At 47.1% G+C, this 493,726-nt stretch overlaps 15 protein-coding genes, 2 long non-coding RNA genes and 2 pseudogenes across 47 annotated transcripts; 9 read left to right on the forward strand and 10 right to left on the reverse strand.

The window, feature by feature from the left end:
* Positions 1–2,225: 2,225 nt before the first annotated feature.
* On the reverse strand, positions 2,226–6,103 carry TAS2R41 (taste 2 receptor member 41). The gene is given in 5 exon segments (XM_067041758.1): positions 2,226–2,523; positions 2,525–2,814; positions 2,816–3,043; positions 3,045–3,212; positions 6,008–6,103. Coding segments are annotated over 5 exon segments (1,080 nt in total).
* A 24,976-nt stretch (positions 6,104–31,079) lies between these two features.
* TAS2R60 (taste 2 receptor member 60) lies at positions 31,080–32,121 on the reverse strand. Its single transcript, XM_059074813.2, is given in 3 exon segments — positions 31,080–31,276; positions 31,279–31,530; positions 31,533–32,121. Coding segments are annotated over 3 exon segments (1,038 nt in total).
* A 32,919-nt stretch (positions 32,122–65,040) lies between these two features.
* EPHA1 (EPH receptor A1) lies at positions 65,041–80,685 on the forward strand. Its single transcript, XM_059073471.2, has 18 exons — positions 65,041–65,196; positions 66,213–66,280; positions 71,095–71,376; positions 72,598–73,000; positions 73,244–73,399; positions 73,719–74,063; positions 74,188–74,315; positions 74,566–74,716; positions 75,187–75,283; positions 75,506–75,573; positions 76,304–76,429; positions 77,277–77,462; positions 77,621–77,682; positions 77,802–78,008; positions 78,174–78,323; positions 78,584–78,777; positions 80,095–80,250; positions 80,340–80,685. The coding sequence occupies exons 1-18, from the start codon at positions 65,115–65,117 to the stop codon at positions 80,416–80,418; spliced, it is 2,940 nt and encodes a 979-aa protein (XP_058929454.1). The 5' UTR covers positions 65,041–65,114; the 3' UTR covers positions 80,419–80,685.
* Positions 80,686–80,979: 294 nt separating this feature from the next.
* ZYX (zyxin) lies at positions 80,980–107,232 on the reverse strand. 4 transcript variants are annotated; one of them, XM_067041945.1, is made up of 11 exons: positions 90,733–90,927; positions 90,521–90,633; positions 89,654–89,867; positions 88,972–89,171; positions 88,729–88,821; positions 88,087–88,614; positions 83,758–83,878; positions 83,442–83,611; positions 83,118–83,296; positions 82,110–82,230; positions 80,980–81,553 (listed from the first exon to the last, which is right to left on the reverse strand). In XM_067041945.1, the coding sequence occupies exons 3-11, from the start codon at positions 89,853–89,855 to the stop codon at positions 81,449–81,451; spliced, it is 1,719 nt and encodes a 572-aa protein (XP_066898046.1). In that variant the 5' UTR covers positions 89,856–89,867; positions 90,521–90,633; positions 90,733–90,927; the 3' UTR covers positions 80,980–81,448. The 4 variants fall into 4 exon arrangements, with proteins under 4 accessions (XP_066898046.1, XP_066898045.1, XP_066898044.1 ...); XM_067041944.1 differs by lacking the exons at positions 90,521–90,633; positions 90,733–90,927 and adding an exon at positions 107,089–107,232; XM_067041943.1 differs by lacking the exon at positions 90,521–90,633 and having other exon boundaries at positions 90,733–91,005.
* FAM131B (family with sequence similarity 131 member B) lies at positions 106,059–113,352 on the forward strand. Its single transcript, XM_059073499.2, has 7 exons — positions 106,059–106,228; positions 108,793–108,902; positions 109,209–109,244; positions 109,545–109,638; positions 109,934–110,131; positions 111,578–111,721; positions 111,940–113,352. The coding sequence occupies exons 1-7, from the start codon at positions 106,201–106,203 to the stop codon at positions 112,410–112,412; spliced, it is 1,083 nt and encodes a 360-aa protein (XP_058929482.1). The 5' UTR covers positions 106,059–106,200; the 3' UTR covers positions 112,413–113,352.
* Positions 113,353–115,345: 1,993 nt separating this feature from the next.
* Positions 115,346–152,145, reverse strand: CLCN1 (chloride voltage-gated channel 1). 4 transcript variants are annotated; one of them, XM_067041942.1, is made up of 25 exons: positions 152,104–152,145; positions 149,242–149,456; positions 144,570–144,690; positions 144,260–144,338; positions 144,005–144,136; positions 143,269–143,397; positions 142,891–143,024; positions 141,591–141,668; positions 140,442–140,520; positions 134,187–134,312; positions 133,773–133,857; positions 133,447–133,548; positions 133,050–133,134; positions 132,626–132,775; positions 128,122–128,191; positions 127,819–127,929; positions 125,725–125,938; positions 125,357–125,490; positions 122,824–123,068; positions 122,428–122,539; positions 121,970–122,049; positions 121,695–121,733; positions 117,628–117,732; positions 117,440–117,526; positions 115,346–116,905 (listed from the first exon to the last, which is right to left on the reverse strand). In XM_067041942.1, the coding sequence occupies exons 5-25, from the start codon at positions 144,054–144,056 to the stop codon at positions 116,561–116,563; spliced, it is 2,562 nt and encodes an 853-aa protein (XP_066898043.1). In that variant the 5' UTR covers positions 144,057–144,136; positions 144,260–144,338; positions 144,570–144,690; positions 149,242–149,456; positions 152,104–152,145; the 3' UTR covers positions 115,346–116,560. The 4 variants fall into 4 exon arrangements, with proteins under 4 accessions (XP_066898043.1, XP_066898042.1, XP_058929453.1 ...); XM_067041941.1 differs by lacking the exon at positions 144,260–144,338 and having other exon boundaries at positions 152,104–152,141; XM_059073470.2 differs by lacking the exons at positions 144,260–144,338; positions 149,242–149,456; positions 152,104–152,145 and adding an exon at positions 148,565–148,823.
* Positions 152,146–153,403: 1,258 nt separating this feature from the next.
* CASP2 (caspase 2) lies at positions 153,404–170,754 on the reverse strand. Of its 5 annotated transcripts, XR_010842040.1 has the most exons (12): positions 170,539–170,754; positions 167,086–167,236; positions 166,591–166,779; positions 166,371–166,452; positions 165,688–165,782; positions 165,234–165,410; positions 159,478–159,606; positions 159,235–159,325; positions 159,090–159,150; positions 156,108–156,257; positions 155,858–155,967; positions 153,404–155,694 (listed from the first exon to the last, which is right to left on the reverse strand). XR_010842040.1 is itself a non-coding variant. In XM_059073524.2 (11 exons), the coding sequence occupies exons 1-11, from the start codon at positions 170,610–170,612 to the stop codon at positions 155,563–155,565; spliced, it is 1,380 nt and encodes a 459-aa protein (XP_058929507.1). In that variant the 5' UTR covers positions 170,613–170,715; the 3' UTR covers positions 153,404–155,562. The 5 variants fall into 5 exon arrangements, 2 of the variants coding, with proteins under 2 accessions (XP_058929507.1, XP_066898048.1); XR_010842041.1 differs by lacking the exon at positions 159,090–159,150 and having other exon boundaries at positions 165,612–165,782; positions 170,539–170,701; XM_059073524.2 differs by lacking the exon at positions 159,090–159,150 and having other exon boundaries at positions 170,539–170,715.
* Positions 170,755–170,962: 208 nt separating this feature from the next.
* On the forward strand, positions 170,963–182,067 carry LOC136794820 (uncharacterized). Its single transcript, XR_010842044.1, has 3 exons — positions 170,963–171,193; positions 171,782–171,954; positions 181,914–182,067. It is a non-coding gene; the product is annotated as an uncharacterized lncRNA (long non-coding RNA).
* On the reverse strand, positions 170,976–174,592 carry TMEM139 (transmembrane protein 139). 2 transcript variants are annotated; one of them, XM_067041949.1, is made up of 3 exons: positions 174,063–174,100; positions 172,803–173,052; positions 170,976–172,586 (listed from the first exon to the last, which is right to left on the reverse strand). In XM_067041949.1, the coding sequence occupies exons 2-3, from the start codon at positions 173,033–173,035 to the stop codon at positions 172,193–172,195; spliced, it is 627 nt and encodes a 208-aa protein (XP_066898050.1). In that variant the 5' UTR covers positions 173,036–173,052; positions 174,063–174,100; the 3' UTR covers positions 170,976–172,192. The 2 variants fall into 2 exon arrangements, with proteins under 2 accessions (XP_066898050.1, XP_058930797.2); XM_059074814.2 differs by lacking the exon at positions 174,063–174,100 and adding an exon at positions 174,317–174,592 and having other exon boundaries at positions 171,015–172,586.
* Positions 182,068–188,365: 6,298 nt separating the features above from the next.
* GSTK1 (glutathione S-transferase kappa 1) lies at positions 188,366–192,789 on the reverse strand. 3 transcript variants are annotated; one of them, XM_059073507.2, is made up of 8 exons: positions 192,622–192,789; positions 192,016–192,097; positions 191,692–191,820; positions 191,279–191,379; positions 191,074–191,109; positions 189,398–189,514; positions 188,955–189,048; positions 188,366–188,676 (listed from the first exon to the last, which is right to left on the reverse strand). In XM_059073507.2, the coding sequence occupies exons 1-8, from the start codon at positions 192,691–192,693 to the stop codon at positions 188,627–188,629; spliced, it is 681 nt and encodes a 226-aa protein (XP_058929490.1). In that variant the 5' UTR covers positions 192,694–192,789; the 3' UTR covers positions 188,366–188,626. The 3 variants fall into 3 exon arrangements, with proteins under 3 accessions (XP_058929490.1, XP_066898049.1, XP_058929488.1); XM_067041948.1 differs by lacking the exon at positions 191,692–191,820 and having other exon boundaries at positions 192,622–192,776; XM_059073505.2 differs by lacking the exon at positions 188,366–188,676 and having other exon boundaries at positions 188,827–189,048; positions 192,622–192,778.
* Positions 192,790–192,853: 64 nt separating this feature from the next.
* LOC136791963 (uncharacterized) lies at positions 192,854–287,425 on the forward strand. Of its 3 annotated transcripts, none has more exons than XR_010842047.1 (4): positions 192,854–192,937; positions 282,189–282,339; positions 282,801–282,964; positions 287,367–287,425. It is a non-coding gene; the product is annotated as an uncharacterized lncRNA (long non-coding RNA). The 3 variants fall into 3 exon arrangements; XR_010842048.1 differs by lacking the exon at positions 192,854–192,937 and adding an exon at positions 193,357–193,476; XR_010842046.1 differs by lacking the exon at positions 192,854–192,937 and adding an exon at positions 227,524–228,448.
* On the reverse strand, positions 249,830–250,489 carry LOC131762961 (taste receptor type 2 member 39-like; annotated as a pseudogene).
* LOC131762962 (MSL complex subunit 3-like) lies at positions 284,231–285,737 on the forward strand (annotated as a pseudogene).
* Positions 287,426–290,211: 2,786 nt separating the features above from the next.
* Positions 290,212–291,733, forward strand: OR6V1 (olfactory receptor family 6 subfamily V member 1). The gene is given in 7 exon segments (XM_067041759.1): positions 290,212–290,368; positions 290,731–291,072; positions 291,075–291,113; positions 291,116–291,360; positions 291,362–291,536; positions 291,539–291,671; positions 291,673–291,733. Coding segments are annotated over 7 exon segments (1,152 nt in total).
* Positions 291,734–294,150: 2,417 nt separating this feature from the next.
* KEL (Kell metallo-endopeptidase (Kell blood group)) lies at positions 294,151–375,535 on the forward strand. 7 transcript variants are annotated; one of them, XM_067041950.1, is made up of 19 exons: positions 294,151–294,178; positions 355,083–355,191; positions 355,412–355,556; positions 355,851–356,027; positions 357,660–357,784; positions 358,086–358,232; positions 361,347–361,406; positions 361,500–361,688; positions 361,925–362,073; positions 363,648–363,777; positions 370,870–370,980; positions 372,089–372,187; positions 372,410–372,487; positions 372,852–373,015; positions 373,178–373,288; positions 373,422–373,489; positions 373,704–373,873; positions 374,227–374,322; positions 375,031–375,535. In XM_067041950.1, the coding sequence occupies exons 2-19, from the start codon at positions 355,144–355,146 to the stop codon at positions 375,190–375,192; spliced, it is 2,229 nt and encodes a 742-aa protein (XP_066898051.1). In that variant the 5' UTR covers positions 294,151–294,178; positions 355,083–355,143; the 3' UTR covers positions 375,193–375,535. The 7 variants fall into 7 exon arrangements, 6 of the variants coding, with proteins under 6 accessions (XP_066898051.1, XP_058929469.2, XP_066898052.1 ...); XM_059073486.2 differs by lacking the exon at positions 294,151–294,178 and adding an exon at positions 339,429–339,570 and having other exon boundaries at positions 355,112–355,191; positions 372,915–373,015; XM_067041951.1 differs by lacking the exon at positions 294,151–294,178 and adding an exon at positions 354,301–354,714 and having other exon boundaries at positions 372,915–373,015.
* Positions 375,536–375,888: 353 nt separating this feature from the next.
* On the reverse strand, positions 375,889–376,745 carry LLCFC1 (LLLL and CFNLAS motif containing 1). Its single transcript, XM_059074816.1, has 2 exons — positions 376,604–376,745; positions 375,889–376,067 (listed from the first exon to the last, which is right to left on the reverse strand). Exons 1-2 carry the CDS (start codon positions 376,743–376,745, stop codon positions 375,889–375,891), a joined length of 321 nt encoding a protein of 106 aa, XP_058930799.1.
* A 3,682-nt stretch (positions 376,746–380,427) lies between these two features.
* On the forward strand, positions 380,428–408,853 carry TRPV5 (transient receptor potential cation channel subfamily V member 5). The gene is made up of 17 exons (XM_059073487.2): positions 380,428–380,552; positions 380,953–381,098; positions 383,081–383,178; positions 383,319–383,441; positions 383,914–384,051; positions 384,339–384,437; positions 384,593–384,768; positions 385,159–385,305; positions 387,236–387,448; positions 399,300–399,386; positions 399,493–399,569; positions 399,818–399,983; positions 400,187–400,253; positions 401,978–402,246; positions 406,929–407,035; positions 407,796–408,129; positions 408,554–408,853. Exons 2-16 carry the CDS (start codon positions 380,971–380,973, stop codon positions 408,094–408,096), a joined length of 2,196 nt encoding a protein of 731 aa, XP_058929470.1. The 5' UTR covers positions 380,428–380,552; positions 380,953–380,970; the 3' UTR covers positions 408,097–408,129; positions 408,554–408,853.
* A 17,533-nt stretch (positions 408,854–426,386) lies between these two features.
* On the forward strand, positions 426,387–436,913 carry LOC131762168 (transient receptor potential cation channel subfamily V member 6-like). Of its 3 annotated transcripts, XM_067041963.1 has the most exons (16): positions 426,421–426,500; positions 427,015–427,140; positions 430,325–430,422; positions 430,584–430,706; positions 431,080–431,217; positions 431,507–431,605; positions 431,762–431,937; positions 432,440–432,586; positions 432,693–432,905; positions 433,212–433,298; positions 433,400–433,476; positions 433,724–433,889; positions 434,236–434,302; positions 434,579–434,847; positions 435,881–435,987; positions 436,296–436,913. In XM_067041963.1, exons 4-16 carry the CDS (start codon positions 430,652–430,654, stop codon positions 436,555–436,557), a joined length of 1,863 nt encoding a protein of 620 aa, XP_066898064.1. In that variant the 5' UTR covers positions 426,421–426,500; positions 427,015–427,140; positions 430,325–430,422; positions 430,584–430,651; the 3' UTR covers positions 436,558–436,913. The 3 variants fall into 3 exon arrangements, with proteins under 3 accessions (XP_058929474.2, XP_066898064.1, XP_066898065.1); XM_059073491.2 differs by lacking the exon at positions 427,015–427,140 and having other exon boundaries at positions 426,387–426,500; XM_067041964.1 differs by lacking the exons at positions 426,421–426,500; positions 427,015–427,140; positions 430,325–430,422 and having other exon boundaries at positions 430,650–430,706; positions 431,085–431,217.
* On the reverse strand, positions 434,516–488,118 carry EPHB6 (EPH receptor B6). 8 transcript variants are annotated; one of them, XM_067041958.1, is made up of 20 exons: positions 487,861–488,118; positions 474,895–475,126; positions 474,322–474,472; positions 444,314–444,386; positions 443,838–444,036; positions 443,494–443,558; positions 442,493–443,246; positions 441,683–441,838; positions 441,029–441,367; positions 440,817–440,941; positions 440,474–440,636; positions 440,140–440,254; positions 439,849–439,901; positions 439,555–439,674; positions 439,192–439,439; positions 438,773–438,946; positions 438,145–438,294; positions 437,727–437,932; positions 437,445–437,600; positions 434,516–437,339 (listed from the first exon to the last, which is right to left on the reverse strand). In XM_067041958.1, the coding sequence occupies exons 5-20, from the start codon at positions 443,935–443,937 to the stop codon at positions 437,231–437,233; spliced, it is 3,033 nt and encodes a 1,010-aa protein (XP_066898059.1). In that variant the 5' UTR covers positions 443,938–444,036; positions 444,314–444,386; positions 474,322–474,472; positions 474,895–475,126; positions 487,861–488,118; the 3' UTR covers positions 434,516–437,230. The 8 variants fall into 8 exon arrangements, with proteins under 8 accessions (XP_066898059.1, XP_066898063.1, XP_066898058.1 ...); XM_067041962.1 differs by lacking the exon at positions 437,445–437,600; XM_067041957.1 differs by lacking the exons at positions 474,322–474,472; positions 474,895–475,126; positions 487,861–488,118 and adding exons at positions 444,909–445,053; positions 452,179–452,447.
* Positions 488,119–493,726: the final 5,608 nt, after the last annotated feature.

The raw sequence follows: 493,726 nt of genomic DNA on the forward strand, positions 1-493,726 counted from the left end.
GGTAAGGTTGAAAGACCAAGAATTGCGAAGCTAGTGGAAATAGACCAGAAGTTATTTAGAATCAGGGAAATGTTTGAAGTAAAAATGAATGATCAGATCTTGAAATTGAGAATTGAACAGAGGGTATAACTATAGATAAAGCACCTTCTATTTTCCTTTTTTTTAATTGAGAAGATTAACCATGCCATCTGAGTAACATCTGAAGACCAAGCAAAAACAAGCAGCGCTTACTTGGTGTTTTCTTTAAGTGTTAGCTCTGATAATGACCCTGTTTTTCTGTCTTAACGTCACGCCTCGAGCAGCAACACACGGGTTAGATAGGTCCCACCCCTGTCGGGAGGGATTTGGAGTTTGCTTTTCTAATACGGGTTCACAAAATGAGTCTGAGTCTCACCAAGGCACTAGCCTGGGAAAGCCTTCAAATTTATTTTTTTAATGGAGCATAAACCAGTGCATGAAGCCCAGGAGACAAAACTCAGGGTCCCAGATGGGAACTAGATTAGGAGAGCATTTTACAATCACTTAGAGACAAGGGAGGGAGCTAAATAGGTGTGAGGCAACATGGATCTGAATACACCTGGGAATTCCGCGACAGAGGTTCCCTGACTGCAGAACCTCCCTGTTCCTCAGGCACAAATCCAATCTCTTCTACCCAGAACAAAATCTCCCCTACAGCACTCTCTGCTTCACACAGTCGAGAGACCGGGAACACCCCTGGAGAGCAGGGCTCACTAGCCTGGAGCTCACTGGCAGGCTGGGTCTATGGCCCCTGTGGAATCGTGTGCTAAAGTGGTGTCTTGTCCAATTTTTATCACTTCCTGAGGAAGTCCTTCTACTAGTGGCCCTCGCCCACCCCAGCTCTCTGCCTCGCCCTCCTGTTACACAAACTCACAGGCCTCCATGCTCTCCCATGGAGGGATTTTTTTTATATATACTCTTCAGTATATTTTGAATTTTTAACCATGCAAACGTATTGCCTATTAAAAAAATATTTAAAATAAAAATGTAGAATAATTTGCCCAAAGATTTTAGTTCATGAGTGTACATCCACTCAGCAGCATACACCCTAATCAGCAGGGAAATTATTTTTACTCTCAGAGAAGATTAAAATATCAGGAATCTAGTTGCAAGTTAGTCTCTGAAATTTGCACATTGATACCTTTTAGCAAAAACTTTTAAGCCTGCCTTAGAGGCACCACACTCTAATTAAAATCTTCTCCAAAATTATTTCTAAAAACTTTTGCATAGTAATTGGAACAAACTGGTTTTTTCTGGGTTTTTTTTAACATCTTTATTGGAGTATAACTGTTTTACAATGGTGCAAACTGTTTTAAGACAGTATTTAAACATAAGATTTAATTCTTATTCTTTTTTTAAAAATTAGAAGTTAAACAGTTTTGAACACAAACTAAGTGAAATTCTTGCTTTTTTTTTTTAAGAACAAAAAGTACACGTTTATTTAATTCACATGTGACTGAGACACTCGCATTAGGAAAAAGTTTGAGACAATCTGAAAAAGGAGAAAAATCACAACGTGTGATTCGTGATTCTAAAGGAAGAATAAACATGGAAAAAGTCTGGCCGCCACTTAGAGAAACTCAAGACCACAACAACAGAAATATTAAAGAGAAAAGAAATGGGGTGGTGTAAACAAACCTTCTAGTAGTTTTAATAAAATTAAAATCAAATTATCTAAGTTTGGTGAGAGAAAAAGCATCTCCATAGAAAGAAGGGCTATTAAACCTCACAGCCCAGGCCACTGTCCACCACAACTACTGTCCCTTGGGGCTCACGTAGTGACTATTACATTCTCCTTAGGAAGGTCTCTGCTTCCGCATCCACACCCTAGCTCAGTAATAGACACGGTTTTTCTTAATTTCCCAGTAGGCGGTTGAGATAAGACAGTACAGTTAATCAAGACTTTTTAACTGAAGCCTTCCACGTAGCAGAGTGGATACAAACAGAGAGAGTAGCACAGAATTTTATAATCTGAACTTCTGGACAATACTGGCTCTCTGGGACCCCTGGGCCCACATTTTAACAGTGTCTCGGGAAGAAATCGTGTGCCACAAAGTTCCCAGATTTTACTCCCCTCCTCTCCTTCCCAAAGGAGAAACCCCACGACACGATCCAGTAGAGATCTGCCTGTGAAGATGTCTCCATGTAAGTGGACTGTAGCTTTGTCATCCTCACTTGAGTCTCTTCTCGTGCTTTGGATAACGGAATCATGCCACCTGGGCCACCCAGGAGCCCCTGGCCAACAAAATTTGCTGCCTGAACATTCCCCGAAGCCTGAGGTTGCTGAGGATGAGGATAAAGGGATGGATGGATGTGCACGAGTAGGTTAAAATTTGCCATGGCCAGTACCAGTCACTTTCTGAGTAGAACCCTGCAGCACTGATGATCAGGGATGTGAAGGACAGAGCATGAAGAACGAGGCAGGAGACGAGTGACCTCAGAGCTCTGGTGTGAGCCTGGGCGCCGGGCTCCTGCGGGCTGTGGGCATTGTGCCGCATCCTCCCCGTGTCTCCTCAGAGAGTTAATCAACAGAGCAATCGCGACCAGAAAAAGAGAGCAAGGAATTGAAAGGGTGACCAGTTTCAGGGGTAGGAAATGGTGAGTTTCCAGCCTCCTGCTCTGCTGATTGTAGGTCATGTTACCAGAAAATTTGCTAAGAAAGAAACCTTTACACAAATCGTGCTTCCCCCAAAAGAACAACAGGGTGATGATGAGGGAGATGAGGAGAGAGCCTAGCAGAAGCCAGGGCACTAACCCTGGGAACCTCTACTTCAGCCAGAGGAAGGTGGCGGGGGGGTGGGGGGGGGAAGTAAGCAATCTTCCTGAAGAAGAGGTTGCTGAGCCAGCAGCCAAACCAGAAAGTGAACGAGTTCAGGAAGTCTCAGCATAGACCAAAGAACTGCCAGGCGGGACCCCCGCAGTACTCGACCAGATGGAGGAAGTAGTAGAAGTCGTTCGCCATGGAAACCCACTGCAGGCAGAAGCAGGAGACACCCCAGCTAAAGAGGCTCATGCTGGGGGGGTGGGGGGGGCAGCCTCCCTGGTCACACCCGTTCTCTGCTCAGCACCAGCACAATGAAGCCACTGGCCAGGAGTCCCAGGACACAGGGCAGCGTGCAGAGGACCGTGAGTGCTGGGCGCACGCGGGCCCCTCCGCTGGTCACCAGCCTGTGCCGTGGTCCCTGGCCTCCTGCCTACCCCCATCCACAGTCCCCCTTTCAGTCGTTCCTGGGATATGAGAAGAACGCTCAGCCTCTGCGCCTGAGCCAGAGCTCACTTAGGAAGAGGATGCTCCGGCTACAGAGGAAGGTGAGCTCAGCTCAGTGAGGATGCCAATTTCCCATGGGCTCAGTTACCATTAGGCTTACCGACTACCCCGGATTTGCCTTCTCGGGTTTTGCCTGTACACTACCATGGTTAGTGTCAATGTAGAGGGCTGTTCAGGGTGTCTGTGACTGAGTTCTGATAGAGGAAATTTTCATGTATTGAGGTATGGGGAAGTCATTCTGGCTTATACGTGATTTGGCTTGAAATTTATGCTAACAAGAACAACCTGTCTCAGGACCTGTCAGACACGTGTGGTACATCTGCTTTAACCATTTTTTTAAAAGAATGTGGGCTTCCTTGGTGGCGCAGTGGTTCATAATCCGCCTGCCAATGCAGGGGACATGGGTTCAATCCCTGATCCGTGAAGACCCCACATGCTGCAGAGCAACTAAGCCCGTGCACCACAACTACTGAGCCTGTGCTCTAGAGCCTGTGAGCCACAACGACTGAAGCCCGCGCGCCTAGAGCCCGTGCTCCGCAACAAGAGAAGCCACCACATGAGAAGCCCACGCACCGCAACGAAGAGTAGCCCCCGCTCGCCGCAACTAGAGAAAGCCCACACGCAGCAATAAAGATCCAACACAGCCAAAAATAAAATAAAAATAAATAAATAAATTTATTTTTTTTAAAAAGAATGCATTTACCAGATTGTTTAGAATGTCCACTTTGAAGATAGGAATAAATGCCCTGCCCGCTCGGATGATGCCAGTGCTAGTACTCCTTCAAAGATGAGGTGCCCTTCTGAGGTACCAAGGTCACACTGACTCACTGTGTACGTGCTAATCTTCCTCTTCTGAAAGCTTGAAGGAATGTACCCCTGTCATGTTTGATGTTTGTTCTTTGTTCTGACAAGATATAAAACTGTGATTCAGGCATCCGAAATGGAGCTGGGTGGCCACTGTGGATGTGGTTTCAAACATGTTCCTGTAGTGAGGTGGATGGACCTGGAGTCTGTCATACAGAGTAAAGCAAGTCAGAAAGAGAAAAACAAATACCGTATGCCAACACATATATATGGAATCTAAAAAAATATTTTAAAAATGGTTCTGAAGAACCTAGGGGCAGGACAGGAATAAAGATGCAGATGTAGAGAACAGACTTGAGGACACGGGGAGGGGGAAGGGTAAGCTGGGAAGAAGTGAGAGAGTGGCATGGACGTATATATACTACCAGATGGAAAACAGATAGCTAGTGGGAAGCAGCCGCATAGCACAGAGAGATCAGCTCGGTGCTTTGTGACCACCTAGAGGGGTGGGATAGGGAGGGTGGGAGGGAGACGCAAGAGGGAAGGGATATGGGGATATATGTGTACATACAGCTGATTCACTTCGTTATACAGCACAAACTAACACAACATTGTAAAGCAATTATACTCCAATAAAGATGTTAAAAAAAAATGTTCCTGTGTTGCTGAGAACTTGAATTTTCTGAACTGTATCAAATTCAAAGGACATCAACAGCTGTTTTCAAAACAATATCTGCTAACAACTGCCATCTGCAATCTTATGGTCTCAAGGTTTCCCCTTGCAACTATGCAACCATTTCAGACCCCAACCCATTTTTGTTTAACAGTCACACTTACTTGCCAGCTCCAATCCTAATTCTTTTTTTTTTTTTTTTTTTGCAGTACACGGGCCTCTCACCGTTGTGGCCTCTCCCATTGCGGAGCACAGGCTCTGGACACACAGGCTCAGCGGCCATGGCTCACGGGCCTAGCCGCTCCGCGGCATGTGCGATCTTCCCAGACCGGGGCACGAACCCGTGTCCCCTGCATCGGCAGGCAGACTCTCAACCACTGCGCCACCAGGGAAGCCCAATCCTAATTCTTGACAAACAATTTATGTAACTTTCCTTTTACCTATACAAAAGCCTCCCCCATTTTTTAGTCCAGAGGAACGTAATTTAAGTGCTTCTTGAATCTGTGTCTCCTGGGCTATAGTCCTCAGTTTGGCTCAAATAAAATTCTTTTCATTTCCTATGACAGACTTTTTATCGATTATTTCTGTTGACAATTCCATCCTTATTATTCCACCTTTGGGCCCTATAAACACACTTCTCCCCATCAGATCATTCTCGAGACATTAAGTATATAGGCAGTAAGTGTAGGGAGACATTCATATGGCCAAGACCTAGGCAAAGTAGTGATGCTAGAGGAATCTATCCCCAGCTGAGTTTCCCTGTTACGCATCCACCCGCACCTATGAGCAGTAGTCCCTTTCAAGGTCAGATACTTTGGTCCACCTTTCTACCAAACCTCTTATTAAATCCTTCATGGACCTTGAGGTGTTAATGATTGATAATGGTTTAAATGGAGTTTACGTTTCCAGTGAGAGAATTCATTTCTTTGTGGTTGTGCAACTGAGGGTATCTGCTTCTTGCTGGGTGTCAGTTGGAGGCTACTCTCAGGTTCTAGCGGCCACCCCGAGTCTTTACCAAGTGGACTGTTTCAACACGGCAGCTCAAGCCAGCAGAGAGTCCCTGAGAGAGAGTCGACTAGAAAGATGCGGGTTAACTATCACAACATAATCAAAGGAGTGACATCCTATCACCTTTACCATATTCTACTGGACAGAAGCAAGTTGCAGTCCCCATGGACACTCAAAGGAAGGGGCTCCACAAAGGTGCACTTACCAGGGGTGAGGGTCCTGGGGGGCCAGCTTACAGTCTGTCCACCACACTGAGATACCTTAGCTTTACTCGGAATATGTGAGTCCTGTTCTCCAACAGCAACATTAATGAGAGATATCTGTGAGACCATGTTGAAAAGTAAAAATACATTCTTGAATAAAAATATATTCAAGTTCATCCACAGTCAAATGTTTTCAGTTTAATACTTCAAATCTGTCCTTCCTCCATGCTTGTTTAAAACTTTTTTAATGTTTGTGTATGCTTTTATAATGTGACTTTGTCATGAAAGAGTCAACTAAAAAAATTAGTCATACAAATAATGTGACAGTTGTTACCACCACACATGAATGTATAATTGTATGAAAATAAAAATCCGCAATAAAAAGAAAAATCCCATTAAAGTTGGGCAAATACGCATTTTTCTCACTCTTAGATCTATGTTCCTTATATAGTTTTTACTCATTCATTCATTCACTCAGTCAAAAAATACTTATTGAGCATTTATATATACAGGGCACCTGTTGTAGTCAGTGGGGATATAGAAGTGAGCCAAAGAGGAAGGATTCTTGCTTTTATGGAACTTATAATCCAAGGGAACATAACTGATAATAAGCAAACACCTGAACAAGGTACTTTCACACCGTAGTCAGTGCTTTGAAGAAAAAAGAAGAGTAAAATTGCTGAGGAACAGGTGGAGGAAAAAAATGTTGCTTCTTTAGACTTGCAGGCTGGGGGAGGCTTTCTCGGGGGATACACGTGGCTTAGGGGCTGAGCAAGTAGAGCCTTCGCCATGTGTAACTGGCTGTACTTATAATACTATTAAACCATAATTTTTTTTTTTTTTTTTTTTTGCGGTACGCGGGCCTCTCACTGCTGTGGCCTCTCCCGTTGCGGAGCACAGGCTCCGGACGCGCAGGCTCAGCGGCCGTGGCTCACGGGCCCAGCTGCTCCGCGGCACGTGGGATCTTCCTGGACCAGGACAGGAACCCACGTCCCCTGCATCAGCAGGCGGACCCTCAACCACTGCGCCACCACGGTAGCCCCTAAACCATAATTTTATTCATTCCTTTCTACTTTTTCTTCCAAATTTATTTAGCAAGGGAAACTTCTCCAGCCAGAGATAAATAACTCCAGCATGTCATATGACTTTACTTTTCACTCTTGTCAAACAGGTTGTTCCAAGATCACTTCAAGTCACAAAACAGCCTCAAACCAGAAACTGGACATTTCAGTTCAGTACATGAAAACTAAATAACAGCAGCTTCAACCCTTCTGCGATTGGCTGATGCATAGGGAGACTGGAAAAGGAGCAGGAAGGGTCTTGTTTGGACTACAACCAAAGTAATCTGCCTTTGCCTTTCCCAGGCCTGGCAGGCGCTTAATGCTGACTCTCTTCCTCATGGGAACTTTCGGGGCTCTGGAGGTTCCCTAATGAGCCATCTCTCTGCAGCTCCCTGTGATGGGGCAAAAGCACTTCTATTTTGAGTGCTCCCTCAGGACTCCTTCCTCAGTCCCTAGGCATTCACCACCAAACAGTTGCTGCTGGAGTTTCCACACTCCACTGGACAGCCCCGTTAGTCAGATCTCAAGACACCCTCACACACATGCTCTCTCCCTTGTGGCCCACAGCTGGCCCCTAACCCTGCCTCCACATCCTAATGTAGCCACATTCTCCTGATTCTGCCCCCAAAATTACCCAGTCAGTCTGTCTCTCATTCTCTTAATCCCTCAGGCAGAAGAAAGCCCTTAGTCCACTGTGCCTCCCAACAGAAGAAATAACCCTATAAGCTTTGCAAGTGGCCCCACGGAAGCTCCCGACCACCACCAGGTTTGAGGTGAGGGGGAGGCATTCCTCGTCCTCCTTGGTAGAATATGGAATGGGACTCATAATGTAGCTTTTTCTAAGTATTTATTTCTCACAAAATCCTCTCTCTTCTACTGTTTCAACTCTTTTATTTTATCAAAGGGTTTCAAGAGTTATGTCCACTTCCTTTGAACACCTGCATATTGTGAACTGGCAACTCAGTTTGAAATCTCATCTTATTAAATCTAAATTTCAACCTTTAACATCCTGTTATTGAAACAAGATCAAGAAAGTCTTGTTGAGGATTTCCCTGGCAGTCCAGTGGTTAAGACTTCGTCTTCTAACACAGTGGGGTACGGGTTTGATCCCTGGTCAGGGAGCTAAGAAGATCCCACATGCCTCAAGGCCAAAAAACATAAGAAAAAAGGAATATTGTAACAAATTCAGTAAAGACTTTAAAAATGGTCCACATCAGAAAAACAAGAAAGGGCCTCCCTGGTGGTGCAGTGGTTGAGGGTCCGCCTGCCGATGCGGGGAACACGGGTTCCTGCCCCGGTCCGGGAGGATCCCACGTGCCGCGGAGCGGCTGGGCCCGTGAGCCATGGCCACTGAGCCTGCGCGTCCGGAGCCTGTGCTCCGCAAAGGGAGAGGCCACAACAGTGAGAGGCCCGCGTACCGCAAAAAAAAAAAGTCTTGTTGGTCATGGTAAGAAATTTGGACATTATCCCAACGTAACTGAAACCACGAGAGGGGTTTAAAGAGAGGAGTAGGATAATCTAATTTATGTTTTCAAACAGATCCTCTGTGCTATCATGTGAAGAATGGAATTGAAAGAGCCAGGAGTGGAAGAGAGCAGAGGCTGCTCCATTAAACCCAGCACAAGCAGAGGGCTTGTCCTCAAGTGGAAGCACGGGAGGTGGTGAATGGGCATATGATGCTGGCATATTTTGAAGGCAGATCCAATAGAATTTGCTTGATATTAAGGTGAGAGAAAGAAATCAAGGACAAATCCTAAATTTTTTATATCAGCAACTGGGAGAATTTTGTGGAGCCATCTACTTCCTCAGATGAGGGAGGCTGAGAGAAGATGTGGGGAAACTCTTATGTTCATGTTAAGTTTGCGATGCCTGTTAGAGAGCTGAGAAGAGACGCGAAGGAGACAATGGAAATGTAAGTCTGGATCTCAGTGAAGATTTACGGCTGGAATAACAGGTTTGGGAGTCACCAGCACTTACATGGTATTTAAAGCCATTAAACCAGATGAGCTCATGTGGGGAAAGAATGTAGACGGAAATAGTTCAGGTGCTGGAAGTTAGGTCTTGCACTCTTCAACTTTTAGGGGTTGAAAGCCAAAGGATCCGGCAGAGGAGATTTTGCTGAAACAAATATTAGGGAGAGATTCCATTCCCTGAGTTCATGTTCAGGGACAAGGGGAGAAGGAAACAAACAAGTGGGGAGGGCAACGTAGGAATGCTAAACATGCTGAAGAGATTATAGTTGTCCGGAGCGATCTGAACCCAGGGGTTTTGTGCTATGCTCTCTGGGGAGATGCCCTAGGGCAGACGTGTTCTAAGTTTGAGAGGCCCTTTGGTTCGGAACCAAGGTTAGCACAGAATCTCAGTGTTGAAACTGGTATCTGTCCTGTGCTTTACCCACTGATTGCATCCGCAGAGAGGCCCTATTTATCATTCATCCATTCAACAAAATCTATTCGGCATGTAGCATGTACCGTCTGTCAGGTGCTAGGCCAAACACGTAGGTACAAAGATTAAGGTGGTCTTGAGAAAGAAAGACAAGTACACATATGATGATGATTTAGCATAATAAATGTTAAAATAATCATAACTACTGTTTACTCAGTTCTGCTAGCATCCCCATGTACTATTCTAAATGCTTTACAGATATTAATTTTTTGCAACTCATAAAAACTCAATGAGTTTCAAAAATGGTGCTGGAACATCTAGGTTCCACATACAAAAGAACAGACTGGACCCCTTCCTCATACCATACTAAAATATTAACTCAAATATAAGAGTAAAACTATAAAACACTTAGAGGAAAACACAAGAGTAAATCTTCATGATTTTGGTTAGACAAAGCCTTCTTAGACATGACATTCAAAGAGTATAAGCGACTAAAGAAAAAATAGATAAATTGGATTTCATAAAAAAAAAAAAAAATCAAAACTTGTGCTTCAAAGGATACCATCCACCAAGTAAAAAGAAAACCACATAATAGGAAAAAATATTTGCAAATCATATATCTGAGAAGGAGCTTGCATCCTGAATACATAAAGAATACTTAACAGCTCAACAATAAAAAGACAAGTAACCAAATTTTAAAATGGCCACAGGATTAGAATAGACATTCCTCCAAAGATGATATACAAATGGCCAAGAAACACACAAAAAGATGCTCCATATTGTTAGTCATTATTGAAATGCAAATCAAAACCATGATGCTACTTCACATGGTTTTGATTTGTCATAGCAAGTGTTGACAAGAATAGGAGGAAACTGAACCCCTCAAACATTGCTGGTAGGATTACCAAACTGGGGCCGCTGCTTTGAAAAACTGCTTGAGTGCAGCTCCTTAAAATGTAAAACAGGGGGCTTCCCTGGTGGCACGGTGGTTGAGAATCTGCCTGCCAATGCAGGGGACACGGGTTTGAGCCCTGGTCTGGGAAGATCCCACATGCCGCGGAGCAACTGGGCCCGTGAGCCACAACTACTGAGCCTGGGCGTCTGGAGCCTGTGCTCTGCAACAAGAGAGGCCGCGATAGTGAGAAGCCCATGCACCGCGATAAAGAGTGGCCCCCGCTTGCCACAACTAGAGAAAGCCCTCACAGAGAAACAAAGACCCAACACAGCCAAAACTAAATATACATTAAAAAAAAAAAAAGTAAAACAGGGACTTCCCTGGTGGCGCAGCGGTTAGGACTCCGCCTGCGGGGGACACAGGTTCGAGCCCTGGTCCGGGAGGATCCCACATGCCGCCTGTGTGCCACAACTACTGAAGCCTGAGCGCCCTAGAGCCCATGCTCCACAACAAGAGAGGCCACCGCAATGAGAAGCCCGCGCACCGCAGCAAAGAGTGGCCCCCACTCCCCGCAACTAGAGAAAGTCTGCGTGCAGTAACAAAGACCCAACGCAGCCAAGAATAAATAAATTTTTTAAAAATATATAAAACATAGTTACCATATGATCCAAAAATTCCATCCCTAGGTATACACCCAAGAAAAATTAAAATATATGTTCACACAGAAACTAGTATATAAATATTCATAGCAGCTTTGTTCACAATAGCCCCAAAATAGAAAAAATCCAAATGTGTATCAACTGATGGAGAAGCACAATGGGATATATCCATTAAGTAGAATATTATTTGGCAATAAAAAGAAATGAAGTACCGATGGGTGAATTGTATAGTATCTCAATAAAGTTGTTTTTATTTTTTTATTTTTTTTTTGCGGTATGCGGGCCTCTCACTGCTGTGGCCTCTCCCGTTGCAGAGCACAGGCTCCGGACGCGCAGGCTCAGCGGCCATGGCTCACGGGCTTAGTTGCTCCGTGGCATGTGGGATCTTCCCGGACCAGGGCACGAACCCGTGTCTCCTGCATCGGCAGGCGGATTCTCAACTACTGCGCCACCAGGGAAGCCCAATAAAGTTGTTTTTAAAAATTGATGGACATATCCAAAAGACACAAGAAGCCTGCCTCCAGAGCGTTCCATTGGGAAAATTTCAGCATTGAAATTAAAAGTAATGCAGATTGGGCTTCCCTGGTGGCGCAGTGGTTGAGAGTCCGCCTGCCGATGCAGGGGACGCGGGTTCGTGCCCCAGTCCGGGAAGATCCCACATGCCGCAGAGCGGCTGGGCCCGTGAGCCACGGCCGCTGAGCCTGCGCGTCCGGAGCCTGTGCTCCGCAACAAGAGAGGCCACAACAGTGAGAGGCCCGCGTACTGCAAAAAAAAAAAAAAAAAAAAAAAAAAATGCAGATAAAAGAAATCCAATGAGATAGGTACTATAGTTACCCTCATTTTACAGATAAGGAAGCACAGGTACATGAGAAGTAACATCTCCTAGTTACAGCAATAGTAAGTGGCAGAGCTAGAATTTCAATTCAGGCAGTCTAGCTATGCAGCTTGTATTCTTCATCATTATAGTACCTGGTGTCTGCTCTGAACGCATTAAAAACTGCATAAAATCTAGTGGGATGTGGAGGGGAAAGGTGAAAAACAGGTGGATCTTGAGGAGGCCTTGCAAAAAGATACAAGGCCTGACATGAAGTTTGAATTTCACATAAGATTCAGCAAGGCAGCTGAGGATGGAAAAAGGAAGGATGTAGGCTAAGGCTAAAAGACCATGATAGGAAAAAGTACAGGCAGGGAGAGCTAGCTGAAGCCAGTTCAGAACGACAGGAGTTTGAAGAAAGGTTACGTCAATAGGGAAAGAAGGGTGCAGATGTCAAAAGTGATGTCAGAAAGGTAGGCAGGGGCCAGATCACAAAGCTCCCGATATGTCATTATCAGGTTCTTGGACTCTATACTGAAGTTTACAGGAAACCATTTTTGAAAACTTGATCAGTAAAAGGAAGAAAATTCTGCTTTGGAGCACACTTCTTTGTCTTTGTGACTCCCTACACAAAGTCACGGATGGGACGCTCTGGGCCCAGTTAAGAGGTGGAAAGTGTTTTGTCAGCTCTGTACAGAGTCAGCACTACTCTGGTACCCTGTAAACTGGTGACTTGGGGGCACTGAGGGACAGCCCCTTTGATATGGATGTTGGCGGCCTCACAAGGGGCCTGAGCCATAGAGGCTCCATGGGCAGCTTCACGGGCACGGGCACCAAACAGAAAGGCAGAACTGAAAAGGAGAAACATGCTAAGCATGCTATGCAGTACTTGTTGCATGGAAACACGAGATACTGAGCAATGGAAATTTCAGCCCTCTACCCAGAACTGGAGAAACACACTGCAATAGAATAGAAGGCAGGGGGACGGAGGATCAGAAACCAGTGGTGGTGCCGTCAGCATTCCAATTTCGGCAATAAGAATTAACAACGGTTCATTTTACGATCGTATATTTCTCAAGGCCAGACCCACCAGTTCTACTTATAATTTCCCAGACGATTCCAAGCATCACGGGTCGATTAATTGTGGGAATGGTTGTCTCTGTGTTATTCCCCAATATTTAGGTTAAAAAATTACAGATATTTTTGTTATGTGGATGCTTGAATATAATACTGGCACAGGTATATAAATTTTGAAATCTCACCCTCATTTAAATTCTAGTAACATTTGTAGAACACCTATTATGTTCATCAAGCACCATGCTAAGCATTTAATCTTGATTATCACATTTTATTCTCATAAGAAATAATGAGATAGGAATTATTATAATCACTTTATATATATAATAAAATTTATGCTCAAAATTTATGATGATGAAAAATTTCATGATATTGGATTTAACAAAGATTTCTTTGCTATGACACCAAAAGCACCGGCAACAAAAGTAAAAACAGATAAATTGGACTACGTCAAAATTTTAAAACTTCAACAAAGTGAAAGGTAACCTACACAATGGGAAAAAATATTTGCAAATCATATATCTTATAAGGGGTTAGTATCCAGAATATATTTTTAAAAACTCCTGAATTCTCATGGTGATCATTTTGAAATTTACAGAAATCTCAGATCACTAGGTTGTGTACTAACATCATGTTATAGGTCAATTATACTTCAAAAACAAACAAACAAAAACTCAAGCTCAGGGGCTTCCCTGGTGGCGCAGTGGTTGAGAGTCCGCCTGCCGATGCAGGGGACACGGGTTCGTGCCCCGGTCCGGGAAGATCCCACATGCCGTGGAGCGGCTGGGCCCGTGAGCCATGGCCGCTGAGCCTGCGCGTCCGGAGCCTGTGCTCTGCAACGGGAGAGGCCGCAGCAGTGAGAGGCCCGCGTACCTCAAAAAAAAAAAAACAAAAAACCTCAAACTCATAGAAAAGGAGATCAGATTGGTGGTTACCAGAGGCAGGGGATGACAGGAGGGGCAATTGTATGAAGGTGGTCAAAAGGTACAAATTTCCAGTTATAAGATAAATAAGTACTAGGGACATAATATACAATAAATACAACAAATATGATTAACAATGCTATATTATCTATGAAAGTTGTTAAGAGAGAAAATTCTAAGAGTTCTCATCACAAGGAAAATATATTTTTTTCTATTTAATTTTGTATCTATATAATAGATGTTCACTAAACTTATTATGGTCATCATTTAATGATGTATATAAGTCAAATCATTATGCGGTACACCTCAAACTGATACAATGCTGTATACTGATTATATCTCAATAAAACTGGAAGAAAAAATGGACAAGGACTTGACTAGGTATTTTCCCAAAGATAATACACTAACAGTGGTATATGGCTAACAACCACATGAAAAGATGCTCAATGTCACTTATCATTAGGAAAATGCAAATCAAACCCACAATGAAATGCCACCTCACACTCACTGGAATGGCTATTAGCAAAAAAACATATATTGATGAGAATGGGGAGAAACTGGAACCTATGTGCTCTGCTGGGGGGAGTATAAAATGGTGCAGCCACTGTGGAAAACAGTATGACTGTTCCTTAAAAAATTAAAAATAGAATTACCAGATGATCCAGCAATTCCACTTCTGAGCATACACCCAAAAGAATTGAAAGCAGGATCTCAAAAGATTTTTGTACTGCCCTGCTCATAGCAGCATCATTCACAAAAGCTCACAAGTAGGAATACCCAAGCATCGATGGACAGATGAATGGATAAACAAAATGCTGCATATACATACAATGGAATATGATTCAGGTTTTAAAAGGAAGAAAATTGTGACACATGCCAAACATGAGTGAACCTTGAGAACATGCTAAGTGAAATAAACCAGTCACAAGAGAACAAATAATGGGTAATTAACTTACGTTAGGTACCTAAAGTAATTAAATTCATAAAGACAAAGTATCAACAGTATGGTGGTTAACAGGGGCTGAGGAGGGGAGGGGTGTGAAATGAAGATTTGTTGTTTAATTGTTATAGAGTTTCAGTTTTGCAGGATGAAAGAGTTTTGGAGATTAGCTGCATGATAATGTGAGTATATTTAATACTACTGAACTGTACACTTAAAAGTGGTTAAAATGGTAAATTTTATTTATGTAAATGGTAAATTTTATTTACCAAAATTAAATTTTTTAAGTAAATTTTTAAATTTTATTTATTTGTTTGGGGGTTTTTTGGCTGTGTTGGGTCTTCACTGCTGCACACGGGCTTTCTCTAGTTGCAGTGAGCAGGGGCTACTCTTCTCTGCGGTACACCGGCTTCTCATTGTCGTGGCTTCTCTTCTTGTGGAGCATGGTCTCTAGGTGTTCGGGCTTCAGTAGTTGTGGCTCACGGGCTTTAGAGCGCAGGCTCAGTACTTTTGGCGCACGGGTTTAGTTGCTCTGCGGCATGTGGGATCTTCCCGGACCAGGGATCGAACCCATGTCCCCTGAACTGGCAGGCAGATTCTTAACCACTGTGCCACCAGGGAAGCCCCTAAGTAAGTAAAGTTTTTAAAAGAATTTAAGTGACTGCTTCAAGGTCACTTAGAGGAAGATTTTCTAATGAGTTAGATTTTCTCCCTCTGAGTTCTATGCCCTGTTCTCTACACTCTGCTGTCATCTAATCAACCACCACTGTGTGTATGGCTTTGAGAGTAAAAGAGAGAGAACCAAGGTGACATCACCAAGATGATGACATAGAAGGCTCCTGACTTTCCTTCCTCCCATAGATACGCCAAATATATAGCTACATATGGACCGATTCCCTCTGAAAGAAATCCAGAAACTAGTTGAATGACTCCTACACATTGGGCAACTGAGAAAATACCCATATCGAAATGGGTTCAGAAGGCTGAGACACTCTCTCCTCATAAACCCCACACTTGGCATAGTACCTTGTAATCAGCTATGTAATCAAACCCCAACTACCAGCTTCCCCCAAAGGAACAAAGGGTTTGGAACACACATCTAGTACTCCAACTTTTAAGGCTGCCATCTGAGGCATAGCCCCTCCCCAAATCACCGGGTTCTGAGGGTTAATGTGACTTGCATTCCTAAGTCCCACGGGACAGCAGCAAACAAGGCAGTTGTTAAATGGTCACGCAGGCACTCCCCCGGCTCTCTCTGGGCTCAGAGCGGAGGGAGCCTTTGCAATAAGTGGGGCTGTGAAAACTGGATGGACACACGCGAAAGAAACTGGATCCCCATTTTACACCATGCACAAAAGTCAGCCCACTGAGCCCGCATGCTGCAACTACTGAAGCCCTCACACTTAAGAGCCCGTGCTCCACAACGAGAAGCCACTGCAATGAGAAGCCCGCGCACCACAGCGAAGAGTAGCCCCCGCTTGCCACAACTAGAGAAAGCCCGCGCGCAGCAACAAAGACCCAACGCAGCCAAAAAAAAAGAGAGAGATGACAAATGCTGGCAAGGGTGTGGAGAAAAGGGAACCCCCGTACATTGCTGGTGGAAACTGACACAGCCACTATGAAAAACAGTATGTAGATTCCTCAAGAATTTAAAAATAGGACTACCATATGATCCAGCAATCCCACTTCTGGGTATATATCCAAAGTAAATTAAATCATTGACTTGAAGAGATATCCATACTCTCATGTTCACTGCAGGCTATTCACAATAGCCAAGGTATGGAAACAACCTGAGCATCTGTTGATGGATGAATGAATAAAGAAAATATGATATAGATATAAAGATATATATGTATATATATACACATAAGTACACAGTGGAATATTATTCAGCCTTTTAAAAAAAGAAATCCTGCTATTTGCAACAACATGGATGAAACTGAAGGGCATTCTGCTAACTGAAATAAGCCAGAAAGGAAAGGACAAATACTGTGTGATCTCATATGTGTGATCTCACAGGCGTGAGGGCTTCAGTAGCTGCAGCATGTGGGCTCAGCGGGCTGACTTTTGTGCACGGTGTAAGATGGGGATCCAGTTTAATTCTTTCGCGTGTGTCCATCCAGTTTTCACAGCCCCACTTATTGCAAAGGCTCCCTCTGCTCTGAGCCCAGAGAGAGCCGGGGGAGTGCCTGCGTGACCATTTAACAACCGTACATCTTTTAAAAAAGGTTGAATTTGTAGAAACAGAGAATAGAATGGTAGTTGCCAGGGGTTGGGGGGTGGGTTAAATGGGGAGAGGTTGATAAGAGTACAGACTTTCCAGTATAAAATGAATAAGTTCTGTAACATAAAACACGGTGATTACAGTCAATAATTGTATAATTACAATTATAATTGTATAACTGAAATTTGCTAAGAGAGTAGAACTTAAGTATTCTCATTAAAAAAAGGTAAATATGAAGTGAGAGATGTGTTAATTAACTTGATTATGGGAATCCTTTCACAATGTATATGTATATCAAATCATCATGTTGTACACTATATATATATAATAATTTTATTTCTCAATTATACCTCAATAAAGCTGAAAAAAAGACTGGAGTCAATCAAAAAATAACTAGGAATGTTAACTAAGAAGGGTAGAACACAATATGATGTTTTTTAACTATTATATTACCATTCAAATATATATGTCTATGACAGGATGAATGGAAACAAGGATCAACAAACACATAATGTGCAATTGTAAGAAAGAGAGGGAGAGAACCAATGATAATTTTGATGCAAAATAGAACAGTCAGAATAAATATACCCAAAGTGGCAGAGTCAGCAAATATGGTCTCTAGGACAGTCTTAGAGGATATAACATTTGTCTATAGTGTCTAAAAATAGTAAATGTGAAGTCAAGACACATGAAAGCACGCTCCTTGGGACATAAAAGTATAATGCCAAAAAGCACTGGCTGAGATTCTGGTAGAATTGACCCATGATTCCCTCTCTGAAGAAAGGAAATGGAACATTTAAAATTTCATCACAATGTAGATTGCAAAACAATGAACAAAAGATATAATAATATTTCCTGCAATAAAATATTCAGAATCTTTGCCTTTTCAGACTGTCCTGCTGTGTTCTAGGAAGTGAGAGCACCACTGTGACAGAATAATTATGAAACAACATCACCAAGTTTATTGTGTCCTAGTTCCATTTAAAAATCACTGTAAAAGATTTATAATAAAAACATGCTTACTGGGCTTCCCTGGTGGCGCAGTGGTTGAGAATCCGCCTGCCGATGCGGGGGACACGGGTTCGTGCCCCGGTCTGGGAAGATCCCACATGCCGCGGAGCGGCTGGGCCCGTGAGCCATGGCCGCTGAGCCTGCGCGTCCGGAGCCTGTGCTCCGCAAGGGAGAGGCCACAACAGTGAGGCCCGCATACCACAAAAAAAAAAAAAAAAAAAAAAAAAAAAAAAACATGCTTACTTGGCTAAGTTATTGAATAAAATATTTTTACTCCTAAGCTTTATTTTTTTTCATGTTTCATGCCATACTTGCCACAAAATATTTGGGTATCCTAGAAAACTGCCATCTATGAAAAGAAATGATGATTCCTTATGAGAAATTAATGATTATTTTGCTCATTATTCATCATTTTATATTTTGCATGCTCTTTCACTTATAAATTTCAAAGTCTCTTTCAATACCTATTTAAAGGCTTATGTCTGTAACTGCATAAAAAGGATGTATTCATAAAAGATAAAAATATAAATTATTTTCCCAATTTTATAAAAAATCATTTAAATGTCTGAGATATTAGCATTATTTATTTCCGTGGATGTATATATATATATAAATACAATTTTATGTGAGAAAAAAATGTCTGGAAGAAATAATGAGTGATAATGGTGGTTATCTTCAGATAACGAAAGTTTGAGTGATTCTGAAACTTCTTTACAATAGTCTATATTTTCCAAGTTTCCTACAATAATCGTAAATTATCAAAAAAGAATATTAATGTTTTAAAACTAATAAACCACCTGCGATATATTTAAGTGAGGGAGGCTAAATAACTATGCTTTGTCTTCAACATTAACCTTGGCCTACAAGACCCTCTGATTTGAAACTAGTAAGGATTGATCTGGCATAGGGCAGGGGAACGTAAGGTAGGATAGAACTGGTAGCAAAAAGGACAAATACTATATGATTCCACTTATGGGAGGTACCGAAAGTAATCAAATTCGTAGAGACAGAAAGTAGAATGGTGGTTGCCAGGGGCTGGGAGGGAGAGGGAAATGGGGAGTTATTGTTTAATGGATACAGAGTTTCAGTTGGAGAGGGTGAAAAAGTTCCCGGGAATGGATGGTGACTATGGCAGCGTAACAATGGGAATGTACTTGAGGCCACAGAACTGTACGCTTTAAAATGGTTGAGGGCTTCCCTGGTGGCGCAGTGGTTGAGAGTCCGCCTGCCAATGCGGGGGACACGGGTTCGTGCCCCGGTCCGGGAAGATCCCACATGCCGCGGAGCAGCTGGGCCCGTGAGCCATGACCGCTGAGCCTGCGCGTCCGGAGCCTGTGCTCCGCAACGGGAGAGGCCACAACAGTGAGAAGCCCGCATACCGCAAAAAAAAAAAAAAAAAAAAAAAAAAAAAAAAATTAATTAAAATGGTTGAAAGGGCAAATTTTATGTTATGTGTATTTTACCATAATTTTTTAAAAAGTATTTTCTCAAAGAATACTTTCTGGGCACAGCATAGGTCTTACTCTTTTCAATTCGTGCTTCAATGTCAGACGTTGCTCTCAGTCTACCAGAAAGTATGCTGTTCCCTTAAAGAACAAAGACTGTCTTTTCCAGCGCCCACACCTCCCACACAGTGGGCACTAAGGAAATATTTGTTGAATAAGCTTGATTGCTTCTCCTTTTAAAAATAATCTTTGTGTCACCCCTGTACAAATTGCATTACTGACATATTTTGTTACAGATGTTTTCAATATTCGGTTCTTTGAGGAGACTGAGTTAGCAAGACTTTATATAAATGCTGTGATAACAGAAGCAGTGATGCTTATATCTAGCTTGGAAATGCTGAGAAGAAACATGTATGCTGTACATACAAAATAAACAAAACATACAAAAATGTTTTCAGTATTTCTTGTTACAGCCCTGAAAGTCTGGTCTTGCTACTAAAGGTTGGTGATGATATTCCCCAAAAATAACAGATTAGTGAAAACTCAACCACAATAATACATGTAACAAAAAATTTCAAACACAGATAAGGTAAAGTATGTTATTCACTCACATAAATACAGTCATTGGCTTTAACTTGAGAAATGCAGCTTTCCCCCTAGCTTCCTCATGGATTTCTCTATTCAGTACAGAGGCCGAATGGAAATGCTTTCCAATTCTAAATCTTTGAACCAGATGTTTTCCTTCTCCATTTGCAACTTTCTCGCAGTAAGATCAACAGTCTCCTTGAATCTGATCCCTACAGGATTGAATGGATCCTACTTTTGGTGCTGACCCAAACCTCAGGGCTCCCAACGAGTTTGTCAGCAGGGTAGGAAGCTACCAACCTCAAAAACGTAGTCCTAATCCCTTATCTTATGAAAACTACAGTTCTCCCTGAAGGCAGAATTTTGCTCTCAAATATTATTGCACTTTAGTTCTGATGTGATATAACGATCTGATGACACAGGAGTCATTTAAAAAAATCAGTCTTGAGAAAAGCAGAGACTGAATACTATTATGTAAATAGTGTATCTTAAATAGTTAATTCAACCTCTTCTTAAAAATAATTTAATTTTATTGAAAGAAAAATAAAAGTCCTAAAAAACAAAAACAAAACTGCCACCATCCCCGCCCTGGCCTTGAGTTTCTACCACTGTAGTCCAGGACAAGTATTATTTATAGTTAAAAGATGTGTCAGTCAGCTTAGCCTCCTGAAGTTCAAAAGGCATTCAGCTGCCCACTGCTAAAGCCCAGCTTCAAAGGCTTTTATCTGTTACTAAGGCCAACGATCCAAACCACTGGAACTTAGGTTCATTATAAGCCTGTGACAGAGGCCAGCCCCATGAGCAGCCACCAGAAGCCACATCCTGGCTCGCTCCTGCTTCACAACTCTGATCTGATCTCAGGATTCATTTCCTCTCACAACTCTCCTCCCATGTGGGTCCTTGATCTTGTGACTTTTTAAAGTATCAAGATTATTGCCCTTCACTTGAGTGAATCACACAAGAGCGGCCAACGATACAGGCTATAATTCTATAGGAATTCAGAAGAGGAGGCCATTGGTGATATTAAGAAATGCCCAAATCAAACTGTTATCAAACATAGATGGAAACTCCCCAATATCATGTATTTGAGACATATAAAATTTTCAGCGAAACATTTTAGATAATGGTAGACAACTGTGTCTGATTAATTTCCATTTTAGAATTCTCTCTACTGAAAACTCTCTCTCTCTTTACTATATGAACTATTAGTACTTGACAATGGTCACTAGCTCTTAACTGTTCTATATTCCTCTAACTGGTTTAGTATGCTACATGGTAGACTTCTTGAATGTTTAAATCCTGCTTTCATATCCCCATTGCACTTAGCAAGGAGATCTACACCTAGACATCCATGTCTACATGGTCAATAAATTCTTGCTCAAATGTAAAGGAAGCATGGCAGCAATTACCTATAACAACAACTGCAGTAAATATGAAGACTGAGTATTATATTAGTGAACCAGCAAAAATCACTAAAGTGTCTGAATTTATAAGAGAATGTCCATTGATGATCCATTCTCTAGCAGCCGTAGTTACTTCTACAGGTAGAGAAATAATGAAACTTTGCATTAAAAAAGTAATCTAGGGCTTCCCTGGTGGCGCAGTGGTTGAGAATCCGCCTGCCGATGCAGGGGACGCGGGTTCGTGCCCCGGTCCGGGAAGATCCCACATGCCGCGGAGCGGCTGGGCCCGTGAGCCATGGCCGCTGAGCCTGCGCGTCCGGAGCCCGTGCTCCGCAACGGGAGAGGCCACAACAGTGAGAGGCCCGCGTACCACAAAAAAAAAAAAAAAAAAAAAAAAAGTAATCTAGGTAATTATAATAAAATAAGGCATTCATGTGTTCAACAAATATTTATTGTTTACCATTTGCCAGTGGGGAACAAAATAGACACAAATCCCTGTCCTTTATGAAGTTTACAATAGATTGAGGGAAACAAATGATTTTAAAAATAAATAAAATAATAATGTTAAAGAGAGAAGGCAGAGCAAGGAACAGTCTTCTGGAGGACTGCAATTTGGAGTGGCAACGACAATGCCAGAAATGAGAGGGAGTGAGCCATGCCCACATCTGGCGAAGAGCATTCCAAAGGCAGAGGCTCTGGGGAAGCATCTGCCTAGCAGTCAAGGAACATCAAGGAAGCCAAAGTGGCTAAGGCAGTGTGAGAGGACGGCAGAATTGCAGGAGACAGCTTCAGAGGTATGAGGTGGAGGACAAAATCATAAAGGGCATTTTCATTCGTCACGAAAACTCGGACTTTTTACTCTAGGTTGAAAAGCAGGTGGAGAATCATGAAAGAGATGTGACACATTTTTAAAGGATCCTGTTAGCTGCTGTATTGAAAATAGACCAAAGGCAAACAAAAGCAGAAGCTGCAAAACCCATTAGGACCATTGGTTTACCATTGCAGTAAACCAAGAAAGAGATAATAGTGGCTTGCACTGAGTGGTAGCAATGAAGGTGGTGGTAAGTGGTAGAATTACAAGTTCATTTAGAAAGCTGAGTTAACAACTCTAACCCTAATTTTTTCAAACCCTTGTGTCAAGGGCAGACTTTTAATAGATTGCAGTGAAGGAGATGCTTGTTGCATATGAAACCCCAACCCAAAAGCAGTTTATCTAAAAATGGTTTAATGAAAAAGTCCACAAATAATAAATGCTGGAGAGGGTGTGGAGAGAAGGGAGCCCTCCTACACTGTTGGTGGGAATGTAAATTGGTGCAGCCACTGTGGAGAACAGTAAGGAGGTTCCTTACTAAACTAAAAATAGAACTATCATATGATTCTGCAATTCCACTCCTGGGCAGATATCCAGAGAAAAACATGTTCCTAAAGGATACATGCACCCCAATGTTCACTGCAGCACTGTTTACAATAGCCAGACATGGAAGCAACCTAAATGTCCATTGACAGAGAATGGATAAAGAAGATGTGGTACATATATACATTGGAATATTACTCAACCATTAAAGGAATGAAATAATGCCATTTGCAGCAACATGGATGGACCTAGAGATTGTCACACTAAGTGAAGTCAGTCAGACAGAGAAAGACAAATATCAAATAATATCACTTATATGCAGAATCTAAAAAGAAATGATACAAATGAATTTATTTACAAAACAGAGACAGACTCACAGACTCAAGAGCAAACTTATGGTTACCAGGGGGGAAGGGTGGGGGGAAGGGATAGTTAGGAAGTTTGGGATTGACATGTACACACTGCTATATTTAAAACAGATAACCAACAAGGACCTAATGTACAGCACAGGGAACGCTGCTCAATGTTATGTGGCAGTCTGGATGGGAGGGGAGTGTGGGGGAGAATGGATACGTGTATAGTATGGCTGAGTCAATTTGCTGTGCACCTGAAACATCACAACATTGTCAATCAGCTACACTCCAATATAAAATAAAAAGTTTAAAAAAAATAAAAATGGTTTAGCTACAAGTCAAATGGCTTAGCATCAGAATTGCTGCATGATTGGAATGTGAAATGTTTTGTCCATAGCAACTAGAAGAATGGCCGCATCGTGAAACATGAAAAATAGTTAACAGAAGCATACTGAAGTGAGAAGATATCAGGGGTTCAGTTTTGCATATGATAGCTTTGAAATGCCTGTTATACATCCATGTAGACTTTCAAGAAGCATTATACAAATGTAGATCAGAGAGATACAATCTGAAGATCAGACCACTTGGATCAAGCTCTCTAGAATCAGAGCCTAAAATGGAGGTTCTTGTGCAAGTGATTTTTTGAGGAATTGCTTTCAGGAGAAACCTATAGAAAATTAAGAGACACAAGACAGGGCAGGGACTGTTGGTGGGAATGTAAATTGATACAGCCACTACGGAGAACAGTATGGAGGTTCCTTAAAAAACTAAGAATAGAACTACCATAGGACCCAGCAATCCCACTACTGGGCATATACCCTGAGAAAACCATAATTCAAAAAGAGTCATGTACCGCAATGTTCATTGCAGCTCTATTTACAATAGCCAGGACATGCAAGCAACCTAAGTGTCCATCGAAAGATGAATGGATAAAGAAGATGTGGTACATATATACAATGGAATATTACTCAGCCATAAAAAGAAACAAAATTGAGTTATTTGTAGTGAAGTGGATGTACCTAGAGTCTGTCATACAGAGTGAAGTAAGTCAGAAAAACATTACCGTACGCTAAAAAAAAAAGGTTATGAAGAACCTAGGGGCAGGAGGACAGGAATAAAGATGCAGATGTAGAGAATGGACTTGAGGACATGGGGAGGGGGAAGGGTAAGCTGGGACGAAGTGTGAGAGTGGCATGGACATATATACACTACCAAATGTAAAACAGATAGCTAGTGGGAAGCATCCGCATAGCACAGGGAGATGAACTCGGTGCTTTGTGTCCACCTAGCGGGGTGGGATAGGGAGGGTGGGAGGGAGATGCAAGAGCGAGGAGATATGGGGATATATGTATACATATAGCTGATTCACTTTGTTATAAACCAGAAACTAACCCACCATTGTAAAGCAATTATATTTCAATAAAGATGTTAAAAAGAAAAAAAAAGATAGGGCAGGGGAAGAAGCTAGACAAAAAAAAAAAAGTGGTTTGAGCTTTTATCTAGTCTTGCTTTGATACTAGGGAGATCTGGAGTATAGATTGCTAGAAACTTGAACCTTTAAATTCTGTCAAATCTTCTTTATCAATAGAGGCAACTCTTCCTCCCTTATCTAAGGAAACTGGTCACTCCTTCCCTGCAGAGCCCATCATGGATGCCTCTGTGGTAGTTTCCTTGCAAGGCATTACTGATCCTACTAGTAACCCGCTCTATCTCCCCTCATTGCTTCTAGAACTATAACCAGATTCTAGTCCCAGCATGCCCAAGAAATGTCTATAACTAATTTCTTTCTCTTAATTACATTAGGTATTATCACTTTAAAATATAAATAGTGGTGATAGTATTCATTCTTTTAATATCTTGAGTCTTGTAGGAATGTCTAAATTCATTAAATATGCTGCAGGTTTTGGGCTGAGATAGATATATGCATCGTTATTGAATACATATATTATTGAGTGTTTTATCAAAATTCATATTAAATTTTTTCAAATGACTTAGCATTTTGGGGGATGATTATATGAATTTTCATTTAGATTTAGTTATAAAATAATTTAATGGATTTGCTAACAATGAATCATCCTTTAATGACTACAGTAAACTCTATTTGATAATGATGTAACGTACTGCTGGACTTTGCTTTCTAATTTTTTTTGTTTGTTAGGCTCGTTTTCATGACTATTCCATTGGTATTTGCAAAGAAGTTGTGTTTTCTGAGTGTGTACAGTTTGACATCTATCAATAGAAGCTAATTTATTTGATTATATTTATTTTTTTCTCTGTTTGACAAAGGTAAAGTCTTTTAGTGATTCTGTTTATATTTCTTGTAATTTGTACTTTATAAATAAGGCTATGTTATTTATCATATATTCATACCAATTCTATCTTAATTTTGCATTTTACCTCTTAACATTAAAAACTTATCTTGTTATCTCATTGATCATTTAGGTTTAAATTTCTTTTGTTTGCATTTACTTGACATGTTATTTTTCATTCTTTTATTTTCAACTCTCTCTTTTTTACGGATCTTAGAAATATCATAAAGTTGTTTTTGCTTTTTAGACAATCTGAAGACCATTGTCTTTTAGGTGTAAAGCCCATTTTTATTTAATTATATATCCAATATGCTTAGTCTTAGTTCTAGCACATTATTTTATGTTTTGTGTTTTGTTTTTAAAGGGTTTCTTTAGGATTTTTATATTTGTTGCATGTTTCTTCATTTTTGTTTGTGGTTCTATTAATTCTAAGGAATGTATGTCTTTTTGTTCTAGTGCTTACCTTTATAAATATAATTTTATATAATTTTCTTAGTCCTCTGCTTCTTTCGATCAAATCTGTTGGTTACTACCTATGAGCAATAATGAAAAAAACAATTAACTATGTTACAATAGTCTGTGACTTCCATCTTGCCGGCACTCTCTCTTGCTGACACTTTCTGTGTCACCTTCCCATTTATTCACTCTGATCTACAGAAAAGACTATGTGGCCAGGAACTTAAGGAGGTCTCCAGCCAACAGCTCATGAGGAGCTGATGCCTCAGTCCAGCAACCCATGAGAAACTGAATCCTGCCAACAGCTATGTGAGTGATTTGGGAAGTGGCTCCTTCACAGTTGAGCCTGGAGATGACTGTAGCCTGTGAGACCCAGAGCCAGAAAATACAGTTGAAATTCTCAACTGTATTATGATGTGCCTGGATTCCTGATCTACAGGAGTTATGAGTCTGTAGTAAAGGTTGTTTTAAGCCACTAAGTGTCAGGGCAATTTGCTAGATAGATCATCGATAGGTAACTAACACATGCATACTAAGGGGCTTTTGTATTTCAAGGTGTCTCTTTTCTGCAGAAAGTGTATTTGTGCTGGAATATTATCTCTGTCCCCACTGGACCCTCTCATTTCTCTTCGTACTTATTTTTACCTTCTTTCTTGACTTTAACTGATCTCATATGTGATTGGTAGTGGTATCACATAATTTGAAATTTCTGAATTATTTGTCTCTTAGCTTTACTGGAAATGCAGTTTTCAAAGTCTTTTTCAACTTTCTATTGCTTTTATGTGCTTTCCAGGGAAAGAAGAGGCAAAAACATTAACTTATGCAGCTGTGTTTATAGCAGAAGTCTTATTATTGTTTTAGTTTGCATTTCCTTGATCAACAGTGATGATAATATTATTTTCACACGTTTAACTTGGCAATCTTTATTATATATTTTCATCATTAATCAACATTCTATTAGTTTGCCTGTCTTTTTCTTATTGATTTGTAGAAGCTCTTTGTATATTAGAAATATTAGATTTACCTTTCTGTTACTTGTCCTTTAAAATTGAAAAGGACTTCAGTGATCCCTACATTTATAGAATTTGTTATTTAAAAAGTTCAAAATTTTTCTGTAGTCAAATTTACCAATTATTTCCATTATGACAATATTTTGAGTCTGACTTAAGAAGACCTAAGAAAACAGGGGTTTAGAATTGTAGGAGCTGAAGGGTAATACGTACTCTATGATGACACCCAAAAGGGTGGGGACAAAAGGTCAATATTTCTGTAAAATATAAAGGTAGCATAAGGGGAGTTTTTTAAAAATTAAATAACATTTACATTAAAGATCATCTTTGTAGGATCTAGGATAAAATGTTGGCTCTATATTTGCTGCAACACTATTAAATGACTATCTTTTCCCCCACTGATTTGAAATGCTTTACTTATCAAATATAATTTTCCATGTAACTATTATCTGGATTGTCTGCTGATGAACTTACCTATTCCTACACCAATAACACACTATTATATATAACACATATTATAGCACTAAAGTATCACAGTTCTATCATACACTGACCATGAGACCTCAATAAACTCCTCTAAATCTTAGTTTCTACTTTGCAGTGTTTGTTTGAGAATTAAGTATATAAAGGATATAAGTAAATAAATTTTCTGACCCCATGCCTCACACAAGATAAGCATTCACAAATGATTGTCATTAATACCATCATAAAGCATGATGAAATTAGACTATAGGCAGAAATTAATGATAATAGTATTACTAGGTATTATTTAACATATTTATTGGAGTATAATTGCTTTACAATGGTGTGTTAGTTTCTGCTTTTTAATTACTAGGTATTTTAAAAATACAACAAATCCTACTTCTCTTTTATATTTCCCTGTGTGTTCAAGTTCCAAGGGAACTTCTCCCTGTGGGGACATCATGCAGATTCTGGTAGATGTTCCATCTCCTAGCCTAATAATATAGAGTGGAAGGAACAAAGAGTAGTTGATAGTTTGCTTAGGAAAGGTCCACTGGGTCAGTAACCAAGGGGAGAAATGGCACTTCCCTTAGATTTCCAGAGGAAGGAGCTTCACAGTTGCTTAGCAACATGTAAATGCATAAGGAAGAAGGAAGGTAAAGGTATCACAAAATCAGGCAAATTGTACTCTCTCATCCATTTACTATTCCTACATTGTGCATAACTCAAGAGAAACAGAATACATGTTTGACCTCCAAAAATAAGCTGGCCAGACAGTGACTGGCATACAGCTCAAATAGAACCATAAAAATATAATTGGTAGTAGTGGGTAGCCCAGATTATATAGATGCAGACAAAAAAGTACATGTACTTACAGCTGGATTCCAGATGCAAGAGAACCATTCTGTTCAATGTAGCAAGTATTTGTAAGTGCTTCAGGGGACACATGGAAGGCTACGAGGCAGCCCACACTTTCCAGAACTTTAAAATCTACTAAGGAGAATAAAATGAGTATACAGACCACACCACCACAAGGCAGAATTCACGTCACAACTGAGCAACATCCCACTTGTATGTCCTCTGAAGTGAGAGATCAACGCTTGAGGTGTCGGGGGGGGGGTCCAGAAAAGCTTCCCTGAAGAGAAGCCGTTTGAATTAACCTTTAAAATTAAACAGGAAAGGGCTTCCCTGGTGGCGCAGTGGTTGAGAGTCCGCCTGCCGATGCAGGGGACACGGGTTCGTGCCCCGGTCCGGGAGGATCCCCCGTGCCGCGGAGCGGCTGGGCCCGTGAGCCATGGCCGCTGAGTCTGCGCGTCCGGAGCCTGTGCTCCGCAACGGGAGAGGCCACAACAGTGAGAGGCCCGCATACCGCAAAAAATAAATAAATAAATAGGATTTTGACAGGTAGATGTGGAATAAGAGAATACATTTCAGCACGTCATGGAGGAAGTTCCAGGCATGTCCAGAACAATGATAATCCAAATTTTGCTGCAAAATAGGGTTGGTTCTACCAGAATGGAAGCAGTGAAAGATTAAACTATTTCCACATTGTGGAGGTCCATGAATGCCAATTTAGGGACATGTGCTTTAATTGATAGGGACTGAACAGTGAGTGATAAGGGTGTGGGTGAAATTGTCAAGAGATCAATTTGGTAATGGTACTTTTTGTTTGTTTTTTGTTTTTGTTTTTTTGCGGTACGCGGGCCTCTCACTGTTGCGGCCGTTCCCGTTGCGGAGCACAGGCTCCGGACGCGCAGGCTCAGCGGCCACGGCTCACGGGCCCAGCCGCTCCGCGGCACGTGGGATCCTCCCGGACCGGGGCACGAACCCGTGTCCTCTGCATCGGCAGGCGGACTCTCAACCACTGCGCCACCAGGGAAGCCCTTAATCCATTTTTTTAAGAAATCATTTTTTATTAAGAGAGGCAAAACTACAGAGACACATGAAAATGGGGGCTGAGGATAATACCACATTTAGGGATCAGGAACTCATGTGCATCCTTCAGAAACACATTTCAACAGAAAGGGCAGCAGGAGACTGTAAGTGCCCATGGGGAGACTCTCAGCAAGTGACTAATTAGTAGGATGATAATTTGAGGGAGTGAAAGAGTGGAGGGGATTATTTTTCGTGGGGGCGGGGGAGGTAAGAGGCACATTGAATAAGGGAAGGACAGCAAAGAGGAAAAGGTTGAAGACTGGTGTACAAGTGGGAGTGCTTGACTCAGCAAGGGATAGAAAAGAGGCAGGAGAGCATGGGCTAGGAGAGCATGAATGTTAGCCTTGAAAAGCCAAAAGCAGGGACCTGTCTTCTAATACAGAGGGAAAGGGGAGGAAAAACAGGAAATGAGGCTGAGAGATTTTAAAGCAAATACAGGGACATTGAGGGATCTCAGCTGGAATGATTCAAGAGGTCACTGAGCTTAAGGAAAGTTTGAGAAAATCTGTGAAAGGCAGAAAAGCAGTCTACATGCTTCACCAAACCAAGCCGGGAGCCTTCTTCTTAAATCTTATGCATCAGAAAGAGATGAACCTCTCCATGTCAAAAATTTTAGTAGGTCCCAATGGCAACATAAAAGAAGTCACATCTAGGTTCATGGACCTTAACATTTATAGAACAGACTAACTGACTGAGTTATTGTAGAGGACATAAACCATACATAAATCATAAACCCCTAGAATTCAGGGGGATCTCAAAAGGTAATCTGCAAATATACAAATCCCAGGTAACACACACAGCTGCACACGTGCACAAATCACACCATGCTCTGTAAAGAGAGTTCAGACACCAGGAACTCTTGCATGAAAGGAAAGAGAGCTTCACTGCACTAGGTGGCTAGAAATCAGTTAAGGATGAAAAAGGAAATATGGCTTTACAGGATGAAGCCAAAGGAAAATTGAGTTTCCAAAAATCTTCTCCAGTCTGATTCAACTGATAAAAAGTGAATCGTGGGCTTCCCTGGTGGCGCAGTGGTTGAGAATCTGCCTGCCGATGCAGGGGATATGGGTTCGTGCCCCGGTCTGGGAAGATCCCACATGCCGCGGAGCGGCTGGGCCCATGAGCCATGGCCGCTGAGCCTGCGCGTCCGGAGCCTGTGCCCCGCAACGGGAGAGGCCACAACAGTGAGAGGCCCGCGTACCACAAAAAAAAAAAAAAAAAAAAAAAAAAAAAAAAAAGTGAATCGTGGGCTTCCCTGTGGTGCAGTGGTTAAGAATCCGCCTGCCAGTGCAGGGGACATGGGTTTGAGCCCTGGTCCGGGAAGATCCCACACGCCACGGAGCAACTAAGCCCCTGCGCCACAACTACTGAGCCTGCGCTCTAGAGCCCGTGCTCCAAAACAAGAGAAACCACCGCAACGAGAAGCCCGTGCGCTGCAATGAAGAGTAGCCCCCGCTCGCCACAACTAGAGAAAGCCCGCATGCAGCAACAAAGACCCAACACAGGCAAAGATAAATAAAAATACAATAAATTAACTTTTTTTTTTAAAGTGAATCATGTGTCCGGATCCTTGCATCCAGTTTCCAGAAGGATAATTTTAAACACCAAGAGTTTAGTCACAGGAAAATAAGTTTCCTGCTTCTTTGGCCACATCAAGTCCCACAGGGAACATTTACTGTATCAGCTACACCCTTGCTAAGTGTAAATCAGTGACACTAGACCACTAACTAGTTCAGTACATTCCATGTCACCTTGAAATCCTATCTCACTGAAATCATGAAATACATCAAAGAGGGAAAGAGCATTAAATGTGGCAAAGCGATTTAAAGAAGCAACGTCCCATTCTCCCCAGGCTTTCTGCCGTAGAGTCCCCGAGGCTTCTCATCAATTGCACCCCAAGACGCGCATGCCCTGAGGAGCGGCCCCTCTCTAGCGCAGCTCTCAGCCCGCCGTTACTCCAGAAAAGAACAATGGGGTGGACGGCTGTGCACAGATAAATCCAGCCCGCCACACCCAGTACCTGAGTTCCCGCGATGGAAACACACCTGAGGCACTGAGCACCAGTGACAGAAAACAGGAAGCGGAGAGGACAGTAAGGGAGATGAGAGCCAGGAGAGCCGTGATGCGGGCCTGTGTGCTGGGATCATGAGAGCCTGAGATGGCCAGGGAGACCTTCTTGGTTTGTCTTCCCAGAGATGTAATGAGCAAAGCCACGCCAGCGATGAAGACGACAGCGGGGACTGTCCAGCTAACAATTTCAAAGGGAAGAAGTCGAGTCTCTCATGTGTTCTCACAGCATCCCCAGTGACATTCCAAGGCTGCAGAGCTCTCTTTAAATAGTTCTGACATATTCTCTGGTTGCCTATGAAAAACAGAATGGGGCTGGAGCTGGAGAACCCCCCAGAGCTGAGCAGCATCCATGGAACCAATGCAGACAGCATCTGCTTTAGCCAGAGGAAGACAGGGTGGGTGAAGGTTGCGATTTTCACACAGTACAAGAAACTGAGCCAGGTGGAGAACCAAAACGTGACAGCATTCAAGAAGTCCCACTGAAAGACTAGGAACTGGAATACAGGGTTGAACGGGAAGGCTCTTGGATTCAGGAAAATATAAATGTTCTTACTCATCACCCCCCATCACAGACAGAAGCTAGAGGCTCCCAGGCTGACCGGTAACTTACTGCAGGGTGACAAAGTTCTCTGCAGCCACCACTCCACGCCCGGTGCCATGGTGATTAAGCCATTACCCACCACTGCCACCAAGCACAAACGGAATAAAATGGTAGCAAAGATAAAGGCTATCTTATCAGCCAAGTGAGGTCCTGGAACCATGTCCTCTCCACTCATCTCTCCTGCAGACAAGATGGGTCCCAAGACTTCAAAGTCTATTCCTGTAGGGTGGCTCTGGAAGGTCCTGTGTGATGCTGGTCTCTCCAGCTTCCCTACGTACAGAGGATAAAGTAGAGGATGTGGGCTCTCTGAGGAGGGTGAAGAGGTTTCTTCTTCTCCGAACCGATGCAAATATCATTAAGGCTCAGTTTCAAAGGTCCCCCTGCCTGCCCATGAATTTGCCTCTCCTTCCTCTGCCTACCGTCTGCCCACATCAACACTGGTGCGCATACGGCGTCAGGCCCTTGCATTTAGCATCCCTTACGTGGGAGCTTATACCTCTCTAAGCTGACACCTAAGATATGACCACACACAACTACTGGCTGCTCTGTGAGGAAATCCAGCGAGCACACCCGCTACTAACAGTCAGAGCGCACGTCCTTGGTTGGCTGCTATGTTCTGGGCATTGTTCTAAGTGATCTTCATTGTCTTTAGTTCTCACAATGACCCTATGAAGCAAGTGCCTTTAGAAAACCCCTTTGACAGGCGGAAAACTGAACAGAACCTCTACTGAGAGAGGTTAGTTCAAATACTATTACTTGTGATGACTGTTATCATCAAATAGAACATAGCAGCCTATTATACATAATCAAGCAAGTGACTTTTTTAACCATATTTTATTAGTGACCTTTAAAGGGCATTTCACATAGGAAACGCTACTGTGACAGCTATAGCACTAGTGGGCTACGGCAGGAAGAACTCTGGGCTAGGAATCAAGGCAAGTGTTAGTCCTAGTTCTACCATCACTGTGAGTTACTGGGAATGTCAGTAGGCCCCTCTGTGCCTCAGTTTCTCCATCTGTAAGATGTGAAAAGTATCATCTGTTCTAATTCACAGGATAAGACTAGATTCTAGGACTAGAATCTCAGTTTTCAGAGTGAAAGAAGACATTAAATGGATTGACATATATACACTAGTATGTATAAAATAGATAACCAGTAAGAACCTGCTGTATAGCACATGGAAGTCCACTTCGCTGTACAGTAGAAACTAATACAACATTGTAAAACAACTATACCCCACTAAAAAAAATTTTTTTAAACATTAGAAACATCAAAAAAAGACATTAAATAATTTTATAGATGAATAAATGAAGCCTCAAGTTATAGATTAAGATTCCCACCTAGGGCTTCCCTGGTGGCGCAGTGGTTGAGAGTCCGCCTGCCGATGCAGGGGACACGGGTTCGTGCCCCGGTCCGGGAAGATCCCACGTGCCGCGGAGCGGCTGGGCCCGTGAGCCGTGGCCGCTGAGCCTGCGCGTCCGGAGCCTGTGCTCCACAACGGGAGAGGCCACAACAGTGAGAGGCCCGCGTACCGCAAAAAAAAAAAAAGACTCCCACCTAAAGTCACAGTTATATGGAGAAAAGACCAAGACCCAAACTGATTCCAAGACCAGAAATCTTTGCATAGTTAGCAGCACGTCTTGTACGCCTATCTTCTTCATCCGCAGCTGAAGTCAGAAGACCAGGCTTTGAGTTTTGTCACAGTCACTATCTATAGATCTTTGGACTAGTCGTTTAACCTCTTTGAACCCCACTTTCTTCATCTATAAAATATGGATCACAAATATATGTGAATATATATACACACACATATATGGATATATATGTGGAAACTAGAAATCTCTACACATGTATAAGAAATAAGTAAGGTGGTGATGACAAGTGTTATTATAATGATATCCACCCTGTGGAGGGACAAGTAGTCCAAGGAAAATTCAGGAGAGCATCAGGGATGCAACAGAGGTCCAAGGCACCAAATATTGGATATCTACTTTAATTAGAGGAAGGCGGAGTAAGCAAAGGCCACGTTTTCAATAGGAATGAGGCTCAAAGAATAAACAAGAAAAAAAAAAGCAATCAGGTGAGTGCTTACTTACTCAGGTGCGTGAGAGCAGGTTAGTGTGTCACAGAGAGTAAGGCAAGCAGAGATGGTTCTGGGTCAGCTATGGCAATGGTGAAGGCTCAGGATCAAGTAACATGAGACTGAGGGAGTATTTTATAGAACACTCATCTTCTGACCAGCACCATAGCCTACTACTTCCATACATAGAACCCCACAAAGACAGAATAGAATCCAGAACTCTCAGCATCTCTTTCTAGTTCCCAGTTCACCTGAGACAAAGGTCCAGGTAGAACTGTCCTTCCAACACAAAAGGCTTGCTGTAGCGACCATGGTGATCGTTGGGAAAGGAGAGGTGAACTAAGGCAACTAATTCACTCTGCTTTTCTCAGAAGATGCAAATCTCCGGGGGACAGAGTTCCCAGCTGCTCTCTACCCTGCCCTTGTTCCTCTGGCTGACATTTGGCTGCTTGCTCCTGGAACATGGAGCAATAAAGCAAACTTTGAGCTCGTGCTCTGGCGTCTGGCCAGCCACAAAGTTCTCAATATGGAAAATTCATATCTTTTCCCATCTACTTCCTACATATTTGATGGCTCATATAATGGGAAAAATATGCTGTTAACCCTCAATTTGACCAACAATTAATAAGCATCTCCTGTATATCATAATGACCCTGTGAAAGGCGCTGGGGCTGTAACAATGAACTAGGTATCTGCCCTCAAAGTGCTTTCATGCACTAATCATAAACCACGAACATTTACTGGACATACACCATGTGCAGATCAAGTTAATCCAAAAGTGTGAACAATCATTTGTATTTTACTATGGAATATGTTTTATGGTGATTCTTTTGTTGGCTGTGCTTTTTGTTTGTTACGTTTTGCCTTCTCAGACTTTCTTATTTGGTGGAAGCCAAGTCTGAGAATTTTGAAATTTTCACAGGTAGTCTTTTTTTTTTTTTTTTTTTTGCAGTACGCAGGCCTCTAACTGTTGCGGCCTCTCCCTGTTGCGGCCTCTCCCGTCGCGGAGCACAGGCTCCGGACGCGCAGGCTCAGCGGCCACGGCTCACGGGCCCAGCCGCTCCGCGGCACGTGGGATCTTCCCGGACCAGGGCACGAACCCGCGTCCCCTGCATCGGCAGGCGGACTCTCAACCACTGCGCCACCAGGGAAGCCCTCACAGGTAGTCTTTGTATGTATGATCATGAGGGTGGTAGAGGTAGGAATCCTGAGTACATTATCTGCGTGGGAAACACTTAGCTCAGTTCTATTTCTCAGAGGATAAAAAAGGCGCACTCCCAGGCTGTGGTTCTAAATGTGTCATCCTATTTCCATCCCAAGAATTCTGAGAAGAATTCAGTAACATCAGCAGCCCCTTCACTGTGGGACAACAAAGGTGCTATCTTGTATGTTGAAAGGACAGAGAGACGACACCAGTAAAGGAGATGGAAGTGTGATTATGTCCAGGAAATAGATAAGTTTGACTAGAGCAGAGGATTTCCATACGGGAATGGTGGCATATCAGGCTGAAAAGGCAGGCTGGGGAGAGATCCCAGAAGGCCTTGAAAGTCAGGATGAGGTATTAGGCTGTGTCGCTGGTCTAGATGGAGCCACCAAATGTTTATGGGCTCTTATGAGCTAGAGCCTAGGAAAGGGAGGTTGAGAACATCAAGCAATTAAAAGCTCCTGAGATCAGCCCCACTGGACACGGCATAAATCAAAAGGCTGCGAAAGTATTGCAGAACTTGAGAGTCGCACCACCACTCCCCTCCCACCCAAGACATTCCGCAAGGTTCTGGAGCTCTGCCCGAGGGAAAGCCAGGCTTCCGGGTGACATCCCTGATGCTCCTGCCTTTGCTGCCTCCGCCCATCCCTCTTGTGGCTTAAGCCCCAAGATTCAGTCCCTGCAATTGATTATTGCCCTCCCAGCTCACTCATATTGCTGCCAAAAAAAAAAAAAAGAAGGAAAAAAGAAAAAATGTATTTATGATAGTCCCAGCTTTCCACAGTTTCCTCTATCCAGCTTCACCCTCTCTCCACTCTTTGGGAAATCCCTTGTGCTCCTCTCCTACAATTTGCGAATCTCCTCTTTTAAAGCCCTAATCTTCTTCCAAGTGAAAACTCCTCACCCTGTTACCTCATCTCTGTTCCCCTTTCTTGCTCTTCTTGCTGTAGCTCAGCCTCCAGCTAGCATTACAGCATAATGTTTTGGGGTCTCAGCTCCCAAGACTGTTGGACAACTTATCATAAATGCAGTTATTTATTTGAAAATCCTTTGTAAACTCTACTCTGTTGTTGTTTATTACTCCTATCTTGATTAGCTCAGACATATAAATCTGTTCACCATGTATGGTGCTTTTCCCAATCTCTTCTGGTCTCTTGGGCTCCACACTTTTTTATAGTAAGCTCCATCAGTTAAAAAAAAATTATGAACATGAATTCCACCATATGCATGTTTATTTACTATATGCTTTTACTACTCTAACACATTACGTACATCATAAAACACATATCAGAAATAGGGATTAAAAGGATGAGATAGGGCTTCCCTGGTGGCGCAGTGGTTGAGAGTCCGCCTGCCGATGCAGGGGACACGGGTTCGTGCCCCGCTCCGGGAAGATCCCACGTGCCGCGGAGCGGCTGGGCCCTTGAGCCATGGCCACTGAGCCTGCGCGTCCAGAGCCTGTGCTCCGCAACGGGAGAGGCCACAACAGTGAGAGGCCAGCGTACCGCAAAGAAAAAAAAAAAAAAAAAAAAAAAAAAAGACTGAGATAAAAATAAATGGAAATGGAAATTGTCACGCTTTTCTTTCTACATCCAATGGATCATTTTGCACACACTCCAGGATGCAAACACCCTAATTTAGAGACTACCATCCTAGACATCGGCATCCAGGGTCCACCTCCTGGATGAGTGGACAGGAAGAGTAAGATTCTCAAAATTAAAAACTATAGCAAATTTCCTTTGCTTTCCTTTCCTATCTTCTGTTGGCCAAAGCATCTCCACATCAGAAAATTCTTTTTAATTCAACGTATACCATTGCAGGTCTCTGTAAAGGGAATACAGACCAAAATGCTGCTTGGAGAATATATTATTAGGGCTGCTTGTGTAGAGAGTGAAAGAGGCCTGCGAAGAAATGAGGCCACCATTCTAGTCCAAGGTGGCTTGGGACCCAGACGAGGGACTAGGAGCCGTGGAAGGCAGAGCAGGAACAGAGAGGGATGGAAAAAGAATTAACGGGGTGTAGAAAGAGTAGGGAAGAAAGAAGGAAATGAAAAGAGAGAAGGACAACACCCAAACCTTGTGCATCCTTGCCACTCATGGGCTTGTCCATGAGGTACTTGTCAGGAACTTGTCAGTAGTTACTGACACTGATAAGACAAACTGCTCCTTGTCCAGGGCTCTCCAGAGCCTCTTGTTCAGGGCCTTTCTCAGCTTGGGGCTGCTTTGCACCGAGATGCTAGAGTGCAGACAGATGCCCGCACAGGTCACCACGTCCCAGGCCCAGTGCCAGTGATTCCAGAGGGTTAGGATGTTTATAACTGCAATAACCAGGCACAGGTAACATGATGGTAGAAGATGAGGAAGAAGGCAAGTGACTTCAGGGCCACGGGGTGAGCCCAGGTGCTGGGGTCACTCGGGGCCAGGTCTGTGGTCCCTCACCTGCCCCAGGTGCCGGCACAGCGAGCACACGAGTGAGAGGGTGGACACCAGGAACAGGAGGAATGGAACTGACCACAAACTAATGACATGAAGGAGACGGTCTGTATTCCCCCAGCCAGGGTGTTGTTTCTATGGGAACTCCGGGCAGCAACCAGCTGCACAAGAATTGTATCCCCGGTGTGTCTAATGGGATGACTCCCAGACCAGATAAGAGCAGGGAGCCCACCAGCAGCCTGGGCACTGACCGCGAAATCCTCCACTTCAGCCCAAGGAAGATGGGGTGGGAGAAGAATGAGATCTTCACACAGTAGAATGCAGCAGGCCAAGCAGTAAGCCAGAAAGTGAGAGAGTTGATGAAGTCCTAGGGGACGTTGCAAAATCGTACATTTTGGAACCAAAACCAAAGAAGGCCACGAGGTTGTTCAGGAGGGCCACCCCGTGCAGTGAGAACCAGGAGGTGGCCAGGGAGGCCGCCACAATCATGTCGCGTGCAAGCAGTGTCTGGCATTGTACCCACTCCCTGATCAACACAGTAACTATGAAGCCATTTTGCAGCATGGCAGCCAACAACTCCAGGAAAAAGATGACCAAGAGGATCAACACGGGTGAGGAGGGCATCTTCTCCAGGGAGGCTCTGCCCAGACTCGGCTTCTCCTCCGGGGTGCTGGAGCACATCCACAGCCCCTCTGGACAAGCCACACTCTGCTGAGACTATAGTTTCAGAGGCTCTCCTTGGATTCAGGCAAAAGCGTAGCAACCAGCAAACCCCACCACCTCCCCACCCCCACCCCTGCCGGTCCTCCAGGATTTGAAAAGAGGATCCCCGTGAAAGTCCTTATCCCTGTGTGCCTCCCATAACCACAAACCTTCCCTGACCCTCCATGTCCCAAGTTACTATTTTATTCCATATCCTGCACGTATTATGTACGGGTGGAATGAGAAGTCATACATATGCACAAGTCTTGGAAGCACTAAGAAAAGGCTCCCTTTCCCTTCTGGTAGCTGCCCATGCTGCCTAAAAGTTCACTGGCAGGCTCCATATTGGCGTTCAAGGAGTCTCTACTTAAAAAGTGAGTTTCCCTAATGTGTTGACATCAAATCTGCTAGCCATTAACACTTTAGCTTCAATGTGCTTAGAAAACCAAAATTAATCATTTCGCAAGAAGCCTCTGAGGAAATGAGAGAGAGTAGATACGTCATAATGAGAAGAAGGGAAAGACAGAAGGGAAATGGGGAGATGAGATCCAGAGCGGGCATCACAGTAAGAGCCGGGGGAAGCAAGAGCTGGTGGGGCGATAAGAGGAGCTAAGGGTAAAGGTCCGAGCAAGCCCCCAGGGAGGGACTGTTGTCTGTGGGATGAACCACTCCCTATAATAACGCTTAAGATAATAGCAACCCACCTGTTAGAACACCACCTTGCCATTTATAAAGTGATTTCACACGTTACATTTTGCCTCCACTGCCAACCAGGCGAAGGGACGCTGGTTCAGATCAGCCAACCCAGACTCAGGTAGCCACCAAGAAAGATCCAACTAAAGTGGGTCGTAAAAGGCAGGAATGCCCGTGAACGTGAAAACAGACCAAAAAGGGGAAAAACGAAAAGAGAGAGGAGGGTGTAAGAAAGCAGAGGCAAAGGTGGTAAAGCAAGGCAGATCCCGGAGTCAGGGTCCCCCCCGTGGCCACTCACAGATAATAGCCTTGCTTCCCACTTCACACGGTCTCACTCAAGATTCCAAAGGTGAGAGGTCTATGCGTAAAAGATTTAAAATAAATAAAACCAAGGTTAACTATTTACAGTAGAGACCTCAGGAGAAAGAGGTTATGTCACTTGCTTGAAGAGCTGCTTTACTTTTCTCAAAAGGTTATCAAACAGCAGATAATCCAATCTGACCAATGGTTTTGCAACGCAGCTTCAATGACATGATTTAGTTCTTTGCCTGTTTTCTCTGGCTTCCCAAAGACAGCAGCAATGCGTGGGTTCTGCAGGTTTCACAACGTTTTGGCTCTTCTCAGAATCCCTCGGTGAAAGGCCAGCTTCATGATGTCATCAAGAAGCAAGCTGAGGCCATGGTACACCCGCCCTGTTGTGGTCACATGTAACCAAGTGTTCCCTGTGTGTTCACAGGCAACTTTCATGTGACTTGCACAGTCATCAAAACATGCTTTCCCAGAAACAGTCTTTCCCAAGACTTTTCCTTTTCTACAGTTAACGGCTCTGCAAAGTGAATGTTTTCTCCCAGTTTGATACTCTTCTGTAAGAAGGTTGAAAGAGTACCGTTCCTCAGGTACCTGTTCATCCATCTCTCAGTGCTCCACTAGACATGTCTTAGAGAGGTCCCATGTCCCTGATCAATGGAATATTGCCTGCCATAACAATAAACAAAGGATGTCACTGTCAACAGCGATTGCCGCCAAAAGCCGACTAAGGAAACTCCGGAAGGAAAAGCATACCTGCCATCTAGCAGCCATCAAACTGCAGCCATTCCCCATGGTGAGCCCTGTAACTCAGGATATGAAAACAGGATACTGGCCCCAGACAGCTGAGGTGCATTTCAAAGGAATGATTTCAGTGAGCCCAGACTCCTGCATCTTCCCACACATAGAAAAGCGCTAAATTCCTTAACTTGGGATATCTGGTTTTCTTTCATTAACAATAATTTTTGACGTTCAGACTACCTGCCCTTTGTTGCAAAGTTCCTTTATATCCTAGCTCCCCCCTTGCCTCCTTGGAGCAGTTCTCTCAGGGTTCCTTGAGATGCTGCCTCCTGGGCCTGAAGACCTAAAAATTCCCTCCGGATAAAACATAACGCTCAACCTTTAGGTTGTGCGTAGTTTTTAGTCAAGATCCCATTCATCGTCTGCCTCCACAAGAGACCCACGGGCAGAGCAACTCTTGGAGTTGTTAAGAGCCCTTTCAATACACAAAAGCAATCAAAAATACCAGGTGATTCTCCCAGAGTTTGGGTAGCGTTTCTCCTTCCTAAAGGTGTCTTCATGCTCGCAAATGAAACATATAAATCCTTTTCTGTAGCACAATTGGCAATATTCTTTTAAGATGATGCTTGAGTCTTCTATGAAATGATGCTAGTGTCGAACACGTAACAGCAGAAAGTCAGATTCCAAGTGTATGATTCCAAAAAGATCTATTTGTACTTCCTTCATTTTGGTGCTCTACACTTGTAAAGGAGTTTTTTGGTTTCTGTTCATTAGTTTGCTTCTTTGTTTTATTTTTTCTTATTACGTTCAAAAATTCACTGAGTCATCTTAAAGACATGTGAAAATGCACATTTTATTTGGCAAGGTTTGTAAATCTTGGTGTCCATTCCCCACTGGACCTTTGAGTGACCTGCAGTGTGCAAATACTTCCATATTCTTCCATGGTTTCATCAGGTAACTGATGGTCTGTGCCACAGAAAGGTGGAGAAGGAAGGAAATAACAGTGTTTTTAATGGATAGACTGCACATAAATATGAAGCTAAATCATGCACAGTTTCAATGATGCTCATACAGAATGAGTTCTAAATAATATTTTGGCCCTACAGACCTCCTCTCACTCTTCTATTTAAGTAAATAATTTTGGATAAAACACTGGATCTGATAGCAATCCAATATAAAACAGCATTTTAGCTCTCTAAAATTAAATTAGGAATTTCCAACATGCTCATTTATCAAAATGTATAAGCAAGTTAAACATTTTTTAATATTCAGGTAAATTTATACAGTTTCCTTTCAAATAAAAATAGAATTTTTATGATGATAAGGTTAGCCTGCAAGGAGGTCCAGAGTCCAATTTTATTTCAAATCAAAAATTTTTTGAATAGTTCTTTCTCTGTCTTGCACCATTTAAACAAACTGGAAGCAATACAATTAATCTCTTAAAGAATAAATCAATGCTCCTTCCATACTGCCAGGAAGTTCACTCTAATGTCTACTGGAGAGAGAAATCATGTTCAACAACTTCTAAATCTGTGGTTTAGACGCCATGTCTTCCATGGGCTCCTGCTCGTAGTGAAGGGGCAAAGGAAAACTGAGAAAGTAGAACCACAGCTTCTCATCTTCTCTTCACACAAAGCAGCTCTGTTTATATCTACTTTCTAGACTGAGCTTCTGCATAAGATCTAAGTTAAAGACAGAACTCCACTGAAAAAACAAATTTGAAACTACTGTCCTAGATCAAAAGTTATCAAGAGGGAAAAAGATAGATTGAGTCAATGCATCTTCTTTCACTCCCTTCCAAAACTCTTCTAAACTGACTGTAAAGGAATTTTTTTAAAATTATTTTCAAGACACCAATTCACAATGACAGCAGAAACATTTGGGAGACTGGAAAGTATGTAGATGGAAGAGTTGTAAAAACAGAGCAGAGCTGAGGAAACTGAACTCTGTGCAGGCAGAAGGCAAAATCAAAAAATAACCTGTCTTTTACTCAGGATTTGTGGTACCAGGTACCATCAAAGAGAAAATGGTAAAAATTAGCAAAAAGTCAGTTTAAGGTTCAGATTCCCAGATCACTTCTCCCCTTTTGCATAACTGAGCAACCACTCCTGCCTACCCCAGGAAAAGACTGGAGGGGTATCCTCTGGAGAGGGTTAAATAGGATCTCTGAGCTGGGTGCATATTAAATACATTTGAGGCAAAGGTATATTGAAAACAGTGAAATTAGGTGGACAAATGCTTTCCCCTCACTTGGAATCCAGAACATTGGCACCCAGGCCTTCACCCTCAGGCAAGAGGTAAGAATAGCCTTTTTCCAAGAATTTGAACTTTCCCAGAGGAAGATATCGGAGAGTCCTCTAAAGACACTGATATCAGAGAGTCCTCAAATAATTGGCCCAGTCAATCACTCTACAGTGAAGCCTATGGTCAACAAGTCCCATTCATGAGCTTGGTTTTCAACCAGTTCCTTTCCATCCCTAACTCAACAGAGCACACAAGGAGTTTGGGACATCTGAGAAAAGATGGAAGATAAAACCAAAACAAAGAAACAAAATAGCTACTTGGAGGAAAAAACAAAGTAAGATAAAGAAAACTTCCCCCCACCCTCCAATATCAATATTCCCAGAGAATTAAGAGAAAATGGCAAAACTATATAAAATAAGAGAATGTTGTTTAAAAGCAACACTCAAAAGTTTCAAAAGGGGAGCTCTTTGTAAATAAAAGCACATCTGAAATTTAAAATCAGTAGAAGAGTTGAAAGATTAAATTTATGAAATATCTCAGAAAATACAGCCAAAAAATAAAAAATAAAAGTAGTGAAAAAACAGAGAACACCAGTCCACAATATCCAATACCCAAGTAATAGAAATTCCAAAAAGAGAGATATAATGGAGGGCAGGAAAGCATCAACAAAATAAATGAAGAAAAATTCCCAGAACTAAAGGATATGGATTTTCATATTAAAAGGATCCACCAAGTATCTGGCACATCATCATAAAATTTCAGAATACTGAGCATAAAGAGAAGATCCTACAAGCTTCTACAGAGGGAAAGGAGGGAAGATACCAAATTCAAAATATTAGAAATTGAGTGGTTTTAGTCTTCTTGAAAGTAATTTTGGAAGCTAAAAGGCAATGTAACAATTATCTCTAACCTAGGTCCTCTATCTAGATACTCAAGTGCAAGGTAGAAATAAAGAATATTCAGACAAGCCAAGCCAAGTCTCAATAAAAGACTTTCTATATATTTTACTTTCTATATACTTCTATATACTTTACTTTCTATATACGTTCTCTGGGAACTACTCCTCCAAAGCTAGAGAGTACACCATGATAAAGGAAGACATGGGGTAGAGACAATACAAGATCCAAGATAAGAGAGACGCAAACAAATCACTAGGATGATTGAAAAGGCACATCTCTGAATGAAGGGAGGTGCACCAAGCATGGGGACACGTCCATTTAGAAGCAGGACAAGAGGCTCCAGGACAGACTTTCTCAGACAAATAAAATCTTTGAATACCTGATGAGACCAAAATTGTTGAGAAAGATTTAAACCACTGATAAAGAGCTTGAGGGACTTCCCTGGTGGTCCAATGGTTAAGAATCCGTCTTCCGATGCAGGGGATGCAGGTTGTGGGTTCGATCCCTGGTCAATGCAGATCCCACATGCGGCACTGAGCCCGCACGCCACCACTAGAGATAAGCCTGCACACCACAATGAAAGATCCTGCACGCCGCAACAAAGATCCTGCACGCCGCAACAAAGATCCTGTGCGCCGCAAGTAACACCCGGCAGAGCCAAATAAAGAAATAAAACAAATATTTTCTAAAAGTTATTAAAAAAAGAAATGAAGTGCTTTATTTTAAAAAAAAAAGTTTGAGAGCAAAAGCAAACAAAACAAGACACTTACTAACTGAACAGAAAGCAAAAATCCATACAGGAAAGGAAAAAATATTGTTTAATAAATGGTTCCATCATGAATAACATTTGCATTTTCATTAAAAGAAAACTTGTTTGTCCACTCACACCACTTCTGACACCAAATGGGGAGAGGGTCTCACACCAACAAATTCTCCAATCTCCAGTCATCAACCAGATGGCCTACAGTTGAATTCTGGCACTGACTACTTGAAGCTAGTGCAGACTCACAGGTTAAGGGCTCAGTCCCACAAGACTGCTTTCCACTTGTCAACTGTACTTGCGACCAATCACCTATAAATTGGGGGTTCCCACACCACCACCTTAGGTTTAATAATTTGCTATAACAACTCACAGAACTCAGGGGAACAATTAACTTACGTTTTGGGGTTTATTATAAAGGATTCAGATGAACAGCTAGATGGAAAATTACATAGGGCTGTTAAAAAACAAAATTCATCATAGTAAAATCTAAGATCTAATTGACTTTATTGAACAATGAAGGAATCAGGCAGCATGCCATCTATCCCAGCAATAGAAAGGAGCTCCACTCAGCTACAGAAATGGAAAGGTTTTTAAAGGTGGAGAGGAGGAGGAAAAAGGAAATTACTGTATTAGCAAAAAAAAATGCATTCTTTTAGGCAAAGTTGCCCTCCTAAGGGGAACAGAAGGGGCCCATCCAGTGGACTATCTCATTCCTGCTGGTCAGGTAATTCCAGGTTGACTGGTAAAAGTTTACATTTCCGGGAGAGGTTATAACTGCAATTAGGTTAGGTATTTAAGTCTTGGTTTGCTGATATGGGGCCTTAACACAAGTGACTCCACTTGGGGCCTGTTTCTTCTTAACAAGAGGAGGTGCAGAAGGCTTCTGCGTGCAGCTCCCCACCCTTACAGCATGAGCATGTGCTCACCAACGGCCTCTGAATCCCCTTGTTGAGGGTTTTTATGGAGGCTCTATCATGTAGGTATGATTGATTAAATCATTGACCACTGGTGATTAACTCAGTCTTCAGACCCCTCATCTCCCCAAGGTTGGTGGTGGAGGTGAAAGTTCCAGCCTTCTAATCAAGCCTGGGTCTTTCTGGTGACCTGCCCCCATCCTGAAGCTGGGGGCCCCCCAATCATCTCATTAGCATACAAAAAGGCACTCCAGAGAAGCCAAGAGTCTTAGAAGCTCTTTTGTCAGGAATTGGGATCACAGGCCATATAGTAAAACAAAAGATGCTCCCGTTACCCCTAACACTCAGGAAATTACAAGGGTTTAGAAGTTCTGTGTCAGGAACTGTAGGCAGGGACCAAATGTATATTTCTTATCATGTCACAGTCCTAATATTTCAAACACTGACTATTGAGCTAGCCAACATCACAATTAAACTATATTGAAAAGTGGGATGAAAGTGTCTGCCATGGAAATGAAGTGAGGAAGAACTAAGTTTTCATATTACATAGTGGAATGAATTCCTGAGACTGAAAAATCAAAAGCAGCAATACAAGCATATAATTTAGAGACACAGACAGAAACATACATACACACACGTGCACACATCAAAGGAAGTGAACGTAGTTGCCTTAGGAAAGGGGGAATGGAAGAAGATGGGAACAAGAACCACTGTTTTTCAAAACAAACTGGTAGAAATATCTGGCTCTTTAAACTAGATGCACATATACCTTTGATTAAATTTTAAGGAAAAATGAGAAAAGGCAACAAGTAGAGGGCTATAAACTAAGATAGCCAAGTTATTCTTCCTTGGTTTTTGTAAGTGGCGGTGCCTCCTAGAAGCACGGATTCATTTTCCTCTTGCAATTAAGTATTGGACTGCTGTCCTCCATAAACAGGAATTATAATGATCTAATATTCATAATTTTATTAAAATCTTCCAAGTATGTGTTTTTCATAATCATTTAGAGGAAGAAAGGGCATAAGTCAATATGAGTCATGTTTCTAAAATGGCTTAATCATTTTGCTTCAAAAAATAATAATCTAAGATTTCCATTTTTCAAATGGTGATTCTTCTCCTGATTTTTTCTTCCCAACCCCTCCTCCATCTTGTGCCTCCTCAGACCCTTGAACACTGTCACCCCCGCCACTCAGCATCATACAGCTTCCTGGAAGCAAAAGGGGTGAAGGGAGTGTTGGTGGTAGCCGATTATGAAACACTTCCTGGGATGAGGCCAAAATGTGCTGACCTATATACCACTACCAGTGGGAACTGGGGGATAAAATAAAGAGGCAAACGAAGAACATAGCATCCAATGTGCTCCCACAATGATGTGGAAGTTCACAGATTTCCTCTTAAACTCAGCGGAGAAGAGAAGGAGTTAAAACAGAGCATAGCCAAGATACGGGAGCAACCAAGATGCCCATCAAAGGATGAATAAAGAAGATGGGATATATATAATGGGATATTACCCCGCCATTAAAAATAATGTTGCTGTTTGCAACAACATGGATGGGCCAAGAGGGCATTATGCTAAGTGAAGTAACTCAGTCAGAGAAAGACAAATATTGTATGATTTCACTTGTATATAAAATCTAAAAAAATAAAACAAATGAACAATCATAACAAAACAGAAACAAAATCACAGATACAGAGAACAAACAGGTGGTTACCAGGGGAAGCAGGGCAGGGTGGGGAGGACAGGTGTCGGGGAGATCAAGAGGTACAAACTTCCAATTACAAAATAAATGAGTCACAGTTATGAAATGTACAGTATGGGGAATATAGTCAATAATTATATATTATCTTTGTGTGGTGACACGTGGTAACTAGACTTATGGTGATCATTGTGAAATGTATAGAAATACGGAATCACTATGTTGTGTACCAAGAACTAACACAGTGTTATAAGTCAATTATACATCAAAAACAAACTCATAGAAAAAGAGATAGGATTTGTAGTTACCAGAAGCAGTCAAAAGGTACAAAGTTCCACTTATAAACAAGTGCTAGGGATGTAAAGTACAACACAATAAATACAATTAACTCTGTGGTATGTTATATAGGAAAGTTGAGAGCAACTCGTAAGAGTTCTCATCACAAGGAAAACAATTTTTTCTATTTCTTTAATTTTGTATCTATAGGAAATGATGGATGTTTACTAAACTTACTGTGATAACCATTTCATGACATATGTATGTCTAATCCTTATGCTACATACCCTAAACTTATATAGGGCTGTGCATCAATTGTATCTCAATAAACCTGGAAGAAAAAAAAAAAAGCATTCCCAACTTTCCAGCTCCTCCTGACAATCCCCATAGAAAACTCCCATCATTTTGTCTGCATATCCAGAAATGAGGGAAATAGAGGGATTTCAGGTGGCCGCAGTGGGAGTTTCCAACTGGGTAAACACAGGGAAGGACGGCAGAACGGTGGCAGGAACACTGGGCGAGTGTGGAACCAGCAGGGAATGGGCACTGGCCTCCCAGGCAGGTAGGCTGGCAGAGTGGTTAGTTTTTGCCCATCAGACCATGGCAATAAAAGTAAGAGGAAAAGGAATCCCCTGGCAGTCCAGTGGTTAGGACTCTGTGCTTTCATTGCCGAGGGCAGGGGTTCAATCCCTGGTCTGGGAACTAAGATCCTGCAAGCCACACGGGCAAAAAAAAAAAAAAAAAAAAAAAAAAGTAAGAGGCGAGAAATAATTTTCAAAATCACAAGTCATTAAGTAGAAAGTTCTAGAGAAGAAATGTAATCTCAAATTGAACCATCATTCATTGAAAACCTAATTTGTGGCTGGCATTAAGCTAAGCATGTTTGCATATAGCATTTTCTCATTTAATCTTATTTAAGGATGCCATATGTGCTCCAGATTTTGCTCTTTATTATTAGATACACTGTCTATGCCTTTGTTTTTTTTCTGCAGGAAAATATCAAGAAGCTCCTGCAACTCTGCCTTTACCCTTGATGGAAAATCAGGAAGCCACGTGGCCTGACAGGGTTTTCCACTGCCCCGTGGGGCCAGAAGAAACCAGCTCTACCTACCTGTGATTTTTCAGTGTCTGAATCTCAAATTTCTGAACCAAGATTGCTGTTTGGAATAACTAACAAGCGTTTTGTCATCTCCCTGTTTCTCCTCTCCCCCATAATATTTCTTATTTACCACCAGGTGGCAATGAATAAATATGCCCCAGCAGGCAAACATTAGGGAGAATCTAAGAAAATATGACATTCCAAAGAAATTTACAAAAATTAATGCTCATCTTAACATTCTACAAGTTTAAATTAACTTAGAGCCAATTTGTTGTAAAGGGTATGTAATTAAGTTTCAGAAGACTTGAACTTGGTTTTATTTCTGTCATTTTCTCAACATGTAACCTAGGACTAAATCTCCTCTTTTTCAACCTCGGTGTGTACAACTTAACAATAAAAACTTGGCAAGTTTGTGAACTGTCACCAAGCAATATATATATAAAAATATTCTGTCCATTGCTGAGGCCTGTATATTAGTTATTTAGTAAAACAGGCACAACCCACAAAAGATGGTACGGACAAAGCAAAAGAAACAAAATGCAAACTCAACTTTTCTGTCTATTGTTTTCCTTTTCTGAAGGGAAACTTATTCCCACAACATTCCTGCTCCAATACCTTTCCTCATTTAAAACCCCAAATGCCTTTTGTTTCTCACTGATGAATAAATCTCAAATCTTTTAACAGCTTCTCTGTAAAGTTCTGAAATTCTGTTTCTTTCTCTCAGAACATTCCGCAGCACCTGCTTCATCCGATGCTTTCTAAAGGGGTCTCTCTTGTGGAATGGGTATCAGAGACTCAGACTAAATGTCCTCAAAGTTCTCTGCCAGCCTGAGAGTCCCTGTTTTGGACTCTTCTCTCTTTCCCAGTCACTGTGGGAGAACATTTTACCTCTTTCTTTTTCATCAGTCTCCGGGAAAAAGTCCAACTTCACCATCTCTCCAATGCCTTAAAGCTACTCATAATTTTCCATATGCACAATTAAGATACCTCATTAATCCAAAAATCAGTCGAATAATAACAATTCTAATTATTTTGCCCTATTCTGTACCTGATATGTGGGAAGAGTGGGGTGAGCTCTTGGAAATCATGAATGTGCCACCTTCATTAGAAGGACAGACAAGAGCAGCTGACCCAGAGGACGGCTGCCTGCCTGGAGATGGAGGGGAGACCATGGCTCTGAATTTTCCCAGTGAACCAGAACCAGCTCTGATCCAGGTCTGGAAGCTAACTGGGAAGGAGAAAAAAGTGGAACAGAAAGAGCCATCCTCTAGAGAAGTCATACTTCACACCCCAGCCAACCTGTGAGGGCAACTCAGTTGAAATCGCTTGGGGATCTATCTTGCCCCCAAGACCTGTTCTGACATGTACGCAAAAAGGCAAATATAAAGATACTCTTTGCTACTTTGTTTATAATAGCAAAAAAATCTAGAGAAAAAAATAAAAGCATAAATGTCCTCATTAAATCATTAGTTCTCAGTGCCACCCCCCAAGAGATACCCAGGAAATTTATGCAGGTGTTGACTGTCATGATCTTTGGGGTTAAATCCGGCAAGCACTCTGGGTGTCCTGCCACATTACTGTCGGTGAAAAACATCTAAGCCAAGAACTTAACTCCACTATATATAAACACAAAGCAAATTTTGCACAGTTTTAATATATGCTGATTTCTAAGAATGGAACCACCTAATAAACTGAGGCACGTTGGAACTTTGTTTAGTTTGAATCTTTACCACGAGTTGTTCATCATCTCAGAAAAATCATGAAGTCCGTGGCAATGTCATCCAGGGTATCTAATTCAGCAACAAATCACACCCAGATCTGCCTGCATTTGGGAATGTAGCACTCACTTGAGTCTATATCGGTACAAGCATCTGTCTACTTGATGATGTCATCTGCTGCAGTGTGCCCAAGTCATTTATATATCAAAGTACATGTTAATGTACTGTTTTTTCTTTAGATCCTTATATTACAATTAGAACACTATACTGATTTTTAATCATATTTTAAGTAACTTGTATTATTTATGAATTTCATTTCAGGACAGTATGGGGGTATTCTCCGATGTTTTTATAAGAAGGAGTCATTGGTCCAGAGTATCTTTAATAAAATATGATACATTATATTATGGAAAACTCTGCAACACTTAGAAGAATTAGCTAAATCTGCATATATTGATATGGAAAAATCATTAAGACAGATAGTTGAGTGAAGAAAGCTGTTTCAGAGAAACTTATACGGTATGTACAGCTAATACCAATTAAACAAAAATACATGCACACAAAACCACACTATGTATGATGATATACGTATATAGAGAGAAAAACTGCATGTTGGAAACATCTGAAAGTCTGTAAAATAAACTTATAGCAAGGGGCTGGAATCAGGAACGGTAGTCAAAGTGGATTTCCACTTTATTTGTAATAATGCTTAAATGTGTACAGAGAATATATGCAGGTATTCATTACATAATTAAAAACTGCTAAAATTAAAATTTTGAAAAGAATTGCTGGGAAAAAAGCTATGTTTGACTTCTCACAGTTGTCACTCCCTTATTCTTGGCTTGAACTTCAGGGACGCTGTCTGCAAGAGCAGCGTGAGTATAGCTAAGCCACTGCCCCTGGAGCCAGCTCTCCTGCTGGAGGAACTTCCCCCGCGCCAGGCAATCTGAAGGCTCTCTGAGCCCCACCTGCAGTCCCTCGGCAACAGTCGGCCACGTCTGGATTCCTGCATCCTGCACAGGAGACTGGAATAGAAAACCCTTGAACCCGGGTCCCCACCTAGCCCAGGTGGAGCCCGCCACTGAGCGTGGCACCAGTGGGAAATGGGCTTTCCAATTCAAAGGTCTGCCACTCCAGGGAACAGCGTTGCATTTTCACCATCAGCCGTAAAGGCGGCCCTTACGTAAGCCTCCTTGCTTTGGGGCTTTACACACAGGAGAGTAGGGCCAATTTCATGCAGCCGTCAAGATGGGACTGAGCCAAACGGGGCTCCCTCCCTCTGTTTCAGACCAAGACTCAGTGAAACATTAGGAGACCCCAGCCCCATGACAGGAAGGAGACAGGAGCACCAGAGAAGGGTTACAGTGAACCCCTGGGCCTTCTGCTGTCACCATAGGATCAAGGGCTCAATGTACTCTGAGAAAGAAAGCGGGTACCTGATCCCACAGCGCCGTGTGACTAAGTCATACCGATTTGCGGTTTTGGTCAGCACAAAGCACCCCCTCCCTGAAGTTCACTGGGCTTCCTGTCCATATTCAATACAACAGAAAACTTGGAACTCACCTTTTGGAAAAGGCAGCTCTAGCAGTAGAAGAGTACATTTAGACGGCCCAGTTTGGAGGAAGATGTTCTAAACATAACAGGTCCATCTGCATGCGTGGTAACAGTCATTTCCCCAAGCCCCAGCAGCCAGGAGGACAGGTGACGCATCGCAACGGCACTAGGCTTGGTGTGCCCCCGGCCTGCTCTGTGGATCTCCCCACCCGGCCCCCCGGGCCGCCACATTCCCGCAGCTGTCAGGCGCCTCGCCGTTGCTGTCCATCCAGCTGCCGCTCTGCCTGCCCCATGGCCCCACGTCACCACCACCCTCTGCGCTTCCCGGAGGAATGCTCCTGCCTCAGAGGAACATGCTCTTTCCTTCAACCTTCAACCTTCGACACACCTTAGACAGACAGGTCATGACCACAACACCTGAGCCAACTGCCCTGATGGCAAGACCAGAGCGCTATGGCAGGTCACACACCTTCACTCTCTCCAAACCCCGATGGCAGTTCCCTGCCTTCCAGGCGTCCAGTTAGGTGACATTCTTTACTGCGTCTTTATTTTTTTACCCCCCCAAGTGCCCAGAACCTAGCCATCACTAGCAAACTCTCCACAGACCTAAGATTTCTGGTGTCTACACAGACAAGCATTAAATGTGACTTAGAGTTCTGGTGTCAAGCGCACTGGGTTTGAAGGTCACCTTTACCATCACTTAGCTTGAGCTAGTTAACCTCCTGGGTTTCAGCTTCCTCATCTATAAATCAGCACACCACACACGTTTCTTCTAAACGTTATATGGCAATACACGTGAAGCGCTCAGCACGGTCCTAGTTCACGTAAGACTCCAGAAGAGCATCAGTGTTCTGTCCGGGGGCCACCCGGAAAGAGTGCAGATGAAACCCCCACTACAACTTCCTGACGCAGAGATGCACACTTTAGAGACCTGTATTCTGATGTATATACTATCTCCTTTCTTTAGCACTGTTTTCTTATCTCATAATGCTTCTGCTTCTGTGGAGAGTGGGAATTCTAAAATTATGCTGGATTGTGACTTTGTTTGGGGGACTTCTGAGTAAAGAGTATTCATAGGATTGTAGCTCTTAGTACCCAGGGGCCTTCAGAGATGATGTGGTCCTGCCCCTGACTTCAGGTAAGATCTTATTAGCCCCAGTGGAAGCCAAAAGAGCTCAAGAGACCTGGCTAGGGTCTCACAGTAAAGGATGAGGGATCAAAGGCAGAAAGAAGTTAGGATTCATCCAATAAAATTAGGACATTTGGTCACTTCCTTTGTATGCGAGTGTCCATGGTGCTTGGTGTCAAACCCTCAACTTGCTAAGAACCAAGGGCATCTCTGTACAAAAACTACGCTTGTTCACTGCTGTCCCCGAAGGCCAGTTACAGTTAGATGCTTCCTCAAGACTTAGTTATAAAAGGAACAATAATTATGCTAATAACAGGTTAATGCCATTTTTCTATTTTCCTACCGGTTTTCTTTGTAGTTCTGAGAATTGCAAAATGACAGCGAGGGATGCATTTCAAGCTGGAAAAGTGACAAAGGAAGAGGGAACAGAAACAAATCCTCACCAGGAAATAAAAGACAAGTAAGGGACAAAGGAAGCTTCGGTGCCTCTCGGGACAAATCCCCGCTGTGGGCAGAAGGCCAGGCCCACGGGGAGGACGCTGAAGACCCGGCCCGAGGGAGCGAGCTGGAGGGCGAAGGGGCTGCACTGCTGGGAGACCGACGCAAAGCCTCCGTCGCACGGCAGCAGCAGGAACAGGACACGTTAGACGAAGAACATACCATCGTGTGCTTGGAATTTGCACGCGCTTCATTCTCCTACCAGGCGCCCGGCCACACGGCAGACAAAAGACTGGCCTGCTCACGGGTATGTCCTCGGCACCGGCACCCGCTCCTCCCAAGAAAACCAAGGTCTGAATCCAGAGCCCCACGCCATGCCTTCGTTTGGACAGAGCCTCTCTGGGGAGACAGAGGCAGCGGCCACATCCCCCATCACGCCTCACTGCGCAGCTTCACAAATGTCCCCTTGACGTATCTGGGCCGTTTTTAACCAATGTTCTGCCCCAGAAGTGTCACCAGGGAAGCCCATTAACTATTTTCTGGCAATAAAAATAAAATCTGGGTAATAAAATAAAGCCTAACCTTTTTTTTTTCCTTTGTGCCTAGTCGGGTTTCACTCGCTCACAGGGGGCTACGTGCAGAGGCCTCGCACCCGGCTCTTCCCACCGGAGCTCCTAGTGCGGAACGGCTGCCGCCAGCACCGCGCCTCAGTCAGGCGTGTGCAGAAGTGAGACGAACGATACTGCATCCAAGATGGCGACCGGGGCCGTGTGCAGAGAGGCTGCACGTGACGGTGCCATCCAAGATGGCGACCGGGGCCCGTGTGCAGAGAGGCTGCACGTGACGGGGCCATCCAAGATGGCGACCGGGGCCCGTGTGCAGAGAGGTTGCACGTGACGGGGCCATCCAAGATGGCGACCGGGGCCCGTGTGCAGAGAGGCTGCAGTGACGGGGCCATCCAAGATGGCGACCGGGGGCCCGTGTGCAGAGAGGCTGCGCCTGGAGCTGACATCTGGAGCCGTGAGCAGCACTGCTGCGCTGGAAGGGGGAGAAGTCTGTCCAGCCCCACCCACGGCCCAGGGGGGAGCACTGTGCTCTAAAGAAGAGCTTGCATCTCTCCATTTTTTGACCAGATAATAAAGCTTTCCTTTGTTTCTGAACCAAACTTGGTCTCATTCTATGGGCTCGAGCGACACCGGGCAGGAGGACCCTTGTTGGGGCCTGACTCGAAAGGGTCAGTAACAGAAGGCACCTGCCGCATGTCCGCTACTCTCTTGTTCTCTCTCGAGCCACCTTCTTCCAAGGCCTCTCTGGTTCTCTGCCTCTCCCTCGCCACCGCCAATCCCGTTTCTCAGTTTCCCCAGCCCGCACGCCCCACTCGGCCAAACAAAATCCCCATTAACGGTTCTGATTCCAGCCACTACGGTCCTGTTCCCAATTCCTATGCGTTTTTTCCCACAGCACCAAACAATTCCTCAACACCGGCTGAGTGTCCTACAATTCAACAGAATTCTGACATTATCTACCCCAGGTTAAGGGCGCATTCCACCAGACTGTCCCCACTTCCAACACCACCAGCAAGTTTATAGATCAGAGGCTCCCATGACCCCCTCCTCGGGTTGGATTAATTTGCTAGAGCGGCTCACAGAACTCAGGAAAAGTTTACTTATTAGATTACTGTTTTATTGTAAAAGGATATAATTCAGGAACTGCCAGATGGAAGAGATTCACAAGGTAAGGCAGGGGGATGGAGGATGAAGCTTCCTCTCCAGGCACCAGGCTCCCAGAATCTTCATGTGTTCACCAACCCAGAAGCGCTCCAGATGCTTCCTTTTGGGGTTTTACGGAGACTTCATTATGTAGTCATGATTGGTTAAATTGCGGGCCATTAGTGATTGATGGAGCCCCTCTCTTCTCCCAAGAGATTGGGGTGGGACTGAAAGGTCCAACCCTCTGATCACATGTTAGGTTCTCCTGGCAACCAGGCCCCCTATCCTTAGGCTACCGAGGGTCTTTCCACAATTTGCCTCCTTAACATAACAAAAGACACTTTTTTATCACTCTCTCAGAAGAAATTCCAAGAGTTTTAGGTGCTTGTCAGAAACAGGGACAAAAACCAAATACATATTTATTAAATTTCAATATCACATTGATTCATCACCATTATCTCTAAAGCATTTAACCCAGGGGGAGGAGGAGGAGAAAGGCAGACATTCATTCCAGAACATCTACCTCCACAATGAGATATGTCTTTTAAAAATCAAAAATATGGGACTCCCCTGGTGGTGCAGTGGTTAAGAATCTGCCTGCCAATGCAGGGGACACGGGTTTGAGCCCTGGTCCTGGAAGATCCCATATGCTACAGAGCAACTAAGCCCGTGCGCCACAACTACTTAGCCTGCGCTCTAGAGGCCATGAGCCACAACTACTGAAACCCGCATGCTGCAACTACTGAAGCCCGCACACCTAGAGCCTAAGCTCGGCAACAAGAGAAGCCACCGCAATGAGAAGCCCACGCACCGCAACGAAGAGTAGCCCCCGCTCGCCGCAACTAGAGAAAGCCCGCGCGCAGCAACGAAGACGCAACACAGCCAGAAATAAATAACTAAAATGTTTTAATTCAAAAATATGCCTCTATCAATGATTATACAGTTGACCCATGAATAACCCGAGTTTGAACTGCCTGGATCAACTTCCAAGTGGATTTTTTTTCAATAAATATGTACTACAGTACTACGCGATCTGAGGTTGGTTGAATCCTCAGGTGCAGAATCGCAGATATGGAGGGCCAACTATAAAGTTATATTTGGATTTTTGAGTGTGCAGTGGGTCAACGCCCCTAACCCCCAGGTGGTTCAAGGGTCAACCGTATATCTGTTCGTTAACTTCCCTCAGTTCCCTGTTGCTCTTCTGGTGAAACATCACTCATACATCCTTTCCACTCACTGCCTAAGTTCGAGCCTTATTATTCTTACAAAGACCATTGTCTCTGATTCTCTCCTTCCTCTGTAGTCTTACCTCCACTGGCCACCAGAGCTCAAAACCCTCTCTGATCACGTGGCTCTTATGTTCAAAACTGTTGCTGCCCCCAGATTATACAGAGAAGAAAGTTCAAACTATGGAAGCTGTTCCCCAAAGCCAATGCCAACCTGCCTTCCTAAGCTTATCTCCCATTTCTCCCTCCTCAACCCAGGCCATCACGCTGCATTGCAGGCCGTTTCCTGGACAGACTGCCATTTCCCACACAGTATATGTATCCAGATGCTGACTGCCTGGACCTAAAAAAACCTTTGCTACCCACCTGCCTCTCACCAGCCCCTGCACAGCCCATGAACACTCTGCCTCAAGCCCTCTCCTCTCTACCTGGGACTAAGACTCAGCCTCATGACATGCCCCTGCTTCTGCCCTTGGCCCTCCTCCCCAACCCCACTCCCATCTAATCTCTGCACACAGGCCAGAGTGACCCCTTGAAAAGGTAAGTCAGAATGTGCATCTCCCTTAAAGGGAAGCCTCCTACACTGTTGGTGGGAATGTAAATTGGTACAATCATTATGGAGAACAGTAAGGAGGTTTCTTAAAAAACTAAAAATAGAGCTACCATATGATCCAAGAATCCCACTCCTGGGCATATATCCAGACAAAACTATAATTCAAAAAGATACATGCACCCCTATGTTCGTAGAAGCACTATTCACAATAGCCAGGACCTGGGAATAATCTACATGTCCATTGACAGAGGAATGGATAAAGAAGATGTGGTACATACATACAATGGAATACTAGTCAGCCATAAAAAAGAATGAAACAATGCCATTTGCAGCAACATGGATGGACCTAGAGATTTATTATACTAAGTGAAGTAAGTCAGACAGAGAAAAACAAATATCATATGATATCACTCATATGTGGAATCTAAAAAATGGTACAAATGAACTTATTTACAAAACAGAAACAGACTCACAGACTTAGAGAACAAACTTATGGGTACCAAAGGGGAAAGGTGGTGGGGAGGGATAAATTAGGTGTTTGGGATTAATATATACACACTACTATATATAAAATAGATAATCAACAATGACCTACTGTATAGCACAGGGAACTCTGCTCAATATTCTATGATAGGCTATATGGGAAAAGAATCTGAAAAAGAATGGATATATGTATATGTATCACTGAATCGCTTTGCTGTACGCCTGAAACTCACACCACATTGTAAATCAACTATAGAAAAAATAAATAAATAAATGTGCCTCTCCCTTGACTGACCCCTTCCCTCAAAGGAGAGAAGGGTTGCCATCTCACTCAAAGGAAAAGCCAAAATGTCTTGGAAGGCCCTATCTGTGCTGTTCCCTCCCAATACCTCTCTATTACCCCCCTCCCTCTTGCTCTCTGACCTGAAACACCAACCTCCTTGCCCTCCCATGAACTTCTGCACAAGCCTGCCCACAGCTCTGGGGCTGTGGCCTTCACGTGGGTTGCTTTTCCCTCCCATCTGGATCTGCCTCGTGCATTCCCTCCCCTTCTTCAATTCTCTATCCCAAACTCGCCTCATCGGTATAAAATCGAGACTTCCTGGTATAACGCTGCTTTACACTGCTTTAGCTTTTCCCCCAGGACTTCTCACTGTCTGAAAAACACATTTTGTTTTTTATTTGTGTATGGTCTTGTTCCTCCCCCTAGAATGCAAGCTCAGTGAGGGAAGTTTGTTTCTGTTTCCTTGTTTACAGGTGTATCCGCAGCACCTAGAACGGTGCCTCGCTCATAACAGGAACTCGATAAATAGTTGTTGAGCGAATGAAACAAAGTGCCCTATTGAAGTCACACTGCCAGGCCCAAACCCAAAGTCCACCCTTTTTCCCATATTATTCCTGTCAAAATCAGCATCCTGTATTCCATGGCTGTTTGCTTCTGCCTCCGCCTTAGGGCTTACAGGAACTGCCTTCCACTTGGGGGCATCCCCCCAAAATAAAAAAACACACAGAGAAGTGCCCGGAGAAGGTAAGTGAATCATGTCCATGTGAGGAAGCTGAGTCTCAGAGAGGTTAAAAAAATGCCCCTGGCCTTACACCCAGGAGGCACAAAGCCAGAATTCTACTCCAGGTCAGTACGGATCCACTGGTTACTAAACATCCCTTCCAGTAACCCTCAGTGCCTCTCAAAAACACACAGAAATTTCTGAAGTAAACTAAACCCCCAGTACAATGAGTACAGGTCTTAACTTTAGTCTAATAAATAGAACTTTCCAAGAATTATTTAAAAAGAAAGAAAGAGAAAAGAAACAGTGCTGCCACTTTTGCTTAGTCGGTGCTCTGTCCAGATAATGGGCAGCTTGTCAACAAGAAGGGGTACGCAGAGTGAAACGTCTCTCTCCAGCTCGTATCAAGAGACATTTCCAAGTAATGGGCGTTCTTTCTTCCCAGCCAGCACCCCCTAGACGATTTGGTTTCTGCTTTTCTGTCTGTGTCTAGAACTGAAGCCAGAAGGTAAGGCAAACCCTTCATCACACCGCTATGAGCCCCTCCCTCTCTTCCCTTTCCCCCGGGTCTTACCTTCCCTCCCCTCAAAGGCTGTCATTCCTGGGATGACACCGACAAGCTAAGAAAGCTACTTCCCAGCCTAAAGCCTACCCATTATCATTATCATAATAATTAGAATTTTTTTTAAAATCACTGTCACCTTCATATCATGCTGATGAATATCCCCAGGACGTTCTACAATTTTATAAACAGTAATTATTTGCTGAGAGCATACCTGGAATTTGAGGATACGGAAGCAGTTACCCACTTGCCTCACCAGGTGGCGCTCACACTTTATGACCTGTGGCCTGGGTACCTTCTAAACCCAGGGATGTCTTTGGAGAAGTGTACATTAACGTTTTAACAGAGGTGGTTGGTATCTGTACCATTCAAACATGTATGTTTCTGTGTGTATACATTTATAACAGTAATTTCCTAACTAGAACTTGTTGCAAGAAGTTATAGATTGTCCTATTAGAATCCCCTTATTAAAACCCTCTTCAAAGCAAAATTTAAAAGGAATCAAATTTATGCTCAATTAATAGGCTCCATACTTATCTAATACTTCTTTTATAAGACGACAATAACTATTGCCTTCAGACCATAGGACCAGTAAATGAAAACTTTAAGTGTGGGTTATAACCATCTACATCTCAGCCCTCCCTAGAGGTTAGTTCCCCAGAACTCCCAGCCTAGACCAGCAATAAAATTGGAAGCTTTACAAATAATCTTGGTTAACCAAAGCTGACGGTTTATTTCGACCTTCTCCTCTCTCATACTAGCTAAACTAAAAATGACTTGGAAACATAGCTAGTTTACCTCTTTCTCTTCTCTTCCAGAGGTCTAACCCGCAAACATTTAACCCGCAAATGCTTTTTAATGAGGGCAAAGCTATGTCTCTTCACCCAGGGGATTCTGTTTTAACAGTTGTCTCGACTTGTTATTAAATTTCTGACATGCCCCAGTTCACTGAGACTCATTTGTTCTCTTCCTTCTTTTCCTCCCTCCTACCTGCCCAAGCATTCAGGCAGCGTATTAATTTCTCAGGTCAGCAATGCTATCTTCTCAGGCAGTCAAGCAAACAGGTTAAGGTAGAAACACAGCAATTTCTCATGAGACACACACAAATATCAGTATAAGGAGTTTTGAGTCTTCATGTGACTGACCCTTCCACTATTTCATGGCACTGCTCCAGAAAGCAAAGGCAATAACAGGATGGTTGTGAACTAGTTTTATTTTTACTTTGGAGTGAGATCAGTTAAGAATGGGAATGAGCCAGGTGTGGTCAAGCTTGTGCCTAAATGCGTGCTTGGATGTAATGCATAACCCCGGGAGAATTCCCATTTCACCCCCTTTGTCTCTCCCATCAGCACCAGAAACAACCTGACTTCCTTCTCTATGTCTGCTACTAACCATTCTTCAACTCAAGTTTCCTCTTCTCTGTGGCCCATGCTGCAATGCAATGGAGGCTTACAGTTTCTCCACCACCTTCTTGCCTCTAAGACAAACAGAATGCTTTGGAGGATGTTAACGTTGCAAAGAGAGACAGGAATTTTTTTTTTTTTTTTTTCTCAGTACACGGTCCTGTCACTGCTGTGGCCTCTCCCGTTGCAGAGCACAGGCTCCGGACACGCAGGCTCAGCGGCCATGGCTCACGGGCCCAGCCGCTCCGCGGCACGTGGGATCCTCCCGGACCGGGGCACGAACCCGCGTCCCCTGCATTGGCAGGCGGACTCCCAATCACTGCGCCACCAGGGAAGCCGAGAGACAGGATTTTTTTAAGTGCGGGGAGAATTGCAATACGACCTGACAGTGTTAGAGTGGTTTTATTCCCATAGAGCCTCACAGTCTAAATGGCTCCAGAGTGATTTCTCCCAGCTCTTTCTTTACTCTCCTCTTGCCTCTTCTTGAGATCTGAACTTCAACATAACATCCCTTTAATTCAGGGGCTGATGCTACTCAGACTCCACCATCCTTCAGCAGACTTTTCCTTTGATTCTCCCAAAGCTGTCTTGCAAATAACACTGTGTAGGAGGACACGAAAATGAAAAGGAAGTGGCCTTAAGTTACGTGGGGTACCAGGAATATCTGTTTGCACACTTGATCATATTTATACTCTCATTTACCGTGAGGTAGGTGTTTAGAACCGGCATCATTCTCACAATTTCCCCCATCTTGTAGATGAGGAAGCTGAGGCCCAGGAAAACTAGATGATTTGCCCAAGATCACACGGCTATGAAGTGACAATATTAGAACTTTCTAATAGCCAGCTTTGCTCCTGGCATCTCAGAGAAAACTTCAAACTGCCTTTATCTCAAAACAGTCCTACTTCTGGTATGAAGAGTTGCAGCTACTTAAACATCAGATGTTTTCCTCTTGGCAAAGTGACAAGGAAGAGGGGAGGGACATAGTGGAGGGGAGGGGAACCAGGCCAGCGGCATTGCTCACAGGCCACCTCTGCACGTATTTAATCAATTAAGGAACCATGGGGCTAGCAAAAAGTCTCCTTTAAAAACGGACATACCTTCTGGGCAGGTTAAGCAGCTTTCAGAGACACCCAGACAAGCCGGATCAACTTTGGGAGTTGCCCAGTAGAGCAATTCAAGTGTAGTACTTTAACCACCAGTCAAGAGGTCTTTAAAAATAAGGTGTTCTTTATACAATGGGATACCACACGGTGATAAGAATGAGTCAGTGCACAACTGCATGAATACATCTCACAAACAGCAGAGGAGGAAAGAACTCAGACACCAAAGAATACATATCAGGTGATTCCATTTTATGAAGTCGGAAAAAGGCAAACCTAATCCATGGTGTTTTAAGGGGTGGAGTGGGGAGTAGGGGGGGGGGTGATAAAATAAAATGTAGGTGTCCCTTACCTTCTTGGCTTCTGGAAACCCTGAGTAGAGGCCACGGGCCCCCGAGTCAGACAGACCTGGGATCAAATCCTAGTTCTGCAACTGAGTGATTTTAAATACGTAACTTAAATCCCCGTGCCTCGGATTTTTGCATCTATAAAATGGGACTAATAATACCTTCTTCAAAGGGTTGGTGTGAGAAGTAAATGAAATAATGTACGTGAAATGCCACGGCAGCATGCGTAGGTGCCGTAATAAACGGTAACGGTGGTGATCTTGCCCCTCTCGCCTGATGGTAAAGCAGGATCAGAGAACAGATGGGTAAGAGCACAGACAGAAGGAAAGGAATCAAAGGTGTGCAGAATCCACTCGACTGCCACACGGACAGTGCTGTTTCTTCCCTTTCACTGCCCACACAGTCTCCTGGATAGGGCTGTCTGCAAGTGCAGGCCAGCCAGATGCAGCCAAAACAAAGCTGCTTTGGTCCCATCCATGCTGGCCCTTGCTAGGGACCTGAGACGGATCAGATAAACCAATTTGAACTGATGCTCTCATAGTGGTCGCTGGTAGCTTACTGGGTTACCCTCCTGGTTCAGCTGCACGTTATCCAGCGACTTATGGATGTCCAAGGCCGTGACCTAGGCTGGGTGGATCTCACCTTATGCCAGGTCAGCAAGGAACCAGGTGTGACGGGGTGCGGCGGACAACTTCAACAGGGTAGTACTAAGGCTGGTGCCGTAGGAGAGAAGCCAGAGCCCAGAAGCTCCAGGCTGTACAGAGCCAGAGAACTTGGGTTCCCTCCACCTGAGAGAGGGGACAGCTGTCCCTCTGGGAAGGCCTATCAGCTAAAAGATGTATGGCTCCTGAGAGAATAGAACTGGGGAAGACTCTTGGATTTGCATTTTGTATTGTTAACTGACATCCAAGGGCATCCCTACAGGAGAAGCAAACCGCGGTTGCCCACAACATAGATGGACTTGGGGACGTCACGCTGAAGGGACAAAGCCAGACTCAGGAGACCATGTGAAGTTCTGAACCAGGCAAAACAGAAAGCCTGGGGCCAGAGGTGGGATTGACAGCAAAGGGCACGAACATTTTTGGGTGATGACAGTGTTCTGTAACTTCACTGAGCCAGTGGTTACCAGGGTGTATGCATTTGTCAGAACCCATTGAACTGTATACCTGGGATGGGTGCAATTTATGCAAATTATCCCACAATAAAGTTGCTTTTCAAAAAAAACACATTTATTTATTTACTTATTTATGTCTGTGTTGGGTCTTCGTTGCTGCGTGTGGGCTCTAGGCACGCAGGCTTCAGTAGTTGTGGCATGCAGGCTCAGTAGTTGTGGCGCACGGGCTTTGCTGCTCCATGGCATGTGGGATCTTCCCGGACCGGGGATCAAACCCGTGTCCCCTGCACTGGCAGGCGGATTCTTAACCACTGTGCCACCAGGGAAGTCTCTAAAGTTGCTTTTAAAAGAAAAAAAAAAAAATTGATGTCTTAGTCCTTGCGGCTGCTCCACTCTGGGAGTAACTGGGGAGGCCTGTAGGAGAAGGTCAGGAAAGTCCTGGCCTCTATCATTCTTCCAGCACATTAATGTTTGCTCAGTACCTTACAGTTAGCAAAGCACTTTCTCCTCTTTTGACCGTCACACGCTCCCTGTGAGGTGGGCATGATTAACCCCATTTTGTAGCTAGGGAAACAGAGGCACTCACACGCTAAAAGACCTGAATTACGTCTCCTAACTTCGTATCCCCACATCTTTCCTGGAAATGGCCTCGGGGATCACCTAGGTCCAAGAAACTAAGGTTCAGAGAGTGGAAATAACTCTACAAAGCTGCACTGTTCATTAAGGAGAGAGGCCAAAATTGAAGGCGTGCCCCCTCCTACAACAAAGGGAATGAGGAGTTGTTCAGTTGGGGTCATCCTAAATACAGGTGGCCCCTTCCTTCCCCTTCTGCAACACTTCCAGACCGGGAACAAAGAGACACATGGAAAACAAGAGCCAGGCTCCTGTGGGCTCCACCTCTCCCTGCACGGGGCTGCCCCCGCCCTAGCCCCTGAGTCCCAAGGGTCTTGTTACTGTAACGAAGCACAGCACCGAGCCCATGCATTACCTCACCACAGTCTGGCTTATTTCCTAGCACAATTGTCCAGAGCTTGCTCCATTTCCCCCTCTGTTGGCTGTGCACCCTTAGCCCATTCCTCCCTGCTGAAATCACAAAGCTCTGCCCCGAGTGAGCCTGCAGGAGCCTCCCCCTCCTTCCCAAAGTCCTTTACTTTAGAAAGAGGCCGGTGGGGCAGAGCCTCTGTATCCTATGGCCCCTCTGTATATACATTCTGAAAGCATGCGTGTGTGTTGGGTGGGGGGAGAGGGGGTTAGAGCGAGACATATATGATGGTGTGTCCATAGGGGAAAACATCCTGGGTGAATCACAAGAGACAGTTGATGGTGTGTAACTTTGGGGACAGGAATTGGAGCGTGGGAGGAGGGAGGATTCTACTTTCCATTTTGTTTCTTTGCTGTTCAATGTGAATTTTCCAAACCAATGTACTTGGATTACATTTATTTATTTATGCCAGTGAGGCTAGTCTGGGCCGGGAAACTATGAGCCATTTTCTTCTTATAATTATCTGTATATAAAAAAAGAAACACGAGAAGGATTAATTTTTGAAAATAAAATAAGCACCTAAAAGGCACCACCTCCCTTTCTCCAGGGTGACCAAAACATGCAACAATTTAAATGATAGAAGAACTACGAATAATTCACCCAAATGAGATGGAGCCAGAGAGGGGTGTAGGAAGGAGAGGCCCCAGGAGTGGAGCTGGCCGCCGTTCCTCGGTGGTTGATCACTCCCCTTGGACCACTGTCACCCCTGATTTGTACCTCTGCTGGAGTCCTCTCCTACCTGTCATTTTAGCCATCTGTGTGCTTGCTTTACGCACTGGCCCCCGACACTCCTCAGACAACAATCTGTTTAGGGCCAAGGCTGCCTTACTCTTCTTGAAGCTTTCAGAGCTTGCTGCACGCAGGGTAGAAACTGAAGGAACATGTATCGAATATACCGGAAGCCAGTCTCCAACAGGTGGGAGGGCCGTGGGTCTACACCACTAGATTCTCTACCACTTGCGCTCAGAAGCCCTCACCAGTTTCTCATGTTGCTTCGTAAAGTGCATGGTAACGTTCAAACTCCTTCACATGTTTACCGAGACCTTCCCTGCCCCGGCCCACACCTGTCTTTCTGCCTGGTTCCCAAGACAATCGTGAGCCCCAGCAGTCAAACTGGTCCCTTCACCACTCCCAGAGGCCCCTTGAGGCTCCCTGCCTACAGGTCCTTGCTCACGTCTTGCCCAATCTCTACCACCGAAACCCGGCTCACACAGTCTACTCCCTGGAGACCCAAATGTGCTCCCGGCTGGGCTTGCTTCCTCTTCCAACCAACCTCGCCTTGCATTACGGTCATCCAAGCCTCCCCGACGGGAACATCAAGATGTGTGTCTTACCCGGCCTTTCCCTGTGTCTGTGACAGGGCTGGGTCCTGAAGAAAGGGAGAGGGAGGAATACGAGTTCGAGGTAGAATTCGGCGAAAGGCTGGATCGAGAGACAGGGTTGGGTTTAGGGTTAGAATTAGCACGGGGTGAGTCAATTCCCAATCCCATCCACTAGGCGGTGCCCGCAGTCTCATTCCGGTCAAGACGCCTCCGCTTTTTGAAGTTTATTACCTGTTTTACAAGTTTCCTTCCTGCCCTACTGTCCCTTTAAGAAGGTGATCCAGGTGAGGCCTGGACTCCGCCCCGGGCACTGGCCCCGCCCCCCGCCCCTGCCCGGCCTGCCCGGCTCGCCCAGTCCTCGCACCCAGGCCCAGCCGTCCGGGCCTCGGTCCCAGGTCCCGGCCCTGCGCCATGGAGCGGCGCTGGCCCCTGGGGCTCGGGCTGCTGCTGCTTCTCTGCGTCCTGCTGCCCCCGGGGGCGCGCGCCGTGGAAGGTACCGACCCCCGCCCCGCCCCTCCCCCTGCGCCCGGAGTCGGCATTCCTGAGGAGGCCCTCTCCGAGAGCCCCTCTCCAGCGCTCTTGTTTTGCCCGGCTGCCAGGCGATCGACTGGCCAGGCCGGTCTTTGGTCTTTAACCCCAAACAGCTGCTTTCCCGGGTCAGTCACCCCCAGCCCTGCTGGCCAGCAGTTTTCTCCTGGGGGTGGGGAGAGCATTTCTGGCGGAAGCAGCGCCCAGACCTCCTACCCCAGCAATAGTGGGGACCCCTCATTCCCAGGGAGCCCCCGGCCTCAGGCGCCCAACCCAGAGATCGGAACCCTCTGAAGTCAGAAGTGGAAGTCGCTTTGTGCCAACCTAGGCTGGGGGACGGAGGGACCTGCCGCTGGGGGGTGGCTTAGGACTCGGGAGGCAGGGGCTCCTGGAGGCAGGGGTCAGGCCTTCCGTGTGGACACTTGCATGCTCTGTGACCCTACTACCCCCGCTTCTTGGACTCTCCGCTGTGTCTCTACCCCCAGTCCACACCCCCAATCGGGAGGGGCAAGGCAGGCCCTTTGCCAGAGTGAGGGACCTTCTGCACCCAGGAGCCCCCTCCAAAGTCCCCTGTCCACACCCCAGAGGCTGACCTCCTCTCTCGCGCATCCGCCCTTCCAGTTGTGCGGCTGATGGGTCCCCCGGGCTGCACCAGCCCCGCCGAGTGAGAGGCTGCCCGTTCTCTCTGGGGCTGCTCTTCCTAATGCTTCCTGCGTTGACTTTGGTCAAAGGTCCAGCCCTCCAACCCTTGCCCCACTCTGCTTTCCTCCCTTCACACTCTGGAGGAAGACAGGCTGATCATCGTAGCCCTTCACTCCTCCTTCCTGGGCTGGTTTCCTCTCCTAAATCTCAGGAACTCACAGCTGTTAACAGAATGCCGAAGCCTTGGGGCCGGGGGGCACAGGAAGAGGAATGTGGGTTGCACGCGTGCGGGGGCCTTCTCCCCCAGAGATGACAGGCCCCCTTTCTCTCCACCTTCAGTCACTCTGATGGATACTAGCAAGGCACAGGGAGAGCTGGGCTGGCTGCTGGATCCCCCAGAGGATGGGGTAAGTGTCAGGGGAGGGAAGGACCTAGGGTGGCTCAAGGCTGAAGGCCAGTGTGAAATGGGGCGGTGAGGTGGGTGGAGGAACGTAGAAAAGAGCAGGAAAAACTCGAAGTGTCTCCTCTGGGAGGGGGAGGGAAGGGGAGGGGAGTCAGAACCTCCCGAATGTGTGGAGGCTTGGGGGGTGGGGGGCGGGGGGGCGGGAGGGGGGTCAGGCTTCACCCCACGGGGACCGGTTCAATGCCTGGCTCCTCCTCTCCCTGCCCCAGCAAAGGAGGGCTGAATACTTGTGAGGACCTCGGGGAAGATGAGAGTGACACATCCTGGGAAGAGAATGGACCATCCCTGGGATGGTTGGGAGCTGAGACCCAAACGTAGAAGAGTGTCCTCCACCTGAGGTCCGTCCATCCCAATGGAGTTGCATAGACAGGTTTCGGGGGGTCTGGGAACCCCATAAAAGAGTATTCGAAGTTGTGTAGCTGTATGTGGCCTTTTTTTTTTCTTTTTTTCTGGAGAAGAGAGCCAGAGTTTTCATCAAAATCTTCAAAGGGTCTTTGACTCTCCCAGAGTTAACAGCTGCCCCATTCGAGGTCCGTAAGCCCTTGACACCTCCCGTGCCTTCCCCAGCCCGGGCACACCGTGCCGTCCAGGCCCCTTCCCTCCTTGGATATTCCAAAGACCCAGTGAGCGGAGGTCGGGTCTTGTGAGTCCCATAGAGCTTCCTGTCACTCAGCAGATCTGGCCCCGGACACACGGGAGCCTCCCCAGGTGCTGCAGCCTCCGGGACGCTGGCCTCAGGCCTCTTCCTTCCGGGCCTACACCCTGTTCTCTGGGTGTTGTTCCCTTTTCTCTTTCCTACTCCGGGAGGAAGCCAGCCTGTATTTCTGGGGATGGGGTTACTTGCTTTCTTTCCCTCGGAGTCCTGGGGCCCTGGCTCCCCTCTCGGCTCTCCCATGGAGTGGCCTGTAATTAGAATGAATAGACGAAACCATAATGTATCCTACAGGAGGGGCTGCTCAGAAGATGCTGGATTAGGCCAGCTCTGATAGGCACCTCATCTCACAAAGCAGCTAAGCACTCCACAGTGAGGGCTGCAGGTCCATCTGCATCTGCTGGCTCCCACAGGCCTCCCCTGCCACCCCACCCAAATAACTCTTCCCTAACTGGGCTGGAGTGGAAGCAAGGGCCCTTTTGCAGCTCAGGCTAAACAGCTTTTTTTTTTTTTTTTTTTTTTTTTTTTTTGCGATACGCGGTCCTCTCACTGTTGTGGCCTCTCCGTCGCGGAGCACAGGCTTCGGACGCGCAGGCTCAGTAGCCATGGCTCACGGGCCCAGCCACTCCGCGGCATGTGGGATCTTCCTGGACCGGGGCACGAACCCGCGTCCCCTGCATCGGCAGGCGGACTCTCAACCACTGCGCCACCAGGGAAGCCCCAAGCTAAACAGCTTTGTACTAGGAAGGCAAGGAGACAGCAGCGGTCACATTCCCACTGTCTGCCTTGTCCCCCCTCTACCCCTCCCCATCTTTTCAAAACACACACACACACACACACACACACACATTCAGATTCACGCTCCCCAGAATGTAACTATGTAGCAGCCAGCAACCAGAGTGATAAGTGAAAGGATCCTTGTTCCTGATCCTGGGCAGCTGCTTCTCCCCCATCTGTCACTGCTGGAACTGGGGGAGGCGAGTCATAGCTGGGAACATCTGCTCCTGGTCCAGCTGCCGCCCTGGTGGTCTAGCTAATGAGCTGCGCATGAACCCCCACCGCCTTTCCACCTGACCTCCACCCCAAGCCTTCTACTCCGGCTTCCCCATCACAGCTTCTTCCTAAGAACAGGCTCTAGGTGCCTTCTACCATTGCAGCCTGGACACCCCTTGTCTGATCTTTGAACTCCCTAACTTAGTACAAAAATAGGTGCCTCACAGCAACATATACTTCTGCCCCTGCCCCCATGCCACCCCAGACTTTAGTTAATGGTGCTTTTTCTCGCCTTTTCCCAAAGCTGCGAGTAGCAATGAAAACCCTTGGGAAAGTGAACTTTCTATGGGCCTCAGTCTCTTCTTTATAAAATAAGGGGGTTGCAACCAAAATATCAATGGTATGTTTTATAGAATTTGAGAGCTTCTTAAATTCATCTGGCAGAGAATATATTTAAGAATGTCTGAGGGGGCTTCCCTGGTCGCGCAGTGGTTGAGAGTCCGCCTGCCAATGCAGGGGACACAGGTTCGTGCCCCGGTCCGGGAAGATCCCACATGCCGTGGAGTGGCTGGGCCCGTGAGCCATGGCCGCTGAGCCTGCACGTCCGGAGCCTGTGCTCCGCAACGGGAGAGGCCACAACAGTGAGAGGCCCGCGTACCGCAAAAAAAAAAAAAAAAAAAAAGAATGTCTGAGAATTCTTTTGAAAAAAGAAGAAGAATGAAATAGGAAACTTGTCCTACCAGATATCAGAACGTACCATACAGTATATCAATTTTAATTAAAACATTTGGCATTGCACGAGAATATTCAGATCAATGGAACAGAATAGAAAGTCCCCAAACAAACCCACATATTTGAGATTTTAGTGTGTGATAACATTAGAATTGTAAATCAATGCGGAAAGTATAGACTAGTCAATAAACTGACAATTTGGTGTCCATAATTTTTTTTTTTTTAAAGGAAGAAGGTAAAGTTACATCTTCACACTCTACACACAACAGAATTAATTCTAGGAAGATTAAAGTCTAAACCTAAAAACCAAACCTAAAAGAATGTTAGGAGAAATATAGAAGGAGAAGACCTTTATAAGTTTGGGATGGGAGAGCTTCCCAAGTAAAATATACAACACAAAAAGGAAAAAAGATAAATGTAAAAATTTTTTAAGTATGTCAACATCACAGACATCATTAGCAAAATTAAATGGCATGACGGAGAAAATATATGAAATATGCATTTCAGGCTTCCCAGGTGGCGCAGTGGTTGAGAATCTGCCTGCTAATGCAGGGGACACGGGTTCGAGCCCTGGTCTGGGAGGATCCCACATGCCGCGGAGCAACTAGGCCCGTGAGCCACAACTGCTGAGTCTGTGCGTCTGGAGCCTGTGCTCCGCAACAAGAGAGGCCGCAATAGTGAGAGGCCCGCGCGCCACGATGAAGAGTGGTCCCCTCTTGCCACAACTAGAGAAAGCCCTCGCACAGAAACGAAGACCCAACACAGCCAAAATAAATTAATTAATTAATAAACTCCTACCCCCAACATCTTCTTTAAAAAAAAAAAAAAAAAGAAATATGCATTTCAAACAAATGATTAATGTCTATAATATAAAAAAAAAAAATCATCCAAATGAACACTCAAAAGATAACAGTAGAATATCAGGCAAAGTTATAAATACATAACTGCATAAAAATACAAATAGACAATGAACAAAAGAGAAATGCAGAACCTCCTCCTCAAAGAAAGGTAAATTAAAATGGCCAGCAGCTGTTTTGTTCATAAGATTGCCAAAAGTAAAAAGCTCATTAATATCCACTGTTGATGAGGTTTTGAGAAAATGCGCCCTCCTGCATTGTGAAAGTGTAAATTGATAAAGCCTTTGTGGAGGAAAATTTGGCAGTATCCTCTTATAAAATTTGTACTATATTTACCCTTTGATACAGCAGGTCTACAGAAATCTTACAGGAATCTGTACATGTTTATTTAAAAAGTAAAAAATCACTAGAAGTTACTTAAATATCCAACAATAGATGAATGATTAAATAAATTATGGTACATCCATACAGTGGGATACTATTTTATGGATTGCTAAAAAAAATTAGGTAGATCCATATACTCTTGTGGATATCTTTCAAAGACTTTTTATTCGTTAAAAAAGTAGGTTATAGAATAACACTTGTATATTTTTTTAAATTATGTTAAAAACAAACACACATGAAAAAAACATTCAAATGTTTCTCTAGAGGCACTGAAAATGATCTGGGAATGGGTGGATGGATGGGAGGACTTTCACTTCTTGTTATATGTAAGTTTTTATTCTTTGACTTTTTGTAATAAGCACATAGAGGCAGAACGATTAAGAGCATAAACTCTGGAACTTAGAGTGTCTGGGTGCACCTCCCAGCTCCTCCTCTTAATAGCTGGTGCCTTGGGCAATACATCCTTTAACCTCACTGTGACTCAGTTTCCTCATCGAAAGTGCTTAGAATAGTGACTGGCCCATGGTAAGCCCTACGTTAGTGCTGGCCGTTATTATTATTAAGATTAAATGTAAAAGAAGTTAAGGAGGATGGTCTGGATGGTATCTAGGGGTCCAACCAACTCTTTCCGTTGTTGATGTCGATAGTGGCTGGCTGTTACTGGAAGGAATACTGGAGAGAGTGAGATTCCCTCATACAGAAGAGTTTTATGCTTGTTCTCACCCTCCAAGGGTCAGAGGCCTTAATATCAAATGCAGTCTCCTAGTCTCTGAACAAATAGGCAGAAAGTTTTTGTGCATGAGCTTTTGCTACAGAAATCTGCCTTTGGGGTACCTGACAGCTCTGCTGATGGTGAAAATGGTATTCATGCTCTTGCAGTTGGCGTGGGCTCGTTGAAGAGTCCAGAGCTGGCCAGGGCTGTCAAGGGGGTGTGGTCTTGCCCATGCTATATCCAAATAAATCTCCGACCCTAAACATTTAACCTGCTATCCTGGGGCCGGGGGGTGGGGAGAGGGCAGGACAAGTAGCGCGAACCTGGGCAGCTCTGACACCAGCTTCCTCGCCATCCGTTCTAGAAAGCGAGCATTTGGGGAACAGGTGAGGATGACTTGGAGGCTGACGCTCGCTTTCCTCTCGCAGTGGAGTGAGGTGCAGCAGATACTGAACGGGACACCACTGTACATGTACCAGGACTGCCCAGTGCAAGAAAGCAGAGACACTGACCACTGGCTTCGCTCCAATTGGATCTACCGGGGGGAGGAGGCCTCGCGTGTCCACGTGGAGCTGCAGTTCACCGTGCGGGACTGCAAGAGTTTCCCCGGGGAAGCCGGGCCTCTGGGCTGCAAAGAGACCTTCAACCTCCTGTACCTGGAGAGTGACCAGGATGTGGGCATTCAGCTCCGGCGGCCCCTGTTCCAGAAGGTGCTTCCACCCCTCGGGGCCATTGCAGCCCTGACACTGATCGTTGCCCCCCTCCCTTCCGTGACCCCGTTCCGCTCAGAAAAAAGAAGGTGGCAGAAACAGGAAGAGAGCGTAGGTGTGGAATAGTGGAAAGAATGTGCGACTAGAAACCAGAAGGTCTGGATTTGAGCACCTTTTCAGCTGTGTCCCGACACGGGGCGTGTCACGTAACCTCTCTGAGCTGTTTTTCCTTGGCTTAAAGTAGTGATAATAATATTTTATTATTAATAGTATGACTGCCAGCCTCATCTATTTGAGAGGCTTTTACAAGCATCCACTGAGATAAGAGCATGGCATGGTGGAGGCAGGGGAGAGGTATTTGGACTTTTTTCGTCCACGCTCACGACATTCGTGTGTGACACGCACCCATGAGCATCCCTAGAGTTGGGTGGGAAGACAGTTCTCTGCAGGCTACTTTTTAATCCCTTCCCTTTCTTTCCTACTTAAGAAAACATACTAGAATGCAAAAGAGAAGGGAACATATTATTATAGTATGTACTCTCATTTTTTTCTAAAGAGCAGCTATTGTAAAGTTTGCTATTAGTAATAAATTAACGATGACACACTTTATAACTGATCACCTCGCTGGCACTGAGGTTGGGAACACATTTTTTTTTTTTTTTTTTTTTTTTTTTTGCGGTACGCGGGCCTCTCACTGCTGTGGCCTCTCCCGTTGCGGAGCACAGGCTCCGGACGCGCAGGCTCAGCGGCCACGGCTCACGGGCCCAGCCGCTCCGCGGCACGTGGGATCCTCCCGGACCGGGGCACGAACCCGCGTCCCCTGCACCGGCAGGCGGACCCTCAACCACTGCACCACCAGGGAAGCCCAGGAACACCTTTGAATAGTGGAAATTATCTGGGCTGTAGCATCCCACAGCTGGGTTCCGATCCCAGCCCCACCATGCAGTAGCTGTGTCATCTTGTCTGAGGTCTTCACCTTCTCTTAGCCTTAGTTTCTTCATCTGTCAAATGAGGAAGGTGATGCATCCCACCTTGTAGGATTATTGCACGGAGTCGACAGTGTAATACACATAAAAATGCTTGGCTCGGTAGCTCCCATGTCATCATCCCTCTGTTTATGCCTGTGTAAACTGCAAAGCATTAAGCAAAGAGTCGTTTCTGTTACGTAGGGATGAATCGTGACTTAGCCATTTTTCCCTCTTCCCCACGCCTCCTTCCCAGGTCACCACAGTGGCTGCAGACCAGAGCTTCACCGTTCGAGACCTTGCGTCTGGAGCCGTGAAACTGAACGTGGAGCGGTGCTCCTTGGGCCACCTGACCCGCCGAGGCCTCTACCTCGCTTTCCACAACCCGGGCGCCTGTGTGGCCCTGGTGTCTGTCCGGGTCTTCTACCAGCGCTGCCCTGAGACTGTGCACGGCTTGGCCCAATTCCCCGACACTCTCCCTGGACCAGGCGGGTTGGCCGAAGTGGCAGGGACCTGCTTGCCCCACGCCCACGTCACCCCTGGCCCCTCGGGTGCACCCCGCATGCACTGCAGCCCCGACGGCCAGTGGTTGGTGCCAGTGGGGCGGTGCCACTGTGAGCCTGGCTACGAGGAAGGCGGCGGTGTCGAGGGCTGCCTTGGTAAGGAGACTCGAAGAGGTGGTAAGAACCTGGAGGGACCACTCGGGGGAGGGTCTACCGGGTGCCAAGGGAAGGAAGGAAGCCGACGCTCCACCTCAGTGATTTCTAAACAGAGCGTCCAAAGGCCCTAGGGAGACACACGCAGGGGCGTTCCCAGCACAAGCGATTTGCGATTTGCGGGAGGGGTGTGATTCTCCCGGTTAAACGCTGAACAACCAGAGCTCTGTGTCATTCTCTCTCCAGCCTGCCCGAAAGGCTCCTACAGGGCTGACGTGGACACGCCCAGTTGTCTCAAGTGCCCCGAACACAGCACAGCCGAGTCTGAAGGGGCCACCGTGTGCACCTGCGAGACCGGGCATTACCGCGTCCCTGGGGAGGGCCCCGCCGCAGCGTGCACGCGTGAGTCCGGGGCCGGGGCCGGGCCGCCGTGACGCGGTACAGGACGTTGGCTAAACCGTGCTGGGGTCCGAACTTTCCAGAGCCTATCAGATATCAGGGACCATCCAGGGTGCCAGCCACTGAGCGCCCCGAGCACGCACACCTGCCCTCCCTGGAAGAACGCAGAGATGCGGTTCAGCTGTCTTTTCCTCACTAGGAATCGAATCTCCGGGCAAAGGCCGCGGAGGACTTGGAGAATCGGGGTTGGGAGAAGGCTAGGGGCCAGTAGCTCCGGTGAGGGCCGCGCTGCTTCCTGCTGATGGCCTGTCTTCTCCCACAGGTCCCCCCTCAGTCCCCCGAAACCTGAGCTTCTCTGTTTCGGGGACTCAGCTCTCCCTGCGCTGGGAGCCCCCAGTAGACCTGGGGGGACGCGAGGACGTCAGATACGATGTGGGGTGTTCTCAGTGTCGGGGAGCAGCGCTGGACGGGGAGCCCTGCCAGCCCTGCGGGGGAAGTGTGCGCTTCTCCCCGGGGCCCAGCGGGCTCACTACGGCCGCTGTGTGCGTGGATGGCCTCGAGCCCGACGCCAACTACACCTTTAACGTCGAAGCCCAGAACGGAGTGTCGGAGCTGGGTGCCTCCAAGCCCGCCAGCGCCTCGCTCAGCATCAGCATGGGGCATGCAGGTGAGGGGTCTGGGGGGCCAGCAGGGCCTGGGGGAGACCGGAGGGCACAGGACCACGGGGATAAATTGGTGAGCAGGAAGCAAGGAGAGGCTTCTTAAGGGATTTCCTCCCTCTGGCCTCGCAGAGACCCTGTCAGGCTTGTCCCTGAGGCTGGTGAAGAAGGCGCCGCGGCAGCTGGAGCTGACCTGGGCGGGGTCCCGGCCTCGCAGCCCCGGGGTTAACCTCAGCTACGAGCTGCACGTGCTGAACCAGGTGAGCGCACGGCGGCGGCGGAGCACCTCCGCTTTCGCGCCTGGGCGCACCGCAGCGTTCCTCGCCTGGGACGCAGGGTGGGAGAAGGCTGCCCGCGGTGAGCCGTGTGGCTTTCTCAGGACTGAACCCTGCGCAGAGCCCTGCCCTGATCACTCCGCAACCCACCCCTCGCACGTGTGCCCCGGGCTGCCCTTCTCCTCCACCAGGTCCGGTTTGGCACGGCCCCGGTAACACGAGTCCCCATCCACAGGATGAAGAACGGTACCAGATGGTTCTAGAGCCCTGGGTCCTGCTGACTGAACTGCAGCCAGACACCACGTACACCGTCAGGGTCCGGATGGTGACCCCTCAGGGCCCTGGCCCCTTCTCCCCTGACCATGAGTTTCGCACCAGCCCACCAGGTGGGTGGGTTTCTCTGTGTTCTGTCCCAAACACACACGCGACTGTCATCCCCCTGAGGTTTCTCAGACCCTGTTCCAGTCAGTGATCTTCCTTCTTTGTCTACACACACACACACACACACACACACACACACACACGTAGACGCTGCCTGGGCGGATCGCCCCGTGCAGAGCCACACCACACCTCCTCAGACACACCTTCTGATGCCGTATGCCGCCAGCCAGCATCCTGTCCCGTCGCCTGACCCCTCAGGTCAGTGTCCATCGGCAGACAGAGCGAGCTGGTGGTCCCTGGGTGGGGCCCTTTCCGCAGGCTCTCTCACCCACGCTCACACCCCTCTCCCTGGTTGGGGAATGCACACCCAGAGCCGCCAAGAGACCGCCCCCCCCCACACCGTGTGCCCTGCCAGCCTCCATCATCCCTGTGGCCGCTGAGCACCCCCAGACTTCTTCACCCCACGTGCCTATAGTTTCCAGGGTCGTGACTGGAGGAGAGATCGTGGCCATCATCTTTGGCCTGCTGCTGGGTGTGGCTCTGCTTCTCGGAATGCTTGTCTTCCGTTCCAGGTGCTGGTCCTGCTTTGCCCCCGCTTCCGCCACCCTGGGTCCCTTTGCCCTGGCAGGAGCTCCTGAATGTAGCCCAACAGCCCTCCCGTCCCCTAGTACCAAAGTGTCCCCGCACCACCCTCTCCCCGCCCCCTGTTGTTTCTGGGGCAATCTCAGCTGCAGCGCGTTTGGGCCCCGGAGGTGGTCCTGGGCCCGGGAAGAACGTGGTCCCCGACCTCACAGGAGAGCTCGGCGGCGACGGCCCCAGAGGCAGCAGAGGCAGCGCGATCGTGTCGCCGATGGGGACAGAGGTGAGCCAGGAGCGCCTGTGTGTGCGCACGCGCGTGCGTTGGGACGGGACCGAGGGACCCCCTTTTGCTAGGACAACTCTGGGGGCGCAGGTGGGCTCTCTTGTCCCCAGGGCTCTTGCGTTTTGCTCCTTAATTAACTATGGTTAATTAACTTCGTACCGACAGTCCCGCGGAGGCTCCGTGCAATTGCCTGTTAGCTGTTGGTGCCACTGTCCCGACACTCGGGCCCCAGGGAGGCCCCCTCATCCTCCCTGGCTGGGTCTGCGGGCCGAGGCTGGCTGGGAGGGACATGGCCGGCAGGCTCCCTGAGGCCCTCCCAGGAATGTGGGCTTTCTGCTGGTCGCCTCGTTGGGCGCCCCGCAACAGGGGGAGTCTAGGGACCATGCAAGTAACAGAGCGGGCGCGAGGCTTGTCTGGGAACGTGAGCGAGCTGTGAGTGACCGAAGGAGTCCGGTGAGCTGCGGGGAGGCGGGAGGCAAGCAGTTAGGGTCAGTGAGCCACGGGACCATTGGGTAACTGGAGGCCGTGAACACGCTCTCGGGCCTGGGTTCCGGCCCACCGCTCTGGGCCCCGGCTGGTGAGGACACACGAGCTTTGCGTGTAGACAGCAGCAGCAATGGCTGGGCCGTGGAGACGCCGTTGCTGAGGATAGAGACTGTCTTTCCCTTCAGCCAGGACAGGACTCCTGAGCGCTGGAGTTGGCCTGAGCCCTCCCTGGTTCTCCCCGCAGAGGACAAGCTGTGGCTGAAGCCTTACGTGGACCTCCAGGCGTACGAGGACCCTGCCCAGGGAGCCCTGGACTTCACGCGGGAGCTCAATCCGGCCTGGCTGGTCGTGGACACCGTCATAGGGGAAGGTGAGCCCTGTGGCCCCCTCTGTGTGGCACCCAGAGCCCCTTCCTTCCGGCCCTTCCCTGTGGAGCCCAGCCGGCCTCTCCTCTGGCCCGAGAGCTCCCAGATGAGCTTCCTCCCTGCTCTACCCCGTGTCCCGCAACCACTGTGTTCATGTGTTAACCCCCTTATCAGGTGTCCGGGAGCGGCTCCTGCCTCCTGCACCATCTGCTTTTGTGGTGGTGGAATTTCTGATAAAGAGCATTAAACACATCATCTTTGTCAGGAGAGGGGTCGCACTGCCCCGGCTCAGGCCCTTCTCAGATGGTTCCCAAACGTGGGGGGGACTCAGAGCCTCCCTAGCCCCTCATTCCACCCCACCAGGGGCCCAGTGTCCTTGGGCTGCCCCGATCCCTTGGGTCACCAGGGAAAATGGATCTGAACAGAGAACAAAGCTCAGCAGTGTCTTGACTGATTGTGTGGCCAAGTGACCGGAGGAGCTTGCGGAAGAGAGGCGGCAGTGGTCAGCCTCCCCGGTCACTTGTGCACTGGCCCTGACCAGCCGCCCTTCGTGATTACAACCCAGCCCCGCCGCACAAGCCCCACTCACCCAGCATCTCCCGAGTATCAGAACTCTGCTAACTGGGGAGACGGTGCCGAACAGCTGGCAAAGCTGCCCTCCTGTTCCAGACTCCCGGCCCCTGGCCCTGGGAAGTACAGCCAAGCCCTTGTCTCGGGGAGGAAGGTACAGCATGTTTCTGATCCTCTGGTCCAGAGAAGAAAAGGGAACTAGAGGACTGGAGATATCGCTGCCTGTCCCCCTGGGGAGCCTGACAACGCATGTGGCCGTGACCCTGTTTTCTTTCCACCCAGGAGAGTTCGGGGAAGTATATCGAGGGTCCCTGAGAATCCCCAGCCAGGATGCCAAGACTGTGGCCATCAAGACCTTGAAAGACACATCTCCCGAGGGCCACTGGTGGAACTTCCTTCGAGAGGCAACTATCATGGGCCAGTTCAACCACCCGCATGTCCTGCACCTGGAAGGCGTTGTCACAAAGGGTGCGAGGGGTGGCGTCCAAGAGCGCGCGGGGAGGGAGTGGGAGAGGAGGGGTGAGACCACCGGAAGTGGAGGGGCCATGTGCTGTCCGAGGCAGGAAGTCTGGTTCTGGGTGGAGATGGGGTGGAGGCTGTCGTGTGATCTGTGCTTTGTGTCTCAGGAAAGCCCATCATGATCATCACGGAGTTTATGCAGAACGGAGCCCTGGATGCCTTCCTGAGAGTAAGGAGGGCGGAGGACCAGCTTGGAAGGGGGAGGAGCCACGGAGCCCTGAGCGTTGGCTCTGGGTCCGGGAAGAGGAGATCCAGCCCATCCCCCAACTTGCCCACTCCCTGCTGCAGGAGCAGGAGGTCCAGCTGGTCCCTGGGCAGCTGGTGGCCATGCTGCGGGGCATAGCGTCTGGCATGAATTACCTCAGCGACCACAGTTACGTCCACCGGGACCTGGCCGCCAGGAACATCTTGGTGAGTCAGAACCTGTGCTGCAAGGTGTCTGACTTTGGCCTGACCCGCCTCCTGGACAACTTTGATGGCACCTATGAAACCCAGGTTAGAGCCTTGTACTTATCACACACACACACACGCACACTCACATGCCGTACGTACGGTCAGGATGTACAGAGTACACGGTGTGTGCTCATGTGGACACAGTTACTTCCCATGCCCTTCTGTGCCCTGAAACACGTCAGCCTTCTGCCCCACGTGTCCTATTAGGGCGGAAAGATCCCCATCCGTTGGACAGCCCCCGAAGCCATAGCCCACCGGATCTTCACCACGGCCAGCGACGTGTGGAGCTTTGGGATCGTGATGTGGGAGGTGCTCAGCTTTGGGGAGAAGCCCTATGGGGAGATGAGCAATCAGGAGGTGAGCCCAGGTGTTTCTCACGCATCTCACGCCCTCCCCGAATCCTCCATGGCCCTCTCCTGCAAATAGCCTCATTTCTTCTTTCTGACCCGCAGTTCGTCTGCATTCCTATCCACCCGTCCCCTCCACCTCACGCCCTGTTGTCTGGACTACAGCCATCCTGGTCAGGGGGTCTGGAGGCTCCACTGCAACGATCTTGTGTGCACAGAGCTTCCCCATGGCCTTGCCGGGTTAGCTTCTTACCCCCTTCCTCACTGCAGGTAATGAAGAGCATTGAGGATGGGTACCGGCTGCCCCCGCCTGTGGACTGCCCCGCCCCCCTCTATGAACTCATGAAGAACTGCTGGGCCTATGACTGTGCCCGTCGGCCCCCTTTCGACCGGCTGAAGGCACAGCTGGAGCATCTGCATGCCAACCCCCACTCCCTGCGAACCATTGCCAGCTTTGATCCCAGGTAACCACACTGGGGAGGGCAGATCTAGGAGAATGGAAATGCACATTTGGCCACATCCATCAAGCTTTGGGCCTGCGGAGCTCCCGACAGAGTCAGGCATAGGAGGCAGCCCAAAATCTGCACCTTTGGGAAGAGCGCGCTCTGATGGAGGAGATGCGGTGTCTCGCCCTTGATAGCTCTGGTCTGATGGAAGATAGGAAGCAAACACACTGAGATGCAAAGTACATATAAGCAGCTGCCAACCTGATACCTGCTCCAGGGAGCTTGGTCACTTAGAATGGGGTAGGGAAGACAGAGAAAGCAACAAGAGCCAGACGGGGAATGCACGTCATGACTGAGAGGGGCAACCTTGTGGCATCTGGGAAGGGGCCCAGATCCCGTAGCCACCAAGGGTTGGGGAGCTGAGGGCATGCCAATTGCAAATAGTGCAGGGTGCAGAGAAGTTTGGACTGTATCCTGAGCCTAGAGAACTACTGACCAATTTTTAAAAACTGTCCACGGGAGGGACATGATCATTGCATTTTACCAAAAACATTGCCAGAGTATGGAGAATCAACTGTTTGCAGGGGGTAAGATGGGAGAGACGGGCAAGGCTTCAAATGCTTTATCGGGTAAACCAGCCCTGGCGTGCTGGCCTCTGTATCAAACCACCATATATAACCTTGTTTCTGGGAGAAAATGTTCTCCAAGTTCCAACTTTTGAAACTATCTCTTGGAGCACAACTCCCTTATACACTGGAGACCGCATGTGCTAATCTTTCTGGAATGTTGGATATTTTTCCCCCAGCAGATTTACTTTACTAATGGTTTTTGGCTCTGGCTGGCTTTAGGACAGGAACACTCCTTGTATTGTGGGTGTCAGAGTGCAAGAATAACAGCCAAGGTTGGAGGTGGCAAGCAGGGGGCTGCTCCCAGAGCTCGGGGGGCCACCCTGAAAAATGCCGAGACCACACCGGCCTTCCAGGGCCTCTGCTCACCTCGTCTTCCTGCTTCCTCTCAGCTGGGATAGTTGATACTTCATGTCTTTACCGGCCCCCATCAGTTGCCCAAAAGCTGGCCACTGCAGTGCGGATGGGCTGGTGGCACCTTCCGTTTGGACCCCCAAGGCCGCCACTGGCCCCCGGTCTGTCAGTCAACCTGCCCGGTTGCTGTTGCCAGGAAACTGGCCAGGAAATGGGTTCGCTGACAATGGCCGGGCGAATCCACAAAGTCTAGATAATCTCTGTGCTCAGACACCCAACTTGACTGCTGCCTGCAGATGCAGGAAAGCCCTGCATCCCCCCCCCGCGTGTGACTGAGGTAGCCCACGTCCCACAGAGCGACCCTTCGCTTGCCCAGCTTGAGTGGCTCAGATGGGATCCCCTACCGGAGCGTGGCTGAATGGCTGGAGTCCATCCGAATGAAACGCTACATCCTGCACTTCCACTCCGCGGGGCTGGACGCCGTGGAGTGTGTGCTGGATCTGACGGCCGAGTGAGGACCCTGGGGTCCCGGGGGGGGGGGGGGGGGGGCTGCTGGGGTCTGAGGCCCGAGACTCACTGATTCCCTCTCCTTGCCCACAGGGACCTGGCACAGATGGGGATCACGCTGCTGGCGCACCAGAAGCGCATTCTTTGCAGTATTCAGGGCTTCAGGGACTGAGCCTTCCCCTCACCCACCCTGTCCTCAGGGGGCAAGGATGGGACCGTGCTCCCTCGACCTGGACCTGCCCTGCCAGACGTAGGACTTCGGTGCTACTCCTGCCCACCCTTCCCTGAGGAACTCCCTCTGGAGCCAGGAAGCCCATTGTTTTAAAAGGGGGGGAGGGGTAGAAGTAAAAAGATAATTGTGGGAGTTGGGGAAGGGCTTAATATATATTATTTACACATGCATATATATTTTCGTAAATAAACAGAAACTGAATTTTCAACTTTTCTTTTTTTTTTTTTTTTTTGCCGTATGCGGGCCTCTCACCGTTGTGGCCTCTCCCGTTGCGGAGCACGGGCTCCGGACGCGCAGGCTCAGTGGCCATGGCTCACGTGCAGCGTGTGGGATCCTCCCGGACCGGGGCACGAACCCGCGTCCCCTGCATCGGCAGGCGGACTCTCAACCACTGCGCCACCAGGGAAGCCCCCGCCCCAGGGTTTGGGGGCTTCCCAATCCCTTTGTCTCTTCCATCTCACCCTCGGGGGCTGTAGGCACAAAAGAGTCAACTACTAAGAATTCTGGAAAACATCTTTTATTTGTAGCTGTAGCCACAACCTGGCAGCACGGGGGTGGGTGGGAACGTCCAGGCTGGTGAGCCCAGCCCAGCCTCCCAGCAGGTCAGGGCGTTTCCTGGCCCTCGGCAAGCAGAATAAGAGGCTGCTCGAGGGCCAGCTGAGGGCATCGGTGCAGCAGTGAAAGCAGCAGTGCTCAGTCTGGTGCCCCCTCAGGTGGGGTACCTAGACGACGGTGGGTGGTCCCTGCAGGATGGGGGAGGACTGGACCCCAGGGCTGGGACTCTGCAGCCCTAGGCCATGTTGGGGCCCTGAATCAGGGCACAAGGGATACTGGGGTGGGGTCTGGTATGGAGGGAGGGGCTCGACATCAAGAACTAACTGTGGGGAGGGGGAAGGGGGGAGGTGTTCTCATGGTGGGTGGTCTGCTAATGGAGAATGGATCTGCAGTCAAGAAGGGGGCCAGTCCTCACTCAGGTCTGGGCTCTGGCGGTGTGGCATTTCCGGCAGAGCACGTGGCCATCCAAGGGGAAGCAGCCGTTGTCGTCTGCCTCAATGGACAGTGGCTTCCCACAGTCCTGGGAGAAGAAAAAAGAGCGCACTGGCGGGGAGGCCCCCTAAGCACCCCACCTCCCCTCTTGAAATGAGGAAGGCCGGATGCTTCGCGGCTCAGCCGTGCCCTCGTTGTCTGTGTCCCCCAAATCACAGCCACCTCCACTCCATCCCCACACTCTCACTGTCGCCCCCCAGGACTCTCCCCAGGAGGACGGGCAGGGCAGTGGGTAGAGCCGCTTCCGAGGCGCCCACCCCAATAAAGGATGTGCGGCCCCCTCCTCCCTGTCTCACCTCTATTCTGACTCTGCTTTAACCTCCCCGAGACCCCCCAGCCCTCCCAAAACAAAACAACACGCTTCCCTCCCACCGGTCGGTCCCCTTTCTTGGTTTATCGGAAACGCAGTGACCTCACAGAGGACCCACACCCCGCTGTCCCAGAGAGACGGGGAAGCATCTCTGCTGGGCGGGCGTGGATGCCGCCACTGTCCGCCCTCCAAATCGCAGCACCGATTTCCTCCAGGGCCGGGCGAGCAGTGTCCCACCCCCTCCCATCCCCAGGGGGCCAAAGCCATGGCCGACCTCACACTTGTAGCACTTCATATGGAAGTTCTTATCCAGAGCGACCACACGCACGGTCTCCTCTCGGCCAGGCTCGGGCATGATAGGCTCTGTGCAGACGGAGCACCTGGGGGCGTACTGCCTGCAGGGCAGAGAGCCGGGGGCGAGTCAGAACGGGGGCCAGGGGCGCCGGCGCTGCCCCCAAGAGCGCGGGGAAATGAGACAGCAGACTTCTTTGCCCGCCTCGCCTCACATCTCTAGGTGGAAGAGGCTCAACAGAAAGGCCTAAGACTGGCCACCGTAAGTGGCCCCCATCGGGGGAACTGCCCCCCTCTCCCACCACCCTCCCGAAGCGCCATCAGCTCCAGGAACCTCTGCCACCGGGTCCTTACCCCCCGCCACACCCACCCTGCAGCTCCTGCAGAAAGCACCCCCAGAGGACCCCGTACCTGGGAGCCCATACCTGGAGCCCTGCCCCTCGCCTCCCCCACACCACGTGGCTGCCTCTGCCCAACTGCTGAGGGGCACAGGGGGGTGTGACGTTCTGGCCACCCAAGGTGGAGCCCTGAACCGTACTCCTCCCACACGCTCAGAGGTGGGAATCCGAGTCTGCGGGTTCCTGCTCCCGCCCTTCAGCTACATCACGGGATTCTGCCACTGGCCTGAGCAAGCTGCCACCTTGTAAACACCGTTTCTAAGGGGAAACCCGAGTTCCAAACAGCTGGTCTCCAAAGGAACTTTTAGAATCCGGCCCGTGTGTGAGATGAAGTCACTCGAGCACACGGTGCTGAATGCGAGACCACACCCAAAATAAGGAGAGCCCCGGGGCCAGGGGAGGGGGGCGAGCCAGCACCAAGACTTGCTATCCAGGCCAAAGGCCGCCGGACAGCTCTCCAGAAGAACTGGTCTCTGGGGTCTACAGACAAGATGTGGGGACAGAAAGCAAGTCCAGGGGTTTGGAGCTGTCTTGGGGTCAGGGGGCAGCCCGGCTCCCAGAGAAGAGCCCGGCGGCGGGTGGAGGGTCCTCACCTGTGGTAGTCGGGGACGCAGTGGGGCCGGTTGGCCGGGTCCACGATGAAGGCGGTGCCCTCAAGGGGGCAGGCGCAGACCACACAGGTGAAGCAGTGCGGGTGGTAGGCCTTGCCCGTGGCCCTCAGCATGCGGTCCGTGATGGGCTGCCCACAGGCGTTGCACTTCTCCAGGGTGTCCTGAGGAGGCAGCAGCGGGAGGATGGCAGGGAGCTGGCACCCACGGGCCACCTGCCAGGGCACGTCTGCCCCACACTCAACACCCCCGCCCCGCCCCCCCGCCCCAGCCTGAGCCCTGTGTGTCCCCAGCCCGACCCCGACTCACAGTATAGCAGCCCTCACAGTACGGCGCCCCCTCCAGGCTGTAGAACTGCTGTCCCTGCAGCTGTCGCTTACACTGATGGCAGGTGAAGCAGGCGATGTGGAACAGCTGCCCCAGAGCGCGCACCGCGGCTTGAGCACGTGCCAGGGGCTGGTGACACCGGCCACAGGACTCTGGGGAAGCCGCAGAGACGAGAGTGAATAGGACAAAGGGCGTGAAGCTTGCAGGGGATGAGCTGGCCCGGGCAGGGAGTGGAGGCAGTGAGAGGGGAAAGCATGGGATCGGAGGAGAAGTCCCTGCGGGCGGGCGGCGGGCTCACCGTTGGCGGCCACGTTCTGTCTCTGAGGATGTTCCATGTCCTGCATCAGCTGCTGCGTCAGCCGCTCCAGCTCCTCCACCTCTTTCAGAGTCAGGGCTCCTGGGGCCCCAGAGGAGCGCACCTGAAACCCCAACACTTTCCTCACGCTCTCTGAAGGGTCACGCCCTCCAAGAACCCACCCCGGCGGGCTTACCCACGTTCTTCCCCAAAGGACGAACTCCCCTCCCGTTTCCCAGATAGTCAAGTTGGCTGCACCCGAAAAGCCCCTCGTCCACCCTCCCCAAGCCCCAGCACCACGCAAGTAAGGGGAAGAGGACGACCCTTCCACCCGCTTTGCCCAGAGCCCCCGGGCAGTCGCAGGCGGGCCAGAAGGACTGAGCGGACGGAGGCCACGCACACAGCAGCTCAGGCCACCGAAGCACTGAACACACCCGGCCACGCGTCAACTCCACAGAGCCTGCTGGGACACGGCCCCCGTGAAGGGACCAGCACGCGATGGCGTGTGCACCCGCACGCGCGCACACACCTACCCGTCCCGCCGGCTGCCGAGCAGCCCCCGTCAGCGTGAGGATGCGATGCAACACAGGCGGGAGTCAGGTTAAACCCCAGGGCTGTCTGCAGGAGCCCAGCCCCCAGCTCCCACGAAGAGGTCCCGGGGTCCCTCCTTAGAGGGGGGTTCCCGGACCACGTGACCCCGGTCCCTCCCCAGTAGGCCTCAGAGAAGGGCCACTCTCTAGGCCAGCCCGGCCCTCCTGTTAGGGGATCCTGAGACGGCTGGAGACTGGGGGTGGGGGTGAGGTTAGGGGGGGCAGTGCAAGGAACCCTGAGATCTCCCGGGAGGAGGCGCTGCAGGGGCTGCCTGGCCCATAGCAGCATTTCCAGGACACGGTCCCACGGGAATGCTGGGTGGGTCTCCGTAACTAAGTCCACCCGGGACCGAGGCCCCTGATACTGAATGCTCTACCTGCCCATGCCTTCACTCCCCTAACACCGGGAACTCAAAGCATCCCAGCTGCCTCCTCCCGGGGCCACCTTCCCCTCAGCCCAGGCTCCGCCACCCTCACACCTGTCTGCATCCAGAGCTGCACCCGCCCGGGGAAGCACAGATCCATCAATGCTCCAGCTCTCGGCCATTTCCCCCCGACTCCCGCTACCTCCTGCCCGTAACTGACTGTGTAAGTCCCCTGTAAGCCCCCCTCTTCTACGTAAGCTTCACCTTTTCCTCTCCCAGTCGTCCCTTCCTGGCATCTCGGGGACAGACAAAGGGGACACAGCCAGCCCTTTCTCTCTGGTGCCACTTAAATGCCTCTTCCATTCTTTGGAAGCATGAACTGTTCAGACATCAGCCCTCCTTGGGTACCCACACTCCCCCACGACACACTCAACCCAGCCACTGTTTTCCCTCTCTGCCTGCGAGCACCCATGTCCCAGATTCAACATGCATGGCACTCAGACCTCCGCAACTCCAACAGCTCCAAACGTCCCTCCGGCTCAGGCACCTTCCACCATGGGACACCTTGGACCTGAGATTCATTGGTCTCTGCCTCCGAGACCCTGGGCTTGACCTCCCAACCATCATCTCCTCCCCCTTTTCCCGTCCACACCTGCTGCATGAACCTGCTCAGAAAGGCTTTGGTTCCTCTGACTCCCAACCCTCTCCATGCGCCTTCTGCATCCCGCCGTTCTGGCTTGCTTCCCCCGAAGCCCAGCCCCTCGTCCATCGACCCCTGCAAGGCTCTCACGGCCCGCTCTTGCCACCTTCAGCCACCGTCGCTTATCTGATCCAATCTCAACCCTGGGTCAGTCACCACCCACTTCCTGCTCCTGCCTCCCAACTGCAGAAAGTAGGTGGAGAGATCCCTGAAGGCTGCAGAGGAAGCTCACCGAACACGGCAGCGCCCTCCGGCCCTGCAGCCTCAGCTCCGCTGGCTGGTATTTGGCTCCTGTGGGCTCCCAGGCGCCTTCCCCACAGCAGCTGTTCCTAACCCTTCCATCTCCTCCGGCCCCCAACCGCGTCGTCGCCCCCTTGGCTCTCACAGATGACCTCACCTCCTACGTGACCCAGGAGCTGGGCGCTGGCCTGCTCGGAGCTCCCTTTCGCCCCTCCCCTCCGCACAAGACTGCGGCCACCCGGTCCAGGGTCTCTGGGCTGGGAAAGCCCTGGGGGCGGGGTGGTCACCAGCAGCGCTCTCTTCCTCTGGCTCTCAGGCACAAGAAGCCCTCTTCCTTCCGCGGGCTTCCTCCCCCTGGTTCACACCCATACCTGAGCCCCCCTCCCCTAATGTCAGCCCCCCCCCCCCCCCACACACACACACAGGCCTTCCCTCAGTCCTTCCCCTCCCTGCCAACCTCTGAGAACAGGCCTCTCTGGCAACTGCATTTTCCCACCATCCACTCACTGCTCAACTTCTGTCCCCACCACAGGACACAGCTTCTGAATCATCCAATCTCCGGCCTTATTTTGGTCCTCATCTCCTCAGACCCCCACTGAAGAGCTCCTCGGCCATCACTCTCTTCTCTGAGATGCCACCCTGACCCGTGACTCTCCTCCTCCTCCTCCTCCTCCTGCTGCCATCCTTCCCCAGGGACCCGGCCCCTCCTGTGTAAGTGTCCCCGGGCTTCAGTATCACCACATACAACCACTGCACATAGGCGCACCTCAAGCCCAGGCCCTCTCCTGCCACCCGTCCCCCACCTCTAACTGAATGACAGTTCCAGCTGAAAGAAGGTCCTCCTGGAACCTGTTGCTCAACATGCTGACAGCTGGACCCGCCTCTTCCGGTCACACCATTTCCCCTTCTGGACTTCTCTATTTGGTCCGCAACACTGTCGTTCCCCAACACACCGGGGGCTTTTTTTTTTTTTTTTTTTTTTTTTTTAAACTCCTCCCCCTCCTCTTGCAACTGTGTCAGTTAGTTACCAAGCCTGGAGGGTCTTCCTCTGTAAAAGCTCTCCTCTCTGGACCTATTTTTCATTTCCACTAACGTTACTGTCGCCCAGGAGTGAATCCCCACACGTCGCTGACGGCTCCTGCGTCTAGTCCACAGCTCTGCTGGAAAAACTTTCCCAAAAGCTTCCAAAAGCACGGCTGTCACCAGACCTCCCCACCCAGACACACACCACCTCAAAAATCAGTACTGCCTCTCCAGGACCCACAGGCTCCCCGGTGCGCCATTTCATTTCCTTCCCACCAAGCACCCACCCACCTCTCCAAGCATGGCTCTATAGTTCCCCACAGGGACCTTCCACGTCTGCCCTCCAGACGCCCCTGGCACACCTGTGACCTTCAGTTCTGCTCACGCTCTTCCCAGCCGAATGCCCGTCCCTCTCCTCTCGGGATCCTTAAGTCCCACCATCCCTCAAGGCACACTAGCACCATGATGCCTTTTCCTAACTTCCCAGCCTCAACGTTGGCTCCCTGTTTGGAGTTCCTGTAACATAGGATTCTGCAAAACTCATTGGCACTTGGCATCTCTTCCTCCCCTGGGCCTGTACACACACAGACATCCACGCTGTCAGTTAACTCCATGGCTGGTTGGACTAGATAGATGACTGGTAGGGTCCCTTCAGCCCAGAAGATCAGCCTCCTGAACTGGAAGGCAGGAATGGTCAGGCAGGAATGACCTCTGTTCTGCTTTGGGCGTTCACGTGCTGGATACAGACCCACAGCACTTTCCACACTTTAGCTCACTTAACCTTCCCAACCACTGTAAGGATGGATGCTGAACCGAGGTTCGAAGTTCACCTAACTTGCCTGGGGTCTTGTGAGCCACAATTCTGTTCCAGGTCCACTGACGCCCTGGGGCTCAACCTCTTTGCAATCTCTTCCCTCCTGAGTACAGAGCACAGTGCCTGGCACCGAGCAGAAGCTGGCTGGCTCAGCCAGTGTTTACCAGCAACTCTTATCACCAGATGGGCCCTCGGGCAGTGAAAGCACTCAGAGGAGCAGAGATTAACTCAAGACTCCAAGAAGGGGCAAGATCTGAAGTTGGACTGGTGATGATCTCATCCCTCCTCTAACTTTCTGGGGCAGGGCGCACGGGAAGGTCAACCAAATCCTCCTCCTAACTCAGAGCCTGTGCACCCACCCCCACCCCCACCCCCATCCCCCACTCCCAGTCGGGCCCCACCCAGCCCCAGACCCTGCCAGGCTCTCCTCCGGCAGCGCTTTCTCTTGCCATTGTCCCACCATTCCAACCCCAGAGGCTGAAGACTCCTATCCCAGCACCCCACACCCACCCCACTTTCCAGGACCGCCGTCCTCCGGGCTCCTGACTTAGCCCTGCCCCAGCGGCCCGGCGTCAGCCTGGCCTTCCCACCCTCCCTCACCTGGTTTGGGTTTGGAGCCGCTGGGGGCACTGAGTGCTGCTTCTCCTGCACCTGGGGCTTCTCCTGCTGAGCAGAGGTGAAGCTGGGGGGCTGAGGGGGGCCTGTGCCAGTGGAAGAAGGAGCTTCAGGGGGCCCCAACTTCTGAATGGGCTGTGACCCGGGTGCCCCTGGAGCTCCAGGGCTGAACTTGGAAGCCACAGGAGTAAACTTGGGAGTCACAGGAGAAAACTTAGGGGCTGGAGACGGGGCAGGGGGACCTCGGGGCTGGCTGTTAGCCAAAGGCACAGGCTGGGGCTGGGGCTGGACATGGAGCTGGACCTGAGGCTGGGCCTCGCCCTGGGGCTGGGGCTGGGGCTGGGGCTGCACGTGGAAGTGTGTCTGGCTCTGAGGCTGAGCCTGCAACAGAGGCTGAGAGCTAGCAGGGGACTTCCAGGGAGGCAGGGGTGCTGTGCCCCCAGCCGCAGGCTTAGAACTGGACTTGGAAATGAACGGAGTGGAGACCGGGGGGAGTACATATCCAGATGACACCTGCAAGGGAAGGCAGAGGGGAGAGAGAAGTGCCTTAGAGAGGCTACTGTCCTCCGGAACTCCAACCCACACCCTTCCTCCCTGCCCTGCCTTTCCTACTCTCCTGCCCCTTACCCGGGCTTTGAAGGGATCATTCTTGGTCATGTCATCCAGCAACGAAGACAGAGAGTCGATCTCCAGATCAATACTGCTCACCTTCTCCCTGGGCTAGAGGGTCAGGGGTCAGAGCACCCATTCCAGTTCTCCACTGCCACCCCACCCCCATGAGGGCAGAGATGCGGGGAGGTCAGCGGAGAGGACCCTCCTCTCCTTTCCTTGGGGTGTCCACTGTAGCTGCCTCTCCCAAGGCCTCCATACCTGTGGTGGGAGCTGTATGGGGGCCTCAGGCCCTCCCTCCTCCACTAGCGGAGGCGGTGGGGAAGGGAAGATCTCCTCCTCCAAAGGCGCAGGGGGAAACGGTTCCTCGATCGGGGGAGGGGGAGGGGGGAAGGCACCTCCCAGAGCGCCCTCGGCGTCGTCGGCCTCCCCAAGCACGGGAGGAGGCGGTAAGGGAAAGTCTGGTGTTGGAAGGAGAGAGAGGGCAGTCAGCGGGGACCCCTCTACGCTTCCTTCAAGTTCCCTTCCTTGAAGCAGCAGCTCTAACCCCTAACCCAATAACTCTGTCGAGGGTCCCGGAGCGCACGGGAAGTCAACGGGGTGGGGGGCTGGGCGCAGGACGCCCTGGGAGCTCTGGGTCAGGAAAGGCCGGGGCTCAGCCGAGGAGTGGTACATCTCCCATTACACTTCGGAAAACGGACCCGGAGGGGAAGATTCGTGCCCCACATTCCCGCCTCCACCCCCAGGCGGGGGACCTGGAACAGTCCCAGGAGCCCTGGCCCCCAGCCATGAGCTCCACGATGAGGTAAGAACATCTGCTCGGGACTCGGTGGCTGCGCCCAGCCCCCTCCGCTGCGACCTCTCCACACATCCCCAAATTCCCGAAACCACTCCCCCCAGGCCGGCGCCCGCCGAGGTCCAGCCCCCAAGCTCGGCCACATACCTTCCGGGGGCGGCGGGGGAATCTCGCCCACGCGGCCCATCTGTGCGCGCTGGGCCCCAGCGGCCGAGGAGGGCTCGCTGTCCCCGGGCCGGAAAGGGTTCACTTTGGGCTTTGGGGCCACCACCGGGCCGAACTTCTTCTGCGGGGCGTAAAAAACTGGAGCCGAGACGGAGATCGCGCGAGGCGGGCGGGGGGCCGCCATGGCCAGGCCGTGCTGCGGGGTGTGGGTGGCCGGGTTACGCAGCGCCGAGCCGGGCGGAGGACCCCCTCGCCGGCCCGGCTCCCCCCTGCGCCCCCGCCCCACGACCCCGTGGGCGGCCGCAGAGCGGCTCCCCGCGCCTCACCGCGGGCCGGAGCGTGCGCGCCGCGTCTCGGGTGGCCGCCTCGCAGCCGGGTCCGCGGACTCTGCGTCCCGGTCCCGAGCAGCCTCCAGCCCGGCGGGGAGGGACGCGGGAAGAGGGAGGGAGGGAGAGGGCGGGGAGAGAGCGGCGCCGAGACCATACAAGGAGCGGCCCGGGGAGGGGGCGGGGAGAGGCGGGGAGGGCGGACGGGGCAGGAAACTCCCCCAGGAAGGGGCCCTGATCGTGCCCCGGGGCCGGAGGCTGCAGCAAGGTCCTCCCGCCCCCGCTCCCCCTCGCCCCCGTCGCCCCGGCCGGGCACGGACCGCCCCTCCCCACCAAACACAGGCCTCTGATGTCATTTCCTGACTTGACCCCCTCCACACTCCCGCGGGTGCCCGAGATCTGACTCACCGTCCCCACTCCGGGCTACGCCGGCGGAGGTCGGGCGGGGGCCCCAGAGGTGCCCAGGCAGCCCGGTGGCGCCGCCGCCCCGGCCCAGCCCCCTCCTCTCCGGGCCTGCAGTTACCTGCCTCCGCCACCTCCAGCGGCTCCTCCGCCTTCCCAGCCAGCCGCCAGCCCCGCGCCCCAAATCCCCTCCGGGTCAGCCCAGACAGGCGGGACTGGGATGGAACTGGGCTCCTAGGTGGACGGGGACGGTGAGTGGGGGGCGTCCTCCCCGCCTACGCCCCCCTAGGCCCTCTGTGACCTCGGGCAGGGGTGGTTGGTGTGAGCACGAACCTCAGGGATCCTTTGGGGGATCCTAACTTCAAATCCTGGGCAGCTACTTAAGGCTTCGAGGAATTCGCATCACCCGCGACCCGCCCGCAGATCTGTTAAACATTGCAGGAGGGAGAGTCGCGGCGGGTGGGGCCAGGCAATGGAGGTGGGAGGGCGGGGCGGAGGCGAGAGCTGCCAGCTCACTTGGGGCCTGGGAGAACGGACGTGGGCGCGGGCTGCACGTCTGAGCCCGTCCTTTTTCGCCCACCGTGACCCACCCCTCGGGGGATTCGGAGACTGCGCTCGGTGGAGCCCCCCATTGGTCCGACCGGATTCCTCAGCGTTCTTGTGCCCTAGGTCACGGGAAAGGGACAAACCCGGGTTCGTTCTTTCTTTCTCTTGTCTTTTTTTTTTAATTGAACATGGAAACTTACCGAGCTGCCTCCTGAATTCTTCCACACTCACTACCTACAAACTATGGATTCACATGGCCTTTCGGCTTGTAAGTCCAGCGTGTCGCCCTCAGAAGCTTCCTTTTCTCTCACTCTGTGACACTGCCAGACTTCACTGCCATCCAAGGCAGACCCCTCGTGCACACTCTACTCAGCATTTCCAGTCCCTGGCCTTCCAAACTGGCTACATCCTACGGCCAACCAGCCTCTGTGCTCTGCTCTAGAGATGGTCCAGTCTCACCCCTTACGTTTACCATGAGAAAACAGGCTGGGAACTTAAGAGATGGGCCAGGGTCAAGCCCAGTAAGCTGCAGGATCTAGACTAGAACTGGGACTCTTTGAGGGCTCTGATGTCAGAGCTCATTCCTCTCCACCCTGGTGTCAGGTGAAGCAACCCAGGAGAGCAGCGTGAGGTCGGGGGTTGGGTGGGGGGAGACCCAGCCGGAGTGCCCAAACTAAGGGACAAGTCTCTTTGTTCTCTCCACATCATTTTCTCCATGTATAAAAAGAATGATGATATTTAATCCGTGTACCTTATTGAACTATATAAAGAAATAAATGCAATATCATATCTGAAAATGCTGTGTAACGCCCAGTATTATTGTTCAGTTCGCAGTTCTGACAGGTTAACCTAAGGCCATTTTCCCCATATGTCCCTTTCCAGGTTGCCAGCCATGTATCTCATGGGCCTTGGTTTATGCACGCCGTCTCCGTCCTTCAACTTGATCAAATATTTAATTACACCTAAGACTACCTCTTTGTCTCCTTCTCAGACCCCACTGATCTTTCTTTTCTCGGGTGTCTTATTGCCGTTGTCACTGGTATTTCTCACAGCCACAAGCATGTGTAGCCATGTATAACATAAAGCATGCAGTGCAGACCTTCTCTGACACGTATAAGCTGGTCCTGGGCCTGTCCCTGTGAAGATCTGCTAGAAATTTGATACTAGGTTTCCTGTGTGACCAAAAGTCTCATCGCCAATCCTTCAAAACATAACCCACTTAGGAAAGTTAGGAAGATGGTTTCCAGAAAGCATCACGACAGTAAAAAGCCATCTGCCCTCTAAATGTCTCCTTAAGGAATGTACATGTGCAAAATATAGTATATTTAATTGTTAGGCAGCTGAACCTATTTATAAATCAAGAATAGAAGAGTGCATAGGCAAACGCAGTTTTACTGACAACTAAGAGCATTCGGGATGCAGAATGCTATATGGGAAGCTAAGAGTTTTAAGCCAGGCATTCTAAATACAGGTAGAAACACACAGAGCATCCCAGAAGGACAGATTCACTAGGCCAGGATGTCTCTAGTGGAGTTTCAAGGTCAATACTTTTTTTTTTTTTTGCGGTACGCGGGCCTCTCACTGTTGTGGCCTCTCCCGTTGCGGAGCACGGGCTCCAGACGCGCAGGCTCAGCGGCCATGGCTCACGGGCCCAGCCGCTCCGCATCATGTGGGAATCTTCCCGGACCGGGGCACGAACCCGCGTCCCCTGCATCGGCAGGCGGACTCTCAACCACTGCGCCACCAGGGAAACCCGGTCAATGCTTTTAAAATGCACACGACCAAAATAAATAAATTAATTTAATTTAATGCACACAATGGATAGGAGCAGTCCTAATGATTTTTAGTTATTTTTCTTAAGTAAGCAATTCTAATTGATCTCCTCAGGTAATGTGCGTAAAGTGTAGGGCATAAGTAGATGTTCCGCCTAATCGTTTCCAACAGCTTGAGGCCAGACAAGAGAGAGGAAGTAAGAAAATGGGCAATGACCTTTGCTACTTAAAACATCTCTACACACCTACAAGGATTTATATCCACTAGGTGCCAGAAAGTTTTCTTCAAGGGCGCACAACAGAAAGTAAGAAGTTAGAAAGTAGTAAAGAAAAAGAAGAAAAAAAAAAAAAAAAGGAAGGAACAAGGGCAACGGCAAAAAAATAAATTCTGAAATGAGAAGAAGGATGCGATCACTGGGTTCTTTCCGAATGCTGGCTGCAGACAGGCAGAGGGTCAGTTACGTGCCAGGTGCTGTGCCAGGCGCACAAACACCAGCGAGAACAGCAACCATCGTAACAACCACAACAGTAAGAGCACGCACGTCGATAAAGCTTAGCATGGGGTGCTAAACACAATACCTATTACCCCACTTAATCTTCACAATAAACCTGTGAGCAATGTATGTTATTATCCCATTTTTCAGTTAAGAAAACGGAGGCCAGCTGGATGTTAGATTTTCCATCTCCTAAACTGCAGAAAGTTTCTTGCAATGCAAGTATTTATTATCTGAATACAGCCCTGCCCCCTACTTACATCCTTGCAGTGCATCCCTTGCTCCCTCAGGAGCCCCCACTTGCTGCATCTACAGCCTCTTCAGGTCAGCCTCCAACTCCATCCCCCCACTTTAAGTCCGTGGGCCACCATTTGCTTCTTCCAGTACATCGTATCATCAAATTGTGTCTGTCTGTCTCTCTGTCTGTCCATCCGCATATGTGTATACGCACACACGTTCTGTGTATGTGAGAGATATATATATATATGTATTATATATTTGTGTAATAGAACGTTTCCAGAGGCTTCCCAAAGAATTGTTAACAGTGGTTGGTGTTAGGACATAGAATTAGGGGAGGGCAGAAGTCTTTTATACCTGTCTTTTTCTCCACGAATACGTATTACTCTTATCATTTTAAAAAAGGAAAAGAAAGGAGAGAAATGACAGAGACGTCATCTCTTTTTCCTTATATCAGAGTGTTTCCTTGCACTGAACACTGGGTGCACGTGGTCTACAGCTTTCCCACTTCCAAATTTACTCCTCTCTTAGTCCCACTTGCATTTGCTGGTCAGGACAAAAGAATCTCTCATCCGTGGGATTGCAGGCATGATGGAGGGTAGGGTGGGAATGGAGGTGGGGGGGGGGGAGTGCCCAGCAAGGCCCAGGGATCTTTGTGGCAAAGCCAAGGAAAAGCAGCTTCCTGCTCTGCCCAGGGGCACCACACCCCGCGCCCCACCCCTCCAGTCTACCCCTCACCCCCCTCCCTACGTCCACCTCCACATGGAAGGAGTGAACTGAAAGCCACAAATACCCCCCTTTTCCTCCTTTCTTCCTGACATCACAACATCATCGTCTGCGCACTTTTCTCTTCCTTTCCCCAACCTCAGTTCAACCAATATTTACCAATAACGTCTATGTTAAGGCACCCGGGATATAAAGATAAATAAGCCCAGTTCTTTCCTTCAAGGTACTCTTGATCTAGAGTAAAAACACTTAAGTAGCTATTTTGGTATAATCAAGTAAGTGCTAAAATGAGATTACAGTTTTCACCTGCCCAATAGTGCTGGCTTGGTGTGGCTACACTAATTACAATAGCTGGGTGGACTTCTCATTATTTAAACCTCATTATTATTATCCCACCAGGTCTGAAGCAGCAGTGAGGATTCCAGGACTTGGGGAGCAAAGCCGGCACAGGGCGTTTAGGGAACAGAGCTCTAAAGAGACACGGGGTTTTCCCTGGTGGTGCAGCGGTTAAGAATCCACCTGCCAATGCAGGGGGGACACAGGTTCGAGCCCTGGTCCGGGAAGATCCCACATGCTCTGGAGCAACTAAGCCCGTGCGCCACAACTACCGAGCCTGCAAGCCACAGCTACTGAAGCCCGCGCGCCTAGAGCCCATGCTCCAAAACAAGAGAAGCCACTGCAAAGAGAAGCCCGCGCACCGCAAGGAAGAGTAGCCCCCGCTCACCGCAACTAGAGAAAGCCCGCGTGCAGCAACGAAGGCCCAACGCGGCCAAAAATATATAAATAAAATAAAGTTTTTAAAAAAGAAGAAGAGGAGGCACGAAAGTCTCCATACATCGCAAGGTCTGAGCCAGATGGGCACCCAAAGAGCCTGCTAGCATCAGCCAGGCAGAAATGTGTGGTGGTTATAGGGGCAGAGCAAGGCAGATGGTCAGATGGCAAAGAGTCAGCCGAGCTGGGAAGGGCAGACAGGAAAAGAGGCCCAGGGCACCAACAGTGGCACAGGCAGGTTGCTGGCACTGAGGCCACCACTAGCGGAGCATCTGCTGCTTTCCTTCCCCCCGAAACCAGGGGAAGCCAAAAAACTCAGAGAGATCCAGGGCTAGAAGCTAGATTGTTTGTCACTGAAAATAGCTGACTAAGTCACTCCAGTAAGTGGACATGTCAGGGAGCGGGGATGTTAAACACAGATAAGTAACCTAGTTGTCTCCCCACCCCAGTCCCTTTAATAAGATGGTCCTCATGTGAAGAAACCCACCAGGCTAGCCTGACGCGGGCTAGCTCTGAGCCAACCCTCAGAGCTCGCTCAAGCACCTTCCTGCCGCCCATTTAGTTGTTGTTGACCTTGCCATCCAGATATATGCTGCTTCAGAACGTAGCAAATGGACGCTCAGTCTCAGAAAAAGGGACGGGGACGGGGACCCACCCCGAACAGCAGGTGGCTTCATACGGAGGCTTCTCTGCATGCCTGAGAGAGCTGGCGACAGGCCTTCTGTTCCCACGTGTGAGATGCTACCAGAGGACGCTTAGGCCACAGAGAAACCTACCCATTTCCAGCACAGCAGAGGAGGCCTAGCACAGTGCCTGCCACCGAGCCAGGACCTCAGATACACTTACTGACTCAAATAGCGTTCTAGAACCATTGAAATCTCGTACTACAACAAGGGAGATCCTGCGTTTGATAAAGCTTAAAGGCTTTTTATAACATCTTGGATCATGCATTTGTTTACTCCACAAGTATTTATTGAGGATCTACTAGGTGTGGGACACTGTGTTAGGTGCTGGAAATGTAAGATTGAGCAAAACCAGACATGATCTCAAGCTCTCATGGAGGGTCCTTGCCCTCGGGGAGTTGGCCAGGGGAGATATTAATCAAATAATCACCAACAAAATGTAAAACTGCCACTGTTACCAGAACCTCAGGAGAAAGATTGACGAGGCAAGTGCTTGAGCACATAGCTAACTGGGAGGTGTGTTTCCTGGCTGGGGAGCTCGAGGGAGGGATGTCCAAGCTGAGGTCTGAAAGCTTAGGAGGCCTTAACCAGGCAAAGTGGGAGGGGAAGCGTTCCACGCGGAGGGAACAGCATTTGCAAAGCCCTGGGATGCCTAGGAGCACAGCCTGTCCCTTGCTTGCACTGAAGGAGGCAGGCATGACTGGGGTGTCTGAGAGCGACGTGTAGACACAGGATGCAGAGGAGCTGGACAGGTGGTTGTGAAGATGCCGATCCTGTTAAAGCATCTTGACTTTGTCCTGAGAACAGTGAGGAGTTGCTGCAGAGTTTCAGGTTGAAAAGAATGGCATGAAAAGGCTTGAGAGCTTTGAAAATCTCCCAAGATTTCCAATCTTGGGACAGTGTGGAGAATAACAGAACGGTCCAGTACAGATGTGGACAGACCAGTTCAGAGGCTATGGTAGAGCTCTAGGTGCAACGGGGAGGTTTGTGGAGGCGGATAGATTAGAGGACTATATAGGACATGAAATCATCGACGGAACCGAGCGATGGATTGAATTTGGGGCTGGGGGTTGGTAGGTGGGGAGAAAGAGACATCAGGGACCCAGAGCAGCTTCTGGCTCAGAACGTGGTGCTCTCTGCTGAGAAGAGCAGGTCTGGGAGGAAGACTGTGTGTTTTGTTCTGGACGTGCTGAGAAAAAAGAGGGTGTATGATAAGCAGTGAGATATCCAGGTCTAGAGCAGAGAAAAGAGGACTGTGCTGAGAATCCACATTTATGAGTCATCGGCCTCCAAGCAGTAATTCAAATCTGTTACTGGATGACAAAGTCACCTAGCGAGTATTACCTGAGCAGTTGAGAAGGATAGGATGGGTTTTGATGGATGATAGTGTTTGATGGACAGCTGGAAGAGGCAGGGCTGACTCTCAGAGTAAGGAAGCCCTTCTGCAGACTCCATAGACTACGCTTTCCAAGCCTCCATGCCTCCAACAGCAGCGAAGAAAGGACCCCTCTCCCCTCTAATCCTCTTACACTCACCGCCTTGCCTCCATGTGCCCTGCCCCGAGACCACCAGAACTAACTACATGAAGCCCCTTAACCCCGATTTGTCCGTCACCATAAGAAGCCCCACATTCCCAGCTCACCCCACATCTTGCTCCCTGCTCAGCTCCCGAATCCATCGCAGATGCCCTTTGGAGCTCAGAGACCTGCTGCCCGTCCTTGTACAGCCGTCTGTTGCCTGGGTTGTTCATCCTCTGGCACTCTCTCCAGTATGACTTTACTATTAACTCTTGGTGGTTTCAATACCACACAGATGATCCTTCCTATCCCTTGCCCCTCTGCCTTCTCTCCTCCCACCAGCTGGCTGTACCTCACTAGTCTCACGATAATACCTCAACCAATGGTGACCAATAGAAATATGGTGTGAGACCCATATGTAATTTTAAAAGAAACTAGTCATTGTAATTTTAATAAGGGTACCCCTTAGCTTCTCTGCTAAGCCTCTAAATGTTGGGGAGCCCCAGGGTTGAGTCCTGGTACCTCTTCTTTTACTCTTTCTTTGCTGATTATACCCAGTCTTAAGCCCCTAAATGCCATCTATATGCTAATAATTCCCAAATTTATATCTCTGTGTTGGACCTTTCCTATGACCTGACAACACATATATCCAAATTCTTACTCATAATTCCCACTTGATTATTTTTTAAAATATTTATTTATTTATTTATTTGGTTGCACCAGCCTTAGTTGCAGCTCACTGGCTCCTTAGTTGTGGCACACGGGCTCTTTATTTATGGCATGCAAACTCTTAGTTGTGGTATGCATGTGGGATCTAGTTCCCTGACCAGGGATTGAACCCAGGCCCCATGCATTGGGAGCACGGAGTCTTAAACCACTGCTCCACCAGGGAAGTGCCTCCCACTTGATTATTGAATAGACATTTCAAATTAAATATGTCCAAAACTTAATGCCTACTCTTTCCCACTAAAACTTGTTCTACCCATAATCTTCTTCACGTCACTCCTAGAAATTCTCTTCTTTGGCTCAGGCTGCAAACTTTGGAGTCATCATCAACATCACTCTTTCTTTGGCACTCCAAGTCCATCACATCCTGCTGATTCTGTCTTCAAAACATTTCCAGAATCTGACCACTTCTCACCATTTCCACCACTGCCTTTTTGGTCAAAGACTCCATCATTTCTCCTGATTTACTGCAATAGCTCACATCCCTACAATCTACTCTCAGTACAGCAGCCAGTGTTATCCTTTCACCTTACTTCAGAGCGTGTTATTCTGATCAAAACTCTTCTTCCCTATTTCACTCAGAATGAAAACCACAGTTGTTGTTTTTTTAATATAATATCTTTTTTCATTTACATTATTTTGGAAATAATAGGTATGCATAAGTGTTTTTATGTATATTTTCTATAATATACCTATGTCATATATATTAGCATATATATAAACATATATGTGTATGTATATATATGAAGTAAATATTTTAAGTATGATTCAAAATTTCAATGTCTGTTTTTAAATGATTGCAAGTTTTTTCTTTGCCTTTTGACCTCCTTCACCCTTTTCTCCCACTCCTCACCCCCCACCTCTGGCAACCACCAATCTGTTCTCTGCATCTGTGAGCTTGTTTTTTGTTTTGGGTTTTTCTTTTTAGATTCCACACATGAGAGAGTTCATATGGTGTTTGTCTTTCTCTGTCTGACAAATTTCACTTAGCATAATGCCCTCAAACGGCAAGATTTCCTCTTTTTTGGCTGAATAATATTCCATTATATATATATATATATACCACAATTCTTTATCCAGTTATCTACTGATGGACACTTAGGTTGTTTCCATATCTTGGCAATTGTAAATAATGCTGCAATGAATATGGGGGTGCAGATATCTTTTCAAGCTAGTGCTTTCATTTTCTTAGGATAAATACCCCAAAGTGGAATTGCTGGGTCATATGGTTGTTCCATTTTTAATTTTTTGAGGAATCTCCATACTGTTTTCCATGGTGGCTACACCAGTTTACATTCTCACCAACAGTGCTCAGGGGTTTCCTTTTATCCACATGCTTGCCAACACTTGTTATTTCTTATCTTTTTGATAATAGCCATTCTAACAGGTATAAGGTGATATTTCATTGTGGTTTGGATTTGCATTTCCCTGATAATTAATGATGTTGATCATCTTTTCATGTACCTATTGGCCATCTGCATGTCTTCTTTGGAAAACTCTGTCTTCAGATCTTCTGCCCATTTTTCAATTGAGTTTTTTGTTTTCTTTGCCATTGAGTTGTAGGAGTTCTTTATATATTCTGTGTATTAGACCTTATCAGATATGTGATTTTCAAATATTCCCTCCCATTCCAGAGGTTGCCTTTTCATTTTGCTGTCTGTTTCCTTTGCTGTGCAGAAGCTTTTTAGTTTGATGTAGTCCCACTTACTTATTTTTGCTTTTGGTGTCAGATTCAAAAAATCATCTCCAAGACCAATGTCAAGGAACTTAAGACCTGTGTTGTCTTCAAGGAGTCTTATGCTTTTAGGTCTTACATTCAAGTCTTTAATCCATTTTGAGTTAACTTTTGTGTATGGTGTAAGACAGTGGTCAAGTTTCGTACTTTTGCATGTCGCTGTTCGGTTTTCTCACCACTATTTATTGAAGACTGTCCTTTCCCCATTGTATATTCTTAGCTCCTTTGTCGGGGAGCAAAGTTATAGCAGAGTACAAAAAGTTATAGCAAAGTATAGCAGAGGCTCTCCCCAAACTGGCCCCACCTGTTCTCTGAGCTCATCTCCTATGACTCGTTCTGCTTAAGCCACACTGTTCTCTCTGCTCTCCGTCCAATGCGCAAAGCACATTCCCGCCTCTGAGCTTTGCACTTGCTGTTCCCTCTGCTGGGAAAGCTCTTCCCCAGACATCTGCCTTGATCACTCTACTATCTCCTTGATCACTCTATTGTCTCCTTCTTGTCTTTCCTCAAATGCCACCTTCTCGGTGAGGCCATCCCTGATCACCACTGTATTTAGAACTACATATACCAACACGCTTTACTGGTTATCCTCCTTTCCTTTACTTTTCTTCAAATCATTTATCACCTTAAATATATCATTCAGTCCTGGGTTTCAGCACCAAAAACCACTACATCACTTATCTAATTCATTTATTGCTGTCTCCTGTCCACTACTTCTCACTAGACTCTAAGCCCCATAAAGGCATGAGTTTCAGCCTCCACCACCTAGAATAGTACTGACATATAGTAGGAGCTCAATAAATACCTGTAATATACAATGAATGAATGAATGGAAGGAACTAACGAGCAGTCAGAAAGTCAGGTAGAAAACCAGGAAGGAGTGGGGACAAGGGAGTGGTCAACAGTGTGGAATGTTCCTGATGTGCAAAGATTAGAAATGAACAAAATCTACTGACATAGAGGATAGAGCAGACCCCTGTGTGACCTGTTTCAGGAGAGTGAAGATGCCAGATTAGAGTGGGATGAGGGCTGAATGGAGGAGAGGAATTGAAGATGAAGGTCAGAAGCTCTTTCAAGAACGTTGGCTGTGAAGGAAACTTGAGAGATACAGGGAGAGAAAGATCAAGTGGCAAATTCCAGCTCTTACCTTAGAATACAGAAATTACTCCTACTCCTTCCCTAAACCCAATTTTCTGGTCACTGTGGCTAGAAGAAGCGACTGCCTGATGTTACCTGTTTGATTCTTCCTTGCTCTGTCAGTGGCTCTGGGATTTATGAGTGCTGAGAACTCGCTTCATCTCCAAAGATCCCATCTGGCCCAGCTCTCTGGGATTGATGAACTCCAGTGTTGATTGCCTACCTGGCCTCCGACTCATGGTTGCCCAAACTCTAGGCCTGCTTCCTTGGTCCTGGCATCCTGCCTGGTCTGCTGCTGCCTGTGACCAGGACATGATGATGATACCCTGAGCCCCTGCATATGCTTTGGGGCAGGAAGCAGTAAAGCACTGACACTGTTCCAGGTCCTCTGCATTAAACCCTCCCCTTCTCTGAGAGAGACGTAGAAGCCCATCAGCCCAGAACCCAGGCTTTTCTCATCAGAATGTTTGGATAATACCCCCAAATCTGAAGTGATTCTGTTCCAGACTTTCCCACAGTCCTGTTTCTCCAAGAAAAGACAGGGCAAATGCATTCCCTTGGTAATCTAAAGAATAGACTATTAGAGTCACCAGGGAAACATTTGTTCAAGCATTCTTCTCTGCTGAATGGGAACCATAGGATCCTGCCTGCGAAATGTGTATTCAGTCACGCTGACCGCCCGCCCGTGGAAGCTTTGGCTCATGCATGGAGGTGTGTATCTGGGGACAGAACCAAGGTGGGCAGGGGTGAGTGGGGAGCCACCACTGCCCACGCTACTAAGCTTCCTTATCGTACTCCACACTGGAATGAGCTCACCTTCAATCCCTAATATTTTGCAAAAGTTTCAAACCTCATCTAAAAAGTCAAACGCACAATAACCTGTGCTGGTGTAAAAGGTTTTATCTTCCTTGATGTTCAACAGAACAGAGATTGGTCAGATGAGGCCTTTAGGCTCAGTTGAAACCAGAGAATTTCTGCTATGGAACATGTCATTCTACATAACTAGCTGCCCTGAGAAGTCCTTCCTTCCTCAGCAAATTTGTTCTGCTCAGGAAACCCCCTGCCCAGCATAACAGCCAGGAACCTCATCTACTCATTACATTGGGAATCCAGGGGACGGTGGGCGTGGGAAAGAGAGCTCCACAGACCACCAGCACACATTCTGTAGCCACGTCCTACTCTGTGGAAATACAACTTACACACTACCAACATTCCCACCGTGGACCCATCCATGACTTAAGTCTGAGTCTGCCTTGATGTGTCAGCAACCCAACCCCCAAGCCCCATTCTTCGTCTTCCTGTTCACTGGGTATTGAGGAAATTAATCCCTTTTAAAAGAATACAAAAGACTTCCATCACCTTTCTCAGACTCTTCTGATTTCCACCCAGACCCCATGCTATTCCAGGCAAGCCAGTGCCAGACAATCTACCCCAGCCCTTTTACCGAGCTTCTCTAGCATCAGCACACCCACTTCTGGTGCCTTAAGCAAATAGGGCCTCCCATGAGCCACTAAGGGCTGCCCGCAAGCTGACTAAATTTGGAGGCAGCCCTGAATCACCTACTTGTTGCCTCGAGATACCGACTCAGATATGATACACAGATGTTTCTGTGATAGTACAGGTCTTTGGTGTCATGTTTTAGAGCTGCCTCTCCATTTTGGGGGGGCAGGCCTGCCTTTGGTGTGTCTCTTTCAGTCCTGCAGATAAAAAGGGACATATCTTTGTTCTTGGGGACCCAGTCTTCAAAATGGGATGATAAGTATCTTGCTTGGTCCTTTAAGCTGGTACTATTAACCGGACTATTAAGCTCTTGCAGAATTAGAGATCTCCACCACCACTATCACCACCAAATATGTATCTAGAGGCCAGGGGTTCTTAAACTTTTTTGTGCCCTGGATCCCTTGGCAATCTGGAAAATCCATGGTTTCTCTCTCCGAATAATATTAAATGCATAAAACAAAATACAGATTACAAACGGTACCAATTATATAAAAATACAGTTATAACATTGTGGTATAGTAGTATATCTGCTTCTTTATAAAAGCATTAAGTAAGTAAACATAGAGGTAGGTTCAATACTACTATAATTTCAAAGTAGTGATGAACATAAAGGATATTGTAAAAAATCTGCAACAACTGTTGTATAATAGAAACATCTGCAAGTTTCATGGCTGATAAAGACACGTAATACCTCTAATACAACTATGATTTGCTGCCTACGTGCCTAATTTAAGTGCATGGGGAATTTCAGTTACAAGTTAGTGAACATAATTTTTTTTCCCATCCAAGTTATGGATCCTGGATTCTGTCCATGAATCCTGGGACAAGAGTCCCCATTTTAGGCAGCACTGATCCTCAACTTGGTTTGTCCTTCTGTCCCAGACTTATCCACAGGAGATTAGGAGCACGAAGCAGCAACCACAGAGAGGATGGAAGCATAATTTCACCTTGGTGTTGTGTCCCAAAGGGAACCAATAGGGAAGTGCCAGTGTCATACTTGGGCATTCTGCCAAAGTCCTGTATTTTTAGACTCTGGAAATCGACTGATTAATATTGTAATTTCATTGAGAGTCAATCTGTAACTGATGAGTGGAATTGGACGTTTGTAAAACATAGGCTTTCTTCAAGGAATCCCATAAATTATTTGGGATGGAAAGCCTGACAAAAGGCAGGAGAAGAATCTGTGTGTGTGTGTGTGTGTGTGTGTGTGTGTGTGTGTGTGTGTGTGTGATTTTTAAACAAAAACTGATATACTGTAATTCTTATAGTCTGCTTTTTTATAATATCACAATGTATTATGAATAATTTCCAACAAATACAGTTATAAGATAGTATTAATGGCTGCATAATATTCTATTATAGGCATATAGCATAATTTATTTAGTTAAGCCCCAGGTTTGAACATGTGGGCTGTGTACAATCTTTATAATTATTATGAAATTGTGCTCTGATGGATGCTGTAGGTTTAATCTTTGTCCACATTCTATTTTTATTTTCTTAGACTATTTCTATAAATGGAATTGCTGTGTCACAATTTAGTAACAATTGTAATGCATATTTTAAAGATTTTTTGATCTGTACTGTCAAATTGTCCTCCGGAAAGGTTGTTCCTGTTCATAACAACTAGAATCTTTGGCCTTGGCTCAGAACACAGCGAAGAGACTGGAAGAATGTCTCTAAATGGTGAGAAGTAAGAGGATTCAGTACAAGAAGCAGGAAGGAAGCATGCCAGTGTTGTGCCTATGATGGTCTCCTTTTCTCTAACGCTGGAAATACCTTTAAGACAGAATATGGGATGGCACTGGGTCTTCTAGACCTGGGATCCCTTGTGTTGACTTTATTTAAACCATTTGGATAAATCCAGCCTTATACAGCTGTGCTAAGGGGACCCAAGGAACTTTGTATCCATGTTTAGACCAGAGTAATACTGAGAATAGTGGAATCAGAAAGCACCCCAAGGGAAGAGCAGTTTCAGGTGAGAAGGCATGAGCAGAGCTGGCCACCTGGTCCATTACTCCTGACCTGGAGAGTCAGTGCCTTCTCTGCTCAAACAATAGGGATTTGGGCATTACTGTAGTAATGGAGGCTGATTCTTCCTTTTATCTTTTTATTTTTTTAACCATCTTTCCATTTTCTTTCGTTTGCAGCTAGACACTATATTCCAGGAGAGCAGAAACCCCTTAGTACCTCTTTTGTATAACCAACAAAAGCTGACATGGGGCGGTGGAAAATACTTTCTAATTCCCTCCACTGTCAAAATAAGATAGCAGATCCTGCCACAAAGTGTACTGGACAATTAAAATCTAAGCCCACCCACTACTGACCTTTCTCTCTTCTTTTTCATGGATCTGTAGATGTAGATTTGGTTTGTTTCTTCATGCACAGAGACCAAAGATTAGTTCCCTTTCCATCATCCTATCTCCTAGATCTGCAATTAAATTAGTATCTTCCCCTGTATCTCTCCTCTGGGATTCCACAGAAGGCAGTGGTCATCACCCTAAAGTTTAGCTTCCTATTTATAATCTAAAGCTCAAAAACTTGCATCCGTTAAGACTTGGTCTCTCTCCCTGTTCCTTGTCCACACCAGGGCCCCCTGGCCCACTGCCCTACTCCCTGTCCAACCTCAGGAGGCACATAAAATCAGGTGGGCAGCAAACAGATCCTAGATCAGCATTTGCTTCTGGCATTGCTGCTCACCAGGTCGGCTCCCTCGCACTTTGGGGTACTGCTTAGATAAAAGGGTCTCCTTCTTTTCTCATGCGACTTCTCTGGATTCCACTTCTTGCCTGCTGTTAACTGTAGTGCCCACCTAACTGTAGTTAGGTGGGCACTACAGTTAACAGCAGGCAAGAAGTGGACTTGGATGTCTCTTAGAGAGACATCTCTTAGATCTAAGAGAGACTTAGATGTCTCTCTGTCTCTTACCCAAGAGGCCCTTGGTACCTACCCCATCCGACCCCACTAGCCAGAGGGCAATCCGCCCCGCTCTTGACCGCTTCTGACATCCTTGCGCTCATTTGTCAGAGAAGACCAAGGCTCCGAAAAATTACATTGGATATAAAACCGTCTTCTCGCCAGCCTCGGGCCCTGACATTTTTATTTCTCTCGAGGTGGGGTTGAATTATCTCCTATCCCCCTCCCCGATCAGAACTGGAGTACGATTATCTGCACCACCCCCACACCCATGCCCGATTTTCCCGCGAGCGCCGAGCACCGCCAAGTCTAAAACACGATCCACCTGCGAAGACTTCGCGATCTGTTTGGGTGGATAAAACAGCGCACGGGAAACGCAGAGCAACCGGAGCTGCATCCAATCACGCTCCCGTTTGGGTCCCAGATGCAGCCCCAGGAAGAAAACAAGTGTTTGCGGAATTTAGCGGCCAAGGCCCTCCATCCAGGCTTTATTCTCACTCCCGCCCCACTTTCTCTCTAGACACCCCCCAACCCCGAGCCTCAAAAATCAATGCCCCAGATCCGAAGGGTGGGCCCGGGGTTCTTTCCCCGGCTCCTGAGACGCAGGGCGGGCGTCCTCCGGGTCTCCAGCAGCCCCCGGGCGCGAGCCCAGCGGGGACCCGGCGAGGAGCCCCCGCCCGAGTGGGTCTGGGGAAGAGGGCGAGAGAGGCGAGCGGCGAGGCCCCCAGACAGCCCGGCTCCCCGAGGGAGCGCGGCGGCGGGGTCGGCGGCAGGGCGGGGAGGCGCCGGCGCAGCCAATCCCCGGGCCGCCCCCTCCCCGCCGCCGCGAGCCGAGCCGGGGCGGGGGAGCCAGGCGGCGGCGGCGGCGGCGGCGGCGGCGACGACGGAGGCTGCCGTGGGGAGGGATGGAGAGGGGCGGGGGGAGCGGAGCCGAGCGGAGACAGCCGCGGCGCTGCAGAGCGGCTGGGGCGGCGGCGCGGCTCCCGGTGCTCCCCCCGGCGCCCGGCCCGCGTCGGTGAGGGCCCGGCCCGGAGCCCCGGAGCCATGGGCTGCATCGGCTCCCGGACCGTGGGTGGGTACCGCGGCGGCGCGGGCGCGGGCGCGGGCGGAGGCAGGGCTCGGCGGGGTCCGGTCCTCCGGCCCCTCCCCCACCGGTCCCCGCGCCCCTCCGGGTCCCTCTCCCCGCACCGCCCGGCCCCGCCGCGCTCCCTCACTTTCCCTCTGTGCCCTCGCGGTCCCTGCCTTCCTCTCTCCTCCCCGCTCTCCCCTCGCGCCTGCGGGCCTCGCATCCCTCTGGGCTCTCCGTCCTCTCCGTCTCCCTCCGGCTTCCTTCCATTGCCCTTGCCCAGGCGCGGTCCCTCTCCACCATCTCCCCGCCAACCTTCTCCCTCCTCCGTCGCTCTCCCCGACTCTCCCGTCCCCGCACCCTCCATCTCCAGGCCCTCGGCGCCGACTCTGCCTTCCCCAGCGCCTCCTCGCCCCCCCTGCATTTCTGGAGCGGCCCCCGTTCCAAAGACCCCCGGTCTCAGTCTCAGCCCCGAGTCCCTTTCGCACGCCCCCCGCCCCCGCTCCGCCTCCATCTGGCTTGGGTGTTTTGCCCCCATCGCTTTCCCTCTCCGTTGCCTTTTTCGGTCGTTTCTGCCTCCCCCGATTTGCTTTGTTCACGTGCATTTTCCCTCCGGGGCGGGGGCGGGGTGAGCCCGGTGCCTCGGGGAGGGGAATGGGTTCCACGGCCGGAGGCGATGGGGCCGGGCCGGGGTGGGGTGGAGGGGAAGAGCCGGGGGGAGGCCGGGGGGAGGCCGGGGCTTCGAGGGCCGGAGAGGGGTCGGGAGCCCGCTCCCAGGAGGGTGGGGCTGGCCGAGCCAGGGAACGCGGGGACTTGGCTGCACCTGTCGGCGGGGGCTGGCGGGGCGGGGCCAGCTCTTTATTTACCTTTGACCGGGGGAAGGAAGAGAGGCGCCTCCGAATTCTTCTCCCCTCAGCATTTGCCTTGGTACCCAGTGCCTTCTCCTGCACCCCGTGCACCCACTCCGCTCTCACAGCTCAGCAGATTGATTCAACCCTCTGCCCCAACCCCCAGGTGTTCCCATTCCGACTCCCAATTTCTCCCGCCTACATGCCCCAGGGACCTCAGGTTGAGAGAATAATTCGGATTATTATTACAAACAAACTCACTCTCCGGAAGCCTGATTTCTCTGAGACCCCGATTTATTTCCATGGATACCCCCCACTTCCTCCCCTGCCTTCACCTCTTCTCTGGGTTCTTTCCCTCCCCCTCCCTGCCCCCCACGGCTCTGACTCAGCTCTCCCTCATCTACAAAGGCCACCGCCCCCCACCCCTCTCTCCCACTCTGCCCTCGCCATCTCCCTTCCCCTCAGAGGTTGTCCTCTGCCTGCCCCATTCCTGCTCTGTCCGCCCAGATGTCCGTCTTTCCTCTTCCCTCCCAGCCACGGCCTCCTCCGGTCTGACCCGTCTCACCATTCCCCTGTAGCCCCAAGGGAGAGTGTGCCCGCTTTGGAGGGGCCTTGCCTCTCGCAGACCTGTCAAGCACAATCCCTTCCTCTTGTAGCAGGTACGCTGTCGCATGCCGAATGCCTCCTGGTGCCCAAGACCCCATTCAATTCACCCCTCCTCAAGAGTGGATGCCTAATCCTAAATTCAGAATCAAAAAACTTTATGTGTAGAAGGGATCTATAAGGTCAGGTGGTTCACTTGGGTCTACCACCCAAGTGATTCTTCCCCAAGGCTTCCAGTTGGCGTACCCACCCCTCATGGCAGCAGTCTCCCTTTACGAGGAGCTGTGGCCTCGGCTGCAGAATTACCATCTTCCTAGGTCCTCCAGTTTGCCAGTCAGCCCTCAAACCCTGTCCACCCTCTCCCATTGTCTTTTGTCTTCTCTCTGACTCGAATTCCTATTCTTTTAGTTCCTATTTTAAAAAGTCCCCTGCTCGCCTCCTGCTGTCCCCCTTCTCTCCTCTTTAATCCTTCACTTGTCTCCCAAGAGTCAGGTAAAAGGATTCCATCTCACTCTTTGCTTTCTCTGCTCTCATTGCTTCTAGGTGTACACACCCAGCTCTTGCCTCTATCCCCACCAAATCTCCTTCCTGTCAGACAAATCCACCAGCTCCTCTGGAGGGTCCACTAGGGAAGATGCAATCCTTCCAGGACCTCACGAATAATAAAGCCAACAGTTAGGGAAGCTTGCCCCTGGAAAAGTTCTGCCCTTATTTGTAGGAACATAATAGAGGAAAAGCGCAGCTCCCGTGCACTCCCATACAGAAACCCTCAGAGATTCCTCAGGATAGAATGGAGAACTGTTTTCCTTCTAAAACCCAGCCACTGACCCTTCCTTAATTAAACAACAACAAATAAGGCCATAGAACACTTTTTCCGAGTGCTATATTCTTGATTGAGCTCAGCATTATTCTCTCTCCTAAGAAAAATTTGGGGCGAGTGGGGATGTAAAAGAAAATAGGCAATCAGAAGAGGCAGTGGTGGCAGGAGGGTAGGGAGGGGTCTGGAGGGCCTGGCCCCCATTTGTGGCTTCAGCGTTCTGAAGGAAAAGAACGCGGAGGGGCCTTCGGGCTGGGCATAGGAAGGTGAAAGGCAGGCAGCGAACCGTCTGTCCGTCTCAGGAAATGAAGTGATTGCCGTGGACTGGAAGGGCCTGAAGGATGTGGACCAAATCAACATGGACAGCACCAGCTCGCTGCACGGGAGCAGCCTCCACCGGCCGTCCACGGAGGTGAGGCCCTCCGTGCTCAGCTGCCCTCCCAGAGGCCCTCGAAAACACCCCCAGAACCACCATGCATGAGCCTAGACCTTCAGCCGCCTTCCTAAATTCCAGGACAACCTCCCAAACACACCTTCAGACTGACACTCTCACAGAACGTTTCTCCTCCTTCCCTCAAACACAAGCCAGATGCTCCACCCTGAGATCCCAGTTCCGTGTGTTAATCTCAGGAAAGCCCCCCCCCCCACTTCACACACTTCTGGACGGCCCTCTGAGGAGGTGCCCCGGGTACCCACTCCCTCTCCTCTTTCCTCACAGCAAACCCGGACTGACTTCTCCTGGGATGGCATCAACGTGAGTGCAGCTTCCCCCAGACCTCTCCAATGCGCCCTAACTCCTCTCCCTTGTCCTCTCCCATCTGCCGTCCGTAGAACACAGCGCTCCCTTCCTCCAGCGGGCACTGGCGGCCCCCACATTCTTTACCTACCCCCAAACTTTCCAGGGTGGTTGGGGGATAGGCCTCCTAGGGACCCCTGGGTATAATGGTCGCCTGATCACCCGCCTAGCTCCTATCCCTCCTCCTGGAAGCATGGACTGTCCTCCACATAGAAAGCTCTCATTGCTCCGCCCCTCCTCCCACGTTCCCTATCCCAGCTCTCCATGGAGGACACCACTTCCATTCTTCCGAAGCTGAAGCGAAACTCTAACGCCTATGGCATCGGCGCCCTGGCCAAGTCATCGTTCTCAGGTGAGACTCTGACCTGGGGATGCGTGCAGACAGGTGACTCCCTAGGGGCTCCTGGTCTCAGTCTCCCTGCCCCTTCAGGTCCCCAGACCCAGGACCTATTTGCCCTTTCTGTCAAGCCCCTCCCGTCCTCCAGGCTGCCCCTCATAGACAGAGTCTTAGGGTGCACCTGCCCCCTTCATGGGATGGAGTCCCATGGGACTAGGGTGGGGGCGGGGGCGGGGGGCGGGGGCGGGGCAGATCTCGTGTGGGTATTGTGTGACGCTCTGGAGGACCTGGGGAATGTCTGGCCCCTCAGGGATTTCGCGAAGCATGAAGGACCATGTGACGAAGCCCACAGCCATGGGGCAGGGCCGCGTGGCTCACATGATTGAGTGGCAGGGCTGGGGAAAGGCACCAGCCATTCAGCCGCAACACAGCCACGAGGCCGTGCGCAGGGACACAGATGCCTACTCCGACCTCAGCGATGGCGAGAAGGAGGCACGTTTCCTAGCAGGTACTTGTTCCCCAGCCCCTCAAGAGACACATTTTCAGGATGGCCAGAGGCCGACCCTTCAGCCTGATCCCCTACGGCAGGATTGGCTCTGTTCACGTGATACCATCAGACTTAATTTCGCAACTAGCTCTAATTTCAAGGACTCCGACTTGTTTATCCTAAGTACCCTCAAACTAATTTTTATTATCGTCTCAGACGTTGAGGGGAGTTAACATGGGATTGTGGGCCCACCTGATGCCTTCTCTCCTACATGGTGGCACCATCCAAACCCTGGATTCCCTCAGTACAGGAGGAAAAAAAAAAAAAAAAAAGGCAGGGGTCTTAGCCTTCAAAAGCCTGTGCTTCTACTCATGTTTTATGATGAAAGTGAAAGAAAAGCCTTGGGGTTCTCTTCTCATCAGCACATTGCAGGCATGAATTCAATTACAGGGCACATTACTTGTGACAACCACGGGAAGATCAAGGGACCTGGGCGAGGAGAGGGTGTGTACAGAAGAGCTTGTAAAATTCAGTATCGGAACGAGGCAGGCATATGGTGTACCTACAACCCTGCCCGAGCCCTAGTGGCAGATCTAAGAAGACACCTAGGAGAAATGATAGATCTGGAATAGACAAGAGGGTTCTTTGGTTGGTGCTGTGGGTGGTGGAAGAAATATCAGTGGGGAGGGGAGACAAACATGTAGTGGGTAGTGCAGGGCAGCTAACAATGTAAGCTTCAGCTTACTCACGGCTTTGACCGACATGGGAACCCCAAGTCTACCCATCTTCATTATTCTGTCCTTCCTCCCTTGTCCTTCCCAGACCTTGAACTTGACACCACTGCGGACCTACAATCCCTCCCATTTAGACTCCTCTGGCCTTGACTACCTAGCACTAGCTACCATTCCTAAAAAAATTCCAAAGATAAACTTCTGGAAATCCCCAATTTCAATCCCTTAGGATATCTCACCAGAAGACCCCCCCCCAACTCTTTCCCCTAGGAATCCTAAATCTGGCCTTCTGGGAAGTCCCCCACGATTTTGCCTTGTTTCGGGGCATATACCAAGGCTGTGCTGTCCAATACAGTAGCCACTGGCCACATGTGGCTATTGAGAACTTGAAATGTGGCTAGTCCGAATGGAGATGTGCTGTAAGTGTAAAATATCGACTGGATTTCAAAGATTTCATGTGAATAAAAGAATGTAAAATATCTCAATAGTTTTATATGGATTATACATTGAAATGATAATGCTTTATATAGATTAGGTTAAATAAGATGTATTATTAAAATTAATTTCACCTATTTCTTTTAAGTTTTTTAAAAATATGGCTACTAGAAAATTTAACATTGCATAAGTAGCTTGCGTTCTATTTCTGTTGAACAGCACTGCAGTGATGTCCCCCGCCCCATGCATGTGTCTGAGGCTTCCCCGAGGTATCTCGTGCTAACTGCGTTTCTTCTCCCAGGCGTCATGGAACAGTTTGCTATCTCCGAGGCCACTCTCATGGCCTGGTCCTCCATGGATGGTGAGGACATGAGTGTCAACTCCACCCAGGAGCCATTGGGCTGCAATTACGGTGACAACTACCAGGAGTTGATGGAGAGTCAGGGTGAGGGATGGTTCCAGAATCCGACCCCAGAGGCCTAAGAGGCCTCCTCAACTATCTAGGCTACCTCCATGCATCTCTGTTCTAAGACTCTCTGTTCATATAGGCTTTTCTACTCCCCCTCTCACCCCCCGCCCCACATCTCACCCTCAATGCTCTGTGCTGTTGTTACTGCCTTTGATATTCTGTGGCCCCACCAACCGCCATGATTCTCTTTACAGATGCCCTTGCTCAAGCCCCAATGGATGGATGGCCTCACTCCTATGTGTCCCAGGGCATGTACTGTCTGGGGTCATCGGATGCCTGGGAAGCAAGCGACCAGTCCCTCATTGCCTCTCCAGCCACAGGATCCTATCTCGGCCCTGCATTTGATGACTCACAGCCTAGCTTGCACGAGATGGGACCTTCCCAACCTGCTTCGGGATACTCTGCTCAGGAACCTCCACCGTTGCTGGGGGGAGACAGTGACTGGGCTCCAGGGGTGGGCGGGGTGGACCTGGCAAGGGGCCCTGCCGAGGAGGAGAAGAGGCCACTGGCGCCCGAGGAGGAAGAGGATGCGGGCTGCCGGGACCTGGAGTCGCTTTCCCCACGAGAAGACCCCGAGATGCCGAACGCGCTCAGCCGGAAGGTGTCTGACGTCACATCCTCAGGCGTGCAGTCCTTTGATGAGGAGGAGGGAGAGGCCAACAACTAGCTTCCTCCCACTGAAAGCCCCGCCTTCCACTCCCACCTGAGGGGCACGGCTGCAACCACACCCTCCCTTCCCCCAGCAGTGCGGCTGAAACCTGGGCAGAAGACTGTCGCGGGCGCGCGAGCCCAGGAGCCCTTGCCAGCAAAACGGAGGGCCAGGGTGGGATTTTATCCAGGCTCACGCCGTAGAGACCACAGGTCCAGGCACTGAGGCCCAGGCAAGCAGACGGCCATGAACTTCGCTTGGCTGCGGGCTTCTGGGTCTGTGGCGGTGGAGCTCCGGTGTGTATCCTGAGCACAGGAGCGCGGAGCAGCCCGTGGCCGGCCCCTGGACCTCAGTTCTTTGCTCCCTGATCTCGTCTGCCAGGAGCCTTGACTGCAGCTGCCTGAAGGCCTCCTTTCTCCACGTCACTCTTGCCTGTCCCCACTCTGTTTTCTCTGGCCGTGGCCCAAGCTCACCCCTCCTATGAGGAACAGACCTCAGGGGCTGTTGGACATGGTTCGATGGGTACAGGGGAAGCAACGTACAGACCAAGTCTCCTCGGACTGAGGGGGCTGTGCCCTCGGAGGTGACTTGGCTTCCGAGATCAGGAGTCACGGAGGAGGTGGACGTGGCCGCTGGGCTGCACAGGGGCACAAGGCCTGTCCAGAGACCAGGCAGTCACTGGGGAGACCAAGGACGCACGTGGCCACTTGTTCTGGAATCTTGACTGTCCTGTGCCTGAAGGGAGGACCCTAAGGATCTGGGAAAGGGCCCCGCCAGGGCTGGCTACTCCAGCTCTTGCTTCCCTTCTCTGCCTTCTTCCATCTCCTGCTCTGGGAGCCCCGGGGCCCCGAGGGGGGTGGGGGTGGCACAGGATGCAGGTGTCCTGGCTAGACGGGGAAGCATGAGGCTGTGTCTCCCTCCATCCACCCCTAATTCTCTGGAGCTGTTTACACTTTTCTCTCTGCCTTTTCTACATTTTTATAACTTCTTGGGGACTCAGGGTTGAGTGGGCTGGAGGGAGGGGTCCGGTGCTGTCAGGCCCCGGCCGGGGCAGGGGGTTTGCCGAGGAGCAGTGTAGCTCTGGCCCCCCTTTGCCCCCCTTCACCTCCTCCCAGGCCTCCCAGGAGGGCGTCCCAGGTGTCCTCCCCCCCACCCCCCGCCGCCCCCGGCCACCTCTCCAGGCCTCCTGAGGAGGAGGAGACGAGGATCTGGGTATTCTTCCTTCCAGGATGTTTTACAATGAGGCATGAGCCCCCGAAACTGCTTGCCCTCCGCACCCACTTTCCATTCTGGTGGGGACTTCACAGCACCTGGAGCCCCAGCACTTCTGTAAGACATCCTGAGGGCAGAGGACAGGGTCCAAGGGTAGAGTGAAGAGACGGCAGCACACTGCCCGCCCCGCTGCAGCGCGTCCCAGAGTGAGGAGGTTGAGAGTTGGGGGCGCTTCTGTCCACCTGTGACCCCGCCTCCATCCAGCCCACGGCGTCCCACACTCGTGCCCCTGAAGCCCAACCGAGGCCAGGTCCCACATCTTCTGGGGAGGGGAAGGATGGCTACCTGAAGTTGCTTCTTGGAGGAAACAGGAGTAGGCGCGGCGGACACAGGTAGCTGAAGTCACCTCATCTAAAACTGTTAAAGGGTTGTGTGTGCTCACGTGGCCTAACTCGGGCCCTCGCTGCTGGCCTCGCCCTGCCCTCCTGCTGCAGGTCCTTGGGGTTTTGCATGTCACAGTTCCCTCCTCTCACGGGGTCCCCGCTTCCTTACCTTGTGCAACCTGCCCTCTCTGAAGGCATCATACTCTTCTCTTAACCTCACCCCCTTCGTGTCCCGTATTCCGCCCCCGGACCACAGCGGACATCCGGTCCAGGGCGCGGGTTCATGCATCACAGTTCCTTTTTCGCTCGGGGCTCTGTGGAGTTAGGAAAGGTCATCTAAAGCAGCGTTCTCTCCTCCCTCCTTCCCTGAGGAAGCCGAACGGTCCCTGCTGGTCCCTGCCAAAAGGTGACTAGAACTCTGAAGCGTTCTAGCAGAGTTCGCACGTGAGCGTGACCTGGGCTCAGCATCCCTGGGTACCAGCATCGCTGCTGACCGGAGGTCAGGCGGGGGGAGGCGTCCCCACCCTGAAGAGGGAGCAAACCCGAGGAGCTGGCCTGAGACCCTCTCAGGACTCTTCTGGAGGGGAGAACTGCCTCTCTGGTGCTGGGGGGGCAGGGTGCATGGGGTTTGCTTATAGCCTATTTTAGGGGGAGGGGAGGGGCATGTGCAGGAAGAGGCTGCTGGGGGGTGCGGGAGGGTTGCTTTTCCCTTGGGGTTAAAGGCTGTGCCGCACGTTTTACAGCCGTCCCAGAACGGGGCTGTTTTCACATCGTGGTGAATGAAACTGCTTTTGCTAAGTGATTTTCTTCTGGTGGTGGGGGTGGTGCCCTTTCATTCTGAGTTCACTTTATTCAAGGAAAATCCAAATCTTCCATCCCTCCCCTCCTGCCGCCCCCGCCCCCCACCACCCACACCTTCCTGTTTATCCTTGTGTCAAGGAGGGAATCTTGGTGAATGAGTTTATTACCTCTTCTCACGCCCACCTGTACATCCCATACTCCATCTTCCAGGTCTAGGGAATATCCATTTTTATGGCCAGTCTTAGCATGTTTTCTTAATCTGACATTTCCACCCCAGGCCCAAGAGAGATTCGATGACATATATTACAGAGAGAATTATATATAAATATATATATAAATATTATAGATTATATACACAGGGGCATGGGCTCCAAGACCCGCTGCCGGTCCCCCTCCCCAGGCTACAGCCTCTCTCTTGGCCTCGGGGGGCGGAAGGGATGTAGCGTTGGAGAGGGCTCCGGGCTGTGTTCAATGGCACTAAACAGAATGTGGTAGCACCTTCGGCTATGAGTGTCTTATCTGGGGGATGATGAGGCCGGCACGGGTTGTGGGGCGGTGGGGGGGGGGAGGAGAATGCTGGGGAGGGGGCACAACTGCAGAACTAAACGAGGCATAAAAGAGGGGATGGACAGAAGCCCTGCGGGTGGGAGCACTTATAGAAAAGGCAGGGTGATGGCAGGCTCTCTCTCTGTCGCTGGTTTGGGGAGGATAAGGATCTGACTTCCCAAGTGTGGGAAGCATCAAAAAGGTCTGCCATCTTGACGCTGAACCCCTAGAAGAGAAACACAAAGAACCAGTCCCTAAGAAGGTATAGTCTCTGGGTGAACCAGTGGCCCAGCTGCCCGCCCTGAGCTTCCACTCTTGGAAGGAGAAGCCCCAGCTAGAGCCCCTCAAGGGCAGAGCTGAGCCTTGGACAGGACAGATCAAGGAGCACAGTGGAGCGGGAGAGGCCTGGAATCTGGGGGGTGAGGAAGCTGTGGTGTGAGATGCGAGGAATTTCTGCCCCAGGGAGTTAAGTAAATCCTTTGGGGCCCGCAGCAGGACTGCCCCTTGCACACAGAGCCTTCCTGCGACCTTTCCTCTTCCAGGCTGTTCCCCCACAGGCTCTGGATCCATGCCTCACTGCTTAAACGGAGGACAAAGGAGGAGGAAATGGGACTAGTCATGGCTCTGCCCGGGGACAGATAGTGGGAGGCAGGATGGAGTCTGGAGGCCAATTTCAGGGAATGGCTGTGGGCAAGTGGAGGACGGGGTGGGGGGCTCGGAGAGAAGGGGCTGTGGACGGTTTGCGGGGACACTGTGGGGCCATCAGTCCATGAGGTGGTCCATCTCCTCCCCCCACATGGCGCTGGCAGGACCACAGTCACCCGGGGCCTCCCCTAACCCCCCCTCTGGGGAAACTGACGGGGGATGGGCGAGGCCAGGAAGGCACTGGCTGGGGGGCTGTCGGGGAATGAGGGGGGCCAGGGAGAGGCAGCAGGCACTCCCCACCCCCCCACACACACAGGCAAACTCAAGAAGCCCGTGGACTGTCAGGGGCCCTTCGCAGGGCTTAGGACCACCGCCTGTCTGGGGATGGGGGGGACATGCCCGAACGATTGACCAAGGCTCCTCCTGCCCCAATTCTGGCTCCTCCTCCAACGCGATCAGGATGACATTTCAAAATTCCTAGGAGAGGCCAGATGTGGGTGTGATCTCTCCAGCTTCAGGAAATCCCCTCTTGCACACAGGCCCGCCCGACAGCTTTCCGTGCGGCGGCCTGGGAGGCGCTCAGAGCACCAGCTCGTCCTCATCCTCGTCATCGGTGGACCGCAGACTGGGGCCCTGCAAGATGTCGGCCAGCTCCTCCTCCGGCCCCGGGGCCCCCGCCAGCTCCAGTTCCTCCAGCTCACTCTCGGCCTTGGCCGGAGCCCAGGAGACAGGGGGCTCTGGGGAGGCGGGAGCCCCATCCCCTGCCCCAGGGGCCCCACCTCCATCCTGAGGCAGGCTCCAGGCCTCTGCAGGAGGGAGTGGGCCCCCAGGAGTTTTCCGAGTGGAGCTGGTACTCCGGAAGCTGGCAAGGGGAGGGCGGAGCTGCACCCCAGACGTGGCGTGCCCCTCAATGGCCTTCTGCAGCTGGGGAGCAGAGGAAAGGGGAGAGAGGGTACAACATGGGGAGGAGGAGGAGATTGGAGCCGTGAGGGAAACAGACACGAGAGAGGAGCAGACGATAAAAGGAAGGAACACGGGAAAGCTATCGAGTGACAAGCAAGATACACGCGGAGGATGGATCAAAAGGAGAAGACAGAAGAAGGAAAAGAGGGGTGCGATGGACGAAACACCCCATCTACAGAGCAGTGAATCCCAAGACCCCTGACCCAGGACCTCCTTCGGCCCCTCCCTAGCAACCCTCAGGCCTTCTTCAGCCACTTCCCATCTCCTCCCTCCTTCCATGCACCACCACGGCGCACCCCTGTGAAACCATGACTCGGGCCCTGAACCCCCATCCCAAGCCCATGCCGTCCTTAGAAGGGCACAGGGCTGCGCCCCCCTCCAGTCTCTGCATGAAAAATAGGAGGGAAACCTGGAGGAACCTCCCAGATGCTAAGGCCACCCCTGTATCCTGTGCCCCCCTCTTCCTCAGTGCTCAGATGGGACAATCGCTCTTACCTCCTCCAAGGCCAGCACCCCCCTGAGCTTCCCCATGCTGGTCACGTACACAAGGTGGAGGCCGAGCAGGGAGAAGAGCGTGTGAGTCTGCGAGGAAACAGCGGCAGGTCAGCACGCGGAGGCCCCGCACCTCCCGGACCTCCCAGCAGCCCTGCTCGGCGGGCGGCGGGCGGCGGGCGAGGACTTGCCTTGTGCAGCGACGTGTGCTCCACCAGCTGGAAGGGGGACTGGTCGATACAGCAAGAGTCAAAACAGACAGGCTGGCTCAGCTGCTCTCGCGTCCAGGCCTCAACCTGCCGGAGGGGAGGGCCGCCACCCAGTATCAGGGCCTTAAACCTCAGATCTTCACCCCAAACAGCCCTCCTCGCCCTGGCCCAGAAGCCCGAAACACACAGTGAACCGCCACAGCTCCTCCAGACCACTAGCCCTCTTCCCTCCTCCAGCCCCAAATCCGCCTTCACCCTCGGGTGCTCAGAACACGCTCCTTCTTCCTGGTCCCGCAGCCCTTATTTCCGACCCATCTTTCCAGCCTTATTTTCCACCTGCTCCTGTAACACCCACAGCTCCAGCCAAGCCAGATGTGCTTCCGCTTCTGTGACTGCTGTTCTGGGTTTCCCCACCCTGCGCCCACACCCTACTCCTGGCACTCGGCGTCGGACGTGCTCTGCCAGGCTCCCCCTTTCAGAAACGGCGTGGACGGCGCTCCACCTTAGGCTGGCGTTCGTCTTAATTCTGCCCCCTGGGCGGAGCTCCTCCAGAGTGCTGTGTGGCAACAGCTGCTGTGTGTCACGGAGAAACCAGCACGCTGACCTTTTACACAGCAGATCATGGCAAAGATTTGTTGGATTTGAAGAGCTGTACTGGGTCACATGGCGCTTTGTTGACCCAAACAAACCGTTTGTGTGTGTGTGTGTGTGTGTGTTTGGTTTGGTTTACATTGTTTTGTCTGTGACTGAAGCATTAAGGCAAAAGTTCAACTTTCCTCTGGATTTTTTTTTTCTTTTTTTTTTTTTTGTGACGCGCGGGCCTCTCACTGTTGTGGCCTCTCCCGTTGCGGAGCACAGGCTCTGGAAGCGCAGGCTCGGCGGCCATGGCTCACGGGCCCAGCCGCTCCGCGGCATGTGGGATCTTCCCGGACCGGGGCACGAACCCATGTCCCCTGCATCGGCAGGTGGACTCTCAACCACTGCGCCACCAGGGGAGCCCTCCTCTGGATTTTAGATTTGCACGCCAAAAATCCCCAAGATTCTAAATAATCCAGTATCACCCTGGTTCTCATAACTGATTTTTAAATTTTCTGTAATCTCTTTTCGGGCAATCCCTTCTGAATGAGGTACTACTTTGTTTTCCTGTTTGTCCAAATCTACACGTTTCAAGCTTCAGAGGACGTCACCGAAGGCCATCCCCTAGTTCTCGTGTCCCGTGTTTGGTCCACAGTGCTGTGCTTTCCATCTCTCCCGTCCTGCTCTTTCTGGACTGCAATCACACCTCCTCTAAACTCTCACCTTCCCTGACTAAAGGTTCACACAAAATTCTCACAGGATGGATGACCACTTAGCAGGTATGTTGCAGAAAGGATTTACTTATAGGACGGGGGTAGACCCTTGCCAGCCCTGGTTTGGTTGGTCCTGTCCTCCTGGAGCATTCTATGATCATTTCTGGCCTCCCTGGTTCCTTTTTTGCCTGCCTTTAGGGAACAACACTAACAGAACCATTTCCAGTGCACATGCACCAAGCGCTTCCTCAGTGCCAAGCATTATTCGAATTGCTTCACTCATTGAATCCTCGGCAACAACCCTATCGTTACCTCCATTCTACAGATGAGAAAACAGAGGCATGGAGTGCTTAAGTGTTTGCCCAAGATTACACAGAGGTGGGCTTCTGACCTTGACTGCTGATCATGCTCGTGGGACCCCCCAGCTTTTTTCTGCTCTTTGTCTGACGTGTTCCATAACTTGAAAAATCTCAGCATCAATTACAAACCAGGGCTCTAACTGTGTGTATCCCTAACACAGCAGCAGAATTAAACAAGTCACAGGACTTCCCTGGTGGCTCAGTAGTTAAGAATCCGCCTGCCAATGCAAGGGACACGGGTTCGATCCCTAGTCTGGGAAGATCCCACATGCCGCGGAGCAACTAAGCCCGTGCGCCACAGCTACTGAGCCTGCATGCCGCAACTACTGAAGCCCGGGTGCCTAGAGCCCGTGCTCCACAACAAGAGAAGCCACCGCGATGAGAAGCCCGCGCACCGCAACGAAGAGCAGCCCCCCGCTCGCCGCAACTGGAGAAAAGCCCGCGTGCAGCAACGAAGACCCAACACAACCAAAACTAAATTTAAAAAAACCAAAAAGTCATAGCAAGGACTTCTGGCAACCTAGAACTGAATTCTTTGACTATTCCCAGAGGTATCATCTTGATATCGTCAAGGGTGTCATCTTGATCTAGCCTGAAATTTGCGTTAAAATATCCTGAAGTTTGACTCCTATTGAATCTTATCCTTTCAAAAAGTCTTGGTTCCCATGGGAGTTGAGAGCTGCTTAAAATCTTCCTTGAAAAAGATATCAGCTAAAAATGTATGATCTACCTTCTTTTGATCCCTAGTTGCCTTTTATTTTCAGCGGTCTTTAAATAACCTCACTGATCAACTAGCTGGCTTTCTTCGGTGTATTAAAAATAAAGTATTGGGTTTCCCTGGTGGCGCAGCGGTTGAGAGTCCGCCTGCCGATGCAGGGGACACGGGTTCGTGCCCCGGTCCGGGAGGATCCCACGTGCCGCAGAGCGGCTGGGCCCGTGAGCCGTGGCTGCTGAGCCTGCGCGTCCGGAGCCTGTGCTCTGCGACGGGAGAGGCCACAGCAGTGAGAGGCCCGCGTACCGCAAAAAAAAATGAAAATAAAACAATAAAGTATTATTGGTTTGAGCCCTCTAGCAAGGCACTCCTTAACTGTAGTTATGGCCTATCTGATTCCTGCTTGTGGGCCAAGGAATAGTTCGATTTTTTTTCTTCTGGGATCATCCATTTGATTTTTTAGGTCATTTATCAGAAATGTGTGTGTCTCGAGGGCTGTCAAGGGGAGAAGGCGAAGACTGCCTTTCTCTCTTGTTGCTCACCATCCCCTCCTCCAACCCTGAGTACCTTTCATTCTTAGCACGTACATATTCTGGACATCCGGTGGATGTTCATTTAAAGAGAACACACATCATGGTATTTTGTCAGCTACATACTTTTAAAGCTCTACCTTTCGGCCTTCGAAGCAAGCCGCATTCTCTTTTACTAAATGCGGTGGTTGCTAAAGGATGGCGTCGGTGTCTCTGCACACGCCAGGGTGGTTCTGATCGGCACAGCTCAGCCACCTCCTGTCACTCACCGTGCCACGTCCTGTTCACTCGGCACAACCAAACCCACTCAGGGCTCGATTTTCCCTCTCATGGATTCTACAGGGGAACAGTGATTTTTCCCAATGAGGCACCACTGTCAAAATCTGCCCTCGGTTTGTCAAAGTCTGTCCTCAGTCCCGCTTCCCGGAATCTTCTCATTGTCCACTGTCTCAGGACCCTGATCGATCCAGCACAGTAACCTCACCACATACTGAATGCCCCACCTTAGTTTCTTTTTTTTTTTTTTTTTTTTTTGCGGTACGCGGGCCTCTCACTGTTGCGGCCTCTCCCGTTGCGGAGCACAGGCTCCGGACGCGCAGGCTCAGCGGCCATGGCTCACGGGCCCAGCCGCTCCGCGGCACGTGGGATCCTCCCGGACCGGGGCGCGAACCCGCGTCCCCCGCATCGGCAGGCGGACTCTCAACCACTGCGCCACCAGGGAAGCCCCGCCATCTTAGTTTCAATGCTGTTCTTCCACGTTGGTTTGTGTAAGTGCTGGCTGCCCAGGGCCACTTTCCTGCAGGTGAATCTCATCCATCCCGCATAGCATCTCTGCCTGGTCTAGAACTTCCCTAATGTCTAAAAGCTCTAAGGGTCATCCTAGCACCATGGGCCCATCTACACGCAGAGGCTCAAAACCTCCCTCTCCTGAGATGGCGCTGGTCCCCACGAGCACACCGCCATGTTCCCCTACCTCCGAGCAACGAACGCGCTCAGTACTGTCTCCATAGTCACACCTCATTTCCAACCTCTCAAAATGCTTTCCTGCCTAGAATCACATGTTACTCTCACAACAACACAATGAAGAAGGTCGAGAAAAGTGAGCAATATCTTCATTTGACAAAATAATACACCCCAGGTTCCTGTTTCCTTTACTTACCTCTTCAGGTGACATGGTATCCACTAAATCCTCTGAATCCTAGAGAAGAAAGACATAGGTCCAAGTTCCTTCCCTTTTCTTCCAAGTGGAACCATAGCCATCTCTCCCTGGCCAAGCCACAGATGCCTCTTTCCAACCCATCATCCCTTCCATATGACGAAGCTTCTTCTTGGTGGGACCTCTTCTCTCCCGATTTAAGGATCATGGGTTTCTTGCTCCTCAAAGACAAGCTCCCTGTCCCATGTCCCCCCCGCCCCCAACACATCTCCTCTCACCTGGGTCATTTTCTTCTTTGTGGGGCGAGCTCTGCCCAGCAAGCAGCGCAGCAGGGACTGAAAGATGGAGGGTCTTTGACCTGAGAGAAGTGGTGAGTGAATGGAAATGGAAAGAAAGCAATATCCTTCCTGGGAGGAAATGGTCAGGGGCTTCAAGTGGTCCTGACACTTTGCCACAGAAGGTCCATACTTCTAGGTGCTTCACCTCCATAGGAACTCTCCCCTTCCATCCTCCTATTCCAGCCCTTGCTCCCACGCCTTGGGATGGTAACATGGAGACTCGAAGAATAGAAACCCCCTCCCACCATCCTCAGGCCTCGCCCCTCCTCATAGTAGGAGCCCTTAGGTTGAGGAGTGCCCAGAGATACCCACAAGGTATGAGGCAAGGATGAGGTGCATGATGGGAGAATCTTTACCTGCAGTCTCAAGGGTGAGGTGCATGATGGGAGAATCTTTACCTTCAAGCTCTGGTGCTTCCAACTGCTGTTTGTGGCCGGGCAGGGGCCCATTGGGCTCTTCGGGGGGCAGTGGAGCAGTTGGAAAGGGGTGAGGAGGAGGAAGAGGAGGAAGCTGTAAAGAATGGTAAAAATTCTCAGTCCTAGAGAAGAGGCTACCTTTTCCTGCCTTTACCAGGTGGTGTCCTGGGAAACCTATCTAACTCTATTCAGTTCAGAAGTCCTTAGAGCACTTTGAATTCTCACGGTACCATCATTTGCAACCTTATCTCCTTCAGTCCCTGGACCCAGGGGCACTTGTCTCTTTGACTTTGTCAATGATCAGCATCTTCCCTCTCTCTTCCTATTTTCCCTTTGCCCCATCTATCCTGTTCACCTGGCCCTTCCCAGCCCACTCACCTCGGGCTTCGCACAGAGGTCCTCATCTTCATCCTCATCCACGAAGGCAAAAGACTCAGGTCGACCCTGGGGCCAGACGCCACGGCGCCCCTCCCCAGCCTGCCGCACCTTCCCATCGAAGGGCAGCTCTGACAACTTCCTTGCCATGTCCTGGGCTAACTGCAGCCTCCGCTCAGGACACAGGTGACGCTGCAAAAGGGACTGCAGTTCTGACCGCTCCACGGAGCCCAGCAGGATCATTGAATCTGGGGGAGATCCAAGCTCAGCCTGAGGGCCCGCTCAATTACCCACCCCGCCCTGCTCAGCAGGATGGAGTCAGGGACAGAAGCCCAGCACCCAATCTTTTTACAGCTCTTACCCTCTCTTCCTAAAAACTCATTTCAAAAGTCTTCCAGGATTGATCTCACTCAATCCCTATTATTTCACCCATTTAGCGCTTAGAGCCCCAAATGGTAGCACACTAAATGGTGCTAATTTGTACTTATTTTGATGCAGCCCTTACACAGATTGTTTGTAAATAGGTGAACTTGGTATTGAAACAGGCTAATCAACTCTGTCTCCCCAAAAGAAGACACATTAAAAGCCATTCATACTGAGATGAACAAATACACGTTGAAAGAAGTCTACAAGGATATCTGATGTTTAATCACTTAAAGACTCTGGGTCCTTATAGGTATAAACAGAATGCCTACTTTTCCTGGGAAGGTCTTTTATATATTTATCAGAATTCTGCTACTATAATTAACATTTTCATTAAGTTTTGAGGCCATAAGATTGCAGCACTGTTACTGAGACAAATCTTACCATGAGGTCTTGGTCATTATTATGAAAGCCCTGCAGCCCATAGGCTGTACCCCTATTCCAGTGAGTAGCCACTGCTTTAGAGGCCACTGAAAGGTATTTGGGAAAATATTAAAACTAAGCTAATTTGAGTAGTTTGGATACTCTGATTATCTGAAATCAGAGCTAACAATTTAAATGGTTCCAAATATCCCTAAGTGATTCTATTACACTAATACAATCATTAGACACGTATTTATTTAATATCCAGTAAACACCTATAAGGAGGCAGCCTGAGTGAGACAGGTGTTATAGTCTCTGCCCTCAAGGGATACACAATCTACTGAGGAAGATAAGACATAGATATAGAAAACCACAGTAAGATATAATACAAAGCAAGATTAAGTGCCAAAGGTGGGCAGAAAGGATGGTGAAGGAGTTGAAATCACTGCTCATTAAACATGTTCACTCCTTCATATGGAAGAGTTTCATCTGTTCCTCAAATTGGGCATTAAAGAACAGCTATCACTTAGCTAGGAAGCAATAAGAACCACATAAGGGGCCGTAAGATTTATAGGCAAGCCTCATTATTCTCGGATTCCCTATTCGTGAATTCACCTACGGGCTTCAATATCTTTGTAACCCAAAATCAATATTTGCAATACTTTTCCCATCATTCACAGACATGTGCAGAGCAGCAAAAAATTTGAGTTACCCCACGCACACGCTCCAAGCTGGGTCTGGACAAAGTGATGCTCTGCCTTTTTTTTTTTTTTTTCCAGCTTTCATATTGTAAACAAATGTTCTTTCGTAGTCCGTTGAATGCCATGGTTTTTTTGCATTTTTTTGTGTTTTGTGTTGGTGATTTTGCTGTTTTTTAAGGGTTTTTGTTTTTTTAATTTACTTATTTTATTTATTTATTGCATTGGGTCTTCGTCACAGTGCACGGGCTTCTCATTGTGGTGGCTTCTCTTGTTGCAGAGCACGGGCTCTAGAGTGCGGGCTTCAGTAGTTGTGGCACATGGGCTCAGCAGTTGTGGTTCGCGGGCTCTAGAGCGCAGGCTCAGTAGTTGTGGCGCACGGGCTTAGTTGCTCAGCGGCATGTGGGATCTTCCCGGACCAGGGCTCGAACCCGTGTCCCCTGCATTGGCAGGCAGATTCTTAATGACTGCGCCACCAGGGAAGCCCAATTTTGCTGTTTAAAATTGCCCCTAAGCAGGAAGGCTGTGCTGTGCCTCATGGAGCAAAGAAGTGTGTTAGATAAAAGCTTTGTTCAGCCACGAGCTAACCTTCTGTTGGCCGTGGTGAGTTCAATGCTGATGAATTAACAATATATATTAAATAAGGTGTCTTCAAGGAGAAACACACCTAAGACAAGTGTATGCTTTGATTACTTGAAGAACGTATTGTGACCAGAAGCTTGCAGGAACCTCACCCTGAATTTCCTCTAGGAGCAATGGTTCAGTATAGTGTCCCTAATTCAGTGTTCTTGGAAACTTTATAGAACCTAACTACAAGGACTAATGAGAATCAACTGTATTTCTTTCATCGGCTTTTTTAAACTGTCTTCTTGTGCTTGTGTTACGGCTGTGTTTCTCCTTCCTTGACGATGACCATGTTCCCTAAGGCTGGGCGTCCTGCAGCAGCCTGGGTGGCCCCTTAGACAAGCCCACACCACAGTGCCGCCTCCACTTCTGTGGAGCCCTTGTTCAGGTCACTAGCTCAGGAATCTGCTTCCTTCCCTCCCACTGACCTTCTGAATCGACCAGTGGTAAAGTCTTGACTGTGGTGGTCTGGAGCAAGTTTTGCAACTCCCCATAAGTGCAAGAAGCTGAAACAAACTTCACGTCCCGTACCATGATGTCCTCGACAAAGACTGTAAATTTGCTGCAGAGGGAGAAAGCACAGGCAGGGTCAGCCTTACCGTACGCCTGTCCCTTCCGCTCCTCCCGTGAGGTCTGCCATGCATTTGATCACTCATAATATTTATGAAGTGCATGGGAATATAAAAATAAGTCAAAAGCAGTGCTTCCAGACGTTGACCTTAACCTCACGCTCAATCTCAGAACCTCGCACACCAACCCCATCAAATCTGAACTAATTCCAGCTGGTGCCCCTGACCTGAGCTGGTTCCAACCAAGGTCAGGCAAGTAGGGTAGCTTCTTGACCTGGATGATGCTGTCGTAAAGGGAGGGCTGCAGGCTCTGAGCCACCATGTTGGCCAAGATAACAGCCACCATCATGGGTAGGATGTGAGCGATCTGACCCGTTAGTTCGAAGCAAATCACGGCTGTGGAGACTGTGTGGGATACTGCACCAGTCAGCGCTGCTGCTCCTAGAATGAGACACAGGAGTGTACCAGGGGTTTAGGGCTGCCTTTCTTGTCATGGGGGCTACGTGGGGATGTGACGGGAGTGACACAGGGTGGGGACACATGATCCTGGGCAGTGCCAACCATTTGTCAGGAGTAAGGGTTAGAATGCGAAACTGTTAGAAAATTGTCATTTTGATCTCATTCTATGAACTTCGGCAATTTACAAAAATTTTGTGTGTGGCCAAAGTTTCATTTATAAAATAAAGATGGTGATGTGGCATCTATTCCTTGCTTCTAAAAGTCTGGATCACTCTTAACTGAGCATTTAAAAACCCATTTACAGCGTTTTACCTTGGACCTCAGGTTTTGTCCTGTTTTGTTTATACATTTATTTATTTATTTTTGGCTGCGTTGGGTCTGTTGCTGCGCGGGCTTTCTCTAGTTGTGGCGAGAGGGGGCTACTCTTCGTTGTGGTTCGTGGGCTTCTCATGGCAGTGGCTTCTCTTGCTGCGGAGCACGGGCTCTAGGCGCGCGGGCTTCAGTAGTTGCGGCTCGTGGGTTCAGTAGTTGTGGCTCATGGGCTCTAGAGTGCAGGCTCCGTAGTTGTGGCTCACGGGCTCTAGGCGCACAGGCTTCAGTAGGTGTGGCGCGCGGGCTCAGTTGCTCCGCGGCACGTGGGATTTTCCTGGACCAGGGCTCGAACCCGTGTCCCCTGCATCGCAGGCAGGTTCTTAACCACTGCGCCACCGGGGAAGCCCAGCCCTCAGGTTTTGATGCCAACAATTTATGAGTGGATGGAGTCAAAATTCAGGAATCATCTGTGCACTTGGATCAATGAGACCCTGATTCTACTACTTCTCAACTGTATGAATAGAACTGAATTCTTCTGGAATCCCATGCTCTCATCTCTAAGGTGAAAGGGGTCATTAGGTAAGTTCTAAGGCCCTTGCAGATCTAAAACATTATGATTCCATAAGCTCTTTGACGATAGAATCTGTCTTACTTGTTTTTGGTTATGTTTTCTCACCAACCAGAATAGTCCCTAGTGCATTAACTATATTTGTTATTTAAATATGGGAAGATATTCTATGAGAAAAGATGCTGGGGAAGCCATACATCAAAATGGAACAAGAAAAAGTCACAAAAGGGAGATATTGTAAAGAGCTATGATGGGGGGAGTAAGGTCACTGTATGCACTATAAAGCTGGTTAGTTCTAAATCAAAGGGAGGCATGGCCTTAGATGTTATGGGATTTCAGTGAGGGGGGGAGGGAGGGAGGAAGCATAATAATTCCGGGGCATATACTGGTCATTTTGTTAGACATGGCTTTTGGTTGGAAGGGACTATAGATTTGATGGAAAAAGATTATCTCAGACTCTCAAAATGTTAGGGCTGTAAGACATCTCAGAAGTCATTTTAGAATAAAGAAACTAAGGTGCAGACAGGCCACTAACTTGCCCCATGGTCATCCAGTGACAAAAACACAGGGACGAGTGCAGAGCCTATGTTTCTTAGCTCTTAGTCATGTGCTCTTAAGTCCCGTTAACAAGGGCACATCTGCAGGTTAGGAGTATTCAAGCCAGTCACCTGCACTGTTGTTTCCACGATTTTTGGGGGGAGAAAAAAAAAAAAGCCCTTACCAAGCATTCAGAGGTGATCCTAGGTGCTCTCATCCTTATTATCTCATTTAATCCCCGTAATCCCTTTCTACATGAGGAAACTAAGGCTCAGAGATGTTTAATAAGAGCTAATGAGAGTCAGAGCCAAGGGTTGATTATGTAAATAAAAGTTGAATTAAACAGCATTAAATTAAAGCCATATCGTGTAGCCTGGAACGCAGATATCATGGGAGAGTTCGAGTGTGGGTATTCGGGGTGACAGGAAGGTGGAATGTGTCTCACCAATTACTGCGTAGCCCCCAGGTAGGATCTTGTAGATGATGTCGTCGAATAAGATACCATCTGGGAAAAGCATGGCCATGATCTCTCCTACCAGCCTTCCAAATGCAGCTCCTAGGGAGAGACAAAAGGAAAAGAAGGTGCTGAGAGAGTCAAGGTCTTTATCCTCCTTTTTCAGAGCCATACCTCCTTGGGCGCTAAGACTAAATACAAACCAAACCCCCAGCCTTCCAGGCCTTTGCTTATTTTCTCAGCACACTAGATTGCAGCCATCAGTAAGGTCCCGGGCTTCCCAGCAGCACTTACCGAGCACAAACACAGGCATGAAGCCTCCGCAGGGTATGGGCATAGTGGTGGCCACGATGGACATCCAGAACTGGGGTAAAAAGAGGCGTCAGGACACCCTCTCGGCTCTGCCCAATACACACACACACACACACACGCACACACTCAACCTCCTTCCCACACACTCAACCTCCTTCCCACTGTTCTCCTCCTTCTTGCTTCAAGAGGTACAGAAATCCTGGGATAGCTAATCCTTCTGGAAGCCATCCTGTCTGTCACCTTTCCTCCAGAACCAGAAACACGTGGAGCGCTGAGGCTAAGAGCTCACCAAAGACAACACTATAAGAAGGTTCCTCCAGGAAATCAACCCAAATCGTTCCTACCTGGAGTGACCATATTTGCCTTTAGGGAATCAAAACAAGGAGTGAGGCACCAGAGGACTCCTCTGTCGCTGCCCCCAAAAGGGCCCTAGCCCACTGTATCCTCTTAGCCCAAAAAGGTCACCTCAGCTAAGCAGCCTGAGCTCTTGAACGTGGAGGATATCTTTTCCTGGCCAGACTATGTTTCTGAAAAAAAAAAAAAGCCCCAGCTCTAAGTGGCAGACGCCTTAAAGTCATAGTGACTGACTGCGTGACTGCTTTAGCTTCGATATGGTCATTTACAAAGCCATCTATAGGGCAAGCCTCACAAGGGAACCTGGAGTGAAGACAGTCCTGCCTGAGCCATTTCCTTTAACATCAAATCACCTTCAACAAAGGATCAGAAAATCAGACCTGTCCTGACCATCGTGCAGAAGCACACTGGGAGAGCCAGCTAGATCAGCCAGCGTGATAGAAAGGACCTCCAAGGCCAAGGCAGTATTCCAACAGGAAATGGGATGATTTTAGCAAAAGCAATATCTACATTCTGCAGCAAAGAATGCAAAAGAACTGAGGAACCGAACGGAAAAAGGAGTGGTAGTTGAACTTTTGAAATATCTGTAAAAGAAATAAACATGTGAGACATAATATATAAATTAAGCAACAGGTTTACATATCATTTTCAAAATAAGTAAGCGGATCTTAGAAAAAGATCTCCAACTAATTTGGTGAAAGATGATAACAGCTAAAGGTCAAAAAAAAAAAAAATTGCCAGGCTCAAAATATTTACAATTTAAACACTGCACCAACTTTATTGTAAACTAATGAGAAATAAATTTCTTAATTTTCTGAACCTTAGACAGAGATTCTTTTGAGCCAGGGCTGTCCTCAAGAGACAATGATGAAGGCTCTGAGAAGCCTTCACCCCTGAAGCTCTGAGAAGAGGCAAAATACATATGTCACCATGTCAGAACAGGACTGTTTAAAACAGTTGAGAACAGCAAAGTTAATTGTACATTTGAAGAGGGTACAGATTGCAAATTCTTCGAGTGTGTTAAGAAGAGTGTCTCTTGCTGTCTTTGCCTTCTCTCAGCACCGGCACAGTGCTCAGTAAATGTGGGTAGGTAAGTTAAGCAAGTAGGTGGGAAGGAAGGAAGGAAGGAAGGGAAGAAGAGAGTGTGGTCAAACAGTATTCATGCAAAGCAGAAACACTTAGAGCTAATATTTGCTTAAAACATCCAACGGTAATGCTTTCGGGGGAACTTGTTTAAACTGCGGATGACCAGATACCACTGGAGGCTACCCCATCAGACTGTCTGTGAAGACAGAGTTCGAGGAGCTTGTAGACGCTTCTTAAGTGATCCTGACATATAACATTTTGAGACCCCTTGAACTATTCTGTACTCTCTCTTTGGAATAAGTACATGAAAGCCATAAGGGATTTTGTAGGCTCAGGTTAATCTGAAAGCTCCAGTAATAAAGATAACAGGTGGCTGATTGATCTGATTTCAGAGGATAAACTTCAGATTATCCTCCAAGATAAGTGTAATAGCATCAGGATCAGAGGACACTGAAGTTATCAACTCCTATAGCACAGAGAATGACACTTGAGACTAGCATTCTTTCTGAGCTATTAGCACATGAAAGGGAAGATCCAGAAGCAGGGTAAGTGATCTGGAACACCAATAGTTCCCAAGATTTTAGACACCCAGTTCTAGAGAACTGGGAAACTAGAGACCCCTTATCACAGATTCTACTTTATTTAAACCCTTCACAGGAAGGAACCATAGAAGATTAGGCAAGAATGCTACAGAGCCTCAGGCTGTACTGAGAACTCAGTGACCTAGGTAATAATGTTAGACTTATTAAAAAGGAAACTGAGATGTTGCAATTACATTCATACTCACTATAAACACTCCAGAGTTACAACATGGTGATGCCTTCCATGTCTTCAACTTGAGAAGATGGAAGTTCCCTTCACCAATGTTATAAAGAGCTGAACTGAGAATCTTATCGGTGAGCACTGAGGCTGCCAGAAGACCACATAAGCTAAATTTCAAATCAAACTGTGGAGAAATAGCTCGAAGTCACTTGTATGTTTTAATGCGCCTACGCCCCCTGTTGTCCACACTTTGGCAATAATAAGGGTTATGCGTCCAATGATAAGACAGTGAAAATGCTGGAAGCAGTGATTACTAGGTAATATCATGGATTTATAGCAGTGAATGGTTTTACATTTAAAATATTATAGAATAGCATAGGCCTGCTGCAAACTGCTGGGCTTGAAATATAGCCCAAGAAATGTGAGGTTTCTTCTCGATTCACTTACTATGTAGACATCGTTGAGGATGTAATTCAGTGAGAAATTAATAAGAATGACATACAGTTGAGTCCGGCTATATAATCCGAGTAGGTTTCTCAGAATAAATTTTAATCTGTAAAGTGAAATCCAGAGATATACTTGGGAATCTGAGGAAATGAGGTCAGGTGGGAAGGAAATGTTGAAAATACACACAGAATTTTGTTTCTCCAAAAATTTTCAAACGCTTAACATCTCAAAAGTATATATGATCCCAAAGTTACCATACAGCTCAGTCTAGAGGAGTATCAGAAAAACACCATTGTTATCATTGAACAAGAAATTCTGAGATGCCATCAAAACTTGGACTTGGTTACTGCAGATGGGTTTGTATGCTCAACAACCAATTACAGGGAGCTGGGGTTTATGAATTAGAGAAGATAAACTCCATAACGAAAGTCCAAAAATCAGACTCCTAACAAGACACTGAGAACTTCTTTATGATAAAAATAGCAAATCTTTTGAAGGAAGAAATGAAAATGATCTAATTAATAAAGTGGGTGTGTAAACTATGGACGCCACAGACCCAATTAATCCCCCTGGAATGGAATGAAAAAGAACATACATAAATACAGCCTCCAGAAACCCCACAGCAAATCCTGAGGACATAAGTGACAGAATTGGAACCTGATATCAATATGATAGCAAGCACCTGATATCTCTAAGGATAAGACCATTGACAAGCACATTAAATGAGCAGCAAAAAACCACGAAGGAAATTTTAAAATAATTTTTTTCAACCGTAAGCGTTAGATTCACCAAAGATCAATAATCAAGTATTACATATTTGGCACACAGTAGGTGCATGAGAACATTTACTGAATAAATGAACCCACTACAGCTATTACAATATAAATATAACTTAGTGACTCATATCCTGGGAAACATAGATTCACAACAAGTATCAAGGATAAGTTAATAGCAAGGTATGAAAAAACAGGAAAGTTTAATGCGGACAGGCTTTCAGATGAAGGCCCTAATATATAGAGGAAAATGTTGGGTTAGTCAAGCAAGACATACTATTAATAATGAGGAAATCATCCAAAAAGAGAAAAAAAAAGGCCATCAGCAATGATAACAGATGTCACAACCAGTGATGGAAAGAAAAGCATGCTTGTATGAGGCAGTAATTGAGAAGTCTGTAAACACGTGATCCTTGACGGGCAAACATGAAAAAGAACTGTTATAAAAGAGATCAGCTTTTGTCTCCTAATTGAAGTTAGAAGCAAATGGTTTAAGAATGGCAAAATCCTCACAGCCTCACTACCTAAATAGAGAATAATAACATTTATAAAAATTATTTATAGTCACTAATAAAGTGGATTGAAATATTTTATCCCTTTTGTAATTCTAGAAAAGAGATCATCCACTAGACTGGGGGAAAAAATGGATATGCAAATCATCTGAAAATGGGTAATCAGATGCATGGAGAATGAAGTCCCTAATTATCTAACATGGGGGGGGATTTGGTTAATTTATCTGAGGTCTTTACACAGTTATCTGTATTGCTAAGCTCTTGTCCTTACTCACTTGGCTGCTGTGACGTCTCAACAATTTAGCAAGCGGAACCTTTACAAGGGTTATAACAATTATGGCAACATCACTAAGCTGACGTGAATGGAACATTAACCCAGATATGGGTTCACTTCTCTAGACGAGCAACTTCCTTATGTTCTGGTTTCCAAACTGTTTCTTTATTAGGCTGGACGAAGACCAAATGAAGTTTCACCCTTCCCTACCCTAGGCACACCCCGGTTCCTAGGTTGAAGACAGAAGCCCAGGGAGCCAGGAGTGCGGGGAGAGGTACCTTCATGATGAAGAAGAGGGTGATGATGATGACCACATTGACCTCTGGGTGAATCCACACAGCTGACTGGCCCAGGCTTTCGGGGTCGCCCACGTGCTTTACCCACGTGCTGTTGTCAAACAGGGTGCTGATGGCTTCACGAGGCATCAACTGTGAGACGAGGAGGCAAAAGGGAGCAGTTCTGCAGGGATGTTCGCTACTTCCACTTTTTTAAGAGAACCAATTCCCCAGTTTCATTTTCCATGGGACCCTTCTGCTTTTTTCTCAGGGACAGAGTCTATCCTTGGGCAAAGGCACACATGCTCAGAAGCCTGGGGGACACCTGTGCTCTTCCCTCTTTTCCACGTGGCCCCGCCCCGGCTTGGCCCCAGCCATGTGCTCAGTGACCGGACTTCCACCCTCAGAGGTCACCCTTGGAGCTGACCTCTCCAGCCATGTATTGTCCCATTCCTGGTGGAAAGGTGAAGGAGGCGATGACAAAGGTAACAATTCCAGGATAGAGCAGGCGGCTGAAAAAGAAACAGAATGAATCCTCACCCAAATTCAGCCAGGCCACAGTGGACAACTTTCTGGACTCCGGTAAGCCGAAGTTTCCTGGAGTCTACTGTAGTCTCAGGCCGTTAGACGGAGCATCCTCTCCACCAACGAGCAATCTTTAAAGGGGAAACCGCACCATTCACCCCTGGTAGAGTATCAGGGCTTCTGTATTTTAGCACAAGCCACCGAAAGGCATTTAACGCCTTCCACCAAGATTGAAAGGGAGGAACTCTTGGAGAAACCAGAAGGTAAACAGGTAGGGCAGAAGAAGGGCGGTGACTCACTGCTTAGCCAGAAACTGGCTGAGGGCCTTGTGCTTTCGGACACCGAGCATGACTTGGCGATGCAGGTACACAAATACAGCTCCCAGGAACCCACAGCAAATCCTGAGGGTGTAAGTTGTGCAGAAATGACACCCTCATCCCTCGGACCTGGCCACCGCAGGGAAACAAATACCAGGCACTCGCCTTCCCTTTCTACCCACCTCCCCCCCAGCAACTTACACTTCACCCACACCAACCCCACCCTCCCAGCTTGGGTCGCTTCCGGTGCAAAGCCGCGCCCCAGCCCTGGTTCCCCACTGTCCTCCAGAGCAGACAATCCCACTGACCCAATGGCTGCAAAGGCTGGGAGTTCCTGCAGGTCAAAGGGGAAATCCATTCGGAAATTGGTTCTGAAGAGAGCTGTGATGGTGACTGTAGATGCAAAGGCCAGGGATTATGGTGGGAGCATCACAGCACCCCAGCGAGAAGGAGCCAGGGTCATAGGCTTTAAGGGTTAAAGCTTCCTCCCATCCCAATGTCTCCTCTTCTCTTTGAGTTCCTTTTTCTAACACTACAGGCTGAGACACTCTCCCCTATTCCATGACCTGTATCCTTGCCCTATATATACCCTTGGGCCTTAGTCTCACTTCCCAAACGATGCCATCCACTCCTTTACTGCACTGCCCCACAGAGCTTCCCCCCACGCCCGATTACCGGCCTCCCGATTTCACATTGCCTCCACCCCAGGGCTCCCCTGTTACCAGCATCCTTGTTCCACACGGCCAGCACTCGGAAAACAAAGGCGCTGAACGTGGCTGCAAAGAATCCTCGCCAGTAGTTCCTCACGGCGAAGTAGGTAGAGGTGACCTCGATGCTAAACAGCACTCCTGTAGGGGCAAGGAAGTGGGGTCAGGTGCAGACAAAAGTGTGAGGCTCTCTCCCACACTCCCACCCCGTGGGCCCAAGGAGCTTTTGCCGAAACGTCAATCACAGGGGGAGCGATGCTGGCAAGTGATGATCTCTTAGAGTGCGCCGCGCTCTGAACCATATACCTGCTCATGCTAGCAGCTTTTTGCAGGCCAGGGATGTGGTTCAACAAGATACAGAGAGGATGGGCAATGAGGGGGTTTAACCCACAAAAAAAACCTGAGGGTCAGGTGGTGGTGCCCTCTCCATCCCTTAGAAAGCAAGGTTGGGTGGGATTCACAGTTGGCTGGTATCCACGGGGATTTGAAAAACTTCTGCAAGAAAAGTTACAGAAGAGAAAGCTTCCAGAGCAGGTGCTCACCAGAGTGCCAAGCAGAGCTCAAGGTTTACAGGGACTCTCCTTAACACCCGCTTCAATCTCTCCTCCCTTCTCCCATGCACCACGTGCCATGCAACTTTTAGAGCAGAAATAAGAAAAATGAATAGGAAAGGGCTTTGTGAGAGCTGACAATACTCAATATTGCAAGAAAAGAAAGAGGATTCATCCACATTTTTTTAAAAATTAATATTAAAAACCTGACTGAAAGGGACCAAATCCAGAGGGAAAACCAAGAGGCCAGAAGAAGCTATAAACAATTATGCTTAAGAAAGGTGGGTGATGATTCCCGGTCAGGGAACTAGATCCCACCTGCATGCCGCAACTAAGAGTTCGCGTGCCACAACTAAGACCTGATGCAACCAAATAAATAAACATTTTTTTTTTAAAAAAAAGAAAGGTGGGTGAGGTAGAAGGAAACCTAATTAAGAGTCCTAAGTTGTACTGTTTCTGAGAGTAGATGCTGGAACACAAATGAGAAGGTAAATAGAAAAATAGCAAGAGTTGGTGGAGACAAAGTAAGGAAGCTAATAAGGGTATAAAAGATAGACTCAAAAGATGCAAAGAGGACTTCCCTGGTGGCACAGTCGTTAAGAATCCGCCTGCCAATGCAGGGGACAAGGGTTCGAGCCCTGGTCCGGGAAGATCCCACATGCCACGGAGCAACTAAGCCCGTGCTCCACAACTACTGAGCCTGCGCTCTTGAGCCCGTGAGCCACAACTACTGAGTCCACGTGCCACAACTACTGAAGCCCATGCGCCTGGAGCCCATGCTCCACAACAAGACAAGCCACCGCAATGAGAAGCCCGCGCACTGCAACGAAGAGTAGCCCGGGCTCGCCGCAACTAGAGAAAGCCCGCGTGCAGCACTAAAGACCCAAAGCAGCCAAAAATAAATAAAGGGAAAAAAAAGAGATGCAAAGAAAATAGTCTTTAAACATACCAAGAATCAGGGAATAGACTGTGACTAGATGCAAAGAAAAAACTTACAAGAGAATTACCTAACGCCTGGCTAAGCCTCATTTTTATCGGAAATGAAGAAGAAAAACAAGGAAATGCAGCCCATTATTAGACGAATGGAGAAGAGGCCCCGACCTAGGAAAGCCCGTGAACTAGACAGGGTTCGTCTCCCCCTGCTCTCTGCGAGAACGGCTGCTGGCCAGCCCAAGACCCCAACCTGCTCCTCTTGCAGGTGGCCTCTCACATCTGAGCCATTTTCTTCTCCCTGTTCTGGATTCAAAAGTCACATCTCCTGAATCCCTCAGAACCCCAGCCCTCTCCTCCGTAGGTGACAGTCAGCGATGCCCTCGGGGCTTCCCTGGTGGCGCAGTGGTTGAGAGTCCGCCTGCCGATGCAGGGGACACGGGCTCGTGCCCCGGTCCGGGAAGATCCCACATGCCGCGGAGCGGCTGGGCCCGTGAGCCATGGCCGCTGAGCCTGCGCGTCCGGAGCCTGCGCTCCGCAATGGGAGAGGCCACAGCAGTGAGAGGCCCGCGTACCAGGAAAAAAAAAAAAAAAAAGAACCCCAGCCCTCTCCTCCGCAGGTGACAGTCAGCGATGACAGGAAGCCATTTATGCCAAGAGAGTGTGGTTACTCCCTCGTGGAGTAGCCGCTGCATTTGGACAGAGGATCCCTCATGCTTAGCTCAATGGCGCCTTCTCTGGGAAGGTATCCCGATCCCCTTCCGCGGGTAAAAACCATCCTTCCCTTCCCTTGTTCTCGCGGAATTCTGGACTATCAGAGCACTTAGCGCTTTCAGATACAGTTATTTATTTACATCTTTGAGTTCCCCCAGGATTGAAAGTTCCTTGGAACCCAACACCTAACACAGCGCCTGGCACATCGTCAGGGCTCGAGGCCTGTTCTATGGGTGCACAGAAAGGAGAGGGGAGAGGGGGACAGGGGAAGGAAGAACGGGGGCAGAAGAGAACAGATGGGTGGCATTTCAGAAGACAGGGAATGTGAGGGACAGAGCTTTGCTAACCACCTCTTGCCCCAGCTCCCCAAGTCTTACCAGGTAAGGCAGCTGTTTCCCTGGCCTAAAAGGAGGATTGGACACAGTGCGGAGTCAGGTGGAGCAAGTCTCTCCTTTTCTTTACCAGTAACAAAACCGAAGCCGGCTTTGATTTGTCGGATGTAAACTATCCAACTCATGAATAGTTTACGGCCAGTTTTTGAAATCCTAGGCTAGATTTTCTTCCCTGCGATGTGGTTCTGGGACACCTTCTCTAACAGTCTGTCACTGTGTACTCCGGCATGAGAGCTCATTTTCATATTCGCCTGAGCCAGACAGAAAATGTGCTGCTAAGAGGGAACAACGCATTAAAAACACAAACGGTAGGGCTTCCCTGGTGGCGCAGTGGTTGAGAGCCCGCCTGCCGATGCAGGGGACGCGGGTTCGTGCCCCGGTCCGGGAAGATCCCACGTGCCGCGGAGCGGCTGGGCCCGTGAGCCGTGGCCGCCGAGCCTGCACGTCCGGAGCCTGTGCTCCTCAACGGGAGAGGCCACAGCAGTGGGAGACCCGCGTACCGCAAAAAAAAAAACAAAAAAAAAACAAGAACAACAACAGAAAACACAAACAGCATATCTCTAGTCTCCTAGGCTCCGTAATAGTGCTCTCTTTCCCACCCTGAAGCCTCCTCTCTGCCTTCTTCCTGGCGCCTTTGCCTCTGCCCAGCCAGCGCCTTGTCCTTGGTCCCCGACAATTGCTACTCATAGACACACTTTCTCAATTTCATTCATGTCCATGGCTTCAACTACTACCTCCATGCTAACCTACTGGTTAACAAAGCAATGCTTTCCCCTCAGTTCCCGAACTTCAGACTCACCAAGCCAGCTGCCTATTTGACATCACTTGGAGACGCCACAGGAACTTCAAATGCAACATATTCAAAGTGGAATGTAACAGCGCCCCCAGACCTGTTTCACTTCCTATACTCCCCATCTTGCTTGCAGCATCGCTATCCGTGCCATTTCCCTCGTTATAAAATTGGAAGTTAGCGTAGATTCCTCCTCCTTTCTTACCTTTCACATCTCACATAAATCAGCCACCAGGTCCCATCGATTTTATTTTCTATCACCCATATATATATATATATATATATATATATATATATATATATATATATGTATATATATCATCCTGTTCTCTACCTCTTCTGTCTCTGCCCAGTTTGGTCTCTGGTCATCTAGCATGAGGACTATGACAACAGTCTTCTTGTTAATCTTGGATAAATCCTGCTAATCCACAGGCCCGTTCTACCCTGCACAGATCTGCCACAGTTGGCCATGTTACTTCCTTATTTGAAATTCTTCCATGGCTCCCCTTCACCCGTGACAGTGTTTCCCAAAGTCAGGCCCATGAGATACTATGAGTTCCATAAGAAGGTCCTTGCAAAAAGAATTCTGTGAGAAATGCTACGCTTGGGATATTCACAATACCTGTCAGCATATCAAACGTTCTGATGACCCTTTCAGTTTAAAAAACTACCTTTTGAACCCAGTATTTTCCAACTTATCTGATCTTGGAACACTGTTTACAGGTTATGTCTATTAACACCATGTACTGTGTTCCATAAAACACATTCGGGCTAATTCTGGCCTAGAGAATGAAATCGACATTCTTGTGCATTTCCTACTAGGACCTTCATGATTCAGCCCCCACATACCTATCCAGACTCATTTCCTGTTATTCCTTCCCCTGTATCCTCTAGAAATGCACATATATGTTCATTTTAGTCCCTTACATCTTGACCCTGCAATGCTGTCTCCTCTCCAGAATATCTTCCTTGCACTTTGCCCAGGCTGCCACTGGGATGCTTCTTGAGTGAACTGTGATGGTCTGCTTGCCTTCCTGTCAGCCGTGGGTACCTGAGAGCACAGGAACCAGCACAGCGCCCAGAGGGCTCACGGCAGAGGGCACATATGGAAGCAAAAACATATTTGCCATTTTAGCCAAACATTGAAGCAAATTTCTTTCATCGGTGAAAGGAATTAAGAGTTGACCATATAGTGAATAAATTATTCTAATACCAATTTGTTTATTTTAGAATTGGTCTATGTTCATAAAATAAAAGCAATCAAGTAATGTTAACTGCAAATTCATTTAATATTTGCAACTTATTACAAACATCCTGAAAATAGCATTTTAACTTTTCAATGCTTAACATTTTCTCAAGAGCCACGTTGTATCTGTAACTTTTCTATTTGCCTCTCCCGTTCTCTACACAGGATCAGGAAGAACCGTCCTCATTCACCCCAGAAATTCCCGTTTTATGCAAAAAATTCATATTTTCTTCACTTGAAAAGAATCTGATTAAAAACAAAAACAAAAAAAATGCTACCTTTCTAAAAATGTTCTTCAGACCTTCTGGATTTGTAAGGCAAAAGACCAAATAAAGGTGAAAGCGGGTATAAATACAAGTGTGAACATTTAATGTGTGCAGAAATTCAAACACACTACCCTTCACTGGCTGGGGACTATGATTTTAATGACAAGAGCTGACGACAGAAGTGCAAACCGGATGCCAGCCGACGTGTTCGCTGACATTGGTGCAGTGTCAGTTCAAGAGAGCATGGTACCTTTTCATTAACTTTAAATGTTTATCCATATATCGTTCCTGAGCCAAGTCATCTTAGTCTCCTGAAGACTCCTCTATGAAAGGACTGATTACATGTTCATAATTGAAAGATACCTCTGACAGCTGGTGCGTTTAAGAAGCATATGCCTTTCCTGCAGTTTTGCTTCTCAGATTGTCAACATGGTGTCTTTTTTATCACCAATGAATCCAATGAATGATCTATATAATCCTTGCTCTGTTAATCTGGTTGTAACTGTTAACAATGAGTAAATAAACAGACACAACAGCTTTCTCTGACCATGCCCACTTGTTAAGTTACTCAGGACAAAGAAAATAATCTGAAAGGTTACCCTTTGTCTAACACGAGTAGAAAGAGCTAAACTCAATCTTAAATTGCTGCCAAGGAAGAATGACACTTTAACTTCCATCTGTAGTCCTCATTTAAAGCTGATTACTGGGACTTCCCTGGAGGTCCAGTTGGTTAAGACTCCGTGCTCCCAATGAAGGGGGCACAGGTTTGATCCCTGGTCGGGGGACTAAGATCCTACATGCCCCAAGGCACGGCCAAAAAATAAAAATAAAGCTAGCTATTAATCTAAATAAGGTCCACCTAAACTTCTGTATCCTTAACAACGTACACCCAAAGGTAAGTCTTCCCTTGGAGAAGAAAATACATAGAGATGTCAATTATACTTCAATTAAAAACAACAATGACGAGAATGAATTATTCAAGAGCGAAAAACCAAGAGGAACATACATAGAAGTCCCCTGTTAGAAGATGTAATAAGTGAAGGGCAAAAATATCCAACAACACAAAGGGTTTTAATGTAAGTACGGGACCCATAAAGGCCGCCTCGGTTTTCCTTCCTGGCTCTACCACTTCTTAACAGGATGACCTGCTCAAGCCACTAACTCTCTCTCTCTTCCTTAACAGAGATCTCATCCAGCTTTGGGCAGGAAGGGATGCAAAGTCCTTAGAACATTGCCCGCGCATAGTAAATGCTCACTAAGAGCTATTCTTGCTTTACTCTTGTTTCAACTGCTCATATGCGAACTTGGGGATGCTGACAAAAACTGTTTGGGGCGCAAGACCAGGCAAGTGGACAGACGTAGGCGGGGGTAAATCACTTGCCTCCAAGTGGTGTCCCAAAGCAACAGCCGACTCCGACTGCACAGCCCACGGTCAGCATGTCAGTGTAATAGTATGGCTGCTACTAGGGGAGACACAGACAAGGAGCCAGATGGGAAGGACGGGCAGGGGGGCAGAAGAGGAAAGGAGAACAGGCAAGGGTGGGGAATAAAGAAGGACCAGCTTAAGTCACAGGGAATCACAGCGGCCCCGTCTCCCCCCTGCGATCCCAGGCCAAGAGAAACTCAGTTAGTTTGGCAAACAGGAAGTGATCTCCTAGCACAAGGCCAAACATAGAAAATGAAATAAATGTTAGGCAAATATATGGAAGGAAGGTCAGCCAATAAATGGCCACCAGAGAGGGGCTGGAGATGGGGACAATCAGGGCAAGAAGTGTCAATAGCAAGAGAGACAGGAAAGGACTTCAGACAAACAGCACCAATAAAGCCGGCAAGAAATAGCCACCAGCCTCAAAAGAACAGACAGCTCTCTGGTTAAAAAAAAAAAAAAAAAAAAAAAAGCGCGGGTGCATGGAGAGACCAGGGCCTGTGATCCAGGGTCACAGCCGGAAGGCCCACCCACCAGTTCCCTCCGCGAGCACCCCTCTCCACCCCACAGCTTGTGGCAACCGCTCCAGCCCCTCGGGCCACCGGGGTAGGGAAGAAGTGGGACTTGCCTCCGACAGGGGCTGCAAAGCAGCACCCCACGCCCACTGCGCAGGCCGACACCAGGAGATCAAGCTGCCCAGGCACAGTCTGCAACAGAGAAGCTCGCGGACAGGGCGGGTGGAGCGCCGGGGGGCGGGGGAGAGCGCACGAGACGGGGTGGAGGGGCAGGAACAACAAAGGGACCGGGCGGCACCGGAGGGGAACTGACGCCGCCCGAGTGGCTGAGGAGCGGACCTCGTGCCGAGATCCCCGATGCGGGGCCGGGACCGGGAGGGGGCGGGGCGGGCGTCAAGCAACCGGCACAGGCTAAACAGCGGCATCGCGTGCGTGGCTGGAGTAGGCGGGTGGCGCCTGGAGTAGGTGGGTGTGCGGGGACGAGGGAGCGTGGGTTAGCGCAGTGCCCGGCTCAGCATCACGGCCAAGGCAGCCCTGCCCCACCCGCCAGCGCGCACAGCCCCAGCTCCTTTTGCCTTCTCAGCCTTACCTCGTACATCCCACAGAGCACGGACATGAACTTGCTGAGGACAGCGGCGCAGATGCTGGCAATGTGGACAAAAGGGCCCTAGGAGAGAGGAGGAGGAGGAGGACGAGGGGTCAGGGGCAGGGGGCCGGATGGGGGGCTTGGGGACATTCTTGGACAGACATTGGTTGCTCCAGGCACTGTACCAGGGGCTGGAAATACAGACGTGAGCAAGATAGAGGTTCTGCCTTCGCAGAGCTTCATCCCAGGGAGGAAGGGGGGTGATACGCCAGCATATTATCATTTCAGAAAATGTCCCCCGCTCGCCATAACGAGAGAAAGCCCCTGCTCAGCAACGAAGGCCCAACGGAGCCATAAATACATACATACATACATACATACATACATACATACATACATTTGTTTCAAAAAAAGGGGGAAAAAAGAAAATGCTAGGGGCTAAGAAGAAATTGAGGGAGGTTCAGAGGAGAGAGAGAGACAGGAAAGCTGAGGGTGGGATGGGGACGGTCACAACTGAGTGAGACCTTGATGGAAATGAGGCATGAGCCGCACGGGGGCGTCAGGAAGAAGATGTTCCAGGCTGAGGGCACAGCAAGCGCAGGAGCCCCAGGAGGGGGGCAGGCTCGCTGCAGTTGAGTGGCAGGAAGTGCCTGTCACTCAAGCTCGGGGAAGGAGGGGCAGCGTGATGTCCACAGTCCCCCTAGGCCCCAGGAATAAGCGTGGACTTCACTTTAAGAGGAATGGAAAGCCATTTGAAGTTGCTGACCACAGGGCAGACATTCCTGCTTCCATTTTGAAAAGACAGCTCTGGCTGCAGGGGGGGCGAGAAGGTACATGAGCATAACCTTGAAAAAAACCACAGCCTCCTTTAGGTCTCTGTTTTCACAGAATGTGTCTGGATTGTCTCTAAGGCAGTGGTTCTCAGCTGGGGGGGGGGGATTTTGCCCCCAGGGGACAACTGGCAATGTCTGGAGACACTCTGACTGTCACAAGGCGGGGGTGGATTGGGGGTGGGGCAGGACTGCTGCCGCCATGTAGCGGGTAGAGGCCGGGGAGGCTGCTAATCCTCCCACAAGGTACAGCACGGCCCCCCAGGACCAAGAATTATGCAGCCCCAAATGTGCACGGGGCCCAGGATGCGAGATTCTGCTCTGAGGCGCCCCCAGGGCTGACGAGGCCCTTCCCGTGTATCTCTCCTCCGGAATCCCCGTGGTGCACGGCTGCCCCAGAGCTCCCTCTAGACTCAGTGCCGCCCTCTGCCTGAGGACCTGCCCAGCTCACCCCACAGTAACTGGAGTCCTACCTCTTTCCCCACAGGGATGCCACTGCCCAGCCCCGCAGTCAGGGCCACAACCTTGGCCACGAAGGCCTTGAGGGTGAGATATTCCTTCAGGACAACACCGCGAAGTATTGTCTTCATTTCAGGGATTCCAGAGCCTAAAAGGGTTTTTCAAAAATGATTGTGTGCAGGTTTAAGCTGGAGGTTAAGGGGAGATGGATATCCAGATAGTGGACACTGGGGTGGGGCGAGAGGTCTGTGGGGGGAGGACAGTAGCGAAGCGGCGAGAGGACCGTCAGGGGGGCGGGGGAGGGAGGCAGGGGAGTGCATGGCCCACAGACCAGTGAGGTTCTGCTGGCTTATGCTGATGGCGTGATGGGGTAGGATCTGGGAAGCTCTCACCGACAGCCTGGGGAGAGATGAGGTGGCAGAAGAGGGCACTGAAGAGGATGAGGATGAGTGGGAAGGTGACCCAGACCAGGAACTGCAGAGGCAGGTTAGGCTGCATCTGGTAGTAGGTCCACTTGTAGGCTGCGGAGACAGGCGTCTGGGCTTAGTCCTGTGTGGACGGCACGTTGCCGCCATCCCACACTCGCGGCATGGGACAGCCTGCTAGTGGCGTGCTCCCACCGTGCCTATCCCGTTCGACCTCAGAGGTGGCACTGTTCTCATCTGACACGTGAGGGGGTCTAAGCTGGGGGATGAGACGTGACCCGTTCAAGTTCCCACCACTTGTAGGAGGTCAAGTGGGCGCCAGTGCAGCCAACCACACGCTGTGGGTGCGTCATTCGAGGCTGTGGTGCAGCCAACCACCCCAGTTAACCCGGCACTGAGGGGCTCCTGGGACTCCAGGTGTTTCCAGTTGCCTGAACTGAAAAGTCCGAGGAGGACTAGGACAAGATGGTCACCCTGTGAGAGGGGTCCCCACAGCTTGGCTGGTAGCAGGTGGGAGGGGCAGTAAAAATGGATCTCGGTCTGGGTCTGGGTCTAGGTCTGGGCTCATCCTGGGCCAGAGCTACGTCTGATCTCCTCTGTGCACCATCCCCCTCCCAAAGCCCCCCCAGCTTACCCTAGGTCGAAACTCTAGAAGAACTGCAATATAGGGAGGGCTGAGGGCAAAGGGCCAGGTTAAACCTACCCTGAAGGGTTTTGGCACTGACATAATCCATGCACCAGCTAACCAGAGCCATAAGCAGCCCCAGAAGCAGCAGAAAGATCCAGTCTTCCCCTAATTTTCTTCTCACCACGAGTCCCAGACGGTGGATACAACCTAGGAAAAGAAAGTAAAGAGGAGCAGGTAACCAGTCACTACTCTGTGTGTGTGGCTGAGGATGGGAGGTGTAGGGCCCTCGGGGTCTTGTCTGTATGTCTCATTCCCTGAGTTTCTCCTCACCTCTCTGCCCTTCAGAAGGCACCAGAGTCCACTTCCCCACTGGCCACTTGATTCCTTTCTAAACCCTAGTTTCTTCGGGCTGCGTGGGAGGGATAGTAGGAAGGCAGAGTGAGAAGGACACGGGAGCCACGTCTTCTCCTTAACACTTGGAGGAGGGCTTTGGTGTGCGTGTGAGGATGGTGAGCCAGAAATATGCCACAGGTCTTCTGAGTCAGTGTCCTAATCCCTGTAGAATCCCTGAATCCCTAATCCCCGAATAAAGGGACGTGGAATTCCACTCCACGTCCCTTTATTCCCCCGTCCCCATCACCTTGACATTTAGAATAGTGATCCTCATCCTTGTGGTCCGTGGAAGCACTGGAGTCCATCGTCTCGGGCATCCCCGTGTCCTGATCCTCGTCTGAGAACTGCTCTTTGTGATGGCCATGGATCTGGACAGAGGGAGATGGGAAAGGTCTGTCTTGTTGAAGAGTTAAAAGAAATAGAGGGAAGCATATAGATCCACAGATAAAACAAACAAATGGCTTTTTAAAATCCTGGGTGTAGGGCTTCCCTGGTGGCGCAGTGGTTGAGAATCCGCCTGCCGATGCAGGAGACATGGGTTCGTGCCCTGGTCCGGGAAGATCCCACATGCCGCGGAGCGACTGAGCCCGTGAGCCATGGCCGCTGAGCCTGTGCGTCCGGAGCCTGTGCTCCGCAGCGGGAGAGGCCACAACAGTGAGAGGCCCGCGTACCGCAAAAAAAAAAAAAAAAAAAAAAAAAATCCTGGGTGTTGAGGGCCTCGGGCAGGGTCTCTCTGTGGTCATCGGGCCCTCCACTCCCCACTCTGTCTGCACTTTTCCCACTCCTCACCCGTGTCCATCCATCCACACCCTGGCACGTCTGTAGTCATCTTGGTCAGTAGCAGCCTTCACCAAGGGGACCGATTTCTACTCTGAAGTAGGGATACAAAAACTGTGCTAAGGGCTTCCCTGGTGGCCCAGTGGTTAGGAATCTGCCTGCCAGTGCAGGGGACATGGGTTCGAGCCCTGGTCCGGGAAGATCCCACATGCTGCGGAGCAGCTAAGCCCGTGTGCCACAACTACTGAGCCTGCGCTCTACAGCCCGCGTGCCGCAACTACTGAAGCCTGCGCGCCTAGAGTCTGTGCTCCACAACAAGAGAAGCCACTGCAATGAGAAGCCCGCGCACCGCAACGAAGAGTAGCCCCTGCTCGCCGCAACTAGAGAAAGCCCGTGCACAGCAATGAAGACCCGATGTAGCCATAAATACATACATACATACATAAATGTATTTAAAAAACTGTGCTGATACTGGGCATCTGCATCAATTACATGTTTTTGTGTCACTGCTTCCTGTGTCTCAGCCTCTCTCTTGTTTCCCCAGACCCCCTCACACCGATGTGGATGGGGTAAGGAAAGACTAGCAGGTGACTCTTCGTTGCTCTTGGCCTTGGTGTGTCTAGCTTTAATAAGGCCCCTCAGATGCCCTGCCAGGCTTAGAGAAAGCCCATCCACCTCCCCTTCCTGTGCTCAAATGCACAAACTGGACCCCACCCAGATAAAGCAAGTCAGTGCACTTCCTCCTGAAGCAGAGCTTGTGTGTTTGTGTGTGTGTGTGTGTGTGTGTGTGTGTGTGTGTGTGTGTGTGGATAAAGCAAGTCAGTCCACTTCCTCCTGAAGCAGAGCTTGTGTGTTTGGGTGTGTGTGTGTGTGTGTGTGTGTGTGTGTGTGTGTGTATAAAGCAAGTCAGTCCACTTCCTCCTGAAGCAGAGCTTGTGTGTTTGGGTGTGTGTGTGTGTGTGTGTGTGTGTGTGTGTATAAAGCAAGTCAGTCCACTTCCTCCTGAAGCAGAGCTTGTGTGTGTGTGTGTGTGTGTGTGTGTGTGTGTGTGGATAAAGCAAGTCAGTCCACTTCCTCCTGAAGCAGAGCTTGTGTGTTTGTGTGTGTGTGTGTGTGGATAAAGCAAGTCAGTCCACTTCCTCCTGAAGCAGAGCTTGTGTGTTTGTGTGTGTGTGTGTGTGGATAAAGCAAGTCAGTCCACTTCCTCCTGAAGCAGAGCTTGTGTGTTTGTGTGTGTGTGTGTGGATAAAGCAAGTCAGTCCACTTCCTCCTGAAGCAGAGCTTGTGTGTTTGTGTGTGTGTGTGTGTGTGCGTGCACGCGCGCGCAAGGTCTCTAACTGCCCCACCTCCACTGCACTAACTCCGTCCTCTGGAGCCAGGGTCAGGCCAGGCCATGTTGCTGGTTCTGGGAGAGCCTGGGTGGAAGAGATCTGATTTCACAATACAAGAAGTAGAGTTTATGCCTGAGTCCTGGACAGGCATGCACTAATACCCTGTTCATGGCTCCTTCGTCTTCTGGAATGAGGTTAGTGACTTCGAGAAGCCGTGTTTCCCTCTGGGCCCTACCTGGCCCCCGAGAGAAGACATTACCCACAGGGGGCCAGTACATGGGCTGCCTCAGTGCCCTTGGTTCCCAGGCTGGTGGAGACGAGAACAGGGGGCTCCATACCAAACCTGAGCTGGGAAACCCTGAAAGAGCCGGATCTGTGCTGGCTGGACCAGTGTTCACCAGTCGAGCAGGGCTGGGAGGGCTTTCAAGCCTGAGAGCGTTCGCAGTGTCTGGATTCCCTAACAAAAACACCCGTGTGTGTAGGGCTGGGGCTGGGAGTGGGAGGATGGAGGAAACGATGCTGACAAAATACTGATAACTGATCACTGGGCATTCGTCACACTGCTCTTTCTGTTTTTGTAGAAGTGTGAAATTTCCATAATACAATTTAAACAGAGAAAAACTTAAGTCCAAACTCCTCTTCTTTGCTTTCGGGGCCCTTCGGAGCCCAGGCCAACCCTACTTCCCAAGCCACTTCAGCATTCCTTTCCAACGGGGAGCTTCACGCTAGTGTACCTGGTTTCCTCACTGTCGCCAGAAGGTGCCATAACTGCACCTTTACTCAAGTTGTCGCCCACCCAGACCGCCGACGCGGTGACAGTGAGCCCAGGGCCATGAGGAGAGGTCTTTCTGTCCAACCCCACACAGCGTTCCTCCTCCAGGAAGCCCACTCTGACTCACCATTGGCGCCTCTGCTGGCTTTTGTGTCCCAGTCCCCACCTGATTCTCCGGGGCTGCCCTCACCCACCACCCTCGGGATGGATGAGGCCTGAGATGTGGATCCTCTCGACGCCCAGCGCTGACATCACCAGCCCAGGCCGGCCCTCAGTTTCCCAGTCCTGTCTAGAGGAGCCACAATCCACCCCCTCGTTGGCTAAAACGCTTTTTTTTTTTTGCGGTACGCGGGCCTCTCACTGCTGTGGCCTCTCCCATTGCGGAGCACAGGCTCCGGACGCGCAGGCTCAGCGGCCGTGGCTCACGGGCCCAGCCGCTCCGCGGCACGTGGGATCCTCCCGGACCGGGGCACGAACCCGCGTCCCCTGCACCGGCAGGCGGACTCTCAACCACTGCGCCACCAGGGAAGCCCTAAAACACTTTTAAATCTTGATTTCCTGGTCCTCCTGACAGGTCCCGTCCTGTGGCTCTCCGCATGCACACATACTCGCTAATCCTAGCCTGTGTATTTGTCTGCGACAAGCTGCCAGCCTGTCTTCAGTGGTGCCCTACCCATTGCCCTGTCCTAGGTGTCTAGAAGCCCTGGAGGATGTTTGTCGCCGGACACCCCTAACTGGTCCGCAAGCCCCTGTCTCTGGGCGCAGAGCTCTGTACCTCCCTGTGCCTCTGCCATCTCATCGGTTCTTACCGAACTGACCCTCCCCCCGAAAGCTTGATTATGTTTCTTCTGTTCATTCGACCCTGCTCTGTCTTTGATCGCTGATATGCAATTCAGTCCATTTTCTCCACTCATCTCCACTCTTCTGCCTTCTGCAGAAGTGCTGATGTGTGTGTGTCCTGCCGAGGGCGGGCAGGGAGAAAGCTGGAGATGCCTGCAACGTGGGTGAGGGTCTAAGGACAGCTCACACACACAGAGGTGTGGTCCCCTCTGCCACTTACCTCCTGTGGGTTATGTAAGCCCGAGCTCGTCATGCATGTGTGGCTCTGCCCTCTCCCCCCCAGGATTCAGGGGTTCTGTTAGTAAAGCTTGTGTTAAGGTGCCCGTGTATCTCTGTATAAGGAGCTCACAAGGCTGAACCCAGACCTTTGAAGAACGTTCATATTTTGAACACATGACCGCGTACTTTTTCAAGTTAAAAAGATCACAGTGCTCCCTCTTTTCACCTGATTCCTCTTTACCCCCCAAATCCATGGCACCCCCGTCTCCTCGAATCCACCGCCCCCTCCCCGTAGGACTTTACCTGTGTGGGGCCGGCGTTGGGATGGGGGCCCGCGTCCCTCCGGAGCCTGTGCTGCAGGCTCCCGCTCTTGTAGGGCAGTCCGTAGCTGGTGCAGTGTTCAAAGGACATGTACTGGTACTGGGGGGCGCTACCCCACCAGCTGGGCTCGGCCCCATGCCGCGGGGACCCAGATGGCTCCATGCTCCCTCCCCCGGCCAGGCCTGGGCCCGCTTGTCCCTGCCCTCCCCCCAGTACAGCTCCTTAAGCCTGTCCTCCTGCCTGTCCCCAAGGCGTCTGGGGCAGCGTGCCCACCCCCAGCTATTTATAGCCATCTCTCCGTCACATGACCCCCCCCAGCCACATCTGATCTGCTTGGGGTCGAAGCAGGTGTGAGAGCCGTGCGGGGGAGGGGTTGGATGGGAACCTGTGGGACAGCCCCGCAGGGAATTCCCTCAGCAGGGCCGGCACTGTCCCCCTCCTTAGTCACTAGGAGGCTCCCAGCCCCAAGCCACTGGTCCGGCTATAAATACTGCCCAGGCCAGGGTGGAAAACGGCTTCGCATGCTCTCAGACCTGTGCGCTGCCCCGAGGCTGCATCCTCTAAGCAACCCACCTCTTTTCTTCAGTGCGTGGGGAGGTGAGGGCTGAGGAGCTGGATGGAGCCATCCTAGGGCCCGGAAGCCCTGGGGGGCAGCTCACCTGGGAGAGTAACCGGCGCCTCTCTGCCATCTTTCCCTGCGGGCTTGTTCCCAGCTCTGCGTCTTCCTGAGGTTTGGTTCTCATCTGTCGGAGCAGCTCTCCCCCAGCCCAGCCAGTGTTCAGCCTTCTCCTCCAGCTCTGCCTTTTCTGTCTGCCCGAGGCTGCTGGTGATGCTTTGGGGTCATCCGCTCGACCACACCTCCATCACCCCCTGGCTGTGGGACACGGGGGTAATAATTAGCCTTGCGTTCTGGCATTTCTCCCACGCCCCAGACTGACACCCGTCAGCCACACCAGCAGCCTGGATGCACAGGGAGGGACTGAGCCTCCGTTTAGATCGTGGAGCATCCCTCGGAGGTCTATCAGGGCAGGTGAGATAACAGGGGAGAAGGGGAAGTGGGCCAGGGGAACGAGGGAGGCCGAGGAGGGAAGGGAAAGGGCGTTTCTCGTGATGAGCCCGACACACATAAAAGATGACAGGGAAGTACTCTGATATTCTTCCCTTTTCAGGTCAATAAATAATTTTTGGCCAAGGCCAAACTACTCTATCTGGCATCACGCTTTTTTTTTAAACCAGTTTTCCTAGTACAGTCCTTCCCCTCTGAGCTCTTCGCTATAGAATAAAATTGATAAACATGAGCCAATGTGCGGTTGAGGATCCATCGCCAAGTGAGGTCTGTCCCAGGACAGCCAAAGTTCAGGGACTGAAGGGTAGGTACACCAAACATCTGGTCTACAATTACATTTTGTTCTAGGCTAAATGGGACCGTCCAAAGCTGGTGGGGAAATGAATACCATTAAAAGCACCTTTTCTGACATAAATCTGAAGGCCTATAATCTACCCACAAAGATTACAAATGTGTGATTTGAGGGCCTGGAGGTTCTGTAATATCTCACTCCTCTGCAGGCAGCGTATAAGAAAAGAGATCTAAGGGGTTGGTGTGAGGTTAAAGAAATACTTTCTTAACAAAGAAAATAGAATGCCAGAGTGAAATTATATCCTTCGCGGGGGGCTTCAGAAACAGAAAATATCTTCACGCCTTTGTGGAGCATGGCTCCACTGAAGGTGGCCGGTTTCTGTAGGGGCTTAATAATCCCAAGAAACAAGTATCTAGCGCAACTGCTGTTTCTTCACTGTTCCTGAGAAAATCAGGTCCTGGTTATGGATTCTGAAATTTGAAGGCAGAGGTTATTGGCACTGAGAAAAACCTCACACTCCGCCAAGCTCCCTAGAAGAAACAGCAGCAATTCTAAAAACCAGATTCTGAAATCAGGAGGGTCAAGGAAATCTATAGCTGCTAGTGCTGAAGGGCAAGGATTTGAGGGTAATGATCTTGAGTTTGAGATTAGAACGAGTTAAAATCTCATGGGTTATCAGCCTGCAAGAGAAGAAAATAAAATGTAAATGGTGCCCCCCTCCATCCCAACACCCCATGGGTAACAGTGCTTAGGCTCTTGTTTGGAGGGCCAAAGATGGGGCTCTGGGGAGTTCTTTGAAAAGCTCCTACATTTGGAAACAAATTCATAAGCATGCATTTATCTATGAGATATGTATACTGTATATGGATTCTTTGGGGGTTTTAAGTAGACTTTCCTGAGGTCCATGAGACTAGAAGGTTAAAACCTATAGGCTTATAGAATTTCTATTTGAAGGAAGGTTGTTGAAAGGTCCATCTGGGACACAGGTGCAAGGGGACGTGTGTTAGGGTATAGGTGGTCGTGAACAAGCCAGCCCCTTGGCATCCCCACATCAATTTAAGCAGGAACTTTCTCCCTGGGTTACACCCTTATTTTCAGACTCCCACCTCTTCAAGTCTGGCCTCTCCAACCATTGGACGATACATCATTACATTCTCTTTAAGGCACTAGCAGTCATGACTTGCCCTCTGCACATCCAGCCTAGCGTGGAACCCATGACCACCTGCTTTCTGAAACTTCGCCTAGGCAACTGCAACTTCCTCTGAACATACCTTCCCTCTGCAGTTGTCCCCACTGGCAGTCATTTCTCCTCTACTGCTTATTGGACCTTGCCTTCCAGATCCTTCAAAAATCCCTGGTCCCGGGCTTCCCTGGTGGCGCAGTGGTTGAGAGTCCGCCTGCTGATGCAGGGGTCACGGGTTCGTGCCCCGGTCCGGGAAGATCCCACATGCCGCGGAGCGGCTGGGCCCATGAGCCATGGCCGCTGAGGCTGCGCGTCCGGAGCCTGTGCTCCGCAACGGGAGAGGTCACGACAGTGAGAGGCCCGCGTACCACAAAAAAAAAAAAAAAAAAAAAAAAAAATCCCTGGTCCCTTCCCATACCCTGCATACGAGGCCTTCCCCATAGCACCGGACAGGGCTTCTTCTCCCCTTCTGTATTTTTGAACACGATACAGTACACTTTTTCCCTAGTCTCTGCCCCCAAAGGGCTAAGATGGAATCAAGTCTTTGGTCTCAGAATCCTCCCAGCTCAGTGGGAAAAATCTCTGGCCCCAGAAAGTGAGGAGGGAGAAAAATCTCATGCTAAGAAAAAAGTCACAGAAGCAATATTGTTAGCTGAGGGCACAAACTCAAGTTGACAGGTTGTTTCCCACCCTGGCCTCCGTTTCCTCAGAAAGGCAGTAACTTGAGGGTTACAGAGAGAAAAGAACGCACGCGAAAGTCACAGCGCCTGCCCCAAAGTGAGCTCTGAATGTTAACTCGTGTCATTAAACTGAAGCTCATTCCGTGAGATGGTTAACAGCATCTGCAATGCGTTAACCCCGTGGGATCCACCGTGCGTTCCTCCTCACAGGGTCACGGCTTTCATCCTTTTAAGGTAGCAATGATTTCCCTGTGTTTAGATAAGGGTGAGGTTAGGTACATTAGCCACGGTCTCGGATACCTTAAAAGGCCAAGCCATCATTTGCCATCGATTTAATTCTAGAGTCCATGTCCTTGAAGCTCCATCTTTTTTTTTTTTTTTTTTTTTTGGATAATTGAAGTCTCTGAGGCTCATCTTCCACTTCTGAAAAAGAACCCGGGAGATGACGCCCTCCTGGCCTGTGGGAGGGTGGGGTAAAGCTGCACCGCGCCTGGGAGACGCACGCACCGAGCGCTCGGGCAACTATAGCTGTCATGAACCTCTTCTCCTCAGACCACTTTCCCCCTCTGTTCATATCCCATCTGCCCCATTTCTTCCTGTTTTCCTCTTCCCTATTACAGGAAACAGGATGGGGGAGGGCAGCAAACGGCCGCCCCCAGCTCAGGGATGGGGTATAATTTTAGAAAATCCCCTGGCAGAGGGGACAGAGCTCTGAAATTCAACCTGATACCCTTATTCAAGGGTGGGGCGGGAAGGCCATGGAATCCAGCTCAGCATAGGCTGCTCTCTAATCCCTAACACACCGCGCCTCCCAAACTCTTTCCTTCCACTATTGCAGTGCCCCCCCCACAACCGAGGCTGTGTCTCCACCTCCCATCCCTGGAGAAGGTCCCCGGGGCCCAGCCCACTTCCCCAGGTCAGTCCCTCTCCTCCGCCCAGTGATGTTTCAGCTCAACTTAATCCCTCTCAACTCTTCCTCCCCTGGATTCCTGGACAGGCTTCCTTCCCCCAAGGCCCACAGCAGCTTCCTACCACAATGCTCCAACAGAACGTGTTAACCCCCCGTAGCCCACCTGCGTGTGTACACCTACCTCTCTGGGCGTAGACACATCACGCCGCGAGAACTCCCCAGGTTACACAGCCCACCGCTTAGACCTCTTCCATGCTGCCCGAGAATTCTCTTACGATCTATACCCAGCCTGGAAAACCTTAAATCCAAATTGGATCACGTGAGACAGGGAATTCTAGGATCCTCCTCATCCTATTCTAGCTCAATCTGTTTCTCCAGCCTCCATCCCATAACCTAAGCAAGCCAGAACCAACGCTGCTGGCCAATGACTCTTCCGTGTCTTCCGACCACGAGGAATCCCGGTGCTGGCAGCCGTATTTTGGGCAGTTGCCTGTGGCCGTGGCAATGGAGATGGGCTCATCCGAGGTGTGGCTCTGGCTGTATAAAAAAGACCTGGCAGCAAAACGAGAGGTGTTCAGCTCTGGGTATGCCTTGGGAGGTGGTGAGGAACGCTGTAAGAAGCTAAGGCAATGGAAGTAAGTGGGCTTCAGAACACAGACTGTCTACAGACACAGAGACATCAGGCACACATCGGTAATAAATATGAGTGTTTATTTGGCACCAGATGGCAATACAAAATCCTGGCAGCGGGAAGAGGAAAGTTCTGTCACCCAAATACTTCCATACGATACTGGGCCAAGGGCAGGACTTGGTGACAAGTCTCCGAACCCGTGCAGAGCACGTAATCACCAAGCACCTGAACGGCGAGAGGCTGAGCGCTGCGCCCGGCACCACGGGAGGTGTGGCAACAGCTGTCCTATGTGTGACTTCTGTCTTCAGGGGCTAATAATACGAGTGGATACAACAAAACACGTGGGAAAATACAGAGTACAAATACTCAACTGGGTATTTTGCCAAAAGGGAAATTTTGTCAAAAAGTAGGAGTCTAGCTAGGGTTGCTTCCTTCCGCAAACATTTATCGAAGACCCACGACATGCCAGGCACTGGGTACATATCAGTGAACAAGAGAGACAAGGTTTCTGCTCTCACGGAGCTTCAAGTGGAGACAGGAATGAACAAGTGAAGCGTGCTGACTGCTGATTATGCATTGTGCTGAGTGCAACAAGGGGGATTAAACAGGACACAGGGATAAAGAAACACGATTCTTAGACACAGAAGGGCCTGGGAAGGCCTCCACAAAAAGGTGGCATTTAAGCTCAGACTTGAACGATAAAGAAAAGCCACCGGAGCCAAGAGTGGTGAGGCGTGGAGCTCAGTGGACCCTAGAAGAGTGTTTGATGGCCATGGGCAGGAAAGACCTCAGAATGTTTGAGAAACTGAGGACGGCAGTGGGCTGTTGCTTACAGGGAAATCAGCACTTAATGAGGCCCCGCAGGCCAAGGTAATGAGTCTGGATTTTATTTGAGGTGTGATAGGAAACCAGAGGGTTCCAAGCAGGGGAGTAACAGCATCAGATTTATATTTAAAAACCCAAACCAAAATCTGTCATGCAGAGACTGGATTGAAAGGGGCAACAACAGCAGCAAAAGAGAAGGCCTTTAAGAAGAGGCAAGTTTCATAAAAGCACAGATGAAGATGGCTTCTAGGGTGAACAAATAACATATATAGCACTGGTCTCCCTGAAATGGAGAGTCATAACGGGAAGGGGAAATAGGCCACATAAAATCAAGAGGGGATTTAATACTGAAGCAGAAAGAGGGAACAAGGTACTACATCACATCCTTGAGCAGCCAAATGATCCAATTAAGCAGTATTTTAGACAGAGCTGGTGGCAGCAGTGAACAGGATGGGATGAAGGTAAAGAGGGGAGAAACAGGAAGTAGGGAGATAACAACTAGGAAGCTTTTATAGAGGGGACACTTCACAGGAAGAAAAACGAGGATGAGGTGACAGATTACAAAGTATGAGCAAGCGTACCACTCTTATCTGCCTCTGCAGACACTCCCTGCAAGGCCCATTTCAGGTACAAAGCTCAGAGAGAGACCAATTTAAAGATCTTTGAAACTTCCATGGGCAAAGATCAACAAGCAACAGATACAAGGCATCCAAACCCTAACCTCCGCCAAACGCTGGATTCCCTGAGCCCCAAGGAGCCAAGGGTGGAGCTGAGAGGACAGTCCTTCCAGGGGGTGACGTTCTGGAACCGAAGGGAATGAATGCACAGGTAAGGGCCCACCCACAGCAGCAGGGAGTGACTCCTGTCCTGCTTGACCTTCTGAAACCAAATGAAAAAGGTCTATGTTACACCAGGACACATTCCGAACTCTCACTCTGAGACTAACGGGGCTGGGAAGTGACAGAAAAGATAGGAGATGACCTCTGAGACACCTCGACTGAAGCAATAAAAGCCACCACCAAACGCCTCCGACCAGAGCCCTGGGGGCAGACACCGTACACAAGCGTCTAGGAAACGCGCACGCACGCACGCCCTCTCCCCACCGAGAGACACTATGTTCGTAACATCATCTGCCAGGTCCCTCAACTGAGGCCAATGACTCCTTGCGACAAGTCCAGCCGGAGCTGGTTCCACAGGGAGAGAGCCTCCCACGGGAGGAGGCGGCCTGTAGTCCGAGGTCAAAGGTGGAGACAATGGGCGTGTGAAATGAGCCTGGGATATTCCCAATCCCTGAGGGGGAGGGACAGAAACCGTGTGTCCTGGAGAGAGGAGGCTCCATCTCGCCTCCTGTGGTCCAGCGGCCTCCGCGAGGCTCGGGTGACGGGAGGTGGCCTCACGTGGGAGGGTGTCCCGGGAAGAGATAGAGGTGACGGCACAGGGTGCTACAGTACTCGGACATCTCCTTGCATCGGTGGAACTCCGTGCCCGGGGCGTAGCCTTCACGCTCCTTGATGAGCGCGTTCACCTGCAAAGGCAGAAACCCAGGGCCCGCGGTCTGAGGAGCGGGTGTTTCCAGGGTCCCAGCAGAGGAGGAAGGGTGGGGAGACTGTGAGAAACAGGGCAAGGGCGGAGGAAGGTAGAACAGCGCGGGGACGCAGAAGGTTCCCGGCGCCGCTGAGCCGACTCACCTCCACGAGCATGTCGGCCACATGCTTGTCACGGGCCCTCTCAGAGAACACCTGAGCGAGGGCCTCCACGTACCAGGAGCCCCGCTTGGTGTTGCGCATGGCAGCGGTCCCTGCGACCAGGACAGCGGTGAGCGCGCGGGGAAGGTCCCGGGCACCCTCACGCGGCTGGGCGGACCTCGCCGGCACCCGCCCCCTCCCCCGTCAGAGGGAGCCGCCACCTTCTGGATCTCTCCTTTGGAGCTCACGGTACCTCTGAGGCAGGCGTAGCCACAAATCATGTCCGAGCGAGTGGGCAGTCGCATCTTCAGCCCCTCCTCTCTGCTGGCATCGCTCTCCTCGCACTCGGCGGATCCCTCATGGTTCTTCCCGTCTTGCTGGTCGACCCCACGGTCTGTTTCATCTGTACGGAGGCAGACAGAGCGGACAAAGAGGTCATTTCCTCTCTGGGGCCCGTCACAGGCAAGCCCGAGCTCCCTGCAACCTTGACTGGGAAGAACCATTTCCAGCTGTTGCCTCCAACCTGTGGCTGATGAATTAAAAAACAAACGAACGAACGCCATGAGTCCCACTCCTCTGCCAGAGGACACCGGTCACACAGAGGGTGCCCATGGCGGGCCGGACACCGTGCCCAATCACACGCACATGTACACAGCCTGAGCTCTGTCCACGCCGTATAAGACAGGGGAAGTGCTGAATCAAATACTCCTTGTAAACAGAATGAAAAGCCATCTGCGTCCATGATTCACTTGTTCAATTGTCAATATTCCTGGAAGTCAAAATGCTCCTTATTGCAATACACAATAAAATATTGATATATTTAGTTTTATTACATAAAAAAGAAAAACAATAAACCAAAAATATGATGACTACATTTATGCTATATGAAAACTACCACCTCAAATCTATGTATCAATAAACAAATTATAAAACTAAGCATGATCAGCTGTTTTCAGGGTGTCTGGGGTATTTTTACATCACTTATTGTTTATTAATGTCATAAGCCAAACTGTAGCTGGCGTGCAAAATTTGAAAGAAATTTAAAGAAACTTAAAATTGGGAAAATTTGACTATTTTCTCCTATGCAATGTAACAAGAACACTATCATTCGATATTAGCAGTGGATTCTCAACATACCCTGAGCACGTGCCCAACCTCCTGACCTAGGCCTTATCTACCCCAAGATATGTTCTTTTTCTGATGCTGCTGTTTTGGGGGTGGTAGGAAAGAGACACAAGGACACACAGCTTGTCATGCCAAAGGTAAGAGAGTAAGTATGCTTTTTTTTACATCTCCTGCTCCATATGACCCCCAAGACAGCCTAAAACGGGAGTGAAGCTTGAAGATCTGTGCAGAAAATGACCAAGATTCACTGATCCCGTAAAAATTTATTGAGCAACCGCCATATGCCAGGCGCTGTTTTTGTTTGAAGCCGTAGGGATATAGTGAAGAAAAAGTCCCCGCCCTTCTGGAGCTTACACTCCAGTTTAGGAGCCAGTCACCCGGGGTGGGGCGGTCCTTCTTACAGGTATCAATTATGTTAACGAAATACAGCAGAAGACAGTTGAGCTCAGGCTTTCAAAGGAAGAGCTGGCTACTGGTCATGCCTTGAAGGATTTAATTTTAGAGAGAAGATTCACGTTAGCCCAGAAGAGAGCAATTCTTCCCTATCCAGGTCTAGTATTTGTATATAATCTCTGAACACAGGAGGAGAAAATGATCATGAACATGTTTATTTCCTTTTATTTTGCTAGTGACACCTCCTAAAGGAAATAGGCCAAGCTGAACGTGTCCCTCAAGAGAAAGGAGACTCCTCCCTTGCCTTTGTGTCTCAGATCTATTAATGAATAAATGTTGTTTTTTCACAGTATCCCCATATGTTTTTTGTACTATTGCTACGCTTTTTAGGCAGATTAACTTCCATCCATTCATTCAATGTTTATGAAGGGCTACTACACATCGGGTAGTGCTCTGAGCCCGGGGACACAGCAGGCGCTTAAGGAAGTAAGTTCCTGCTGCACATACTCTTTCCTTAGCACCGTTTCCTGCCATGGTAATCGTCCCGAAATAAAAAAACTTGCCGCATTATTTCTTACGTAAGCTCCCAACAGCTCTGTACTATTATCTGTCACAGTCCAAAGTCCAAACTCTCAGCTGTAGCTGAAGGTATATTATCACGAGGTCAGCCACATCTCATTACATATGACTGACGCAGACGCTCCGTTTTCAAATCAGATTCGGGCCCACTTCTGGCTCAGCACACCTTTTTTTTGGGGGGGCGAAGGGGATATCTTTTTAATCTTGGTATGCTTGTCATATTGCATTGCCCCCTTTTCCCTGAAAGGATCTATCTGCTACTCCACACACACATGTAAAAAATGTATTATTTGAATGCTTGGACAAAGTGACCTTTAAATCAAACTACCAGCCCCTTAAGGGGCACGGATCATGAGCTAACAGTCAGAGCTGGCATTTTCCGTGGATCTCCTATGAGCCAGGCACTGTGCTAAGTTAAGTCCTTCGTACGAACCATTTCACTTAATCATCACAACAGCCTGACCTTATGAAGTAGGTCTGATGATTATCTACGTTTGATACTGAGGAAACTAAGGTGCAGGGACATCAAGCAACTTCTCTAACTTGACGTAACTAGTCAGTGGTAGAGGCAGAATTTGACTCCGCATTTAGAGCTTTTAATTATTACTGTTTTCCTCCAAGATGAGAAGCAGGCCTCCATGTCTTTGGAACCTAGTCGGGGAGTCCTGGCTCTCCAAGGGGTGAAAGAGACTCCGTGCAAGAAAGAAGAGGGACAGCAGCAGCTCACAGAACAGCACGAGCCAAAGGCTGACCTGGGGCTTCTGCGCTGCTTTCCTGCCCGGCACGTGAGTGACACAGAGAAGGGAGGAGACAAGAATGGAGTGTAGGTGAGACGAGAAGTAAAAGGAGAAAGCGGAAAGGGGGAGGAGAGGTGGAGAAAAAAAAGAGGAAGAGGATAAAGTGAGAGGGCTAGGAAGCGGAGACAGCCGCAAAATCCTTAACTGGAATGAGTAACCAAAAAAGCGCATCAGGGTTATTAATAAGCACAGAAAGAAGGAAGCGTCCTCAGGAAAGAAGGCAAAGACACTGGCAAAGAGCGTCTGGAGGACAGGATGTGGCAGTGCACAGAGAGCTGACCAACCTGAGAGCCACGGGCTGCCCAAGTCCCAGCACACCCCATGCATTGGGAGACACTTACAGAGCAAGAGAGGCGGTGGCAGCAGTGAACAGAAGGAGGTGCCCAAGGGATCCGCTAGCACCTGAGAGGAGCAAACAGGAAAGTGAGAGCTGGTGGGAGGCTGCCCAGGAGCCACACCCAGGTGCCGGTGTGCCAGGGCACTCACCTCCGCGGCAGGCCTGGATGAAGAACATTTTCGGTTTGTTCTGTAGGCTCGGGCAGTTGGCATTGTCGAAGAGCCGAAAAACCTCTTGTAGCTGCCAGAGACAAATAAGGGAGAAGGGAGGTTGGTGGTCAGTGCGGCCTCCTGAGTCCTACACACAAGGGGAGCCGCCGCCGCCGGAGAGAGGGGCAGGCGGGAGGTGAAGCGGCCCAGCTCGCGGAGCTGCGGCCTCGGGGCGGCACGCACCTGAAGCAGCGTGCCGTCCACGCCATAGACGCCGCCCTCCACACCGTGGGAGAGAAGCGCCACTATGCAGGAGTCCGTGACTCGGTGAGCGGGAAGCTGCGCAAAATTCCGGAGCTTCTCTTGCATCTCCTAGAAGAAAGAGAACTCTTAGCGTTGTTCACTAGTCAGCACCAGTGTAAGCTTTTCTTCAGTGTCCGAAACCCTAAGCTATCAGAAGGTGCAGCGTGTCCCCTGCATTCCTGTGGTCAATGGTAAGTGAAGTCAGAGATGCACCAGAAAACTGCATGACTTCAGACAAAATTCTGAGTGTAATTTTACAATTCACAGACTCACTGAGGTATGTTAACAACTCCTGGGTTAAAGCAAGATATTAATGAGGCTAATCGTGCACGAGCTAGTTAGCTTTATCCGTTCTCCAATCATCAACCTGATCCTTCTTCAGAGCACAGGCCCTGGTATACACACGGCACAAAGGGACCGCCAGGTAAACCGTAACAGCTGCAGGAGCTGCTGTGTGACACAGGGCTCACAGGACCCTGAGAGCAGAGCACAGCGGTACTTCTTTGCTGTCTTCTGTCTGAGAATTTAAGTTCCCAGAGACAGTGATGACGTCTGTATAAAATGCTCTGTCCATGGAAGCACACACGCTATGGAGGATTCTGCACGGGGTCATGACTACATATATGGGTGAAGGGATCAGGCAGACCTAAGCTGGATCCCTAGGTTCATAAATTAGAACAAGTTATTGAGCCCCTCAAGGCTCTAATACCCATTTTGTAAGACAATTAGGCACCCATTTCCTCCAAGTTTGTAAAGATTAAATGAGATATGGCATACAAAGGACTTATCACTATGTCTGGCACATATTGCAAAGATCTGCCATTACAATGTGCTTGTCTCATGAAGAGTTAACAATATTATTTTTTCAAAGAAACCGTGTAGTCTAACTTAAGAATCTTCTTGATCTTGCACTAGACTGAAATATATGAATAATACTCTAACTGAGGCATTATACCTAACAGTATAATAATATGATACAAACTTTTAAACCTATGTCTCCCTCTACAACTCAAGATGTCTGGATTGTCTCTGAGACGAGCAGAGAGACAACAAGCTCATTTTACTGTGAACTTGATCAAAATATAATGAAGAATATGCTATCTAGGTAGAACAGTTATAGTACACACATGTCTAACAGCCCATACACAGCCCCCAATAAAACACACACTTGTATAATACAATGCAGTGATTCTCCAAGTGTGGCCCCTAAAACAGCAGCATCAGCAGCACCGGGGAACCTGTAAGAACCGCCAAGTCTTGCTTGGCCCCCAGCAAACTGTGCTTTCACAAGCCCTCCAGGTAATCCTGATGTGCTAACGTTTGAGAACTACTTATCTGTTTGGAATAGTTCCGTTTGCACATAATTGAGACTTAATAAGAGACTTGAAAGTCTGCAGTTTCACTGGAAATGGAGAAACTGGCTGTGCCGAAAGAGCACGCGTATTTTCTGAGCAAACAGAACCCAACCATAATATTGGAGATCTTAAGGTAATAAAAGATATCCAAAATTCATTCATTTTAAGAATGTATCATCTCAAGAGTCTACATAAGTATGACGGCTCCTCTGGAGTTGACTGTAACAGAATTTAACATGTAATGGGTGAAGTTCATTTTGCTCCAAGAAGGGAATAAATATACAGGTTAGGCGCTCAGGAGCATTTTGAACTTAAGTGAGATTACTAGGTCAGTAAAGAGAAGACAACGAAGCCCAAAGTTAAGAACACACGGGCTTTGTAACTGAATTTAATAAGATTAAACCATTCAATAAATGGGGGTTAGTCATTTGGGGAAGTTTTTCCAAAAGTAGCATAGCTTAAAATAGGATCTCTAGATCTATTTCTGATAAAATTACAGAATTTCTATAAATAGCAGGGCTCTTAACACTTCCATGTGTTTTTGGCTGGGGGACACAGAAGAAAAGAATAACCTGTGAACTCCCTGAAATGATACCCCAAATTTTCCCGGCAGCTGTATTTTCCAGAGATGACCCACAGCTTGCCCCTATACCCTCCAATCCGCCTGTGACCAAATGCAAGTTACAAACCAATACCACCACATGGTGAACGGAAACCTGCCACTTTAAAGTGTATCTCATTTCCTAATAGACAATAAACTGTTAATTCTAGAAGTAGTAAAACTCATGAGGTAGATGCAAGAAGAAAAGACTCTGATGAGAAACAGAAGCACTGAACACCTACGTGAGCGGTGACGGTGCCAGCGTGCTCTCCAGCACTGTCAGGCGAAATGCTTCTCTGAGACTACACTATCTCCAATTTTTAAATGGAATTATCTCTAAAGCAAAAAGGAATAATACGGGGAGAAAAAGAGGATCTAAATTTTCTTGGTTATGTCTCTTTGCCCACCAAATAATTACATAAAAGACTTGAGGGACTTGCCCTGAGGTCCAGTGGTTAAGACTCAACGCTTCCACTGCAGGGAGCACAGGTTCAATCCCTGGTCGGGGAACTAAGAACCTGCATGCCTTGTGGCATGGCCAAAACGTTTTTTTTTTTTTTTTTTTTTTTGAAGAATTGAGCCTCCTGAGATGTTCTATCAGAAAGATAGTATCCTGTACAGATGCCTCGTACACCAAATTATCACACCCACTGTCGCTACCTGGTTTTAACTGCATCTGAAAGTTCGATTGACCACTGTCAGAAATGGATTCTGCAATGTCCTCCTCATGTTTCTGAATCTCCAGAGCTGAGGACTAGGATACATGGAGGGTGATATCCCGAAGGTTAAGTCGCAGCCCTTCTGCTTTTTCTCAAAGGTTATAATCTCTCATTACTGAAAGTCTTTTTCCTACACAAGTAGTTCCCAAATTTACACCTTTGGTCCTGACTTCCTCTGAGGCCCTCAATTCCTTACGTTTTCCATCTTCTTCCATAGGTAGTTATTTAATCACAAAGCACTGACGGTACAATCATTCCATTATACTATTTTTCACATATATTCTTTTCCTTTTGGTCCACTATCCCGTCCAGGCCCCCACCATCTCATACTGGCATTATGATATTAACTCCAAACTGTATTCCCCGCCACTGGTCTCTACCTCATTTATTACTGTCATATTCATCTTCCTGAATCATCACTGTGAATATGTCACCTTTCTATTCAGAAACTACTAACGATGTTCTAATGTCAACACAAGGAAGCCCAATTCCTTTGGGAAGACATTCAAGGCCCTGTGCCCTCTGGTCCCTTTTTCTCCGATCTCATTTTTGGAACTCCTGTGCCCTAGACATTTGGTTCACTCACAAGGTCCCTCACACACACATTTCTAATCTGTATGCTGTTCTCCCTGCATACGGCCCCTTCACTCCTCCTCTCTGCCTCAGTAGCTTCCATCCTTCACGGGCAGCTTAATTCTCACATCCTCCACTTATCCTTCTCACCACATCTACCCAGGTGATGGTTTCTTCCTCTTAACTACTGTAGAAGACACTGTCTCTAGTCTTTCGTTGTCATTAGGAAATAAGGGGATGTGCCTCTTTCTTTTTTTTTAAACCGATGTCAAGGCTCCCTCGTCTAACTGAGGTCCCTTGAACTCAAGATCCACATTTTAAAAAATCTCTGGCAGCTAACATAGTTGCCCCCTGTTATAAGGTGCTCAAAATTGAACTCCACTGCAATTCAAGTTATAGAACAACGTAACCGGAGAATCAGAATCCAACAGGTCCTGGAATCTGCATCAGGGAATGGCATTTGTGAAGTGGGCCCACAGGCCCATCGAAGCTACTGTCTCTAAGAAGAATCAGTAGTACACAGCTGACCTAGTGCTTAGTGATGTATCTTTAACTATCAAGCACATAAAAATCCCTTACCAACTGCATAAAATTTGGAAAACCATGACATAATAAATTCCTAGTAAAAAAAAATGACTAGACCAAAACCTGTAAAGAAATGAAAATAGCATTCATTTTGTTACGTGACCTTCTAATAGGATTCCCTCTGTAAGAATTGCAGCTGTTGTCCCACCTTTACTCCCTTCATGCCCAGCAGATCTCTCAGGAAAGCATATAACCTACGTGAATACTTGATGCAGAAAGGAGCTGTTCCAGCCATGGCTTTGAAGCAAGGGTAGGTTTACTTCTTTGCCTGAGCCATTATTGGGAAGCTGCTAACAGCATGTAAAGAACAACATTCAGGTCCCTACCAATGAATCTGGCCTTACCCCAAATTTAGCAAATACATAATTATTCTCACAGAAGCAAGACAGCTGAGAAACAGAAATGAAGACCATAGACAATGCTGACCACCCTACCTCAATAGATCACAGAGAATCTTCTAGAAACCTTAATTTTACCACGGATATTCCCAAAGGCAAGTTTAGGAAAGCACTATTATTCTGGAATCAAAATAAATAATTAGTATTAATTTTCAATGGACTATTTTCAATTCCAAAACAGAGCTACCTAAAGGTAACAAAGTCAGTGGTACAGACCGGTAATTGAGGCTAAAGGGGACTAACTCATAACAAAAATGCTTATGACCTGCAGGAATCTAATTCAGAAGTAATCTACGTTAAGATCTGTCTTGTGGCCACACAACTGATAAGAATAGGTTATGTTAGGGACTTCCCTGGTGGCGTAGTGGTTAAGAATCCACCTGCCAATGCAGGGGACATGGGTTTGAGCCCTGGTCTGGGAAGATCCCACATGCCGCGGAGCAACTAAGCCCGTGCGCCACAACTACTGAATCCCACGCACCTAGAGCCCACGCTCTGCAGCAGGAGAAGCCACCACAATGAGAGGCCTGCGCACTGCAATGAAGAGTAGCCCCCGCTCACTGCAACTCGAGAAAGCCCCTGCGCAGCAACAAAGACCCAACACAGCCCAAAGGAAAAAAAAAAATAGGTTAATTCACGAAATGACCACAAAACAGTATTTACAAGGACAATTCTAGCAAACTTTCATTTGTAAGAATTTTATCTGCCAACGTAATCTTGAGAACTGGACTCCTAAGCAGCAACGTCAACCAAGAAGTCACTGTCCTGTGTAACCCTGACTTATAAATATCTTTTCTTAGTTGGCTGGGTGCATATCAGTATCTCACCACCTGAGGGACCGGGAATCAAGTTGCTGAGCATGTCAAAGTGAGAACCCGACCCTGGACTATTCTTACTCAGGGAGCACACAGCCACCCTGAGAAGTCAACACCCAGGCAGCTGGCTGGCCTGAATCCTTTCTCTCTTTTGTTTTGTTTTCTATTTATTTATTTATTTATTTATTTATTTATTGGCTGTGTTGGGTCTTCGTTGCTGCGCACGGGCTTTCCCTAGTTGTGGCGAGCGGGGGCTACTCTTCATTGCGGTATCCGGGCTTCTCTTGTTGCGGAACACGGGCTCTAGGCACACAGGCTTCAGTAGTTGCGGCAGGCGGGCTCAGTAGTTGTGGCTCGTGGGCTCCAGAGCACAGGCTTAGTTGTTCTGCTGCATGCGGGATGTCCCCTGCATTGGCAGGCGGATTCTCAACCACTGTGCCACCAGGGAAGGCCCCCCCCCCCCGCCTTTTTTTTTTTTTTTTTTTAAACTAGATTGCAAGATGGGAGGCAGAACACAGCAAGTAAAAGGTAGGGAGAGAACATAACTCTAGTAAGGCACAACCCAGCAGGCAGAGGAGCATGGATGTTTCTGGCCCCCAAGTGTTGCCCCATCCTCTAACGCACATGTCTGCATGTCCTGCCTCGGGTACCTGTGCAGTCTGGTCAAGAAGAGCATGAACTTTGTAGCCCAAGAGCTTGAAGAGGGTGACTAGAGTGCTGTGGTCCACATCCCCTCCAGAGCGGAATTCCAGGTCTTTCTCTCCTGTGAAGTGCACGTTGCTCAGCACCAGTGCCAGGCCACGAGGCCGAGACTGCAACCTATAGGCCTGGGGAGGGGAGGCCGATTAGACCATGAGCTTCTTGAGGACAGAAACTACGCCTCCCCCACTAGATGAGACATTTCAAAAAAACAAAGACATCACGTTCTTCTTCTTAATCCCACCAGGTCAAATATAGACATACCTACAGAACACATTCAATCAGCAATTATTTTCTGACTAATAAAGGCAGGAGAGAAATGTACATACACAAACTCAGTTCAGATGCCCAGGAAGGGTATCTCATTTCCCAACGTTTTTCCTCTTGCCATTTTGCAAGACTCACCAGCTGGTAGTGCGTCTGATAAAACTCAGGAGTGCAAGACTTCACCTGAAGGCCGGGAGGACCGTCTCCATGGTCCAGGGAGTGTTCCACTGTATCTGCGGCATAGAGAGCAGAAAAACTAGCATACCATCTACACAGCAATCCTAGTGCTTCATTATAACTCAGGCACCCTTTTAATAATTACTGGTCTCACTCACTTCCCTTGTTTGTAAGCTCTATGGGGGCAGAGACCCCGTTTGCTTTCGCTCACCGCTGGATCCTCTGCACTTACCCTGCATACAGCAGTAAGTGCTCAACTCAGTGAACGACTGAATGGGGTGTACGATAAAACCCTTGTTCTAATCCCTAGGCTACTCAGTCAGCAGGGTAGAGGCCCATGATGTAGTCTTTCCTCACCATAACATAACTAAGCTTTACAGAGGAGATAGGCCAATTATGTGCAGGAACTTCCTACCTGCACAAGTTGCTCCAAGGACCAATCACCATTAGAAAACCATCTCTGATGGAAGAAAAACAGGCCCAACCCATAGCCCATCTAAACTGTCCTGCTGGTCCCTAACAAATTCACTGAGGAAACTGTTCCAATAGGAACGAAAATAGGTTTGACACCAGGGCAAAGTCAGATGCCAGTCAAGGAAACGGAAATCAATCCGCGGGACCCATTTTACGCCCTCAGTTCTCACCTGGAGACAGGCGGCGCTGCTTGTGGGGGGGACAGGACTCACACACCGGGAAAGGGAGACTCAAGTTGTAGTCGCGGCTCAACTGTAAGAAAGCAGGACCCACCAAACCAGGCCTTAGGGAGCTGGTCCAGTCCAAGTAATACAGAAATCTAGTCCTGTTCCCCACTTCACCACAGTCTCAAAACTGCCTTTCCCTCCAAACCAACCCTTCCCAACACACCACATGTCTAGGGCTCCATGCCGGTGGCAGTGCGTGCTGAAGACCAGCCAGGGTTGTGAGCAACAGGTCCTCCAGGTGGCCCTGCTTGGTCTCCCTCAGGGCCGCACAGAAGGCATCAAAAGCCTGGGGGCCCCTCTTGGGCAGCAAGTTGAGGAGTTCCACATTCTGGCTGAAACTGCACACCTTGGCCTACAACACAAGAATAAAACACGATACATCACATTTACTTACCCAGCTGTACTTCTGTTTCTCCAGATGAGCCCCCTAGTTAACAGCATCATCCGTCTCAAGAACTCCTTTTACAGAAAAATACGTATGTGGGAAGTCCTTCCCCCATTATTCTTGAACTATATGTTTTTTGTTAAATGCTCTAGGGTAGAAGAGCATTTTCATTTCCTTAGTCAAGCACTGCATCTTTTGCACACTTTCCTATGCTCTGTTCCTCTTTCTCCCACTAATATATGTCCTTAGCTTTTCTCTTTTGCCTTCAGATACCTGAATGTGCTCCCTCATTTCCAAGGTGATAATGTCCTTCTCCAGGAGATGTTCTAACAGTTCGCTCAGCAACAGCTGTTTGGCTAGCACCACTCGGTTCTTTTTTAGAGCTTCCTGATGGTCAGGATGCATGCCATACGCTCCCAATATCCTACAGATAAAAGACAGAAAAGCTGTCAAGTACCAGATCGGGCACAGAGAAGTGGAGCGGAAGAGGTGTGGGTAGGAGAAACCTAAGGAACAGGACTTATGATAACGAAAAACGAGACATATTTTGTGGAACGTGCTTAAAATCATAGAAGCGGGCTTCCCTGGTGGCGCAGTGATTGGGAGTCCGCCTGCCGATGCAGGAGACACGGGTTCGTGCCCTGGTCCGGGAAGATCCCACATGCCGCAGAGCGGCTGGGCCCGTCAGCCGTGGCCGCTGAGCCTGTGCGTCCGGAGCCTGTGCTCCGCAACGGGAGAGGCCACAACAGTGAGAGGCCCGCGTACCGCAAAAAAAAAAAATCATAGAAGTATTAAGCAGTAACACACTGATCATAAGGAAATGATATACAATCCTTTATGGAGGATGTTCAACTGACACCATCTTCTGAGATGAATGGTCTGACGAGGGGAAATATCTATCGTGACAAAAATAATACACACACAAGTACACGTACTCACAAGAAGGAATATTCCTCTGTCTGACTGATCAATTTGCATTAAGGAGTATTCCAGAAAACATTTCACATTATTTACCTAAGGTGCTGACAGTGATATGATATGAGTCTAAAATGATCCTTTTTTTAAATATATAAATTTATTTATTTTATTTATTTATTTTTGGCTGTGTTGGGTCTTCGTTGCTGTGTGAGGGCTTTCTCTAGTTGCGGCGAGCGGGGGCTACTCTTTGCTGCAGTGCACGGGCTTCTCATTGCGGTGGCTTCTCTCGTTGTGGAGCACGGGCCCCAGTAGTTGCAGCATGCGGGCTCAGTAGTCGTGGCTCGCAGGCTCTAGAGCGCAGGCTCAGTAGTTGTGGTACACGGGCTTAGCTGCTCCGCAGCATGTGGGATCTTCCCGGACCAGGGCTCGAACCCACGTCCCCTGCATTGGCAGGCGGATTCTCAACCACTGTGCCACCAGGGAAGCCCTAAAATAATCCTTTGTTTTAAAATAATTTAATACAGTGGCAAAAACTCAAGCCAATGGACAGCTTCAACATAAAGTAAATCAGACACACACACACATTTTCTTGAGCCTACTTTTACCAATTGCAACTATGGTTTTTAAAACGGTAAGTTCCTGTGACAAAATAACACTAGAAATGACCAGGATCTTATAAGAACCGAATTAAGTAAAAAGTCTGCCAGAAAGTCACAGTAGATAAATGCCAATGATAAAAACAATCCACATAACCTGAAATCACTCGAAGAGTTAAAGCATGTAAAGGCGAAATTATTTGGGTAATTTAGTTTACGAGGGATGTCTTCATTTCAAGGATTCCTTAGTTTTGCTATGCGTTTGGAAAGAGTTCAGCTTCTGCTGATGAACTCAAAGAATCCCATTTCTGGGTGAGAGGGAGATACAAGAGGGAGGAGATATGGGGATATATGTATACATATAGCTGATTCACTCTGTTATATAGCAGCAACTAACACACTATTGTAAAGCAATTATACTCCAGTAAAGATGTTATAAAGAATCCCATTTCCAGTGTATAACATCTATGTGCCTAGTTTATATAAATCCAGGGTGTGCCAGCCTGCTTAGTCACAGTTTGCAAATACATGACAACAGTAAGGACCTGATGGCAGTGAGAAAGGAATATGGTACCAACTTCAGATTATAACTTAAAAAACCTATCTTAAAATGCATCCTGGGGATTTCCGTGGTGGCGCAGTGGTTAAGAATCCGCCTGCCAATGCAGGGGGCACGGGTTCGAGCCCCGGTCTGGGAAGATCCCACATGCCGCCGAGCAACTAAGCCCCTGCGCCACAACTACTGAGCCTGTGCTCTAGAGCCCACGAGCCACAACTACTGAAGCCCACGCACCTAGAGCCTGTGCTCCGCAAAGAGAAGCCACAGCAACGAGAAGCCACAGCAACGAGAAGCCCGTGCACCACAACGATGAGTAGACCCGCTCGCCACAACTAGAGAAAGCCTGCGCACAGCAACAAAGACCCAATGCAGCCAAAAATTAATTAATTAATAAAAAGAATCACCTTGGAACACACCAAAGCAGTTAACAATGACAACATGTATGAACTCTGGTAAAAATAAGTGTTAATAGTTCAATCGCAAAATAACATCGTAGCTGGATTCTGGGTATTTCCTCAGGATACACACCCATGGTGGGGTGGGTTTACTCGACTTTTTTCCCTTAATTAACCAGTAGCATTTTCTCCTTAAAACTTTCTCCTCCCTTGGTTTCCATGACACCATTCTCTCCAGTTTCCCTCTCTGCTTACTAGGTCCCCGTTTCCTTCACAGGACCTTTGGTCTGCCCTTAAATGTTGACATTCCATTAAGAAGCCCCCTCAAAAAACCTCTCCCTACTCAGTATCATCCACACAATTCACTAGTCGACTCTCAGTTCTAAACTCTAAGTTGTAGACTTGAATTTTCAATCAATAACTTATTAGGTTTAATTTGAAGCAGTATGCATTCTACACACACCTGCTCCTTGCAGGATTCCATACTACGGGGAGAGTCTCAAAGGTGAACTTTCCAAAAGTAACCACAATCTTTAGGACACATCGGGAAAGGGGGGAGGGGGTGGACAAAAGGACACAAAGGCGATTCTTAAGTCTTGATTCTGTGTCCTTCTGCAGGTTCTGGTTCCAAAGTCCTCAATTCATCACCTGGGTCTGGACCGGGAGGCATTAAGATATGTTATTCTGGGTAATGTCTGCCATGATACGATTTAACTGGGGCAGAGGCTGAGACACACTCGGAGCCTCGGGAACCTCCTTGTCCCAGAGTACTCAAACCCCTCAAATCTGTGCTGACTTATGTGAAAATCTGGTCATTACACCCAACGCAATACGGATCATGATATATTCAATCCGAAACGAACGCACATCAGGCAGAATTCCAAGATGTGCATGTCTCATCAGTTTTTATGAGTACAGAGTTTAGTTCCTCAAAAGGGAACCGAGGGAAAGAAAGAATAAAGAATCTTTTAAGCGAAACCGAGATTTGACAGAACTGGAAAGACCTCCCCTGGTTCAGAGCCTCTGGGGTTGGAAGAATCGAGGCTGGGGAGTCTTTGCTCGAGAGGGACAAGGCCCAGAAGAGTTTCGCCCGCCCGCCCGCGCTCGTGGGCTCAGCCGGCCTCCCACCCTTGGCTGGAAGCGTGGACACCGCGGCTCCCAGGGGCTCCGAGGGGAGAGGGCGCCAGGGCCATACGCCTGAAACCCGCGTCTCCCTCCCTGGTCCCCACTACGGACCCCTGGGACCCTCCCCACTCACCTGCGCCCCCTATCAGCGGTCATCAGCCCCTTTTGCTGGAGGGCGGACCGGGGTCCCGCGCTCGGCGCCGCCATTTCCCGCTTTTCCCGGGCTGTGCGCGCACCGCCCACAACCCAAACAAACCGCGAGCCCTCGCGTCCTCCGCATCCCTCCCCCGTCCGCCGGCGCGCAAAGCGCCTGCGCGCTGCTATCCCAGCTCCGCCCCCACGCGAGGCCGGCCATGCCGTCGCCGGAGCGCGCGCAGGCGCACAACCCACGCGGCGGACTCGCTGTCCAATGGGGTGAGCGAGCGCGCTCGGCGGAAGGGGAAGCTAGGAGCCGCCCCGCCCTACTTGGCCATCCGATTGGTCGTCGGTTCCCGCGGAAATCACAGCTCCCTCCCCGGAACCGCCCACCTCTCCTCACGCTCCTGTTGCAAGAACTGTATGGAGAAGGGTGTGGCTGGACTCTTCAGTTTATTAAAGTTGAACTGTTGGGACCAGGGTAAAGACGACGAGGACAGCACTAGAAGGCGCTAGACAGATACCCGCGCAAAGAATGAGCGTGGGTCAGCGATGGTTGGCTCAAACCTGCATCAGAGGCACAGCACATTATTACAGAGAAGAGAAGCTGGTGTTCTGTTTGGATCTGAGGAAGCAGGGCAGGGGGTCCTCAGGTAAAACCCAGCGGGGTCAGGCACAGGGGTGAGGCTGAAGCTATTGCAGACAGTGCAGGTGTTTCCGGTGCTTCATAATAGATGATGCAAGAGGGATCCTTAGATGCTTCACCACCCCTCGCCAAGCACCTCGGGTTTTCTTTTCTGACCGTCATATCCACCCATCCTCAGAATCAGATGTACCTCTCCCTGGGGCAGTTTACTCCACTGCTTCTAGATAGGATGGGACCCTGCACTGGGGACTGCTGTCTAGCTCCTCGGGGCAGGAACTTCTCCCCATCTGGAGCAGGGGCCATCACAGTTTTGATAGCTCTGCTCCTCTAGGAGGCTGGGCACACTCCTGGTCCCACTCAGCACTCCCTGTCTGCAGACACAGCTGGTCCCCCATTCTGTCTACATGAAGTCTTCTACCCCTCACCAGCCATTGACCAAGACAGAAATTGAGAGATGTGTGCATGAACTGGCTTCTGTTGCCTTGTATTGAAAACACAAGGGCTATGGGATCAGAAGAGCAAAATTCAAGACATTTGTGTGTTATTCACTAGTGGTGTGCCCCTGTGCAAATTATCAATTTTCTCTGACCCTCAGGATCCTCGTTTTTCAAAGGAGAACAATGATACCTCATTTTTGTGATCTAATAGAGGCAAAGCACCTGGAACAGAAGCAACAGAGCTGTCACTCAGATATTGTTTCTTTTCGTCCTTCACTAGATTCTCTGGAATCTCCTCATCTCACCCTCAGTCTAACTCTGGAGATACCAGGTATGGGGTAGGTCACTGAATATTGCCTGAAGACTCAAATTGTGCCGCCCACATCTCTGGGATGAGCCACTGTAAAGCTGGGAAGGGCTCACCATAGCCTCACTCCCCTCTGGGTTACTCATCATATGTGATGTCCAGGTGGAGACACAGTTCCTGACACATAACAGGCACTGGGAAGCACTGGTCGAATGAATGAGTGGGTCTGGTGCAGAAAGATGGTATATCCTGGGAAAGTCCTTTAGCGGGGTGTCCAGTTGTTTCCATAGAAAACATCATCATCAAGGTGACCAAAGCTGACATCATAGGCAGGGGGTGGAGTAAGAGGTTCCAATTTGGGGGGCGTCCACAAGCTCTGCAGATCAGGAACAGTGGACGCAACTCGTGGTCCCCGAAGCCGCAGGCTGACTGGAGGTCTTCCAGGGCTTCCTGAGATCACAGACCCCTCTGAGCCCACTCGCCTGTCCAGTCTGGCTCTCCTGGGCTCCTCTGGATGGCTAGGCTGTCCCACCTCAAGTTCTGGGGGGATTACAACACTGGTGTAGGAGGGTGGTTGATCCACCTCTGGGGGGTGGCACTGTGATTCCAACACTGTGGCCTCTTCATAGGTTGGCACCTCAAAGGCTTCATTGTCCCTGAGGGGGGTGGGGAGAAATAAGGTCATTAGTGGCTTCCTGAAAGAAGCCTTTTTTTCCTTTTCTATCTTCTACCAGCGAAAGACCCCTCCACTAGCCCCTGACCCTGATACCAGGGACAGGGGTAAAGCAGAGGCTGTCCGCTTAGAGTCTAGAGGGACACAGGGAGAATGGGTACACATGTAATCCTCCAATCCTGCCCACCCCTTAACTCACCGTGCATTGCTTGAGGCCCCTGGGCTCTCGGTCTGCATTGATTGAGACCCCCATTCCAAAACACAGGCCAGGAGGCAGGCCAACAAAAAGAAGCCACCCAAGGTGAGAAAGAAATAAGCAACAGGGGCGATGTCCGGCCGTATCCCCAGCAAAGCCAGCCCCAGGAGGAAGGAGGTGCAACACAGGAAGAGAAGCAGCTTCTCCAGAGTCCCCCACAATTGGCTTGGCACCATGGCCCCTCCCCAGGCTCCTGCAAAAAGACACACAGCTGTTGTGTCTACACTAGCGATTGGCATCACCGCTGGGTTAGATTTCAAAGTAAGCATATTAGATACCTTTGTTTGGGTTTGTTTCTTCAATCTCAAATCAAATAAATGGCCCAAAGAAATGATCTGCAGGGTCCCGCTTCAGCTCTGGAATTCTCTCTAGGATCACGCTGTTGTCCCAGGGTATCAGAATGTGTGGAATAGCCAGGAAACCAGTCCAGGAGTTCTGGCTCCCAGCCCTCCAGCCCTGAGTTTACTATGTCAGAGCCCTACGTTCCTTACTTTTTCCTTCTTCCCTATGGTCTCCCTTCCATCTCTGTATTTCTACCCATTCCAGGATCCAGTCCTGGGCAGGCCCTGCCTGGGGCCTCAGTACTCACGGCATCTCTGGAATCCAGGTGATAGGAGGGCCCCGCCCTTTATTACTGCTTGCATCGAACGCCCACCCCCCCACCTGCCCAGTCTGAGTCCCTCAGTCTGACCCTGTAGGGCACCACTTACCCTGTTTGACCCCATCTTCCCATTTCCTCCTGTCAGCCACACACTCCAGGTGGAGGGACAAAGTGTACATAGACACAACAAAGCCACAGGACACAACTACCTGAGAATGTTACAGACAGAGGTCGAAGGCGATAGACAGAGGTCTAGGGCAATGGACAGAGGCCCAGGTGATTCTTGACCTCTCCGTGCCCCATGTCTGTCACAGCCCCCCGCCCTCTACCGGCCCTCACTCGGTAAACTCCGATTTCAAGTTTCCTGCCTGGAGTTACTAGCACAGAGGCTGGGAGGCTGGTGGGGAGAAGCCTTTTCATTGCCCTGCAACACAGCAGCAGCACCTAGGCAGCCACTAGCCCCAGCCAGCCTGTCAGGAGCTCCCTGATCTCTGCAGAGGAAGAAGTCACTGATTCGACAAAGGGGCCAGACCGCCTCGTTACACGCCAGCCCCCCTCGTTACACGCCAGCCCCAAAGCCACAGCCCTCCTGCCCCTCTTACCAGCGCTAGGAGCTCCTCCCTCACCTGTCTCACCAGACTGCGAGGTAGGGAGGTTGTAGGGGGGGGTGGGAGGAGGAGACGGGGTGGCGCCCACTGGTTCCACCCACTTTCCTGCCCCAATCCTGCGCAAGATTCCTCCTCCCCTTTCTGCTGAAGGCTGAACTCCTACTACTGCCCCACCTTGATTTTTCTGCCTCTTATTTACTCCACCCATCCCCTACAGCGCCCTAAAGAGAGTACTTCCCCAAACTCACCCCCAGTGATCTTTGTACTTGCGACCAGAGTTAAATTCACATTTCTTCTCCCTTCTTCTCAATGCGTTTGGTATTCCGAGCAGTATGTATTATATTCAGGTAATACGTTTTGTGCCCGGGAGCAGAGGCTACAGTCTATTTGATCTCTGCGGATCACGCAGTGCTTTGCACACTGTAGCACTACTGTGGGCATGGAATGATGTGTCCTACTTCTGCTGCCAAAGTGCCATTTCTGTAAGTTCCTTGTTTTCTGCAGACCTGTAAGACGTGCTGTGTATGCTTCTTGGCCCAGTTAACTCTTGATTCTTCACAGGCCACCTCCGAGGTGGCGCCTGCTGCGGAGACCGTCCCCACTGCGTCTGCACGGCGTTCGTTCCTCCCCTGCCCACGCCTTTTCCCGCTATATAGGGACGTTCTGTTTACGTACCTTCCTTCTGAAACCGAGCAGGACCCTGAGGAGCCCTCCTGGGTGCAAAAGCCTTTCTGGGTCCCCTGGTTGTTTTTGTGGTTTTTTTGCGGTACGCGGGCCTCTCACTGCTGTGGCCTCTCCACTTGCGAAGCACAGGCTCCTGCGCGTCCATGGCTCACGGGCCCAGCCGCTCCGCGGCATGTGGGATCTCCCCGGACCGGGGCACGAACCCGTGTCCCCTGCATCGGCAGGCGGACTCTCAACCACTGTGCCACCAGGGAAGCGCCCCCTGTTTGTTGTCGGTAGGAAAAAGGCTTTAGCCTCCTAGACTTTCCCTGAGTTTCAAAGGGCAGATTCAAACAGTTTCTAATTACGGAAGTAAGGCAATGTAGAAACCGTGGAGGAGCAGTCAAGAAACAATAGTTCTGCGATAAAGTCAAGTCCTGGTTCCTCCTCAAGGGATATAGTAACAATATATCCTTGAGTTCTTCTACAGGAGCTAAGGCCCCCTCCCAGGTGGAGGATGGTAACTTCAGGCTAGCACAAAATTCCTGGAGCCCCGCCCTGTTACCTCACCACCAACCAATCAGAGGAAAGTCGCACACCTCACAGCCCTCACCTCATATTTTGCCTTCAAAAACTCTTCCCCCAAACCATCAGGGAGTTCAGGTCTTTTGAGCAAGTGCTGCCCATTCTTCTTGCACAGCCCTTGCAATAACTCTTCTCTGCCCCAAACACTGACGCTTGGGCTTCTTGGGCCTCACCGTGGAGCAGACAAGCGAACTTGTGTTCGGCAACGCTTCTGTTGTGAGCTTCTCAGGGTGAGTGATTAGTGTCAACCAACCTGAATCTCTGAAGCTAACACAGTTCCTGACACGTGGCAGGTGCTCACTGAACACAGTTGAATGCTCTCCTTAGAAGGCTCCCGTTCCACCTGGCCTCACCACAGACTGGCGATCTGGAACCCACTCTTTTCAGTTGTGGACCTGGCAGTAAGTCTGGGTGAGGCAGGTGCTGGAGGCGTACTTTGTTCTTGAGACAGGGCTGGACTCTTGCCTTCAGAGTGTTACTAGTGGACAAACGGAAGGGGTAGCAGTCCTGGGGCACAGCCAGGGCTCCTGCAGCGGAGGATGTGTGGAGGGGGGGCGGGGGGCGGAAGAGAGAGGAGGAGAACAAAAATGAGGACATGGGTGAGAGTGAGTGTGCCTGGGGTTGTGTGTGTATGTAGTGGTGGGGTGTCAGTGTTGGTTCTCTGTCCCAAACTGACTACGGGGAGGGAGGTGATCGACGTAACAGGAAGGCTACGATAGGGTAAATGAGCTGTGTCTCTAGGAAGTGGGAATGCAGGGTGGGAGAGTAACAGGGAAGAGAGCCTATTTTGACCCCGTGTGGGATCTGTTTCTTTGCCTTTGCCTTTCTCATTGCTTTTGTTATTATAATCATACATAATGGTCTGCCTCAGGGAACCCTACCCCCCTGTGAATGGCTGCAAGAAAGAAAAAATTAACACATCCCCTCCCCGAGGCTGGCCTAGAGATGTTTTGCAAGACTGATAGTCCTTTTTACTTTACTTCCTCCCCGCCTCTCTCTCTATTCTACATTTTTACTTTACTTCCCTCTCTGATTCTATAAAAGAAACTGGCATCCAGACCCCAATAAATGGTTTTTTGGGGGACCCTAGTCCGCCATCTTCTCGGTCTACCGGCTTTCCGAATAAAGTCATGTTCCTTGCCTCAACACCTTGCCTCCCGAGTTACTGGCCCATCGTGTGGCGAGACAGGGAGCTTGGACTCAGTAACAGGAGGAGAGCTGGTTGTTATGAAACCAGAGGGAAGGGGCAGGGCACAACCTTTGAAAGCATGACGTAGCCCGAGGACATGACGTAAACTGATTAGAACCAGATGGGTCCAAGATGGCGGACAAGTCAACTTCCACTAGACCTCGAGCCTCACTATACCCTCACTGTGACACATCAGCAAGCTAAATGACACCACCCACAGGTGCCAGTACAGTTCTGAGACCCACCGTAAGGATCAAAAAGTGGGCGGTGGCCCAATTCCTGGAAATCCCCGCCCCTTCCCCAAATAGCTGGAATTATCCTTTCAGTCATTAGCCTAGGAAATTACCCACCCCTATAAAAACTGACAACCCCATACCCTGGTGCCTTTCTCACCTGAGATGGCCCACAGTCTATGGAGTGTGTTTCTTCTGAATAAATCCACTTCTTATCTATCCGTTTGTCTCTCACTGAATTCTTTCTGTGATGAGACATCAAAAACCTGAGCTTCATTAAGTCCTGAAACCAGGTGTGTGACCTCAGTTGGAAGACTGTGGGTTTTGGCTGGGTTTGAGTCCCAGCTGCATGGGTTCGAGTCCCAGTCTGGGTTGAGGCTGAGTTCAAGTCCCAATCTGAGGGCCACGGTTTCAGTTACAACTGGCGCTTTAAATCTGCGGGTTCCGCATTCACTCAGATTCATCCCACCTCGCATAGAAAATATTCAGAAAAAAAAAAATCTAGAAAGTTCCAACAGGCAAAACTTGAATTTGCTGAGTGCTGGCAACTATTTATATAACATTTAAATTGTATTTACAACTGTTACAAATCATTTACATTGTTGGGTATTATAAGTAACATAGAGATGGTTTTAAAGTGTACAGGAGGATGTGCTGAATTATATGCAAATACTACACCACTTTATATAAGGGACTTGAGCAACCTCAGATTTTGAGCATTTGTAGGGTTTCACTCCAGTGTGTACTCTATGATATCCAATGAGATGTGACCTTCAAATGAAGGCTTTTCCACATTCATCACATTCGGGGGTCCTGGAACCAATCCCCTACCAATACTGAGGGATGATTATCTTGTTTCCACCAATTTTCTTACTATTCAGCTCATAAGGAGAAAGTATGGCTGGGATCAGAAGGACTTGGACCTACAGGGAATATATTAATAGAAGGAAATTGGCCAAGAGTCATTGGTATGCAATGGTAACTAAGAAGGCTTAGTTAAGCAGTGAGTTCTGGGGAGTTTGGGGAGTGTCGGCTGAGAGGTAAGAGGGCCAAAGGGTGAAGGCCTGAAAGTCTACAGTGTGAAAAGTCATGCAGCCTGGGTGAGGTGGGACCTTTGTAGCTTAAGGCTCTTGGTTGCTAGAAGGAGCCTGCACTAAAGAGATTTGTTAAGTAAGAACTGGATCCAAGTCATAGGGGCTGGACTGCTGTCTGGCTGTGCCCTACAATATATTCTCTATTTCAGTAATTTTAAATAGATTTTCTAAAAATTCCATTTTTAAAAAAATATAAAATGTTACAAAATATTTAAAGGCTAAAGGAAGAGTTGTCCACAATCTCATTACCCTAACATGGCCACTTCAAATTTCTACACATTTCTTCCAGTCTGTTCACACACAAACCAGAATATACCCTAGTTGAGATCAGAGTATGTTCACCATTTTGTTATCTTTTAAAAAACTTTACACATTGTAACAGAATTGCCTTTTGATATAGTTTTTATTGTAGTAATTTCTAACAGCCAATAAGATAGTATTTTATTGAATGGATATACTATAATTTAACAGACCTTTATATTATGTTATTCAATAACATTGAGTTTATTCAATTTTTCTTTTTTTGTTCCTCTCGGTCATCAAAAATAATGCTTTGGGCTTCCCTGGTGGCGCAGTGGTTGAGGGTCCGCCCGCCGATGCAGGGGACACAGGTTCATGCCCCGGTCTGGGAAGATCCCACATGCCGCGGAGCGGCTGGGCCCGTGAGCCATGGCCGCTGAGCCTGCGCGTCCGGAGCTTGTGCTCCGCGGCAGGAGAGGGGCCGCGGCAGTGAGAGGCCCGTGTACCGCAAAAAATAATAATAATAATAATGCTTTAAGAGACAAAAAAGTAGATTAGTGGTTGCTAAGGGCTGGAGGGAGGAATAGGAAGTAACTGTGAATGGATTTATTGCTTTGGGTTAATGAAAATGTTTTCTAATTAGGTAGTAGTGATGCTTGTACAACTCTGAATATACCAAAAAAACCCCCACAACCCATTGAATTTTACACTTTACAGGGGTGAATTGTACCTCTATAAAGCTGTTTAAAAAGTATAATTCTGGGCTTCCCTGGTGGCACAGTGGTTAAGAATCCACCTACCAATGCAGGGGACACGGGTTCAAACCCTGGTCTGGGAAGATCCCACATGCCAGGGAGCATCTAAGCCCATGAGCCACAACTACTGAGCCCGTGTGTCAAAACTACTGAGCCCACATGCCTAGAGCCCATGCTCCCCAACAAGAGAAGCCACCACAGTGAGAAGCCCGCGACCACAATGGAAGAGTAGCCCCCGCTCGCCGCGACTAGAGAAAAGCTCGCGCACAGCAACGAAGACCCAACGCAGCCTATATATATATAAAATTCTATCTTCTTGGGTGTAGTTTTTCTCCTTTTGGGGTTATTTCCTCCAGCTGAATTCTAAGGAAAGTCATTCCTGAGACAAGCAAGGTGAAAATTTTTATTGCCCTGAATGCATGTGGCCAATCTCCTTCCCAAAGTTTTTACTTGCCTTTTTTCTTTATCACCTTAGTATCCTTAGCAGAATATGAATTCACCACTTAATTCAGTTGTCTTCTGGCTTTCTACTTGCCTGCTTCTCACAAAGCACCTGGCTAGAGGTTGGAACTCCCCTCTTGGCTGGCCTGCCAGGCCACCTCATTTTGGAGGATAATGGTGCAGGGAAGTGGGTGGTCAGGGCAAAAGGGAGAAGTGCAGATAATCCACAGACTTCCTGGGAAGGGTCACGGGTGTCTACCGCTGTGTGCTTCTGTGTCTCCAGATTTCTGTGGTTTTTTGTTTCTGAATTTGGGTCTGTTTTATACTTACAGCCAACACGCGTGGAGTGTTTTGTATGTACTGCTCATTGTGCTAAATGCTTTACACAAATTAGGTAATTTAAAATATAATGTAATAAGGGGTAGTTATTATATCATTTTGTAGGTGAGGTCAGAGACTTGAGGAAAATACATAGCTAGTCAAGGGTGGGTCAAGATTTGAACCCACAGTCCCAGTCCAGAGTACTGGCTCTGAACCACTATGTCATCCAACTCTTAACACTTTTTTTTTTGGCCGCCTAATTTAACACGGCACCTGTGACATTCTAAGATCGTTACCCTGGTCTTCCCTGGAGGAGTGGTTAGATGCAATTTTCCCCATTGTTTGTCATCTTAAGAAAAGACTGATTTTCAGATAGCAAAGGTAGCAAAAGAGAATATCAGAAGATAAAATAAGGTTATTGGCCTATAAAGCAAGATTAGGAAATTAAGATTGTAGGCTCGCTCTATCAGGATGCTCATCTTTTATGAGCTAATTAAGACTGGTTATAAAAAGTAACATGTTAAATGAACAGCTCTTAGAAGCCTCATGTGCACGTGACTTCTTCTAACACGGTGTTGGTGGTAGAAACAATTTGGTCCACATCCACAATCTCATTTGATCCTTAATAACAATCATGGGGTAAATCTGATTATCATTTCCATGTTACAGAGGAGGAAACCAGCTCAGAGAAATCCCATGATTTGTTTAGTTAGAATCAACCTCAGAATCTTGATCTTTTAACTCTGTTGAGGGTTTTTTCTTCTGTGTTTAGTTGCCTTACAGCTCCTCCAAATGTGTAGGGAAGGTGGTTAAATGATATAACAGGAAGTAAATCAGAAACATTGATATTTTGGGGACAGAAATGCTTTCAAAGAATCCTCAAGTATGTAAGGATAAATGTTACCCTCACCAGCTAGTTGTAACGTTGTACAAAGCTCACTGGGAATGAACTGAGTGGACAACGGTGTTCAGTGCTGTGAGGTATTCAGCACTGTGCCACAAAAAGCAATCCTGAAATTTAAGAAACTGAGTGTGGTTTTTGCCAAGTAACACAAAAAGCATTGTTTTTATTAGAAAATTCTACAGATAGTGGCAACAGTGTCCCACATTAACTGTGTCCCCACACATGAGAAAGTAGGGCTGTATTGTGGTTAATCACATATTTTTTTGGACATGGCCAAACCAGGTTTCAAATCTCAGCTCTACCACTTAACTGTGTGACCTCGGGTAAGTACTCAACCTTTCTGGGCTTCAGTTTCTAATTTGTAAATTGGTGAAAATAAGCCCAAGCTTGTCACCCCTATCCCACCCCACTCCTGCAGCCCGGCTATGACCCAGGAGCTACAGCCAAAGTCTGAGTGTAATGGGCACACCAGGGACCCGGCCACAGGGCCACCACCCTGTCACAGGGACTGGATTTCACTAGGGAGCATTTGTTTGTAACTTAACATTGTACATCGTCCTCTGCTAATCTCTAAAGTTATCTATCCAGGAAAGGTAACACTTTTGATCTTGATCTCCAGGATTTTCTGAGGTGGATGGAAAGATGACAGCCTGACACTCTGTCTGAAAGAGTTAATGATTAAACACAGTATCTGAGACAGTATCAATGTGTGAAAGTATCAATGTGTGGATATTAACACATTTTTTTAAAGATATAGATTACTAAAGATAATTATTTTAGTTAAGAAAAGAATCTATACTCATACATTTCAACAGTTAAAAAGGATTAGAGTAAAAAGTAAATCTTCTTGGGCTTCCCTGGTGGCGCAGCGGTTGAGAGTCCGCCTGCCGATGCAGGAGACACAGGTTCGTGCCCTGGTCCGGGAAGATCCCACATGCCGCGGAGCAACTAAGCCCGTGAGCCATGGCCGCTGAGCCTGCGCGTCCGGAGCCTGTGCTCCGCAACGGGAGAGGCCACAGCAGTGAGAGGCCCGCATACCGCAAAAAAAAAAAAAAAAAAAAAAGTAAATCTTCTTTACACCCCCAAACCTCAGTCTCTCAGTCTCCTTTCCTAGAGACAATTACAGTTTCCCAGTTTCTACAGTTTTTCTGGAGATCCTCCCAGAGAGATATTGACCAAGCAAATGTAATATAATCAGGCTCCCTTTCTTTATACACATGGGAGCATGTCATAGATATTGTTTTTATATTTTGCTTTTTCTACCTAACAACATATACTGGAGATTGTTCCTTATCAGTATGCATAGTTCAGCATGTATAGACCATTTTATTATGAGTTCTTAAAAACACAGAAAAGAATTTTACAGTGAACACTCATGTACACACCATCTATATTCTATAACTAATATTTCATTATACAGGGCTTCCCTGGTGGCGCAGTGGTTAAGAATCCGCCTGCCGGGCTTCCCTGGTGGCGCAGTGGTTAAGAGTCAGCCTGCTGATTCAGGGGACGCGGGTTCGTGCCCCGGTCCGGGAGGATCCCGCATGCCGCGGAGTGGCTGGGCCCGTGAGCCATGGCAGCTGAGCCTGCGCGTGCGGAGCCTGTGCTCCGCAACGGGAGAGGCCACAGCGGTGAGAGGCGCGCGTACCGAAAAAAAAAAAGAATCCGCCTGCCAATGCAGGGGACGTGGGTTCAAGCCCTGGTCCAGGAAGGTCCCACATGCTGTGGAGCAACTAAGCCTGTGCACCGCAACTACTGAGCCTGCACTCTAGAGCCTACGAGCCACAACTACTGAGCCAGAGCACTGCAACTACTGAAGCCCACGAGCCTAGAGCCCATGCTCTGCAACAACAAGAGAAGCCACTGCAATGAGAAGCCCGTGCACCACAATGAAGGGTAGCCCCTGCTTGCCGCAACTAGAGAAATCCTGCGCGGAGCAACAAAGACCCACACAGCCAAAAATAAATAAAATAAAATAAATAAATTCATAAAATAAATTTTATTATACTTTGTTACATATCTATCCATCACTTTATCTATCCATCAATATATCTTATTTTTTGATACATTTCAAAGTAGGCTGCAGACATCAGCACACTTCCACCTAGCTACTTCAGCATACATAAAAGTAACAAGAATTAAATATTAGTTTACAGTTACCTTTTTTTTTAAAGTAAAATTTGCATGCAGTGAATTGCACAGATTTTAACTGGACCATTCCATGAGTTTTGATAAAATTTACATTGGTGTAACCCAAACTCCAATCCAGATAAGAAACATTACTATCACCCAGAAAGTTCCATCATTCCCCTTCCCACTCAACCCCATAGGCAAAAAGATGTTCAACATTATTAGGGAAATATGAACTAAAATCACAATGAGATACCACTACACATCAATCAGAAAAGGTAAAATAAGAAATTGTAGTAACACCGAATGCTGGTGAGGATGTGGAGAAATTGGATCACTCATGAATTGCTGGTGTGAAGGGAAAATGGTACAGCTACTCTGGAAAAGTATAGCAGTTTCTTTACAACACTAAACATTCGCTTACCACATGACTCAGCAATTGTACTCCTGGGCATTTACCCCAGAGAAATGAAAATTTATGAGCACACACAAACCTGTACATGCATGTTCATAGCAGCTTTACTTGTAATAGCCCCTGTGATATTGTGATTGATAAGCTATAGATAGATAGATTTATATACACACATTTGGATATTCAGATGACCAAAATATATTTCTTATATATATGTGGTTTTACTCCACAGTTTCTGGCTCACAGCTTCCAAAAGTCTTGTAATTTCCTAAGCATTGACAGTGATAAGGGTGTCTTTTGTGAATGAAGTGACTTTTAGAAGCACCTAAAGATGGGGGGCCTGGTTACCAGAAGAACCAACCAAGTGATTAGAGGGTTGGAATTTTCAGTTCCACTCCCTGATTTCTGGGGAGGAGAGAGGAGCTTGAGGTTAAATCAATTGCCATTGGCCAGAGATTTAGTCAATCATGACTATGTAATGAAGTCTCCATAAAAACCCCATTTTCGGAGAGGTTCTACAATGGGAAACCTGGATGCTTCCATGTGCCACCATGCTGGTCCCCAACCTCCATGACGACAGAAGCTCCTTTGTTCAGGACCTTGCCCTATGTATCTCTTCATCTCCATGAGGACAGAAGATCCTTTGTTCAGGACCTTGCCCTATGTATCTCGTCATCTCCATGAGGACAGAAGCTCCTTTGTTCAGGACCTTGACCTATGTATCTCTTCATCTGGGTTTTGAATCATATCCTTTAATATACTTTTATAATAAATCAGTAATCTAGTGAGTAAATGGGTTTTATTGAGTTCTGCGAGCCATTCTAGCAAATTAATTAAATCCGAGAAGGGGGTCATGGGAACCTCTGGCTTATAACCAGTCTGTCAGAAGCACAGGTGATAACCTGGACTTGCACCTGGCGATCGAAGTGGAGGGTGGTCTTACATGTGGAATGTAATGCTATCTCTGGGTAGATAGTGTCGGAATTGAGTTGAATTCTCGAACACGCTGCTGGCAACTGAAAATTGCTTGTTGGTGTGGGGAAGCCTACACACACACACACACACACACACACACACACACACACACACACGTTGGAATTTGGTCCAGAAACTGTTTTTCAGCCCCAAAGTGGAAACAACTTAAATGTCCTTCAACAGGTTAAACAAACTGGCACATCCATACCAAGCAACAGGACTCAGCAATAAAAAGAAACAAACTACAGAGACACATAGTACCTTGGGTTGACCTCAGGGGGTTATGCTGAGTGAAAACAAGCCAATCTGATTCCGTTCATGCAGCCCTCATAAAATGACAGCTATGTGAACAGATCAGCGTCGCCAAGGGTTAGGGAAGTGGGGAGGGAGGGAGGGAGGGAGGTGGCTATAGCTACAGAAAGGGAAGTATGAGGGATCCCTAAGCTGGAAGCAGTCTGTGTCTAGAATGTGGTTGTGGTCACATGAGCCTACAGGTGATAAAATTATATGGAATTAAACACAGACACACAAATGTGTGCATATCAAACTGGTGAAATCTAAATGAGGTTGATGGATTGTATCAATGCCAATTTTCTGGTTGTGTTATTGTACCAGACGTGCAAGATGTTACCACTGGGGAAACTGGGTGAAGGTATATGGAATCTCTGTATTATGCCTGACATTTGTGTTTTAAAAAAATGGGCATTTCTCGAAGCATACACAAAAAAAGTGAAGAGTGGGAAAGGGAGGGTTCTTCATAGTTCATTTCACAACTTGTTCTGTTTTTTTGTTTTTGTTTTACCACATGCATGCAATACTTTGTTGTCTTTAATTACCACTTGTGTTTTGGTTCTGTAAAAAAATATCACTTTGGGGACTTCCCTGGTGGTCCAGTGGTAAAGAATCCACCTTGCAATGCAGGGGACGCGCGGGTTCGATCCCTGGTGAGGGAACTAAGACCCTACCTGCTTTGGGAAAACTAAGACCACACACCACAACTACTGAGCTCATGTGCCTCAGCGAGAGCCCACGTGCTGCAAACTACAGAGCCCACGGCGCCCTGGAGGCCGCACGCCATAGCTAGAGAGAAGCCCGCACACCGCAATTAGAGAGCAGCCCATGAAGCTGGCGCGCCAAAGACCCACGCAGCCAAAAGAAAAAAAAAAAAAAAAAAAAAAAATATATATATATATATAATTTTTAAGAATTTTACCTTAAAAAGTTGTCTTTTAGAAGCATAACATTATTTGGTAAGCTGGAATTTTTTTTTTTTTTTTTTTTTTTTTTGCAGTACATGGGCTTCTCACCGCTGTGGCCTCTCCCGTTGCAGAGCACAGGCTCTGGACGCGCAGGCTCAGCGGCCATGGCTCACGGGCCCAGCCACTCCGCGGCATGTGAGATGTTCCCGGACCGGGGCATGTCCCCTGCATCGGCAGGCGGACTTCCAACCACTGCGCCACCAGGGAAGCCCAGGGAAGCTTGGAATTTGAATTACAACACAAGGAAGTGGTTCAGTACTGAATTCTGAGCATTGACATAATTGCAAATTTTATATTACAACTGTTGATCAGAAGGAGAGGAGAGGAAGCAACTAAGCATGAAACGGTTTAAATTATAGAAAAGAGTATTCCTTAATTGAAATAAAATATAGCTGCATTTGGAGGCTTTTCCTTTTCTCGCTGTGAACTTGACTGTGCTAACCGATGCCCAAAGAGCTGATAAAACATAATTTCTGGGTGTGCCTGCGAGGGTGTTTCCAGAAGTGATTTGCATTTGAATCTGTAGAAGAGGTTTTCTCACCAATGCGGGTTTTCATCATCCAATCCATTGAGGGCCCGAATAGCACAAAAAGGCAGAGGAAGGGAGAATATGCTGTTTGAACGGAGACAGCCATCTTCTCCTTCCCTCAGACATTGGCTCTCCTGGTTCTCAGGCCTTTGAACTTGGACTGGAACTGACCCCAGCTTTCCTGGGCCTCCAGCTTGCAGATGGCAAATGATGGGACTCCTCAGCTTCTGTAGTCATGTGAGCCAATACCTCACAATAAATCTTTGTATATATTTATAAATATCCTATTGATTCTGTCTTTTTGGGAGAACCCTCATACAATCATTTTTTATTCTATTTGGCATAAGTTCAGACATTAAAATCTAGATCACATGTGTAAGGATTAGTCTAGAAACTGTCTCATTCCTTCAGTGAAGATTAAATTCTTCTATTGGATTAGAAAAATAGGATGCTAGAGCCTTTAAAGGAAGAGTGGCCAGGACTGGGAAATCTGCCTCTACAATAAGAGATTATCCCACATTAGTCTGGGATGAGATTTAGTATTAAGTTAAGCAAGGGATACATTTAGGAAACAATGAAGACACACAATTGTACCCAAATGTGAATCTACAAATTCTTGTATTTTTTTTATGTTTACCAGAATAAATGATCATTTAAAAAAACTATACAGGGCTTCCCTGGTGGCGCAGTGGTTGAGAGTCCGCCTGCTAATGCAGGGGACACGGGTTCGTGCCCTGGTCCGGGAAGATCCCACATGCCACGGAGCACCTAGGCCCGTGAGCCATGGCCATTGAGCCTGCGCGTCCAGAGCCTGTGCTCCGCAACGGGAGAGGCCACAACAGTTGAGAGGCCCGCGTACTGCAAAAAACAAACAAACAAAAACTATACAAATAAAATGAAAACATTTTGATATATTTTATTCCAGATTAATACATTAATGTCCTCTGTATTTTTAACATCAAGACCTAATTGACATCATACTATATAGTTTCATCTTTTTTCCAATTATTATATACTAAGAATTTCCAAATTTCCAAAAAAATTTTCACAAATATAATTTTTTAAAATATATTTAGGTCTTTAGGTCTTTAATCCATTTTGAGTTTTATTTATTTATTTATTTGAAGATGTTGGGGGTAGGAGTTTATTAATTATTTATTTTTGCTGTGTTGGGTCTTCGCGGGTCTCTATCGCGGCCTCTCTTGTCGCGGAGCAGAGGCTCCAGACGCGCAGGCTCAGTAGTTGTGGCTCACGGGCCTAGTTGCTCCACGGCATGTGGGATCCTCCCAGACCAGGGCTCGAACCTGTGTCACCTGCATTAGCAGGCAGATTCTCAACCACTGTGCCACCAGGGAAGCCCCACAAATATAATTTTTGATGGCTATGAAACCTTACATCCTGGACCATAACATTCAAAAATCCTCATTTGATATTTTAAGTCATTTGATATCACAAATAATGGTGAGACAAGCATCTCTATTCATAAAACTTTGTCTCTACTCACGCTGCTCTCAGCATATATGAGAACTTCAATATACTTGAAAATATTTAACTTCATTACGTGAAAAGATCCATTTTAATTTGCCCTTATGTTTCCCCATAGTTTTATCTTATATTAGCTACACATGTCACAAATCTCCTTTGGAGGAAGGAGTGCTTATATGGAGATGCACTTCTGACATTACTTCACAGATAAGCCTGGCAGGATGATTTGAAATCCTGGAGTATGCTGGAATAATGAAAAAGTGGGGAGAGGAGGAAGATAGAAAGTGATAGGGGATATGAGGGGAAAATGGGATATGAGATGAGAAAGCCAGAGTGAAGCAAAGGGAAGATGGCATCTCCTCTTAAAGCCCCTTGAGCCATCTAAGTCGCCACACAGGCGTCCAAGTGTGGTTTCAGCTTCTAAACAGAGTATTGTCAAAGAAGTCCAGACCCTATCGAAACACAAGGCATTCTGATTCTCATACAGTGGGCAAAGAGCAGGGCCTTTGGATTAAGAACTGGGGGAGTGGGAAAGCTATAGGTTTGTGTGGGAGGGAACAGGGGTCATGAGAGGCCGGGAGAAAGGCCTGAGTTTTCCTTGGGATCTGCTTTGTGGGTGCGGGGGAGGAACCCGGAGGGGATGAGCCACTTCTTCAGGCCGTGGCAGCTCCGGCCAGTCTCCCTCCTTGCCTGGCCTTGTCCTGGTTCTGCTGGTCAGAGTAGCTGGACCCCGTTTAAATATCTGGATGCAAGCCCAGGCGCGCTCCGGGTGCCTCCAGCCTTCCCTCCCCAGGGGCTTCTGGCCCCAGCCCTGTCTCAGGCACCACGGCTGGTCAGAAGACAGTGCCCAACTGCTTAGCGGCAAAATCCATCCAGCTTAGTTGCCTGTCTCTGACAGACTCAGGAAGCTTCTGTAGAAGAGAAAGAGGGACTGTTTCCTGCTCCCTCCACAGTAGCTGCCCCAGGGTGGGCAGGGGGCCGGAAGCACACAGTGAGCTGCTCTTCTCAAACACCTAGGATGGCCGGGACGGGATCGCAGGAACAAGAGCACACAAACACCAGGGAAGACACAGACCCAGAAATACGATGCCTAATGGCATTAGGTTTATTTTGTGGGAAGCAGGGTTTGGGGCTCTCGAAAGGCACTCGTGAGGCGCAGAAGTAACAGCAGCCGTGAGACTAATGGTAGATGGTGTACTGCTGAGCCCCTCGCCGGCATCCCCCAGGGCTGGAGAGGAACCTCCACCAGACAGGAAACCAGAGTCCCCGGGCCCCACGCTCGACGAGGGGTAAGGAGATAGTCTGCTCTTTTATACCAATAATTCTGCTGCTTCTGGGCTTCCTTAAAGTCTGGCAACTACAGCTGGAGGCACAGGGCCCATCCACTTCTCTCCTGGATGGAGAAAATCATGCCAGAGGCCGGCGCACAAGCCCCCGGGGCTTCTCTAGGACGAGCTCCGCCTGGCTTCACGGTACAGAGGCTTCCTTCTCTCCTGTGGGAGAAGGTGGCTCCCTCCCCATTCTACCTCAGGCACAGCTGTGTCTGTATGAGGCTCCATTACTGGAAGGGCCTAGAACATTCTTTTTTTTTGCTCTGAATCCATCCTTCTGGGCAACTGATATCATGCAGGGGTGGGGTCAAGGGCAGCTCAGCATGAACCTGTAACTTACCCAGAAGGTGTGCCAGCAACTCCATCCGGTCAGAGCCGAACAGCATGTAGGTTTCATCATCCAGGTGGGCCACAGTGACAGGCAGCCCAAAGGCCTGGAGAAAGCAGCCACCGTGCAGGAAGGAGAGTGATGGAGCAGGTGGTTATTGGGCTGCCGTTGAAGGCTGCACGTCAATACTGGTCTGAGGTCATAGACACAAAGCAGCCAGAGGTGTCCGGTAAGAGGCTCCGGGTCTCTAGGGAGAGTTTTCTGTCTCCTCTCTCACCATCTAGCTCCCTCCCTTCCTTTCCTGGGGTCCAGGGAAAGGAAGGGAGAGGGTGAGGGTGGTCTGGGAGAGCCAGGACTCACGCTTGGGGAGCAGCTTTTGGACAGGAGCATGGCGACCTAGCCGAGAGTCTCGCCCTGTCTCAGCACCGGGGCTGGGGACACACAGAGTTGCTCACCCCGTATTTGCAGGCTGCCTCAGTGGTCTCCTTGAGCTGGTTCTTCACCTCTGGTGTTGAGACCCTTTCCAGAAGTTCCCGGGCTTGTCCCGTGGACATGCCAGCCTTCTCTGCAGCCTGAAGGGATGGGGTAGGGAATACAACTGTGTCTGCATTAGTGGCGGAGGGGAATCCCAGGAAAAGGCTGTTTTTTAAATTTTCTGTCCCTACGTTACCCTGACAATGCCTTTACCCACCCAGGAGTGGAGGTCTATCCTTGCCGACAGGGGCTGTTTTTCCCTTCAAAATCATGAGATGGGTGGAAAGAGTGGGTGGCAGAGGCACAGCTGCAGAAATTTAATGCCAGAGGGCATCTTAGAGAGCAGCTTCCCGACCACTTTGTCAACAGACGAGGAGCCTGACGTCCAGAAACGGTACATCTCCTGGTCAGTGTCGAAGAGCTCGTTCGTAGCAGAACCAGTGCTAGAATCTGAGTCCCCCGACAGTAAGTCTGGGGCTAGTGCCTTCCTACTTCTCAGAACTCCTGAATCAAGGCTGGGCTCTAATTCCTATAGAACTTCCTGTGGGCTCTGGACAAAGTACACAGCTACAGCTACGAGTGTCTGGCTTCAAGAGAACGCTGAAGGCTTCAGTTTGGGGTTTGCTGGCATCGGTGGTCTTCACTTTGGCCACACATGTGAGAACCTCCTGGGGGAGCTTTTGAAAATCCCAGTTTGCATGTCATTCCCGAGAACAATTACATCGGAATTCCTGGGCGGCGGTGCCCAGGTGATTTTAATACACAGCCAGGGTTGACAACCACTGTGACCTGACCTCCACGACCTGGACTGGGAAATGCAAAGTCATCCATGACGTTGTCTTTGACCACATGAGAGAATTGTGTTCTGACCAAGGGTTCAATAATAGGGCAGTGGTTAAGTAAACAAATCCACTGAATGGAATGCTATGTGGAAACTAACAATTATTCTCTCCAAGAGTTTTAAATGGCACGGAAAATGACTGTTAAGTATTAAGTGAAAAAGCAAGCCTATGCAGACTGTGCAAGAATAAAAACATGAAGGATATATTGGGCATGCTTTGTATGTTTAGCTTTTTTGTGACTTGTCGTTTTATCTATTACATTTGAATATGCCTCAACTGTCTTTTGCAAACTTAAGGGAAAAAAAAATATGGTGTTGAATTTTCCGATTTAATCCTGCAGAAACACTTACTTTTTATAGCCCTATCTATGGCTGGCACACATTTTAACGTTTTGAGCTATTTCCATTTTTCTCACTCAGGCTTCTGTGTCATTTTGGCTTGAGTCAGTTAGCTCTTTTTGTCTTTTTAAAGCCTGTTTCTAAAGTCTCCTGGATGTGATGGTGAGGTCTGTGTTGGAGTCTTCGGGGCCAAGACTTGCCAGTACTTCACATCTGCGGGTGCCAAATTTAACACCTCCCTCCCACTGACTTCTCGCATCACATACGTGCTGCCCGTGTAGAATGCTGCACTTCCTCTTTCATCGATGGGATAGTCTCTCGCAGGTCCTCTTAGTTCCAACCCTTTAGTAATTTGGCCTATCAAAGATCCTTTTTCCCCTAACTATCACCTCTTCTACCCAATAAGAAAACATGTCCTCTTTGCCCCCGGATGTCAACTGTCCTCAGACTCCCCACGGGGGGAGGGGGGGCACTCACGGCCAGGATGCTCTGGGGCTCCGTGATGTCTTCGTCCTGGAAAAAAGAGGACACTCAGTACGAGGGGGTGGGGAGGTGAGGGGCGTGATGGAGGACACTAGGTCAGTGAACGATGGGGAAGGCAGGACCTAGACTGAGCCTAGGGCAGCGTCATCGAATCATCCAGGGTCTCCCTGCAAGTGGGTTCCCAGAGCCCCGCCCTCACCCGTGACCAGATGCGCATCCACAGTTCCCTGGACACTTTCTCCAGCAACTCCGGGTGCTCCAGTTTCACGAGGGTGAGGAAGCGCATGGCTGTCAAACTTCCTGTGGGGCAGAGGCACTCAGAGGTAGGGCTCCTCTAGCTTGTTTCCCCGTGGAAGACCAACTCTCTCCTGCTTCTGACACCCCCCAGTGCTCCAACGCCCTCAGCCTCCCACCCATGTTTCTGATAACCCGTTTGTCCTGCCCTCCCTCACCTGACATCCTCAAACCTTCTCCTCCCTTAACTCTGATCCTGAGTTTTCCCACGGCTTGTTTCACTTAGTGGAATCACCCGAACCCCTCCTTTCTGGCCCTGCAATCTCCAAATCCACTTCTCTCTACTTGAGGCCCCCATCTATATCCCACTCTCTTCACCTTTTTCAAAGATCACAAAGAAGAAATCCTTGGGTAAGTGGATGGGAACCTGGAGATGCTGTCCCAGGAGCCTAACATCATTTTTCACGTATAAGGCTTTGCGGGGAAGCAAAGCTGGCGGCTGGTTTCCTGCAAGTGGAAAGTTGGGCTCACTGGTGAGGCACGACCTAAGGGTCCCAGGACTGGGGGACCCCCTACTGGGGTTTCAGGCAGAGGGCATGTTACTAGCTGCTGCCGCCAATATGAAGGCCCAGTGGAGGGCCACTGCCCTGGGCCTTTGCAGTCTTCCCTCAAATCCCTGCGAAAACGCGGCTGCCTTCATACCGCTGTCTTTCATGATCCCTGCAATTAAGGTTGGACGCAGCTGCAGGCTGACGTTCCAGATGTTCTTATACCGGCACAGGACCTGCAGGGCGGGGGCGAGGAGAGAGAGTGAAAACGGCTGAGGGAGGGAAGGGTGCTTCTAGGCAGTCATCAGCCAGAAGCTATAGGCGCAGACAAGGGGTTATAAGGAAGTCCTGAACTGTTTGGTTTGAAAGGGCAAAACTCTCTCCACTGCTAGAAATCGACCCCAGGACCTTTGCTCCTGTGGACAGTTTTTCATCTGTTCTTCACTCCCTCCACCCCCCTCCACCAAACGGAAATCGGAGGGCTACGAAGAGGGCTTATATCCTGATTCTCTGAAGTTGATCATCTTCTTAACCACTGGGGGAAGCCCCTGCCTTAGGCTATAAGGGTTCGACCTGGAGCCAGCGATCGTATCTGGTTTACCAACAAAGTGACCTTCAGCCTGGCTCTCTATCTGCTTGTCCTAAACCGCGTCGGGCAGCGCCAGGAACTTCACGAGATTGCGGTCCCTACGCCCTTCGCTCGCCCCTCCCTCTGCCCTCGTCCTCCAAGCCCCGGCCGAAGTGGCTCCCCCGGCGTCACCTCGAAGGCCAGCCAGGAATAGGGGGACAGCACATCGTAGAAGAGCTCGAGAGTCCGCGGCAGCGGCCCCATGGTGCGGCTGGGCGCAGGCGAAGCCAGCGCAGCCCCGGAAGCGCGCTGGCGGGTACTTCCTTCCTCCTGCGAGCGGCGGCCCCGCCCCGGCGCCCGGCGGCCCCGCCCCGGCGCCCGGCCTCCCCGGAGGGCCGCCTCGCCCGGCCTCCCCGGAGGGCCGCCCCACCCCACCCGGGCCGCCCCACCCCACCCCGCCCCGGCGGCGCAGCCTCGCTGGGGAAACCCGCCCCCGGGGCAGAGTCAGGTAGTTGGTCGGAGTGTGGGGGGCTGCCCGAGGGCGACCGCGGAGGGCGAGGGTGAGGGGCGTCCCCTGGGGAGCGCGCCGCTGTGGTGACCCGCTCACCTCGTGGTCACCGCCCTGCCCTGGGGTGGAGTGTGGGGCATGGTTTGAGATGCGCTTGCCTCTTGCTTAGCTGTGCGTCTCTGGCAAGACTGTTGACCTCTCTGAACCACAGTATCCTCGTCCCTCGTAAAAATAGGCATAAAAATACGGGATACATAATGATAACCCTACCTATAGACTTGTGAGGAGTGAAAGAGTTCCTCTTCACGTTAGTTATTATTAGTTTTAGTTGGCAGTTATAAGAACTTTCTGGGACTGGGGCAGAGTAAGAAGTGCCCCAATAATACTTTGTTTGTTTTGTTTTTAATTTCTCAAGAGTTTAGGACGATGTCTGGAATATATTTGGTAATCAATACATATTGTGAGTGAGTGAAGGAAAGGAGACCTTATTGCAACGATAATTGGAGCGATAATGGGAATGGTCTGCCCTACTTTTACCGGTAAATATGTCATGTTGTCTTATACTGGGATTACATTTAATGCAAAGAAACAGAACTTTCTAAGTTCCATTTAATTTTATTAAAATTATTTTTAATATTACTAATTTTATGAATTTTAAAACATGATAAACATTCCACTTCTCATTTGTGCGCATTGGAAGAACAGTCCTAGGCCTTCAGAATACAAGGACACAGTGGAAACCTTTACATAGAGTAAAGCAAAGAAAATTGAATGAGAAATGAGGTTATCTTCACTCACTTTCACATTAAACTAATTGCTTGATGATCACTGAAACTAAAAAATATTATACTTTGTTTTCCTCCAGTAATACTGATATTAATTTAAAAGTATCCAAGAGCTAATTTAGCCCAGTAATAAGATTTTATTTTGAAAATACCTTTATATTTGGAAATAATTTTAGACTTACAGAAGAGTTGTAAAGGTAGTACAAAGAGTTTCTGCGTATCCTTCAACCAGCTTCCCCTAATGTGAACATTTTACATAACCATGATATAACACCAAAACTGAGAAATTAACACTTAACAATTAACTAGATTACAGGCTTCATACTGCACCCGTCTTTCCACTAATGATTTTTTCTGCTCCAGGAACAGTTCAGGGTACCCCACAGCATTTAGATGTCATGTCTCTTTAGTCTCCTCTTTTTTTTTTTTCTTTAAGTTTTTATTTATTTATTTATTTTTGGCTGCTTTGGGTCTTCGTTGCTGCACACGGGCTTTGTCTAGTTGCAGCAAGCGGGGGCTCCTCTTCCTTGTGGTGTGTGGGCTTCTCATTGCAGTGGCTTCTCTTGTTGAGGAGCATGAGCTCTTAGGGGCGCGGGCTTCAGTAGTTGTGGCTCACGGGCTTCAGTAGTTGTGGCACGCAGGCTCAGTAGTTGTGGCACACGGGCTTAGTTGCTCCTCGGCATGTGGGATCTTCCCGGACCAGTGATCGAACCCATGTCCCCTGCACTGGCAGGTGGATTCTTAACCACTGCGCCACCAGTCCTCTTATCTATGAAAGTGTTTTGGCATTTTTCTTGTGTTTCATGATCCTGACACTTTTGAAAAGTATTGGGCAAGTATTTTGTAGAGTGTCCCTCAATTTGGGTTTGGTGTTTTCTCATGCCAAGGCTGGGGTTATGGATTTGGGGGAAGTATGCCACAGAGGTGAAGTGCTCTTCTCCTCCACTCGAGTCAGGGGGTTTCCAACATAAACATGATTTATTATCAGTGATGTTAACTTTGATCACTTGGTCACTGTTGATCAGTATTTCCCTCCTTTCCATGTTCTATTCTTTGGAAGGAAGTCACTAAGTGCAGCCCACTCTGGGGGTGGGGTTAGGGGTTGGGTAGAGTAAACCCACCTTCTGGAGGGAAGAACATCAAAGCATATGTGGACATATGTTAAAACCATCACAGTAATTAAGACGTATTTTGGGAGAGATACTTTGAGGCTTGGGTAAGTCTTGTTCCTCCTTAAACTTTCACCTACCAATTTTATCATTTATCAGTAGAACTTACCTGCAGCCATGATTACTGTGGTGTTCTAATCGAGATTTTCTATTTCCCTCATTTCTTCTACATTTATTAATTCGAATTCTTCTGAAAGGAGAATTGTCCCATTCACTCATTCATTCATTTGATGATTTATTTATATCACTGTGGACTCGTGGATATTTATTTTAAGAGGCATAGAATGACAAACATTGATCTGAGTCTCTATATCCTGCCTCATGCACCATTATTATTATCACTATTATGAATTAGATTGGGCCCTGTTGTGGGTAATACGGAGTGGGAACAACAACACAAAATATGTACACTTCTGTGCAGAATTATCTGCACTTTGCTGAAAAGAGTGTCTTGGTACTGATTAGTTGGAACTAGAAATTGTGGTGTAAGTCAATGATTTAAGGTAGCTAAAGTAACTAATAGTACTTAGTAACAGAGGAACTAAGCACGATGTACTTATCAAGCTTTGGAGGAGGGAGAGAAAGGGTAGCGTATGGAAACTAAATCCCAGCTTTCACACACGAGTCAGTGAAATAGCCTGCATTCAAAACATCGCTAGAACTTTAATCATGTAATTTGGAGTTACATATTTGAACCCAGAAATGCTTTAAATAAGTTGCTTTTTAAAATCAGTAAAAGATGGATTATTAAATGGTATGGGACAACTGGTAATTTTAAACAAAATGTAACCGGGCCCATACCTCACACCTTACACAAGCAACATTTCTAGGTGGATCAAATATTTAATGTTAGAGAAAGAAACCAATAAAGTACCTGAGGAACTTACGGGAAAAAAACCTTTAAAACAATTCTGGGAGTAGAAACAGCTTTGCTAACTAGTACTAAATGCAGAAGCCTTAGAAGAAAAGATTTATATATTCAATAACATAAAATTTTAAAAAAATCTGTTTGGCAAAATCCAGCAAGTCAAAAAATAACTGGGAAAAATATTTGGGTTCATTTCACAGTCAGAAAGGTAGTTATCCTAGGGTCGAAAGAGCTAAAACCTCAATAAAGTAAAAGAACAGAAGCCCAGTGGAAAAGCAGGCAAATGATATGAACAGAGCATTCACAGAAATGGACAAATGGATGGTTCTCAGACACAAACCTGCTTGTATACACTTACGAAAACTGTGAGCTAAAATTACATTATGATATGTTTCCATCTATCAAGTTGGCCTAGATCAAAAAGGGTTATGACTCAGGTAGTTGGCAGGGATCCATGGAAAGTCATTGTCTTATGTAAGTGGTGGGAGTGTAAATCAGTACAACCTCTAAGCAGGGCAGTTTAGCAATATCTCTCTGTTTTAAAAAGGCACACACCCTTTGACCTAGCTAGTCCCTTTTTAAGAATTTATACTATAAACATGTTTACCTACATGCAAGATGATGTGCTGTGAGGTTATTCCAGTGTTGTTTGTAATAACAAAAGATTGGAAAACTACCTAAATCTTCATCCATGTGGGTCTAATTCAATACACCAATCCTTATAATATTTTCAACTTTAAAAAGAATTTGGAAGCCCTTTATGTGTTAATATTGGATGATAGCCTGTATATTAAAAAGTGAAAGACAAGGTGTGAAACAGTGCAAATAATTTGCCATCTTTTTTTGCAGGGTTTAAATCCTCTCTAAGTGTGTGGATATACACATACCCATATATGCTCATTGATACTGATAGATGGAGAGCTAAAAAACTGATAAAACCAGTTGCATTTGAGGAGGGAAGCTGGGTGACTGGGGGCAGGGCAGGAAGGAGACATTTTGTTGTATATCATGTTTACTACTTTCTAATTTTTGACCCATGTGAGTATATTATCTACCCACTGAAGGAAGACAAGAAAGAAGGACAAAGAGAGGAAGGAAGGAAGAAAAATTAAAGAAGGAAGGAAGGTGCCTTTAGAAATTTGTACTGGCAGAAGGGGGGAGGGGATTTCAAGGAGATTTATATGATTTATTAGCTTTTGTATATTTTACTTTGATTTAAGGAATATGTCAATTATGAAGGCCATGTAGCAACACATGTGACACAGTTTTAAGATATAATATTTTCCAAGATACAACTGAGTATTTACATCACTGGTTCTCAGCGCCTGACATTTTCCTAAGCATATGCCAAGGGTGATGTGAAATTCTGTGTGCTAGCTTCCACACATAAGAAACCATACCAAAATGCAAGAGAGTCAAGTTGACATTATTATGGTTCTAATCTTGGAATATGCTGTGCTATATTAAAAGAGGCAAACCTTGGCAAACCAGGTATCTTAAATACGATTAATAACAAATTTAGTTGGAACATCTTGTAGCTCATCAGGACATACCAGTGTGACATCGCAGCTGAGAACAGCTAATGTATGCTGTCATTATACCCTTGTAAAATACGCACATATTGGACATAGGGACAAAACCAAAAAACAATGGAAAAATGAAAATAGCTGTATTAGGGATTATACATAATTTTCTTAATTTCTAAGACTCCCTTTCAGGCTTTGATAATTTCTTCTTTTTCCCCCATCTAAAACAGCTTTATTGAGGTATAACTGACATACGATAAACAACACATATTTCACGTGTACACTTTGCTAAGTTTCCACATATGCATACACCTGTGAAAGCATCACCACAATCAAGATGTGAACATACCCATCACCCCCCGCGTTTCCTGTGTCCTTTGGCAATAACCACACCCTCCATCCCCAAACAACCAGTGACCTGCTTTCTGTCACTAGAGGTTAGTTTGCATGAGTATTTCTGTCACTGTTTAGATTAGACTTTTATACATGAAAAATATTTATATTCCAAAATAAATTTTAGAAGCCAGAGCTATTGTTTCCGGTTGTCACAATTGGGAGGTTGATTCCTGGAGATTAGAGAGAAGGAGCTCTATTAGGGATTGATTTTATGATTGACACCTGTGGAAAGGAAGGGACAAGAAGGGGAGGAGAGAGATGCTGGGCTGTGATGCTGTCTTAACAAAGGCCTCAGCCAACCCCCAAGGAATTCTGAAGCTGAGCTGGCCCTTCAGAGTTACCCCGAGTTGGGTGACTTGCTGGCCTGTTACCTGCCGCCCCCCTCCCCCAATAAACCTGTCATAGGATGTAAGCTGCCCTGGGAAGAGGGCTTGACCTTGGCTGAGGTGACTTCCCACCTACAGGCTGTCAGCTGGCAACAGCCCACGAGATGAGGGTCATGTCTGAAAGGTGATCTGTGCAGGGCATCACAGTGCTCCTGATATAATAATTCTGGGACTTCCCTGGTGGCGCAGTGGTTGAGAGTCCGCCTGCCGATGCAGGGGACACGGGTTCGTGTCCCGGTCCGGGAAGATCCCACATGCCGCGGAGCGGCCGGGCCCATGAGCCATGGCCGCTGAGCCTGCGCGTCCGGAGCCTGTGCCCCGCAACGGGAGAGGCCACAACAGTGAGAGGCCCGCGTACCGCAAAAAAAAAAAAAAAAATTCTGACATTTTGCCCATCCTGGGGACTTCTTTAAAAATATTACTATTAGAGCAACAAATGTCAAATCGTGGAAAGGGAAGGGGTGTTGAAATCGTTTTAGAGATTTTTCTTAGAATCTGAGAGGACAGTCCTTAAATTCAAGTGTAAAAAACGATTCATTGTTTCATCGATTCACACTTTCATTCCACTAGAGCAGGATTTCTCAACCTCAGCACTACTGACCTTTTGGACTGGGTAATTCTTGCTGTGGGAGCTATCCTGTGCATTGTAGGATGTTTAGCTGCATCCCTGGCCTCTACCACTAGATGGCAGTAGCATGCTCCAACCCCAGTTAGGACAAAATATATGCGAAGTGAAACAAAACAGATGCAAAGGGCTCCATATTATATGATTTCATTTATATGAAATTTTCAGAGGAGACAGAAAGCAGATCAGTGGTTTCTCCTGAGGCTGGGAGTAGGAGTGGGTATTGACTGAAAATTGGCACAGCGGAAATTTCTTTTTTTTTTTAAATTTATTTATTGAATTAAGTTATTTTTGGCTGCGTTGGGTCTTTGTTGCTGGCGCGGGCTTACTCTAGTTGCAGCGAGCGGGGGCTACTCTCTGTTGCGGTGCGCGGGCTTCTCATTGCGGTGGCTTCTCTTGTGGAGCAGGGGCTCTTGGCGCGTGGGCTTCAGTAGTTGTGGCGCACGGGCTTAGTTGCTCCGCAGCATGTGGGATCTTCCGGTGTCCCCCGCATTGGCAGGCGGATTCTTAACCACTGCGCCACCAGCGAAGCCCACAGCGGAACTCTCTGAGGTCTTATAATTACTAGATGTCTTCTCAGGGTTTGAATCACTCCGCTGGATGGATGGACCACGTTCTGTTTATCCATTCACCAGTAGATGGGCATCTGGCTTATTCGCAGCTGTTTACCATTATGAACAACGCTGCCAGGGTTATTTGCATGCAAATTTTCGTGTGAAAAAATTTTTATTTCTCTTGGGTAGATACCTGGCAGTGAAATTATTGGGTCTAACAATCAGTTTATGTTTAACTCTTTGAGAAACTGACAGACTGTCCGCCCAAATGGCTGTTCAGGTAGGTACTATTATCACCCTGGTCCCTGTTTTATTGATGGGGAAACTGAGGCATGGAGAGATTCAGAAACTTGCATAAAGTCATACAGCCTATAAGTGGTGGAGGTGGGAATTGAACCTGTGGAATTTGGAGCTGGTCTCTGTGAACTTGACCCTAAACTTTGGTGGCCACTTCCTGGGTTGGAAACTGTTCTCAGTTTCAGAGAATGCGCCTTGTGTTCTTTCCCTGACCAGATTTTGGTTTCAAAACTGCTAGAGAACATGTTATTCAGCTCTGCCCATGGGAATGGTGCCTGAAAGAATGTCTGTGATTTCCTTTTCCTTCTTTCCTTCCAAGGTCATTCCCTAAGCAAATTTCAGGCCACTCAAGTATTTCTATCTTCATGTTCCTTCCATGAGAAAAATGAACGAACCCAGCGAGTGTTTTGCAAATGGGATTTGTAAACTCTCCAGTGATCGAGTCCCTTTCTTGGACCGAGAAACACATCCTTAGGACAAAATAACATTCTAGCTACTGACTCAACGTGTGTGTCTGGTGGATTTTTTTTTTTTTTTTTTTTTTTTTTTAATGCGGCAGCTGGTAGCCAACAGTACACGTGCCGATGATGGTGTGTGGGCCACCTTGCAGCCACTCACGGGCCAGTTGCTCAAAAGACCCTTTGCATCTGACAGGTTACGCCTCCTGATTTCAAACGCTGGCCCAGTCATCCCTCCGTTCTGCTTCCAAGATTTGATATGATCACCACTGTCTGTTCCCTTCCTTTGCTGAGGACTGCAAAAGAATGCCACAGCCCTGCCCCACTCCATGCTCTAAACAAACCAGGGAGGAGATGCATATTTAGGCCTTTAGGTTACTGTACACATGCTTGACAATATGCACTTTTAGGGATTGTTCTTAAAGAGATGTGAACTACCTTGAGAGAGTGTTGATCACAGTTAAGGTTACGGTAAGGTTCTGCTGGGGTCTTTGAGCTCTAATAATATATTCTTAGGGATGGGTGTTTTCTAGGAGTCTTTACTCTGGGAATTTTACTTGCCAAAAATCATACAGGCTGGTAGGAGGCACAACTGTGATCCTAACTCAGGTCCCAAATCTTAAGCCCTAAACCATACAGCAGCCCATCAAGACTCCTATCCTCCAGAATCCCTTTGTGAACCTGCAGGTTATGCTAAATGTCTCTCTTCTGGGTTCTTTTTTTTTTTTGCGGTACGTGGGCCTCTCACTGTTGTGGCCTCTCCCGTTGTGGAGCACAGGCTCTGGACGTGCAGGCTCAGTGGCCATGGCTCACAGGCCTAGGAGCGGCACGTAGGATCCTCCCGGACCGGGGCACGAACCCATGTCCCCTGCATCAGCAGGCGGACTCTCAACCACTGTGCCACCAGGGAAGCCCTCTTCTGGGTTCTTGTACTGCCCTGTGCATTCTCTTACCATGTCTTTGCCATAGTATATTGAAATGTTCAGTTTCTCCCGTTGTATTGCAAGCTTTTGCAGGGAGGAAGACGTGTGTGTTGGTGTGTGCATGTGTGTGTGTGTGTGTGTGTGTGTGTGTGTGTGTGTTTTAACCTCAGGTACCAAGTTAAGTTAATCATTCCCTTCAATTCATAACTCACTATGACCATACATACAAGTCCCCACACTTTTTTTTTTTAATTTATTTTTGGCTGTGTTGGGCTTTGTTGCTGCGCGCGGGCTTTCTTTAGTTGCAGCAGGCGGGGTCCACTCTTTGTTGTGGTGCATGGGATTCTCGTTGCAGTGGCTTCTCTTGTTGCGGAGCACGGGCTCTAGGCGCGCGGGCTTCAGTAGTTGTGGCATGCAGGCTCAGTAGTTGTGGCACGCGGGCTCAGTAGTTGTGGCACACGGGCTTAGTTGCTCCTCGGCATGTGGGATCTTCCCGGACCAGGGCTCAAACCTGTGTCCCCTGCATTGGCAGGCGGATTCTTAACCACTTTGCCACCAGGGAAGTCCACACACTTGTTTTTTTAATCTAATGTTCTCTTCCACTCTTGCTCCGCCACTCATATTACGATGGATAATAACAACATCACCACTCAGCACTTACTGACAGGCATGAAGTGTTTTTATGAACCCTGCTCATCCTCACAAGCACCCCACTGAGTAGTTAGTTACTATTGTTATCTCTCATTCTTCAGATGAAGAAACCGATGAAACACAGAGGTCGAGAGACTTGCCCGAGGTGACCGAGCAAGTAAGCAGCAGAGGCAGGGTTTGAAGCCAAGTGGTCTGGCTCCAGAAGTCCTGTTCTGTGCCTCCCCCAGGCGCGCTGCTGTGGGTGATGACATCCCACAGCTCTTCTACCGCTGTTCTGTGTGGGAGGGCTTTTCCATATGCGTAGGTGGTGTTGGGCTACAGATCTGTCGTTTGCTTGGTACACAGTTTATTTTGACAATGAAGATATGGAACAGTTCCATCACCCCCCGAAATACCTGCTGCTGCCCCTCTGTGGGCTACAGACCTTGTTCGCTTCTTCTACTTGTCCCTACACCCTCTCCACGGTGCTGTTTGTCCCGCTAGCTCACTGAGTGTAACTGCTCCATGCCATCCTGCACCCGGGCACCCGCTGTACCTTGCTGACCCGTCCTCTCTCTCGGGTGCCTTCAGCTCCTACCTCCACAAAGCACGCTGTGAGGGCCATTCGTATCTCTGTCCCCCATGAACTTGTGCTACAGTTTCTTTTTTGGAATGTACCCGGGAGTGAGTTTCTGAGTCAAAGCATGTATGAATCTTTTATTTCACCAAGTCCTGACGGATTGCTCTCCAGGACGACGGTGCAATTTCACACCCCTTCCAGCAGCACCAAGCTTTCTCTTCTTTGCATCCTTGCCAACATTTGGTAATTTTTGGCCAGTCTGATGAACGTGAAGTAGTCTATTATTGTTGTTTTGACTTGGATATTTCTGGTTACAGGTGAGGATGAGGACCTCTCCTGTTGTGCGTTTGAGTTTCCTTTGCCTCGTGTGTGTGTACCCCAGTTTTCCTTGTATAGTCTAGCTAGTGCTCTCCTTTGTTGTGAGTGTTTTCTCCCTGACTGTCATCTGTGCCTTTCATCAAATGGAACTCCAATCAATTTTTGAGCTTTTGGGATCTTGGCATTCCTTACCCTTTAGTCACAAAATTATTCTATATTTTCTTCTATTAATTTTACCTTTCACATTTAGGTCTTTTATCCATTTGGATTTACCTTTGTATAAAGTAAGAGGAAGGGATCCAACTTTATTTTCTTCCAAACAGTGAGCCGCATTCATAGTACCACTTAATGAATGATCAATCCTCTGCCCACGTATATGTGATTCACATGTTATCATATCTGAAGTTCCCATGGATAAATGAGTCCATTTTTATGCTCATTTTCCTGTGTATTAGTCTCACTATCACTTAGTAGTATGCCTTCATATCTGGTTGAGGTTAGTATGCCTTACTATCTCGTAGATGCCTCTATTCTATATAAGTTTTAGAAATAAGTTGTTGAGTTCATTTAACAATTAATATTTTATTTCTGGAAACATCTTGTAGATTAGTTGATAAGTAAGTTCCTTGCTTCTATATGATTCTTGTTTGCCTTTGTATCCTTACTGCTTGGCCTAGTATCTCACATATACAGTAGCTAAGTAAATATTTATAGAACTGAACTATTGTTCAATTGATTTAGGTCTCCTTTCTGGGCAGGGAAACGAGTGATGTGGTAAATGGACATCATATCTGAAGCCATCTTGTCTTCTTTTGAGAAAGAGGAGAGAGATGAGGAGAGCAAATATCAGGGCGTTGACCCCTCCGTAACAGGGACCACTGTGACTTTGGTTTGATTTCTTATAAGACTGAAAATATTAATAGCTTCTGCCTGGAGTTTTTTAAAATATAAATTTATTTATTTAAAAAATTTATTTATTATTATTTTTGGTTCCATTGGATCTTCGTTGCTGTGCGCGGGCTTTCTCTAGTTGCGGCGAGCGCGGGCTTCTCATTGTGGTGGCTGCTCTTGTTGCAGAGCACGGGCTCTAGGCAGGTGGGCTTCAATAGTTGTGGCTCGCGGGCTCTAGAGCACAGCCTCAGTAGTTGTGGCACACAGGCTTAGTTGCTCCGCGACATGTGGGATCTTCCCGGACCAGGGCTCGAACCCGTGTCCCCTGCATTGGCAGGCGGATTCTTAACCACTGCACCACCAGGGAAGTCCTGCCTAGAGTTTTAGAGGTGGCTACACTCAAGGGTCAATAGCTGGGTTCCTAATGGATTTTCAGAGAAAATATGAAGCTTAAACTGGGAGATGAAGGGGGAAAATCTTTGCCAGTTCTTTCCTATGATTGAATTAATGACTTGTTTCGTATCGAATTGCGAATACCTCTGCGGAAAGGGTTTTTGGTACAGAAATGAGGAGGGTGCCATCTAGTGGCAATAAATTTATACAACACCATTTGATTTTCAGTCCCAAGTAATAACAGGAAATGCGTTACTGTACAGTGGCTGCAGAATGTTAGGCATTATTCTAAGAATTTTGCACGTTACGACAGTAACCCCATGAGACAGACATGTTATTACCCTTATTTTAAAGATGAAGAAACTGAGGCTCAGAGGAGATAGGCAACGTGCCCAAGGTCACAGAGGTACTACTGTGTTAAAATCTGGACTGTGTAGCTCTGGAATCAGTATGTACAATCTTTCTGCTATTTTGCCCGAGAGGAAGAGGTGTGGGGCTGCAATTGGCTCCTACCGCCAAGAGGGCGTAGGTGGTGCGCAGCTCTTCCCCGCGATCCATCCACAGACAACTCCTGGGTAGTTCAAAGTCCATCACGGTGGGAGAATTTACGCAATGGAAATCAGAAAATTCTACACATTAGGGATTTCTTTCTTTTTCTTTTCCTTCCTTCCCTCCTCCCTCCCCTCCTTCTTTCCTTCTTCTCTCTCCCACCCTTCCTTCCTTTTTCTTTCTTTCCTTCCTTCCTTCCTTCTTTCTTTCTTTCCTCCTTTCTTTCTTTCCTTCCTTCCTTCTTTCCTCCTTTCTTTCTTTCCTTCCTTCCTTCTTTCTTTCCTTTTTCTTTCTTTTCTTTCTTTCTTTCTTTCTTTCTTTCTTTCTTTCTTTCTTTCTTTCTTTCTTTCTTTCTTTCTTTCTTTCTTTCTTTCTTTCTTTCTTTCTTTTCTTTTCTTTTCTTTTCTTTTCTTTCTTTCCTTCTTCTTCTCCAGAGAACCAATTTGCCTACACACCCTAGGTGAAAATGTCTGAGAAGGCAGACATACAGCACTAAGCTTTCTTTGAGAAAGCTGGAAAAGAGATTTGGAAAGTAATTAAAACCTAGTTTGATGGGGGCTCTGGGGGGGGGTAAAGAGATCTTAAGACTTTTCTTCTTGATTTTTTATATGAGAACAGAAACGGGTAGTTTATGACTAATGTAGAACTCCTTCAAATGAAGACAGACGTATTGAAGAGTAACGTGAAATTGTTCAACTGCTTTATGAGAAGAGAAAACAGAATAGTTGCAGGGTCTGTGTTGCATCACAAATGGCCAAAGAGACAGAGGAGTCAGGAAAAACAAGCAGAACCATTTTTAGAGGAACTTAAGCTAAATACAGTGGGGCCTAATTAACCATTGTTGAAATGGGCAAAGTAGAATTGGAAGAGCTAAAATTCAGAGAACACACGTATGGCGATCTGAAGGCAATCAAATCATAGACTGAGAATGGTCACGGCATTTAGGGGAAATGACACAAAGTTGCTACAGTTTTCTACTTTAGAACCCACAAAATCCTTTGGGCTAAAGCTACTAGAAATATTTGAATCATAGAATAAACCTACTCAAAACTTTCAATAGATGGTACTGACAAAATGTTGATAGTAATTGAGGCTTAATACATAGAGGATCCTCATATATTTCTTCTCTTTTCTGTATGTTGGAAATTTTCCATAATTAAAAGTTAGAAAGAGAACCAAGCCCTTGTAAGTGATTATATTCCGTAGAGTGAATAAAATAAAGCAACAAGATCTGTCAGAAAAAGTAGGCCTGAGATGCAGTTTGCAGGGCTTTGCATGCCAATCTGAAGATCTGTGGGTAACGGGAACCCATTGGAGGATTATAAGACGGTGGCATGTATACACATGTGCAGAGTTCAAGTGTGTGCATATCTGCTCGTAAAGGAAGGGCACTGGAGAGAACAGCATGACTGCAGTTGGAAGGTGATACTTGAAACCTGAATATTGCCTCAGTGATGCTAGGGTGACCAACTGTTCTGGTTTGCCCAGATCCAAAGGTTTTTCTGAGATGTGGACATTTCAGTTTTGAAATCTGGATGGTTGGTCACTTTAGCGTTGGCAGCAGATGAAGCGTACAAATTGTGAGTGACCTCTATGTTTGAAGCGTGTTGATGGATAAGGCAACTGGAGAAAACCCAGGCAGCTGAACAGATTCTGCAGCTAAGGGTAGAGCGTTTTAAAAGAGCGGGTGGTCCCAATGTCCCCTGCCATGGAGGACCGGAGAGGATAGAGACTCAGGCCATAGGGTTTGACTCTTTAGAATGACCTCTTCAGATCAGAACTTGCCAGACACATTCTTCAGTTACTTAGCCTTTGAAAACACAAAACGAAACAAAAATTTCTGCCATCAGGTACAGTGAATATAATCAGTGCCAAAAAATTAAACTGTATTAGTATTTTTAGATATTAGATATGGGAATTACAGGAATTAATTAGTTAAATAACTCATGATAAGAAAAACTGCAAAGGCAAAGGCATTTTAGTCAATAACAATTGATTCGTTCACGCAGAGGTTAAAGCCATATCTTGCAGTATTTGGAGATATTTAATTTTTGTACATTAAGATAAATCTCACATAAAGTTGAACACATCTTAGTCAAAAATAAACATAATAAATACAGAACATAAACACACAGCTAACTTAACACATTCCAGAGCAAATGATTTTAGCCTCCTCGCTCATCTTCCTCCGTATAATTAACTGATGGATGGAGTCCACTTGGCCTTCGTTCCGCTGCGTTGTGAAGGAGATCCTGGGCCGGGATTTCGGGGAAGAGAAAGGTTAGTTAGTCTTCCAATGTGTCGTGGCTGGTGTACTTCTGTCAGAAGGCTGCCTCAGGCAGCTTGGAGGGCAGATCACAGGCTGTATATTCTCTCAGGTTTGCAGCTTAGACTTTGAGCTTCATCGACTAAGCTGTCTGGGCATCGATTCGCTGGAGCGTTGCTTAGTCGGCTCAGATGCACCTGAACCAGAGACGCACCAGGTCACGTGGCCGCCTTTCCTTTCTGGTACCCCAGTCCCTCTGTGGCCAGAGCTTGCCCGTGACTTTATCTACTTTCTATTGCTGTCTCCACACCCTCCATGAGCACATAGAAAGAGCTTTGCCCAGTTCTGCTTCCTGACACCGCTGCCTGTTAGGACCTTCTCACATGGGATGGCGAGCCTGGGAGAGGTCCCCAGCTAGGGCAGGGAATCGGGGGTGGCAGGTGGGAAGTGAGGGGGTGGGGGTAGGAGTTAAACCACGGTTCCTTCTGTCTCCAACCTCAGCAAAGGGTACAGAACCCAGCTTGTCTCTCCCACGCCCCCATATGGATCTCCTGACAGATACTCCGTTGTTCTTTGGGAGAGCCAGGTCATGGCTAGGAGTAAATGCTGGAGGGTAGCAGGGCCCCATATAGACATGCCCTCCAAGTGGCTGGTCTGTGTTTTCCAAGGCATTTTTTCTGGACCTTTGTGTCCAAAGGTAAGCATCTTTCTCACTGTATTGATGAGGTTCAATACAGTGAATTGAGGTTCTATTCCACTGAGAAGTGAGATGAGATTAGAAACCAAACTGGGATCCCGTGAGGTCTCCAGTCTCTTCTGAGAGTTGAATTGCCACCCTCTCCCTGCTAAGCGTTTCTGTCATTCACGTCCCCGGTGCAATCAGAGCCTCCAGCTGTGATATATTATCTAGCATCTGCTTTGAATAACTATGGATTTATTTGCCATCCCTGAGTGCTCTGGGGAGGAGGTGCAAACTAGGGAGGGCTGGATGTAATAGGACCCCTATCTCTTTTGCATCCTTAGGCGCGGATGGCGATTTGTAAGGATGCTCAGGGAAGCATTTCTTCTCTCAGCCCTGATCCCTCCTAACTGGCCAGTGAGTCTGAGAGATAAGGATTCTGTCCTGAGTTCCCCTCTCTCCAACCCAGAAGGAGATAAAGCAAGAAGATCAGCACTTAAAAGAATTTGTAGAGAATGAGTTTTAATGGTGAACCTTGGAGGCTTGAGGCACAGCCCTGACCCCACAGTATAGAGACCTCCACTGAAGTGTTTCCCACACAGTCATTTAACGAGTTGTTCTCTCCTAGCCTCTGAGCTTGGGGAAGGGAAAGTTTTGTTGCCTTGACCTTCGAGTTGTCAGCATCCAGTCCAGTGAGTAGCCCATACGCTCCATACACTTTCGTTGAATGAATAAATACCCTTACCTTTGTACGGAGGTGTATGGTTTATTATGTACATAGGTATTATTTCCACTGAACCTCAGAACAACCCCTTGAAGTGGATATTCTGATTATCTCTGTTTCTTCGATGGGGAAACTGAGGCTGAGAGAGGTTTAGTGACTGTCCAAAGATCACCCAAGTGAAGACTCAGATCTAGATCTTTGACACCAAAGATCTTCCAGGTCCTTCCCATGTGCCACACTGACTCTAGGCCTTTCCTGCCATCATATGATAACCCAGCCGGTTACCCCCCATCTGAAAGAATGCAGAGATACAAACATTGCCCCACTGGATCAGTTCCACGAAGAGGGTGGCAGGCTAATGTCAAGTCCGACCGCGGGAGCTGGCAGGGACGTGGTCATTTCAGAGCTGGAGGCATAGCCTTCAAAACATTCCCAGGGACCCTGTAGGGCTGGTTGGCCAGGCTTTACTCCTTGTTATCGATTGAATAGCTTCAGGGTGGTATCTCTCAAAGCTTTGGATAAAAACTCACTTGGAGACTCTGAGTGTGTCCTTAATCGTGGTGGTGGTAGAGAGGGGACCAGGGCATTAGATGTTTGTTTTTCACAAAGAATTAAAGGATTCCCTGCACTGTTGGTGGGAATGTAAACTGATACAGCCACTGTGGAGAACAGTATGGAGGTTCCTTAAAAAAACTAAAAATAGAACTACCATAGGACCCAGCAATCCCACTACTGGGCATATACCCTGAGGAAACCATAATTCAAAAAGAGTCATCTACCACAATGTTCACTGCAGCTCTATTTACAATAGCCAGGACATGGAAGCAACCTAAGTGTCCATCGACAGATGAATGGATAAAGAAGATGTGGCACATCTATACAATGGAATATTAGTCAGCCATAAAAAGAAATGAAATTGAGTTATTTGTAGTGAGGTGGATGGACCTGGAGTCTGTCATACAGAGTGAAGTAAGTCAGAAAGAGAAAAACAAATACCGTATGCTAACACATATATAAGGAATCTTAAAAAAAAATGGTACTGATGAACCTAGGGGCAGGACAGGAATAAAGACACAGACGTAGAGAATGGACTTGAGGACACGGGGGTGAGGGGGGAAGGGGAAGCTGGGACAAAGTGAGAGAGTAGCATTGACATATATGCACTACCAAATGTAAAATAAATAGCTAGTGGGAAGCTGCTGCATAGCACAGGGAGATCAGCTCCGTGCTTTGTGACCACCTAGAGGGGTGGGATAGGGAGGGTGGGAGGGAGGTGCAGGAGGGAGGAGATATGGGGATATACGTATACATATAGCTGATTCACTTTGTTGTACAGCAGAAACTAACACAACGTTGTAAAGCAATTATACTCCAGTAAAGATATTTAAAAAAAAAAAAATTAAAGGGTTGTGCTTTAGGGATTGCAAAGATGTGGGCAAAACCTGGAGAAATTAGAAGTGGCAAAAATATTCAGAAAATTGCCATGTTCAAAACATGGCAAAAATTGTCATGATAAGTGTCTTTGGTTTACAGTGAAGATAAGTGGGGTTTGATGGTAGGTTTTGGTGCCCCCTTGGGTTGGAGAAAGTACCCAGTGCAGGGTTGGTAAACTGTGGTTTGGGGGTCGAATCTGACCTACTGCCTGTTTTTGTAGAGCTTATGAGCTGATAATGCTTTTTGCATGTTTAAATGGTTGAAAAAAGTCAAGAGAATATTTCATGATGTGAAAATTATATGAAATTCACATTTCAGTGCCAGTAAATAAAATTTTGTTGGAGGACAGCCACACCCATTCACTTACATGTTGCCTCTGGTGGCTTTTGTGCTACCATAGAAGAGTTGAGTACTTGTGACAGGGACTGCATGTGGCCCACAGAGCTTAAAATAGTTACTATATGGCCCGCAACTGAAAGTTTGCTGACCCCTGACCTAGTGCCTTGCTCTGTTCGAAATAGGGACTTGAATAATTGCCAGGGGGCTATAAAGCCTGGAGTCTTTTGTCAGTCTTTTGTCAGGAGCGGGTGCAGGAGCTGAATACTTCAGGGCACCCCCTCTCCCTCCCTTCTTCCCCTCTGGAGTGATTGAGCTGCTGCATATTGAACTGTGTTTTGCTGGAGCCCCTGGTATAGGCCTAGCCCTTTCTTTTCTTTTTTCTTTCTTTCTTTTTTTTTTTTGCAGTACGCGGGCCTCTCACTGCTGTGGCCTCTCCCGTTGCGGAGCACAGGCTCCGGACGCGCAGGCTCAGCGGCCATGGCTCACGGGCCCAGCCGCTCCACGGCATGTGGGATCTCCCCGGGCCGGGGCACGAACCCGTGTCCCCTGCACCGGCAGGCGGACTCTCAACCACTGCGCCACCAGGGAATCCTAGGGCCTAGCCCTTTCTGTGCATCCGGCCCAACCTGGGCGCTGGCTTTTCACATCTGACCTGCTCTGAATGTCCTCATTCTAGACACCTACCTCTCAACCTCACATCCCTTACCTTTAGACTATAAATGGCTAATGTTTATTGAGAGCTTACTCTGGACCAGACAGTGGTTTTTGTTTTTTTTTTTCCTCTCCCATTGTGGAGCACAGGATCCGGACGCGCAGGCTCAGCGGCCATGGCTCACGGGCCCAGCCGCTCCGCGGCATGTGGGATCTTCCCGGACCGGGGCACGAACCCGTGTCCCCTGCATCGGCAGGCGGACTCTCAACCACTGCGCCACCAGGGAAGCCCCAGACAGTGTTTTATCTCACTCATTTCTTAGGGTGAGATAGATAATCCTAGGAGGTAGGTATTATTATTGTTATTCCCATTTTACAGATACAGAAACTGAGGTTCAGAGACATGCACTAACATGCCTGTGTCACACACCAGTAAGTAGCAGAGTCAGGACCCCAAGCTTAAGTCCTCTGGACTCTGGGGATTGCAGAGCAGCAGGGAGAGGGGTGTGGGTGGGGAGAGGGGCGCAGCTGCCGCCGACATGAGATTTTTTTTTCCATTAGTGTTCCACCTTGGAATTCTTTTCTCAGGTCCCCTCTCACTGCTGCTGCCACACCCGAACCAAACCCAACCCAGGGGATTATTGATTCTTTTTCTCTTTGAACTGTCTTCAACACCACTTTTCTTTTATTTTATCCTGATGCAACTGAGAGAGGGCAGAACATTCTCTAAACACTTTACTAAAAACAATAAGGAGACCAAATGAGAGACAAACCAGAAACTTAAAAAAAGTCCATCTCCCCCTCCGTGAGGCTGGTTGACAGGCTAGCTTCGCAGACACAGAGCACCTCTGCCATACTGCACCCCAGACCGTGAAGGGTCCCACCCAGAAAGTTCCTCTGGACACGTCTGGGAAGATGTTTTGTTTGGTTGCTCGCTTGCAGGGATAACCCCCAGAGGCCCAGGTGGTAACTGTCAGTGCTTCTCCCAACGAGACGGGCCAAGTGTGTCTTCCGTGCTCAGCACATTCCCACCTTCCCTTTCCCAGTACGTGCTGCTCTGTTCTCCACCCTTCACTGCTGCGCTGCTGTTTTCTGCCTGGGCCTGCCCTGCGTGGGCCACCTGAGCTGTGTCCCAGGCTCCAGAATGCTTCTGTCTTCCATCCACTGATAGAAACGTCTAACTGCCTGTAACCTGTGACCTCCCCGCAGAGGACCCCAGAGATGGGTGTTTCCCCCCAACTTTCACCTCTCCTGTAGAAGGCACTGCCTTCCCGTCTAGAGAAGGGGTCCAGAGAGCTCCCCCAGCCTTCACACGTTGGGGACTGGCCCCCCAGCCTGTTTATCCCTTCCTCTTCCCACAAACCCATGTTACTGAGTGTGGAAGAAATTTCCATTCTTCCACCTTCCTCTAAGGAGTCCGCTTCTGTCCAGACCGATGAGGGAAACAGGAGCTGGGTGGAGGGCTCTCTCCCTCTCAGCGTCTCTTCCTTCCTTTCCTGCCCCGATGGCTTCAGGTTTCTGCCCTCCTCTCTCAACTCAAGACTTGTTACTGGTTGATTGAACTTATGGTTTCTTGTCTCTTATTCAGTAGATGCTTCTGGCTTAGGAGCCCAAAGTAAAGCATGCCTGAGAGAATAATAAAAGAGAATTCCAGAATTCTCTCCCAGGAAAGCAGGAACCACAGTGGAATTTAGCAGACACTGAGGTACTAGAAGGGGAAGATGGTGCGGGATTGTGGGAAGATCTGGTGCCTCTCAAATCCCTGCCCTTGGCTTGATCCTAGCGGCTAGTCCAGTTCTCATCTGCAAGGACTCAGCCAGGTCTGAGACACCTGGCCCTGTACTGGGCCTTCCAGACTTCCACAGCAGCCACAATCCCCTTAGCTTCTCCACATGGTGGATGTCTGGGATGATTTTGTGGGTAAAGAAATCCTTCACACTGTAACTTTCAACATCTCTCAGGGGACAAGGCTATTGTGTAGAGTTTGCAAAGTGGATCCCTTAGGAATTCTGTTTTCTGTCTAAAGCCAACCAATTCAAAGACAGGGTATTCTGGCCCATTCTGGAAGTTTAGGTGTGTTTTACAGAAAGAAAGGAAAAAAAAAAGGGGGGGGAGGGAGGGAGGAAGGAGTGGAGAGAACTTAATCTGGTTAAAGTAGGGCAACATACAGCATTGATAAGGATGTTATCATCCTTAAAGCTCTTGTTAGCTCTCTGCTGCTTTCAGCTTTTGCAAACAATGAGAGAATATTTCTTCATAATAAACACGGAGAGAGATTACACAGTTTGTTTTCTTGGCAGGGTGCATATTAATGACATGATGACTTTAAATCAATTTTCTCTTTTTCAGTGGGTATGGATGTATGTAGTATTTGGAAACAATGTATATTTCTCTATTCTTTAGGAATTGAAATGAAACCTCAAAATCAAATTTGTTTTGCTATAACAGTTATGCCAACCTTAAAGAGTCCTAAATAGATATCACTTAGGAAAGCTATCAAAAGAGTGTGTTTTCATAAACATTTTTCTTTACAGCTGAGTAAGTCCCAAGCTGTCTGAACTCTAAAGGGACGAATGTGAGAGAGTGCACGTGCATGCTTGTGTGCGTGTGTGTGTGTGTGTGTGTGTGTGTGACTTTTCTGCCTTTTAAGAGGTGAGGGACTCTCTGAAATATGTGCTTGAGGACCCAGGAACTCAGAATTTAGTCTTTGCTGGTGACCTTACATTTTCACTTGGGAGCCTCTTAAGCTTGATATGATCAGTAGCCTTCTTCTCAGTTACCTCAGTAATTCTGATTTTAAAAATACCAAATACAAGAAAACCCAATCTCCTAACTTCTAGTTCCAAGATATCTGGGAGGTAGGGTGTCTCGTTTTGTGACCAGCCTTCTGAGGCCCTGCTGATGTTCCCATTCTGGAGAGTGACAATGAACAGTAAGAAGTGTTTCCTTGTCAAGCAACCCCTCCCAGGTACCCTGCCCCACCCCCCTGGTTACCCAGAGGTGACCCAGAACTGGAAAAGCCAGAGGCACGGGTGTCACGTACATTGTCACAGACCCAGGAGTGAAGCAAAAGAGACGATTCTCTGGTCTGGTCTCTTTCTATCTCTTTTCTGCTTCTTGCACGTGTCATTCTTTTTACTTTGTTCTTCCTTTCCTTTCTTCTCACTTTGTCTCTTATCATTTGGAAACATGAAGCGAAATCTGGCCTGCAGTTGTGTTTTGTCTTGTACTGTCTAACGTTGGACTGCGTTAGTCCACCAGTGATCAATTTTTATCTTATAGGCCCACATCTAAATTTAGGAGACTGCACATATGTACACACAAAAATCTGTCTTCTCTTGAAAAAATTAGAAGATTTGGCAATATTGGGTCTGCATGGTGAATTGTGTGCAGTAGAATAGTGGCTGCCCATTTAAAACAGGTATGTACGCCCTTTTCAGTTTTGTAGTATCCACCAATTCCTCTTGACCCTGAGGCTTTGTGCCAATGTGCTCGCCCTATTATAATTGTTATAATATAAATGGAAGGCTAATAAAATGGATTTCCCTAATCCCAAATTAATTTTATTTCAAATAAAGTGAGAGATTTATTTTTATTATGAAATTGTATTATTAAGTCATATTTGTTTAGAATTAGCACCAGGCAAAGAAGTATACTGCAAAGTTAAGAAAGCATTGTTTAGAGAAATGAAAATTCATGCAAAATTCAACACAAGGACTGGTACAAGAATGACTTTATTCATAGCCAGAGACAGAAAACAAGGTTCTTTGACAAATTCTGCATCTTCAGTAAGAGAGTCACGTTACTTATGTTACTTCTACTAATAGAGGAGAGTAGAATTTAATGTCAGCAGCTTTCACGTATTCCGAAGCAGTGAATTCATCTTTTAAATTTCGTCCCAAGTTATACAAGTTGGTAATAAATAACATCTCCCCAAATTTCTTGCACGTAAGTATTGATTTCCATTGATTTGGGGGCATCCTGTGTTGGTGTTCATTCACGCTTTTCTCTGATTTTAAGGGGTGAGCGCATGGGGGGGTGTGGGCAGGCACCGTATTTATAGGGATGAGGAGCTGATTTATTTTTTATTTTTTGATCCTTTCTCATTTGGGGAGCTAGAATGGAGGCACCTGTATTGTGGGGAGACTCTCATGGTGGAACCAAACACCAAAGGTTTCAAATTCTTAGCTATTAAGTTCAAAAATTTTGGTCCAGGTGTAGGATAGAACAGACTTGGAAGGATATGTGATTAGGGAACCATTTTCCTTTCACTTCTATCTCCAGCACCACCATGCAGACTAGAATATGCTTTTCCAAGTTAGGGAGGAAGGAGAGAAGTGGGATGGAGGGCTTGGAGAGGGTGAGCATCTCTCCGAAAGGGGCCCTACGTCTTGGCCCATCACTCATGGCTGCGTGGAGGTGTCAGTGGCCGGAGGGGGCTTTGCAAGCTCGCTCCCGAGTCTCCCACAGCCCATCCACCCTTGGGAGAATCACTGTATCTTCCTTGTGTTCACAAAAAGGGTTTGGAAATTTGCTGATGGAGTTAGTAGATTCCAAGGGGGTCTGGTGGTCGGTCATACCAAGGAGGCTTTGCAAGCTTGGGTTCTGATGAAGCCAGTGCAAGGACAGAGGAACATCCACCTCCTGCCCCGCTCCAAGTCTCTGTTTGATCCCCAAACAACATATACCTCACCGCAGCGGGGACAGGAAGGAGGACTCCTAAGAAAATCTTGTAATCCTAGGGTTCAAGTCTACTATGACTGAGAAAACACTAAAGGATAATTGGTTTAGGGAGCAGGGTCAGCTCAGTGAGGGGATAAACTTGAATAAGATTCCCCCCTCAATCACAGCGCTCAGCTCTGCCCTGTTGAATCTATTCCCATCCTGTTGTCGAACCCAAGTTCATGTGCCCGATGCACAGTGAGGCCAAACTGAAATAGAGTTTGGAGCAGAGAAAGGTTTATTATAGAGGGGGTCCCAACTCAGAAGATGGAGACCTAGACCCATCTCAAATCCAACTGGTTGGTTGGCTGGCTGGGGTGCGAGGTTTTTAAAGGCAAACAAGGTAAAGGGGAGGGGCTCTTTGCGATCTCACCTTCCTGCTAAGACCTCTGTTGCAGACTTCCTGGCACTGTCATGTGACTCGGGGTGTCCTTGGTGATTGTGATTGATCTATGAGCGCCTGCAAAGCAAGCTAGTAAATCATGGTCTTGTGACCCCTTGACTTCTTTCCAGGAGAGAGCAAAAGCCTCAGCTGAAGCATTTTATTATTTACTCAGAGCTTTTGTGGTGGTTCAGAAGCTTCATTTCTTAATTAGCCCTCCTGGTGTCATTAATTTTAAGTTCACTTGGGGCAGCTGGTTGAAGCCGCAGGACATTATCTCCACAGTTTGGGGTCATAAATCAAGGCATTAGTTTAAGCTAACCATCATGGAAAAAAAGATTTTGTTGGGCTTGCTTTTCCTTTGTTTCTGCATTCCCTCACTTCCCTAGTTGTAACTGTTTGAATCTGCGCTTTGGAACTCAAGGAAAGGTCTAGGAGTCTAAAACCTTTTTTCTACAAATAAGAAACAGGAGACACGGAGAGGTTTTTGTACCCGGTGGGACCGCACAGGGTCCTGCTCGCTTTCCATCCCATAGCGATATCTTGGGCAGGTTGCATCTTTCCTAGTCTTTTTTGGTTATTAGTACTCAATCCAATTTAGCGTCATATTTGGTTTAAACCTTACCTTCTCCCTTTGTCCCAAGCACAGTTTGAGCTGAGATCCATCTGCTTGGGTTGGATGGGAATGGGGTAGGCGCTGAGACACGCGTCTCTCCTTCCTCTTCCTCCAGGGTGCTGGTGTGGAGAGGGGGGGCCGGAGGATGTCTCATTATTTTACTGGCTGCTGTGGGAAATGTACTGTCTTGTGGGTGCTACTTCCCCTACACCATCTGGCCATGGTGCTTCTGGGGGCCAGGCATCCCTGTACTGGCTCTCTCCTCAGGAGCACAAGTCAGTTCCTTGAGAGGGCTTTGTGGCACTGTCCCGCGTGCTGCCCCTGACTCATGTCACCCTCCTCTTCTCTCCCTCCCATCTTTTTTTTTTTTTTTTTTTTTTTTGCGGTACGCGGGCCTCTCACTGCTGCGGCCTCTCCCGTTGCGGAGCACAGGCTCCGGACGCGCAGGCTCAGCGGCCATGGCTCACGGGCCCAGCCGCTCCGCGGCACGTGGGATCCTCCCGGACCGGGGCACGAACCCGCGTCCCCTGCATCGGCAGGCGGACCCTCAACCACTGCGCCACCAGGGAAGCCCGTCCCCTCATCTTTTTAAAAGTATGACCGAGGTGGAGGGTTGCTGTTGTGATCCTGGCTGGTTACAGTAGGGCTGGCATTTCCCCATTTTGGTAAACTTTCAGGGTAAGTACGTAGCCTTAGTTCTTGGCTGCTTTCTTTAATCTGTCCTTCTTAACCCTGTCTACATACCAGAATTGCCTGAATTACCTGAAGGGCTTAAAAAAATAATCCACACCCAGGTCTCCCACCCTCAAAAATTCTGAGCCATTGTTCCGGAGGAAAGCTAAGCATTGGCATCTCCAAGGCTCCCCATTGCAAGTCTAATTTGGAGCAGGGGACGGTGGAGAGTGACTGCAGGTGAAGGGTGCTTTCCTGTGTGGGCTCTAGGGTCAATTCTGGGACAACAGGAACCAAGCGACCCAACATCTTTGTGGAAGTGACTGACTGACTTCCTGGGGGGAACTAAGAGGGCAATTCTCCCACCAGGTAGAGGGATACCAGATCCAGAGGTTGACAATTATAATATTTTTAAAAACTGAGATTTGAGCTTGTGAAAATCACTTCTACTACATAGTGTCAGGAAAAGCAAAGATATTTCTCATATCTCTATGAGAAGGAGGACAAAGAAGATAAGCCTAGAGGGTCAAATGTTCTTTATAAACTGAAAACCATTCCTATGTGCTTATTTGGCAAAGGATATGTGGACCAAAAAATATTGCTTTTGCCACTTTAGTCAACAAAGAGCGTTGCCTGCCCTTAGTAAACAGTGAGTCGTGTGCACCGTGGAGCCATCAGTCACTGCAGCCACCCCACCGTGTGCCCTGAGAGGAAATTCAGGATGGTGAGAAAAGCTATCTGGCCCTAGATAGTTACGATGCTTATCAAAGGAATGATTTCAGTGGGCCCAGACTTTCGCATCTTCCCGTATATAGAAAAGCACTAAAATCATTAACCTGACATGTCTGTTTTTTTGTGATTAGCAGTAATCTTTTGATGTTCAGCTACATGGGTTTTTGTTTGTTTGTTTGTTTTTCCCCAACAAAAACTATATATCCTGGCTCTTCCCTTACCTCTTTGGAACATTCCTCAGAGCTATGTGAGAGGCTGCCTCCCAGCCTATAGTCCTCAGTCCTGTCCCTGAATAAAACATAACTCTTTAGGTTGTACCTTTTTCTTTTTTTTTAGTCGACAAATGTAATTAAAGAAAACTGCCTAGATGCCCTATGAAATAAACCACCGTAAGAACAAAGACCAGGGATGTGGAAGAGATGTGATCAAAACCTAATGCACTGCCAAGAGAACTGAAATGTCAACAAGGTTTGTTCTGGTTGTTCATAAAATAAGCAGTTACGTATTTAGGTGAAAAATCTGCCTGGGACATCAAAGTCTTCACAGACCGCAAGTTGTAACAGAGTATCTTTTGAATGGAGCAGAAATTGTGTGTCCTGAAAAGGTGGAAGCCCGTGCAAATGTAAGTGTAACTGGAAATGCTATTGTTCAAAGTCCTGGAAATGTGGCTAGGAAACGAAAAGATAAATTGTGTGAAAAGTTTTAAACATTGTGACATTTGCTATTACAGCTGATGAGGGTACATAGTTATTAGTACTTAGATGTAATAATTAGCTCTATTTATTCACTCTGGGTTTGAGTTTTTTTTAATTAATTCATTTTAAAAAATGTTTATTTTTGGCTGCGTCTGGTCTTTGTTGCTGAGCGCGGACTTTCTCTAGTTGCAGTGTCCCCTACATTGGCAGGCGGATTCTTAACCACTGCGCCACCAGGGAAGTCCCAAGGGTTTGAGAATTTTTATGATTGATAATATTTTGGACAGCATGCCCAGGACAGGCACAATAGGAGGAAGCGATTAAGAAATTCATTTTTGTAACAGAGGAAGCTTTCAAACAATTTTATGTAGATGATGTTCCCGGGATAGATGATGCTCATATTGGACTTGCCATTAGATGTAAGTTTCATGTCGTAAGTTACATAAGGACACAGCTTTTACATCTACTCATTTACATTATTCAGCAGAAATTGCTTTCTGCTGGAAGTTAAAAATGGAATACATCACAGACACAGAGCTCACCACCTGTAAGCTCGATCTCCTCCTAGGGTTTGGACCACAGAGTGTTCCAGGTGCTGTTTGATGAACCGGACACATAACACAGCAGTCTCTTCACAGCAGGTAGGTTGATAGGCTTAGTCATGGCTGAAGCTAAGGAGTATTATTGAACTGTTGAAACAAACTCATTCACATCATCTGAGGAAAAAAAAATCTTTGCTTATGTTAAACAGCAAAGATTGTTGTCACATACTTGGCCCTTTGGGTTGACAGACACTTTGAATATTTCCTACAAAGCCATCCACAGTAGTTATAAAGCATTATGGAGACAGTTATCTGGCACAGTGTTACCTGGTCCTCTTTTCTGCGCTAGAATTAGTTTCTCGAACTGTAACTGATGGCTTGAATTCCGTGATGGAGACACTGACAACTGACTTTCCAAAGTGGTTTATTGATCTCAAACTCTGAAAATAACCTCCCACTGCTCTGTGCTCCTTTACCAATTCTTACCTATAATGTGGAAGATGATCCATGGTGTCATACAGGATAGAAAATTTAGTACAGTGACACTAGAAAGTCAAACTCCTGCAAATACCTTAGCAATTGTGCAGAGATTTTTTGAAAATCTTTGAAAATGCCTACGTTTTTCAACAGCTGTTTTCCAATATCAAACATCACTTCTAGTCAAGACTACCTGTCAAGGCTGAATTCTGAGTTCATAACAAACTTAAAACAAGATTCAGCAATGAAATATTGCTGCCAAAGAAAAAGTTGCAGATTTCTGGTTCCAAAATAAAAGTCAACAAATTGTGAAAGAAAATATTAGAAGTAAAATATTCCAATTTTTATCTTGGTTATTTATTTATTTATTTATGGCTGTGTTGGGTCCTCGTTGCTGTGCGCGGGCTTTCTCTAGTTGTGGCAAGCAGGGGCTACCCTTTGTTGAGGTGCGCAGGCTTCTTCATAGTGGTGGCTTCTCTTGTTGCGAAGCACGGGCTCTAAGCGCGTGGGCTTCAGTAGCTGTGGCACGTCGGATCAGTAGTTGTGGCTCACGGGCTCAGTAGTTGTGGCTCACGGGCTCAGTAGTTGTGGCGCATGGGCTTAGTTGCTCCATGGCATGTGAGATCTTCCCCAGCCAGGGCTTGAACCGGTGTCCCCTGCCTTGGCAGGTGGATTCTTAACCACTGTGCCACCAGGGAAACCCTTTTATCTTGATTCTTTTTCCAATTTTGAATTTGAGATACAATTGTCAATATCACGCATGCACATATTATGTGGTTTGGTTGCAGTCATAGTTCGGAAAAATACTGTTTGATTATTTTCCTGGTACTTGGTTTATTTTTCTTACCCGGAAAATAGACCTTTATGTTCCTGGCTTCTGTAGTCCCCAGAGTTTTCAATGATCTCTTCAATTCACGTCTCGTGCAGGCAATGAATTATGTGGCTCTAAAGCTTAGCTAACAGTTTTCACCATAAGATGAAGTCAATGAATCCTTCTTGGAAAATCAAGCAATTACTTAATTCTTCCACTAGTGGGAGGGCATGCTCTTTCTTTCTAAATAGGAGCCTCAGGAAAGTTTTTTTTTTTTTTTTAACATCTTTATTGGAGTATAATTGCTTTACAATGGTGTGCTAGTTTCTGCTTTATAACAAAGTGAATCAGTTATACATATACGTATGTTCCCATATCTCTTCCCTCTCACATCTCCCTCCCTCCCACCCTCCCTATCCCACCCCTCTAGGTGGTCACAAAGCACGGAGCTGATCTCCCTGTGCTATGCAGCTGCTTCCCACTAGCTATCTATTTTACGTTTGGTAGTGTATATATGTCCATGCCACTCTCTCACTTTGTCACAGTTTACCCTTCCCCCTCCCCATATCCTCAAGTCCATTCTCTAGTAGATCTGTGTCTTTTTTTTTTTTTTTTTTTTTTTTTTTTTTTTCAGTACGCGGGCCTCTCACTGTTGTGGCCTCTCCCGTTGCGGAGCACAGGCTCCGGACGCGCAGGCGCAGCGGCCATGGCTCACGGGCCCAGCCGTTCCGCGGCATGTGGGATCTTCCCGGACCGGGGCACGAACCCGTGTCCCCTGCATCGGCAGGCGGATTCTCAACCACTGCGCCACCAGGGAAGCCCAGATCTGTGTCTTTATTCCCGTCTTGCCCCTAGGTTTTTCATGACTTTTTTTTTTCTTAGATTCCATATATATGTGTTAGCATATGGTATTTGTTTTTCTCTTTCTGACTTACTTCACTCTGTATGACAGACTCTATAGATAGAGGGATATACCATGTTCTTGGATTAGAAGAATCAACATTGTGAAAATGACTTTACTACCCAAAGCAATCTACAGATTCAATGCCATCCCTATCAAACTACCACTGGCATTTTTCACAGAACTAGAACAAAAAATTTCACAATTTGTATGGAAACACAAAAGACCCCAAATAGCCAAAGCAATCTTGAGAACGAAAAATGGAGCTGGAGGAATCAGGCTCCTGTACTTCAGACTATACTACAAAGCTACAGTCATCAAGACAGTATGGTACTGGCACAAAAACAGAAATATAGATCAATGGAACAGGATAGAAAGCCCAGAGATAAACCCACGCACATATGGTCACCTTATCTTTGATAAAGGAGGCAAGAATATACAGTGGAGAAAAGACAGCCTCTTCAATAAGTGGTGCTGGGAAAACTGGACAGGTACATGTAAAAGTATGAAATTAGAACACTCCCTAACACCATATACAAAAATAAACTCAAAATGTATTAAAGACCTAAATATAAGGCCAGACACTATCAAACTCTTAGAGGAAAACATAGGCAGAACACTCTATGACATAAATCACAGCAAGATCCTTTTTGACCCACCTCCTAGAGAAATGGAGATAAAACCAAACATAAACAAATGGGGCCTAATGAAACTTAAAAGCTTTTGCACAGCAAAGGAAACCATAAACAAGATAAAAAGACAACCCTCAGAATGGGAGAAAATATTTGCAAATGAAGCAAGTGACAAAGGATTAATCTCCAAAATGTACAAGCAGCTCATGCAGCTCAATATCATAAAAAATAAAAAGAAACCCAAGCCCCAAATGGGCAGAAGACCTAAATAGACATTTCTCCAAAGAAGATACTCAGGACAGTCTTTGAGAACCTTTCCTATTTTAGGTGGTTGGCTAACAGTTTTATCTACTCACTTTTAGGGAGAGCTCTGAATCTTTATACTCATGGTCAGAAATACTTCAGAAAGCTTTTATAAGAAAATTCATATTGTCTCTGTTTGTTTTTTTTTTAATATGAGATTTTGTTGTTGTTGTGGGGTTTTTTTGTTTTGTTTTGGCTACACTGTGCAGCATGTGGGATCTTAGTTACCAGACCAGGGATCAAACCTGTGCCACCTGCAATGAAAGCATGGAGTCTTAACCACTGGACCACCAGAAAAGTCCCTATATTGTCTCATAATAGTGTATCTTTTAATTAACCTGTTGGTTAATATTTATTTTTGAAAGACATATTGCAAATAAAAACTATATTCCTTAAATAGACTAACTTTAGGTGACTACAGAGCCTGTTTCTAAAGAATTCAAGAATACTAGAATACCATCAGAATACTAGAATACCAGTAAACACTGTGCTTGACCTGAGAGCTGGTTTAGTACATGGAGCTCACCATTCAGAGGTGAGTAGACATCGTTAGCAGATGAGGACATTGTTGAATATCAAGTACTGCATCTTGGCCAGTCCCTTTACACTTGCCTTTGGATTTCTACTGAAGTTCTCTGCAGGCTCTCTCTTTATCAATGTGTAGTTACGTGCCTAATTACTTTCTTCAGACCCAGTCCAGGAAGTAGTAATGAAATCTCATTTAGGCCTATCACACAACAATCTTTTTTTGCCCTAAGTTAAATGATTTCTTGCACTCAGGAAGTATAAATACATACAATGGCCATTTTTTTTTTCTAAAATAAAAGTGGAGTTTCCTTTATTCATTCATTCAACAAATATGTATTAATTGCTGACTATATCCCAGACATTGGATATAAACAGTAAGTGAGACAACTTTGTCTTTGTGAAACTTAGTTTAGTTTGTGTGTGTGTTAGGGGGGAGAAAATATGGGGGGAGAGGAGTGAGGGAGTTTGAGAAGGGCAGATGATATAATTTCAGATGGTGATAAGCACCATAAAGAAAATAAAGTATTGATTTTCAACAAGGGTGCCAAAACTGCTTAATGGGGGGAGAAGAGTCTTTTCAAAAATGATGGAATAACTGAATATCCTCATACAAAAGAATGAAGTTAGATTTCTATCTCATACTATGTACAAAAATTAACTCAAAATGGGTCAAAGACTTAAATGTAAGAGCTAAAATTATTGAATTCTTACAGGAAAATATAAGTGTAAATTTTTGTGATCTTGGATTACACAAAGGTTTCCTAGATATGACATGTAAAGTACAAGCAATGAAAGAAAATTTTCAAATATTGGAGTGTCAAAATTTAAAACTTTGTGCTTCAAAGGACATTATCCAGAAAGTGAAAAGACAACCCACATAACAGGAGGAAATATTTGCAAATCATATATATGATGAGTCTAGTACCCAGAATATATAAAGAACTCTTACAGCTTCAGCAATAAAAAGACAGCTCAATTAAAAAACAGGCAAAGGTAAACTATTACATTTAGGATGGATAAACAAGGTCCTACCGTATAGCACAGGGAATTATATCCAGTCTCTTTACCATAATGGTAAAGAATATTAAAAATAAATGTGTAAAGCTGAGTCACTTTGTTGTGCAGCAGAGATAAGCACAACATTGTAAATCAACTGTACTTCAAAAAAAGGAAAGAGGCAAAGGATTTGATGATATTTTTTCCAAAGAAAATATACAAGTGGCCAATAAGTATGTGAAAAAAAGCACTCAGCCCTATTAGTCATTAGGGAAATGCAAATCAAAACCACAATGAGCTACCATTTCACGTCCATTCGGATGGCAAAAATAAAAGACAATTACAAGTGTTGGCAAGGATGTGGAGAAATTGGAACCCTCATACATCGCTGGTGTGAATGTAAAATGGTGCAACCACTTTGGAAAACAGTTCAGCAGTCCTTCAAAAAGTTAAACATTGAGTTACCATATGATCCAGAAATTATACTCCTAGGTAGGACAAGACAATTGAAAACATATGTCCACACAAAAACTTGAATGTGAACATACATAACAGCATTATTCATGATAGTGAAGAAGAGAAAACAACCCAAATGTCTGAGAAATTTTTAAAATGTGGTATATCCTTTCAAAGAAATATTATTCAGCCATGAAAAAGGAATGAAGTACAGATGTATACTACAACAGGGATAAACCCTGAAAACATTATGCTAAGTAAAAGAAGCCAGAAACAAAAGGCTGATTCCATTCATATGAAATGCCCAGCTTAGGCCAATTCATAGAGATAGAAAGTAGATTGGTGATTGACAGGGACTAGGGAGGGGAAATGGGGAATAACTGCTAAAGAAACAGGGTTTCTTATTGGGGTGATGAAAATATTCCAGAATTAGATAGTAGTGATTGGTTGCACAAATCTTGTAAATATACTAAAACCCACTGAATTATACACTTAAAAGAGTGAATTTTATGGCATGCGGTTACATCTCAATTAAAAAAAGAAAGAAAAAGGGTGAGAGGATGGAAAGTAGGCATAGGGTGGTAAGTGGGCTATTTTAAACACTGGTCAGGGAGAGTTTTGATGGAAAGGTCAAACGTAGAATATTTGTTGAATTCATGAATGACCAGATGAAGCACACAGAGCCTGCCATGCTCCCTGTACTCTTTTCCTTCGTTTGTATATGTCCTTTCTCTGATACATACAATATTAGAATGTGTCTCTACCCATTCCAATTCCTACAAATTTGTGTGAAAGACACATTCAGGAAATGAAAATCATCCTCGTTTCATGGAAATGTTTGCTTACAATGCTTCCCTGCAGAATTAATTAACAGGAAAATCTCTAAACTTTAACAATGCCTTCCTTAATTGTCTTAAGGAAGGTGTGTAACAGGATGTTAAATGAGGCTCTTGAGTGTTTTCTAAACCATTCAAGTGGAATACAATTGGTGATAAGTGGCCACATAATCTGGAGAGAATTCTTTTTTTTTTTTGCGGTACACAGGCCTCTCACTGTCGTGGCCTCTCCCGTTGCGGAGCACAGGCTCCGGACGCGCAGGCTCAGCGGCCATGGCTCACGGGCCCAGCCGCTCCGCGGCATGTGGGATCTTCCCGGACCGGGGCACGAACCCGTGTCCCCTGCATCGGCAGGTGGACTCTCAACCACTGCGCCACCAGGGAAGCCCCGAGAATTCTTAATTCATCTCTGTTGGAGGATGGAGGGAATGAAAAGTGCCCACCAACTGAGAAGTTATCTTTTTTAACATCTTTATTGGAGTATAATTGCTTTACAATAGTGTGTTAGTTTCTGCTTTATAACAAATGGAATCAGCTATACATATACATATATCCCTCTATCTCCTTCCCCTTGAGACCGAAAAACAAGGCAGGCAGCTCCATAATATCAGTGGATCAGTTTCTTATAGGGTGACTTACTCACAGTGTGTGATCAGTAGACAACAATTCAGAGGCATTAGAAGCTGCACTCTACAACCCTGAGGGGCCACTGGGACAATTTTATAGTTAACCTATAAGAGGGTATGGGGGTCCGTGCTTGGAAAGAAACAGGATGTGCATTACTAAGTCAAGATTTATGAATGGGTAACTAGTCTTTGGGAGTTGGGAACACATGAGCGAAGTTCTTCATTGGTGGGGGACTAACAGAGCATAAAGGCCACTTGGTCTTAATGATTATTAAAAAATGTCTATTAACTACAAAGCCCTTGATGACAGGGAAGTGATATGCCACACAGCCCTGGGTAGGGTCAGTGTAAGGACTGGAGGAACTTTATGGAACCAAAATGGCGTCAGTTATGACAAGAGCCATACAATCTCCCACCTCTAACCTACAAAAGAGAGGATCCTTCAGTAGGGGCTGCATGAATCGGGGATATTTGGTGAGCTAAGAAGGGTCATTACCCTCCCCTCAGGCACAGGTGGTAGAAGTGAATCAATCTCAAGTTGTTTTGAAAGGACCCTCTTGGAGGGGGGCTGTCTGTTGGACAGAAGAGAGATTTCTAAGAAGCCAAAGAGTTCATTGCTTGCTTTAGATCAGGATTTTTCAGCCTTGACACTACTGACGTTTTGGACCTAATAATTGTTGTAGGAGTCTGTCCTGTGGGTTGTTGGATGGTCAGCTGTACCTCTGGCCTCCACCCACTAGAAATCACTGCCCCCCTCCCCCTGCACCAGTTAATGTAATTTAAAATGTTTCTAGACTTTATCAAATACCCCCTGGGGGTGGGGGGCAAACATTGCCCCTGGTTGAGAAGCAGTGCTTTCGAGAAAGGTACGCGTTGTGTTGTACCCTGAAGGCCTACAAGGCCTGTGCGCGTGCCCAGCTTTAAGACAGAAGAAAGAGCCCAGAGTCAGCAACAGAGACATCAATGGTTTAATGGATGGGGGATCTTACATGTTGGAGGCAAGGTCCTGGAGCCACACCCCACCATATGCGGTGGACTGCAGGCCAGACAAGGTGGCTGTCATCCCTCCGGGGTGGGGGTGGTAGAGGTAGGGGGGGTGGCCATGGAAGGGCAGAGATTGCTAGTTAAGGGGGAATTGATGTCAGATTGGCTCATTGGTTACCAGGGAAACTAGCAGAGGGGCAAGGTCAGTCCTGTAAGTAGGTGTAGGTGAAGCAGGCGCTGGTCGAGTAGGGGATGTATGGAGAACAAGAGAACAGCCACCTTGAGCAGCCTGGCCATACAGTACATGCCAAGATACCCACTGTGGGAGTCTGGAAAGTTCTCCATGAGTCAGCATATTAGTTTCTTATTGCTGCTCTGATAGATTACCAAAAACTTGTGGTTTAAAACAATGCACATTCATGATCTCCTAGCTCTGGAGGTCAAGAAGTCTAATATGGGTCTCAGGGGGCTAAGATCAGGGTGCTAGCAGGCTTGTGTTTCTTCTGAGAGCTCAAGTGGAGAATTTCTGCCCTTGAACTTTCCAACTCTTTGAGGCTGCCCTCCTTCCTCGGCTCCCAGCTCCCAGTCAGCAATGATATCACCTGACCTCTGCTTCCACCATCACACCTACTTCTCGGACTCTGACCCTCCTGCCTCCCTGTTATAAAGACACTTGGGATTACATTGGGCTCACCTGGATAATCCAGGCCAATCCTTCCCACCTGAAGGTCCTAAACTTCATCACATCCACAAAGTCCCTTGTTCAATGGAAGGTAATGTATTCACAGGTTTCACAGATTAGAATGTGGACAGCTTTGGGGGAGTTATTTTCTGCCAATGACAGTCAGTATTTGGGCATGGAGTAGCCAGATTGCACCAGCACTAGTTAAGTAATGTTCTATGCGTTCTACAGTCCTCCCTTGGTATCTGCAGGTGGTTGCTTTCAGGATCCTCGTGGGCCTGCCTGCCCCACGCCCCCAGGATATCTGCAGATTCCCAAGTCCTTATACAAAATGGCAGAGTAAAACAATGTAAATACTTTGTAAATAGTTCCTGGGTGCCCAGCAAATTCAAGTTTTAGTTTTTGGAACTTTCTGGAACTTTTTTCCCCGAATACTTTCCATCTGTAGCTGCTTGAATCTGCAGATAAGGAACCTGGGATACCGAGGGCTGACTCAACTTCCTTCTTCCCAGGCTCCTCCCAGGAAAGGGAGGTGCCTGAGCCAGTGGGAAAAGAGTTTGATGAAGAGATCGCACCCAGCTCTTCCCGCGTCCCTGGGGCGGAGCGGCTGTGTAGCTCAGGCCTACCTGGAGGGAGGACGGACTTTAAATTAAGTGGAAGATAATGGTTTTGATTACAATAGAACTGAATTTTTTTTTTTTTAACCGAAGATTATGCTGTTTTAATTCCTGACTTGTCTGGAAAGCCTTCGGGCTCTACCTGGAAGGTTGCTCGAGGCTGGAAAAAGAACTTTTGGGCTGTAAAACCAAAGGCAATGATGGGGTGAGAGAAAATCGCTTTTCAGGGTCCCTTGCAGAATCCGGCTCGTTGGAGAAACCTGGTACGAGATGATTTTGGGGGAGAGGGGATTTCAAAATTCTGTTGATTCACCCCATGAACTAAAAAGACCCTCTTCCTAGAAGGGGAGAGGCGGCTGAATGCTGAGCCATCTGTACCTGGAGGCCGAGCAGTGGGGAGGCCTCCGGAAGCCCGTGCTTTTCCCTATGTTCTCAGGAACACCGGATGATTCTTCTCTTACCTAGAAATTTGTGGGAGGAGGTAGAGGAAGGGGAGAAGAGAAAAGAGTGGGAAAAGGCTGGAAAGACCCGGACTGAATTACTGGCACTCACATAGGGGAAAAAGAAGTAGACGGTCTGCAGTCTGTGCTGGCAGGCAAAGCCAGGGCATATGGCTCCGCAGGAAGGGGCGCAGCTCACACCTCTGCAGCTCCGAATCCAACCAACGTGCTTCCCCACGTGTAAACGTATGGCTGCCCAAACCCAGAAACCATCGCCAGAAAACTTCCGTGGGCTTCTTGAGGACACCAAGGAGATAGCGAAACCGCAGTTTGTCCCCTGCGGCTGGACAAGCCTGCTTCCTTCACTCCTGGGACCTGCAACCTGTCTATGGACGAGGCCGTAGACACAGACTAACAACTGTGAGTGGCGATCATTATTAAAACCAAAGTTACTTATTGTTTTTTTATTATATGGGGTGTGTTTATATATAATTATAATGACTCTTCGAAGCATTCAAAAGTGACAAACATATTCTACTCACAGTTCTTTCTGAAAGAGGGAGGTAATGATTTGGGGTGAGATGGCTTTGTTTCTGTGGTGGTGGTTTTTGAGATTATGGAGCACCAAACATGGCTGCAGGTTTCATGCGCGAAGTGAGGTGCTGGTTTGCTTGAATGGAGTGGAGTGGTCACGATAGAGTGCAGCTGGCGATGAGGATAACGCTTATCATAAGATAAACAAATGTTGTGTGCCTTCCACATCAGTATAGGGCCTGGGGAAATGCGAAACAGGAGAAGTGGGCCCGGCCCTCGTCAGAGCTCCAGGTCCAGAGAGAAGAAACACACTCGAAAGTGACGAGGGGAGAGGCAGGGAACAGTTAAGCAGAATTCACCTTTCTTTAGGTTCTAAATAGGAATGAACTGTTTTTTTCTTTAAATCAGTTTTTGTTTTTTAATGTATTTATTTTTGATTTTGGGTTGCGTTGGGTTTTCGTTACTGTGCGTGGGCTTTCTCTAGTTGCGGCGAGCGGGGGCTGCTCTTCCTTGGGGTGTCCGGGCTTCTCATTGCGGTGGCTTCTCTGGTTGCGGAGCACGGGCTCTAGGCGCGCGGGCTTCAGTAGTTGTGGCTCGTGGGCTTAGTTGCTCCGCGGCATGTGGGATCTTCCCGGACCAGGGCTCGATCCCGTGGTCCCTGCCTTGGCAGGCGGGTTCTTAACCACTGTGCCACCAGGGAAGCTCAGGAATGAACTTTTAAAGCTTTACTTCAGGTGCTTGGCAGATATGGGAAGTAGGACGATTTTATGTATCTACCCCTGTGGGTGCACGCTGCTTTTATGCCTACAGTTCTACCCAGGATGGGCAATGAAAAAAACCTGGATTTTTTTCTTTCTCCTCGGGTGGGTGGGCAGAAATATCCAGCCGGAGCTGGATTCTGTCTCTCTGCATGTATTTCTAGCTATCTACCTGGGAACACAGGTGCTTCTTCCTTTTAAATTGCACGTTGTAAAGTCTTATTTTCTAAATTAAGGAGATTGTGCCTGGCCACACGTTAGGATCTTGGTAAGTAATTGGTTGAAGGAAGGAGAGTAGGGAGGAAAGAGGGAGGGAAGGAAGGAAGGAGGCAAGAAATAAGACTTGCCTTAGGTGTGTGCTGGGTGTGTTATCACGCGGCTTTGCTTCAGGAGGTGGCCCAGGAGATGATGGAAGAGCTAAGCTCTGGGAAGCGCACTCCAAGGCTTAGGGCTGTGACTAGAGCAAGCGGGGGCGCGCGCGGGGGGGGGGGGTGTTACTCTGGTGCCAGATTTTCACGGTTTGTGGTGGGAGGAGTAGAACCGTCCTTATTCTGTGACTGCGGGTGAGAATGTTACCATGAAGGTGGAATGAGGTACCCGTGAGCTCGGGGACCCTTGTAACTCGATTCTCCCTGAAGAGCTGCTTAATTACCTTTCTCTGGGTGCATAAATCAGTAAACTCCAAGCAGCCGTGTGATTTCTTCATTTACTGCCCTGCTTTAAGATCACTCTTTTCTCTCCCTGGAGCCTCATTCTCCTCCGTCTGTCTGGGTGTTTGATGCTGGTAGCCCTGTGCTCTGCGCTTGTCTTTTTGTTTTTGTTTTCTTTCAATGGGGCGGTGGTTTATTATCTATGCTCTGTGGTCGCAGAGGAGATTTGCTGTTGCTCTGGCTTCACACACACCTTTTGTGCTGTACTGGGACCTCCAAAATGTGTCTGTTCCAAGGTGGCTGGAACTTGGCTGGGTGTAAACAAGCTGTTGAGAATATTAAATGTGAAGAGTCTAGGTGTATACTGGGTGTTGAACAGTATTTGTGGGTTTGGGAAATTCTCACACGCTTATTGTTTACTATTTGCCTGTCTTTAGTCTCAATGCTGTCTTCATTTGTTGTCAAGACCCCACGTCTATGATACCCGTGATGGGAGAGCATTGTTTTCTGTTTTGACAAGTGTAAGCCACTACATTTCTGAGCAGGGGTGGCCTGATCTGGGCCATCCCTAAAGAAGGCAATGCTTCCTGCTCTATTTGACTGGGGGTCAGGTAGGGAGTCCAAGTTGGAGCGTTGGGAGGTGGTTAGAAGAGAAATGAAGGAATAAAATAAGATATATACCTTTCTTCTCCTTTTCCTTTCCCACATATCTTGAGAAATACAAGGATTCAGCAGAAAATGGGAACTAGAGGAGATACTGGAGCAGAGACAGGAATGCTCCACTATTATGGCCTGGAAGTCCCTGCATTTCCTGCCCCCCTTACAGGTAGCCGGGGCTGTGTCATTTGTTCTGGTCCTGAGTGGAAGAAGATTTGTGATATCCTTACCAATGCATAGAAGAGCAAGGGCTCACAAGCTCCCTTCCCTTGCTAAGGTGACCCCTGGGCCTCGTTTGAGGTGGTTGAACATTAGCTCCAAGCAGCCTGAATGCCTGAGATGGAGAACAGCTGCACTTGGAGGGCACGGGCATGCAGAAGCCTTTGAAGGAGCAAGAAAGAAATGTTACTGAACCAAAGTTGGTTCGTTCGCCCACACGCAGTAAAGCCAATCTACTGACACTGGATTGTGGTGAAGGAAAGTACAGTGTTTGTTGAAGGGTGCCAAGCAGGATGGATTTCAGCAAAGTATTTTTAAAGTCAAGGTTTGGGGGGGTGGGGTGCATCCCGGGGTATGTGATCAGCTCGTGCACAATTCTGATTGGTTGATGGTGAGGTAACAGGGTGGTGTCACGGGTTTACATGATCAATCCTTAGGTGCCTGTAGGTCTGGGGGCTACGTGCTCATGGTCATCAAGTAGTTAATTTCCTCCATTTGGTGGGGGTTTTAACAATTGTGAAACAACTCAGGAAATGTGCATCAGATACTATTATCTAGGTACTTCAGAGAGGAGCTAAAGCAGAGGATATGGGGCAGGGGTCCGTCTGGAAAGGCCCCATAAAGTCCTCCTGCTCTGTTACAAATAGGTGTTTTCTTAAGCCACTGAAACTTAAAATTTTTTTTTTATTTTTAAAATTACATCAAATGAATTTCATTGATGTAATCTTCCAGTTTAAAAACATTTATGTAGCACTTTATAATTTATAGAGCATTTTTCCCATAGATATTAATTCCTTTAAAGCTCACAATGCTCTTCAGGTAATTTTTCTTTAACTTTTTTTTTTTTTTTTTTTTTGTCTGTGTTGGGTCTTCATTACTGCTTGTGGGCTTCTCTAGTTGCAGCGCACGGGCTCAGTATATGTGGCACACGGGCTTAGTTGCTCCACCGCATGTGGGATCTTCCCAGACCAGGGAACAAACCCGTGTCCCCCTGCATTGACAGGCGGATTCTTAACCACTGTGCAACCGGGGAAATCCCTCTTTTAACTTTGATTTTGACTTAATTTCAGACTTTTCGACAAGTCACAAGAAGAGCACAAAGGACTCTTGCATATCCTTCATCCAGATGATCGAAATGTTACCATTACTGCATTACTTGATTCTATTTTTTTAATATAAATTTATTTATTTATTTTTATTTTTGGCTGCGTTGGGTCTTTGTTGCTGCGTGTGGGTAAATGGCGAGTTGGGGCTACCCTTCGTTGAGGTGCCCGGGCTTCTCATTGGGTGGCTTTTCTTGCTGCAGAGCACGGGCTCTAGGCACCTGGGCTTCAGTAGCTGTGGCACGCGGGCTCAGTAGTTGTGGCTTGCAGGCTCAGTAGTTGTGCCTCGCAGGCTCAGCAGTTGTGGCTCGCGGGCTGTAGAGTGCAGGCTCAGTGGTTGTGGCGCACGGGTTTAGTTGCTCCGCGGTATGCGGGATCTTCCCAGAGCAGGGTTCGAACCCGTGTCCCCTGCATTGGCAGGTGGATTCTTAACCACTGTGCCACCAGGGAAGCCCGCATTACTAGCTTCTTGTCTTTCTCTCTAAATATGTAGACAGTTGTCCCTTGGTATCTGCACGGGATTGATTCCAATCACCCCCCCATTCCCCTGTGGATACCAAAATCTGAGGATGCTCAAGTCCCTTTTATAAGATGATGTAGTATGTGCGTACAATCTTCTACATCCTCCCTTGTACATTTAATCATCTCTACATTACTTATAATACCTAAGTAAATGCTTTGTAAATAGTTGATAGTTGCCAGCAGCTGGCAAATTCAAGTTTTGCTTTTTGGAACATTCTGGAATTTTTTTTTCCTTTTTCAATATTTTTGATCTGTGGTTGGTTGAATTCAAGACTGTGGAACCCACGAATGCAAAACACCAACTGTATACATATTACTTTTTTTCTGAACTGTGTGAGAGGAAGCTGCAAATGTGATGCCGCTTCACCCCTAAGGACATCAGTGTGTTCCCTAGAAACAAGGGAAGCAGGACCATGGGTTCTGCAGCCTATTCTAGACTAAAACAGACACATTTTGTGGAATTCCTAAGTGGGGAAGGTTTGGTACAAGTTGAAGCTGCAGACCAGAGGTCACAGCCCATTAGGGAAAGCCAGGTCAGAATTTGGAAGCATAGAATCTTAAAGAAAACAGGTTTAATTTTTTAACTGTTATTTTATGATAGGGTATTTAGGGGGCCAGATAAAGAGTTAATGGGATTACTACATTCAGGTGTGTGGATAGAAGTGATTTCGGGAAAATCTGTTCCCTAAGGAAGGTAAAACTGGACTTTGTTTCTTTCTTTTTTTTTTTTTTTTTGACATCTTTATTGGAGTATAATTGCTTTACAATGTTGTGTTAGTTTCTGCTGTATAACAAAATGAATCTGCTCTACGTATACATATATCCCCATATCCCCTCCCTCTTGCGTCTCCCTCCCACCCTCCCTAAGCCACCCCTCTAGGTGGTCACAAAGCAGGAGTTGATCTCCCTGTGCTATGTGGCTGCTTCCCACTAGCTATCTATTTTACATTTGGTAGTGTGTATATGTCCATGCTACCCTCTCACTTCGTTCCAGCCATCTTAAAGGTCCCCCCAGGACTTTGTTTCTACTTTGTGCCATGGTGGGCTACTATTATCACTTTATTGACAGGTTTTCAGTAAAATCACTTCTGTCTATTCCAGGCCTGAAAACGTGTCCCTGGCAATGGTGACATTCTTTAAAAGGATGTAGTTAATGAAAGTATAGGAAGGTGTCTTGGGGGTGGGAGGGTGGGAGGGAGGGCTAGCAGTTGCAAATGATACCCATTGAACTAAAGGAACGTTGTCGATACAGTTCAAAGTCAGGTACAGTTCAAAGTCAGGTTAGGGTTAGACACTGAGGAATGTGCTGCCCCCTTCTCTTCTGACAGTGACTTGGGCTCATCCATCCCAATTTCCAGAGCCGTGTCCTTTTCACTCCTTCTTCCAAATCCACCTCCACGTGAGCTTTCAATCTGTGCCTGGGTTCTGGTTTGAACGAGCCACTGATTTATTTGCAGACATCCGGGATCTGGCATGCAGATGCACATGGCAGTTTTCTCTAGAAGTGTTGGTGGCAATTGGATCCTTTTCTGATTTGCATTCTCAAGGCCTGCAGGTTCTCAGAAAAACCACATCTTACAGGCAGTCTGGTGAGGGTTATTTTTAATCTCAGATGTAAATGCCAGTCCGTAATAGTTCTTAAAACGGAAAGAGCTTTCACTTGCAAGGCAGAGGATAGAGACAGAGTTATTAGTTTAGCAAAAATCTGCATCCAAAAAGGAGATAGGAGCAAGGACTTTGGGGATATAGAAGGCTTGGGGTTCAAGAGTGAGATATGGGACGACACAAATTTAGAAGCCATTGGCTTTTTGAGGCTCTTATTGAATAGTGAGGACAGAGGGGTTTGCTCAGGGAGAGAGAAAAAAGTGCAGTACGCGTCTACCTTGGGCTTTTCAAGCGTCTGAAGTTCTCTTTCAAAGTCAGTCTCATTATAATTCCTCCTCATTTCTGGTACCGGCAGTGTCTTCTGAGAGTCCATCTCATCTATTCCCACCACTTCCCAGCCTCTCGTCCCTTGCCTCTCACTGGTCCTGAGCCCTGCCTGGAGACGACTTTCCTCCCGTTTCTAGTCCAGCGATTGGAATTGGTCTCTGGGCAGATGTATGCACTGCGAGGAATTTTTAAAATCCTAGATGAGGTAAGGTAGGGATGAATTTTAGAATTCGCACATCGAATGTGTGAAAAAGCAGCTTACATTTTAAAGTAATTGGTTTAATATTCGAGTAACCCCCCTCCCCCCATCCACCCCGTGGGTGAAAACATAATTCTGGGAAAACTCACTCACTGCGTGTTACATTCACCCCACTCGAGACAGTCTGTCGTGCTTTGCGCCGGGCTGCTGGTTAACGGTAGAAGGTGGTCTCCAAGCCAAATAACTATCCAGTCACCAGCCCATCTTTCCCATCTGCAGAGTTGCTACCTGCAACCCACTTTCCTCTTGCTGTGACCCCTGTGTCCAGTATGTCACCCTTCTCTTCTCTCTTAAACTGCCCTTCTCTTGATCATTCTCCTGGCACCAGTAGCTCCATCTTTGCGTTCAGCTAGGTTTGTTGTACAGAATCCCATTACTTGATGGCCGGAAGACTGTCTCCATGGTGAGATAGGCACAAGACTTCAGGGAATCGGCCACCATGCCTTCGTATGTACTTGGCGGGCAAGTGAGAGTCGGCTGGGATGGCCTACATTCTACTTTTATCTTTTCTCTGTTTGTTCTCAGCTCCTATGAAAAAAATTCCCAAGATAATGGTGAGGGACCTGCACATTGCTGTGTAGAGTACATGCTAAGAGGTCCCATGTGGATGTTTTTCTTTATTTTAAGAAAAACAACACTTAACTAACAACTTACTGATAAAACCTCTCATCTCTAGCCCAAGAATCAGCTTTCATGAATTTAAGTTTTCTGGAAATTTTCTATGAAACTACAGAGAAAAGGGAATTGGGAGGTGCCACTGTTTCACCAACTTAAAGGATTGATAAACTTTCCAAAGAGGAGTCACAAAATGGAATTAACAGGGCTTTCCTGGCGCAGTGGTTAAGAATCCACCTGCCAATGCAGGGGAGACGGGTTCGAGCCCTGGTCCGGGAAGATCCCACGTGCCGCGGAGCAGCTAAGCCCCTGCGGCACAACTACTGAGCCTGCGCTCTAGAGCCCGCGAGCCACAACTACTGAGCCTGCATGCTACAACTACCGAGCCTGCGCTCTAGAGCCCGTGCTCTGCAACAAGAGAAGCCACTGCAATGAGAAGCCCGCGTACCGCAACTAGAGAAAGCCTGTGTGCAGCAACGAAGACCCAAAGCAGCCAAAAATAAATAAATAAATAAAATAAATTTTAAAAAAATGGAATTAACAGGTCTGTTAACAGGTGAGAAAAACACTGACATACAACAAAAACAAGATCAGCCTGTTATCAATGGAGTTAGTGTTCCAGTTCAAAAATTTCTTTAGAAATTTCGTGTAGAAAACCAGTTTGGGGGCATTTTTATGATCCAAAATTAAGACTTGGGCCATCCAAGATGGTCCAGAATAAAACATTGTAGGCATCAAAGGTTAAGGTGCTGAAATATGCTTAGAGGTTCTTGCAGAATAAAAAAAAGTTTGTAGAAGGTTTCTGATTTTAAATGTTAGACCAAACAGATGCATTTGCCTCCCCTTTCTTTTGAGACTCCATTGGCGGAAAAATCATAATGATGAAGAGAGAGGCGTGGGGATAGCCAGCAGCAGACTAGAGAATTCATCCCATTTCTTGCATGTGGACCATCAATGAAAACGTATCATAGGCAAAGTGGAGTAGAGGATGCTCAGGCTAGGCGCGTGGTTGACCTCTGGGAGCGTGCAGAGTTGGCTCATCAGCTTGCCCCATCCAGGGCCCTGGATTTAGGGTTCCTAGCTTTGGATAGTGAGTCAGGCATGGTGCAAAACCAGAGGTATCATTAAAATTTTGTGTGCCAGGTAGCTGCTTCGGAGATCCCTTCCGACTTTTCCCCACCACTGCACACAGAACCATTGGCAGCCCCCATATTGACACTTCATTTCTAGAGAAGTTGAATACATTTCCCAGGAAGAACTAGGGCTTCTAGTGCTGGTGTGTGCACATAGATTCGATTCCTTCTTATTGTGACATTTTAGATTTCCAGGCTAATGTCAGATTCCTCACATACCTACAAGAAAAGCCACTTGTCAGAAGCCAATCCCGGTGAACCGGGTGGATGAGCCAGTTACAAAGCAGAGCTCTCCATCAACCGTTCGATTCAGGACACTGTCCTACTGGGGAGAAGCACTTGCTTATGCAAAACAGCCTTTCATTTTCCCTCATGAATTAGTAACCAAGGATTATCAGAAATAGCAAAATCCATAGCTTGTAAGAGAAAGCCAGGATGAACTTTCAGAGTAAATGACCCCTGAAGAAAATCAAAGGACACTTAAAAATTCAGACTTATATCCTCAGAGAAGATATTGTATCCATAAAACAAGAAAAGGATGCTATTAAAAATAAAAACAAGAAGGAGCTTTTAGAAATGAAAAATATAATTTAAAATTACGTTCAGTTAATATATGACTTCAGGAAGAGCAAGATGAAGTCAAGGTAATTTCTCTGAATGCAGAGCAAAAATCAGTGATAAAAATGAGAACAGAAAGGATAAGAGACACAGATGTTTAATCCAGGAGGTCTAGAATCTGGCTGAATGGAATTTCAGGGAGCAAGATTAGAGAAAATGGAGAGGAAGCAATTACTTTTTAAAAATAGAGGAAAATTTCTTAGTGCTGATGAAAAACATGGTCTTTTGATTGATAAACCCTGAATTAGTCTTACATAAGTTTCATCAAGTGGAACATTTGAGACTAACTGCCTAAGCCATGATCATTCTCCCCTCTTTCTCATTATAAGTACCCTGGGTTTCTTAAGAGTAAAAGCACACACAATGAAAAATAATTTCTTCTGCAGACCTCCTTGCAGGGGTGTCCATATACTCAGTTTTGCATGTAAAGTAGAGGTGATACCTCAGTGTGTCACACCCATCCTTGGGGCCATGAACAGGAGGTTCCGAAACGTGATAAGCGTGGATTGCATAAGAAACTAGAAGGATCCAAGCTCTTTAATAACTTCCTGGAGCATTTTCTCCTGCCTCTAGACTTTAAATTACATTAAAAATATTAGGTATTATATGGTTACTGTAATTACATCTAGATGTAGTGTAATGCTGTGAGTCACTAAGGACAAAAAGAAGATCCTGAAACCTAGAGAAAGAAAATACAAAAACCAACAAAGGACAAAGGTACACGTTGCATTCTGATTTCTAATTAGTAACAATGAATGCTCAAAGATAATGAAATTTCTTCTAAGTACTTAAGGGAAATAATTTTAGACCTAGAATTAACCAAAATACCAGTCAAGAGTGAGGGCAAGAAACAAACAACAAACAAACAAACCCCCAAACCTTTCTACACATTCAAGGCCTGAGAGAATTTACTTTTTGAGGGTAATCTTTGTGAGCAAGTGACTTGAGGATATATTCTAATAAGAAAGGTAGGAAATAATAGAGTAAAATAGTGGCTACCAGGAGATTGGGGGTTGGGGGGATTGAACAGGTGTTGTTTAAGGGTACAAACTTATAAAGGGTAGTAAATACATCCTAGTGGTCTAATGCACAGTATAGTGAATATAGACAACTTGCAAAGAGACTAGAACTTAATGATTCCAACCACTAAAAAAGGGATAATTCTGTAACATGATGGAGGTGCTAATTATCACTACAATAGCAATCATATTACAATATATAAATGTATTAAGTTAACAGGTACATCTTTACACAATATGTCAAATATATTTCAATTTTTAAAAAAAGTAAGACATGAGATCTAGGAAACAGTTGATGGATATAACTGAGACATTCAGTGAAGGAATTTCCAGTAATAAATATGAGTCAGGGTTAGGAGCTATTTGTCAAGAATGGAATAAGAGGATGAAGGGCTTTGAGAAAGCTGCTTCTGGGAAAAAAAAAAAAGTGGATTACATCTAACTTATAGTAACATGGTCAAAAATCTGAATTCCTTTGAGGAAATGGTAAAGTATATACTTATCTTTTCTGGGGGTATGTATGATCTAAACAACATAAAGGAAGACAATTGAGCAGAATTACAAACCCAAACTAAACTTTGCCTGCTGTTGAGTCAATGATGAAGTGTAAGAAAATAAAATGCATTTGATTTTTATGTTGGAAACAGTCTCCTTTTATCTGGGTCTATTGACTGTGTCACTGAACTTAACGGAAAGCTCTTTTTGGTCCCAAGTCCAATAATACTTTTAATAACAACATTAGGAATGCTGCTTATTGGTTTTCCACATTTAAAATAAAGTCATAGATAAAGCATAGAAGACTGAACTATAGTTACAGAACAGCATATTACAATGTAAAAGAAGCACGTTGCTTTCAGAAGTTAGAAAGTAGAAAGTGGGAGAAGTCATTGGAAGTCAAGGGGAGCTAATATAGCCTTTTTGTATCATGTGGAGTTGATAGTCATTAACTATAAATAGTAGAACAAGAAATTGAAACTTAAAATGATCATTCAATAATTTTGAGGCAACAAGAATAAGGAATACAAGTAGTAATAGAACTCTTAAAATTTGGGAGGAGGACGGGGGGAATTTGAGAGCAATGGAAGTGACATTTCAGTCCTCATCTTTTACGGTGATGAGTCAATGGATATTGTTTACAGTTGGATAAAGCAATGTATGTGTATGTGTATATGTATTGGGTACATGCACTTGGACCTGTGAAAGTAACCACCCCAGAACTAAAGCCAGAAATTAACAAAAACGTAGCTTCTGGGGAGTGGAAATTGAGGTGAGGAGGGAGACTGATGGTTTTCACAAAACACCTTTTCAGCATTTGATTTTTTTTTTTTTTTGACCAAAAGCTGGTATTACTTTGATAATAATAATTTTTAAAAAGTGAAACAACTTTAATTTCATTTCTGTAATTTTTGGGGGGGAGATTTATAAATGAGGAACATTATTATGTTTTTATAAGTATTGGTAATCTCATTTTTAAAAAGCCATACCTGAGAATTTGAGTTATGAGGCTTTTTTTTGGATATATATATATTTTTAATTAATTTATTTATTTTTGTCTGCATTGGGTCTTTGTTGCTGCGCGCGGGCTTTGTTTAGTTGTGGCGAGTGGTGGCTACTCTTTGTTGCGGTGCGCAGTCTTCTCATTGCGGTGGCTCCTCTTGTTGTGGAGCACGGGCTCTAGGTGCATGGGCTTCAGTAGTTGTGGCACATAGGCTCAGTAGTTGTGGCTCACGAGCTCTAGAGTGCAGGCTCAGTAGTTGTGGCACATGGGGCTGAGTTGCACCATGGCATATGGGATCTTCCAGGACCAGGGCTCGAACCCGTGTCCCTTGCATTGGCAGGTGGATTCTTTTTTTTTTTTTTTTTTTTGTGGTACGCGGGCCTTTCACTGTCGTGGCCTCTCCTGTTGCGGAGCACAGGCTCCGGACGCGCAGCCTCAGCGGCCATGGCTCACGGGCCCAGCCGCTCCACGGCATGTGGGATCTTCCCGGACCGGGGCACGAACCCGTGACCCCTGCATTAGCAGGCGGATTCTCAACCACTGCGCCACCAGGGAAATCCCGAGTTATGAGGTTTTTAATAGCTTTCTAGCAATCAAGCTATTTCACAAGAAAGTAAAACCTCACGATATTACCAGAAAACAGTGACAAAAAATCGTGACATGTGACATGTACTTCCCCAATTATCTATTACTTGCTTTGGGGAGCTGCTTGATGAAGAATCTAATTGTTTCCATAAATATTTTCTCACAGGGGATGGCTTTTTTTTTTTTTTTTTTTTTTTTTTTGGCCATGCTGTGAGGCATGTGGGATCTCAGTTCCCCGGCCAGAGATGGAACCCGTGCCCCCTGCAGTGGAAGCCCGGAGTCTTAACCACTGTACCGCCAGGGAAGTCCGTCACCTATTTCCAGCTGCCCATAGCTATGTTTTGATATTTATTGACTTAATGTCTTCATTAAAACTTAAGAATAATGAGATGGGAAAAGGTGTTGACAAAATTGGCCTGCCAGTTTTCTCGGCATCCAGTATGTTATTCAAAATCCATTTGCTAAGGTGAGAAAAAACCATGCCATCATTTTGGATATCAAGTACTTGAAAAAAAAAATAACAGAATCTTTAGGAGGGATCAAATCACAAGTAAAGATGAGATGTTTCACACCTGAAACAGTCATGTTCCTTCCTGGACAGCTTTCATGGTGTCAACAAAAAGTCGTATTACGTGTTGGTAGCTTTTAAGGACGGTACATGTGAGGAATGCTGTCTAGTGCAGCTAAGTCTTCGGCCCAGTGAGGACTCCCCCCAAGGTGTCCATGTTTATCCATTGTCCTATAGACTGGTTATGAAGTGGGGGAGGGCAGTTCACCCTTTTTTGTCTCAGGACGGTGGTCCTTTCCATTCCAGGACATGAGCAATGACTCCGTCTAAAGTCCAGACTTGCTCTGAATGGATTCAAGTGGTCTATAGGATCTCTTTCACGCTTGAGAGTTTCAAGGTCTTTATTGATTTTGCTCTTTGCCTTTATTTTTCCCTTCTTACAAGTCCATGGATGTTGAAGTTCAGAAAATGGGACCCTTAGGACAAGCTTCTTCTGCTTCTTCCTGACAAGAAAAAGAAATAGTGCCTCTATTTCAGAAGGAATTTAACCTAATTCTTTGCAGATAGGAAGAGAAGGAGGAATAAGTTTTATTTGGTGCATTTATTACAGATTAACTTCTGGAGATTGGTGATTCAACATTAGTTGCTACCCTTAAATGGCCTTATAAAAAAATAACGAAATGGCCGTCTTGTATCATTCATTTACCATGTATAAATTATCTTAATTATTGTTCTGGACTCCCTTGTGAGATCAGCATTACTATCCCTCTCATTTTTAGATGATGAAGTTAAAATTTGGAAAGTTTAGTTGTTTGCTCAAGGATAAACAGGTTATTCTTACCATTCCTTGCACTTTCCACACTTGTGGTTATTTTGTTGTCATTGTTGCTACTGTTGTTAAATAATTCAGTTTTTTAAAAGATTCAACCCAGTTTTCTTCTCTGAGCCCTCTCTTAATTACTGGTTCCTCAGATTTTGTTTTCAGTTGATTTTTCGTCTCTAATTTTTTACATCTCTTTCTGGCCTTCTCAAGTTGACTGTAGGTTACCCTTGCTCTAGCGCTGAGGAAAAGAAATTCTTTCGTTAAAAAAGTCAGCAGATGAGATGGGGGGATGCTCGTTTATCACTAATGTACTAGAACTTAGAAAGGCGGCTTTCTAGGGCTTGTCATACCAATAGTGATGGTAAATTAGAAACCATTTTTTCGTGTATAGAGAATAAAGGACTCAATTAGAGAGATGTTTTACATTTTAGATTTATACATGTTGACTGAAAAAAATGCACAACCTAAAAGTTGAGAGTTATGTTCTATTTGGCGGACAAAACTGAGGCCTTAAGCCCGGGACACAGCATCTCAGATAACTCTGAGAGACCGTTCTGAATAGGTAAGGGGGGTGGGGGGAAGCCAGGATATAGGAGTTGTTGCAACAAAGACCAGGTAGTCAGGACATCAAAAGATTACTGTCAATTAAAGCAAACCAGATACCTCAAGTTAAGGAATGTAGCACAAGTTAAGGAATTTAGCGCTTTTCTATGTATGGGAAGATGCAAGAATCTGGGCTCGCTGAAATCATTCCTTTGATCTGCACTTCAGCTATTGGGGTCAATATCCTGTGCTTTCTCATCCCGGATGCACCGGGTGCCTGCAGTATCTGATGGTTTGATGGCGGGCATTCTGTTTCCATCCTGAATTCCCTCAGGGCTCCCCATCTGGGTGGCTACAATGTGATGGCTCATGGCTGCAACATCCTTTGTTTACTGATATGGCAGGTAATATTTTTCATTCACGTAAGCAAACACTTATTAAGCAGACAAAGATCTTACGTTGTTAGAAATCTCAGTGAACATTCTTCAGTCTGAAAAAATTTTATTTCAAGTTTGAGAAAAGGAAGGAAATTTAAAAAAACGACAGTTCAACAAAGCAGACTTAAACCACTTTATAAATGTAAGCATAATGAAGAAAGTATAAGAGATCAGAAAGCTCAAAAGGGAGGGATGTCAATAACAAAATTGATTTATACCTCCAGCGATAAACAATCCCATTCAAAACGCACAAAATAGGAACTCATTCTAAAACTTCCAAATGGAGGTTCTCAATGCATCTTGGCAAATTAAAGGCTCTGAGGGGAGCTGGGGTGATAAACCTGTTTGCTATGGTTAATAGAGTATTTTTTAAATTTATTGGACCAGAGACACATGTCCTCATAACTCGAGTTGACACACATTGAGAATACTCCTGGCCTTCTGAGAGTGGCCGTCACATATCATATGCTAGTTCTGGATAACTTGAGAAAAAAGTCTTTTTTGCCACTTGTGGCTGAAACAGACCAAAGATAGGGAAACACACGAGTGGCAGTGGCCTTTACAGTAAGCATTTTTTAGTAAGCCTGGTGTGCTTTATACAGTAAACATGACTTCATTCTCAACCTTTAGTAACACATATCACAAAACACCTCTGATTTTATTTTTATTCATTTCTTGAAAAGATTATATGTTTATACCATTGAAAATTCAGAAGTTACAAAGATGTGTATAGCGAAAAATTTCCATTCTCTTCCTTTCTCCTAGCCACACAATTAACTTCTTTGAAAGAAAATAATGTTATTAGTTTCTTGTTAGAATCTTCCAGAGAGAATTTATATAGGAAAGCAAACATACGCTCAAGTATTTTTGGTTTTGCTTTTTTTTTGTGGTACGCGGGCCTCTCACTGTTGTGGCCTCTCCCGTTGCGGAACACAGGCTCCGGACGCGCAGGCTCAGCGGCCATGGCTCACGGGCCCAGCCGCTCTGTGGCATGTGGGTCTTCCCGGACCGGGGCACGAACCCGTGTCCCCTGCATCGGCAGGCAGACTCGTAACCACTGTGCCACCAGGGAAGCCTCAGGTATTTTTAAAAAACCCTTTTAAATACAAATGATAGTACAGTAAAGGCACTGATTTTTAAACTTGTTTTTTGGCTCTCATGATACATTTGGAAGCTGTTCCATATCCACATATAAGCACATTTGTGTCTTTCTTTTCTCTTCTCCTTCTTGCCCTCTGTTCTTTCTCCTTTGTATGGATGGCTGTTGATGGATGTTTTGATTTTACCATTTTTTTCTATTATAAAGAATATTGCAACAAATGTGACTTTTTGTGTATTCGAGTATATTTGTAAGATAAATCCCCCAAATAAAATTGCTAAGTAAATGTATGTACCTCCATAATTTTTTTTTAGCATTTCCTCTTTTTCTTTTTGTAAATTGAAGTATATTTGACATGTAGTGTAAATTTAAGGTGTGCAACATGTTAATTTGAAACATTTATAAGCTGTGATATGATTGCTATTGCAGCAATAATTAGTACCTTTGTCACATTACATAATGATCTTTTCTTTTTAGTGGTTGGAATCATTAACTTCTAGTCTCTTAGCAAGTTTGATGATTACAATACAATATTGTTATCTGTATTCACTACTGTGCATTAGATCTCTAGAGCTTACTTAGTACTCCTTGCACATTTGTATCTTATCCTCCTACCCTGCATCCTCTGGTAACTACCATTTTACGCTCTGTTTTTACAAGTTTGGCTTTTTAAGATTCCATATACAAGTGATATCATAACAGCACTTCTCTTTCTCTCCTGACTCATCTCTCTTAACGTAATGTCTTCAGGGTCCATCCATGTCGTTGCAAATGGCAGGATGTCTTTCTTTCTCATGACTGATATACCTTCATAATTTTCATAGGTCTTACTAAACTACATTTGAGGAAGTAGCAGTTAACCCTCCATCAGTCTGTGAGATTGCATGGTCCCTGTAATCGCCAGCACAGTGTGTGACCAAACTTTTTGATCTTTGCTAATCTGATGAGTGAAAATTAGAGTAGTCTTAATTTTTCACTTGTTATAAGTTATGCTTATGGCTGAGCATTTTTAACTTTTTTTTTTTTTTTAGGTTTTGGAAAGCAATTTAATAAAATTGGAAATAAACATCAAGATGTTAAGTAAAAACAAAATGTCACAGAAATTTATTTTCAGAGTCCAATTTTGTTCAACCACACATATGCACATTTAAAAAATATTAGCAAAAGTTGTCTCTGGGTTGAAGGATAATGGGTGATTTACAATTTTTATTTCTATATACCTCTTTGCATTTTGTAAGCTTTTAATTTTAAAGAGCCATCTTCATTTTCTGTAACTTCCAGATCATATTCTTTGCCAGTGTTTAAATTTAGTAATTGGTCTTATTGATTTGTATGAGCCCTTTATATATTAGCAAAATTAGGGAGTCCCCTGGTTGCCTAGTGGTTAGGGTTCCGGGCTTTCACTGCCGTGGCCCAGGTTCAATCCCTGGTCGGGGAAGTGAGATCCTGCAAGCACCATGGTGTGGCCAAAAAACCCAAAAAACAAACCCCCCAAAAAACTAAGGATCCTTAATAAAAAAAAAAAAAAAAATTAGCAAAATTAGCCTCTATCCAGGATGTGAGCAACAGATACTATTTCTCAGTATTTTATTTGTCTTTGACTTTGCTTGTGGTAGTTTTTGCCATATAGATTCTTTATTTTATGTAATCAGATTTAATAAACTTTTATGTTTTTTTCTTTTTTTCTTTTTAGAAAGGTCTTCCCCAACTCCAAAGTTAATTTTGAAGTCTCCAAGATTTCTTCTAGCGTTTAATTTTTTTAACATTAAGTCTTTGATCCATTTGAAATTTATCCTGGTATAAGATATGGGAGATGCATCCAAATTTGTCTTTTTCCAGAAGGCTATCTAACTGTTCTAATACCATTTATTTGACTAATCCATCACTTCCTTACTGTTTCGCTATACTACTTTCATCATATACTAAATTCTCATATTTCTGGACTTTCTACTTGGTTTCATTGGCTATTTTTTGTCCTATATCACACTAGTTTGAATGTTAGCTTCATAACAGGTTTATCTCATGGGATTAATCCTCCCTCATTTTTTTTGATTTGTATTCAGAATGTTTCTAGATATGCTTGCCCTATTTTTCCACATAATGTTTGTAATCAGTTGGTATAGAAAAATTTTGGCATTTGTGTATATCACACTGAATTTTGATTCATTTATGGAAATGTTACATTTAATGACATTGATTCTTTCCACTCAGTGACATGGTAGCTGTTCTGCTTGTTCAAATCTCCTGTTGTGTACCTCTGGGGTATATTATAGTAGTCTTTTTTTTTTTGCGGTACGCGGGCCTCTCACCGCTGTGGCCTCTCCCATTGCGGAGCACAGGCTCCGGATGCGCAGGCTCAGCGGCCACGGCTCGCGGGCCCAGCTGCTCCGCGGCACGTGGGATCTTCCCGGACTGGGGCACGAACCCGTGTCCCCTGCATCGGCAGGCGGACTCTCAACCACTGTGCCACCAGGGAAGCCCCAAACCATCTTACTTTTATGGAATAAACTTGTATTTTGGATCTCTTTGAGTTTTATTTAGCATTTTTGCCTAAATATTGGTAAGTGAGGTTGGTTTGTAGTTTTCTGGGAGGCAGTTTTTTTTGTGTTTTGATATCAAAATTCTATTGATTTTATAAAACAAATTTGGAAGCTTCTCTTAATTTTTATTCTGTGAAAGAATTTACATAGGCTTGAAATTATCTGCTTTAAAAAAGTCCTTGTAATTCCCTTGTGAAGACATTTATTCTTAGCACTTTGGGGGTGTGGTTCTTGACAACTTTCTATAGTTCAACTACAATGACTAATTCTGTTGGAGTCAATTTTAGTAAACTACAGTTTTTCTAGAAACATCTATCTTATCTTGGTTTTCAAACTCTTATTATAGTTGAACAAAATAGATTCTTAAGAATATTGTAATTTTTCTAGTTTGTGGTAACTTTTCCTTTTTCAAAAATTTTGTGTATTCCTTTGTCTTTCTTTCTCAATTATATAAGTTAACACTACTAATTTTGTCTTTTTGCAAGGAACCAATTCTTATATTCATTTTTAATTCTCCCCCTTTTGATATTTCATGAAATGACTAATGAATTATGTTTATAAATCATGTTTTCCTTATGGTTTCCTTAGATTTATTTTGTAATTATTTTTCTAAATTCTTGATTTGCGTTTATCATTTTAAAAACTATTTCTTATTTAAATGTTATTTACTCACACAGAGCCTTCCTGGCTAGGTTGGTTTAATACCACCAACACCACCACATCTCATTCATCCTGTTTTTTGTTTTTTTTTTTTGTTTAGGATTTTTAAAACCTTTTAATTGAAGGATTTATGCACAAATACATATATACCTGTATAGCCACTTAATTTTTTAAACTCTTCATTGAAGTTATATAACTCATCGATTTTCACAAACTAAAAATAAGTAACGTGCACCCAGATCATGAAACAAAATATTACCATGGTACCAGTGCCCCAGAAGTCCCCCTTTGCTCCTTTCTAGACAATAGCCACCCCACATATCCTGTCTTAAAATTGCAGAGAGCAGTTTCGGTAATGCTTACATTGTTAAAAATTGTACCGTAATATCTGTCCTCTCTTATATCCGTGTTTATGAGATTTCATTTTTGTGATTTATCTGAATTTGTTCCAGTACTATGTAGTATTTCACTGTGTATGAAAATACAGTGAACTTTATTGGAAAGCAGTTTAGGGGCATCTATAAAAGCTGGAGATGCACATATTCTGTAACTGTGAAATCCCACTACTAATTATATATTGACCAGAAATGTACACATGTGTTCAACGTGTATATTTTGAAATTGCACATTGAAAAATAGCTCTTAGAATTTTGAGTAACACATTCAAATTCATGATTATGATCTGTAATATCTCCTTTTGCCTAGATTTATTTATTTAAAAATTTTAAATTTTATTTGAACTTAAAAAAAAAAACCAGCTTACCTATTTTTCTCATCCCTCCTCCCCCCACCTCTTACAACCACCAAGTTGTTCTCTGTATCTATGTTCATAGAAGGGCCCTCTTTCTATTGCAACATTAGAAATGTAGGAGAAAATTCGTGCTTTTGTAGATTCGCTAATGGGAAGGTGAAGGAATGACCTCCTAATGACTTCCTTCTATCAAAAAAGAAAATGTAGGGTTTCCCTGGTGGCGCGGTGGTTGGGAGCCCACCTGCCGATGCGGGGGACGCGGGTTCGTGCCCCGGTCCGGGAGGATCCCACGTGCCGCGGAGTGGCTGGGCCTGTGAGCCAGGGCCGCTGAGCCTGCGCTCCGCAACGGGAGAGACCACGGCGGTGAGAAGCCCACGTACCGCAAAAAAAAAAAAAAAAAGAAAATGTAAGGGCAACTTCATCAGTTGAAAATAAGGCAGAGAGATGATGGACTGGAGGTTGAGGACTGAGGAAAAGATATGAGATAGTCATCATGGGAAGTTAATGAATGATTTCTTTAGGGAAATACAGGATGGAAGTGCCCAGTGATGTTACTCATTTGAGGCTGAAGAGCATGAATCTGTAGGAACATAACTTCATCCAGTTGTGAGAGAGCTCAGGCAACATCAGGCTGCTTAGAAATAAATGTGTGGTGTTAAATAGTCGGGTTCTTCTAGATGTGCAGTTATTCCACATGATGGGGATGATGGCAAACAGGGACCAGGAAATGAAAGTGTTTTATAATTCATTTATATAAAAAATATATTAGGAAAAATGTCAAACATACCCTGAGATAGACTAGTGTAAAGAACCACTGTGTCCCTGAGACCTTGTTTGAAAAAAATCATCAACATGAGACTCATCTAAATCTCTCTACCCCTTTGCCCTCGGCTGAATTATCTCACAGCCAATCTCAGCCATCATCTCACTTCATCTGTATATGCTGAAAACATTTTTAAGGGTGTGGGTATGATTAACCAGTATTCCACACTGCTGTGAAGGAAAGTGAAGAAGAGGGGTTGATAGAGGGACAGAGAATCTAGAAATGTCAGTGGATTGAACGCTGGCGATTTTCCATGGCAGCCCTTGAGCAAATAAAATGAAAAATAGGAGGTAGTGATAGGAGTGGAGATGTTTAACTTATGATTTTGAAGTTTTGCATTTTTATAAAAAACAATGGTTTCAATGAACTCATTAAGATACACAGTTCTTTCCCTCAAACGTTGCTCACTTACCTAGTTTTCTTTGTAATTAAAAAAAACTAAATCTTTTAAAATTTTGCAATTAGTGCATACATGTTCTAAATGGTTCAAACGCAAAAAGCTATAAAATTAAGTGTAAATGTTTCTTTTATCCCCAGACACCTGATGCCACTATTCAGAAGTCCTATGTTAAACCATTTTTGGTACATCCTTCCAGAAACATTATATCTACATGTATATATACACAAGAAGCCTTTATATTGCATTAAAAACATAAATGGAATCATAAAATATCTGCTTGCATTTTGTACTTAACGATGTATTGGCGACCTTTTCATTTCAGGCCACATGCATCCATCTCACTTTAAAAATGTTTGCATAAGTTTCCATTCCAGATATGAGTTCCCTCATTGATGAATAGTCCTGCAGTGAACATCTTCCTGCACATAGTTTTTTCATATATATATATATATATATATATATAAAACCATATCTTATCTATGGGAAAAGTTCTCAGTAATTTTTAGGTTGAAAGATATTTTATGTACTGTTAATTTTGATAAATATTCCAAATGTCTTTGGAGGATGGAGATAAAATGCATTTCCAGCTGTTACTCAGAAAGCTTCCCGAATAATCTGAATCTGTTTAAAAGACACGTGGATGGGGAAAGAGAGGCGTTGCAGGAAGTTCAAGTTGCAAAGCCTTCCTTTATTTTGGTCGCTACATGAACTCTGGCTACACATCAGGATCACCTCGAGAACTGAACAAATTGTCCAAGTTCCAACACCAGAAATCCTGACTTCACTGAGCTGGGGTCAGGCCTGGACATTGGTATTTTTCAAAAAAAACCCCATTTCCCTAGAGATTCCAATGTGTAGCCAGTGTCCAGAATCACTGCTTTAGATAGAGAAAGGGGAGGTAGAAATGGAAGACTGAGGTGAAGGATATGTCAGGCATCACTAAGATTGTGCCCATGAAGCAAAAGAGGAATGCAGATCCAATTGCAATACAAAAAACAGATCGAGTGAAAGGATCAGATCAGGTTTGGGGAAGAAAGGAGGCAGGAAGAGAGAGGTCTAGGTGAGGGACAGGCGGAGCTGGTTGGGGTAGGTGCTTTGGCCGTGGATCATAGAGTCTACTCTTTTAAGTAAAGGTGGGCGTGAGCCTGAAGCCGCTTCCAGGCTCTTCTCAATGCAGGGTTGTCCTGTATCAGTAGAATGGAGTGGTCAGCAGGGTAGCCAGCCATGATGATTTTGCACAAAATATTCCAGCAACGGCTGAGATCAAAGATGTTGGACATGGAAAGAAATAGAGCATCTGCATTGAAAATTTAGAAAATGAGAAAATAGCCGATAGCTTTGATGGTCCCCGCGTGAGCCTCCACGCTGGGGTCCCTGGCGCCAGTGGCATTGCTTTCCATGTGTAGGGCGTGTCTCTTGAGAGAGGTCATCAGCGGGGTGGCAGCCGGGATGAAAGTGATCAGAGGCACGAAAATTCCCGTGTGAAAGAAAAGAACCAGGCTGATCACAGTGGTGTCAGTGAAGTAATTTTTCTTAGTGGAGTTGAAGGAGGGGCTAGAACAAGGATGGTTGCAATGCACCGTGTACATGTCTCTGAGGAAGAACATGCTGTGGTCCAAGGAAACAAACACTGATAGTCACAGAAGCCAGGGCGTCAAACCAGAAATTCTCTACTTCCGCTTGAGGAAAAGGGGGAAGGGGAAATCCGCAGTCTTCACGAAGTAGAAGAAGCTAAGCCAGGCAGCAATCCAGAGGCTACAATAATTCATAAACATGAAACTTCCTTTGAAGGTATCATATACAATGAATGTCTTGATTATAAAAATGTGGGGATGTTGAACCGAAGGTGAGTTCTAGCATCATGAAGCTTTGTAGCGCTCTTCTGGAGACACTCAGGAAAAGGAGGGTCTTGCCACTTGTAGAAACTGCCTTGTTGTGAATCCATTCTGCTGTATTTATAGCCACAATGAACCCATCTGCAGTGATACCAAGGACGCATTCAGTGCCTATAATTATTCACATCAAAATGATGCGAGATGGTGACAGTTGATTTTCTGGGGGATTTCAGGTTTCAGTCATCCTGAGTTGTTGCTTCTCTTTGGTGTCTGGAGGAAAATGTCTCCCTAGCGTGTGATGGGTGGATCTGTGATAGCTCCCACTGTTCACAAGAAGAAGCAGTTGATGCATCATTTCCAAATCTACTCCATTTGTTTATTTTAGAACTCTTAGTTCTAAATCTGGAGATGCAAATGATGGAAGGAGTTGTTTTCTCATCCTCTCCCGGGTCCTTTTGGACGCACTGGTGTGTGAGTTCAATCGTGGGTTCCAGGGAGGAACTTGAGTAGACGCTCCTTTATAAATCACTAACATAGTCTTGAGAGATGTGTTTTTTTTTTTTTTTTCCTGTACGCGGGCCTCTCACCGTTGTGGCCTCTCCCGTTGCGGAGCACAGGCTCCGGACGCGCAGGCTCAGCGGCCACGGCTCACGGGCCCAGCCGCTCCGCGGCACGTGGGATCTTCCCGGACCGGGGCACGAACCCACGTCCCCTGCATCGGCAGGCGGACTCTCAACAGCTGCGCCACCAGGGAAGCTCAAGAGCTGTGTTCTCTAATAGCTCTAGTTAAGTCAACCATCTGTCCACTAAGTCACCATATAACTGTGTTTCACTTGTGCCCTCAGGGAGCTGATTGAAAGTAATAATAACTTCAAATATTTATAGCTATGGGCTAGGTCCTGTCCAGACACTTTATACATATCATGAAATTTAAGCCTTACAACAACCCTCTGAAGAATATACTTTTATTATCTCCATTTTGCAGGGGAGGAAGCTGAGGCTAAATAACTTGTCCAAAGTCAAAGAGGGAGAGGGAGACGGAGAAGGAGAGAGAGAGCTGGGATTCAAACCTGAGTCACATGGTCCCAGAGTCCTTGTTCTTATTCACTATGTTATACTACCTACCCCTGTGGATCCTTTTGTGTGCACCAAAGACTGAAGGCAGGGTTGGCTTAACTGTAACTTTTTATCCTGGTGGTCTTTTGCGATGCCCTCAGTGCTTAAGGGAAGAATAATTGAGTTGGAAAAAAAAAAACCACCTGTGAGATTTTTTTTTTTCACTCCTCACACAGAACACTTTACTTTGGACACTTCTGGTCATTAAACACGTGTGGTTTTTTTCCCCCCACAGCAAGCAATTCTGCAGCGCTGTCTTGGTGCCCTACAATTTAACTCAATTCTGACGCTATCTACCTGGAGATGACATCCGATCCACAGGTTAAGGGCTCAGTCCCTCCAGACTACCCTCCATGTCAGATGCCAATCCCAAGTCTAGGTTGTCACCTAGACTTCTTGGCTATAAGTTAGAGTTATGACCCCCTTTTTGGTTTCAGTTAATTTGCTGGAGTGGCTCACAGAACTCAAGAAAACATCTTATTTACATTTACCGATTTATTATAAAAGGTTATGATCATAGATGCACACCCAGACCGAAGAGATGCAAAGAGCAAGGTTGTGGGAAGGGACATGGAGCTTGCACGCCGCCCTTGGGGTGCCACACCCCGAGCACCTCATGTGTTCACCAGTCTGAAAGCTCTTTGAACCCAGTCCTTTGGGGTTTTAATGGAGGCTCTGTTACACAGGTGCAATTGATTAAATCATTGGCCATTGGTTATTGTTTCAACCTCCAGCCTCTCCCCGCTTCCTGGAAGCCTGGGGGTGGGACCGAAAGTTCCAACCTCGTATTCAGAGTTGGTTTTCCTGGCAATCAGTCCCCATCCTTAGGTGTGTCCCAAAGTCACCTTGTTAACATAACAAAGGCATTTTTGTTGATCTCCTCACTGAGGAAATTCCAAGGGTTTGGGGAGCTCTGTCAGAAAAGGGTACAAAGCCCAAATGTATTTCTTCTTATAAATCACAATATCACAATAGTAAATCAAGAAGACACTGATTTTCTGAGACAAACCTCTTTTACAAAATAGAGAGATAATAAGTCTCTGTATAAAAATGATTGTACACACACACACCTGTGTGCACACACACACTTACCTTTCATTTTAAACAAATCACTAGGAAAATAAGGGTTGAAGGAAAAGTTCCTTGTTCCTTTACAAGGTAGGCAGATCAACATAGGGTAAAAATAATACCCCAAGTCACCTAATCTATTTTGGAATATTAAAACCAAAAGAGATGAAGAATCAGTTTTATCTTGGGGAAATTGTTTCTGATTTTAAAATGTAAGCACAATACACATGATGTTAAAATGGACTTCTCAACTCAGAATAAATTAACTTTTATGAGTGTACATAACTCTAAAGTAATGATAATGAAGTAATTCTAATAGAGGGAAGGTTGGTGTGTGAGATGTCTCCAAAATTTTTCATAATATTTGGTTTTCCCTTTACTTATGACTTCTTTTAAACAAGGCGAAAACTTAAGGTTTTCTGGCCTGTTTTGGGCAAGTTGTTATGAATTTTACCCCATCTCATCTTTAAATCTCTGTTCTTGAACTCCAAATGTTTCCCTCGAATACAGTGTACAATAATAAACAACTGCTGCTCTCTGCTTGTTCCCACCCACTTGTACAAGTAAGTCTGTAGTGTTTCAGGACCTCTGATTTGGTTTTCAAGAGGCTTTTTCTTATCACTGGCTCTCCTCCATTTCTGCTGACCCAGGCTCCAAACTCTGAAGAGTTTGATGCCTCTCTTTTTATTTGTTTTGCTCATCACTGTATTAAAAAACTAAAATTCTAACTGAGTAAATTTGAAGGTCGAATTGGCTTTATTCAGTGATTTATGAATCAGGCAGCATCCCATCAAGCAAGTAGAAAGGAGCTCTGAGGAGCTGTAAAAAAAAATGGAAGAACTTCACAGGCAGGAGGGGGCAGAAAAGGGAAGTTTCTAGCTAAGAGTAGATTGTTTCAGGCAGGGTCACCTTCCTTTTGGGGGAAGTGGGGGTCACCCCTCTAGTGCTAACCAGGTAATTCCAGATCTATTGGTTAAAGGTCACATTCCTGAGAGAGGCTGAAACTGCAACTAGGTTAGATATTAAGTCTTGGTTTGCTGATGTGGGACTTAGCACAAGTGACTCCGTTTGGGGTTTGTTGTTTCTTTATTAACAACTGTATTTCATTCCTAGCTCTTAACCCCAGTACCTAGATACTTGCTGGTGAATGAATAACCAGACCAGTGAATTCAGAATTTCAGAGAAGTTCTTTATAATGAGAGACAGGCAGAGAAATGGCAGTTCTACCACCCAGTAAGTTTTGAACTCTTGGAGGTCTGATGCCCAAATCAAGTGTGGGACCGTGAACGGTGAGACTGCGTGAAAACACAGCAGTTCTTTGTGTTTCTGTTAGAGAAACACTGGTGGGAGACAGAGGACAAAGGAAGGAGACACAGGACTGGAGTAGCCTCAGCTGGGGGTGGGGTTTCACAGTGTTGGGTGCTGCAGAGAGGTAGTCAGCAGGAGCAGGGGCTGTGTACATCATCAAAGGCATTTTTTAAATTTTATTTTTTTTATGGACGTATAGTTGACTTACAATCTTTTTTCTTTCTTTTTTTTTTTTGTGGTACGCGGGCCTCTCACCGCTGTGGCCTCTCTGGTTGCGGAGCACAGGCTCCGGACACGCAGGCTCAGCGGCCATGGCTCACGGGCCCAGCCGCTTCTCGGCATGTGGGATCTTCCCGGACAGGGGCACGAACCCGTGTCCCCTGCATCGGCAGGCGGACTCTCAACCACTGCGCCACCAGGGAAGCCCTGATTTACAATCTTGTGCCAATCGGTGTATGGCAAAGTGACTCAGTTATACACAAATAGACATGCTTTTTAAAATATTATTTTCCATTACAGTTTATCACAGGATATTGCCTGTAGTTCCCTGTGCTATACAGTAGGACCTTGTTGTTTATCCCTCCTATATCTAATAGTTTACATCTGCTGATGCCACACTCCTAGCTCTTCCCTCCCCCACCCCCCTCCTCCTTGGCAACCACAAGTCTGTTCTCTATGTCTGTGAGTCTGTTTCTGTTTCATAGATAGGTTCATTTGTGCCATACTTTAGATTCCACATGTAAGTGGTATCACATGGTATTTGTCTTTCTCTTTCTGACTTACTTCACTTAGTATGATAATCTCTGGTTGCATCCATGTTGCTGCAGTTATCAAAGGCATTTTAGAAGAGGCTCTGCTTGCCATAGCTTCTGGCAGTGTTGCTTCCTGCAACTGGAAAGAAGAATGTTGTTGATGGGAGTTCCCAAAGTTAGGCTAAAGTGGGGGTGAAGTAACCTTTCTAGGCGAAGAGGTGATCTTTTAAAGTAGAACTGGTGGACCAATACCTAAATGGCATATCCAGTTTGCTAAATATATCCTGATGTATTTCTAACCAAGGAAAACTCATGAAGAAAGCTGTAGCATTAAGGACAGAAAGAATGGCTTTAAAAAGTCCAGTTTATTTGGTTTTTTTTTTTTTTTTTTTTTTTTTTTGCGGTATGCGGGCCTCTCACTGTTGTGGCCTCTCCCATTGCGGAGCACAGGCTCCGGACACGCAGGCCTAGCGGCCATGGCTCACGGGCTTAGTTGCTCCACGGCATGTGGGATCTTCCCGGACCAGGGCACGAACCCGTGTCTCCTGCATCGGCAGGTGGATTCTCAACCACTGCGCCACCAGGGAAGCCCTATTTGGTTATATTTTTAACTTATAATTTTGAAGTTGTTTTTGATGTAGAGATGCGTTGTAAAGACAGTACAGAGAATTCCCATATACCCTTATCCCAGTCTCCGCACATGCTCACATCTTACATAAATAACCATGGTACAATGATCAAAGCTAAGAAATTAGCCTAGTTACAATACTATTAGCGAAATTGTAGGCTTGATTTGGATTTTCCAGTTTTCAACTAGTGTCCTCTTCCAAGATCTAATTTAAATTGTCAGTGTTTTGTTTGTTTGTTTTTAAGTCATTTAAAAAAATGTATAGTGGTATTTTATTGTGATTTTAAGTGGCATTTCCCTAATGACTAGTGACGTTGAACATCTGTTCATATGCGAGTTGGACATAAGTATATCTTCTTTGGTCAAGTGTTTACAGATTTTTGCCTGTTTTTTAAAAATTGAGTTGCTTGCTTATTGTTGAATTTTTAAAATTCTTTATATATTCTGGTTATAAGATCTTTAACACCTTGTGCTTTGCAAATGTTCAAACCTCAGTCCATGGTTTAGCTTTTCATTCTCTTAATAAATGTCTTTCACAGAATGAAAGTTTTAAATTTTGATACGTTTCAATTTATTAATTTTTATACTATGAATTATGCTTTTGGTGTTATATTGAAAAACTCTTTGCCAGTCCCAAGGCAACAAAAAGTTTTCCCCTTGGTTTTCTTTGAGAAGTTTTATAATTTACCTTTTATATTTAGGTTGATGATCCATTTTGATTTAACTTTTGTATAGAGTGTGAGGAATGTGTGGAGGGTTTTGTTCTGTCTTGTTTTTGTTTTGCTTTTTGCACACGGATAGCCAACTGTTCCAGAACCATTTGTTGACAAAAGTATTCTTTTTTTATTGAGTTGCCTTGGCACCCTTGTCAAAAATCAGTTGTCTACTGAGATTTTAGAGTTAATGTATTGCCATAGTGTGACCAAAACTATATTGACTAATACAATGATTATTTATGGAATCTCACATCAGTGAGAAAGAAGAAACTAGGTAAGGAAAAGAAAGTGTTGAAAAATTTAGAGTAAAATGGAGTTAGCCTTACTTCATATAATACAAAAATAAATTCCTGATGAAATGGTTAAAAAAACCACAACAACTAGGGCTTCCCTGGTGGCGCAGTGGTTGGGAGTCCGCCTGCCATGCAGGGGACACGGGTTCGAGCCCTGGTCTGGGAAGATCCCACATGCCGCAAAGCAACGGGGCCCGTGAGCCACAATTACTGAGCCTGCGCGTCTGGAGCCTGCACTCTGCAACAGGAGAGGCCGCGATAGTGAGAGGCCTGGGCACCGCGATGAAGAGTGGCCCCCACTTGCCACAACTAGAGAAAGCCCTCAGACAGAAACGAAGACCCAACACAGCCATAAATAAAAAAAAAAAAAAAAAAAAAAAAAGCATGTGCAGTTTTCAGATACAGTAAACACTGTGTTTAAAAAAAAACAAAAAAAAACACAACAACTCAGTTGTCTATATTTATGTGGGTCTACTTCTCAGCTATGTCTTCTGTTGATCTATGTGCTTATCCTTTTGTAAATAACACACTGTATTAATTATAATAAGTTTTATAACTTTATGATAAGTTTTGAAATTGGATAGTGTGACTCTTCCAGATTTATTCAAGCTTTTCAGAGTTACTTTGCTGTGAGTAGAGGCTCTGGAAAAAATGTTTGAGCAGATTCTTTCCAGCAGTAACCACCATAGCATTTCAAAGGAGCATTTTCTTCCTGTGGTTTCTGTTTCCTGCCTCAGAAACAGCCATATCTTTCAGCCGTCTTTTGTACTGAAGTAAAAAGCAGAGGGACATTCTCTGCTTTCTTTCTTTCTTTATATTTTTAGTATACTAGATCCAGAGGCAAATGATAATCTAGACTGATTATTACAAGATCATCAGGGTTTACATTTCACATTTATTACACGCTATAGAGATCCCCGTGGTTGATTTTGTTAAGATTTTTGTTTCCTTCATGTCACCATGACCATTTCATCATGTAATAAGCTCTGTGTTTCTTTTCTCTCCAGTGTGCATGCTATAACTCTGCTTACTTGGGATTCCATGAAAATATACTATGTGGTCAATTATAGTTTTTATATTAATAATTATTTTTTTGTATGAAAAATATAGAACATTTTAAATAAAAATTAAAAATGACTCATAATTCCATGACTCATCAGTGACCACTGTACTCAGTATTTTTATATAGCTAATTTCTACATATGTTGTTTTAAAATTTTTTGTAAGAGCAAAGAAGGAATCATAAACATTTTGCACCGAATAAAAGCCCTTTCGTTGTATTTTATAATTGGTTCAGATATGCTATTAAAGAAAACCTTTTTTGACATTCTACAGTTCTTAATAGTAATTATCTAAACAATGACAGCAATAGCAAGCAGTGCTTAAACAAGATAGAGCTTTAGTCTCTATTATATTAAAGTCTGGTCCGTGATGATTAAGTGGTCCGTGATGACGGTAACTCTACTTCACCAAGTCCCCAGGGACAATGCTTCTTTCAGGTCATTGCTCCTCCATCTCTAGGGTGCGGCCTTCAGCCTCAGATTCAAGATGGTGGCTCTGCAGTCAGGGTGGTAGTGTAGGAGAAGGGCAAAGAAGAAGAGACGAAAGAGGTTGACATGACCCTGAAGTAAGACTCCCATACACTACAAAGTAGCAGTTCTTGCATACCACTGGCTGGCTTTAGTCATATTGCAGCATTTATCTGCAAAGGAGGCTTGGAAATGCAATCTGTTTGTAGGTAGTTATGTGTCTGGTTGAAGCTTCTTTTACATTGGATAGAGGAAAATGAATATTGAGGAAAAACTAGCAGTGTTTACTAGAATCATAGTATATTAAAAATATACTGATGAATTCAATTCATTAATATTCTATTTAGATTTTTGAATCTACTACCTTAGATTTATTTATTTATTTATTTATTTATTTTTTGTGGTATGTGGGCCTCTCACTGTTGTGGCCTCTCCCGCTGCAGAGCACAGGCTCCGGACGCACAGGCTCAGCGGCCATGGCTCATGGGCGCAGCCGCTCTGTGGCATGTGGGATCTTCCCGGACCGGGGCACGAACCCATGTCCCCTGCATCGGCAGGTGGATTCTCAACCACTGCGCCACCAGGGAAGCCCTAGATTTATTTTTAACTTTGTTTTCTTGTACTGTCATTGTTTAGGACATAATTATTTCATAAAATGAGTTGAGTAGCTTTCTCTCTTATTTTAGTCTCTGAAACTATTTATTTAAAGTAAGGATTATCTTTTCCTTGAAGATTTGGAAACCTCACCTAGTAAGTCTCTGCTGTACTATAGTTATTCCATCATTTTTTTTTCTCATATTGTCTGTGTCTTTTCTTGTTGCTTTCTATTTAGAGGTTTGCTTGTTTAAGTAGATATATGACCCTTATCCTGAACATTCAGTTTTGGGTATTGCATATCATCCATTGTTTCCTTGATTCCTGTTGCATTAATTTCTTCACTTATCTTTTTTTAAAAAATTTATTTTATTTATTTTTGTCTGCATTGGGTCTTTGTTTCTGTGCACGGACTTTCTCTAGTTGCAGTGAGTGGGGGCTACTCTTCGTTGCGGTGCACGGGTTTCTCATTGAGGTGGCTTCTCGTTGCGGAGCACATGCTCTAGGTGTGCGGGCTTCAGTAGTTGTAGCACGTGGGCCCAGTACTTGTGGCTCGTGGGGTCTAGAGCACAGGCTCAGTAATTGTGGCACACGGGCTTAGTTGCTCCGCGGCATGTGGGATCTTCCTGGACCAGGGCTTGAACCTGTGTCCCCTGCATTGGTAGGCGGATTCTTAACCACTGTGCCACCAGGGATGTCCTACTCAGCTTTTTTATAATTCTCTTTACCTGTTGGGTTCCACTTTAACGTGCATTGTTAAGATGTTTTCTTGGGGGGCTTCCCTCGTGGTGCAGTGGTTAAGAATCTGCCTGCCAATGCAGGGGACACATGCCACGAGCCCTAGTCCGGGAAGATCCCACATGCCATGGAGCAACTAAGCCCGTGCACCATAACTACTTAGCCTGTGCTCTAGATCCCACGAGTCACAACTGCTGAGCCCGTGTGCCACAACTGCTGAAGCCCGAGCACCTAGAGCCCGTGCTCCGCAACAAGCGAAGCCACCGCAGTGAGAAGCCCGCGCGCCGCAACGAAGAGTAGCCCCCGCTCGCAGCAACTAGAGAAAGCCTGTGCGCAGCAATGAAGACCCATCACAGCCAAAAACAAATAAATAAATAAATAAATTTATTAAAAAAGGAAATTTTATATCAACAGAATCAACAGATCCACCTTAAACTATAAACATCTCAATGCACTGGAGGAGTTTGTAGATTCTTCATTCTTGAAGAGCCTCCTTCTTTGGTTCCTAGTGGGGGCTAGGAATTTGTATTGATTTAGCTCTGTAGGGGATTTGGACACATGGCTATGTTTGGGAACTTTAGGTACCACCCTGCATTCAGGCCACGCATCACAATCTGATACAAAAAGGAAATGGAGGCGAAGAGAATAGTCAAGTATTCCTCTTCAGTGAAGATTGGGTTCAGGACCAGGAGACTTACTTTCTGTTTCCCAGAAACTCCTGGCTAAACTCCTTTGGGTAGGACAGGAGGGAAGTCAGTCTCTTTACTACAGTGCTTCATAGCCCCATTTGCCTGTGGTAAAGCACCCCAGATTTCAGAGAGATTCCATTTCTTGTGCCAGTTGCTTTAGGGCCGAGTGTACAGCAAAGGGATGTGAAGACTTAAGTATCTTCCAAATGCATCCTGTACGTAAATGAATTTAGAATTGGTAGGATGGCCAGTTTAGCTAGAGTGACTGATCATCTTGTTTGCCCCAAAGTGAGAGGTTACTGGGATGAGGGGCTTTTGGTGCTAAAACCAAGAAACTCCTGGGCAAACTGGGATGGTTGGTCGCCCTAATGAGCACAGCTTATTTCAACAACTTGCTGCCCCTCAGGGCTAAGTAGAGTGATACCTATATCTGAACTTGGCCGCCCCAAGGGTTTCTTGCTGCCTCCATTTTACCAGCTTGTCAACATTCTACACGGTTTCTTCCAGGACAGGACATCTGGTCACACTACAGAGGGTGCCAGCAGAATCACAATCCAGAAACCCAGTGTCCCAATCCCCGTTCCTGTAGCGAAAACTCCTGAGATTTGCTGAGTGGTCTTGCTCTTGTCCAGACCCTGGTTCCATTTCCTACTTCATTCTGCTTGCCCCAGTTTTCCTGCTTCTGTCAAACACGGACCCTCAGTGAGCTGGTTTCTAAACCTGTGCTCCCAGGTCTCAGTGTTTGTGGGGTGACTGGTCCCTGCTTCCTCTTTGGGCTTCAGCATAGGAAAAATGTCTAAGCTGCTGGGTCAGCGCAGCCTCAGACCGTAGGGCCAAGGATCCGTGACCACGGCCTCTAATCCTTCCCTGAGTCTTGCCAAAGCTTTCCAAAGTATTGTTGGAACTTGCAGACCTGCGAAGCCTTCTCTTCTAGGAGGGAAGGTGTGAGAAAGTGAAGCTTACTGAGCAGAAGTCTAAAAGAGGTGTTGACTATGGACAGGCTGTGGATCAGAGCTGTAGAGCAAGACTGATTGTTACTTACAGCCTGTATGTACACTGCGAGCCTTGTTTCCATGGGCAACCTAGAAATGCCCAGCAGCAATGTGAGGGAAATTGGTGACTTCCTAAGAGGAGAGAAATGGGACTTGGCATGGGGTTCATGAGAGCTCCTGGGACCAGAGTGTGTTCTGGGAAGTCGAAAGAGTTTTCAGGAAGGGGTATGCAGATTTCCAGGCTGGGAGAGGAGCCCTCCCCCCAACATTTTTGTGAGGAGGAGAAACGCTTTGCTCATGTGTCTTCCTGAGATTTGTTGGTCTACAGCTGCAGGCGGAGAATCAGGAGCAGGGCAGCAGGGCTGGCGCTGAGCCCGAGGTGGAGGGGAGTACATGCTGGAAGAGATGGAATGTGAGGTCCTGTCCTAGAGAAGTAGGATCCCAGGGGCTCAGCACACTCTATATGCAGGTCAAGGGCGTGGAGAGCTGTCAAACACATTCATGTTGACAGTCAAGCAATTACCCTTCCCACTCATGATCTTTCCTTGTTGAGCTGAAGTTTGTTTTTCTATGGAAAAAGTCAATATTCAGCTAGAGCGTTAGAGTCTGGGAGGGGAATTAGATTATCCTTCCTCAGTTTCTCACTATCAGAGTTTCTCAGAATGGCCAGGACCTCAAAGCATAGACCAACCCTTCCCTAGTAAACAGAATGGTTTCTTTCTCCTCGTTATTCCATGCCTGTCTGTCCTGCTATATGTAGCCTTAGCTTCAGTCACTGCTCCCCTAGTCTCTGGAGCCAGAGAACCCAGCTATGGTAGCAGATTTCAGATCACAGTCTAGGACACATTTGCTTGAACCCTTATAGTAAATTCAAGAGAACATGTTGTTCAAATAATTTCTTGGGGCGCTAGGGCCTCCGCAGGGGCCACCACCAGTTGTGTGGGGGGAGAACTAGAGATGGGCTGCTCTGGATGATGGAAGAGTGAGGCCAAAGCACTCATGGCACTGGGTGACTGGAAGATGTTTGTGACTGTTGAGCCCTTCTTAACTTCAGAGGTAATGATAAGTCCTACAGATGCCCCAAACCCCCAGCTAGCCCAGAGTTCCCAGTGCAGGCAGTATTTTAACTCTAGACAATTTCGATAAATAGCTGGCATCCCTTAATCAGGCATCTTAGCGCCGAAGAATCTGCTTATTTCACTACTGGTGGGGCCACTTTCTTACTCTTGTGTTACAGCACCAGGTGCATAGGAGGAGCTACGGTGGGAAGGATTCTCTCCATTAGAACTGAGCCCAGTGTCCAGAGATTGCTCTGGCCCTGGCATGAGTGGATTCTCTCCCTGGGATGGGAGGGAGACTGGGTCTTGCTGGCACTGACATTGCGAGAGTTTTCTGTACTCAATTAAATCTGTTTCTTAACCTGTGATATAAATGCGTTGGGGGATTTTTTCCTATCCTTTGCGTGACAGATGGCGGCCCAGGAAGACTCTCTCTGGTATGAATGTGAAAATCAGGGTTCTGGGAATTACCTATGTGTGGTTCTATAGCCAGAATTCAGAATTAAATTCTAGGTGTATGCCTCTGTTTCTGAATGTAGCTTTATTTTTAAATAAATACATTTATTTATTTATTTACTTTTGGCTGCGTTGGGTCTTCGTTGCTGCACGCGGGCTTCCTCTAGTTGCGGCGAGCGGGGGCTACTCTTCGTTGCGGTGCGCGGGTTTCTCATTGCGGTTGGCTTCTCTTGTTGCAGAGCACAGACTCTAGGCGCCTGGGCTTCAGTAGCTGTGGCACACGGGCTCAGTAGTTGTGGTTCACAGGCTCAGTAGTTGTGGCTTGCGGGCTCTAGAGCGCAGGCTCGGTAGTTGTGGCTCACAGGCTTAGTTGCTCCGTGGCATGTGGGATCTTCCCGGACCAGGGCTCGAACCTGTGTCCCCTGCATTGGCAGGTGGATTCTTAACCACTGCACCACCAGGGAAGTCCCGGCACATCTCACATTTCTCCCTGCATGTCACCTGCATTCCTTTAGGTATTTCACATTCTCCCTCCTGTAGGAAATATATTCTAATCCTTCTAAATTGATATCATAACATGCATTTTAAACCCTCAGTATTTTGAATATACCTTTCTATGGAACCTATCACTTTACCTTGAATTATAGTTCTCTGCCTAATTGTGTCCAAGGAAATATAAAGTTCTTAGAGGACTGACTTCTGCAGCACCTAGCAGTGTTTTGCCTATCACAGGTGTGCAATAAGAAGTTGATCTGTTGAGTAGTGAAAGATGGGTAGCATCCAGAAAGGTGGAGAGAACAGAAGGGCTGTAGGTGGTGAGGTGTCTCAGCTGTGACCAAAGGTTATGGGGACAGAAAAAAGGGTAATTTACCTTGAATATAATGAGAAGAGCAAAGAATTTGCTTGTGTGGCTAGAGCACAAGATTTCTGAAGGAGCGTATTGCGAGACAAAGGTTAAAAAGTAAATTGGAGCTGTGTTGTAACAGGCTGCTTTAGGCCCACACGGGTCCCTTAGAGGGCACCAGGCTACTGTGCCGTGTTACTGGACCTTCCGTCCAAACTCTCTGACCGTTCCCTCTTCGAAAGTAGCCAGCACTGAATTTCCAATATATTGAGTGAGGCACAGGCAGCCTTTGGATGTCATTATTCTACTGTGGACCATTGTTTTACGCTCTATCACATGCACGAAAATTATATAATGATTTGCCCTTTCCTTGATCTTGGATTCTGTGGTCAGGAACTAATGATTAGTGAAGTTGCCTGAGCTCAGTACAGATCACTCAGCTGCTGATGCTCATAAACATGCTGGATGCTTATACACATTTTTTTTCTTGAGAACTCCATCTTGGAAGCCTGCATCTTCCTGCTTCAGTCTGAACTGACTACTCTCTCCAAAGAGTGAATGTGAAGTTCAAGAGGGTAATTAACTGTAAGAACAATGTTCAAGATTAATGAATAGAATGCAGAGTAACTGATGAGACTGATATGATTAAGTAAAGGAAATGAATACTCATAAAAAAATAATCCGAACTAATGAGAATATGAGATCAGAGCTTCATGTAATATTTGAGTTCCTTGAGGTCAAAGTCTGTGCTACATTCTCCTTCCTATCTCCAGTTTCTGGCATGCAGTAGAGCTCAACATTCTTTATGGAATAGGTGCATATGATCAAGAGATTTGGAAGAGCAGCGCTGAAGCATTGGGACCGGGATCACGGAAGGCACGACCCCTTTACACTCAGCACTGGTTGGCCACTCGTGAAGAATCACGATGAGTTCTGAGCCCTGATTCTCTCCCCCCAGCCCAGACCTCAGCATAAACTGCAGGTGACCAGTTGTAGAAGGTGGAAAATAGGAGATGCAGAGGGGATCTTAATTATAGGCAGCCTGTCCCTAACTATACAACTTGCACAGGCTCTGGGGGAAAATAAAGGTTATCTTAGGATGTTGTCTGTGTTCAGTTTCCTGGAATTATCCTGAGCGTGGCCCAGCTGTGGGCTGCAGGCATAGGCAAATGATTGATATGTGGTCAGATGAACTTCCTTGATCGCGGAGAGATCTTGGAAAGGGTGAAAGGAGAGGACGTGACAGCATGCCTGTCATCACCGTGGCAACTGCCAACTCCTGGATGTAGAGGGATGAATGAGATGCCCTCTGGAAGTAAAGGGATATGAGGAGAAGGCTGAAAGAGAGAGGTGTATTGAATTAGGATTCTCTGCCCTCCACGGTGGCCAGTGTTTCTCTAGTGGCAGGGATAAGAATTTGAGAAAAAAAACAAAACTTTCTTTTCATCAAAATGTCTGAGCCCTACTTCCTGCCTTCACCGTGTGGGTTCACCCTTGGGCTTCTCCTATGCCAGGAGGGGAGCCTCCCCTTCTTCCCCTCGGTAAGAGCAATGGGACCGACTGGGTCATCTCCTAAAGGAATTACACTTCCTTCTCCACAGGCAAAGGCGTCACATCCCCGGATGTGTAGGATAATAGCTAAGGAGGTGAGAAAGGAGGAGAAGTAGACAGCTTTAGTTGCTCACCGTATTCTCCTCTGACACACATTTGTGCAAGTGTTGATAATGAGTCACGGAATGGGGGGGTAGGGAAGGAAATTCTGGTACGTGTGCGTGTGACTTCACGTGTTAGCTGAGTGTGGGCGATCACAGTCTGGTAGGCCTGTGCGTGGACCTGTGTGCTGACGTTTCTAATGTAAGTCAGCGTCTTTCCGCACGTGGGTCTGTGAGTTTTGTATATGCCTGTCCCCCCCCCCCCCCCCGCCACCCCCAGAGCTGTCTGTCTGCTGCTTTGCCTCACTTCCATATGTTGACCCTGGAAGTCCAAGCCCAGAACAGACATCCGGATGCTGGGCCAAGCCAAGAAACATTGGGCTAAATCGCTTAGGACACTGGGTTAATCCTACAGTGTTGTTTTTGGATGATTCGGGAGACATGAATCTTTGGGACGGAAGATTAACCTTGTGACTGCTGGTCCTGGAATGGCCTGGGCAGGACTGAGTCACCCCAGTGGCTACTGAAGGAGGGACTGTTTCTCAAACTCCTGAGAGAGGCATCCCGGAAACATACCCACCCCCATAGCATTCTGCAACCAGGCAGATAAACCATACGGAGAGATGACTACCTGTTTCTCTAATTTAATGGCTACGTTAGGGGCTGGGGAAGAGTGAGATAAAAAGATGTCCCTCACGGAGCCTTGAAGGAACTGTTTCTGCACCAAAGAGGGAGAAATACTGAGGGAGGTGAGGTCCTAGGGAGGAAAGGTGCTGCCTGTCAAGCTCAGCTGCCCCTGGGATCACTGCGTAAGCCATATACATAGCTAATGTCACCACCGGTTAACAGAGTACAGCAAATCCACTGAGAATTTAACCTATCACACACTGTCCTGTCTTCTCCATTCGCTTATTCCCTGTTCTATAATCTGCCATGTCTGCGTTTCTGAAGGGAGGGATGTAAGCATGAGGGAATAAGCTGCTTCCTTCCCTCGAGGTAATACTGTCTGGTTTTCGCAGTTCTGTGCCTAAGGGGTAATCAGCTGGAAGCTGTCAGAGAGGATCTGGGTGCGTGGCTGATGACGGTGTCCAGAGCTGACCAGGAAGCTCATCATCTCCTTTCCCACAGTGCACTAAGGTTCTGGTTCTTGATGTATGTGCACAATAGGGTCACCTGGGAGCCTCGCTCCATGACCAGTGAATGACATCGGAATGCCTGGGGATAGCGCCTTGGCATCAGTATTTTAAAATACAACTTAGACTGGTTGTGACATGTAGCCAGGCTTGCAAAACACTGAAATTATGCTACCCCTCTGTAGGGAAACATGAACCCAGGAGAATCAACCAGGCACCTCAATATTGAAGGAGGGATAGAAAGGGAGACTATGTCTCCTTTATCCATATGAGATGCTGGGTGAACTGTCCACCATGATCAGTGGACATGTCTGGAAACAGAGTGGACCAATTAGATTTTCTGTCTCAGCAGTTTTAAGGCATCCAGTGGTGGGTGGCTGACCTGAAAGTTAGGATAAGTTGGGGCGTGGTGGTCTTTATACGAGTTTATGGTCACGAAGATTTATCAGGTAGAGAGACTCAGAGGAAGGTGGTCAGGAAAGGCAAGAGGGTGAAAGAGCAGCTAGGAGCAAAAGAGTGACATGGGGGTTGTAGAGAGGGAAGGATGGCTATAGCCCTCAGAGACGCCTCGATTTCTCACCTTGCTGAGGTCTTTTCCTGGATTGCACTGCAACCAGAAGAACCGTAACTAGGACTCTGAGTTAGAGCCTCAGGTGGGAAAGATGCCATTTCCTGTCATGTCTTCAAGCCTGGCATATACCTGTCCTCCGTCTCAAGTGCACTTCCTTTTCCTCTCTGTCACTCACACTTACTTCTTTTTAAAGAACAGTTTGAATATCACTGCTGCTTCGTTCCCTCGGAACAAGTTACAGCCCACTCTTTGCTCACACCGGATTTTGTTCATATCTTTATTCCTTTCCACATTAAATTATAATTTTCTGTACAAAAAAAAAAAAATTATAATTTTCTGTTTACTTGTCTTCTCTACTCAATTTTGAGCTCTTCAAGGATAGAGGTTATGTCTGATTTATATTTTCCACCAGTATCTAATGTAGTTCTTGGCATATAGAGTTGCTGAATAGAAGCTTGCTAATTGAATACATTCTTAAAGATCAAATGGGCCTGAGTTTGTTAAACTTTCTGTTTCCTCATAAACGCGGAAAAGGATTGACAAACGTAAAGTCTCCCCGGAATTCCAGATCTGAAGCTTGCAAGTAAATTTCCCCATAGTTTCTTATTTAAAATATCTACTAAAAACCCTTAGCAGAAAATGGTCCTCTTCTGTCTTTAAACATAATGCTTTCACAGAAAATTTAAAAGAGAACTAAGACATAAAAATAATAAGATTCGTTTATAAACAACAAGGTCCTACTATATAGCACAGGGAACTATATTCACTATCCTATGATAAACCATAATGAAAAAGAATATAAAAAAGAATGTATATATATGTATAACTGAATCACTTTTGCTGTAGAGCAGAAATTAACACAACATTGTAACACAACTATACTTCAATAAAAAATTGAAAAAATAATCTTTATTAGGCTGAACGTGTTTTGTTCTTTAATGGCAGTATGCCTTTACAAATTAGTTCTCCACACAATTAAAATGAGCCAGTTAACATACTGCCCCAAACACGGGAAACTTGCCAACTTAATGGTTTCTGTAGTGACACAGTGACTCGAATTACATCAGTGGTTGTGTACATACTTGACACCTGGAACCAAAATGCAACTATATTTTGCATACCTATCTGAGCCAATCGTGTGATACCTATGAGTATATCTGGAACTCTGCGGGTAGCGTATAAACCTCATAGAAGTATATTTTTTTGGCTGTGACCCTTCATTTATGACTTTGGATGCATTCAGTCAAGAGTTATACGTCTCGTGTTACAGTCCACTACTGGCAAGTCAACCTCTAATGAGCCAAGTATGAACCAACTGAATTAAGAGTATTTTTTAAGATTTAAAACTTTTTCACCTATTAACAAAGTATATCCTTTATCCTCATTTCTCATCCCATTTTCCTCACCTTTCCTACCAGCAAGCAATTTAATCTGCTCAGTTTCTGTTTTCTGTGTGTGTTCTTGGAAGACATATTATCATGCTTTGTGTGCAGATGCTTTTATTTATTCTTTAAAATTTTTTATTTTGAGATAATAATAGATTCACAAGAATTTATAAGAAATAGTACAGAAAGATCCCATTTACTCTTAACCCAGTTTCGCCCAATGGTAACATTGGGTAAAAAAACATACAGTAACCCCCCCAACCCCTGAGTACAGTTTTGCTTTCTACGATTTGTTACCCGTGGCCTATGTGGTTGACATGTTGGTCTAAAAATATTAGGTGGAAAATTCCAGAAATAATTTATAAGTTTTAAATTATGCATTGTTCTGCGTAGTGTGAACAAATTTTGCTCCATCTGACAAGATGTGAATCATCCCTTCGTCCAGCACATCACGCCTGTTAGTCGTTTAGTAGCTGACCTGGTTATCAGATCAACTGCTGTGGTATCACAGTGCTTGTGTTCAACCCTTATAACGTAAGCCTTGTGCTGTAACCCTTATTTGATTCAATAATGGCTCTACCTTTTTACCTTCCCACCAGCAACGTATGAGTGATCCACTTTCACCACATCGTTACCAGCATATAGTGTTGTCACTATTTTTATTTTAGGTATTCTGATGAGTAAATCTGTGATGGGTTATATCTGATTGTGATTCTATTTTCCCAGTGGCTAATGATGTTGAACATCTCTTCATGTGCTTTTTCGTCTATCTTTATATCCTTTTTGATTAAATGCCTTTTCTTTTGCTAGCTCTCTAATTGGATTTTTTGTATTTCTAATGTTGGGTTTGAGAGCTCTTTATATATTCTAGATTATAGCCTTTTTTTGCATGTTTAGTTTGCAAATATTTTTTCTAGTCTAGAGTTTGACTTTTCATCCTCTTAACAGATTATTTTCCAGAGTAAATTATAAATTTCGATGAAGTCCAATTTATCCAATTTTCTCTTTATGGATTTTGCTTTCCATGTCAAGTTTGAGGCCTCTTTATGCCTGACCCTAGCTCCTGAAAAAATTTTCTCCTATACTTTTTTTCTATGAGTTATATAGTTTTATGTTTTATATTTGTCTGTGATCCATTCTGAGTAAATTTTTGTACAGGGTATGGGACTTGGGTCAGGGTTCTAAGGGTTTTTTGGTTTTGTTTTTTTTTAAATCTATGAATGTCCAATTGCGCCAGCAGTATTAGTTGAAAAAGCTATCTTTCCTTCATTAAATTGCTTTTGCACCTTTGTGAAAAATCGCTTGGACATATTTGTGTGGATCTATTTCTGGGTTATCTGTTCTGTTCCATTTATCTGTGTGTCTACTTGAATGCCAATACCACATAGTCTTGATTATTGTAACTATATAATGAGTCTTGAAATTGGGTAGAACATTTCCTGCCACTTTGTTCTTTTCCAGAATTGTTTGAGCTTTTCTAATTCCTTTGCATTTCCATGTAAATTTTAGAATAGTCTTATTGATATCTATGAAAAATCTTGCTGGAAATTTGATAAGAGTTGTGTTAAATCTGTATACCAATTTGGGAAGAATTGACATCTTTACTATGCTGAGACTTCCCATCCACTCACGTGCCTGTCTTTCTATTTGTTTCGATCTTTTGATTCTTTTTATCAGTATTATGTAGTTTTCAGCATACAATTCCTATATGTATTTTGTTAGATTTACACCTATGTATTTTACTTTTTAAAGAAATTGTACATGGTATTAGATTTTAAATTTCAGTATCTTCTGTGTGTTCACTGCTAGCATATAAAATATAATTGATATTTGCATATTTATCTTGTATCCTGCAACCTCTGAACTCACTTTTTAGTTCTAGGTGGGCTTTGGGGGAAGATTTCTTAGGAGTTGTACATAGATAGACAAATATGTCATTTGCAAGTAAGAGCATTTTAATTTATTCATTTATGACATAAATGCCTTTTATTGCCTTTTTGTATTGGTTAGAACTTGTATTGGTGCTATGTTGAATAAGAGTAATGAGAGCAGACATCTGTGCCTTATTCCCAGTCTTAAGGGCAAAACATTCAGTCTTTCACCATTAAACAATGTTAGCTACAGGTTTTTTTCCTGCAGATGCACTTTATCAGGTTGAGGTAGTTTCCCCTCTGTTTCTATTTTTTTGAGAGTTCTTATTATAAATGAGTTTTGAATTTGTCAAATGCTTTTTTCTGCACTGGTTGATAGAATCATGTAACTTTTCTCTTTTAGCTTGTTAATGTGGTATGTTACATTGATTTTTGAATATTGAATCTCTCTGATATCACTGAAATAATCCCCACTTGGTCATTTTGATAATTCTTTTTACATATTGCTCAATTGTCTTTGCTAATATTTTGTTAGGGATTTTTGAGTATATGTTCATGAAGGATATTAGTTTGTGGTTTTCTTGCACTGTCTTTACTTGGTTTTAGTATTAGGGTAATATTAGCTTCATTAGAGTGCATTGAGACATATCCCCTTTCCATCTACTTTCTGAATGAGGCTGTACAGAACTGATATTAATTCTTCTCTAAATTTGTGGTAGAATTAAACAGTTAAACCATCTGGGCCTGAAAGTTTCTTTTTGGAGAGTTTTAAAATTATGACTTCAACTTCCTTAATAGTAATTGGGTATTCAGAATTCACACCTATTTTATATTGGGTGAGTTGTGCTAGTTTGTGCTTTTTGAGGAAGAGGTCTATCTTGTATAAATTGTCAAATTTATGTGTGTAGAGTTGTTCATAGTATTTTCTTATTATCCTTGTAAGTCTTCAGTGTCCATAGTGATATCTCTTGCTTCGTTCCTAATATTGGTAATTATGTCTTCTCCTCTTATTGTCTGCGTTTTTAGAAATTTGCCAATTTTATTGATGTTTTCAAAGAACCAGATCTTCTTTTCACTGATGTTCTCTACTGCTTTTCTGTTTTCAATTTTATTTATTTATGCTCTTGTTTTATTATTTCATTTCTTCTTTTGCTTTGGGTTTATTTTACTTTTCTTTTTCTAGGTTCTTTTTTTGTTTTTTCCATCATGCTACCCAGAACCACACACAATATAAAACTTAGGAGTCTATTCAAGTCGTTTGCTCATTTTTAATTGTCTTGTCTATTTGTTGTTGAGTTTTAGGAGTTCTTTATTCTGGAAATGAAACTTTTCTTTTTCTTTTTTTTTCAAAAAAATTTTTTCTTTTAATTGGGGTATAGTTGTTTTACAATGTTGTGTTAGTTTCTACTGTGCAGCGAAGTGGAGTTCCCTGTGCTATATAGCAGGTTCTTTTTTTAGGTTCTTAAGGTGGGAGCTTAGATTATTGATTTAGGACTTTTTCTCTTTTCTAGTGTATACATTTTAGTGCTATAAATTTCCCTTTCAGCACTGCTTTATCTGTGTCTCACAGCTTTGTTCATTTTTTTTCTGTGCATTTTCTTTTTTGTTCTGTTTTCCAGTTCACTGCTTCATTCTTCTGTTTCCTCCATTCTGCTGATGGGCTCATCTGCTGAGCTTTTTATTTTGGTTTCTTTATTTTTTTATGTCTAAAAAACCCCTAATTGTTAAATAAATATTAATTAAATGAACAAATTGTTAATTTTAATGAAATAAATGCAATATCTATACATATTAAATTATTTCAGCAATATTAACTAAAATAATAAGTAGAAATAAATACTATTTTATTTAGAAATTAAAATAAATTTTTTAAAAAATAGTAAATTTCTAATATGTCCATTTAGTTCTTCTGTAGTGTTTTCCAGGTTGATTTTTTGGGGTCAGGGAGCTAGCATCAGTTCTCGTTCTTTTTCATAGAAAAAGGAAGCTCAATCAGAAACATAATCATAGGGCTTCCCTGGTGGCGCAGTGGTTGAGAGTCCGCCTGCCGAGGCAGGGGATACGGGTTCGTGCCCCGGTCCGGGAGGATCCCACATGCCGCGGAGCGGCTGGGCCCGTGAGCCATGGCCGCTGAGCCTGCGCGTCCGGAGCCTGTGCTCCGCAACGGGAGAGGCCACAACAGTGAGAGGCCCGCGTACCACAAAAAAAAAAAAAAAAAAAAAAAAAAAAAAAGAAACATAATCATAATAGAACAATATGCTGTAACACTGCCCTGTTTCTACTAGCATCTTTGCTAGTAGAAACAGGAGGACTTTTAAAAAGATAATATTATATTTAGGGATGCAGTTGCAACACCATAGCTATCAGCAAAAGATTCTTTTGATAGCTGTCCTCTACTATTCATGCTGAAGAATTGACATAGAGCTACTTCCCAAAAGGATAGAGGAGCTTTCAGAGAAGGCAAAGTTCAAAGGTATATTACATAATAGGCTAGATGATGCTATAGTAACAAACATAATAAAAATAGGAGTGGATTAACGCACCCAAAGTCTCTCACTATGCAAAATCTACCATGAGTCCAGGGCAGCTATCTTCTGTTTGGATATGGCTCCAGATTCTAGGTGCCTTTCTTGTGCATCTCAATACAATTACATGTTTCCTTAGTTAATGCGGTAGGGGAATAGAACATGGAGTCTCTTAAATGTGTGCACCATGATTGAGTCACGACATTTCTATTTATATGTGCCTGGTCCAAGCAAGTCGCATGACCATGCTCAAATTCAGGGGTGTGAGAAGAGAGAGAGGGAAACAGAGAAAAAGAGACAGATAAAGAAAACCCTACTGTATATAATGCACCTTGTTAGGCAATTGTATACATATTACAGTGCAAATTACTTTTAATTTATGCAACATTCTTGTGGTGTGTTTATTTTCTCCACTTCTACAGAGAAGGGAATGGAGGCTCAAAGAGGTTGCCTAAATTGTAAAGTCAGAATTTGACTTTGTAAAGCCACCCAGGGCTCTCCGACTTTAACACACATGCTTTTTAACATTTACAGCGATAAACAACCTATAATGCTCAATCCAACATTCTCTCTACTAATTCTAATTTGGTTGAGCATCATGGAATAGGCGAGGCGTGAAAATTAATCACACTAGATGGAGGCAGTAGAGTATAGTAGAAGATTTCAGTTTAACAAATTTTTAGTCAGCCCCTTCTATGTGCGAGTTACCAGGAAAGCTCATAATCTAAGAGAGACGTAACCTAATGGACACCACTTGGCATATAATACAGTAGAAATTTTCACAGAGTGCCATGCAGACATTCAAAGATTCATTTAGTGCAATAAGTGGAGGTGGAGTCGGTGCATTCTTCTTGGAAAAGATGATGTCTGAGTTTAGTCTTTTAAACTTGATTATCTCTGCTGCTTTGGGGCTAATTTCATTCATTATATTCTCCTTTATCACTCCTCCCTGTAACCTGTTGATCTCCCAGACATCAGTGAAGACTTTGGCATCTGGCTGGGAATTATCTTTCTCACCCCCTGTTATGCCATCATTCCAGGTAATGAGTATGTCTATGTGGATAATCCATTCAACACCTTGGCCCCTAGTGATCTTCTCAACCCCATTGACTTCTTCCTGAACTCCACTCCAATGACTTGCTTTCATCGTTGTCATTAAGAACTCAGAACTGTGGGTATTTAAGTTACAGATCAAGTCTATTAATTATAATTCTGTCAATTAGCTGGGCCATTCAGATTGTGTCCTATTCCACCATTTTCTAGCTCCACAATTCATTATTTCTAACCAGACACCTGAAAGATAGAGGGACTACAGGGTCTTGTGAGGCAGGCTGAAGCTTGGGGGTATGGCCCCTACAGACGCATCATTTTATTTAGAGATAGCAGCAAGAAAGTTGAGGAAGTTGATAAGAAATTTAGTCTATAATCTGTAGTAGCTGTGGCAGAGTTTCAACGCCACTTCTTTACTGTAACATCTTCTGAGTTGCTTTCCTAGTCCAACCAAAAGTGGTTCTCGATCTGGCTAGGTGAACTGTCAAAAGGATATGAAATAAATTATCAAAGAATGAGGAATCATAAACAGGCATTCCAAATTTCATGAAAGGAAAAAATTTGCTAAAAAAGTGTGTACGTTTCTTCTTTAATTTATACCACACCTCCCCAGAGAAGAATGAGGTGAAGTTTCCAAAAAAAGTCTTAAGGCTAAATAAACTTAAAACTGAACTGAAAACATATTCTGTTTTTTAATACAACACTTGTAATTAAGCAAAACTGAAGAACAATAAATTGAACCGAGAAAAAAGAGTGTCCTATGTTGAAAGTTGGAAAAAAATAGATTAATAAACAGAGAATGAGGACAGAGATGGGAAATTTCCTGGTTCTCTGAAGAGATCTTCTAGGCATGTGCAAGGGGCTGTGGGATGATTTCTCAGACCTGGCATTTTGAATTTGGTTCAAAACCTATGATTTTCCAAAATGGTGACTCTCATTTTCTTTGGGTAGATGGATAACAGGCAATTTTTATTTCTATCTTCTGGTTATCAGAAAAAAAACACAAATTATTTCTAAAAGAAACTTTTTCCTTTTTCTTGTTAGACACAATAACTACCATTACTCTTAATGCATCTTGGTCTTGACTTGGGTAGTTTGGACACATAGAAAGGAGGTAGAGAAAAGGAGTGCTATCTGAGCTCGGAAATTGGGCCAAAAGAAGACCCGTTGTGATGTAAGCATGAGATAGAATGCCTGAGGACTGTAAGAGGTGAAAGGCAAGGTGAGGAAGTGGGAGACAATGGTTTACACGTAGCTCCTCTGTGTAGAGAGAAAGTAGTTGATCGGAAAGATGCTCGTTGGATAATTCTTCATTTCAGCTCCTACATGAGGAGAGCTGGGTGTGTTTGGAGGGGTAGAGATCCACAGGCCCTTTATGTTTATAAGACAGTTATAAATTTTCACAATCACAGTCTTATAACTTGTACTTTTATTGTTTGGACCTAAGTTTCCTTAATCAAAGCTGTTATTGCATTAAATTCTTGAACTTTCCATTTATTTCTAAGTGTTTTTCCTAAATAATGTTCAGTTATTTGCCAGAAAGCTACAGGCAGACGTACACCATCTTGCTGCCATAAGCGTTTAGCACCCTTTTGGGACGGCATAGCTTCTCTGCAGCAATTTCACTGTCAGGGGGTGTAATACATGGGGATGGGGATGCTTTGCTCCTTTAGAAATATAGTACTATATGGACTGGTACCTAAGAGCTTAGTGAAGAGCTGCAGAGGCCTGCCTCTTCAGGAGGCTCTGTCTGTGGATTGCTTGGGATGAGGAAAATTCTTAATGAGAACTTTATTCTCATTATGAGATAATTTAATTTTCTGGGTGTCGAAGAACAACAGTACACTAGCACCTTTGTTAATTCTCACCAATTTATAATTTCCTGCTAGTTGCATTTTCTTCTTTCCTCCCAACCTCTCCAAGATGTTAAAGTGGGTTTGACACCCCCCTCCCCGTGTAATCTAAGCCCCTAAGTGCTATATGGAAGATCAAAATGAAGTGACCTTAGCAGTTAGGATTTTTATGATAATAGAAAGAGACTGGCAGGTGTTTTTATGTGTGGTAGAACGTGAGGCGAGGAAGGATGTGATGCAGAATTTCTAGGAGGAGGAAGTGACGTTCCAAGAAAGGAGAGAACCTGTCATAATAAAGAAGGTCAACTGATTGCTTGACCAGGAACGGAGATTCTGCTGGTGACCAGGACGAGGGATGTTGTTGGATCAGGGAGTGGTAAAGAGGCAGTTATCGTAGAGCTTCTGCCAGGGTGAGGCTTGTGAATTTGACTTAAGGGTTAATGAGAAACCTAAAGCAGTTTTGAGCTGGGGATGCTGCGGCCGGGCACTCAAGGTTACCTAGAGGGCTGTGGAGGAAGGACATCCGACGTCTCAGCCTTGTGGGTGAAAGATCCAGGGCCCCAGGAAGAAGGTGGAATCAAATGTGCGTGTGTGTACAGATGCATAGATGGAAGGGTGGTCATTATTATTTCAGAAGGAGGGAATATGCAAAGGTGTGTTCCTAAAATTAAGTTAAAAGAAATCACTGCTATATTTTAAATGGATAACCAACAAGGACCTTCTTCTGTACAGCACAGGGAACTCTTATCAATGTTATGTGGCGGCCTGGATGGGAGGGAAGTCTGGGGGAGTGACGGATACATGTATATGTATGGCTGAGTCGCTTTGCTGTGCCCCTGAAACTATCACAACATTGTCAATCGGCTATACTCCAATATTTTAAAAAAAAGGTGTGTTCCATCTCAGAGGAGATCATTGCTTCCACTTATTTCTTTAGGTTCTAAGTGCACACAAAGTGAGAGTAATTAGTCTCATGAGAGACAGAGCATAGATACTGTACCTATTTATGGGGCCATCTCCACCATCCCCCAAGCACCCCAAATTCCTAAGGTAATTCCCAACCATACACTTGTTATTGGACGAGTTTCATTTGCCCGATGTGCAGCAAGTCAAATGCTGAGACGCCGAGGTTTGCAGCAGAGAAAGGGTTTATTCACGAGGTAGCCAAGTGAGGAGACAGGAGAACAAATCTCAAATCTTCCTCCCCGAAGGTGAGGGGCTCATGATATTTATGGGCTAGAGCTGAGGCAAGGAGAATGTGGGGAAGGGTGATTAGAAATAAGAAAACTTTGAGATAATGGAAACCGAGCAAAGGGCTCATGTGCCCATGGCACAGAAAGCTGCACTCTTGACAGCAGGAGTTTGCAGGAAGGTAAGGATTTTATTGCAGGGCGCCAAGTGAGGGAGCGGGAGTCTCGGATCCACTCCATTTTGGTCTTTGCGTCAGGGGTTTTAAAGGGGAAGAACAAAAAAGCTAGTGATTAATCATCTTCTTGTGCTGTTTCTTCATCTGTTACGTGTTTTTGGTCTACTGATCCATGACCTGAGGTCTGACCCTACTTAATCTGTGAAGGTCACCTTACTCTGAAAGATAACTCAGAACAGCGCATAAACAGGGATGCTTTTCAGAAAGCGGTGTCTCAAGACACCTGACATTCACTACTCCTTACTGATTAGGCAAAGGTGATCGAACAGGCATGGGCTAGGACAAAAGGGAGCAAAAGAGGAAGGAGGGGAACAAGAGCATAAATCCAGGCATTAGCTTTAATTATAAACTAGTCATAGGACTCAGTTTCATAACGGTCGTTCTGTGCAGGTGCAACTAAGCTACAGGATTCTTCACGGGGTGCATGTTTAGAAAATGGTGGCATTAGCGTGTTCTGAGTGTGGAATTGTTGGCCCTCTAACGTCAAAAGGTCACCGAGACAGGCACCCACGCATGCCCAGTTGGAGGGTCAGTGGTTCCAACCAGCTTCAACCGGCCAAACTTGAACTGGACGCAGCTGACTCCAAGTTCCTGGAAAACAGCTTGGACGAACAGCTTATTGTTTAGGCTACATGATGCTTGAAGGACATGCAAGGCTTTTTGTAGCAGCAGTTAAAGTGAGCTTGATCAGTGAAGGCAGGTTCCAGCTCATTATTTATTAAGCAAGTTACAGTTTAATGGATCTGATAACTACGCTTTGGTTTCACATTCACCCACCTACCAAGTATTCCCCTCCAAGGAGGCCAGAAAGTGACCAAACTCCCCTTGAGCAGTCCCAAATTCAAGATTCTCTTCCAGGCAGATTTTTCACCCCATCAGCTTTGGGACATTTTTCTATTGCCTATACAATAGGAAGGGGGATGACATCAGAGGGTGATGTTCTTTTTCTAAAACAATGTCCTGTAATTCCTGGCTTTCTCCGTTTCTCTTACTTACGGTTTATCTAACCACCCACCAACCCCCAGGAAGTGCAACAAGCTCAGAATCGCCTCGCAGGCAAAACAGCTTAAGGAAAATGTAAGCAGAGATTACATACAGTTGAGATTAATTACAGGTGCCTCATCTTTACTACGGGTAAGCTTGAAGAGGCAGACAATCACTGGAGGACTCCCTGATTTCATTCTCCCTTTAGCATGGTTTGGGGTCATTTTTTTAAGTCAGGAAATCACTCACTCTCACACTCAGGAAGAGCTTGTTTACCTGTTAATGTTATTTCTGTCTCTGTTGCTTTCACTCTCTTTTTTCTAGCCTTCTCCTCCTCCTCCCAAATCTATGAGAAAAATACAGTTTTCCTGCTGGAGCTGCAAATCCATCCATGAGCTTTGCCCTCAGACTTTTCCTTGGATTTTTGAGCAGCATCTCTTCAGAATCTGGGCACTCAGAACAGTTACTTACATTTGATTTGCCAAATGTCTTACCTTAGCATAAACCAGAATCTCTTTGGTAGTATTTCTTCATCTATTCTCTTGTTCTATCTTTGATATTTTTCTTGTGGGATGATTATCACAGCACCTCCACTTTATTCAGCTCTTCTTGTGTTCCTTGTGATAACTTTCTAAATCCAGTTTCTTTAAACATTCCCCACTCCCCCAATTTCTCCACCTCACCTCGTTCTCTCTCTACCACCATTTCTTTAGCCTCAGATGGATCACTCACAGCTTCTAGATACAAGTAAAATATGTTACAAAATTGCTTATAAATGATTTGGTGGGGGGGAAGGGTAAGGGTAAGCTGGGACGAAGTGAGAGAGTGGCACGGACATATATACACTACCAAATGTAAAATAGATGGCTAGTGGGAAGCAGCCGCATAGCACAGGGAGATCAGCTCGGTGCTTTGTGTCCACCTAGAGGGGTGGGATAGGGAGGGTGGGAGGGAGACGCAAGAGTGAGGGGATATGGGTATATATGTATACATATAGCTGATTCACTTTGTTACACAGCAGAAACTAACACACCATTGTAAAGCAATTATGCTCCAATAAAGATGTTTAAAAAATTAAAGAAAAAAATGATTTTGGAGTTCAAAACCCTCTCCATTTTTGTTACACTTTATCATTTGAACATTAAAGTGATGATAGTTGTTCCCATCACCATATTGAAGTGCTCATGAACTTAATGAGGTATTTGCAGCTCCAGCGTGAAAAACTTATTTTTCCCATAGATTGGGCAAAAGGATGAGAATTGTAGAAAAAGAGAATGACACATATCTCACAGAAGCACGGCTGTCGTATTTCCTTTAAATTCTGCCTTCAGATCTTTTCTTCCAGAGCTTAGACAAATGTTCATGGGACTCTATCCTGGAATCTGCCTTTGAGATAGATGTACCGTGTTTTTTCCCCCCCAGAATTCTTATGTAAATTCATTATGAAAGTAGAAGTTCACCAAGCTTGGACTCTATTTCCCTCACAGATCTATGGGGAACATACTCTGTAAACCAGATCTTTGGATGGGTAGAGCTATTCTAAGTCAGGTTATGGGGAGTTAAAGAGCAAAAAGGGTGATGAGGGGACCAAGAGAAGATAAGCCAAATGGAAACAGAAGAGTTTTGAATAGAGGATGGAGAATGAAGAAGAAAAGGCAAGAATGGGAAGTCTTGGCAGGAATTCTAATTATCAGCAGTGGACTCCAAAGTATGATTCCAAATGACAAATCAACAATTTCATCATTACCTGCAACTCAGAGCTGTCTCATTTGAGGCGTAGGATGGGATAGTAGGGGTAACCATACAGTATCTTCTGGATATGTGTAAAAACCTAATAGTGGAAAAACAGGAGGTTTCTCGTTGGTTCTTCCAGGAAAGTCCAAGGAATCCTGGAATAAGAGAAGTGTATCACCAGGGATGTAATTGAGGAAAGTTGGAGAAAGAAAATAAGTCCAGTGCAAGTTAAGTACCAGGATTGAAAACCTACCCTGTTTTTGTGATGAAATGGAGTCGGAAATGCTAAGTGACTTCTCAGTCGCTATCCCCATATGTGAGGGTGGGGCTGGGGGTGGTCTCCAGTCTTTGGTTGGAGGGTAGCAAACACAGAGAAGCCTTCCCATGGGCACGACTCATGATCTCGCCTTCCCTCTGCACTATGTGTTATCTTAACATCATGGCCTTAACACCCATCATGTCTACCCATTTCCCTTCATAAATTGCTGTTAGACACCCCCCCACCACTTTACTGCATGGTCTCAGGGAAGTGTGCTCCTGCTTCTCCTTAGCTATGCTTCTGATTTCTAACACTTGGGAAGTTAGGGAGTAGGTGTTGGGTTCTTTTCCCAATGTGTAATCCTAGGCACCTGTTCCTTCTTACTAGGCTCCACCTGCATAGCAATTAGCCCAAGTAATAGAAGTTAACACGCTACTTGGGTGACAGAAGGACTTAAGCTGCATATGAGGAGAATGTGGGGACAGAGTAAGCTTAGCTTAGTCACTGAATCCAATTAGACACGGTTCTGGCCTTTCCTGTGTTCATCTCATCACATCTTTAGTGTGATGTTTTCTTCCCTTTCTACCTCTACTGATGAATTCCACCCAAAAAGACACCCCTACTCTCAAACTATTTCTAGCTGATCTATCAGCTGATGTACCTGGTTACATTATGCATTCCAGATTTTTTTAAATGTTATTTAATTTTGTTCTTTCTTCTTTGAACACAGAGTCAAGCAGCTTTGGATTGAAGCCAAAAATGCTCCACTCTTACTATGCCTAATGTTTCTCAACATTGCTTTACTTGATTACATTTATGAGATTTATACTTTTTAATCACAGGCATCATCACTTTTCAGTTTTCCATGTTCTCCTTTTATTATTTTCCCATTAAAATACTTAAATAATTGCACAGACAAAACTGAACTGTTAGATGGCACGGGACGCTGTATGAGATACTTGAAATGTTCATAGATCTGCAGATATATGAACTTGGCAATGTTAAAGGTGAAGTTAGGTGTGAGTGTGTGCAAGGTCATGTCTACAAAAGTCTAAAGTACACAAATCAAAGATCACTTGTTCTCTGCTCTTTGGGGTTCAAACTCAGGTGCTACCACTTAGGTGCGTCCTAGAGTAACAGCTTCCTTTGTACTATCAGCAAGGAAATGAAGACACCAATAACAGCTGCTTCATGGGGTTGTTCACTGACTCAGATGAGACAGTGCCTGTGGGAAGCACATGATAAAGGTGTTATTGCTGTGAGAGAGAACAGGAACGAGGGAGAAGAAGTATGTAATTCCCTGAGTCCTTAGGCAGTAGAGGTGATGCATGTCCTTGGGTTGGTGAAGAAGTCAGGGAAGCTGGTCTTGCTGGTAAAGAAGTACAAGATGCCTTTGGTTTTGGTTTTCACAAGGATGGAATTCTACCTCTATTAAAGTGTTTCTTTGAAATATTTTTTCATTTCTTCATAAACTTATGTGACATACAAAATTATAAATAGCACATGTGTGTGCATGTATAATTACTATTTCATAGTTGTAAGCAGGTCCTCAATTTTCTCACTTTGGTTTCAGTTGATATCTTTTCTCTGCCAACCATGACCATGATTCCATCATCCATGGATTCCTCTCCTCTCAGTACCAACTCAGACATGTGCATTTAGGACTCGTGTCCCCTGCTTACGTGGGCCAACTGAAGCCCTGGGAGAAGATGCTCTGAAGATCATTCTTGGGCAGGAGAGTAAACCTCCCCCAATATCTTGATGCTCAGGTCCTGGTGATTCCTTTTTTTCTAAAAGAGATGTTTTTAGTACTTCAGCATCTCTCTCATTCCCAGTTTATAAGAAAAGAAGGCAGTCGGATCCAGTTGTTCCCAGTGGGTTGACCAGAGATGAAGAGATTTCTTAGCTCGTTGTCTTTGCTCCTGAGTTGTCTGTGTGTAAAGCTACTGGTGCTCAATGCTTTGCCCCTCCTCCTTCTCTGCCTCACCCCAGAGCCCAGATCGCAGGGCTGTTGGGCCGCGCTGAGCCCCGTGCCCAGAGGGGACAGGAGAGGGAGAGAGAGGGGCCACAGCTCCCCGGGAGGCCCCCATGGCCTCGCAGTTGCCTGCCTGCACCCTGGAGCTCACATCTCCCAAACTGAGGATGATGCTAGGATGTTCCCAAGTCGCCAAGGGGAGGCAGCTGCTCCTTCAGAACTGCTGTCGTGCTGTATTCAAGCCTGCTGGAGCACAGCATCACCAGCACTGAGGAGAGCTGGGCGCTTCCACTTTTCCCAGTGCGTGTCGGGTTCACATCTTCCACCCAGGAGTGCCTGGATAGCAGGAGGAAGGGAGGACAGAGAAAGGGGCCCGAGCAGGGTGAGGTGTCTCCAGCCTGGTGTAGTGTTGATTCTGTTTACTCTGGTCTGCCCCACAGGTCCTGGGTTTGGGAACTGCACCCGCAGGAGGTGTGAGAGGGACCTCTTTGCTCCTTTCAACCTGTTGCACTTGCGCTGTTGTCCACCGGTGCGACTACCACGGCCGAGTCCTGCATCTGGACTTGGGCGGCTGGATGGGACCTTCCATGGGTGAGTCCCCTGCCTTCCCCCCAGTCTCTGTCGTGTCCCTTTCATTGCCTTCATGGCACTTGGTCATAGTTTGTCATTTTAAACGTCTCTCTTGTCTGTTTTCCCCATTTGCCTGTAACTTCTGGGTCTGTTTTGTTCCTCACTGTATTCCTAGAGCACTGGTGGTCTGGAGCGCTGTCGGTCATATTTTCCTGAATGAATGAGGGAAGGGTGGATGATGAATGATCTGAGATGTCTTTGTCCTTTTGTCCCCTGTGCTGTTGCTGATTTGGGGTGCAGCAGTGACGCTCACGGCGACAAGACTCCATTCCCTGCATCGGTCTCGTCTTGTCCTCCCTCTTGGGGAGGAGCTAAAGGTCTTCTGTGCCATCCCACCCCCTTGTGCCCCTTCCTTAGAGACCTGGGTTCAGGGGACGCTCGGCCTAGATTCCTTCCTGATGCGTCTCTGTCCTCTCTTCCAGCCTTCGTAGACCTTTCGCTGCCTGACACGTCGTCCTCTTGCATCATTCTTCGCTCCAGTTCTTGCTGCCGGCTGGTCTGCTTGCCCCAGTTTGCTGTTTCCCTCTGTGTCCTCCCTCTGTCGCCGCCCCTTGCAAAGGCCTGGGAACCATAAGGGAATATTCAGGTACGTACTGTGTCCATCCCTCGGTCCCATTCTTCATCCCCACTTTTTCATTCCCTTGAGAAGCTTGACACGTCTCAAGACACTGATGATCAGAATCATCGCTACAAAAAACCGTGGTGGTGGTACTGTCACCCCTGTCTGCATTCCCAGTTACGGGTTTTTTTTAAGAGTCATTTTCTGGGGTAGGAAGAGAAGCCAAAATGCATAGGAATAACTCAGCCAGGAGAACTGAGAAGATTGATGTGGAGAGAGAAAGATGTGTAACAAGGAGGGGTCTTTCAGATGGCTTCCAAGTCTCTAGAGGATTATTATATGGAGACAACAGCTTCTTATACTTGCTATTTGACATTTTAACAGAAATCTGACCTATAAAACCTACAGCAGGAATGATTTGAATAAGATGAACAGGATCTCTTACCAGTGAGGATGCTCACCAGGAATGAGTAAGGGAAACTGAGGACACATCAGGGACCCCAGACTGTCGAGTATAGACAGTGTGTGGCCTGGGTCAAAGCACCCACTAAATGGCCAACCAAGGCCTTGACCAGCCTGCTTGGTAATGTCTAAGGCGACACCTAGCCTGGTTTGTTGGGGCACCTCATTATCTCCTGACTGAAGCTGAGTTTGCCTGGGTCACAGGGATACAGGACTCCTGGGCCTGAGAGAGGTTTTGTTCCGTAGCAAGGGCTTGCACAGAGCCTCCACCGAGGAAACTCTGGTCTGCGGAAGACTCCGATGCAGAGAAAAGTAGATTCTACCTTCAACTTAAACTTCGCCTACGTTAATTTGGCGGTATTGTAAACAAAAACGTGGAATGTAAAATTACTCAACAAGTCCCCCACCTCACACGCTCCGTCCACCCCAGAGCCTCGCCCTTTCCACCACGATGAGCAAATCAGTGGGAGCGAGGGCATGAAGTTTAAATTCCACTCAGGGGAGGAAGTGCGGTGCTTCGAGCCTGACCCCGGCGCGAGTGCTGGACGGATGCCGAGATTGTCGATGTTATTGTTGGGAAGGACGAAAAAGGCAGAAAGATCCCAGAATATCTGATCCATTTTAATGGTTGGAACAGAAGCTGGGATAGGTGGGCAGCTGAAGATGATGTCCTTCGTAACACCGATGAAAGTTGGAGATTACAGTGTAGATTGGCAAGGAAAGCTGTAGCTCTCCTGAGAAGCACAGGGAGAGAGAGGAAGCTCTGCAGTTGCCTGGTGTGGACTCCGTCTTAAGAAGCCTCCCTGCTGAAGAAAACTATGAAAACGTTGAAAACTCAGTCAGCAGTTCCTCTGATGACAGTAGTGAAGAAAAGGATGACGAAATAAGTGAAGAAACTGATATTGAAGAAAAGACTGAAGTGAAGGAAGAACCAGAGCTGCACGCAAAAAAGGAAATGGAAGAAAGTACAATAACCATAGAAATCCCTGAAGTTCTGAAGAAGAAGCTTGAGGACGATTGTTACTATATCAACAGGAGGAAATGGTTAGTGAAACTTCTGTGCCAGACCAACATTATAACTATTTTGGAATCGTACGGGAAGCATTTTGCCATCAGTGCAGCCTTTTCAGCCAATGAGAGGCCTCGTCACCATCACCCTATGCCACACGCCAACGTGAATGTGCAGTATATCCCAGCAGAAAAGAACGTTGACCTCTGTAAGGAGATTGTGGGTGGATTAAGAATAACCTTTGAGGAGCTTCCCTGGTGGCGCAGTGGTTAAGAACCCGCCTGCCAATGCAAGGGACACTGGTTCGAGCCCTGGTCCGGGAAGATCCCACATGCTGTGGAGCAGCTAAGCCCGTGTGCCACAACTACGGAGCCCGTGCGCCACAACTACTGAGCCCGTGCTCTGCAACAAGAGAAGCCACCGCGATGAGAAGCCCGCGCACCACAATGAAGAGTAGCCCCTGCTCGCCGCAACTAGAGAAAGCCCGCGCGCAGCAACGAAGACCCAACACAGCCAGAAATCAATAAATAAAATTAATTAATTAATTTAAAAAATATGTATTTAGAAAAACGAAACAAAAAAGAATAACCTTTGATTACAGTCTCCCACTGGTTTTGCTCTATCCATATGAACAAGTTCAGTATAAAAAGGTGACTTCGTCCAAATTTTTTCTTCCGATCGCTCATAGGAACCAGGAGGAGCTCTCTCCAAGTCCACCTTTGGTGAATCCATCCACACCACAGTCCACAGAGAGTCAGCGAACCACAGGCGAACCGGCCACCCCCAAAAGGCGCAAAGCCGAGCCGGAAGCCTTGCGGTCTCGGAGGCGGTCCACACGCCACTTTGCCAATCGCGACAGGCTGAGAGCAGCGCCTCGCCTCAGCCCGAGCGCCGGCAGCAGGACACGTGTCTGCCAGCGTGCCCGAGCTCTTCCTGCACCTGTTCGTAGCGGATCATCCTCTCCTGCTCGTCTGACCCCGAGCAAGGAAGGGAGTGCGCTGTTTGCTGGCTTTGAAGGCAGAAGAACTAATGAAAGAAGTGAGGTCCTCTCCTGGAAACTTGTACCCGACAGTTACCCCCCCAGGTGACCGGCCACCCCCACCCTCTTACATTTATGGGGCGCAACACTTGCTGCGATTGTTCGTGACACTTCCAGAAATCCTCGGAAAGAGGTCCTTTTCTGAGAAGAATCTGCAGGCTTTGCTGAAGCACCTTGACCTCTTTCTGAGGTTTTTAGCAGAATACCATGATGACTTTTTCCCAGACTCTGCCTGTGTTGCTGCCCGTGAGGCTCACGGCTGCACGAAGAACCCCAGGGCGATTTATTAAGGCTTTGATCGTTCTGGAAGCACAGCTTCTCTATCTAGCTTTGCGCTCTCTCGGTTGCCAGTAAAGCACTAGGGAGTTGGTGGGCCTTCCTTACAGGCAGAGCCAATGCGGCAACCCCCTTGGGGGGCGGGTGTGGCCGAGGCGGGCCCATTTGTTTGAGCTGCTTACCTACCGTAGTTATTTCTGTTAAGGATTACTTCCTGGGTGCCTGCGCGGCCTCCGGCATCCGACCCCCTGCCACGGTACCCGTCATCTGTGACGGCGGGGAAAGAGCAGTTGTGTTCACAGTGAAATGTTCACCAAAGTGTGTGTAGGTTGGGCTGTTGCAGTAGACGGAGTTACCTGTTAGCAATAACCACATTTTTTAGTTGTTTGTTAGCATTAGACCAAATTGTTTTGCAAACCGTTTTCATTCTTGTGATGAGGCTGAGGAACAAAACGTTAGTTTTGCTTGGAAACGGAAAAGTAGTCCCAGAGTATTTTAGAGGGAGTTGATATTGATGGCAAAAGGAAATTTGCAGCTGTACATTTGCTTGTTACAGTTCCTTTCCTATAAAACCTTATTTTTGGTGATTTAAATAAAGCATTGCCTGAATGTTAAAAAAAAAAAAAAAAATTACTCAACAAGTACAGTGGGTCCTAAAACATACTCCAGGGGGCTTGTCCTGAGCTGTGGGCTCCAGTTTGCTGAGTTGGAGTCTGGGGGGCCGTGGCTCGGTCTTTTTTTTTTTTTAACATCTTTATTGGAGTATAACTGTTTTACAATGGTGTGTTAGTTTCTGCTTTCCAATAAAGTGAGTCAGTTATACATATACATATGTTCCCATATCCCCTCCCTCTTGCGTCTCCCTCCCACCCTCCCTATCCCACCCCTCTAGGTGGTCACAGAGCACCGAGCTGATCTCCCTGTGCCATGCGGCTGCTTCCCACTAGCTATCTATTTTAAGTTTGGTAGTGTATATATGTCCATGCCACTCTCTCACTTTGTCACAGCTTACCCTTCCCCTACCCGTATCCTCAAGTCCATGCTCTAGTAGGTCTGTGTTTTATTCCCATCCTACCCCTAGTCTCTTCATGACATTTCTATTTCTTAGATTCCATATATATGTGTTAGCACACGGTATTTGTTTTTCTCCTTCTGACTTACTTCACTCTGTATGACAGACTCCAGGTCCATCCACCTCACTACAAATAACGCAGTTTCGTTTCTTTTCATGGCTGAGTAATATTCCATTGTATAGATGTGCCACATCTTCTTTATCCGTTCATCTGTCGATGGACACTTAGGTTGCTTCCATGTCCCGGCTATCGTAAATAGAGCTGCAATGAACATTGGGGTGCATGAAGGGACAGGCATGCATCATGGACAGAGAGTGGGCACCAGTCATCAATGCTGAGAGGGGAGGCGAGACCGTAAACAGGGAGAGGAAAGTGTAAGGGTGTAAAGTCCAGAAGACAGGAGAGAGGTAGGCAGGAGGAGGGCAAGATGGGTTGGGGTGAGGGTATAATAGGAGGTCAGTTTGAAAAGGATGCTGGCTCGTGTGAGGTGGAGTGAAGCCTGCTGCACCGAATGGAGTATTCCTGACTCCGGGGTCACCCCTGAATTAACTCTTTCACCTCTGATTTCAGGACTTCAGATGTTTTACAACGTTGAACCTCCGGAAGCGATGTCATGGAAACCTATCGGGTAAGAAAGATACTGCTTTCTGGGTGTCAGTGATGGTGAGTGAAACATAAAACGGGCCCATGCGTTGAATTCCTCATTATTGCTCATGCATTTATAACACCCACAGAATGTGACACACATCAGTGTGGGGCCGGGTGGGGTGAGATCACAGTCGGAGAAGTGGTAAGTGGATGAACAGCGGCCCCCTGAAAGCCTGACTGTCGTGGATTCCCCAGGAGTGATGGGGCACTCAGGGCTGGACCTCTGCCTGGTTCCACAGTAAATGGCTGAGACCCAGGTTAGATCCTTTCTTTGAGGAAAGGGACACCCTCCCTGTTTCCTCTCCGTCACCGTCTCTTACTCATCACTGATGGTCAACAGCCGATCATGGGAATTTATTATTCAGTACATTCCTTTATTTACCATTTATTAAATACTCTCCCTGTTTGCAGACCTGAGCAATAGACTTTGAATCCTGTGTTCAGAGATCGGTATGGCACTGTTTGAAAATTGGGAAGATTTCACGTTTGGCGTTTTACTGACTGTAAATGAGTAGGTATTGGAGTTAGAAGACCCCGGGTTCAAATCCCAGCTGTACATTTATTAACTATATGACTTGGGATGGAGATCCTTCAACATCTTGAGTCTCGGTTTTTATCACCTGTGATACAGAGATGGCAACGTTCACAGTCGTTTTGTGGTGTAGGAACCAGTACACGGTGGGCACTCGGTGAATGAGGTCTAACCATTCACAGCCCCTGGTCCACAATGCTGTAATCAGAGATGCTTTGACAACTGAAAGTTCTTTTCTGATTTTGGGTCAAACTAACTGGGTTGTTAAACCTGATCTGAACTTACTGTGAGGCCATTTATTGCCTTCATGTATTCCATTTGGTGTGCATATACGTGTATTTTGCTGCAGAAATAGTAGTGTATTTGATTACGGGGTGTACCCAGACCCTTCTGGGACTGGATTCTGAAACACATCTGGTCTCATCGTATCTTTCTGATAAGAAATTGTCAGGCCATGCTCGCCCCCTTACCAGCCATTAAAGTCTATAATGCACACGTTCAAATAATCATGGAAGAAAACGTGAGTTTCCATTTGGCGAGACTTTTCTTCTCAGGACTAGGAATGAAAACCCAACAGATGTACTCATTCATTTTTTTAACCAAAATTTACGAAGTCCTAACACTTTGTAAGGCATGTTGCAGCAGGGTGTTGTGAGGGCTATAAAGATGAAAAGAGAGGCCTGCCACTGAGAAATGAGGGATCTGGTGTTTGGGATGTGAGGCTGGCACCAGAAAAATGATCGTGCAAGGAGGAACATGCCGATTCCCCTCGCTGAGAATTCCAGGCAGCACAAGTTCACATCTGGATAGAGGATGAAGCTGCATAAAGGAGAGACGTTTGAAGTGTGGGTAAGAATCTGCCAGGCAGAGGTGGCAGGACAGGGTATTCTGAGCATAGGGAAGAGTAAGGAAAGGGTGTGCAAGCGGAGGGCGGACTTAATATTTGGAGAACAGCGAGTGGTCCAGCTTGGTGGACGCACAATCATGCAGTAAGAAGGAGGTGAATGTTAGGCTGGAGGGGTAGACGGCTAGAACTGTAGAAAGCTGGGACTGCCGGGGAGAGTTTGTGCTTGATTTATAGACAAATTTATAGATGTTGTTTAAAAACATTTTGTTTTCTGGTACTGAAATAATATGTGTTCAAATAAAAAGAATTTGAAAAACAAGATATATATACATATGAAAACATTTAAATGCCTATAATCCACACCTAGAGATAGCCATTGTTAATATTTTTTGGTTTTTTTCCACATCTTTATTGGAGTGTAATTACTTTACAATGGTGTGTTAGTTTCTGCTGTATAACAAAGTGAATCAGCTCTATGTATACACATGTCCCCATATCCCCTCATTGTTAATATTTTAAAATGTGTCCTTGTAGTCTTTTTCTGTATGAAGGTAGATGACATTGAAAATAATGTATAAATGAAATAACATTGCCTCAGATTATTTTTAAAAAAACCAGCCTATGGACATAATACTTTAGAAAAATAAATATAACAGCGGTATATGGATAGGTTGGATCCAATACAGAAATGTACAAATACATATACAGAAATGTACAAATAAGAAAGCCATTAAGAATGCTGTTGTGATGATTAAGAGGAAGTGAATCCTTGAACCTATTTGGTGGCTATGAAAAAAGAACAGGGACAGGATGAGAAGAAATATATTTCTAAGGATATCAATTCAAGTGGTTTAGAAGAAGGAAGGAGAACTCAGAAATACCTCCCAGGGACTTCCCTGGTGGCGCAGTGGTTAAGAATCCGTCTGCCAATGCAGGGAACACGGGTTCAACTCCTGGCCCAGGTAGATCCCACATGCCGCGGAGCACTAAGCCCGTGCGCCACAACTACTGAAACCCGCGGGCCTAGAGCCCGTGCTCTACAACAAGAGAAGCCACTGCAATGAGAAGCCCGCGTACCGCGTACCGAAGAGTAGCCCCCGCTCGCCACAACTAGAGAAAGCCCGTGCGCGGCAACAAAGACCCAACACAGCCAAAAATAAATAAAATAAATAAATTTAGAAAAACAAAACAATAACAAAAAGAAATACCTCCCAGGTTTCAAGCCTGGATAACTGGGGGGTTGGGAGGCCATGAACATGATATTGGCTTTGGGGGAGGAGAGGATTATGTGTGTATATTTTATACACGTTGAGTATGTGGTAGTGTGAGTTGTAGGCTGAGAACAAAAAGGCAGAGTCTCTTTTACATTTTCAAGATTGCTCTTGTTAATGGAGAAGGTGAGTTTTCTGAAGGAGAGGCTAGAGAGAGAAAAGAAGGATGAGAAGAGAGATGCGGGGACATTCGTATTTAGAAAACAGCGGAAAGACAAGGAGCTAGAGAAGGAGCCAGCCAAGAAATCCCTCAAGAGTTATTGGACAATTAAGAGTAGAGTGTCTCTACAGTCAGGGGTGGAAGCTATTTCAGAAATGTGTGATTCACAGCGTGAAATGTCACAGAGAAGGCAAGGAGGATGAGGACTGAGCACAAAGGGTGGAAAGAAGTAATGTGTAAGGTACCAGATCCTGAGACACGGAAGGAACTGTGCTAATGGCAGGTGTTATTCTGACGGAAAGACTAGTAATAGTCTTGGGCAGTTAGGAAGGGTTTACCAGACCCAGCCAGAAGTCTGACACAGAGACGGAGCTTAACAGACGTGTTGAATGAAATAACGAATGAGTAGAAGACAGAAGTGTAAGAGTTTAGGACTGACGGTGATGTGGGAGTAGCCAGTTCCTAAATCCGTCCAGCAGAACCAGTCCGCTCCTCGCGCCTTGGGAACTTCTGCCCTTCGGGAACGTGTCTCCTGGGCATTGACTTTCACCATGCGTACGGGCCAGTGTGCTTGGGAAGCCAGGCCAGCCATCAGGGAGCAAGGTCAAGAGAGCGGCTGGTGGTGATTTCCCACCAGGACCTCCTGGCTTCTCACACGTGGTACAGAGAATGGGCGTCAAGTGCAGTGAGTAACTTCAGAGTCGTCAGGGAGTTTGTGCTCCTGGGATTTTCTCCTCTGCGTGAGTTCCAGACCCTCCTGTTCGCTTTCATCCTATTGATACTTGTGCTGACGGTGCTGGGGCACCTGGCCGTTGTCACCCCAGCTGCCTGGACCCCTGCGCCCACTCTCCCATGGTCTGTTCGTGGAGGTGCAGGCCACCTCCACTGCGGTCCCTAGGATGCTGGCCGACCTGCGGTCCGCTCCCAGGACCGTGTCCCTGGCTGAACGCCTGACCCAGTCTTTCTTCTCCTTCTCCCTGGGCTCCACCAACTTCCTGACCCTCCCAGCCGCGGCCGTCGACGGCTACGTGGCCATCTGCCGTCCTCTGCACCACGCGACTGTCACGAACGGGCCAGTCTGTGTGAAGCTGGTGGTGGTCTGCTGGGGGGGTTGGGTTCCTCTCCGTCACCGCCCTGACCCTGCAGAAGCCCCAGCTCTGGTTCTGCGGCCGCAGCGTCGTTGGCCACTCCTTCTGCGGCTCTGCCCCGCCGCTCAAGCTGTCCTGCTCCGACACCCAGCACGTCGAGCTCGTGGACGTCTTCCTGTCCTTTCCTTGCGCTTCGTGCTGGCCGGCCTCGGCTTCGGCAGCTCCATCTTTATCTGCCTGAGGCCAGGCCAGGGCCGCTCCACGCAGCTCAACAAGGTGGTGGCCCCGTTCCTCAACCTCTTCCTCTTCACCTTCCCGAATGAGAAGGTCAGAGGTCGTTGAGGATGTGTCCGAAAGGGTCCTCCTCAGAGACCCAGCCCCCCACAGATGAGAACAAGGAACGAGGGCCATCCCCCACCGATGGTACCATGGTGCTCAGGCTGGAGCTCCGCAGTCTCCTGCTTTCTAGTCTCTTCTGCCTCACCCGCACAGAAGTCTCTGCTCACTCTCTGCAGGGAGCTGATGAGCTCCCCTTGTCCGAATGTCTTAAAGGCAAGTGTCTGGGAGCCTGCGCTAGTTAAGGGCAGGATGATTTCAAGGAAGCTGGGGGTGAAAACAGTGTGATTGTGTCAATTGAAAGAGATAATCCCAATCAAGCTCTTGGCACAGTGTCTGCTATGTCCTGAGAACTCGGTAAATGTAGCTATTATTGTGAAATGTGCTACTAAAATCTCTCCCCCCTGGTCCTGCTCTATGGTTTTGTTCACGTTCCTTTACGTTGCTTTGTGTGCAGATTTTTTTTTTTGGGGGGGTGTTCTTTTCCCAGGAACTGGCTTCAGAGTCTAGGATGGGATTCTGAAAGTGGGAGATTCTTGGAGAAGAGCAGAGAAGCCTGGCATCCTCAAAACAGAAGCAACAATGTGCCTTTTGTTGGGAGCCCCATGAGGGATTGCTCCTGGGATAGAAGCACCACTCGCACCCAGGCTGCCCACTACCCCCCCCCCGGCCCCCAGACCTCTTACCTTTAAAGAGAAACGACTCTCTGGGGCCCACTTTCTCAATCTCCATATACAGCAAGGTCATGAGGGCACTATGCCTAGAAAGAAGGGCGTGCAATTTATTCTTTTTTTTTTTTTTTAATCCTTCCTATGCACTCAGGGAAGAGGGGAAAGCTGGATCATTGACCCCAGACTTGCTACCGTTGTCTTCTCAAGGGCCGGCACTCCTCTTCTCCCACAGAACCTTAGATCTGTGGTCCAGAGGGAGGGCCCTCTGAGGTTGGGTTTCCCGGAAGCCGCCTGTCCGGGAGATTGCCAGCAGCCCTGCGGGGTGAGGCAGAGGCGACAGAAGGCTGGTGAGGAGGAATGGAGCAGGATGGGTATTGTGGGTCATGGGCTGTGGGCGGATGAGGGAAGGCATTCCTTGGAAATCTGGGAATGGTTTAGGAAGTCATGGAAGGAGGGTGTGAGTGGGCATAGCTCTGGTGTCTGATTTCTTAACACCAGATTGAATCTGGACTGGGCTGGGATTAGCAAAACAGGACAAAGAGTCCATGCAAACTTCCTCTGACTTCTGGAGCTAGCTCCGCCTACAGGGTGTCCGGAGAGGCCCTGGTCCTCGTTTGCAGTGGGAACCACCCCACAAACCCAGGCCTGTGAAGAAAGGAGGTGGTGGGAGGGGCAAGCATCCCAGGGTGTGTGGCCTGGAGGCCCGAGTCTCCTCTGATTGGCTGGAAGCTTGGTCTCCAATTAAGCTTTTTTTTTTTTAAAAAAAAAAAAAAAACTACCACGGGACACATTCCCATTTGTGGGCCTCTCCAAAAAAGTGGGCAGATACTTTTGATTCTGCAGTAAAGGGCAGCTGGGAAAACATTTTTTTCATCCTGAGAACTTTCTTTCCTCTAAATCTCTAGGGACTAATCACTTACCCTCCTTGCAAACTTTGTGGAAAACTGGAAAATGAAATGGGAGGCAGTTATCTCCTTCTGATACGCAAACACTTTCCTTCAGCTTTTTTCCTTCTCAATCAGCACACAAATCCACTCAGAATTTCCTCCTGAGAGACTCCGTTCTGTGACTCTCATCTCTGCACATTTCCGCCTAACAATTTAAAAATAACCAACAGCCTACAGCAGTCTCTTGCCTGTTTTTCACAGTGTTCCTGTAGGAGTGGGGTCTGTGGCCAGATTTGGAGAAGGTATCACGTGCTTTATTCCTCCACAGTGACTGCCCTGTCATAGCATCTCACAGGCGTGGCATTCTTAAAAACCTTGCCTGTGGTCCCTTGCTACTCAGAGTGTGATCCCTGGAACCACACTGGCATCTCCTGGGAGCTTTTTGGAAATGCAGAATCTGGGCCCCCATCCCAGACCCGCTGAATCCGAATCTGCATTTTTAATAGGACCCCAGGGTGATTCACAGCGCACAGTAATCTTTGAGAAGTGCTGATCTATCTAGACAATCAGCTGGTGGGATTTCCAGGCAGGGAATTGTACAAAAAGCCCTTGTCCCGCTCTCAACAATGTGAAGGGCACTGGAAGGGGAAATTTGAGGGTGTACGTGCTATTATCGGAGCTCATCCTTTCTTAATGACTTTTATCCCAGGTCCTATTTCTGGAGACCGTAACCAGGACTTAGATCTCCAAGATTTTCATCCCAGTCTGACTTTAGGCTTCTTGAGTGGCTTTAGCCGAATGGTCCAGCTTCCTACTTGCTGTTAGAATCCTGCGTGGTCGTGACCGGGAGATAGTTTGGTTCCACACACTTGTCTGGATGTGACAGGGACCCTCGGTGTACACAGTGTCAAGTGAAGCAACTGCATAGACATAACCTGGAAGGTAATTTGAGCTTAACCTTCCCAGCTTGCTGGAAGGAATATGAGGACCCCAGTTCTAAGACAGAGTGTCTGTACGAAAGTCTCGCTAGGTTTAGAGTCACGATGTAACGAAACCACTGCCTCGTGGAATTGCAGGGCAAGTGCACAGGTCATCCAGGCCCACCTCCCCTGAGCTCAGGCACCCCCACGGCGGCACACACAGAGGCCCCGCTGGAACCCAGTCTAGAGATGGAGCCCTCACAGCCGCGAGGCGGTCCCTCTCTTTGCTGCCGTGTGCTGATGTTTAGGATGAAGCCCTTACATCCAGCCTCACTGTGACTCCCTGGAACGTTCACCCACTGCGCAATTTCGGTTCGCACAGGCGGACCAGCAAAGAAGTGAAGGTAGCCAGATATTCCCCTACAAAATATTCAGATTTACTAGTGAAATGTTGCCACAGAACACTTTCTAGACCTCTCACGGTCCACGTTGCTTCCTCTTGTTCCTGTTGTTATGTGGGTCTTAACAACTAGTGCTAGTTTAGACAACTAGCTGGGATAGAGCTGCAGTGGGCTAACTTCTTCCTGTGCTTTGGTTGCTACACATCTACTACTGTCAACTAAGATGGCCTTCCGTGTTTTCGTTTACAGTGTCCACTCGTATTCCAAATTCATCTACAAACCTCGTTGCTAAAGACAGCTGGCATTTACTGAACATCTCTGTTGTTGGTACAGGAGATACAAGGGTAGAGAAGGCATGATGCTTAACTTGAAGAGCTGAGAATTTAGTGTGGGAAGACTAAACTCTGTGTTAGTTACTAGGATATGCAAAGCACTCTGGGAGTACAGGTAGGGAGTTGGTTAAATTGAGTCTTCTCAAACGTGGTGTCGTTAGATTCAAGCTTTGAAGTATAGAGCAACTTCACAGGCCGAGAATGGGAAGAGTGAATTCCAGAGAGAGACAACTTAATATATAAAGTAACGTAGAAATAAAAATGGCACATTGTGTAGGCAGTGCAAGCCCTGGGAGATGGAATTAATGAATGCTCTCTGCAGAGTGGTCATGGGTATCTTCACGAATCAAATCCAGATCTCTTGGGGGTTTGCAAGTGTCCTCTGAAAGATGCTCCCCTCACTGAAATCACAAGATGACAACTTTTATAGTGGGTACAGAGGGTACTGATGTGGAAACCTTTGCATGCTAGGGCAACTCTACTGTATTCACGAAAGTATTATTTATGGTCAGTGCTGGAATTTCATTGCCTTAAAGTTTGAAAATGACCTAAGTAAGTTCATAGAGAGCTTAAGAATAGTTCTTTTAAAGGGCAATTCCATGAGGTTTCCTTGCATAGCAGTTGATGCTTCTCTAACTCAAGGGAAGGAGAATGACAAAGATGCTGGGTTGAATGCAGAACAGGATCTAAGGGAAAAACCCCGAGGCAGAATACTACTCTGGATGGCCTGGAGCCCTCCTGAAAATTGATTGTTAAATTTTCGGCAATTAAACATAGTCATTATTAAAAATTAAATAATAGACACAATTAAATAGATTGTTAAAAACAAAGGTAATCAAAACTTAAAACTCCTAATTATTTTACTGCATTTTACTTTGGTCTGTTCCACTGAAGTTGTGTCACTTGTGTCGGTATCGTAGAAATACTGTATATAGTAGTAGGGGAAGCAGCCACATAGCACAGGGAGGTCAGCTCGGTGCTTCGTGACCACCTAGAGGGGTGGGATAGGGAGGGTGGGAGGGAGGGAGATGCAAGAGGGGGGAGATATGGGAACATAGGTATATGTATGACTGATTCACTTTGTTACACAGCAGAAACTAACACACCGTTGTAAAGCAATTATACTCCAATAAAGATTTTTTTAAAAAATAAAAAGATAATACTGTATAATGGTGAGAATCTCTTCCCATCTCCAAGCTCAGTGATGTCATGTTGGTAGCTTGAAACTAGACATGATGAGAGTGAAACTGACACCATGGAAACTGGTGAATGCTGCAAGTCAGCAAATGCTACAGCTGGAGAGCCAGTGATGAAATGTTTATCAGCAGACTACTGGGTCACTATCACTTTTCTTCTGTATTCTTCAGGCATGGTTGCAAGGACCCTGTTTACATCCAGAAATTTAAAGCTGAAAGATTTGGTGAAACTAGATTGATATGAACGTGGTGTTCCATAGGCAACACTCAGATTTTCCAACTTGGGCTTAGAGAGTTTTGTACTTCACCTAACTCCTAAAATCCCATATATGCAGGATGTTCGTGGTACCACTGGTCATCCTAGGACCCAGGCCTGACTTTTATATGAAAATGATTTGATTCCTTTATCTTCCTTCATCAGAACTTCCATACCCTTGATTTCTTGCTCTCTAGTCCTCTCGGCTGATAGGAATAAACCTACTTTTATTTCCCGCTGGGATTTCCATGTGTGACAATGGGCTCTTGTGCTAGCTGTTCAGAACCTTGTATTTCTAATGGTTGCTTACTGGGAGGACACTGTATCTCTGGGGCTGGAATGTCAGACAAATGAAGGGAAGATGGGGAAGGTGTCAGGAAACCCTGCCACTGATTCTACCTATATTTAAATTAGATCTGGGTGGGGAGGGATAGATTGGGAGTTTGGAATTGACATGTACACACTGCTGTATTTAACATAGATAACCAACAAGGACCTACTGTACAGCACAGGGAACTCTGCTCCACATTCTGTAATAACCTAAATGGGAAAAGAATTTGAAAAAGAATAGATATGTGTATAACTGAATCACTGTGCGCTACGCCTGAAACTAAGACAACATTGTTAATCAACTACTCCGATATAAAATTTTAAAAAAATCATTGTCATATGAAGAGACAGAAAAGAATCTAGACATTGACCTTACACTTTCACAGGGTTCAAAATGGCTCATAGACCTAAATATAAAATGCAAAAATAAAGATTCCTAGGGGAAAAAAAAAAAAAATATATATATATATATATATATATATATATAAAACTAGCTCTGCATGTTACAAACATGCTACTTACAAACATGTAAGTAGCTTACAAACAGTGTAAGCTACTTCTTTGGGGTGGGAAGGGTGTTGCCTTCAGTTAAATGACCTTACATCAAGTGACTTTATGTAGACTAAGGATCAGATCAATTGTTCCTATTTCCTTGCATTAACATTGCAAGTAGACGGAATAAAAACATTTCTTGCATATGTAAGTGTTATTTGCTGTCTTTCAGGTGTTTGTGAATACTACTGTGATAAATGAAATGCAAATTTTTAAAAGTGACACTGAATCTATAGTTACTTTCTAACAGTATGTGTTCCTTTCAAGGGAGGAATGTGAACATACAGTGACTGTTATGAAGGAGTTACTAGAATCATTGCCATTACAAGTCTATAAATTTGATAGGGACTTGATGGATACACATTTAATAAGGGGCATCAGGAGTCTGTACTGATTGACTTCAGATCCTGGAGATTCCAACTTTTAATTTATCCAACTTTGATGTGGACAGGAGAATTTCTGAGGCTGGAGAGGTGGAAAAGAAGTTTGAAAAACCAGATTCTGTTGTCAGTTCTGCCATTGGTTTGACCAACTCGTTTTTTTCTCTCAACCATGTCTCCTTTATCCATTAGTGGGTCAGAAGACACTGCTCAGCTGCAGCCCAAGAATCAGTATTTCTCTTCTGGGCTCTTGGGGCACCGTGTTAGAATTAATTGTACTTTTCCTCTCTCTCACAGATGGAGAACTCTTTGAGGTTAGAATCCACATTTCTTTGAGTTTTAACGGCTAGTTAAAAATAGGGCAAGGGTGCTTGATGAAGAGGGCATTCTTATGATCAGTTCAACAGACATTAGAAAGGCATTTGTTAAAATTCAATGCCCCTGTCCATTTTAATCTTAGTTATTTGGCTGCATTGGGTCTTTGTTGCTGCGCGCGGGCTTTCTCTAGTTGCGGCGAGCGGGGGCTACTGTGCGTTGCAGTGCGCGGGTTTCTCATTGCGGTGGCTTCTCGTTGCAGAGCGCAGGCTCTAGGCGCGCAGGCTCAGTAGTTGTGGCGCACGGGCTTAGTTGCTCCGCGGCGTGTGGGATCTTCCCAGACCAGGGATCAAACCCATGTCCCCTGCATTGGCAGGCGGATTCTTAACCACTGCGCCTCCAGGGAAGCCCTTCATAAGATTTTTGTTTTTGTTTTTTTGTGGTACGCGGGCCTCTCACTGTCGTGGCCTCTCCCTTTGCGCGGAGCACAGGCTCCGGACGTGCAGGCTCAGCGGCCATGGCTCACGGGCCCAGCCGCTCCGCAGCATGTGGGATCCTCCCGGACCGGGGCACGAACCCGTGTCCCCTGCATCGGCAGGCAGACTCCCAACCACAGCGCCACCAGGGAAGCCCTCCTTCATAAGGTTTTTAATGAAATTCTGTACATTGTATATAGGACAGTTGAGACTGAGGTTAATAGTATTTATTTCTCAATATGGACAATCCTTTTTTGTGGGGGAGGTCCACCTGTAAGTTTGAGGGGTTCAATCAATCAGATGAGGAGGCTGGGCTGGATTGGGGGTATTTTGTTGCCTTTAGTGAACCACATGCTTCAGGTTTCTTTAGTGGTGGGCTGCTGTCTTGACCTTAGGATTTCTAGACTGGGTATATGCGTCATTTGGATTTAACACAAAACAATAATTGCCTTAATACTTTATATTTGTGAAGTATTTAAAAATCCTCAAGTGTTATCACAACTCTCCCTGACTCTGTTGACCAGATAGATGTGTTTGTATGAGGAATAGCTCCGCTGTCCCCTGGTCATTATTCTCAAACAGTTGTTGCTGAGACAGTCTTGTCTTGGTGAAACAATATTTTTACTACCCTTTCTCCCAAATTTATTTTCTATTGTTCCCAAGGCCACAAATGTGCTAAGGCTGCTGACAGAAAAGAGATAACATACATCAGAGCTGCTGCAGGAACTGCCTAACACATGCTGGGAGAGGCTGCTTGGGAGTGGATCTAGAGGGAGGTGAATCAGAGGGTGGTTGGAATGTAAAGCTAAATCAGGGAGGGTCTGTTGATGTGGAGACAGTCGGCCATCATGCAGGATTAACCCCTTGGCAAGGGTCCCGGGAAGTGGGTCTCCTGTAAGCTATTTTGCTGACTCGTGGAATTTTGGAAAAAACGGCAGCCTCATTAAATTAAGTAGAGATGCCAAAAATTGCCTTGCAAGACTCTGAAGGAAGGGATCAGAGGTTTCGAAAAGCGGAAATGCTATTATGGGGCTATTACGTAAGACTGAAAAGTCCACAGTTGACCATGTTCTTTGGGAGGGAGGCCTGGAGGACCCTTTGCTTATTAGCAAGATGATAAAAATGCACGGCTGAGCCTGTGGTTAGGAGATGCTGTTACAGAACTGGGCATCCTAGTGGCCCAGGGATGCAGGTAACCAGAGTAGCAGAGGCCACGTGGCAGCACTGAACTGTCAGATGCAGAGTTTGCATACTTGCCTTATTAGTCAGCAAGGTCGACATGGCAAACGGGTGGAGCCTGAACTGCGTGGACCTTTGCGTACAGCAAATCAGAACATGGTGTTCACGGGGCAAGAGATAAGGGTAACGTGAGAGGACCGCTTGGCGCACGTAATTGAAGGACATCAAGAATGAATGAGAAGGGCTTCCCCCTGGTGGCGCAGTGGTTGAGAGTCCGCCTGCCGATGCAGGGGACACGGGTTCAAGCCCCGGTCCGGGAAGATCCCACATGCCGCGGAACAACTAAGCCCGTGAGCCATGGCCGCTGAGCCTGCGCGTCCGGAGCCTGTGCTTCGCAACGGGAGAGGCCACAACAGTGAGAGGCCCGCGTACCGAAAAAAAAAAAAAAAAAAAAAAGCTTAAAAAAAAAAGAATGAATGAGAAGTAGGCTCAGACCAGCAACCCCGAAGAAGTCACGCTCCCTCTGCTCCGTCTTCAGATCGGAACCGGCTCTCCGACCCAGCATCATCAAATGTAAGAATCTGAGGCCCCAGAAGTAGGGTCCTGTGCTGCCACGACAAGGATTTGGGCTGGCCAGAAAGTTCGTTCGGGGTTTGCTGTACCGTCCTCTGGAAAAACCCGAATGAACTTTTGGGCCAACCCAGGATATCCAGTGGGATTTCCCAGACTTGCTCCAAAAGCCTGCAACCACTTGAGTAACCATCACTGGAGAAAGGGGAATACTCATTTATTTTAAGAGCTGTGGGATGCAGTATGTGAGTTGAAGCTTGTACTCAAGGATCTAAGACACCGTCCATGCTCCCCTTATGAGGGGAACTTGTGGGATCCGGGTAAGCAATGTAGTGCGGGACCAGATCCATCTCACGGTGGTTCCACTGGATCCATGTATTTTTAACCTTCTCTCTCCTTTTTCTCCTCTCTTTTCTTCTCCATTTGCCTCTTTCCCTCTCCTCCTTGCCTCTCCTCTTCCATTTTGCCAGGTTCTTCTCACCACCCCTGCCCCCTGTCTCTTACACACACACACACACACAGTACCAATGAACACTCATTCCGCATCCGGCACTGTGCTAGACACCGAGAACTCAGAGATGACATCCGGTCTCTTCCATCAGATCACTCACAGTGCAGAAAGGGAGAGAGGTGGGTTGGTGGGCAGCACATTGTACTAGGGTCCCCCAGAGAGCCGTGCGCAGGGAGTGTGGCAGTACAGGAGGGGAACCTCCGACTCAGCCAGGAGGGGGTGAATAAAGGCTGCTTCTCAGAGCAATCATGTCTGACTTCATTCTTGACAGAAAAGTGAGCATTATCGGGCGGAAAATGAGGAATCCTCTGTGTACTTATGCTCATGTTCCAATGGCACCTGGCTTATTTCAAGTTCAATCTCTTGGCGTGTATTTCTAGTTATGTAAATAGACATTTCATGGAAGATACTGTTGGTTTTCAACCAGCCATGAGAACACTGAGAAAGGCATCTTTAAGCAGGGACTTCCCCCTCAGGAGTTTGGATTCTAGAAGAGAACTGGCTTCTACCAGATTATTTAATTTCACTCTCACAGATGACCTACCTTCTTGAAGCCTCCCAGAATACTCCATGGTTGGAGCAGAAAACCACTGTGGTTAGAGAAGCTAGAAATGCGGAAGAGTAGCTTCCCAGTAGCCCGGATTCTTTCTCCTGAATTCAGTCTTGCCTTTGGAAGATGCTTAATGGAAAAACATGGAATTTATAACCAAACTTAGGCTCAAGTCTTTGCTCTACCAGCTCGGAGTTGCATGATTCTAGGGCAGTTATCCAACCTCTCTATTATGGGGTCAGACTCTTAGAGAAAATGAAAAAGACAATATATGAAGGAAGAGGTCCATACCACATCCTCAGTATCAGAGGTGGAACCGCTGTCTGAGATCAGCTCCACTTTCCTTTTACCTAAGCCATTGTCCAAATTTACATGGCTAGTCAGCGTCCACAATAGAAATTAAACCTGGGTCTTCTGAGCTACAAGGCAGAAGGTAGACTGAGAGCAAAAGTTGCAGGGGAGAGAAAGTACCTACTGATGAGGCAAGTTCATGGTAACAAACACTGTAAATTGATTAGGTTGCTAAGGGAACCGGTAGAAAACAGGAAAGATTCATGTTCACATCCTGAAAAGAATTTTCCAGGGTACAGAAGTGTAGCTACAGTATGAAAGAAAGAAAAACAAATGGATGAATGGTGATAGATGAAGGGGTCTATTGATTAATCTGTAGACAGGAGTACAGACTCAAAGCAAGATGGCTCCTCTCTCGGATCACAGGCCAGATGTGATGGGAGCAGGAGGTTGGGGTCCGTGGTGCAGAGATGATGTCTACTTGACAAGCCTGGTGACAGCTGTTCTGTCCCTAAGTGTGGCAAAATCTCTTTCTTTATAAGCAGGAAGCTCAAGGGCCAAGCCATGTTAAAAGAAAAGGGAACCAGGCCAAAAATTTTGCCGCAGTGATATGGGGGCCTCTGAAGGAAGGGAGATGGTGGAGATGGTGGTGATGGTGAGCAATGCTTCTAGAATGTTGTGTGTGTGTGTGAGAGAGAGAGAGAGAGAGAGGGAGAGAGAGACAGAGTGTAAGCTCTCTGGATAGACTTCATTGAATTATGGAATGAATTATCCAAATAAGCATTTTGAAAGAAGTTGGGGTATAGGAGTAATGTGTTAGAAGTTTAGAGAGATTAAAAAAAAATTAGAAAAAGGTTGACTCAGTTTAATGACATGATAAATTGACCAATCTCTTATTTATATGTCGATTACAATTACAGTTCTTTGTCTTGCATCAAAATAAAGAATTATGCGTGGGTGTAAATTTGAATAGGAAAATGCAGGGTCAAGGAAGATGGGGAGAGACCTGATAGTGACTAGATATGAACATCACTTAAGACCATGAAATGTGTAGAGGGAAAGAGACAGAAGGGGACTTGCTGACCCAGTAAAGAGGAAAGTACTAAATATTAGAAAGGATGATTCCATTTAGAACAGAATGAGACTAGATTCAAGGAAGCAAAAGCAGGGCTTGGAGTGAGAAGCCGAGGCTGAGGCTGGGGCATCTGGGAAGAATTTACGCAGACAATATTTAGCTCAGACAACTAGCTCAGTCGGCTGACCAAAGAAGAGAAAATCCAGGGATCCCATAGGAAAGGTTGAAGAAAGTCTCTAAATACCACAGATAGAGCAAAACTGCTTAAGAGTGAAAGTTTTAATAGTAAATACCACCGTTACTGAGAACTACCTCCAGACCTCGTGCTGGTGATACTGCGTACGTTATTTCTGATCCTCACAGCAGACTTGCTAAAAAAAAGTTATTCTTACCATTTTACAAATAAAGAGTATGAAACCCACAGAGGTTAAGAAACACAGCTTGTGACAGAAGTTGTGTTTGAACCCAGGTCCAATGCCAAGGCACTGCCACGGGGCTTCCCACCCATCATCATTGCAAGGCGCTCGCAAATGTGTGTGTGCACCAACCGTTGCCAACACACCGAACAAATGATATGGCTATGTTTTTTTTTTTTTTTTTTTTTTGCGGTACGCGGGCCTCTCACTGTTGTGGCCTCTCCCGTCGTGGAGCACAGGCTCCGGACGTGCAGGCTCAGCGGCCATAGCTCACGGGCCCAGCCGCTCCGCGGCACGTGGGATCCTCCCGGACCGGGGCACGAACCCGCGTCCCCTGCATCGGCAGGCGGACTCTCAACCACTGCGCCACCAGGGAAGCCCCTATGGCTATGTTTAATGCCTGGAGTGGATGCTCTGATAAGTGCCCACCCATTGCAAAACATTGCTGATTTTGCCTTTTTGTATTGTACGACTTTTCTCAACTAGGGACATTAAAATGATCCACTTTATAACTTTTAGTGTCAAGTAGGGGATTTTCATGATTTTTTTTTTTTTTTTTTACCATTTCAAAGGGAGTCCTTTTACATAAGGACTGCATCTGCCTTTCCCAAGCCTGCCACATCCTGCTTCCTTGTTAACCCAGGTTGTATATAATTTGCAGGCCAGTAAGATACACAGAGCAAGCACCCTTGTCAGTGTGCAAAAAGGCGTTGTAGTCTTTATACAGATGTGTGGCTATGAGGTGCATGAGAAACACATTATGGAATGAATGAGAAAGAAAGGCAAATGAGCTCAGTCTGGGATGCTTAACTAGAATCTGATAGTGACGGGAGGTGATATGGGATGTCTTTGGCTTGAGATAGTGTCTGCTTGACTCTAGGTATCTTCATTATATTTATCTCATTTTTCCCAAGTTAATTAATGTTAACAACTTATTGTTGTTACTTCCTACCCTCCAAAGTAAGAAGCAGAACCTTCAGAGATCAAGATACTGAGAATCGCAGGCGTGTACTGTCTCGGAAATATGTATACACCCCCACCTAGTGGCGGCTCTGAATAATGCATCGGCTGTACTGCTCTCTCAGGTCTCCTAGGCGATGATCTGCAAAGTGGGTTGGTTCCAGGGATGATGTCATAGGGAAAAGCGAGAACCCTTTTCTGGAGTGGGGAAGGGAGTAAAAAAAAAAAAAAAAAGGAAAATTTTAGGAACAATGTTTTGAAAACTTGAAAATAAAATACTAGATATTTCTGACATAAATTGGATTTTCAGAAATTGAGGGAGACTCATGAGCAGAGAGACTCACTACCTGAGAAGAACAGTTTATTTCCATGAGCAAGAAAACACAATGTAAATGAGTTTTTAAGAGCTGGATTGAACTATGGTCTTAAGAAAGTAGAATAGGGTCTTCCCTGGTGGCGCAGCAGTTGAGAGTCCGCCTGCTGACGCAGGGAACACGGGTTCATGCCCCGGTCTGGGAGGATCCCACATGCCGCGGAGCGGCTGGGCCCGTGAGCCATGGCCGCTGAGCCTGCGCGTCCGGAGCCTGTGCTCCGCAACGGGAGAGGCCACAACAGTGAGAGGCCCGCGTACCGCAAAAAAAAAAGAATAACTGAAGGAGGGCCAATACTGTATTGATTCTCTCCAGATGCGCCGAGGAACTGGGGACACATGTTGGCGAGATGGTTACAACTGTAAAACCCAGGGGGCTGTGTCTGGGAAAACCAGATTCTCATATACATATTTAACTGGATCGATTGGAAACGTGGGCATTGTGGGAAGTAGACGTTAGACGGTTTTTTACTGAATGTGTTGCCCCATGTTAAGGATGAGGAGGACGGAGTTACAGGGATTCTGAATTAGTTGCCCATGCTCTCCTAAGTACTCAAAGGCCAAGGTGGAGTTCAAATTCAGGTCTATAATTCCAGATCCTGTTCTCTCCACCACAGCATGTTGCTTTTCTTTGAACCATATGCATTTAAAATATAATTTTAATGTTTATTTTAAATTGTACTTCTTTGTTGAATTATTGATAAGCTCAGATTGTATAAAGTTCAAAAAGTCTAGAAGTGTAAGAGCAAGTGAAAATCAAATGAAAACAAAAAGGGCAAGTGAAAGCAATCTCTCTCCTACCCCAGCCTTCATTTCTCCCTCCTAAGGCATTCCTCTCTTGCCAGAATCTTGTATATCTTTCCAGAGTATTTTATCCATATGTATAATTAAGAGATGGTAACAGCAAAATGATGGAGTCTTCAACATTATAACAAATTTTATGATTGATGCAGAAAGTCACAACAAGAGGTTAATTAAGCCTCAAAATGAAAATTCCCTTGCCTGCTCCAGTAGACTTTAAAATTCAATCAAAATTAAGTATAGAGAATTTAAAAAATAAAATGTTAAGTCACCATTCATTCACTTGAATAGTTTTGAGTGACAATAACCTAAGTCGTTAAAGTGATGGTTTAATTTCTCTCCGAAGCTCATATGCATTCCCAAAACCCTCTTGCAGATCTTCCAAATACCCAGAGTCTGTCTCCCTTCCTTTTCTTTTATTAAAAATATTCTTCTTATTCCCAAATTCTTTTCTTGGTTATTAGGTTGACCCTTAGCCCATCAAGTTGATTTTGGCTAGTGACACTCTCATCAAAGAGTCTGAGCCGAAAATGCCAGTTTGGATTTTATTTCTGCATATATTATGAGTAAGCTAGCTGGTCATTTCTCTAACCAGATGTCTTAATGTTTTCAAAATGCTTTAAAACTCTTTTCCCACATGTTGTTTTGTCGGTGTGGATCCAGTTTTCACATGCAAAGTGAATCAGATCAACTGCACTCAGTTTTACAGAACATTTTTGCAAGATCTCCCATTTTTAGCCAAGTCACAGCTGAGCTTCACTTTCAGCTAATTAGTACTTGTTCTCAAATTGGGCAGTTCTAACCCAAGCTAGGAGATGAGATGCAATTTACTTCCCCTCTCCTCTCCTAAAATTAACTAAGCTGTAAAATGTGAGCATTCCTTTGCTTTTCCCTTTGCACCAGGGTTTGGTTCCATCATAAAGAATTTGACAGAACTCACAGTGTTCCAACCAGTCTTGCTCTTCTGATTTGAACAAGAATGGAATACTTCTTTTCTAAATCTCAGCTCTTTGGTTGCCAAGCAACCATTAATTTATTGTAACCAGCTAATATTTTAAATGATACATGATGATTAAATAGAACAGTATGCTTTTTCCTATTCCTCAATGTATGCAGCACTGGCCAGATCGGAGTGAGTACGGTTGGTCTTGCAGAATCAAAACCAAACTATAAGGAATGCTTCTTGAGGTTAAAAGGTAATCCTCCTGTTCCTTGCCTGAGCCCTGTAAGTGCGGTCCTAGAGAACACAGTGTATGTGGGGATTATGCAATCCGATGTAACAAAATTGGAGGAGCCCCTGGTACTGGAAGACCCTTGTCCCGCAAGAGGAATGACATGAACCGTGAATAAAATATAGGGCTCCGTTGAAAGGCCCTGACAACACTTCCACTAACTTGGTTAGGCTGAGTCTTGTAATCCATGCTTTTTAATGTAAGGACGTTTCAAAGTGTGTGGAGCTGATGTATTAAATAAGCTAAATTTAATGGAATAGAAAAAGGAAATGGCTTTCATGTTTTCCAACCTTTGCTTCCAGCAAGTTCCATCAGATTTCCCTTCCCTTCTTCTGTGTGACATTTAGGGTAGCTCCTGCAATTTTCCAGTCACTTCACTTATAAAAACAGCTTCATATTGTTCACAAAGACCCATTGTCTGGTGTTAAACCATGCATCCCAGTTTATGTTAGAACCTCAATGTTTCATCTCATTTAAAGAGTTTCTTCTCCTCTGGTTGTGTCTGACCTGTACCTTGGAGCCCTGCAGGTGGAGAGCAGGAAGTTTGCTCTTTCTCTCCTCCTTGCTGGTTTACGTCAATTCTTCATCTCTGCTCTGAGACTTCTGGTGTCGGGACAGGAAAGAGGACGTTCGGGGGAAAGAAGCTGAAGTCTTTTTACTTGTCTGGAGCTGTTTATTCTTTGCTGAGTTGCTAATGCCCTTTGTGGGGCAGGGGTCCAAATGGTATCTTTCTCACTGGGCACATTTGTGGATTCTTTAGGTATGCTGAAAGGACATCTGCATTTCACACTGCTTAATGATCCTCTCTGCTTCCTGCACTGCTTGTTCAACTTACAGCTTCTCTGTGCCAGAGTGTCCTCATGCAAGGAGGTAGCCCTCTTAGACCAGGCACCTTGAAGATATCTCCCACCTTCCATAGTATCTACTTGGCCCCTTTTGCCATATCGATGATAGGAGTGAAGTCTTGCTGTCATTGTCATATTTGATGAGGCAAGAGTTCTCCCTGCTCTCTCAAACTCTGAGGATAGTTGTTCATTTCTTTTGAAAACTCTGTCACCATGCTGCTTGCTCTTCTAGTGGTACCAGGGCGGGCCCATGGGATTTTGCATCCAGCCAGAGAGTGGGATAAATAACAGATCATGCCTGCATCTCTAATCTCTGTGGGGTTTTGTCTTGGAGACTGCCTTTACTTGCCTAGGGCATGTGGGACAGGGTGACTATAGAACTCTACCCCTATGAATTTCTTCCCTCTAGTAACTTCAGTCTTGTCTTTATAGCTTGGATGGATGGTGAAGTGAAAGTCAATGGACTGTCATTCCATATTTTTTTGGTCATTCCATTTTTAATAAGTCTTGCTGAGTTATATTTGGCATTTCTTCCTTAGAATTTGTGGTACTTAACATCTATCTCCAGAGCTTTGGCCTTTGAAACTCTGTGATAATGAAATGTCCATTCAATATGTTATTATGTGGACGATCAGAAAATGAGCAACCTTTCCACAAAAGAAACAAAACTGCAGGACAGTATGAGAGCTGCCCACCTCGGAGTCCACTGATTTCGCTCAGCTGCCTTTGGTTTACTTAGGTTGAAAGGCAGATGGGACGTTTAGAGTTGGGACAAGGTCTGGGATCAGAGAATGAAGATATTGAGAGGAAAGCTACGGTAAGGCAGCAGGACATGTGGCTGGTAGACAGACAGAGGCTATGAAGTTTGGGAAAGAACCTGCGGGAGAGAAGATGGGGAATAAAGTACTCTTCTACCCTTGCTCCTATCCTTTAAACATGCTGAAGGCTATTACACCCTGTGTTAGACGGGGTCCTGCAAGAAGTAGACACCTCACAGGATCAGAAGTCCAAGACATCTCTTAGGGTAAATGCCTATGGGAGAGAAAGAGGAGGAATCCTGGGATTGGAAAGCCAAGAAGAGCCATCAGATTGTCATGTAGGTATGAGTATTGTAAAGGAGAGAGGGCGGGTGAGAAGATCGGGTGAAAGAGTCTTACACTGCAGCACATTCCCAGCAAAGTTCATCGAGGACTTGAGTTGCTCTAGAGCCTAAGTGGCCATCTGAGCTGTCCTGAATATCCCAGGAACAGACCTGCCTTGGTGCCCCTGTCATCCACAGTCAAAAGCTGGGAGCAGCCCATGGGAAGCGTGGCCCCAGTGAAGACAAGGGAAGGGGTTCAGAGCACGGTGGCCCATCAGTTACACTCTCGCACTTTGAGACATGAGAGGTGCATTTGCATGGTCACCTCACACCCTGAACAAAGAATGAATGAGCACCCCAATATTCATTGAAGCACTATTTACAATAGCCAGGCCATGAAAACAACCTAAATGTCCATCAACGGAGGAATGGATAAAGTAGATGTGGTACATATACACAATGGAATATTACTCAGCCATAAAAAGGAATGAAATTGGGTCAGTTGTAGAGACATGGATGGACCTAGAGACTCATTCAGAATGAAGTAAGTCAGAAAGAGAAAAATGTCATATAGTAACACATATATGTGGAATCTGAAAACATTGGTATAGACGATCTTATTTACAAAGCAGAAATAGAGACACAGACGTAGAGAACAAACGTATGGATACCATGGGGGAAGGGGGGGGTGATGGTGGGATGAATTGGGAGATTGGGATTGACATACATACTCTATTGATACTACGTATAAAACAGAAAACGAATGAGAACCTACTGTATAGCACAGGGAACTCTACTCAATGCTCTGTGGTGACCTAAATGGGAAGGAAGTCCAAAAAAGAGGGGATGTATGTATACATATAGCTGATTCACTTTGCTGTACAGTAGAAACTAATACAACATTGTAAAGCAGCTATACTCCAATAAAGGTTAAAAAAAAAGAATGAATGAGTAAATGAATATACTTTCCTTATTCTGGCTTAACCAGTAAGTTACCATTCAATCTATTCTTTCCTTCTTGGCCAAGTTTCCTGAAATAGAAGTACATACCCACTATTATTTCTCCCATACTTTTCATTCATTTCTTCACCCACAGCAAGATGGATCCTCCACTCCACTGCACTGAAACTGCTCCAGCCAAGGCAATCGTTGACTTCCTAACTGCCCTATTTCAAGAGTTGTGTGAGTTTGGAGCTCAGAAATAAATTCAGTCAGGGATGATAGTTGTGGATACAGGAATGTGGGAACAGCCAAAGATCTAAGGGAGGAAAGGAGAAGATAAAAATATGAAAGTTTTACAAAAGCAAGGGAAGAAAAGAAGGAGGCAGAGAAGTTAAAGGGTGGAATTTTATTTATTTTATTTTTTTTATTTTTTTTTTTTTTGTGGTATGCGGGCCTCTCACTGCTGTGGCCTCTCCCGTTGCGGGGCACAGGCTCCGGATGCGCAGGCTCAGTGGCCATGGCTCACGGGCCCAGCCGCTCCGCGGCATGTGGGATCTTCCCGGACCGGGGCACGAACCCGTATCCCCTACATCGGCAGGCGGATTCTCAACCACTGCGCCACCAGGGAAGCCCAAGGGTGGAATTTTAAAATAACTTTCAGGATATTGAAAAATCTTTTCACATAGGCAGCCCAGGAAAATGCAGGAACTTCTTGGGGAAAACATTCAAATCTGCCATCTTCTGACTGATTTCAGATTTGCCAGAAGAGGTCAGCAAAGACGGTAATATCAGTCTTCACCCTCCGTAGAGGCAAAGTGGTTGGCTAGGAAAGGATGTTTGCCTCTTCACTTAGAGCTTATACAGGTCTTCCATTTAACAGGATACTGTCTTTCTCTGGCCTTCTTCCCAGAGTTTCACAGATGCCTGTGCTCCTGGTGAAAGGATGGATCAGAGGTTACATGTCTCATGAAATGACAGGCCTTCAATTTAAATGTATATACTTCCCCTGTAAGTCAGAGTAAATTAATTAAAGCTTCTGGCATGTTAGCCAATGCAATTAGACAAGAGAAAAAATGCAGGTATAAAATATTAAAAAGGAGGAGAAGACAGAGTTAACCTTAATTTCAAATAATTTGGCTATCTGGAAAACTCAAGAAAACAAACTAAAAAACAGTAAGATGACTCAGTGATGTGGCTGGGTACACAACTGATATTCAGAAACAAAATCCTTCACATACACCAAAAAAAAAAAAAAAAAAAGAAAGAAAAGAAAAAATCCAATTAGAAGACAAGATAAAGGAAAAGGAACTCATTTACAAATGCAACAATAACAAAGAAATATAACTATTATATAAACTTTATAATTTTTCAAGGTCTACATAAAGAAACTTCAAAATGTTCCTGAGAGACATAAGAAGACTTGAACAAATAGAAAGGTGAACTTAACAATGCAAAAATATCAATTCTCCTCTAAGTTCATCCGTAAGAATTATAAAATTCCAATTAAAAATAACAGCAGTTTTTTAGGGCTTCCCTCGTGGCACAGTGGTTAAGAATCCACCTGCCAGTGCAGGGGACACGGGTTCAAGCCCTGGTCTGGGAAGTTCCCACATGCCGTGGAGCAACTAAGCCTATGCGCCATAACTACTGAGCCTGCGCTCTAGAGCCCGCATGCCACAACTACTGAAGCCCAAGCACCTAGAGCCCATGCTCTTCAACAAGAGAAGCCACTGCAATGAGAAGCCCGCACACTGCAGTGAAGAGTAGCCCCTGCTCACCGCAACTAGAGAAAGCCTGCATGCAGCAATGAAGACCCAACGCAGCCAAAAATAAATAAATTTTTTTTTAAATGACAGCAGTTTTTAAGCTAGACAGCTGATTAAAATTTTTATGTGGTTATATAAGCAAGGAAAAAATAACCAAAAATATTCAGAAAGAGAATAATGAGGAGGAACTCTACCTGTAAAGCAGAGTATGTAGCTATAATTAAAACACTCAACTACCATCATTTGAAAAAGGTGGATTATTCAATATATGGTGACACAACTAGGTGGCCATCTAGGAAAAAAAAAAATTAGTTAAATCCATTCCTGCATATGTTACACCAGGTTGAATTTCAAATGGGTCAAAGGTTTAAATGCAAAAAATAAACCATAAACTTAGCATAAGAAATAAAAGAATGTTTATAGGAATGGACAAGACTTTTCTAAGTGTGACATAAAATGAAGTCAAAAAAGAAAAGATTGACAAATCTGACTTTATTCAGAATTTTAAAAAATATGGTTAGTACCACCCAAGAAAAAGTAAATAGACAATGACAAACTAAGAAATATATCTGCAACTCATATCACAGAAGGTTAATTTGCCTAATATGTGAAGAACTCCTACAAATCAATAAGAAAAAGTACAGTAATCTAGTAGAAAAAATAGGCACAAGAACATGCTAGAATATAACCTCATCTTTACTCATAAAGGTGCAATGCAAATTAAAACTACATTGAGATACCGTTTCCACTTATTAAATTGGCAAATATCAAAGTTTTATAACACACTGTGGGAATATAGGTAATGTGAAATGAAATAACCTGCATACAGGGCAATTTTGTAATATCTGTCAAAGTTAAAAATCTACCCTCGACCTAGCAATTCCTCTTCTAGGAATTGTCATTCACATATTCTGGCATGAGGACATGACGTCTGTATTTGATTATTAAATGCATCATTGGTTGTAAAAGCAATGATTGAAAACAAATATTGATCAGTAGGGAAACAGTAAAATAAACAATGGCATATCCATATGGTGGAATAATCTAGAGCCACTGGAAAAGGAAAAGGAAAAAGAGGGATTCCTCATGTATGGATGTGTAATAATCTGCAAGATATGTAGCCAGGCATAGGGCATGTGCTTAATATACTGCCGTTTGCACAAAAAAGAAAAATGTGTTTGTATGTATTTGCATATATGTGCTTAAAATACTTCTACACACGTGCACTAGAACATTGATAACACTGGCTGCCTGTGAGGGAGAGGGAATCAAGTGGTTGGGGACAGATGGGGAGAAAAATGTTTCAAAATATTTTTTGAATTTTGAACCACGTGAATATATTCTACTTTGATGCTTTAATATTTGAATATGGTTATATCTTCCTTTGATATTCTGGCACTTAAAAATGCTGTGTTGGGCTTCCCTGGTGGCGCAGTGGTTGAGAATCCGCCTGCCGATGCAGGAGACACGGGTTCGTGCCCTGGTCCAGGAAGATCCCACGTGCCGCGGAGCGGCTGGGCCCGTGAGCCATGGCCGCTGAGCCTGTGCGTCCGGAGCCTGCGCTCCGCAATGGGAGAGGCCACAGCAGTGAGAGGCCCGCGTACCACAAAAAAAAAAAAAAAGAAAAAAAAAAAAAAAAAAAAATGCTGTGTTTGGGATATTCTAGAATCCTAGTTCTCTATATGTTAATTTATATGTATAGTAAGATCTTATTCATCCAAAATTTAACTGTAGAATCACCTCCCCTTTCTAGATTCTGGCTACAATCAGGAAATAGCAAAAATAAGCCACTGAGCAGGCAAAATAGATGTCCAAGTCCATGTACAAAATAAAGTTTAGGCACGTCCGTCACCAGAAATCTGTTAGGATTCCTTCATTCTATTTATTTATTTCTTGGAGACAGTTATATCAAGCTTGATAACATGATTTACTCATGGAAAGTAGATAGGAAGGGGCAGAGTCTACTGAAAGCACTGAGAGTGTGTCAGCTACATTCTGAGACGCGTGTTGGGAGGAAAAAACTCTACAAAGCCAATCCCAGGATTTGAGACAGCAACATATGGGTTCATTCTGTACAGGAACAAACCTCAGAGATCATATCTGTATGACTGTGACCGTCTAATGGTGGTCATGAGGGACCGAATCACATTCAGGTATGCTCAGTAGGATCTGTTGAGACTGGTTTTCATACCTGATGTTTAAATGAAATAGAAAAGCTTTCAGTGATAAAGAGTTTAAAACTTAGGCTCTCTGGAAAATAAAATGATAATTTTCAGACCGGTGGTGTTTTGGAGTATGTTGTTTAAAATGCTTAACTGAAGATGTCATCAAAATGACAGAATAACCGGTCAGAGATTCCTTTTTCTAATGAACACAAGAAAATTCCAACACAAAGTGTCAAAAAATGAAAACATTGATATCTAAAATTCACAGTGGATAGGCAAAACTGAGTCAAGAACAGTGTTCTAGCACAATAAAACGGTTGCATAATACATAAGAGCCCAGAAGAAATTCTAACTTCTCTGTAACGGAATGACTTCAAAAATCATGAACAAAATGTAAAGAATGGAAACGTGTTAGCAAAGAAATGAGAGGCATTGTAGCAGTTGTGAAACCAGGGCAGGTTAGAATAAAAGAAGCAGTAACATAATGATTAACTATCATAAGGTAATTAAGAAACTTACTTTTACCCAGCTATCCATTTTTAGGAATTGTTCTTCTAGATATACTTAGACATGGGTGCAGAGATATATACACAAGGATTTGTGTACCCTTGTTGGAAACATATGTTTCCTTTGCTTTTAACTAATGAAACTAGAAGCAACTTAACCACTAACTGAAAAGGGACAGATTAAATAAATTATGTTTTATCTACACAAAAAATTCTATGTAGTCATTAAACAGGGAATACTATATGTACTGATGTATAAAATTGAGCACTTTAAAATAAGAAGGCAAGTTGCAGAATATTATGTAAAGCATTATTATGTGAAAAATTTTTTCTCTGTGTGTGTGTGTATATCCTTGTACTTGTGTGTTAGGTTATGAATGGGAAAAAGGCTTAGAAAGATACAGACCACACTGTTATAGCAGTTGATTGGAGATTTGGGAGGGATGCGCAACAGGCCAGAAACTTTTACATTTTATGTTGCACATAGCAATATTATTTGATCTTTTAAATTTTTTTTTTTTTTTTTTTTTGTGGTACGCGGGCCTCTCACTGCTGTGGCCTTTCCCATTGCGGAGCACAGGCTCCGGACGTGCACGCTCAGTGGCCATGGCTCCCAGGCCCAGCCGGTCCGCGGCATGTGGGATCTTCCCAGACCGGGGCACGAACCCGTGTCCCCTGCATCAGCAGGCGGACTCTCAACCACTGCGCCACCAGGGAAGCCCTAAAATTATATTTTAAGTGTTTAGAAAGAAGAATGTTGTTAACTCTTAAAAGTCCAACTGGTGGCATAGACGAAGAAATTAAACCCGAACTATAATTGGATTAAGATGAAGTGATAAACAGTGACTGACCAGGAGAATGGTATATAATGACTTGTCTTACGTTTAAAAGGAATTCCTGAATAGGTGGTTTTAAATCAGTGAAAGTTGTTAGCGTGAATAGGGATTGTTTTGTCTGCCTACAACTCCTCCCTCGTTTTTCTGAGGCAGCACCTCTTTCTCGTGGGAAATACTCCTTTCCCCTTTGCAAACATTTGTCTTAAAGAATGTGCAGTTTTCTTTCCAACTCCATGCTCCCCACCGCAAAAGATAGGCCAAAAGGCAGATATCGGACCCCAGCTGAACCAGTCATATAACCACAACCTCACCCCAGTTATAATTGATCCTGCAGGTATCTACCTGACTCAGGCAAAACCAATCACAGCTCTTTCTCATCATTTTTCAAACTGGACTTGGAGGAGAAGAGTCATTCCTGCTTTGACGGTGGGAATTAAGGGACATGCATCCTTGGAGCGGTAACTACCCCTGTGGAGGAGGCCAGGCTACCGTAGATCATGGAGCCAATGTTAGAAAGAAGCTGTGAAGAGAGATGGAGAGGAAGGTAATCCAGCTATAACAACTGCCCTGCATTCCTTCTTGCCGTCATGTGGGGAAAAAATTCTCCTTTTTGACTAAATTGGTTCAAGTTGGGTTTCTGTCTTTCACGACCAAAAACAGACTGGCTAAAAATAGGAAAAAAAAAAAAAAAAAGATGAACAAACTAACACGTTTATTTGCTTCCACCTTCATTTCGATGACAGTGTAAAGATATGTGAATCTAGAAAGGAGCTGATTAATATTCAAAAGATTACAGATTAGGATAACTATTACTTTGAGAATCTAAATCATAAAATCCTGGCATAGGGCAGTATTTGTAAATTCTTAAAGAATATCTCTTCCTCCAAAGGCCATTTTTCTAGTTGAGTGATCAATCATTTGGGGAAAAAAAAGTAGAATGAATATTCACAGGTTCAAAGACTAGAGAGAGATTTTCTGTCCACGTCTCATCTCTAAATGAATTTAGAAGTTATTTTCAGCAGCTTACTGTGTGAGGAAACCTTGCTGAAAGATTTAATTGAAAACTCTGACAGCTGCTAGGTGGATATTGTGATCAGGATAATGCTGGACTCAAAAGAATATATGAGATCAGAAAACGGAATGAACGAAACACACATTTAGACATGGCGAAATTAGTGCAAAGCTTCATGTCAGAGAACAGAGTCCAAAGTTCCTGTTTCCGGTGTTTAATATGAATAGAGATAAGAATGCTTTTGTTACTTAACCTTGTAGAATTGAGTTAAATAAAACTGTCTTCAACCCATTTTAGAAAATGGTACATATAAATGCTGTCTATGTATAAAAAGGCATAATTGTTAAAGCAAAACAGAATAACAAGTAGGGAAGGGAGAAGAATAATTCAGTAGAGTGGATTTCAAACTTAACTACTATTTCTCAAAAAGATAAAATTCACTTCTCAAGAAAAGTCTCATTCTATATTTAAAAACAAAGCCAATTTATAAAGTTTAAAAATAGAAGATGAACTAAGACATGACTACTAAATTATGGGGAAAGTATAAATAGCATTTTGATATACTAGAAGAAAATGGATACATTATTAATCATAATAGTCACTGTATAACATAATGAAAATGCACAATAAAAAAGAACACTTAATTTTACATTCGGTCGAGGTAGCATTAAAACATATGAATGAAAACTTGTTTATTTGTTAAATAAATTAATTAATTTTTGGCTGCATTGGGTCTTTGTTGCTGCACACGGGCTTTCTTTAGTTGTGGCGAGCGGGGTCTACTCTTCGTTGTGGTGCGCGGGCTTCTCATTGCGGTGGCTTCTCTTGTTGCAGAGCATGGGCTCTAGACATGCAGGCTTCAGTAGTTGTGGCACGTGGGCTCAGTAGTTGTGGTGCACGGGCTTAGTTACTCCGCGGCATGTGGGATCTTCTGGGACCAGGAGATCCCAGACCAGGGCTCAAACCTGTGTCCCCTGCCTTGGCAGGCCCATTCTTAACCACTGCGCCACCAGGGAAGTCCTTGAAAACTTGTTTAAAATGGAGGAAAGTATGGTAGCTGTCAGAACTCTCCTTGCAGCCCTACAAGTCCATGGACTAATTGAGGAGAGCTCCAGCTGCTGGGCTGTGAAATCCATCCCCGTGGGAGGCTGTGCCACCCACAGGCTGCTCCCATGGGATCTAAGGCACAGCCATCCCTGGAGACAAGGGATTTCTCTGACTGACACTTCAGCTTGAGGACTCCCCAGTGATTTCCCAAGCCTCCTTAGTCTCTGTGGCAGTCTAAGATACTTCCAGCCACCCTATCTCCTTCCCTTCACTCCAGGTCAGACTTGCATTGGGCTTGGTGACTCTCCCAGCCTTCACTGGCTCCCTCCCCATGTTCTCTCCCAGGCATTTCCCTAATAAACATCTGCCTAGTTAATCTGCTTCTCTGATAACCCAGACTAACCCAGAGAGAGTGACAAAATAATGCATTTGTGGTGAGAGTGTACAGTATCAGGACGTGAGTGACCTCAGCAAGTTCAGGTAGCAGGCATGCTAGAACCTTCACAAGTTAGTCGTGGCAAGAGAAGGAAGCGAGGATTAGATTTCACAGTCTAGTGACTTTCCAAGGTGGGTAGATCCCAGGGGCAAACATGGATTTTGGGGGAGGCAGAGTTCAGTACTTTGAGAAGGTCCCAAATAGGGCCTCAAATGCAGGAAGTGTCAGCACCAGGCAGTAACCAGGGACACATAAGTGTGGTTGGCTCATCTGTTCATCGAGAGCTGAGGGTTCAGGGAACAGAATCAAGCTTCCCAGGGAACAGCAATGGTTGCAGTGGAGCCGAGATCCAGTCCTAGTGGAGATTACCACCAGAAATGGATACAGAAGTTCTTTGGCACCAGTCATTGTAGAGGTCACAGTAGGAAGGTGTTGACCCAGGAGGCTCATTGGCCACCACAGATCAGCTGTTAGGAGCGCTCATCACACTCTCATCACACTCTCGTACTCATAGTGCAAAGACCTGTACGTAATTCTTGTTGGTTAGCATCACCTCAAAGAGTGGTGATTCTTAGGGGTGGGAAAGGCAGGGATGGACACCACCAACATGATAAAATAATAAATGAAAATATTGAAGACATGGATGATCCAATTATTCAAGCAACTTAACAAATGCTTATGAAATTAGGTGAGAAAAATGCAAAATATACTTGAATATACTGTCACCCCCAAAAATCGTAAATAAGTCATAGAGGTGTTTTTATTTTTTTTATTATTTATTTATTTATTTTAAAACATATTTATCAGAGTATAATTGCTTAACAATGTTGTGTTAGTTTCTGCTTTATAACAAAGTGAATCAGCTATACATATACACATATCCCCATATCCCCTCCCTCTTGCGTCTCCCTCCCACCCTCCCTATCCCACCCCTCTAGGTGGTCACACAGCACCGAGCTGATCTCCCTGTGCTATGCGGCAGCTTCCCACTAGCTATCTGTTCTACATTTGGTAGTGTATATATGTCCATGCCACTCTCTCACTTTGTTCCAGCCCACCCCTCCCCTTCCCCCTGTCCTCAAGTCTATTCTCTACATCTGCATCTTTATTCCTGTCCTGCCCCTAGGTTCTTCAGAACCATTTTTTTTTTTTTTAGGTTCCATATATATGTGTTAGCATACGGCATTTGTTTTTCTCTTTCTGACTTACTTCACTCTGTATGACAGACTCTATATAGAGGTGTTTTTAAAATACCAGCCACCAACCTTCTAACAGCAGGAATTCTGCTAACACATTCTGTAACTATAACCCATTTGAAGAAGACATGAATAATAAAAATATTAACAAGTTGTTTAATTTCTTGGTATATTAAAAATACTTTTTAAAAAATTGGTTTAGGAAAGAAATTAAGAATGCATTAAAAAACTATTTTAAAGTAATAATAAACATAGTTCCGCATATCAGAATGTTTTGGGATGTGGCCAGAACAGTGTTTAGAAGAAAATGTACTCATTTAAATGTCTTTAATAAGAAATTTTTAAAAGGAGATATTAATGAAAAAACTACTGCAAAATTCTGGAATAGAACAAAGTATTCATTTAAAGCAAAATAGGAAAATAATGTAAAAGTATAAATGAATAATATGAAAAATAACTGATATAAATCATTCATAAAATTAAGAGCTGGTTGTTTGAAGAGGAGAAGAAAATTAATAGACCTCTGATAAATGTAATTAAAAAGACATAGACTAATTCTTGTGCATAAAGGGATCTGGATAGATATCCATACATCTCCTGTCACATCTCTTGGATTATCTGCAGCATCTGCCAGATAAAAACATCGAAGGACACACACATACACATGCACACACAGGTGAAAAATCCCAGCATTCCCCCAATTGATCTTCTTTGCTGGCTTCTTCTCTTTCTGGCCATCAAATATTGGAGAGGCCCATGCTCTGACCTCTTAGATTAATCTCTAGGTGATGTCCTCTGGTCTCTTAGCTTTAAAGGTAGCCTTTTTTTTTTTTTTTTTTTTTAGATTCTACAATGAACATTTTATTTGTTTTATAACCTATCCAACTATCTATCCATCCTTCTACCTATGCAACAATCCATTTTATTTCTGGATGTGTTTCAGAGCCAATTTTAGACATTTGCATAGTTACCCCCTGTATTCTTCAGCAAACTTATCATTATAAAAGTAGTCTTTTTAAATTCAAACTTCCAGTTTGTTGCTCTATCCTTGAACTTTCCGTTGATCTCTAGATGTTTATATTTAGTTTCCTACTCAACATCTCGACTTCAGTGCCTCATAAGATTTCTACATGCACCCACTCACGGCTTGTTTCTCCCTCAGTGTCCTTTCCCTTAGGAAGTGACACCATGATTCATGGAGCTATTCAGGTATCAAACTTAGGCATTATGCTTGACACGTCTCTCTCTCTCTCATGTCATCACACATGGAATCCGTCAACTCGTCTTCTTGGCACTGTCTCAGAATACATCTAGATTTCAGCTGCTTCTTACCACCTTCATTGCTATCACTTTAATCCGTATCTTCATCATCTCTTAACCTGGATTTTGCGATGATTCTAACGGCATCCTGCTCCTATTCAACACCACCTCCCCCAGGAGACTGGATGATTCTTTACAAACTTTCTAGTCTTCCCGTCACACATAAAGGAAAGTTCAAAGTCTTCCCTCCACTTGTACAGCTGACTCCTTGACTCATTCTGCTGGAATGCCAGATCGCCACCACCCTCCATCTCTCTCCGCCCCCTTTTCCTGTTTTATTTTTCCTCACAGTTATAACTACCTAAAACTGCAGCATTTATTTGTGTATTTTTCATGGTCTGCCAGTCTCTCCCTCTGGGTGCCAGAACAGTGCACATACCCTTGCCCTGCCCCACCTTTATTACTTTTTTTTTTTTTTAATCTAGAAACAGCAATTTCCCCAAACAGGCAGAAAGGTGGAGTGGAAATCCAGAAGGTAGTGCATGTTCTGAGGCTATGAGAAGCCCATGTGTCATGGTCAGAGGCAGGTACAATGAGCACATCATGCACTAATGATTAGAGTTTTAGTGCAAAATTGGGAAGCTATGACCTCAGTTGAAAACAGGTGTACTAATGAATACCTGCTGGAAATATAGACAAAGACTGGAAGTGCTATGTGCTATCCATAAATATGAGAATTGGAGTTGAAGGTCCCTGGACTTGGATTTTCTTTCTCGTTGCTGGATGGTGCTAAGAATGGATACTTTATTTCTCTAAGTGCATCTTAAGGCATCAGCAAAGCGTGCTAGCTTTAACCCACCTTTCGGGGAAGAAGCTTAAATCAAAGAAAGGATTAAAGAGTTATGACTTCTCACTACTCCAGGGACAGTGTATGGAAGTGCTGGGAGAGAAGTTTGGGGGCCATCTTGACAGTCTGCGAGCCCTTGAGGAGATTGGCTGGACTTTAAGTGGATGTCAGGGAGCTCGGGAGTCGTAGCCTGGACAGAGGTCACCCACAGACACCCACGGTCGAGTAGGTTCTGGGTCATCTCTTTTTCAGGAGACCCACAACGTGTGGTTCTGACCTTATCAAGAATGGTTGGCTATTCCAGGCTTAGTTAACTCACTAGTCTTTAAAATATAGATTGTAGATATCCAGTAACACTCTTACATTTCAAACATAGCATTGGCACCAAAAGCTAAACTGCTGTACTAAAATCAAGTTACACCCGCCACTTCTATATTTATGGACCACAGGCTTTAGAAAATGTAGAGGACAATCTGGAAAGCAAAGTAAGAAAATTTCATTTCAGAATAGCATTTGGTTGGGAGACTCCAGTCCCCAAGAAAGAATTGTCCTGGAGACCCCTTACCAAGATAGTCACACAAGTAGATCTAGAGCATGGATGGAGGCAAAATACACATTTTATTATTGTCATATGTCAAATCTGAACATCTTTTTTGTTCAATTAAGAAGTAAAAACCACCTGGGACTAGACTTACAAGAATCCGGTGTTAGGAATGCAAATGATGGGGTGAAGATATTTTTCTCTCTCCACTTTTAACTCCATCTCCTGAATATAAGCTCTATTTCCACATAGGCTTCCTGCAGCTCTACAGCTAAATACCTTCTCCTTTACACTAGGCAGACTTGGATGGTAGTAGAAGGAAGAGAACTTCTAACAAACATGAGTCTTGGGTTTCTTAAAACTGGACCAAAATAGGTCATATGCCCACTCTTGTACCAATCTGTGGCCAGAAAGATGCCTGGCACTGTTTGATTATAACTGAACTAATTACCTTGGTGGGGGCATTAGAGAGAGAGAGGGGGAGGGGGAGGGGGAGGGGGAGGGAGGGAGGGAGGGGAGGGAGAGAGAAAGAGTGTGTGTGTTGTGTGAGAAAGCATTCTGATTGCCGTAGGTCAAATAGTATGGTGGTGGAGTCAATTTCACCTAAACTGCATTTACCCTGTGATACGAGTAGAATAGGTTTTGGGGAATTCATTGGGGCTATTACTGGATCCTAGATTTCAAAAGAGTTTTGTCTTTTGGGTGCTTTTTTGATTTTCAGATTGGCTGTAATTAACATGTATTTTATAATAAAAAATAAAATTAAATAAAAAATAAAATTAGAAATAAAGAGAATCTATAGCAATGGAGAAAATGTTGAACGTTTAGGCACACTAAATACAATTGAAAAGGTCAGTGAAATGAATGACTTGTTAATAAAAATACAATATATCAATATTGAATCAAGAAATAAGGAATAAGAAGAACTGAAGGGGACAATGAGAAAGTTATCAAAGAGGCACACTTCCTTCCTTCACCTTCCCTGTTCACCAGAATTTGAAAACTTTCAAAAAGTAAACAACCCCTTTTGGCAAAACATGGTATTATAACTGTGGTGGACATTTGCCATGTTTGTGCCTGACAAGTATGTTTTGAACACCTTCCTATCTTGGGGGAATTTCCCATATTACAAATCCCTCTTTTCCAGGGTAGAGCTTGGACCACGCTCTCTCAGCCTCTCCTGCAGCCAGGCACAGGCTGTGATCTTGGCTTTGCCAATCAGAGACACCTGCACCAGGTATCACTTGTAAAGTGAATAATAGGAGAAAGTATGGAGTGTGGATCAACTTTGGGCAAATGTAGTGTCAGAGCTTCTGCTGTCTGTTCCCCAGAATCACTCATAGGGGCCACAGGGTCTGGGCAGCAGGAGGGGTACTTTGGCCAGAGCATGATGTGATTCTAGTGTTTTTGCTGCATAGACTCTGATTCTCTCTCTCTGCCTATCTCAGATATCCAAATATCTTTGAATCGATTCCCTTTCTGACTACACTGTCTAAAACAGATTCTGTTGCTTGTAATAAAGAAGCAAACTGATACATTATCCAGTTTATTCTATGGGACAGTTTTGAACCTATCTTGCAACTTGACAATCATTTTAATGTTAAATTTTATGTTTTAAGATGCCTGAAGATTCGCAATCAGTTGTATGAAATAATACCGAGAAATCCATGTACCCTTTACTCAGTTTCCCCCGATGGTAATGTCTTGCAAAACCATAGTACAATTTCACAGTCAGGATATTGTCATTGGTATGACATTGATACAGTCAACACACAGAACACATCCATCACCACAAGCATCCTTCATGTTCCCCTTTTATAGCTATGCCCACTTCCATTCTACCCCTACCCTCCTTAAGCCCTGGCAACCACTAATTTTTTCTTTTCTATAATTTTGGCATGTAAAGTATGTTACATAAATGGAATAATATAGTATATAATCTTTTTGGATTGACTTTTTTTTCACTCAGCCTAATCCTTTGGAGATTTATCCAGAATGCTGTATGTATTGATAGTTTGTTACTTTTTATTGCTGAGTAGCATTCCATGGTTTAGGTTACTATAGTTTGTTTCATTATCCACCAATTGAAGGACATCTCAGTTGTTTCCAGTTTGTCTGTTATGAATAAAGCAGCTACAAATATTTGTGTACAGGTTTTGTGTGAGCATAAGCTTTTATTTCTTTGGGATACATGCCCAGGAGTGCAACTGGTGTGTCATATAGTAGTTGCATATTTAGCTTTTTAAGAAATTGCCAATTGTTGTCTAGAATGGCTACACTATTTTACATTCCCACGAACAATGTATGAATGATTCAATTTCTCTGCATATTCGCTAGATTTAGGTTGTCACTATATGTTCTAGCCATTCTGATATGTAGTAGTGATAGCTCATTTAAGTTTTAATTTGCATTTCTCAAATGACTGATGATGTTGAACACTTTTCAGTGTGTTTATTTGTCATCTTTGTATCCTTTTTGGAGAAATACCACTCAATGTCTACTGCCCATTTTCTAATTGGCTTGTTTATTTTTATAATGTTGAGTTTTGAGAAGTTTTTATTTTTTTATTTATTTTTTTATTTATTTTTAAAATTTATTTATTTATCTATTTTTTTTTGGCTGCGTTCGGTCTTCATTGCTGTGAACGGGCTTTCTCTAGTTGCGGCGAGCGGTGGCTACTCCTCGTTGCAGTGCGTGGGCTTCTCGCTGCGGTGGCCTCTCTTGTTGAGGAGCACAGGCTCTAGGTGTGTGGGCTTCAGTAGTTGCGGCATGCGGGCTCAGCAGTTGTGGCAATGCGGACTCAGTAGTTGTGGCTCACAGCCTCCAGATCCCAGGCTCAGCAGTTGTGGCACACGGGCCCAGTTGCTCCGTGGCACGTGGGATCTTCCCGGACCAGGGCTTGAACCCATGTCCCCTTCTTCACCGACAGCGAGATGTTCTCCAGGATCCGGTCCTTCACCTCCCGCGGCTCCATGGCGCCGCCGCCTCCGCCGCCGCCCCGCCGCCGCCGCTTTCCGCGCCGGGGCCCCGGGGCCGCCAGCAACCGCTGCCGCCGGCCGTACGGGGGCTCCGTCGTGCCGGCCGCGGGGCCCGGCGCCCGCCGCCCGGCCCTCGCCTCGCCCGGCCCCTCGCTCCGCCGCGGCCCGGCGGCTCCGGAGCGCGGCCGGCGGGGAAGGAGGCCGCGGGCTGTGCGCGGCGGCGGCGGCAGCAGGAACTGAAGAGAAGTTTTTAAATACGTATGTGTATATATATACACACACACATATGTATTTTTTAGATGCTAGTGTTTTGTCAGATATTTGGTTTGCAAATATTTTTTCCCAGTCTGTAGGCTGTCTTTTTTTTAATAAGTTTTTAAAAATATAAATTTATTTATTTATGGCTGCATTGGGCCTTCATTGCTTTGTGCAGACTTTCTCTAGTTGTGGCGAGCGGGAGCTACTCTTCGTTGTGGTGCCTGGGCTTCTCATTGCAATGGCTTCTCTTGTGGAGCACGGGCTCTAGGCACGTGGGCTCTGTAGTTGTGGCTCACAGGCTCAGTAGTTGTGGCTCGCGGGCTCTAGAGCGCAGGCTCAATAGTTACGGCGCACGGGCTTAGTTGCTCCGCGGCGTGTGGGATCTTCCCGGACCAGGGCTCAAACCCATGTCCCCTGCATTGGCAGGCGGATTCTTAACCACTGCACCACCAGGGAAGTCCCTGTAGGCTGTCTTTTCATTGTCTTAACAAGGTTTGTTGAACAGCAAAAATTTTAAATTTTGATGAAGTCAAATTCATTCTTCCTTTTATGGATTGTGCTTTTGATCTGAAGGGCTGAGAACCAGGAGCGCCAGTATCTAAGGGCAGGAGAAGATGGATGTCCCAGCTCAAGCAAAGACAGCAAATTTGGCCTTCCTCCGCCTTTGTGTTCTAGTTGGGCATACAGCAGATTAGACGATACCCGCACACTTTGGTGAGGGTAATCTTTATTTCCCTCCAGCTTCATTAAAATATAATTAACATATAACCTTGTGTAAGTTTAAGGTGTACAATGTGATGATTTGATATACATATATAAAAGTGAAATGAGTACCACATAAGGTTAATTAATACAACCCTCACCTCGTATCACTATTTTGTTTTGTAGTAAGAATGTTTAAATCCACTCTCAGCAACTTTCAAGTATATAATATCGCATTGTTAGCTATAGTCACCATGCTGTATATTAGATGCCCCACATTTATTCCTGTTACAACCGGAAATTTTTACCCTTTGACCAACATCTCCCCATTTCTCCCACCCCTCGTCACTGGCAACCACCATTCTGATCTCTGTTTCTATGAGTTCAGCTTTTTTTTTAGAATCCACATGTAAGTGAAATCATACAGTACTTGTATTTCTTTGACTTACTGCACTTAGCATAACATCCTCACGGTCTGTCCGTATTCTCACAAATGGCAGGATTTCCCTAATTTTCATAGCAGTATAGTAGTCCATATACATTATACCACATTAATATATATTATATATAACATATATAATTATATATGTGTGTATATACATATGTGTGTGTGTGTACACACACACACACACACACACACACACACACATATATATATATATATATATATATCACAGTTTTTTATCCATTCATCCATTGATGGACATTTATGTTGTTTCCACATCTCGGCTATTGTGAATAATGCTGCAAAAGGACATTGGGGTGCAGATATCTCTTTGAGATCCTGATTACATTTCCTTTGGGTATACACCCAGAAATGGGATTGATAGTTCTTTTTTTTTTTTTTTAAGTAATTATCCCTCCCTATTTTTAAAAAAAATTTATTTATTTTATTTTTATTTATTTTATTTTTGGCTGCATTGGGTCTTCGCTGCGCGTGGGCTTTCTCTAGTTGCAGTGAGCAGAGGCTACTCTTTGTTGTGGTGCATGGGCTTCTCACTGCAGTGGCTTCTCTTGTTGTGGAGCACAGGCTTTAGACACGCGGGCTTCAGTAGTTGTGGCACATGGGCTCTGTAATTGTGGCTCACGGGCTCTAGAGTGCCGGCTCAGTAGTTGTGGCACATGGGCTTAGTTGCTCCGCGGCATATGGGATCTTCCTGGGCCAGGGATCGAACCCGTGTCTCCTGCATTGGCAGGTGGATTCTTAACCACTGTGCCACCAGGGAAGCCCTGATAGTTCTATTTTTAATTTTTTGAGGAACCTCCATAATATTTTCCATAGTGGCTGTACCAACTTGCATTCCCACTAACAGTGTGCAAGGGGGTCCCTTTTCTTTACATCCTTGCCAGCACTTACCTCTTGTCCTTTTCGTAATAGCCATTCTAACAGGTGTGAGGTGATATCTCACTGTGGTTTTGATTTTCATTTCCCCAATGCTTACTGGTGTAGAGCATCTTTTCATGTACCTGTTGTCCTTTTGTATGAATTCTTTGGAAAAATGTCTATTCCATTCCTCTGCCCATTTTTTAATCAAATTATATATTTCCTTGGTATTAAGCCATATGAGTTCCTTATATATTTGGCATATTAACCCCTATCTGATATATGGCTTGAAAACATTTCACCTATTCTATAGGTTGTCTTTCCTTTTTAAAAAAAAAAAAAAATTAATTAATTTGTTTTTGCCTGCGTTGGGTTTTCATTGCTGTGCACGGGCTTTCTCTAGTTGCGACGAGTGGGGGCTACTCTTCGTTGTGGTGTGCGGGCTTCTCATTGCAGTGGCTTCTCTTGTTGCAGAGCAGGGGCTCTAGGTGCCTGGGCTTAAGTAGCTGTAGCATGCGGGCTCAGTAGTTGTGGCTCGTGGGCTCTAGAGCGCAGGCTCAGTAGCTGTGGCACATGGGTTTAGTTGCTCCGGGGCATGTGGGATCTTCCCAGACCAGGGCTCGAACCTGTGTCCCCTCACTGGCAGGTGGATTCTTAACCACTGTGCCACCAGGGAAGTCCTTGTCTTTTCATTTTATTGACTGTTTCTATTGCTGTGCAGAAGCATTTTTGGTTGATATAGTCCCACTTGTTTCTTTTTGATTTTGTTGCCTGTGTTTTTGGTGAAATACCCACAAAATCATTGCCGAGACCAATGTTAAGAAGCTTCTAACCTATGTTTTATTCTGAGAGTTTCACTGTTTCAGGTCGTACATTTAAATTTTTAATCCATTTTGAGTTTATTTTTGTGTGTGGTGTGAGATAAGGGTCCAAGTTCATTCTTTTGCATGTGGATATCCCATTTGTTGAAGACTGTCCTTTCCCTGTTATGAATTCTAGGCTCCATTGTCAACGACCAGTTGACTATATATGTATGGGTTTATTTCTGGGTTCTCTGTTCTGGCCCATTGGTCTTTATGTCTGTCTCTATGCCAGTATCACACTGTTTTTTTTTTTTTTTTTTTTTTAAGATTTTATTTTGTGAGAGCAGTTTTAGTTTTAGGTTCACAGCAAAATGGAAAGGAAAGTACAGAGATTTCCCATATGTTCCCTCCCCACCCCCACTAGCATAGCCTCCTCCATCCTCAACATCCCCCAGCAGAGGGATATGTTAACCACTGATGAGTCTACATTGACACATAATCACCCAAAGTCTGTAGTTTCCAAGGGTTCACTCGTTGTACATTATATGTGTTTGGACAAATGTATAATGACATATATTCGTCAGGGTAGTTTCACTGTCCCCAAATTCCTCTTTGCTCCACCTATTAATCCCACCCTCCTCTCCTGAAATCCCTGGCAACCACTGATCTTTTTACCATCTCCATAGTTTTGCCTTTTCCACAGTGTCGTGTAACTGGAATCATACAGAATGTAGCCTTTTCAGATAGACTTCTTTCACTTAGCAGTGTGCATTTAAGGTTTCTCTATGTCTTTTTGTGACTTGAAAGCTCATTTCTTTTTGGCGGTCAATAATAGTCCATTGACTGGATGTACTACAGTTTATCTCTTCTCCTACCGAAGAACATCTTGGTTGCTTCCATGCTTTGGCAATTATGAATAAAGCTGTTATAAATATATGTGTGCAGGTTTTTGTGTGGACCTAAGTTTTCAACTCCTTTGAGTAAATACTAAAGAGCACAATTGCTGGATCATGTAGTAAGAGTTTGTTTTAGTGCTGTAAGAAACTGCCAAACTGTCTCCCAAAGGCGCTGCACCATTTTGCATTCCCACCAGCAATGAATGAGAGCTCCTGCTGCTTCACGTCCTCACGCGCATTTGGTGTGGTCAGTGTTCTGGATTTTGGCAGTTCTAATAGCCGCGTATTGGTATCTCAGTGTTGTTTTAATTTGCATTTCCCTAATGACATATGACGTGAAGTATCTTTTCAAATGCTTCTTTCCCATTTGTATATCTTCTATGGTGAAATATCTTTTAAGATCTTTGAACCATATTTTAATCAGGTTGTTTGTTTTCTTACTGTTGAGTTTTAAGAGTTCTTTGTGTATTTTGGATAACAGTTCTTTGTTGGATGTGTCTTTTGCAAATATTTGCTCCCAGTGTTTAGCCTATCTTTTCATCCCATTGACATTGTCTTGTACAGAAAAGAAGTTTTAAATTTTAATGAAGTCAAGTTTATCAATTGTTTCTCTCATGGATCATGCCTTTGATGTTTTACCTAAAAAGTCATTGCAAGGTCATAGCCTGGGTCATCTAGGTTTTCTCCTATGTTATCTTCTAGGAGTTTTATAATTTTTATTTTATTTTATTTCATTTTATTTTATATTATTATTTTTTAATAGATCTTTATTGGAGTATAATTGCTTCACAATACTGTGTTAGTTTCTATTGCACAACAAAGTGAATCAGCCATATGCATACACATGTCCCCCTATCCCCTCCCTCTTGAGCCTCCCTCCCATCCTCCCCATCGCACCCCTCTAGGTTATCGCAAGGCACAGAGCTGATCTCCCTGTATTATGTTGCTGCTTCCCACCAGCCAACTATTTTACATTCGGTGGTGTATATATGTCCATGCTACTCTCACTTCGCCCTAGCTTTGCCCTCCCACCCCATGTCATCAAGTCCATTCTCTATGCCTACCTCTTTATTCCTGTCCTGCAACTAGGTGCATCAGTACCTTTTTTTTTTTAGATTCCATATATATGCATTAGCACACAGTATTTGTTTTTCTCTTTCTGACTTACTTCACTCTGTATGACAGACTCTAGGTCCATCCACCTCACTACAAATGACTCAATTTCATTTCTTTTTATGGCTGAGTAATATTCCATTGTATATATGTGCCACATCTTCTTTATTCATTCATCTGTCGATGGACATTTAGGTTGCTTCCATGTCCTGGCTATTGTAAATAAAGCTGCAGTGAACATTGTGGTGCATGACTCTTTTTGAATTATGGTTTTCACAGGGTATATGCCCAGTAGTGGGATTGCTAGGTCATAAGGTAGTTCTGTTTTTAGTTTTTTAAGGAACCTCCATACTGTTTTCCATAGTGGTTGTATCAATTTACATTCCCACCAACAGTGTAGGAGGGTTCCCTTTTCACCACACCCTTTCCAGAAATTATTGTTTCTAGCTTTTTTGATAATGGCCATTCTGACTGGCATGAGGTGATACCTCATTGCAGTTTTGATTTGTATTTCTCTAATAATTAGTGATGATGAGCATCTTTTCATGTGCCTCTTGGCCATCTGTATGTCTTCCTTGGTGAACTGTCTATTTAGGTCTTCTGCCCATGTTTTACCTGGATTGTTCTTTTTTTGATATTGAGCTCCATAAGCTGTTTGTAAATTTTGGAGATTAATCCTTTGTCAGTTGTTTCATTTGCAAATATTTTCTCCCATTCTGAGAGTTGTCTTTTCATCTTGTTTATGGTTTCCTTTGCTATGCAAAAGCTTTTAAGTTTCATTAGGTCCCATTTGTTTATTTTTGTTTTTATTTCCATTTCTCTAGGAGGTGGGTCAAAAAGAATCTTGCTGTGATTTATGTCAAAGAGTGTTCTTCCTATGTTTTCCTCTAAGAGTTTAATAGTGTCTGGCCTTACATTTAGGTCTTTAATCCATTTGGGGTTTATTTTTGTATATGGTGTCAGGGAGTGTTCTAATTTCATTCTTTTACATGTAGCTGTCCAGTTTTTCCAGCATCACTTATTGAAAAGGCTGTCTTTTCTCCATTGTATGTTCTTGCCTCCTTTGTTGTAAATTAGGTGCCTGTATGTGTGTGGGTTTATCTCTGGACATTCTATCCTGTACCACTGATCTGTATTTCTGTTTTTGTGCCAGTACCATATTGTCTTGATTACTGTAGCTTTGTGGTATAATTTGAAGTCAGGGAGCCTGATTCCTCCAACTCCATTTTTCTTTCTCAAGATTGCTTTGGCTATTTGGAGTCTTTTGAGTTTTCATACGCATTATAAGATTTTTTGTTCTAATTCTGTGAAGAATGCCATCTGTAGTTTGATAGGGATTGCATTGAATTTGTAGATTGCTTTGGGTAGTATAGTCATTTTCACAGTATTGATTCTTCCAATCCAAGAACATGGTATATTTCTCCTTTTTATGGCATCTTTGATTTCTTTCAACAGTGTTTTATAGTTTTCTGAGTACAGTCTTTCGCCTCCTTAGGCAGGTTTATTCCTAGGTATTTTATTCTTTTTGTTGCAATGGTAAATGGGAGTGTTTCCTTAATTTCTCTTTCTGATTTTTCATTGTTGGTGTATAGGAATGTCAGAGATTTCTGTGCATTAATTTTGTATCCTGCAGCCTTACCAAATTCATTGATTAGTTCTAGTAGCTTTCTGGTGGCATCTTTAGGATTTTCTATGTATAGTATCATGTCATCGGAAAATGGTGACAGTTTTACTTCTTCTTTTCCAATTTGTATTCCTTTTATTTCTTTTTCTTCTTTGATTGCTGTGGCTAGGACTTCCAAAACAATGTTGAATAAGAGTGGTGAGAGTGGACATCTTGTCTTGTTCCTGATCCTAGTGGAAATGCTTTCAGTTTTTCACCACTGAGTATGATGCTTGCTGTGTGTTTGTCATATGTGGCCTTTATTATGTTGAGGTAGGTTCCCTCTATGCCCATTTTCTGGAGAGGTTTTGTCATAAATGGGTGTGGAATTTTGTCAAAAGCTTTTTCTGCATCTATTGAGATGATCATATGGTTTTTATTCCTTAATTTGTTAATGTGGTATATCACATTGATTGATTTGCATATATCGAAGAATTCTTGCATCCCTGGGATAAATCCTACTTGATCATGGTTTATGATCCTTTTAATGTGCTGTTGGATTCTGTTTGCTAGAATTTTGTTCAGGATTTTTGCATCTATATTCATCAGTGATATTGGTCTATAATTTTCTTTTTTTGTGATCTCTTTTTCTGGTTTTGGTATCAGGGTCATGGTGGCTTTGTAGAAAGAATTTGGGAATTTTTCTCCCTCTGCAATTTTTTGGAAGAGTTTGAGACTCTTCTCTAAATGTTTGATAGAATTCACCTGTGAAGCCATCTGGTCCTGGGCTTTTGTTTGTTGGAAGGTTTTTCATTTTGGTTTCAATTTCATTACTTGTGATAGGTCTGTTTATATTTTCTAATTCTTCCTGGTTCAGTCTTGGCAAATTGTACCTTTCCAAGAATTTGTCCATTTCTTCGTGGTTGTCGATTTTATTAGCATATAGTTGTTTGTACTAGTCTCTTATAATCCTTTGTATTTCTTCAGTGTCAGTTGTGATTTCTCCTTTTTCATTTCTAATTTTATTGATTTGCATCCTCTCCCTTTTTTCTTGATGAGTCTGGCTACGGGTTTATCAATTTTGTTTATCTTCTCAAAGAACCAGCTTTTAGTTTTATTGATCTTTGCTATTGTTTTCTTTGTTTCTATTTCATTTATTTTTGCTCTGATCTTTATGATTTATTTCCTTCTACTGACTTTAGGTTTTCTTTGTTCTCTAGTTGTTTTAAGTGTAGGGTTAGATTGTTTATTTGAAATTTTTCTTGTTTCTTGAGGTGAGATTGAATTGCTATAAACTTCCCTCTTAGAACTGATTTTGCTGCATCCCATAGGTTTTGGGTCATTGTGTTTTCATTGTCATTTGTTTCTATGTTTTTTAAAATTTCTTCTTTGATTTGTTCAGTGATCTCTTGGTTATTTAGTAGCACAGTGTTTAGCTTCCATGTATTTGTGTTTTTTACTGTTTTTTTCCTGTAATTGATTTCCAGTCTCATAGCATTGTGATCAGAAAAGATGCTTGATACGATTTCAATTTTCTTAAATTTTCTGAGGCTTGATTTGTCACCCAAGGTGTGATCTGTCCAGGAGAATGTTCCATGTGTACTTGAGAGGAAAGTGTATTCTGCCACTTTTGGGTGGAATGTTCTATAAATATCAACTAGATCTATCTGGTCTGTTGTGTCATTTAAAGCTTCTGTTTCCTTATTTATTTTCTGTTTGGATGATCTGTCCATTGGTGAAAGTGGGGTGTTAAAGTCCCCTACTATGAATGTGTTACTGTCAATTTCTCCTTTCATGGTTGTTAGCGTTTGCCTTATGTATTGAGGTATTCCTATGTTGGGTGCATAAACATTTATAATTGTTATATCTTCTTCTAGGATCAATCCCTTGATCATTATGTAGTGTCCTTCTTTGTCTCTTGTAATTGTCTTTATTTTGAAGTCTATTTTGTCTGGTATGAGAATGCTACTCCAGCTTTCTTTTGGCTTCCACTGGCATAGAATATCTTTTTCCATCCCCTCACTTTCAGTCTGTATGTGTCCCTAGGTCTGAAGTTGGTCTCTTGTAGACAGCATATATATGGGTCTTGTTTTTGTATCCATTCAGCCAGTCTATGTCTTTTATTTGGGGTATTTAATCCATTTACATTCAAGGTTTTTATCGATATGTATGTTCCTATTACCATTTTCTTAATTGTTTTGTGTTTGTGTGTCTTTTTCTTCTCTTGTGTATCACCCTTAGAGAAGTTTCAGCCTTTGTTGTAAAGCTGGTTTTGTGCTGCTGAATTCTCTTAGCTTTTGTTTGTCTGAAAAGCTTTTGACTTCTCCATCGAATCTGAATAAGATCCTTGCTGGGTAGAGTAATCTTGGTTGTAGGTTCTTCTCTTTCATCACTTTAAGCATATCCTGCCACTCCCTTCTGGCCTGCAGTTTCCACTGAAAAATCAGCTGATAACCTTATGGGGATTCCCTTGTATGTTATGTGTTGTTTTTCCCTTGCTGCTTTTAATATTTTTTCTTTGAATTTAATTTTTGTTAGTTTGATTAATATGTGTCTTGGTGTGTTTTTCCTAGGGTTTATCCTGTATGGGACTCTCTGTGCTTCCTGGGTTTAGGTGACTATTTCCTTTCCCATGTTAGGGAAGTTTTCCACTATAATCTCTTCAGATATTTTCTCAGACCCTTTCTTTTTCTCTTTTTCTTCTGGGACCCCTATAATTCGAATGTTGGTGTGTTTACTGTTTTCCCAGAGGTCTCTGAGATTGTCTTCAGTTATTTTCATTCTTTTTTCTTTATTCTGTTTCTCGGCAGTTATTTCCAGCATTTTGTCTTCCAGGTCACTTATTCATTCTTCTGCCTCTGTAATTGATTCCTTCTAGTGTATTTTTCATTTCAGTTATTGTGTTGTTCATCTCTGTTTGTTCTTTAGTTCTTCTAGATCTTTGTTAAACATTTTTTGTATTTTCTCAGTCCATGTTTCCATTCTATTCCTGAGATTCTGGATCATCTTTCCTGAATTCTTTTTCAGGTAGATTGCCTATTTCCTCTTCATTTATTTAGTCTTATGGGTTTTTACCTTACTCCTTCATCTGTGGCATATTTTTTTGCAGTCTCTCTTTTTTTTTTTTTTAAATGAGTGGGATTGTTTTCCTGTTTTACTGGTTGTTTGGCATGATGCTTCCAACCCTGGAGTTTGTAGGCTATTGGGTAGAGCTGGGTCTTGGTGCTGAGATGAGGAACTCTGTGAGGCCTCACTCTGATGAATATTCCCTGGGCTCTAAGATTCTCTGTTAGTCCAGTGGTTCGGACTTGGAGCTCCCACCTCAGGAACTTTCACCGAACCCCAGGCTCACAAATCAAGATGCCACAAGCCACGTGGGGTGGCAAAAAAAAAAAAAAAAAAAAAAAAAAAGGTAAAAAATAAAATTAGACTATGAAACTAACAGATATGTTAGAAAGAATGTAAAAATAAAAATATAGATGAATCAACAACTGGAAGGTACATCAGTACCACAATAGTAAAAAAGAGGAGGAGGGAAAAAGAAAAAAAAATAAAAATGGTGGCAGGGGGAAGACCTTGGCTGTGGAGAGTGGGGCCAAAGCAAGGGTGAGGTTTGGGTGGTGGGCGGGGCCAATGCTCAGGACCCAGTAGGATGGAAAAGGCCCTGGGGGCTGTGGAGGGTGGGGCTTAGGCTCAAGGAACAGAAGGGGCCCAGGCGTGCCCCCCACCCATGTTCTCAGAGGGCAGGGGCCCTCTTCTCAGAGCCTAGCAGGCTTCCTGGGCTCAAATGGGTGGGGCAAATGCCCTCTTCTCCTTTTCTGCTCCTCCAGTCTTGCGTCTGGGAGGCCCCCTCCCACCTGCCTCTCCTGATCTCCCCAGCCTCCCTACTATGCCCCCAAAACCAATGCGCCGAGTGGGAGGGGCAATCACCCTCTGTTCCTCTTCCACTCCTCCCAGAGGGCCCCTCCTGCCTGCCTCTCCTGATCTCCCTGGCCTCAGGGGCCCGATCTTGTCTGGCCTCCATTTCTCCTCCCCCCTCGGTCCCCCTACATCCTGGTTCCTCCCATTTCCTTGGGGGTCAGAGTCTCCCACCAGCGGACAGCAGGTGCCCTAGTTGTGGGGAGACGCTAACTCCATGTCTTCCCACACTGCCATCTTAGTTGTATAGTTTTAAGTTCTATATTTGGGTCTGTGATCAATTTGGGGTTAGCTTTTGTGAAGAGTATAAGGTCTGCATCTAGATTTTTTTTTTTTTGGCATCTGGATATACACTAGTTCCAACATGATTTGTTGAAAAGACTCTCTACTATATAGAACAGGGAACTCTGCTTAATATTCTGTTATAACCTAAATGGGAAAAGAATTTGAAAAAGAACAGATACTTGTATACGTATAAATGAATCACTTTGTTGTACACTTGAAACTAACACAACACTGTTAATCAACTATATTCCAATATAAAATAAAAATTGAAAAAAAGAAAAGAGTCTCTTGATACATTCTGTTGCCTTTGCTCCTTTGTCAAACATCAGTTGACTATATTTATGTTAGTCTATTTCTGGGCTCTTTTCTGTTCCATTGATTTGTCTGTTCTTTCCCCAATATCACATAGTCTTAATTATTGTATCAGTATAGTAAGTCTTGAAATTGAATTGTGTCAACCCTCTAACTTTGTCCTTTTTCTTCATTATTGTGTTGGTGAGTCTTTTGCTTCTCCATATAAATTTAAAATCAGTTTGTCAGTCCACAGATGACTTGTTGGAATTTCTATTGAAATTGCACTGAATCTATGGATCAGTTGGAAAGAAATGACATCTTGAAAATATTGAGATTTCCTATCCATGAACAAGAAATATTTTTCCATTTATTTAGTTTGATTTTGTTCATCAAAGTTTTGTTGTTTCCCTCATATAGATCTTATACATATTTTATTCTATTTATAGCTAGGTATTTATTTGGGGTGGTACTGATGTAAATGTTATTGTGTTTTTAATTCCAAATTCCACTTGTCCATTGATAGAGTTCGATGCTGGTTTGATTACTGTAGCTTTGCAATATATTTTGAAATCAGGAAGCATGATGCCTCTAGCTTAGTTGTTCTTTCTCAAGATTGCTATGGTATTCTGGGTCTTTTGTAGTTCCATATGAAATGTAGGATTGTTTGTTCTATTTCTGTAAAAAATGTCATTGGAATTTTGTTAGAGATTGTATCTAATCTGTAGATTGCAGACTATCATGAGAATAGCCATGTTCATTCCAAGGATGCTGTTTCTAGATGAAGAAAAACATCTAATTCTCAAGATACTCTTGAGATTTGTATAAGAGAAATAGAGTTTTCTTCCCAGCTTTGAGTCACCATTGATTATCTGGGCCTTGAAGCAGCAGTGCATGTGCCCAGAGCCTTACAAAGACAAATACTCTTTAAAAAAAAAAAAAAAAATTAATTTATTCATTTATTTTTGGCTGTGTTGGGTCTTCGTTTCTGTGCGAGGGCTCTCACTAGTTGCAGAGAGTGGGGGCCACTCTTCATTGCGGTGCGCGGGCCTCTCACTGTCATGGCCTCTCTTGTTGCGGAGCACAAGCTCCAGACGCACAGGCTCAGTAGTTGTGGCACACAGGCCTAGTTGCTTCGCGGCATGTGGGATCTTCCCAGACCAGGGCTTGAACCCATGTCCCCTGCATTGGCAGGCAGATTCTCAACCACTGCGCCACCAGGGAAGCCCCAACAAATGCTCTTAAAATCACTTGTTTGTTTGCAGATCAGTTACCTGACCTCTTTTGCCACGCTCTGTATCATAAGAATCTAAGTTTCCCAAGGGCTCCTCCTCTGTGAATTCTAGGAAAATTCAGCCAAGAGGAAGAGGGTGGAAGTGGAGATAAAGCCAGGGTATTTATCCTTCTCTGTCTGCTTCAGCTGGCACTTCAGTGCCACCTGTATGTCCTCTGTGGCTACAGCTCCCCCTGTACGGCTCTGTCTCCTATGGTCCAAGCTTGCTGAGCAGATCCAATATGGCTCCATCTTTGCTGGGTGGCCCCAACTCCAGGTCTCTGGTAACATTCTATCCTTTGTTCCCCCAGCCTTAAGGATTGTAGTAGCTTTTCTTTTTTTGCTGTATGTGGGCCTCCCACTGCTGTGGCCCCTCCCGTTGTGGAGCGCAGGCTCTCAGCGGCCGTGGCTCACGGGCCCAGCCACTCAGCGGCATGTGGGATCTTCCCGGACTGGGGCATGAGCCCGTGTCCACTGCATCAGCAGGCAGACTCTCAACCACTGCACCACCAGGGAAGCCCTGTAGTAGCTTCTTGATGGTAATTTTGGGGTTGTCTCATTGTCCCCCCACCCATTCTCAATTCTTCCATCATCTGTGTATCCAATTACATGTACCATATTTCCTCTGTCTGAAATATCTACAGTGGTTTCTGTTTTCCTGGGAGGACTCCAACTATTAAAGGCTCTCATGAAAATAATGCCAAGTTGAACAGTTTGAACAAGGACACCTAGGTCTCTGGGTGAAACAGAAAGCAGTATAGGAATAACATAGAGATATAAAATCTACTTTCTCTTTTCACATTATGTTAGTTCTTAAGTATAGGTTTGCCCTGTGACACAACCATATGGAAAACCATTCACATTCTAGTCCATGTAATTGGCAGTCCTTAGAGTTGTGCAGTTCACAACATGGTCATCTGTACCCAACAAACTTGAGTGGGTAGATATTGCCCAAAGCTCATTTTTATTGGTTAGTGGCATCTAGTTATTTGTAGGACTGGAGTCAACTCTAAGAGATAGATAGAAAGAAAAAAACAACAACCCACAGTAGCCTAAATAAAACAGTAATTTTCTCACATAGAAAAGTCTGTAGGGATGTAGTTCAGGGCTGGTATAGATGCTCATGTCCACAAAGTCCATAGCCACCCAGACACTGGATTCCTTCTAGCTCACCAATCTGCCATCTCTCAAGTGTGAACCTCATTCTTATTATCCATGAGGCATATGCCTTCCAGACAGCAGAATGGAAGAAAGGGCCAAAAAATGTAGGGGGAAGGGGCACAGGTAGGCAATGGGAAAATGCCAAATATCCCCTAAGGAAGATTTCAAATAGGTATCACATGGCACTTCTTACTTAGATACCTTTGGACAGAACTTTCAGGAGTGAGGGGTGGGTGGACCTAGGTTTTTCCTTCTCTGGTCTCTGCTTATCTTTAAGGGGGAACAGAGAAACAGTTCCCATAAGTTTATGCTGATGCTCTGGCCTTAAATCTGTAGCGACTTCTAAGGCCCCCAGAGAAGGAAGAAATAGAGACTAAATCAGAAACCTAGACTCACAGGTTTTGAGTACTAGATTTTACAGATATGGGAAATTAGGTAAAAATCACACAATTAGTTAATGAGAAATGTAGGACTGAAAGCCAGAACTTCTGATTCCTAGTTCAGTGATCTTTTCATGATATGTCACCTCTTGGGGAAGACCATTCTTTCTTTTCCCTGTGGCATATTACATAGCTGCAAATTCTTGGCAGTTCCTCTCCTCAGGTGGTGGAGTTTATTTTTCTATTCCTTGAGTGTGGTCTAGCTTTGAGACTTGCATTGATCAAGAGAATATGGCAGAAATGGTGTTGTATGAATTTCAAGCCTAGGTCTCCAGAGATTTGCAGCTTCCACTCCTGCTTTCTTGGAATCCAGTTGCCATTGGAATGAGCCTGAGCTAGTCTCTGGAGGGGCCCCATGAAGGAGGTGCCCTGGCTAACAATCCCAGCCAACCACCAAACAGGGAGGGAGGCCATGCTGGACTAGGCAGCCCTGAGCTGTCATTTGAAACCAAACATATAAACGAGTGCAGCTGACACTCCAGCTACCTAATTTGCCAAGCCATAGAATGGAGAGCCAATCCATTGTTTTTTAAGGCACCAGATTTGGGGGTTGTTTATTATAGAGCAATACTGGTATATTTCCTAACAGGTCAATCATATTTTTTGTGTTTTTTAAGGGTGTCACAAAGGGAGACCACACAGTGTGTTCCATTCTCTTGTTTTCTGTTCTTCCAAATGGGGAAATTATCGTTCACCAATCCTTTATGCAAAACAGAATACTTACTGAACATTAAACAGGACCGATCCATGCTAAATGTTTTATAACATTAGTATTATTAAGATAAACTTACTTGAAATAATGCAAAGTATAATTCTTTCAATTTTCACATGATGAGAAAAGTCAAGTTCCTTATCCTTGGTCATGCAGTTAATGCAGTTGGTTTAATAATGGAACTAGACTCAGCAAGGCACAAGCAGAATTGTCTTTCTTCTTTCTTACAACTATTCCCACAAAACCTGCTCCAGCAGCTTTTTCATCACCACTGGGTGAAATCTTTCACCTCTGGGTGAAATCTTGGAGAAGTCCAGTAGCTTTCCAGTTACTTTAGGTAATAACAGATTCTCCAATCATTTCTAGGTAATAACGAGGGTGGTCTGATATACCACCAAAACTCTGGATTTCTGTTGCTTTCAAAATTTTTCCCCTTCCCCAATTCGCACTTGTCTCAGGCTTGACAGCTGCAATAGGAAATGCAGGTCATGGTCAGCATCTCTCCTTCTCCACCGATCTCCTTTCTAACTTGCAACTGCAGTTTTGGTTCCTTCCAGGTTGATGGAAGGAGGAGGAGAAGTAAGAGACCAGAGGAGAAGTAAGAGATGGAAAAGGATTCACTTTTAATCTGATTCGGAGCCCTCTAGATGAGGCTGATATCCCAAGTTGTCTCTTATGGATTCTTTTTTGGCCCCTCAGGGTTATTCTCACTAGAAACGTCTGCCTCAGGATCTCCAAATGGAATTATGCTTCTCCTGGCTCGCCCTTCATAAATTTGCCTTTACTTTTTCTTCCAAAGGCATGTGTCCAGCCTCTTCCTTCTGGGTGGCCTTTCTTCCGGTAGGAAGCCCTGCGGCATGTACATTTCACGCCAGCTCCTGGCCAGCTCCTTTCCACGGAATCCACAGAGCACAGACGGTGTACTGAATGCTCGCGTCTGTAGCGGTGCATCTTGTGTCCACGGCAGTGTGCTTTGCTGTGCAGGTACCCAGCCACACTCTCTTGTCTTTATAATTTTCAGGCATAAGTCATTTGCTACTTCCTGGCATCTCACGTTCTCCAAATCATTCTCTTGAGCCACCTTATTAGGCTCAAAGTGAGTGGTAAACACAGTTCATGGTGAGGTGAGGGAAAGAAAAACCCAAACTCTTTTTAAAGAAGACGTTCTCCAATGTCCTCAGCCTCTCAGCAAATTCTTAGCCTTGTCTGATATTCCATCGAGATCTGAGACAAACTAAAAGTAGAAAAACAAGGTTCAGAATCATTTATTCTTTTTTTTTTGCGGTACGCGGGCCTCTCACTGCTGTGGCCTCTCCTGTTGCGGAGCACAGGCTCCGGACGTGCAGACTCAGCGGCCTTGGCTCACGGGCCCAGCCGCTCCGCAGCATGTGGGATCTTCCCGGACCGGGGCACGAACCCATGTCCCCTACATCGGCAGGCAGACCCTCAACCACTGCGCCACCAGGGGAGCCCAGAATCATTTATTCTTTACTACACAGGTGAACTGATACTATTGTATTGCTTTTGGAAACTGAAACAATATAAACAAACACATGCAAATGATGATAGCTATCATTTGTTCTTGGCCTACAATTTGCAAGGCAGTGTACAAAGCACGGCTTCCTTTACTTAGTCCTTATGCTAATCTGTCATAGAAGGTATGATGATTTTGTTTTATAGAAATTAGGGGTACGGGTTCATTAAGAGATTTTCACCAACATCACATGACTGTATTTGGTAGAACCCAGATTCAAATTAACTCCAGCCTGTCTAGAGCTAAAATTTCTGCTTTATGCTAGATCACATCATTTCTATTGGAAAATATACTGAATATATTTACTGAGGCTATCAGATGAAGAATGGTAGAACCAAGATTGAAAAAGGGGGGTGGAGGAGGTTAGACCACAGGAAAGATGTGGCCCATTGAGATGTCAACCCCACTGATTGCCCTGCTGCTGGGAAGGAAGAAGGGAGAGAAGACCAAAACACTCTGTCTTAACAGTTCCAGGAAAAGTCAGACCTTTGAAAATAAACTATACAGAAAATTACAGTCCAGGAAACATTTTTTCCTAGATGATGCTCTATGTGTGTGTATGTGCATGTGTTTAAATAGAAGTAAGTGAATGAATTGAATTTTAGGGGGAAAAAAAGGAAAAGAAAGAGTAAATGGAATAGCATCCCAGGTGGAGATATGACTGTGATTCTCAATTCCAATGCAGAGTAAACGTCCCCTGTTGGGTGACAATACAATTAATCAACAGCTAATGAATGATATAGGTAGCAGATGCTCTAACTTAAGAATCAGGGCATCAGTAAAAAAAAGATGTGGTATATATATATATACCCAATTGTGTATTGCTTAGCCATAAAAAAAGAATGAAATCTTGCCATTTGTGACAATACGGGTGGACCTAGAGCATATTATGCTGAGTGAAAGAAATTTGACAGAGAGAGACAAATACTGTATGATGTCACCTATATGTGGGAATCTAAAAAACAAAACAAATGAACAAACATTATGAAACAGAAACAGAGTTATAGATACAGAGAATAAACAGGTGGTGGCCAGAGGGGAGGAGGATGGGAGAAGGAAAAAGACAGGTGAGGGAGATTAAAATGTACAAACTTTTCCAGTTGCAAAATAAATGAGTCATGCATATGAAATGTACAGTATGGGGATATAGTCAATAACTGTGTAATGTCTTTGCCTAGTGACAGATGGTAAGTAGACTTATCGTGGTGATCATTTTGAAATGTGTAGAAATATTGAATCACTATGTTGTGGAACAGGAACTAACATAGTGTTATAGGTCAATTATACTTCAAAAACACACTCATTTAAAAAGAGATCACAGGAGGAGCTTCAAGGTGGCAGAAGAGTAAGATGCAGAGATCACCTTCTTCCCCACAAATACATCAGAAATACATCTACACGCGGAACAGCTCCTACAGAACACCTACTGAACGCTGGCAGAAGGCCTCAGACCTCCCCAAAGGCAAGAAACTCCCCACGTACCTGGGTAGGGCAAAAGAAAAAACAGAGACAAAGAATAGGGACGGGACCTGCACCAGTGGGAGGGAGCCGTGAAGGAGGAAAGGTTTCCACACCCTAGAAGCCCCTTCGCGGGCGGAGACTGCGGGTGGCGGAGGGGGGGAGCTTCGGAGCCGCGGAGGAGAGCGCAGCCACAGGGGTGCGGAGGGCAAAGTGGAGAGATTCCCGCACGGAGGATCGGTACCGACCTGCACTCACCAGCCCGAGAGGCTTGTCTGCTCGCCCGCCGGGGCGGCTGGGGCCTGGGAGCTGAGGCTCGGGCTTCGGTCTGATCGCAGGGAGAGGACTGGGGTTGGCGGCGTGAACACAGCCTGAAGGGGTTAGTGCGCCACAGCTGGCCGGGAGGGAGTCCGGGGAAAAGTCTGGAGCTTGCCTCTTTGCTTCCTGGGGCGCGAGGAGAGAGGATGAAGAGCACCACTTAAAGGAGATCCAGAGACAGGTACGAGCCGCGGCTATCAGCGTGGACCCCAGAGACGGGCATGAGATGCTAAGGCCTCTGCTGCCGCCACGAAGAAGCCTGTGTGCGAGCACAGGTCACTCTCCACACCGCCCCTCTCGGAAGCCTGTGCAGCCCGCCACTGCCAGGGTCCCGGGATCCAGGGACAACTTCCCTGGGAGAACACACGGCACGCCTCAGGCTGGGGCAACGTCACACTGGCCTCTGCTGCCGCAGGCTCGCCCCGCATCCGTACCCCTCCCTCCCCCCAGCCTGAGTGAGCCAGAGCCCCCGAATCAGCTGCTCCTTTAACCCCGTCCTGTCTGGACGAAGAACAGATGCCCTCAGGCAACCTACACGCAGAGGCAGGGTGGAGCTGTGCAAACAAAGAAGAGAAAGGGAAATCTCTCCCAGCAGCCTCAGGAGCAGCGGATTAAATCTCCACAGTCAACGTGATGTGCCCTGCATCTGTGAAATACCTGAATAGACTACGAATCATCCCAAGCTGAGGAGGTGGACTTTGGGAGCAATGAGATCTCTATCTATATCTTTATCTATATTTATACATATATTTTTTTCCCTTTTTCTCTTTTTGTGACTGTGTATGTGTATACTTCTGTGTTTGATTTTGTGTGTAAAGCTTTGCTTTTACCATTTGTCCTAGGGTTCTGTCTGTCAGGTTTTTTTTTAGTATAGTTTTCAGCATTTGTTATCATTGGTAGGTTTGTTTTTTGGTTTGGTTCTCTTCTTTCTTTCTTTTTCTTTAATTACTTAAAAATTTTTAATAATTATTTTTTGTTTTTTATTTTAATAACTTTTGTGTTATTTTACTATTTTATTATTTTATTTTATTTTAATCTTTTTCTTTCTTTCCTTTTTTCTTCCTTTTATTCTGAGCCGTGTGGATGATAGGCTCTTGGAGCTCCAGGCAGGTGTCAGGGCTTTGCCTCTGAGGTGGGAGAGCCAAGTTCAGGACATTAATCCACCAGAGACCTCCCAGCTCCATGTAATATCAAATGGTGAAAATCTCCCAGAGATCTCCATCTCAACGCCAGGACCCAGCTCCACTCAACAACCAGCAAGCTACAGTGCTGGACACCCTGTGCCAAACAACTAGCAAGACAGGAACACAACCCCACCCATTAGCAGAGAGGCTGCCTAAAATCATAATAAGGTCACAGACACGCCAAAACACACCACCAGACGTGGACCTGCCCACCAGAAAGACAAGATCCAGCCTTATCCACCAGAACACAGGCACTAGCCCCCTCCACCAGGAAGCATACACAACCCACTGAACCAACCTTAGCCACTGGGGGCAGACACAAAAAACAACGGGAACTATGAATCTGCAGCCTGCGAAAAGGAGACCCCAAACACAGTAAGTTAAGCAAAATGAGAAGACAAAAAATACAGCAGATGAAGGAACAAGGTAAAAGCCCACCAGACCTAACAAATGAAAAGGAAATAGGCAGGCTACCTGAAAAAGGATTCAGAATAATGATAGTAAAGATGATCCAAAATCTTGGAAATAGAATGGAGAGAATACAAGAAATGTTTAACAAGGACCTAGAAGAACTAAAGAGCAAACAAACAATCATGAACAATACAATAAATGAAATTAAAAATTCTCTAGAGGGATCAATAGCAGAATAACTGAGGCAGAAGAACGGATAAGGGACCTGGAAGATAAAACAGTGGAAATAACTACTGCAGAGCAGAATAAAGAAAAAAGAATGAAAAGAGTTGAGTACAGTCTCAAAAACCTCTGGGACAATATTAAAAGCACCAACATTCAAATTATAGGGGTCCCAGAAGAAGAAGAGAAAAAGAAACGGACTGAGAAAATATTTGAAGAGATTATAGTTGAAAACTTTCCTAATGTGGGAAAAGAAATAGTTAATTAAGTCCAGGAAGCACAGAGAGTCCCATACAGGAAAAATCCAAGGAGAAACACACCCAGACACATATTAATCAAACTATCAAAAACTAAATACAAAGAAAACATATTAAAAGCAGCAAGGGAAAAACAACAAATATAACATACAAGGGAATCCCCATAAGGTTAACAGCTGATCTTTCAGCAGAAACTCTGCAAGCCAGAAGGGAGTGGCAGGACATATTTAAAGTGATGAAAGGGAAAAACCTAGAGCCAAGATTACTCTACCCAGCAAGGATCTCATTCAGATTTGACAGAGGAATTAAAACCTTTACAGACAAGCAAAAGCTAAGAGGATTCAGCACAACAAAACCAACTTTACAGTAAATGCTAAAGGAGCTTCTCTAGGCAGGAAACACAAGAGAAGGAAAAGACCTACTATAACAAACCCAAAACAATTAAGAAAATGGTAATAGGAACATACATATCAATAATTACCTTAAATGTAAATGGATTAAATGCTCCAACCAAAAGACATAGACTGGCTGAATGGATACAAAACTAAGACCCATATATATGCTGTCTACAAGAGATGCACTTCAAACCTAGGGACACATACGGACTGAAAGTGAGGGGATAGAAAAAGATATTCCATGCAAATGGAAATCAAAAGAAAGCTGGAGTAGCAATTCTCATATCAGACAAAACAGACTTTAAAACAAAGACTATTACAAGAGACAAAGAAGGACACTACATAATGATCAAGGGATCAATCCAAGAAGAAGATATAACAATTGTAAATATTTATGCACCCAACATAGGAGCACCTCAATACATAGGCAAATACTAACAGCCATAAAAGGGGAAATCGACAGTAACACAATCATAGTAAGGGACTTTAACACCCCACTTTCACCAATGGACAGATCATCCAAAAATGAAAATAAATAAGGAAGCACAAGCTTTAAATGATACATTAAACAAGATGGACTTAATTGATATTTATAGGACATTCCATCCACAAACAACAGAATACACTTTCTTCTCAAGTGCTCATGGAACATTCTCCAGGATACATCATATCTTGGGTCACAAATCAAGCCTTGGTAAATTTAAGAAAATTAAAATCATATGAAGTCTTAATAACCACAAGATCACTGAATAAATCAAAGAGCAAACCAAAAAATACATAGAAACAAATGACAATGAAATCACGACAAGCCAAAACCTATGGGATGCTGCAAAAGCAGTTCTAAGCGGGAAGTTTAGAGCAATACAATCCTACCTTAAGAAACAAGAAACATCTCAAATAAACAACCTAACCTTATACCTAAAGCAATTAGAGAAGGAAGGAAAAAAAAACCCCAAAATTAACAGAAGGAAAGAAATCATAAAGATCAGATCAGAAGTAAATGAAAAAGAAATGAAGGAAACGATAGCAAAGATCAATAAAACTAAAAGCTTGTTTTTTGAGAATATAAACAAAATTGATAAACCGTTAGCCAGAGTCATCAAGAAAAAAAGGGAGGGTCTTCCCTGGTGGTGCGGTGGTTGGGAGTCTGCCTGCCGATGCAGGGGACACAGGTTTGTGCCCCATTTCAGGAGGATCCCACATGCCACGGAGCAGCTGGGCCCGTGAGCCATGGCCGCTGAGCCTGCGCATCCGGAGCCTGTGCTCCGCAACAGGAGAGGCCACAACAGTGAGAGGCCCGCGTACCGCAAAAAGAAGAAAAGAAAAAAAAGGGAGAAAACTCAAATCAATAGAAATAGAAATGAAAAAGGAGAAGTAACAACTGACACTGCAGAAATACAAAGGATCATGAGAAATTACTACAAGCAACTCTGTGCCAATAAAATGGACAACCTGGAAGAAATGGACAAATTCTTAGAAATGCACAACCTTCCAAGACTGAACCAGGAAGAAATAGAAAATATGAACAGACCAGTCACAAGCCCTGAACTTGAAACTGTGATTAAAAATCTTCCAACAAACAAAAGCCCAGGACCAGCTGGCTTCACAGGTGAATTCTATCAAACATTTAGAGAAGAGATAGCACCTATCCTTCTCAAACTCTTCCAAAATATAGCAGAGGGATGAACACTCCCAAACTCATTCTACAAGGCCACCATCACCCTCATACCAAAACCAGACAAAGATGTCACAAAAAAAGAAAATTACAGACCAATATCACTGATGAACATAGATGCAAAAATCCTCAACATAATACTAGCAAACAAAATCCAACAGCAAATTAAAAGAATCGTACACCATGATCAAGTGGGGCTTACCCCAGGAATGCAAGGTTTCTTCAGTATACGTAAATCAATCAGCGTGATGCACCATGTTAACAAATTGAAGGAGAAAAACCATATGATCATCTCAATAGATGCAGAGAAAGCTTTTGACAAAATTCAACACCGATTTATGATAAAAACCCTCCAGAAAGTACTTACCTCAAAATAATAAAGGCCATATATGACAAATCCACAGCCAACATCATCCTCAATGGTGAAAAACGGAAACCATTTCCACTAAGATCAGGAAGAAGACAAGGTTGCCCACTCTCACCACTCTTATTCAACATAGTTTTGGAAGTTTTAGCCACAGCAATCAGAGAAGAAGAAGAAATAAAAGGAATCCAAATTGGAAAAGAAGAAGTAAAGCTGTCACTGTTTGCAGATGACATGATACTATACACAGAGAATCCTAAAGATGCTACCGGAAAACTACTAGAGCTAATCAGTGAATTTGGTAAAGTATCAGGGTACAAAATTCATGCACAGAAATCTCTTGCATTCCTATACACTAATGATGAAAAATCTGAAAGTGAAATTAAGAAAACACTCCCATTTACCATTGCAACAAAAAGAATAAAATACCTAGGAATAAACCTACCTAAGGAGACAAAAGACCTGTATGCAGAAAATTATAAGACACTGATGAAAGAAATTAAAGATGATACAAATAGGTGGAGAGATATACCATGTTCTTGGATTGGAAGAATCAACATTGTGAAAATGACTACGCTACCCAAAGCAACCTACAGTTTTAATGCAATCCCTATCAAACTACCACTGGCATTTTTCACAGAACTAGAACAAAAAATTTCACAATTTATATGGAAACACAAAAGACCCCTAACAGCCAAACCAATCTTGAGAAAGAAAAACAGAGCTGGAGGAATCAGGCTCCTGGACTTCAGACTATACTACAAAGCTACAGTAATCAAGACAGTATGATACTGGCACAAAAACAGAAATATAGATCAATGGAACAGGATAGAAAGCCCAGAGATAAACCCACACACATATGGTCACCTTATCTTTGATAAAGGAGGCAAGATTATACAATGGAGAAAACACAGCCTCTTCAATAAGTGGTGCTGGGAAAACTGGACAGGTACATGTAAAAGTATGAAATTAGAACACTCCCTAACACCATACACAAAAATAAACTCAAAATATATTAAAGACCTAAATGTAAGGCCAGACACTATTAAACTCTTAGAGGAAAACATAGGCAAAACACTCTTTGACACAAATCAGAGCAAGATCCTTTTTGACCCACCTCCTAGAGAAATGGAGATAAAAACAAACATAAACAAATGGGACCTAATGAAACTTAAAAGCTTTTGCACAGCAAAGGAAACCATAAACAAGATGAAAAGACAACCCTCAGAATGGGAGGAAAATATTTGCAAATGAAGCAACTGACAAAAGATTAATCTGCAAAATGTACAAGCAGCTCATGCAGCTCAATATCAAAAAAACAAACAACCCAATCCAAAAATGGGCAGAAGACCTAAATAGACATTTCTCCAAAGAAGATATACAGATTGCCAACAAACAGAGGAAAGAATGCTCAAGATCATTAATTAGAGAAATGCAAATGAAAACTACTACGCAATATCATCTCACAGCGGTCAGAATGGCCATCATCAAAAAATCTACAAACAATAGATGCTGGAGAGGGTGTGGAGAAAAGGGAACCCTCATACACTGTTGGTGGGAATGTAAATTGATACAGCTACTATGGAGAACCATCTGGAGGTTCCTTAAAAACCTAAAAATAGAACTACCATACAACCCAGCAATCCCACCACTGGGCATATACCCTGAGAAAACCGTAATTCAAAAAGAGTCATGTACCACAATGTTCGCTGCAGCTCTATTTACAATAGCCAGGACATGGAAGCAAGCTAATTGTCCATCAACAGATGAACGGATAAAGAAGATGTGGCACATACATACAATGGAATATTACTCAGCCATAAAAAGAAATGAAATTGAGTTGTTTGTAGTGAGGTGGATAGACCTAGAGTCTGTCGTACAGAGTGAAGTAAGTCAGAAAGAGAAAAACAAATACCATACCCTAACATATCTATGGAATCTAAGAAAAAAAAAAGGTCATAAAGAATCTAGGGGCAAGACGGGAATAAAGACACAGACCTACTAGACAATGGACTTGAGGACACGGGGAGGGGGAAGGGGAAGCTGGGACAAAGTGAGAGAGTGGCTTGGACATATAAACACTACCAAATGTAAAATAGCTAGCTAGTGGGAGGCAGTCGTATAGCACAGGGAGATCAGCTTGGTGCTTTGTGACCACCTAGAGGGGTGGGATAGGAGGGGTGGGATAGGGAGGGTGGGAGGGAGATTCAAGAGGGAAGAGATATGGGGATATATGTATATGTATAGCTAATTCACTTTGTTATAAAGCAGAAACTAACACACCATTGTAAAGCAATTATACTCCAATAAAGATGTTAAGAAAAAAAAAAAAGAGATTGGGTTTGTGGTTACCAGAGGTGGGGTGGGGGGATGGGGGAGGGAAAATTGGAGGAAGGCAGTCAAAAGGTGCAAACTTCCACTTGTAAGATAACTAGGGATGTGGTGTGCAACAGGATAATATGATTAACACTGTTGTATAATATACATAAAATGCAATATTTGAAAGTTGTTAGGAGAATAAATCCTAACAGTTCTCATCACAAGGAAAAAATTTGTTTCCTATTTCTTTAATTTTGTATCTCATATAGATACAAAATTAAAGAAATAAGATACTAAACTTACTGTGATAATCGTTTCATGGTGTATGTCAGTCACATCATTACTCCGTACACCCTAAACTTGTATAGTGTTGTATGTCAGTTATATCTCAATAAAACTGGAAGAAAAACAAAAGTAAACAAAACTGAATCAGGGCATCAGGCCAGGCAAAGGGGATTCTTTGGACACCGAAGAGAACACACACAGCTAGCTGATTGCTATCTATGCAGATTTCCCCAGGCTCTGAAGTTAGATACTCTTCTTGTGTTGTCCCAGCCTATCAATAAGTAATGTTGTGGTTGGACCAGCTCTTGTGGTTCTTATTATGATTGCAAGATGGCCTTTAGCAGTAACCATCAGGAAGCTCTGAAAAACGTAACTATTTTATTACTTACAAGACCTGGAAATTGCACAGCACACCCAGGGCCATACAGCGAGGTCAAGGCTAGAGAGAGAGAAGGCAAGGCCCTGGGGTTCTGCTTTTATTGGGGTTGAGGGTGAGGGCCTAGGGTTTTGTGGCTAGCACTTTGTTGGTGAATTTAAAACAAGAGCAGGAATTTAAAGCACTGGAAAGAGGAAAAAAACAAGTAGCCCAGATGGTTGGTTACTGAAATCAACCAGGATCTCTAATACAAAGCAGCCTCACTGAGGGAGGCAGCCTGGCCCTTCATGTATGGCTGGTGATATTTGGCTTTGAAGTGGACACCTCTTTGAAATGGATGCCTAGGCAATCTAAGCTTAAGTCAGGCACCTGCATTCCAAAAAAAGAAAAAAAAACCACCTGTCAGGGCTTACCATACAGATACTGTTTTCTGGAGACTAGTTTCCTTGCCAACCCCTGGCAGCTTCATTCTATCTATAGTTCTTGAACTCAACACATCTTACCAATGACTTAGCCTTGATTTTGGAGTTTTTCTGTTCATGGTTTCCAAAGGGTTTCTACCACCTGTAATGCTCATTTATGGTCCACCTGGGGTATTATCCAGCCAGTGTTGGAGATTGAGGATAAACTCTGTGGGATGGAGCTGGATTATAGGACCTTTCCTGATTCTGCCAGGAATTGCAGATCCAAGGCATGAGTGTAAGCCAAAATCTTCACAGTGTGTACAAACTTAAATCTGCGTAAACAAGCTCAGGCATCAACTGTGAAGGATGTGTGCTAGGCCTAAAAGAGGGGACAGAGCCGAGAGTCAGCAGGAGAACCAGGAAGAAATTAAGTGGTCAAGTTCAATATTAAATTGGTAAGAGTTTTGGAAAAATTTTTTCTGCAAGAGTAGGGTGGCGTTATGACATTTGCACGAGTGGACAGGCTGATGTAAAGGTTCATAGAAGAGGGGATGCCACATGGCCACATGTCCTGAGATGCCCTGCAGTGCCTGAGGGCAGATGAAACAAAGGCCACCCTTTGTGTGACGTAAAGATCTGTGGGCTTTCCTCACATAGAAGGCTGAACCATTTGGGTTCCTGCCATTTCTTTTCTGTGTAGATTTTTGCTGGTCTCACCTAGGGTGTTAATATTTCTGCTACCACACAGGTGAACCAAACCCCTCACACTAGCTGGAGAGTATGTAAGGTTTTCAATGAAATAGGTGCTGCAGTGGTTTGGATTTCTTATTTAGCAAATAATCACTACTCTTGCCCTCCTACGAGGAAAGTATTCTTCTCCTGGTCCATTGATGTTGGCTTTGGCCATGTGATTAACTTTGACCAATGGAACACTGGTAAACATGATAAAAACCGAGTCTTAATTACTTGCATGGTTTGGCTTCAGTCTTGCACTCTGGTGATTCTTTATGGGAAAACATGACTTGCTTAGCTTCTGCCCTCTCAGCCTGGGCCCTGGAAGAAACACACATGCAACAGACCTGCAGGAACCTAATGCCTAGATCCAGGTCCACCCAAATGCAGCCCAAAGCACAAAAGGACACAGCTTAGGAACAGCTGGCGACACACAGATCTTTGATCATGAGAATAAATGCTTGTTTTTGCAACCACTGAGTTTTGAGTGATATGTTACAAGGCATTATTATGGCATTATTTGACACAGACAGTAGACTTAGCAAGAGCTTATGCAAATTCTTTTTGAGGACACATACATTGAATTGATACCTGTGTCAGTTAGAGTCTCTTGCTTCCAGAGTATTGCCCTGGACACCTGTTGATTGGGAAGAAGAGGGTGGTGGCTTGGAAGAAAAGTACTAAGAAAAGTAAAGGACAAGTATACTCCTTTTGAGATGCGTTGATGTACACATTTGAAACTTCAGTCTTTGAGGCATTACTTTCAAGTTTTTGCCATATTCAATACCAACCGAACTATTGCTGTTAAATATATTTTTGGTTGATTTACTAATTTAATTGAACAGGGATTCTGTATTTTAGTCTTACATCTATAAAAGAAAAAGTATATATGCAAATTAAAATATTAAGAGCATTCCATCACCTGCCGCTGAAACTGTTTCAAAAGTCACAAATTCTTCTTTCCCAAACGTGATCGCCACCTCTCAATATAGCGTCTTTTGAAAGAGCAGTTAGGATACCCCCAAACTGACGCAGGAATCTCTTTCATCCTCATCTTGTCAATCCCCAGCATTGCCTGTGACATCAAGGCCTCCTCTGGCTCATTCAGAACCAGGTTTATTGCCCTTAGGAGGAAGCTTCTTAGTTGTTATCAGCAAAATCCAGTGATCTTAGATGTATACACCCGGGAGAGCGCCACCATATGTAGATAAACGGCCCATTCTTGATTTTGATACCCTAACCACTGTAGATGGTAGCTGATTGTGGCCAGACAACAAAGCCCACAACCTTCAAAAGGGGAAATTAGATGTTTGAGTGCTTGGAGAATAACAGCCCCCAAGGCAGTCACAGAACGAGGTCAAGCCATGAAGGATAGTTAAAGAGTTCAGAGAAAGGAAGACTGACTAGGAAGAGACTTCCACAAACTGAATCGTAATGACCAAGAGGTTCAGTTGGTAAGGCTGTGGTTCCGTTCGCAGCTGATTGTTACTGATGTTATAACTTTGGGTAGGTTGACTGTACTTGCATGTAGCTCAGTTTTCGCATCTGTAAACTGGGGAAGATAGATCTTACCTCCTTCGTAGAGTTACTGTGAGGACTGAATGGAAAAATATAGGTAAACGAAGCATTTATTGTGGTCCCTGCACCACAGGATGCAGTCAGGAAAAATGTTGTTGTAAATACTGCTATTATTATTTGGACATCATTATGGTATCAAACAAAAGGTCCTGGGATTAGAATGCACTGGACCGGAGGCGGTGTCTGCTCCCTGAGCCCGGGGTTGACTGTGAGCTGAGGCTGCCTCGGGGCTGCGTGGAGGTGCTTGGTCGGGCTGGGAATGGCTGCGGTGGCGGAGATGACGCTGCAGACCAGGACGGGGCAGATAAGGGGCCTCCTGCTCCAGAGACGGCAACCAGAACAGAGGTTACTCTGCCTTTAGGTGGCAGCAGGGTAGGGAGGGGTGGCCTGGCGGCTGTATCTCCACGGTTGGCTCAGAGCCTAAGCCCAGGCCGGGGGGTGGGGGGGGGTGTGCTGTTTACAGGGCTAATGTCCCACAGCGCACTTGTGTCTCAACTTGCTCTTATCCAATCTGAATTGGCCCTGTTATCATTTTCCTAGAGAAACTTCAGCCCAGAGGACTTGGTTGGTGGAAGAGGAGTGGGGAAAGGGAGCGGGTGTGAAGGAAGCTAGAAGTCCACGGGTAGAGTACTGGACTTTTGGAGAAGGGGATAGAGAAGGTACGATGGATTTGTATCCAAACAGACCAGAAACCTCTAAACTCCGGAATCATCATCTGGCTCTCAGTCCTTAACCAACTGGCATCACTGTTCTCCTAGACATCCAGAAATAAACTCGGAAGCGCGTTTGTGGCTGTTATACACCACCCGCCTTCAGTCGGTTTCCATGACTTTATTTTCCTCTCTAAGTGTTTTCTTTCCATGTATTCCCCTCCTCCTGCCCTCACCCTGGGCCAAGGCAGCACTTCTTCTCTCCTGAACTACCGAACCAGCACCGTTTCTCTTGTCTTTTATCTAATCAATCCAGGTCCCCAGGACCACGCCAGCCTTTTGCAGATATTATTTTCCTTATGTCACACTCTTCCTCAGATCCTTCAGTCCCTTTTCATCCTAACGTGTGAAGTTGTGCCTTTTCTTCACCAACTCTCATGATGGTTTGCAGTAAGCCGCCCGTCAGCATAGGAGCTTTGTTCCTCTTCTCCAGCCACAGAGCCACCCTTACCCCATCCTCGCAAGTGCACCGTAGCACAGTGCTGATGGGGAAATACTGTCAAGGTATCATCAGTGTGACTCTCCTAGTAAGTTCCATTTTGCCTGAGATGGGGAAACAAGGGACAGAGGTGAAATACTTTCTTTCAGAAATGTGCTCAGACCCCAGCGAGGACTCGGTATGATGTGGGAAAGAGAATTCCTGGCTTAGAATGCAATTCATTCCTACAAGTATTTACGAAACATCTTAGGTGGCTGTGAAGGAAAAAGGGACATTGTCCCTGCTACCAGAGAGTTTGCAGTCAACAGGGAGACGATGATACAAGCCACCTGAGTAATAGAACTAGAGGGTCAGTCCATGCCTCTGTCGACTGAAAAAAAAAAATGCACAACCTACAAGTTGAGAATTATGGTTTACTTAATGGACTTACTGAGGACTTAAGCCCAGGGTATACAGCCTCTCAGCTCTCAGGGACTGTTCCAAAGAGGTAAGGGAGGAGCCAGGATACATAGGAGTTTTACTGCTGAGTTAAAGAAAAACCAGACATCTCAAGTTAATGAATTTAGTGCCTTTCTATGTATGGAAGATGCAAGAGTCTGAACTTACAGAAATTATTCCTTTCATATGCACTTTACTATCTAGTGCCAGGATCCTGTTTTTCCCCATCCTGAGCCCTCTCAGCATGCACCATTGGGGTGGCTACGGTAGCTAATGGCTTTATGGCTGTAACATCCTTTGTTTACTAAGATGACAAGCGACATTCTTTGTCCACGCTTTATTCTTTGTAGAAGGTATGAGACCGTGTGAGATATTCAAAGGCAAATATCATCCTCATTTTCCAAATGACAGAACTTACCTGCCTGAGAGTTTAAGTGGCTTGTTCATTGTCACAGGGCTAGTAATCAGCACATCTCCTAGTTTGTTGGGCTCTTTCATGGACTGCTTTGCCTGCCACCTGCAGGGCTCTGACACACCAGGTAAGACCTCGAGCATGCTTGGGAGCAGGGGGAATGGGCAGGGAGCAGGGAGACCTCCCAGGGACAGTGGCATTTGACCTGAGAATTGAAGGACTCGAGAGGTTTCCATCATAGAAGAAAGGAGAGAAGAAAGAATATTTCAGAAATAAAGACACTCGGTAAGCAGAGGCACAGAGCAGGGCGAGAGGAGCCACCCAGGGCAAGACTGCTTGGGGAGTGAAGTCTCCCTCCCTTCGTCTCCTCTGAGAGGCTGAGATAAGGGAGGAGAAGAGGCTGGGGTGTCTCCTGACTGATAAACAGGCTCCACCCAGAGGCCAATGGCTTGTGAGTGGGCATAGGGGCGCCAGGTGGCAGAAGCGCCCTTGCTCCAGGAAGAAGGAACTGGGGTGGGGTAGGAGGGAGGTCGTTTCCTGAATCGCTGTCCTCAGACTCAGCACCTAGAGCAGGACCAGGAAGGATTCTGGGAGCCAGAGAAAAGGCCAGACAGACGGCAAGTCCCCTGGAGAAAGCCATTCCCTTTTGGAGTCAGATACCTAGGGTGGGAGGTGGGGCTGGATGGTGTGTGTGAGTGCCCTGCCTGCCCCTGGAGAGGAGGGAAGTGAGGCTTGGAGAACAGGAACGGTGAAGGAGAGGGAGGTGACGGGCGAGGGAGGGAGGGAGGTTAGGGATACCTTTAGGGGAGAGGTTCCTTCTGAAGCACACCTGGGAGCACTGCCCTGGCGTGCAGATACACAAGTGTGCGTGTGTGTGTGTGTGTGTGTGCGCGTGTGCGTGTGTGTATGGGGGAGTAGGTGAGCAGGAGGAGGTGTCAAAATGGCCTGATATAACTCTCTTTAATGTCCCCCCTTCCTGAACCAGCTTCCCTGTCCTCCCTCCTCCTCGTTCAGTTCAGGAGGGTGGAGACGAGTGGGGCAGAGCCATGAGGTCTGAGCCAGCGAGTGGAGCGGGGAGTCGCAGGAGACGGGAGGTAAGTGACCTCTGTGACCTGGGCGGGGGCAGATTTCAGGCAACCCTGCCAGCTCCCAGGGGTCCAAAGAGGGCTGGGTTCGGGACGATGAGGGGTGTTATCTCCATACAAAGGGGCCCTAGCACTAACTGTCCCTTCTTTCTCCTCTCCCCCTCCCTTCCCCCACCCCTCTCCCAATCCTCTCCACCTCGTGGTCTTCGCCTCCTGGTTCTCTGCGCAGAGATCTCCAGAAGTGGGGCTGCCCGCTTTCCAGAGCAGACAGTGGGCGATGGCCAGGCGAGCGCTAATGACAGTCCTGCTTTTCAGTCTAATCCTTGGTGGTTCTCTGCTGCTTTGGGGCTACGTTTTCCAGGGCTGTGGTCCTGGTAAGCAAGATCCTGGATCTCCCACGACCCACTCAGCCCTCCCTCCATTCTTGGACCCCGGCCGTCCGTCCATCATCCCGAGGCTCTGTGCGCATTAACTACCACTCATCCTGACCCTCCGGGGCCCCGGGTTCCCGACCTCTTCCCCCCTGAATCACGCTCCTGGCCGCCAGTCGGACCATTTCCTCCTCACCAGGGTCTCTGTCCCTTTCCCTCCCCAGACGTTCCCTCGCTTAGCCCCTTGGGGGAGCCCTCGTCACTCTCTCTTTCCCAGCTCTGAGCTTTTCCCCACAGCCCACTGTGAGACGCCTGAGTGTCGGGACCTCCTGAGCCTTTACCTGGCCTCTGGAAACGCCAGTGTGGCCCCCTGCACTGATTTCTTCAGCTTTGCCTGCGGAAACACCAACAGGACCGCTAGTTCTTTTCAGGCTCTTGCAGAGGAGAACAAGCGCCGACTTCAGAGAATACTGGGTAAGGAGATCAGGGTGGAAGATTCTCTTGCCATGGGTACCGCTGAGCCTAGAATGATCACAGCTGTTCCAAGCCTGTGCGCCTGTGGGACACCTGCTTTGCACCGTCCTCCATTGGCTCTCAGGGAACTGCTAGGTTTGCTTCTCCATCACCGTACAGTTCGCCGCAGGTACCACCCCTCTTCCATCTCTCCTTGTCCCTCCCTTCACCTTTTCTTTACCGAATCCTTGTCCTCTCTCCTTTCCCATTTATCCACGATTGCTCCGTTCTCTCCCAGTTCTCCCTTTCACCAAGTTCCATCTTCTGTGTTGTCTCCCTGAAATTTTCCATTTCTACCCTGTGCCAGGTGTCTTCCCACACTGGCATCTCCTCACCTGTTGCGCTTTAGTCTTTCTCTCCATCACCCTCATTTTCCAGCCTTCAAACCCTTCCTGTCTCCTAATGCGCCCTTGTCATGTTATCCTCTCCCCTCCCATTGCTTCCCAGACCCCCCCCACCCTCTTCTCACCATTATCTCCTGTTCTCCCTGAAACCTTGGACCATGGTGTGCACGTTGAACTGGAAGAAGCTGAACTGGGGTGATGGAGATGGGTGATTGGAGATGATGACGTAGTGGGTGAGAAGTGATGGAGGGGTCTTTATTGGCTCGTGTGTAAGGGAATGAGTGTAGATGGGCACAGAAGAGATGCTGGAGGGAGAGGAGGCCCAAGTTAACAAACTGGAGGTAAGGAGATTCCTGTAGATGGTGGCCGTGTTGAAAAGAAGTGAGAGGAAAACTGTGAGGGAGGAACCAAGGCCACATAGGAAGTAGGAAGCTGGTCCCAGGAAGTTGGTGGATGGGGGCGGGGATTTGGGAGGAAGCATGTACCAAAAGGAACGCATTTCCTGCATATGGGAACCCAGAGAACCTGTTGACGGTATCAGTTGGAATCTGGAAGAAATAAATGTATCCCTTTGCTCTCCTTGTTTTGATGGGAAAAAAAGTGGAGGTGGGTATTCCCTGCATGGTAGAGGGGCACGCTTTCACTTAAGGTATGGAGATGAAAAGAAAAAATACGCTTCGGACAAATTCTGCTGCCCGTAATAGAATGCAAGGATGTCAGGGGGACCGAGGGAGAGGTGTTAGATACTAGTTCTAATTCCTTCATTCATCTCCCTCCTGCCTCTCATTTCTACTGTCTCCTTTTTCCATACTCTACTTATTCCATCTCTGTTTCTTCCTCCCCCATCTTTTTGTCTTTGTTTCCTTTCTCACCTTTCATCCTTTTTTTTTTTTTTTTGGCCGCGCTGCTCGGCTTGTGGGATGTTGGATCTTAGTTCCCCGACCAGGGATAGAACCCGGGCCCTCGGCAGTGAGAGCGTGGCGTCCTGACCACCGGACCGCCAGGGAGTTCCCGCGCCTTTCCTTTCCCTTCCTCATCGTGTCTTCTCCGTGCCCCCGTTCCCAGCTCTTTGTGTTCCATCAAGTTGATCAGCTCACGCCAGATTCCCAGTTTTCCTCATTCCTCTCTTTCTCCCCTTGCCTCCGTATCCCCGGAAGTCTTCCCTTCCCTATAACCTTTCTGTCTCCCACCTTCCCGACTGGTTTCCTTGCTACCCCACGCCTTTAATCCTCCCACACTTCCTTTCTAGAAGCCCCAGGTTCCTGGCGCCGGGCCTCTGGGGCAGAGAAAGCCTTCCAATTCTACAACTCCTGCATGGACACGGGTGCCATTGAGGCCGCAGGGGCTGGTCCCCTCAGACAAGTCATTGAGGAGGTGAGACCCGGGGCGTCAACTTTTCTGGATGCATAACACGCAAGACCAACATATGCTCAAGGCTGCCATTTTCCCCCCCCAGAGGATGGGTCTCTTTCCTAGGGATTTGGGAGGGAGATGGAAATGGCACTGGCCTGTGGATGTATTAGGACCTTGGGTGAGGGTAGGGAAAAAGAGGGATAGAGGTGGAGCCCTCAGGGGGTTAAGGGACTCAGAGTAGAGGTCAGGAAGCAGCACTGGTGGTGGGGGGGTTGGTCTCGGGGACTGTCCCTGTGCTGAGCCCTCTCTCTCTCCTTCCCAGCTTGGAGGCTGGCCAGTCTCCGGCAATTGGACTCCCTTAGACTTTAACCGAACTCTGAGCCTTCTGATGAGTCGCTATGGTCACTTCCCATTCTTCAGAGCCTCTTTGCGGCCTCTTCCCACCACTCCACACACGCCGGTCATCCAGGTGAGGGAGGCACTGGCGAAAAAATGCAGTAAAACCTGGGCCTGACTCAGATTTCCTCTGAGAGGAAAAATGTGCTATCCAGGGAAGAGACTTATCTTTAGGGAAATGATTGATGTGTGAACCAGGTGAGATTAGGGAAAGGAGCAGCAGGGCCAGTTCTGGGAAGACAGAAGTACTCTTGGTCTTCCTTGTTGCTTCTCCGAATCACCCCCGGGGTCTCTCAGCTAGTTCCCCTGTCTCCAGCATTGCCCTCCTATTATTTAGTTTTCCTTTTCGCCAGAGGGACCTTTCTGAACCAAGAGCTACTTATGCTGTTGTCTCTGTTTAAATGCCTTAAATGGCTCACTAGGTCGTCAGGATCTAGTTCTTAATCCCTAGCAAAGCCTTGCGAGTCTGACCCTCACAAACTCCTCCAGCCTTATCTCCTCCTTATACCCCAAGCCATGCTCGCTCACTTACAGCTCCAAGAATACTCTTCAGTTCTTGGCATGCATGGCTCCCTTGCCCTGCAACGCTACACCTCAGTTCGCGCACTCAGACTGGAAAACTCATACATAGTTTTCACAGTTTGGCCTTGATTGCTGTTCCTTCCAGGAATAGCAATTTCCAGGAAGTCTTCACTGAAAGCCCGGCTGAGGTGTAGGTGAGCCCCTCTGTTCTCCCGTATTTCCCGTCGTCTCAGCACTTAGCACCGTGTTGAAGCCTGAGCCTGTTAAGAACATGCCCACGGTTTATTCGGCTCAGGTCCTCGGGACCTCCTAGCGCAGGGCCAGGCATCTAGAGGCCCACACCAGGTGTGTGCTGAGCAGGTAAAAGAAATTAAAACCTTGGAGGCGTCGGTATTGTGGCAGGAAATGTGACCGTGTGTATTTGGCCCCTACTCCGAAAAATGCCACGAAATTATATGAGGCTGAATATACAAGAACTGAAAATGCACGTGAGGCGTTCTCAAATTCAGTTCTAAAGGGTGTGCTGAGGAGTTTAACTGGTGTGGCCTTTGGAAATTGGTTAAGACCTGAAATGGTTAAGGAGGAGCTCAAAGGAGGGAGAGTGTGGGCTGAGTCCTGAAGCCTGGTTGATTCGTACAGCTGACAGTGAAGCTAAAGGGCCTTATCAGGGCTGCGGGGAAGCCCTGAGCTGAGGGAAGAGCCTGGAATGCTGTGACCCCTCTGTGGGGTCAGCAAGGAGGCTGGTCTGTTGAACAGAGGATTTGCGGGTAGGGGTGGGGTGCAGTGGAAGGTAAAAGTAAGGCTGAAGACATGAAGTTGAGATTGATTATGCCCGGCCTACGACACTGGACTGAGGCGATAACTTTTGACATAATAGAAGAAAAAGAGCTACAGAGGCCTTGCAAATACGATGGTTGTACATAGAGCCCAAGCACAGTCAGCGGTTTTCGAGGTCGGCCTAGAGGTGCCGAGGCAGCTAGATGAGCAACATTGATTCTGAACTAAGATGACTGTGGCAGGAATGGACAGTGAGGCCAGGCGTGAGGATGTAGGCAACTACCTACTTCCTCATCCTAGTGGTGATGGATGGTCCATGGTGATTCGACAGGACCCGGTGACTGACTGAATATCAATAAGAGAAATGGAGAAACTAGACAAGGACTCCACAGCGTTGGTTTGGTGTGAATGGAAGGAGCGTGGTTCCCATCACCTTGAGGCTCAATGGTCTCTGAGGGGAAATACAGGTAGAGAGAGGGGACTGCAGAGGCAGCACCCCGACGAGGTGGTGCCGGAGAAGAGTTAAGAGCGGTCAGGAGGCGGGGGTCAGGCCAGCTCCGCTGAGCCACGAAGGACGGGGGGGGACCAGTTCAGGAGGGAGGGGTTGTCTTTGATTCCAGAGACTTCTGAGCTTAGAAAATGAGGAATGAGATGACACCATTGGAAACCTTCTAGACATAGCATCAAAGGAGTCATGGAAATGGACTCAGATTTTACGGAGTTAGGAGGAAGGTAAGGAAGTTGAAGCAAAGGCATAGATTGACTTTTAGTTCTTCAAAGTTGGGACAGAAAACGTGACTAAGGAGTCAAGTGAAAGCTTTATTCAAGAGAGCAGAAAAGTATATAGCTCCAGGTGGGAGTAGGATATTGCAGTTGGAGAAGTAAAACAAAAAACGTGGGAGCAAAGATCTTTGGGATGGAAACAAGGACACACCGATGTCAGAAGTAGGGTGAAGCACGTGAGGGTAGTGGGCTACTTGCCTGGGGTGCAGAATTTAAGAGGGTACCAAAACTCACTAATCAAGATGAATAGTATTTCAATAAATATTTTTTAAAATGTCAAAATCAATGCGAAAAATCCATGACGAAAAACATACCAAACTTTTGTTCATCGTGGATTTTTTTTTTTTTGAAAAAACAATGGATCAAAACTCTATTGCGGGGCTTCCCTGGTGGCGCAGTGGTTGAGAGTCCGCCTGCCGATGCAGGGGACGCGGGTTCGTGCCCCGGTCCGGGAAGATCCCACGTGCCGCGGAGCGGCTGGGCCCGTGAGCCGTGGCCGCTGAGCCTGCGCGTCCGGAGCCTGTGCTCCGCAACGGGAGAGGCCACAACAGTGAGAGGCCCACGTACCGCAAAAAAACACAAACAAAACAAAACTCTATTGCGGACTTTTGGGGAAACATCTACAATTAAAAAATGATCAAAAATACATTGTGGATTTTTGGGGAAAATACATGATGAGCGAAGTTTTGCTATTTTATTCTGTGGGGATTTTTAGCATTAATTTCGATTTTTAAAATTTCAATTCAGATATTATCGATCTTGATTACTGAGTGTTCAGGACTTCTCAAATTTTGCACCTGAGACGGGTATCTCACTCCCTTTACCCTAGACCTGGCCCTGGCACAGACAGTGATCCCCTACAGGACACGGGCTATTATGCTTCTCTCTCGCTGAGCACCCCCAAACTGGTGAAATACCTTCTTTGCACATTTGCATGGCTGTACTCTTCCCCCACGTCCCTGCCTTTCTTTGCTCTCTGGCTCCTCCTCTGTGCCCCGTTTAGTCCATCCCCCTGGGGCCGTCTTCCTGGTAAATCCCCGTCTCCCCACACCTGTCCTCTCCTTCCTCCACAATCCCCACTTCTCTCAGTCTCTCTTGTGTCCAGATAGACCAGCCAGAGTTTGACGTTCCCCTCAAGCAAAAGCAGGAAATGAACTATGCCCAGGTAAGACGGCAGTGGGGACCAAGGTCCTGACCTCCCGTGCTAGAGAAGGGCCGGGGCCGATGGTGGCTGTGACTGACGTTGCTTCTCCGCCAGATCCTGCGGGAATACCTGACTTACCTGAATCGCCTGGGAACCTTGCTGGGAGGAGACCCAAACAAGGTGGGAGAACACGCCTCCTTTTCCATCTCCATTAACTCGCAGCTGTACCAGTTTCTGAGGCCCCCGGAGCAGCAGGAGGCACAGGGAAAGCTCTTCCAGGTGGTCACGATCGACCAACTGCAGGTACCTTGAACCAGGGACTGGAGGAAGATGGGCACGCGGGTGTCGCTCCCAGACTTTCTTGACCTTCTTGTCTTCTTTCTCCGTATTTCCTTAATTCCATTCCATCCCTAACTTGCCTGGCTCCATCCTTGCCCTCAACCCCCCCCCCCTGCTCCCCACTCCCTTTCCTACCTGAGGGAGGTTATGGCCCCTCTCCTCCTTTCCTGTCCCCCAAGCCTCCGTATCCCTCCTTTAAGGAAATGGCCTCTGCCATCGATTGGTTGTCCTGCTTGCAAGCGACATTCGCACCAATGCCCCTGAGCCCCTCTCATCCCGTCGCAGTCCATGACCTGGAGTATTTGAAAAACATGTCGCAACTGGTTGAAAAGCAGCTGTCGAAGCACAGGTTTGCCCCACGTGGGAGGGTGATGGAAAGAGGCTCCGAGGACCGGAGGCCTCAGGGACAAAGAAGACTGGAGAATGCAGGCTAGTAAGGGCCTTGCAGATAGAGGGGAGGGATCCGGGGCCATCTGGGGACAGAGAGGGGGTGGAACGGACGGCCCAGGAGGACATGGTGGAAGCACGAAGAGGGCCTTGTGGGGCACGGGGTAGGGAAACACACACGAAATGAGGGATCCAGGTATCTGATGAGACGTGGGGTTTGCTGGGAGTAGCCCCCAGCCTGTGAAGAACCTGTGAGCTGTGGGAGATGCTCGAAGGCCACCTGCTGGGGACAGCTGGGCATTTATGTCTTGTCAGCAGCTGAGGGGTGTAGGTGGGAGAAGGAGGTACATGGGATGAGTAGATGGAGGCGGTGAGGCCTGGGAAGAACCTGTGGGAGAGGCTCTTTCTCATCCGTAGCGAGAGGATTCTGGGGCCCTTGTGGGGAAGATCAGGACGTCGAGGGAGGAGGGAGGGTGAGGCTCCGTGTTGGGCTCACTGCTGCCCCTCATAGTGTGTAGCCACCACTCGGGGGCAGTGGCTTCCTTCCAGGGCCTTGGGCTCGAAGCCCATCTTCATAGTAACTCAGTGGCAGCAACGTCTAGATATTCTTTCAGGGAGAAGCAAACAACCATTCACGCAGGTCTATGTAAGGACGCGAATCAAACCCGGTGAGAGAGTGGCCAGCAGGGCAGAGAAAGGTCCTGGATTCCAGCTTTGTTGCTCTTAGAAGATGCATCTTCAGATGAGCTGAGGTTTCTTAGTTGTGGAAGTAGCTGAATCTGTTTGGTTGAATCTAAGTCCAGCCTTCATCTAGCCCGGATCCTTCCCCTCGCTGTGACTTGAGAGGTCCACCTCTTCATCTGGTTCTTTCTTCTATCATTCTCCACCCCAGCCCAACCCACATCAAGAAAAGCTCTTCTTAAAACAGACAAAAGTTTTGAACAGTGGTTGCCAGGGGCTGAAGGGTGGGGAAATAGGGAGAGGTTGGTGAAAGGGTACCTACGTTCAGATGTAAGATGAACAAAGTCTCAGGATCTAATGTACCACATGGTGACTGTAGTTGAAAACGTTTAATTTTGCTTCGCTGGATTTTACTTTGTAGAGATTGTGGTTTTTTTTTTTTTTACAAATGAAAGGTTTGCAGCAACCCCGTGTCAAGCAAGTCTGTGGGCACTGTTTTTCCAATAGCATTTGCTCACTTCATGTCTCTGGGTCACATTTGGGTGATTCTCACAACATTCCACCCTTTTTCAGTATTATTTTAATTGTTAAAGTGATCTGTGATCAGTGAACTTTGATGATACTTTAATCGTTTTGGAATTTGTTAGCAATAAAGTATTTTTAAACTAGGGTTAAAAAAAAAAAAAAAGATAGAAAGAAAAGCCCTTCTTGACGTATTCACGTGAAGCAGTTATTCTCTATAGATACAGAGAAGGGCTTCCCCGGGAGTATCAGGGTGACCTATACAAGGGGAAGCTTTTCTGGTGGCTTCCCCAGAGCCCAGGGCTATATTGTGGATCTCTCTTCTCTCCACAGGGACTTTCTGCAGAGCCACATGATCTTGGGTCTGGTGGGGACCCTCTCTCCAGCCCTGGACAGTAAATTCCAAGAGGCACGTAGATTGCTGAGCCGGAAACTGGGGGAGCTGACAGGCCGACCGCCCACGGTGAGGAGAGGAGGGGAGGAATTCTCCCCGATCGGGGGCTAAAGGAGCATCTGTCATCAGGGGGGATAAACGCGGGCATAGCCCCCTCCGGGAGGGGCATGAAGATAGATGCCCCAGTGTCTGGGCTCTCGTGGAGGCACTCGAGGCTTACACTGAGAGCTGAGGCACCAGGCACCAGACCCTTAGGCACACACACGTCCGGCTACCTCGAGGGCCTTTTGCTGAGTGTTAAAGTCTAGATATAAAGCTCTAAAGCGATCAAGACCTGCTCTTCCTTTGTCACGACCCCTAGACTATTTGCCTGGTTATCCTGAGCGCTGCGATTTGAGGGGCCGGACACACAGCCCAGGGTTCACTGGAGCAAGAGGCGGGTGTAGCGAGCAGGGGCCTTCCCGTTGCCTAGGGGATTCCAGCGTTCCATGTGCAAAGGTGCTTCACAAAGAGCTCATCTCTGACATCCCGAGGGTCCTGTCCGCCACCCCGTGGGCTTCGTGGTGCACATCCCAACACATCAGAGGAGGGAGCTGCACCACACGCGCTCCACTAACCCAAGTCTACTCTGTCCATACTCAGTTACTGAGAACTTTGAAATCCTAGGTGGACACCTCCAATCCCAGGAGGAGGCGTCTAGAACATAAGATGCCCTCCAGCCTCAGGCAAGGCCTCAGGGTAGTCTTGAAAATCACTGGGTTTCTTTTCTCAGTCATTTGTGGACCATTTCTCTGCCTTGGAGAAAACTCATGGCTTTGGCAACCTGAAGTATCTGTGGAATTCGGAGAAGGGAATTGTAAACACAGGGACTGGAATGTAGTCATTGCCTATTGAGACTTTCAAATGTGCTAGACATTTTTCTAAGCCCTTTAGATAGAGGAGCTGATTTGATCCCTCACCGTTCCATGAGGTGGGCAGAACGTTCTGTCCCTGTTTTATTGATGGGTAAATGGAGACCCAAAGGTTAAGGGTCTTGCTCGGGCTAACATACCTAGTAAGTTGTTAGAGCTAGGATTTGAACTCTGGAAGTCTGGCTCCAGAGTCTGTGTGCTTAATCATTGTTAAAAGAAGAACCAAAAAACTTCCTAGAATTTTCACTCGGGTAGGCTAGTCCCCAAGAACCTTTGGCTCAGCCTTTCTCTTGACTCAGATGAGACAGAGCCCCAACCCCTCTTAGTTAGGGTTGCTACAAAATCCCTGGCACCAAACAGCTTCCCGGAAATCCCAGAACCATGGCCTGGTGGCACTTCTTGAAAGGTGTCAGAATGCCAACGTTGAAATTCACACTTAAAAATCTTAGAGGGCTTATGAATTGCTAAAGTCTCCACCCTTTATACACATATATATCCTTTATTTACGTATTATAAACATCCTTATATATCTAATAGGATATATAATTGTCCTTGGGCTTAAAAGCTGAATCAAACCCTACCAACAAATAGTTCCGTGACTTGGTGAAGCCCTTTCGCCTGTCTGGGACGGCACCAGGTATGACACATATTAATAATAAAAGCTGAAATACGTTGAGTAGTTACTCTGTGTCAGGCATTGCTTATTTTATTGACTACTCCCAGAACCACTCTGAGGTCCTCAGAAAGGACATGTCATGTTCCCAAGACCACACAGCTACTAAGTGAAAGAACACACTCCAAAACTGGTCTGTCTGATCCATGAGGCCGTATTTTTAACCACAAACTGTGCAGGATTGAGAAATAGTGGGTGGTAACAAAAAATGCTTTGGCAAATTCTTTCTATAAAGGTCAAGATAGTAAATATTTTTGGCTTTGTGGTCTATGTGATCTGTGTTGCAACCACTCAACTCTGTCCTTGTAACACAAAAGCAGTCATACGCTAAGTAAATGAATGGGCGTCACTGGGTTCTGAGAAAACTCTGGTTTAGATACTCTTGGAATTCCTAAGAGGGAGAGATGAGGGTGGGTTTAAATGATCAGTGGGATATCTGAACGGGAGGTCGGATGGAAGCAGTGACTAGGGAGAAGAACGGGTTTTCCGGCGGAGAAAGGGATAACATTTCATTGCAACGAGGCATGGGGCAGGCTGGCTAAGGCTTGGTGCAGTGTGAGGGAGGGATCCTTCTGGTGGCTCTGGCTGAGTAGAGGTGATTGGGCTTGCAGGCAAGGCTGCAAAAAACCTCCAAAATTCATACTGCTGCTGGAGCCTGGCCTGGGGGTTTGAAAATCAGCCTGGAAGCCAGCACAACTGGAACAGAGAAAGCAAATAGGATAAGAGTAGGGAGGAAATCAGAGAGGGGAGGAGGGGATTATACTGGGCCTGGGAGGTCCAGGGTTTTTCTCTGCATGTAACAGGGGCCTATAGAGGGATTTATCTGTTTTATGTTTTAAAAGATCGTATTTTGAAGGTAAGCAGCAGGGTTTCCTGACGGATGTGTGGTGTGAGAGTGAAAGTGGAGTCAAAGATACCACCAAGGTTTTGCCCTCGATTTGACCAAAATTTGTATTTCTGTCCAATGGTTATTAATTACAGATGTCTAACCATATTCTTCTGAACGAATTCTAATGGGTAATGCCCTTATTCAGAAGGACTGTTAGGTCTCATTATCTGACCGTATTTTGTTTATGACTTTTGAATATATCGTCAATGAAACTGGCTGTTAAGCCAGGTCTTCCTCTTATTAAACTTGAGAAGCTGAGTTTGGGGAATTAAAAGCAGAATTTCCCCTTTTTTTCCATTAAATGTGAACTGTTTACGTTCGGCCCAATATCCCAATTGATTCAGGTAATTTTAGCCTTTGTTTCCATGATCTGTTATTTCTGCCTCGGGTCATTCGTGGTTTTATTTATTGCATCTTCATCTAGATATGACTGGTAAAATTCTGCAGAGGGAAGAGTATTGGGTCAGGTTATTGAAGACCTAGCGTAGAGTCGTCAGTTCATTTATGCAACAAGTGTTCATTGAGCCCCTGTTACATGCCAGACACTTCTCTAGGCTCTTGGAACTCTTCATGAACAAAACAGACAAAAATCCTTGCCCTCAAACCCTTATATTCTAATGGAGGTAGAATGACAGTAAGCTGAATAAAACATATTGGATGGTATTAAGTGTTATGAAAAAATAAAACAGGAAAGAGAGAGAGGCATACTAGGTGAGGACGTGCTACAGTGTCCAGTGGGGTGGTTGGAGAAGCTCGTACTAACTTGGAGTCACTAATCACTGATGTTCCCCTATGGATCAGCCCGTCAGAATCCGCTCAACTCACACTGTCATTGAACGTGGATTTCTCCATCGAGTTCACAAAGATGTAATGTTGGGTTTTACCACCTGCTATCTTGACATCAGAATAATGCCAACAGAGTGGGGTAGAACTTTAGAACTTACAGCGCACGTTCCAAGTAGTATTTGCCCAGCTCTCCCAAGCAGCTTTGTGAGGAAGGTAGAACAGGCATTAGGCTCTTTTTTTTTTTTTTTTTTTTTTTTTTTTTTTTTTTTTGGTGGTACGCGGGCCTCTCACTGCTGTGGCCTCTCCCATTGCGGAGCACAGGCTCCGGACGCGCAGGCTCAGCGGCCATGGCTCCCGGGCCCAGCCGCTCCGCGGCACGTGGGATCTTCCCGGACCGGGGCACAAACCCGTGTCCCCTGCATCGGCAGGCGGACTCTCAACCACTGCGCCACCAGGGAAGCCCTAGGCTCATTTTTATAGCTGGCGTAACTCAAGTATGAGGCTTTAAGTTCATAATCCACAGTTAGTAAATACTGAATTCTCTGTTCCGAGGGAGCGCTGCGGTGGTCCTTGAGGCTGAATCTGGCCCCTAGGTGTGTGTTGTTGGCCTTTAAAGCTTTTTACAAACTGTTAATGAACGGCCGACTTTCAAACACTAGGTGATGGCACAGCAAGAGTCAGAGTTCCACCCTTCCGGTGTTGTCAATGTGGAGCTCCGGCAACACCGAGCTCGCCGTCTCCAGGGGCAACAAATGATTGGAGCCGAGTGACGCAGCCAGTAGGGCTGCGTCCCTCTCTCCGGTTTGCCGCACCCCTCCTAGTCCTGGGGTTCTGATGTTGGACTGCTTCTCTCACTTAGGTTACCTCATGGCCCCTGTTGGAGTTTGTGACTCCTGATCTACTGTGTATCCCAGTTTAATGATCCTTTAAAAGTGGTGACACTGAAAAAGGATTTTGGTATTATTCGTCCTCAGTGATGCTCTGCTGGCCCTCAGTAGTTACACATTATTTTCCAAGTGTTCAAAAATAGTCGGTTTAATGATTCATTCTAGAATTTTGTTTAGAAATTAACATTAAGGATTCCTGACTCACCTGTAATCTCTCAAATCTACCTTCCCCTTACTAAAAATTTGCTTCTCTCCAGACTCTTGGAATTTTTCCTGATTTTTATCATGTCTGTCATTACTCATGGTTCTAAGCTTGTATGTGCAACTTTTTTTCTTTCTTTTTTCAAAGATTTTTCTTTTTTCAGGTACAGTTGATTTAGAGTGTTGTGTTAACTTCTGCTGTACAGCAAAGCGATTCAGTTATACATATATGTCCATTCTTTTTCCTACCCTTTTCCATTATGGTTTATCACAGGGTTTTGCATAGAGTTCCCTGCGCTCTACGGTAGGACCTTGTTGTTTATCCATCCTGTATATAATAGTTTGCATCTGCTAACCCCAAACTCGCACCCCATCCCCTCCCCCATTCCCACTCCCGCAACTTTTTTCTGTTCCTTGAAATTAATCTTTTGAGCCTCATTATCCTGGGTTTGAAGTATTTCTTCTATCCTCTGTATTTTAGCAATGATTTTTTTTTTTCATTTTCTCTCTATTTTCAATCAACGTGGTATACTCGTATCGCTCCGTGCCTTGAGAGACAGCTCAGATACTCATAACCCCCAGCAGATGAATATTACAACCTGCCAGCCTCCACCCCTGAGACTTATGTTCATTTATAGATTCTGGAGGTTATTTTCCTGCACATAGAACATATGACTCAGCACAGCGGTGACCCAGAGAATCCCAGAGCGGCACACGGGGAGCAGTGGACGCTCCGAGGTGGTGTCCATGCTCTCCAGGAACCAGGTCAGGGCCTGCCGTGGCCTGGGCTGTGGGCAACAGCACGGAACAGGCAAAGGCTGTTGGAGAGAAGGGCAGGCACCAGCAAAAGGGGTCAGGAAACAACTCAAGAACCAGGAGGTGTAGAAAGGGCAGGCAGGTCCACGTTACCAAGCTCAAGGCTGACGTGTCTGCTGCTGTCCTGGGTGCAGCCCTCCACCTCCGGCAGCAGTCTGATGAAACGCAGTCTCAGAGCCGAGCTTGTCATCGCGGGCCTGCAGGGGATGGACACCGAAGGTGGCCGGCAGCACCTGCCCTTGACCCAGGCATTACTGTCAGACCAAGGTTGCCTTTCTATGTGTATTTGTTTGTTTTTCACATTTGTGAGTTTCCGAGCTCCAAGTGATACACTATGGAAAGTGTCTGAGTCCCGTCTCCTCCCCAGGAGAAGGTCCTTAATAGGTCTCATGGTGAGGGGACAGACAAGAACGCACAGATGTGGGCAGCCGGGCCTGGAGCAAAACCTCCAAAATGATAAACATTCTAATAGAGAGGCCTGGGGGTGTCTTCAGTAACAGAAGCACTGGCCTTCCTTTCTCTTTCCTCTTTTGTCGGAAGCCCCATAAACTCTCTCCAACCTTAGGACCGGAATGCGTGGTGGCGGCCTAACTGCCTTGCCTGCCGGGAGGTCTGGGGGAATAAATAAGTTACAGGAATGAAGTCTTGTGACTTCAGCCCACTCAGCCCAAATTAGCATGTTAGCCGGTTTTTCCTAAGTCCCAGCTCAGCTTTCCCTTAGGCCAGCTTCCTGAGTTTGTTTCTCATCTGCCCTGCGTCATCTCTGGGCCTACGCTTGGTCGTCTCTTCAAAGCCATCCACCCCAGCATCTCTCTTTTGTGTTTCTTAGTCTTTCCATCCTGCTGTTAACACATTATTTGACCGGGGGATTTTTGCAGAAACGAACGCCTGTGGCAGTAATACGTCTCTGGTCAAACGTGTTAAAAAAAAAAAAAACACCCCAGTTGCCAAGGCCCTCCTTCAGTTTTTATTTGTTTAGTTTTTAATAAATTTATTTCTTTTTTGCCACGTGGGGTCTTCGTTGCTGCACGCGGGCTTTCTCTAGTTGCGGCGAGCGGGGGCTTCTCATCGCCGTGGCTTCTCTCGTTGCGGAGCACGGGCTCTAGGTGCGGGGGTCGGTAGTTGTGGCTCACGGGCTCTAGAGCACAGGCTCAGTAGTTGTGGTGCACGGGCTTAGTTAGTTGCTCCGTGGCATGTGGGGTCTTCCCGGACCAGGGCTCGAGCCTGTGTCCCCTGCATTGGCAGGTGGATTCTTAACCACTGCGCCACCAGGGAAGTCCCCTCTTTTGAGTTTTTGTCTAACCGTTTCTCTGCCTTTGAAGTTGAAGACGTCCATCCTCTCATCCTATATCCTTTTCCCTGATTTGGCAGAAAGTGTCTCAGCGCTCTGAATTCGTGTATTTAGTCTTTTCTTTTTTTCCTCTTCTCCCACCAAACAATATGGCATCTAAAACCCAATTTCACTGTGATAACTTTCTTCTTTACCATATGAGCCTCAATAACCATTTGGAGAGTGGGGGAGGAAGGCAGGAGGCAGGGAGACTTTTCCTTCAATTTCTCCTTTAAGAAAAGAAGCTTGGGGGGATGGGAGTCTCCGCTGGGCTCCCCACGCCCTGTGCGTGGTGGGCGGGTGGCAGGCAGACCTGCTGAAGTGACAGGGTTGGCTCTAGTCCTGTCCTTCCCAGGAGCCTTTCAGTCATCCAGAAGGATGCCTCCCAGCGGCCTGGCTCTCAAATTCAATAGGCAATAAGAACAAGGATAGTTTGCCCAACCCAGGCTCATGAGACTAACCCTGGAGGAGATGTGAGCCCCTTTTTGCTAAGCAGCATGACCCCATGTGTGTCACCAAAAAGGGGTATAGAGTAAAGGGAGACACACCCAGCAAGTCCAGCAAAGAGCACATGCTCTGGGGGTGAAAGTCTAGGTAAGACTGGCCTGGGAACGTGGATGAGGAAGAGGTCTTGGCGGGAGCCATTCACTCCAGCTTTGTCTCTGTAGCCCGCCCACCCTCGCTGGATGACGTGTGTGGAGAAGACAGAAGCCTTCTTCAAGCCTACTCTGGCAGCCTTGTTTGTCCGTGAGGCCTTCGGCCCCAGCACCCGAAGTGCTGTACGTGAGGGCTCTTCCCCAGCCCACGTCCTTCCACCCCTTCCCCACCAACCCATCCTCTCCTAGTTCTAGTGACTTTGCTCTTCTCGGTGGTCTCTGTGGTCAGAGAACCAGGCAGTTAGAGAGAGAACCCAGAGAGGGACACGACGCTGCATTCCTAGGGTCTGCACGGCTTAGCTCTGAGACACAAAGTCCGCATGACACACACTGATCCGGACAAGTCACCCAGCTTTCCTACTCATGTGTTTCTTCAACCATAAAATGAGAAAATTGAACTGCATGACCTCCTTGTTTACCTATGATTTTTTTTTAACAACATGTGAAATGACATCAGAATGGAACGCTGTCATCTTCAGAAGTGCCAATAAATAACGACTGAATATTTTTCCAGTGCCTACCATGTGCCTGATACTCTTGTAAGCACTTTGCACCAACTACTTTAATTCCTACTATTATTATAATGTTAAAGCAGAGGGACCTGACTGAAACACAGAGGGGTTAAGTAACCTGCCCAAGATCACACAGCTACCGGACAGCAGAGTTAGGACTCGAACTCAGGCTCCCGACGTTGTCATCCATTTTCTTCCATCAAGAAAGGAAATACACACGGTGGTAGATGGCTGAGAAAGCAGTCCGTACACAGTCAGGCTGTGAAGCTGGGCAGGTTTCAGCTTGTTGCGAAGCTGAGGACCCCCGGAAGATGGAGAGAGGAAATGCAGGGTGTGAGGACGAGGGCCCTCGAGAGCAGAGAAGGGGATGGTGGTCCCCCCTCCTCCTGCCACTTTCTGAGAGGATTGCCCGGCCGAGAGAGAGGACAGGGTCACGGAAAAGAGCTGTCTACCCCGTCAAGTGTCAGGAGTGACCGGTCCCCACCTTCCCCCTTCTGGGCTTGGTACCCCCTTCGCATCCCCAGATACAGCTCTCTGTGCCCTGAGTTTGTGGTCGCCTAGTAGATATCACTTTCCACTTTCTCTTTCTGAGATCTTCCTCCTTCTGGCAGCCCCTCAGGGTCAAGGCCCCTTCCTAGAGGCCCAGTGGGCAGGGCCCAGGACTGGACTGAGGCTGATCTTGATCCTCTCTCTTTCTGCCTGCCCCATCCTGCCCACAGGCCATGGAATTATTCACTGCAATCAAGGATGCCCTCATCGCTCGCTTCCAGATGCTTCCTTGGATGGATGAAGAGACCCGCGCAAAGGCCCAGGACAAGGTAGGGCCAGGAGAAGGAGTCGGTGTGGGAACGGGTAGTAGGTGTGAACTGAGTGTTGGATCAAGAGATCACAGGGCTTGGAGGAGCGCGCTCAAGGCACAAGGCAAGTATAAACACCAGTATGCCGCACACACATCCTGGGACGGGGCAGTGTGCGGGAGAGGTTCCTTCTGATGAGACTTGGGGCAGCTAGGTTCCTTCCACCTCTGTGTGTCTTCCCAGGTCACCCAGCTGCAGGTGAAGATGGGGGCCCCGGAATGGGCCTTGAAGCCAGACCCAGCCAGACAAGAATACAACGATGTGGGTTCCTGCGCTTGCCAGTTACTCTTTAACCCTCAACTTCTTCACCCACCCTGATCCGCCAGAGTGGCAGACAGTCATTTTCCCTAGTTGATCCTAAAAAACCCCTTCCCCGCCCTGGTGCCGCTGGGGCCTGATGGGCGAATAGCCCCACTACGGATCTTGCCAACAGAAGCGTAGGATCTTTGCAGGTCACGTGGAGCGTGTGTGTGCACTCGCACCCATGCGTTCGTGTGACTTGCCTGAGTATTTGTGTGCTGGTACGTGGGAAGCCTGTTTGTACCACGCAGGCGCTGGTTTCCCACCATTCCAGGGATGTCCGCGCATCAGGGCTTCTCTGTCTGGGTTCCCATGTCCGCCTCAGGGTATGTCCGTGTGCATCTACATTTGTCTCCGTGTATTCGAGTTGCCTCCTGCCTCCTCCCAGATACAACTTGGACCCAGCTTCCTGCAGTCCTTCCTGAGCTGTGTCCGATCCCGCCGAGCTAGAATCATCCAGAGTTTCCTGCAGCCTTTCCCCAACCACAGGTAATGAGGGCGAGGGAGACACAGACACCGCATCCCAAAGATGGCCGTCCAAAATCAGCAGGAAAGAAAGCCAGAGGCTCAGGGGAACAGGAACAGTGACAGTATGTGGGGAGGACGGCGTGTAAATGATAGAGCTGGCGTTCACATGTGCTCTTTCCACAGGTGGCAGGTGCTCCCCTGGGGCGTAAATGCTTACTATTCAATACCTGACCACGTGGTGGTCTTCCCAGCTGGACTCCTCCAGCCCCCGTTTTTCCACCCTGGCTACCCCAGGTATGGGCCATTCTAAGTTTCCCGAGAGCAAAGGACCAATGTTATGATGAATGAAGGATGCGACTTATGGTTGGAGAATTGGGGCCCAAAACTTGGAAGGATTCTGAGGGTAAGACAGGCCCTTGCTCCCTAGAGCTGTGAACTTTGGTGCCGCCGGCAGCATTATGGCCCATGAGCTCTTGCACATCTTCTACCATCTCTGTGAGTAACAGTGGGCCATGGGGAACCCAGGTGAAGGCCCCAAAGGCAGCCTAGACGGGGAGAAGGGAGGCTGTGCGAGGGCTCCACGGGGGGTGGGGGGGCAGTTCTGAAGCCTTTGCAGTGCTCCTGGGAGCCAGCCCAGTTTGAGGTACCCCCACGTCTTTCCCCCTGCATCACGCCTCACCATTTCATTCCCTTGCCCGATCTTCAACAGTATTCCCTGGGGGCTGCCCAGCCTGTGACACCCATGCCCTGCAGGGGGCGCTAGCTTGCCTGGAGCGCCACTACGCTGCCTTTCCGTTGCCCAACGGGACCTTCTTCAACGGCTCCCGCACATTCCAGGAGGATGCTGCAGACACGGGGGGACTGGCCATTGCACTGCAGGTAACTCACAACCCAAGGGCTGCGCTCTATTTTTACCAGCAGAATGGACGGCCTGTCCTCGGTTTTTCCTTCCACCATCCCTCGGGCAAACATAGCAAAACTTTCTGCCCTCCGCATCCCTGCCGAACAGGTGGCAACTTGAGGACCCCCTCCGACTCCATAGGGCCCTCTTTTCTAGATCCGTAGATCTCACGGCAAGTACGTTTTCTCCTGGCTCAGAGCAGCGTGTCAGTGCAGAGCTTGGGAAGGACGGCCATGGCCTGGTGTTGGGTATTGCGTGTAGGGCCTCAGATTCCCAGATGGCCACGGGTCTAGAGCCTAAGGGCGACTCTCCATCCCACTCCCCTATCCAGGCATACAACAAGAGGCTGTTATGGTACCGTGGGGAGACCACCCTGCCCGACCTGAACCTCAGCCCCCGGCAACTCTTCTTCCGAAGCTATGCCCAGGTAGGCAGCCGGCCCCTCCCACCAGGGCTTAGTCCATGTCAGATAAATACCCTATTGTGGACACTCAGGTATTGGTAAACGTCTGCCCCCAGTGCCACCAGCCCTCTGCTGCACAAGTACCCACGCCATCCTTTCACACATGGTCCCCTTGGGACCATCCCTTCATCCTACTCTAAATTCTTCTGCCAAATTCAGCACTGCCTCCAAAAAAAGGAAGGCAGCTCTATTCCCAAATCCCTCCTTGAGATGAGCCCAACTTTTATCTTCTCTCATTTCTTCTAGAAACACAGATCCCTTCAAAAAGAGCCTTAACAGACTATCTGTAGACCACATTCCTCCTCGGAGACCTCGCCACGCAGTGGGGTCCCCACCTGACATGACCCCTGCTGAGTGCCATCTCCTCCCTCAGCAGATAGTGCCCCCAATTCCTCAGGATACTTAAAGACCCGCACAGTGTTCTTACAACAGACCCACCTCCAGGGCACTTACAAATGGTATGATTTCGCAGACCAGCCCTCCCCAGATACCCACTGCCAGATTAAATGACCCGCAAATGGCAAATAGCTTCCTTTCTCCATGTGGCCCTGCTATCCCTGCTTCTATCCGTGCTGCCCCTGGTTACCACCTGGTCACCAGGTCTGCCGTGTCCTGCTGACCCTGATACCCTGCTGTTCTCCTCACCCTGGACGGACCTCTCTTTCTCCCCAGGTGATGTGTAGGGACCCCAGCACCCAGGATCCTCGGGACACTCACAGCCCTCCTATCCTTCGAATCCACGGGCCCCTAAGCAACAGCCCAGCCTTCGCCAGACACTTCCACTGTCCACACGGCACCCCCATGAACCCCTCTAGCCGCTGCCAACTCTGGTAACCCGGCTGGCTCCCAAAGAGACCTCAGTACAGGTGTATCAGCACCTCCCTGCCCCGTCCCTGCAGTCAGCGCAATACCTCCTCTCCCCTTCTGTTCCAAAAATAAAAGCTGGCCCTTGGCTTCTGCCTGTGTCTTAAGAACACTTAAGATGCCTATGTCTGATGCCCGTAGAGGGCAGAAGAAATCAGAGGAGAAAGCGCCAAGCAGAGTTCCAAGGGCGTGAGACGAGGAAAGAACCAATGAATGAGCTAAAGGTCGGTGGAATCTGGTTAGAGACAAAATTAAGCTGCCCCCAATCGTTTCCAGGATTTGATTGTAATTACTTTTATTGTTGCTGCCTCCCTACCCCTAATGTGTTGTCCTGAACAAAGCCAGGAGAGGCTGGGGGAGAGAGAAGGGCAGGGGGCCGGGGTCTCGGCTCTTGGAGATGGCGCTTAGAGCGTGGGGAGGAAGGTGGGCAGGGGCCACGGACCCAGCGCTGAGAGGCCAGCACGGGGTCTCTCTGATGCTGCGTCCCGAGGGGAGGGTCGCGGGCAAGGGCCAGGAAGCCGCACGTACGCCACCCTTGGGAGAAGCGCTCCGGAGCCCCAAGGTGGGGGTGGGGGGGTGGGGGTGGTCACTAAGCTACCGTGAAGCGGAGGCAGATGTCCAGGTCCTCATCGAGGAATCAGGCCACCATCTCCGCCTCCAGGTCCCTCATAGAAAAACCACGATGCTGGCCAGGTAAAAGCAGAAGGCGAGGTCAGACAGGCGGCCACAGCTTGCCACCGCCTCTGACGTCTGGTCGTCCTCTTGCTGGCTCATGTCTACCGCCTGCCACAGCTCGCCCACCGAGGAGGCCAGAAAGTACTCTTCAAACTGCTCTTGATCTTGGTCTGAAACGGGACGGGGGACAGCGTGACAGGACTGTTCCTGACTGCCCCCCGCCCGCCCCCGACCCGCCTTGGAAAGAGGAAGGCGTTGGGGAACCCGGGAGCCCCACTGCCCACACCCTGGTTCTTGACCACAGGGGCGATGCTGCACCTGGGGGGGGTCTCTTCTGGTCTGTGTGCAGCCATAGCCCCAACACAGGAGCACACACTCCCCCCTGCCAATTCAAACTGCCTCCTCCAAGGTGTTACCTCATTTGGGGAGTGAGGGACCAACGTAGGGAAGGGTGAACTTCAAAGACCCTCTTCCCGTGTTCGCAGGGCCCCTTGCACATCAGCTGGCCCCGGAACACCCTGAGTACGGCCCTGGCGAGGAACTGCGGCTCTAGGCCCTTTACACGACACTCACACTGCAGTAGTAGGGCCTGGGGTGATCACCGGTAACCCAAACCTATCTCGGCTTTCCCTCTGGCCTGACCAGTGATCTGACTCCAAAGAGATCTGGTTCCCGGCTTCAGGCATCAACCCTCTTCTTCACCTACCTGTAGAGGGTGTTTTCTCTCTCTGACTCCTCTCGTCCAGGCCTGGGCTCCATTTCTGAGGCTTCACCCCCTTGACCCACAGCAGCAGCAGGATGGATGCCAGGAAAGCTGCCCTGCAGAGCTGGGAGCCCAGGGAAGTCATGGGCCTTCCCTAGTCCCCAGTGCCTGGCAGGACCCCCTCCTCCCTCCCCTGTCCATCGCCCCGGCCCTTACCCCTTCCCAGCACCGTTTTCTCCCCTTCCCTTCCATAGGACGTCTGATGTCATGAGCTCTGTGACATCACAGCCGTGGGCCTGAGCCTCATTCCGTCCTCTCGGAGAGTTCCGTTGGCAGGCAAGAGCGTGGAGAGTGGCTAGCAGGGGGCAACGGAGGCTTCCAGGATGACCACGGTGGGCCATTCTGTGCAGAGCCACAGCAATGACTTAAGCGTTTTTGGAGTCCTTTCACGTCCATTACATCATTAGATCCACAGAGTAACTGGGACTCAAAAGTCACGGTGTTGCCATACCCATTATACAGATAAGGAAACGGAGGTTCACAAAAGAAACGATTCGCCCACTGAAGATCACACAGATAATAAGGCACAGAGCAGGGCTCTTGGCCGATTCTTTAGATTCTAAATATCACACCTTCCCACTCCTCTGTACAGCCTTTCTCAAAGGAAAGCGACTTGCATAAACTGAGACCCAGACCGGGTGTCGAAATGGGGATCTTCAAGTGCTGGGCTGTGCATGAAACTCTGGTCCGTCAGAAATGAAGGAGGGCGAGGGTGGAGGTGGAGGAGGGGATGGGTACCTGCTCTGGGTGTGAGAGAGAGACAGAGAGCAGAGTGCCTTGGACCCAGGTGGAAACCTTTCTCTCACTCCTCGTCCTCTCCAGGACTTCCCTCTATCCTAGCCATCGCCCTCTGGTACTGATAGACTGAACACCGTCTTCCCTCATTCCATATCCTCCTGTACTCAGACACAGAGGAAAAATTGGTAGAGGCCCAGTGTCTAAACTCAATCTCTAAAGGGTGGGAGGAGTTACCGTCTCGAGAGAAAAATCAGTGTGGCAGACAGGCAAGGATCCCAAGTAACGGATCCCAAGAGACCTGCCTTTAGGTCCCAGTACCTGCCCTGCCCGTGACCCTGGTGGGCACAGACCTGTTGGTGGTAACGGGCTGTGGCTAATTAGCATCTGCTTCTCGGAGCAGAGAGATGCGGAGACAGGATGAAGCCCCACCCTGAAAGACCGGAGACAGGTACTGGCCATGAGCGACAGGAGGGGGTGCCAGGACGGGTGGGAGTGGGGGGGTCTTAGACACTCTGGAACTATCATCGCCACCAGCTCACGCCGCGCCTGGCGTCCACGCACCTCGCGCCTGAAGGGACCGCCAGGTGCAGGGGTGAGGATGTGCGCAGAAACACGTACCCTTCCTGAAAGAGGGCATCGCGGAAATGGAAGGGCCCGTGGAGCTTCCCTCCCACGGATGTCGCCCGTGCCGGCAGACGGGCTTATCGGGAGACTCTCCCGGACAGCCGACCGCAGCCTCCTGCATACTAACTGGTGTTCCAAGCCAGGTGACAGGGTGACTGCGGAGCAGTACAGGAGGTCACTTGATGATGGGAGAGGCAAGATTCAAGTAAGCAGGTGACCCTGTTCAGCTGTCCCTTGCACTCACTGACCTGCAGGTTCGGGAAATGATGCTTGAATGGAAAAAAAATCACTAACAACCTCCTGGCTATTAGGGGGAGGAGCCTCTTGGTTCAAGGCTAAATGACAAGCCATCTCCGGCTCTGTGAGTTTGCCTGGGGAGGGTGGTTGGGCGTCGGGGTGTCTTACAGGGGTGGCTGAGAGGAAAGAACCGGGTGGCACTGCTACCACTGCCCCCGTTCCCTCACCACCCGCCTGCCTGATGCCCTGTGCTGAGGAGATAAATCCTTGTAGGAAACCAGGAACCCCTTCACGTTTTTTTCTTATTACAAAAGTATATTAAAAAATTAAGAAAAAAAAAAAAAAAGCAAATAATTCCACCATCCAATGACAATTCCTCTTCATGTTGTAAAGGATGGTATTCAGATTCTTTCCCTACATGGCTGTGGGCAGGTGGGGTGGGAGGGTATGACCTAAACATTGAAATCTGGGTTTATAAGTTTTCCTCCTCCTCATCCCATCAGAATAAGAGATCTGGCTCCCTTGGCGCCAAGGGTCTCTGGGATAAGACAGGGGGGTCGGGGCCCTGCACCGGCTCTTACATACTCGCACTAGACCCTGAGGCATCGTCTTGCAGGGAAGCTGCTACCTGAGGGAGAGAGCTTGTAGGACTTCTTGCCTGCAGAAAGCTGCTGGAGAATGAGGACGGATGAGAGGAGAGAAGGGAGAAGAGGCTGGTGATGCAGGACGTGACGGAGGGTATGGGGGGACGGGGAGGGAAGCCAGAGGACAGAAGAGGAGAGAACTCCTTAAAGATTAGGAGACCATTTCTGAATCTCCAGCCTACCAGGTAGGACAGGAGGGGTGACAGCGTGGTCCCCTTCAGGCAGCTTGTTCCTGCCCCTCTCATTGGAGAGGACAGTGCAGGCAAAGGGGCCCAGGTGGGAGGGGAAGACCCAGAGGTGGAGGCCCACGCATGGAGGGGCCCCCTTTCCTCCTCCGGGACCCAAGGACCATGTCCTAGGTGGCCATCCCTGTACACCTGCTCTGTGCGGCTCTGACCGGGCCCTCCCGCCTCCACCCCCTCCAGGACGAGCGTTCGGGGTTGAGTGTTTCCCGGGCAGGTGCTCCTTTCCTCTACCGGCCCCTTATCAGCACATCTACACCCCCAGCTCACCCTTATCGCTCCCTCCATCTCCTTAGACTGCAAGTCCCAAGGCTTCAGAGGTCATTGCAACCCCACACTGCTCCAACCCCCAGCAAAGCAGAGAAATGACCCACAAGGTGACCCCTCCCCCTTCCCAGCTGGCATCTCCCCCCTTCCTGAGGGAGAGCGTGCTTCCTCGTCTCGGGCACCTCCTCTTCTTTTCTTATTTTCCTTTCAATTTTCGTCCCTCTCTAAAGGTAGTTTTGTCCATCCTTCAGTCTCTAGAGACGTGCTCTCTTTCTTACAGCAAAAGAAAGGAGAGGTCCCTGCCCTTGAAGACCTCCAAGGGGAAGGGTCCCCAGCCTGTCTCCACCCAAGCCTCTCGTCTTTATAGGCAGAAGGTTCCCAAGAAGCCACGAGGTCCAACGGGTGATTTGGACCTAAGGTTCCACCTTGCAAGCCAGCTCCAGCTTTGCCACCAGCCGTGGGTAATTGCACACACGCCTCCCTGCTCTGTCTTCTCGTTTAGGAAACACAGAACCTTCAGCCGGTTCCCAGGTACCTCGTAGATCTGTTGAATGACTGCAATTCAATAACGTGGATATACCTCTTGGGAAACAGCAGGAAGAAAAGTGGAAACTGTCATATCACAAAGTAATTGAACACTGGCTTATCTTTATGCACATACTCTCCCTGTTGACTTATTCCTGGAGAGAGTCCCAAGATTTCCTCCAAGTTCCTCCTGTTCAGCCTCTGTGGGAGTGCAGGGCCCTCTGGGGTCTCCTCTGACTGGAAGGGAGGAGCTGGAAGGGAAGAGGGGTCACTGGGCTGTGCCAGGAGGAGGCTCAGCCAGGAAACCTCCTTTGAGGCAGGGCTGCAGGGCTGCAGGGCAGAGGTGACCACAGCTCAGACAAGCAGGTCTGGGGGCTTTTGAGCTCATCTATGGAAGAAGAATCCACTGTCCCTGAGCTGTTACGATTGTGCTTTACAGACACTTCCGTGAGAGCATGTCAGTGTCACCCCGATTTTACAGATTAGAAGATTGGAAGACTGAGGCATAGAAAACTCACCTAACTGATCTGCAAGGACTCAGAGCCAGCATTCAAACCTGGACCTGCCTGACTTCGGAGCTGGAGGGCTTTGCTTCCGTACTCTCTTGTGCCCAAGGTAATTGCTCACCTGGCTTGTGGGACCCACCTTTAGGCTCTCTCCAGGCTCCCAGTCCAGATTCCTGGGCCACACCCCTCTCCTGTCCCGGTCTCAGCCGCCCTAGCCCACTGATAGGAACAAACTCCTTCCCCCTCCCCTCCCAGCTCTGGGGCAGGCTCTGTGCCCCAGGGGCTCTCTCTAGCAAGAGCTCCTCCCCCTCCAGGTAAAGCCTCTCTCACCCGGCAGGGCCCCCAGTCGCCTCAGTGCACGTGCATGCAAACAACGTCCCCACAGCGCACACAGGGCACCCTGGAGATACACTCGTTCTCCATCCCAGCCCCCCGCCTGCTTGCCTCCGCTTCAGCTGCTGCGGAGTCCTAGACCCGCTGCCTTGAACCACATCCCCGTACCTTGCCAGTGCCCGAAAGGAGAAAACATGGGGCCTCCTCCACCCAAGGCCAGGGGACTCTGGATCCAACTCCAGAAACTTCTGGCCTCCTGGCTGGTGGGACAGGCAGACTGGGACCAGAATCTGGACGAGGCCTACATGCTGCAGCAGAAGAGGTAGGCCGCCCCTCCTCGCCCGGAGCCTCACACCCTCTGCCCGCTTGGGTCCGTCTCCCCGCCAGAGCGCAGCGCCAGGCTCCGGGATGGGCCCGGCACCTGTCGCCGAAGCCCGGCTCCTCCGTCAGCGCCGGCGGGGCTGTGGCATTGCGCCACAGGAAAGAGGGGGCGCGGTGATGCCAGGGCTCTCACCTGGTGGAGAGGTGGAGCGGGGCACCCAGAGGGACCCGGCAGGAGAAACCAGGGCGTATGGCAGGGGAGGAGCGGGGCAGGTGGGTGCGCACTGGTGGGGGGGAGCCGGGGGCTGGGCAAGCGCCGAGCTCCTGGGGGTTTCGGGACACTTGTCGGGTGAAGAGAGAGTGCGGAATGACTGCTAACGGGAAGGAGAGTCGGTGACGTGTGAACAGGGGAGGAGAGCTCTGGTCTGCGTAACGCCCGGAGCTGGCCAGCCGACCGGGGACACCCCGGTGACACTGGGGAGGCACAGGGGGGACTCACAGAGTCCATCCATCTTTTACTGAGTCTCCTGGGTGCAGGGCTGTGCTAGGTCCCGAGGAGCCAGAGATGGAACGAGGCCTGGGCCTGTTCCTAGGGCAGTTCAGCCAGGACTGGTGCCCCGGGGGCCAGAGCATTTCATGGCCAGCCCTGAGGTCCAGACCCTAGACGACTAGCCGGGGCAGAGGGACCCATCCTGACGGCAGGCCTCTGCCTCGGGGTGTTCGGGGGTCTTGTCTCTCGTGGGAGAGCTGCCGTTAGCAGATCTGGGGGCAGCCGGGGCTGCACCCGCGGGCAGTGGCTTCTCCGGGCCGGAGGCCTGGGCACCAAGGCTGTGAGCAGAGCTCTCAGCGCAGGGGGTGGACTCTGCAGTCCCGGCCCTGGTCGCCCCGAGCTGGACGCGCTCACGCAGAGGGTCTAGGTGAGATGGTGGAGGGCGCTGGGCCTCACTCTGCCGGGTCCCCCGGAGAGCACTTCCCCGAGGGGCAGACCCGAGCTCTACCTCGAAATCAAAACTCCTCCTTCCCATGAAAAGCTTCTTTCCCCGGGCTCCTGGGACCTTTGGAAGAGAGGAACTGGGGCTGGGGGGATGCCACGGGAACCACCGGTCAGTCCATTTTCCCACCTTTCGCCTCTCCCCTCCCGACCCTCTACCTACCACCCCCGTGTTCCCCTTGAGAGCCAACACGTACCTGCCCGGCGGGAATCGGCTTCAGCTTTATCTCTTGTTTGGCTCATCCAGGCGGGGGAGAAACAAAGCTTAACCGGGGCGGGCAGAGGTACTCCAGGATGGGTATCTCCACAGGCTCCCCCCACCCACTCGGAGATGCACGTGCTCGGAGAAGCTCACGGCTTCACGCTTCCTCAGTTACCGGCAGGGCAGCGTGTTTAGATGCTTGAGCCCAAGGGCAACCATCGGAGGGATAGATCCTTCACAGCCCACCTGAAAACTCTTGCTCCCCGCGGCAGCAGTGTGTATCCAAACGGCCCCCGGCAGAGTCAGGACCTCGGCAGCTCCCAAGTCTCCTAGCTCTAAGAGCTGGCCTGTCTCTCAGCCCCCTTCTGGTCTCTCAAACCCCCCTCGGCTAAAGACAGCTGCTTCAGCAGGCCTGGGAGCAGGGATGAAATCGGGCAGAAACTCCCTCTCCTCCACCCGCTCCAGATCCCTAAGTTCCCGAAACATTTACTCAGCTTACGCTGACTCGGCCAGGCCCGCCCGGACCACGCCTTCCGTGGCCCGAGCCCTCCTCCCTCGGGCACGCCGCCCCTCATTCAGCTGAGCCACGAGGCCCCCCACGTGGGAAGAAGTGGCACGATGTGACCACGCGGGGGCCCTCGGCCAGAGCCCAGGAAGCAACGCCGCGACGGGTCACTGCACGTGTCGCGTGAGCCGTGTCGCTCCTAGGCGCACACTGTCTCTGTTCCTGTCTGCCCTCGACCTCTCTGCCATCCTGTCTCTTCATGACTCTTGTTCTCCCCTCTCCCAGGATTCGAGAGTCTCCTCTGCTTCGGGCGGCCAAGGACAACGACCTGTGCGTCCTGAAGAAACTTCTGCTGGACCGAACCTGTGACTTTGGGCAACGAGGTGGGCTGAGAGTTTGATGTGACGGCGATGGGGCAGAAGCCCCTGCCCCTCCCCCACCCAGGGCTCTGAGGGTTCCTGCCAAGGGGCCTTGGAGCGTGTCTCTGGGAAGTGTTTGATGCTCACGTCTCCCTCCACCCCAGGAGCTCTGGGGGAGACGGCGCTGCACGTGGCGGCCCTCTATGACAACCTGGAGGCCGCCATGGTGCTGATGGAGGCTGCCCCGGAGCTGGTCAAGGAGCCCACCATCTGTGAGCCGTTTGTAGGTGAGGAGCCTGAATGGTTTTCCAAGGTGGACACAGGTAGGGGAAGGTCTGAAGTCATCTCTCAAAATGACCCTCAGAGGGTAGATCGGGGAAGGAGTGATGGAGGTTCAGGAAGGTCTCCCTTGAGTCGGAAGGAAGGCAAAGGTCCTGGTCTTGGCTTTGGGTATCCGTGACCTTCTTGAGCCATTTATTATTTCCCTTCATCTCCTTTCATGTTCCCGGAAGGACAGAACTCTCTTTCTTTCATAGCAGCACAGAGTGATTACCTTGATATGCCACCCCCGGTAGTTGAGGTGGGGACAGCTAAGTGAACTTCTGCAGAGATGACTTGTCCTCGGCCTCACACCGCTCTGCTGAGTCGAGGGCAGAGATCCACGCAAGGATCTGTCAGGGATCTCCTGTAAGCCGGGCGGATGCTGCGTCTCCGAGAGAACCGGGAACAGACCCCGTGACTGAGGGCTCTCTTGTCCAGGTCAGACGGCACTGCACATGGCCGTCGTGAACCAGAACGTGAACCTGGTGGAAGCCCTGCTCGCCCACGGGGCCAGCGTGTCTGCGAGGGCGGTAGGCTCAGCCTTCTGCCTCAGTCCCCACAACCTCCTCTACTTTGGTGAGAGCCGGGGCCCGGGCTGGGAGGATGGGGAGGGGCCGAGAGCAGAGGGCGGGGCAGGCTGAGGGGGCCCCACGCAGGGGAAGCTGGGAGGGCTCCACCCCCCTAAGGCTGGAAGCCAGAGCCAAGCCCCCGACGCAGGGCGCTCCGCACCGTCCCCGCTTCCGGTTCTGCCCACAGGCGTCCCCAGGCCCAGAGCTGAGATGCGGGGAGGGAGAGGCGGTCCCCTGGGGAGACTGCCCGTCCGGGCCTGCACCCTCAAGCCTCGGGGCCCTCTGCATCCCCAGGGGAGCACCCTTTGTCCTTCGCGGCGTGCGTGGGCAGCGAGGAGATCGTGAGGCTGCTCATCGAGCACGGCGCCGACATCCGGGCCCAGGACTCCCTGGGTGAGAGCCGGGCGGGAGGGGGAGCTGGGTCGCAGAGGAGGGGCCGGGACAGCCCTCAGGTCCACCCGGGTGGCGGGGGGCGGGGGGGTCGGTCATGGGGGAGCATCAGGGCCTCTAGTCCCGGTGGCCACGTGACAGCCCGTGTCCTCCCCCAGGAAACACAGTGTTGCACATCCTCGTCCTCCAGCCCAACAAGACCTTTGCCTGCCAGATGTACAACCTGCTGCTGTCCTACGACGCGCACGGGGACCACCTGCAGTCGCTGGATCTCGTGCCCAATCACCAGGGCCTCACGCCCTTCAAGCTGGCTGGAGTGGAGGGCAACACCACGGTGAGGGACCCTCCCCCAGTCCCACCGTGTCCTTCTCCTGACCCTTTTTCCAAAACTCTCCAGAAGGGTGGTGGTCCCTCACCTCCCAACACCATCACTAAAATCCTCAGCCTCAGGAATTCCTGACTCGGGAGGATTGGAGAATCTTAAACTTGAGAGTATCTGCTATGGTAACCCCGAGTTCTGCTCCTCTCGCCTGTTCTCTTCTTTCAGATCTTTATAGGGTTTGTGGGAAGGAAGGGGAGCCAAAAAAATGAAAAGGTTCATGTCAGCAGAGCCTTGTCAGTTCTCAACTGTCCATCAGTCCCAAGGAGTAAGCGACCACGCTGTTGCCCTTGACCTGCTCTTTATACGCTGACCCCCCCCCACCTCACCCCTGTGTCCACACAGATGTTCCAGCACCTGATGCAGAAGCGGAAGCACATCCAGTGGACGTGCGGGCCGCTGACCTCCACTCTCTACGACCTCACGGAGATCGACTCCTGGGGAGAGGACGTGTCATTTCTAGAGCTCGTGGTCTCCTCCAAGAAGCGAGAGGTATGGGTACCGTGGAGGATCAGGAGCTGTCAGGTGTCCGTGCAGAGCCCGTCCGTTGGCTAAGATCCTGGGCTCCAGACCCTTCCCTGCCCTGTAATAGACGGGGATGAGGACGGACTTCTGGGACCTTTGGGAGAAAACACCAGTCAACACCCCTTTCCGATCTCCACTCGACCTCTGCTTAGCTCTGGTGCCTTCCACTTACCTTTCTCTTACTAACCCTGCATATGAGGAACTCTCCAAATGGAAGTTGCTTCCTATCATTCATTCATTCATTCATTCATCCATCCTTTCAGCATATTGAGCTTCTTGCTGTGGCCCAGCCACTGTACCCGGAGTTAAGAATACAGAAATACATAAAACACAGTTCCTTTCAATCAGCTTTGTCAATTGCCTATCCCCGTCCTCAATAATTGTCATAGGGTACAACATAAACCATCATAAGGGTCTGTACTACGCCCAGCGGCAGCAGAAGGGAGGTTGGCTTATCTTGGCTTGGACAGGCCAGAGGAGACGTCACAGAGGATGTGCTTGAGCTGGGGCTTCATGGAAGAGTTGGGAATCACCAGGAAGATGACAAAGAGAGCTTTCCAGAGAGGGAGAAACCCGTGGGTCGTTCAGACAGTACTGGATTGAGTGATACGAGGGAGAGGAAAGTTTGTTGAAGACTCTTAGAGCGGGGAGAAAATAGCTTGTGTTTTCTGGAACCTCCAAGATGGTGGCAAAATGTAGTTCCCATTGTGTATCTCCACCTGACGATTTGCTAGGAACCTTTCTAGAGCCCAGCTCAGGTGATCGCTGGTACTAACGAACAGAGGAAAAGGTGAGTGCCTGGTTGATATGAACTTCCTCAGGGCAGGATTTCTTCGGGATCGGAACCCCAGTCCGTCTGGTGGGTTGAGCCACCACAGATCCTGGGTCTCTGATTTCAGCTGGTTCTCAGTGTTCTGCTACAGGTTTTATTCTTGTCTTGGTCAGCTATTCTATTCCCTCAAAATTTCCCTGCTAGCCCCTTCTATATCCCTCACTGCCTTCACCTTGAGTTCTATCAGGAGACCCAGATTCGTTCATTAGGGTGAAAATGGAGGCTCTCTGGCTGGAGCTTCTTCAACTTGCTGCCTTGTCCTGCCCGAAAGATCTGGAAACTGCCCACTGTCTCTCTCCGTCCCGCTAGGCTCAGCGGAAAAGGTATTCTTTCTGCTAGTGAATACTCCCGCCAGCTACGCTCTGACTTCGCCCTTTCCTACGTTCTCAGATGTGCTGTGGTGGCCGTCATCCTCTCTCAGCATCTTGAACATCTCACTGCCTACTCACATCCGAGCCCCGGCCCACCCGGCTGAGATTATGGCCCCTCCCCACTCCTTGTGTCCTCTCCTGCTCGTCTCGGGTCCACAACACTTGCAGAGCAAATCTGACTGCCTCCTTGCCTGGACCTTCCAATTGCTTTCCATTGCATTCAGAAAACAGAGTCCAACTCCTTGCTTTGGCGTTCCCGAGGTACCACGATCTGGCCCTTAGCTGCTTCACGCATGATAACCCCTGCCCACCCGTCCAGCATGTTCTGCCGTATCCCCAGCCACACCTCATCTGTCAACGTCTTCTCGCACCTTCCTGCCTTGGCAACTGCTGCTACCTTATGGAATGACCTTGCCTAACTGTCCTTTCACTCGACCATTTACGGCTCATCCTTCAGAGCCTCTGTGGTGCTGTAGGTCCTGGTGTTTACTTCTCTCATGGTTTATCTACAGCACCACCAGGAGGCCTAGCATACAGTAGAAGCTGACTGGTCGTCTGTAAAAGAAATGACAGACGAACCGGATGCACGATACTCATGGCGATCATGATCCTGCTCATCTGGGACCTGGTGGGAGACCCAGCGCCGCTTCTCGCTACGGTGGTCACCCCCAGCTGCACTCTGCTTCCATGGCAGGCTCGCCAGATCCTGGAACAGACCCCAGTGAAACAGCTGGTGAGCTTCAAGTGGAGGAAGTATGGGCGGCCCTACTTCTGCATCCTGGGGGCCTTGTACGTGCTCTACATGATCTGCTTCACCATGTGCTGCATCCATCGCCCTCTCAAGTCCCGTGGTGGCAACCGCACGGACCCCCGAGACATCACCATCCTCCAGCAGAAGCTGCTCCAGGTGACTCTTCTCAAAAGGGGATGAAGGGAGCTGGTGGCATGGGGGGATGGCGCCGGAAACCAGGAGCACGCTACCTGGGAAAGGGACCAGTCCCTTGGCTCTGGCAGGGGCAGGCTCCTGATCACCCAGGCAGAAATCAGGAGGGAGAGACGGGCACCAGAGTGGGGGCTTGATGAGTAAGAGTGGGCTTGTCCAGGGAGTGAGGGCTTTCTTGTGAACCTTGAAAGAGTGCTTGGTATTAAAAACGTCCTACTTTGGTAAAATCCCTTGTCATTTACAAAGAGGACCAGACGTTTGTACATGTGACCTTCAGCAGAAACCGTGCTGTTGTAAAGGGAAGAAAGCTGTGCTCCAGGTCCATTTCTGAGTCTGTTTCTGGTCTGTTAGGGCAACACAGGCGTCTTTCTGAGCTCCATTCTCTTCTGGGCACTGTCAATCTGGACACACTGGCGACGAGGTACCAGCCGTCTGGCCGCCTGTCGGGTGTGCCGAAGGAGGATGGCTGGACTGGGTAGCAGGTGGAAGTCAATAGCCTCTAAGGTCCCCTCTACTCTTGCGGGCTTGCCATTCTGTGGGTCACCTTCAGAGACCGGGGGTGAGGAGGACTGAGTCGAGGTGTGGAGTAGATGTCGGAGTCTGCTGCGGAAGAGAGCAAAACCCCTTGGCATGACAGAATGAACAGACTCTTTTGCGTGCTTCTGGGCATATACGTTCAGCACTGGGTTCGTTTAATAGGTCATCAGAATTCTTGCCCTAGTGACCTGCAAATAGCTGAAAGGGAGTGAAGGCATGGGGACGGAAAGCCAAAGACAGAGGAGGAAGAATTTTGCCAGGCGAGTAAGAGCTTGGTGACTGGAGATTTATGCCCGATGCCGGATGGGCCAAGCCACAGGTATAGCTCAGCGTGGACTTGGAAGAGGGGTAGTTTGGGATAGTTAAGGAGCAAAGAACCTGAGTCAAGTTAGACCGAAGAGAGTGGATGCACAGAGAAAGAACAGGGCAAAGAGCCTCACTGAATCCTGCAGTAGGTCAAGACACTCCATGCTTCTGTAATTTCCTCTCGGTATGTATAAGGTGTGCTCTTGTATCCAGAGCCTCTGTCTCTCACAAAGCAGGGTTTGCTGCCTGCAGAAGACAAGCCTGAGTGGGGTGGGGCTGCCTTGTTAGAGGCGGGCAGAGGCGTGCTTGGGAGGCTGTGTTCCACGCATCTCAAACTAGACATGAAGGTTGCCCCTGGTGTGCAGACCACACAACAGGAAATAAGGACATTTAGGAGATGGCCAGCTGAGACAGGCGACTGACTAGCTACGGAGGGAATGGGTAAACATGGGGGTGGCTGGACTTTTCCAGCGTTCTTGGCTCTATTTCCTCAGATGCATTCTTTTCCAACCTCCCTTTGTTTCAAACTTACTCGGGGGATTTTCTGGATCTAGAATGTAGATAGCCTTCTAGCCTGAGAGTTGGGTGATGGTGAGCAACTGATTACCACTGAATCTTCTTCCTGTGTGTCTCTCTCTCTTCGGGGCAGGACTAATTATGTACAGACCTGTTCCTTTGACCCAGATCGTCTAAATTATTATTAGGAGATCCCTCCCCTCGCCTCAGGACTAGGTGAAGCATAATTATAGCTGAGTGCACGAACTTTCCTTCTGTTTGCTCTCCTGTTCCTTCCTTGTCCCCTTTGGCATTTTTACCCTTTTGCCTTCCACTTCGATTAAAGCCACTTTGGCCCAAATAGAAGACTCCTGACTTTCAAATATTCTTTTCTTGGTGGGGGAGTGGACTTAAGAATGCCGCCCTAAGAGGTTTGAATAGCGAAGAACATCAGTGAAGGTCTGTGTCTTTTGACATCACCCCTTGAGCCTTAGTCCTGAGTTGACGGAACCCCTGAGGTCCTCTTATTCAGTCGGAAGTCAGCTGGGATGAGGTCGGGGGCTCCCAGACACATCACGGCGACTTGAAAGATTCTGCTTTCGTGATGTGCCGCATTTGTTAAATAATGGGAAGTTCTTCTCTTCCAGATTTTTATACTTGAAAGACTTAGAAAAATGAAAATGTACCAATGCAAGGTCTTGACTTGATTAATGCAATTGCCGCCACGTTACTTAGCCCATGGAGTCTTTTCTTAGTTAAATGAATACTTTTATATCCAATTATATTAATAAACCTGGACATATGGAGCTCTCGGTCACTGTAGGATTTCCTCCTTGGGTCTCATGGGATCTAGAAAAGTCGCTGGGCTCCATGCGAGTAGCCCAGAACACCATCTCAAGACAGTTGAAATGAAAGAAAACACTCCTTTATTTATTGGAGGTGGCACAAGTTATCACAAAAGCAGACATATGTGAGGCTAGAGTCAGTTTATCTCTGTGCAGTTTTGGAGAAATCTCAGTGTCTTCACTCTAAGATGCCTCATTGTTCAGCCATAAAAGTGATGCTTTTCCAGGGTTTCCCAAGAACTCGGTAATTAATTAGAGTTCATTTTCTGTCTCCATTCAGTTGTCTACTTCGTTTAGGCAGGACACCGTGCACTGTGGTCCTAGTTCTCTTAGGTCTCCGGGTGAGCAGAAAGTTCAAAGTCTGGGATTAGGCAGCTTAGGTTTGAGTCCTAACTCTGAAACCAAATAGCTGTTTGACCTTGGGCCGATCCTATCTCTTGCTAGATCAGTAGTTTTTAACCAAGACTACACATTAGAAACATGGGAGGCTGGTAAACATACTGGTTCCTCAGCTGCCCCACACCTGATACATTAGAAAGACTGAAGCTGAGGTCCAGGCAATGGTATTTTTAAGAAATTCTTCGAGTGATTCTCATTCTTGGCTCGGACTGAGAGCTTCTGGCTTCATCTTTGAGATCTCCTCAGCTTTCCAGTGTGAAGTCGATCACCCTGATCATTTAGAGCCCTGATCGGCTGTTCAGCAAGAGGGCATTGATCTCCCATCATCAGATTTCCTTTCTGTGTCTTGAAGATTTCCTTCATCTCTCCGCTGCCCTTTTCCCAAAATCACTTTGCTAATTCGTTCACTACACAAGTAATCACCAAGAGCCTAGTGGGGCCTGAACATTAGGTGTTGGAAATTCAACCTGGTCTGAGCAAAACACAAGTAACCTCTGCCCTTTTGGAGCTTACAGACTGGTTGACGTTAATTAAATGAATAGATATTGCAACCTGTGATGGTTGCAATTCTCATGATTTTTTTTCCTATGACGAGAAAACAGACAGGGTGCTGAGAGAGCTTATAACAGGGGCCTGGGCACTCTGGGAGGTCAGAGAAGGCTTCCCTGAGGAAGGTAACTGAGCTAAGATGTGGGTATGAATTAAAGGTGGAAAGTAGTTCTAGGCAGAGAGGATGCATATACAAAGGCCCTGAGGCAGGAAGACCCTTGCCAGTGTCTAGGAACTGAAGGAAGATTGGCTAGAGTAGAGGGAGCTGGGGGCAGGGGCCTCCAGAGGAGGTTGTCCTGGCCCATCTTTCCCAAAACTTTCCCAAATCATACAGGACCTTGCAGGCCATGCTGAGGATTTTACTCTTTATCCTAAAGGTAGTGAAAGGCTCAGAAGGATTTTAAACAGGGGAGACGCTTGACAACACTTTTGTTTCAGAAGAATGTCTCTGTTTGTAGGGTGGAGGACAGGTTTGAGGGGGCCAGGGAAGATGTGGGGAGAGCAGCTAAGAGACGATTACAGTTCAGCGAGCCAAGATAATGGTGGATTGGCCTCAGGATGTGATGGTGGGGACGGAGAGAAGGGTTGGCGTCGGGGGACTTATCAAAGGTAAAATCCTCACTGCTGCACAGTGGATGGGATGTAGGTAGTCAGGGAGAGGACGTGGCAGGAGTGTCTCATAGGTTCCTTTTATTTTAAATCATCCTCTACCTGTCACGGTCAGTGAGATTGCTTTTTCTACACATCATAAGTCCTCATAAGCTCTTGACAGCCCAAAGCACTACAGCCATTTGAAAAGCCAGTTGATCTCCAGCTCTATACCGCTTTACTCAGGGGTCCTAACCAGCTCACTTTGGGACAAACACAGCAAATTAAAGACAAGACAGAGGTGAGGAGAAGCAGGGAGCCTGGTAGATAAAAATAACATCTACTGGGTGTTTGTTTTGTGCACTTGACGTGCATTTACCAGTGCTTCTGGGATCTTATTAAAATGCAGATTCTAAGAATAAGGCTGGCGTGGGCCCTGAGATTCTGCATTTCTGACTCACGGCTGGGTGACACCGCTGATGTTGTGATTCTCTGCACCACATTTCAGATGACAGAGCATTACACCACTTGATCCTCGTAGATACCTTAGTAAGTAAATAAAACTATTATTACCATTTTAAAGATGGTGACTCTGAGGTCAAGAAAGGTTTAGTACTTTGGTAAAGACACTCAGCTAGTAAGGGCAGCGCTGGGATAGGGGTTCTGGCCTGCATCACTTCAGAACCTTTAATACGGAGCCAGGCATTTCTCCCTCCAGAGTGATGTGCTCAGTTCCAGGCTTCTTCTTCGGAGGATCCACTGCGTGAGGAACTCATGTCTCCAGGCTTTCAGAGCTAGCCAGGGCCTGGCACGCTCCCCTGTACCTGGGCACACCTGATGGTTCCCTGCCAGGATAAGGCATGCTGGAGAGCAGGGGTGGGGAGCCACCTCTGGGATTGTCTCCAACCTCTAGCTACTGAGCTGCTGTCTGGGCTCTAGTTCTGATGACTAGGCCACAGTTTCGATGTGATTAACCTCTTGGTGGCTGGGGTACATCCCGCTTCTGTGGGAATTGGGTAAAGACTCCTCAGGAACCAGCAGACCTTTCTCAAGTTCATCTTCCTGAGAAAACACAGGGGCTAGGGCATGGAATAAGCCCTTGGAAAGCAGACTTAGATGGAAACCAGGAGATCTTCCTCTCTTTTTGGCCCCGTGGTTCTCAAGTGGGGGTATGGAGCAGGAACATTTACATCTAAAAAAGGATGCTGACGATGTGAGAGAGTGGCAGGGACATATATACACACTACCAAATGTAAAACCGATAGCTAGTGGGAAGCGGCCGCATAGCACAGGGAGGTCAGCTCAGCTCGCTCGGTGCTTTGGGACCACCTAGAGGGGTGGGATAGGGAGGGTGGGAGGGAGGGAGACGCGAGAGGGAAGAGATACGGGAGCATATGTGTATGTATAACGGATTCACTTGGTTGTAAAGCAGAAACTAACACACTATTGTAAAACAGTTACACTCCAATAAAGATGTTAAAAAAAAAAGGGGGGCCCAAGGGAGATGGGTCGTGCATAATAAGGAATAAACACAAATCCTAAATGATAAGAGAAAATAAAAAAAATTTTTTTTAATTAAAAAAATAAAAAAGAGGATGCTAGAGTCCCTGATCCAAACGAGTTGAGTTAGAGTCCTCGGGCTTGGCCCGGACACGTGTGTTGCAACAAAGCTGCCCAGCCGATTCTGACGGGCGGCCTGGTTCGGAGCCCCTGCACAGTTTAGAGGATGGGAGCAGCCTCTTCATTAGGAACCAGCAGGTCTCTCTCTGGGAGCTTAATTCCTCTGTAAGAACCTTGGGGAAGAAAGAGGCTCTAGGATGGGGTCTGACAGTTGCTTCCAGTGCGTTCCCCCTTCCTCGTGGTTAGCCTTGCTCCCCACCCTTCCCCGCAGTGGTACCCGGGCTCAACTAGGCCCGCCCCTCTCTGGGCATTCCCTTCGAGACAGCGGGCTCAGTCAGCTGGGAAGTGAAAACACTGTCTTTTGGCCAATTCTCAGCAAAGTAGGACCTGTCGGCCTCCGCAGGGGATCTGGCTGTGGACAGCTCCTAAAACCCTAAGCCATGTAAAGAGGTAAAGGGTTCCAGTCATTGTTGAATGACAATTTCTTTTTTAAAGGGGCCGAGGGCAGTATTTTCTCAGCGCATTCTTAGCTGAGTCTGCTTAGGCGACCCTGAGCTAGGCATCTGGAAATTCCAGACCAGCCCACTTCATCGTCATCCTTTCCGCCATTTGCCTCCTGGTTCCCACTTCCCGATTCCCTTTTACGTCCCTTCTGCAGCTCTTAGCTCATGCTCGGCGTGCACCTGTCTGTTGACCTGCTCCCTTGTCTCCTTGCTTCTTTCCTTTCTTATGAGTGCAGCATCTGCTGTGTGTGCGTTGTGGATAAAAAGAAGAAGTTAGAGGTCCCTGCGCTCACGCAGCTCTAAGATTCCTGGTGAGACGTGGAATGTCCAGAAGAGTGCAGTGTGCCGGGGAAGGGCTGTAACCAGAGACCAGCACCGTGATCCTCCAGGGGAGACCCCTGACCCGGCCGTGGAGGGTCAGGAAAGGAGACCCAGGAGGGATGCTGTGACCTGGGTCTTGAGGTTGAGAGGGAGCCAGAAAAATATGGTAGAGGAAGGCATCCTAAGAAAAGGGCACAGTCCACACAAAGTCCTGACTTAACAACTGGGGACCCCAATAATTCAGCGTGGCCAGAACTCACACAGAGTATGGGGACCCAGGGCAGGAGCCAGACCAGCGAGGGTTCTGTACATCACACTCGGTAGTCTGAGTCTTATCTTTTATTCTTATCATCTCACTATGAGCACTTCTAAGTAAAAGAATACATGCCCACGATTTAAAAATCAAACGGCAGGTCTAACGAAGATCAGGAGTGCGCTGGCTTGCCCGGCCTCCCCCATGCCTTACTTCCTGGAGGCAACCAGTGTTTAGCTCTTTAAGTTCTTCACCCCTGTGGTCACCTCTGCCCTGCTGAGTAATGCACTTCTATCTCTAGTCATTAATTAAATTTAGACATTAGCTATTGAATTTCTACTCTGATAAGGATTTAGAGAATACCCATCACTCCCATCTCCCCCTCATGTTTATTCCAAAGACACGGTGGAACTAGGAAAGGCATTAAACAGAGAAGCCATGGGGTGATATTTGCATGTGAGAAAGGTCAGTCCAAAAGCGAGGTGAGGGGGGGTTGGGTGCAGGGTGCCATGGGTTTGCATGAAGGCAGTGGTGCTATGGATTGAGGGCCAGGGGAGCATTTGAAAGAACTGGGACGCTAAATGAACGGGACCTTGAAAATGAGTGTCTCTGTTAATTCACTTTGCTAAATATACCCTTGATCCCGAAACCTTTTCATAAGAACCACAAATCTAGAAAGCTGCAGATCAGTCTCTCCCTGTAGACAGGAAATCTTGAATACAATCCCCAAAGAATAAACTTCTCCAAAATTCAAAGAAAAACTCATTACCACTTTGAGTTTAGGGTTTAATTCTAGAGGGGCAAGGGTGGTTGATGAAGAGAGGGCATTCTTATGATCAGTTCAACAGACATTAGAAAGTGATTTGTTAAAATTCAATGCGCCTGTCCATTTTAATTTTATTAACTTTATTTTTTTATGATTTTATTTATTTATTTGGCTGTATTGGGTCTTTGTTTCTGTGCGCGGGATTTCTCTAGCTGCGACGAGCGGGGGGTACTCTTTGTTGCGGTGCGCGGGCTTCTCATCGCCGTGGCTTCTCGTTGCAGAGCACGGGCTCTAGGTGTGCGGGCTTCCGTAGTCGTAGCACGTGGGCTCAGTCGTTGTGGCTTGCAGGCTTTAGCGTGCAGGCTCAGTAGTTGTGGCGCACGGGCTTAGTTGCTCCGCGGCATGTGGGATCTTCCCGGACCAGGGCTCGAACCTGTGTCCCCTGCATTGGCCGGCGGATTCGTAACCACTGCGCCACCAGAGAAGCCCGCCCCTGTCCATTTTTAAAACACTAAACTCTTTCTCATCTTTGAAAAGAGTATCTATTCCAAATGAGAGCCAACATTACATATGAGTGTGAAACGCTAGAATTCCCCTTGAAATCAAAGAAGAGAAAAATGTTTTAAAAGCCCACTACTATTATTATTTTTTCAGCTTTATTGAGGTGTAATTGACAAATGAAATTGTAAGATGTTTAAAGCGTTCATCGCAGTGATTTGATACACATATAAATTGTGGAGGGATTCCTATCATCTAGTTAATTAACACATCCATCACCTCACATATCTACCTTTCTGGTTTTTGGTGAGAATAAGTTCTGCTCTCTTAGCAAATTTCAGTTGTGTAATACCGTGTAATTAACTATAGTCACCTTGTTTTAGCATTAGCTCCTCAGACATCAGTCATCTTACAGGTGAAATTTTGTACCCTTTTACCAATCTCTCCTTATTTTGTCCACACCCCCACGCCCTGGCAACCACTCTTCTACCCTCTTTTTCTAGGAGTTTGCCTTTCTTTTTTTTTTTTTTTTTTTTTTTTTGTGATTCCACATGTAAGTGATACCATGAGGTATTTATCTTAATCTGATGGGCTTGTTTCACTTAGCATAATGCCCTCAAACTCCATCCATATTGTTACAAATGACAGGATTTCCTCTTTTCTCATGGCTGAATAATATTCCGTTGTATATATATGTGTGTGTATATATATGTATATCACATCTTCTTTATCCATTATCCATTGATGGACACTTAGGTTGTTCCCATATCTTTGCTGCTGTGACTAATGTTACAATTTACCTGGGAAGGCAGATGTCTCTTCCAGATTCTGTTTTCACTTCCTTTGGCTGTATACCCAGAAGTGGAATTGCTGGATCATGTGGTGGTCCCATTTTTAATTTTTTGAGGAACCTCTATTCTGTTTTCTGTAGTGGGTGCACCAATTTACATTCCCACCAATAGTGTACAATGGTTCCTTTTTCTCTACATCCTTGCCAACACTTGTTATTTCTTGTCTTTTTGATTATAGCCATCCTAATAGGTCTGAGATGATGTCTCACTGTGGTTTTTTTTTTTTTTAAATTTATTTATTTATTTATTTGGGGCTGTGCTGGGTCTTCGTTTCTGCGCGAGGGCTTTCTCTAGTTGTGGCGAGCGGGGGCCACTCTTCATCGCAGTGCGCAGGCCTCTCACTGTCGCGGCCTCTCTTGTTCCGGAGCGCAGGCTCCAGACGCGCAGGCTCAGTAGTTGTGGCTCACGGGCCCAGTTGCTCCGCGGCACGTGGGATCTTCCCGGACCAGGGCTCGAACCCGTATCCCCTGCGTTGGCAGGTGGATTCTCAACCACTGCGCCACCAGGGAAGCCCTCACTGTGGTTTTGATTTGCGTTTCCCTGATGATTAGTGACATTAAGTACCTTTTCCGTACCTGTCAGCCATTTGTGTGTCTTTGGAAAAATGTCTATGCAGGTCCTCTGCCCATTTTTTAATTGGATTGTTTGCGGTTTTTTGCTACTGAATTGTATGAACTACCATTATTTTCACTGCAACTTTTGCACATGTATATTACCTTTTGTTTTGCTACTGAATTGTATGAACTACCATTATTTTCACTGCAACTTTTGCACATGTATATTACCTTTTGTTTTGCTACTGAATTGTATGAACTACCATTATTTTCACTGCAACTTTTGCACATGTATATTACCTTTTGTTTTCCAGAGAGCAATTAAAAAAAAATTAAAACCCTACTAAAGGGTCTGTGTGGCAGGCAGTCTTGGAGAGCAGCAAGGAAGAGGGCTCGCAGGAGACTGTGGCACTCGGCATTCTGCCTGTAAATAGAGGACCTTTGGGGACAGAGTGGCAGAGACACTAGGGCAGTCACTTCCCAGGTGGAACAGAGGCAAAAGCTCGGGGTCTCTGGACACCTCTTTACTCACTGGTGAACTTGAGCAGGGGGACTCCTACTCGTAAAGGAACCTGTTGAACAAACAAAGGGTTGCCGGTGAGGGGCAGCCCCAGAGGAGATTACGGTAACCAGAACTGTCCCCAGTATTCTCCATTAGTTAGGGTTTTGCCTTTTCATCCCCTGAGGGACAAAACTGATGCCAATCTCTCGCTTTCCTCTAGGGGCGCTCTGGTTCCCACAACTCTCCTGGCCAACTAGCACAGTCCTTTTCTTCTTAGTTGAGCCAAGGAAAAAGGTTGGTGGCAGTCTTCCAGACGTATGCAACCGAGGTCCAAAGTTTTTTAAAAAGTGTAAAAATTTTGTACAGACACATGTATGGCACAGATGCCGTTATTTTATTTCTATATTTAATGTTATTTTGTTCCTGTAGTTAATGAACTTATTATTTATCCTACTACCTGACTCTCAAAAGGAGTTGGCCTGTTTTACAATGAAAGACAGATGCTATAGGAACATTAAGATCACCAGACCCATGATCTGAATTTTAAGGATGGAGGAGAGGGGATGCAAAGATAGTTGTTTGAGCTGAGGATTAAAAAAAGAGAGAGAACTCTGAGCTTCCTTGGAAGCAAGGCAAAAGGGAAATGTCCCACTATATGATCAAATAAAATTTGCCAGTTTCTCAAGAGAGATACATGTCAGAGAAGTTTACAGACCATCAGTTCTTTAAACAACAACAACAAAGGAGCTGATTTTAGTCACAGGTTGTTAGATCATATTGTTTACTAGATACGTAGTCACCAACTCCTTTTCTGGTCTTCCCTGGTCCCGTATGATTTACCTGAAACATTTCCACCACCTGCTGGTAAGTCTGGTCCTGTTCTGCCCTAAAGACTATATCCTTGGCTTCTTCTGAGCTGACTCACACCCTCTGAGCGGCCACAGGGTGCTTGTTGGCTGCCTTCTTTATACCATAGATCCCCTCCCACTACATAGCATCTCTTCCTATTTCAAAAGCTATGCCTCTCACTGGACCAGGGTGTACACTGCTGAAGTAGCCTGCAGAGGGATGCTGAGAGGTTCCAGTTTATGGGCAGGACAGAGGTGATGAGCATTTCTCATGCTTAATTGAGGGATCACGTCCTTCCCAGCTTAGATCATCCTCAGGGAGTCTCAACTCCTGTCTTCGGTGCACAGTTCAGAGATGTGACCGTGGAGAATAGAGTTCCCGAAAGTCCAAGGGGTACTCGAATGTGTTGAAATTGTTCGTATAATTTCACGTGGGAGTAACGTATATGTGAACACAGTTTTCTGGAAAGAGGATCTGTGGTCTTTATGATATTCTCAGATGGGCTTATAACTGCAAAAGTGTTAAGGAGCATTAGTGTAGAATTCAACTGCTGTATCTGGGGAATATTGCAAGCCTTTTCCTGTGAAGTAACATGTGCAGAAAGAGGATGGGTTTTATTCCATCTTGACCTTAGGACTGTACCTTCTACACCAACTGTCCAGGATAAGGCAGGGCCCTTCCTCAGAACTGAAAGCCATATGGTGTCTTTAGCCCTTTTCTGTATTGCCAAATCATAATAAAACCACAATGAATATACCTATAGTGCGCTGTGGTTTATAAAATACATCCAAATACATCTAATTTGGTCTTCACAATAACGCTGGGAGGTAAGCATTATCGTTTCCATTTTACAGATGAGAAACCCCAAGCTCAGGGAGTTTCAGTGACTGATTCAAGGTTTCACTGGAGCTAACAGGTTCTGGGTCCATACGGGAACCCGAATTCTGTGATGTCTTTATATTCTACTTGCTGGGAACCGCAACGAGATTGGAAAAGCTGGCCTTTCAGCATAGCTGAAATCAGCCCAAACCACTAATACCTCTTCCTGTTGGTTTAGCCTTCCTCACCTGAAATGTGACCTCAGCCCTGCAATACACACATCATCTTAAATAACTCCTCGCAACATACATATAAGAGGTGACTTGCTAGGTGGTCACTCAAGTTGTTAGCCTATGTAACATGTCTATTTAAGCCTTGGTTACTTAATGCCCTGGTCACAGACTGAGCCACAATGGCAGGGCGGGGGGGTGTTGATGGTGTTGATAAGGGGAGCTTTTCTTCATCTTGGATGGAGTTGAGCTGCTTTAGACCACTTACTCAAAAGGATTTGACTCTCAGACCATCAGAAAGCACTTCTTATCCGGAATTTCTCACCACAGGAGGCCTATGTGACTCAGCAGGACAAAATCCGGCTGGTGGGGGAGCTGATGACCGTCTTCGGGGCTGTGATCATCCTATTCCTAGAGGTGAGGTGCAGCTGCGTTCCGGCGGAGGCCACCCACCCGAGGCCTCAGATGGAACTGACGTCTGTATCGATCATTGTTTTGTTTTGTTTTCCTGGCCCTTTCCCAGATCCCGGATATCTTCAGGGTTGGTTTCTCTCGCTATTTTGGACAGACTGTGCTTGGGGGGCCGTTCCATGTCATCACGTGAGTGTCCTTCCTTCCAGCCCCCTGCCTTCCCTTGCCAGAAATGTCCCAGGCCTCCCAATCCCTCTCGGGGACCCTCTCTTCCAGGGGTTTTTCTCTGGTGGGCTTGTGTGTGTGACGGTGTATGTGTTTAGGTAGGAAGACTGAGCCTGAGCATTCGGGTCCCATGTAAGTCAGTGCCATGCTGAAGGGGACTTAGAATATCGCCAGCCCGCCTCTCACTTCCCCCCTCCCTGCTCTCCCCCCAGCATCACCTACGCCTCGCTGGTGCTGGTGACGATGGTGATGCGGCTTTCCGACACCGACGGGGAGGTGGTGCCCATGTCCTTCGCCCTGGTGCTGGGCTGGTGCAGTGTTATGTACTTTGCTCGAGGATTCCAGATGCTGGGCCCCTTCACCATCATGATCCAGAAGGTCAGTGCTTTCCCCAGAGTTTCCTCTGGCTTCAGATAGTGGACCTTTCCCAGACAGAGGGAGGGAGTGGAAGCAAAGAGGAAAATGCTGCTCGGAGTGGATCTGGTGGAACTCTGGTGACTTCCAGTCTATCAGCAGTCGCTGCAGAGATCCCGGCGGAGAAAGGATCCCTCCAGCCTCCCTCCCCTCTCCGTTCTCTGTAGATGATTTTCGGAGACCTGTTGCGTTTCTGCTGGCTGATGGCTGTGGTTATTGTGGGATTTGCCTCAGGTAAGAGCATCACTCTCTCCTCCATCAGATCATTGGATTCAGTTCTCCAGAAAGTTCTCTCTTACTCTTGCTCTCAGTTATTTCTCCTTTGCAACCCCCTTTGCTTCTTTTCCCCCTGGTGGAAAGTGAATCAAAAAACACACTTGCACTCTGAGGATCTGGGCCACTCCGGTTGGCCTAGAGAGGAGACTCATGTGCTCTGAATTTCTGGGCCAATAACATTCATGTTGACTAACTGCCCTGCAAGATCTTTAAAGGAGAGATGGAAAAAGGGCTTTGGAGAGAGAAGAATATTAAACAGGAAAGACTGGCCCGTCGTGAAAGGTGCCATAGGCAAAAAGTCCAACATTTAACTCTACTATGTTTACACTTCAGAAGAAGAAACGAAAAGCATTCGATAACACATAAGGTGCCCTTTTTTCCCCTATGTGTGGTCAAAGTTGAAAGAAAAGAAAGGCATTTGAAAAAGGAGGTACAGAAAAAGGGTTTGGAGATTGTGAAGAATGAGAAAGGAAAGCAGAAGAGCTGTGAAGAGAGGCTGGAAGAAGAATGCCCAGTGGGCACCCAGTCAAGGACCAAGGCACAGGGGGAGGGTGCCAGAGAGAGGAGGAGAGGAAGCATCCAGAACAGACAGAGCAGAGGGAGGGAGGGCGCAAACGAATGAGTGGAGGACAGTTCTTAGGGAAAGGCAGAAAGAGGAAGGAAGAACAAACGGCAGCAAGTCTCACCCAGTCCTCCGTGTCTGCAGCTGAACCTCCATAAGGCAGGTGGATGCACCTGTTGACACGTGAAAGACCCACAACCCTAAAGGCTGACTTTTAGTACAAAGGACGCCATTCCTGTCCAAGGCGTTCCCCTGCTTAATGGGGGTTCCCACGAAATGGTAGACTGAAAAACGACACCGAGACCTGAACTCTGAGAGGGTCAAACTCTGATAGGCTGCCTGTTTGGAGGATTCCTCATGTACCCTTCCTCCCCACCCTCTACTCCGCCTGCAGCTTATGCAAAACGAGGAACTATAACAGAGTCGTTTTCTGTAGATCTCCTAAAGCATCTCGTCTTTGTTGTTGCGAAGTCATGCTTTGTCATAGACCCTAGTTCTGCTCTTGGGGTCGCCTTATTTATATTTCCATTCCCCACACAGAGAAGGGTCTTTTAGAGGCTCTAACGCTGTAGTAAGTTTCCAGGATGCCCAGTACCCTCCAGTAGGCTACACGCTGAGCGGGGACAACTTTTTTTTTGATGGTCCAAGCTCAGCCAGGACATCTCAGAGTAATGGATGGTTAACTAGAGGATACTGAGATTTTGTTTTAAAGGTGCTTTTCTTTTAGCCTTTTCATGTGCTCAGTTCTTTAAAACTGTTGGAGATTCCATGCATTCTTGTAACAACTTGCCTTTTAAATATTTGGTTCTAAAATGTAAAACCCAGTTAGGTGACGTATACTATATTCATCGATCGACCGATCGATCGATATTTGCTAAATTCTGAGTGTTACTGGTATGATAAACTGGGTCATAGGACATCTGAGGGCTAGCCAGGTCCACAGGGAAAATGTGACTTACATGTGTCATTCTGCATTTCCGTGCCTGTGCGCATATACGTGCTTGTGTGTATAAATGTATGGAGATATATACTGGAGGTAGAGTGAATGCTGACCAGGCCCATGCTTATTGTGATAACTCCCCATTTCCTGATCTCCACGCCCTCTTCGTGGGCGGAGCAGCGTTCTTTATCATTTTCCAGACGGAGGACCCATCCAACCTGGGGCAATTCTATGACTACCCCATGGCGCTGTTCAGCACCTTCGAGCTGTTCCTCACCATCATCGACGGGCCTGCCAACTACGACGTGAACTTGCCTTACATGTTCAGCATCGTCTACTTCGCCTTCGCCATCATCGCCACCCTGCTTATGCTTAACCTGTTCATCGCCATGATGGGCGACACGCACTGGCGGGTGGCCCATGAACAGGACGAGCTCTGGAGGGCCCAGGTGAGCTCATTAGTGTTCGTCTTTTTTTAAAAAAAATGTTTTTATTATGTGAAAAAATTTTTATTGGAGTATAGTTGATTTACAATGCGGTATCAGCTTCAGGTGTACAGCCTATTGAATCAGTTATACAGATACATTATAGCCACTCTTTTTTTAGATTCTTTTCCCATATAGGCCATTGCAGAGTATCAAGTAGAGCTCCCTGTGCTCTACAGTAGGTCCTTATTAGTTATCTATTTTATATATAATAGTGTATTTATGTCAATCCCAATCTTCCAATTTATCCCTCCCCCCTTTGTCCCCTGGTAACCGTAAGTTTGTTTTCTACATCTGTAACTCTATTTCTGTTTTGTAGATAAGTTCATTTGTACCCTTTTTTTATTTTTATTTTTTGCGGTACGCGGGCCTCTCACTGGTGCGGCCTCTCCCGTTGCGGAGCGCAGGCTCAGCGGCCATGGCTCACAGGCCCGGCCGCTCCGCGGCACGTGGGATCCTCCCGGACCGGGGCACGAACCCGCGTCCCCTGCATCGGCAGGAGGACTCTCAAACACTGCGCCACCAGGGAAGCCTGTACCCTTTTTTTAGATTCCACATATAAGTGATATCATATGATCTTTGTCTTTCTGTGTCTGACTTACTTCACTCAGTATGACAATCTCTAGGTCCATCCATGTTGCTGCAAATGGCATTATTTTGTTCTTTTTTATGCCTGAGTAATAGTCCATTGTATATATGTACCACATCTTCTTTATCCATTCCTCTGTTGATGGACATTTAGGTTGCTTCTGTGTCCTGGCTATTGTTATTAGTGTTAGTCTTACTAAGGGGCAGGGGATGGAGAGAAAAATCAAAGTGGAATATGCCACGGTAGATGACTCTTAGGAGAGTCACGGAACAACCGTGTGAGGCTGTCACCTCAACAGAGGTACTTTTGGATAGATGGAGGGGACTTTTAGGCAAAAGTCTTTTTTTATCTAAAAGAGTGTAGGATGGTAGGATAGGGTTAGGATCAACGCCCAAGAGCACAGAGGAGGGGTAGATTCAGGAGCCAACCTTGAATCCAGTGGGAACTAGAAACTGTTTTGTTCTTATATGTTCTAGTTTTTAATTTGGACCTTATCTTCTATCTGCTTCTATAACTGTTTCTCCATAATCTTTTCCTTATATCATCATAGGCTAATAAAATCTTAGCGTTGGAAGTGCCTTTAGTGGTCCTCTAGTTGAACTCCTACCCAACATATACTTGCTTATTGGTCAGAGGATCATTCAGTATCTTCTTTAATGCTGATTAGGATCTTATTATCATGTGGAATTGGGTAGAGGTTGGAAGGAGAGAGCTGTTTTATATTTCAAAAGTTTTTGTTATTAGAAAAGTCCATATTGCATTGAGCTGAAACCTATCTTTCTGTAATTCCACCCTTTGGCCCAAGTTTTTTCTTCTTCTATAACGCAGAACACACTCTCCCATAGGAGCACCATTCAGATATTTGAAGACAGTCGTCATTTATCCCCTCAGACTTTTCATTCATTAGCAATAATTATTTAGAGCCTGTTTTGTGTTGGAAAATGTCTAGGATCTAGGGACCCAGGCATGATGATGTAGTCTGTGCCCTCATGGAGCTTACAGTCTGGCTGGGAAGACAAGCGTTAAACGAATGACTTCACAGAAAGCTGTACAATTAGAATAGCAAACGTGTCATAGAGAAGTGAAGATGCTAAAAACAGGAGGCAACAGACGAGTTTGACTGGAAAGTTAGGAAATGCTTTCCTGATGGAGTGACATTTAAGATGAGTCCCTAAACATGGGTAATAATTAGTCAATTAAGAAGAATGAGGGGAAGGGATGGAGGTTAGGGTTTGCATCCATTGGGACTCTTGGCTACAGGAACAGAAAACCAAACTCAAATAGACTTTAAAAAAATGTGCAGTGGGAAGAGGGTGTGTTGAGCCTCAAAACTGGAAAGTTTAAGGAAGTAAATCAGCTTTAGACATGGCTGGCCAGAGTCTGGATCTCCATTTTATACTTCAGTTTCTGTTCTTCTCTCTTTGGCCCTCTTTTAAGTCAGTCTCTTGCATCCTGTTGGTGAGATAGCTTAGAGAAGCTCTAAACTTACAAAGGAATGAGCAGGTGCACTGTGTTCCAAATTCCAAGGGCCCATACTTAATTGTATTCTGTGTGCCTCCCGATGCTGTGGCGCTGTAGCTTTCAAAAGAGCATCTCCCCCTGCCCCCCGAACACATCTCATTGCAACAAGTTTGATCATAGGCGCAGGTGGTGGTGGTGGTGGTGGAGTTTGGGGGAGAATAGACTAATTAACCAGGGCCGTGTGAAGTCCAGTCTACTCTAACTGATGGACTCAGAATAGAGAAGGAGTGATTCTCTAAATGAAAGCTGCGTTCTCTTACCAGAAGAAGGTGGCGGGGGGCGGGTGCTGAATGATGGCACAAGAAGAACAATAAATGTCCTTTTCAAGATAAAGAAAGAGCGCTGTCCAGGGAAAGGGAATGGAATGATTGAAAATCCTGAGGTTGGGGACTTGCCTGGTGGCGCAGTGGTTAGGAAGCCTCCTGCCAATGCAGGGGACGCGGGTTCGAGCCCCGGTCCGGGAAGATCCCACGTGCCGCGGAGCAACTCAGCCCGTGCGCCACAACTACTGAGCCTGTGCTTTAGAGCCCGCAGGCAACAACTACTGAGCCCGCGTGCCCAGAGCCTGTGCTCCGCAACAAGAGAAGCCACCGCAATGAGAAGCCCACGCATCGCAACAAAGAGTAGCCCCCGCTCGCCGCAACTAGAGAAAGCCCGCGCGTAGCAACAAAGACCCAGTGCAGCCAGAAATAAATAAATAAATAAGTAAAATTTCTATATTAAAAAAAAAAGAAGTCATATCTTTAAAAAAGAAAAGAAAAGAAGAGAAAATCCTGAGGTTGGAGGGAGCTCAGTGCAGCTAAGAAACGGAGAGAAGGCCGAGAGAAGCATGGAGTACCGAGAAAGATGGGGTGCAAGAAGACAAAGTGGAGAAATGAGCTACTTTAAGGATTCCTAGTTCCTTCAATTAATCAAGCTTCCTGAGCCCAATCCATCCTGACTGACCCTCTGTTCAGACCTGCTATATCCTGGGCCTTTCAAAACTGGAATGGTCCTGATATGATTGGAGGAATGCAGCATGAGGAGGGGTCATGCCTGTCTTTGCTTTGGACACTGTAGTATAAATAGCACCTAAAATGGCGTCAGGTCTTCTGGAAAATATGCAATGGGTTCTTACTAGGCTTATGATCAACTAGAACCCCTGCATCTTTGTTACATGACTGGCTTAGCTAAGCTCCTTTACCGTTTTTCCTGTACTTAACACAGACACTTTAGTCTTTCTTTTTTAAAATTTTTATTGGAGTATAGTTGATTTACAATCTTGTCAGCTTCAGATGTTCAGCGAAGTGAATCAGCTATACATAGACGTATATCCGTCCTTTTTCTTTTTAGATTCTTTTCCCATATAGGCCATTACAGAGCATTGAGTAGAGTTCCCTGTGCTATACGGCAGGTTCTTATTAGTTATCTAGTTTTATACATAGTAGTGTGTATATGTCAATCCCAACCTCCCTCCCCGCCTTATCCTCTTATTCCCACAAGTTTGTTTTCTACATCCGTGATTATACTTCTGTTATGTAAATAAGTTCATTTATACCCCTTTTTTTAGATTCCACATATAAGTGATATCATATGATCTTTGTCTTTCTGTGTCTGACTTACTTCACTCAGTATGACAATCTCTAGGTCCATCCATGTTGCTGCAAATAGCATTATTTTGTTCTTTTTTATGGCTGAGTAATATTCCATTGTATATATGTGCCACATCTTCTTTATCCATTCCTCTGTTGATGGACATTTAGGTTGCTTCCATGTCCTGGCTTTTGTAAATAGCGCTGCAGTGAACGTTGGGGTGCATGTGTCTTTTCGAATGATAGTTTAGTCTTATACATAAATGTAAGACCTTACATTTGGTTTACTTAAATTTCATGTCAGTGGTTTTTGACCAGCATTCCAGTCTGGTGAGATCATTTTTATATTGCTTTGTCGTCTTGTATATTACATATCCCTCCCAGTTTTGTTTCTCAGACATATTTGATAAGCTTGTCTTCTATGTTTCATCTAGGTACTTAATGAGGGCTGGGCAAAGGACAGAACATGTGACATGCCACTAGAATTTTCCCTGCCAAGTTTGGAGTCATTCACGCACCCTTTTCCTTCTTAGCATATGGGTATTTATTTAATTTGCTGCAAATTCCCTGAACATCAGCAGCATCATTTCATCCCCAAGATCATAGAGATTCTATTTAATCAGATTATTTAAATCAAGGTAATTGGTTTATGGCTTGCATATGAAAAAGGAAATGAGATTAGTTTGGAATGGCTAATTTTCTGAGAATCTGAATAGTAATGCAGGGGTCACTGTTTTATTCAAAGCACTTGTAAAATATCCTCTCCTTTTGTAGCGGGTGATGAGTAAGGCAGGTAGCATGGCACCTCCCACAGGCTAGGGGATGGGTAGGTGGCTGTCACCTCCACTCATCTCTGGTGTCCTCATCCCACAGGTTCCTTTCGGTTCCCTCTGTCAGTAGCCTCGGGGTTCTCTGAACCTCATGGCTCTTTCTGAGTTCTTCCTCTGTCTCTTGGTTCCTCCTAGGTCGTGGCCACCACGGTGATGCTGGAGAGGAAGATGCCTCGCACCCTGTGGCCTCGCTCCGGCATCTGTGGGTACAAGTACGGGCTGGGAGACCGCTGGTTCCTGCGGTGAGTGACAATGCACACGTGTGAGGCCATGGGAACAAGCGTGACCGGTTCCACATTCATGACCCTCCTCTCCATTCTTGAGATCCCAAATTGGACCCAAAGGAGATGTCATCACTCCATAAAGCGAGACTGCGTTAGCCTGTTTGGGGGAGGCGGGTGGAGCTGAAGTGGAGGGGTGCAAAGAATGCTGAGAGCTGATGCCAGGCTATGAGTACATAAGGGCAGTAATGTGAATGGCTAAGAATACGAGTCCGTGCTCGAATGTGGGCATGGGTTACCCACCTTGGTCTAGTCTTGTTTCCACCTGACCCCCACTTCTAGTACATTCTTGAAGCTTCTAGTCTAGCCTTGAAGCTAACCTGCTCCTTCGTACTCTTACCTTCATCTCCTGACCTGGCTCTCCTCTCTCATTTATTTCCTGAATTGCATCTTCGCATCCTGACGACACGCTCATCTTTTAATCGGCTCTGTTTTCTCTTTCATACTCACCCACGTTCCCCCCACCGTCACACGCCCCCACAAGCCCTACTGCCCTCCAAATCCTGAATGCACGGCCTTTTGGGTCTCTCTCCTAGTTATCCTCCATCTCCCTCTACTTCCCTTCATTTGATCCTAGAGGGTCTTCTGGCTTCAACGCTGCTAACTTCCTCCCCCTTTCCTCCCACTCCTGTTTCCCACCTGTGCCCTGCTCACTTCTGCTTCTCCCCATGGCCCATCTCTCCCCAGCTCAGCTGAGTCCCCTCCCCTCTCCCCTCCTCAGCGTTGAGACCAACCAAGATCAGAATGCTTTGCGAGTACGTCGCTATGTGGAAGCTTTCAAGGGCTCAGACAAGGAGGAAGAACGTGAGCATCTTTCTGAGAAACGGCCCTCTGTGGCTGAAAGTGGGATTCTATCCAGAGCCTCCCTGACCCTCCCGACTCCCTCCCTGTCCCGGACCACATCTCGAAGCAGCAGCAGTCACCGAGGCTGGGAGATCATTCGTCGCAACACCCTGGGACACTTGAATCTTGGACTGGACCTTGGGGAGGGGGATGGAGAGGAAAGTGTCTATCACATATGATTAGGACCCCTGTTACTCTCCTCCCGACTCCAGGTAGGCCTGGGGGTGGGGGTGGGGGTGGGGGTGGGCGCAGAGAGAGAGAGACACTGCCTATGCTAGCATCTGACCTTCATGCCCATTAATCTTGGGAGGGTGGACAGACTAATTCGTAAAGGTCACCCCTGCCTTGCCCTTCACATCAGCATCTAGGGATGAGCAAAGGGCCCCACATATCTTCTCTCTTCTTGGAAAATCCCACATCTTGGGAAAAGAGGGTATCTTTTCAAGCAGAGTTAGACTTGACAACTAAAGACATGAGGTAGGGGTGCTAGGCCAATGACTGGGTCATCTCCCTTTCCACCCCATGAGGCACTAGATTGTAAGCTGTGACTCCTCCCTGGTTCCACAGGGCTTCATGTGGGAAGAGCCAGGCATGGCATTGAGGTGGTAGCCTCTCACCTCTTCTTGTACCCCGTAGGACTCTCTCCCCCCCTACCGACCAAACCCCAACTAGAAAACAGCAAGAAGAAAGGTTCGTTATCCTTCCTGTATTTTAAAAAAATGCCCTGGGATATGCATAACATAAAATTTACTATTTTAACTGTTTTTAGGTGTACCATTCAGTGGCATTAAGTACACTCACATTGGAAGGCATCCATCACCACTGTTCATCCAGGGAATTTTTTAAACTGAAACTCTTGTACCCATTAAACATTAACACCCCATTATCCCCTCCCCATGGTCCCTGATAACCAGTATTCTACTTGCTGTCTATGAATTTAACTACTCTAGTTACCTTATATAAGAGGAATCATCCAATATTAGTCCTACCGTGCCTGGCTTGTTTGATGTAGCATAATGTTTTCAAGATTCACCCATGCCGTAGCATGAGTCAGAATTTCATTCCTTTTCAAGGTCAAATAACATTTCATTGTATGTGTATTCCACGTTGTGTTTATGCATTCATCCGCTGATCGACGACTGGGTTGCTTCCACCTTTGGCTATTGAGATGCTGCTGTGGACACTGGTGTACAATGATCTGTTCAAGTTCCTGCTTTCAATTTCTTTGGGTATATGACTAGAAGCAGGTGGCTAGATCTCATGGCAAGTCTACGTTTAATTGTTTTGAGGAACTGCCATACTGTTTCCCACAGCAGTTGTACTGTTGTACGTTTCCTCAGGCAAGGCACAGGGTTCCGGTGTCTCCACATCTTCACCAACACGATACTTTCTGTTTCTCTGATAATAGCCATCCTTTTGGTTAGGAAGTGGTATCTCACTGAGGTGTTAATTTGCATTTCCCTGACATTGAGCATCTTTTCATGTGCCCGTTGGCCACTTGCATATCTTCTTTCTTGGAGAAATGTCTATTCGAGTCCTCTGCCCATTTTTGAATTGTTTCGGGGTTTTTTCGGTCGTTCTTGTTGGGTTGTCTTATCCTTGCATTTTGAGACTTGGAGTCTGAAGTGTTTGTATCTCATTTGCATCCTCGTGCGTTTTTAAATATGTGAGGTAAATTATTCCTTTCTATGCTTGGATGGCCCCATCCTTTGTTTTATGAGACCATCCCTGGCCTGTGCCTCTGGTTGTCTGTTAGCAGCTGTTCCTCCTTTTGCCTCTGGAGGTAACAGGCCCGCAACCGTGTTTCCTGCAACAGCCATCCTCCACCCGCATCTCCCTTTGTCCCTGTGCCGAGCTGTGGGGTAGACAGCAATAACGGAGCCCGGGCCATCCCTTTCCAGGAAGGAAATTGGAAACTAGGTGTCCAGGGTACCCATTACAGCCTCGCTTTGGCCTCCAGCCCTACCACCCCCTGACCACAATGCCGTAACAACTCTTAAGAGGACTGTTGTCTGGAACAACGAAGAGGTAAGTGGGATATGCAGCACCTCAGACAGGTTCATCCAGATACTCACGCAAGGCACAAACGAGTGCAGAACGGTGAGGGATCACGCACGCGCGCACGCACGCACACGTCGTATGGTTGCTAAGCGTGCCCTGCGTGATTCCTCTGATCTTCTTTCACAGTGGAAACTCTCCTTCTCCTGTATAAAGCTAAAGTCCCATCTGTGTTCCAGATGCAGTTTTCTTCGTGTCTCTTCAGGCAGCTCTGTCTATCCCTGTGTCCTGTAACTCCTCTCATTCTTGTGTCTTCAGCCTCTCTCTCTCTCTCCCCTAGCGATGCGAGTCAGCAGATATCCACGCTCTGCTCTTTCCCACCTGCAAAGACGTTGTAACCGCCCTCCCTCAACTCCCGTTTCTCTTTTCAGCTCCTGCCCTATTCCCTCTTCGGGGCCAAACTTCTTAAGAGAAGAGTCTAGTGTCTGCTCGCCTCACCCCATTGTGATCTGACCTTGCCTCTCCGGCTAGTGATACTCTCTCATCAAGGTCATCTACCTGTAGCTAACCTCACTGAACAATCCGAGTCTTGCGCAAACTCTGTAGCGTTCAGATGCCAGTGGACCACTGGCCCCTTCTCAGCACATGCCTAGTGCCACGTGCGCCTCCTACTTTGCCTGCTTCTCTTCTATGCATCCCTTAAATATTTTTGGTCCACAAGGCTCTCTGTTTTCCTCAGCACCTGGGAAGTTCCAGCTGCCTCCATAGATGGTATTGACACACACACATTCATGATTCCCGACTCCTTTCCTTCGCTCTAGATCTGTCTCCTGAGCTCCAGGCATGAACAGCTTGGATGCCTATCTATTAGACAGCTCTACCTCGATATCTTACAGGCATCTGGAACTCAGCATGTCCCAAACTGAACAGCTTTTCTTCCTCACCAAACCCACTCCTCCACCAGTGTTTCCAACCAAATAAGTAGGCGAAATTGCCTAAGCTCAAACCTTAGGTGTTATCCTCAACACACCTGTCTCAACTCTCATATGCAGTTAATCTCAAGTCTTGTAGATTCTATAAAACGTCTCCCTTGAAAAAGAATAACTTTTGAGTAGATGATACACTGCATGGTACAAAATTCAAAGAGCACACAAGATATACAGAGAAAAAAGCATTCCTACCTCTGTTCCAGCCCCTCATGTATTCTCCCAGGGACTCTCACAAACAAAAGTTTGTTATCTATCCTTCCAAAAATACTCCATGCATATCTGAGCATACCTATGTATATATTCCTCTAAAAACACATATAATATAGTACAATGTATTAGAAAAACACTTCTTGCTTTTTTCATTTAATATGCTTTGAAGACGGTTTCATTTGCCTCTACCTCTCCAGACCCTATTGCTCTTCTTCCAGAACGGGCCCCCATCATGTCCCACCTTAACTCCAGGAGTGGGTTCCTCCCTGTGCTGTCGGCACGCAGTCTTGGTCTTCTCCAATCTGTCAGTCACACGAGAGCCACATTGATCTTTGTAAGATGCACCTCCTGCCTCAACCTGTGATCCGCTGGAAGCCCTTCCATGAGCTGGCGCCTGGCAGCCTCTGCTGGCCTTCTGTTTCACCAAGATGACTTATTCATTCCTCCTCTATTTTCCTTCCTTTTGGCCTTCACAGCGTCTGGACCTTCCTGCCTCTCTGCACCACCCTCCCTTCCATCTTTGCAACTCCTCTTCATCCTATTAGTCTCAGCTTAACAATCGTATATTGTGTTCGTGTGTGTTTTGGGGGGCGGGGGGCCCTGACCCGTAGGCTAGGTTGGAGTCTGCCTCTTCTGCTTCCAGGCCACCTATAATTTCTTCTTATGATACACCCTGCGCTTTGTTGTGCTTACTTGTTTAAATGTCTGTTTTCCTTAACAGACTGTAAGCTCCACAAAGGAGAATGTGACGTCCACCCTTATTCATCTTTGGGTTCCCAGTGCTTGGCGTGATTTCTGGTACGCTGTAGCGGGTAATAAATATTCATTAACCAGATCTATTAATGATTGACCTGTTTTTATTCTAATTCTCCTACTGGACATATTTCAGATTTTTTTCCATTTGTCAAAGGTGGGTTAAAAAAAAAAAAAAGACCAGCTTTAAAGAAAAAATTACCAGCCTTTGTGTAGGGTTGTAATAATCACAGACATAATAGGGGTGGAAACACATTGCAAAGGATAGAAAACAATGCAAACATCAGCAATCGTTGGGAAATTTTCTCAGCTTGTATATACTTCTGTGTGTGCAAGAGACAGAAAGAGAGACAGAGAAAAAGAGAAAGTGAGTAGGGGGGAAAGGAGAGCTTGTGGAATATTATGAAGAAGGAGAAAAAGAGGGAAGGATCCCAGCAGCAAAGCTCTGAGGCAAAGCTCACGAAACCAGCCGGCATGTGGTACCCGCTGAAAGAAGCACTCGAGGTAGCCTACAAGATTCTACATCTGCCCGCAGGAGCGCAAGTGAGAAATGAAAAAAAAAGACACCCAGGCATCGCTGTGCAGCACGAGAGATGCAGTAAGTGAACTGGGCGCTGAAGTGTTAAAGAAGCTGATAGATGTTTTTGTCCCAGTGACTGCAGGGTGGCCGCCACGCTCATCGATGGGGCTGCAGAGACTGGAACGTGTAAGCAGAGTAACAGAAATACCGCGGTTCCTGCGTCTGGAAGTCCTCAGGTACCCTCAACGCTTACCACTCTCCTCTGTCTCCCCCTTCCCTGGTTTCTTCAGAATAGAGAAGCGGAACATTCTGGTTCCTGTGCACTTCACCAGCCAGAGGCAAGGAGCTGATGAGAGGTTGTGTTCTTAACAGGTATCTCTGGACTTGAAAAATGTGTCGCCTCCCAGCTGTTTGCAAAGTGTCTGATTGGCGAGGTTCTGAGTTCCGGTGGGACGGTGGTAGTACAGACCCTGGAGAAAAGCTCTGCCTGCAGCCGAGGGAGGGAGGGGCAGGGCCAGTGTCCGCCCTGGTGCTGGGTGGAGAAAGGCCAGCTGAGGTCTGGGGCGCTGCAGCTGAGGGAGGGAGGGAGGGAGGCTGAGTGGAGGCCGGGAGCCTCTGTGGGCCCCGTGAGCACAGACCGGGCGGCACATGGGGGCTGGCGAGGCCCCTCCCGCAGCCGAGATCACTCGATGAAAACGGAGAAAGTGCCTTGACTTTGATGTAGGAGCCAGGATCGTTGACTTCTCTGGGTTGGGCCCACCTGTTTCTTAAGGCTAATGAGAAAAAAATGAGAAATATGCCAGGAAAGAAACTACTTTGACACACAGAGTGGTGTCACACCGACAGGGAGGTTGGATCAAAGGGCCCCTCTCTCCGCCCTGGGAGGGCAGCCCCGCGGGAGCCCCCCGGGTGCGACTGGACACGCCTGTCGCCCATCGCCTGCATCGCTTCTTTGTCGTCCGTGGCATTGAGGAGGTGGCAGTTACGGCCACGGGGCCGGAGCGGGGACTGTGCCAGGCCAGGCTGCGACCAGGGGGTCCCTACTCACCTGTGCGGTGGCAGGCGTCTGTGGGAGGGGTCCGCTGTGTGAGCACAGCTGCCAGTGGTTTGCTTTGCTTCCTTCAGCTGGTTGCTTGCCGGACTCCTTCCGGATCAAGCGGTGCAGTCGACTGAGGGGGGCTGGCACCAGTTTCCAGCAGACACTATCGCTGCCACCCTCCCCACTGCCACCACCTCCGAATTCATTGGCCAGGGGCTGCCTTGGGGGCTGGGCTGACGTGAGGGCCACTCTGCTGCCCTCTGCCAATTTCTTCATCACCAGGAGCGGCCCCACTGGACAGCCAGGGCCCTCCGGGGGAGACGGGTACAGGTCAAAACCCAGTGTCTGGTTCCTGCTCTGCGATGGGATTAGCTGATGACTTCTGACTTGTCTACCTGCTGTGATTGTGGTCATCAAACAGCAGCACACACAGGAAAGCACGTGAGCTGCTAGCATTTCAGAGACGGAAAGAGCTGTGATTGCAATCCCTTTGCCTTCTCCTATCCTCCTCTTTCGGGCCTTCGCCACTCATCTCTCTCCGGGCCAGGCCTTCAGATTCAGAGATAAGCAGGTAAGGGAGACAGACAGATATATCAGACTCTGGCTCCATGAAGGTCACTGACCTCTGACCCAGGTCTTGGAGACTGTCTCCTGCCCCTGGGTCAGAGCATGTTACCCCACATGACTGGCTAGTCTCTTCTCCCAGGGATTCTCAGGCCCCGGCCCGCCCCAGCCTCAGAGGTCTAGATGAAACAGCTGCCAATTGTTCCTCTTTTTTCCGGAAGCCTCCGCTTTTCATCTCCTCTCTCCCTCTGCGGGTAACCTGGTAGGCAAGAGGGGGACGGCTCCCAGGCCCCGTGGCTTCGGGCTTCCGTCAGTGATCACACCCCACCCCACCCCGGAGTCCCAGGCCAGCCAGGAGTGGGGGCTCAGGACGAGCAGCTGGGATGGAGAGAGGGACTGCAGGCACGGGGCCTCTGCTGCACGCAGGCCGCCCCCTCCTTTCATCGCAGCTGCTGGTCCCTGCCCCCCCTTCCGCGGGCCCATTACCCTTTCAGGGCCAGAAGCCACTCTCTCTGTGTGTGGCTGGGGATTGATGCACACCACCCACGTGCACGTGGTCCCCTGCCACCTTCCCTTGTTCCTCTGTCACCTCTGGGCCCCTCCCTTGCACACTGAGCCCTACCTTAGCCTTCGGGGCCTAGGAAAGGACAGGCACCCACCAAATATTGGGTTGGCCAAAAAGTTCTTTGGGGTTTCCTGTAAGTTGTCACCGAAGAACCTGAACGAACTTTTTCGCCAAACCAATAGCTTGCAATTTCCTTGGTACAGATCACTCTCCATAAAACACAGTTCAGCGTATTCTCTGTGCCGGGTTCTCGCACGGGGAGAAGAACACGGTGTGATTTAGCCTCTTCCTCTGAGGCTCTGCAGGTAAGAAGCGGAAGACGGCCAGGCCAAGGGACGGTGCTGATTCGGTGCAGTTTTTTTTGCAGGAAAGGCATGGAGCATGGAAGATGGGCTGGGGCTCACCTGGTAGCATGAGGACGGGTGCCGAGGGAAGAAAAGGGAGAACGTGACATTGCACTTGAGCTTCAAGGAACGAGCTGGAGTTTGCAAACCAGATTATTAACGTGTGGCATTTTCCTGAAGTGGGATTTGGCCACGGGAGGGTAAGCTGGTCACCTAAAGGGCTCCAAGGGACAAAAACAGCAGCGGAAGAGAAGAATGAGGGAACGGGAACAGAGGCTAGTACTGTGCATTTGCCACGGGCCAGGCACCTGCCACACCTGAGTCCCGTAATAGGCCTGCACGTTAGCTGCTGTTATTCTTTTACAGACAGTTACTAAGGCCCAGAGAGGGTGAGTTCCTTGCCGAAGATCAAGTGTGCGTGACTGCTCATTTCGTAGATGCGAAACTGAGGTTCAGAGGCGGGGGGACCCTAACTGTACAAGATCACTCAACTAGTAAGTAGCGGAGTTTGAATCCAGAGGTATCTGGCTCCGAGGCCTGTGCTCCTTCAGGGAGCACAGGATTCAGGGCCCAGAGACAGGACAGCTCTGCCATCTGAAAGTTATTTCCTGGATGTGTTCAATTTCAAACACTCCCGCCCAAGCAAAGATGATAAAGTAGATGACTCTCAGTCATTCATACAACACCGTTCGGTATATAGGGTTTTTAATGTTCACTATCTTCTTTAATCCTAACCCTAACCCTACAAATAGATCCTGCAGCAGGATTGTTACCTGCATTTTACAGGCAAGCGGGCTGATTCTCAGAGAGATTCTATGATTGAGGTCGCGGAGCTCACCAGGGCAGAACAGAAAAACAACCCAGGGCTTCTGGGCTCCTGGGGAGACCCAGCCCCCTGCTGTTTCCCTTGTCCATCTGTATGGACAGATGGACAAAGCTAGACCCAGTGGGTAGAGGGCTACCCTCTGCACCAAGTCTGCAGCAAGAAGAACTGCAGGGACATCTTAGCTTGATATTACAGGCACTCGTGTACCTCTGACGGTAAATGTTTTAGTACATCCACCTGCCACCTTCGATGATGGGTACAAGCTCGGCCGCAGAATCCCACACAGCGTACACTCCAGTGGGCACCCCAGGGTTCCGGGGTTTCCTGCACTCTGGCCCGTGCACAGAGACTTTAGGCCTCGCCCCAACTGCATACCGGTTCCTGGACTTCCCTGTAGCTTGGGGACACGTCAGAGTCAGCTCTTGGAGCTGGGAGTCACGGTGGCCTGGAGAAGGGGGAGGGGCCAGGGAAGGGAGCCAGTGGCCTGAGAACTGCCCCTAGGGCAGAGCCTGTGGTTGCTCGACTGATCCCTCCTGGCCTGTGAGCCGATCTTATCAGGAGCTCACTGTATACCCCGCCAGGGCCCCCAAGCAGGTCCCAGCGCACCTGTGCTGAAGCAGAGCCCGTGGCCACACCCCACGTGCACGGGGGTCTTCCACCCGGGGGGGGGGGGGGGCACCGGGTCCCGGAAGCCTAGGCAGTGGGGCAGGGGAGCGTGGGAAGAGGCAGAATCGCTAAGGTCGCTTCCTCTATTTCCTCGTGCTTGTCATTGCCGTGGCTGACCAGGGACCTGCCTACGTACGTAGGGCCAGAATTGCCCAGGAACCACCTCTCCGGAGAACGTAGCGCCTGGCTTCTGTCCCTCCGTTGTTCCCAGTGGGGACGCCACCTCATGGCCCCCTGGTCTGGCCTCTCCCTGCTCCTCGCAGCCTCCCACCGCCCCCCACCCCCCTCAGGTATCTGCCTTAGAATCGGCCCGGCCCCTCGAGCCCCAGCCTGGCGCTGCCCCCCGGGGAGACCCACCCCCACTGCCGGCTGCCTCTCCGTCTCGAGGGGTGAAGAGGAGGCAGAGAGCTCCCCTCAGGTCAGGGCTGCCTGTTGGGCGGGGTCTTTAGGCAGCGGCCCCCAGCGCACTCCCCCCACCCCCGTGCAGCTCTGGCCCCGCGCCTTCACCCCCGCTCCCCGACTCTCAGGCCCAGCGTGCCTGACCTTCAGCTACTGTCGCTGCTTGTGTAACAGGTCTGGCATTTTGCGTGGTTTGTATGACACAGGTGGTAGAGTGTTTGGGTGAGTGCTTGGGCTAAATAAATAGAATCTGAGCATTCTTATCAGCACCCCGTTTGCTGTTTCACTGAGTTTGTTTGCGGGGGAGGGAAAGACACTAAAAAGTGCAGGTGGGGACAGACTGGGGGGAGACTGCCAATAAAACGCCGCCACTGCAGGGCTGCTAGAAAGGCTACGGTTTGCACACCTGCTTTTGGAAAAGGGTTTTCCTTGGGGTTTGGGGGTTTTTTTGTTGTTATTGTTGTTGTTTTGGCTTGTTTTTGAATTTTTGTTGGAGTAGAGCTGATTTACACTGTTGTGTTAGTTTCAGGTGTACAGCGAAGTGAATCAGTTATACATACACATATACCCACTCTTGTTTAGATTCTTGTCCCATATAGGTCATTACAGAGTGTTGAGTGGCGTTCCCTGGGCTAATACAGTAGGTTCTCATTAGTTATCTATTTCATGTATAGTACTGTGTATATGTCAATGCCAATCTCCCATGGGCTTGCTTTTTTTTTTTTTTTTTGCGGTATGCGGGCCTCTCACTGTTGTGGCCTCTCCCGCTGTGGAGCACAGGCTCCGGACGCGCAGGCCCAGCGGCCATGGCTCACGGGCCCAGCCGCTCCGCGGCATGTGGGATCCTCCCGGACCGGGGCATGAACCCGTGTCCCCTGCATCGGCAGGCGGACTCTCAACCACTGCGCCACCAGGGAAGCCCAAGGGCTTGCATTTTTAATAGCAATGATCCGATTCGAGATAATGGCTAGATCCTGTCTCTTGAATGCCAAACCGTTGCTGTTTCCCTGGGGCTTAGTGGCCCCAAGACTCCCTTCCCACACGCCCCGAGCCCAGTGTCCAGGGACACTGCCCAGAGCGGAGTGGAGTCGAGGGGAGAGCCAGCCACACTTGCCTGGTCAGGAGGACCGCACACCTGGTCCCCAGCCCCAGCTCTGGCTGGCTGTCCGGAGCCCTGGGAGTCCCCATGGCGGGGCAGCTTCGCCCTCTCCCCGCTCAGGACCACAGAATCCTGCCACGTATAAGGCTATTGGATGATCAGGAGCCATGTATGCTGTGGTCTCCCTCCCTTCCCTCTCTCCTCTCTGCTCAGTGGAGCATCTGCCCCTGTGATTCAGAGTCAGACAGATCTCACCTGAGAGATAAGAGCCCTTTCTGATAAGGGGGTCCCTTCGGACCCCCATCCTCTCTGCATGTGGAAGCTGAGGGGGGCCGCCTGGGGGAGCAGAGAGCGTTGAAAGGAACAGGAAATCTTAAGAACTTAAGAGTCCTTATTTTTGCAGATCAGGACACAAAAAGGCGATGGGGCCGAGGTCCCACCGTGATTTCTGGCGAAAATGGAGCTGGAACGCAGCTGCTCTGATTACGTATCAGTTGCTCCCTCTCTGCCTCTTCCAGAAGCCAGGCTCCCTTGGGCATATTTGGAAAGTCCTTTGGGAGCCGTGCACGCTTCAGCAGCTGCGTGCCTGGTTGACTTCTGGGTCTGCAAGCAGGGTGCCTCTGATCAGGTAAGGGGGGTTAAAGCAGATCGAGGGAGATGGCAGAGCGGAGGGGTCTGGCTGTGGAAGGGAGAGGCCTTGAGAGGGATGAAAAAGAGGCTCTAGGAAGCCTGGCCAGCAGGACCAGAGGCTCTGCCCTGGGAAGGCTCTGGACACCCTTCTGCACCCCGCCGTGTCTCCAGAGGGGCTACGCTGGGACTAGGAGTCCTGACCCCAGCCTGCAGAGACCCGGAGAGAGAGTTAGGGTCAGGTCAGAGCTCCGCGGGGCTCCCTCTAAAGCATCAAGCCTCTCACAAACCAGGGGAGCCAGTTACCTGCTTCTCCCCAAACCAGCACCCACCCCCTTCCCTGTCACCTCCCGTGTGGGTGATTTAGGGAACAAGATGTTCAGAATCACTGAGGGGTGGGAGGAGGTTGGAAAGCAAGTGAGAGCTCTCATGGCTGATCAATCTTCCTGCAGAGGTGGGGTGGGAGGGGGAGAAACTGACCAGCGGTGGAGAGAAATAGACGGGGGGAGGGGAGGATGCTCACACGCATACGGGCATCTTTGCCCTTTTGGCACCTTGTGCAACGGGGTAAGGGTCTAGGAGGGCCAATGCCTATGCATTTTAAAATCTACAGACAGTAATGAGGATGCTAGGAAACAGACACATATGCAAACACAAGCGACCCTTCTCAAACATTGCTATGACGTATTGATTCAGTTGACATAAAACGTGCCCCGTGGAAACGTGTGTCAAATAACGTGCACGTCCGTATCTGGGGAGGCAGGACTAGCTGCAAGGCCTTCCCCAGCTCTCTTCAAGAAAGCAGATAGTCAGCAGCTCCTCCCCAACCTCCCCCATGGCGTGAGCGGCTCAAGGATGAGGATGGAGAGGTTGTAAGAAAGGGGGACAGAGGGATGGAGCTACAGTTAGCAATTGGAATGAAGAGAGGGGATCGGGGACTAAGGTCACGTAGCGGGCAAAAGCGCACGAGGCCTCTGCCTCAATTCAGACCTCCGGACCTGTGCAGGCCGAGGTGACCGTGTGTACACGTGGAACCCCACGCGACTCACGTTTCTTCAGAATCACAGGATGTTTGAGTTGAAAAGGACCTTGGAGGGTTTTTAGCACAAACTACCATCCAGGCAGCCAGAAATCCAGCTCTAGAGCCCGGCTTACCTGGCTTCCAGCAATTTAGACACCGAAGCAGAACACCATCCTAGCTGAGGCCCTGGGTGGAGCTTGTGACACGTGTGTGTGTGTGTGTGTGTGTGTGTGTGTGTGTGTGAGAGAGAGAGAGAGAGAGAGAGAGAATGTGTTTTCACCCGCTGACCTACCATCTGCTGCCGTGCAGGCTTTATGAACTGGCACAAAAGGGCTTGTGAAGCCAGTCACTGGAACAAACTGCAAGCTGAGTGAGAGGTGGCTTTGACCTCATTGCCCCGGCCTGGCTCCATCCTTGCAGCCTCTTGGCCCGCCCAGCCAGCGCTGCACTTGACACCCCAGCTAAGGAGAGACCCCGCAAGAGGACGCAGGGAGCAGCGATGGGGTGACACGGTAAGCCGGACAGGGAAACAGACACAGGGGCGGAGGTCAAGAGAAAGAAAGAAACCCAGGGTTCCACAGAGAGACCACTCAGAGTCGTGGCCACAGACACACCCCCCCCATAGCGTGCACACACGTGCACACCCCCCCCGCACTCTCCTTCACAGAGACCAAGGGAACAGATACAGTTGCAGAGAGGCAGAAGCAGCGAGAGAGGAAAACCAGGGGGAAACACAGAAAGATGTGGAACGAACCCAGAAAAAAAATTATATGTAAACACTTTGGAGCCCTAAATCAGTTGTTCTCAAGGGAGAGTACTTTGCTCTTTGGGGCACCTCGGGCAACGGCTAAAGCCACTTTTGGTGGTCACAGCTGAGCGGAGGGGCAGGGGTGCTGCCGTCACCCGGTGAGCAGCGGCTAAACATCCTCCAGTGCGCAGGACCGCCCCACGCTACAGAATTACTTGCTCCAAAATATCAGTCTGGGGACCTCCCTGGCGGTCCAGTGGTTAAGACTCCGCGCTGCCAATGCAGGGGGCCCGGGTTCGATCCCTGGTCGGGGAACTAGATCCCGCACGCCGCGACGAAGATCCCACGTGCCACAAGTAAGACCTGGCACACCTAGATAAACAAACGGACAAATACATAGATATTAAAAACAATATCAGCTGTGCCCAGGTGCAGGAACCACGCCCCCAAAGAGAACTCGGCATCCGGCAGCTCCAACGCTCCCAATCTGGGCTGGGCTGCAGCCTTCCACACCTATTTTGAGTCTGTTTTCCATTTCCCGTCTGCCCTGGTGACCCTGCAAAGGTAGCACCAGGTGGAGAGAGGTGAGAAAGGAAAGGAAGGTTGGCAGTGGCTGCCAGGTCCTCCTGGAGGTCCCCTCCCCGCCATGACGAATACCTCAGCGCCTTATCCTGAACGGGGGTCTTTGCCTGGAGCCCAGCAGGACAGAGAAGGTGGGTGGGTCGGCAGGCAGGCACACGCTGGCTTAATGGGCACAAAGGTCCCGCGTTCAAGGTTTGGGTCCCAGCATCTTCCCCGCACCCAGCCCGTACCCACTGACCCCTGGGTGTGTGTGGGGGGGAAGCAGCTAATCGACGGTCCTGTTTGCTCAGGCTCTGTGGCCTGGGCTTGGGCCCAACAGCAGAAACAGAAGTGCTGCTGTCTCTTTCGATTTGAGGGTGGCCCTCCTCCCCCCGCCCACAGAGACACCCCACCCCTGCACCTAAGCTTCCCTTCTGTGCACACACAGGCACAGACCACACACACGCGCGCACGTCGCTTGCTGTACCCTCCAGCTCTCTGAACCAGAGACGGGTAGGAGAAAACAGGCTCTGAAGCCTGCGAATGACCCACACAGACCTATCACCCTGCAGGCCCAGGCCGTCGTGTCCCTGGCTCGCGTGCGTGGGCTGGCCAGAAGCCACGCCCTCCGTTCCTTTCCAGGGAGGAGAGGGATCTTCTTCGGGCACCCAGCTTGCTCTCATCAGAGTCCTGTGCTGTAGGACCAGGATGGGCTGTGCTTCCTGTCGTCACTCTTCGGTGTGGCTGTGCAGGTCCCTTCTTTCTGGAACGCTCTTGAGGGAATGTCGTAGGGCAGAAAGACGAGGGTTTGGGCATCAGGGGAGTGGGATGAATCTGGCCTTTGCTACAATTGGCTCTATGACCTTGGGTGATTCCCCGTACCACTTTGAGCTTCGTTTTTTTTTTTTCTCTTCCATTGGTAAAATGCTGATGATAATACCTGCCTCACAGGTTCGATGTGAGTTGACATGGGAACACTCAGTTAAGGGTTCGGCAGGCAGTAGTGGGTGAGTAAATGCTGTCTCCACTGGAGGTTGCCAGAGAAAACCTTTGCAATGTGTGGGGCGTATTTATACTAAAAAGTTCTTTGTTGTTTATCTGAAATTCAAATTGAATTGAGTGTCCTGGAATCGAAATTGAGAGGAGTGTGTCAGATTCCGTAGGCCTGTATGCAGCTTGCAAGGCCTGGGATATTTACTGTCTGGTCCTTTACAGGACAAGCTGGGGAGGGGAGTGAGAGTTTTCAGTATTTATGTCCCTGTTCTGGGCCAAGCGAGAGATCAAGCAAAGCGACGTCTCCAGGACGGGAGGCCCAACAGACCCTGTGAGGAAGGTGTGTGTGCACTGGGGAGTCAGGCCCCTCAAACCCTGATGCCTCCGTGTCCTCCCTCACTGACTCGAGTCTCTCAGGCTAGCCTGACCTGTCAAGGCCTATCTATAAAAGGTCACCGGGCGTCCCAAAGTCCAAGGAGGCCTCTCCATTCTCTCGGAAGGCCTCCCCTCCCTGCACTGGCTGTGGGTAGGGGGAGCTACCCAGCTGGAGAGGGAGTTTACCCAGGCCCCTGAGAGCAGCAGGCAGACCTGCTGGCCTATCTCTTTAAATCTCAGGTAATTTGGGAGGAGTGAGGGAGTGTCTGCAGACCTTCTGTTACTCCCAGGAGGAGCTCCTGCCGAGAAGCCCCAGTGGCGGGAGTCCCAGCTTTGCCAAGTGTAACAAACCCGGAGGCCTCTGTGTCCGGCTGGCGCACCTGGGAGGCCCTAGACGGGACCTCTAGGGGAGAAGGCGGGCCGGCCCTAGGGGCTGCTGATGTGGCCCCAGGGCTGAGTCCAGGCGGGGTCTGGCCTTGGCCTCAGGCCCCCCAAGGAGCCCGCCCTACTCTCCATGGGGTTGCCGCTGCCCAGGGAGAAGGGGCACATTCTCTGCCTGTGGAGAAAGTTCCACAGGTGGTTCCAGAGACAGGAGTCGTGGGCTCAGAGGCGAGATGAGCAGAGCCTGCTGCAGCAGAAGAGGTAAGCCTCAAGGTGCTTCTCCTACACCCCGAGGCTTGCCCCTCTCCCCTCCCCCCTCCTCCCTCTGCTCCCCTCCCCCCCCACCCCCCCCACCCCCCCACCGGCCCCAAGCCCTTTTTGGCACCTCTGTCTGGGCAGACTTCCTCCAGGCCTGACTCCTTGGGAGCATTTTATCTCAGGGGTCTTGGCCTGTGGGGCTAGCTCCCCGGGACGCCAGGTGGAAGGGGAGGGGGCTGGCATGGGTGACACAGGTGTTTGCTATCTTTAAGATCCAATCAATTAGGAAAGCCTCTTGTGAGTACTTCCCGGAAGGCCAGGCACCTTGTTGGGCCTGGGAAGGATTGTGGCATCATAGACCTGCAGCCTGGAGGTGCTTTATATCTCTACCCCCTGCCCCTGGAACAGTCTCTCGGACAGAAACACATAGCCACGTATATGTACACATGTGGGAATGAATGAAGGAACGAACGGAGCAGAGAGGGAGCTGCAGGCACTCGTAACCACAAAAGAAGGCAAAATCTGCTAATCATCGTTCCTGTGCATTTATTGCATCAGCCGTCGACCCAGGCCCTTCTCCGGGTCAGACTCTCGGGACAGGTAGAGGGGGGTTGGTTTGGAGACAACGAAGCCGGGACCCAGCCCTGAAATGTATTACCCTCTGCTGGGCGAGAGGGGCATGGGTAGCAGGCCCAAATTCCAAGTGTGCTCAGAACTCACTGTCAAATGCAGGTTGAGGAATTTGAGAGGCTCTGGAGTTTGGGCCCGAAGTCAATCTCACCGGTGGCTTCCAGCCCCTGGAAACTGCCCTAAACTCATCTGACACTCCTCCCGCCTCCATGGCAGCCTAGAGTTGGGAACTGGAGAGGAGGGGCAGGGAGAAAGCTTGAGGCCATGCCAGTGTGTGGTTTCTTCTGCAGAGTCTCTGTGACCTCCCCACCCAGGGGCTGGCAGGCTAGAAGGAAGTCCTCCTCTTGGGACTTTCCTGGGCCCCTAAGAAGGCAGATATTATGTTTATTCAAAGGGGAAGGTGCAGAGTGTCTGTCTGAGAGTCTTTCTCCATCTCCAAGGGCAGGGGTCCGCCTGAGCCTGACGGGGGAGGCTGGAGGCTCTCTGGAGGCCCTGCGGCTTTCTTGCTTTTGCTCAAGGATTCAGGGTTGGAGATGCGCTCCTGGTTTGAGTTTTGGCTTCCCAGCTCTCACACCAGCTGCCCACCTCTCTCCCCCAGGCCTGGGAGAGTGGGGGCTGAGCGCGTTTGGCCGATGACATCTTGAGGCCACAGCGTGGTATTGTTGTCGCAGGCCGAGCCGTCGCTGGTTCCGTTCATCCATTTCCCACTCTCGGGACCCCGGGGCCTGGGGGAGCCCGGCGGGAGCCCAGGAAGGCCTGGGGGCTCGGAAGTGGTGGCAGAGGCTCCCTGTGTGCCCACGTGTGGCAAAGACAGAGTGAAGGAGCCGGGCTGGAGCCCGCGGCTGCTTTCCCTTGCCGTTTCTGCCCCTGTTCCTTAGGAACTTCTGGTGGGCTTTCCTCTGGCAGGCCTGGGCTAGGAAGGCCTCATGTCACCACTTGGAGGGATTCTCCCCGCGTCCTGATCTCCCGTCTGATTCCATAGTTTTTTGACCCCCCTCTTCCCGGACACCAGGATCCTGGGATATTGATTCCCCCTCTGGGTGGATACTCCCCAGAAGGACCTGAGAGTGCCGGGAAGGGGAGTGTCCGAGGCTCAAGGAAAGATTTGTGGGCAGCTAGACACCCATGAGGTGACCATGTGAGCGAGGACAGCATGGCCAGGTGAGAAGGGCCTGTTACCATCCCCCCACCCCCTGGGACTGAGGCAGACCCAGAGTGAGCAGAGAGGGGCTCTGGGTGGGGTTGGGGGTGGAGCCCGGTCCCGCGAGAAGGGAGCCATCCAGGTCCCTCCAGGAATACGGGGAACCCAGCATTCCTCTTTCTCGGGTAGACTCTTCTTGGGTCTTCGTCGCCCCTCCCTCTGCTTAAATGGATACCGTGGGGATCCAGGCTGAGCTGTCACTTTCTCTCACGTCCTCCGCATCATCTCTCTCAGCTTTGGATCCACATCGTCTTATCTCCCGAGACGCAATGTACTAGACCCGGAGCGTACAGTTCTCAGCGAGGTTTGCAGAAATGAACGTGACACAGTCTCTGCTCTCAAGAGGCTCACGTTCTCGTGGGCAAAATGCACCCGTAGGTATCGACTTGGGTTAAAAGTGAGCTTAGCGAGTGTTCTCAGGAGGCTGTGAACAAGCATCAGGGGACCCTTGGCGAGGACAGTGCAGGCTCTGATTTTGGTTGGCGTGGGGTGTGCTGAGCAGCTTGCAGAGTCTGTCCACCTAACCTGACCCTCCCCCGAGCCCCTCGCTGGCATGGTCACCCTCCCACTAGTTGGCAAAAGGCAGGGAACATTGGGGGTTCTTTTCTGTTTAGATAGATCCCCGTATTAATATCTGTGAACTGGCGTGTCTGTCAAAAGTAAGTGCTGGGACCCTGCAGCACGTTAGGACTCTACGCCTCAGTAACGTTCCCCCGCAGGAACGTGCATCTACCACGGGCAGGACGCGGTTTTGGCAACTAGGAAGGCGGCCAGATCTGGAATTAGCCACTTTTCCAAGCTTTGGCTTCTTCATCCCGTCGCCCAGAACCTGAGCTGCAGGGAGGTCGCCCCGAGTGGCCAGGGCACGCCTCCTCCCCACTCAGGGCTGCTCTTTGCTTCACCTGTGGTCACTGCACCAGCTGCTCCCCCCAACCTCACCCCCACTGCCAGGAAAAATGGGAAGAGCCATAAAACTAGAAGAACCACATAATTTGAGTGGCGAGAGCCTGAGGCTAGGTTCTTGGCCAAGCATTCTTCTGCCTTAAACTCTGTCTGATCTTCTGGAAAGGATTTGGCTTGGCTGCCTCGGTTTCCTTTGCGGAAAAATGAGAGAATGATTCAGCCTGTGTCACGGGGCTGTAAAGAGCAAACGTGATAAGAAGTGAGATGCTGCTCTGGAAGCTAAAAAGCACATTTAACCCATGGGACTGTTGTGATTAAAAAGGACATAAGGAGAGTCAAAAGGCAAGTCCCAGTGACGGCAGGAGTTAGAGGGGTTGTAAGCTTCCTCCTATCAGAGCCGGATCCACCCAGGGAACCAGACTCAGGGCTTCTAGATGGTGTGGCCCTCCCCTGCTCAGTTGTGCCAACTGGGAGCGTGCCTCTCCTCCGGGAGGGGCTGGTGGAGAAACCAGTGGGACCCACACATGTGGATCCGGTCCCCTGTACCTCCTCTGACCCCTCTTCAGATCCTGATTAACACAGAGAAATAGGGACAGAGATACGGCCATTGGGAGTCCCAGAGCTGCCTCTGACTTGTTTGGACAAATCACCTCGGGACTTCAGGCTTCTTTCTCCATCTGTTACATGAACAGATTAGACTAGGTTTCTAGGGACTTTCGAGCTCTAAAATTCAGATTTGAATTCTTCTCTAGACACTCTTGATCCTGCCTTGTTTCCCAGCAACCAAATATAAAACTTCATTCGTGCATACGGCACCCACGGGTGCAGGTCCGCGTGTGAATGCACACACAGACGCGTACGTATCCACAAGGATGGAGGCAGAGAGGACGGGCTGAGGGGACAGGGAGAGAAGGTGAGTGACAGATCCTTGGGGCCCAGAGGGAGCCCTGAGGGAAGATCAATGATCTGTTTACTCTATAAAAGTGTGCTAGGTTTTATGCCAGAAATCCTATAGTAGCATTTCTACCAGTCCATTATCGAACCATACGGTTCAATTTTATAATTGTCAAGCAAAGTAAGACATTCTAAATTCCAGAAACACCTTTCATATCGTTATAATTTCAGATCTGCTCTCTAATTTTTTTGATTAAGTCTTTTATTAAATACTTAATCAGTGGGTGCTTGAAAGGCTTCCCCTTTTGGTTTTCTTAGTTGAGTATTTAATGATCTGTAAAAAAACACACAGAGGGAATTTCTTACTCTATTTAATGTGAAAAATACTTTCCCCAAAAGACTATGAATAATTATACCTCAAGGTCAGGGTTTCTCTACCTCGGCACTTTTGACATGTCGGGCAGATAATACTCTGTTTCGGGAGGCTGCCTTGTGTAAGAATCTTAGCAGCATTCCTGCCCTCTGCCCGCTAGATGCCACTAGCGCCCCTTCCTGCAGTCATGACAACCAAAAATGTCTCCAGACATTGCCAAATTCCTTGGGAGGCGGCAGGGGATCACCGCTGGTTAAGGACCACTGCTCTAAATCACTGTTTGCAGGTAAGAGATTCTGGTAGTAATGTTAAGCATTCTACTAAATAAAGTGAAACTCTCCCCTGGGAGGGGAGGGAGTATAATTTAACCATTTAACATCAGAAGACATTTTGGCGATATCGTCTCTTCTTCCTGCCGTAGGGAGGTGTCTGGTGAAGATGTGTAGATTTTGCTCCAGATCGAAACGTCTGTGCTGGGTTGCGTTGGACGAAGCTCATTTCCCAGGCACACGAATCTTTTGATGCGTCTGCTCTTGTGCCTTTTTTTACGGGGCACGGGATCTGCCTTATTGCTAAGAATGCGAGCAAGGGCTTTCTCGGCTGCCCCCTTGTGGCCCTGTGATGCTATTGCCTGCTTCCCTGGGAACCATTCAGACAGTGCCCTCCGTTTTTGCTGGATTCTGGAGTTTGCCACCCAAAGGAGGCCAGGTCTCCATAATCCTGATTGGGGTTTCCAGATAAAATACAAGACACAGTTGAATTTGAATTTCAGATAAACAACAAATAAGTTGTTAGTATACGTGTGTCCCACATATTGCATGAGACATACTTATATTAAAAACTTATTTTCTGTGTATCTAAAATTCAACTCTAACCGAGCATCCTCATGTTTTTACTTGGTAAATGTGGCAGGCCCCATTCAAACAATAGCTCCCTGCCCTTCCCAGGCCAGTAGGGCAGTCAGCAGAGGCCAGAAACAGAACACGTACGGACTGGAGGTTTGTGAGAGACATTTATGGGCATCAGAGATGTGTCAGGACCAAGAGGGACATCTTTGGGGCTGCCTCTGACTAGCCTCCACCCTCATGTCTTAGGAAGCAGGGAGGAGACTCTGCACTTGGGTCAGACGCCCCCTTGGACTTATTTCTAGCTTTGCCATTAACCTTTAGTCAAAACGGGGCACAAAACTAGAAGCTAATTGGAGGGGGGCAGAGAAAGTTTACAAAGATGAGAAAGTGGCTGATCTCTGACCTCAAGGGCCTCTAGTGTAGAGGAAGAGACAGATGCTAATCACAGAACACAGTGAAAATGCTAAAATGAAAGTAAGGCCAGAGGAGAGGGTGGAAAACTTCCTGCTGTGCGTGTGTGTGTGTGTGTGAGTGTGTGTGTGTGTGTGTGTGTGTGTGTGTGTGTGTGTGTGTGTTGGGGAATACTGCTTGCTTTACAACATCTATAAAGGGGGGCTTTGGGCAAATTGTTGGGAAAGGTAGTGGTGATGGTAGGCTGATGGGGGGTGGGGGGTGACGGAAGTTGTAACAAACTTGTTTTGCAGCTGTGTGCGCATACCAAGCATACTATTTTTAACTTAGATTATACGTTTGCCTAAGGTTGGCTTAGGGGGTGGCCTGATGGAGATAATAAGGAAGGGCAGTAAAGCCAAACCACCTTCTGGCATTGCTACAATTGACTCCTTCTACAGATAGTGGCAATGAGTGTCTGCCATACGCTGGGTACATTCCCAGGCATCGGGAGCACAGAATAGAGAATGAACAGGGCGGGGTGGGAGATTAGAGTCCAGGTGGAAGGAGAGTTGAGTTATAGCACAGGAATGGGGAGGATGGTGTGCCCTGGGGTGGTGAGGCTGAAATGCTGGGTGGAGGGCCAATGAGAGGAAGAGAGCGTGGAAAAGGAGTTGCACAAAGGCTGTAGAGCATTTCTGAGTTTCTTCTCCTGGGTGTTTAAGGACCCATCAGACTTTTGTGAACTGTGGTTGCATTTGCCGTTTAGAGAGAGAATCTTGGCAGCATCCAGAAGGATGGATTGGGGTAAACAGGGTGTAGGGCAAGAGAATATTTTGCTAATCCTGGCCTAGAGAATGAGGACGGGCATTAATGAGAAGCAATGAGAAGGCAGGCACTGAATGGAGAGAGGTGTTGAACCGACAGGTGGCTGCCTCCGTGGCCTGATGCGGGGAGCTGGGGCCAACATTCAGGGAGATGGATGTGTCGTGCTCTTTCCTCCTCTCCTGAGCACCCACTCAACCCCCGCTCTTGGAGTCGATTTCCTGCTACTATGGGTTCTTCAGGGTATGAGCTCCTGTTCACATAACTGGCCATCTATGGATAAATAGTGTTATTTCATTCACTCCCATAGGAAGAGCAAGTGGTTCTGGGCCAGGAGAGAAAATTAAATAAAAGGGACCCCATGTGTCTTAGTTGGGCTAAGTTTTGATATTACATAAGGTTTTTTAGTTCGTTGTAGGTGTAAGACTGGAAAGTCAAAGAAGATGGTTCTTTGCCTAAAACAAGTGAGAAGCAGGTAGGAAGTAGGGAGAGACTGTAATCTGATGTAGGGGCCAGAAGGAAAAACAGGACCCACGGTTGCTGTTTGATTGACCCCCAAATATGCTGTTGTAGGGAGGAAAGTGCCAGAATCAAAGGGCTTTGCCAAGGTCTAAAAGGGGAGCATCACACAACAGGAGGAAAATCTGCCAGGGTCTGCATGTCAGCCTCCTCCACAAATATGAGGGAGGGATTCCTTGTACTCCTAGCGCACGAAAACAAAGCTTATCTTGGAGAGTAATTCAAGACTTTGAGTGAAGGTAAAACAGGCCTCCTCCAGAGGTCAACAGGTCAGGAGGTGAATGAGTATTTTAACTGAAACTCCTCCCTCTATACCCCAGGTGCACAGATCACACACATACACACACACACACACACCCCTTGGTCACAGCACACACACACACACACACACACACACCCCTTGGTCACAGCACCCAGGGGAAAGGAAAGCAGTTGTTGACATTCTCCCACGCAAGCCAAAAGGGGAACACACACACACACACACACACACACACACACACACACACCTTGGTCACAGCACACACACACACCTTGGTCGCAGCACACACACACCTTGGTCACAGCACGCGCGCACACACACACACACACACACACACACACACACCTTGGTCGCAGCACACACACACACACACACACACACACACACACACACACACACACACACCCCTTGGTCACAGCACCCAGGGGAAAGGAAAGCAGTTCCTGACATTCTCCCAAAAGGGGAAAAACTTGCTTTGGGTTAACTAACGGGTCAGAGAAAGAGCGATCAGGCAGCGCTTTTTCCCCCCAACGGCCCCACCTCTCTGGATGAGGACCCTTGGCATTCGTTGCCACTGAGGGGTATGATAGACCTTGCTCCACCAGTGGACACGCTCCGCTCTCTTGTAGGATCTGGGAGTCTCCTCTCCTCACAGCTGCCAAGGAGAATGATATCCAGGCTCTCCGCAAGCTGCTCAAGTATGAAGCCTGCGATGTCCACGAGAAAGGTAAGGGGCATCTCCTCCCGGGTCAGCCCCGTGCGCACGGCTCCCCCTCCTCCAGCCTCCTGCCCGCCGAGCCCAGCACCTTCTGCTGTGGGCCCCCAAACCTCTCCAGTCCCCACTCCCCTGCTCCAGCAAGGCCATGTGCCTCTTTGTGTCAATGTCAGGAGCCCTGGGGGAGACAGCGCTGCACGTGGCGGCCCTCTATGACCACCTGGAGGCCGCCATCGCGCTGATGGAGGCTGCCCCGGAGCTGGTCGACGAGCCCATTACCTCTGAGCTGTATGAAGGTGAGGGGCCAAGGGGCTCAGGATGGAGGGAGGAGCGACCAGCTCAATGTTTCAGGTTAGCCTGGGTGGTGGATAATTTGGGGAAACCAAGAGGGGATGTGAGCTACCCCCCTTTTATCCCCATCTTCATGTCCCTTCTTCCTCAGCATCCTCAGTGCAGCTCATTCGAGCACCAACCCCTGAAATGGAAAGGCCTAGAGTGGGAAGAGGCAGGCAGCAGCCAGATCCCCTGGGAACCCTGCCAGGCTCAGCAACCCCCACCCCATCCTCCCCGGGAAAGGCTGCCCTGGTGAAGAGGACCCTGTGGAGAGACGGGAGGGACCCCGTGCAGGATCCTGGTGACAGACCCCATGACCGGGGCTCTCTTGTCCAGGCCAGACGGCACTGCACATGGCCGTCATGAACCAGAACGTGAACTTGGTGGAAGCCCTGCTCGCCCACGGGGCCAGCGTGTCTGCAAGAGTCACAGGCTCCAATTTCCGCCCGGGTCCCCACAACCTCCTCTACTTTGGTGAGAGCCGGGGCCCGGGCTGGGAGGATGGGGAGGGGCCGAGAGCAGAGGGCGGGGCAGGCTGAGGGGGCTCCACGCAGGGGAAGCTGGGAGGGCTTCCAGCCCCCCTAAGGCTGGAAGCCAGAGCCAAGCCCCCGACGCAGGGCGCTCCGCACCGTCCCCGCTTCCGGTTCTGCCCACAGGCGTCCCCAGGCCCAGAGCTGAGATGCGGGGAGGGAGAGGCGGTCCCCTGGGGAGACTGCCCGTCCGGGCCTGCACCCTCAAGCCTCGGGGCCCTCTGCATCCCCAGGGGAGCACCCTTTGTCCTTCGCGGCGTGCGTGGGCAGCGAGGAGATCGTGAGGCTGCTCGTCGAGCACGGCGCCGACATCCGGGCCCAGGACTCCCTGGGTGAGAGCCGGGCGGGAGGGGGAGCTGGGTCGCAGAGGAGGGGCCGGGACAGCCCTCAGGTCCACCCGGGTGGCGGGGGGGGGGGGGGGTCTGTCATGGGGGAGCATCAGGGCCTCTAGTCCCGGTGGCCACGTGACAGCCCGTGTCCTCCCCCAGGAAACACAGTGTTGCACATCCTCGTCCTCCAGCCCAACAAGACCTTTGCCTGCCAGATGTACAACCTGCTGCTGTCCTACGACGCGCACGGGGACCACCTGCAGTCGCTGGATCTCGTGCCCAATCACCAGGGCCTCACGCCCTTCAAGCTGGCTGGAGTGGAGGGCAACACCACGGTGAGGGACCCTCCCCCAGTCCCACCGTGTCCTTCTCCTGACCTTCCTCTTACGTTTCTGGCCCGTTGAGGAAACAGATGTCACCACTCATCCCCGATGCTGAGGTCCTGTTTTCAGCTTCAGTTGGAATTTCTTTCACAGCCCGTCTCTCTCTCTTGCCCACTTCCTCCCCGCGCTGAGTCGCTGGGGCCTTCTAGGGTCTAGATCCCACCCTGGAGTGGTTTGAGATGCCCGCGTCCTCTTGTCCTCTCAGCCCCCAAGCAGCAGCCCTGCATCCTCTCACCTCTTGCTTCCCAGCTCTAGAGGGAGTTTCGGGGGAAGAGGATGAAGCTGGAGGCCGGCGGCGTGAAGGTGGGCTCGTTTGCCCACAAGGCTGCAGTCTTCGAGGGAACAGCGAGCGCCCTTTCGGGGTGCCGTGCTCCGGGCAAGCTTCCCGGCCACGCCCTGTGACGGTCCCCTTTGCTTGTCCTGCTCAGTCCCCTGCCCCCCACCCCACCTTTAGATGTTCCAGCACCTGATGCAGAAGCGGAAGCACATCCAGTGGACGTGCGGGCCCCTGACCTCCACTCTCTATGACCTCACGGAGATTGACTCCCCGGGGGAGGAGCAATCCCTGCTAGAGCTCATCGTCACCTCCAAGAAGCGGGAGGTACGGGGTACGGGGAGGGGGAGGGGGGTGGCCTTCAGGGGAGGGAGCAACGGGAGAGGGGAGTCAGGGTCTCTGAGCTGCTTGCTCTCTTCTCGTTCTGCTGCAGGCTCGCCAGATCCTGGACCAGACGCCGGTGAAGGAGCTGGTGAACCTCAAGTGGAAGAGATACGGGCGGCCCTACTTCTGTATGCTGGCTGCCATATACCTGCTGTACATGGTCTGCTTTACCACGTGCTGTGTCTATCGCCCCCTCCATCCCAGGACCGACAACCAGACCGGCCCCCGGGACAACACCCTCCTACAGCAGAAGCTACTTCAGGTGACACCCTAGGAGCAGCAGAGCTTCGGGTGGGATCCAGCTCTCTGCCGTTTCTGAGACGTGAATCACGTTCCCGTCTTCCTACACCCGTTTCTCCCTCGCTGAAGTCTCAAACCCGTGGGCACAAATTCAAAATACACGCACGCAGAAACCTACCGATGCTCTAAGAGCAGAGCTTGAGAGCGCCAAGCTTAACGGGTTAAAGAGCCTCTGAGTGGTCTGTGACCCTAGACAAGGGACGCCGCCTTGTACGCAGGGGCAGGCAGGGAAGCCCCGAGCCCTCTGACCATGTCTCTCTCCCCTCAGGAGGCGTATGTGGACCCCGAGGATCACCTCCGACTGGTGGGGGAGCTGGTGTCCGTCTTCGGAGCTGTGATCATTCTGCTTAGAGAGGTGTGGTGTGCTCAGGATCTGGGGGTGAGGCTGTCTGCCGCAGGGGTCCAGCCCGAGCCTCGGTCTGCAGGGGCCTTTGTGTCTTCCTGGCCTCTCTCCAGATTCCAGACATGTTCCGCGTGGGGGTCACTCGCTTCTTTGGACAGACCATCCTCGGAGGACCGTTCCACGTCCTCTTGTGAGCCTCCTTCCTCTCACCCGGTCCCTTTCCTCACCAAGCCCCTAATTGTACTGCCCGGATCCCTGACCTCTGGAGCACCCCAGTTCCGGAGGCCCCTCTCTGATGTGTGTGTGTGACCCTGTGTCTCGTGCTTACAGAGGTTGCACCCGAGTGTGTGGGCACCATTTCCATCACCCCCTTGCTCTTGGATCCCCAGGATTTTCCCAGCCTCCTCTCAGCCCCCCCCTCCCCGCTCTCCCCCCAGCATCACCTACGCCTGCATGGTGCTGGTGACGATGGTGATGCGGCTTTCCGACACCGACGGGGAGGTGGTGCCCATGTCCTTCGCCCTGGTGCTGGGCTGGTGCAACGTCATGTACTTTGCCCGAGGATTCCAGATGCTGGGCCCCTTCACCGTCATGATCCAGAAGGTCCGTGCCGCCTCCCGAGCTTTCTAGAGAAAGGTCCTAGAGCAGGGGCTGCAAACATTTCTGCAAAGGGTCAGATAACAAGAGGTCTCAGGCTTGGAGAGCCACATGTAGTCTGTTTGATTTTCTTCTCCTTTTTTCTTTTTCAATCCTTTAAACATGGAAAATTCTTGTTCAGGGGCCGCCCGAAACCGACCAGGTAGATGTGGCCAGCAGGCCAGTTTGCCAGCGCTTTGCGAGAGGGGCGGAGCCGTTAGACTTCTCAGGGTTAGACCTCTTGGACGCTGGAAGGGGCATTTGCTCAAGGGATTGATGTGGAGCTGTCCTCCCTTCCCTCCTCTCCGTCTAGATGATTTTCGGCGATCTGATGAGATTCTGCTGGCTGATGGCTGTGGTCATTCTGGGCTTTGCCTCAGGTACATCGTCTGAGATGGGGGGGGGGGGCTGGGCTGGAGGAAACTAGATAGCACAGAATACCTCGGGATAAACTTGGCCGGGGTGGGGGGGGTGGGAAAGGTGGGAAGGTAGGCAGAGGTAAGAGGAGGAAACTCAGGGAATGCAAGCACCCAAAGTGCAGAGTGAGGCAGCGCTGGGCTGGTGGTGTTGGAGGAAGGAAAACAGCACTGAAATGGGCAGCAGAGAGCTGGCGACGGTTTATTCACATATAACCCTCACCCCCTGGGGCGGAGCAGCCTTCTTTATCATCTTCCAGACGGAGAACCCTACCGAGCTGGGCCATTTCTACAGTTACCCCATGGCGCTGTTCAGCACCTTCGAGCTGTTCCTCACCATCATCGACGGCCCTGCCAACTACGACGTGGATCTGCCCTTCGTGTACAGCATCACCTACGCTGCCTTCGCCGTCATCGCCGCCCTCCTCATGCTCAACCTCCTCATCGCCATGATGGGCGACACTCACTGGCGCGTGGCCCACGAGCGGGATGAGCTCTGGAGGGCCCAGGTGAGCCCCCTGGTGGCTGGGAGGGTTAGTGCACGTCATTCCCTTCCCGCCGAGGGCGGGGCCAAACTCAGAGGCCAGATATTTTGACCCCAACATAGGTCTGGCCGGTTAGCGCACAGCACAAAAGATTATGCAAAGTGTACAGAACTGGATTAGCAATACAACTGAGCAATACTGGACTAAATAGCTGAAAAGAATTCCTCACAGTTTTCTCAAAAAGTCCACCCTGTCTTTTCTAGAATAATCAACAAGAAATGATGCTTAGTAGTGGCTACAACAGCATTCAGTAAATTTTGTTACTGATTTAAAAAGCTGGAGTATCTCATCCTTCTGGCAATATGTAAGTCTTCAAAATCTGACCCAGAAAAATTGGACCTGTCAAAAGTAATGCCGCACAAACTCCCTACATAGCAGAAACTATCCTCAGTCCCATAATTGTGATGGGGACAAAAGAACGAATTGGATCCAATCATCATTTAAAAATACAAAATAATTTATCTCAACAAAAATAATTTCAGCAACATACATGGAAATCCCTCAAACTGGATGGCATCTAACTGTGTTGTATAGAAAATGGAGTTTAAAAAAAACCCTAAGCTGGCTAAGCAGGGTTTGCTGATGAAAATATTTTTTTTCCATGCGAATGTATCGACATGAGATTTCTCTGCAGGATGTTTGTGTTTCCAAGGGGCCTTTACATCGGTAGGGTCAAAATATTCTGTAGCCCCGCGGACCCTTTCTCTTTGCTCTGCCCTCCTTCCCGTCTACTTGGAGCAAGGTCTCCCCACCTGCTGCAGGACCAGCCTGGCCTGGATGTCAGGTCACGGGTGAGGTGCTGGAGGGCTCAAGGCCCATCCACTCTGTCCCGCAGCAGGGGGCTGACGCGGCCAACCCTAGCTCAGGGGTGTTGTCACCTCCGGGAAACCATGAGTTTCCCAGATGTTGCTCAACTGTTGTCCTTCTGCCTGGCGTCCTCTCCTCTCCTGGTCCGCACCCAGCCTCTGATTTCATCCGCTTCTGTCCCCACACGCAGGTCGTGGCCACCACAGTGATGCTGGAAAAGAAGCTGCCTCGCTGCCTGTGGCCTCGCTCCGGGATCTGTGGGCGCAAGTTCGGGCTGGGGGACCGTTGGTTCCTGCGGTGAGTGACAGCGGCGACTGGCGTCCCTCGGGCTCAACCTCCTGCCCCCAGGGGCCCTGTGCAGGCCTGTGTGCTCCCTAGGCTTCAGGCCTCGCTGGGAGAAGGGGGGCCTGCTAGCTTCCTGGGCCCTGAAAGCATCCCCAGAGCTGCTGGACTCGGCTCTGCGCTGCTTCCTGAGGCCGGGCACCCCCCTGTGCCCACTCGGCCTGCAGACAAGGGAAAAGGGCACCAGCAGTAGGGTTGGGCGGGGCCAGGAGCCAAGGGCTGGTCCAAGGTCAGCCTTTCCATCAACTCCTCTGTCCCCCCAGGGTGGAAGACAGACAGGATCTCAACCGGCAGCGCGTCCGGCGCTACTCGCAGGCCTTCTGCAACCCAGGCTCCGAAGATGACATGGAAGGACGGTGGCTGGGCGGCCCCTACCTCTCCCTTCCTGCCCCCTCGGTGTCTCGAAGTACTTCCTGCAGCAGCATGAACTGGGAGAGGCTGCGGGAAGCGACCCAGAGGAGAGACCGGAGGGGGATGGTGAACAGGGCCCTGGAGGCCGGGGAGGGCTGGGAGTACCAGCTCTGAGTGCCTCCGCCCACATGGGTGCCCGGCAGCGTCAAGAAACAAAGCCTAGACCTCTCATCTGCCAGGTCCAGAGGGTAGAACACAAAAAAGGGAAACCAAAGAGCAGGCGCACGCCTCACAGTAAGCACAGGGCGCAGCTCGAGTAAGGACCCAGCTTCACCCAGCCTGGCGGCTGCACTGTCTGAGCAAAGCACTTTAAGAAAGGCTTGCTGCCTCGGGCACAGGTCTCCACCCCGGTGTCACAGCTGCAGACGGTGGGCAGAGGAGGCTGGGGAAAGGTGTAATGAGGGGATGGGTACCACCCTGGGGGAAGCCACCTCCTACCTTCCAATAAAGTCCTTCCTGCTCTTCTCGTGCATCCTTCTCTGCAGTGTGGGCTTCCCTGCCCTGCCTCTCTGCTCCAAGGCCTTCCCACCCCTTCCTTGCAGACCGAGGCCTCATCACACCTCCAACTTGCAAAATCCCTTCTTTCCCTTTAATGTGGGGGAGGGCGGTGGAGGGGCAGAGGACCAGGGAGTGAGGTGTCCCCAGGGTCGGGTTTAGTGGGGCGGGCGGGCAAGCGCCCCTCAGGGAGGCCAAGGCGGAGAGGGGCTCACATCTCCCATGTCCTCCGTGGACCTGCGTCCAGGACTGGGTCACGGGCATTGTCAGTTCACAGCTCTCTGCCCGGGGCTCAGACCTCCACGGAGCCCGGCGGCCTCAGGTGCTGCTTCAGGAGCTGGATGTGGTGCAGCAGCTTCTTCTGGTGGCCGGCCAGGGTGACGCCCAGGGTTGGCAGGTCTCTGGTGGGGAAGGAGTGGATTAAATCGGGGCCAGTGTCTCCAAGATCCCAGGCACGACCGCTGCCCTGGGGCCGGGGCTCCCCTCCCCCACCTCTCCCCGCTTACTCCAGGCTGAGCTGAGCCACGTCACTGAAGGTGTGGAGGCCAGACCGGGAGAAGCTGTCGTGGTAGCACTCCAGGCCGATGGCCGAGAGCCAGGCCTGGGGGGAGTCCAGAGAGGGAAAGTCCAGGGCCACGGGGTTCAGAAGGGCCTGGGAAGGTCTGAGTGGGAGGGGGGCAGGCAGGTCAAGGTCCCCTCTTCATCCTAGTCCCCCTTCGCCTCAGTTTTCTTTTTGGTTTGCCTCATCCCTCCCTGGCGTTCCCAGGCTTTAGCCCCAAGCTCCAGACCTGTCCCTGGGGCTCCCGCCGGAGTGCCCTGCTCCCTGCAGAGTGTCTGGCTTGCGGATCATCTTGTCAAACGCAGCCACCAGCTGGTCAAAGTGAGGTCGCTGGGTACGATCCTTCTGCCAAGTGTCCAGCATAAGCAGGTGTAGTCCAGGCGGACAGCCTGGAGGCGGGGGCAGCCGGAACTCCTGCTCTATTGCATTTAGTACCTGGGGGTTAGAGGAAGCACACGGTGCCTGGAGGCTACTGCTAGTGGAAAGGAATGTATTGTCAGGTAACCATGAGGTTGGAAAGGAACTTAAGATATGGAAAATGAGACCCACGAAGGGGGAGGGCTTCGAATGTGTGAGTGAGTCTGTGAAGGCTGGTGGGCTGGAGGGCTAGCGGTGGGGAATCGGCAGTGTCTAGGTCAAGAGCTCACCTCCTGGTCACGCATGTCCCAGTAGGGCCGTTCTCCGTAACTCATCACTTCCCACATCACTATCCCAAAGCTCCAGACGTCACTGGATGTTGTATGTTTCCCGTGTGCAATGACCTCTGGGGCTGCCCAGCGAAGCATACAGCTTGGGCCCTGAGGGGTGGGGTTGAAAGTAACAACAGCAATCATCAGAGCAGTGGTCCTAGTTATTGATCAACTACTACGTGCTCAGATGTGCGTCAAGGGTCTCACATCAAGCCTCTCATTTAATCCCATGACGACCCTGGAGGGTAGATGCCCTTATCTCCATTTTGCAGATGCAAAGGCTGAGGCATCGAGAAGTACAGACTTGTGCCAAGTCACAGAGCTCGAGGGTGGCGTGTTCACGATTTGTACCCAGCGGCTCTGACACTAGTCAGCATCAGGGAAGGGCAGGAGGTGGTTCTAGGACTCCCACCCTCCCAGTCCCCTTTCTTCCCCAGTGTCCTCAGTCCCTGAAATCCCTCCATCCCACAGCTGAGCTCTGCCCCTTCAGACACAAAGATACACCACCTGAGGCACCCACCGCCCCAGATCCAGCTCAGCCTCCAGCACCCCCTGAGGGATGCAGGCCCCAAGGCTGTGCTCTCACCTGAGGACTGTGGCCCAGACGAGCCACTTTGCACACTAGGTGGCTGTTCACCAGCACGCTGTGGGCAGAGAGTGCACGGTGGACGAAGGCGAAGCTGGACAGGTAGTGCATGGCGGCGGCCACGCCCCGCTGCATGGCCACCAGCTGCAGGCTGCTGAACTGGCCCTCCCGCTGCTGAGAGATGGGGGGGCAGAGGTCAGCCAAGGGGTGGGGGACCTCGGCACCTCACGCAGAGACACCGGCACCAAAAGGCAAAGGGACCTGGGGATGAGCGAACGGCCTGGGAACGAAGGAGAGACCCTGGAGCTGGGGCAGCAGGGAGCGAAGGCATAGACACAGGGCTGTCTCTGGGACAGTTGAGGACTGCCCGCCTTCCCGGCCCGAGCCGCCCCCCACACCTCGCCACCAGCCTGACTGACCCTCAGGAAGCTGTCCAGGGGGCCCAGCTCCATGAGCTCCGTCACCACCATGAGGGGCTGGCTCTTGGTGACCACGCCCTCCAGCCGCAGGATGTTGGGGTGCTGAAACTGGCCCAGCACTGCGGCCTGGCCTAGAAAGGCCGTCTGCAGGCTCTCGGCGCCTCCGCTCCACAGGGCCTGGATGGCCACGGCCTGCTCCCGCCGTCCCCGGGGCTGCAGGCGGCCCCGGCGCACCTCCCCGAAGGAGCCTGGGAGAGCAGGCGTAGGCTGGGGGTCTCCAGGAAGGACTCAGCGTCCTGCCCGTTTAGGAGGGACCCTGCCGGTACCCCTTCCGTGCCCACCCCCCATCCGCCTCTGCCACACCTGCTCCAATGACCTCCTCGATCTTCATGTATGTGGGATCGACCTCCCGGGTGAATTCTCGGATGGCCTGGCGGGGGTCCTCGTGGGTGGAGGGGTCGACGTAGTACTTCACCCCGAGCCCTGCAGGCACACGGGGTCCATTATGAGGCGGCGTGCAGGCGGGCGGCCCACACACCCCAGACACGCGCTCTCACTGCCGGAGACGGTGCCGAGGAGCTGCCCTCAGCCCTGGGGGCCCAGCCTTGCCTGGTGCCCTCCCGGCCCCCACCCCACCCCACCCCACCCCAGCCACACCTGGGCTGCTGTACTGCTGCAGCTGCTCCACGTAGCCAGCTCCACGCCGCTTCCTGGGGGACAGACCAGAGTCTTGCGATCACACTCCCTCTCCCATTTCCTCCCCAGTCCGCCCGCGAAGGCCAAGGTCCTGCCAGGGATCAGTGGCTCGAAGGAGCCGGGCCCAGGGGCGGGGGCTGGCTGGTGGTGGAGGACACTCGTGGGCGTTTCTGCAGGGAACCTCGGGGCCGTCAGGGCTGGCGATCATGCTCTGGAGAGTATGGTGCCGGGCCACGGCGGGGAGAGACTCACCTCTGGAAGACGAGAGCCAGCACGGTGACGGCTGCCAGCAGAAGGCAGGCCAGCGCCCCCAGGACGGACCCAAGCACCAGGGAGAGTCTCTCGGGAAGCTGCGCGGACAGCTCGCCTGGAGAACCAGCCACCCAGAGTCACAGGTGTGGAAGATCTCACACACTGCCCTGCAAGCACGCACCTACCCACACCCCGTCCCCCGCCACAGACCCGAAGGTCGGAGGGCAGCCACTCTCCCGGTCTGGAGGGTTTGGGGTGAAGGTTCAAGGCCTGGATGGTTCCTGGAGCCCTCCTCACGATCCCCTGGGCCGCCCCCACCCCGGCCCCCTCTCACCTTGGGGCAGCGTCTGGAAGTAGACCTTGCCCCCGTACGGGCCGTGGCCTGCGGCTGTCCGTGCCCGCACCTGGAAGCCATAGATGTGGCCGGGGCTCAGCTGGGTCACGGTGGCTGTGTTGGTCTCGCTGGTCAGGGTGAAGGAGCGGGATTCGTCTTCTGCCTGGGGGTGACAGCCGCTCACTCCGTGCCAGCTGCGAGGGCCCCTCTGCCCCTGCCCGCGCCCCCCACAGGCCCCCTGCGGCAGGGCTCCGAGGCGCCTCTCCTGTCTCCCCACCGCTGGCCCCCGTGCGGAGCACTTCCGGCTCCCACCGGCCCCGCCGGGCGCCCCTCTGCTCCCCACCTGGTCGTAGTAGCGGAGCTGATAGTCCAGGATGTTCCCGTTGGTCTGGTCGGGCTGTGGCCAGGACACGGTGATGCTGCTGGAGGCCCGGCTCACCTGGTGCACAGCAGGGACTGCAGAGGGAACTGGAGTGGGGGGGTGAGGGGCGGTTTCCAGGGGCGGGAGCGGGTTCTAAGGAGGCGACCGGCAGCTTAGCGCAGGACAAGGCTCACCTGCGTGGCTGGTGCTGACATTGATGGCTGCAGCCTGGGGAGGGTCGGGGCTGAGCTCCGACACCCCATTGACGGCCTGCACCTCCAAGATGTAGGGCACGTGTGGCCGGAGCCCCGCAACGAGCACGCGGCTCTCTGTCAGGCCCCTCTGGCGGGGGTCGAAATGCACCTCATCCCTGCAGCGGCGACAAGGGCCCTTGCCGCCCGCTCCACACTCCTTGCACACGACGTTGAAGAGCAGGTCCCCGCGTCCCCCCAGCTCCTGAGGCAGTCGCCAGTGCAGCATGAGCGCAGAGCCCTGCACCTCAAACCACAGCTCCTGAGGGGCCGACGGCGGGGCTGCGGAGGGCGTGTGCAGGGCAGGGAAGGGCCGAGAAGGCGGCAGTGATTGGGGAAGGAAGGAGGCGGGGGAGGGAGGACGGCCCAGAGGGAGGAGACGGAAAGCAGGGGAAAGCGGAGGAGGCAGGTGGGGCGAGAGAGGAAGGAGGCGGGCCAGGTGGGGGAAAGATGGCGGGGAAGGGAAGCAAAGACACAGGAGAAAGAAGTCACTGCAGATGCCAGCCAGCTGCACCGTGTTGCCCTCCAGGCTCTCCCTCCCCTGGTCCCACTGCCACCCCACGTCCGTCCCTGGGGCCGGGGTTGGGGGGTACTCACCAGTGCAGGGGGCCTCTGGGGGGTCGGAGCTGGCCCGGTAGAAGCCCTCCAGGCAGGGGCACACAGGGGCTGCAGGGTCAGGGGCGAGGCTGCGGGCAGGGCACGGTGAGCAGGGGGCATTCCCAGCCGAGGCCTTGTAGGACCCCCTGGGGCAGGCTGAGGGGCACAGGAGGGTAGAGGCCTCAGGCCCACCCTGTCCATCCCCTCCTGAGCCCCTCCCCCCGCCACCTGCACACAACCATCCTCCCGGCCTTCTGAGATCTATCTCCTCCTCACACCTCTCCCCGCTTTTTCCCTCCCTCAGCCAGAGATTACTTCTGCCATTTTGCTGGCACAGAATTACATTTCCATTGACGGAAAAAGTGAGGTGTGGTAGGGGCTGTAGCAGAGCCAGCGCCAGATGCAGCTGCCTGGCTCGACTGCATATCCTCCCTTTGCCGCAGGATCATTCGTTACAGCTGTATCCACGGTCTTCTACCTGCCTCCGGGTCACCTGGCCCTGGGGCGAACCACCCCCAGCTAGATGGCAAAGGCGGACAAAGGACCCCATCCCAAGACAGCCTAGGCGTTTAACTCCTTTCATCTGCATCCCTTCTCAGGCCTGCAGCCCTAGGATCCCCAGAAGGTTCTAGACGTTTCAGATGAGAGGCTGAGAGCAAGGTTGTGCGCTTTAGGAAATAAATCTGGAGAAAACAGGGGTCCTTTCCTCAAATCACTTATTCCTGACCTTCTGGGGACAAAATGAAGTGTGGGCTCGTTCAGGAGAGGATCCCAAAGGTGAGGGGCAAGTGCAAGGGAGTGGGGTCTCACCTTGGCAGGCCTTGTCTCCGCGAGCAGGCTCGTGCCCGGGCTGGCAGCGGCAGCCCCCAACAGCTACCATCCACTTGCCCTCCCCGTTACAGTGCAGCCTGGGAGGGCTGCCTCCTGCCTGGCCCCCTCCTCCATCCTCCTCGGGCTCGGCGTGCGCCACACAGGTGCCCGCGGCCGCCACCAGGGAGGCCCCCCCGGCCCCACTGGCCTGCGTCTCCGGAAAGGTGGCGAAGGCGCGGAGCACGGAGGGGCAGGCGTAGGAGAAGAGCTTGACCGCCACGAGGGCCAGGCAGGCCCCGGTGTCCTGGAACGCCACGTAGAAGCCGCGCTGGGTCAGGGGCCCGAAGCTCCGCTCCTTGACGTTCAGCTGCAGCCCCGCCCGCTGCCCCGCCCCGCGCGGACCCACCGCCCACGCTGAGGAGGCGGGGAAACTCTCATCCGCCGCGATCGTGTCCACCTTGGTCCAGCGTTTGAGGTGCCAGGGGGAGATGCTGTCGGAGCGGTCGGGCTCCTCGGCCTGGCGGTAGTAAAGCGTGAAGGTCTCCCGGCAGGTGCCCCCCGCCACGCCCAGGCTGGAGCAGGCCCGCACGGAGAACTGCATCCGGATGTGCGCCCTCTGGGCCCCTCGCCGCTCCACAAAGTGTGTCTGCAGCCAGTTGTCCTGCCCGGGGCCTGGAGGGGCCCCGGCCACGTGGCATGCCTCGAAGGTCCGAGTCAGGCGTTGCTGGTCATCCAGAACACTCACTTCGTCCCACTGCAGGGGGGACCACAGAGGGCATTAGCTGCTCCGGGCTGGAAAGGTGCAGGGAGGCGGGGGCATATCCCTCCGGGTGAGACTTAGCATTAATGACATGCAAAGCAGCTGAGGATACCCGGAAGTCCTGGTCCTCTGGAGGGCAGGCATCTTGTCCCATCCACCTCTGCTCAGGGTTTCCTCCCCAAACTCAACACACCAGCAGGGCGGCGGGGGAGGGGGGCGTTGGGTTCAGCGTGACACTCACCCCACCTGGTGGGTAGGTGAGCCAGCCAATCTCAGACGTCTCTCCGGTGGTGTCCAGCAATACCTCTGCCCAGTGATAAGCAGGGGCACGCGGTTAGCAGGCCTTCAGCCAGCAGGTCTCACCCCACCCCATTCCCATTAGGAAAGAGAATTGCCCTCCCCGGTTCCTTCAATCAACTAACAGGAGCGCAGCTGTCTGTCGGGAGCCTTTCTCTGAAACCTTCCCCCTTCCTCTCCCCCATCAGATGTCTTCACCCTTTGCTGCCTTTTCTGAATCTTTCTTTTCCACTTCCCATCGGTGCTGGCTCTCCCCTGGCAGGTGGGGCGTTCTCCCCGCCCTCTCACCTTCCAGAGCCAGGACGGAGGACACCAGCGCCAGGACCCACAGGCCACACACCATACCCGCCACCCTGCTCCCTGCCGGGGCAGCCCGCTCAGCAGCCATGAGGCATCTTCAGGGCTCCCACCGTTGCTCTGGCCACCACCCTGCTCCCAGGTGGGGCTGCTGCTTCGTAAGACTGGGGTCTGCAGCCAAGCTGGCTTCCTAGGGAGACACAAAGGACCAGAGGAGGCCGGTGGGAGGGAACCGCATTGCTTCAGAGTTGGCCCTGGGTCTCCCCCTGTGGCTCGCAAAGTGCCCCAGCACCAACCACGGGTGAGGCCAGCAGGTGGCTGACTCTCTCCTGACCTGTGTCAAGTCCACCATTTTGGAGGACCATGTGCCCGGTCACCCCTTACACCCCCCAGGTGACCCATCTCTGAGCATCTATTTCTCATGGCCCTCCCCTTTAGAGCACCGGGTAGTTCTGGGCCAGTCTTACCCCTTTGCTTCTGGAAGGAGCTATTCAAGTTCTTTCTCTTCATTTACTCTCCTCCCTTCCTCCTACGGCCACCCTGCATAGAGAATCAGAAGAGTCTTCTCATTAAAAACGGGTGAGTTAGAAGCTACTCCTTCCCTGGGGACACACGGTTGCCCCCTGCCCAACACCTCCCAACCCCCATCAGACTCGGATACTCTAGACATTTCAGAGAGGCAGTGAAGCGAGAGGCACCAAAGAAGGAGAGCTGGGAGGTATGATGGGAGGGAGGGTGTGAGAGCAGATGCAGGAAAGAACATAGGCGGAAAGATTCCATCCCATAAAGGAGCCGGGACAGAGAAGGGATAGAGCTCTGTAGGTCTGGCATACCTACATTTTAGGAACCAAGGTCCTCTCTCCACAAGGGGCACATTTTTCCTCTGGCTTATGGAAAAATAAATGTATGCCTCATGTATATGAAAAGATGTTCCCTAGTTTGCTCACAATGAAAGGGAGGCATGTTGAAACACCAGTGAAATGCCATTTTGTTCTACGAGATTAACAATGCCTGGGTGGGGAAGGTATGAGAAATAGGGTCTCTTGCATCCATGGCGCATACGGGCTCAAGTTGGTGTATCCTCTTAGAAGCGCAGTCGGTGACGGCTATCAGCAGCTTCTCTTCTAAGAATCTGTCATCCTTCAGGTATCGGATACTTGGATCCTTTTGCACAGATGTTCGAACGAGAATATGTACTGCAGCATTGCTTGTAAGGGAAAAGACTGTAAAGTAACTGCTCATCAATAGGAAGATGGTTAAAAAAATTATGGCACAAGCTTCAGAAGGAATGAGGGCTAGTGTTTATGTACGGATATGAAAGTAATCCAAGTGAAAGTACATAGTCCACTGCAGAACCATATACAGTATGCTCCCGATTGATGGGTAACTTAAGAAGGACCTACGTATACATATCTATGTGAGGATCTTTAAGAAAAGGTAGACAAAACCTGGGAACAAGGGGAGAGGGCGAGGATGGGGGCTAGTGCAAGAGACACTTACTCTCACTATATCCCCTTAAATTTTTATATTTTAAAATTCTTGCATACATATTATTTTTCAATGAAATCATTAAAATTTCATTCAAATCCATAAATAATAACTGTTTACTAAAACGAATCAAAATAGTGTTTATGCTCTCAAAATGATTTCACGCTTTCATGTAAAACATTCCCGAGCCTGAAGAAGCACAGCCCTGCGGCTCACAAGCACATGCCCAGGAGCCCTGGCTGCCTCCAGGGTCACGGTGAAGACAGCAGGCTCAGACCTTTCTTTGCTGGTTGGTCTAAGGTTAGTGGTGAGCTACGTGTCTCCTTGTGACTGAGTCTCAAAAGTCTGTGAGTTGCATGGACAGTAGAGGTCATTTATTTCTGTTGAGAAGAAAACAAGAGGCATGTTTCTCAAAAGACACGAGTTTGAGAGTAAGAAAAAAAAAAGTCAGCTGGAAGTTGGAACCTAAAAATTACACATTTCACACTGAAGCTGAAACTAAGCAATTAAACTGTATTTAATTTTGATAAATATGAGAATCATGATTTGATTTCTGTGAATCTAATTTTTTCAGTTAATTCTGGCTATGCTGTAAGCTGAAGCCGTCAGTGTTATCTCCGGGTGGTTTTCATGAAAAGACACCATTTCTGCATCTGCATGGGCTGACATGTAGTGGATGTCTGCCAAGTAGCCACTGAAATTTACCTTTCATGCCTCTAGAACCCTATATGAGAAAAAGAGAGTTCAATTTATAGCCTATGGAGGCAAGTAAGGAGCATTTCCAAATCTTCACGTTGTATATCTTAAACTCACACAATATTATATGTCAATTGTATCTCACTAAAGCTGGGGGGAAAAAGAAGCATTTCCATAGGGCAAACTATTCTTAAGAAACAGAGGTTCTTTGCAAATACTGTCCCAAATGCCACTAGAATCATTCACATATAAAATAAATGTTTCAAGCAGAACCAGGAGATGGTAAAGTAAAAAGCACTGTCCCATAATCAACGGCTGTTTAAAAACTATCCTAAAGTAATTCATGTCGTAGATATACACCCCACCCCAACTCTCAATGACTTAATTTGGAGGCACGCTTGACACACCAGAGCAGACCAGATTCTGTCTGAAGAAGCTTATTTATAGCCTTCGGTCTTCTGGATCCGAATCGAAAGGAGGTTCTCATCAAACAGCAAAAGTACACTTCTGGGTACTTGCAGGTCCTCAACCATTTCTTTGAGAAATGGTCACAGGGTCTTTAGGAAGGCTGTTATCAAGAACTGAAAATGCCAGCAAAACGTCTTTAAACAATGAAGGCTACTACACCATTTGCCCAGCAAATAGTCTTTAAAATAGCCTCTTTCAGTTAGAACATGGATGGATTCTGGAATCTGTACAAAGAAGAAACTATAAGTACCATGTCTTCTTAAGCTTATAACTAGACAAATAATCATGGAGAAGGAATAGTGAACACTTCGGAATAGCCCAGTGAATTTTTTTTGAGAGACAGCCAAACATGAGAGAAAAGGATGAGCTGCAGATCATATCAGCTGGGCAGTATGGAACAGTCTAGAAGATGAATGGCCAAGCATTTGCTTTGATGACCCACAACACAAGTAACACGGTGGCTTGTGGCTACAATAGGGTGTGTGCGCATAGCTTCAGTATGCATCTTGACGACAACATGAAGCTGGCCTCTCTCCAGAAGATCCAGAAAAGAGCAGAAACAATGATAAAACACACTAAATCCATTCAGTTTCTGTTGTCAAGAGGAATCAGGAAGCAAAGAATAAAGTGGAGACATCACATGCAGACTGCCACAAGTAATTTTCTAAAATTTTACGAAGAACAAAGACATTCATTACAAAGAAATGGTTGAGGACCTTCCAGTACCCAGAAGTGTACTTTTGCTGTTTGATGAGGACCTCTTTTAGATTCGGATCCAGAAGACCGAAGGTTATAAATAAATTTCCTCAGAAAAAAAACTGTTGCTGAGTGAGACTAGGAAGTTAGGTCAGTTCTTACGTATCAAACAAAGCAGATAAATCCAAGTCTTTTATTTTTTAATGTATAAAAAGAAACTGAGTGTACTTCTATGGTAAGGATAAAAATAAGGATAGAGGGGACTTTATTAAGACACGGAAGAAATTGCTGTCAACTAATTCCTGCCACTGCAGATTCTTTTGAAACAAGATTCAAAGGCGGAAATAGAAGTGACGAGAACACGCAGCTCCATCACATGCCTAGAATACAAAACAAGCAGGTCTTAGAACTTGATTTTCAAAGGTGCCTTCGATGGCTGAGGACGAGGACATCTTTCCGCATTTGGTCCAGGAGCGCGCCCTGGGAGCAGCCAATCACATCCCTGCTGCCACACAGAGGGCGGCGGGCCTCTGGAAGGCCAGGCCCCTCACCCTCTTCCCTGTGGCCTGCTTGAGATTCCTCTATCTCCTCCAGCTCATGAAAGGAATCGGTCACGGTTTAAAAATCCTCTAACCCCTGATAAAGCAGAAAACTGATCTCCATCAGGAACACAGTCACATTGCAGATGTGTATTGGTTTTAAAAATATAAAACACCAGGAGCAGCGGAAATGTGGATGTAAAACGATAGCTCAGAAAATGAGGCTGATTAGACAAAGTTTCTTGTGATAAAAATTGCATTCTATGACCAGATATTTTTTTTCTCAGCTCCTCTTCTGGTTATACCATTTTATATATTTTTGACACGAGAGCCACAAGCTTGCTACATTTCTTTAGTTTACAAAAACACGACAGTTTCATAGGCATCAGGATTGTATTTTGTTTTCACAAAATGGCAAAGATTAAAGATGTGTAGAATCTTAGCTTCTAAATCATAGCTTATGAGTTCTGTTATCTATAAAAATGAAAGATTTAAAAATAAATGAGTGGGCTTCCCTGGTGGCACAGTGGTGAGAACCTGCCTGCCAATGCAGGGGACACGGGTTTGAGCCCTGGTCTGGGAGGATCCCACATGCCGCGGAGCAACTAGGCCCGTGAGCCACAACTACTGACCCTGCGCGTCAGGAGCCCGTGCTCCGCAACGGGAGAGGCCGCGACAGTGAGAGGCCCGCGCACCACGATGAAGAGTGGCCCCCACTTGCCGCAACTGAAGAAAGCCCTCGCACAGAAATGAAGACCCAACACAGCCAAAAATAAATAAATAAATGAGTAAATCTGTAAGAATTTAAGAAGTTTACTGTGCTCAAATTAAAATGCTAAATATAATTTATGAACCAACCAAGCTGACTTAAATATAATTTATGCACCTCGATCCACAAAGTGAATTTTAAAAAATTAAATAATCGGGGCTTCCCTGGTGGCGGAGTGGTTGAGACTCCGCCTGCCGATGCAGGGGACGCGGGTTCGTGCCCCGGTCCGGGAGGATCCCACATGCCGCGGAGCAGCTGCGCCCGTGAGCCATGGCCGCTGGGCCTGCACGTCCGGAGCCTGTGCTCCGCAGTGGGAGAGGCCACAACAGTGAGAGGCCCGCGTACCGCAAAAAATAAAAATAAAAAAAAGCAAAATAACTTCTATCCCTGGATAGTCTTTAAGCTTGTCTCCCAAGAAGTTAAAATTGTCCCACTGATTATGCCATGCTTTTCTTACAGGATGTCAAGCATCCTGTAAGCAAAGGCCTCCAACTTCAAAGAGAAAGGGGGGACAGAGAGGGCTATACACTCGGAACGCACACCGGGCATCCCCGCAAAGTGAGCCCCGACAGGGAAGCAGAGCAGCCTGCAGGGGCCAGCAGGGCGAGGGAAGGTCCCAAGGGCAAAGAGGCCGATGGTTTTAAGTGGCTGGTGTGTCTCACACCTGTTAGCTGCAGGGTCAGCGTGGGAGGGGTCAGCACCCCAGGCCCTGTCGTCTGTCCTGTTCTGCAGCTGTTAAACGCCCAGGAAATTCCAGGATAATCCTTGCTCAGCTGAATGCTGCAGCCTCTACCCCTTAATCTCTACCTTGGTCTCAGAAGGGCTCTTTGAGATCTGGCCACCCGCCCTGAAAAGGATCCCAGCGGCCTTTAAGGAGGCATCCAGAGCAGACAGTGAGAGGTAGCTTTCCCCCGGCGCTTCTAGCCCCTGCTGCCCTGGCTGGAGAAGCCAACGTGTGGATTGGCTAGGACACACTGGCTAGCACACTGTCCTAGCAGAGGACGGTGCTATGTCCCTGGAGGCCTCCAGCCCCGGAGAAGATCCCCCAGAGCACGCAGAGGCAGACAAATGTGCCTCCCACTCCCCGGCTGGCTGTGCAGCTGGGGGAGGCTTTTAAGATGCAGGCAGTGTCTGGGTCTAGCCAGACAGCCACTTAGAATGAGCCACTCTGGCTGTGCATGATGGGGGGACATGCGTGGCCCTGGTAAAGGGCATAAGGGAGGGTGTTGGGGCAGTTGGTGCATATACAGGAGAGATGAGTAAGTGGAAGATTGTGGAAGAAAGCCCATGAGGGCCAGAACCAGTGCCCGTGAGAGCAAGTGTGAGAGTGTGTGAGGGAGAGTGTATATAAGGTGAGATGAGTGTGGAGCAGGAGAGTATGCACTGTGTGTGTGTGTGTGTGTGTGTGTGTCTGTGTGTGTGTCTATGTGTGTGTCTGTGTGTGTCTATGTGTGTGTGTCTGTCTATGTCTCTGTGTGTATGTGTCTGTGTGTCTGTGTGTGTGTCTGTGTGTGTGTCTGTGTGTGTCTATGTGTGTGTCTGTGTGTGTGTGTCTGTGTGTGTGCGTCTGTGTGTGTCTCTGTGTGTGTCTCTGTGTCTGTGTCTGTGTGTGTCTGTCTGTGTCTATGTGTGTGTCTGTGTCTGTCTGTGTGTGTGTCTGTGTGTGTTTGTCTGTGTGTGTCTGTGTGTGTCTCTGTGTCTGTGTGTCTGTGTCTCGTGTGTGTGTCTGTGTCTGTGTGTGTGTCTGTGTGTCTGTGTCTGTGTGTCTGTGTGTCGTGTGTGTGTCTGTGTCTGTGTCTGTCTGTGTGTCTGTGTGTGTGTGTCTGTGTGTGTGTGTGTCTGTCTGTGTGTCTGTGTCTGTGTGTCGTGTGTGTCTGTGTCTGTCTGTGTGTCTGTGTGTGTCTGTGTCTGTGTGTCTGTGTCTGTGTGTCGTGTGTGTGTCTGTGTGTCTGTGTCTGTGTCTGCGTCTGTCTGTGTGTCTGTGTGTGTCTGTGTCTGTGTGTCTGTGTCTGTGTGTCGTGTGTGTGTCTGTGTGTCTGTGTCTGTGTCTGCGTCTGTCTGTGTGTCTGTGTCTCGTGTGTGTGTCTGTGTCTGTCTGTGTGTGTGTGTGTGTGTCGTGTCTGTGTCTGTGTCTGTCTGTGTGTCTGTGTCTGTGTGTCGTGTCTGTGTCTGTGTCTGTGTGTGTGTGTGTGTGTGTGTGTGTGTGTGTGTGTGTGTGTGTCAGCAGGCACATCCCTGCAGATCCCGAGTGGTCCTCACGCTGCCGGCATACGCCCACGAGCCCTTCCCCCTCACCCTGGGTCTGTCCCTACTCCACCCCTAGTTGCGCTGTCAACCTCTCTCTGCCCGGGGAGTTAGTTGTTCCTGTGGAAACACCTGGGCTGGGAGAGGAAGGTACGCAGGGAAGTAGAGAACGGGAAACCTCAGGCTCAGAGCCCCCCAAACCCCAGCGTCCCCGTTCTGCCTGGTGGGGACACAGGGCCAAGGGCCTAGCCCTGGAGATGGCGGCCCGCTGGGAGAGCACCTGCCCAGCCCGGAAGACTCCGCTCAGCCCACCGCTGCCTGCTACTCCCTGGCATTCCGATGACAGAGCAGCCCTTGCCTGCCACCTTCTTGCGCCCTAAGGGAACCGACAGGCTCTAAAGGAGTCCTCTCTTCCCCAGGCCACTGGGCAGGTACGTACATAGGAACCCGCACCCTAATCTTCCTGCAATAAAAAGTGTGCATTGCCCCGAAAGAGCCAAGCGGCCCCTCTGAACAGCACGTGGCAAGTCTCAGAGCCCCAGTGTCCATCACTTGGGCACTTTCCCTGGACGGCCCGCTTCCCGCAGCTCCTCTCCCACTAAACGGGCATCTCTCCTTCTAGAGCCTGAGTCAAGTTCCCTGGGCGGGCACAGGGCCCGGGGTTAACTGACTGGGAACAGGCCCAGCCACTTCTCTCCCTGGGCACTGCCAGGGACATTACAACATCGGCTACGCTGGGCCCCTGCCAGCTCCCCCAGGGGTGGGAGGAGAGAGGGTGCTAGACAGCCAAGACTGGTGGGTCGGGGTGTCGGGCAGGCAGGGCCACGCTCCCAGATGTAAAGCGAGGGGATGGAGCCGGGGCAGAAACAAGCAGTAGACTTCGGTTGTAATCTGGGGGTCGGGGCTGGGGTGCAGGAACCAAGCCTTCCCTCCACTCCAGGGCGTATGGGTGGTGATGGGGCTGCGGGAGCAGGATAGGCTGTGGGGAGCCGGGGGCAGGTGTGCGATCAACCTCCTTGCTCCTCCCAGCTCCACCGGGATTGGAGACCTGCCACTGGAGTCAGAGGGGTGGGCAACCCTCTTCAGCAGGCTGGAGCCCGGCCTCTTCCAGGACCCCTAGATCGGGAACCCCTATATCAGAGCCAACCGAGTGTCTCTGGAAACACCGTGGGGGATCGCAGCAGCAGGCTTATGGGGTGTCACTGACGGCTCGTCACAGGCGGGGGTGGGGTGGGAGCCAGGCTGGCCGGGTCCGCAACCCTCCCGAACCCCGCTCTCGCTTTGAGGACGGAGACTCGGCACTCCCCCACGAAGACCCCCGGATCTGCAGAGGCCCTGTCTGGAGGGCCCCTTTACTTCTGCAAACCCGAATTCCTGTCCCCAGGCACGCAGGCCCCCGGCCCCCCACGCCGCCTGCGACCCCCGGGCTCACCTTCGCGCCGGCCGCAGGCTCAGCAGGTCTGCGCCCCGCGAGGCCCCGCGCTGGGGCCGGGGCTCCGGGCGCTCACCGGGGCCGCCCGCCTCTCCGCTCGGGTGCAGGGACCAACCTTCTCCGCGGCGCGGGTCCGCGCGGCGGCAGGGGCTGCTCCGGAGGCGGGGCGCCGGGGATCTTGAGGGGCCCGCGTCGCGTTCGCCGGCGCCGCGCTGGGTCGCGGGTCCCGCCGCCCGCTGCTCCGCTCCCGAGCGGCGGCTGGAGAGAGCGCAGCCCGGCCCGCCCCCTCCGAGTCCCTCCCCGCCCGGCCCGCCCCCTCTGCGGCCCCTTCGGCCGCCCTCCCTCTCTCTCCCCTCTTCCGGGGATCCCAGCCCGCCCTCTCGGCCTCGGCGGCGAGTGCGCGGCGGCCGCTCCGCGGCCCCGGCGCGCGGGGCTCGCCCGGGGCCTGCCCAGGGGACGTGGGCGCGGAGGATGGCGCGCGGGCCGGGCTGGGGGAGGCGGCCCGCCGGGCGGCCGGGAGCTCTGTTTAAAGCCCCCAGGGCGCGTGCGGGCTCCTGCGCTCGGAGAGCTGCGCCACTGGTACCCAGGGCAGGGCAGGGCAGGGGCACCCGCGCCCCCTCGCCTCCCCTGCTTTTCTGCTTCAACTCCAGGAACTAAACCCGCTGTTGTAGTTCCCACTCAGATTTGAACTAAGGTGGGCGTGAGCTGAGAAAAAGAGAAAGAAGGAGAAGGGGGTGGAGGGAAAGACAAACTGAGAATTTAGAGGGTGCGGAGGTGGGCTGGGGGTGGATTGGCAGTCAGGGTACGAAAGGGGCTCTGATCTAGCCTTCAGCTCTTCTCCGCGTTGATGACCCTGGATCTTGCTCAGCTGGGGCTTCTGACTCCACCCGCCCTCCCTCCATCCTCTCCGAAGGGCAGGGAAGCCTGGGTCTCGAAGGGGAGGTTCCGAGGTCGGTGCCAGGAGCTTACACTGCCGGGCAAGTCGCTGCACCTCTGGGTGCCTCTTGCCTCGCCCGCTCCCCGGAGAGAAATTCCCCACACGGATGAGAGGCGGTGGAAGGTACTCGCAGCGGGTGCCTGGAAGGGTTGAGGAACGGAGGGGGCGCCGCGAGGAAAAAAGGTTTCTGCCCACCCGTAGCCTCCTCTCAAACCCGGGACAGGATTGGGGTTCTATTGTTCCGGTCCTAACAGCACTGAGCTGAGGCCTTGCTGCGAAGTGTTGCTACCACCTGCTGGCTCTTTCAAAGACCACAAGTATCAGGGAGTCTGGCTTATTCCCCTACCCCCAGCCTCCCATATTACCCTGTCCCACATCATTCTCCTACGTTCTTTATTTATTCACGACACCTTTATTAAAGCACTAGCTGCAAATGGGCTGGTCAAAACTGGTACTTAAGGACATTCAGAAATCCAAGAAAATTGTGAAAGAGGTCTGTGAGCCAACAAGCACAGTAAGCAGAACGATGAAACTCATTAGGAGGCACCTGGGAGAAACACAGGCTTTAATGAATTGACCGAATGAGTGATATAAAGAAAGACAAAGGCGACTGAACTAGTCCCCACTGGGCAAGGGGCTTGTTTACGCTCACTATCTGAGTCAATTAATAAGCCTAATGCTGTTGAGGGATTCTGCATTTGGACATCCAAATAATAAGTCCACTCACATTGGTGGGTTTATCTGTTTCTTCTCTCTGCTCTGAAACTCAGTGGTAGAGAATTGCCTTCATTTCCAAATCAGTTCTCCCCAAGACCTTGAAAGACTTCTGTGGAGAAACCTGGCTTTATATGCAATGTTATATAACTCACGATCCTAGATATAGTAATAATTTGATTGTCAGAAAGCTACGGGTATATTGGAAACTTTTTAAAAAAGCATATGATTAAATTATGTTAAAAATAAAAGTATCAATCAAACCAAAACATAGAAGTAACTTTATAAAACCCAGAAGTTCTAACAGTAATTTGCAATTCATCATATATTGACATTATAGCAAAAAATATCTCTATTCCTTTCTACTGTCTGACAAAGCTCATTTTTTATACCACCCATTAGGTGCCTATAATATGAAATTAAGTTTTTGTTGTCTGAGGCTTATGTAATTAGCTTTTTTTTCCTTTTGTTAATATTTGAGAGGGATCCGGTCTTCAAAGAAAGCTCCCTTGTACCCTGGAGGCAAGGAGGTTTAAATTCATGATGACAATTGCCCGTATCATAATCTCCTATGTGTTATCAAACTAAATTTTAAAAGCAGGTGGATAGCAACAGAATGCATTAAGTGATGCTGCCATCTGCAGCTATTAGAAAACAAAGTAATAAGTTCCTTCTTAAAGTTGGACATAAATCCTTTCTAAAATTTGTTCGGTGCCTGGCACACATTAGGTGCTTAGAAGTGTTTTACAATAAGTGAATAAAAAATAATAGTATTTAGGGGCTTCCCTGGTGGCGCAGCGGTTGAGGGTCCGCCTGCCGATGCAGGGGACGCGGGTTCGTGCCCCGTTCCGGGAAGATCCCACATGCCGCCGAGCGGCTGGGCCCGTGAGCCATGGCCGCTGAGCCTGCGCGTCCAGAGCCTGTGCTCCGCAACGGGAGAGGCCACAACAGTGAGAGGCCCGCGTACCGCAAATAATTAATTAATTAATTAAAAAATAATAATAATAGTATTTAAATTTGCTCTGTGCTGAAGGGCAGGACCTAATAAAGTCTGTAGCTCACAGAAGTCATTATGTTGGGACACAACCATCTACAATGTAAATTTGGAGCCAAAAGAAGATCCTGAGTGGAAAACTCCAGGTGATCTGAGATGGCTTTTTGACTGGTTCTGGTTTTGCTTTGTTTTGTTTTTCTGTTTTTGCCTCTTTCTTGGCTTTCTCTCTCTCCAACATCTGTCACTCCCCAAGGATGTGCAATTTTCGTCTTTTTTATTTCCCCTTAGAATGGCTCATGCAAGCTGATATTATAAACAAAGAGCTTTATAAGTAATTTCAGTGATAAGAATTCTAGTAAAAAGCAAGAAAGCAACTTGCTGAGCCCCCAGATCTCTTATTCCAAGACATGAGTTACAGCTCCAGATGCACAAGCTCACAGGGTCCCTGGCATGTCCCTGAACTGTCTCCAGGCTCTGTGGCCTCTAGGGGCAGTCTTTCCAAAAGCTGGAGTCGGGTCTCCAAACATTTTGGCCTATAAAAGTGTCAAACGCCGAATTTTTTTTTTTTTTTTTTCTCTTTAGAAACTTCTAGAGTAAACCTACAGGACTGGTTTGTTTGAAAGACAAACCTAGTTTGCAACTGATTTGTACACCAGTGGTGACTGATACCCTGAATGCTCATTGGATGTGAGTGATCTTCAAAGCTTACCCATCAGAGTCTTACACTTTTGCATTACTTTAACTGAACGATAATAAAAAGACATTCAGAGGTATTAGTGCACAGAGAGAAAGAGAAAGGCTCTTCTCTCCTGATAGGATGTTTAATTGATGTCAGCTGCATGTAAGGGGCGACTCGAGGAATTCAGGGATGCCATGGCAGCCCCAGGTCAACAAGACTTAGGTTTCTGCCCCTCCACCTTTAGGGTGAAGGCTTGTTTCTCAGGTTGTCGGCCCATCAGCCAGAGCTCCAATGATAAGGTCTATTAGTTTCAATCAAGAAATCGAAGATGGGCACAGAATAAAGGGCATAGTTTCAGCTGAGTTAAGACTCTCTAAAGATCCTTCCTGGGGGCTTTACCCAGTGACTTCTTGTATATCATTGGCCAGAGAGTACAGGTGCACCAAATAAAATTCAAGATCTGTTAGTGAGAGAGGAGAAGCGAAAGAATGTTAGACAAGCAACCAGCAGCCTCCACCGCAAATGAGCTGAGATGATCACAATTACCTACTTTTCCTGCAATCTATGAAGACGGAGGCTTTTCATAAGACATCCTTGCAGCCCACCCCTCCAGGCCATCATCTTTAATACATATTTTTAAAGTTCAAAGATGATTCCTAGGAAGTTAATGGAGTGAATGGAATGCTAGGCGCCTCCTTTTACTAGAATAAATTTGACACCACCTCAAAAGAAGAATCCTCTGCAGTTACTCATATAAACCAGAAGAGTTGAAAACACTCCAGATTTTAATAAGAGTTGGGGCAGTCCGCATGTGCGGGTCAGGGTTGACAAGTGTACACCACCGCTCTTCCCCTTCCCTTGTCCATGCTGTGTCTTCTCCCTTTGGATCCAGACAGGGCGCGATGACCTACAACACGGAGCAGATGACCCCATGGCCCGCTCTCCCAGTCACATGCAGTCTTGTCCTCTAGCTGTGGTCCCAGCCCATGTTCTCTGAAAACATCCACATCCCCCTCCAAAAAATAGGAAGGGTGACCTTCATGGCTGCAAGATATGCCACTAGCTCTAGATGTGGCTGGAGCATTTCCTAGTTCTCAGGCTGCTAGATGTTCCCTTGTCTTAGACAACAGTTCTCTCTCTCCATTCGTATGGGATTCTGGAGTCTATCCGATCAGACCTTTAAGCACCAGTAACAAAAGGAGCAAGTCGGTATTAATAATTAGTAAACAACAACAAAACTTGAGATCTTTTAAAAATCTGAGGCAAAGTGAAAAAGGAGTAATGATGTAAGAGTTTAAAGAAAAGGTTTTCACTTTATATTCTTAGTGAGTTAAAAGCAGATACGGAAACTATTTTTAAAGGTTGGGATGAAAAGGGAGTGTGAAAAAAAAAAAGAAAAGCACTATAGCCAAAATAAAATCTCAGTCATGCAGAAAGAAAAAAATTGACTTAAGACTCCAGGAAAAACAAACCAGTGAAATATAACATGAACCTGGGAAGACATTCCATGTGAGACATAAATAGATTATTTTTTAAATAACAGAGAAGATAAAACATCTGAAAAATACAAAAGGGGATTCTAACCTTAAAATGACAGTAATACCAGAAAGAGAAGACAGATTAAAAACACAAGAGAAGAAAAATAAAAAATTAACTAAATTTATTTCAGTATCTGGCACAGGCTAAGTACTTTAAAAAAAAATAAATTCATTTATTTTATTTTTGGCTGCATTGGGTCTTTGTTGCTGTGCGCGGGCTTTTCTCTGGTTGTGGCGAGTGGGGGCTACTCTTTTTTTTTTGGGGGGGGGGTATGCGGGCCTCTCACTGTTGTGGCCTCTCCCGTTGCGGAGCACAGGCTCCGGACGCACCGGCTCAGCGGCCATGGCTCACGGGCCCAGCCGCTCCGCGGCATGTGGGACCTTCCCGGACCGGGGCACGAACCCGTGTCCCCTGCATTGGCAGGCGGACTCTCAACCACTGCGCCACCAGGGAAGCTTGTTGTGGAGCATGGGTTCTAGGTGTGCGGGCTTCAGTAGTTATAACACGTGGGCTCATTCGTTGTGGCTCTCAGGCTCTAGAGCACAGGTTCAGTAGTTGTGGCACACGGGTTTAGCTGCTCCGCAGCATGTGGGATCTTCCCGGACCAGGGCTCGAACCCGTGTCCCCTGCACTGGTAGGCAGATTCTTAACCACTGCACTGCCAGGGAAGTCCACTGCTAAGTACTTAATGAATATTTATTACATAGTTGAATTAACTTTAAAAAAAACTCATGAAACTGACAATTTAACAAAACTGATAGGCAGAACTCAATACCAAGATATATTCTGGTAAAAGTTTTCCAGTGAGTACCTTATAAATTTATACACACACACACACACACACACACACACACACAGTTCATTTTTAACAAGAGTCAAAGTCAAGATGTGTTCATATTCCTTTTCTGGGGCATTGATTAATGAGAAGGTCCATAGCTGTAGAATAATACCTTCACAGTGCTCAGAAGAAAAGGATAAAACACTATTGATCAGCTTCAAAAAGCCATTCCCAACTCTTCTCGTTAGCTACCTGAAATCTTGAGGCTGAGAAGCTTAAATAATTGCCCTCCTAGTCTTTCTTACAGTCAGGAGTGGATACCCAAACCTAATTTTGCTTCATGAGAAGGAAATAGAATTCTGCTTGGGGCACTTCTGAGAAAGCTTTTGGATTTCTGATAAAAGGGCACAGATTTGGCTGATGTGGCCCTTTCTCGTCTGTCTTGCTTTGAAATCATCCCTTGGACATTGTACTGGTTTCCTACCAAATGCCACAAAAAACTTAGCAGCTGAAAACAACACAAAGGTATTATTTTACCGTTCTGGAGGTCAGATATCTGAAATAGGTCTAGCTGGGCTAAAAAAAAAGAAAAAATAAATCAAGATGTAAGCAGGTCTGTGTTCCCTCTGGAGGCACTGTTTCCTTGACATCTCTAGTGCAATGTCCAGAGGCCACTGCATTCCTTAACTCATGAATTTCTCTGTCTTTAAAGCCAGCAATGTTGGGCTGAGTTCTTCTCACTGACTCTCTTCTCTCTCCCTTTTCTACTTATAATCACTTGTGTGATTATATTGGATCCACCCAGATAATCCAGGATAATTCTCTCCATCTCCAGGTCAGGTAATTAGCAACCTTAATTCTATATGCAATCTTAATTCCCTACTGCCATGTGCACTCACATAATAGATTTCAAGGATTAGAATGTGGATATCTTTGGGGACCATTATTCTGTACCACAGACATGGTGGCTGGAGCTGCAGCAGCCATATTGGCAGCTGAGCCAAAGCCAGCCACCACATATACTGCTTGTTACATGAAAAAAAAACCCAAAAACCTGTAATTGTGATTTTTGTTACCTGCAGCTTCATACTTCTCTATTGAATATAGACTTAAATATTATATTCCCAGCTCAGGACCTATTCTTTTCAAGAGGCAAGATAAGGTCATTCTCGGACCTGCAAATTCTTGGAACATTTACTACTCAAGTCTCTTTTACAGCAAGACACACTGCAAATGTACTCTGAACAATTAAGAGATGAATAAGCAATTTCATTCTTCATTATGAAAGCTGTGATTGAGAAAAAGTGGTTATAATCACTGAAACTAAAGTTGTAGGATAAATAAAATACAAAACAAAATACAAACCTGCAAATCACTAAGCAATAAAAAGAGGAACACTAAGTAATTGAGAGTGATTATGGGAACAAAAGTAAAATATTCAATGTAAATATAAAAGAAAGTTTTTTTTTGAAAGGAGATTTTAAACTCTAGATTAGTATAATCCAAAGTATGAAAGGGAAATAGCAAAGATGGGGATGTCATCAGTGTTAACTTCCTTGACATCATCAAAGGAAGTCAATCGTTACTGTTGGCATAATTAGGTTAAAAGGCTTTCAATGTTTTAAGATAATCATGTAAGATTATCTTTAAAATAGGGTGTTAACCTTACAAACCATAGACAAAAGATAAAGGTAAATGGATATGGTTCATTCATGCAAAGGCAAAATATACAAAAGATAACAAGGAAGCATTAAAATGTGGAAAACATGGACTTCCCTGGTGGCGCAGTGGTTGAGAGTCCGCCTGCCGATTCAGGGGACGCGGGTTTGTGCCCCGGTCCGGGAAGATCCCACGTGCCGCGGAGCGGCTGGGCCCGTGAGCCATGGCCGCTGAGCCTGTGCGTCCGGAGCCTGTGCTCCGCAACGGGAGAGGCCACAACAGTGAGAGGCCCGTGCAACGCAAAAAAAAAAAAAAAATGTGGAAAACATAATTAAAGTGACAGATGTCAAACCAAGTACACTGTCCTAATAAGCATTGTATTCTAGAACAATTTCCATGGTAAGTCAGTGGAATAAGTATGTTGTGAAAGTTCTTCAGGTAGCAAGTAACAAAAAGTCTCTTTCACATTTTGTAATATACTTAAATAATGAATTGTTGTCTTTTGCATTTCTGGAAATATTTATATAAATGAGATGGTATTGGGGGGGCACTTGACCCTTTAATTTCTCAAATAAAAATGGAACCATCAGTAACAGTACAAAATAATACTGTTAAAATTAAATATATAATTTTGAAATATTTAAACCATGGAGTTTAAATACACTCTCTCTCTCTCTCTCTCTCTCTCTCTCTCTCTCTCTCACACACACACACACACACACACACACACACACACACACACACACACGGAAGGAGACCATTGCTATCCTTCCCATTGCCCGCCTCTCCTCTTCTTCTACCCCTCTCTTTCCCTGCACCTTTGCAACCCAAGGAGAGATGCGAAAAGATGCTAATTTGCTTGCAGAATTGATTAGGCTCTTACAAGCAATAATTTCAAAAGCTTCATCTGAGTCTTTGTGCAGCTAAAGCAGCAATCATGGAAAAGGATAAAGCTTAGAACTGAGCTCACTTTTTATTTATTATAAACCCAACAGGATGCAGTGTGAAAGGGGGAGATGATTTAAAAAAATCATGGGATAGTCACATTCAAATTCAACAAAAATGTAGGCTTAAAGACGTTGATCACTTTAAATGAAAACATGAAATTGTTTATTTCCATGTTGGAAAATAGAGTACATTTCTTAACTGGATTATATTCATTCATTTCATTCAAAATAGATGAATGAAGTAGAGACATTTGACAGATAATGTAGAATGTTAAGTAAAACTAGTGGAAATTACAGAAATTTCCCATGTTAACGCTCATTAAATTCCTACAACAACACCAACTTTCCCTTTCTTCCCTCCGACAAATTTTTTAATTGCCTAGAAGCTTTTCTAACACTGCTGTTCATAATAATGTAATTACTAATTTTATTATGGGCAAGGTGGGCTTTACTAATTGTTAGATAATTAGGTTCTTTCTCCTTATAATTTTGTTCTGTACTTTTTATGAGAATTAATGTTTTGTCTTCTGAGTTGTGCTTTTCTGAATCACCACTACCTGTTGGATACTAGAAGAAAAAAAAAGTGGCATATTTATGTATCACTTTGGTTACAAGATGAAGAAGGAGAGTAGATTTAGTGCTACCCTGTGTTATCCTGCTGGAGACTCCCCCAGAGTAAAGTAAATAGCTCAAAGTATCCCCCCAAGAGATGTTAGAAAACCAGATTACTTTAATGCAGTATGTGTAAGAGGAATAGAAAAATGAGATATCAATGCTACATTCCTTGAAAAGAAAGGCAACACTTACTGTTGCTTAAACTAATCGTTCTACTTAGAGGGATTTTTCTCTCTTTTGTCATCTAGGTAACTCCTATTTATTCTTAAAAATCTCAGCTGAAAGCCCAGAAATAAACCCTCACATATATGGTCCATTGATTTTTGAGGAGTGTGCTAATATCCTTGAAAGAGGAAAGGACAATCTGTTCAACAAATGGCACCGGAAAAACTGGCCAAAGACTGAAGTTGGACCCTTACCTTACATTATATATGAAAATTCAAGTGAATCAAAGAACTAAACTTAAGAGCTAAAACTATAAAACTCTTAGAAGAAAGCATTGGGGAAAATCTTTGTGACTTTGGATTTGGCAACGATTTCATGGACATGACACCAAAAGCCAGGCACACACACACAAAGATCAATTGGACTTCATCAAAATTAAGAACTTTTGTATATCAAGGGATAATATCAAGAAACCAAAATGATAATGTAAAGAATGGAAGAAAATATTTGCAAATTAAATATCTGGTATGCGTTTAATATCCAGAATATGTAAAGGACTCCTAAAACTCAACAACAAAAAAGACCCAACAGCCCAATTCAAAAATGGGCAAAGGACTTGAATAGACATTTATCCAAAGATATACAAATGTCCAATAAGCACATGAAAAGATACTCAACATCATTCATCATTAGGGAAATGCAAATCAAAATCACGAGATACCACTTAATATTTACTAAGATGGCTATAATTTTAAAAATGGAAAATAAGTGTTGGTAAGGATGTGGAGAAGTTGGACCTCTTGTGTACTGCTGGTGGGAATGTAAAATGATGCAGCAGCTATGGAAAACTGTTTGGCGGTTTTCTAAAAAGTTACACATAGAACTGCCACACGACCCAGCAATTTCACTCCTGTGTATATGCACAAAAGGATTGAAAGCAGGAACTAGAACATATGTTCATAGCAGCATTATTCACAATAGCCAAAAGGTAGGAACAATCCAAGGGAACAGATGAACAGATAAACAAAAGGTAGTATATACATATGATGAAATATTATTCATCCAGAAAAGGGAATGACACTGTGACATATGCTACCAGGATGGACCTTGAAAATATTATGCTTAGGGAAATAAGCCAGATATAGAAGGACAAATATTGTACAATTCCAGTTTTATGAGGCATCTAGAAGCAGCAAATCCATAGTGACAGAAAATAGAATAGAGGCTGGCAGGGGCTGGGAGGGAGGGAGGAAGGAATAATTTTTGCTTAATAGGTACAGAGTTTTGTTGGGGAAGATTAAAATTTTTGGATATAGATACTGCTGATGGCTACACAGCGTGGTGAATGTATTTAATGCCACTGAATTGTGGTTAAAATGATAAATGTGGAGTTATGTATATTTTATAACAATTAAAGAATCTCAGCTCACAGATGGCTGTTTCAGGGAAAACTTCTGAAATCCTATTATACTCACTCACAGTAGACTATGCTTTTTCTTTCATCACTTTTATCCTACTTTGTAAATATGTATTTATCTGTGTAGTTTTTGAGGAATGTCTTTCTCTTCTCCAGGACTGTGTGATCCATAATGATTTCCATGTCAGGTTTGCTAACTTATCTCCCAGCCGTGTCTAGCCCATTGAATTAATTTGGCATAAAAGTTTTTATTGAATTAATTTTTCCAGTATTAAGGAAGGAAACTAAAATACAATCTTGAGTACCACATGCATCGCAATTATCTAAACCTTTCCTAGCTATGACATTTATAGAGCTAATTTTTTTTTTTTTTTTTTTTTTTTTTTTTTTTGCGGTACGCGGGCCTCTCACTGCTGTGGCCTCTTCTGTTGCGGAGCACAGGCTCCGGACGCGCAGGCTCAGCGGCCATGGCTCACGGGCCCAGCCGCTCCGCTGCATGTGGGATCTTCCCGGACCGGGGCACGAACCCGCGTCCCCTGCATCGGCAGGCGGACTCTCAACCACTGCGCCACCAGGGAAGCCCTATAGAGCTAATTGTAATAGGTCATTAAAAAATATAATTTAGCAAATGTGGCATGATTATGCCACACACAAATGCAGAGAGAGAAGGAAGCCTAATTATTCTATTGTTACATCACATAATTATCCATGATCGAATTATAGATTGTAGAAGAGATCATTATTCCTAATGGTCTCCAAGAGCCGTCATTTTCTTTAATCGGAATTTGGTAGGGATTAAGTGATTTGGAAGGGACACGGCAACACATTCTGATTTTAGGTGATTCACCTGAAGACTGATAATCACGGTAAGTGAACAAAGTTTCCTCTGAGAATCTACATGTCTTCTAACAGCCTTCAAATAAATTAACAGAGTGGGAAATATGATGGACTTCTATGCCTAATAATTTGCAATAAATTTTCTTGCAACTATTAATGGTTCAAGGGATGAACAACAAAAAAGCGCGGTTTGCTCCTGTTTTTACTTTTCTTTTCTCATTTGACTAGAAAGTTTAAGATTTTAGAATAGCTTCTTCGGTGAATGATTTAGATGCTGAATACCTGGCAGGATATTGACAAAATTTATTCTGTAAGCGTATTTAAAAACCACTTCTCCTTCTAGTCAACTGCGTTTTCTTTTTCGAGTAGTAATGATAGTGGTGGTGAGGCTGGTAGATTCAGTGCTACTTACAACGGGAAATTTCTCTAGTTTACGTTAACTATATTGAAGGTATTTTACTACGTGCCTATTCCTTCTTAATCTGCTTTGTTATTAATACGTGTGTTCTCCACTTGTGTCGCTTTGTCTATTTTTCCAAATAGAAACAAGTTCATGTCTTTGTAAATAAATGATTAAGACTGTTTTTGTTGGGACTCTGATAAGTGTGTGTGTGCTTCTGATGTGTGTCTTTCTCTGTGATCTAGGGTTTTTCCATCTGTTAAATGTCATTGAATAGTTTCCAAAAAAGGCTGCTAAGAAACTGGTTGGCAGAGAACAACATTCAAACAGTAGAAGTTAGTATAACATGACGGAGAATGTTTGGGGTTTTTTTCCTCTTAACAGCTGGTTTGAAAATTCTCCTTAGGGAAAGCTGTTTTGTTGTGCTGTTTGGAGGAAACGTATTGGTAAGCTATCTGGGGTAAGAGCAATTGCAACACGCGTGCTCAAATACAGCAGACTGTTCCCAAGCTGCCCCCTATATCCAGGGCTTAAATCAGGTGGGCTGTCACTGCTGTCACTTTTTTTTTTGGCTATTATCTGCACATGTAAATTTGAGTATAGAGACATGGGCAGGGCTGAATTGCTTTACATAATAAAGGGGTGAGTGTTTAGGGGTTTGTATTTAATTATTTTTAAAATAGCAATTAGATGGAAATTTCAGGATACTAAAGGGAAAAAAAGAGCTGTCAAAGGAAATCATGCTTTCTTCTCAATAAAAGGTACTGGTCAAAGATGCAGCTGTCAGCAACACCACTTCCTGTCTCTGGCTTCATCATTGAGGGTGGGGTGGGTAAGGAAAACAGAGGTGTTGGTGGTGGCCTCACAGCTGGATCTCCGCAGGCTCCTATTCTACCAAAAGGAGGGTATATCATGGTCATAAGTGTTACTCTACCTTGGGCAGGACCCTTATGTTTGTTTCCAGGAGTCTTAAGGGAAAATCCATTAAGGATTTAAAACAAAAACTTTTTGGCTGTGCCACAGGCATGTGGGATCTTAGTTCCCAGACCAGGGATTGAACCAGCACCCCTTGCATTGGAAGCGTGGAGTCTTAACCACTGGACCACCAGGGAAGTCCCAACGTTTATTTTTGTCTTATTTAAAATGTTAAAGGGTAACTTTCTTTCTAATCTACTAATGAAGCAAAATTGTAAGCAAACCAGATCCCTGAAGAAACTATTGGCGGATGAGGGCATGTATCTTTAAAAAAAGGATGCAAAGACCCTGAGTTACTGTTCTTTAGATCATGGTCATAGGCTGTTAGTACCTGAGTTACTGTTCTTAAGATCATGGTCCTAGGCTGTTAGTACCTGTGCTCCTTTTTTTAAAATGTAAAAATCACCATATAGCTTTGCCTGGAGGGCCACTTGAAGATTTTCATGTGCACTCTGAGATAGAAGGAGGAGGATCTGGGGAAATAAAAAAGACACAGTAACGCTGAAGGGAGAGAATTCAGGGGGGAGGCGTCGGGTGATGAGTTCTGCCTCAATATTTGCAACTAGATGTAACCTGTGTCACCTCCTGGTCAAGAAGCTTAATAAGCAGATGTACTTCATCTATGATCTCTTTTCTGTTTACTGACTTGATATAAATGAGTAGAATGATCTTGGAAGTCACATTTTTTAAAAGGCAGATGAGAAAAATAACAACTCCATGGTCTCTGAAATATTCCTTAAATGGGTATTAGAGTTTGCTTGTTATAGCCATGAAAGTTACCCTGGTATCCTCTGGTGGTTTATGAAATCAGAGATTGTTTATGTGGATGCAACAGTCCAAGGATCAGAGAAGGCAGCTATCTAATTTTTAGCAGATAGAATAGTGGTTTGAGTGGGACATACTTGAAAATTAACATGTGAGCCACTGTTCCAGAGTTCTTCCCATTATGTGTATGTCGCAGGGAAGGGAGGAAAAGAAAGCAGTGAATAACGCAAAACATGGCTGCCTCAGTCCTTGCTTCCATAGCTGGTCATGAAGTCTAAATGAACAGTCATCGCACCCTTCTTATACACACCCCACCCTGCACCAAATTCCATTTTCCTTTTACCCTCCACCAGCATCTTAGCAAGACAGAGTTCTTTTTTGGTTGGATGAATCACACCTTCATTCCCAGAGGATCTGAGCCTGTGGGGTCCTGGCTTCACTGGGATGCTGCAGTTTTCATTATCTAGGGATACTGGATAGAGGGGTACTACCAGGCATCCCAGGGGATGCTCTGGGTTCTAGGCATGGTCCTGCTTGATACCATTATGCAACAGCTCCTAGACTTCCTTTAGGATCATTCACTCAAGTTAACACAGGGACAACTTTATGAATATATGTCAAAAACATGTACCCATTATTGCTAAACTTTTCCCCACATGCTTTTCATCTTTTTAATGTGTTTGGGTTTTTTTGGGGGGTGGCCTACTTTTTTGCAGCTTTTCTCCTGAAATTTTCATTTAAGTCATAGTTTTTTACTTCCAGTGACTCTCTCATTGATTTTTCCATTTTATCCTTTTGTTAATCAGTGAATACAATATATCCTCAAACTTTTCTGAAAAGAAAAAAGAGACTTAGAATTCAGTTAAGGTCCCTGTCTTTGCCCTTGATGGAAGAAATTTTCACATATTCAGGTACGGGGAAGTCATTCTGGCTTATACATAATTTGGCTTGAACGCCATGCTAACTAAAACAGCCTGTCTTATGGCCTGTCAAACATACATTGTACATCTGTTTTAACCATTAAAGGAAAGAGTGTCGCTCATCCAGTTATACAAAGCATTAAGTTGCAATTCACCGCAGTCACCCACAACAGTGTGCCTTGAGGGGCATTTAGGCTGGGAAAACAGAATGAAGCATTCTATTCTTTGGATTTACAGGCTCTGGCTCCTACAAAGTTAAGATGCATATCTAAGGAAGAATCTCAGTGACCTCAGATTCTTGCATCTTCCCATACAAAGAAAAACACTAAAATCATTAACTCGAGATCTTGTGATCATCAGTAATCTTTCACAGGGATGTATGCTTGACTACGGAAGAATTCGAGTGTATATATACTGGCTCTTCTCCTACCTCTTTGGAACCGTCCCCTCAAAGCTGCTGCGAGGCTGTTTCCCAGACTATAGTCCTCAGTTTAGACTGAATAAAGCTCTCTTCTAGGGCTTCCCTGGTGGCGCAGTGGTTAAGAATCTGCCTGCCAATGCAGGGGACACAGGTTCAAGCCCTGGTCTGGGAAGATCCCACATGCCGCGGAGCAACTAAGCCCGTGAGCCGCCAACTACTGAGCCTGCACGTCTGGAGCCTGTGCTCCGCAACGGGAGAGGCCGTGACAGTGAGAGGCCCGCGCACCGCGATGAAGAGTGGCCCCCGCTCGCCGCAACTGGAGATCAAGTCCTCAAACAGAAACCAAGACCCAACACAGCCAAAAATAAATAAACAAATCAAAAACAAAAAAACCTCTCTTCTATTCTTATTATGGATTGTTTATTGATTATTTGTGTCAGCAGCCTGAACTATCTCTGTTTCCTCTGGAGTCAATATTCCATTTTATTTGGTCTTGTCCTTTATATTACTACATAAGGAAGAGTAATTAATAATACCTGTTATAACAGTCCCCCAATTCTTAGTGCTTTAACCCTGCAGGAGTCGTGGGTTCTTTGTTTGTTTTGTTTAGTTTTCTCTTCACCTAAAGGCCGGTGCGTATCTTTCTGGTCTGGAGGCTCAGCTGTGCAGCTGTTCTATGAGGGGGTGACCCTGAGATCCAGCACATGGCTAAGCAAAGCTTCTCACTGTTGTCACAACAGGTGAAGTGGAAGATCACCTGTGGGAGATTTGGTGTTTGAGGCCAAGCCTGGAAATGGCATATGTTTCTACTCACACCCCACTCTTCAGAACTAGTTGGCTGCATCTGGATGCAAGGGGTCTCGGAAAGGAAATTTTCCTGGACTCCCAAGAGGTTAATAAAATGGCTTGATAGATCTGTATTACTGTCTTTGCCACAGCTGTTTCTCTCGAAAAACCAAATGTCTACTGATACCCAGTCGTCCAATCATGTTCATGAAATAAACATAAATTACCTGTAACTGACCACATTTCCTCTGATAGTGTGGCCTCTCCCGGGCCCGAGAAGATTGCACGCGCTCTGTGTGGGTGTGGTGTGTGGACTGCCAGGCTTTACGGTAAGCAAGCTGGCAACCTCTTCTAGAAGCCATTGCCCCTCTTTGGTTGACAGTTTAATTCCTCTGAAAGGTATTTTTCCACCTTCACGTTACAGACATTTTCCTTAAACGCCTTCATAAGTGCAGAGGTCAGAAAGGAGGCTCTGACTCAGCAGCCATTGAAGGTATAGTTCTTAAACCAATTGTCTTGCATTAAGTTCTTTCTCACGCTCTGACTGCACCCCTGTGGACTTAAGGAACTCTGTCCACAGCTGCTGTAGCCCTGCCTCAGCTGCTGCTTTCTCCTTTAGCCGTGCTGAGCTGTGTCTCTGTTCACCCTCATTTATATATCAGTTTGGCTGTAGCCATCTTTGATCTTTCAGAAACTCATAAAACCTTGCTTTGCTAGTATTTTCCTTCCAGTGCTCAGCAATCATATTAATTTCTTCACTTTTATGCTCTTTACCAAAACTTATATTTCAACAGTTTGTTGCCTTTTGCTTTTGGACGGAAGGGAGATAAATGATTTTCTTCAAACCCTCATCTTGAACTAAAAGCTCTATGTTTTTCACGTAGGAATAAATGATTTTTCCATGCCTATATAACTATGTTCTGTATCATTAAATAGTCTCCTAAAACAAGTTACGATATGTGAAAAATATTCCATTTCATAGAATACTTCTATACAGGGATACTTCGAATTGTATCCCTCCCCTCTGAAGTCCCAAACAACTTTCTCTGGTTGAATATTTAACTTATTTCAGTATTGTTTTTGACAATTACAAACAACCCTGCAATTGACATTCTTATACGTGGGATGTTAAATGTCTGATGACTTTCTTAGATCAAATTTCTTGAAGTGGACTCACTGACCCCAAAGATCTTTTGCTTTTTGATGACTTTATGTATGTATACCAAATTGCCCTACTGAAATACCATCCTGTCTTATAAGCCCATCAGCAGTAGGTATTATCATTTTAAAAAATATTTGCCAATTTATTTTACCGCTAGCACTTACTAACTGAGTGCCTTCATTTCCTCAACTGTAAGATATGGTCTGGGTATCAGAGTCTTGTAAAGATTAAACATATACTTCATACATGCCTCTTACAATCTAAATATGCAGTAAATTTTGTTTCAAAAGTAATGAATTATTAAGAAAATAAAAGAATCAGCTGTCTGCCTCTCAAAATCATTATGAGGATTAAATGAGATAATATATGTAAAAACACACAGAAGTCACTGAGGGGGAGTGGATAATGCGACCCCCAAATGTGCTACTTTGCCATGTGGATTGTTTTGAGCTGATGACAATCAAAGCCTAAGAGACTCAGTAAGAGGTGTTTTGGTTTGTTTGTTTGACACCTCCTTTAGATGCCTAAAAGAACTTAGATAGAGGGCCTCTACCAGGAAGAGAGCTAATACCAGAGATAACTTTTTATATCAGAAAGACTCAGCTGCAGGGCATGGCAAACATCTGCTCTTCCCATCTTCCTGTGACTTATATCCCTTCCCTTTGAAGTCCCCAAACCCCTACCCCCTTCACCTTTGTCAGTTGCCTTACTGTCTGAGAGGCTCTTATCTTTCGGGTTCCTGTATGTATGAAATTTCTTTTTCTTTCTCCTGTTAATCTGTCTAATGCCAGTCTAATTGCTGGACCAGCCAAAGAACCGAGAATAGAGGAAGGGAAAAGATTTCCTCCCCTTCACGGTATACATGGAGTATTTAAATGTTAAGTATTATTGCTCTCTCCCTCCTTCTAATCCAGGCCTCTTGAATGCAAGAGTAATGTAAATCCCCAGGACCTAGCTAGGACACAGGGAAAGCAAGCACGCCACGTGGGCAGCTCTGGGCAGGTGGTCTGATTGACCCATTACTGAAGATGATCAAAGAGACCAACGGAGGATTGGCCTTGGAGAATTTATTTCCCCTGGCCCAAGCATTCAGATTTCCTTTTAATTACAGGCTTATTGGAACATCTGTGTGTGAGCAATTTATCGACAAGACTGTCGTCATCTGCTCCCTGTACACCACCCCTGTGTCTAAGTGATTTTCTGCTCGGCCCCATTCCCATCGAGTCTTTATATGAATACAACCCAGGTACACGGAGGACACATTTCTAGTTCCCTCAAGAGCCCTGGGGGTTTTGATAACAAGTTGGCAGGAAGGAAGGGACAGAGCTTCGAAAAAAATAAAGAAGAAAGACCTAGCTTAATAAACATTGTGGGTATTTAAAGGGATAACCATGAATATGGAAAGATGAATCGTACAATTATTAGAAAGTTAGGTCCAGAAATTATAGGACAAAGAGAACTTGGGTTGAACAAGTGAAACGATTGTCCAGAGGTGCCTCTGCCTTCACTTTTTCTATAGATTTAGGGTCTTTGGGATGAAATGCTGGCTACACAGAATATTTTATATTAGGAGCCTTGTTTTCTTCTTCCTCTTTTCTTTTCCCTCTGTTCTTCCTGTCCTGCAGTACACCCTCATCTGTTAAAAGCAGCCATTGTTTTACATCAACGTTCAGCTCTATAATACACTTGATTATGAATAATTGTCACTAGACCCACTCAAGCAGTCCTTGTGTCCTGCTTTGTGTCCTACATCTGTGCCCTGAAATCAACTCTGAGCACTGTCCATGTGTTGTCTTATGAAGTCAGTGAGCGAGGCAAGTGTCTAAAACAAGGATGTCCTGTCTGAGTTTATATCAATCAGGTTATGCATTCTTCTGCTGATAAGAGATGTTAAATAATCATGGCTTTAAAAAAACCCAGTTTTTAAAAATTTGCATAAAAGGAGCCCAGAGTGAGGCAGTCTAGAGCTGGTAAAAAGGCTTTGAGGTGATTTTGGGCAAGATAGAGTTTTCTCTTTCACATAAAAGCATGAATGTAAGTAGTTCAGGGCAGTTGTAGAAGCTGCACGGTGATCTAGGGCCCAGAATGACTTTCTGCTTTGTACTTCCTAGAGTACTAATAACCCAAGATTGAGTGAAAGACATCCCACTGAGGTACCAAGAAGCAGGATAGAGGAAGGGGAAAGAATGGACATATTGACTTCCTTTCAGGACTTTTAGTGAAAGCTGCACACATCACTGGACCTTACATAACATGGCCAGAGCTAAGTCACTTGACTACGCCCCGCTATAAGCAAATCGGGAAAAAAAAAATTTTATGTACTCAACTAAACTTAATTGTGGTTTATGAGAGTAGAAGAAATAGAGAACAGATATTGGGGGACAATTAGCAGATTTTTCCATAATAGAATATTTTACTTGGTAGAGAACATGGAAAAATAAAGGAGATGATAAAGTCATCTAGACGATAAAGTCATAAAGGAGATGATAAAGCCCCTCTGCTTGTGCTTCCTGCACATGTTGTGATTCCCCTCATGCTTCTTTTTTTTATTTTATTTTATTTTTTTATTTTTTATTTTTTTTTGCATTATGCGGGCCTCTCACTGTTGTGGCCTCTCCCGTTGCGGAGCACAGGCTCCGGACGCGCAGGCCTAGCGGCCATGGCTCACGGGCTTAGTTGCTCCGCGGCATGTGGGATCTTCCCGGACCAGGGCACGAACCCGTGTCCCCTGCATCGGCAGGCGGATTCTCAACCACTGCGCCACCAGGGAAGCCCTCCTCATGCTTCTTTGTATCCAATGCTTCTTTCCAAAGAGGAGTGTTGTTTTTTCCTCACTCTCACCCACTCCTGTTCCAACTATCCCTCATATTAGGTTCTCAAGTCCTATTTTTTCATTCCGTGAGCACGGAGGTTCAAATCCTGGCTCTACCATTACCAAGCTGTGAGTGTCAAGTGAGGAAAATTGTTTAGCAACCTTAGAACTCATTATTTTCATTCATAAGTGTAATGGGTTGCCTTTAAGGAATTATGAGGGCCTCTCATTGTGGGAATTAATGAATCTGTGGACTCATGGGTGGACTGAAAATATTTACCCAGACTGACAGTTCCCAATGTAATTAACAAAAGAGATCATTTCATTTTTACATAAATATAATTCGAGTTCAAAAATGATAGTAATTATTTATTTAGTCTAGAGACAATAGGTAATGCTGTGTAATCATTTCCTGTGTTAAGAGCCAAGTGCCCTCCCTCTTCTAAGCCCTGTTGCCCAGGGCCCCTCCTTTAATGAGAGTCTTATAATCACTCATCCTTCCCAGACCTCCTTCACCTATTTGCCTGTGTTTGCTGCCCTGCCTTTAGTTGGAAACTGCTCCCAAGGCCTTGGTCTCCGCCCTCTGCTGATGTGGTCAATATCACTTTGCCAGCTCCATCCTTCTTTCTTCACTTCCTTCCTCGCTTCCTCCCTCCCTCTTTCCCTCCCTTCCTCCCCCACCTTTCCCTTATTCCCCATCCCTTTCTATCTTTGTTTGGCACATTCAGGCTGTATTTTATCTAGTCGTATGCATCTCAGAGGTTACTGACTTATTTATCTATATTTAGCATATCTTACGAATGCTGCCAATGTCTCGCAAGATACCTGCCTCTACACTTAGTTTCTTTACCCTCTTTGTTTTCTTGTCTCTATAACAGATTCTAACATTCTCATAATGTTAGATATGTAACATACATAAATGTTAGATATATGCCATATGCAAGTAATATGCCATATGCACATTATAAATATTTTTAATTCCTTCTTTGGTTTTTCATTACATTGAAAAATTTGCAGTCTAGACCAGTTGTACAGCACCGGCTTATTTCCTTAATCTTTATCTTTTTATCCTTTACTTTCCTTGGACTTGGGACATTGTTAGGAAGAAATACAGGAGTTCACATGACCTCGACAAACCTCTGCTATGAAAATACCACAATCGGGCCTTCTTCTTCTTAATGTTGTTTGTTTTTTCCTTCATAATTATAGCTTCATTAAACCTAGAGATAGTGGCCACACCTAGGGCTTTTACGGAACATGCAGAAGCCAACTCTCTTTTTCTCTTGGGTGTGCGTGTGTGTGTTTTCCGTATGGTGACACAGCCTTCTACTGTAGAGCTTGCCTCAGCTATTTCACCAAGGACCTGAGGGATGGTTTGGAGGAGAAATGGAGGAGGGACACCCTATCACTAATATCTTACTGACTGCTTTATTCATCCATTAGCAGGACCACACCTCACCTTAACGTCTTAGTTTTCAAAATCCTTAGGGAAGGATGGAGCTTTACTTCTCCAAAGACCACACCCTAGCAATGCAGGAATGCCTAGGTTACTCTAAATGTTCACTTGGCTTCCATCAAGCATTGGGTCATATCAAATGTCATATTTATGTCTTTATGGGTAGAGAGGTATTACAATTAAATATACTTCCAATACAGACATTTTAATGAGTAAGGTTTCACAGACATACTCAGATACTATGCCCATTGTTTTTTTTGTTTGTTTGTTTGTTTGTTTGTTTGTTTGGTTTTTTTTGCGGTATGCGGGCCTCTCACTGCCGTGGCCTCTCCCGTTGCGGAGCACAGGCTCCGGACGCGCAGGCCCAGCGGCCATGGCTCACGGGCTTAGTTGCTCCGCGGCATGTGGGATCTTCCCGGACCAGGGCACGAACCCGTGACCCCTGCAACGGCAGGCGGATTCTCAACCACTGCGCCACCAGGGAAGCCCCGGGAAGCCCCGCCCATTGTTTTTTACCACTGTGATCAAATGAAGTATAAGAAAAAAAAAAGTGGAGGAAAGTTTCTTGATCAAAGTGCATATCCCTAGTCCCTTTCTGAGCCCTGAGTAGATCTGCTACTGACTTCTGGCTGCATCTTATGCTTCAATAAATCAGCTGGTAGTCCTCAGACAATGTTCCTAGAAATTTTGTTTTTTCTCCTTGGTGTAACCTTCACTGTATGTTTTTTCCTAAATTCCACATAAGCACATAGTGGATATCTTCTATCTAGATTTTTGTGTGTGTATATATATGTGTATATGTGTGTTTGCTTGTCTTGTTTTATTATAACCAGCTCTTCAAGCAATTTGTTTCTCTTGCTATTTTCTTAGAATCTTGTTTTATTTCTAGAATCATAGACTCTACAACCATTCCAAGAGTAGGCATGTATTTACTTAATAACATTTTTTTAATGAACTGCCTTTGCAAAGATATAAGGTCATCTAATCTAATCTTTCATCCACTGGCTGTTGATTCCATGTTCTGTAGGAGGTTCTGAGGGTATCTGCTGACCATTCAGCCTAGGGGGAGCATGTTATCTACAACAATGTCCGGCACAGAGTATGCACTCAATAATGTTTGTTACAATCATCATTATTATTATTTTTGTACTTTGATTAAACTTACCTTGGAAATCTTTTCTTTCTCATATTCCCGATCCCGTCACAACTTTTCCTGTGAGCATATCTGGCTTTGCTTAGAGGCCCTTGTTTCGCAGAATCACCTGGGAATCCTGAAATTCTCAGTGTCTGTGAAATCCTCAATGTCTTTCAAATATCTGAAAGGTACATGTTAACAGTAAACCCAATTTTGTGGTTCTTTTGTCTCCTCAACACTCTTGTGAAGAGGAAAATTTTAAAAAAAATTTCATCCCTTGCTTCCGATCCTAGCATTTTCTTGTTTCTCTCTCCATGGGGGAAGCAAAATCAACCTCTCGCATTGCCATGGCTCTTCACCACGACGACGAGCTTCGGGAGACAGACTGCCTGGCTGGGTCTCTTGTCTCAACTACTTGCTAATCTTGTGGCCACGGGCAGAATCATCTAACTCATCTGTGCCTGGGCTGTCTGCAGAGAGGGGGCTGACAGCTGCAGCATAGGGTCTTTGTCGGGATCAAGCTGTTAAACATTTCAACACTAGGAACAGCTCCCAAGAGTAAGAGTAAGCACTGATAGATATTAGGGAGGGAGAAATGCGTACCTCTCTGCACAGCCGCGACGTGAATCTGCTGCAGCCCTCACTCTATGCTGAGGAGTAATGTAGTGCAGACAATGAAACACAGGAGCTTTGCAATCGGTCCGCACTAGGTGGAGCCCAGGTGTCGCCGCTGTGGTGTGAGCTGGGGCACGTGACTTAGTCTCTCCAAGCCTCAGTGCCCTCGTTTGTTCACTGAGACAAATCCCAACCACCTGTCAGGATGGTGGAGCTTTACCTTAAGGGTGATAAGATGTGAAAACAACTTGATTGAACCCGAACACAGCAAATCCCAAAATACGTTATCTGTTAGAAAAAAGAAGTTGCCCATTCCTTATATCTCTTTAGTCCACTAATTTTTAAAACTTGTTTGGGGAATTTCTTTATCATTTATTTTCAACTGGCACATGAATTTTACTGTTATTGTTCTAAAACACTTTTTAAAGTGACTCTTTACTTTCCTGAAACTTTTCCAAACTGTTTGTCTCAACTTCCCTCAGTAAAAGATAACACAGTTATAAGCTAGTACATACCTTTGAACACAGCAAGATTTTAAAGGGAGATCTCAGTGAAGTTTTCTCACATCCTCAACTGCTCTTTGTAATGACATCAAAAGTAAACATACCTGACCGGTCAAATAATTGTTGCTATTGATATGACTCATCGCAAGGCTTGCATTTGGAATCTTAGGGTGTGTGTATGAAAGAAAGTGTGTATGTGGTCATCGGCCTCTCCCCTCTTGAACTTGATTTTCCCACTTTGAGACACCTTGCTCCGGGAATGACAGCGACCAGACACCCTGGTTCTCATTATGACTTTCCCTGAATGGCTCTGCTTTTTGCTTCCCTCCCCAATTGTCTCCACACCCCAGTGAACCCCACCCCGAGCTCAGGGCACCACCCTTTCTCCTTGGATGACTTTGTTCTCATTAGCCATCCCGTTGGTAGCACCCAGTCTCGTCTGCAATGTGTTCATACTATGCAGTTGGTGTCTGCTCTGTTGCACATACTGTTTTTTTCCCGTAACGTTTTTCTAGATTCACAGCTTTGCCCTATCGAGTCCTCCTCTTTCAATACTGTTCCTCCTACTTTTCCCTCCCATTGAGAGCTCCCCCAAACCAGCATTATAAGAGGTAGTGAGTGGGGCTTCCCTGGTGGCGCAGTGGTTGAGAGTCCGCCTGCCGATGCAGGAGACACGGGTTCGTGCCCCGGTCCGGGAGGATCCCACGTGCCGCGGAGCAACTAAGCCCGTGAGCCATGGCCGCTGAGCCTGTGCGTCCGGAGCCTGCGCTCCGCAACGGGAGAGGCCACAGCAGTGAGAGGCCCGCGTACCGCAAAAAAAAAAAAAAAAAAAGTGGTAGGGGGTGGGTGGGACTGACCTTACTCTTGGCCGTTTCTCCCACCTTTCCTCTGGTCCTCGTTATTTTAAGTCTTTCCCTTTTTATGTCCACAGCCCTCCTGAAATCTATAGCTTAGCAACCTCTGCTGACCTATTTGCACATCCAAAGATGATTCAGTAACTGAGTCCTGTTCTGGCATTCATTAATGAGCACAGTCTATCTGTTGAGTGACCCCCCAAGAGCTTAGACCTCACACCACTCGGACCGAACCCTGAGTGCCTTCACCTTAGCAGGCAGTTCTTCCTCAACATGTTTTCTGTCAGCATCTCCAATGCTCCACGTCTCCCTCTCCCTCTCCTGGATCCTTCACTCACGCCATTCCTTGTCTGACTTTCACATATTTATCCCTCCCTGGGCATCCAGACGTCCTGTCAATCTGAAGTACTCAGGCACCTTTTTTGATGTCGTTCTCAATAGGTTATTTACTATGAACTGAAGAAAAAAAAAGATGGCGTTTCAGCCTAATGACGGTAATTCACTTAGTTACCTGCTCAAAAGTTTAGTGGGAGTTGGGCTCATTCACTTGTACTCAAGACACATCACACAAATACATCTCCGTGAAAAATACAACACTGACGATCAAACAAAGTCTTTCTTGACCCTCCCCTCTCCTGCTTCATTTCCCACAAATAACCATTATTATCAATCCAGTGTGCATTTCTCCAGTCCTTTTTCTCTCTATACATTTGAATCCCTTATCAAAATAAGCTACACGCGAATGTCTAGTAGGTACCCAGGTACGACTGGTTGGATGAAGGAACATGTGGATGTATGTGTGTGTGTGTGTGTATACAAATAAACTGCTTTGCACATGGGGTTGTGAATGTGTTTTGATATAAGTCGTATTGCCTTATACATATTAATTGCCTTACACATATTATTTGGCAGCTTTCTTTTTTTACTTAACAGCATACCTTGGGAATATTTCCACCGTACCACATATTGCTCTATTTTATTCCACAATACTAGTGCATAGCATAGTATGTTATAGATATTTATTTGTCCATTACTATACTGATGGGTATTTACATATTTCCTATATTTTGCCATTTATAAACGATGCTATCACATAAATCCTGACAGAATTTTCTGCCTACATGTGCATATATTTTTATGGAATTGTTTCTTTTTTTTTTTTTTTTTTTTTTTTTTTTTTTTGCGGTATGCGGGCCTCTCACTGTTGTGGCCTCTCCCGTTGCGGAGCGCAGGCTCTGGACGCACAGGCCCAGCGGCCACGGCTCACGGGCTTAGTTGCTCCACGGCATGTGGGATCTTCCCGGACCAGGGCACGAACCCGTGTCCCCTGCATCGGCAGGCGGATTCTCAACCACTGCGCCATCAGGGAAGCCCAAGGAATTGTTTCTTTGAAGTGACTTGTTGAGTAACATGTTATGTGCATTTTTAATAACTGTTGCCGAATGGCCTTCCACAAAGGCTGAGCTTACATTCCAGCTGTGGGAGAGTCTGTATTTCCCTACTTCCTCAACAGCGTCGGATCTTATTGATTCTTTTAATTTTGCCCATCTGATGGGTGAAATGGTGTTTTATTTAAAAAATTCACCTTTCACTGAACTTTAGTTAGATTAAGCATTTTTCACTATGTTTATTGGCCTTCTTTACTGCAAATCCATCCTGTAGAATGTCCACAGGATAGATTTCTAATTCTTTTTCTCCTAGTTTAGAGGAAGAGATCCCCCTCTCTTGGTGCCCCAGAATTCATTTCCTCAGGCTTCCCTTGTTTCTCAATTAACTTCTCTCTTTAGCATCTTCAATTTTCCTGTCTTCACAGATTTACTCCTCTCGGCTTTCAAACATAAGCAGATACAATTATCTTGGGATAAAAGACTTTATTCAACAGTATCATTCCCTTGAACTCCTGCCTTGTTCTCTCCACCCTTGTGCTCGACAGATGAACGCTTCACATCTGCTCCTCTAATCAATGATACCAGTGAGTTCACTCAGTCCTAATTTGGTTGACCTTGTTATGTCCTTTTAAATCCCATTGCCATCTCTCTCTCTTTTTTTAAAAAAATTATCTTATTTGGTTGCGCCGGGTCTTAGTTGCAGCAGGCAGGTTACTTTAGTTGCAGCTCACAGGCTCCTTAGTTGAAGCAGGCAGGCTCCTTAGTTGTGGCAGGCGGGCTCCTTAGTTGCAGCATGTGGGTTCCTTAGTTGTGGCAGGTGGGCTCCTTTAGTTGTGGCTCGTGGGCTTCTTAGTTGCAGCTAGATGGCCCCTTTGTTGTGGCAGGCGGGCTCCTTTAGTTGTGGCTCATGGGCTCCTTTAGTTGTGGCTCATGGGCTCCTCAGTTGCGGCATGCGAACTCTTAGTTGCAGCATGCATGTGGGATCTAGTTCCCTGACCAGGGATCGAACCCAGGCCCCCTGCATTGGAAGCGCAAAGTCTTATCTGCTGCGCCACCAGGGAAGTCCCCGCCATCTCTTTTTGGTCAGCATCTTCTCTTAGCTGCCAAGACACCTTCCCATTTTTCTTCTTACCTCTAGAATTACCTTCTTTCTTTCTCAAGCATTTTTTTCCTTCTTTGCCAAAAAGCATGAAATTTTAGCCTTTCCTGTTTTGGGACCTTTGTGCTTTGCCTTCACCTGTTCCTTTGGAGATCTCACCCATTCCCAAAATTTTAACTGTTATCTCCATGTAAATAACTCTCAAACCACTATCACTAATCCTGATGTCTCATTAAAAACCCAGTCTTTCACTTGTGCTTTTCCCCTTGAATTGGACCACTGTAACTTCAGGATCAGAGCACTAAATTACACTTATTATTTCCCTTTCCCTCAAACCAATCGTGATTTTACCAATTTTTATAGGTAACAAGAGAAAGAAAATATTATTTTCTAAGTAGCAGAATTCTCCCTCAGTGGACATTTATTTTGTCTACTAGATAGTTTGATGAGTCCCTTCTGGTGAAGGGGGCTAGGTGAGAGGGTAACATCTGAAAGGATCAAGCTTGCATAAAAAGTGGTGGTCATGAAATTAATTTCCAAATGGGGCTGATCTGCTATTACACTTTTGTTTGCTGGATATTCTCTTCAAGAGCTGAATTGTTTGGGACAATTCAGGATAGAACAACTCAGGATGGGAGTGGCTGTGGAAAGAAAGAGAAGGGAAAAGGCAGCTAGCATCCAGAATGGAAATTTGGCAAAAGAACAGACGTGTTTAGGAAGGGTTTTATGAAGCTTTCCACTCGGTATAGAATGACAGATTGACAATATTTTTCCTTCAGCACCCTAAAGATGTCGCTCTGCTGTCTTCTCACTTGTACTATTTTCATCAAGAAATTTTTTTGTCTTCCTTACTTTGTTCCACTGTATAAAATACGTCTTTATTGTCTGGCTGCTTTTAAGATCTTCTCTCTAACAATAGTTTTAAGCAATTTGATTGTGGTATTCTTTGGGGGTGGTGTGTGTGTGTTTCTTGTCCTTGGTTTTGGCAGACTTCTTGGATTTGTGGATTTAGAATTTTATCAAATTTGGAAATTTTTCAGTCATGACTTCTCATTTTTTTCTTTCTTCTCATCTCTTTCCGCTTCTTCTGGGACCCCAGTTACAAGTATATTAGGCCACTTGAAGTTGTCCTGTAACTCTGGATGGTCTATTTACTTTTCAAAAACTCTATTTCATCTCAGCTTGTTTTTAATGCTTTACCTTCAAGTTCATTAATATTTTCTTCTGCATTGTCTAACCTGCCATCAATCTCAGACAATGTATTTTTTTCATCTCAGACATTATAGTTTTCCTCTCTAGAATTTTGATTTGAGGCTTTAAAAAATATTTTCCTTGTCTCTACTTAACATGTTCAATCTTTTCTCTAGCGTCTTGGACATATGGGACACAGTTATAATAACCATTTTTACATCTTTATCTTCTAATTCTAGTATCTGTGTCAGTTCTGGGTTAGTTTTGATTAATTCATTTTTTTTCTCATTACGAATTATATTTCTCTGCTTCTTTGCATGCCTGGTAATTTTTTATTGCATGCTGCACATTGAATTTTACTTTTGTGTTGTAATTTTTATATTCCTATACATATTCTTGAGCTCTGTTTTAGAACTCTGTTTTAGAAGTTACTTGGACGCAATCTGAATTTTTTTTATTGTCTGGCTTTAAATATTTGTTTGGTGGGTCCAGAGCAGCATGTAGTCTAGGGTTAATTATTTTCCACTCCTAAGTCAAAACACTTATAAGTTCTCTACCCAATGCCACATGAATTTTAAGTTTTTTTAATTCTGGCTGGTGAGTACATACAATATTCCTGGCCCTAAGTGAAATTCAGGTCCTGATTTTTTTAATCCTTTTGGGTAGTTATTTCCCCAGTTTCAGATAGTTTCCTCACATCTATGCGCTGATCAAGTGCTCTGCTAAATACTAGAGGTGGACCCTCTGAAGAGGGTCTAATTTTTTTAAAATTGGATGTCAGCTATTTGAATTTTATGTGGCTACATTCTGGGATATTTGTACCTCTTTAAAAAATTCTGTACTTTGTTTTGTGACACAGTTAAATTCTATGGAAACAATTTGATATTTCCAAGTCTTGCTTTGAAGCTTTGTAAGTTGTGTCTAGAATAGCCTTTAGTCTAAAGTTAACTTGCCTCCACTACTGAGGCAATACTCTTCTGAGAATTCTCCTCAATGCTCTCAACTCTTGCTGGTGGAAACATCATCTATCTGAAGCCCTATGTGAGCTCTGGGATGCTTCTGCCTGGTCATTTGCAGTGGCATTTCCCTACCCGAAAGTAGTTTCCTCATATGCGTGTACTTACCAGAACAGCCAAGGAATCACTAAGAGCCTCTGCAGATTCTAGGGCTCTTTTTCTTTGCAGCTTTCCTCTCACTGCCCTGGAATTTTAGCCACTTTGGCCTCTTTAAACTCCGAACTTGAGTCTTCTCAACTCAGAGAGACAGACAGGTTCTATTTTTCACCACTGCTACCTGAAATATTTCTCAAGATAGTAAGCTGGGGCCATCATAGGGTCGCCTCATTTGTTTCACTTCTCTCAGGGATCCTTGTCTTGTGCCACCTGTTGTCCAATTTCTAAAAACTATTATTTCATATATTTTGTATATTTAGTTGTCTTGAGTTGGAGGATAAATCCAATCCCTGTTACTTTATCAGAAATTCCCTCCATACATTGATATTTAAGCTTTAGGGAATTTTACTATAACCGATCTTCTTGCATTATTTCCCACTCCCCCTAAACTAATCTTTCTCTGTTCTTCACTTATGTCCTGTACTTTTAGTCTCTGTACCTTTGCTTAATCCATTCCTCCTTTCCTGATTTTTGCTCTCTCATCTTTCTCAGGCTAGCCAAACTCAGAGTCTGTCTCTTACATGAAAGTTACACGGATCATTGTAACTAGAAGTAATCTCTTTCTTGACCAAAGTTTGTGTTTTTTAAAAAAATTAATTAATTTATTTATTTTTGGCTGCATTGTGTCTTTGTTGCTGCGCGGGGGACTTTCTCTAGCTGTGGCGAGCGAGGTCTACTCTTCATTGCGGTGCACGGGCTCTAGAGCGCAGGCTCAGTAGTTGTGGCGCACGGGCCCAGCCGCTCCACGGCACGTGGGATCTTCCCGGACCGGGGCTCGAACCCGCGTCCCCTGCATCGGCAGGCGGACTCTCAACCACTGCGCCACCAGGGAAGTCCATGGACCGAACGTTTTGGGATCATCCTGCTTGGGTTTTGCCAAGCTTCTTGGTCTGTAGGTTGATATTATTTTTCAGATCTGAACATTTTGGCTATAGTTTTGAAAACTTTTTTTTTCTGCCACCTCATCTCTTCTCTGTGTCAAAGATCCCAGTTGTGTTAGGCTGCTTGATATTGTTCAGGAGGTTTTGCTATAAGACTTTTTCCTTTTTGCTTTTGTTCAGCCTTCTGCCACTCTCTTCTTCTTCTTCTTCTTCTTTTTGACAGTTTCTATTGTCCTGGTTTTATGTGTACTTTTCTCCTATGGTACCTGATCTAATGTTAAGCTTATGCAGGAACTGTTTCATTTCATATATTTTATTTGTCTGTTCTAAAAGTTCTATTTAATTCTCTTTTTAAAGTCTCTGTTTCTCTCCTCGTGTTGCGTTTTCCTTTAAATCTTTGAACGTATTTATGATAGCTTTCTTAAAGTCTTACCTAACTTATCATCGCGTGACATCTGTGGGTCAGTTTCTGTTGACTGATACTACCATTGAGTGTGGTCACACTTTCCAGCTTCTTAGTCTACCCAGTACTTTTTAGCTGAATGCTCAACATTATGAATGTTTTATTTTTGATTGTCTGGATCTTGTTTTCTTCTTTCAAACAGTGTGGAGCTTTATTCTAGCAAGCCATTAATTTACTTGCAGATCAGCTTGTCTGCTTGTTCCTTTCAAGGGTTTTTCTAAGCTTTGTTAGGTTTAAGGTAGAGTAGAGCCTTATTCCAGGGCTAGTTGAATCTTACCCTGGGGTCTCAACTGAATGCACCGGGAATTCAACAGCAACTAGAATGGGGCTTCCCTGGTGGCGCAGTGGTTAAGAATCTGCCTACCAATGCAAGGGACGTGTTCGAGCCCTGGCCCGGGAAGATCCCACATGCCGCGGAGCAACAAAGCCTGTGCGGTGCACAACATCTACTGAGCCTGAGCTCTAGAGCCCACAAGCCACAACTACTGAGTCCACGTGCCACAACTACTGAAGCCTGCGTGCCTAGAGCCCGTGCTCCGCAACAAGAGAAGCCACCGTTGGGCTTCCCTGGTGGCGCAGTGGTTGAGAGTCCTCCTGCCGATGCAGGGGATACGGGTTCGTGCCCCGGTCCGGGAGGATCCCACGTGCCGCGGAGCGGCTGGGCCCGTGAGCCGTGGCCGCTGAGCCTGCGCGTCCGGAGCCTGTGCTCCGCAGCGGGAGAGGCCGCAACGGTGAGAGGCCCGTGCACCGCAAGAAAAAAAAAAAAAGAGACGCCACCACAATGAGAAGCCCGAGCACAGCAGCGAAGACCGAACACAGCCAAAAATAAATAAATAAATAAAATTTTTAAAAACAACGTCTATTCTGGTTGGACACAGCTTGAACATCTCTCAGCCTTGTGCAAACTCTAGTAACTCCTCACCCTGTATTTCACCAGTAGTTAATTCCCCAGGAGTTATTCTTTGCCTGGCCTCATGGAGTTTCACCCTAGTCACACACAGCTTAGTATTCAGCCAAGGACTCAAGAAGCCCCTTCTGTAGATTTCTGGGGCTCTTCTCCTCCTCTCTGAGCTGTCTCCTCAGCTCAGTAAGATTTCAGGATTTGACGTGCTCTGTCTGGGTTCCTTCTCCTGGCAAAGCAGCCCATAAAGTACCAGGCAGAAAACTGGATGACTACAGAGCTCGCCTCATTTGTTTCCCTGTCTTCTACATCACAGTCTTGTACTAGCTATTGTCTAATATCAGAAAACAATTGTTTCATGGATATTATCCAGGTTTCTAGTTGTTTATAGTTGGAGGGTATAATGGGTTGAATTGTGTCCTCCTCAGAAAAGGTATGTTGAAGTCCTCACCCCCAGTACTTCAGAATGTGGACTTACTTGGGAGTAGATTCATTGCAGATGTGATTAGTTAAGATGAAGTTATACTGGCTTACTGTGGGCTACCTGAGTACTAAGTACTGTAGTGGCCTTATAAGAGGACAGCCATGTGAAGACAGACACATGCAGGGAGGATACCATGTGATGATGAAGGCAGACACTGGAGTGATGGAGCCACAAAGCAAGGAATGCCAAAGATTGCCAGCAAGTCACCAGAAGCTAGGAACAGGCAAGAAAGGATTCCCCTCCAGGTTTCAGAGGGAGCATGGCCCTACTGTCACCTTAGTTTTGGACTTCTGGACTCCAAAAAACTGTGAGACAATAAATTTCTGGTTTTTCAAGCCACACGGTTTGTGGTACTTTGTTACAGCAGCTCAAGGAAACTAATACAGAGGACTAGGTGGATACCTGTTTCTCCATCCGAACTGGAAGCAGAAGTTTCCAAACTCTTTTAGCATTTCCTATCTGGATGACTTTCCACCCCTTACTTTCCTCAACAGATAATAGTTACTGGAAGACAAGTATCACAGCTTATTTATTTCTGTGTTTTCCACCGCACCTATTTAACCTTGAATTTAATATGCATTGGGTATGAAATTTATGGCTTCAAACATGGGTGGGTAAAATAATTTTATTTTCTATAATGAAAATAACTTTATATCTAAGTCCCCTTTCTTTGGGGTACATGTGGTTGACTCAGGATTTTCTCAGACAGTTCATGGTTTTCCTCTTACCCCTTTCCTCCTGATGGTATCTAAGTTCTGGGGAGCTTACCAAGTATCAAGGTATCATCGGAGGGTACTTCAGTCCTTGTTTATCTTTTCTTCAGAATTCTCATTCGTACTGGTTTTCAGCATCTGGCCCCACTGATAACTGCTGCCTTTCTAGCGTGTATCTGTTCTTCAGTCCCTGTTGATCCATGCAGGATGTTCTATATGTTCCATGTCTCAACAAGGAGGCCTCTTCGGGCTTGATTTCTTCTCTCAGTTCATCTGTTTTCACGGGAATGAGAAAGTGGCTACTCCTGATTATCCTGAGTTCCCTGGGGAGTCTTGGAGACTGCTTGGGTTCCTCTGTCAAGAAAGATTTTAGAGCCTTGTGGCTTCCGTTGCTGCTGTAATGAATTGCTACAAACATAGTGGCTTGAGACAGCACACATGTATTATCTTACAGTTCTATATAGCTCAGAAGCTTGACACGGGTTTCACTGAGCTAAAATCAAGGTGTCAGCTGGGCTGTATCCTTTCTGGAGGTTCGGAGAGAATCCCTTTCCTTGCCTTATGCAGCTTCTAGAGGCCATCTGCGTTCCTTGGCTCATGGCCCCCTTTACCTTCAAAGCCAGAAACAGCCTCTCTCTCTCTCTCTCTCTCTTTTTTTAAAAAAAAATATTTATTTATTTAGGCTGTGCCAGGTCTTAGTTGCGGCACGCATGTGGGATCTAGTTCCCCGACCAGGGATCAAACCTGGGCCCCCTGCATTGGGAGTGCAGAGTCTTACCCACTGGACCACCAGGGAAGTCCCTAGCCTCTCTGACTCTGCTTGCATTGCTACATCTCTTTCTCTCACTCTTTTCTACTCTCCTCTTCCACGTTTCAGGATGCCTGTGATTACATGGGCACACCTGGAAAATCCAAGATAATTCCCCGATTTTAAGCTCAGTTGATTAGAAACCTTAACTCCAGCTTCAACCTGAATTCCACTTCACTGTGTAACACAACATATTCACAGGTTCTGGGGAATAGGATGTCGACATCTTTTGGAGGCATTATCCTCTTACCACAAGCCATTTCTACTTATTGATCTCTGGTGTGGCAACTAGGTACCCAGGGTCTTGTTCTCCTCACCCTGGAAATTAGCACAATTCTCTGCCTTCCAAACTTCTGAGCTTCCAATTCTGCCCTCCCCACCTCTCTCCCATCTCTTTTCTTGATCAAGATATAGCCAGGCGGGGGCAGGGTATGGAGGGGACACAGATAGGGGAACTTTAGAAACATCTCCTTGGGTGACGCACCTCTCTTCCCCTCAGCCCACGTAATTTTTAACTCTTCTGCAGAGGAACAAATGGACCCTCAAAGTATCTTCCAAATCTGTCGTTTGGGGATGGATTTCAGTTTTTAAGTTAAAAAGAGAAGAGTTAAATGTATTCCCATTCTCTCCACATACAGAGCTTTATCCTATCAGTAGTGAATCATTAAGAATTCAGTGTGGGGAGAGAAACCCAACGTGGCCACCAAAGGATTTGAGGGAGGCTTTGCCAGAGAGAAGAACACCCACCCAAGAAAGTGTCCAGGAAGGGCGAGGAGAGAGCTGCCGTAGTTCAACCTGGGCTTCAGCTCAGCTTCTCTGGCTGACACCTCCTCACAGGGGCCAGAGATAGGGCCCCTCCCTCTCAGAGATCTGCTGCCACAGAGTAGAGGGACCATATCCGCATCCACATTTCAATATATGAATGACTTGAATAACGTGAATGAATAAGCAATATTGCAGATGGCAGTTGAGAATGAGGAGATATTTTTCTATGGCATCAGCCATATGGAAGGAGCTCCAAGCTAGTGAGTTGTGACAATGATTAGGGAGTCAGGAGCCAGCTGGCTACGCTCCTCTGAATGTCTCTTCACTCTCCAATCTGCTGTGCCATCTCAAGGGGAGAAGATCACATTGCTTTCTATGCTTGGCGGTGACGCGGAGCCAAGGCAGCCCATGAGTTACATCAGCTCTCGTGGGCTCTGCAGGACGCACACAGCTTTTGCTGGAGTGAGAGGCTGCCAGCCGAATGAGGGCATGACGTGTTCCCATCAAAAGTAAGGACAAGTCCCTCCTCCTGGAATCTGCAGCCACCCTCTGTCTACCCTCCTTCCATCCGCATCCCCACTCAGGACTAACTCAATAAAAATTCCAGGAGCAAAGATGAAGGACAGAAAGGGAAGGAAGAGGAGAAAAGACGCTCTGTGTGTGCATGTGGGCACATACCCATCTTGGGTTCAACCCCTCCAATCTGACGAGCATAGAGGCATATTGGGTCCTATTAACAGGTTTATAAAAACTGAGATTGAACAACTGTACTTGGCTATAGCTATTTTTCATCATATGTTCTAAGTGTTCATGGAACCCACACTACGCTTACCACTTGATTTATCATCATGTAAGTCAATAACATAAAAGGACTCATTAAATTTGGAAAGGATCGAAAACCAAACCCTCTCCCACAAATACAGTGCATTCAGATGCAAACCAAAAACATGTGCTGCAGCCGAAACTCTATTAGAAGCAAGAACCCCAACATGAACTTTGAACTGTGTTACTGCAGCAACAGCAACAATAACAAATCTCTTACATCACTAGCCCCCGATGAAACAGGAAAGCATCACAAATGCCTGATTCGCTTCAGGCTTGTTCTCCCTGTTAGGCCACTTCTACCGCTCCTCTTCCCAGGGTCTCACCTTAAACTACTCCACCACATCCAGCCCGAACTGAGTAATCGTGTGGAAAATGAATCCATCAGAGGACAGGCCTGGCAAAGGCAAAGAGAAGTGGAGGTTCCAAGGGACCCAACGGCTGTCCTCCAGGCCTCTTGGGGTCCTATGTCTCATTTCAATAGAATGAGGTTATACCAGCTGTGCCTAGCAGATTCTCATCCTTAGCTACTATGACTTGATGGCTCGGCAGTGCTTTTTGTGTCTCTGTCATCCTCCAGCCCCACCCTCCATCCCATCCCATACATCTCCCACTCTTGACCGCAAGCACTGGGGGTACCCAAAACAGCCAACACTTGTAAGAGTGCAGGCAGTGCGCCAGGCAAAATGCATCTTCAAGCATTTGCAGGTACAGTAAGTCCCTTACATATGAATGAGTTTCGTTCCAAGAGCACGTTCATAAGTCCAATCGAGTTAGCACAGGTGCCCAACTAACACAAGTGGTTATATGGTATTGTACTGTCATAGGTTTATAATACTTTTCACCCAAATAATACATAAAAACAAACACAAAAAAGAAAGAAAATATTTTAAATCTTACAGTACAGTACCTTGAAAAGTACAGTAGTACAGCACAACAGCTGGCACCCGGGGGCTGGCGTCGAGTGAACAGGCGAGAAGAGTTACTGACTGGAGGAGGAGAGGATGTGGAGATGGTAGAGCTGAAGGATCGTCAGCAACCGGAGACGGAGGCGAGCTGCCATTTCACTCACACCTGACGTTGATGGAACACACGTGCGAATCTTCCAAAGTTCACAATTTGAAGGTTCGTATGTAGGGGACTTACTGCATTGCAATCCTTCTTTTCATTTTACAGATGAGAACGTCGAGGATGACAGTTCCCTGAGGGTTCCTAAGAAGCAGAGCTGTGATTAGAACCCATATCTCTTTGATTCCAAGGCCTCCATTTTCCTCTACCCCATGTTGTACTTAGAGGATAAATTAGATCCAGTGAGGCCGTTAGAGGCTCATGGAGCACAGAGGCCAACTTTGATCGGTTTAGTAGTCGATTCTGCCTGTCTAGGTCTCCAATCCTGTCTGCCGGGGATGAAGAGCAGGCAGAGCCCTTGACTGGCTGTCAGAGCAGCTTCTTTCCCTCAGAGCTGAGCTTTTTTGTTTTGAAGACACTGAAGACCTAAATCTCTGGACCTTGATCTGCTTTTGTCTCCTTTTCAGCTACCCCGGTGACGTCCTATAGCTGGCTTCCAGCTTCAGACAGACGAAAATCCCTTTTCATCATCCTGCCCCGTATCAGTGTCTCTGCGGGTTACAGAGATGCTCTCCTGGGGGAGCCAGAGAGTCACCTCTTGTTTACAGGTAAATAATGAGCCATGAAATATATTTACCTACCAGGACTTCGGAGGGATTTCAATACAGATACCTAGTGCAGGGTAGAGCCGGTTCCCTGGGAGGATGGGATGATTCATCACACACTTAAGAAAAGACAAACCTCATTTCCTCCCCAGTTGGAGGAGATCCATGCTCTACTTTGTGATCTCTGAGTGGGAGGGGCCTGGCCATCTCCGGGCCCAGAGGAGAAGGTGTCGGCCGCACTAGCTGAACGGAAGGCGGGCTGGAGATATGCCCTGCTGTCTCCTTGCCCTTCTCCTGGGCACTCTCTTAGGTGGGTCCTCCTCTCAGAACCTCACCACAGCTCTCGGAATCTGGAGTCTCAGCTATTGGTTTGACTCTCTCTGGTACATTCCTTCAATGGTCTGGAATGAACGTGGGAGTTGGATCTTAGTGGCTCCTTAGTGCTGCGACTTGGTTCCTCAATCCCTGGGAAGGAGTTTGGTCTCCTGTTGCCCATTGACCCTCTGCACCCTTGGCCTTCCCAGTCTACTCCCCCCAGTGGCTCCCATATGCCCGAGTCATGGAAGGACGGAAGGTGAGCTGGGCTGGGGTGCTTCCCTCTAAATGGCCTTTTATGCTTCCCGCAGGTGTCAGAGCTCAGACCATCCATCAATGGCCACTTATCAGGGTGCAGCCTGCAGGCAGCCCGCTCTCCCTGGAGTGTACTGTGAAGGGGGCATCAAGCCCCAGCCTGTACTGGTACCGGCAGGCGGCCGGAGGGGCCCTTCAGCTGCTCTTCTACTCCATCAGTGCTGGCCAGATAAACGCTGAGGAGCCCCAGAACTTTGAAGCCTCCAGGCCCCAGGACGGCCGGTTCATCCTGAGTTCTAAGAAGCTCCTGCTCAGTAACTCTGGCTTCTACCTCTGTGCCTGGAACTCTCACGCTGAGCTAAGGAGGGCAGGCGTCTGTGCAAAAACCTCACCCTCTCCCAAGTCCTCACCACCACCTGCTCCAGGAGCCCTCATTCAGGGATTGGACAGAGGATGTTTGTCACTGGGTTTCTGACTGTCAGCCGATGTGAGGGCAACTGAATCAAGCCAGATACTCCAAAAGACCTTCACTACATCCTTAGGGTGAACAAAAAAAATGTATGTGTGTAGAACCTGCGACTCGCGTAGGCAGAGTCAAGTTCCCAATGTGTGGACGTCTGGTCCCAGGCTATCATGCTCCAGTCCTCAAAGTGTGCTACCCCTTGCCCTACACCCTATTCTCTCAGGCTCCCGTGGGTCTACGCTGGGGGCTGAGGTTGTGCGTATGCTGATGAGAGGGGCAGGATGCACCTGCACTGATATGTCATGTGACCGGAGGACTGGTGAGCAAATATGAGGTTGCCAACTAGGGTTCTTTAATTCGTTAATTTTCATCACCTGGAAAGCCTCCTGTCCTTGCTCTTTCTGAAGAGACTAGACGTCTCTTGGAGGCTTGGATGAAGCTTTGAGCCGGGGAAGGGGCAAGGTGTTAATTCATAGAGGCTACAAATGTGGCTTTGTTAGTATCAGAAACGTGTACTTAGGAATGTTGATTATTGTTTCGGGTTTTAGATTTATTTTAGTCCTGTTCTCCTGTGTCTCATCCCTCGCCTTATGGCAAAGAAGGGAGCAGAGAAGCAGATGGTGATGAAAGAGATACAAGAGACAGGATATGTAATGGCAAAACCCTAAAAAAGAGAAATTACTTGGATGGAAATGAAGGAGAGGCAAAGCTTATGAGGATGGCTGGAAAGAGATACCACGGTTACCTTGGCAACTGAGCGTCTTCCTCACCCCTCCCTCCTCTTCCTCATTCCTAAAAAGATTTTCTCGTCTAATGTCCCTTCTGTTCCACGAGGGGGCACAAGAAGTCTCAAAATACTCTGTTCCTGGCACCATTTCATTTAGGCCAATTCCGACATTTGCTCACTTTCAGAATCATTTAATCTGCAGCACAAAATCTGAGACAGAGACACAAAGCGATCAAGACAGTATTGAATATTGCCCAAGGGTCCTTGTTGTACCTTAAGGTCTACCATGCATTAAGCAGCTACACGTGCTGGACACTGAGCCATCACAGGGATTAAAAAGAAAAGTGAAATACACTCGAGATGGTGCTGGGCATGGCTACAATATGGTTGAATCAAGGCACTTGGAGTTTGAGATTCACAGATACACACTACTTCACATAAAAAGGATAAACAACAAGGTCCTACTGTAGAGCTCAGGGGACTATATTCAATTTTCTGTAAATATGAAAAAGGATATGTATATATATGTATACCTGAATCACTTTGCCGTATACCAGAAACTAACACAACACTGTAAATCAACTAGACTTCAATGAAAAGAAAAAAAAAATAGAAATTGCAGAAAGAAATCAAGGCACTTGGTTTGTTTTTCAATTTTTCCGTGTGTGAAGATTTAAATTTACTAAGTCGATCAGCAGTGCTAAGACCATGGAAATAAAGATGCACTTACAACTCAACTTTTGTTCCCATTTAGCAGTAAACAGCATCTTAAGCTAATGTTTGGATGTTAGCTGGTTATTGAGTATAAGTGGAAACAGATCTCTCCCTGAAACAGTCAGGTTATTTTTAGTTAATAGACTTTAATATTTAGAACAATTTTAGATTCGTATAAAAATTGAGCAGATAATAAAGTTCTCATATATGTCCCTTTCTTCCCCAGCCTACCCTATTATTAACATCTTACACGGGTGTGGTATGTTTATTATTGAACCAATATTAATATATTAATATTAACTGAAGTCCATGGTTTACATTAAAATTTACTCATTGCGTTGTACATTTCTGTGGTATTTGACAAATGTATCATGTCTTGTATTAACCATTGCAGTGTCACTCAGAGTAGTTTCACTGCGTTACAAATGCCCTGGGCTTCACCTACTAATTTCTCTCCTCTTTCCCTGCAAACCCTGGTAACCACTGATCTTTTACTGTCTCTATATTTTTAAGGCACTTGGCTTTTGAGTTTAAATTTACTAGCTCTAATGACCTTGGGCTAATTATCCAATCTCTCTAGAACTCATTTTCCTCACCTGTGAAACCTTTCTTATTGGATCATTAAATGTGTTAAATTAGATGGTATTTACATTATAAAGCCCTATTACAGGGTCTAATTTTCAACAGATATTATCCTCTCCAAGTTTACAAGATATTTGGATTACAACTTATCCAAAAGAAAGACTTGTTTTTTTACAAATAATTAAATTTAAACTCTGTAGGAATTATTTTAAAATGCCAAGTGTACTTCGACGGCAAACCCGTGAAACTTGTACCCTACATTCTGCTTGTTCAGATATTAATCTTTTCTGTTGGAGATTTATACAGTCCCAGAATCCTTCTTAACAGAGGTGTTTTCCAGGGACTCACGACTATTCAAGAGAAGTTGGTAGGAGAGCTAAAACAGAGTTTTCATTCCTGTAAGAAATTCAGAAAAGTTCTAGAAAACTTCAGAAGGAGATAGAATTTTAACGATGTTGAGTTTGGGGGAGGCTAGTGTTTAGATAAGAAAAATGACATTCCCAGCAGGAGAGTCAGTTTGAATAGAAATGTGGAGATCTCCATCAATACTGAAAGTTCCAGAAAAGCAGTGAGGAAACAGTCCTGATCATTGCACAAGGCAATAGAGACAGGAGGGCGTTAATAGGTAAGGGGAGGCTAGTTAAGGCGAGCCTTGAAAGCCATCTAAATTCATCAAAACAAGTTACTATCCGCCATGATATCTACCCTATTCATGAATAAGAATCCTATTCCCCTAACTGCTTCCATAGCGTCTGGGAATCAGAAATCTACAATCATCGTCCTCTCAGGAGACAAAGGAAACCAGCTCAGGATGGCAGATACTGCTCAGAAATGTGATCTCTTGCCAGGACTCCATCAGTCTCACTCACCCCTTTGGAGAGACGAGGCTGTCTCTTTTCCAGGAGACCTTCTAAGACCCCGTCCTTGGCTCTGACTTTGTAGGCGTGACTGGACAATTCTTCCCATACATGTCATTCCCTGGCCACTGGCATGTGGAAGATCTGAGGCTTCACGTCTGGATCTTAGCTACTCACGGGATTTATAGGGAGAGACCCTGGGGCCTCTAGGCAGCTTGTGGAAGATGGAGAATGCCCAGGTTGGGAAGCCGGCAATATTAAAATTGGGTGACTTCATAGTTGTGTCCAGGATTATACACTTTGAGCTGAGGATACTATGGCCCTTTGAGCTGCTGCAAAGCAGATTTGCCCTGTTCCCTATCCTGTTGTTTCCTGTTCCTTCCTTTGAGGTGCTTATTCCGGCTGTGTGCTTCTCTATTCTCTCTGTACTGTGTTCCCCCTCCAGCTCTTGCCCAGATGAGATAGACCTTGCCCGTCACACAGACTTCACAGGCCTTAGTGGTAAGGATGATGCTTAGAGAAACCCAGTCGCTACAGCACACAGACACCAGCTCAGATATCCAGCGACTGTCCATTTCTCAGTCTGCTGATGATCTAGGGCTCCCTTTCCTGTGACTCATTAGTACCCACTCATTAGATGAGTGGAAGGAAGTGGGGAGGCTCTGTATGTGTCAGGGTTGGGGGGAGGGTGCTTAGAGGCAGATGGGAGGAGGGAGTGGCCTGAATGACGCGGGGCCAGAAGGGACCCCGATGGGGTCACAGCAGTTACTGCAGCTGTTCTGCATTCTTCACCCTCCCCAAGGTACTCCCTGCAGCCTCTGAGCTTGCGCGTAACCTCCAGCAGGTGTGGGACTCGTGGTGGGGGGGGGGGTGGTCTGCACGTTTAGCTGAGGTGCCTGGATCCCCCTCCAGAGACCTTCGCCTCTCCCTCTGCAGTTCTGTCTCCAGTGCCAGGGTGCTCACTGGAGGCCCAGGTAGAAAGGACAGCATGAGAAGAAGCTGGGACCGGATGTGGTGAACCTGCTGTTCGCGGAGCTCAGAAGGTTGGGGGGAGTGGGGGGCAGGAGGGACTTTCACAGGCGCCCCAGAGGCAGGACCTGGTAAATGTCAAACCACATCCTGTTGTGAGTCCCCGAGATGGTGCAGGGGCAGGTGCATTGCTGTTGCTACTTGCACGGATGTTACTCAGA

The sequence above is a fragment of the Kogia breviceps genome, chromosome 9, assembly GCF_026419965.1.
Source record: "Kogia breviceps isolate mKogBre1 chromosome 9, mKogBre1 haplotype 1, whole genome shotgun sequence".
In the NCBI taxonomy this organism is placed as follows: Eukaryota; Metazoa; Chordata; class Mammalia; order Artiodactyla; family Physeteridae; genus Kogia; species Kogia breviceps.

Excerpts from the sequence above, each read along its gene's own strand:
- EPHA1 (XM_059073471.2), top strand. The coding sequence starts at position 65,115 with ATGGAGCGGCGCTGGCCCCTGGGGCTCGGGCTGCTGCTGCTTCTCTGC. Across the intron at positions 65,197-66,212 it reads GGGGGCGCGCGCCGTGGAAG|TCACTCTGATGGATACTAGC; the intron begins GTACCGACCCCC and ends CTCCACCTTCAG. Across the intron at positions 78,324-78,583 it reads GGGAGATGAGCAATCAGGAG|GTAATGAAGAGCATTGAGGA; the intron begins GTGAGCCCAGGT and ends TCCTCACTGCAG.
- ZYX (XM_067041944.1), bottom strand. The coding sequence starts at position 89,855 with ATGGCGGCCCCCCGCCCGCCTCGCGCGATCTCCGTCTCGGCTCCAGTT. Across the intron at positions 88,615-88,728 it reads ATGATCCCTTCAAAGCCCGG|GTGTCATCTGGATATGTACT; the intron begins GTAAGGGGCAGG and ends CTTCCCTTGCAG. Across the intron at positions 83,297-83,441 it reads ACTGTGAGGGCTGCTATACT|GACACCCTGGAGAAGTGCAA; the intron begins GTGAGTCGGGGT and ends CTGCCTCCTCAG.
- FAM131B (XM_059073499.2), top strand. The coding sequence starts at position 106,201 with ATGGGCTGCATCGGCTCCCGGACCGTGG. Across the intron at positions 106,229-108,792 it reads CATCGGCTCCCGGACCGTGG|GAAATGAAGTGATTGCCGTG; the intron begins GTGGGTACCGCG and ends TGTCCGTCTCAG. Across the intron at positions 109,245-109,544 it reads TCTCCTGGGATGGCATCAAC|CTCTCCATGGAGGACACCAC; the intron begins GTGAGTGCAGCT and ends TCCCTATCCCAG.
- CLCN1 (XM_059073470.2), bottom strand. The coding sequence starts at position 148,744 with ATGGAGCCATCTGGGTCCCCGCGGCATGGGGCCGAGCCCAGCTGGTGG. Across the intron at positions 123,069-125,356 it reads ACCACTGGTCGATTCAGAAG|ATTCAATGATCCTGCTGGGC; the intron begins GTCAGTGGGAGG and ends GATCTCCCCCAG. Across the intron at positions 121,734-121,969 it reads CAAAGAAGAAAATGACCCAG|GATTCAGAGGATTTAGTGGA; the intron begins GTGAGAGGAGAT and ends TTTCTTCTCTAG.
- CASP2 (XM_059073524.2), bottom strand. The coding sequence starts at position 170,612 with ATGGCGGCGCCGAGCGCGGGACCCCGGTCCGCCCTCCAGCAAAAGGGG. Across the intron at positions 165,783-166,370 it reads GCAGCGCCGCCTGTCTCCAG|ATACAGTGGAACACTCCCTG; the intron begins GTGAGAACTGAG and ends TCTATGCCGCAG. Across the intron at positions 165,411-165,687 it reads ATCAGACGCACTACCAGCTG|GCCTATAGGTTGCAGTCTCG; the intron begins GTGAGTCTTGCA and ends TCCCCTCCCCAG.
- TMEM139 (XM_067041949.1), bottom strand. The coding sequence starts at position 173,035 with ATGGTGCCAAGCCAATTGTGGGGGACTCTGGAGAAGCTGCTTCTCTTC. Across the intron at positions 172,587-172,802 it reads GGGGCCTCAAGCAATGCACG|GGACAATGAAGCCTTTGAGG; the intron begins GTGAGTTAAGGG and ends CACCCCCCTCAG.
- GSTK1 (XM_059073505.2), bottom strand. The coding sequence starts at position 192,693 with ATGGGGCCGCTGCCGCGGACTCTCGAGCTCTTCTACGATGTGCTGTCC. Across the intron at positions 191,380-191,691 it reads CTTTGTGATCTTTGAAAAAG|GAAGTTTGACAGCCATGCGC; the intron begins GTGAAGAGAGTG and ends TCTGCCCCACAG. Across the intron at positions 189,049-189,397 it reads AGGCAGCCTGCAAATACGGG|GCCTTTGGGCTGCCTGTCAC; the intron begins GTGAGCAACTCT and ends TGCTTTCTCCAG.
- KEL (XM_059073486.2), top strand. The coding sequence starts at position 339,444 with ATGTACATTTCACGCCAGCTCCTGGCCAGCTCCTTTCCACGGAATCCA. Across the intron at positions 357,785-358,085 it reads TCAGACAAGTCATTGAGGAG|CTTGGAGGCTGGCCAGTCTC; the intron begins GTGAGACCCGGG and ends TCTCCTTCCCAG. Across the intron at positions 361,407-361,499 it reads AGGAAATGAACTATGCCCAG|ATCCTGCGGGAATACCTGAC; the intron begins GTAAGACGGCAG and ends CTTCTCCGCCAG.
- LLCFC1 (XM_059074816.1), bottom strand. The coding sequence starts at position 376,745 with ATGACTTCCCTGGGCTCCCAGCTCTGCAGGGCAGCTTTCCTGGCATCC. Across the intron at positions 376,068-376,603 it reads AGAGAAAACACCCTCTACAG|ACCAAGATCAAGAGCAGTTT; the intron begins GTAGGTGAAGAA and ends GTCCCGTTTCAG.
- TRPV5 (XM_059073487.2), top strand. The coding sequence starts at position 380,971 with ATGGGGCCTCCTCCACCCAAGGCCAGGGGACTCTGGATCCAACTCCAG. Across the intron at positions 383,179-383,318 it reads CTGTGACTTTGGGCAACGAG|GAGCTCTGGGGGAGACGGCG; the intron begins GTGGGCTGAGAG and ends CCTCCACCCCAG. Across the intron at positions 399,387-399,492 it reads TGATCATCCTATTCCTAGAG|ATCCCGGATATCTTCAGGGT; the intron begins GTGAGGTGCAGC and ends GCCCTTTCCCAG.
- LOC131762168 (XM_059073491.2), top strand. The coding sequence starts at position 430,652 with ATGGAGGCTGCCCCGGAGCTGGTCGACGAGCCCATTACCTCTGAGCTG. Across the intron at positions 432,587-432,692 it reads TCACCTCCAAGAAGCGGGAG|GCTCGCCAGATCCTGGACCA; the intron begins GTACGGGGTACG and ends GTTCTGCTGCAG. Across the intron at positions 433,299-433,399 it reads TGATCATTCTGCTTAGAGAG|ATTCCAGACATGTTCCGCGT; the intron begins GTGTGGTGTGCT and ends GCCTCTCTCCAG.
- EPHB6 (XM_067041958.1), bottom strand. The coding sequence starts at position 443,937 with ATGGCTGCTGAGCGGGCTGCCCCGGCAGGGAGCAGGGTGGCGGGTATG. Across the intron at positions 443,247-443,493 it reads TCACCTACCCACCAGGTGGG|TGGGACGAAGTGAGTGTTCT; the intron begins GTGAGTGTCACG and ends TCCCCCCTGCAG. Across the intron at positions 441,839-442,492 it reads CGGAGACAAGGCCTGCCAAG|CCTGCCCCAGGGGGTCCTAC; the intron begins GTGAGACCCCAC and ends TGTGCCCCTCAG.